The sequence below is a fragment of the Cnephaeus nilssonii genome, assembly GCF_951640355.1.
Source record: "Cnephaeus nilssonii genome assembly, chromosome: 4".
NCBI classification, from domain to species: Eukaryota; Metazoa; Chordata; class Mammalia; order Chiroptera; family Vespertilionidae; genus Cnephaeus; species Cnephaeus nilssonii.
Genome location: NC_137075.1, coordinates 98,430,384 through 98,995,859, shown reverse-complemented (window position 1 = coordinate 98,995,859; position 565,476 = coordinate 98,430,384). Strand labels below are relative to the sequence as shown.

Sequence of the window (565,476 nt, the reverse complement as noted above, 5' to 3'; positions counted from 1 at the left end):
GAAGCATAAGACAGAATGATTTTATTTTAATTTAAAATTGATTTTCTCAGTTCTACCATGTTTCTTTCATGATACCATGGGTGTCACTGTTTACTATATCTAATTTGAGCCATAACTTAATATATCAGTGCCCAGGAATTCTTAATGAATTAGATTATTAATGTTACATTAACAAGAAACCAATAACGAAATATTTTACAGAGTTCCTATTTCATATATTATTAATGAAGGCCTTTTGTGTTTTGGTGGGCACGATACTTGATGATGTAATTGCCGAATAGATTAGACGGAGAATGTTTTTGCCTTCTCAGCAAAAGGGCCCCAAATTAGGCTTTGTGACTAGAAATATTTGCAACTGGTAACAAAAATGGCCATGAGGCATTGTGGGATAGGAGTGGGTGGACTTATTTGAAGCTGAGGGTCTAGGAATAGCAATATTCTTGTTGCTTAAGAGTGAAACAAATGGTTCGATCAGCTGCCTTGGAAATGAAAAGTAGGAAAAATGGCTCCTGCAAAGCTTAGTCCTGTGCGAAATTGCTACATGCACTGGAACTTATGAACATTGATAGTAAAAACCAGTGATTACTGTACGCCTGCCATTGGCTGACTGTCTTAAGCACTTCACATGCACATGTAATTCTTATGGCAGCGCTAACGGGGAGGCAGTGTCTTTACCCTGAGGAGGGGAATGAGCACAGAGACGTGAAGGGGCGTTAGTGGGAAGGGCGGGCCTGGGACTTGAACCCGGCCAGTCTGACTCCTAAGTCCACCCTTACAACCCAACACTGAGAACCGAGGCCCTGGCCTTGCAGGTCTGAGCTCCAGGTCTGGGAGGCACGGCAGGCCTATCCAGAGGAGCTTCAGGGCTTCCCATAATGGACCTCATTTCAGAGGTCACCACCAGTATCACCGTGCCCCCCTCTCCCCCAGGCAGACTGTTAGGTTGGTATGGGTATAGCAGTCCAGACAGTTCTCCCAACTACACCGCAACTGTCTACCAGAGGTGATGACCACAGCCACACACTCATCTGAGAGGCCACGTTGTCCTGCATGAGGCCAGTATCCCCAGAGGATTGGTGACCTGTGAACACTTACACGCATGCACCCAACCTCTCCGCACATGCTCCTCCTCCCACCCACCCTCCATCCCAGCCGTCAGCCCAGCACTGCCCTCAGTCATTGGGAATCTCTCTGCATCCCCAACCCTTTCTTGGAGGAGACTGGCCAGGTGACCTGAACTGGGTTGGGTTTTGTGCAGAGAGCCCGGGCCACGTGTTCACCCCTGAGGAGGCCCAGTCATATACTCAGGTGGGTGAGGTACACCTTAGCCCCCTCCGCTTAGATCATGAGGAGGAAAAGGTTGTGTAACCCACAGATTCCAAGACCCCAACAATCACGTCGCCATCTTGGCTTCTCCTTCTGCCATCACCGGGCTTGGCCAGACACCTTGAAATTCTGAAAAGCAAAACGTTTTCTTCAATCCTTGGATTTTGAAATGAGAAATGATACGAAGTTGACTTAGCCAGTCCCCTTTCTGTGCAGATAGGACGTTCCTGGTGGCTGTGATTTAAACACTAATTCTATGCCAGTTTTAGTTTAAGGGGTTTTTGTTTGTTTGTTCCATTGCAGAAGCAGTCAGGGGAGTGACTAAAAGCTTGTTCATTTGCAGGGTTTTTCTTTTGGAAATGAACATGCTGGCACAATTTTAATTGGGTTTTAGTTGTTGTTGTTTTAATTCTCACAGTGATGGCTTGGCGATGTCTTCTGGGACTGCGGAGGGAAACTGGCATCTGGTGTGTGAGGATTCTGGGGATTTGCACCATATTTATGTGTAATAACTATACAGTAAATAAACAGAATGAATAATTAAGTGAATAATGAGTTTCTCAGAAAAGAGGACGACCTAGAAATTCTCACGTGACTGCCACCCTCCCTCCATGTGGCAATTACCCTCTGTCCTCACAGGGGTGTCCTGGCCCCCGGGGAAACCAGAAAGAACATTTTCCAAATCAAAATCAAGCATGACCTTAATCTACGTGATTTGCTACAAACAATATATTTTCTTCCAATTGCAAGGATTTGGGATTTATGACTTTTAAAATTATCCTTTTTTTACCCTAGAGAGAGATATTTGGCTCTTTAAAAATAAAATCCACAAGATTAAATTTCATTGAGCAGTGTTTCTCTGAGGGACTAAAAACTTGAAATTCCAGGAATTTGCTATTTCTACTGAAGGTACATAAATGCATGTTAATACCCATATTAGCCAATACAAGGTGCCCTTGTTTCTGGCTGCTACCCATGCCACAAGTAAATCTTCCCAGAGGTAAAACCACTGTGTAATTACTGTTTCTTTCATGCATGTGCTCATTCATTCACTCAGATATTTTATTCATTCATGCAGAAGTATTTAATGAGCACCTACTACATGCCAGGCACTTTGCCAGGCTCTGGTGATACAGGGGTAAGCAAAACCCGTCCTATGGAGCTTGCATTATTCTCAGGGAGATAGTAATTAAATAACGAAATGAAAGTTTGATTGCAACTATGACAGTTTCTATGAAGGAGAAGGTCTGCTCAGGCTGCCCCAGACTATACCACAGACTGGGTGACTTCCACAACAGAAATATAGTTTCTTATAATTCTGAAAGCTGGAAGTCCAAGCTCAAGGGATAAGCAGATTTAGTTTCATCTGAGGCCTCTCTTCTTGGCTTACAACGGCCACCTTCTCATAGCGGCCTCACATGCCCACCCCGTAGGTGTGCGTGTCTGTGTCCAAATTTCCTCTTCTTGTAAGGACACCAGCCAGACTGAATTAGGTCCCACCCTAATGACCTTATTTTAACTTAATCACATCTTTAAAGGCCCAGTCTCCAAATACAGTCACCTCCTGAGTACCAGGGGTTAGGGCTTCAACATGTGAATTTGGGGAGGGAGTGGGGAATGAACACACAATTCAGCCATAACAGACAAGTATCTGATATCTACATATATAAAAGCCTAAGTGACCAAACAACCGAACGACTGATCACTATGATGCGCACTGACCACCACGCAGGAGCTGTCCCACAGGGGGAGTGCTGCTCAGTCAGAAGCCCTGAGCCAGGCTCATGGCTGGTGAGCGCAGTGGCAGTGGCGGGAGCCTCTCCTGCTTCCGCAGCAATGCTAAGGATGTCCGACTGCCAGCTTAGGCCCGCTCCCCATCCCCCAAGTGCTCCCGGACTGCGAGAGGGTGAAGGCCGGGCTGAGGGACCCCCCCCCAACCCACAAGTGCACAAATTTTGTGCACCAGGCCTCTAGTAGAGAAATAAATGAGGATGGGGGAGATACCCAAGCAGGGACCTAGGATGGGCTTGCTGAAGATTAAATGGGGATCTAAAGGATGACGAAGAGCTAAGCAAACAAAGAGGAGGGAAGGCCATGTACCAAAGCCTCTGGTAGGAGGGGCATGGCAGGGAGCAGAGGCCAAAGTGAGGTAGACCCTGTGGCTGAGGGCTTGTGGGGCACAGCATGGAGCCTAGGGTGCTGGGTGCCGCTGACTTTATAGAGGAAGCCAGGCCAGGCAGGGCCTTGTAGTCCGGAAAAGGCATTTTGTCTTTTTCCTAAGGGCAATGGTAGAGGCTTATGAATGCCAAGACTGTGTCTATCTATCTAGTGCAGCAGACTGGTGGTTCTAGAGCCAGGCTCTCTGGGTTTCAATCTTGACCCCCCCCAGCTTCCGAGTGGTGTGAACTTGGGCGGGGTATTTCATTTTGCTGTACCTCAATTGCTTTGTATGTAAAGTGTGGATGATGATAGTACAGCCTTCATAGAATTGTTGGATGGTTAAATGAGTTAATTAGTATAAAATGTTTAAAACAGTGCTTGACACATAATAAGCACTCAATAAATGTTAGTTATTATTCATCACATCCTTAAATATTTGATGGACAGGTGATGAGATGGATGAAACAATGAATGGGTGGATGGAAGGTTGGTAAGGTGGCAGGAAATAAAACACTCTCTTCTAAAAGCCATATTGAGTGAGCTCAGTGGAAAAGTAAGGAAGCCCAAATGGGTATTGTGGAAAGGAGGACTGACCCCACATGGCAAGTCCTAGTTAAATTCTTTTTTTTAAAAATATATTTTATTGATTTTTTACAGAAAGGAAGGGAGAGGGATAGAGAGTTAGAAACATCGATGAGAGAGAATCTTCGACCAGCTGCCTCTTGCACACCCGCTACTGGGGATGTGCCCGCAACCAAGGTACATGCCCTTGACCGGAATCGAACCTGGGACCCTTGAGTCCGCAGGCCGATGCTCTATCCACTGAGCCAAACCGGTTTGGGCAAGTCCTAGTTAAATTCTAAGACACTGAGTCTCACTAAGGCAGCACCTTAAGGAATCTCTATCAAGCCTCCTGCAATGATAAACCAAGTTATTTGTTTCTTTTTAAAAAAATATATTTTCTTGACTTTTTACAGAGAGGAAGGGAGAGGGATAGAGAGTTAGAAACATCGATGAGAGAGAAACATCGACCAGCTGCCTCCTGCACACCGCCTACTGGGGATGTGCCCGCAACCAAGGTACATGCCGTTGGCCGAAATCGAACCTGGGACCCTTCAGTTCGCAGGCCGACGCTCTATCCCCACTGAGCCAAACCGGTCAGGGCAAGTTATTTGTTTCTTGACTTCAGGAATGAGAAAGCAAAACATCACCACAATCCAACCATTTCCTCCTGAATTAAACTATGGCATATTTCCCAACTAATCTGTGAGGTTTTTTTTAAAGGTGTAATTTTAAAAATTAAGTTTATTTAAACAATAAATTTGTTGATCCAAGAATTGTGATGAGGTATGGGGTGGTCATCACGTCAAATAAGATAATGTCTCTGTCCTCAAGCAGCTCAGAGACTTAGTACTTCACAAAGAGATCTTACCAGTAAAGAAATATTTATACTCCGGATATGTACACTCCGGATCAAAGCAAAACTACAGAAGCAAACGCCGCTTTCTAAACGGGGCAGCAGGCTAGGACGGGTCATCCTCTGACTGTGGCTCGCCCCAGCTCCGCCCTGCCTTCAGTGGTGAAGCCACCTCATACAGTAGCCGCTCAGCCCCGCTGGAAGGCGTTTCCATTGCTGTCACTCTATTTATGAAAGCAACTCATGTCTGGCATCTTCTTTTTTGCCCAAAGGATTCTCTTTCTGTAATTTATTACAAAATTCAAGGCCATTTCATTAGGGAGAAATGCGCCATATCATTATTATAACAACTCCCCCTATTTTTGTTCAATTTTGAAACTGACAATCTAAAGACTATTTTTAGCTCAGTCATGTGAGATTATTTGTTTCCTTATTATGAGTTTTTCCTTCGGACTAGTTAACATGAATTTTATGCTCACTTATTATGTCACATGCTCCAATTCAATTTATTTTAAAGCAGATTCTTTGGGGGAAACTGGAAAGCTAATTTGAATCGATTCTTTAGAGATTCCATTTTAAATGAAGTGCTATAAAATTGGCAGACAACGTGAAAAAAATGGAATTGAATTTTCTTCTTCAGCTACTCATTGGAATCAGAAATCTTGCTTTTTGACACTGCCAAGGGTTTTGATATAATGTTTTATGCAATTTTCATAACATTTATCTTAAACTCAACAACTTTTAGTTCAGCTGTTCAACTCAAAATGATTTCCTGATATTTCCTTAAAAAAACCCAAAACAAAACAAAAAACACACAAAGTTCTTGCTACAGGGAGAATTTTGTGCTTTGATACAAACTTCCTACCATCACAGTGGTGCCCAGCTGAAAAACATCTAATGCAAAGCAGGTGTTTTAATTCCGAAGTGATGATTGTGGACAAACATGCTGAGGGGGGTGTGGAATAAAACTGCATCCCCAACTTCCTCCCACTTTGCCCAATTTATGTTCCCCCTTTCACAGCTGATGGATTTACAGCTTGAGGAAAGCTGTGGGAATCGTAGGCAAGATGCCTGACGGCTTAATTTCCTGTCCTCTCAGCCCCAGAGAGATGCCCATTGTTTGTAGGGGCAGCGGGCTCCACGCTAATCAGAAACAGCCGTCACTGGGTGGGGAACGGGAACCCCAGGATTGGTCCATCTGATTCCACTCAATGATTTATATCTGATTATTAACCATCTAATGGAAAGTACATAGAAAACATGTGCCTGCAGTTTCACCTTGAGACACACTTGTTTTCTTTGATGTGCTTTTAAAGGGGAGTTTCATTTCACACTCATCTTTTGTCCTGAATTCCCTAAATGGCAACTATCATGCCTGCTGGCCCGGCTAGTAGACTAAAAGGCAGGCGCTCGGAGGGTCTTGGGCCGAATCCGCTCTGCTTCCACGAATGCAGCATCAAGGACTTGGAGTTGTCCCCCTAAACTCGGGTTGGTCTGGAAAGGAACAGATCACTGCTGGTTTTGTTCCGATTACAAAGAAGACCATGTGTGAAGAGAGCGCACCTGTGGGCCAGGGCGCGGGGAGAGAAGCAGGCCCAGGGCCAACTTCTCCATTAGACACACAATGCTTAGGGCTCCCGATGCTTGTAGGGGCCCACAAAAGCGTAGCGTTTCATTAAAATGAGTATACTAATGAGTATAAAATAACGAATCCAGCCTAAATCATATTTGTTTTTATATCCAAATAGCTTTAACATATCAATTAAAAAAAATTTTTTTTATGAAGGAAGGGGCCAGGCCCGTGAAGGCAGTGTCTTGGGCCCAGGAACGCAGCCCTGAGCAGAACCGCTGTGAGGAACGTGAGGTTAGACTTTGTGTGGCCAGGGGAGCTGGCGTAGGCCTTCAGGTGGGGAGCCTGAAGTTGCTGTAGGTCACAGGCCAACAATTGTGAAGCAAAGCTGGGTGTTTTCAAGTGGGGATGATTTTGCCCCAGGAAGACACCTGGAGAGCCTGGCTGGTCATACTGGGGTGAGGTTGCTACTGGCAGTTAGGGAATAGAGGCCAGAGACCTGCTAAATATCCCTCAATGCACAGGACAGTCCCCACACCACAAAGAATTCTCTGACTCAAAATGGCAACAGTGCCAAGGTTGAGAAACCTGGAGGTTAAGATAAAGAAAGTCTGGGTCCTGTGAGGTCATCGGGAGTCCATATCTGTCTCCCACAGAAATTGCTGGTGCCCTTGGCCATGGAGCTATGCTTGCACCTGGCGGAGGACTCGGAGAAGCGGAAGGAGGAGATAGGACGTTTGCTGAGAAGCTGCTGTGGGCTGCTGCCCCATGCAACACGGTGAGCCAGAGATGAGCAGCAATGCACCGGAGCAGCAGCAACACAGGGAGCAGCATCAATGCACAGGGGCTGCAGCCATGCAGGGAGCCACAGCCATGCACAGGGGCTGCAGCCATGCAGGGAGCAGCAGCCATGCACAGGGGCTGCAGCCATGCAGGGAGCAGCAGCCATGCACGGGGCTGCAGCAAAGCATGGCACCCTGCACCTACAGCCAGAGTGTAAAGGCAGCCGCTTCCCTGCCGCCTTCCACTCTAACTTGGAACCACATAGGGAATGGAGCTCTAGGTAATGCCGTTCCAGCTTAGCTAAGATGACAGAGTACATGACCTCCTCAGCTTTTCCTCACCTCTCTCCAACCTCGCTCGCATTTACACTGGACTTGGTATTTCACTTGTTTTAATCTGCCAGCACCAGGTGTGACTCAGACTGACAGTTATGCACCAACCTCTTTCTTTCCTTCAGACAGAGAGTCATGGTTAGGCACACAGCTGCCCGGACAGACTACACGTCCCAGCCTCCCCTGCAGTTAGATGTGGCCATGTCACTAGTGGCTGTGCACGTGGCCATCCACGTAACCATGAAGGCAAGCCGCTGTGCCAGCGCCAGAGCCTGGCCTTCAGACACCAGCTGTGCACTGTTTCACGTGTTCTTTCCTCTTCCAGTTGGAACCTGAACACGGAGATTATCAGCTTCAATCAAACATTACAAGAGCAGAGCAGCAGGATGGAAAGGTGCTGGAGACTGAGGTCGGTGCATCCTTTTCCTTAAGGAGCTCTGAGCCAGCATGTTAGTCGCTTAAGATGATAAAGGCCAATTCAAATTCACTTAAACAAAAAAGGGACTATATTTGCTCACACAATTGCTAAGTTTGAGCAAGAGTTTCAGGCAGAGCTGGATCTAGGGGTTCAAATGATGTCATTACGGCTCCCCATCTCTCAACATGGGCTTTCTGCAGAAGTCTAGGGAGGATGGCCATGAGAGAGTCCAGGCTTACCATTTCCTTATAGCTCCCGACTCAGGAGAAGACAGGAGCTTCTCTCTTCCAACATGTACTTTTAATTACGCAAACACTGAACGGTCCTGCTGGGATCGCAGGCTCACCCCTGAACTAATTGCCATGAACCCCAGAAGGAGAGAGAATGAACTTGTTTTTAATTATTTTTTTTTATTTCATAGAAGAAGGGAGAGGGAGAGAGAGAGAGAGAAACACCAATGATGAGAGAGAATCATTGATCGGCTGCCTCCTGCACACCCAACACTGGGGATCGAGCCCACAAACCCAGCATGTGCCCTGACCAGAAATATAACCGTGACTTCCTAGCTCATAGGTTGACATTCACCCACTGAGCCATGCTGGCTGGGCTGAATTTATAAATTTAGTAACTGCTACAGTCTACCCAGAAAGTTTGCCAACATTGTCGCCAACATTACCAGGAGCGAAGACAGCGCCAATGAGGGAAGCATCAGCTGGTGTTCAGAGGAAGGAAAACCATGCTCCGCTGGGGTAGTTAGAAAAGGCTTCACAGCAGGCGTGGGCTTTGAGCTGGGCATTGAAAGCCTTAGAATTTAGAAATGAAGAATGAAGAAAATTCTGTGCTTTGATTCCTGACCATTTTCAAAGGCTCAGGCAGGCTCAGTAGCCCCGTGGGGTGGACAGGACCCTGTTGTGCTGTGTTTTTCCCCTTTACCATTGGTGCAGGGTGAGCAGTGTTCCTCTTTGAGCACCGAGTCCTGCCAGAGACTGACAAAAGCGGGGACAGGCTGGCTGTCAGGACACAAAGCTCGAGCCCACACAGGCTGTCCCAGGTACACAACGCAGGAGGAAAACTGCGCTTCTCCCAAACCTGAAGAAAGGGTGGTGAGTGTAATTGGCACTTCCCTTAATCAGCCCAGAAAGGCTTGTTACTTAAATAAATGATTCAAATAGGAAGTGACTTGCCTTAGGAAGCAGGCATTTCTCCTTTTCGTTTTTTTATGTCCCCAGAATGCTTTTTTTCCCAGGTTTGGAGTGGAACAGGCTTGTAATTTTAATACACCTTTATTAATTCCATAACTGTCTAGTGTTAGGATTTTAGGAATACATTTTTTTAAATGAGGTTTCAAATAGCTTAGGGATTTTTCCAAGCAGCCAGGCAACAAGAGCCTGTGGCTCATTTCTTCAGTACAGGGGTCAGTTCTTTGGGGTGGAAACACCCATGTGGCCAACCAGGGTGCTATTGGTGGGTTCAGGAGGATGATAGCTGGCTTGACCTTAAAAGGTGGCAGTGGTGGTGATGACAATGTGATGAACAGCCACCTTCACAGCAACCCAAATTCCCCTGCAAGAAATTAACCCTTTTGTTTGCTGATGGTTGTTTACCAGTATATTATATTTCTTATTTATACTGTTTGTTTGTTTATAGGTATGATAGAAAAGCAGGGTTGTGGGTACGGTTCTTCAGGAAACAGACTTTGAGGCAGATATTTATTGGGGCATGCTTTTGGGAACAACACCTGTAAGGGAGTGAAGGAAAAATTGGGTACAGAAAGAAGTTGAAGTTCAAAGCAGGTGCAAAAGAGGCTCAGACCAACTCACGGGGAACTGTGAAGATGGATGGTCCTTCAGAGATGTCTCAAATTGCGGCAAGGGGCTTAGTTCTTTGAGTGTCTCGGCAACACATCATGGGGTCCACCAATGATGGACTGAAGGATTTTGGCTGGTTGTGGTGAGACTCTCAGGGTGGTTGAGTGACTACCCTCAGAGTCTGATACTTAATCTCTGAGGCCCAGAACCTGAATTATCTGTATACGTCCATACGTAATCAGCTTCTCCGTGACAAAGCCACACTCACTAAATTCAGACAAGACTAATGAATACATGCACATTGATTTGTCTACAATGAGGTGATCCTTTTGCAGTGATCAAAGTATTTGGGTTCTTTACCTCTAACACCCCTTTTCCCAGGTCCAAATTAAAACAGGAAGTGAGTGGGCTCTAAGAAACCTCTCTGTAAAAAAACAACAGAAGGCATTCGATGCATTAGTTGGAATGAGTAAGAAGCCAGAAATGTTTGTGACATGGTGAAGACAAAATGTTTTTTCTCTCAACAGCAAAAACAACAAACAAAAGAAAAACAAAGAGAAAGAAAGAGAGAGAGAGAGAGATATCTAGGAAAAACTCAAAAAAGTATAAGAAAATCACGGTCCAGATAGTGGCACACTAAAATCTATATATATATAAGCCTAAGAGATCATTACAACTGAATGACCGGAACAACCTGAACAACCAGACGAACAGCCAGTAGCTATGACGCACAGTGATCCAGACCTTGCTGCTGGGGCCCTGACAGCCCGAATCTGGACCCAGACATTTGCGATGACTATTAATAAATGACAAGGACAAACTCTACACAGAGTAGGAAGATTCCTTCCTGAAGCCATTTTCGGACATGGTCAGTTATAAGTTGCTTTCTCTCAAGTTTGAAGAGTGTGTGACATTGAAGTTGTGAATACTTCATCACAAGGGATATTACGCAAGCACTCTGAAAGTGTTTTTACTCTTAATGTGGTATACAGGGATATTAGAATAAGTTTAATCAATTTATCAGTCATTGTTTATATCAATGTTGTTTTCATATAATGTTTTTGTTGTTTTTATGTCATGTTTTTATATCATGTCTTTGTTGTTTTAATATCATGTTGTTATTGTTTATTTATTAATAAATTTATATATTATTTTCATATACATTTTACTAATTTTCTTTAATCTCTGACACTTCTATTATAGAGAAAGGGCAAATAGCAATATTAAAATATTTCTTCTAATTAATTCCCTTTCAATGTGCATGAATTCGTGTACTGGGCCACAAGTGAGCTTATAAAAGAAAATCAATTTGTAATAAAAGAATCATTTTGATCATGCTACTGGGAACACTCTCCTTTGACTCACCCAAGAGTTGTGACATTGAACTAAAAAGGAAGAAATGTGGTCCTAACACAGTCCTTGTCTCTCCAGGGACCAGCATCTACCTACCCAAAATAATTTAAATGCAGTTTTTGATTTTCAACTCAGGATGAACCTGTAGACCAAGCAGAGAGGACTTATGAGTAGCATGGTTACAGAACAGGATGTAAAGCTGTCGATCAGAATGATGGAACAGCATAGATCAAACTGACAGAAGTTGAAAGGGGAATATGGGGAGCTGATATCTTCATCTCACACCCTGTGGAGTTAAGAATTTTTGTGTCAAGTTCATGGGATGAGAAATAGACTTTTAAGTACATTAAACTTATAAAAGTAACCAGAAGAAGAATTAAACATAATACTATGACTACCAAACTTTGGAAGAAGAAGTGAACACAGACTAAGTAAACTTTTATTTTCAGTACTGTCAGAGAATATATATAATTGATAAATTACGAAAAAGAGGAGTCAGATATTGCTTATGGTTATGGGGTAACCACCAGAAGACACACAAAAAAGAAATAGTCAAGCAGTTGGCTTTGGGATGTCGCTGTGGGTCGAGGTGGTAGAATGCTACTTCTATAGTATTTTATTTTTTTATCCTATACTAGGTGTACCGGTTAATAATGCGGATTATTTTCAATACATGGAGTTACACATATGTTGATATATATGCGATTTGATATGTATGCTATTTTGTTGTATTGACAGCAAGCTTCAAAACTTCATATGTCAAATTTGCTGAAGGTGTTAACATCATAGATATTTTTACACTTAATATCGAATTTCGTGCCAAAAAAAAAGAGCATTTGCGGGAAGTTTTAATTCATTACTTTGTTTTGAAGAAAAGTGCTGCTGAAAGTTATGGTATACTTCGGGAAGCTTATGGTGAACATGCTCCACCTCAAGATATTTGTGAACGCTGGTTTAAACTCTTTCAAAGTGATGATTTCGATGTGAAAGACAAAGAACGTCCAGGTCAACCAAAAAAGTTTGAAGACCAACAATTGCAAGTATTGGATGAAGATGCGTGTCAAACTAAAAAAAACAACTTGCAGGAAGATTAAACGTTGCTCAGCAAACAATTTCCGATCCTTTACAAGCAATGGGAAAGATTTTAAAGGAAGGAAAATGGGTGCCACATCAACTGAATGAAAGACAAACGGAAAACCGAAAAGTCATCAGTAAAATGTTGCTTCAACGGCACGAAGGAGTCTTTTTTGCATCGATGAAAAGTGGATTTATTTTGAGAATCCCAAACGCACAAAATCATGGGTTGATCCAGGTCAACCATCAACATCAACTGCAAGGCCAAATCACTTCAGAAAGAAGACAATGCTCTGCGTTTGGTGGGATCAGGAAGGTGTGGTGTATTATGAGCTTCTAAAACCAGGTGAAACCATTAATACTAATCACTACTGACAACAAATAATCAATTTGAACCACGCTTTGATCATGAAATGACCAGAATGTGCCAGAAGACACTGCAAAGTAATTTCACTTCATGATAACGCACAATCACACGTTCAAAATCAGTTAAAGTCATGTTAAAAGACGTTGCCTGGGAAGTATTAACCCACCCGCTGTATTCACCAGACCTTGCTCCTTCAGATTATCTCTTGTTCCGAGCGATGGCACACGCACTTTCTGAGCAGCACTTCAAAACATACGAAGAAGTGGAAAATTGGGTCTCTGAATGGTTTGCCTCAAAACAAGAAAAGTTCTATTGGGACGGTATCCACAAATTACCTGAAAGATGGGGGAAATGTGTAGCTAGCGATGGACATTACTTTGAATAAAGCACTTTTGATGTTTCTCTTGAAATTATCCTGTTTTCTTTGATTACAAAATCCGCATTATTAACTGGTACACCTAGTACATGTATTCTTTTCAAATTTTGAAAAATATGTATAATTTTAAAATCACTAGGCATAGCTTAATCAGAGGATGTTTGGCAGATATAGACTCTTGTGTTCTGGGAAAGCCCAGTGAAATTCCTCTCAACAGCAATAGAGAACACAGCCTTGGTGTTCCCTCAATTTCAGGACCTGCCTACACCAAAAAGAGCTGGGTCCACACAGACACATTTAAATCCGATCGACTCCATTTACTTTACTTTCCACTCCTCTGTGTCCCAACAACATGGATCAACGTGAGTCTGACGTCTCCCAGGTGTTTCAATCCTTTGTTGCTCAAAATAGGGAATAACTGATTCTCAGCTGTGGTCACACGTTAGGCTCTCTGATCGGGCTTTAAAAATATATCCTTGCCGGGCCCCCTACCAGACGAATGAAATCTACGGCCCATGCTTTAATATTTTTAAAAATTCCCAGGTGTTTCTATCCTATGCTTAGAGTTGATAATCCCTGACCCAGTAGTCCCATGTGTTCTTATCAGATCATTGAAACAGGTTCACCTCAAGGCAGCTCTCACCTCCTTCATCATCACAGTCCTTGCAAGAGGGGTCAGATTTCTTCTCAGCACAGCATTTGAATCTCCTGACAGCTCTTTCCATCTTAAACTCTCTCCTTTACTTTCTCTCTCTTCTTCTCTGCTGAACCATCCCTCTCTACTTCATGGGGCACCCTTCCCTGGCCTTCTTGAGACTCTCATCTCCATATTGTTCACATTATCTCAGGAATTTTAACCACCGTTTTGACCACCATTATCATCTCCCTAAGGATGGCTCCCAAATTGTCATCTCTATCCCAGATCTCTTTCCTGAGCTCCAGGACTGGACATCCAATTGTCTGTTGGATGTTTCCACTTTAACATCTCATAAGTACTTCAAACAAAAGCTGCCCCAAATGGAACTCATCATCTACTGCCCAAAACCCTTTCTTCTATCTTTCCCACCATGTGGAATAGCACCAATTATCCAACCCCATTCAGCTACCCAAACCCAAACTCCAGGGACTCCCTAGACACTCCCCTTTTCCTCCTGTGACCAACATCCAATTCATTCTGCCTTAGTCAACCCTCTTCTGCTTTATCTCTATGACTTTAGGTCAGTCCATTATCATCTCTTCCTTGGATGTCTGCAACAATCTCCTACCCAGTCTCCCTGCCTTAATAACGTCCCCTTCTCCCTGCCTTACTGTTGTCCCCTTTCAATGCTCACTTTGGCCAGAGTGATCATTCCAAAGCACAAATATGACTGTGTCAATCTCCTGCTTAAAACGCTTCAATCGCTTCCTCGTGGCCTTCCAAGTCCAAACTTAGAAAGGTCCACCAGGCATGTAATAACTCATTCCTCCCTGCCTCTCTGGTTTCAGCACCTGTTCAGCGCTGCCAACAGATGCCCTGCGCATCTCACCATCCCCACCCGCCATCCCCCTAGTCTGCCAGCCTGCTTCCTCCCTGCCTTCCCCTGCAGTCTCCTGGGCCTGGAATGCCCTCCCTGACTTTCAGCTGTCTTCTACTCACACTTCAAAATTTTGCTCAAACCTCACCATCTCCCAAGTCACCTCCTCCTTCTCAGGGCCTATCCCAGGGCCCGGAAAACAGTAGGTGTGCTCAAGAAATGTTTACAGAATGAATATACAATCGCTATGAACTTCAGAAAGGGACTAGAATTACTGTATGAAGCAAGTGAAAGGATTATCTCTAATTCTCAAATACATTGGCTTTAAAGGAAGTTTTTCAATGGTTTTCAACATACTCTGAAGAACCCTGGGGATCTCACAGAGCCCCTTCAAAGGCCCCCAGTGGGGATCTCCATTTTAAACAAGAGGAGTACTCATTTCATCTATTTTATACGTTGGTCTTCTGAGAAAGGTCTCATTTGAATGAAGTGTTTTGTGGCTAAGAAATACTTGAAAACCAATGGTCTAAAGTATTCAATTATTAAGGTAAAAGGTAATATCTATTTGATTACTCTCCCCAAAAAAGTTCTCAGCAATTTCTATTTCTTCTTTAAGCAGAAGAGCACAGAGATGTTTTCTACTGGTTTTACTTAGTATGTCTTAGTGACATACTCTTTTTTTTTTTGGCTTTAAAAAGAAATTATTATTTTGAATTGGCAATATAGGACTATGGTTAAAAAAGGAATTCAGTGAAATATTAGCCTCCACAAACACCCATCCCCCATCCTTCAGGGACAATACTGTAGCTGGCTTCAGTGTGTCATTTCAGAGCTTTCCATGCAGGGGTCAGTGCTCTGGTGGGAAGGTGGACATCCCCTTGCTAGGGACAATGGAAGGACGGCCTTCTAGATGCCACTGATGGTTTAATCATTACAAACTCAGAGTGGTCCCGGAAAGACACCTGGCCCTGCTATCCAATGTCTGTCAGGAAGAAGGGCTTAACATCAACTCTTCAATAGCAAAATCATTTCTGGCAGACAAACTCTAGCATTTGCTTGGCTCATATCCAAATACCCATTGAGGTCAGCTTATTTACTTACCAAGGGGGACATTTTTCTCCTAATACTCCTATTTTGGAGGAGTTATCAAGAAATTACACTGCTTAAAATGAGATGGTCTGTAGGTACTTCCTGACTTTTAAAAAAGATGATTATGGTAAGTATTTGCTATATTCCATAGATAGTGTTGGGACAATTGATCCTCAAATGGGCAAGAAAAGAATATTCCTACCTATCCCCATCACAGAAATAAATTTAAAATGTACTGAAGACTTAAATGGGGGAGGGAGAAATACTCTAAATCTATCAGAAGAAAACAGAAGAGACACCTTTATGAATTTTGGAGAGAAAAGGGTTTTGAAAAAAAAAAAAATATATATATATATATATATATATATTTATTTCAGAGAGGAAGGGAGGAGAGAGATAGAAACACCAATGATGAGAGAAAATCATTGATCAGCTGCCTCCTACACACCCCCAACTGGGGATCAAGCCCACAACCCAAGTATGTGCCCTGACCAAGAATTGAATTGTGACCTCCTGGTTCATAGGTTGATGCCTAACCACTGAGCACACCGGCTGGGCAAGATAATGCTTTTTTTTTTTTAAAGATGACACAAAAAAAGAAAAATTATAAATAAAAATACATCTGATTATACCTAATTAAATGCTTTTGTCAAAATAACACCATGAACAAAATTAAAAGACTGGGAGAAAGTATTTCCAAATCAGCTAACAGACAGAGGATTATAATCTAGAATGCATATAATTACCACAAACCAGGTGGGAAAAGGCATATAACCCAAAGGAAATGGATTGAGAATTTATACAAGAGAAAATAAGAATGCACAATGCATGTATGAAAAGATACTCAATTTCATATATAATTAGGGAAGTGCAATTACAACAAGATTTTTTTGCCAATCATATTGGCTCAATTTTAAAAGTTTAAATGTTGGCTAGGACGTGGGAAAACTGGTATTCTCATTCACTATTGTTGAGAGTGTAAATTGATGCAGATGCTTTAGAGAGCAATTTGGCAGCCTCTTAAAACTTTGAAAATGTGCCTCCCCTGTAACAGCAATTCCATTTCTAGATATTACCTTAGAGATACTATCACACGTGTGGACAAGGAGCCACGTGCAAAGATGCATATTTGTGCATGTAAACATTTTCATGTAAACGTCCACCACTAGGGACTAGCTAAAAATACCGTGGTATTTGTACTCTGTGGAATATTTGCTGCCTATTCTTAGTTTGCTCAGGCTACCATGGATAGAGTGGCTTAAACAATAGATGTTTATCATCTTACAGTTCTGGAGACTAGAATTTGGAGACCAAGGTGTTGGCAGGGTTGGTTTCTTTTGCAACCTCTATCCTCAGCTTGTAGATGGCTATCTTCTCTCCAAGTCTTCATACCGTCTTCCCTCTGTGTGTGTCTGTATCTTTATCTCCTCTTCTATAAGGACACAAATCATTGGATCAGGGTTCAACCGAATGGCCTCATTTTAACCTAAGTATCTCTTTAAAAACCCTATCTTTAAATAGTCTCATTTTGAGGCATTGGGGATTGGGATGTCAACGTGTAATTTGGGGTGGAGGTAGGGGGGGGGGGGCACAATTCACTCCATAAAGCTAGCCCTAGAGCCGAACCCGGTTTGGCTCAGTGGATAGAGCATCATCCTGCAGACTGAAAGGTCCCAGGTTCGATTCCAGTCAAGGGCATGTACCTTGGTTGCGGGCACATCCCCAGTAGGGGGTGTGCAGGAGGCAGCTGATCGATGTTTCTCTCTCATCGATGTTTCTAACTCTCTATCCCTCTCCCTTCCTCTCTGTAAAAAATCAATAAAATATATTTAAAAAAACAAAAACAAAAATACTACCCCTAGAAGGAATGAGCGAGATCCACGTGCAACAACACAGCTTCGTCTGAGAAAACAATGTCGAGTTGCAAGGACAGGAGGCACAGGGTACATACCATCGGCTACTGCTCACTACTATGGGCATTAAACACACACACACACACACACACACACGAACCTACACAAAGGCCTCATGTGTCCACAGTAGTCCTCCCTTGCCAGGGTCCACCACGGGCTGAAAATAGTAAATGAAAAATTCCAGAAAGCACCACTTCGCAAGTTTTAAATTGTGGGCCATTCTGAGCGGCATGACGAAATCTCGCGAGTCCCGCTCCGCTCTCCCCGGGACGTAAATCAAGACGTAAAACCCGCGTCCGCACGCTGTGCACGCTCCCCTCCGCACCGGGGACGGACCCCGCCGTTCAGTCACTTAGTAGCCGGCCGGGCGGCTCAGGGCTTGTGTTTTTGTCACCCTTATTTTACCAAATAATGGCCCCAAAGGGCAAGAGGAGCGTAAAGTGCCAAAGAGAGGCCGTAAAGTGCCTCCTTTACGGGACAAGGTGAGTACCGTACAGTCAGATACTTGGAGAGAGAGCACAGTCACAGAACTTTTATTGCATCGTTTTAGCACAAGAATTGCTTTATTTTTTTGTTCGTTGTTGTTGATCTCTTCCTATGCCTAATTTATAAAATGAACTTTATCATAGGTATGCATGTATGTATGTATGTGTGTATAAAAAACACAGGACATACAGGGTTTAGTACTACCGAAGTCAGCCATCCACCGTGGGTCTTGGAACGCATCCCTTGAGGAGAAGCGGGGCTGCCTGTGTATAAACATGGCAACGTTGGGAAGGATGATTTCAAACCCACTGCACATGGCCTCTATGTTTGTTGGTTAAACATGACTTTACCTATAATGTTTGAATTCTTTAAAAATATATTGAAGCCGAAACCGGTTTGGCTCAGTGGATAGAGTGTCAGCCTGCAGACTCAAGGGTCCCAGGTTCAATTCCGGTCAAGGGCAGGTACCTTGGTTGCGGGCACATCCCCAGTGGGGGGGGAGGGGGGGTGCAGGAGGCAGCTGATCGATGTTTCTAGCTCTCAATCTCTCTCCCTTCCTCTCTGTAAAAAATCAATAAAATATATTTATATATATATATAGCAAATAGGGTAAAATGTGAATGGCTTCTAATTCCGAGTAAAACATGGGAGTTTCATTATTATATTCTTTGTATTTTTCTGTATATTTTAAAACTTGAAAGACGTTTTAAAAAGCAAAGCGGTGGCCAACTCATCCATTCTTCGAGATACTGTAAATTTCTTTTTGGGCGAAGTCAAACCGTGAGGGAGCTGCAAAGTAGGCCTTCACGTCACCTCTGCCTCCCCAGAAAAACATTGCTCCTCCTCCCTGCATTTGGGGGTCATGCAACGGAGGGGTGCTTTACTGATCAGCCCTTTTGAGTTTGTTCTAGGAAGGTGGTTGATGATCTCGGCTACTATCTCACACTATTTCTCCCTTATGAGGATAATTTGTCCTGGAGATGTTGTTATGAGCTGACTAAAATCCTTTTCAATTGCAGAGGGGCACAAGTAAATACATGAGTATAATAGCAAATGCCATAAACGTTTATCTGCTGGTGGATAACAGGCTCAGGCCTTGAGAGAGATGAAAGCAACCTGTACTGAACTCCTACCATAGGCCAGGCACTCTGCTAGAGGGTTTAACTAATTGCCATTTGAATTTGAATTTTCATAACCTTATGAAGCAGGTTATGAGGAATAATGAGACTAAGTAACTTGCCCAAAGTCACATAGTAAGTGACCAAACCAGGGTAATTATAATAGGATATTTTGAGGAAAAAAATATTTGGGAAGCCATGGTGTTTTAGGATTGCACTGGGAATGGAGGAGGGGAGGAGACAAGTTCTTGCTCATTTGTTGAGAATCTACTTACAGGGCAACAATTTTGTAAACCAAAGATTTTTATCCCAGTTTTTAAATGAAGAGACAAAAGTTTAGAGTGGTAAAAAAAAATAAAAAATACTTTTGTCCCCCTCGAGATGACACAATAAATGCATCTAGGAGGCAGGTCTGTTTTTAGGATGGGAGGAAAGGCTCACGGTAAGGATCTCCCATGGAAAATACGTATGAGACCCTACTTCCTTTGTCCCATTGTATTGGTTTGTAGGGCTGCCATATCCACGTACCACAGGCTGGGGGACTTACACAAGAGAAACTTATCTTCTCACAGTGCTAGGGGCTAGAAGCTGCGTGTCAAGGTGTGTCTGTCTGGGTTGTTTTTCTGAGGCCTCTCTCCTTGGCTTATAGATGGTTGTCTTCTCCCTGTGTCTTCCCATGGGCTTTTTTTTTTTTTTTTTTAAAGGACACCAGACATATTGGATCAGGACCCATAATAATGACCCCTTTTTAACTTACCTGCTTCTTTAAAGACCCTGTCTCCTAATACAGTCCCATTCTGAGGCGCTGGGGGTTGGGACTCCAACATCTGAATCTCACGGGGAGACAATTCAGCCCATGACACCCATCATTCATGGTTGGGCTCAGGCCAGGCTACTGAGGAATAGGATTATTTTAGGAAGTGGTCTGGAAAGCTGGTAATCACCCTAAAAAAAAAGAAGAAGTAGTAGAAGAAAGAAAAAGGAAAGGAAAAGAGAGCCCTAAGTCATAGATCTCTAGAGGGATGATTAGGGGAAAAAGGCTGCCCTTTTCATAATGAATAATTCCTTATGAACTAGTCTTCATTTCAATTAATTCACACCGCATCCTACTTTAGTCAAGCCACTGTTAACGTGTTCAAACACAGCTGAGAAAAAGAGAAACTGCTTCTTTAAGGCATGAATGAAATCATCGACCACTCAGATAAAAGCTGCTTGGTGTTTCCTACCCAAATTTAACACCAGACTTGAAAAGGACAATCCAGTGTCCGCTTGAATTGGTGATTCTCTTTGTCATTATTTACTAAAGTGATCTATTTGGGACCCGGGGGAGTGGTCTTCCCCAAACTGAATGGAATGAATGACTTCTTATTTCCTGGGAATATAAATCTTACAGGAAAACTCCTCTACTTTGCTGAACAATCAAGTGATTCAGTGACTATCTGTAGAAGGATGGGAGTCTTCCTTGCAAGTGCTGTGTGTCTGTTTCTAGATCATTCAGCAAGAAAGAAAATCTTGCCCCTAACACTTTATTATTATTATTATTTTAAATCTTCATTTTGGAAGTAGCACGTGGCTTGGGACACTGTTGTTCCTCATTTCTAGTGACTTTTTCTCTTGGCGGGTATTTAGTCTCACCGCTTTAATTATTACTTATATACAGATGACATTCAAATTTACACTTCATTTCCAGCCCTTTCAGATGATGTCACCCTTTGCCTCACCCCAAATTTGGCTCACGTCTTGTCTTGGATGAGCCACAATTTTCTCTGATTGAATATGGATGAGATGGAGGCTTTGCAGCCTAGTTGTAAATAAACTCTAAATGCACCGGAGTTAATTTACCTCATTGATATCCTGCCCCTCCAGTTAAAAGCAAGGGTGTTCAGTGGCTGACTCTGAATTACTCTCCTTTCATCACAGACGACTGGGCCAAGGGGTTAATCTCTAAAAAATCATCCAAAGATATGTGACGGTTCCCATCCCTCCCAGTTGCAGCCAGAATTTTGGTTATCTCACAGCTGAAATTCTGCCATGGTCTTTGCAAAGGCCTCCAAAAACCTCCTGTTCACGGTCTACTTGGAATATGGCTGCCCTTTGGCCTTGCTCTGTGTGCGCAATCCCGGGACAGCTTCCCTTCAGGCAGCTGTGCTAGTTTCTGGTGCACTGAATAAAATGTCGTTTGTCAAGATCTTGGCCAGATTCTCTGCTTTCACACAAACTAGCTTTAGAAATGACTTAAAATTATCGTCTCTCCTTTTCAAGACTTACTTGCTGTTTTGTTTCATCATGTGGTTGGTGATGAACCTTGCATAGCACCTCAATCCTCGTAGAACATACAATCTCAAACAAAAATGTGTATTTGAAAATACTAGGACTATTTCATTCTAATCATTAGCCTATGAGAACCTGGCACATAATGAGCAATAAGCACTCAATAAATACTCGTCAGGCCCAACCAGTGTTGCTCAGTGGTTGAGCATCAGCCTGTGAACCAGGAGGTCACTGTTCAATTCCGGGTCAGGGAACATTCCTGGTCAGGGAACAATTTGATCCCCGGTGTGGGGCATGCAGGAGGTAGCCAATCAATGATTCTCTTTCATCATTGATGTTTCTATCTCTCTCTCCCTCTCCCTTCCTCTCTGAAATCAAGAAAAATATATGTTAAAAAATATAAATAAATAAATACTTGTAGGAATAAAGACTGAGTAAATGAATTTGTAATCCTTTGACCCATTTGCGGGTTTTGCTGCTGTAGTTATTTATATATATTTTTTACCTCTTAGATTATTATGTAACCGTGTCCGTGTAATTATTATTTCAACTAGAACATATTAGAAATCTCCATTAACATAACTGAAGGGTATAAAATAGAATGTTTGGAGTTGTCAATTAGCTAATTTGTCTTGTGTTGCTTTTCTTCATTATTTCAGTGCAGCTAACGGTTCATTCAGCACATTTTAATTAAAAACAAACATATGTGGGACTGCTAAGAACTCTAGTGTGTAGTAGTGTAGTTAGACAGGGATGGCAAATATTTCTAGCAGTGACCATATGATACCTTCCATTCATCTCAGCAATAATCCTCCAAATCTAATTATTGGGAGGATGGCAGCTGCATTGGGTTAGGCTTTGCTTTATTTTTACCGAGATGTATTTTTTCAGCCTGTTGTATTGTGGCAAGTCAGCTGCTGTGGAGTCCTTTCCAAGGCTGAAATCTACAGGACTTTCCCTGGTTGCTTTCCCTTGAGACACTACCCATTTGTTCCTGCTGTGTGCCTTCTGGCCTGAAGATGTTCCAAAGAAAAGTATGGTCTTCTAACAATATCCCTTTCTCTGTTTATACAAATATGTTAGGTATATTATTGTGAACCAAAGGTATAACCATGGAGCAGGTGTCACCAGGGAAGCCTCGTAGAATGATGTGGCATCATCTGCATGAAACCGCCATGTCCCAGGGTCTGGTCTTCAGCTGTGCAGACTTAGAAGCACAGTTCCATCAGTGTCAAGAGAGTAGCAGAGTTCCTTACTAAGTGAGGACACAGAGGAGAATGTAGTCATTTGAAATGAGAATTACAACAATTTAAAAATATGCACTTATACGCCATGTCCCTCTAGGGAAATAATTGAGAACAGAGACCCTGGAGTCAGACCACCTGGGATCAGATATGCTTTGTGCTGTTCACTAGCTAAGTGGCCTTGAGCATGTTGCTTAATTTTACTAAATGTGATAGGCAGACTTTACAGTGGCCCCAAGAACCCTGCTTCCTAGTGTCACACCTTTGTGTCATCCCCCTCACCACAGTGTGGGTGGGACCTGTGTTGTGCTTCTAACCAGTGGAAGTTGGCAAAGGTAATGAGATGCATGTGATTATGTAAGAGCATAGCACCCATCTTGGTAGAGGCGCTCTCTCTCTCTCTCTGTCTCTCTCTCTCTCTCTCGCTCTCGCTCTCTCTCTCTTACTGGCCCTAAGATGCCATGATGTAAGGAATTCATCTACATTGAAGCCACCAAATTGTAATGAAGACATGGAGAGACCAAATAGAAATAGAGAGAGATGCCCACAGAGTGGTCTGTTTTCCAGCTATTTGAGTTTTTCCCGTGCAGGAAGTAGACATGTGTGTGATGAGGCCCTAAAGAGGATTCCAGTTCCATTAACATGCTGATTGCAACCATGGAGAGATCAATCCCAAGCGAGAACCACCCAATTGGCTGCGCTCAGTCAATTGCCAAAACTGTGTGAGAGAAGGAGAAATGATTGTTATTGTTTTAACCCTTTGCACTCGCTTGCTTTTTTCATCGAGCTGCTACCGATGCTAACCGTGTCGAGTCACACTCGACATCCAAGTGCAAAAGGTTAAGTCATTGCCTGGAGGTAGCTTGTTAGGTAGTGATGGAGAACTTGAAAATATACACATATCCAAACTCATGTTTCTATGCATATATAGCCACATGGACATAAATTCTGTTTTATATACAAAACTAGGGGCCCAGTGCACGAATTTGTGCACCTTGAAAGGAACTGTGGGCCACATGGCTACGGTGGGCACAGGGGTGCGTCTCAGCCCATCCTCTGAGCCCTCGCCTGGCCCCTCCAGCCATGGTCCCCAGTCCCCTGTCTGCCAGCAACCCCGCTCCCACTGCTGCTGCTCCCATGTGCTGATGGTGCTGGCCCCACTCACACCCACTGACAGTGCTGAGCAATTGGGACCAGCGCCAGCAGCAGGTGCGAGCAGGGCCAGCACTGTCAGCGGGTATGAGCAGCGGCTGCTGCCCCGATCACCCCTCAGGAGCAGGGGGAGGTGGAGAAGCCCTCAGGGGTGATCAGGGCCAGCTGCTCACACCCGCTGATGACGCTGAACGATTGGGGCTGGTGCCTGGCACCAGAAGTGGGTGTAAGCAGCGGCTCTGGCGCCGCCAGTGAGTGCAAGTGGGGTCGGTGCCAGCAGGTGGTGCGAGCACCCGGCGGGACCGCGGTGCATGGGAGCAAAGAATTTTACTGCTGATGACCGCCGTGTTCCGTGCGCTCCCCCTGGTGGTCAGCACACATGATAGTGACCGGTTGTTTGGTTGGTTGTTACACCATTTGGTCTATTTGCATATTAGGGTTTTATATATATATAGATATATAGTCACAAGGCTTCGTAATAGTGTGATTGCCACATTTACTATTACATCATAGACACTTGCCATCCCTAGGGTCAGCATGCCTGGTTTGATTATTTGTAAATTCCAGATCCATGATGTATGGTCATTTCGTAATTTTGCTGAGCCATGAATCTGAGTCACAGGCTTATGGGTGGGAGTGAGTTTCTCAGCTAGCAAGTGACCCTAGCTGACTACCAGCACAAACTGGGTACTGTTCTTTACTAATAGATTCTTATGCAGTAAATTTTATGATGTGCTTGTTTTGCTTCTTTCTAAAAATAAAACAAAAACATATACATACAAGCACCAAAATAAACACACACATACACACACACACAAAGCCAGCTTTAAAAATACCAGCTGACTGCTAATCTTAGTGATACGAATGAAGGAAAATTAAACAAGGCTGACAAAGCAAGATTCCCCACCCAATAACAGAAATTTCAAAGTACAGGATGTCAAATGTGATGGCAGCTTGGCTTTATAATGTGAAAAGAGTTGGCATGTGCAGTCCCAAAACCAGGGAGCATAATTGGTTAAGCCATTTTAGTGAGAACCCCAACCAGAACATAGTAGTTTATAAAGTCATTAGTAGCCTGAAGCATCATTCATATTTTTTTTCAGTTAAAATATTCTGCATTTTGGGAGGAAATTATATGCTAGTTATATTGAACAATTTGTGGGATACTCACCTCTTGAATTTCAACAGAATGTAGTCCTTAAACTTCATGTATGAGATGCTTTGCTGGGCATTTGCAGCACTGAACAAGGTTTAAGGTGCTTGCCCTTGACATGCAAATTGTTTATCCAGATGATGGGTGTGGAGGGAGGAGGGGAAATAAGAAACAAACAAAAGACAACTTAAATAGTATCAGTCTCACGTATGGTGGTGAATGTGGCCTACATTAGTTGGTATAGAATATAAGGACTGTTAGCTCAGAGGAGAAAAGGAGAGAACTTGAGATCTCTCATGGGATCAAGTCCAAGCTCCTTGGCCCTGCATTCAAGGCCTTCCATAGTCTCACGCCAGGTTTATCTCCAACCTTCTGTCTTAATATCTGCTATATAAAACAGCCCTTCCAGTCAATTTGGTTGAGTCATTAAGAAATACACCTGCCTCTCAATTTATGTCCTATTAATTGAAATACAATGAAAGAGAAATGAGCAATTTTAAAATGTGCTTTTAAGTATTATTATAACATTTTTAATGAAAGAGAAATGAGCAACACACACATACACATGAAATAATTTCAGAACAGCAAATTTAAACTGCCTGCCAATTTTTTGAACAAAAAATTCCTTCACAATAGTGATTGTAAAAACTTTATCATGCATGATCTACCATGCCCCCTTTTCCTTCTGGCTGAGCTGGAGTGCAGTCAAGCCCCAGGGGATCCTGGAAGCTACATGTGGAAGATGGCAAAGCCTCTGGCAGCTGGGTCCCTGAATGAGTGTGTGCAGGAAGGTCACCTAGCAACCAGGAGGGTCCCTGTCAAACGGTTACATATGTGAGAAGTAAGCATCTATTGTGGTTGGCCTTTGAAATTTAGGGTTTGTTTATTATAGCAGCTAGCGTCATAGGCAGTTTGCATCATTGTAATCAACACACTCAGCTACTATGAAGAAGTGGGGAAAAGCTATCACTACTAGCATCAAAATAGAGGTTACCAGCTGCACTGGTACAGGCTAACAGGACAGTTTCCATCAAGAATATGGATTCTGGCAACAGACTGCAGGATTGAAAGCCAGTTCTACTATTTTCTGGGTTATATGCCTTAGGCAAGTGTATTAGGTTGTATTCTCCGGTGAAGCAGAACCAATAGGATGTGATATCTACATCTATGTCTATGTCTATGTCTATGTCTATGTCTATGTCTATGTCTATGTCTATGTCTATCTATATATCTAGTCTATAAAGAGATTTATTGTAAGCAATTGGTTTATGTGATTTTGGAGGTTTATCAAATACAAAATCTGATGGGGGAGGCTGGCAGTCTGGAGACGCAGTAAAAGAGATGCGATTCAAGTCCAAAGGCAGACTGCTGGTGAACTGGGAAGAGCTAGTGCTGCAGATGACGTCCCAGGCAGTCTGCTGGCAGAAGGTCCTCTTGCTCAGGAAGGCTGCTCTTCTCATTCTCTTCAGGCCTTCAACTGATAGGATGGGGTCCACCCAACGTTATGGAGGGCAATCTGCTTTACGCAAAGTCCCCTGATTTAAATGTAAATCTCATCCAAAAACACCCTCATAGAAATATCCAGAATAGTATTTGACCAAATATCTGGGCGCCATGCCCCAGCCAAGTTGCCATATAAAAGTAACCATCATAGGAAGCTACTCAATCTCCCAGTGCCTCAGTTTTCTCATCTGTAAAGTGGAGATAATGAAAGAACCTATTCTATTGGGTGAATATGAAGACTAAATGAATCAATGTATATGGTTAGAAAAGTGTTGGCACATGGCGCTCAGTAGGTGTTTGCTCTTGACTATTACTATTGTTTATTATTATTGTTATTAATTACTCTTGTCACAGGCTTTGGCTATATGCTTCACTCTGATGAAAATGCCAAGAAAAAGTTTAAGAAGGGTCACCAAGAGTGATAGAGTATTTGGTTGGGAACACCCCTAATATGCTGAGAGAATTCACACATTAGAATTCTTATAGTGTTGAAAGTGGAGATTTGCATGCTAGCATTTGCAGATTATATTAGCCAATGTGCCATTAGTCAGTGGCTATTTTTTTTCTTGTTGTTATTCTATGAATAAATTTTAATATATTCCATTTTCCCCATAAACTGTTTATTTACTGCTCATATGAATGCAATATGGCAAAAAACATTTATATGACTAGAGTCTTTTTAAGTCTACCAGAGCATTTCTCCTGCTTTTCATTCCCTTCATTTCTGGTGAGAAAATTCATTTGTGCTCTATATGTTTTTTAATGTACAATTGCTTCTCAGGCATGCAACATCAGCATAAATCAAAAGGCTGATGTAGAGTAGAGTAGAGTGCTTAAGAATCTGGCTTGGGGTTGGCCAAGCCCCAGCTTCTTCACAAAGGGTTATTGTGAAGTTTGAATGGGGACTCTCAGCACTGTGGCCGGCACTCAGGAGGCACTGGGTGAGTGGGCACTGGGGCATTCCTTCATTAGTGTTTTCTATATTGTTGTTACAGTGTTCCTCCTTGAGCTGAAGAGACCTAGCATCCTGGGTCCCTGAATAACTGTGTGGAGGAAGTCACCTAGCAACCAGGATTACTCCTGTCAAATTATTACATAGGTAGGAAGTAAACTACTATTTTGGTTAACCTTTTCAATTTGGGGTTTCCTTTTTATAGCAGCTAGCTTGTTAGGCACTGTGCATCACCTTAACCAGTGTGGTCAGTTAATATTGCAAAAAGGTCACTTACCATTCGTGATATCCTCTCTCCCCCTTTGCAGGCTTCAGAGGCCATAGACTCCTGCAGAAAGTATCAGCTACATAGCTTATTTATGCTCTATCTGCTAGCCAGTGCCCATGTTTCTCCTTTTATGGGAATGCCCTGCTTCCCCAGTGAGATAACATCACAGGTATTGCTTTCAGGATGCAAAAAACAAACAAACAAACAAAACAAAAACGTAACTTTATTTAATTTTTTTCCTTGAGTTACTGGCAGAGCAGAAAAGGAGTTCCAGTTAATTTGGGGGTTTTCCAAATTTCGTTTGAAGTTACATCTAAGTTCTGGATTGTGAGGATGGGCATCTGGTCTTTAATGTCATCATCTGATGCAAGCATCCTCATTTCTCTTGGTATTTCATTGTCAATTAACTCTAGAGTTTTCACTTATTCTTGACTGTGAGACCTCCCTCCATGGGTCCAAGTCTCAGCATTTTCATGATGCTTATAGGTACATGAATATAGAGAGGCTTGTGTGAGAGTCCAAGGTGTATGGAAATCTGTCTAGGGGTCAGTGGGTAGAAGAAGGTACTAAGGACAAAATAAAATCAGTTAATACTTTGATATTTCAAAAATATAATTCCACCAGAAAAAGAAAGCCCCTTGAGTGCAGGAACTGTACCCTATCCTGGTACCCTGTAGAGTAAATCAAGTTTACCTCATTAAATATTGGCTTCTGCTACTAAATGATAAAGAACAGTCTATGGGCAACAGAAACAGAAGAGGAAAAGATTTCCCATCAGTTTTGAAATAGTAACTTCAAGGGTAAAAATATACTGCTAAGGGCTGACTTGTGTCTCCCCCAAATTCATATGTTGAAGCCCTATCCCCCAGTATTTCAGAATGTGACTGAATTTGGAGACAGGGCCTTTAAAGAGATAATTACTAGTAAGTTAGACCGAGGTCACTAGGGTGGGCCCCAAATCACTATAATGGGTGTTTTTAAAAGAAGAGGTGATTAGAATACAGACACATGAGGGAAAATCATATGAAGACACACGGAGTTCCTCTAATCCTCTGCAGTGGATGCCCAGCCCAAAGAAGGCATGCTACAATTTGTCAGCATAGGACTGAGATGCATCTTCAGTTCTGTGCTGAGGAAGTTTTTATACAAGTCACACTCCATAAATTTGTTTCTCAATATGCAAATTTGAACACATTACTTCTCTTCTAGTCATATTGGAATAACCAGTACTAAGTACCTGGTACTACTTGTTTTCTTCTTGCTGTAAACAGCGAGAGGACTATACAAACTATATGATACAATTATTTTTAGACATTAAACAGAAGGACTTTAATCCCCGAGAGAAGGGAGAAAAACAAGGTGAAAAACAAGCAGCTTGGGCTGCTTCCAAATGTTGGCTATTGTAAATAATGCTGCAGTGAACATAGGGGTGCATATATTTGTTTGAATTAGTGTTTCAGGTTTCTTTGGATATATTCTTGGAAGTGGAATCACTGGGCCATAGGGCAGTTCCATTTTTAATTTTTTGAGGAAACATTATACTGTTTTCTACAGTGGCTGCACCAGTCTCATTCCCACAAACATTGCACGAGGGTTTCCTTTTATCCACATCCTCTCCAACACTTGTTGTTTGTTGACTTATTGATGATAGCCATTCTGACGAGTGTGAGATGCTATCTCATTGTGGCTTTAATTTGCATTTCTCTGATGATTAGTGATGTTGAACTCAAAATGAATGAATGACTTATATGTAAGACTTGAAACCATAAAAATCCTAGAAGAAAAGATAGGCAGTAAAATCTTGGACATTTCTCGAAGTAATTTTTTTCTGATATGTCTCCTTGGGCAAGGGAAATAAAAGAAAAAATAAACAAATGGGACTACACAGCAGAGAAAACCATAACAAAATGAAAAGACAACCCACTGAATGGGAGAACATATTCACCAATAATACATCTGATAAGGGGTGAATTATAACAAACTTATACAACTCAACATCCAGAAAGCAAACAATCCAATTAAAAAAGGGCAGAGGACCTGAATAGACACTTCTCCAAAGAGGACATATAAGGATGACCAATAGACATAAATTTAATGTCTTGAAACAACACATATTTATTATGTTACAGTTCTACAGATCAGAAGCACAGATTTCACTATGCTGAGACCAACGTGTTGCCATTGTGCACTCCTTTATGGAAACTCTAGAAAATAATTTGTTTCTGTGCCCTTTCTTTTTACCATCTGGACTCATGGCCTCTTTCCTCCATCTTCATAGCCAACAAAATTGAGCTGAGTCCTTCTCATACTCAACTCTCTGGTTCTCTCTTCTGCCTCCTTCAACTTAAGAACCCTTGGGTACACCTAGATAATCCAAAATAATCTTCCTATTTTAAAGTCAGCTGATTAGCAACTTTAATTCCAGCTGTAATTCCCCTTTGTAACCTAACATATTCCTAGGTTCCAAAGATTTGGATGTGGATTTTAGGGGAGGCCATTATTCTGCTTATTAAAACCACTGAGGCATTTATTAAAGACCTCAAAATAGTTATGCCATAGTGGTAGAGATAAATTAGACCTAAAGTAATTGATTTTCTAGACCCAACCTAACAAGCTTAAATGTAATATTAAAAGAATTAAACAAGTAAATTAATGCTTGTCCAAATAAACTTCAATATGCTTTATAGAAAGACAAAAAATTCCATACATAAAACAATGTGATGTTTATAATCACAATCAAAAGTTACTAGATATTCTAAGCAGGGAGATATAATTCATAACAGGAGAAATATTAATCAATAGATACAGATCCAGAAATGATAGCAATAATGGAATTACCAAATAAGAACTTTAAAACAGCTCTTATAGATATGCTCAAGAAAGCATGATTATCATGAGATAAATACAATCTATAAAAAAGAAAGGAATGGAATTACAATAAGACCAAGTGAAATGAAAAGATTCGCAGGATATATTTAACAAGAGTTTGGACACCACAGAAGAAAAGATGAGTAAACTTGGAGAAATTAGAAAAGAAACTATTTAGACTGAAACACACAGAACAATAAAATATGAAAGAACTCCAGTGACCTGTGGGACAAGATCAAGTGATCTAATGTATATGAAATGGAAGACCCAGAAAAGGGAAGACAGAAAATCTATTTGAAGAAATAATGACCAAAATTTTCTCAAATTTAATGAAAACTATAAAGTATAGACCCAAGAGATTTAATAAATCCCAAGCAGAAAAAAAAAATACAAATAAAAACACATTACAGGACCTCAGAATAAAATTGCTGAAAACAAGTGATAGAAATGTCCTTACAAGTAGCCAGAGAAGGACAGACCATTACATTACAAACACAAGAATTTCAACAGACTTCTTGTCAGGAACAATGAAAGTCAGAAGACAATAAAAATGCACTGTCATAGTGTTGGAGGAAAAAAATGGTCTAAGTAAGTTCTATATCCAGAAAAATATAGCCTTCAAAAATGAAAACAAAATAAGACTTTTCATCCAGGAAACCTACTTTGCAAGGAATTTAAAGAAAGCTTTGCAGGCTGCGGGAAAATGAAACTCGGATCTACACAAAGCAAAAAACACTGAAAGTGATGGATGTGTGTATAAATATGAATTATATTTCCCTAATTTACAATGTTCTTTTTAAAAAGAATTGAACTTTAAAGGCAAAAATAATAACACTATTGTGGCGTTTATTATATATGTAGAAATAAAGTGTATGACAACAATTGCATAAAGCACCCAAGGGGAGAAATGGAAGTATACTATCGTAAGGTTCTTAGGTGATATATTAAGAAGTATATTCTGATTTGAAAGTAGACTGTGATGTTAATGATGCATATTATAAACTCTATAATCTACTCTACCAAAAAAAAATAGCGCAGGAGATATAGATAATAAGCCAGTAGAAGGAAAATAGAATCTAAAAATACTCAATCCAAAAGAAAGCATGAAAAGAGAAGAAAAGTAATAGAGAACCACATAGGAAACAAAATGTAAGTTGGTAGAATTAAATCCAAACATATCAGTAACTACATTAAATAAAATTTTAATTAAAAGCCAGAGACTTAATTAAAGTCAGACTGGATAAGAAAGCAAGATGCAATTAAATGTTGCCTACAAGAAGTCTAATTTAAATATAAAGATACAGATAGGTTAAAATAAAGGAATGGAAGAAGATATACTATACAAACATTCATTACAAGAAAGCTGAAGTGGCTATATTTAACATGAGACAAGGTGAATTTTAGGGTAAAGAATATAACCAGGAATAAAGAGGGACAATTCACAATGATAAAAGGATCAATTCATTAAGAAAATATAACAGTCCTAAATGTGTATGTACCTAGTCATAGAACTTCAAAATACACAAACACTGAAAGAACTGGGAAAAGATTTAAAAATTCACAGGGATGAGTGATTTCAAAATGAAACATGTTTTTTTCTTTCAACAAATGGTGCTGGTGAAACTGGATATTCACATGCAAAACAACCAAGTTAGACCCTTATCTTACACTATATACAAAAATTAATTCAAAATGGATCAAAGGCCTCAACATAAGTGCTAAAACTATAAAACTCTTGGAAGAAAACCGAGAGAAAAAAATTTTCATGACATGGGATTTGGTGATGATTTTATGGATATGACACCTAAAGCATAGGCAACAAGAAAAAATAAATTGGTCTACATCAGAATTTAAAAATTTTGTTCATGAAAGGACACTATCAACAGAGTGAAAAGACAACCCATGAAATGGGAGAAAATACTTGCTAATCATACATCTGATAAGGGATTAATATCCAGAATATATAAAGAACTCTTAGAACTCAGCAGTAAAAAAACCCAGCCAGATTAAAAATGAGCAAAGGACTTGAAAATAGGCAAAAAAGATATACAAATGATTCAATAAACACATGAAAAGATGTTCAACATCACTAGTCATTAGGGAAATGCAAATGAAAACCATAATAACATACCACTTTACGCTCATTAACATGGGTTATTTAACATTATTTACAAAAAACGAACAGAAAAGAACACATTTTGGTGAAGATGTAGAGAAATTGGAATCATTGTGCATCACTGGTGGGAAAGTAAAGTGGTATAGCTGCTGTGGAAAACAGTATAATGATTCCCCAAATAATTAAACACAGAATTATCAGCAATTCCACTTCTAGGTATACAGCTAAAAGAATTGAAAACAGTTAGTCAAACAGATATTTGCACACCCATGTTTATAGGAGCATTGGTCACAGTAGCCAAAACATGGAAGCAACCTAAGTGTCTACAAAAAGATAAATGGATAATTACAATGTGATACATACATACATACAATGGAATATTACTCAGCCTAAATAAAGAAGGAAATTCTGAAACATGTCCCAAAGTGGATGAACCTGGAAGATTCTGTGATAAGTGAAATAAGCCAGTGACAAAAGGATAAATACTGTATTATTCCTCTAATATGAGATTCCTGGAGTAGTCAAATTCATAGAGACAGAAAGTAGAATGGTGGTTGCCAGAGGCTGGGGAGGGGAGGAGGAGAATGAGGAGTTGTTATTTAATGGGTATAATAGGATTTCAGAGGAGAAAGATAAAAGTTCTGGGATGATGGTGGTGATAGTTACACAATAATGTGATGTACTCAATGCCACTGAATTTTTTTATGCTTTAAAATGATTACTATGGTAAATCTTACATTATGTATATGTTACCATAATAAAAAGAAAAAAAAAGGAGGAAGAGGAGGAGGAGGAAGAGAAAAATAAGGAGTTTGAGAGAAAAACTTCAATATGTTTTGACTGAGATGATTACATTTCTTTTTCTTCCTTTTTTTCACATCACACTGACATTCTTATATTGCAGTCTGGCCCAGTTCCCCTCTAAGTGAGCTGTGTGCTAGAAATCCGTGGCCAAGTGGGCCTGTGGGTGTGTGCGCTGGCATGTCAACTAGTTTTTTCTTAACTTCCCAGTTTAATTTAGGGGAAGGCACTTCACCAAAGTGCTTAAACAGGAAGGAAAAATTACCAACACTGTTATTTTCTCTTAACACAGCTTCAAGATTCTAGCTAAAGCTACCATTATCCTTTTCCCTCAGTTCCTCTAAAAATACCCATTTCCCTAGTGGGTTCCACAGGGGCAGGTGGAGCCCTTGACCTGCCGCTCATTATAGGCTATTGCAGTGATAAAAGGACCTTGTCCTCCAGGGCCTCTGGTTTATCCTTGGGCGCTCCTCTTGAATTCAGGTGTCAGGCCAGATCCCAGACTTAGATATAGACTTTTCAAATGATTGAATAAGTGATTAATATATCCAATAACTAATAGACCCCATGGATAGTTCATTAAACATGGTAACAATTCAAATCCAATGCCAAAGTGGTGCCTTCACATTGAGCATAAGGACTCCGGCATTGATGTAGTAATTTTTAAAATGGGAATGACAATTGGGGAACTTTCCACATGTTGATTTATTTAATTCTCACAATAATGCTATAAGGCAGGTTTTATGATTATCTCCATTTCACAGATGAGGAAACTTTCCCAGTCACACGCTCATCCATAAATGTTTTGTTTCTCTTGACAACTACTTTCACCATGAGATGTTCCACTGAGAAGCAGACTAGTTTGGGAATTGCTCTGTGTTGCTATATTACTCAAGTTTTTTTTGCTAGCAAGCCACAGGAAGCCAATTGAAAATTTGCTGAAGTAAGTCTGGGAATTTATTACTATTATAACCAAGATAACTAAGTGTATCCTAGCTATATCCAAGGAACCAAATGGTGGCTCTGTCTTTCTTATGGGCTTATCTTGAGTTGCCCAGTATCCTTAAACCAATCATTGTGGTCAAGTGGAAGGAAATCTTGGGTTGGCCCTGACTGAGCCAATTGCCCATCTTCATGTCTAGTGCAGGGGAGGGGTTTGCCTCCACCTAACCCGTGGGAATCAAGAGCAACAGAGGCAAATTGAGTTGCTGTTACCCCAAAAAGGAGGATTACATGCAGGCAAACAGAAATAACTGACATTCATTGCTGCTGTCCGTATAGCAGCCCCTGGTGGACACTGGATATTATCTGACATCAAGGTGGAGTACTGGGAATCTCTGTGTCCTTAGATTGGATGTCCAGTAGCCTGTTTGTTGTGTGTGTGTTTTTTCTACAAAGCTTGCTGACCAAAGTCCTTTTAAAGATTTTTAACAGCTTTGAATTCATGACTCATGCATCATTCAAGAAACTGAGTCACTGCCATATTTTTACTTTTATTTTGCTATTCATTTATTCAACAAATACTAATGGAACTCTAAGGATATGTGAGGACCTTGAAATACAGAAGTGAATCATTGTCATGGCCCTCGCTCACCTTCCAGAGCGGGTTAATGTCTGTGGCCATTTAATGTAGATTTGCTTAACTATGTAAATCACATGAAGCTCTTGCATAAAAGGTTGGATTTTCCTATAACACCATGGATAGAATTTCAAAAAGTAGCAAGTAGTCAATGTATGTTTGCTGGTTGATTATATGATGGTAAAGCTTCATCCTTCTGTATTGTTATTTTTTCTCTACTTATCTGCTCCTCGACCAATCATATCATGAGTGATGGAAGCCGTGTTTCCAAGAATAGTGATGTAAAGCTATTTCTTATATGTGGTGGAAATGGCATTCTTTGCAGTGGGAACCCCACATTACTAATCATTTGCATGGTGGTAATCCTGTGTGGGAATGGGAAATCTTGAAACTGCCTTTCTTCCCTTTCTGTGTTTTTGCTACCTTTGATCTGGAATTTTAATTGTATTGGGTTAGGTTATTTCTGATGAGGCGTTCAAAGACTTTCAAGTATCTCTGACTTTTTTGGACATTAGCTTTTTTGCGGTGTGTTTTTTCCTAATTATTCCAAATGTTGTATAAGGAGCGTGAAAACAGAAAAAAAGAATGTTATATTCTTGAATTTGATTTCATATTCACAGCTTCCACTTAGTACCTCTTTTGTTATTATGTTCATTTCAATGTAATTTCTCAAACTCTTTAGCTATATGTCCTATGGCACACTTGGGTTTCTTTCTAGCTCTATTGTTCTACAACTTGATCCCTTTTCCTGTCCCTCTAAGAAATTCAAATTTTTCCTGAATTTAAGGGTTTTAGCAATTTAGATTTCTAAGAAAGACAGTTTATTAGGAAACCTTGTGTTTACTCAAGCATACAGCAAATCCCACTTGGCCAGCAGGCTAAATGTGATTCCTTGAAATTCTGTTCTAAGCATGAACTCTGGGGAGCTAAAGTTAACATTTAGTCATCAATAGGATAATTTAGGTTCATTCTTCCTACTTACCTTCTTAAGAATGGATTGGGGTTCACGCTGGTATTCTCTGAAAAACAGAACGACCTTCCTGCCCCGTAGAGGTGTGTTATTATTGAAAGAGCCACCCATGTCCTGTGTTGGCTTCCTCTCTGTGTTTGGATTTAGGCATAGTATCTTTTCAGACGTGCTGACTTTTTATGGCTTCAGCAAGGTAATGGTGTATAAATGCCGTTGGCCGTTTACCATTTGGGATTCAGCTCCATGTCTGGATCTTGTTATGTAGGCATTTTCAGAGCATTACTGCTCAGCTGTGAAAGCACTCTGGCTTAAAGCGAAAACGTAGTAGAACCTTGCTAATCTAACAACTTAATAACACTTGCCACCCCTTCACAGCAAGGACTTAATAGTAAGACTCAAAGTGAGGCTTCATGGTTTCAGAATGCACCGGAACTCATTCCACTGGTGACTGTGTTATCATAAGTAATTTCTAACTTTGCCTTTATTAGAGCAAATGAAACAACATTACTTTACCGCCGTGCGATCCTTTTAATTCAGCCATCAAGGACAGTGACATTCTGGCTTATGCTTTGCATTCTATCCTTCAGAGCCAAGACTCACTGAAAAATGTGTTGTGGTCCTAGGGCATTGGGTTTCTTCCGGTGCCTGAAGACAATCTTTAGAGGAACGTTCTAAGCACAGTTGAGATACAGAAATAAGTGTTAGATTATTTCTTTTACTAAGGACTTGAGTCCCACATATAGAATTCTAATTATTTGACCAGAATAGGTTAGTCCATTTTCTCTCCCTGTAGTGTGAGAGTGAGGGAAGCTTTTGTATTCATCTTAAAGTTGTTTCTAGTTATCTCTAGATGATTCCATGGCATATACTAGTTAAATTTGTTATCTATTTGCCATCTCCCCCTTTCATAAAACATGTATTGTGTTTCCAAAAGAAGACAGACTGAAAAAGTCTGTGTTATTTTTGAAATGTAACTGATCTCTTGTAAAATTTTACTAACTGTAATCAGGTCATTAGAGTTGAAAGTTTGTATGTGTGTGATATTGTTATAGTATTCTTTTATATGAGGGAACTGTACAGATGCTGGAAGGCAGCTCTCAGTAGCCATTACTTAGTTACTACAGACCAAATCATCAAAACCTTTTCTTCAAGAAAAGGGTGTTCTTCCATATATGCAAATTGTACTAGGTGATTCTCTTGTCTTAAATTCAGCATCATGGAATGTGGTAGGAGAAACCGCAGCAGTAACCCAGTATTCCAAATAATTCTTAGCTGATATCTTAACCTACGAGGGAAGGAATCCTTGAAAGTCAGTGAGAGTAACCTCTGAGGTCTGCATCTTAACTGTTCCAAGAAACTTTTCTAGGTTTCATGATCAGTATGATCTTTCGCATTGAGTTCTTGGGAGTGTACAGAATATCTGTTGTAAATTTTATAATTATCTGTTAAAAGCTTATGTGAGATTTATCTCCCTGCTCTGCCCAAGACACTCCTATGAATTCCTATGGCATTCAGAAGGAAATTCAGTCCTGGCCATGCTTCCAAGGTTCCTCGTGAGCTGGCCTCTGCCTCAGCCTGTGGCATCCATGCCCTCCCTGCTGGGCCGTGGCCTCTTTGGTACTCCCACCTGGAGCCTGTGCCCTCAGGGTTTCCCCTAAGGTAAGTCCTCTTCCCCCAGATGACTCAGCCTTGGGCCATGACCCGTTCCCTCCTCCAGGTCTCTGCTCAGATGACTCCCCTGCTTAGACAGCCCTTCCTGCCCCCTGTTGTGGCTGAATTGTGCTCCACATCCCTGCCAATTCATATGTTGAAGCTCTCACCCTCAGTATCTCAGAATGTGGCTGTATTTGGAGATAAGGTCTTTAAAGAGGTGATTGTTAAAATGGGCTTGTTAGGGTGGCCCTAGTCCAATATTTACTGGTGTCCTTATAAGAATAGGAGATTAGCATAGAAAGAGACACCAGATATATGCATGTACAGAGAGACAACCACATGAACACATAGCGAGCATATGGCCACCTGCAAGCGAGGGACAGAGACCTCAGAAGAAATCATACCTGCTGACACCTTCAACTTAGACTTCTAGTCTCTGGAACTGAGAGAATATTAATTTTCTGTTGTTCAAGCTGCCTTGTCTGTGGTATTTTGTTATGGCAACCTGAACAGACCAATACACCCTCCAATCTAAGAGTTCTTCACCGACTCTACCCCATACGCTGCTTTACGTCTCTTCAAAACACATTAATATGAACTATTTACTTACACATTTATTGTCTATCTCCCCCCGTACAATGAAAACTCCTCGAAAGTGGGAACTTTATGTTCAGTGCCGTATTTCCGATGCCTTGAAGTAGTACCTGACACAGCATAAGTATTTAATAAATATTTGATTAGAAAAGTAATCAATATATTAAATAATGCACAGTAGCCCAGCTTCAGGTATAAATAACAATGAGGTTTCTGTCCCCAAGACCCAGTTCAACAGGTAGTATGGCAGCCTTGCCAGCTCCAGCTGGTGGTAGGTTTGGGCTTTTTAGAGGATACTCTACTCAGAGGAACTGCCTGCTGCTGAGATGGGCCAGCAGAAGGGTTCAAGACGAGAGAAAGAGCAGCAAGGAAGTGAGCCGCCAAAGCCCCCACAATGAGGAAAGGGGGTTATGGAGCCCACAGCCTTCAGCTTTAGTCTGCCTGGCTCGGGGGATTTGAATCAGCAGGGGCACTGGAATCAGCTCTGCCACTCGCTGCCTCCGTGGTCAGGTTTCCAGCTGGTGCTGCAGAGCTGAGAAAAGACAGGCTGTCTTCTACACTGCTGTGAGATTAATTTTCCAAAAGCACAGCTTCGAACCCATCCTTCTGCTGTTCAGAACTGGCTGTGGCTCCCAACTGCTTAGTGGAGTCTGTCCACTGCAGGCTTTGGAGACTGACTGAGTTAGGGAACCCTCCTACACCTCACTCTCTTCTTCTATGAAGTAAGGATGATAATAGTCACTGTCTGTGCTGGGATAGGGTACAGGTATTCAATCATTGTTCAATGAATAAGCCCTAACAAACACTGTATACCTGATAGTGGCAGAGATAACTGGCTTATCCATTAGAAGTTGAGCTGGAAATAGACCCTAGGACTTGTGTTAGTCCAGAGGTCCATGCCCAAGACCTTGACAGAAGCCACCTGTCCACAGGGTCTTAGGAGAGCCTATCACCCTCTCTAGAGTTCTCTTTCATGGCCTGTAAAATTAGGAGTTTAGACCGGCCCTGGGCAGCTGGGGGCGTTGAGGGGTCTGGGGGAATCGGGAGGCAGGTGCCCCAGTGGGGCTGAGGGGACTGGGCGCCGCCATCTTGTGGCTGTGGGCACCGCCATCTTTGATGGTGTGGCAGTCAATTAGCATATTCCCTCCTTATTGGCTGTGGGCATTGCCATCTTTGAGGGTGGGGCAGTCAATTAGCATATTTTCTCCTTATTGGCTGTGGGCGCCGCCATCTTTGTCACTGCATAAGGGTCAATTAACATATTTCCTCTTTTTTAGATAGGATAGGATATGTATATGAAAAAATTTAAGGTCTAATAATCTTAGAAGCCAGTGATTACCTCTGCTACTTTTTTGAAAAATATCATTCCAAATGTTTTCTATGAATTTATATGCCTTTTTTTTGTGTCACAGACCTGGGGACCTGTGAATGTGTCCTTCTTTGGAAAGGGTCCTTGCAGATGTAATGAAGGATCTTGAGGTCATCCTGGATAAGATATTAGCATATTTCCAGAAGGATGGGCCCTAAATCCAGTGACTGGTGTCCTTCGAACAGAAAGGAGAGGCATATTTGAGATTCAGACAGACACACAGAGAGGGAAAGGCCATGTGACAATCGAGCAGAGATTAGAGAGATGTAGCTACAAACCAAAAAAAAAAAAAAACCCTCCAAAGAATGTGGACAACCAGCGGAAGCTAGGAGAGAGGTGTGGAACGACTTCTCCCTCAGAGCCTCTGAAGGGAAACAATCCTGTGGACACCTTGATGTTGGACTTCTGGCCTCCAGAGCTGTGAAAGAATAGGATTGGGTTGTTGAAAGTCATCAAGTTTGAGTTAATTTCCTGTGGCAGCCCTAGGAAGCCAGTACAACCTCCGTATCTTAGGCTCTCTTTCATTTTGTTCTTGTTTCTTGGCTTGCCTGGTGAGCTATTGAAGGCCTTTTCAGCAAACCTGGGAAGTCAGTTCTGGTAAGTGGGGTCAGGACTACTTCAGTTTCCTGAACAAGAATGTCAGTGGAGTTTTTCCCAGAGTAAGAACTACATGGTGTACAAATTGGGTCCCCAGCTCTCAAACTTCCGACTGATAAAAGCAGTTGAAGACTTTATGGAACCCCAGGAGTGATTTATAGTTTTATAAAGTATTTAGACCAAAGCTCATCAGAATCTTCAAAATGAAAATAGAGCCATGACTTCATCAGCTCCCGGTACCAGTTTTAAAGTCACTGGATCCAAATAGGAACACACCTACTAGTAAATTACTGTCTCATCTTTTCTCTTTGGTAAGACTGTTGCTGCTGCTGCTAATAGCCGAGGAGATACCACAGGCAACAGTGTCCACTGCAGGGAGAGAATTCTGTTCTAAATAAAAATCAATTTTGCTCATAGCACTACATTTGAGAAGAGTTCTTTAGATCTTCTTAGCTATTTTTCTCTCCTGAACTAGCACCAGATGAAGCAAATCTTGCTGTATTTCCCCTTCTTTTTATTATTATGCCAGTAGGAAAAAATACATGTTACACTTTCTAGGAAAATTTGTGAGGGAGGGTGAGAGGCACATCCTCTGTGTGGGCGTATTCCCATATGATGAGGGGCGTGGGGGTCTGTACAAATTGAAAATAGATTGATTTGGAGGCAGTAGTGGAGGCATTTGAGAAACTTATTTTAAAATGTGTGCTTTAAATTATAGAAATGGATTCCATGCGGTTTAAATTTCCAAAGTTAATTTAATTTTGTTTTCAGGAAATTTTCTATTGTGCTAATAGCTTTGATTTTACTTAAAATGTCATTCATTTTGGAATGAAATTTACACACTGTACTAATTGCAATGTAGAGATCCAAAGCAGAGACATGAAGGTTACAAGGAAGTAATGAGAATATTTACTCAAGAGATTTTTTAAAATTGATTTCAGAGAGGGTGGGGAGAGAGATAGGAACATCAATGATGAAAGAGAATCATGATTGGCTGCCTCCTGCACACCCTACACTGGGAACTGAGCCTGCAACTCGGGCATGTGCCCTGACCAGGAATCGAACCGTGACCTCCTGGTTCATAGGTCGATGCTCAACCACTGAGCCACTCTGGCAGGGCAGATTTTTGTTGTTTAGTTTCTCCCGTGAACCAGGCCCCTGTGCTGGGTGCTTAAAGTCTGACCCCCCAGGAGCTCACAGGCCAGGAGGAGAGGGGACAATGCTAATGAAGTGGGACTTTGGTGAGGTGGCACCCAACCTCAGGGCTGCCCTGACTTCAGAGACTGCAATATTTTAGTGGGAATCTGGAGAGTAGGTCAAGGCCAGGGAGTGGGAAAGGAAGGGACAAGACAGAGGGAATGGCATATGCAAAGGCCTAGTGCTTTGGAGGTCATAGAAAATGTGAGAAATCAAGAATAGAGCAGAAGGACAGAAATATGGAGGCTGGGGAGTGGGGAAAACCTTTGAGAGTCTGATGACAAAAGCCTTGAGACTAAGAAGTGTGCTCTTTGTCTTGAGGGGACCGGGAGAGTCAGTAAAACATTCTCAGCAGAGTGGGATGTGACTAGATTTGTGTAGCACATCCGGGATGGCAGTAAAAGAATAGAAAGGTTAAGGAAAGAAAGCTCAGAGGCACCAGGCTTATTAGGGAGCAAAAGTGTACTCCCTCAAAAGGTAGAGTCTCCTTTTATTTGTTTTGTTTTGTTAATCCTTACCTGAGGATATTTTTCCATCAAGTTTTAGAATGAGTGGAAGGGACAGGGAGAGACAGAGAGAAACATCGATGTGAGAGAGACACATCAATTGGTTGCCTCCCACATGTGCCTCAACCAGGGCCGGGGATAGAGCCTGCAATTGAGGTCCGTGCCCTTGACCGGAAGTGAACCCGGGACCCTTCAGTCTGTAGGCCAAAGTTCTATCCATGGAGCCAAACTGGCTAGGGCTAGTCCACTTTTATTAAGTAAAGAATGACCACGTTGCTAATGGAACTTTCCCATACACATTTTGTCTGTGTTAAGAAAGTAAAACCACTTAATCATAAAATCTCTAAATAAATAACTATTATTTTGAATCTAGTCACTGAAATGAATAAAAACTGAGAAAAGACTTTAGATTTTTTTCTGACTCTGAAAACATGGTATGGCTAAGACTCTTGGCTTATACAGGAACCAGCTTTCATTTCATATACCTTCATAGGGCAGGCCTAATGAAGGGTGATGTTTGAACATTTCAAACCAAGTTCTCGCAGTGGAGGGTGTTAAGCAACTTGTTATTTTAAGCAATTTGGACAGATATTTGCATATACAGGCAAGCCTGTTCTTTGAACCAGCCCATTATATAACCTCACTTATCCCTGCAGGTAATAAACTGCTATCAATGGAAAATTAGTTATAACCCAGGGTTCTCTATGCATGCATATGTAGTCAGACCAATAAGAAATAAACACACTGTTAAGGACAATAGCTGCCTTCCACTTCACTTATCTCTTATGAATTATTTCTCCTCTCAATTCCATATCAAGAAAGATACATCATGTTTCCTAACACTCTCAGATAAGCGCCATAGGAGCTAATATTGATGGCAACTGTACAGAATGTGTTTGAGTGAGACATGTGCGTATGCTGGTATAATACCTATTGCTCCCTTTTCTTTTTCCCCATCCTACTCAAGGTATTTCATTCATTCGTTCACTCATTCACTCATTCAACCAGCTTTTTAAGGGTCCTACTATAGCCACGTTTTGAACATAAAAGGTGAGATTCCATGTCTGATAAGGTATATTCCTGACCCCCAACAGTTAACAACTCCAACTAAGGAGCTGGAATTGTTAATAATGCACCAGAAAAGGACATGTCTGTGTGGCATGATCCCGTCTCTTCTCTTAAGAAGCAGCCCACGCTCTCAGGCCAGGCTCTGCAGGGGGTGAATCCCAGCACTGCACTCATCAGTGTTGGACCATGGCAAGTTATCCATCCTCTATGAGCCTTGTTTTTCTCATCTGAAATGAAAATCCTAATAGACCCTTCTGATGTGATCATTGTGAAGATAAATAAATTAAAATTTGTAGAGTGCCTAGAACAGGGCCTGGCACATAGTAAGGACTCAAATCAATTTCTGTTATTATCATAAATGCCTGGAGTTCCTGCCTAGGAATAATTGACTGTGTGACTGCTATGTGCAGGGCCAATACAGCTGCTGCATGGGGACCCAATGGTGGGCATTGCATTCTGTCAGGTAGATATAACCTGTATATAGGTAAACCATATATGTATAAGGTAGATGTCCTCAAGCCTACAGGCCAGCTGTAGAATGCTAGTATTAGTTATCTATTGCTACAAACTTAGTGGCTCGAAACAACATGCATTCATTATCTCAGAGATCATTTAGGCCAGGGATCTGGGTTTAAGGGTCTCTCACAGGCTGTTATTAAGGTGTTGGCCAGGGCTGGGTTCTTGTGTAAAAGCTCCGCTGGGAAAGGATCCTCTTCCAAAGTCATGCTGGCAGAAATGAGTTCCTTGAGGGCTTTTGGAATCAGGGTCTCAGATCTTTGCTGGCTGTTGGCTGGAGGCCTACCATGTGAGCATTTCCAACACAGCAGCTTGCTTTATCAAAGCATGCAATCCAAAAACACAATAGCTAGTCTACCAGCAAGATGGAAGTCACAATCTTATATAACCTGGTCACAGCAGGTAATGATCTGCTCAGGGCAGTGAGGGATGCAAAATGCTCCACAGTACCCATCTCTCTGATGCTTTGAGTTTCCATGCACTGTGCCCAACACACCCCCGCCCCATGAGGGTCCCCATGTGGGTCAACTTATCTATGGCTCCCTAGTAGTTTATACAGAGTTAGATTCTGGAAGGAGGCAGAAGCTCAGCTTAATTTACCATCTTGTCAGCAACCAGAAGCTCCATGTCAGTTGTTCACATGTTAATCTTAGGTCCTTTAGCAGTTGTGGTACTCTGTCTAGATCCCTGTAAGTCTCCCTTATAGGTTCAGTGTACCCATCCCCCACTTTCCACAGCCTTTGCTCCAGAGAGCTCATCTCTATAACTTCCTTCAGGGAGTTACCCTTGGTACCCTAGAACCACTTCACTCAGATGCCCCAGAGCCAAAAGAGCCTGGGAACTTACAAACACCCACGGTGGCCTGTAGCTAATGGCCAACTGGTGCAGAGGTGTGAGAACCTAACTCCCTTACTTTCAGGCAGGATAAACTCTGCTGGGTAATTTATTCTCGAAAGTGCTCAGGAGTTAAGATTGAGTCTGGAACTTTACTTGTATCACAACCTTGCCTGGCTAATTTTTGTTCCCTCTTCTGGCTTTCCCACTCCCTTATCAATTTTTCCTGAGGCAACTTGCTTAATAAATTTCTTAAATACAAATCCTCTCCTCAGGGTCTGCATCTGAGGAACCTGCCTGAGACAGTTGGTGCCACCAGCAGTCCCAGGATGATGACTTTAAAGATGGGATTCTGGATGCAGCTCATTCACCAGCAAGACGAGAATGGGAATCCCATTCCTGGTGGTAGGTGGCATCGTGTATTTTTTGTATGTGTTAGAAATTCAGCATATCTTTATTTTATAATAGAGGACCAGTGCATGAATTCATGCATGGGTGGGGTTCCTTGGCCTGGCCTGCGATTGGGGCTGATCAGGGGGTAGGGGGATAGGGGGGTTCCCAGCCATCCTGGGAAGGAACCGCGGGAGGTTGGCTGGCTGCAGGAGGTTGGCTGTGGGAGTGCACTGACCACCAGGGAACAGCTCCTGCTTTGAGCATCTGCCCCCTGGTGGTCAGTGCACATCATAGTGACCGGTCGTTCAGTCGACTGGTCATAAAGGTCACTTAGGCTTTTATATATAGAGATAAAGAAAAATTGCATAGAATAATATCTCATTTTACTTAGATTTAAGAGCATATATACAAATAAACCTTTAATTAGTACTGTATGATAAAGTATCAAGGAGGCAGATGTTTTTATGTACCTGGCGTTCATTGTGGCATTCTGTATCTTTGTATCAATGCAGTTATTAGGACTTTTACTTTTGGTGAACTGTGAAGGGATACAAATGGTAGGAGATACAACAGCTTGTGCAATATCTCTAGCTTTTGAGAAATACAGAGGAAATAGCAATTATAAGGGCTCTGTAATTAGGTGAAACTGGACTTGAGCAGGCCTAGAATATATGAGTAAACTGCATCAAATGTGGGGGGGTGTACAGACCTGTATGTTATTCCCTAACCCTGTGGTCGGCAAACTGCTGCTCACGAGCCACATGCGGCTCTTTGGCCCCTTGAGTATGGCTCTTCCACAAAATACCACGGCCTGGGCGAGTCTATTTTGAAGAAGTGGCATTAGAGGAAGTTTAAGTTTAAAAAATTTGGCTCTCAAAAGAAATTTCAGTTGTTGTACTGTTGATATTTGGCTCTGTTGACTAATGAGTTTGCCGACCACTGCCCTAACCAGTGCATCTACATCAGCTCACACCTGTGGCCTCACAGGTATCCCCTATGACCAGCTGACAGAGGAAATATCCCCAAGTTTGGTTCACAAATGGATTGACTCAGTATGTTGGTGCCAACTAAGAATGAACAGCTGTATACTATAGCCCCTTCCAGAGGTGGCTCTGGAGAGACTAATAAGGTTACATTGTTGTAATAAGCAGAGCTTTGGGCATTGCACATGGTCATCCACTTTGTTTGGAGAGAGAGGTGGCCCAATATAAGGATATAGACTCTGGACAGTAGGAAATTACTCCACTGGATGGTCAAGGGACTGGAAGGAGCATAGTTGGAAGGGGGTTTGGGGAAGAGGACCTATGGGAATGAAGGTTTTTTTTTGCACATTAATGCCTACCTGAGAGCAATCACGGCAGAAGAGGCACTAAGCAACCAGATGGACAGGATGATGTCAGCCAGCCTTTGTCTTTAGCTGCCATAATCCTTGTCCAATAGGCGCAGGCCCTTGAGTGTAGGAGCTACAGTGACAGACATGGAGACTATGCATGAGTCCAAAAGCATAAGCTCCCTCTCACCAGAGCTGATAGCTGCTGGCACTGCTGAGCGTCTCTATCAACAACAGAGATGGACTCTGAGTCCCCAGTATAGTGCCATTCCTTGAGACCAGAGACTTGGTGGCAAGGCTCTTTCACCCTGGATATGGCAGCATTTTGTTTTGACTGCAATTGACACAAATTCAGTGTATGAATTTGCCTTGCCTGCCTGCAGTACCTTGGCACGGTCCACTATTTGAGGACACAGAATGCCTGATTTATGGACATGGAGTCCCACAAAACAGTTTCTGCCTATCTTTTGGAAAAGGAATTATGGTAATGGGCACATGACTGTGGGATCCACTGATCCCACAACATACCCCACCATTCAGAAGCTTCTATCATGATATATTATAACCATCTTTTGAAGGTATAGATAAGCACTAGCTTAGAAATGATACCCTGAGAGGTTGGGGCACCATCTTTCAGGATGCAGCATGTGCATTAAACCACTAGCCGTTGTATTGTGTTGTTTCTCCAGCAAGTTGAATACATAGGTCTGGGAAGAGGGATGGGAAGAGGGTTGGCCTGGCTTACCATCACTCTCAGTGACTTTCTTGGGAAATGTATCCTTCCCATCTTCACAACTCCAGGCATTGGGTCTAAAGGTTCTAGTTCCAAGAGTGAGAATGCTTCACACCAGGGGACATGTGAAGAGTCCCACCAAACTTCCAGCTACAGCTGTAGTTTTTACCATTTTGGACTCCATGTAGTCAAAGCAAGCAGTTACCACAATGGCAGGGATAACGACCCTGATCTTCATGGGTGGGATAAGGCTGCTGCTACATAATGGGCCAGGGAGAAATGTGTTTGGCACTCAACTAATCCACTGGAGTCTCTCTTACTGTTTTAACTAAAAATAGGCAATTGCAGCAACCAATACCTGATAGACATGGAGTAAAACACTCATTCCCTTCACAGATGAAGACTTGGATTACTCCACTAGGCAAGTGACCTAGACTTGCAAAAGGGCTAGCTGAGAATGAGGGGAATCTAGAATGGAGGGTAGAGAAGAGAGATAATAGGTATTAGTTATAGCCTTAGGACCAACTGCAGCAGCGGGGCTGTGGTTGGTCCCACTAGATCTGTGACCGATTAGAATCTGGTATAAGCTGTACAAGATGAGAATAACAAGAGAAGCATGTGGATCTGAGTGGTGCAAGGGGTGGACTATAGTTGATGCTTTTTGTGCTCTACCCAGATCCCTTCAGATCCCCTTTACTGGTTTATTGTATGCATTCCCTGGCTTCTGGGTGCTTCTCTCCTAATGGCTCACACCTCTAACCTCCTCCAGAGAGCTACCTTCCCTTAATCTACAGAAGCTTCTCCACTCAGACTCACCCCAGAACTAGAAGTGCTGGGTATTTATGGCTCCCACCCACTCCAGGAAGGCCTGTAGCCAATGACTGACTGGTGCTGGGGTATAAAAACATAGCTTCCTTGCCTCAAGGTGGGATCATCTCACTGTGCAATTTGTGTTCCAGAACTGCCTTTGGATCAAGCTTGACCTTAAATTGTTCCCTTGCTTGCCTTCTTCTCCTGCCCTATTTTGTTTCCTTTACATCTTTGCTAGTTTCTCCTGGAAGCACTTTCTTAATAAACTGCTTGCACACGAATCCTTGACAACACAAGACAGTTCCCTAGTAGAACACACACTCCTCGTGAACAGACACCATTTAGACATCGGTTGTTGTGTGTTTTTTTTGTTTTTTTGTTTTTGTGTTTGTTTTTATTTTAATCTCAGTATCTAGCCCAGCATGGGATAGATACCTAGGGAGTCAATATGGGTTTTGGCAAAATCTTTGGTTTAGATTCTCTTTCTTTGGTAAGAATCTGAGGATCCTAACTGGTGATTGCAGTAGGACGTTACAGACCAGGACATCTGTAAATTATCAGTGATCCAGCATTATAAACGGTATGTTCCAGGTTTGGGGGGAAACCCCTATTTCAGTTTTTCAATCCCCTTGTCAGACTATTTCCAGACAGTGCATCCCAGTTGGTGTGGCTGTTTGGACAGCAAATGGGATAATGTGCTAGCCAAGAGGCAGCTGAGGAAGGCACTTCATGAAGCATTGTAACCAGAGACCTTGAAGTTAAGCAAGACCGGACCTCAAATCCTTGCTCCACTCCAACCAGCTGTACTACCCTGGCCACATTTTATTCATGTCCAGATGAAGTTATACTAGTTCTTACTTTACAGAATTGAAAATGAGTTCATGTATGCAACGTACTTAGCGTTGCTCCTTGATATAGTAAAACTCGAGAAATGGTTCTTTCAGAGTGGGGAGTCTGGGGACGTTACTGTGCTCTTAGAGCCAGCGCGGGCAAAGGCAGTGCCAAAGGGTGTTCGTTCATTTTTCCTTCCAGAGCACAGAGCACAGAGCACAATCCTTATAAGCCAAAGGGAAGGAGGCCGTCATCTAGGCCTCAATGTAGAAAGAGCCTGAGACCGCGGGCCCCCACGTGGCTTCTCGACCGCCCTTCCGACCCTCCCCCTCTTCCCCCTTCACAGGGCTGAAGTAGGTGAAGGGTGGAAGCCCAGACAACGCGCCCCGGAGGCGGACGCCCTCGCCGGTTTCCTAGCAACACCCGCCCCGCCCCGTCCCGCCTGGCGTGACGCGACGGAGCCGGGAAGCGAGGGGGGGAGGGGCACCGTTGCCATGGCAGCGGGGCCGCCGCTCCTGACGCCGGCGGCGCCTGCGGGAGCACGGGCTCCCGGCCGCGCGTGGGCGGTGGGGTGGCGTCCCCGCCTTGCTCGGGCTCCAGCCGGGACCAAAGCACAAGCTCGCTTGGAGCCGCGGGGGACAGAGCTGTCTCCATGCGTGGCCGGGCCGCAAGGCCGGCTGGCCCCACTCACTTCCCCGCCTACCGGGCCATTCAAAGGCCTGGAGACTTTTCATCTTGTCTTGTGGGGAGGAGTTGGTCATTCAGGGCCTGGTCTAGGCTGAGTGAATTGTTTTGGTTTGGGCATTTCGTCGGACCTTTTCCCCTACCTATAAAAGACGTGCACACACACACACACACAACACAGCGCTTGGCCTAACCTCCTGACCTGTTCTCTCATGTGTTTCACCGAAGGATCTTTAATCTTGGAAAGAGAATATGCAGAAAAAGGAGCCGTTTCCAAAATCAGCCTTTCAAAACAACACTGAAAATAAGTATCATATTTCTCGAGGGCCATTTTCAATTGAAAACATCCAAGCCTGGAAGGGTTTTCTGGATTCCGGACTTAAATTTGCATTCTCCTAAATCCCTCTCTGCAATGAGCCACCTTTGGAGAATCCAGTTATAAGAGTATTAAATTTAAACATATAGTCCTCTAGCTAGTGTTATGATTACTCTGCTAAAGGGCCCACTGTCAAAGACAAAGCAACAAGGATCTCAGTCATTCTCTGGCTTGAGAGTATTTTTAACAGAGGCGGAGTCAGTCACGTGTTTGTGAGTTTAATCAAATTGACAAGGGCTCTGAGCTAGAAAAGCTTGCTATCTACTGCGAAGACAGCATTAGGTACGTGTAGATGCATTCTCTTTGGACTTATTTGAATCAGAGCTTTTCAAATAGAATCTTCTCTTGCATATATTTTTCTCAATCTGCTGCAACTGGAAAATTTAAATCAAAATCCTATTTCTTATATTCATTTTTATGGTAAATGTGTCTAAGCTGAGATTATGCATTTTCTTGATCAACAAGAAAATGCGCAGCAATCACTGTGAATTGAGCACCTTGCTGATTGAGCAACACTTGAACCTGGAGGCAAGAAAGACCATAATCTTAGAATAGGAACCCTCCATAGCATTATTTCACAAGCATATTCACAGCTAACCTTTTCCCACTCCAAAGGATCATTCACTTGGAACTTTTTTTATTCTTCACTTTGTCAGAGTATTTAATCTCTTAGAAAACCACTTTCACATACTTTTTAGTTTGAAAATGTGACTGTGGTTGGACAAGTAATCATTTAATTTATAATATGATAATAAATTATAATGAATATAAGTATATATTATTCTCTCACTCCTAGATCATTTTCCCCCCAGTATCAAAACAGAACCTTTAATTTGCAAGCTGGAGAATAGAGGATAAATTCTGAAAGTTAATTCAAGGACCTGAAAATAATCGTTTCATGTTTAGCACTATTGGGGGGGAAAAAAGAACTTAAAAAACTGATTTGTACCTAATGACATTTTTGTGCATAAGGCAAATCACTAAACTATTCTGCTTCAGCTTTGGCAGTTTAAATGTTACAGTAGCAGACATAATAACAATATATTGTGTATTAATTTTTATTTGGTAATTTTCATAGTGTCTGATTATTCATTTGTTATTCTAAAAGTGTGTGTTTTTTCACAGTCGTTACTAATCAGTATAAGCCCAGACCCACTTGATTGCAAGATATTGGTAAGGGCCCACATATGCCTGGCGCAGCAAATACAACTGACCTGATCAGCTATTTCCGTGGTCGGCAAACTGCAGCTCGAGAGCCACATGCGGCTTTTTGGCCCCTTGAGTGTGGCTCTTCCACAAAATACCATGGCCTGGGCGAGTCTATTTTGAAGAAGTGGCGTTAGAAGAAGTTTAAGTTTAAAAAATTTGGCTCTCAAAAGAAATTTCAATCGTTGTACTGTTGATATTTGGCTCTGTTGACTAATGAGTTTGCCGACCACTGAGCTATTTGATTGTTTGTTTTCTGTAGAGAGAGGTTTAGTTACACACATAAGTTAGCCCAACCTTCATTCTTTAGACTTCATTGACCACTTTGGAGAGTTCACTCGACACCAGAGGAACCCATAGGATTTGTTGCATGTCCTGCTTTATGAATAATATGTGAATGTCGAGAACCTCACTAGATTTTCTGCATAATTTGCTAACGTGGGAATGATCTCCATACAGCTGGTCCATTTAGTTCCCAGTTTTACAAGGTTTCTACCTTATCACTTACAGTTGTTATTTCCTCAGGAACCTTATATTTATAAGAACCAGGTCCCTACCTTGCATGCTCACCTTTTCCTCTCTCAAATAATCAGTGACCTTAAACTTTCAGCATCTTATCGTTATTATTGACTGCCAGCTGCTTAACTAATCCTGCATTAAACTCGATTTACTGCTTTATCTATACTATTTTAATCTTTTAGAAGCTTATTCTAATATGCACTCTTTAATGAAATATTTTATCATAAGAATAAACTAACTTTTCTTCATTTTTCCAGATTCCTTTAGTTTTGCTCATTTACTTATATACCTTTATCTTTCTTTAACTATTCATAAGTTTCCTAGTTTCATTTTGTATACAATGAAATAAACCAAAATGCTTATCTTGTTACTACAGAATGATTGTGTTACTTCAATATGTGGAATGCTCTTGTTGAACTCTTAATGACTTATTTAACTCTCCTGAGCTCAGTAAATTATAAATGCTTTTGTTGCTAGAAGACTCCCCCATCCTGAAATCTTAAAATATTATCCCTATCAAGCTGTAAGGCCACCTAATATTCTCATATCATGTCTTTGGATTTGAAGAGGCAATAGAGTATAGCAGTTAGGAGACCAGATTTGGGACTCAGACCAAGATTCGAGTTCTGATTCTAACACTTACTTGCTGTGTGACTTTAATCAAGGTTTTTTAAAAAAACTTATCAGGGCCTCAGGTTCCTCATCTACAAAATGGAGATAATAGCACTTAACTTATTAGGTTTGGGGAATTTTTAAATATGTTTTTATTGATTTCAGAGAGAGGGAGAGAGAAAGAAACATCAATGATGAGAGAGAATCATTGATTGGCTGACTCCTGACCACCCCCCCCCCCCCGCCCCTTCCCAAGCTGGGGATAGAGCCTGCAACTGGGTATGTGCCCTGACTGGGAATCGAACTGTGAGCTTCTAGTTCATGGGTTGACACTCAACCACTGAGTCAACACTCAATAAATGTCAGCAGTGGCTATCACTATTATTATCAACATTAAAACATTGTCTCCACTGTTACCAATTAACAGAGTCTGAATTAGTTTATTTGATTAGACTATCCACAAATAGGCAGGATTCTGACAGGGCATAAAATAGACATTTTAGTTAAGGAGGGGAGGAGGACAATGAGAAGGGAAAAGTCCAGAGCATGAGCCAATGCTTGAGGGGGAGTGCACAGAGATATCCTGAAAAGTTAAAGCACAGCATGGGGTCACCAGGCACCTAAGGTGAGAAAGTGGAATTCAAAATAGAGCCCAAAGTAGAATGATATTCATAAAATTAGCCATGACTTTTAAATATATGTAAGATTGTGAGACCTACCATATAGAAAAAAAAAAAACATGAAAAAATGGAGGATTCTGATGCATGACAAAGACATAAGACCTAGATGGGAAGAATGAATAGATAGATGATATAGAGATAGAGATAGAGATAGAGATAGAGATAGAGATAGAGATAGAGATAGAGATCAGGATTCCCTGGCAGAAATCAGATCTATTGTAGAGAGCATAAACAGAAAGAAATTTATTACAGGTGATAAATGGCCTCCAGATTTGTATTTAGGATTGAGGAAAGATTCTAGGTTGAGCTTTAGGACTGATTCTCCAAACTCCCACACAGAACGGGGCCATGGCAGGAACTGCTGCCTTTTGTGCAACAGGAAACTGCCTGCCAATTGTGAACCTGCCCCTCCAGCTGCTGGCTTGGGCGGCACCCTGCCACGACAGTGATAAGTTAATCATGCCCATAAAACCCATTATAAAATATTAGGGACAAAAAAGGGAATAAAAAGGAAAGTGGAATATATGTGTGTATGTATACACACACACATATCCTATATAATAAAAGGCTAATATGCAAATTGACTGAATGGCAGAATGACCGGTCGCTGTGACGCACACCGACCACCAGGGGGCAGACGCTCAATGCAGGAGCTGCCCCCTGGTGGTCAGTGCGCTCCCACAGGGGGAGCCCCGCTCAGCCAGAAGCCGGGCTCATGGCTGGCGAGTATAGCAGCGGTGGCAGGAGCCTCTCCCACCTCTGTGGCAGCGCTAAGGATATCCAACTGCTGGCTTAGGCCCACTCCCCCAAAGCCGTCAGTCAGACATCCCCTGAGGGCTCCCAGACTGCGAGAGGGCACAGGCCGGGCTGAGGGACCCACCCCGCCCCCTCAGTGCACAAATTTTGTGCACTGGGCCTCTAGAGTGTGTGTGTGTGTGTGTGTGTGTGTGTGTGTGTGTATGTATGTGTGTATGTGTGTGTGTGTGTGTGTGTATATATATATATATATATATATGTATGTATATATACTAGAGGCCCAGCACACGATTAAATAGTGCACGTGTAGGGTCCCCTAGGCCTAACCTGCCATCAGGGCCATGTCCACTGCCCCACAAAGCCTCACACGCTCTGCGGATGCTACTGGCAGCCCACGATGCTCCTCAGACACTGCCGGCGGCCTGTGATGCTCCAGAAGCCCTGCCCATCGCGGCTGCTGTGTGGGACCCATCAATGCACTTCCTGGTGAGTCTGGTAGTCGGTCATGACGCCGTGACGGAGTCATGACCACAAGACTTTTATGATATAGTTATGATACATAAAGAGAGCAAGAAAAAAGCATGAGTAGCTACTATACTTCTTGCTATCTGTCACAAGTCTATAGTCAGTATTTGTAGCTTCCTTCATCTGCTACCCATTCCATGTAGTCTTTGCTTCCAGCAGGTTGATCAGTGGACCAGACTTCTCTGCCTGTTGGCATGACGCAAATCTTTATTCCTGAAGTGTCTGAGTTCTAGAGTTGCTGGCTGAACTGTTTTCTAATTTTTGCCAGTGAATATGGCAGTCCTAGGAGGCACTCAAGAGAATCTGCTGGCCCTCACTGCATAGCCACAACCTTAATTTTCCCTGATAGTAAGGAACCCAATGATCATGAGGAACCCAGTGATCAAGTGTAAGTCTCAGCTTCCACTGTAGAACTATCTGTTCCCTGATGGACTCCACAAACCTCTAAATCAACAAAAACTTGACGTCACAGAGATGTAAAATCTTGCATGTCATCAGGCTTAGTAAGGAGAGGTGTCTTTCTCATTTCTACCCTTCAGTTTCTTCTAGTCTCCAAACTTGTAAGACAATTAATTTATGTTATTTCAGTCACCCAGATTGTGGCACTTTGTTATAGCAGCCTTAGCAGACTAATACAGAATATGTGACCACCCCTACCTGTAATTTATTGTGGGGCTCAGCATGTCTCATCAGGGTTGCTAAAAAAGTCAAGTCAGTGTCTTCTCTATAACTGATAATTCTGCAAGGAAGTTCCCAAAACCATTTGGGATGACATAATTATTTCTTTAATTAGTAGCAGTACTGAGATGATTTAGAATTTAGCTTATAAACATTTAAGATGATTCAACCTATAATGTTTATATTTCATGTCAAGAAGGAATCCATTCATATTTATATATATAAAAGGCTAATATGCTAAGTGTCCATCCAGGGGATGATGTCACGTAGCAATGCCCAGCTTCCTCTCTCTAAGGTCCACCAACCTCCTCGCAGTTTCTTCAGCCCAGGAACATGACTTGCTTTATAGCCAGGTGCAAACATTTCACACTTTAACCAAATGTCTGTGAAGCATTTTCCTGTGCCTCATTTCATTTGATCCTCACAGAAGTCCTGGAGTAGGTAGATAGGAGACTAGGTGGAATCCTATTTTCTTTTCATTATCTGAAAAACAGAGATTTAGAAAGCTTAGAAACTTGACTTGACTGAAAAGAAGAAAGAAATGGTGGACCTTGAAAATGACTTCAGGTTTTCTCACTGTGCAGAATATAGTCAAACACTGCTGCAGTTAAATATTTTACCCTTTGTTCTCCCTGCATGATCTACAATAATAATCTGCTTCGTGCTGAGGGGACCCCCTTTCCACTCCCCCCCAGCCTGAGTGCACGAATTTTGTGCATGGGGCCTCTAGTCTTTCTATATTTATACAAAGTACTGGAACATTTAAGAGAGCTTAAGACTCAACATAGTTATAAAATTATAATAGCTGTACGTTATAAATAACTTATAATCAATATATAAGTATTATATACATGACATAATCATATAATACCTCAATATAATTATATGTTTATAAATATATATTTATAAGATCCAACATATTAAATTTACAAGACTAATATGAACACTTGGGATTTTTTGTTTGTTAAAAGATAATATACTTGACATATTAAAAGTAAAGATCTGCCGAAACCGGTTTGGCTCAGTGGATAGAGCGTCGGCCTGTGGACTCAAGGGTCCCAGGTTCGATTCCGGTCAAGGGCATGTACCTTGGTTGCGGGCACATCCCCAGTAGGGGGTGTGCAGGAGGCAGCTGATCGATGTTTCTCTCTCATCGATGTTTCTAACTCTCTATCCCTCTCTCTTCCTCTCTGTAAAAAATCAATAATATATATATATATATAAAAAAGTAAAGATCTGTATATTGAATCCAAGACAAGGGTTGGCAACTCTCTGTAAAGGGCCAGATAGTAAGTATCTTAGGATTTATGGGCCCTATTGCACCTGCTGCAACTACTCAAATATGCCAATGTATCACATAGAAAATATGTAAATAAATAGGTATGGCTGTGTTCTAATAAAACTTGATTTACAAAAATAAGCATCCAGCCAGATTTGACCCACAGACTGTAGTCTGCCAATCTCTTACCAAAGAGATTGAAGATGTTCAAATGCAAGTTTTTAAATATATAATTTCAATAAATCAAATGTTAATTATTAGAACAAACATAATTGCTGAATAATATTTCCTGTGCACAAAAGCCACCTTTAAAAGCATCTAAACTCTCAGACTGTAATGAGCTAGATGGTATTGGGAAACAAGTGTTGTAGCAGAAAGAAGGTGAATTTTGGAGTTTGAGACCTGGTTTCCAGTTCCAGCTCTTCGACTCAAGTAACTACACTATTTGGAGAAAATCATTTAGCCTCTGATGTTTGTAAAGAAAATAATATAATCTCCACTGTACCTACACTCATAGGTTTGTGGTGATAGTCAAATAAGCATATTACATGCAAGTGTACATTGAAACAAAAAAATCTCTTTCAGAAATAGAGTATTATTATCATGAAGTATAAATGCATTTGCACAAATTATAGTCCCACAAAATATAATAGGTATTTAAAATAATTTCTTATATATCATTTTGAAATTTTTTCACCTTGGTGTTGTAACTAAGCTGTGATGTTTCTCTAATTAGAATTTGAATTAACTTAATAGTCAGAAATTTGTCTCTTTAACATAAAAAATATTAACATAGACACTGTATAACTTCTACAGATTCAACATGGATTGTTTCCTAATACCAACTTGTGCCCAGTATTTTTTTCATTTTTAAATGTATTTTTTATTGTTGATAGTATTATAGATATCTCCCATTCCTACCCCCCGCCTTTTCCTCCTCTCCTCCCAGCCCCTATTCACCCCCCAGATCTTAACTATGGGCCATAGGGTAAGTGCCAAGTATTTTAAATTTAATTTATATTTTTGTACCATAGTTTGCTACATTAATTTTAAAGCTAGAAAGAATCTTAAAAATCATTCCATGCAATCTTACAACTGTTTACAGATTACAATCCTGAGGATTTAATGGGCTAAGTGAGCTGCCCAAGAGCACATTAATAGGAGCACATTTATAACTTAACTAGAGGCCCAGTGCATGAAATTCATGCATGGGGGTGTGTGTCCCTCAGCCCAGCCTGCACCCTCTCCAATCTGGGACCCCTCGAGGGATGTCCAACTGCCTGTTTAGGCTCGATCTCGGTAGGATCGGGCCTAAACGGGCAATCGGACATCCCTCTCACAATCCAGGACTGCTGGCTCCCAACTGCTCACCTGCCTGCCTTCCTGATTGCCCCTAACCACTTCTGCCTGCCAGCCAGACCACCCCCTAACCACTCCCTTGCCAGCCTGATTGATCCCTAACTCGTTCCTCCTGCCAGCCTGTTTTGCCCCTAACTGCCCTACCCCTTCAGGCCTGGTCCCCCCCAAACTGCCCTCCCTTGCAGTCCTGGTCCCCCCCAACTGCTCTCCCCTGCAGGCCTGGGTCCCCCCCAACTGCCCTTTCCCTGCAGGCCTGGTTGCCCCCAACTTCCCTCCTCTGCCGGCCTGGTTCCTCCCAACTGCCCTCCTCCTGCCGGCCATCTAGTGACGGCCATCTTGTGTCCACATGGAGGCAGTCATCTTTGACCACATGGGGGCAGCCATCTTGTGTGTTTGGAGTGATGGTCAATTTGCATATTATTCTTTTACTAGTAGCCCATTTGCAGGAAGAATCCTGCAAGCGGCCGCTGCGGCCGCATGTGCTGCCGCTGCCGCTGTCGCAGCCATTGCGGCTGCCGCGCCTGCACCCTGCGCGCGCGCCACGGCCGCCCGCCCTGCTCCTCCCCGTTCCGCCCCGCCCCGCCCCGCCGGGGCTTTCCCTCTGGCAGCCACCTTGCTTTCCGCTTTTCCTCCCTCTTCCTTCTAAGTTGTCTTCAGTCTTCACTCCTCCCTCCCTCAGCATATGCAAATTAACCGCCATCTTTGTTGGGTAATTTGCATGCTCACCCTGATTGGCTGGTGGGCGTGGCTTTTGGCTGGTGGGCGTGGCTTGGGCCATAGCGAGGGTGCAGTCAATTTGCATATTACTATTTTATTAAGTAGGATTAGATAGGATGATGTTATGAATTAAAAGTACAAAACCAATAATGATGGACCCTTTGTATTCCTAGGGCCTGTTTACTGTGTATGATCTGAACCGTACACAAATAAGATACAACTAGAAAAAGCAGATAAGTGATATACACCTAAGAATGCATACTACAGCTCTTTCAAAATCTATTAAAGTGAAATATTTGGAATCACATCTGCAGGGAAAAAAATGATCACTCATTCCTTTGGGTTTTTTATTTTTCTCATTTGTGCTATAATTCCTCTGTAGGTTTCCTAGGGTATATTGATAGGAGAAAATAGTAAACAAATCAATTCTCACATTCTTTTTCAGTGCTTTTCCATGGAGGGTTTGCCTATTTAGTTTACCTCTTTATTTTACTTGGTCTAATCGGGTCCCTGTAAGAAATGCCACTGAGGAAGATTGTCTAAAGGCATTTGTTTTTATGCTGGCATTGAAAAGCATTAATAGAAGTTAAATATGGAAATCCCAGCATGCTGAGATAAGTTTACAACAGTAAAATATCATTTCCTTCTAAGTCTTTTCAAATCTAGAAGGTTGAGGATGGCTTGTTAAACTCAAATAATTATGTAGTTTTGATAGTATCAGAAAAAAGAGCTTATTTCCATTCTATCTTTTGCCTTTATCTTCTTACAAAGTTTATAACACAATCTATTCAACTGGGTTTTTCTCAATTTGGGGGACAGAGGTCTCACATAGATACACATGCACTTGTAGGGCCAGCATGGATGACCAGCGTAAGTTGGGAGACCTTTCCCCTCACCAAATTGCTATTCAGAATCTTCTGTATGCACAGAATACTTTTATGTATACATGGTCTGGCATAAAATTGGCATTATGCTTATATATTGTTGTGTAGCCTGCTTTTGTCACTTAATATGGATGTTTTCTCTGATGATTAAGTGTTCTTTTGCAGCGTGGTATTTAACGGCCACATAGTATTTCATCAGCAAGATGAACCATCATTAATTTACGCACTCTATTGTTGGACATTTGTGTTTCCAATTTTTCACTCTTATAAATAATGTTGTGATGAATATCCATGTACATAAATCTTTGTGCCCAGTTATGATCATTTTTATAAGATAAATCCCTAGGTATAAAATTGCTGGCCCAAGGAATATGAGTATTTGTAAAACTCAATATGTAATGATCACTATAATACCCTTTTTTGGACTCTCTATACTGGGCATTGTGCTATAAAAATAATCTCATTTAAATCTCATAATAAATGTATAATATAAGCACTATTAACATCCACATTTTTTCCAGCGGAAACTGAGGCTTGTGCCCAGAAAATGGTTAGTACATGACAGTGGTTGGCAGACCCAGCCCAAGTCTGTCTGACTTCAAGGCTTATTCTTAACCACTGCACTAAATTGCCACTTCCATATTGCCAAAATATCTCCCCCCCCAAAAAAAAATTATTACAATTTAGATTTCCACCAGTGATACATCAGTGTGCCTGTTTCCCTGGACTGTTGAGTATACTTTGATTATCAGTGAGGCTGAACAGATTTTTTTCATGTTTGTTGGCCGATTATGGATTGTCATGTCCTTTGCATAGAATACATGTCTGAAATCTTTGCTTTTGAGATAGACAGTCCAATGACCTGAATTCTAATCACAGTTCTGTCCCTGATTAGCTATGCAATGTCAGGGGAAAAAAGTCACTGCAGAGTTCTGAGTCTCCATTTCCTCTTGTGGAAAATTAGATGGTTAAATTAAATAATCTCATTGGCCATCTCTAAAGTTTTGTGATTGTATCCATCGGTCCACCCACCATCGGTCCTTGTCACTGGGCAGTGTGGAGGAATTCGGAGATCACCTATGCAGTATATCTTCATTTCTCTATTTAAGGAAGGGCCTTGACTCCACATCATCTCTCCCAGGCCCTGGGAGTCTGCTGAGTCGCTCTCTGCTTGAAGGTTTCTTGTTCTTTGGCTTCCCTTTCTTATGGTTTGCTCCTGCTCAGATTCCTTCTCAGGTTCCTCTCCCTTTCCCTAAAATGTTGGAATTCCCCGGGTTTGCCCTTGGCCCACTCCTCTTTTAATCAGATCACTCTCAGCCACAGTGATCCAGATGGGGCTCTCGGAACATGCCATGAGTCTCTCGCCTCTGAACCCTTGAACGTGCTGTTCCCTCTGCCTGGAAGGCTGTTTTCCCTTTCTTTACTAAACTGAGTCCCCGTGGGTCTTCTGGAAAGCAGTCTTGCTAAAACGTGTCACCTGGATTTGGAGTCTGTCAAATCCAGGTTCCAAATCTACCATGTACTAAACATGTGACCTTGGGTACATTATGTATCCTTCCTAACCTCCATTTCCTCATGTGTATAGTGAAAGTATCTACCTCTTAAGATTATTATGAGAAGGACATGAGATAATCCAGGCAAAGCCTGGTCCATGATGCAGGATTGTTTTGAGCTTTCATAAGCACCTCATGTGCACATCTATGAAAGCACTTAACATACTACATTCTGAATATTCGTCTTTATCTCCATGCATTAGTACTGCGTCTGGCACACCAGAGGCACTCTCTGGCCGATTGTTGGAGAAATAAATGAATCACATTGCAAATACCTTTAGGAGACTTTTTTATGTGGTGGTGGTTGCTGTGTGTTTTTTTATTATTGTTACTCTGGTTTTTTTTATTGATTTGTCTTACTAACACCCGATCAGGAATTACTTTCCAACAAAATTAATTCCCTGAAATGCTTAGATGGTTGGGGAACAAGGGTGCCCAACCCAGAGAGACAGAATAGCACCAAATAGGGAGGTAACAATATGGTGGAGACAGAAGTTTGCATCTCTGTGCTTTCACTGTGGATACTCTAAGAAGTTTCCCTAATGACCCTGTGTTTCTCCCTAATTCTGGCAGAACCTTTGGCTGTGTTAGTTCATCATCATGGGCAAGTTCAAGTCCATCCATACTTAGACATACCTAATGTTACCTGTTTATCAACACCACCTCATAGAGCAAATGAGCACTAAAATATCTCAAACCAAATATTGTCACTAAAAGTTAAAAAAAATAGCATACATGTTTGGAAAATGGACTGCCTGGGAAGGTGGCCAGAGGCTAGAGATAGCAGAGAAAGTGAGGGTAAGTGTATATGGGAAGAGAGAAGCCTAGAGGCTTATTGAAAATTGAGATGTCTTTGGGGGAAGAAAAATCAATATGGGCTATGAATCTTTTAGTATAGACTGATGGTGAAAAGCCTCACAACAGTTTTTTTTTTTTTAAGGATTTAAAAATAATTATCCATGCACATTAGCTGGTGTTTCTCTAAGGAAGAAGAATAAGAAAACCTCACAAGTACTGTATTTCAAAAAGATTTTAAAATAGCGAAATCGCCTCCCATGTGCAAATCAATGCCTGGTCCCTCCCTAAAGTGCTACACAGGTTTATCATCAGTTCTGAGAGCCTCAGATACAGGGTTCTCATTAAGATCAGCTCTGGCACTCACTTAACAGCAAATGCCTAGTCGGTTTTACAAAAACAACGTCTACCTTCCCTCTAAGTCCCTTCACACTTCCCACAAATCCAGCCTTCCTAATGCCTTTAGAGCGTTGAATATATTTTGTGGAGTTTTGCCCTAGAAAGGTAATGCTTTTTACTGATTTGTTGCCTTCCCATCTCCCTTGTGGTTTTCATTAGGTCTTCACGGTCAATGACCCTCCAAGACTGCACGATATTAATGCCCTGAATGGCAACTCGAGGCATTCACATAAGCAGAACAACAAAGAGAGTATGGTGGTAGAGGCAGGTCATCCACTGAGGACACAGTACTAACTTTCTGGCTTGAGAAATTAAAACTCATGGCGAGTCCAGGAATTACTCGTGATATAGAAAGATACAGCCCAGCCTTCCTTCCACATACTTACATTCTTTAGGAATGCACGTAGAGTTACATATTCTTTTGACATTTTATAAAAGCATTTTCAAAATACTTTTCTTTTGCTACTTTCTAATGTTTCCTCCTTCTTTCCCCCCATGTTGTATCATTAATTTTTAAAAAGGAAAAGAGAATTGGTGTGGGATTAAGGGTGTGAAAGGGACAAGAGGAAATGCCCCTCTTTGCCTCTGCCTAGAATTCCCTCTTCTTATTTATTTATTTTAATTAAAGTATAGTTGACACACAATATTGTTTTTAGTTTCAAGTGTACAACATAGTGATTTGACATTTTTATACCTCTTGATGTGATCACCAGGATAAATGTAGTAACCATCCAAAGTTGTTATATGTCATTGACTATATTCCCTATGCTGCACATTATACTTCCATGCTTTTTTTTAATTTTATAACTAGAAGTTTTTGCCTTTTATTCCCCTTTACCATTTTTACTCCCTCTTCTGTGGCAATCATCAGTTTGTTCTCTGTCTGTGAGTCTGTTTTGTTTGTTCACTTGTTTTGTTTGATTCCACATAAAAGTGAAATCGTACGGTATTTGTCTTTGTCTGTCTGACTTATTTCATTTAGAATAATGCCCTGTAGGTCCATTCATGTTGTCACAAATTACAAGATTTCATTCCTTTTTATGGCTGAGTAATATTTCAGTGTATGTATGTGACACATCTTCTTGATCCATTCATCTATTGATAGATACTTAGGTTACTTCTATGTCTTAACTGTCCTAATATATAAAAAGCCAGGGCCGTCACAACCGAAATAACCAGACGGACAACCAAACAGCAGGCTGCATGGGGGCGACAAGGCCGGCAGGGGGGTTAGTGAGGGACAACCAAACGACTGAACAGCAGGCTGCATGGGCGACCAGGCCAGCAGGGGGGTTAGTGAGGGACGACCAAACAACTGAACAGCAGGCTGCGTGGGCAACCAGGCCGGCCGGGGGGGTTGGTGAGGGACGACCAATGACTGAACAGCAGGCTGTGTGGGGTGACCAGGCTGGCGGGGAGGGGCAGTTAGGGGTAACCTGGCTGGCAGAGGGGGGCAGTTGGGGGCAACCAGGCCGGCAGGGGGGGAAGTTAGGGGTGATCAATTCGGCAGGCAGAGGTGGTTAGGGGGGCCAGTTAGGGGTGATCAGGCAGGCAAGAAGGTGAGCAGTTAGGAGCCAGCAGTCCCGGATTGTGAGAGGGATGTCTGACTGCCGGTTTAGATCCAATCCCCGGGATCAGTCCTAAACCGGCAGTTGGACATCCCCCAAGGGGTCCCAGACTGGAGAGGGTGTAGGCTGGGCTGAGGGAATCCTCCCCCCTGCCCCCGCATGAATTTTGTGCACCAGGCCTCTAGTTATAAATAATGCTGCACTAAATATAGGGGTGCATATATCTTTTTCAATTTGTGTTTTTGTTTTATTTGGATAAATGTGCAAAGTGGAATTTCTGGTTTATATGGTTGTTCCATTTTTATTTTTTTTTAGCAACTTCCATACTCTTGATGTCACTAGCATCTACTCATCTTGAAGATACAGGTGAGGCACCAGTTTCTCTGAGAATTCCTTCTAGACTCAACAATCTCTGCTAGACATGGTTCCTCTGAGATGCTGGAACCCCCTCCCTACCCCCATCATATCATCTCCCCTAGTAAACCACACAGTTCTGGATAGCAAGTACTGGATCTTGCCTATCTCTAGCCACAGTGCATAACCTGCCACATGCTACACCTCAACCAGTATTTGTTAAGTGAACAATTGAATGAATGAATGAATGAATGAATGAATGAATAGATAGATACTCAAGGAAGAAAAAGAAAAAAGGTGGCAGGTGGTAAGCAGTTTTCAGAAAGTAAGAAACAAGAGCGTGAACCCTCATTCAAAAAATTTAAACATGAAGAAGTTCTGAAATAAAACCTGGTTTTCAGCTTCCACTGAGAGATCTGTTATACAGATTCTTGACCAAAGTATAAGTCAGTTCTGAGTAGACCACAGTCCCAGTTAAAACTGTGAAATGCAGAAAAGCTGAGAGTCATATTCAAGCATACAGTTATAGCAATTTGATTTAGATACAGTAAAAGCTGCATTTCTAGAAATTTATTCCAGAAAAAGAGTTCTAGGAAAAATCTATTTCTGTTATTTTAAAATGTAAATATTCAAGAGTGCATCAGCCCCCACTGAAGCAAATACATCTAAGTGATCTATAGCAGTGGAAAAACTTCTGTGAACCCTGAGGGGAAAAAAACAACACATCTACTAAGAGGGGTTCCTGGTGGCTAATTGGGCTCAAATAAAAAAAGCAGAGCCTAGCAGCCATTTCTCACGCAAAGTGTGCTTCGTGGGGAGAGCCTGCACTGAACTGCCTGCCTTTGCACTGAACTGCCTGCCTTTGCACTGAACTGCCTGCCTTTGCACTGAACTGCCTGCCTGCACAGTGTTTCTGCCATCTGAGCCAGGCCTTATAAAGGTTCCTAGAATCCTATTTCAACCAATATGATTGAGGCTTTTGCTACCCACTCAGAGCTGTGCAGCTCTCACCAATCAGAGTGGCTCTGTTCTGACAGTGTCTTTTGGGACAATCAAACTTCCAGGATTTGGAGCCCTCATTTGCATGAGGATGGACAAATCAGGGACCAGGGTGGGGGCTTCTGTCTGTATAAGCCAGCTTCTCTCTGGCTCTGAGAGTGCATTTCCCCCTTCTACAAAGTCTCCCTGGCTGAGCTGAAACGCCAAAGATGTCTCACCACAGCAGAGCAGGTCAGCCCAGTACAAAACATGGTGCAGAGCAGAGCTGGCTGGCTGGAGAGGGCCAGGGCCCCCTGTTTTCACAGCCCTGCTGTTTTCACAGTTGAGCTGTTTTGCACTGAATAAAGTGTCCTTCTTCACCACACCCCAAATTGGGGATTCTTATTGGGGTTGAATTGGTGCTAACAGCTGTTGGTTGACACTTGGATGACAAAAGCAAAGGTTGACTTATTTGCTTGGTAGTGCTTTTGGCACCAAATGTTTTCCCTTCCAAAATGTTTACTTTCCCCTTTCCTAGTACTTGAAATACCCTTCATAAGAAAGCCAGTTTTTTTTTAGGCTTGTCATTACATTTCTAGGAACTATTCAATTCAACTGAAGTTCAATTGAATTAACTTAGTGCCTAGGAATAAGGCACTAAGGTAGCCATTGTAATACACAATGTACTCCTTGTACTGATTAGAAGGGAGCAGGTAAGTTTTGCTAAAATAAGATATATGAATCACATGATGCATTCATTCTTCACATTGCTACTGGAATTTTCCTCCTAGAATATAGAGCTGATTAGGTCACCCCCTCGCTACTCCCACAACTCAAATGCCTTTGATGACTTTGTCTCCTACAGAATATCAGATTCCCTAATGTAAAGGATGTTCATCTGGCTTATCCAAACAGAAATGCCCCGGTCCTACCCTAACTTGCCCCAATACCCCATTCTCCCCCAACTTAGAAGCTAATTATCTCAAGAATGTTTACCAGGACAAGGACATTGAGACCATTCTGGTTGATTAGATATCCCTTCTTTTAAAATCTGAAAGAGCCCTGGCTAGTGTGGCTCAGTTGCTTGGGTGTTGTCCCATGCACCAAAAAGCTGCCAGTTGGATTCCTGGGCAGGGCACATGCCCAGGTTTCAGGATGTAGGGGGCGTGCAGGAGGTAGCTGATCAATGTTTCTGCTCTCACATTGATGTTTCTCTCTCTCTCCCCCTCCCTTCCTTTCTCTCTAAGGAAGAAAAAAGATTTTTTTAATTTGAAAGAATTCATAAAATCGGAGCAACAAACAAAAGGAATTATTGCAAAATTTCTAAAGAAAAACTATGGTTGATATCAATACATAATTATTGAACAGCATGTTAACAAGCATTCTCTGAAACAAAGCATATTACTGACATGATCTACTGTGTTCTATGTGCAACTGTGGTGTTAACTGCCTGCCTCTCCTCAGTCAGCACCCTCTATTTACAAGGCCAATGTGTTAGCTCTCATCATTGTCTGAAGTTTACTTCTGGAAACCTCCCCGTGTCCACATGAGATTCGTCACCCGCTTTGTATTGGTGCTGAGATGCGCCAATTTGTTGAGAGCATTCAAACTCTCTTCTCTGCAGTTTATCAGACCTGTGTCTTTAAATTCAGTCTTTCTGCCTCCATTATAGGAGATTAATCAACTACCATTAACAGATCTTTCTAATCCGCTCCTATTTTGTATTGTTCTTGATTCCTGACAAATCCGACGAGGCAGTGAAACGGGATTCTGCCTTACCGGGTCCTGGGAGAACAGATTTGGTGGAGTCTTTGCAGTTTGACCATTTCATGCCCACTGCATGTGGGTGACGTTAACACGCCTTCAAAGCCCTTCAGTACTTGACTCTTCCTGCTGTTCTATTCCGTCTCTGTTAACCTCCTTCTTCATCCAACTGCCTCCAGGCACATTGGCATGATCATTTTTTCTGTTCCACATACATATCTAGAATGACAGCTATTGCTAAGGGCTCATTGTGTGCCACATGCTTGCAGGAAGGCCACACGCAGTAGATTTAGACCGAGGTTTAATTGGGGTTCTGTTACCTGATATCTTGGGCACGTCTTCCAGAGTTCTCAGGTTCACTTTTCAGAGCTTCTACTTTCTTATCTGAAAAATGGCAATAAAAACTACCTCCTGGTCTTGGAATATACAGGGTGTCCCCCCAAAATGTATACATGTTTTGAATGATTATAAAGTCAGTGTCTATTAACATGTAGTTCATTTTCAAAATTTAAAAGAATCTACAAAAATGAATAATTTTTTTTGTCAATGCCTCTTTTCAAACTAATGACCATTCTGGTCCAGGCACTGCTGATAATTTGAAGCAATGGAATTGCAAATATCAAGAATCATTTCGTTCAGTATTTGTGCACCCTCAATTCGTCCACTGTTACCAGTTTTGTACCGTGTACTTTATCTTTTATGTATCTCCATATTAAAAAGTCTAAGTGGCACTTTAGTGTAAATATTCTTTGTTCAAAGCTTAGTCTGGCTTCACCATTATTTCAAGTCAATTAAACCTGAAAAGGGAGTGAAAATTAAGTGAGTTATCAGTTGTTAAAGTGTGTAGACATTTTTTGGGACACCTATATGTGTATATATGTGTATGTTACATGTTTATAAAATTGTTCATCTCATTCCTTTATGTTTAGTGTCTTTGCTTTTACTGTTTCTTCCTCCTGGAATGCTATGTGCCTCCATCCTCCGCCTGTTAAAACCCTGCTGATATTTCAAAGCCCAGTAAAAATTCCTCCTTTTCTAAGAAGCCTTCCCAGATCTTACAAATCTATGTCCCATGGGTTCCCATAGCTCCCTATCCACATAGTTTATAACCGGGCTTTCCAGGTACGTAGACCTAGTATAATAACAGAGCAATCACAACCAGCTTTTCTCCTCCCTACCTGCACTTGCAGGAACTTCTCCACCCAACTCCCTTTGCCTCAGGAAAGGAATTTTATAATGTCCCAGATGACCTTGATCCTAACCTCTTTATACTTTCCCAATCCTGTACTTTTCCTTCAGAGTGCTTACTCACTGAAATAATCATTTATGCAAGAACGAGTTAATATATCTGTTTGCCTCCAGCAGACCATAAGCCATTTGGGCCAGGGGCCAGTGTCTAACTGGTTGGTCATTGTATCTCCAGGGTCTAGTCCAGTGCCCCACACATGGGTGATGCCCAGTAAATGGTGGGGTCGTAAATGAACACAGGCTCCGTGGTTGCCTCAGTTTGTTCACCCTCCTGGATCTCTCATTCCCCATCCTCCCACCCCCGTTCTGCTACCTTTGATGTTACTGTCACTGTGAGGACAATATTACTGACACCTGCCTCTGCCAAAGCCAAGCCTTTCAAAGGAACTTCTGTCTTCTGAAGCCGCAAGGATGACATTGATGACCACAAGGGCGGATTCATGCGGTCCTCCCATGCATCTTTTTTTGATCCAACTTCTGGCTGGACTGTCCAACTTCTTAAAACCATGGGTTGAGCCAAGTCCATACGGGTTCCAACGATAACCCCAGTGGGAGATGAAACATCCCCACCAAGGAAACAATGTGACCTTGGGCACTGGATTCTCCCCAGACATGTTATTGATGGAAAAATTTTGTCCCCTCAGGCTTCACTGTTAAGACTCAGAGGGCTGGCTGAAGACCATCTTGTGCCCAACCTGTCTCATTACTCTGACTTGGAAGGGCTGAATTTGCAGCCATCTAATGCATCCCTACTCTATCTCCCCAGATGATTATTTCTTCCCGAAAGGTCTCTCGATCCATTGGACATACAGATTTCTACAGGTGTATCCCATGGGACTTCCAGACACTCTGAGACAAACCCTCTCCGAGGGCATTTTCCAGTTCCCTGCCACACAACCATAGCCCTGGATCCTCTCAGTATTTTCCTGCAATCATACCCATCTTCCTTAGATTTTAGGTTCCTTTAAGAAACGTATTGTATCTTATTTGTCTTTGCATCTTTCTCTCTCTCTCCCTTTCCCCACGAGCTCCTCCCCCGGCACCTCGCCCAGGTCTTGCACATATTAGTTGCTTAGTAAATATTTGTTGTGTGGATTGGTGAATCAGCACCTGAGCCGTTATCAAGGTTAGAACAGGCTCAGCCGAGTTCGTATGAAATCTCAGAGGAAAAGGGGAGGGCAGAGAGCAAAGGGGCACCTGAGGAGATGCCTCTCCGGCCCGGCAGTCATGTCTATGTCGGAATGTTTCCCTCCTTCCTCTTGTGCCCCACGATGAAACGGGAGGAAGGAAGCTATAGATCTGTGCCTTACAGGGCTCCGGCAAAATCAATACTTTCTGTTTACAAATTATTTTCCTTCCATTTATGTATAGGTCTTCCAAAGAGAAAAGGAAGTAAAGAGAAGACAAATAACCTGAGACGTGTGGCCGGGGAGAGGTCGACATGAATTAACCAGACCCGTTGGCCAGGTTTCTGGACAAGCTGATGTCCGTCCAATTTCCGAACATCAGGTAACAAGGCTTTTACTCTACTAATGTACCCATCCATTTCTCTTTAAGTCGAATATTTTTTAAAAATACATTTGTCTAGCTCGGTGTTTTTCAGAGTTCTACGTTTGCGTGCACAGTTGTTCTGTTCTAGTAGATAGTTTACCACCATTATGCAATGAGTCTTTCACTTCTTCAGAAACACACAGTCTATTTTTACAGCCCCCCTCCGCCCCCCCTTCTGTGGTGAATGTTAAAGTCCCAGGAGGAGCGTGCAAAGAAAGTACCGATTTATGTACTAGCCACGCTCCCGCTCAGGGCTTCATGGTTTGCTTCCTTCTTCGTAGTTTTGCAGGTGACGTGTGTGATGGGAACTTATTTAACTTAATCTAAGTTTTCTCATTAGAACATCTTTGGCTCATTAACGGGGTCATTCTTTATAGCTGAAGGCTTGGATTTCTATACAATATATACAAAATAAATGTATCCTCTCCACCCCTCCTTTTCTTTTGAATGTTGAAATTAAACTCTTCCCACCCCCCACCCCCCTGGCTGAAGCATTGCCCTCGATTGAAATACTTTCAATGCCAGATTCAGAAGCAAGCCTTCTTCTGAAAAATGGACAAACAGTAAGTCTTTGGCATCAAGTGTTTTTAATTACTGTGCTGTGTTTCTTAAACCTTGAGAAATGGAAGACCTGAAATTTTAAAATGTCACTGTTTTTAATGAAATATGGCTCCTGATTGACTGAGGGTGCTTACATCTTGGTCTATGCCTTATGGTTCCCCTATGAAAGAAAAGTGCTGGATTCCAAGGTAGGTGTGATCTGACACATAGTCTCCAGCACAGTAAAGTTCTTTCTCTTGCTGGGTTGGAAATAGGACATATGTATTGGAAGCAGGACTAAACATTCGGCCCTCATTTTTCACAGAACCCCATAGTACCTTCTCAGTGTCATGAGCCAATCCACCAAAGGAAGAAGGCTAGAGGGAAATATACATTATCCTTGAGATTCAGGTTTACTGCTCCTGGTTTCAACTATTTGGATGTGTCGCCGTTTCCACCTATGCAACATGCTGGCAATCCGTTGTGCATTTTCCTGACCCTCTAACCCTCGGTGTGGAAGAGGAGGTTGTGTTACAGAATTTGTCTTAGGAGGTCTGCCCCGCTGGGCTCACTTTGCACTTGCACCTCCCTTTTAAGCCTCTGTACTCTTTTCCTTTCTCAGAATTTCATGATCTAGCTCAGTGGTGACTAATCTATATATATAAAAGGCTAAGCCCTAGCTGGTTTGGTTCAGTGGATAGAGTGTCAGCCTGTGGACTGAAGGGCCCCAGGTTTGATTCCGGTCAAGGGCACATGCCTGGGTTGCGGGCTTGATTCCCGGTGGGGGCTATGCAGGAGGCAGCCAATCAATGATTCTCTCTAATCATTGATGTTTCTATCTCTCTCTCTCTCTCTCTTCCTCTCTGAAATCAATGGAAATACCTTTTTTTTTAAAAAAAAAAAAAGGCTAAGTGTCCATCTGTCCGACTGGTAGCTATGATGCACACTGACCACCAAGGGGCAGACGCACACTGGCCATTTAAAAATAAACAGCACCACAGACCTGGCACCAACAAACCAACACTCAGCTTTCCCCAAGTCAGACACCACCCCGGAGCAACACCCCACCAAATCGTAGTCAACGCTGCCAAGACCCCATGGTGCAAAATGTGGCCCACAGCCTAGCCTAGCCCAGAAATGGTCACTCTGGGTGCCGGGTAGTGACGTCACATAGTAACGCCCAGCTTCCTTTCCCTAGCAACAAGCCTCCTTGGAGTTTCTTCAGCCCAGGAACCCAGTTTGCTTTATAGACAGGTGTAAACATTTTACAATATTACCAAATGTCTGTGAAGCATTTTCATGTGCCTTATCTCATTTGATCCTCACAGAAGTCCTGGAATAGATAGATAGGAGACTCAGTAGAATCCTATTTTCTTTTCATTAGCCAGAAAACAGAGATTTAGAAAGCTTAGAAACTTAACCTGATTGAAAAGAAGTAAGAAATGGTGAACCTTAAAAATGATTTCAGGTTTTCTCACTGCACAGAATATAGTCAAACACCGCTGCAGTTAAATATTTTACCCTTTGTTCTCCCTGCGTGATCTACAATAATAATCTGCTTTGTGTTGATATTTACTGCTGTGTATCTGACAATTACCTGAAAGAGAACTTGAGGTGCTTCACTGGGCTGGAAAAAGTTTAGCTAAATCAGAAAGCAGGTCTAATTAAGGAAGTTTATTCTGTACTAGAGGCCCGGTGCATGAAATTCGTGCACTGGGGGGGGTGGTCCTTCAGCCCGGCTTGTGCCCTCTTGCAGTTCGGGAGCCCTTGGGGGATGTCCGACTGATGCGGGGAGCAGGCCTAAGCCGTCAATCGGACATCCTTAGCGCTGCCGCGGAAGCAGGAGAGGCTCCCGCCACTGCCACTGTGCTCGCCAGCTGTAACCCTAGCTTCTGGCTGAGTGGCGCTCCTCCTGTGGGAGCACAGTGACCACCAGGGGGAAGCTCATGTGTTGAGCATCTTCCCCCTGGTGGTCAGTGTGCATCATAGTGACCGGTTGTTCCGCTGTTTGGTCAATTTGCATATTAGCCTTTTATTATATAAGATATATAAAAGGCTAAGTTGACTTGTGCATGCGCGATACATATAAAGCTCTCGCTGGTGTCAATCACACCCATGTGTTTTGATCTGTCATTGTTGATTGTGAATTTGCTTGACACTTCTATTATAGAGAAAGAGCGTATAGTGATATTAAAATATTTCTTCTAATTAATTTTGTTTCAATGTGCATGAATCTATGCACCGGGACACTAGTGAAAATATAATATGTTAAAGACCTTCAAGACTGATAGGTTTTGTGAAAGGAAATGTTTAAAGAGCCTTATGCTAGCCAGAAAAGTGACCAGGTCCCCGCGCATGCCATCTAAACCACCAGCTGCAGGGCTAGATGGCCAAGGCCATCCTGGGGCTGAGGGGCCTCGTTTAGGCAACGTGTTTGGAGAAGAAAGATGTAAGTTATTTGGAAAGAATTTGCGTTGACTATAGATAAAGGGGGTGGGCGAAGGTGAGGCGGGTGAGCTCTGGAATAGGTGCGTAGTTCATGAGGAAGAAGTATTTACCGCTTTGGGATTGGTTGTAGCCAATGGTCCCCAAAGTTCATGCATAAACAAGATATGGCGGTGTCTGTCAGCTATTTTCTCTAGATAAGAGCTGAAATAGCCACTTGGACATTGGTTCACAGTTTCCATATACAATCAGGAATGTGAGCCGTCTTGTTGGTTAGGGCCCTTGGCTCTGTTAACTGATTAACCTCGCTTGTCTCTCTCCTACTCTCTGGCCCACTGTAACCTAATTGAAGACATCTCAGAATTTATCTCTTGTCATATGTATGCCACATAGGTAATTTGACATTATCTAGTAGCCATCTTAAAAACAGTAATAAGAAACAGGTGAAATTAATTTTAATAATATATAACATTTAATAATATATCCAAAAGATTATCATTTCAACATGTAATCAACATATACATTTGAATGAATTTTACATTCTCTTTTTTACACAAGTTTTAGAAATCCAGTGTGTATTTTACCCTTACAGCGCATCTCGATTCAGACATTTCAGTGGTGGGACAGCTGCGGGTGGCTGGTGGTACCTTATTGGACAGCACAAATATAGAATATTTCCATCCCTGCAGAGGTTCTATTCGACAGGGCATATCTAGCCCATTCATGAGGATTTTTATCTAGAAATTTGTTCCCTGAAGAAGGCATCACTTGTCATCTTTACTTTCTAAGGAGCCTTAGGCAGTGTCTTTCTAGTCAGCAGAATAACAAGAAAGCCCATTTCTGACTATTTGGACCTGCTTTTCCTCAGGGCTCAAACTACACTATCATCCCCTAAAAGCAAAGAAAAGCAGTCAAATGCTCTCGCCTGCCTGATGCAGCCTCAATGTTACTCCCTCAGGAAACTTCTTACTGGTGTAAAGTGAATTTACAGGTCATTCCTTAAAACTTCCAAGTCTCATTTTAAAAAGGCCCACCTTTCATCCACCTTTAAAAGTGTTCAAAGAAGCGGTGTGCTTATAAGTGTTTTATACTTCACTCTGAGAATGAAGTCCTGACTTGTAGCATTTGCCAGCTTCTGTCGTGTAAATACTCCTACTATGGTCAATGCTTTCAAGCTACCAACGTGATGTCTCTGAGCACTGAGGTGGGCAGAGATGCCCACAATATGGTGGGAGATGTTGCCAACACATCACTAGAGAATAGGGAAGTATATGCGCCCTTCTCCATCTTTAGGAACCTATAGAACATCCTTCACATACAAAGCAAAAATGTCCCAAGGGCTCCGTGTATCGGGTAAAAGGGATTTTAAGCATAGTTGAATTTAGTAAGAAGCCTCACAAATTAGCTTAACAAAATATATAGCACAGTATGTATTTATCATGCTTATATTCCATGTCTATACTCTTAACAGTACTGATCTAATCAATTTACTCTGTTTAAATGTGGCTGTGAAAAATGAGATAAATCAGACAGAGAAAGACAAATACTGTATGATACCATTTATATGTGGAATCTAAAAAAACAGAGAATAAAGTGGTGCTACCAGGGGATGGGGTGAGTGAAGGATAACGTGGAATGAAGAGTAACTAAGCCATAGAGATCTACTGCACAGTACAATGAAGAGATGATAATAATACTATACTATAGTTATGTAATATGATAAATACCGCTACATCATATCACCGTAGATAACTGTACCTAACACTAACACATTGTCAAATTTGTTCAATTTTTAAAAAAGGTAGTTGAAAGTAAGATCAGCTTTCATTAGCACTTTTTTAAATATCTGGTCAGATGACAACTCTACTATCTGTTGTTCCATAAAAAGAAACATTAAATACATAAATAGCTTGAGAATGCATCTGAATTTCTCACTGATCCATTCTTCCTGAAAAAAAAGTATGAGCTTTGTGGGGCTGAAATAAATGATGTGAAGGCAAGATAGTTAGTCTTAAATGTGAGACTATAAATCAGAGTCTTGACTACCTCTGACAAGCCATGAGATCATGGGTAAACCTTTAAAACTACTTAAGGCCTCATTTTCCTCATCTATAAATTAGGGGTTGGACTAATTCAGTGTTTTCCAAAATTTGCTCATTCTTACATAACTCTTAATATTTTAGTCATTTTTAAAAATCCTCACCTGAGGATACCTTTTTATTGATTTTAGAGAGAGAGGAAGGGAGGGAGGGAGAAACATCTATCTAAGAGAGAAACATTGATCAGTTGCCTCCAGGGATTGAACCTACAACCTAATTATGTGCCCTGACTGGGAATCAAACCTGCAACCTTTTGGTGCATAGGATAGTGCTCCCACCACTGAGCCACCCAGCCAGGGCCATCTTTGTCATTTTTATATGCCACCTACACTATTCTTTTCTCAATATTTTTCTTTAATCAGCTCATCTCCTTTTACTTAAGTACTAAGCCTTTTCTTAAGTAAAACATTTATGAAATCATAGCTTCAATATGCTAGTTGTGGTTTTTTTTCAGATACACAGTGATATACAAACATAACTGTAAATTTAACCAATGTGTGTGTACTTCCTAAAATTGTTTACTGCATGTGGCTAGCATCCTGCAGATGAGGTGATATCTGTGGGTCCACAGAGTTATTGGTTTGAAAGCTGTCATACATAATGTCAGACAGTTTGGTGCTTACTGTGGAAATTTCAGGATTGATTCACATTGCAGGGACACTTGTCAATCAAGGAGATGAGTGAAACTAGTGGATCATCTAGCCATACTGTTGTCCAGGTCTCTCATTACAGATAAACATGGTTTGAGACTTCTATGCTTAAATGCATTTGCTACTATACCAATATAACTTTCTTGCTCCATCAAGCAGCAGAAAAATCCGATAAAAAATTTAAATGAATGCATTTTGCATATAATATTTTGTCTCTTATTATTAAGCTCCGTAAATAGGTTGAAATCTGCATATAAATCACTTATATTTGCCTAGTTGTCTCTATGGGGGTTGCAGTGATGGTGCAGTAAATATCATGTGAAATGTTAAGTGATTGCTGAGCATGAGAGAACTATGAAATTATTTTTATTAAAACAATAGGAATTAGAAAGCAGGACTTTCTTTCGAGTTGATGTAGCTTAAATAATTTCAACCAGATGAACCGTTGTCAACAATTTGCATTTAAAATATAATTAATTATGTTAGTCTGCCTGCTGTTATACTAGGAAATTAAGATACCATGCATGTTTGTAATAGGAAATTTCTCAATTGTCTTTTTGAATCCGCCACGAAGCTGCACATTTACTTCCACAGGAGGAAAGAAAAACATATTATGCTGCTAACGTAATACCAGTCTTTTTTAGGATTAAGACTCAGTGGATGGTTTGTGGGATTAGTGATTTCTATTCTCAAATGAAAACCAGATGGGCCAAACTGACAGCATAAACAGTTGAGGGAAAAAATTGGCAGAAAAAGTCACATTTGATTATTACATTTGTTTTTACACATTCTCTTATTTGAGATAGTCAGAATGTTGGTTTGTAAGATATTATAACTCCTGAATTATGATTTAACCCAATAAAAATTCAGACTCTATTTCATGTGTGAATTATTAGGTAACAATATGACAATCAAGTGGTTCTTTTATTAAAAACAGAAAATTCTTGGCCACAAAAAAATTTCAGGAAATGTTTATTCAATTGTTCATTTAAATGTGTAACAATGAGTTTATATATATGTTTATACTAAAAAATAACGTAAACAAATTTAATGTACACCCTCTATTGTAAATGTATTAGCAATACCTATGTAATTACTAACCATGCATTTTAGTAATAAAAGGTTTTAGCATAAATACAAGGAACTAATTTTAAACTAGAGAGTAGAAACAGTTGTTAATCATGCAATATTTTAGAGAACATGGTACTGAAAACATAATGCATAGCTTGCTATTTAATCTGGGCAATCTGTCTAGCATCTCAGATTCACTGGCTCATACATTCACCCACATTCCATGACAGCTTACCATGAGTTGAATCCCATCATTATCCCCACTTTTCAAAGGAGACTGAGACTCTGAGGGGCTAAGGTGATTGTCTAGGTTTGCCCAGCCAGCATGTGGCAGAGCTGGGTTTGTACATAGACACCCCACAGTGGAGTGGTGCTTTGAGTTCCTGCTGGGTGCCAACCCCTGGGCTGAGTGCTGGGGACTCGCGATGAGTAAGGCATGGATGCTGATCTTAGGAATGTTATGCAGCCCTTCACATAGAACCTCCGAAATTGAGAGTTGGAAGACACCATGGAAGTTGCCTGGCCAAACTCCCTTTTATCACAGATAGGAAAACAGTGGCCTTGCCCTAGCCGGTGGTCAGAGACCTGGAATCAAACCTACAACCCTTTGCTGCAAGAGATGATGCTCCAGCCAACTGAGCCACACTGGCAAGGGCCAGGATTATATTTCTTTTCCCTAAAAATCTTTCTTTCATATTCTCAGTAGAACATATGTTACTAAAAAAAAAAAAAATCTCAGTTTTTGTTTGCCTGAAAGTGTTTTTGTTTTACTTTCATTTTTGAGGAATACTTTTTCTGGGCATAGAATTCTAGATTGGCAGCTCTTTTCTTTAAGCACTTGGAAGACATAAGTCCACCATTTTCTAAATTCCATTGTTTGTTTTTGTTGAAAAGTCAGATGTAAATCTTATAGAGTATTGCTTCGTTGAAGCTAATATGCTATTTTTATTCTGGATGTTTTAAGATTAAATCTTTGTCTTTTTTTTTTTTTTTTTACTTACCTTTATTGACTTTTGAGATTGAGATTGAGAGAGAGAGAGAGAGAGAGAGAGAGAGAGAGAGAGAGAGAGAGAGAGCCGTAGCTGTTTTGGCTCAGTGGACAGAGCGTCAGCCTGTGGACCGAAGGATCCCAGGTTCAATTCCGATCAAGGGCATGTACCTCAGTTGCAGGCTCCTGGGCCCTGGTCAGGGCACGTGCAAGAGGAAACCAATGGATGTGTTTCTCTCACATTGATATTTCTCTCTGTCTTTCCCTCTCTCTTCCACTCTCTCTAAAAAATTCACTGGAAAAATATCCTCAGGTGAGGATTTAAAAGAGAGAGAGAGAGAGAGAGAGAGAGAGAGAGAGAGAGAGAGAGAGAGAAACATTGATTTGTTGCTTCACACTTACTCATGCATTCATAAGTTGATTCTTATATGTGCCCTGACTGAGTATCAAACCCACAAGCTTGGCACACTATATTTATATAGTATCTTCAGAGTTTTTGACATATGTGTGTTTTAATATTCTCTCTAGGTTTTCTATTTTTTCTCATAAGGAACATTAGTATAAAACACCTCATTAGTCACTGCTAGAAGTTTTGATTAATCTTTTAAAAAATTTTACCTACAATTGAATATCCACATGTGTCTAAATGACCACAAACTTGTTTACAGTTAGCCAGCTTCAGAGAAACATAGTTGATGGCCTGATAGGGAAAAAAGTAAAGACAATCAAGAACTGACTTGAAACAAACTTTAAGAATTTTATTTTTTTTAGTTAGCATAATGCTCTAGATGGCTATGAAGTGTAATACAATCATGAGTATGCAGTAGAAGCCATTGGAGTTTGTGTGGGGTAAAAAGAGGTTAGGATTTAGACAGGTTACCCACATGGAAATCGAGAACCCCTGAAATGACTCTAGGACCTGGGATGGAGCGGGAGCCTGAATTTTCTTTTATGAATATGGAGATCAATAAGAATTATATTGATTATGTCACGAACTTCTCCATTTATGAAGTGCCTCTACTATGCTAGTCTCTGTACCAGTAAATGACAGACATGAGAAGTGGTAAGAGGCCACATAATTGGATGGCATGAGGTTCAAAGAGGAAGAGAAGACCACGTGAAGGTAGAGAACTGATGACTTGAGAAGCTTAGAGAATGCCAAGCCCTTCTGGCCCTCACCCCACCTCCACCTCCACCTCCCTGCCCCACCACACATCTGTCTTGTGAGAATAAACAACTTCTGCTTGAGATTCCTATAAAGAACATCCATGTCCTCAAAAGAGAGCAGATTTCAGTGATAACTAGGAAGTGGAGGAAATATTTTGTGACGTGATGGATTATGTTAGAAAATTTGCTTAGCATTTAGCAGAGGTTCCAAAGGATGAAATGGAGGGCTTGGGAGAGAGACAAGTGCCCCCCAAAACACTCCTGTGCCATTTGAAGAGTGTGATGATGAAGTTACGGCTGAGATATTCCAGCAATCAATATTGAGGCCAGTGATGTTTATTCATGACAGTGTGAGAGTAAATTGAAAAATGGTTGCTGACAACACGGCATCCTTCAGATAACTTAGAGCCAAAGAGATCTACAGATGGCCCTAACCAAATTAGGAAATGAGTAACATCATAACAAGGCATAGGTTTTATAAATTATGTACATGGATAAGAATAACTTGGAGTATAATGATTTACTTGTTTGACTTAAATTGCTATAAAAATAATCCCTTAAAGAAAAAGATGCATATTAGCATTTGGCATTATATAGTGTGCCACTATGGTATTATATGACATATATAGGGGAGAGCAAAAATAGGCTAATCCTCTCTAATAAAATGGTAATATGCAAATTAACCATAACTCCGCTACATAAGCCACGCCCACCAGCCAATCAGGGCGAATATGCAAATTAACCCCAATCCAAGATGGCTACAGCCACAGAGAGAAAGGTTTCCCAGGTAACAGAGGAAGCCAAGCTTTCCATAGCCGTTGCAGGCCTAAGCCTCCACTCAAGCTACAAAGTTTCAATTATAGAAGGTAAACAAATTCAAACAAATGGCGGCAGAATGGAGCTTGAGAGAGCAGGCCAGGGTTGCCGGCGGCAACAGGGGAAGCAAAGCTTTCCGCACACCCTGGCTGGGATCACCTGCTTAAGGCTACAAAGTTTCAATTGTAGAAGGTGAATTAACTGCCACAGAAATGGCTGCCGCCCCAGGCTACAAAGTTTCAATTGTAGAAGGAAAATAAATTCCAGATACCGGGGCCTCCCCTTGGGTTGCCAGGGGGCGTGGCCAGCCTGCAAACCACCACAGGCCCCTCGCTCAGGCCGCCCCGCACCCCAAGGGAACCCCCACCCTTATCTGTGACCCCCTTCAGGGCAAACCAGCTGGCCCCCACCTATGCACCAGGCCTCTATCCTATCTCATAAAAGAGTAATATACAGATTGATCATCACTGCAACACACAATATAGCTGCCCCCATGTGGACACAAGATGGCCACCACAAGATGGCCAGCAGGAGAGGGCAGTTGGGAGGCACCCGGCCTGCAAGGGAGGGCAATTGAGAGGGACCAGGCCTGCAAGGGAGGGCAGTTGAGAGGGACCAGGCTTGCAATGGAGAGCAGTTGGAGGTGATCAACCCTGCAGGAGAGGGCAGTTAGGGGTGACCAGGCTGGCAGAGGAGGGAAGTTGGGGGCAAGCAGGCTGGCAGGGGAGCAGTGAAGCATCAACCAGGCTGGCAGCAGAGTGGTTAGGGGGTGATCAGGCTGGCAGGCAGAAGCGGTTAGGGGCAATCAGGAAGGCAGGCAGGCAGGCAAGCAGTTGGGAGCCAGCAGTCCTGGATTGTGAGAGGGATGTCCGACTGCCCGATCCCACCAGGATCGGGCCTAAACGGGCAGTCGGACATCCCTCCAGCAGTCCCAGATTGGAGAGGGTACAGGCTGGGCTGAGGGACAACCCCCTGCCGTGCACGAATTTCGTGCACCGGGCTTCTAGTAATAATAATAATAAACAGTAATTAATGCATAATAATGTAAGAATGAGCTCTGCGTTTTGTGTACTCACAACTGTAAACCTACTTTTATCCCACCCCTGTGTATTGAAGGCAAGTAACAGACCAAGCTAAAAGGAGGAGCAACAGTATTAAAATAATTCTGAATTCTATTGGACAACATGGATGACATTTCCATCTTTAGAGAGTAACAAATAGGAAAACCAAGAAAGGACAAGACAACAAAGAGACGATGAGGACATGGAGAGGAAAGGTTTTGAAAAGCTGTTGTTAAAAGAAAATATAGTCTTAGAGCAAGAGGCACGTCTGGAAAAAGCGATCACTTGTTAGGAAGTTGCTAGTGCATGGAATCCTACTCACGTGGGCATACTCAGGCTTGAGACCATCGTTCTGCCTTTGAGAAGCCAAGGGCCAAGATGGCAAATGTGGCTCATGAATGCAGAAAAGTATAAAGTGTAAGTCATTGTTACATTTCTTCCCTGTCTTTGTATACAGTCAAATGGGTCATTTTTATGGTAATAAGTTCATGGTTGAGAGTGGACACAGGGATGGCATGTAAAGCCTTTTGCAATAATATTTTACAACCAGCATATTCTTTGATTTTTTTTTAGACCAGGCTTTAATCTTTTCTTCCTAGGAATTCCGCGCCCCCCCCCCCCCCGCCCAATCCTCTCATGTAAGTTATCTTTAAATAATAAAACCCTTTTTCTGACTAGTATGCACGGCTTGTAATGACTTCAATGAAACATTTAGGTCATTTGGAGCACAGAACTATTTTGTGATTCACATCATTACAAACTATTTCCCATTAAGATGATGCACAAGCTGAACTGGAGTTAATGAACCTACATTCTTACAGGATAATTCAAACTTTAAGGGTGATATTAACTTAAACGAAATAAGAGAGGGAAGGAAAATCAGGTTCATTGTACACCAGAGATCATGATCTTTATCCTCTCAGTTCATAAAAGCTTATCTGTAGCTCAGTTACTCTCAGTCCATTATGCGAGTGGTTGTAGAGCACATATATGTTTATAATTAAGTACCCCTCTGTGGCCATAAAAGGGCTGCATGTGCTTCCGCAGAGAGTACATGTGGAACTTGATTCATAAGAGAGTGGGTATGTTTAACCTTTATGGAATGCTGCATGAAACTGTGGCATATCCCCGCGTACTGTGCAAAGCAAGGGTCTGAACACTATATAGCCCATGGCCAAATCCTCACAGCTGATTTTGTAAATAAAGTTTTATTGGAGCACAATCACACCTATTCATTTATATATTGTTTATGGCTACTTGAACCCTGTAACAGCAGAGCTGAGTAGTTGCAGCAGAAATTGGATGGTCCAAAAAGCCTCAAATATTTACTATCTGGCTCTTTAAAGAAAAGGTTTACCAATTCCAGACCTAAAGAGAAACCTTTATTCTATATCTGTTGACCATATACAGAATTGCAAAGTGAGTAAAATCTACATTAAATTAATCAAATGTTATTTCAGAGCACAATGTTTACTTTATATACAGCGACAAGGTCCGAGGATCCCCTGGACCTACTTAGGAACGTGTCTTCTTCAAAAGCCTAGACTTGGTATTTTAAACTCTTCTGCTGTCAAAAATTAAATTAATTAATTGAAACAATAGCTACTAGTTTTTTAAACCCCCCCGAAAGACAATGTCTCGTGTTCCCCTCCTGACTCTCTGTGGCAGCTGTTAACTATCAAATACTATTTCTAGAACTGTGCTGACATCAGTCGACGATCATACACAAAGCTGTTTGGCAGGACATACACTGTGTGAGTTGAGGTTGTTAAAATGAAACAGCTCTGTTAAAATTAACTCTATTCACATCACAGAGAAAAATATCTAAGTTTGCCAAATCAAATCTTTCCTATATCAGTGGGAAAGAGCCATTTCCCAACCTCTAAAAAAGGTAATTCAGGCACAGGAGGGGGAAAAAAAGAACCCTCGGAAATTAAAATGATAAAACAAAAATTTGCTTGACAGCAAAAGTACTTCCAAATGTATGAAATTGAATCCAAATCTGAGCCTGCAACAAATTTAACTGACAAGAAAGTCTGCATAATGGACTTGGTTTTATTATTAATGCTAATATGGGTACATTTTTGTTCTATTGTGCTGATGGCAAGAAGATAAATGGCCACCGAAGGCACTAAAATATCTCCACTCTGTTGAAACACTGATTGGAGTTAGAATGCAAACACTTATTCTTCACTTGTGAGGAAAAAAAATGTTTTTTAAAGGAAGTGCTACCGTAGAGGCCATTTCAGAATCAGGTATAGCTTTGAAATAGAATTTCTTAAAATAACTAAGTACAATATTTAAAAAGCTGTTTCTTTTAGAAATTCAAAATCATGTAGATATAATTTTATCAAAATGATAAATATATTCCTGACGTGATTTTTAATGAGAATTTCTTGGAAATGAATAATTCGCCTCACATAGCGGTTGAAGTTTACATTCAGGGCACCCAAGTCAAATGGTGTCAATGCTTTTCTCTGCCAGCTCACCTCTCCCTGAAAATCATTATTTAAAGTCTTCGCATCCCCTGAACCCAGGTCTCCTTGGAGGTCAAGCGGCGGCCAGACAGGGACTGTGAGAGACTGGGTCTGCGCCCAACGACATCGACATCTGGCCATTTTCAGGTTCGGGAGACAGGGACGGAGGATCCACAGTTGTTTGCAGGCGGGAGAGCCAAGGGTCTGGAAGCCAGGGAGTTCAAGCCAAAGCTAGAGTGTGTCAAGCCAGTAAATCAGTTAATCTGAGAAGGAGCAATTGGGTTTTGGAGATCAAGACGAGCAGAAGGTCAGAAACTCTGGGAGGTTAGTAACAGCGAGGAAATAGAATAGGAATGTCAGCCCTTAAGCTACCGTCTATTTGTGTTTGCTTTTACGAGTCTTGTGTATACTCCTCCACGGTTGTATGCAGAGCAGTGGTTACCGCTACGCTGGAGTGAAACTACGATGGATAAACCTGGATCCTGGCTACAGCCGGCCTGTAATGACAAGATAACTGTTGCAGACCTCGCGCTGTCGAGATTATTTAAATAGCAGTGACGCCTGTGCTATACGCCTGTGCTAATCGTTCCAAATTCTCCCACCAATTGCCTTCTCTACTTATTAATTTATTTAACCTTTTTCTACTTTCTAGATGAGTTCTGTCTGTGGTAGACAGAATTTTAAGATGGCTCCCAAGATTCCTTGCCCCTTGGTGTACATATCCTCTAAAATCCCCTCCCCTTGAGTATGGGCGGACCGGTGAGTAGAATGGGATATCACTCCTTCCATTAGGTTAGGCAGCAGAGTGTACTGAGTTAGTCAAAAGGGTAATTATCCTGGGTGAGCCTGACCTAATCAGGCAGCCCTTTGAAAGCAGGGGAAGCATCAGGGAGATCATATCCTGAAGACTTCCAGGAAAAAAACAACAGCAAACAGCCATGTTGTAAGAGGAAGGGGATACGTGGTAAGGACCTCAAGGTGGCTTCTAGGAGCTGTGAACGTGCCCTCGGCCATACAGATATAAATTCTGCTACCAGTCACGTGAGCTTGGACAAATACCCCAAGCTTCAGCAGAGACCCCAGCTCATACGTTGATGTCAGTCTGGGGAGACCCTGAGCAGAAGACCCAACGAAGTGTACGTGGGCTCCTGATCTACGGAAGCTATGAAATAACATTTGTGTTGTTTTAACCACTAAGTTTGTGGCAATTTCTTCTGTGGTAATAAGAAACAAATACACTGTTTAATAGAACTTGCCATCACAATGGAAACTTCCTATATTAAGTTGCCAATATGGTAGCCACTAACCACATGGGACAATTGAGCTCTAGCCACATGAGGCTCGTGCAACTGAGGTACTAAATTTTTATTTTATTTTATTTAATGTTAACAAATTTAGACTTGAATTGCTGTATATGACTAATGGCTACCCTACTGAACAGTGCATTTCTATCTAGATTAATAATAAGGAAAAGAACAATCCTTTGATTTTAGTGTTCTTGATTACAAATGGCTCTCCTCTGAGTTTCATTTTTGAAATTTAATCTTAAACAAATTCTTTATGAAGAACATATGAGAAGCCATGCATGATCTAGCTCCAGCTCATTCCCTTCTCCAAACCACAGGGCTTCTTGTATCAAGTTCTTTCTTCGCGGAGGGCTTCCCTCTATCCAGACACTCTTTTCTTCTTTCTTCATCTGTGTAACACTGACTTAATATTTAGGTCTCAGTCCAAGTGTCACTATCTTAGAGAATTCCCTGATGCCCTGCATCTGTCAGCTATTGCTGAGTAACAAACGATGCCAAAATTCAATGGCTCCAGAAATCATTTTTTACTGTAGTTCATGCACTGATGGGTCAGCTGAGTCATCTGATATAAACTGGTCTCACACTTGTGAGCTGGGGGCTCTGCTTTAAACTGCTTTGACTAGGTCAGTGGTCGCCAACCTTTTGGACTTCACGGACCACCAGTGGTCCGCAGACGACCAGTTGGCGACTGCTGGACTAGAGCACATCAGCAGGGTCAGGCACTCTTCCTCCTGGGGCCAGGAGGCTAGCCTGGGCACGTTCAACTCATGACACTGGCAGAAGTAAATAGGCAAGTATAAGTCACAGGGCCTGGAGGCGTGGGCTCAAGACTGATACAACATCACTTGCCTCGTTCTATCGGTCAGACTGTCACCAGGCCAAAGCCGGAGTTTAAGGGTGAGAAGTGTACTCTGCTCCTTTTGTGGGAGGAACTGCAACACTCCTGTGGCACAGGGCTCAGATACAGGAAGGGTGAAGAATTGGGGTCAGTGATGGGAGTCTTCCATATTTTTTTCATTTAAACTGGATCCTTCCTTCTTAATATCTCGTAGGAAAGATTTTTCTTTCAAGGCACTTGTACTTGGTAATTGTAATTGTATATTTATTTATGAGATTATTTGTTTACTGATAGTCTCCCCCATAATGCTGAGTGAGCTCAATGAGGTCAGAAATCACATTTATTTTATTCACTTCTGTGTCACCAGAAACTATGACACTCAATTATTTATTGAATAAATGAGTAAACAAAATGTCTAAAGAACATTTGAAAAGCTAAATATGTTCTGATAAGCAGGATCTGAGAATAGATAGTTAAAGTTTGAGCAAAATTTGGTAGCTATTATCAGAGCATGAGGAGACATCATTTAACAAGCTGATATATGAATGCCAAGGGAAGTAATTGAAAAATAGGACAGTGTGTATGTATGTCTGTATATATAAAAGCAAGAGGGGAGGAAGGAAGGAAGGAAGGAAGGAAGGAAGGAAGGAAGGAAGGAAGGAAGAAAAGGGAGGGAGGGAAGGAAGGAAGGAAGGAAGGAAGGAAGGAAGGAAGGAAGGAAGGAAAGGAGGGAGGGAGGGAGGGAAGGAAGGAAGGAAGGAAGAAAGAAAGGAAGGAAGGAAGGAAGGAAGGAAGGAAGGAAGGGAGGAAGGGAGAATTGACAGGTATTAGCAATCACAGACCAGGTATAGCTATCCTTGGAACTATAATACAAAAATCCTGCAATAGCCAATGAGTAATCAACCAGAATATGCTTCACATAGGAACCAATAATATAATGATAGAGGCTCTATACTATAGCATCTGGTTTGCATGTGAAGATACTCCTTTTTAGGTGTCTCTCCAGAGGCAACTTAGGACAAATAGTTCTAAGATCCATAAAATCTGCTTTTTACTTACAACCATATCAGATGTTCTAATAGAATCTATTTTTCCTCTTCCCCCCACCCCTGGTCTAGGCAGAATCACTAAAATTTATAAAATCCTTCCATCTCTTATCACCATACTCAATTATTTTTAATTGATTTTAGAGGAAGGGAGATAGAGAAAAACATTGATGTGACAAATAAACATCAACCAGCTGCCTCTTGTATGCACCCTGACTGGGGATCGAACCCGCCACCTTTCAGTATACAGGACAACACTCCAACCAACTGAGCCACACCAGCCAGGGCAATTATTTGGTTATTTGGGAATACTCAGCAATGTTCTCAGCAGTGTTACTTGAGAGTTATTCTGTTGTTTGTTTGTTTTTGAAAATTCGTAAAAGACATATGGAAAGGATCACTGAAATATAGCTGCCCTTGCTTGGATGCTGCATTGCTGGGATGAATGTGGAACCATCTCTGATTTTCACTGAACCATACAGAATTTCAAACACAACACAAATTTTGGGTTGAAGTTCATCTAGTCAGTCTTAGGTTCCAGTAAAGATTTCCTATGTTTCTTTATTTTACTTGCATGCATGGTGTATACACGTCCTTTTTCATCAGAATCACAAATAGCTGCAGGGTGTTAATGACATTGCTTTCTTTGCTGCAAGCAGCATCTTGAATTCTGAATCACGGCCAAAAATCTAATCGTAGTGATGCTAGCCAGTAGGCTGCAGGGTTTCTAACTGCCTTAAAGACAGCGTCTTTTGAAAGTTGTACATTTGCATATGGTGTAAGAAAGTGATCCGGTTTCATTTGTTCCCATGGAGCTGTCCAGTTTTTCCAACACCATTACTTGAAGAGAATGTCTTTACCCCACTATATATTCTTGCCTCCTTCATCATAAATTAATTGACCCTATAGGCATGAGTTTATTTTTGGGCTCTCTATTCTGTTCCATTGATCTGTACGTCTGTTTTTATGCCAGTGCCATGCTGTTTTGATTACTATCATCTTGCAGTATAGTTTGATATCAGGTAGCGTGATACCTCCAACTTTGTTCTTCTTTCTCAAGATTGGCTTGGCTATTCAGGGTCTTTTGTGATTCCATATAAATTTTAGGATTATTTGTTCTAGTTCTGTGAAAAATGCCATTGTTATTTTGGTAGGGATTGCTCTGGGTAGTATGGCCATTTAATAATGTTAGTAGGTGTATAAAAATGCAACTGATTTCTGAATATTTCTGCTACTTTACTAAATTCATTTATTAGTTCTAATAGTTCTATTTTGGTAGAATCTTCAGGGTTCTCTATATTATCATGTCAACTGTAAATAATGACAGTTTTACTTCTTCCTTCCTGATTCGGATTTGCTATTTATAACTGATGTGAAAGCTTGCAGAAATACTTATTGAGCATCTACTATCTTATGCTGGAAACACTAAGATGGATGACCCAACCCCATCTTCATAGGGTACATAATCTAGTGTGTGAGGCATATGTGTGTAAACAAATGACTCCAAAGAACATGTACAAAGTCGACGGGCACGTGCAAGATGAACTGATTCACTTCATCTGGAGAGCAATCTGAGAGGGAGGTGATGCTTAGGCTTAGGATGAGTGGGAATTTGACAAGCGGGTAAAAGGCAAACAAGGCAGGAGACAAAATCTGAGAGATGCCAGGGTCCAGACCATCTCTGGTCAGAGCACATACAAAATCTGAGAGATGTCAAGGGTCGTTACAAGAAGTCTGGGCTTTCCACTCTAGGCCAGAGGTTCTCCAAGTGTGGTCCCCAGACCAGCACCAGTGCCCTTATCTGGAAACTTGTTAGAAATGCACATCCTTGGCCCCCACCTCAGACTTCCTGAGACAGAAACTCTGGGATTGGAGCTCCATCATTCGTGTTTTAACGAGACCTTCAAGTGAGCCTGACGCATGCTCCAGTGTGAGAACCACCGCTCTTGGCGATGAGGGGCCATGAATATGTTAGTGGCTGGATCAGCTGTAGACTTTCCGAAAGGTATCCCTGGCCAGGACGTAGAGGGTATGTTAGAACTGGGATAGGAGGTGAGGGTGAGTGGAGACCATGAGACCAGTTAGGAAGCTGTGGAGAGCATCAGTGGCAGCCATGATACATAACTGGGGATCCAGAGAGAGGACCTTGCATTTGCTCGGATTAAGATGCAGAGACCTTAAAGACCAGGCCATTGAGAGGCTTCACACTCCATTAATGAAAAGTAGCGGGGGAGCCCTGCGGCCACGGAAGAATTACCCGCTTGTGAATCCAGGTGCCCACCTAGACTAAACCAACCATGGAGCACACACACACGGGTGCTACTGTTCCCAAGAATACACAGTTGTTTATGAGTAATAATATGCACCTTCCTTTAAAATACATTCCAAATTCTTAGTAACTTTTTGTCATTATGTATGTTTTACATCCATGTTTTACACTAAAATATGGCTACCATTCTGTAAGGGATCTGGGGATTTTAGAAATATTATAGGGAGTCCCCATACTCATAAGAGTTCCCAACCCTAGATATGGGTCCTGAGTGCCACTTGGTTATACCTATTGGTAATAGAGGCCTGTTACAGCATTTGACGTTCACACAGAGATGGATATTTTAATGTGTTGGTTCTCTGCTATCTCTTTCTCTTTGTGGGGTTGAGTTTGTAAGCTCGGCACTCAAAAGATTGCTTCGTTCCTCTTAGTGCTTTGTAGATGATTAGGGTACCTACCGCCACGTAAGTGACGATTCTTACATTCGAACTTCACAGTCTAAAAACCCACGTCCTCTAAGGTATGATTAGCGGAGAGATTAATTTGTTTTAGGTTCTAATTGTAACTTCTTTTGGCAAAGAAGAAATCTCTTTATTAAAACAGATAGCAAACATTAAAGAGCAATGAAGATAGCCCCACAGAGTCAATTACTAAAAAATATATAACTATATTTGCTACATTTCTTGCCCATTCTTAATTCCTCTCAGTCGTTGCTGATCTTAGTTTTATTCTGAAAGCTTTATACAACATTTCTTTTTTAGTCATGGGAGTCCTTATGCTTCCAATCGAAGCCTCTGGCTGGCCCTGGCTGGGTAGCTCCATTGTTCCAAGGTTGCGGGTTCGATCTCTAGCCAGGCCACATACAAGAAGCAACCAATGAATGCATAAATTAGTGGAAAAACAAGTCCTCCTCCCCCCCCCCCCCTTCCCTCTCTTCCTTAAAAATCAATGAATTAAAAAAATAATTTAAAAAAGAAAGCCTCTGGCTGTTCTGTAGCTTTCCCCAAAGCTCCTGGCTCTCAGAATTACTAGGGTGCGATCTGCTTGGATGCAGAACCATTGTAAACAAGGCCCGAGTTTTCTCTCCCTCCAAGTGATCCTGAGGAACGCCCCCGGAGGCCTTAGGTGCAGGCTGGGAGAGCGAAGGTGGTATGGCACAGGTGGGAGCCCAGGGAAGAGTTGATGCTGAAGTTTGACTCCAAAGGCAGTCTTCTGGCAGAATTCTCTCTCGTTGTGGGACAGTCTTTTCAATTAAGGCCTTCAACTGGTTTGACGAGTCCCACCCACATTATGAAGAGTAATCTGCTTTACTCAAAGTCTACTGTTTCAAATATTAATCTTGCCTGCAAAGTATCATCACAGAAATAGCTAAAATAATGTTTTACCAAACATCTGGTTATGATGGCCTAGCCAAGTTGACACATACTATTAACCATCATAATGTTCTTTCTTAATAGGGAAAAAAACCTGTCCTTCCTTCCACCCCCTCCTCCTCCTCTTCTTTCTTTCACTCCTTCTTTTTCTTTCTACAAATATTTCCTGAGAGCCCTCTAGATTCCCAATCCTAGAAGCCTACTGATGAAGTTGAGCTGTCTCCTTGGTAACCATCTCTAACCCGAATGGAATACAAAGTACTTTCAGAAGCAGACTATCTTCTTTAAAGGGATCATATATCCCTTTCCAATTTTAAACCCTAACTTACAAGAACACAATTTTGCTATCTCTTTTAAACAGAAAAATAACTGTCTTTAAAAAGAGATTAATGACCGACACCATTGTTTAGCTGGTGGGTGCACTAATTTAGATGCTTCTGATTTAAAATGTCATGATTTGGTCAGAGATCGGCTCAGAGATTACTCTTATATCATAGGCTTTGTCATGGAAATGAATGGTTTAAAAATATTTCTGAGGGAAACATTAAACCCACTTTAGAAAAAAACTATTTTCAAAGTGATTGGATATTTAATTAATGAAATATGTAAGTTACACTACACTTAAAAATAGATTTATTAAAGCAGGTCCAAAGATGTCTTATTTTTCAAAACAAACTGGAAAAAAACTTTGTAAATCTACTCTGAATTAGTATTTTGCTCATAAACTTATTTTCATGGGGTTGCTTTTCTAGAAATGGGACTGCTACTCAAACCAGTACTGGAGGAGACTGTTGAAGCTCCGACCCTATGAATTGTGTGCCCAGCATTGCCTGTTGCCATGTGGCCAACCCATGTGTGTTCTTTCCAAATCCCCTGGAAGGGACAAGCCCCCCTCTGTGGTTTCTCCCCACCCCGGGCTGTAGTGATGTTCATGAAACCCTCCATAGTATCAGAGGTTTCCCACCAAATCCAGTCACCTTCTGATCTTCCCATGTTTCCTCGACTATTTCCAGAAAGGTGCCTCAGGTAATTATAAAACTAGAGGCCCGGTGCATGAAATTCGTGCACAGTGTGTGTGTGGGGGTTGTCCCTCAGCCCAGCCTGCACCCTCTCTAATCTGGGACCCCTCGAGGGATGTCCGACTGTCCCCAGTAGGCTTCTAGGATTGGGAATCTAGAGGGCTCTCACAATACAGGACTGCTGGCTCCCAACTGCTCGCCTGCCTGCCTTCCTGATTGCCCCTAACTGCTTCTGCCTGCCAGCCTGATCACCCCCTAACCATTCCCCTGCCAGCCTGATTGATGCCTAACTGCACCCCTGTCAGCCTGTTTGCCCCTAACTGCCCTCCCCTGCAGGCCTGGTCACCCCTAACTAAACTCCCCTGCAGTCCTGGTCCCCCCCAACTGCTCTCCCCTGCAGGCCTGCATCCCCCCCAACTGCCTTTCCCCGCAGGCCCGGTCACCCCCAACTTCCCTCCTCTGCCAGCCTGGTCACCCCTAACTGCCCTCCCCTGCAGGTTTGATCACTCCCAACTGCCCTCCCTTGCAGGCCTGCTCCCTCCCAACTGCCTTCCCCTGCTGGCCATCTTGTGGCAGCCATCTGTGTCCACATGGGGGCAGCCATCTTTGACCACATGGGGACAGCCATCTTGTGTGTTGGAGTGATGGTCAATTTGCATATTACTCTTTTATTAGATAGGAAAACTGACATTTAAGATCCCTCATGACACTGTTCCTTTGAAATCAGGTCCAGTCTTATCACATGTACACGTTTGCCAGCCATTAATGGGTCAGAACTATTAACCAGAACCAAAAATAAGTGTGGAAGAGAGAGGTCATCACAAACCAAACCACACTTTACAAAACCCATTTAAGTAGCACAGCTAAAAGCTGATTGGGTGAGAGGAGAGTAGACCCGTGAACAACAGACACTGGGGCACCAACCCTGGTGCAGTCAAAAATCTGCAGATAACTTTTGACTCCCCCCAAACTTAACTAATAGCTAACTGCTGACCAGAGCCTTATTGATAACATAGTTGATTAACACATATTTTGGGTATATATTATATACTGTATTCTTACAATGAAGTAAACTAGAGAAAACAAAATGTTAGCAAGAAAATCATAAGGAAGAGAAAATACATTTAAATATTTATTGAAAAAAATCTGCACATAAGTGGACCCTGGAGTTCAAACCCACATAGTCCAAAGGACAACTGTATATGCTTTATAGTACAGTCATGCTCATTGGACAGGAGCACACAGCACAGCCTATCATGTCCTCTCTCACTGGCTGAGACACATGATCTCCTCGGAGCATGAAGAAAACAAATACTACAATAGGCTCTGATGGGTTGCATATAGAAATACATATCTTCCCTTTGAAATTGTGAATATGAAATCATTTCAGAGATAAGCAGATTTATAACAGATTCATGCTGCATGGGGCAGTACTAAATGTAGCATATGTGTATTTGAAAAATTATTTTAAGTTAAAATATATCATCTTTAATGCAGACTTTTCACGATTTTAGACCTACGGTTTTCCCTGTGCCAAATTTGGTCAATAATTACAAAATTAAGCAATGCTTATTTTTGAACAAGAACAATTTGACCACTTGTGCTGAATTTTCTCATCTATGGGGTTATGTTTGTCATGCTGTTATTGTAGACTTAGTAATTCCTAATGACTCATGGCATAGCCACCTGCTTTTATAAATAAAGTTTTATTGTAACACAGCACACTCATTCTCTTCGGTCTTGGCTATGGCTGTTTCTGTGATATAAAAACAGAATAGAACAGTTGTGCCAGAGAACATTTCACTCTCAAAACCTATAATACGTACTATCTATGTTTGTAGAGAAAAGTTTGTGACCCCCTGCTGTAGGCACTAACATTTTTGTCCTTTTAGAAAGATAGAGGGGATTTTATGGACTCCAAGGATGAAATAATATAGACCAGTGGTGTCCAACCCATGGTCCGCAGACCACTGCTGGTCTGTGAGGTCCGAAAGGTTGGCAACCGCTGGTATAGACTACTTCCTTCTCTTTCTGTGAATCTTCAGAAATAAACTATCCCATCATCTGTATTGAATGTTCCAAGGAAAGAATTGCCCAGGGCAATGCTGTTCTCTATCATTAGGCTCCCACTTAGGCAGTTTTAAATTTTCTAGTAGCCACACTAAAAAGGTAAAAAGAAACAGGTAAAATTAATTTTAGGAATATATTTTTATTTTACCCAATATATTCAAAGTTGTGTCATTTCAACATGTAATCAATAGACAAAACTAGTAATGGCCTATTTTTCATTTCATTTTGTCCTCAGCCTTTATAATCCAGTGTTTGTTTTATACTTTCAGCACACCTGTGTCCACCGCATTTCAGGTGCTATTAGCCGCGCAGCAGTAGTGGCTACTGTATTGGACAGTGCAGGCCTGTGAGCAAGGAAAAGCAGATGGCCGTTATGTTCTTTTTGTTTTCATTTGCTCATTCAGCTTTCCTTCAACTTTAAAAACTACTTAAGTCTTACAAAGGTAAAGACAGAGATCCTGTTCTGAAAGACTTTAATTCTCACTTAAATATGTATATGCTTATGTAGTTATTTTGCACTTTTCTGAGTATCAAAAGTTGCAATGATCGTGGCCCTTAGGAAAAGCCTGCTAGGTTTCTGGAGGGACTGTCACTTACCAGAGCGTAACAAGTGCATGACCAGGACTAATAAAGAAGAGGACAGGAGGAGATTTCAATCTCAAAACACCTTGTAGATGCTTTATTTTTTTCTCTTAAACCAGATAAAGCAGCAGCCACAAGCTGGTACTTCTCCTAGGATGGCCCAGGTACACGGATGCTCCAATCTAAACTCAGGAGCCCAACATTCCTGAATATTTAAATACTAGAGGCTCAGTGCATGAAATTCGTGCACTCGGGGAGGGGTCCCTCAGCTCGGCCTGTGCCCTCTCACAGGCCGGGAGCCCTCAGGGGATGTCTGACTGCCAGTGGAGGTGGAAGTGGCTCCTGCCACCACCACTGCACTCGCAAGCTGTGAGCCAGCTCAGGGCTTCTGGCTGAGCAGCGCTCCCACTGTGGGAGTGCACTGACCACCAGGGGGCAGCTCCTGTGTTGAGCGTCTGCCCCCTGGTGGTCAGTGTGCATCATAGCGATTGGTCGGTCCGCTGTTCGGTTAATTTGCATATTAGCCTTTTATTATATAGGATAGTTGTGGGCCACATAAAGACGTTTTCGTCAACAAGTAACCAGTGGTATACCATAGAGCCTAGCTGTGTAACAGGCTATACCATTTGGTTTGTGGAAATACACTCTATGATGTCCTCATAACCACGAAATCTCCTAAAGATGCATTTCTCAGAACATATCCCTGTCATTAAGCGGCAGATGACTGTATAACATTTCTTCTTCTCTTTCTTTCCTCCTCTGATTTCTTCTAAAGAGCTGTCCCCCTTCCATTTTATTTCAGTCAAATGTACCTTCAAGTATATGGAGTTATGTAGATAATTAGTGACTGTGCTTTGAGTCATGATGTGTCCTGTTGATCAGTTTTGTCAGTCTTTCCCCTTTCTTATAATCTGGTTGAAAAATGGTTCTCTTTGTTTACGTTTTTAAAAACTGTTCAGAAAAGAGAGACTCTGACTCTGTCAGGGGCTGGGTTAAGAAATGGAGAATGCTTTCATTGAAACATAGATTTTGTTTTCTGTGAGTGTTTGTGTGTGGTATTAAAGGTATATTTGTGTTAAATTCTTTTTTTCTTTTTAAATATATTTTATTGATTTTTTACAAAGAGGAAGAGAGAGGGATAGAGAGTTAGAAACATCGATGAGAGAGAAACATCGATCATCTGCCTCCTGCACACCCCCTACTGGGGATGTGCCCGCAACCAAGGTACATGCCCCTGACCGGAATCGAACCCGGGACCCTTGAGTCCGCAGGCCGACGCTCTATCCACTGAGCCAAACCGGTTTCGGCTGTGTTAAATTCTTTAGTCACCTTAAATTATGTCCATATTTTATATAATCCACCCACCAAGTGGCCAAGAAACCCCATCCTCTTCAAATAAAGACCCAAAATCCTTGCATTTCCCACAGGCAGTCATTGGATAGAGGTGGCTGGTCTTTCTAATAGACAGCGAGCCCAGGGCCAGAGAGAGAAGTTGAGCATGAACCAGGCCTCTCTTGGTTTACTGCAGGCAGAAAGCAGGAGTCGGATGGTGATTTTTCTGGCATGCATATTTCCATTACCTCTCTCTTGCCCATGAAGGATATCATTAATCAACGACTACATTCCTTCCTGCTGAGCACACATGTGAGCTCAGAAACTTTCTAAATGTAACACTCCAGGAAGGCACTGTCGAATGATAGGAGTTGGCATACAAGAGAAGACCTGCTTACCATCGCTGGTACACAAATTAGGGTTTAGCATCCGAGACAGTGATTAAAAGATAAGAAGCTGCTCTTATTCTACAATAAAATATCCCTTATGGCCACCTAAAGATAGCATTAAGAAGTTCTGAAGGGGGTGGGGGGTGGGCAGTAAAGAAGATGTTTTGTCCTGGGGCAGGTAAACAAAGGGCAGCATTAAAACCAGATAAAGGCCATTAAATCATTTACAAAATTTTTTTTGTCTGTTTTTCTTTTGCTAATCCTCACCCAAAGATATTTTTTCCATTGATTTTTGGAGACAGTAGAAGAGAGGGAGGGAGAGAGAAAGAGAGAGAAACAACCATGTGAGAGAGACACATTGATTAGTTGCCTCCGGCACATACCCCGACCAGGGCCAGGGATTGAACCTGCAACCCAGGTACATATCCTTGGCCTGGAATCGTACCTATGACCCTTCGGTGACACTCTAACACTGAGCCACTGACACTCTAACCACTGAGCCACACCAACCAGGGCACACATTTTTTTAAATTAAAAATTTATTGAACAATTAGCAAGAATATAAACATCTGAGCTTTTAGGAGTTTTCTTCCCATTTTCCTGTTCTAAATATTTTACCAGAAGTTTTCATTTTCAAATTTCTTACTATACATGAAACTACAGAATTTTTAAATAATGGAATCTATTCTGAATTAAGTCATCTCTTCCCCCATCCTCTCCATTCAAGAGCACTTGATGTCTCATGAATAAGTTTGACAAATCTATTTATACACCAATTTGTTCTCTGTATATGTAACCCTTCTAGGCATTGTGCTTATTGCTATTGCTTTTGTTTTGCTTGGTTCTTGTTTCTTAATTACAAAGGACATCTAAATTAATATTGGCTCTGCTACTATGAAGTTCATTTACTGTTTATTGACTTTTCAGTGTTATGAGCAAAACAACATTTATTTTCCTATCAACTGAGCTATTCATATAATGTGACTCACTTTAGGTCTTCTTTCCTAGGGTATATTGCTCCACCTTTTTAAAAATCTTTTATTGTTGGGTTTTTTTGTTCTCTTATTTTTAAACAAAGAATCCATTCTACAAAGAAGACAGAATACAGTATTAGCTGCCATTCTTATTCCTTTTAAAGGAAACAATGCCTTTTACAGCAGTAACTCATCTACCCAGAGGTCATTTTTCTAATAATGTCAGTCATAGAGAACACAGCTAGAAGAAAAAGGCCTCTGAGAAGTTGAAATGAATGCCACAGATCTCATTCATTTTATTTCCACCTTCTTACTCTGTCATTCAGCAACTGTCTTTTCCCATTTTACACACAGTCGTAACAAACCTGGTTACCCAGTTTCTTAGCCCATAGAAGATGAGAAACAACTAGTTAGAAGGAGATCGAGGGGCAACATGATAGCTGGTGACAAAGGAGAAGATAGAAAAGGAACCAGACTTAAGGATTCAAAACTTATAGCAACCAGGAGCCCTTATATGTTTGTCAGGTAGTCCTCCATTCTGTGGTCATCTCCATGACACTGGAAATCACGTTCCTAACTCCGTCCTTGAGTTGTTGAGTCTGTTTCATGATCAATACTTTCTGTTTAAGAAGAGGTGGGTGTGTGATTTACTTCAGGAGACTCCTGGATGGTGGAGGTAATGTGGTAAAAAGGAAAGAGGACAGACTGGAACAAAAAAAGATCTTTTGGCTTCCTGCCCTTTTCTACTTCCTGTGGAACCCGACATCTCTTAGTCTCATTTTCTTTGTCTATAAAATAGAGGAAATAATCAATGAAATACTATTGATAAAGTACCTGCCTGAATAAAGGTGGGTGCTGGAATCCCCCCATCTAAAGTCTCAAGACCAAAGGCAGAAGTAGAGAGAAAATAACAGAATCAAATGGGAAGGGTGTGATGAAGGAAAGGTAAGACCAAGTGGTGGGGGGAGGGGGCAGGGGTTAAGCTATGGGGAGATTTTTAAAGGCCACAGTACACAAGAGAAGGAAGAGAGGCTCCTCCAACCTACCTCGTGGATGGGGAGGGAACTGCTAAGGACACTAGCTAGTTTGGGAAATTTTTTAAAACAAGTTTAATTGAGGTCTGTACTTGGTGTGGAGACACTGGGTGCCTGCATCAGACTCTGTATTTAAGTTGGGAAAAGGGAGTTCAGGAAGCATTTCACCTCATTTCTCTTTTCTGAGTATTATTTAAAATATATATATATATATATATATATATATATATATATATATAATTTTTAAAATAGACTGTTTTTGAGAGCAGTTTGAAGTTCACATCAAAATGGAGAGGAAGGTGCAGAGATTTCCCATCTACCCTCTGCCTCCACACCTGCACAGCCTCCCCCATTAGCAACATCCCCCCCAGAGCTGTCCGCTTGTTGCAATGGACAGACCTACATCCACACATCATTATCACTCAGAGTCCATACTTTACGTTAGGCTTCGTTCTTGGTGCTGTACATTCTTTGGTTTGGACAAGTGTATAAGGACTGACAGGCGTCCATCATTCTGTATCCCACAGGGTAGTTTCACTGCCCTGAAAATCCTCTGTGCTCCGCCTATTCTTCCCTTCCCCCTCCCCCAACCCCTGGCAACCACTGCTCTTTTTACTGCCTTTTCCAGAATGTCATATACTTAGAATCACACAGTATGTAGCCTTTTCAGACTGGCTTCTTTCACTTAGTAATACATATTTAAGTTTCTTTTAGTGGCTTCATAGCTCATTCTTTTTGAGCACTGAATATCATCCTTTGTCTGAATGTACAACAGTTTATTTTTCCATTTACCTACTGAAGGACATCTTGGTTATTTCCAGTTTTTGGTAATTATGAATAAAGCTGCTACAAATATCCATGTGCAGTCTTTTTGTGTGGACATAAGTTTTTAACTTCGTTGGGTAAATACCAAGGAGCGCAATTGCTAGATCGTATGGTAAGAGCATGTTTAGTTTTGTAAGAAACTGCCAAGCTATCTTCCCAAGTGGTTGAACCATTTTGCATTCCCACCAACAGTGAATGAGAATTCCTGTGGTTACACAGCCTCACCAGCATTTGCTGTTGTCGGTGTTCTAGATTTTGGCCACTCCAATAGGTGTGTAGTGGTATCTCGTTGGTGTTTTAATGTGTATGATGTGATATGATGTGAGCCAGTTTGTGAAATTTTTAAGTGAAATGCAGTTCCTTTCTCCACCCTCAAACCACATAAATTTCTTCACTACGCTATAAGGATCTCTTTTCATTCACGTATTCACTTCGTGTTTAATAAATGTAATGTGCCTACTACATATCAGGGACTGTGCTATTTGCTTGGTATGCAATAGTAGAGTAACTATAGTTGTTTAAATAATAATAATAACAACAACAACAACAACAACAACAACATAAGGAGTGTTTCCTACTTTACCACTACCAAAATCCTGACAAATATGGAAACTCCCCACTGTAATACTTGGCATGTGTCAAATTTGAGTTGATGTTAAATTGGGTGGTGACAGAGGAAATAAGGGTTGATGTTGATTGTTTCCCAGATATAAATAATTAGTTGAACTAAGGAAGATATGAGAAGAAAGGACTTGGTCTTGAGTAGGCAATCAGCAAGCAAAATACTTCTCTTCCACTCATCTACTGTAGGGTTCTACTGGTGTGGCATTACCCCCTGTAAAGACCTCACAGATTGGTGTTCGATCTGCAGGAGAGAAATCTTTTTTACTGAAAGGGTACAACCCCTGGTTTTGACAAGTGGTCTCTTGTTTACCAACCTAACATTAGAGCCAGTCTTCTACCATACCTTAATAATCTCAATAATGCAAAAAAAATTCCATCGTTTACATTTTCATCAAAGCATTCACCTGAGATCATGTTTGAAAGATGGGTTTATATGTTGTAGTTACTAGAGAAGATGAATTTATTTTCAAATGGTGCTTTCTGCTTTAAAAACGCCATAGACTACCAAAGAAAAGGTACTTGAATTTGGGGCATGAAAAAAGGGGGTCAAAGTCATTGGGATGGTTTTCCAAGTGGCTGGTCATAGCTTTGTGCAAGCATGGAAAAAAATAGTTAGTCTCACCTTATATTAGAGCATCTATTTTCTTCTTTTTATTGATTTTTGCCTTGGCAAGTCTCAGAATTATGATTTCAGAGACCCCGGGGGTTCTCAGGCGATCACCTGCTGCATGTTACTGGTCAGGAATTGAAGCCCCAAGAGGTTACCTGATGCTCTGGCTGTCTCTTGTGTTGGGAGCGGAGAGTTTACTGGGCTCTGCGGAAGGCCCAGCTGTTGCTTCTTTCTCAGAAAAGACTTTCCGGCAGAACATCTGGAGCACGATATCTGGGCTACTAAGATAGCTATCTTAGTAACTATCTAGAGTTGTGTAAACAAGACAGAGGGACATTCCTCGAAGGGATGGTCGATCCGTCGTTGCCACCTCGTTTTAACTGCAGTACCTAGATTAGCTTTATTTTCCTGCTAAATTTGCTTGGGCTTAACATCCGTTTCAACCTTAGCCTCCTTCACTTCATTGGAGGTGGGCCACCACGAAATGCACAGAGTTGTTCCTTCGGATCTCACGGCTTCCTTCTAGACCACTTTCCTTGAGCAGCAGGACACGCACTCGCTGCTTATCTAATAAAACTGTAAATGCGTGTGCGCACATGTGTGCGCATGGAAAGCCCAGTGGTCTAAGGAATTTTACTGCCCCATTTAACAACTCAGCAAAGGGGATCTTACATTACTAGCTTTTCTTTCTTCTTCTTCTATATGATGAAGAAATGATTGGTCTTTTAATTTACAGCCTCTCTTACAAAGGAGGTTGCATCAGCCACAATAAATTCTGGATAAAAATGTTTCTGCTAAATTCATTTTTCACTGAGCCAACCAGGCTGCCAACACACTGCTTCTTTATTTGAATTCAAATTGGTAGTGAAATATTTTAAAGCGATATATTGGTGACTTCTTTTCTCTTTTTAACTTGTTTGATCATTTAAAATCCAATATTGCACAGAATGTAATTATCTTGTTCAATAAATATTTGCCGTGACTTTGGAGTTAAGTGGTGCTATTTTAGAAGCAGAAGGTAAACAAAAACGGGCTGAACCAAGTAGGGCAATTGAAGATTTTGATGAACCATATGACTATGAAGGCCAATCCTATCTAGTCTAGAGGCTTCAAATGGCATCCACATGTTAGCGATTTCCAAATCTCTGTCTGTAGCCTAGTCTCTCTCTGGAATGCTAGATGCACGCACCAGAGTATGTATTTGTGATCTCCACTTGGACGGTAGGCATTTAACATGGCCAAGCAGAATTTCCAGCTCACACTCCTAGCCTCCAACGTACCTTTGCTCTAGTTTTCCCAAATCAGTGGGATGGTTTTACTGTCCACCTACTCGCTTAAGCCAGAAATCTAGGGGTTGTCCTCAATTTCTCTCTTTCCCCACTAACATCAAGCTATAACTTCAAAAGTTATCCTCAGCCTTTCTACTTTCATTACCCTCATCCAAGCCCTCATAGTCCCTCTCCTGAGCCACTACAATTACAGCCCAACCTGTTCTTTACTTTCTCATCTTGCCTCTCTGCAAGCTACTTTCCACACAGAAGCTAAAGTGAGCTTTTAAAAGCACGCATCAGACCCTGCTCCTCTCCTGCAGAAACTCCTCAGTGGCGTCTTATCACACTAGGGATAACGCCGGGCTCCTCACTCTGACTTTAAAGCTCCAGATGATCTGGTTGCTGTCTTGTCCACGGCCTCACTTCCTCACATTCAGCTTCCCCCATTTCACTCCAGCAACTCTGACCTTCTTTCCTTCCCTTTAACATGCCTGTATTCAACAGGTTCTCCAGAGAGGATCAATAGTATATTTATATGTATATCCATAAAGAGATTTAGTATAAGGAATTGGCTCACATGCTTATGGAGGGGGGAAGTCCCACAGTCTGCCATCCATAAGCTGGAGACGAGGAGAGCCAATGTGGGGATTGCTGTCTCAATAGTCGAGGCCCTCAATGGATTGGGTGATGCCCACCCACACTGGGGAAGGCAATGTGCATTATTCAATCTACTGACTCAAATGCTAACACCCTCACAGACACACCACCCAAAAATAATATCTTAACCAAATATCCTGGCAACCAATATACCATGACCCAGTCAACTTGACAGAGAAATTTAACCATCACACATGCCATCCTAATTCCTTACCTGGGGTCCTTGTGCTAGTCCTCTCTACTTCCTCAAATACTTTCCCCATCATCACATGGCTGGTTCCTTCTTGAATGACCACCTTGGGAGTCACCTTCCCCCAAAGAATCGTTCCCTAGCCATCCAATGTAGAGTAGCCACCAAAGTTTCATCCACTAATTCTAACTTCTGGATTGAGGTTGAAACTGGAGGAAGGGGAGAACAGTTGAATGATTTCACAGGATCTTTTTAACCTGAGGGCTTTGAACTACACAGTTCCCCTGAAATGGTTGCCGTATTTTATGTCTTTGTGTATGTATATGGTTGCCTCAAATTCTCAAAAAAGTGTGATATCTGCAAACGTTGAAGAGACATTCAGAATGGACCTGGTGGCCCACTCATTAATGTCCCATCTCACTTTGCTCCACATCTTCCTTTTTATCTAGAAAATTAGCATTTACATTTTATAAGGCATCATAGGTCATTTCCCTCTTGATGCCCGTTCTTGCATCCAAGCAGAGAAAAAGGGCCTGTTTTCACTGTGGGCAACAACAACAACAAAGTTCAATCCTAATCATTCTGCACCAATTATGGGAAGACACGCACCACTACATTTCTGACAGGCTTTTACAATCCAGTTTTATTATTCTGCTCTTACTAAAATGCTAATCCCCTGGGAGGCAAAACTATCTCTGTATGAGTTCTTGAACACAAACAAACATCTTAAAGGAAATGTGAATGAAAAACCACGTTGACATAATTTCAAAGCTACAGCAGGAGAAGGAATGACTAGAAACCCTCCATTGGCATTGAGAAGGGGAGGGGTGGGGAAGTAAGCAGCTTATATAAAGTAGGGTGAGCTGAATTGGAAAGAGGGAAGGTAGGGGGGCACATGTTCCTAAATCCATGAGCCGTGTGACAATAGAGTAATCCACCAACAAGAGTTGAGACTGGGGCTTTCTGGTGACATACATTCTAGTGTGGTGGCCCAGCAATAATTTTTGGAGCAATGTTCAAGCATATCCACTCAAGGGAGTTAACGTCTCTTTTTTTGACATGAACGAAAGCAAATCCCACCATGTGATCTAGGCTATATGGTGTCCTGTCAATAAAAAATATAAACACATCCTGGGGTTTAAACTCATAACTACCAGAAATGATGAACTTTTCATTTTTTAATTTTTCCTGGCAACACCAGTAGACCTGCCCTTGGAATTCTGTCCTAGAAATTAAAATAATAGTCTCTATAGCTAATTATCAATGCTTTAATCGGTGCTTCTAAATGTCCTTGTCTCCACCAAGTTCCCATGAAAAGGAAACATTAACTGAGAGAATGAATGTAGGGCTCTTTTTGTGTTACTCACTGTGTTTCTAACCTCATTTCCCCCTTCCGAAGAGACACCCACGGTGATCAATTCCCGTTTTCAGATAGCATGAACCAGGGCATGCGACATAAGAACGGGTGCCGTTTTCATAGTAAAGACACGTTATATGTTTCAGGCAGTTGGCCTTTGGACCTAGGAAAGTATCCAGAGCTGCCTGGTTTACCCTCCCTATGTTCTACTTCAGCCCTAGGATGGGTCACTGTTCACCTCTCTGAATCTCATAATGAGGATCGGAGATAGGGCTGATCGATCGATCGATCTATCTGTCTGTCTGTCTGTCTGTCTGTCTATCTGTCTATCTGTCTATCTGTCTACCTGTCTATCTGTCTATCTATTTATTTGCATTACCCAGGGCAGCAGAACACTCATCATGCTCCATGGAGGAAACCAGACAGCCCCTCCTGCCCTCCTTCCATCCCCTCCCTCAAACTCAGACCACATGTGCCCAGCTTCCTTGAGGTCTCTTCCGTGGCTTACCCAGACAATAGAGACTCAGCAATATGAAGATACCCCATTGGGTGACAAAGGCTCCCTAGCCTCTGGGCTGAGGTTGAGGACCTTTTTTAGATTCCTCATTTGCTAGCACCATTGTAGGGTGGATCGCACTGTAATGTAACTTCCTTTTCCTTCCCCATCCATCTTCCCCAGTGGATTAGGAACTCCTCGAGGGGACAGATTTGTCTTCTTCGCTGGAGCTGAGTTGGCCCGTGGTTGGCTCTCAATCAGTGTTGGTTCAACAAATGAATAATCCTGTGTGATCTAAACAAACTGGCTTGAGGAATTACAGGACAGGATTTCAGGAGGAGAAAAGGCATAGGCACAATTTCAGCGACTGGAAAACCAAGGTCAGTAGCTACAAGTGGCAGAGGAGAAAGATTAATTTAGGCGAGTGAGTGGAGATACACGGAGAGAAAAGCCGTGAGAGATTATGGGGGTCCTGGATTGCTCGGAGGGGATGTAAACAGTCTGCTGTGTACTCTGTGGATGATGGGGAGTCACCAAAGCTTGGGGGCCAGAAAGTGCTGGAACTAAAGTGGTGTTTAGGGCAACTAAGCTTATGGCCACAACTAAGTAGGAGGCTAGTGGAGGCAGGGAGCGAGTGGAGGCAGGTGGTCGTGTACAGACCCTGGGAGTAGCAAGGGATTGGCTTAGCTGTGAGTAGAGGCAGGACTTGCTGAGATCTCCTAACTCTATCAGGCACCAGAATTGTCCAGGGTCCTGACCCTCCGAGAAGTCTGTTCTTTTTCTAGCTCCCATCTGCTTGGAGGCCCAGGTCTGATGGGCTTTTCTCCCTTGGCTCCCCAAGCAGCACATGTCGTCTAGTCTGAGAATAACAGGGAAGCAGTGTGGAGTTCACGGCGTGGGGGGGAGGGGCAGTGGCAGAGGTCAAGAGATGGACGGGGCCTGAACCAAGGCAAGGCTGCGGGGATGGAGAGGAGGGGCCTGGTTTGAGAACAGTTTCCAAGGCAGAATCTATAGACGCAGAGGGAAGGGCATGTTACAGATCATTTTGTGGTTTCTGGGCACTGAACGTAGGGACACAGAAAGAGGAAGTTTAGAGCAAGAGGATAAATAATTCCATTTCAGACATATTAAATCTGGAGCGACAGCAAAATTTCCAGGTGGAGGAGTCCAGAAGCCTACTGGAGACAGAGATTTGAAATTCAGGAGGGAGGCGGGTGCTGGTTCGTGGTTAGTGGTGATCATTCAAAGGCACAGACATGGATGTGATCACCCAGAGAGAGCATGTGGAAAGAAAAAGAGGCAATGAGCCCGGCCGGTGTGGCTCAGTGGTTGAGCATCGACCTACGAACCAGGAGGTCATGGTTCCATTCCCAGTCAGGGCATATGCCCGAGTTGCGGGCTCGATCCCCAATGTGGGGTATGCAGGAGGCAGCTGATCAGTGATTCTCTCTCATCATTGATGTTTCTACCTCTCTCTCCCTCTCCCTTTCTCTCTGAAGTCAATAAAATCAATAAAAATACTTTGTTTAAAAGAAAAAGAGGCAATGATAGAACTCCAGCCTTAGAAGAAGGGTGGGGGAGGAGGAGCCAGCGACAGCATCAGGGAAGGACTGGCCAGAGAGGTAGAAGGAAGCAGAGCTCAAGGCCGGCAAGAGTTTCAGAAAATGAAAGGAGCAGCCTTACTCGGCGCAGCCAGGGGGAGTAAGCCATGGGGGATTCATTAGTGTGTTAGTGAGAGTGGTTTCGGTGGGAGCCAGGTTGAGAGAGGCGTGGGAGAACGGAGGTGGAAACCCTGGCCCCATCTTTGCAGCACGTGGAGGATGCTCACCTTCCTCGCTGAGCATCAGTCTCTGGACCACTGAGCGCAAAGGAATTCAACCTGAGGCAGAGGGCGATGCCTTTCCTTGAGACCTCCTCCCTGATTCTCTCCCATCTACCCCGCTTTCATCTAAGACCCTGAGCATTGGTGTCTGGTCTTGTTCGTGGCTGCTAGCAGTAGTGTAAGTGGAAGCCTTAATGATATTTTTGCTTTCTTGTTTTGTAAGAAATTATTCCACTTCCGCTTTTTAACACGCTGGGAGAATAATATGGAAACTTGCCTGCCTGGTTTTCATCAATGAAAGGTCTTATCTTCTGAATCTCTTAAAGAACCAGTTCTTGGCTCCTTGAGACAAAATGATCTGTCTCACGTTGAAAATTTCCGATCGTCAAGTCCAATGTCATCAAGAAGAGTCAGTAGATGGATTATAAGTATTCACCACAAGGTGATTTCTGTAGAACAAAGAGGGAAGCCCGAATAAAGAACTGAATATCGAAACTGTTTCTTCTCTATTAAAGAAAAAACCAAACCAGCAAAAATTGTGTTTTCTCTACCACTATGGAAGTTTGTTTTACTTTTTGTTTTTGGCCAAAACTCTCATGTATTACATTCTTTAGTGTCATAAAAAGACTCTACCTGGCTTGTGGTATCAGAATCATGTAGAGGAGACCCCTCCTTTTCTATGGGGATGCATTCCAAGACCCTCAGTGGATACCTGAAACCACAGGCAGTACCGAGCCCTATAGATGCCATGTTTTCCCCTATGCAAACATACCTTTTCACTATGGCTTCTCTTGAATTGCCAGCATCACTCTTGTGCTTTGGGGCCATTATTAAGTAAAATGAGGGTTATTTGAACATACCGCTCCTGTCAATCTGATAACTGAGATGGCTACTAATTGTCTAATGGGTGGGTTTCGTGTACAGGGTGGATACGCTGGGCAAAGGGATGATTCACATCTGAGTGGGATAGAGCAGGATGGCTCAAGGTTTCACGACGCTACTCGGAACAGTATGCAATTTAAAACCTACGAATTATTTATTTCTGGAATTTTTCTATTTAATCCATTTGGACCACAGTTGACTACAAGTAACCGTGGGTACATGAGACTGTGTAAAGCAAGACCGTGGATAAGGGGGGAACTACTGTGCATAGCACATTCCCCATTCTACCCATGCAAACGTGTATCTGCGATTACATTTGCTTACATTTCTGATTGACCCACTGAGTACCAGCAGCCAAGGGTAACTCGTTAAATCCCCTAGGAGAGCTACTGGCTAATTCTGTGACCACAGGCAGCCCTACACCTAAGTGTGTGTGGTTATGACAAGAGGAGTCTGGAGAGAGTGGGGGATCCATGCAAACTCAGGGCTACTGCTCAGAAAGCAATGGCAGGTTGGTATCCAAGAGGGAGCCTCTGGGGCAGGACCCTGATGTCAGCCGATGGAGGCTGACTCTGGGTGATCTAAGTAGAAAGGGTACTTATGTACAGCATGGGGGTGGCCCACAAGGATTCTCTGGGGGGCTGGGGCACCAGCCAGGAGGTGATGCAGCCTGGATCAAGGCCCAAACCAATGCCACAGACCGGTCTGGTGATGACGCTGCAATGCCCCCTATACTGCTGCGCCCTGCCCTGTGGCTGCTGAACCTGGCGCTGTCCCCCTCCTTCCTGCCACCCGCTGCTGCAGGGGAGCCTTGGTCATGCTCCTCCCCCACCGCTGCCAGGAAGCCTGGGAAGATGGTCTCGGGCTCTCTCTTCCAGTCTTTAATGGGGAAGTGGCTTTGCCTCCTCAGGTTGGGGATTCCCCAGGCACAGGAAGGAGGTCACACCCTGGGCAACCAAAAAGAGTGACAAATGTTATTCTTGTGCTTGAGAACTAGGAATATATCTTCACCTTCTCGCTGGACCCAGAACCCAGCACAAGGCCCAGAACATAGCAGGTGCCAGCAGAACTTTGAGTTATGAGTGCTCTGGCTACAGATGTGCAGGAGTGAGTTACAGCTCACAGATAGCTAATAGCCTAGAGCCAGCAATTTGAAGACAGCCGTAGTCTTTGCTTTTTGTTTTGTTATTGTTAATCATCTGAGGATATTTTTCCCATTGGTTTTTAAAGGGAGGGAGGGAGGGAGGAGAGAAAGAGAGAAAGAGAAAGAGGGAGAGGGAGAGGGAGAGGGAGAGGGAGAGAGAGAGAGAGAGAGAGAGAGAGAGAGAGAGAGAGAGAGAGAGAGAGAGAGAGAGAGAGAATCGACATGAAAGAGACCCATCAATTGGCTGCCTCCCACATGCACCTCACTCTGCCCTGAGGATCAAACCTGCAACCTGGGTACTTGCCCTTGACCAGGAATTGAATTCACAGCCCATTGTTGTGCAGGCCAATGTTCTAGCCACTGACCAACACGGGCCAGGGCCGTGTTTACTTTTTAAAGTTGTGGCTGTTTTGCTGAACCTGTTGTAATGTGGCCATATTATACTCACGTTCTTTGATGGGATCTATGCCAAAGCCATTAACAATACTCACCCTCCACTCAGTGCAAATCTCCTTCTGCCCCCCTCCCCCACTCCCTCAACCCCCACTCCCAAGTACTCACAGTTTGCATGGTTTAAGAAATAAGGAAATACAAGTGTTTAAATCCTCTGGTCTCTATTTAAAGGTGGAGAGAGAAAAGATACTCTTGGCATTTCCAGATGAACATCTCAAAACCTGTACTCAGGGCGGCGAGCGGTATAATCCACGGTGTTATTTGACAAGATTGTTCTTGCTAGTCACTGCCCACCAAAACGGAAAGTGAGGAGCTGATGGACTGGCCAGCCATCCATTTCCTGTGAAACAGGGAAAGCACCGGGGGCTTAAATGGTCAGGTTATCAAATCTCTACATCCAAACAGCTACCTGAAAATGACTTCCACACGGGCAACATTTTTCCCCCTGACAGTAATGTTTGCTATTTTCACGTACAATATGGTGCCTTGCAGACACTGGAAACTCAATGACTTTTTTTTTCTTGGAGGTGATAACAACTAGAGATAACATAAATTGCCTCTTATTTTGGTAACAAAAACTTGCTACCTTTTTGGACCCCGAGGGGGTATTTTAGTATAGTATACTAAAAGTACAGGTGAACTGTTAGACCTACTGTGGAGGGGAGGCCTTACTGATTTGGATGCATTTTAATAAGGTTATTGCTATTGTTAGATGAGCACTTGTTGCCAAGATAGAATAGAATTCCTGCATACCACTCACCCACAGTTATTTGCCATAACGTTAATATGGCAAATAACTGATACATTTCTCAAAACCAAGGAATTGACATGGAGACAGCTGTCAACTAAACTACAGACCTCATTTGGATCCTCCCCTCCCCCTCCATTTCTTGTCAATGTCTTCAGTCCTAATTTGAGCTGGAGGGTCCAGCTTGCTATAGCAGAACAATAGAACAATATTAGTTCAGAAGGACTGGGATTAGCTTTAGAGATGGCTCAGAAAGACTATAAAATCGACCGTCTTATGTGCCAAACATAAATATGTTTTAAATTTTGGCCCCAAATATTTTGCATGTGTGATCTGACTTCATTCTCCTCCCAGAAACCAACGGGGTGAGGGCAGATACTGACAGATCCACTTCACAGCTAAGACGGCAGATTTCGGATTCTAAGCCGTGTTTGCAAGACAGATCGGCCGGGAAGCGGCAGAGCCTGGATGTGGACTGAAACCTCTCTGATCCCCAAGCCCACACCTGTGCCCGTCAGCACCGCAGTGCAGACTGAGGCCCTGTCACAGGTGTGGTACAGGTCCCCCCCCCCCCCCCCCCGCCCCCCAGCGCTGTTGCCCAGGACTCGCCTTCCAAAGGTTGTCTGGATCCACTGTGCCCCCAGGTGGGAGGTTGCCCTGTACTGATGACATGTGACTCAAAGTGAAAAGTGTGATGTGTGGGATCATTTCAACCCCTGACGCCCTGACCTTGCAGGCGGGCACCGGAAGCCCTCCCTGGCTCCTTCCTCGGCGGGTGAGTTCGTGCTGCCCGCCAGAGCAGCCGAGAGGAGCAGGGCCCGAATGTCGGTCCCCACGTGCCTTTTGCTTTTCTTTCCCGAGTGTTTCGAGGCTTAATTAACGTGTGTAAAGTGATCTGAAATGCAGAAATAAAAGGAGCTGGGGAACTGCAGAGTTCCAACGACGATTACCTGGGGCAAGGCAGCTGAGAAAGGGAGGCCCAGGGAGACAAAGGGGGTCTGGGGAGACACAGGGGCCTTCGGCTCAGCAGCCAGCTGGTTGGCCCTGAGCCAGAGCTTCTGGCAGCTTCTGCCCCACGCTTCCCTCTCAAGGCCTACATTGCAGCTCTGCTCAGGAGTCAGACCCCAGGATAAATAATTCCTAAAGCGCTGAACCGGAGCCGAGGAAAACGGGCCCGAGGACACACATGGCAGCCAGTCCTCTAACTGGCCATGTGGAGAAGGCCCTGGGATGTCACCCATCTCCCAGCATTGCCCGCGCAGCACGGTCCCCGAAGGACTGGATTGGGTCAATGACGGAGTCAATGTGATAAATATCAAAGATAGGAACGAAGCTAAGCGAGCTTCGTTCATTCCTTTTGACAGGCATGGAGTCATAGCCGTGATTGAGTACTGTCACCTGGGGGAGGCAATAAATCCCGTGTAAAGTGGTGGTAAAAATAATGAAGTCTGGGTCACGTGCTGTTTCACCGGCTCCTGAGTGTGCGTTCCCGAAAGGGCAGGCCTATTGGTTTCACGGAGAAGGTGAAAGCTTGCGACTCCATAGGTCAAAGGCGGGTGGCATTTTATTGCGATGGAAAGCCTACAAAGAAGCAAGTGGAAAAATCTTTCTTCCCATCTAACCTGATACTGCCTGTATCTAGAAAATTAGCGTTGCCGGGTTCTCTCCAACAGAGGGAGGATTTCTGTGCGTCTGTGTATACACGGTGGCTATGTATACAGCCTAATCTAAACTGTTTACGACAATGGAGGGGAAAAGGTTTATTTGGGTAATCCAACGTTTATATTAGGCTTTCATCCTGGTTTTATATCCTGCTTGGCCTAATAGGTGGGTTGTTATCCTTCTCCTGAGCCCACAAACGGAGGATGTGGCTGCTGGAAGCCCCCTGCAGCTTGGCAACCAGGCTGGAAAAAGGCCCCCTTCCCTGGCTTCAGTTAGAGAATTCCAGAGGACTCGGAGAGGCCTGGCCTGGGGCCCAGGGCCCACTCAGAGCCAATACTATGGTCAGCGAGAGAGGGTCTTACCATAAGAAGCCTGCTCCCATTCAACACCAGGGCCATCATGTGAAATAGAAAAATCCCCCAAAGGAGAGGCAGGCAGACAGACACCCCCACTCGTGTCTGCTGAATAGAGAGGCCAGAAGATGCTCTGGTCCCCAGCTTGCAGGGGACACGTCCTCCAGTCTGTTCTCTTCTGGACATTGCACTCTGATGATCCCTCTTGGAGTTGTGTCTGCGCATACCTTTGGTGCATGTAACGTCATGTGGCACCCAGAGGTCACTGGGGAGGAGAGGGGTATCTGAAACTGCCGATGATGACTTCCTTCAGGTCTGCATCTGTTCTTGCCTGAACTAAGCCTTCTGCCTCTAAATTATCCTCCACATAGGTCCTAGGAGGATCCTTGTAAAACACAGAGCCCTTTCAATCCTCAGATGGTGAATATTTTACTAGTGTCAACATGCCTGGGCCACGAGGTGCCCAGATATTTGGTCAAACCTTATGCTGGTATGTCTGGGATGATGTTCTGGATGAGATAAACACTTGAATCTGTAGACTGAATAGAGCAGATTGCCCTCCCTAGTGTGGGTGGGCCTCATCTAATCAGTTGAGGGCCTGAATAGGACGAAAAGGTTGAGTAAGGGAGAATCATCCTGCCTGACTGCCTTGAGCTGGGACATCAGTTCTTTCCTGCTTCCCGGGTCTTCTGTCTGCTGGTGTTTGGACTGGAACCACAGCATCGGCTCTGGGTCTTCATCTTGCTGACTGCCAATCTTAGAGCTTGGCAGCTTCCATAATCAATTGGTTCTGTTTCTCTGAAGAACCCCAACTGATACAAATACCTTCTTATCTACTAACTTCAGTCATTCATTTGTTTAAAAAAAAGGAGCACCTACTAAGGGGCCAGAAACTGTGTTTGGAAATGATCACTGAACAAAACAAGGATTCCTAGCCTGTGGAACTTCCATTCATGTGTGTGATGTGCGAAGTGGGGGAGGGGGAGAGGGAGAGAAACAATGAATAATTAGTAATGTATTAGAAGATGATAAGTGCAAGGGAAGAAGGAAAGAAATAGAGCAGGATTGGGAGGATCAAGAGAAGCTGAACAGGGGACGTTTGAGCAAAGGTTTAAGGGAGATAAAGCGGTTTGCCATGTGGAAAGCAAGATAAAGTTCAAACTGGTGGACCCTAGCCCGGCCTCATCTCCAGCGGGATCCACAGGCACTTGTCATTTGAAACCTCTGTTTTGGCCACACTGCTCTCCGTGCAGCACCCTGACCTGCCTCCCATTTTCACCCCTCCATGCCTTTCCCTGTCCTGGGATGTCACCTCCATGGGGACCTTCTTCTCCCCACTCTTGTTTACATCCTGCCCCTACTTGTCCTCAAAGATCAATTTCATAGCTTCTACCAAGACTGCCCGGCAGGCTGTTTCCTTGAGCCTCTTTTGGTGTCCAACAGACTTGGATTTGAGCTGTAATTCTGCCCCTAAATATCGATGTAATTTTGGGTAAGTTTGTTCACTTGTCAAATGGGAATAAAATAGTGCCTTGCTTATGAGGAACTAGAAATGAGAAAATGCAGGCAAAATGACTCAGTGACTCTTAGCTGCTATGATTATTGTTCTTCCTCTTCCCCTCCTTCACCCCATGCCCCTTCTCCCCTCTTCCTCTTCTGTCTATGCTCCCAGAGAGCCCAGGGCCAGCCCCTCCCTCACCCCAAGTCATTCTGACTGATGGTTGAAAGCAGGCTCAAGTCTTCCTTCTCAGGCATGGGCCCTAGGCCCTGGCTCCACACCATGGCCGGCTGCCTTGGTTTCCTCACTCACAACCCTCTCCCCTGTCCCATCATCCTTGTCCCAGATCACATTCTGGCTTCAGATCCAGGCTTTTTCCTGGTTTCCCAGAGCGGCCTGATCCCTTGCTGGGATGTTTCTTGATATCCTGACTGTTAAACTTCCTGCTTATCTCCCTGTGAAAAAGCTCGGGACCTGCTGGGTCAGGCCTGCCCCCGCTTGGGAAGGGAGGCAACAGGGTTTCTGCAGGCGGGAAACAAAACCACTTCAAATGTTTACCGTAGAAGGAATTTTTAAAAATAGACTTTATTTTTTATAACAGTTTTATATTTACAGAAAAACCGAGAAGATAGTACAAGGCTTCCCACATATCTCACACTGTTTCCCCTATTAATAACATCTTACTTATTACTGTGTGATATTTTGTTACACTCCATAAACCCATATATTGATACATTATTACTAGGTAAGTCCATCCTAATTCTGAGTTCTTTAGTTTTTAACCTGATATCCTTTTCCTGTGCTAGGATCCCACCCAGCACACCCCAACACATTTAATTGGCATGTCTTCTTAAAGTTCCTATTTGCTGTCACAGTTTCTCAGCATATCCTCGTTTTTGGTGACTTTGATAGTTTTGAGGAGTACTGCTGAGGTATTTTGTAAGACGCTCTTCCACTGGAATTTACTGATGTGCACAGAAGGGATTTAATGCAGGGGATTGCTCATATGGGTGATGGAGGATCTGAGATACAAACGGGAGAAGGTGAAGTTACCCAGAAAGCTTTTCAGCAGGAAGCCTTTAACATCCTAAGCTGGAGTATTAACAGGAAGTGGCAGTGTTACCTAAGCCAGGGGCTGGGGTCACCTGGCCGAAGCCTCAGCCACATGCAGCCAATGCTGGAAATGCCAGCAAAGTCAAGAGGGCAGGGGAGAATTTCTTTAGCTTTTACTTTCCTCTCACCTCCAGTCGGTCTGTAAGAGGCTGCTCCTAGCAATACAGAGCAGGGGGCCTGGCTGAGAATGGCTCTAAAGACTAACTGGCCCAGCACTGGGATAGTTGGCATTGAACACACAGCACCTGCGACATGGTTTTATTGCAGCACTTACCCCACTGCTCTGCAATTCAACTCTTTGCCTGCCCACAGGCTCCAAATGATGACTAGTGTTTTGAGGGCAGTATTTTTATTTTTTTTTTATAGCTGTAGCCCTTGCTCATAGTAGGTTTTCAATGTTTGAAATATACACAATCGAATGAATGAGTGGTTTATTTTGACTAGCTCTAGCTTTAAGTAATGCTCAATACCAGCATTTCTTTTCAGCTTCATCACCTCGTATTGGTGCTAAGGTTACTTTGAGCCTAGCATTTGCAACATTTGAAAGCCACATGGATGGTGTCACTGTAAAGTAAGTAGACCAGTTTTCTTTTTCTTTTTTTTTAAACTGAATTTTAGAGAGGAGGGGAAAGGGAGAGAGAGAGAGAGAGAGAGAGAGAGAGAGAGAGAGAGAGAGAGAGAGAAACAGAGAAAGAGAAACATCGATGTGAGAGCGCACATTGCTAGGCTGCTTCCTGCATGTCCCTTTCTCCCCCCGGACCGGGAATCAAACAGCCAACCTTCTGGTGCGCAGGACGAAGCCCAACCAACCATGCCACATCGGCCAGGGCTAGATCAGTTTTCAACAAAGGAATGAAGTCGTGCATCCATCCTCCAAGTGCTTCCTAAGGAAGGTCATCCATATCTCCCAGCGATGCTGCCATGCCTGGCTTCTTCCTTATGAGCTGCACAAAACAATGGAATGACTCATTTTTAAGAATAAAAATGTTTCTGTCTTTACAGCTAAATGTCACCCATCCCTCACCTGGCTGGCATTAAGGTTGGGACACATCGTCAGAGAAGTTACATTTCCTTTCGGCAGAGGGGAGGAGGAAGTGGATTGCCACAAGCAGAAATGGCTGGTGACTTTCCCATGGGTGCAGGAGAGCTGGGAAGTGACACCCCGGTAGTTACCAGGTCTAAGCAGGGACATCACGAATAGGCCACCTGGTCTCTGAAACGCTGGAGGTTCTGGGGTTTTCCAGGGCTTTCAGTGCTGGGATGGCACCTAGAAAACTAAGTTCCACTTGAGAAAACCTCACTCCTCTGTGTGTCAAGTGGAGGCCCTGATTAGTGTCTGACAAAGAGCAGAAAAGTGCCTGGGCGACAGGTGCATGCTCAGCCCTAGAGCCTGAAGTTTTCTGTCTGCCGGGGTGCCCTGTGACCAGCCCCAGGACAGAAACCTGACCAGCCGGGCCCTCCCTTGCCATCTTGATGAGCAGAGACTAAGATATTTTCAACTAGGTAAACTGCAGCCCTAATACAGGATGACTACAGGAACCTCCCTGCATTCTTTGTTTTGGAAACCTCGTTTTCCACAGTAGTTATGGAGAAATGATAGTTTGGAAGCCAGCGGTGCACTTGCAAAAGCAGGGATCTGTTGGAAATGTGATTTTTGGATAAGTCACTTTACCCTTCGATACCTCCACTTTCTCACTTACAAATTGGGAATTACATGTCTGTCATATCACAAGGAATGTGATAAAGATCACATGAGATGTATGTGCAAGTACTTTGAAGATCGACAAGTGTAACATAGTACGACTAGTCCTTTGCATGGACATAAGGCAGCAGAAAAGTTGCCTTTGATGTTTAATTAATACTAAAAATCTTCCATTACATTTATTTAGCTATAATTGGGAAGGAGGAAGGCAAGAGTCATTTCAAAGGGACTTTTTCTTCTCCAAAAATATAACTCAGAAAACACATATTTGGTTTTCATTTTGGTGTCAAACCACGTACCATTGCTATTAGCAGTTTTACAGAATCGTGACCTTCAAACTTAGGGATATCAAAGATAGACAAGAAAGCTTGCCCAGTCTTTCAAAACTGGCAAACAGGCTTTTGAAACGAAAGCGCTTTTGTTTCGAATTAAGGGCTAATAGAATTGTCCTCTTAAACGAGCACTTGCGAGTTTATAAGTTGCCTTTCTAGGTGGGCTGCAGAGAATGAACGTGCTGAGAGGTCATGGAAAGCCCTTTTGGGGGACAGTGTGGGTAATCTGTTATAGGGGGTTCACGTAACACCCTTTCCACAGTTAAAAGAAATGTAGAACTTGCACTTTCCCTAATTGTACACACACTGCTTTGCGTATACATCTAGGATCATAATTTACGTTCAGTTTACGGAATTTGTAAATTTTTGCAAATGTTTTAACTTGTAATTAAGTTTTCTCTACGAGGCACACCATATGCCACCATTAATTCTTTCTTGTTGATTTCTTAGGAGGCACACGAGTGCATGCTTTGATGCAATTTTTGAGGTCTTTTGAAAATCAGATCACTACATGTTTAGCCATATGGGCCTTTGTTATTTAAAATAGCATATGATATAAATAAGAGAAGGCAAAAATGCAAAAGGACCTGTTAGAAAAAAAAATAATTGGAAAAACGGTTGTCAACATCGTTAGCCTTTTTTCCTTTTTTTGCGTGATATTTTTGAAACCTGTCTTTGTTGACCCTGCACTGTCTCTTACTGTCTGTGAATATACTAGTATACGATCACACGTGCACCGGGCAAACATATGGAAACCCTAGGTTTACCTGGGGCTGCAGATATGCACAGCCGTCTTCCCTGAGTCCAGCTGCAGCCAACGCTTTTCTTTCCCATCTCACACCAGGGTTTGACAGTGAGCTCCGGCTCACCCGCACACACGGAGTCCGGTTTTGAAAGGGGCAGACAGGCGGGTGTTTCGGTTTTCGCGGGGATTCACGGCTCTCTGAGCAGCCTGCCTGCCGTACGTGCGGGCACAGACCCGGCCCCCGGCCGGCGCGCACTAGGACCCAGCGGGGCTCCGGGCCGGGTAGGAGCAGCCGCCGACCCCGGGCGGGCGCCGGGGCTGGAGCCGGGGTTCCGGCCGCGTTGGGCTGCAGCTCCGCCGGGAGATCGCACGACCCGGCGGCGGGCCACCCGCGAGTCCATCCGCCGCAGCCCCCTAATGTAGCCGCGAGAAGCCGCGGGGGGGCCGGCGATCGAAGGTAACGACAATGGGGCTCATTTCCTGCCGCCTGCTCTTCTGCTCGGGTTCAGCATTGTCACGAGCAGCCCTCGCTGCTCAGGCTGCTGCATTTGGGGGCACCCTTTGATTTTTTTAAGGTGTCCGCCCCATATTTCCACCTGGCTTGGTTGATGGATAGCACGCAGCCCATGGGGGAGCGATCCAGGGATGGCAAGTTGCATATTTTCATTAGTTTTGTCTCAAAAGTAAGTTCATTTAAAAAAAAAAAGTTTTTCAGGAATTTGTGGCTAGTCGTTTTTTAAAGAATTTTTTTTTTTAAAAAAAGCAAATGGATCATTTTTAAAATGCAAATAATTGGTGTAATTCTGTTAATTACTTCCTCGGGCTTTACTTTTGTGGGCTCCCCGGGCGCTACTTTTATTTTCAAGGAACCGCCGTGGTGAATGTGGAGTTGGGCTCGGGCAGTTTCCAGCATTGCTGTCGCAACTGTGTTGCCATCAATTATACACAGCGTCTCCAATCTGGGGGCAGTCCCAGCCTCTTCTCCGCGGCTGTAACTGGTTCTGCTGCGGTGACACCTCCGGATGGAGAGTTTCCTTGGAGGGCAGTCAGACTATTTCTCCTTTTGGAGAAATATTGTTTTGAGGAGAAAACCATGATGCCTGGCGGGGGAGGCTGGAGAGACTCTGTCTCAGGCTTTGTTTATACTCCTGGGATGACATTTGGGCAAGGGTACACACATTCTTCCTGGGCAGCTTTTAATGGTGAGGATTATTCATTGATTTCATGGGTTAGTTTCCCCGGGCTGGGAACGCGGAGCCCCTCTGTCACAGGATGTGCTTAAGGTGACGAGTTCCCCGGCAGTTGGGACACATGATTGCCGGTGTAAAATGTGCCTCCTCTGCAAGGACTGGGCTCCCCGGAGCTCCCGCGTGGAGCTGTGGTAGGCAGGGTGCGACTGGCTCCTGGAGGTAAGAGGGCATCGTTTCCCGAGCTGAGGAGGAGATCCTGTGCTGTGCCTTTTGTTCCCTGTTTTTCATTGATCGCCAGCTCTGCCTTCCAGAGGGGAGTGCAGCCCGGAGAGTGCAGAGCTGGGGAGCCTGCACCGATGACTAGGGCTCACTTGAACTCTCACACTGATTGGTCGCGGGAGACCGAGACTTGGGAAAACAGCCACCCCCAAACCTCCTTTTACAACCACGCTGGAAATTCAGATGAGCCTCCTTGTGCACAGATTTCTGCCAGGTTGATTGTTAAGTCAGCTGCCGTTTGCTCGAGGTACCTTAAGTTTAATTTTTTTTTTTTTGCCTTTATTTCTATGCAGATTAAAGTAGGCCATTTTGGTGGCAAATTTCTTTGCAGATGTCAGCGACTAGCACACATGTAGAGACGTATCACTTTACAGTCCCTTCTAGATCGTTTTTTTCTTCTCAGGAGTTGTAGAATGCTAAGTTATTCAACTTGGGATAATTTTTCCTACGCACTTTTTGATCTGAATAATTAAATAGCACCATCCGCGTATGGATGCTTAACTGTATCTTGACTTTGTTCCTGTGTCTGTGCACTGGCATGGAGCAGGCACTAAGTTTCAGTCTGCAACAGTGAAACATAAAGGCAATGAAGAGCAAACAGGCAAAATCGGCTTGCATGCTATTATAAGAAATTGTGACATCTGGTTTGAGGAGAATGCATTTCAAGTTCAAGAAAAAAAGGTCATTCTTTACCTTCTAAGAATATGGGTTAGTAAATACCGTGGAATGTTCTATCCATAAGAGGAAAAATATAAGGCCGGTGGGGATATCTCCATTTGAGCCTTAAACCACCTCAATTAAAGGAGCAGCGTCCCAGAAGTTGTTAAATGTATAAACACTTTTCTGATTGGCTTAAAAATTTAGACACAGGAAGTGGATGGTATCTAATAACCATGAGTGGAGACATGGTTGTCATGGAAACTGAGAAGAGTACTCCTCCCCCCCCCCCCATACATACACATACACTCCCATAACCACCACTTTAAAAAAAAATCCTGCATGTCATCACAGATGCCTGGAGAACATGTTGGCCTCTGTAAGCTTTCCCACAGCATCTGTTGAAACCTGAGACTGTGCCTGTCAAATCAAGGTCATTTTACAACAACAAGCAAAAATGCAGGCTCCTAGATTTCATAACTACTTTATTGAAAATATGTGAGGGGGGGGAAAAACCTTAAAGCAAGGATGAACACACGTGCTTAGTTGGCATTTTGCTGCTTCTGAGTTGTGCATGGAAAAGCCAAGAAGGTATTGGAGCGCTTAATTGTGGCATCAAATGGATTTGTCTGTCTCCTGCTAGAACCAAACTCTTTAGAGCTGTGAAGACTAGTAACATAACCCGTTACCTGTGGAGGAAGAGTCTTGGGGGACGGCGTAATGAAGACCCGCTGTTTGCAAGAGGGTTCGGAGTTGAACTCTCACAATTGAATTCCAAGAAAGGGGGCATTTTGGAACCGGGCTCCAAGGCTGCCTAGTGCAGGGGTAAATGGAGACCATGCCTGGGGCTTTGGGAAGTAGGAGGGAGGTGTTCTCAGTAGCTGAGCAGGAAGGGGAAACCGAAATTGAAATAAGAATGGGTTCAGAACTGAAACTATGATTATTTGGTGACCTTAGAAAAGTTTCCTGTTCTTTTGTGAATAGAGAAGAATGCTTTAGTTCTTAGGATAATTGAGAGGCGCTCCCAAATCAAGGCTGTAAATATTTTCAGTGTCTTGGTTGGTACTGGTTGCAGTGAGGGGAGTAAAGAAAAGTTTGGAGACCCCCTCTCCCCCCCCCCCCCCATTTCACTTTGCTAAGTGACAAATACCAAGGAGGCCCTCTCCTAAATGTTGACTTTGGGGATGAACACTGAACCTTCTAAATATAGAGCCAACGCGTTTCCTGTATTTCTCTAATCTTGCCAATGGTAGACTTCCCATGTTAAGTTCTGGATCTTCATTTGTTAATAGCTTCCAATCATGATGATTTAGAGCCTTGGATTGCTTTATCTTAATTGAAAATGGTCAGTTTTAAATCGCATTTCATTAACACTGATTTTTTTAAAAAAGCAGCAAATTTGCTTTGTTTTCATCAACTGATTGCATTGGGGGAGGGAGAAGGTAGAGAGAACCCTAACATCGCTGGAGTGATTTAGGTGTATTTCATGATCCCATGTTGTCCTATAGTTAATGGATTTGGTGAAAAAGGTTAAGTTTCATGGCACAACTGTTCTCTTTGAGCAAAGGATTTCCTGTAGGGAGCTTTCTTATCTGTGACTGTGTTCATTGGCAGGAAACTTGTCAGTTGCTTGTTTTTACAAACAGAAGGAAATGAATGGGATTTGTTGGTTTCTAGAATCTGCCTTCATTCTCCATGGTCTGTCAGACAGTTGGCTTAGAACACTTCATTTCTAAAGGGACTTGGAGGAGCACCATTAAGTCCCTTCAAACCTTTGGCATGTCTGTTTACTTATTTTTTTTTACTTTGGGACCAGAAAAACCGATCATTATGCTACCATGTACAACGTCTTTTACCAATACAAGTTAACAAGATACTCACGTTCCAACTCATTTTCAGTTGTCAGCCGCACGCATACGCACGGTAGCAGGCATTTTTTGATAGCGATGCCCAATTTCTAATAATTAGTCTAGAATACCAACCACATGCCAGTCTTGATTTTGGGTTAACCTGGAGAGGTAAAGGGAGAGAGGCAGCTTCATTCTCTTTGAGTGTAAGGGGGGAAAAATGTGTAAAGACTGCCTGTCAGGTATATGCCTTTTCTTTTCTTTTCTTTTCTTTTCTTTTCTTTTCTTTTCTTTTCTTTTCTTTTCTTTTCTTTTCTCTTCTCTTCTCTTCTCTTCTCTTCTCTTCTCTTCTCTTCTTTTCTTTTCTTTTCTTTTCTTCTTTTCTTTTCTTTTCTCTTCATTGATTTAATAGATTTATTTATTTATAATGTTTTTTCTTTATTGATTAAGGTATTACATATGTCTCCTTATTGCCCCATTGCCCCCCACCCCCACCCCCCACTCATGCCCTCACCCCCCTGTTGTCTGTGTCCATTGATTAGGCTTATATGAATGCTTACAAGTCCTTTGGTTGATCTCTGATGACAAAAACTTGATGTTGGGGGAGGGTTGGAAATTGGGGGTCAGGGTGGGGTTTTGTGTCCAAGTAAGGAAACAAATCTTTGAAAAGATTTATTGTGCTAGATTCAGTCTGGCTTATTTTTGGATATTGTAAATATACATATATTTGTTTTAATTCATATATGTTTCAAATTCTAGAAGAAGTAGGGTGAGCTTTAAAGGAAAAAAGGACGTAACCTCCATCTGAAGGGTCAGCCTGGGGAGGGGTTAGGAGCACCTGAGAGAGAGCCATTTGTAGTAGTTGCAATGGTGTTTACGCCCTTTTGAAGGCATCACTTTTTATTTATATTTAGCACCAAATGAAATCTGATGTGAGACTCTAATATATGAGTGGAATGAAAACAGTTACTTTGAGGGAACCAAGAGCCTGCTCTCACCCCCTCTGCCTGGGACATACCCTAGGACCCTAGCACTGCTCTGGACACAAGTTGAGAAGCTTTTAAAGTGCCCAAAATACCCTCTAAAGAAGGCCGGAGGGGATGGCTTGCAGAGTCCTGGAACATCTTAGCTGCAGAGAGAAGTTTTGTCTTGACAATTTAAGAGGGTGCTTGTGTTCAGAGTCAGCAGGAAAAAGGTCTTCAATACAATGTGTTAAAAGTAAGCCAGCAGGTAGATAGTGAAAGATTGGACCAGCCATAAGCATGAAAAAAGCCCTGGCTAGTCTATAAGGAGGGAAGAACAAAGAAAGAATGTCTTATGGGGTTATGTACAAACCAGGGCCCCCTTTCCTTACAAGTCGCAGAAACATAGCACGGAGGTGTTTGAAATCTGTTGGTTATGATTGTACTCAAATGCACGGATCTATTCTCTTACCACCTCAGGATATGTTATATCCCTGTTATCCTATCTGTCAGTGAAAATTATTTCATATTAAGTGTCATTCATGAAAGTTTGCCAAGCCATAATAATCTGCCTGGCAGACTCACTGGTGTTTTGAGTGTTGAGTAAAATGATAACACACAGTTGATATTTGCATATCGTCAAATACTAGAGGCCCAGTGCATGGACTCGTGCACTGGTGGGGTCCCTCGGCCTGACCTGTGGGGATCGGGCCGAAACCAGCTCTCTGACATCCCCTGAGGGGTCCCGGGTTGCGAGAGGGTGGTTCTCGGATGACGCACCCTGGAATTGGGCTCCCTCCTCTCTGGGTCCAGGGTGTGGGTGAAGCAGATTTGGGGCCGACAGTGCCCCACCAGCAATCTAACCCATGGCTGATTCCACAAGGAATTGTGCTCCATCCTCTACTGGTTGGAGCATCTGCCCCCTGGTGGTCATTGCGCACCATAGCTACCAGGCAAATGGTCGGATGGTCACTTAGGCTTTTATATATATAGATTATATATACAGATATTCAAATTATCTCCTCTATTATGAGATTGACTAAAATGGCAGTATTGGGATTGGGCTTGGTTCTCCTATTTTACATCCCAGAAACTACAAGTATTAAGATTTCTAGGGGTGGCAGACAGAGGAATCCCCTCTAGTTCCACTTTGGATTTTTAAAAAATATATTTTTATTGATTTCAGAGGGGAAAGGAGAGGGAGAGATAGAAACATCAGTGATGAGAGAGATTCATTAATCGACTGCCTCCTACATGCCCCACTCTAGGAATCCAGCCCACAACTCAGGCATGTGCCTAGACCGGGAATTGAACCGTGACCTCCTGGTTCATGGATGGGATGCTCAACCATTGAGCCATGCATCGTTACGGAGGTGAGGAGAAGTCCGCAGAGATGGCAGGCAAACTGGAGTGACATTGTGCTTCTCGTGCCAACCTCCCTGCGTTGTTTCCTGGAATCTGTACAGTTGGGGCGTTTGTAGAAGGAGAAAATACAGACCCCTCGCTCCATTCTCCTGTTATTCCCACTGCATTTGCCTTGTTTCTGTTACCTGCGTGGGGTTAGAGATGGCGATTAAAACAAGCAATGTCCACAGGTCTTCCCACAACTCGTGCTGGAACTTTTTCTTTTTGAAAGAAAATCTTGCCTCTGCAAAGATGAACTAGTACAAGCACAAAATAGTTGCTTGTGGTAGTGGATGAAAATGATTGTGATTAACTTTTATTTGTTGAATTGTGTTGAATAAGGTTTTCCTATTTAGGCTGTTGGAAGCTATCTTATTCCTCCTCCCACCTGAAATAGAAAACCAACAGAACTGTCCCAAGGTATATTCATGATAATAGACCCGTGGTTCTTCTTGAGTGAGCGTTTGAACTCTGATGTTCTTGGGGACTTTTGTTTTGGAACTCATGCATTCCAGTTACCGGGACATTGCTGAAGCTGCCGATTATTGCAGGATTCCAGATGTTTTACGGAGTTATTTTCTGGTACCTTCGCAGATGTTATTTTCTTAAGATTCCTATAGTAGCAAGTCCTACTTGGAGAAGGGATTTTAGTATATTATACAAGGTTAGATGTTAGATAACCTCAGATACTTCTCCGAACTCTGAAATTTTCTGATTAGGTGAACTTAAAGTTTTTTTTGCAGCCTTTAAAATGAAAACAATGACCCTTTAATGACTAGTGAATACATGCCCAAATTAGGACAGTCATAGTAGGACTAGATTTAGCATTTAGAATGGTCTCTTGAAACAGATATAAATCACTCTGGTAAGTTTGGCAATGTTGGGTGATCTAGAAAAGTCACATCACACTGGTAAGGGGCTTTCCTATGTCTGGTGCTGCTTCTACATTATTTTAATTTATTCTCATAACAACCTAGTATTAATAATATACCACCACTACTAAGTAATGATAATATACGTTAGTATACCATTTTACAGATGAAAAACGGAGGCAACTATGTTCTCAGAGCCCCACTCTTTGGTACCAAGTAGTTCTAATCCTGACTCCAAATTCCAGGCATTATCCACCCCACTGACTCTCATAGCCGTTTCTCTGTTTCTGTACCAGGGTCCATGACTCCCCCTTCCAAGCTAAAAATGAAGTCTCCTTCTGGGAAGAATGGCAGTGTTGGGCGGGGAAAATTTGTTGTGATTCTGGCAAGAAATAGGATTATGCTTCTTGTCATCGTGTGTTCTCGTCTGACCATTAGTGATGGGAGGGACTTTTTAGTTCCCTCCTTAGTGATTATCTCCCTTAAATCGTCTTCATCTTCTGCATTTCCCTTCCTCTGCCTCTGAGCACATTCACCTGTTTGGTCAATGAAAGGCCCTTACCACACAGGGATCTGATTTTCCTGAATTACCCAGATATTACTCAAAGTTTTTCTGTTGGTGGCATCCATAGAAACGGATTTCCTAGACCACATTCAGTTTTATACTTCGTATGACCTGCCCAACAAATTCAGGGATGTAAATACAATGACGTCTCTTTTATTTCTTTCTGGAAAAAAAAACAAATGGGCTTAGGTTGTCAGATTAGCAGGATACCCAGTATCCCCTTTTTGGGTCTCCCTTACCCCTAAATCAGGGGTGGGGAATGTCCAGCTCACGGGCCTTATATCATTTGGTCTAAGGCACAAGGGATGAGTTAATCAAATATTTGACCAAATAAAACAGGCTAATTTTTAAGCTGATAATTTTGTATGGCCTGTGAGTGATATTATAAATATCCAAATGTCCCTTGGCAGGAAAAAGGTTCCCCAAATGGATTTATACAGTCCCAGTGGAGCAGGCCAGGTTGACGTCCTCGTCTAAGCAGGGAGCTCTGCTTTTGTGCTCGAGTGGGGGACCCACTGTGCCTAGAATACGTGGTGTTCAGTTGGAACTGCAGTGGGAACAGGGCAGACATTTTTGGTGAAGCGAGTGCTAGCACTTTCTCAGCCTCTTAAAGACTTCAGGTGAGAATGATCAGAATCTGATGAAACTAATTCATATTTCATTCATACTGTCACAGATTTCACATGCATGCAATCATTTTAAAGAATTGATCTAGGGACGTGCCAAAGATCTGTCTTCACATTAGGGGAGACAAACCACCAGCTACTCATTCCGTGAACAGTTATTGAGCACCTACGGCGTACTAGGAGCTGTGCTCTGTGAACTCATTCCGTGAACAGTTATTGAGCACCTACGGCGTACTAGGAGCTGTGCTCTGTGAACTCATTCCGTGAACAGTTATTGAGCACCTACGGCGTACTAGGAGCTGTGCTCTGTGAACAGGACGTAAGGGTGAAGAGATCACTCCGGGACATCCTACTGTCTGCTCCGTAACTCTGATTGGCTTCTTAGACTGCAAATATCGCTCTTTTAAAAATATTTTTATTTTTATTCTTGACACTATTACGATGTCCCCATTTTCCCCCTAAATATCCCTCTTTTAAAGTTCACGTTCTGAGCTGATGTTGAGGGATGGGAGTCACTCCCTCCCTGAGCTCCTCCCCGAGGTGTGTGCCATTTGTTTTTGTTTACCAGCTGACCCTGTGCGGTCTCCAGGGCAGGTAGTTCACTTGGGAGACGATCCCAGGAAGACACCAGTAGGGGGCACCTGTGGGAGATGAGGAAGAAGGCATCCAATAGTGACTGTGTCTCTCGAGTTACCACTGTGCAGGGGCGCTCAGGGTACTGCAGCCGGCTGAGAGCTTGTGTCCAACAGGCCACATGCCACCTTCAGTCACAGGTTGATGGCTGCTCTCAGGGGGCCTGGATTCCCAGCACTCAAGGGTGGTGGGCAAGTTGGCAGAGTGGGCTTTGGCCGAGAAGGTTCTCATGGGCTTGTTGATGCCGTGGGTTGCAGTTGAAGGCCGGGTGGGTGTGCACGAAGATAGGAAGGCCTCATAGGCACGTCAGGGCCTCAGCATCTTCTACCATCACTCTCTACTCTTCAGCAACTCCCACAGTCTCAGAACTGTAGACGTGTTAGGAGAAGAATTGAAGGAAGATCCTGGGACAGTGGTTTTTCAGTCTGAAAAGTGGGAATAAGAGAAATTGACCTACGTTCAGAGTCAACATTCAGGCAGAAGTTTTCGATCAGGGCATTCATTTTGTTCTGTTTGTTTTCCTTTGTTTCAACCATTGTCCTTGTTTTCCAGGTTGGAAAACTTGGGCACCCACTTGTTCTGCATTCCACCATAACCTAAGACTCAGTAATGTGGAAATCCTGAAGGGATTGTTGCGAAGGCTAATCAGAAAGCCCCTGAAAAGCCCTTGGCACAGAGCCTGGCACGTAATTACAGCTTATATTGTTTTTAGCTATTTTTGTATGTTGTTGTTGTCATGTCTCTATTTGGGACTTATGGTGGCTCCCGGTTGCTCACCTTACCAAGCCTGTCCTCCTCTGCCTAACGTTCAAGACCTTCCTTAATCTGGCCCTACCCATTAGTGCTCAGGGAATGCCCCCAGAGCTGGTCAGGGTTTACTTGTCTCTGAGTCTCTGAACTGGCCTCACTCCTTCCAGCTCCTGCCTTTGTTCGTCTCATCCCCTGACCACAGCCTTCGTCTTCCTCCCTTCATGCATTGTGGAGTCACCTGTTTCAGCCACTCTGCAACTCCACTGTGCAGGGAACATGCAATTTGTTCATTTTGTCTCCAGCAGATCTTCCTCCCCAGTAAACACCCATTGGTTATCAGGGAACAGAATTATCACTTTTGATCCCATCCATTTTAAAACGTAGTTTGATCTGATAATCCAAGCAGTTGCTTAAGATAATTGTGTCTTCTTAGGAAAAGGATGCCTATTCCTTCCTTCATGGTGTCCGCTTCTTTGCCTGTGATGGCATGTGTGGGAAGGGGTGGCGAGCACACTTCTTCCTTTTATTCCTTAGGGAGGATGAGCAAACTCAGGCCTCTGTTCTCAGGAGCTAGGTCTCTGGCCCATCGGTACTGCCTGTTCTATACGGCAGGTTCTTGGATAACACCGTTTTGTTCAAAGTCGTTTTGTTGTAACATGATAACATTTTTAATGTTGATGAGATGCCCTAGGAACTTAACTCTTGTTTATATCAATTAGCCTATGGTAAACAGGGTTTTGTTATAACATTTTCCCCTTAAAGTCATAGAACCTATTGATGATATTGAAGACTTCCTGCACCAGCAGTTGAAGGCTGTGGCTCCTATATCGCATAGTCTAGTCTAGTGGTTTTCAAAGACCCACAGTAAGATACACATACGTTGTCATGAGATTCTAGTAAGCACATCTATAATAATAAAAGGGCAATATGCTAATTAGACCAGACATCTTCCAGACGTCATTCCGGATGTCCTTCCTGATGAAGCCGGCCTGAGGGAAGCCAGCCCAGATCCCGGGTGGCTGCTGGCGGCCAGAGGAGGGAAGCAGCCTGGGTCCTGGGTGCCGGAGGGAAGCCAGTGCTGGCAGCTGGGGGAAGGAAGGCCTACTCTTGCATGAATTTTCATGCATCGGGCCTCTAGTAGAACATATGTAGACATCGACAGGCCACACAAAGTTTTTACTAAGTAACATGTAAAAAGGGAAACATAACTTTCACACTATATTATTATTATTGCTACATTGGGAAGCACTTTGATCTCTTCCATTCTATTTTTTTTTAATCCTCACCCGAGGATATGTTTATTGATTTGAGAGAGAGAGAGAGAGAGAGGGAGAGATTAAGAGGGAGAGAAATATCAATGTGAGAGAGAAACATAAATTGGTTGCCTCCCATAAGTGCCCTGACAAGGGATTGAACCCACAACCTAGGTATGTGCCCTGACTGGAAATCGAACCTGCGACCTTTCTGTGTATGGCACAATGCTCCAACCAGCTGAGACCCCCACTCCACAATTAAGGCCCCACATGTTAGACATTCTCATTGTAAAATAGAAATGTTTATTCAGATTTACCCACATATTTACTACTTTCTTTCCTTATAATACCTTCCCACATCCCTACTCCTCAGATTACTTTCCTTCTTAGATTTCATTTACTGAGTATCAATTGAGGGAAAACAATTTCAGTTACTGTTTGGTGGAAATTTTTATTTTTTCTATTTTCTTAAAATATAGTTTTGCTAGGTATAAAAATATTTTTGCTAGGTATAAAATTCTAGTTATTTTCTCTCAGAACATTAAAGATGTCCCATTGTTTTCTGGCTTCTGCTGCTGAGAAACCAGTGTTAAGTCTAACTGTTACTTGACACTGAAGGTATTCTTTTTTCAAGAGAACTTCATGGATGCTTTTTGTCTTTGGCATATTGTAAATTGTCTAGATGTGAGTTTCTTTTTTATTTTTTAATCCTCACCCAAGTATATGTTTTTATTGATTTTTATAGGAGAGAGGCAGAAGAGAAATAGAGATAGAGAGCTAGAGAACCATTGATGTGAGAAACATCAACCTCCTGTACACCCCCAACTGGGGATAGAAACAGCAACCTAGGTATGTGCTCTGACTGGGAATCAAACCTGTGATCTCACCCTGGCCCCATTTTTCTCAATGGTTAGAGTGTGGGCCGATGGACCAAAGGGTTATGGGTTTGATTCCCGGTCATGGGCATGTACCTTAGTTGTAGGTTTGATATCCCGGCCTAGGTCAGGGTGTGTGTGTGGGAGGCAACCAGTCAATGTCTCTCTCACATCGATGCGACCTTTTTGTGTACAGGATAATGCTCCCACCAAGCCACCCAGCCAGGGCATGAATTTCTTTATTATTATTATTTTTACCTTGGGATGTGTGTGTGTGTGTGTGTGTGTGTGTGTGATTTTGTGGATTGCTTTTTTCATACTTTTGGAAGATTCTCAGAATTTGTTCCTGCTCTGTACGCTTCTCTTTTACTTTTGAAATAAAGATGAGGTATATGTTAGATTTTAGTTCTCTTTTTTATGTTTTAATCTCTTTTTCATGTTTTCTGTCTCTATATCTTTATGTGCTATAGTCTAGATTATTTTTTAGTCGTCTTCATTTCCTGTACCTACTCTGTTTGATCCTGTTTGCAATTTATTTATTGTTAATCCTCACCCGAAGATATTTTTTTTCCATTGACTTTTAGAGAGAGTAGAAGGGAGGAAGGGAGGGAAGGTGCAGATAGAGAGTCACAGACAGACAGAGAAAGAGAAACATCGATGTTCGAGATTGATTAGTTGCCTCCTGTTCGTACCCTGACTGGGGATTGAACCCACAACCTGGATGTGTGCCCTGACTAGAAATTGAAACTGCCACCTTTTGGTGTATAGAACAATGCTCCAACCAACTGAACCACACCAGCCAGGGCACAATGTTTCATTTTTAATTTATGTTGCTATTGGGCTTAGTAAATGAGAATGACATACGGAACTGAGTTAAATTGATGGAATCATGGTTTGATTTCTTTTCATTGAGTGGTTTTCTTTCTCTGCTACATTGTGTCGTGGATGGGAAAATCCCATAATAGATTACTAACGTCTTAGTAACTAATCTATTATCCACCTGCTCGGGTGCAAACACAGTACATGTGGAAAATTACTTTATATGCCGAGAAAGCCCGTGTTTTGGAAAAATGTTGTGCTGTTTATATACAAAACATTGTTTTGAATCAAGCCATCTAAAATATGCAGATGAATCACAGGGAGTTGTATCTTGGATAGGATCATCAAAATTCCAGAAATGGTCAGGCTACAAAGTACAAGATGTGGCGAGTCTATATTTAGGTATCGACCATGTTTTGTTTGTGCATCTCCTTGGGCTCAGCTCTGGCATTGGTCAGAGAATAGCTCTCCGGCCGAGGCTTTCACTCGAGACGAGCAATTTTCAACCTCTTTCATCTCAGGGCACACATAGACTAATTGCTAAAATTCTGCGGCACACCAAAACTTGTTTTTTGCTGATCTGACAAAAATAGGTATAATTTTGATTCATTCACAGGGGACAGCTACTGTTGCGTTGGCTGTTGTCATTTTTTTTTTTAATCCTCACCTGAGGATATTTTTCCATTGATTTTAATAGAGAGGGAAAGACAGAGAGAAACATTGATGTGAGAGAAACACATCTATTGGTTGCCTCCTGCATGAGCCCCAACCAGGGCCCGGGCTGGGGAGGAGCCTGCAACTGAGGTATGTGCCCTTGACCGGAATCAAACCCAGGACCCTTCGGTCAACAGACTGATGCTCTATCCACTGAGCCAGACTGGCTAGGGCTGTCATTTTTCAATTTGACAATCTAAGGGAAAAGAGGTCAGTGTCCCTGACTAAATAGTCAGGGATTGCATGTTTTGGAAATTCTTGTGCACGCTGGTTGAAAATTGCCGCTCCAGATGACGACTCAGGTGGCCAATCTAGCTCCCTAAGAGCCAAGACAGACAAGCTCTCCACTTGTTATGTTGTTTCCTTCACGGAACAGGGCGTAGGATTTCTGACATGTGAGAGCAGAGTACAGCATTTCTAATAAAGTAGATCAAGTTCAGGAGGGACAGTACACGGTGCTCTTTTTGGAAATTATGTTTACTTTCTTCTCAACATGAAGGCGTCTCTCTTATCTTTTTAGAAACATTTATCTCTTGTTTAGAAAACTTTCCAAAAGCTACTCTTTTGGAGGTACCAAGTCTCAGCCAAGGACTTGAATGAGATACAGAGTTCAGGAGCTAGCAGGTTGAGTGGAAGAGTTAACTCCCTCTATTGATACAGTGAGCTACTGAATGGTCTCTTCCCCCATTGAGCAAGGGCTCATTCTGCCCTAAATGCCAAATATTCAGTCATTACAAGGGGAAGAGACAAGACTTCCATGTTCTTGATGTGGCCAATGTGATTTTGAAGTTAATTTGTATTTTTTTTTAAAAAAAATATATTTTATTGATTTTTCACAGAGAGGAAGGGAGAGGGATAGAAAGCCAGAATCATCGATGAGAGAGAGACATCGACCAGCTGCCTCCTGCACATCCCCCACGGGGGATGTGCCCGCAACCAATGTACATGCCCTTGACCGGAATCGAACCTGGGACCTTCCAGTCCGCAGACCGACGCTCTATCCACTGAGCCAAACCGGTTTCGGCTAATTTGTATTTTTTAAGCGAAGTATTCCCTGCATTATTATTGGGGAGACCATATATCCTGATTTGTTTGTGGTAGTTTTGGTTTATGCCCACTGCTCCACTGTTGTTATTCACAGTGAGTGCCTCCTTTCATTTTTCAAGTGTCCTGGTGTGTGTGATAAATTGCCATCACTGCACTTACAATGGTAGTCAATGTGTCTATCAATAGTGGATCAGCTTTGTTCAGACCAACTGTTGCTGAGAAAAGCTGCATACAATGAAAATGAAAATAAAATGTCAGTTTGGAAGCATTGGAGAGGCAATGAGGAATTGCAGAACCAAGATTTGGGAGGAGGAAAGCCCTAACTGGAGAGCCTGGCTTCTGGATCTTATTCTTGAGATAACTGTCAGTTCTGAAAGTGGTGGCTAAGAAACTTAGCAGAAGTTTCAACAAACCCATGGTATTGGCAGCATGGTAATTGTATTCAGGCCCTGCCAAAGAGCAGAAGCCCTAATAAACAATCGAGACTTCCATTTGGAACCCTAAGTCAAGATCAACCAGAAATAGAAACATTCTCAGAGGGACTGAAGCCAAAAATAAAATATTTTCAGATTAGTGTCCCCAGCTGAAGCGCCTGCCAAAAGCCAAAGTAAAAAGCCTCTTGGGAGAAAAACACATCTTGTTATCACTAGAGTTTTTCACATACTATATCTGTCACCCAATGAAAATGATGAAAGATGAGAAAAATGTTGACAAATGAGATACACCTTATAAGGATTCAGATGGTGGATTTAATAATATATGGTCTCTAAAATAACTGTGGTAAATATATTCAAAGAATTAAAAGATAAGATTTAAAAATTTGCCATAGAACTGTAAATTATAAATAAGAACTAGGTTGGAAAAATACAGATGAACTTTTTAGGGTGATGGAAATTCTCTAAGACTGCACAATTGAATTAATATATTGAAACCATTGAGTGTACATTTATAGTAGGTGAATTTTATGAATTTTAATAAAGCTATGAGTTAAATGGAATTGATGCAGTTGAAGATAGAGTTAATGAACTAGAACATAGAACAGAAGAAAATACCCAAAATAAAGCATGGAGAGGCAAAATAATAGAAAATTAATACAGGATTTTGAAAGGCATATAAAATATGGTGGAATGCCTTAATAGACATGTCATTGGAGTTTCAGTAGGAGAGGAGAAAAATGGAACAGAAAAAATAATTGGGAAAAACGGCTGAGAATTTTTCAAAACTAAGAAATGACCAAAGCTATAGAATTAAGAAGTAGGACACCAAGCAGGTCAGTATAAAGAAACCACCCATAAACAGGATAGTAAGTTTTCTGAAAATAAAAACAAAGAGAAAAGCTGAAAAGCAGTCAGACCTGGAGGAGTGGGTACCTTTGGCCTTCAAAGGAGCAACAATAAGATTGACAACTTACTCTTCAACTCAAATAACAGATGTCCGAAAGAGATGGAAATATCTTCAAATTGCTAAAAGAAAACAACTGTTAACTATGAATTCTATCTCTGCCTAAAAGATTCCTCAAAAATGAAGAAAGGCTAAACATTTTTTATTATCATGAGCATATTTGTACTAAAGGAAGTATTTTAAGGGCATCATTTGGACAGAAGGAAAAGTATTCCAAATCAAAACTCAGAGATGTAGGAAGGCATGAAGATCAATAAAAGTAATAATTATATAGTTAAATAGAAATAAATATTGACTGAGTAAAATAATTATCTCCTATGGAGTTTAAAATACATAGGGAATAAAGTATATGTTCAAACTGGAACTTAAGTCTGGAGAGATTAATGAAGTTAAATTATTCTAAAGTCCTTAAATTGTATAGGAACTAATAAAAAACTAATTTGTATAGCTATTAATAAGTCATGGATGCATGTTTTAAACTCTGGAAAACAATATATATATATATATATATATATATATATATATATACACACACACACACACACACACACACACACACACACACACACACATACATTAGAGGCCCGGTGCACGGATTTGTGCACTGGTGGGGTCCCTTGGCATAGCCTGTGGGGATCAGGCTGAAACTGGCAGTCCAACGCTGCCTGCTGCTCCTGCCTGCCGCTGTTTCTCATCCCGGCCTCGCTGAGCCTGCCACCGCCACTGCCGCTCGGTAGGCTCACTGCCACTCCACTGTGGTCTCTGGGCTGCGGCAGCCAGCCGTGAGCCCTGCGTCTGGTGCCCATCAGTCAGCTGAGCGGCACTCCCGCTGTGGGAATGCACTGACCACCAGGGGGCAGCTCCTGTGTTGAGCGTCTGCCCCCTGGTGGTCAGTGTGCATCATAGCAACCGGTCGACCGGTCGTTCAGTTACTTAGGCTTTTATATATATAGATATATATAGTTCAAGATATATTCTCTGTTGATTTAGAGAGAGGAGGGAGGTAGAGATGGAAGGAGGGAGGGAGTCGGGGGGGGAGAGGGAGAGGGAGAGAGAGAGAGAGAGAGAGAGAGAGATATTAAGGAACTAATTTTCAGCCCAGCCGGTGTAGCTCAGTGGTTGAGCATCCATCTATGAACCAGAAGGTCACAGTCAGGGCATATGCTCAGGTTGCAGGCTGAATCCCCAGTAGGGGGCATGCAGGAGGCAGCCCATCATGGATTCTTCCTCATCATTGCTGTTTCTATCCCTTTTCCTCTCTCTGAAATCAATTAAAAAAAAAACATTTAAAAACAAACAAACAACTGGAAGTTTATACTTCTTAATCCTCTTCGCTTTTCTGCCCATCCTTCTGACAACCATCAGTTTGTTCTCTATATCTGTGTTTTGTTTGTTTGTGATTTACTTTTTAAAAAGAGCATTCTGGCTACTATGTGGAGAATGGAAACAGACCAGTTGAATGGTATGACGGTGTGTGGGAGAGAAGGGGCTTGGCTAGAGTGGTAAAGTGGAGTGGTGGGAATAGAAGGATTCAGGATGTATTTTGGAAGTAAAGCTGATATATTGAAAGTGGAGGGTGAGGGGGAAAGGAGCAACGGAGAGTTATTTTAGGATTTCAGAAGGCAGTGTCATTTCCTGAGATTGGAAAGACGTGGGGTGGGGAGGTGGCCATCAAGAGCTGTGTTTGGAGAGCCTGGCTGAAATGCCTGTTGGGATGTCAGGAGGCAGCTGGGTTATTTACATCTAGAGTTGGGGGTGGGTGAAGAGTCATTGGCATGAAGGTGGTGTCTACAGGTGTCAGTGGGTAAGATTATTCAGACAGAGGGGGCAGAGAAGAGAAGAGGGCCCAAGCGAGAGCCCTGAGTACTACAGTATAGAGACGGGACCAAGAAAAGATACGCTGGGAAAAACCATTGAGAAGGAGATTTCATTGACGTTAAAGGAGATGTGGGCATGTGGTGTCACAGAAGCCAGAAGAATCTCATTGACCAGCCAACGATGGCCCACAGTAGACACTCAGTGAGAGTTAGTTTTCCCGTAATGTAAACAGTATCATTCATTGATTGTAGATCTTTTAAGGAATGTCATTTTTTTTTTTGTCCCAGCATAAATTCAATTGCAATGGCATTTTTTATTTTTTTTTACCTGTTTCATAATGTCTTTCAAGGCTGAAATACGGGGCCCTGAGAGTCATGGGCTGGTCACCCCACCAGCCTGCAGATCCATCCGCCAAGTGAAGATTTCTCTTTTTCTGCCCTAAGTTCACATGATTTAATTTGTCTGAGTAACCTGCTGTCATAGGTTTTCGCAGAGTCCTGACATCTAACAGAGTAATTAATGCTTTAGGCTTTTAGGACCTGTTTCAGATTTTTTATTAATCACCATTGTGATTGCACATATGAATTATGAAGGAGTTATTTTTGGTAGTTGGATTTCCTCCTAAATTTGTTCGTTATGAACTGATTGCCCGGAGAAGAATGAAAATGGAGACTGTTCCATGGGTCCTCTGCAGATATTTCAAATTACCCAGAGTGAGGCTTAGCTCATAGTAAACAGAAGTGTGAGCTGTTCCTGGTTGGTAGCTTTCTCTTCCCCTCACTGTCAGTTAGAGATGCTCTATCACTGCCCCGAATATGTGGATTTTGTGAACTGTTTGAAGAGGTGCGAGCATCAGAAGGAATTTGTAGGAATTTGTAGGTTGTCTATGATTTCTGCCACCGGAGGAATCCCTCCGAGGACCTTCATGGTTGGTGTGCTGTTGTTTTGGGAGTTTTACAGGAGATGGAGGTATCCAAGTAACTGGGAAGAAATAATTCCTTCTAATTTTTTAAAATATATTTTTTATTGATTTCAGAGAGGGAGAGGGAGAAAGACAGAAACATCAATGATGAGAGAGAATCATTGATCAGCTGCCTCCTGCATGCCCCACACTGACGATTGAGCCCTCAACCCAGGCACGTGCCGAGACCGGGAATCAAACCTTGATCTCCTGGTTCATAGGTCGATGCTCAATCACTGAGCCACACAGGCCAGGCAATTCCTTCTAATTTTATTTAGGGAAATCATCATGGATTTTCAAAATTACATGATTTTATTTGAGATCAGTATAGGAAGAAGGAATGGGATGGCTGGTATCTAGTCCTTAAAATTCAATCTCAAGTGTAAAAACTAAAGCACAATGACTGTTTTCTGTGAAACTTCCTGTTAAAGGCATCCGCTCACACCAGACATTGGCACGTACTCTGCATAATTGTGACTGTTGTACCTGCAGGTGGGTCCTGCTTGCCACTTCCCTTGGCCTGGGGGAAAATGTAGATTTCCTCTGTATTTATAGGACCTTTCACTCCATGCCTTTTACTTTTTTTTTTTCATTTTAATTTATTGATTGAGGTATTACATACTTGTCCTCATACCCCCATTACCTTCCCAACCCCCTTTTACTTTGACAAGAGACTTGCTGCTTTACTGGGAGCAGGGCTCTTTGTGATGATGAGAGTGATTTTCTGTGATTCTACCCATACTTGGGGAAGATTTTGGAGACTACAAATAAAAGACAAAGTGGTTATATCAGTGTCTGGATGGAGGCAGCCACTCTGCTAGTATGCAGTGCCTTGCCTGTTGAGTGAAAATACCTGTTATTGCTCTCACTGCCATTTTTTTACTCTTCCTAAGTGGCCAGTTGGGGATGAGGGGTGGGGGAAGAAGCTGGGTTGGGCGGGAAGAAGTCCATTTGCAAAGTCAATAGCGGAAGTGTTCAGGCAGGGCAGCAGACATTGGATCTGCGTTCTGTATAGATAAAGGGAGGATTTGATACCCAGAAGATGGGCCGCCCCGCTAATGCCAGGGGAGCTTGCTGTGGCAGACTATGCACTTCTAATCTGATGGTATTTTCATCTTAATTTACTTGCAACCTGCTTTTTTTTGGTAGGTAACAGCATTTCTGACAAAGGTGATAAATTCGCTAAAGCTTAACATTCAGACTCTTTCCTCATTTGAGTGTTATATAACTATATATATATATATATATATATATATATATATATATATATGTAGGCTCAAAGGTCCCAGTCTTAACAAATTCCCTTCACAGGAGTACCGTTTGAGAGCCCATTCTCTCATTAATTTTATTTGACATTTATGTCAACATTACATTCCTAGCCTAAAAGGAGAAATCACATGTGTACGCAGGGGTGTATTTTAGAGTGGAGTATTTAGTTTGGCAGTGAAAGGCAGCCAGCTAAGTCTGCTAAAGCGGAATTTTCTAAATTAGTTGATAGAAAGTGGTCTTAAAGCACGAAATCCAAATTGTGCTACAAAGTGCTAAATGCTGGCACACATGGCCGTTTCGATATTTGTAACATTTTTTTTCCTCCAGGGCTCCCAGAGTTGACTTAAAATGGTGTCTGGAAAGTTAACTTGGGAGCCATCAGAGGCGAACAAAAGGGATCAAGGATGAGTCGCTGTGGTGTCAGGAGTGGCAGTCACTCATGTGAGACCTGGTGCAAAATCAGCCCTGATCCCTCTCCCGCTTGCACCCACTTCAGATCCGGGAGTTGATCGGTTACGCATGCAGCGTAGCTTCCGGTTGGTTCCCCGTCGAAGAGTTTCGAGAACGCTGCCTTGGTAGTGGGAGGGCAGCTGGGAGCCCCTTCCGAGCATTGTGAACTGCATTACTTCTCTGACAGGGTGATCACGTGGCGAAGGCATTGCTTAGCGCTTCCAAAAGGAGACAGAGCATGGTCTGGGGTCATTAGTCCTGAGCAGGGAACAACTGTGAGAGAACATTGCCGTCCTCTGAGCTCGGGGTCTGGGTTGAATTTTGAATCGGTGGATGCCACCAGAGAGAAAAGGAGCTACCCCTAAGCAGTATCCAAGGGCTTGAACGTGGCAGTTTTGGTTCCAGAATGCTGACTGTCACATACTTGGTGGTTTGTGTGTTCTCGAGCTGGGCTTTGTGCTTGGCTATAAGGATGTATTGCAGTCTGGGATTTTTTATTTTTTATTTTTTTTTTCAGAGAGCTCATGAGCATTAGAGAAGACCGGCCTTTGGCATTCCAGCATTCACCCTTCCCCACCATGGCCTCCCAGCTCTGCCAGGGCCTGACCCCAAACGAACATTCCAGTCCCCTCCATGCTGTCTTCATGGTGACTCTGAAGGGTCAAATGGTTGGTGACCAGCAGGCCTGCGAGCCTGTCTAGATGGCAAGGTCCCTCTAAGGTCCGCACTGGAGGGATTTTAGCTGGGACCCTCTGGAGTCTCGATCTCCTGGGTCCTCTTAGTGGGCTGGCCACTGCATGTCTCTGAGAGTTAGGAGTGTTACCGGGGAAGATGAGGCGGAGGACAGGACGCTTGTAGTTTACGAAGGAGAAACTTTGAGTCTGGGTTGGCCTCATCATCAGCATCAGCTTCGACAACTTTGCTCTCCGCACCTCAGTTTGGCTTTGAGGTTGTTGTGATTTCCTTACTTGCCTCCTCCGTGTAAGCTCTGGCTGGCTTTGTGAGGTGCATTTGGGCACAGAATAATCTCTGGTGGTTGTGGTGGTGGTGGTGGTGGTGTATGTGTGCGAGGGGGTGTTTTATATCAGAGTTCTGGTTTATCCTTTCAGCCCCCTTAAAGGCACTAGAGGTAGAACTAAGAAATTCATAGTTTTCTGGCTGTCAGGGCAATTCTGGACTTCAGAGGGAAGAGGTTTTGAGAGCGGGAGAGGCCCTGAAGGTCTGGGCCACCTTTGCACATATGGATAAGCCCAGCGAGGTTCTGAGAGCCAGGTTTCCCGACAGTTGCCCAGCCTTCTTTTCTCCTTTTAGCTCTGCCCCTGGGATGATGGGAGAGGCTTCCCATTGCAACCCCCGTGCGGTGGGTGGAAAGGGTAGGAATGCCTTTGCTGAGAGCTGATAAGAGTCATGTCCCAGCACCCTAGAATGGAAGGGATCTTCAGGACTGTGGAGTCACACCCGGGCCATAGGCCCAGGATGGCAGAGCTGGGACTGGCAGCCAGGTCCCTCTAGCCCTGAGGTCATTATCCCCTCAAGGCTTTCTGGGAGTAGAAGGTGATTACAGAGACTTATGGTTTTCTCTCTATCTCTATCTCTATCTCTATCTCTATCTCTATCTCTATCTCTATCTCTATCTCTATCTCCCTGCCAGCCACCAAACATATCCATTCCAGGCCTTTATAACCCCAAAGGAGACCCAAAACCTTACTAGGGGACTAGTCTGTCCTTGTTGAGTGGGACTAGTCTGTCCTTGTTGAGTCCATGCCTCCATTTTAAACTTAGTTACATGAACGACCATTCCCTTAGAAACATCCCATTTTTCTGGAATTTTTGCTGCTGCCTCCATCTGCCCATGGGGTCTTAGTCCATTCAGGCTGCTGTAATAATACCACAGACTGGGTGGCTTAGAAACAGCAGAAGATTATTTCTCACCACATGGAGGCGGAAGTCTGAGATCAAGGTGCCAGCATGGTGGGCTGAGGGCCCTCTTCCAGGCCACAGACCTCTCGTTGAATCCTCACCTGGCAGAAAGGGGTCTCCTTCATTAGGGCACTAATCCCGTTCATGAAGGCTCCACCCTTGTGACCTAATTACCTTGCAGAGGTCCCACCTCCTAACACCATCACATTGGGTGGTAGGATTCCAATGTGAGAATTTTGAAGGGGACACAAATACTTGGACAACAGTAAGGGTGACATTTTTCAGCCAGGAAGAGGTGAGGGTCTCCTCTGGAGGGGACTGAATGATTGGGCGAGGGCTGCAGGGAGAGTGGCTCAGATCAACAGCAATTGCAATCAGTAACCATGGAGATACTTCCCTCTGCCTCCTGTCCCCTTAAGAACAACTCTTTGCTACTTAAGACCTTGCTTTATACAGATGCCCCCTCCTCCTGTAGCCTTCACCCCAGCATGGAGAGCGTGTCGGACGGGCCCGTAGTTCTTGCCCCTCAGTACCTGTCCACGTGGCATCTGGCTCATTGCTTGGCCCAGGAATGGTGTGTGGATATACCCATGCCATGTGAGGGGGAGCTCCCGTGCCCCTTTCTTCTCCAGTGCAATTTAGAAACTGCCAGTGGACTGGCTGGAGGGCCCAGTCGCTTCTTTAACGAAATATTCGGAGAGCAACAAGTGCAGCTGGTTTTCCCTAAATGCAGCTTTATTGGCATTCGGCTTCTTGTAATATACTTTTAATATACTATGGATGCTGTCTCTGAGTAAATCAGCAGGTATGTTTTGAAATTAAATATTTGCTAAGGGCTAGATTCTCCTGGTGTTCAATTATTGATAACGAATTTCACAGACACTGTCTGAGACTTGATGATATATGATCTTCGAGTGACCTGCCATTTATTAGACTTTATCTGCCCATGAAATCCATTTCCAATTCAGACCATATCTACTGTAGGGATTGCTTGCCAGAAATCTATTCTCAGGTCTCTTCTTATTTCAGTGAAATATCTCTGTCTCAGCACCTTTCCCAAGGTGGCTGATCTAATCGGGGCCCAATCACTTATCGCTTCTCATTTCCTCTGGCAGGTCTGTCAAACTGGGAAGTGTGCAGTCTGGAGCCATAGGGACCCGCCCCCTTCGCCCTTTGCCTGTAGAGCCGATGGTTGGAAGATAGGAACTCCCCAAACCAGAGCCGGTCTGGGCTCTAGGGCCAGAAACACGGAAGTGGCCTCCTGCCTTTCCCTATGTCAGGCACCTTTCCTGGAAGAGCAGGGCTCAGTGACCCTGAGCCATTAGAGCTCATTTGCAGGGCATGGAAGGCCACTGGGCCCTTGAGCCCTTTTCGGCTCCCCCTTCCTCTTAGACTTCGAAGTAGACAGGTGTGTGCTTCTGGCTGCTGCCAGGGCCAGCTGGCAGGACCACTCTAACGTGTCATCGCAGAAATAAAATCTGTCACCTCTGTGTTCTCAACCTTCGTTCTTTCATGTTTAACCAGCGCTCCACATCTTTATAAACACATCCAGGTTTCTATTTTTGTTTCCTAATTAATTCAGAAAAGGAGAAGACACTGCTAATGATAGAAAAGAGAGGAGGGGCACAGGTGGGACTGAGGGTGGCTTTTGTTGTTCAGTTACATGAGGTAATTGAATGAATTCGGGTGCCCACACGTTGAGAAATTACCCGGGACCTGCCAATCCCTTGGTGATTCTTGGGCTGTCCTGGAACTGGTCAGAATTTATGTATGTGGCTACATTGATCAAATGTGAAGGCAAGCTTTTCTTCGTATACTAATGGACAGGGATACCTCATTTTCCCACCCACCAAGGAAAATAAGAATTTCCACATACGTTTTTTTCTTTTAAGTTATTTGAAATGTATTCTTTTTAGCACTACTTCTTAAATTAGATTCTCTGAGTACATTAAACCTAATTTAACCTTTGTCTTGATGATTCAAAATCATCTTTATAAATATCTGGAGCTGTGCACTTTCATGATTGCAGAATCTTAAACAGACTCAAGGGTGTAGAGTTTTAATTAAATGAGCATTTCCTCCATCCCATTGTTACCAAGAAGGCTAAAATAATAGGCATGAAATAATGGAAAGAGTTCTAAATTTGGAGTAAAAACTCTGGTTCTTATTTCAGTTTAATCGTTAATTAGCTGTTTGCCCTTCATCAAGTCTCTTAACCTCTCTGAGAATTTATTTCTTTGTCTATAAAACTGGGGAATTGGACTGTAATGTCCCCCAGGTTGTTTAGATGGCTAACATTTTATAATTTTACGAAGGGCCATGCTGCTCTGCAATGCTAGTTGTCCTGAAGGCTTTGGAGGCTAGGATTGTTTGTTTCTTTATGATATGGCCCCAGGGGGTTCAGATTTTCTAGATATTCTGTTGGCTTTGAAGTTTTTCTCTATTCCATGGGTTGCACACTATGATCTCTGGGGCAAATTCGACCCACCACCTGTTTTTGTGAATAAAGTTTTATTGAAACACAGGCCCACTCATTCGTTTGCATAATGTTGCTGGCTGCTTTTGAGCTAAGGTGGCCGAGTGGCGTAGTCAGTCCCTTAGAGAAGGTGCGAGTCAGAATGCCTAAGATATTCACTATCTAGTCTCTTTATTTTTTTCAGATTTAAACCCTCTGCACAGTGTGCTAGTTTTTTTTTTTTTAATTTTTTTCTTTATTGATTAAGGTATTACATATACCTTACCCCACCCTCACTCATGCCCTCACCCCCTGGTGTCTGTGTCCATTGGTTAGGCTTATATGCATGCATACAAGTCCTTTGGTTGATCTGGTCTCTTTAGCTTTACAGGAAAAGTTTACCAACTCTGCTTTATTTTCTTCACTCTCAATCTGTCACTTTTTCAGGAATCCGTTTTAATGTACCACATCTACCTGGCTGGAGGCTAAGAAACGAGACAACACAGCTCATTAGAATGAAGTTCAAAGGGAGGGTCAGTAGGTCCTGAGCAGAAGTTGGAGGGGACCGTCTTTGACCGCAATGCTGAGTGCAGGGGCTTTTTTTTTTTAGCTGCTTCGAGGTCCTTCTTTCTCATTTGGGTTTCTGAGTAGTTGTTCTATGTAGTTGAAGTCTTACCACAACTTGAAATTTCTAGAAACGGTTGCTTTTATTTTGCTGACTGTGGTTACGGATTTGCCATAAAATCCGCTTCCTGCCACTTTGTACCTGTGGTGTGGCTCTCGGGTTGGGCCCAAAGCACAGGAGCACACTGACCTTGAGATCGAAAGACCTGGGTTTAGATCCCCTCAGCTGCCCACGTCCCTGCGACCTGAGGCCGTCCCCTTACTGCCCCTAGCCTGTTTCTTCTGTAAAATGGGAAGGACACCGAAGTCCTCATAGGGTGTGCTGCAAGGGCTATCAGGTTTCAGCGGCACCCTTCAGCTGCCCTTCCCGGCACCTGGGTGCAGCAGATGTGAAACTGATATGCCAAATCAGAGAAAATAAAATGGCCACGAGCCGTGGTGGGCAAGATCCCGGTGCCTTCACATTTAACAGGTGACGCCACCATTTCCTCTCCTCTGTGTGGCCAGGTGAGTAAGTCTTGCGAGAACCCTGCATTGGCTCAGCTCGTGGTAAAGTCAGACTTGGATTCCTGTTAGGCCCTGTGCCTGTGTACAGCTCCCGGGTGGTAAGGGGAGGAGTTAGGGGGAGGGGCAAGTTGCAGACATTCATCACCCCCAATTCCTGTCTGTTACAGATGATGGTGCTGTTCCGTGGGCGTGGATCTGAGATGCGAGTTATGTCTAGATGCGGTGTAGGTGGCTGCCTCCCTCTCTGGTCTATAAGTTCCTTCAAGGCAGGAACTAGTTTTTAATTTTAATTCCAAATCTCCATTGACTAGAACCACGTCTGGCTTCAACGAATATACGTTGAATTGATTTGTCGGGACCAATGTTTTCTGGCGGAATACAGGTTTCTTTGAGGTTTCTATGTTAACTGTGTCTAGGTAGACCTCTGCAGTAGCCATCTATTTAAAATTTGTTCCCTGTACAGTGCTCAGTGGGAAAACACAGCCACCTCATGGGGTGGGGGGGGGAGTGACCCTTCCTTTAGGATATAGAAATAGAAGGCAGGCAACAGCTGCGGCTCCAGTGGAGCGGGGCTGAAATCTTAGTGGGAAATCTCGCCTGAGCCTGCTGCTCACCCACGGTCACCGCGGCTTTCCACCACCTCCTTCCCCTCTGTGACCCCGGGGCTGGCCCCCACTTCTCACCTCATCCCTTTTGCCCCCCTGCTGTCGGTGGGTCATGTGGGTCAGACGATGGGAACTGACAACAAGGCTAACATACAACTCCACTTGAAGCTTATCTGAGAAAGGGCCAACTGTACAGCATGGTGACGACAGGTCACAGTGCTGCATTGCATTGAAAGTTACTAAGGGAATATATCTTAAAAGTTGGCATCACGAGAAAAAAAACCTTTGTAGGTATGTATGTTGACGGATATTAACTAGACTTACTGTGGTGATCATGTAGCAATATGTACAAATATCACATTATTATGTTGTACACATGAAACTAATACAATGTTATATGTCAATTACACCTCAATTTAAACCAGAAAGGGCCAAATCATTCCTGATCCAAACCACATATAAAGACATATACGTTCATGGGACATGAATGACAAACACTAGATTCATTCATTTTAAAAAATATTGAATCTCTGATTTGTGTCAGGCATTATGTTAGTTGTTGCAGTAACAGCAGTAAAAAGGACAGAGGAGGTCCTTGCCGGCAAGGAATTGATATGGAATTAACAAGTAAACGAACAAGTGAAACCATTGAAACTTGTGATAAGAAGCAGTGAAGGACATAGTAAATGTTAGGGGCTAGCGCCGAGGAGGTGACATGTGCAGAATCTTAAAAATCTGGGAGCTCCTGCCTGGCTGATGTGGCTCAGTGGTTGAGCGTTGATTGACCCATAAACCAAGAGGTCACTGGTTTCATTCCCAGTCAGGGCACATGCCTGGGTTGGGGGCTCAATCCCCAGTTGGCGGTATGCAGGAGGCAGCCAATCAATGATGTTTCTCTCTCATTTATGTTTCTATCTCTCTATCCCTCTTATCTCCCTCTCTCTCTAAAAAAAAAGAAAACACACACACACACACACACACACACACACACACACATACACATTTAAAAACACTCTAGGAGCTCCTCATGCAGATGTTGGAAAGAGAGCTTGCAGGCTGAGGGAACAGCACGTGCAAAGACCCTGAGACTGATGGAGGGATCCCTGCTTGTTTGTGGGATTGGAGCAGCGTGAACGCATGGGAGCGTGTGGCCTGGGAGGAGGCCCAGGAGGCAGCAGGGGGCAGGTTGGTGGAGGAGGCTGAGTGTATTCTAGCTGCTGTGGGAAGTTTCAGGCATGAGAATGGCATGGTGAGGTTTCTATTTCGAGCATCCCTTCTGGTGTTGTCATAGAATGGTCTGAGGGGACCATGAGTGCAGTCCTGGCGACCAGGAGAGAGAAGTCCCTGGTGCCAATAAAGTCAGGAAGAGAACTTTCTGGTTTATTAGAATGGAAGTGGGGAGGGACAAGGAGGTCCTGGGATCTAAGAGGTGGCATTTATTAAAATAGGAGAAATTGGCGGGCGGGGGGCGGGGGGGCTGGGGCGGGGCTGGTGGAGGACAGGTTTTGGGGGAAAGTGGAAAGTCCCAGGCACCCTTTAGAGCTGGCTCTCCTTTCCTGTCTTTGCCACTCAAGAATTGTCACTCTGAAAAACAACAGGGTTTGTTCTTTTTTTTTTGGTTAATCCTCATCCGAGGATATTTTTCCATTGATTTTTAGGGAGAGTGGAAGAGATAGGGAAAGACAGAGAGAAACATCGATATGAGAGAAACACATTGATTGGTTGCCTCCTGCATGAGCCCTGACCATGGCCTGCACCAGGGAGGAGTCTGCAACCAAGATAATTGCCCTTGAGCGGAATCGAACCCAGGACCCTTTGGTCCACAGGCCCATGCTCTATCCACTGAGCCAAGCTGGGTAGGGCAACAGGGTTTGTTCTTATAAGTGCATCTTCCCAGGTATCACTTTGTTACCTAGGTTTGTATCATGTGGCACTCACAGGAACTAACATTAACCACTTGCTTACAGTAGATGCTCAATAAATCATTGCTGAGCATCGAGCATCCCCAACTTATTTGAAGAGCTCAACTCCAAAGCAGCAAAAAGGAACTGTGGTTAAGAGGCGAAGAGGCAAATGCAAGAGGGTTTATTCTGTGTGTGTGGTGTTGAGGATGAAATGGCTACATTTCTAAAAAGAAACTTTAGATTAGGGGTGGGGAATGTCTGGCCCGCGGGCCATATAAGGCCCGAGAAATCATTTGGGCTGGCCCTCCCAAGGCAACTGCAGGTGGGACTCGAATTTCAATAAATCTAGGGGCTTTTTTCATAGCAACATACATTTATATTAAGTGAATTATAGTAAGTGAATGATGTTATCAATATCCAAATGGCCCTTGGCAGGGAAACGGTTCGCTGCCCCTGCTCTAGATGATTGAGAGGAAGAAATGCAAGAGAAACTAGTTTTAGGGAACACACCTAGACGTCTGGCCCTTGTGTCACCTTTCTTGACCTCTGTACTTGTAACCTTGGGTCCAATATCGGCTGGAGTCAGGGTCACATAAACACACCTGTCTTCTTTTTCCCTTTCCATTTAGCCTCCTCTTTCTGCCCTGCTCTCTTCGCCTACCTTTCTCTATCTCTCTGTCTATCTATCTATCTATCTATCTATCTATCTATCTATCTATCTATCTATCTATCTATTATTTTTTATTGATTTCAGAGAGGAAGGGAGAGGGAGAAAGAGATAGAAACATCAATGATGAAAGAGAATCATCAATCAGCTGCCTCCTGCACACCCCATAGTGGGGATTGAGCTCGCAACCCAGGCATGTGCCCTGACCAAAATCGAACCGTAACCTCCTGGTTCATAGGTCGACGCTCAACCACTGAACCACACCAGCTGGGCTTCCCTGCTCTCTTATTCCCACCTTAGAGGGGGGAAAAGCAAGGTAATGGGGTGGAGCAGGAGAGCAAAGCCACATGGGATGTCATAGGGGCAGGGGACATTGTTTAAAATACGTAGCAGCTGCTGTCACACACAAATGTGAATGTGTCGTGAATAATTTCATCTGAAAACCAGCACAGTGAGCACCGTTTTCACTCCATGGTCTCGGTGTCCCGGAAGATGGAAGCCGGTCGGAGTGGTACCACTTATTAACTGAAAGTGTATCTCTGGGGTATGTTCCATGTCCTGAACTCGTCATTTCTGACAAAGCCAAATAATGAGGGCAATGTCTTATGATTTAAAAACCGAAGCATTTGTTGCATTTGAAAAAAAAAAATTCAAGTTATTTCTTCCCCGTAGGAAGGTAAAGAAATCTGTGGTAAAAATAATAATTAAATGCTGACAGTGCTAAGTTTCTACCCAGCATGAACTGGCAGCAGTTTCATACCGAAACATTAGGTCATTTGAAGGGAAAAATCTGATTAAATGCCTCTGTAGGCTTTTCTGATTAGCCCTTCCTAAAAGCATCCGTGACAGTAATGAAAGGGTGCAATCTGACAGCCGCAATTTACTCTTGAAAAAAAGGTAAAATAGAATCGAGTGGACGTGTGAGGTTTTTACAGGAATTTCTTGCTGGTCTTTACTAGTGGGGCTTGTTTTACTAATCATTAGTTTCTAGCCATCCCGAGGAGCCCACCAACCAGGAAGCATGTGAGATGGAAGGTACGCGGTCTCTCTGGGGTGAGGGTTGGGGGACAATTTCAGTGCCAGCCTTTCTTTTCTTTCTTTTTTCTTCTTCTTCTCCATGCAGGCGGTTTCGTGTTTCTGGGGTTAAACGACCTTGACACGGGCAGGTCTGGGAAGTGAAGGGTAGGTTGCAGGGATCCTCCTCGCATCCCACGTATTAATTTTCTGTGTCTGGCAGCTCCTGGCGTCTCTTTGTATTAACTCGCTATGGCATGAGGGCTGCAGGCCAGATTTGACGTGAAGATGGAGTGATTGTGTGGCATATGGTAAATGCAGCAACCGCCGCTAATTACTCTTGCTTTTCCCTTTCTCCTTGACTTCTGCGGGTGTTCGAGGGTTTCGTGAATTTGGAAGGGTTTTCCTTTTTTCAGCCTCATTTTACTCTCACCTTCAGTAGACAGGAGAGCAAGTGACTTTCTTGGCTATGAGGTGATAGAATCGGAGTGTTGAACCGAAGAGAGGACTAGGGCTCATCCAGCCCAAATACTTCACCCGGGAGGATTTGCAGAGCGGAGCCTGGAACCCAGGTCTCCCAAGCTTCAGACGAGCCTGTGGCTTTCCTTCGCTGTCCCACCTCCCAAAGCCGAGGTGGACTGAGTGTCCTAGGGCTGCTGGAGCAGAGCACTACCGACTGGGTGGCTTTAAAGCAACATAAACGTACCCTCTCATATGTTCTAGAGGTCAGAAATCCAAAACCCAGCCCTAGCTGGTTTGGCTCAGTGGATAGAGCGTTGGCCCTTGGACTGAAGAGTCCCAGGTTCGATTCTGGTCAAGGGCATGTATCTCGGTTGCGGGTTTGCTCCCTACCCCTGGTTGGGGTGCGTGCAGGAGTCTAGTCGATGTGTCTCTCTCACATCGATGTTTCTTTCTCCCTGTTTCCCCCCCTGCCTTCCACTCTCTCTAAAAGTCAATGGGGGGAAAATCATCAGGTGAGGATTAACAAAACAAAAAAAAGAAGAAGAAGAAAATCCAAACTCTAAGCGTTGGCAGGGCCACACAGACTGTGCTCAGCGGGAGAATCTGTCCTGTGCCTTCCTTTCTCCCAGCAGCTGCTGTTGCTGGCAGTCCTTGGCATTCCTTGCTGTGATGCCATAGCTCCAGTCTCCGCTCGAGCATCTCCTGGTATCTTCTCTGCCCGTGTCTCTACTAGTGTCTCTTCCAGTCGTATTGGATTGAGGGCCCACCTTACTCCAATATAACCTCATCTTACTCCAGTATAACCTCATCTCAACTAATCGCATCTGCAAGATCCTATTTCCAAATAAGGTCACCTTCTGAGGTTCCAGGTGTTAGGACGTGAACATATCTTCCCCCCCAGGAGTTTTACAGTTTTACTTTAATGTTTTTTGCTACATCTAGAGTGTCTCATTGTGTTTCAGTCTGCATTCAGTATTATTTTGGGTTAGTTTCAGGTGTGCCAATATATCTTTTTAGGGGGCAGAGTTCACCGTGTAGCAGGTGAGGTCGGGGCAGGTGTTCGAGTGGGTCTGGGAGACGTTTCCCTGCGATGAATCAGTATCACCTTCAGCGGCACCTTCAGAGCGCGCTCTGTCCCGTGCTTCTCCTGTCGAGGGCAGCAACCTGAGTCCTTGCCATTTATTATTCACGGTGATGCTGTGCAGCTTTCACTTTTCAGCAGGGAGTGAGAGCATGTGAGGCTACGGAGGATTAGCCATAAAACAAGGATACAGTTAGGAACAGTTCAGAGACTGGATTTGCGTTGTAGACTTTTTTCAGAGATTTCTCCCGGTTCTTTTTCAGTCCGCAGGAAAAGCCCTTCCATTCGGAGAGTTGGTTCTACTTATTTGTATTTTTGTTCCATGTTTCTTTATCATTTAGAATGTGCAATAATTTATTCTATAATATGTATTCTGAAATTTATTCAGCAATCACGTTATCCTTTCCCCTGGACTATTATTTTTTCACTCTCCCTCACTCCCAGCTCACCTTCTGGAAAGCTTGACCCTTTTCATGTCTTGGAGCCTCTCACACTCTGCACGTAATGCACATGGCCCATTTCCTGCCTTCCTCATCTCCTTGCGGCTCCCCATGGAGCCTCCCGGTAACCAAACGGATTTACTGTCTGATCTCCAAATACACCGTGTACCTGCCTTTGCTCTGTCTCCTCTCGTCCCCTTCCTGCCTCTCTGAATACAACCTGTCCTCAGGGGCTTGTGTCCATCATCCATCCTTCATGGATGCTGCCCAAACAGGAAGTGATCGTCCCCTGAGGGGAGGCCTTGTCGGTTCCTCCTTCGGCCCCCACAGGACTGCCCTTCCTTCCATGCCACCTCTTTATGGAAGCAAGTGGACTAGCAGTCACAGGACCCCCCTCTCCTTGTGTGACCTTCCCATACTGCTGCCTCACCGGGTGCTATGAGGACCAAGTGAGGTGGATCATTAAAATTATTTTAAACTCATCTATGAGAAGTACTATTCAGAGATTTCTTACCGAATGTGCCTCAATGTACTCACCTGTGAAATGGACCTATTTTAATAGTGCCTAGTGAGGATCTATATAATAAAAGCCTAAGTGACTGTTATGGCGGAATGACCAGAATGACCAGTCACTATGATGTGCACTGACCACCAGGGGGTTAGACACTCAACACAGAAGCTGCCCCCCTGGTGGCCAGTGTGCTCCCACAGGGGAAGAGCTGCTCAGCCAGCAGCCGGGCTCCTGGCTGGCGAGTGCAGCAGCGGTGGCGGGAGCCTCTCCCACCTCTGGCAGCGCTAAGGAGCAGCAAGCTGAGTGGTAAAGAGCAGCGAGCAGGCAGGCAGTAAGGAGCGAGGGGTCCTGGACTGCAAGAGGGCACAGGCCGGGCTGATGGACCACCCAGCAGCGCATGAATTTCGTGCACTGGGCCTCTAGTTAATTTATAAAGCACAGAGGATAGTACCTGGCGTATTGTGAGTCATTTCAGTAACAATGAGCTGTGTCATCATTACCCTCCGCCTCCTCATATCTGAGCAGATAGGTTGTATAGCCTTTTAGGAAAGAGGCTGTGGGATCTCCTCCATGCTTAGGGTGGAACCTTAAGCTCGGCTGCTCGGTAAACACTTGTTGGCTAAATTGAGAGTTCCATTCTTTTGCTGCGTGCAGTACTTAACATTCTCCATTTCCACCCCCGTCTTCTTAGACATTAAAATTCCCACTGATCACTCTTTGGCCTGGAAATTTTCAAATGAATAGAAATCAACTCTCTGACAGCAGTGTTGATTTTGGCTCTAAACCCAAATTAGTTTGATAGGTAAATGGCTGGGGTGGTGCCGGAGTCATCCTCCGAAAGTGGGCCCGATTCATTTTCTTTTGATGCCTCCTCATCAGGATGTAGCACGGGCGTGTTTTGAAATGGAGCATCCTCTATTAGTGTAATTGAGCGTAGTTTTGACAATGTCAAGGTGTGTGTGATGTCCTCGTAGTAACCCTTTGAAGGTGTGTGTGAGCAGAATTGTTTTACAAACGGGGGGAGAATTTCTGTTCCATGTGTGTGTATGGTAGCTAGTTAAGTCACAGCTAGGAAATGAGAAGAAGCAGGAAAACCTTGCAGATGACTACCCGGAAGTACAATTTTAATATGTTGCTTAAAAATACCTGTCACAATCTGCTTACCACATGCAAAAATTTGTAAATGACAAGCTTTTAGCTACTGATACCGATTTCACGTTCCCATGAAACCCCCACCCCCAACCCCTGCCTTGGGTCATCTTACCAAGACTCTTTCCTCACCAAGTCCAAGTGCACTCACCCCTATTTTTTGCATGGGTTGAAAGATAGAGCGCCCTTTGGGGGCTAGTGCGAGTGTATTTCTTTTCTGTCCATATTCCAGTAGGATGCCCTGAATGGCACTAATACTCAAAATCTGGACAATTGACTCTCTTCTTAGGACATACGATTTGGGTAATTTTACCAAGAATTGATGGTGTGACAGCAAAATGAGTGATGTTTATTTAGGGGTCGTTTTTCCTGTAAGAGGCTGAATGAGAAAATGTTCTAATCCTCCTTCATAGATACAGGTTGAGGGAGAGAAGTAGATGGTGCTACTGAGAGGGCCCCTGAGGAGGAAAAGGAGCAAAGGAGAGTCTTGTCGTTTTGATGTGATAGTGGATTAATATAACAATCACACCCAAACCCCTGTACACACGTGCACACACACACACACACGTTCCTCACACCAGAGCCTTGCTCATATTTACCACTGTTCACAATTACACGGACAACTCTCTCCTTCAGATATTTTTGGAGCACCCCCTCCTTTGCTGCCATGTTTCCCTGATGCCTGTGAAATGAGGCATTGCCTTTGAAGGTATTGCAAAGCCATGGAGGTTACTCCAGGCCACTGTGAAGCCTCACCCCTCATCATGGAAGCCACCTCTTGGCGATGCCCACCAACCATGACCTCTTCTCTTCCCCTCCGAGCCTTCATGGGTCCCCACCTTCCGCTCAAGCCCAGGGGGCCATTCTACACCCCACTCCTCTCCGTTGAGATTGTGCCTCGTGTGCCCCGGAGGTTATCCTCGGGGCTGACTTCCCACTGAAGGCACTTACCTGGAGTCCTTACCTGTCATGGCCTGCCAGCATCCTTCCCATTGGCTGAGGCGTGGTGCCGTGTCTTAAATCTCGAGCCCCTCTGCTGGAAGTTTCTGAACTGAGGGTATGTCTGGAGGCCGCAGAGCAGAGTCCAGGGGGAGACCCAGCTTCCAATGTCATCTTGTCCAGCGGTGGGCTGTGTGTCCTCTGAGAGCCGAAAGGGTGTACGTCACGCGCTTGTCTTGGTCGCTGGCACACAGGACACATAGTGGGATGGCTGGTTTTATTGTCCTTTTGAATCTCCTTAGAGATACCAACAAGTAAATCCCTTGAAAGCAGGTAACACTTGCTGGGTAATGTAATTTTTGGTTCATAACGATAGGTCGTTATGAAGTAATGAGACTTAGGCTTGTAAATGGGCTCTGGAGTGACTTCTAGAAGCAGTCACAAGATACACTACTGTCCATAAAGCCAGCGTATTCCAGGGCTAGATTTTCATTGTCCAAAGCTCTGTGTACCACAAGTGAATTGTACAGGTAACTCGGGGACTGGGTATTGTTTCTCTATCCATGCAACCAGTCAGGACAGGCTGCATGAGGAGGGGTGGTCCCCATTTTCTCTCCCCATCCCGTCACCAGTGATCCAGGGGCTACACGGCACCACAGCCTGGCCAGCCCCTCGCCTGTGCTCATTTGTTTGTTCCGGGAAGACTAGCCTGACCGACCTTCGCTGCCTCCCCAAAGGGTGTTTCTGAGCTAGTTTAACGGCCTCTGTCCTCAGCTGTTGCTGCTGGGTCGCAGAGCTAAAGAGAATAACTTTGCCAGGTCCCGACACCTTCCCCTCTGTCCAAAGGAGAATTCTGATGCATCGTGTTTTTTTTAAAAAAAAAAAAAAAAAGAAAAAAGAGTCCTGTGACTTTGTAATCACACTTTCCTTATTACTTCTGTAGCACAGTGCCTTCTGGAGAGGGTGAGCGAGAATCTTAAGTGATAAGGTTGGTGCTGAGAGAGGCCTGAGCCTGTTCTAATGTGAATAGGTTGTATGAGATCCATTGAGTCTCGGCAGGTAATGAAAATCAAGCTGCAGCCTACCTTGACCCGTGGTTGCCCCTGCTTCACAGCTGCCTTTCCAGGAACTGCTGGAACCATTGCACCTGCCTGCTTCCTCTCTCGCCCTGCCCTGGGCTCTAGACCTAGCCATCTGGGCTCCAGACCTAGCCATCTGGGCTCCAGACCTAGCCATCTGGGCTCCAGACCTAGCCATCTGGGCTCCAGACCTAGCCATCTTTCCTCACTGCACATCTGAGGCTGGCTCAGCCTTCCCTGAATGATGGGGCTTGCCTAAGACCTAGGATAAATCTTGACCTGAGGCAGTGGCTAGGGAGCTTGATCCTGGAATTCTTGCTTCATCCAACCTTGACCTTCAGTCTTGGTTCTTTTCATTGGTTCCCCAGACTGGTCCCCAGGTCCCTACCGTTTCTGAGCCCAAGCTTTCTGTCTTGTTTTGCTGGTTGAGAACCCAGGAACGAAGGGCCTGTGCTCAGCCTTGCCCTGTCCACGCAGTAGAGTCCGCCTCTCAACACCAGCCCAACACATGCCCCCACGGACTGCCTGCCCATCCGCTCTGAGGTTTGCGCTGCTACTTTCCTGGTCTCCCTGCCACGACATTCTGTGTTCTGACTTCATACAACCTTTTTCCTGCACCATCCACTTGTTTCTTTACTGCCCTGCCCTTTGTATTCAGAGGAGATACTTCATGTAGATTTTAACCACATGCTCCAGGCAAAGATAGATGGATGGATGGATGGATGGATGGATGCATGCATGCATAGGTAGGTAGGTAGGTAGGTAGGTGGATGGATGCATGCATAGGTAGGTAGGTAGGTAGGTAGGTAGGTAGGTAGGTAGGTGGATGGATGCGTAGGTAGGTAGGTAGGTAGGTAGATAGATAGATAGATGATAGACAGATAGATGATAGACAGACAGAGAGATATCATCTGGCGAAGCAGAAACACGTCTTCAATACAATGCACATTGTGGATTTTTGTGTCTCTAAGGTCATTTCATTTTAAAGCAGTTTTTAATTTCAAAGTAACTTTGTCTACACTTGTTTATTACCTTCTGTTCTGGCTTTAGTTGCTTTCTTGTTTTTTAAAAATCCAGCCTCTACCATATAGTGTAAGGTTAGCACTTACTGATTTTTCTTTTTTTATTATTTTTGAAAAAAATACAGTTTTATTGATTTCAGAGGGGAAGGGAGAAGAAGAGAGATAGAAACATCATTGATGAGAGAGAATCATTGATCGGCTGCCTCCTGCATGCCCCACACTGGGGATTGAGCCCAAGACCCAGGTATATGCCCTGACCAGGAATTGAATGATGATATAGTAAACACACACACACACACACACACACACACACACACACACCATTAGACTAGGAGGTAAACTACGTGAGTTCTAGTCCTGACCACAAACATTCAGTGAGCTATTGGTCAAATCGGCTTTCCTCTTGCTAAACTTTGGTTTTCAGCGTTATAAAAGAAGGATATTTTTATGTCTCCTGGCTAACTTATTGTAATTATTAAATTGAATAATATATGAATCAGCTTAAAAGACTGTAAAGCACTGTACAAAAGATCAGTTTGGATATTATTTGTTAGGAAGATTGCTTTTAATAAAGAAAAGGAATTGGTAGAATGTCACCTGGGATATGAAGTTGCCGTTGACAGAGAAGGAAATAAGTGGCTCTTAAATGTATGAAAAGATGCTTATTCTCAGTGCTAATAAGAGAAATATCAACTAAAACTTTAAGGGATCTTTTTTACCTGTCAGATTAGTGAAGTTCAAATAGTTGATAATACTCTGCATTAGCCAAGGTGAGGAGAAGCAGAGACTGATGGGAGTTTAAACTGATACAGTTTCTAGGAAAAGCACATTGGTAATAGTAATTGAGGTAGAAAATGCATATATCTCTGGGAAGGCCGTTACATTTCTTAAACTGTATCCTACGGATGTGTTTGCACTTGCACAAAATAAGGCGGCTCTGAATGTGCTGATACAGGATGCTCTCAGAAATGTGAAGTGAAAGTGCAAAGTGCGGGACAGTTCATGCAAACCATTGTGCTTGTGTGTTTTTCCCACAAAAGAAAGAAATGCTAGCATTTGCATAGATTATATCTGAAAGGATACCCCGATTTAGATAATTGTTTTAGTTTTTTCCTTTCTTTTGTTGTAGTATTTGTTTTTTTTTTCCTATTTGCTTTTTTTAAGTTTTCCCAGCTGAGGAGTGGAATTGGGTGGCTGGTGTCAGGGGTGACACTTCTCACTGCATGTCCTTTTGATCCTTTTGAATTTTGTACCATATGTGATATTGCCAATTAAAAAAAAAAAAGAAACAAAACAAAAGGAAACTAAAAAGTGAACAATAACGAAAACATGGAGAAAGCTCCCCCTCTCCTACTTTCCTCTTGCTAAAACAAAATAAAATGAAATAATGAGGAAAGTCACGTACGGGGAATTATTCAGTGTTTTTTTCTTTCTGCCCTTTATCATGCTTGACTTTCAGATGCCTTTTCCTTTGTTAGAGTAAAGTTAGAATATTTTCCTTTTCCTGCTTGGGAAAGGAAGTTGAGCCTTATCACTACAAAACGTGGTTTTATTTTCACCGTTCTAATGAGCCCAATCGCTGTGTCTGTGCTTTTCCCTTGGTCGGCCAGTCTTTACTTCTGAGGTCCCAGTAACCCCGGGATGGCTGTGAGCATCACACCTAACCAGAGGCCCTCTCCCTCTCCCCGTGGAGCGGTGGAGTTGACTGGAGAGGTTGGTCCCCTGGGGGCTGTGCCCTCCCCGCCCAGGGAATTCATCTCCACAGTAATTAGGTAGCTGTCTGGGGCTGTGGAGCCTGACTGGTATTGAACATTTTGTTAAGTGACTCAAGTTCTGCCTTCCTGCTTTATTAGAAATTACAAGTTGTAGCCCGGCCAGTGTGGCTCAGTGGTTGAGGGTCGACCTATAAACCAGGAGGTCACGTTTCGATTCCCGGTCTGGACACATGCCTGGGTTGTGGGCTTGATCCCCATTGTGGGGCGTGCAGGTGGCAGCCAATCAATGATTCTCTCTCATCACTGATGATGTTTCTATCTCTCTAAACTTCTCCTTTCCTCTCTGAAATCAATAAAAATATATTTAAAAAAGAAATCACAAGTTGTATATGTGGGGATCATGCTTCCCGAGATTTGCATTCTTTAATTTTACTCTATTTAAGCTTCCCTATTGTTAGCAGAGTGCTCCTTGAGTTAGGCTTGTCTTGTTAAGCCAACCCACAGGCACCACTTTATAGTTCTTCTGTACCGAATTGTCCTCTTTGTGTAATTATGGGGACCACGTGGCCTCTTGAGCTATGAAATCCGCATGGAGCCCTGCCCCTCATCAGACAGGTCTCCTGGAGATTTTCAAAAGAAGAGACCCTCCATGCAGGGGTGCCGCATGGGGCGTTGGAGACAGGCCCTCCCCGTTGGCCTTCCGTCACCTTCCATTGGGAGGATGCACCACAGCCCACGTGCAGACAGCCTCGGGCCACGGTACGGAGCTCTTTCCTTGTGGACAGAGACCCTGTGGCGGTGAAGGCCAACTTCTACCAAGGCCCTGCTTACTCTTCTGTTGTGAACGAAAGCCACTTGTTCGTTTGATGGGGTTCGGCTTGTTTGTAGGCCACTCATACCGATAAGTCAGAGGTAATGGGTGTGGTGGTGAACTGCAGGCTCAGCTTTGCTGGGAGGGACTTGAGTGTAGCCGATATTTTCCAGCTGTCCTTAAGCCTCGCTCGAGCAAACGAGTAGCTGTGTCCCTCACCAAACAGCAGCGCACGCAGTTCTGAGGGATTTTTCAGACAGCCTTGACAGTGATTGGCCCGCGGCCGGTCCTCACCTCGTGCCCTGGAGCGGCCACTCTAAGTTCTTGGAAGGAGGAAGATAAATCTCAAGGCAACAGATATCCTTCTGTTTCCCTTCAAGTGTTTGGCTCCCGGTCAGTAATTAACTTTACAGAGATCACCACATCATGAAGATGATGGCGTATTATTCCTTTTTCTGAGGTGACTCTTACTAGGTTTCCAGAATCTCTGGGTTCCCAGCTTTTTGGAGTCTCGCCTGAGAACTTTGGTCACACCATGAGATTACAACAAAAATAAGTAAACAAAACTGCTCTGGCAAGAGGGGGTTCTGATGTCCAAGACTGAATCCTGGGTGAGGCCCTAAAAACAGAGTGTACCCCCAGATAGGCAGATATCTGGCAGAAAGGAAAGAAAACGCTGGAAGTGGGGGTAACCAGGCCTTTGTTTTATAAGCGTGTCATGAGGACTCACTCTACAGGGCGGGACAAAGGTAGGTTGACAGTTGTTCGTATGGAAAATAATGTAATAATTCATAAAAAAAATAATACAAGAATAAACTGTGCTTTGAGTACTCACAACCGTCAACCTGCTTTCCCCCCACCTTGTCTACTCAGCACTGTGCCATCTGGGCACACAGTGGGCAGGGATGGGGTGGCTGATTAGGTAGACAGGACCCATCGTAAGGAATAAACACCAGTCTAGATGCCCTAGAGAACTGTGGGAGGAAGTAGTGGGCACAAGGTCCTCAATATTAACACCTTGGATTCTCACTTGAGAGGTCACATTGGAGGGAGCTGGGGTGCCCTCTTTTGCGGGGGTAAGATGAGATACAGTGGTGTTGGTAGGAAGGCCGGGTGTTGGAGGACCGGGGAAGGTGGAAGCATCAGGGCCTATTTCTGCTTTATGGCTTTGATTTGAATCCCACAGAACTGACCTGAGTAGTTGTAGAAGACTAAAACTAAAGGAGCTGAACCCCAGAACGTTAGACCTGAAGCTCTTGATCCCCGTAGCACAGGGGAGGGCCCAGGAAAAGGATGTTTCCCCACCTCACCTCCTCTCATTTGCTGTTTTAAAAATTGGCCCTTTTGCCTTGTGCTGCAGTGAAAATATTCCCACCATTCTTGGTAAGTAAATGGAGGCTTAAAGCTTAAACTTCTGCCCCGGGCAAGGAACCAAAGGATGTCATTGTGCATAGCTTCAAAGGCTGATAAGATGCTTAAGGTCGCTGCTCTTGAAAGAGTTTCTTTCTTTCAAGTCCAGCCAGAAATGTTCGTTCGTGGGCACGTCCCACCATTCTTCCAACGAGAAGCAGAATGTTTCTTTACTGCTCGTCTGTGGAGGCTCTCGTTGGCATGCCTCTGCCCCACAGAGTATATTCTCTCTCTGCCTGCCCCACAATGATTGCTTTGTGCTTTGGATGATGGGTGCCCAGTGAGCATGATATTAAAAAAAAAGCAGGACCTTCTCTGTCTGGAGGAGTCAAAGAAACAGGGGTCTCTGTTGCACCATTTCCATGTTTGCATGAAGCAGCCGCCCACGAACTGGGGGAATCTTGTTTTTGTTTTCTTTTTAATCCTCACCCAAGGATATGTTTTTATTACCTTTAGAGTGAGAGGAGGGTGGGGGGAAGAGAGAGAAAGAGAGAGAGAGAGAGAAAGAGAGAGAAAGAGAGAGAGAGAGAGAGAGAGAGATCAATGTGAGAGAAAAACATCCACGTGAGAGAGACATCTATCTGTTGCCTCCCATACCTTCCCAAATGGAAATCAAACCCGAAACCTCAGTATCTTTCCTGACCGGGAATCGAACCTGCAGCCTTTTTGGTGCACATGATGCTGCTCCAACCAACTGAGCCATCTGACCAGGGAGGGGGTCTTGTTTTTGGTTTTGATTTCTTGGGTTATGACTGGTGTAGTAGAAGCTGGTGAAAAAGAAGCAAGCTGCTTTCTCACCATCTCTGATCATCCACCATGTCAAGTCTCTTGGTGGCAGTTCCACAGGTTCAGTTCAGAGTCTACTGTTTGTCAAGGACACTGCTCTCTGTCTCTTTTTCCAATTTTATCCCGGGGCAATGCAGAATATATTGGTTTCTCTCTGTCACGAGCAGACAATTTGGCACAGCAGACACCCTTAACCTATGGAGGAAGGGACGGAAGATTTGCAGTAAATTGTCTAGGAAGCAGGGAGGTACTTGCTGGCTGCTGGAAATGTTTACTGTTGCCTGCACCTTCTTTCACATAGAATGTCTCCCAGCTATAACGAGTTTTTAAATCAGTCTGAGTGGGAAAACGAAGGCCTGCTTTCTGAGCTGTCGGGTCTAGGAGGACAAGCTTCGGGATGGAAGGAATGGAGTGCTTGGGATGATTCATTACCCCAGACGTGGGCACTGGAGCATGGTGCTTCACTGGCCAGAGAGGGTGCCGCCTCCTTTGCATCTCTCTTTCATTTTATTTTTTAAAAAATATTTTATTGACTTCCCAGAGGAAGAGAGAGATAGAGATAGAGAGAGAGAGAGAGAGAGAGAGAGAGAGAGAGAGAGAGAGAAACATCTAACATCTATGATGAGAATCACTGGTAGGCTGCCTCTTACACACACCATACTGGGGATCGAGCCCACAACCCGGGCATGTGCCCTGACTGGGAATCATTCATAGGTCGACACTCAGCCACTGCGCCTCGCCAGCCGGGCCTCCTTTGTGTCTTTAGAGCACAGAGCTTGGAGCTCCCAGGTGCTCAGTAAATGCCTGTGTGGGGCTCCATGGAAGTATAATTTAGGGTTCTGGTGCTTCCTTTACCCGAATTCCTGGCTCCGAGGATAGAGACAAAACTCCCTAGCCCTGCCCTCCCACGCCATCGTGCATTGCTGTCCATCATGGGCACCATATGCTGCCTTCCGTGGAGGGAGCATTCACCAGCCTGCCAGAAAAATGTAACATAAATGAGACTGGGAACCTCACAGGCCCAAGCCCTCTTTCTCGCATTCCAGACTGATGCCCTCAGGCAGACTGGAGATAGCTTAATACAAGCATATCTGTAACACTCGGGTTCCAACCAGATCAAAGGGCGGAGAGCCCTCCTGGGTTGCGGCCGCCAGGATGGAAATGGACCCTGGAAGACAGCCTGTGTGGCTTGGCTACCCCCTTGAGTCCAAGAAGAAATACCAATTCTGTTATGGATGTTTGAGCCATCAGATGGAGACTTTGAAGTCTCCTTGCCTATTATAAGTGGGATTCAGGGCCACCCTTGCCCCCCAGCCTTGACTAGTTGAAGCTTGGTGCTTTCTTCTAAAGTGGCGCCTCTGGTTGGGGCAGCTGGGAAACGTGGCGTGAGCCCCCACACGCCACATAGGGCTGGAGTGCGGGTAGCGGGCAGGAGCGGGGCCCGCTCAGCTCACAGGCTGGATCTCTGGGGATGTTCAGAAGTTGCTGTGATGGGGACGACTCGGAGGAACTAAAGCTATAGCTAAAGCGGAACCTACTTTCTTTCCTCACACCGACTGTAGAAATGCTGGTGTTTTGGTTGCTTGGATCAGCTTTTCCCCAAAAAAACTTTTAGATTCCATGGATTAATACAATTTCACAAGAAAATTTTCTGATTTATTTTTTTGCAAGTAATGGCTTTGAAAATCATCATTTCTTATCACGATAATTTCATGGGACTATGGACCGTTGAAGAAACCCCAAAAATCAGTAAGAATTTAATTTCAGAGTAAAAGCAGTCTTTTAAGTATAATACATTTAGCATTATTTTTTAAAAAGACCACCTTAATCCATTGCAATGATTTTTGTCATTGTGCCTCTGGCCAGTGAAAACTTTGTCACCGACCAGTGCTGATGTGTGGAAAGGTATTTGGAAATGATTGTGTTAGCCACATGCATTCTGTAGTATATTAGACACAGATACATACACATAAATTGGAAAGAAAAATCCTAATGATTATGGTAATAAGTTACATTTACTTCAGGCTTTTAATTACAGAGTACTTTCACATATATTATCCCATATGCTCAGTTAGCGTATGCCTTTGCAACATAAATTAGTCTTAATAGCTTAAGCTAAATAGAATTAAGAATAGAAGGCAAGTCTAGTGTTTAAACTGTTAGTGTCCTAGAGTCAAGTATGAATAATTTTTTCAGTCATCTACTGCTTTGATTTTTCCACGTCGCTCTTACCCTGCTATATTAGGAAGAGCAAATAAACATAATACTGCGATGATATGCACACATCTTTATAGCCATATGTACAGCCTACTCGTGCACATGCATATATTTATGGTGGCTTTTTCTGAATAAAAGTTAAAATATATATTCTGACAAACAAAAATATACATGTGGGGAATACTATAATTATGTGAAATACAGTATGAGGGAATCTGAGGAATATGTGGGGCAGGGATTGAGGGTGGGGGAGGGGAGAAAGAAAGGAGTGGGAGAGAGAGAGAGAGAGAGAGAAGAGAAGAGAAGAGAAGAGAAGAGAAGAGAAGAGAAGGGGAGGGGAGAAAAGGGGAGGGGAGGGGAAGAGAAGGAGGACCGAAGAAAACAGAGCTGCAAGTGAAAGAAAGAGTTTTTGCTCTAAGTGAATAGGGTGTTTCTAGTCCCAAGCTTACATTTAAAAAACAAATACGTGTTTTGACTTCAACTAGGGTCTCATGAGAGCATGAGTGTAGGTGTGTCTGATTCTGAACGTTGTCTATGCAGGGCAATACAGTGCTTTCCCGTTACCAGCTTCTCCTTCCCGCCCCTGCTCACTCTCCCAGGATCACAGGCTCCCCAAGGTGTCCTAAAAGAGGGAGTGAGCTTCGATATTCTCTCTGCAAGAGTTTCTCTGAAGCAAAATCTGTTGCCAGACCAGCAGCCTCATTGCTAAATTGGCAAGTCTTATTTTGAAGACCCTCAACCAAGCTAGAACTTCAGTTAGGCATTAATTAATGAGTAGATTCATTAAATTGGGCTTTGGTCATTCAACACACATTTACTGGGTGCCTCGTCTAGTCAGGTTTAGGTTGGGGCTGGGCAGTGGGGATACTAATGGAGCTAGCTCACAATAAAATAAGTTTCTAACCTTGGAGAGCTCACAGACCATTGTGGAGAGAGACAGACTAGGAAACAGAAAATTGGGTACAAGTGGTGATGAGTTCTGGAGAGGGAGCAAATGGGGTACTATTATCAATAAGCTTGAAATAAACAAACTTGCAAACTCATCGGGTAAAGAGAAATTTGACAATTGATAATGTGTGTGTACATATGAAAAGGACAAAAGTTATACAGTACGTGCTTTTATAACATAAAAAAATTATTGTAGCACTGGCTAGTGTTGCTAAATGGTTAGAGCACCGGCCCTCACACGGAAGGGTCATAGGTTCAATTCCCTGTCAAGGGCACCTACCTGGGTTGCAGGTTCAATCCCTGGCTCTGGTAGAAGCCAACAAATTGATGTGCCTTTTTCACATTGATGTTTCTCTCTCCCTCCTCTCCCTCCCTTCCACTCTTTGTAAAAATCAATGGAAAAAATATCATTGGGCCCTCCCGGCCTTGGTTCAGTGGTTGACCATCGACATAGGAACCTGGAGGTCACGGTTCAATTCCCAGTCAGAGCATATGCCCAGGTTGCAGGCTCGATCCCCAGGGCAGGATGTGCAGGAGGCAGCCAATCAATGATTCTCTCTTATCATTGATGTTTCTTTCTCTCGTTCTCTCTCTCTTACCCTTTCTCTCTGAAATAAATAAAAGTATATTTTAAAAAAATATCCTTGGGTGAGGATTAACAACAACAAAAAATATTTTAAGAAAGAAAACCATTAAGAAAAAAAAAAAATCATGAACTCCTAGATTTCTCATGGCCTTTATTTCCCGAGTGATTCCTCTGCAAAGCCACCACTCACTGGATTGCTTACAGGGAGCAAAGTGCACGCCAGTAGGAAGGGAGAGCCAGTTGGCTGACTGACCGCAGAGCAGACTCTTCCTGACACAGCTCTGGTGGTTTGACCAAGTAGCCCAGATTAGCCATAAACTAAACAATGTAATCGTTAAATTTGGGGGGGTTGTATTGACACGCCATTTTATCTTCTTCCAATGAAAACGACAATCATCTCACATTAACTGGACGTCTACTAGTACAGTGAATAAGGTCCCGAGCTTGCACTTGGGGAACATACACCTTGTAGGAGAGAGGATAGTTACACGCAGAGGGTGGATATAACGTAGAAAATGTGGGGCCCAGGGGCAAAGCTACAGGTGACAGAGGGAGAAATTAGCTGGGGGAGGGGGACTCAGCAGAGGATTCCTGGGGCGGTACTGAGACTAGATCTTAAAGTGTGGGCAAACTTTGGACTTGTGGAGAGTGGCAGTGCCATGCACTTGCCTAGCCGCCTCTACCAGCTCACGGGTATAGCCATTAAGCCTCTTTTTCGTATTAAAACTAACAACTCTTTGTTTCCTGAGGGCATATGTCTCGTTAGGGAGCAATACTAATATACCAATTTCCATCAAGTTGCATTTTATCATCATAATGGTTATGGAGGAGGCTGCTCTTAGCTCCTGCAGTGCGTTTTAATGTGTTGCAAGAAACATGGAAACTGACTAAAGGCATAATGGATCCATAATGGACGAGGAGCTGGCGAGGCCGCAAAAGGGCCGTGCCCCGCCGTGGCTGCTGCAGGAAAGCGCATTGCTTGAAGTCATATGCATTCCCCGCATCAGAAGGAGCCGACGGGCACATTTGATTTCACCCTAGTCTCCCAGGAGACGTGTGGGCAGCAGTGCTGGTCTGCGTGGCTGGGCGCAGCCGCCTTCAGCGTGTCCTGTGGCAGCCCGCGCCCGCTAACGATCGCAGGTTGGGGATTGCATGGGGAGGGAAGCACTCTGTCGGTGCCAGGGTGCGCAGCTTTCTGAAGAGGCTATTATCGGAGGAGCTGATACATTATGAATGCTGTGGAGGATATTTTCCTAAGGAAAAGTTGGCGATCAAGTGTGAGTGTATTTTGTGGCATTGAGAGCCCTGACAGGTGGGCCTGCTTGACACCAGAACCATGGGAACAGACGGGCATGGCCTCAAAGCCATCAACCTTAACCATTTGGGGAGCCCAGTCACCTCGGTCAGTGTATCTTAGAGGTGGTTTCATAAATGAAACCATTTTACCTTATGTCCTAATAGTAATTGTATTCTAAATAAGGCCTGGACAAAGACTTATATTTCTTTATCACACCTACAGCACAGGAATGGGACCTTGGAGCCCTTAGTGAGCCCTTGCTGGTTATTATTAATTTTTTACTAAGATCTGTTTCTACTACTCTAGTAGCATTTTTTTTTCTTGAGAGGGAGGAAGGAAGAGGGAGAGAGAGAAACATCTATGTGAGAGAGAAACATCGATTGGCTGCCTCCTGCATGCCCCCTACTGGGGATGGAGCCTGCAACCTGGACATATGCCCTGACCTGGAATCGAAGTGGCAACCTTTTGGTGCACTGGATGGCACCCAACCAACTGAGCTACACCAGCCAGGGCCCTTGCTGATTATTGGCTAAAGTGCTCAGATGTTTGCAAGAGAAGCTACAAACACCTTCACCAACTCCAGACATAACGATGGATTTGAATCTAGAACTCCTCATTACCTTGAGGCTCCATTTTATAACACTAATATTTTTCCCAAATATTTTTGGATGCTATTTTTTCCCCATTGCATTGGAATATTCTTGTTAAAACAAAATCACATGGATACTAGAAGGCACAGAGATTGGTCAACCAGTAGAATGAACTTTGGCAAGTTCTACTTTTCCTGACAAGTTAGTCTTTTGGTGTGTGCTGGGATATTTTCTCTCTCCCTGATTCCTGAATTTGGAAGCGACCAAGTTACAGTACATTTTGATTCGGGTTTAATCCATCAAAATCAAGTTAGTTATAAGTGATGGAAGAGCTTACTTTGTATAGTCCAGGCTGCCTGGAGACGTCAGCCACATGCCAAAAGCTTGCTGGTTGCCCGGCAACCTTGCGGGAGGAATAGATTTCCTGCCACTGGCTCCCTTCTTCGTTGAGGTGGAATCTATTACTACTACCATTCGAGCCCAGACAACCGGAGCCAGAATTTAGCTGAAAAGAATGGTCAGAGTTTTTTGTTTTCGTTTTTGTTTTTTACTAACCCAGCACCGTGTTTCTGGCTTCTCAATGCTACTGGTAATTTCATTGACTTATACATGAAGACTTAGAGCTTATTAATATTACTTGACACTGCAGAAGCTAAGGAGGTGAGTCTTGTGCTTGCTTGGCTCCTAAGGAAGCTCATTGTTTAATTTCTGTAGAAATGACCACCCAAGGAAGGGGTGGGGACCATGAGCATCCACACTGAATGTCTTCATCTGCCCCCAGACTTGTCTAACTCCTCACCAGGAGCACTTGTAGGCTCGTGCTTTCTGGAGGCAAATGTACGTCTGGCGGTCAAAGCTGTTATTTCTTCAAGTATAGATGGTCTAGCTCTGAATGAAAAGTGCCCGTGTATTCCTCCCTCTCATCCTTCAATCAAAAAAAAAAGTCTTTTCTCCTTTTGTAGCTAAATACTTCACCAACAGGATTGATGGTTCCCATCTACGAGGGGAGCATGCGTTACTGTCAGCTCCATTGTTTTGCTTATGCTTTTAATGTAATAGCTTTGGGTTGTTGCATGGGAAGATGATGGCTAAGCCCAGGTCAGGTGGCTGGAGTTATTTGCCTCTGCTGAAATGTAATTTTAATAATGGGCTGTATCAGCTCCACGTGTTTTCTTGCCCCTTTGTAAAACAAAGGAAGATCTCCTTGCATTAACCCGTTGGTGGCAGGAAAAATCCAAATGGCCAAGAACCACTTAATTGAATGGCACTTGCATCTCAAATTAGAAATCTAGCAGCGAGGCTGCAGGAATGCTCTGGGCAGGAGAGGAAGGGCGACTCCTTGTTCAGGCCGTGGACATCAGCCACCGCATCAGTCCCACTCTTTCCGACGGCAGTGAAGTGAGCCATCTTGGAAAAAACCACGGCGAACTCAATAAAACAATATCGGACGGCATTTCTTTGTTCCGATTATTCTAAACTCTATTACGATAACTCAGGTATTTGGGTTTATGTTTTCCCAAGTAATCGTAGGTTATTACTGACGCAAGGGACCTTCAAGAGCATGGTTCAGGCACCCAGTTGCTCAAAGAAGGAAACCAGAGAGGCATAAACGTTGACTCAGACATGCAGAGCTATGCGGAGAGTGGCAAAGCAGGGACCATAATCCTGGCCAGTTGATTCAATGACAGTACCACCCAAATGGTGTGTTTGAGATGCGATGAGGAAGGAAAAGCACGGCTCCGATTCCAGCCAGATACCCAGCAAATGTATAATGCACACCCACCCTGGGTGTGTGGGTGCTGGGCTAGGTGTGGGGAAAGGCAAGGTCTTTCCCTTCCGGAAATTGTGTTTGGAGGTGGGAGAACCCCATAGTTAGCAATAAAAAAAAGGTAAGAAAATGACAGGTTGTGATAAGCACTTAGCCATGATATAAGGTGAACGCAGGACTGTTGGTGACAATGAGATCACAAAGTGTTGTCTACTAAAGTATTGAACTCTTTGGGAATACCTGCTAACAGAAAATACATTGGATAAATGGAAGCCTCTGGAAGGACTCATTGTCACACACATTATGTTGTGTCACATGGAGAGGTCTGCCTGGTAAGTAGTGAGCTTCCCATGACATGGTGCACAGACCAAAAATCTGAATTAGTACGTACCTTAGAACTCTTCCAACCCATAGATACTGTGGCTCAGCCACTTCGTACGTTCATTTGTTCACCCATTCATTCAATTCATTCACATTGCAAATTCCTATTAGACATTTCCAGCTCACTATTGAAAATCTCTGCTCAGCAGACACGTTTCCAAGACTCAATTTGACACACGTATATTGAGGAATAGTCTATACAGACTTCCGTTCGCAGCAGTCTGTGGGCATTTTATCGTAATGAAATTTGGGTTTTGAAGTCATACAGCTCATTGTTTTACTTTCTCACTGGTTGCGTTCGTGCCACAGGCAACTCTACGTGCAAGATGCTTTTTTTTTTTTTTTTAAGCATGTACTATGAAACTCCAGTGTGAGGATTGCTCCAGTTTTAGGTCTGTATTAGGCAGGTCCCTTTGAGGGCAGTGGGAAACGCTAATTGACTTGGCCAAGTGAAGCGTCTGTTTTCCAAGTCTCGATCTTATCACGTTCCGCATGGTGGCTTGGTGCTGGCCTTGCCCCTACTCTGTGTGTGCGCTCAGGAATATCCTGGATCCTGAAAGCTGATGTAATTTGCCATGGATGGTTGTGGCATTTCCTTCCTCCACCATGCTGCAGGCACCCATGGGAAGGAATGGAGGGAGAAAACAACGAAAGGTATTTATCTTGCTGTTCTTTGCGTTTCCTTTGTTCTCCTGAAACATTGTGCTATCTGGACATCAGATTTCATAGAAAAGGAGAAACAGCTGAGGGCACTGTTTTTGTAATTTCGTATTAAATTCATTTCCTTGAAGATTTGGCCCCAGAGGAGTTTCCTTCCATGTTGGCGTGTTTCTTTTTCTGTTTCCCTGTGGCCTGTGGAGCCTTCTGCTCGTATTCAAGTTGAGTGGCTTTTCGTTTTAGCATAAGAAGACAGCACAGTGGGCTGACCACGCTCTCTGGGGCCTCTCTCCGGCACCCCTGGGTATCTCACGGGATGGTTTCCAACCATGAAGGTGCTCTGTGCTAGTCACTGCTGGATGGTTTGACTCAAATACTCCCACTCACCCTAGGGTGCAGGTGATGTCATGATCCCATTTGACTGATGTGGAAACTGAGGCTGAGGAAGTTTAATACAAGGTCACACAGTGTAAGTGATGAGCAGGACACAAGGTTGCATTTATATAATTTTAAAGTCCATCTACTGCTATGAGCACTTGCTATAATGCCCCCTTTATTTCTCTGTTATATGCACCTTCTTCTTCCTCTTTTTTTTTTTTTAACTGTGCCAGAGTCCTTATAATAAGAAGGGGAGATGACATATGTATAATTTTCACTAGAGCAGCATTTTCTATGTGTTTTTCACAATATTAGCCAGCAAGGAGTCTTGGGTTAAATTAATGTGGTCAAAACTGCACATTATATGCTCTTCCAGGAGATTCTGAATTCACCTTTGCATATTAAAAGGTCTGAGGTGTCCTTCCGCCAAAAGGAAAAAAGTATTTTTATTTTAAAATTAAAATTTTTTATTTTATTAAATTTTCCCCAATTTCCACTTGGCCACAGAACCTTCCACCCACCCCTCACTCCCCAGTGCCTTGACAAGCACAATCTGGAAAAGCCTTCAACTAAAAGACAAGCCCGGAGGTTGGTGCGTTCCACTGTATGACTGAATTTAAGAGAAAAGAAAACAAGGGTGTTCTCAGGACCCCTAAAGATGGAGCCTCCTGCTTCACCCATTTCCACGTTAAAAGTGTGCCTTTATTTTTCACCCGGATTCCTGCAAGACAGGAAACGCGAGCCTCTTGATGGTCACCTCCTGCCTTCAGACCCTATCTGTCTGCCCGAGTCATGGTGAGGCGTCTCGCCGTCTGTGTACTGCTCACCCACCCTGTATGCTAAGCTCCTTGAGGGGAGGAACTCAGCTGTGACATCTTCGGTCTCTTCGTGGCTCAGTCACCGCTGAGGGAGCACACAGAGCCCCTGCATTTGGAATAAAAGAGCCCGTGCAGGACAAGGGCCCGTGTCTCTGCGTCGACTCTTTGGGTGACAGTGAGAAATTGGAGAAGCTGCAGTAATTCATTTGTATCACTAGGGTTCCATTTGGAAAGTGATACCCCCTGTCGTCTAATTTAATTAGTAATTGTGTTTTCAGTTCCAATGAACGCCTCAGAAGAAAGGATTGCAAGAATCGGTGGTATTTGGTATTATTATTGTTACCTGGTTACATTTGCTATTGTGACAGTTCCAGATTAAGGCCCTTTTCAAGAAATAACTTGTCCATGTTATCTAGTTGGTTTTTCTCTGTTCATCCCCCACCTCCCACGTACGCTAAAGTCCAGGATTAGGTATGAGCCCCTCTTTTACGGGTATGTAAATCGATGCACATAATTTTGTTGTAAATTTTTAAAACCATGGCCTAAAGTTATATGGCAAGTCTGTTCTGAGTACAGAGGTTGAGCTCCAAGTCTTTTCCGAGATGTCACCACACATCGGCAAAGGCGGCAAGGCCCCAGGGAAGTCGGACGATATGGTCTCTGCTTTGGCTCTGCCATTTCCCTGGTAGATGGCTTTGGACAGTTCATTCATTCATTCACTCATTCATTCATTTATTCATTCATTCATTTATCATCAGACACTTTATGGACTACCAGGTATCCGGTGCCAGGCTAGAGGCTAGGATTACAAAGACGAATAAGACAGTGTCCTTGTTCTTAAGGAACTTCCTGTTTAACGTGGGAACTCAGCCACATAAGCCATTGTGCTCAGGAAAGTGCCATGGGTGCTTCACTAGAAATGTGTCCAGGTAGAGCCCAGAGGAGGGAGGGGCAATAATATCTGTGGCCTCACAGAAAGGCTTCGTGACAAAAATGATTTTGGTTTGCATTTGTGGGGAATATATATATTTTTTGGGGTGTGGGGTGGGGAATATATATCATATCGTACTAAAGAGCTTTAACCAGGGAATTGGCACAGCCATTTTTGTGTTTTAGAAAGATATGTATGGAGAACAAATTTACTTAAATCTCCATGAGCCTCACTTTTCTCATCTGTAAGATGGACACGAATAATACCTACTCTTCTTACCTCATGAGTTTGTTAGCGTTGCATTTCTCTCTTTAAAATGCAATAAGAATAGCTGACATGCACTCACTACTTTGTAAGCACGATAATTTCCACAACAACCCTGTGAAGGTCATTGTTGCTCTTATTTTTGAGATGGTGATGGATGGTCACAGGCCGAATACCTGACCTAGGAACACATGCTAGTACTAGGCACAGCCGGGATTTGAACACCCGTCTGCCAGGTTCTGGAGCTCCATTCCCCTCGTCACTGTGCAATGCTGTTAAGTCGCTGGCAAGTCTTTCCTCTGCCCCTCATTTCTCACCTGAAACATCTTGGCTGGTGGCTCTATTTTGTCTCCGTTGACCTTAGCAAAAGTATTGATGTATTGGAAAGACTCAAGATCAACACCAAGCAAATGTGCCTTTTCTTACAACTATTTAATCTTTGTCTTTGACAATGTGGTCTTTTATTATAAATAGAACCAAATTTATGGAGTAGAATATGTGACTTTAATTCTTTTGTACTAACTGGATAATACAAACAGCGTATGTTTCTATGGGCACACACATAAATCTTCCTTCCAGTGTTAACAGAAAATCAATTGGGACTCTGACTCCATCCTTTTGGGGAGTTCCTTTGAAGATCCATATTATGAATAGGTAAAAGCAAAATTGAAGAGGATGTAATGATAGATTAGAGCAAGGAAAAGACCTTAAATAGGGTAGGCCCATCAAGAGGAGTTATCAAAGAGCAGAATAGACAAAGGTAAGGTTTGGCAAACTCAGCGAGCTCTGCTTATTGAAAAGATGGTCTAGATGATATTCTAGAAGTTCACACACAGGTAGCTGCAAATCCAAGGACAAGCTAACAGCATTTCATTGGTATAAAGTTTATTTACTGTATTTCCTCTGTACTAGGTCACTGAGGGTGAAAGGCTGCATTACTGCTGACCATGAATGAGTGTCTTTAGGAATTGCTACTTGAAGATTCAGGAGGTTCAAGAAGAAGAATTCAAACAAAATGTTGCTCCATGTCTTGACCTGTGTTCAGTGTGCCCCAAAATAGCCCCGAAAAATGCCAGGATTACACATTTTGTGGCTTGGGAGGAACGTTTTGATCAGCCTTCAGCTCATAAAAAATAAATACTGCCGTATTCTTATACGGACTGTTTCTTGAAGATCTTTTAGAGTAGATTTTCCAGCTGAAATTTCACCTCAACTTAAAAAAAAAGAGAGAGAGAGAAAAGGCTGTGCCTTACTTTAAACATCAGGCATGTCTTGCCAGTGTGAAATAATGGAGTCATAAAAAGGAAATGCTCTATCGAGATAACACAGCTGTCCTTTATACTAACTGCGTACGTGTAATTCATCTGCTGTTTGTAGGTTATGCTTTAATGGGAAGGGCTATTGAGGGAATGAGAAAGAATCTCTTTATTAAATAGAAGAACATTCCGAATATATAGAGAGCCCCCGTCGAAGCAGCTGTTTTAGGACAGCAGACTCTGGAACGTGGGTAAAATATACACCCCGAGACCTTAAGACTCTGCGGCCTGGCCTGGAGGAAGAATGGAGTAACCGGAGGCAGTGCAGAGCCATGGATGGAACTGACCTCACGGCGAGGTCAGTGTGAGGGCGTCGGTGTCATTCCCTCGCTCCTGGGTTCTCAAACTTGGATGCGCACTGGAATCACCTGGGGAGTCTAACTGTGAGGCTGGTTCCACGCTCAGCGTTTCTGACTTCATTGGTGTGGGGTGTGGTGTGGGCATGGGGGTCTTTAAAAGCCCCAGAAGATCCCGATGGACAGCAAAGTTTGAGAGCCACTGGCCTGGAAGGTGACTGGCTGTGTTCCCTTCCTGTGTAGAGCACTTGCGGTAGGGACTTAGTTTGGAAGCCTCCTTCCTGACTCTGGAGTGGAATTCTTCACAGCCAGACGCAGAGAGCACTGGGTTGAGTCTTTGGTGTGATAGACGCCTCTCTTTAAGGGATAAAAATGTAAGATTCTAGTGTTCCTGTGAAAACGAGTCCTGAGATTTCTCTCTGATCCCTGTGATAGGAAAAAAGGGGAAAGAGAGCCACATCCACATGCAAGCAGAACTCCAAATGGGAGGATAAGCAAGGTGACAGGGACCAGGGTGACCGGGCAAGTGCGTCTTGACCCTAATTTGCTGCTGTTAAAAAGCAAAGGAGTAGAGCTACATTCCTGAATATGGGTCAGACGGTCAGAACCACGTATCCCAACATAAGGGAGCTTTTCTCTTTCCTTTGTGGGATTTCCAGGGACTCTCAGCATGGTGTGACATAAGTAAGGACGAACGTGGCTCTTCGGAGTACTTTGCTAATGATCAACGCTGACCTTCAGTCCCTCACTTAACTTTTGTGAGCCTAGGTGTTCTCAGTCTGTAAAACAGGAGTAATACGGTCCCTTCTGTCTTCCATTCCAAAATTAGACCCAGTTTGAAGAAGGACCTGCAATTCCTTACAAGGAATGCCCTCCCTTGACGATTCCTTATCTTGGGGTGATGAGAATAGGTCTCTTCACCTCAACACCTATCGGAAAGTCAGGGAGTCACAGGTGGTGTCCAGGTGAGTCCAGGAGACCGGAAGCAAGCTTGAGGAGGGCTTCAAACAGAACGTGCCCATGACCTCCTAGAGAGGGTAAAATACAGACTCTGGTCCAGCCGGTGTAGCTCAGTTGGTTGAGTGTTGACCCATGAACCGAGAAGTCACCGGTTGGATTCCCGGTCTGGGCACATGCTCAGGTCCCAGGCTTGATCCCCAGTAGGGGGTGTGTAGGAGGCAGCTGATCAATGACATTTATCTCATCATTGATGTTCCTCTCTCCCTCTCTCTCTCTTCCTCCCTCCCTCCCTTTCCCATCCTCTCTCTCTAAAAGATCAATAAAAACATTTAAAAAATTACAGACTCGATGATTCAGTGGCATTTCCAGGCGATGCTGACGACACCGATCCCTGATCACACACTGAGGGGCAGAGCAGCTCAGAGTCTGCTGGTGTGAATACTTTCTTAGGACATCCGGAAGGGAGTGCGCCGTGGCCCGAGAAGGCTGGTGTGTGTGCAGCTGCCCTCCGTGCATGAGATGAATGAAGCACAAACACAACAGTCATGTTTTGGCTTTGAGTTCCTGTGGCCCCAAGCCACTTGGTGTGATCAATGCCTATTTATGTTCTCTACTGCCCTTTTTATAGATACGCATTTTTATATGCTTTCCATTCTCCACATTTTCCATTTCCATTCTCTACTTCAGGGGAGCCTGAGTATAACAATTTAGTTTTCCTCTATTAATATTTTCCCATTTTTATTGAATTCTGGCATGTCAGCCTCCTGCCTTTCTCTGTGATTCCTTATATAGCTCTCCAGTCTTTGTTACTTACATGGATAGGTAGCTCTCTTTGATATGGTACCTGTGATAATGATTGTTGAAAAAAATCTCTAGGTGAGTGGCAAAATAAGCATCTGGTTGACCTCATCCTCAATGGGTTATCAGTGGAGACCCGAGGGTAAAAATCAACCTGCCCACATAATCATAAATAGGACCTAGTTGTATTGTTTGCCCAACGGATAGGTTTTTGTGTTGCCACCGTAAAATAGCTGCGTTGTGCTTCCCTGATCGTTCTGTAATGTTCTCACACATTATTTAAGGCTTGTAAAGTTTAAGAATAGAGGTAGTTGCATGTGTTCTAATTTAAACATAGAGTTTGGAAAGGGAAGAGGGTTTTGAAAAATATGGTTGTGACATGTTTATTATAAACATGTGGAAACAGAGCCCATGATTATGCTGGTGAGATTACATATATATATATATATATATATATATATATATATATATATATATATATATATACCTTGTCAACAAGAAAGCTTTTATGTTTGTATATTTAACGCGGTATTTTTTTTTTCTTTAAAAAAAAATTAGAACTGATGATGTCTCCGGGAAGACTTAAACATATTGTGGCTTAAAATAGTCCTTTATAACCAGGCTTTTTCTTGAAGTTTCCATGGCTTCCTCTTAGAACTGCAGACCTTCTGAAATTGAGCTGTTTTTTACGATCTGCAGTCAGTTATTCCTCATTCTCTGCGCCAGTGGTTCTCAAATATCAGCCTGCATCAGAATCACTGGGGAGGCTTATTAGCTCACAGCCTGCTGGACCCCTCCGCCAGGGTTTCTGATTCAGGAGGTCTGGGGCGGGGCCTGAGGACTTGCATTTCTCCCATTCCCGGGTGATGCTGATGCTGCTGGTTCAGGTACCACAGGTTCAGAACCACTGCATTTAAAAAAACATTTTTTATTCTTACTAATTTTTGGAGAGAGAGGAAGGAAAAGGGATGGAGACATAGAAACATCAATGAGGGAAACATCATCGATTGGCTGCCTCCTGCCCGCCTCCTACTGGGGATCAAGCCTGCAACCCGGGCAGGCACCCCAACTGGGAATCAAACTGTTGTCGTCTTGGTTCATGGGTCCACGCTTAATCACTGAGCCATGTGGGCCAGGCCAGAACCACTGCATTTTAAGCCCTTGTGAAGTGTAGTCCAGAGCCAGCAGTCTATACAGTGTGGGGCAGTAATAGGTTTACAGTTGTGAGTATGTGAAACACAGAGTTTATTCTTGTATTATTATTTATTAACTAGGGGCCCAGTGCACGAAATTCGTGCATGGTGGTGCGGGGGGGGGGGGTGGGGGGGGGATGTCCCTGAGACTGGCCTGCACCCTCTCCAATCTGGGACCCCTGTGGGATTGGGCCTAAACCGGCAGTCGGACATCCCTCTCGCAATCCAGGACCGCTGGCTCCTAAGTGCTCACCTGCCTGCCTGATCACCCCTCACCACTCTGCCTGCCGGCCTGATCGGCCCCAACTGCCCCCCTTTCTGGCCTGATCACCCCTAACTGCCCCCCTGCCATACTAATCACCCCCAACTGCCCCCCCGCCACCTGATCACCCCCAATTGCCCCTCCCCGCCAGCCTGATCGCCCCCAACTGCCCCCACCTGCTGGCCTGCTCACCCCCAACTGCCCCCCCCTCGCCAGCCTGATCGACCCCAACTCCCCCCCCCTGCTGACCTGATCACCCCCAACTGTCCTACCCTCCTGGCCTGATCACTTCTAAACGCCTTTGCCTGGGCCCCACCACCATGGCTTTGTCCGGAAGGTCTCCCGGTCTAATTAGCATATTATCCTTTTATTGGTATAGATCATTGTTGTATATCCTATATGAACAACTGTATACCTACTTTTGTCCCACCCTGTGTTGTACCTTGCTGATGCATCCCCTGGGAGCTTGTGAGACCGATAGAATCTTAGACTCCAGACCAGACCTCCTGAATCAAAATCTGCATTTTAACAAGAGTCCATGGGATTTATGTGCACATCCAAGCTTGAGGAGTCCTCCTTTCAGTGTCTTGCAACATCACATATGCTCTGATGATAGCACAGAGATTTCAGAAGCACAGAGGCAGGGGAAAGAGAAAGTCCTAAAGAAATTAGGATACTTACTTAATCTCTCTGACATGGTCTTACCTGGCAAGCTAAGGTCAATCGGGCCACAGCTGAACTTGCTTAGACGCGTTCAATTGCATACCATTCTAAAAAGTAATTTTAAATTATTTTGATAATTTTAGAGACGATGACATGCATTTGTTAAAAACTACTTCTGTAGCCCTCGCCAGTGTGGCTCATTTGTTTGGAGCCTTGTCCCGTGCACTGAACGGTCACAGGTTCAATTCCCAGTCAGGGCACATACCCAGGTGTGGGTTCGATCTCTCCCTCTCTCTCTCCAATCAATAAAAAACCATATCCTCAGGTGAGGATGAAAAAAAAAAAAAAAACAGACACACCCTACTAACGTAAAAAGTGTCATAAAAGTACAAATTGTCATAAAAAAGCAAGTTCTGTCATTCAGCATAATTATTTTTTAAGATTCATTCATGTATGTAAGATGTATACATACATACATACAGAATCTATTAACCTTTTTACTGCTCAGTAATATTCCATTGCATGGATATATCACAATTTGTTTTTCCACTTACCTTTTGATGGATATTTGAGTTGTTTCCAGTTTGTGGCTATCAGAAATAAAACTGCTGTGCACATTTGTTTTGGTGATCACATCTATGTGTGATCGTCTGTTTTTATTTCTCCATAATTATGAAATTACTCCCTTGGTAGTATTCTTTGATTGAAAATCTACTTTGATATTAATAGAGCCATTGCAGCTCTCTTTAGATTAATGTTAGTGTGGTATATGCTTTTCCATCCTTTTACTTTGTGACTTTATATTTAAAGTGGATTTCTTGTAAATAACGTGATTGGGTCTTATTTTTTCTCATCTGAAAATCTGTCTTTTAATTGGGATATTTAGACTATTTACATATAATGTGATTATTGACTTGTGTGTGTTTAAACTGACCACTCACTTTGTCATTTGTTTTTCAAATACCCAGTCATCTGTTCTTTATTATCTTTGCCTTCTTTCGGATTGAACAATCTTTTTTTATTCTTTTTAAAAAATCTCCTTTGTTTACTTATTAGATACATTTCTTTATTATTTTAGTCATTGCTTTAGTATGTGTAGCATACATCTTTAACTACCTTCAAGTGATATTATACTAATTAACATATGGTGTAAGAACCATCAAAGAATACACTGCTACTTGTTTTCTCCTAGCCGTTGTTCTATTGTTATATGTTTTATTTATATGTTTGTTATAAACCCTAGCATTCATTGTTATTATTTTTGCTTTAAACAGTCAGTTGTCCTTTAAAGAGATTAAATAATAAGAAGAATGTATTTTACTAGTATATTAACCTACCTAGTTATCATTTCTGGTACTTTTCATTTTTGTGTGTGTGTATATCCAGATTTCTATCTGCTGTCACTTTTTCTCTACCTGAATGACTTCTTCAACATTTTTTATAGTACAGGTCTGCTTGTGATGAATTCTTTTAGCTTTTGTATGTCTGCAACAGTATTTCTCTTTGTTTGTAGAAGTTATATTCACTGGGTATAAAATTCTAATTTGACAGGTGTTTTTTCCCCCTTGCAGCATTTTAACAGTGAAGCTCCACTGTCTTCTGACTTGCATTGTTTCTTATGAGAAGTCTACTGTCATCTTTATCTTTGGTCTTCTGTACCTAATATGCTTCCCACCCATTCTGGGTGCACTCATGATGTCTTCTGATTTTGGTTTTTAAATCATTTTCACCCCAAAAGTTTGACTATGATATGCTCAGGCATGATTTTCTTTTTATGTATTTTGCTTGGTGTTTACTGATCTTTTTAAAGATGAAAATTTATGTCCTTAATCAAATTTGGAAAATTTGGAGCATTATATTTTCAAATAATCTTTATGCCTCAGTCTTTCTCTTCTGTCCTCCCCTCTTCTTCTCAGACTTTAATTGAGATAGATAGATAGATAGATAGATAGATAGATAGATAGAAAAATAGATGGATGACCAGTTTCATAGGCCCCCACGGTTCTAATTTTTAAGTCTTTATTTCCCTCTGTTTTATAGACTGCATAAGTCTGTTTTGTCTTCATAAATTCTCTTATCTCTATTCTTCTCTTGAACCCATTTAAGAGATTTTTTAAATATCAGATTTTTTTCTTCATTTGGTTCTTAATTCATTTTGAACATAGTTTTAATAGGGTTGTAAAATTTAATAGGCTCTGTTCATTTTAACATCTGGGTCATCATGAGATCAATCCTTTTTATTGCTTTTGAACTTTCTGTAGAGTACAGCTTATATTTTCTTGTTTCTTCATATGTCTAAACATTTTGGATTATAACCTGGGTTTTGTAAAGAATCCTGTTGTTGTTTTTTTAAATATGTTTTTTAGTGACTTCAGAGAGAGAGATAGAAACATCAGTGATGAAAGAGAATAATTGATTGGCTGCCTCCTGCATGTCCCCTACTGGGGATCGATTCTATGACCTGGCATGTGCACTGACTGGGAATCAATTGTGACCTCCTGGTTGACACTCCACCACTGAGCCACACTGGCTGGGCAAATCCTGTTATCTTTACTCAAAAATGGTGATATATCAGTAGTTCTGGAAGTCAGCTGCCCTGGCATTTCTTTTTACAGCCCTTTCTCCATAGCTTTCTAGCTTCCCTGAAGGTAAGGGAGGCAGAAAGAATGAAAGCATGTTATCTCAGCTCCATTCTTAAGACTTTACTTTCAATATGTAGCACCTTAGAACTTCGGAGAAGTGAAAAAAACAAACAAACATGGTTTTCCTTCGGCTGTATTGGCATTCTCTGGCTTGTAAGCCTGAGCATCTGCAGGTCTCCACAGTTGGGCTCAGCCTACCTGTCTGACCTCAGTGTCCCCCCACCTCTCCTAATCCACCATTTCCTCTGCCTTGGCCCACCCTGCTTTTCAGCAGGCACACCATGCTCATTCACTTGTCTGTGGATGAGTGCTTATGGCGAACTCATTCTTTAAAGCCAAATTCCAATTCCTTTTTTTTTTTTTCTTACATGAAGTCTTCCCTGATTGCCAGTGACTGAAAGTCATCTCTCCCTCTGCTGGGCTCTTTTATTTGTTTTCAAATTATTTAACATGGTTTCATTACAAGTAATAGAGACCCCTTCAGGCAAACTTAGTTTTTCTTGGAGTGTGGGAGAATATATTATAAGGAGACTTGGGTATCTAACATGCTGTTTCAAGGTCTCTAAATCCTGATTTTATATTCCTGAGAAAGATGATCTGATTGGCCTGGCTTGGGTCAGGTATGTTCCCCTCCTCCAATCAGTCTAAGGCTGGAAAGCAAGGTCACATGATTATAAACATGGCAGCCTGATGTAAGGAGGTTCTAGTGATTTTGGGTTGGTCAAAGGAAAAGATATGACCACAAGGTGGCAGTAGCACACACAAGCTTTATTGGGCAATACTTTGGTAGGTTTGCATGGTAGAACTGAGGAGAAGCCAGTCAGGATAGGAGTGTGTCCAGAGACTATAGGGCAGTGATGGCGAACCTATGACACGCGTGTCAGCACTGACACGCGTAGCTATTTCTGATGACACGCGGCCGCTGAGACGGCCGCATGCCGAGGATGAAACATTTGCTGCTCCTGAGGATGAAACATTTGCGAAATAATGTTTTTTCCTCAAAGTGACACACTACCCGAGTTATGCTCAGTTTTTTGGCGAAGTTTGACACCCCAAGCTCAAAAGGTTGCCCATCACGGCTATAGGGGGAGAGTTGAGGGTAGGTACCAAGGAAGGGAGGAGGGTAAGGGAACTCTGGGGAAGAGGGTCATTGGAGAGGGGCTTATTCGTGTCTAGGTGATGTCATCCAGCATCATGTTGGGGAGTCTCTAGGTCAAAGAGCTCCTTGAAAGGCCAGTTGTGACTTAGGGTCTTAAAACCACAAGGCTCTATCTTTTCAATGGCTAGCAGATGCTGGGGGTAGTTTTGTGGGGTGTGTAAAGCAGACAGGCTCTAAATGGCTAAAAAACCTGCTTGTTTGGGCTATTTTAAAATAATTGGATGTGTAAAAATTTGAGTTTGGTACCAAGCAGGCCCTTGAGCTAACAGTTCTTAGACTGAAGTGAAGAAATAAACAATGTAGGGGCCAGTATACATGGGCCATCTTTGGCTCATTCATATAACACCCTGACTTATCCCTGTTGATGCTGGTAGCGGGGAGAGGATTTGAAAGGAAAAGTAGACAGTTTCTAAAGAAAGTAGGGACCTCTAGATGTTGGTGTACATGCCAGCTCCTTTAAGTTCGTTGGCGTATTTATCTCTGTATTAACTAAAGTCCCCTTTACCTTATTATACATCATAAATGTGAAATCATGTTTGTTGAATGAATGAATGGATGGATGAGAGAAAGAATGAATGAATGAATGAAATGAATGCTCTTCTCCTCTCTGAAAAGCCTGGCATATGTCTAAAATCTCCCTTCTGGTGCTTTCCTGGGCTGGTCATAGTATTTTCTCTCCTAGGCTCTTCTATATCACTCCTTTGACACATGGCATCTGATGTGGTTACGTTTTTATTCCTACCAAGAACGTAAACTTCTGGAAGGCTTGGGGGTACACCATCTATTTCTTTAATCTTTCATGTTGGAGTCATGCTCTGCCTGGGGTTGGGGAACACTGACCCACTTGGTTGGGGTGCTTGCCAGGTGGAGGACCTGGTCCTCCGGTGAGAAGGCTGAGCAGAGTCTGAAACTGCAGCCAGGTTTCAGGAAAGCCTTGGTGGTGGCCAAGAAGACAACCAATGTGACTGATCCTAGAGAAGCAGTACAAATAGCAAGTCAGTTGATAAAGTCACGCTGGAGAGAGTGTGGAGGAGGGCAGGCCCAGAACAGGTCAAGGGCAGCAACTCAGGACTGAGACTGAGAACATTGACAAGTGGTCAGTGTCTTTTCTACAAGGTGTCTGTGTTTCGAAGCTCCTGGATGCCTGACACTCACTTGGTGCCTAGCACAGAGCTTCATTGCACTGGGAGGCCACAAGGTATAGTATCTTCCTGCATCCTAGGCGGCACTTTAATCCCAGAAGTCAGAACTTAGGCCGCAGCAGAAGGATAAGTTCTTGCATGTAGGACACTGTGTGCTCATCCTTGAAATTTAGTTTGCTTATTTATCTCTGCACCTTAGAAGAGTGGAAGCATCCATTTCCACCTGGTCTGTGTAAGAATATGAAAGATTAAAACAACACAGATGCACAGAGAGGAGAGGAGACACTATAGCGGGATCCCATTTTTCTCAAGACGCTGCAGCATTATCTGCACACAAATGAAATGCCCTCTGTGTACCTCACTGACGGTAGTATTGACAGCTCTGCTTCTCCACGATGCACAACTCGCAGAGGGAAAATATCCTGGTTGTGGAGCAAAACTTTGGTTCTGTAACAATTTGGATGCTTTATTTGGACAACCTGGATGCTGGGGGCTCCTCTCACACCCTAAACGCAGCCATTTCAAGTGGGGTGGCTGTGGTGGAGATGAGGGGCACACCTGCTCCAGGGTCCAGGGGCCGGCACAGTGATGGCCCCTGAAAGGCTCCTTGGGTTCCTGCTGCAGCTCAGGACCCCTGGTGTTCATGAGTGGGCAGTCTAAACAGTGCACCTGGGACTCTCATCACACATTCCAGGATTTGTTTTTTTCTATTGCCGTTTGCATTCAACACGATCTTGTGTTAGTTTCAGATGTACAGCGCAGCCAATAGACAGTCACATAGGCTACAAAATGTTCCCTCCGATGATTCAGGTGCCCACCTGGGGCCGTAGACAGTTTATTATTGTTGACTGTGTTCCCTGTGCTTTACCTGTGCTTGTTTTGAAACTACCGATTGGCCCTTCTTAATCCCATCACCATTTTTTACCCCTTCCCCCAACACCACTCCCCTCTGGCCTCCATCAGTTTGCTCTCTGTGTCCATAAGTCTGTTCCTATTTCATTTTGTTCTCTGGCTTCCACATATGAGTGATATCTTGTGGTATTTGTCTTTCTCTGTCTGGTTTATTTTACTGAGCATAATACCCTCTAGATCCACAGTGTGCACATGAATACATACTGACTGGTGGGTTTCTTCCTAAATGGTCTTCACTGTACTTGAAGCATTTCTGAAAAACAAAACCGAATATCTTTCTGAATGACAGTGTGTGCCATAAGCGGACAATAGCAATTGTATTCTTAGTGTCTGTAAATCTCGGAAGAAATTTTTTTTCTGCCCTTGCCCAAAGTGGATTGTCAATCTAGCGCGGGCCCTTCGGGCGAACGTGGAACACGCTTGGTGTGAATGTTTCGCCATCTCTCTGCTGTGGAAATGACAAACAGATGATGATCAATGTAAACTCTTGGGCCTCTCTTCTTTTAAGGAGAGTGTGGCAGAGAGAGCCACGGGAAGCACCGAATAAAGTGAAGCTAGTAGAATGGCAAGATGCACAGATGGAGTGGGGACTATAAAATTCCTCGAAAGCGCACGCGGAATGTGTGATGAACTAAAATTAAATCTGGTTGTGCTAGGCAGTGTGAGCAGTGGAAAGAGGGCTGTCCTGACAGCGTAAGCTTGCTCTTAACTTACGTGACCTTGACCAACCTCTTTGGGCCTCGGTTCCTATGTTGATAAAGTCTGGTTTTAGTGGATGATGTCCATCTCTAAGCGCCTGGCTCTAAGATCGTGTGATAAGGAACATTCCTTGGCAATTTAATTGTACTTAACTGAGGCAACGTTGCTGTGATCTTGGCATGTGATTTACGCGGCTTGGCCCCAGGGAGGAGGTGAGGACAGCCCTGAGCTTATAAACACAGACGCTGAGGTCTCCAGCCTGATTGATGCTGAGGCCCAGGGCAAATTCATTTACAATAGCCTGCTCCCCGGGAGACCTGCCCAGCGGAGTCTTCCCAGCGGAGTCCGAGGGAGAGCAGAATGTTGCTCCATCGTTCCAGCCAGCGCCCATCCGCCCGGGAGCTCTCTTTCCCCGCTGTTAGGACAGTGTCTTTCCCTTCTCTACCCTCCTCTTCCTTCACTCGCTGCTTTCCCCTTTTTCTAGCATCTTCTCCTCTGTTCTGGCTTACCTGGTTATTATCGTGTCTCCCGTGATCAGCATCATGCGCTGGTTCTCAGTGGCCCTTCCACACCAGCAGCTTACATACTGGAAGAAACAGAGATAGGGCAACGTCCCCTTCCTTCTAGCTCCCCTGGAAACGCTACCAACTTTTCTCTAATGTAGGAGAGTGTGTGTGTGTGTGTGTAAGAGAGACAGAAAGAGAAAGAGACTGTTCCATTTGGTGAAACAGTGGTTAGGGTTTTGACATTAACAGAAAAACAAACTCGGAAATAGTTGTGCTGGGAACAGCATTGGACACCGTGGAAGCTGCACTTAGGAAGTGGGGTTTGGGGAAGCTGTGGCTGCTTAGTTTCTGTCTTACATTTCACTCTTATTACTCAAGATGTGAAAGTCTGCTGTGCCCTCTCTCTGCCACCCCCCCCTCCCCCCTCCTGCCGGACAGCCCTTGCATCAGTCCTGAAGGGGATCAGAACATGCCACCCCAAGGCGTGCCGCTCTGGCATATTGGTTATTTTGAGCTGAAGGCACTTGAGAAAGGGCAGATGTAGGAAGCGCTGTCTGCCTTCCCGTTCCCGACCTGAAGGCAGTGCCTACATTTCCTACGAGCAAGGTGCCTTCCCTCTACCAGGAAGAGAACATTCGTTCACGGAGACAGGGAGGTGAAGCCGAGAAGAGTCGAGTACAAAGAGACCTCACTAGAATAACCCTTGTCTTCCATCGGTTTCCCTCACATATTCCTAGTCACTTTCCAGCAAACCCTCTCTTCCTGGGTCTTGTTGCGTCCCCACAGTTGATCACTCTTTGTTAGACTGGCATATGAAACCCAGGTCTGACCACTTTTTTGGGGGGAGTTCACTTTCTCTGAAGCCCCCTGTGCCATGTGAAAATCTTACCGGTATCAAATAAGAGTTGTATGTGTTTTCTCCTGTTAAACTGTCTTCTGTCAGTTTGATTCACAGGCCCCAGGTACAGAACCTAAGAGGACAGAGGAAAAGTCTTTCCTTCCCTAGAGTTCCCAAGCAGCGGGTCCTGCTGCCCAGCCCCCTGACCCCCTGTATGGCTTCCTGCCGGCCCTGGAGGGATGCAGATACTGTTGTTTGTTCAGTATCGTAGGCGAATGGCCGAGAGTGGGTGTGCCATGCTGAGAAAGTGGCATGCTGTTCCTTCTGGAGAGTCTGCGCTGTTCATGACAAGCCTGCAAAACCTCATGCAGCCTGGGCCCGCTTAGGTCCTGTGCGTTAGGGGATGACCTCTGGGATTCAGGTCCAAAGGACTCTGAGAGAATGTGAGTTACAATGTGACATAGAAGCCAAGCAGGTCTTCTGAAAACCCTGCCCCGGGGATGATTTGAATGTGAGTTGAGGAACCCGCTGGACGCTCTCAATGGCCCCCACGCCCACCCTGGCCAGGTGTGCACATTAGGGGTGATGGAACAGGAACGGAAGTAGCCTTTGGGGAAAGGCATGGGGCGAACTTGGTAATTCATTTAAATCTGTGACTTCACAGTTGCCGTTGCCAATCTCCAGGAATACCCTGCCATTCTGAATGTGACGGTAACTGCGATCACAGGTTGTCTGGGAGTTGCGGTGCAGCTGCACTCCCCCCCGCCCCCCCCCGCCCCCCCCCCCCCACACACACTCTGGTCTCTGACATGGTTGGAGATGTGCCTTGGTGGGATGCTCAGCCAGTCAGAGGGCAGCGTGCATCCCGGACTTACTCAGGACACACAGCTCTACCTGCTTAGCAGCAGTGGCCATCGGTGCGTCTGCAGGACCAGCTCCCAGGACCCATTGACTTTCTCTGGCTCCGAGGATGCCCTGAGGCTTATTCAGGATCCCTGTCCTGGGTCGTTGAGCTGAAGCCATTTTTCCAGCCGGATCCCGGATTCTGTTTATAAAGAAAAGCCCAGTGCAGAGAGTGTTGGGACTTAGGAGGCATGGGTTCGAGTCCCGGCCCTACCACCAGTTGGCGGTGAGACCTGTGCAAGCTGCTTCGGTGAGCCTCAAGGTCTTCACGTGCAAAACGAGGAATTCCCCTCCCTGCCTTCTAGCTTTTCTCACAGGGCCCCCATTTGTGTGCAGGAGCGGGAGTCCCCGAGTGTGGGGGGGAGGTCTGCCTGCCAATTTTGTTCTGCTGCTTGTCTGTGTGGGTCCTGTGAGAGGGAAGGAGGAGGGATCACGCTCAGTGGTGAATGGGAGCTGGAAAACGGTGGGAATGCAAATCCTAAGCTCCTATTTGCATGACAAGATAAAAATAGCTACTACAATCTGTAACAACCGGTCCTTTTGAAATTGCGAAGTAGTTTTTTTCAGATTGAAAAATACCATTTGTATTAGACGTAAGCACACGATCAGCAAAGTCCTTGAGGATGATTGTTGGCACTTTAAAATTTTCATTAAAAATTAAAGTCTTTCTTCATTCCCCAAATATTTAAGGGCCTATTGTATGCCATACACTGGAGTCCTACGGCAGTGAGCAAAACAGACCAAAAAAAAAACAAAAAACCCTAATCTCTTGAGGCTGATCTGCTAGTGGGGAGATGGAAAAGGATCAAAATAAATAATATGTATAATTTGCAAATAGGAATAAATGCTGTGGAGAAGGATGAAGCATGGGCAGGGGCTGTAACTTTAAACCAGATGGCCAGGGTAGGTTCCCTCGCTGAAGGAGGTGAGAGGTCATGGCAGGTGGATGTCTGGAGGAGGAATTCTGCAGGTTGAGGTCCTAAAGGGGGTCTGGTCTGGTCCAGGAAGAGCAAGAGGCCAGGGTGGGTGCAGCAGACTGAGTGAGGGAGATCCATAGGAGATGAGCTCAGTCGGACAGTTGGTGGTGGTGGGCGTGGATGTCAGATGGTAAAAGCTGGTGGGAAGGTTTTGAGGGAGGTGGGCATTAGGGGAGCTGACCTATCTTGCATTTGACAACCTGAGTTTAACTTTTGACTCCTCCAGAGCTTAACTACTAAGAGCCTGCTGTTGACCGGAAGCCTTCTTGATAACACCAACAGTATTTTTCATGTTACATGTTTTATCTACTGTATTCTTACCATAAAGTAAGCTAGAGAAAAGAAAATGTTACGAAAATCACGAGGAAGAGGGAATACCTTTACTGCATTTACTGAAAGAAATCTGCATATACGTGGACCTGCGCAATCCAAACCCATGTTGTTCGAGGGTCACCTGTGCTTTAAAAGGGCCAGTTGATAGCAGTTTTTTTATTTTTTTGCCTTGTGTAAAGCCTCTTGTTTGGATCAGAGGAAAAGCCTAAAATCATAATATCCCAGCCTGTGTGGTGTTCCGGATCCTGCTACTCAATGTGTGGTCCACGGGCCAGCAGCGTGGGCAACCCCTGAGCGCTTTGAAATGCAGAACCTCAACCCCACCCCGGCCCCGGAAGTGAGACCCTGCATCTGACAGGGCCTGTGAGTGATCCGTGGGCACCTTCCCGTTGGAGAGGCACTGAGCTACAGGTGCCTGTGGCCCTGGGCATCAGGAGCCTGCGAGTCTGCTCAGTGCGTGTCTACTGGGGTGTCTCTTCGATGGGCTGAGAGATGTTCTTTCCTCTTCGCAGAGTGTCCCAAAGGCACACAGTCTCTACCGGGATGGGAGCAGCAGGGAGTGTGGTGGCTAACCTGTAGACCAAGTTCCCATCATCTTCTGCCAGGTCCCAGAGGGTCCCAGCAGTCCCAGATGCAGGAAGGCTGGCTGCCTTTGAGGGTTCCTGGGAATGTTGCTCCTCATGGCAAGCGCCCATAGTGCCCATAGTGCTCATTGTGTGGGCGGGTCCATCCTAGCATCAGGCTTCAGGTACTACCCACCGCCCCCCCCCCCCCCCCCCCACTACCACCCCGAGACAGAGCACATGGCCTAGAATCTTGGCAGTCTCATTTTGGTTCAACTGTTAGGAACGACTGAGGAACTTTGGGCAAATCACTTCCCATATCTGTGCATCAGGCTCCTTATTGATAAAATGAGGTTATAATCATTTCGACTTCACAGGCAGGTTATGGAAAGGCTTCATTCTATAAATGCTGCTGAGAGCTGTTCTTAAACGTGCGATTTCCAGGCTTGAGTCACCGCGCGCTAGCATGCCTTTTTTTAAAAATGAGTGTGAAATCCTTCCCCTACCTCTGTTCATTTAATGACTGCAGCGTTGACGGCAGATAGTGGCGAATGCCTATTAATGTTACTCACAGATTATTATGGGTTAAGAAACAAATTAGGCATTGACCTTTCTTGGCTGTTTCTGAATTAGTCACACTTCCCATCATTTGTGGGTGTCAGCAGGATGACCTAAAATAAAGTTCGGGTGGAAATCTCTCCAAATGTGTTTTGGATTCCTCCTTAGCATAAGTGAAGGCAATCTGATGGAGGGCTTGCCATCAACGAGAAAGGCCTTTTCCGCAAAGCACGTGCCCGGCCAGGGCGTTTGTATTGAACGTTGATTTCTGGATGTGGTGGGATTCTCAAATTTCTCAAGTGTTTCCTGTCCTGCTGAGGACTCTAGTCGAAAGCAGTCTTCATTTGTCTCTGCCGTTTTCCATCGGCGGGGCAACTCGATAGGGGCCATTGCCCTGTGTCTTACCTTACCACCTTGTCCAGATCTGCCCACTGCTAGCTGGGGGCGGGTGTGTTCAGATTTCTGCCCTGGAGCTGAGAGATGGCCTTCTGGGCTCACTGACCAACTACTTGATCAGCTGCTGTCCTTGCTGAGTAAGGCAGTGTTCCATTAGTGTGTGATTTTAGGCCACCTACCGATTAAAGCAAGCAAGCGAGCTACGCAACATTAACAGTCACCACCAAAACGCCTCTGGTCACGTCCGTGTCTCCGATCAAGTTCAGGCTGCCGAGATAAGATTCAACCATTGCAACTTAGCCAGGCGGAAACCGCATAGGGGCTAAGTCACGGATCACGCATGCTTTCTTGCCTTTTGCTGTTCCTTCTAGTCAGAGGATTGTCCTAGACCTTCAGGATACATAGAGGCCTGTGAGGAAGAAAGGGCTTCCTGCCCTGGCTGACTGGGTGGCTCAGTAGGTTGGAGTGTCTCCTGTGCACCAAAAGGTTGTGGGTTCGATTCCCAGTCAGGGAGTGTGCAGGAGGCAACCTATTGATGTTTCTCTCTCACATCAATGTTCCCCGCTCTCTCTCTTTCTCTCTCTCTCTCTCTCCCTTCCTGACTAAAAATCAATAAAAACTAGATTGTTAGGTGAGGGTTAAGAGAGAGAGAGAGAGAAGGAGAGAGAGAAAGTGCTTCACGACAAGTTCCCGGCTGGTCCAGAAGCTCCTGGCACGAGTGGGGACTGGCGCTAAGCGCCCCGGGCGCCGAGTATCTGGAAGAGCTCACTGGGATTGAGGAAGTATAACAACCGATCCTGTGGGCCATGGTGGCTTCTGGAGGGAGTTAGTCTAGTAATATTGTAACGTGTCATCTTACAGAAAGTTTATACCAAGAAGAAGGTCTCTCCAAAGCAATGTGAAGCCACTCCTCAGAGATTCCCCCAGACCTGGGACTTGGGTTAGGGTTAAGGTTTGGGGCAGTAGGTGGAGCCGGGGAGAGACATTGGTGCTGGGCCGGGTTGTTGTAGATACCCCAACGCTCTCCTCACACGGACACGTGGCTCTTCTCCACGCTCTTGCCCTCTCTAGTCCCCTGAGAAGAGCACCAGCCTTCATAAATGGGGCAGATGGAAGGGTCAGCCCACGGGATTCTTCCAGGACAGACCCAGAAGGAATGCTATCATTTTGTTCTCCCAGCATATCAACAAGTCGGTAGAAGAGCGCTCACTTCTGTCACAAGCCTTGCCATGCACTTCCCATTTCCAAGTGCATAGGAATCCGAACTCGCATTGTTTGGGCCACCTCATGGCATTGTCGCCGTGCTGCTCACACGCGGGTTGCATTCTCAACACTTGCTTTGGGGAGTGAGCTAGCAACACCACAGACTTCCGTGTTCTGTGGGTTGGTATCCGCTGAGCGCACCTGAGTGGATTAGTAATGCACTTGGCTTGCATGTTCACTTCTTGAGCGACCCAGTTAGAGGCCTGGCCCCGGGACAGGATGAGGCAGGCTAGCTGGGCACTGTCAGGGAGCCCTCCCAGCTGGGGCACGGGGGCTCCTGCCATCCTAGCCAGGGGTGCAAACAAGTGTGAGAGCGAGGGGAGAGTCCCTGCTGTTGGGTTGGCTCTGGGTCATTTTCTTTCTGGCTGTGTAGGTAAATAAAAAGAAGGGAGAAAATCCGATGGGCTGGATGCTAGAGCTTATTTCATAGTGTTGCATATCGGTCTTTTGGGAGCCGCCATTGTGAGTGGTCTCCTGGCTTTCATCCAACTGTTAATCAAACTTGAAAGATTTAGAAACTTCTTTATGTGTTAGTATGCCCCGTGGAGCAGGACTCACTCTTATGCCCTCTCAGTGGCCAAGCAGAGCTTCAGAGTGGTCCTGACCCAGTGACAATCACGTGCCCATCACTAGCTAGGCTGCGCCAGACCCCCAGCCCCGACTCCGTCTGTCCCACTATTGTCTCTCAGATGGTGAAGTGGCTCGATCCATAAAACGTGTGGTTGCTAGGAGGGACTGTTGTTGGTAAGGAGAACTGGGAACATTCTCATTTCTAGATTACCTTTCAAATATTCAAATCCATGCACCAGGAGCATATGGCTAGAACTTTTACTTTTTCACTCAGATGTCTTCCAATGTGCTTCATTGAATTCCAAATCCACATCAGGTTTGAATTTTGAAAATGCCAACTGTGTGCTCACTGAATGTGAGAAATGAAGAACACTTTCATAAATGGTCTAAAAAAATAGCGGTGATTAATTTTTCTGCATTCATATAAACCAGCTGTATGGACTCTTCCTCCCCCCCCCCCCCCAGCCCCCACACACACTTTGGTTCATGTGCATCTTGATAATAATGAGGGAACTATGTTACCAGTGTTCTTAGTTAATTTTCTTTCTTTTTTAAAAAATATTTTTATTGATTTCAAAGAGGAAGGGAGAAGGAGAGAGAGAAACATCAATGATGAGAGAGAATCATTGATTGGCTGCCTCCTGCATGCTCCCCACTGGGGATCAACCCCACAACCCAGGTACATGCCCTGAACAGAATTCGAACCTCAACCTCCTGCTCCATAGGTCAACGTTCAACCACTAAGACACGCCGGCTGGGCCTCAGTTAATTTTCTGTAAGATCGCTCTATCATAGCACATATCAGACAGCAAAGGAGAATGGACAACATGGTCTCTTCTGTCCGCTCTGCTGGCCAGGAACGTGGCTCAGCTGTGGGCGGATGGGACAGTCCTGGTCCTCACCTGTCTGTGTCTGCTCTGTCTGCTCAGCCTGCACACAGTGTGGCCCAGGGATTATCTGTTTTCTTACCCCTCCGGTTGAGTTTAATTTGTAGGTGCCATTTCTGCTTTCATCTCCTACCAGGTGAGAGTTCTCAAGCACCTTAGAACCAATAAAGAAGGGCTTTTATCTGCTAGGTTTTCCCCAGGCCCAGAGAAAATTAGTCCCAACGTGTGTTTTGCATGACCTCAATCAGAGACTCTATCAGTGAAAAGAACGTCTCCTGATGGTCAGAAAACTGCCCGACAGAGAGAGCCCAGGCCCGGGGCTCGAAGGGCTTCATAAGGTTGGGATGCCCACCTGTGGAGGCCTGCCCCCACTCACAAACATAGTCACATGCACCACGTTCCACTTGAAATACAATTTATACATTGTACATCTTCACATTCAAATTAGCATTCATTGTAAAATGTAACATTATTTTCTGTATTACTAAGAAAAATGATGCCTAATATAATTTGATGCACTCATTTCAGAGGGTTCAAATGTAGAAAAATGTGCATTTTAGCATTGGTGAAATGCACTTTGAGTTGAGTTGCATTTGGGTCATTGAGATAATGCTAAATTGTGTAGGTTTTATGACGATTTATTTCTAACACTAGAGGCCCGATGCATGAAGATTCATGCAAGAATGGGCCTTCCTTCCCCTGGCTGCTGGCACTGCCTTCACTCCGGCCCGGAGCCGCCTTTCCACCTTCCCACACTGCCCAGAGGCCCGGAGTGGCTGGGGTGATGCGGAACGTCTGTGTCGTCGCCATGGCAACGATGCAAGCATCCCGCCCCGCCCCTGGCCGCTCAGCACCTGTGCAAATTATCCCACCATCTTTGTTGGGTTCATTTGCATACACACTCCTGATTGGCTGGTGGGCATCGTGAAGGTACGGTCAATTTGCATCTTACTCTTTTATTAGTGTAGATAGGAAAAGCTAAAACACCCTTTGCCCATTACCCAACTTTGGCAGATCTCAACATTTTGCCATATTTTCTTCAAATACAGGAATGGGCAAAACTGGGCTTACAGTTGTTCATATGGAAAAAGACATGCAGGTTATGGTTATTACAATAACTATGTTGGCCCTGGTCAGTTTGGCTCAGTGGATAGAGCATCGGCTCGCGGACTGACGGGTCTCTGGTTCGATTCCAGTCAAGGGCACGTACCTCGGTTTTGGGGTGTGTGAGGCAGCCAATTGATGTGTCTCTCTCACATCGATGTTTCTCTCTTTCTGTCTCTCCCTTCCCTTCCATTCCACTCTCTCTAAACAAAATGTCCTCAGGTGAGGATTAAAAAAAAAAAGCTTTGTTAACGCAAAAAAAATAAAAAATAAAAAATGGCACAGTAAACCTACTTTTGCCCACTCTTGTATTTTCAAAAAAATAAGGCATGGAAGATATAATTGCAGGCCCCTGTGTATACCTTCCCCAGTCCCAGGACCTCATCTCTTCCTTGTGCCCCATGTAACCACCACCTTGAATTTGGTGTTTATCATTCCCATGCACGTGTGTAAACTTAGTAGCTATCAGTAGTAGAACCCTGGGGCTTTAGCTGGACACCTTCTACTCCAGGGGCTAAGTGACTACCTTCTGGCTGATGGAGGACCGTGGAAGGGATGGGTATGATGTGTGGATTTCACCTTTAAAACGAACGAGCGAGCCCTCATGTTCTCTTTCTTCCATGCTCCTGATGAGGGCGTGGACAAGGTGTTCACGTGATACTGAAAACCATGCAGATGTGGGACAGACGCTAGGAAGCAGCAGCGCAACTAGAGAGAGATGTCCTGGGTGTCCGCCTTCAGGGTACCAGCTGCCCAGCCACCTCCTACCTCTGCTCCACAACCGACCATCTACCGTCGTGGGCTGTTATGTGAGAAGTAAACGAATAGCCATCTTCTTATATAAGTCAGTGTTACAGGCCCCAAAATGTTCTAATGTACAGTCTGATTATATACATTACTAGTGACAACTTTTCTATTAACAACTTCCATTTTTATTAAGGGGTAGGGGGTTAGGGCAAAACACATTAATTCAATTCACTGTAGGCTTGGATTGAAAAGCAAAAATAAATTTTTTTACAACTTCCCCAATGGCTAGGTATTCATGTCCAATCCTGGAGTGAACGCTTTGAGGGTACATGAGTTGAGCTCATTGGTTATCATCCATATACCAGATGTACCGGTTAATAATGCGGATTTTGTAACTAAAGAAAACACGGTAATTTCAAGAGAAACATCAAAAGTGCTTTACTCAAAGTAATGTCCATCGCTAGCTACACATTTCCCCCATCTTTCAGGTAATTTGTGGATACTGTCCCAATAGAACTTTTCCTGTTTTGAGGCAAACCATTCAGAGACCCAATTTTCCACTTCTCCGTATGTTTTGAAGTGCTGTTCAGAAAGTGCATGTGCCATTGATCGGAACAAGTGGTAATCTGAAGGAGCAGGGTCTGGTGAATATGGTGGGTGGGTTAATACTTCCCAGGCAAGATCTGTTAACGTGTCTTTAACTGGTTTTGAAGTGTGTGATGGTGCGTCATCATGAAGCAAAATTACTTTGCCATGCCTTCTGGCACATTCTGGTCGTTTTATGATCAAAGCGTGGTTCAAATTGATTATTTGTTGTCGGTAGTGATCAGTATAATGGTTTCATCTGGTTTTAGAAGCTCATACTACACCACACCTTCCTGATCCCACCAAACACAGAGCATTGTCTTCTTTCCGAAGCTATTTGGCCTTGCAGTTGATGTTGATGGTTGACCTGGATCAACCCATGATTTTGTGCATTTGGGATTCTCAAAATAAGTTCACTTTTCATCGCCAGTCACAATTCAATGCAAAAAAGACTTTCGTGCCGTTGAAGCAACATTTTACTGATGACTTTTCAGTTTTCCATTCAGTTGATGTGGCACCCATTTTCCTTCCTTTAAAATCTTTCCCATTGCTTGTAAATGATTGGAAATTGTTTGCTGAGCAACGTTTAATCTTTCTGCAAGTTGTTTTTGAGTTTGACGTGCATCTTCATCCAATAATGCTTGTAATTGTTGGTCTTCAAACTTTTTTGGTTGACCGTTCTTTGTCTTTCACATCGAAATCATCACTTTGAAAGATTTTAAACCAGCATTCACAAGTATCTTGAGATGGAGCATGTTCACCATAAGCTTCCCAAAGTATTCACAGCACTTTTCTTCAAAACAAAGTAATGAATTAAAACTTCCCGCAAATGCTCTTTTTTTGGCATGAAATTCGACATTTTTAAGCGTAAAAATATCTATGATGTTAACACCTTCAGCAAATTTGACATATGAAGTTTTGAAGCTTGCTGTCAATGCAACAAAATAGCATAATATCAAATCACATATATATCAACATTGGTGTAACTCCGTCTATTGAAAAAAATCCGCATTATTAACCGGTACGATGTATACAGATAGAGGAAGTGCGTGCAGGCCAAGGACAGCCCCCTCCTGGAGACGTTTAAAGCAGACCTCACAGTGACCATTTCAGCCTGTAAAGCTCCCATTCCCAGGAGAACTTCCGTCTCCAACCTTGACTGAGCATCCCTGTGAGCATCGAGCGGGAGGCCTCCCTGGTTCCTTTCTCTTCTCCAACAGCTGGCCCCATCGCCCTCACTCCTGCCAGACAAGCAGCAGCATGGCAGCTCCAGGGTAAAGGCGGCCCTCGTGGCTGGCGGGCATCCTCGTGGCTCCACGCCAGGGGACCAGGCTGGCTGGAAGGCTTGCTTTCTGCAGAGTGCTCAAGTGGCTCAGGGCTCTACCCAGAGGGGCAGTGTCTGTGTCCGAGCCCAGGGTGGATGATTGGGACACGGGGTGTGCAGGGACCATCCTCAGCTCTTTCCTGTCCCCGTTGCAGCCCTGATCCTGCCTGCTTAGGAGCACACCCCGAGCTTGTCCCTAACCTCACAGGTCAGCTTGGCTTCTGGTCTTACCGGCAGGTCTGGTGTCCGCTTTCCCTCTAAAGGGCACTGGGAGCAGGGCTCCCAGGCACCTGGCCTGGCCTTTGGAATAGGGCTGGTGCTGTCCGTTCCAGTCATGCTGGACACATCTTGACCTTGGGCTTTCCCCCTTCACTTTAAGAATTGGGTTGTCAGGCAAGTCCTGCTCAGGCTTCTGTAGCCTGTGTATCGCTTTGATGCAGAAAATCAGGGGTGCCTTGTATGCTACCTGTGCCAACATACAAGCATCCAAAACACACGACGGGGGCTCCTGGAATGAACGGGAGGGTGAGCCCTGCTTTGGTGAGCTTGCTCAACGGTGCCCATACATTAAGTTCACGGTGGAAAGGAACAAAGCCAAGCCATACGGATTCCTTCCCTCCATTGAGGCCAGAAACACAGCTGTGCCGAGTCCTGTGCAGCAAGAAGACAGAGCGGTGCAGGCAGCCGTGCAGGGCAGACCATGCGTTCCTGTCTGACGGAGCATCAGCTGCCCTCGGACAGGCGCTGCATCCCGGAAAGGAAAAGCGGAAGTAAGCATGTCTTTAAAGCCAGTGCCCAGATCGATTTGCCGAGTAATCAGTTCACCGGAAACTCAGTTCCATTTCGAGTGTTTTTGCATTCATTGCCTGTATCTCAAAAAATTGTTGAATTAAAAAAAAATGAAACATAAACTAAAATTTAAAAACAAGCTGCGTGTGCCCTTAGAAGACTTGATTTATAAACCTTATGATGCCAAAGAGATAAAAGAAAAAAAGAGGAAAGGACATTGCCGTGTAAAAACACTCAAAAAAGATTTTAAATTATAGGCAAATTGCTCATTAGGTGCCTGGCTTTAGGCTAATTGACCTGGAGTCAATGGCATCTGAAAGTTGACAGTTTTGTGCTCAGGGATACTTTCTGAGGCCTATTTCATCTTATTTCAGACAAAATGCTAATCAACTCTCTTATTTGGTTTCCCAGCCCCTGGCATATTAGATGTGAATCAAAATAGGGAGGGAACAGCTAGAGCCAGGCCACTTTGTGTGGTGGGAAGGCCAGCTGGTACCCCGACAGCCAGGGAGGGGCAAGTGGAGGCCAGAGAAAATGAAAACGTAAATGCGAGGCTTAGGAAATCACGGGCGTGCGGGGCCTACTCCTGTGTGGGTGACCTCCTCCCCTCCCGCCTACGCTTGCATGGCTTCTGAGAACTCGGTATCATAATGTGCATGATGCCAGCCAAGTCATGAAAACTAGGACAGGCTAAACCACGTGCCGTGTACTTTGCCCAATCCATTGTTTTCTTACACAGTCCATTTTGGAAAGTTTTTATCAAAAGGGACCAACCACGTCACTGTCTTGAGTTGGAGCATTTGCGGGAAGGCACCCCGTTTCCCCCCTCCCTCTGGGAGGTCTCCCCAGAACACTGTCCCTCGGGAAGCCTCCTGCTGCCTCAGGAGCACCTGGAATAAAGTCAGTCTGGAAAAATTCACTTCTCAGAAGTGCTCGTTCCCCAAAATGCAGCATGACCAAAGCCATTTCATGCTTGCTGTTGAGGGTAACGAAATGAGTCTGATGTTCAACCAGACTAAGAGGTCGTGCATAACCTGGATCACGACGGAATCCACTTCCGATTACTCGCTTCCTCAGGGAAGTGTTAGAATTTCCTGGAGAGGCATGACTAGTAGGATGTATGTACATCCATGGATGTATGTACATATGTGCATGTATGCACACACGCATACATATGCACACATACCCACGTGCATATATACACGCATGCAGACAGACATAATACACACACGCATATAAATGCATATATACACATGAAATTAACTATCACAGGAGGATAACTACTTTATTGCTGCTTTTTGTTGTTCCCAACCCTGCTTTCACCTCCTTTCTCCCAGGGGACCTCCAGCCATCTTTCCCTGTGCAACTCTCTCTGAGGAGTGGCACTCAGGGCTGGGGTGTCTGGGAAGGAAGGAAGGGGGTTCAGGGCTTTGTGAGCAGGCTGAGATGATCTGCTTTGGGGCCGGTGCTGAACTCAGTCTATAGGCTGGTTCCTCTCCTCCCACCCTTGGGAGAAGAGAGTGGGTGGGCGAGATCAGAGAGGAGCATGAGCTTAACCACCAGCCGTAGTTAACATCTGCACTAATTTATCTGATACCCCATATCTGTCCTGTTTTTGTAAGTTATATTTTAAGTTATTTTAAGTCCTTTACAACCATCTGCTTGTGTGAGCAACCTAAAGACAGCGTGGCACACGGCCCGAGCACTAGATCAGGCCACAGGGACACGGTTCTGCCGCTTAATGTGTGACCTTGGGCCAGTCACTGATCCTCGGAACCTCGGCGCTCTCTGCCGTGAGATGAGACTGTGGATACTCGCCTCGCGAATTCACAGTGTAACCTGTGATAGTCAGATGGGATGGCCCACGTGAAAATGCCCGGTGATACGCGACGAAGGCAGATACAGAAATGTGAAGTACGTGCAAGGAGCAGTCTCCTCTGTGGCTGTGGTTCTGCTCCTGAAGTTTGTGAGTACTGGTCAGGGTGAGTTACAGAGTCACGTCCACCTGCCCTGCTCCTGCTCACAGACCAGGCTTGCTACTGGACCCTCACATCATTTGAGATTGCTTTTAAAAAGTTAGTGATCTCTTTTACCAGTACCGTTTGTTTATCTCTTTTCTGTTTTGCTTTCTCTTTAGGGATGAGTGCATTATTATCATCATAGTATATAGCCAAGCATGGTCCAATTTAGAAAATAATAGGAAAATTTGGCTTAGCTTTGGTGGAATAATTTTGCCATAATTCCCACAAATAAAGTAGTGGTTTCTTTTTTTAAAATGCCAGTTGAGAGTCGCAGATCTGCACTTTCAAAGCCTACAATTGATGGTTTAGTGCGAAAATTATATTCAAGTGAAGCACATCAGCATGCAGATCTAAAGTGTGGCCATTTTCATCTGGATTGAATATTATTAACTAGCCCAAGGGATAGGATGTAATTAAGATTTTGAACAGCTTACTTGTGTCTACTGTGCTGAATAACCCCATTATTTAAAGTGGCGTACCGGTTTGAATAATCAGGAGATAGCCCTGCGCACCGGTATCTGCACATTTTGGCTTTTAGGTGTACTGAGAGTATCTGACTTTCCTCCACCAGTCCAAATATTGTATCAGGTCAAAGATTTGAGCTTGCAGCAAGTGAGAGAATTTTCAGATTCCGGGAGAAATCACATTTCTTTCTGAATGATGTCAGATTTCCATCTTGTCACTCATTCTAATACCTTCTTCTTTAAGTTTAGAAACAAAGACCCAGTGGGGGCAGGCGAAGCCCTTGTGAGGGTGTATGCTTTTGGCTAATTAAAACTATTGGGTTTACAGCCTGCGCGTGCAGCTCTCGTGGGAAGGGAAAAGAACTCTTAGCTTGGATCCACTTCAGAAAGTTTGCAAAACCTCCTTCTGCCTTTCACAGAACCGATAAGGCACAATGCCGAGGGCATCTTTATTCTGGTGCGATTCTGCGATAACTGTGCTTAGATGAGACCAAGATGCGCACCTTTTTTTTTTTTTTTGTCCTGCCCGCACCGTTTTTAAAGAAGGAAAGTTCTCCATCTCTCCCAGGAGAAGTTGGTGAAAGGATCTATTGCCTGGCGGCCCCACCTGAAGCAGATTCCCAGCCGGCTAGGTTGGACACGGCTCATTTCAGCCATCCGGATTTTCAGGTGTACCCTGTGCATTTAGTACATCATTTGATAATGCTAAAAAAAATATTAAAGCAGTGTGAGACTAAAGGAGAAAGAAGATGAATGTTAGCCTTCCCCTGGGGTTCATGGGTGAAGGAATTAACACAGCGTGGCACTCTACCCTAGCTGTGTTTGTTTCCATGGCAACAGCGACGTACATGTTTCAGACTATCTACAGTGACACAGTTGCAGAAATAGTAGCTTGCAGGTTTCTGATATCGCATCAGTGGACAGGCAGCACACACTACATTAAGTAAGTGTAAAAGAATTTAAAATACAGCTCTGATTCAGCTCAGAGATGCACTGGGGGGCTTTGGCGTTCCCCCTCCTCACCATGACAGCAAAATCGGGACAGAGTTGAAAGTTGCAAGATTCCAGTCAAGCAATTGCCCTTGCTTGGGTAAATATCATCAGAGGGAACCAATGTGAGTTACAAAGGTAAGAAAACGGCCTTGGCAAATGGCATCTTTAAGAAGGATATTGCCAGTGAAGCTAATTTTTTTAGAGGGGGTGGGGGGCGTTAGTAATGGGTAAGGAATGAAAGCTCAGGTTGAAGACAGCCGAGACTTAAAGCAATTCTAATGTGCAACAGAATCTTTGCTCCTGAGTTTATGGCAACTAAGGTCTTTGAATGTATCATTGTAGAAATTGCTTTTCTATAAAAATGGTCAGGTGAGACGCTGAGAGGTTGATTGGGTGAGCAGCTAGAGGGGAATTGGGGCTCCATTGTCTTTTCCGAATGCTTATGTAAATATCTCTCTTTCCCGGGATGACCCTGGTTTGTCTTTGACATTTGCTGCTACTTTTTGGTACCATACGCTGGTCTCTGTGTTTATATTATGCTGCCACATTGTAACCTGATAAGACTTGAGTGTTGAGAGCAACCAAGTCAAGATGATAGACTTTGTAAATGGGTGACTTTGCAATCAAATCGTACAGTTAAGTAATTTAGGAGAAGTGCTCAAATGGGTATTTATTTACATGCCAGACCTCTGCTTTTGAATAGCAGCCTGGGTATTAGGTTAATAGATTTCAGCGTGCTCGGTATGATTGCGGGAGCTTTCAAGTATGTTGTAGTTCAATTTAGACTGAGTTTTTAATGTCAAAATATTTTTATATGCCCATTATTCAGTTTGAGCCTGCACTTACCTTACAGTTTTGTTAGTCATGTATCAGTGAAAAGAACGTAAAATGGCACGGTAATTTAAGCTAATCTGTTCGATTGAGGAGGATTCGTTTTTCTGACCATAGGTGGACTTTTACAAGAAGCGGCACCTGAGGCACGCAACTCTCTTGTGGTGTGTGAGACTGTGTTTTATGTGCACGGGGAGCTGCCTACAGCGTCTGCTACGTGTTGTCCCTCACGGTAACTGTTGGACTAGATTTTAAGAGAACACGGGGAGGGGTGTGTTGTCTGCAGCTTCCTGCATGCCCGGGTAATATGGAGGGATGGGACAGATTTTTGCATTATAAATCAGAGACCTGAACCCTAGGATATTTGACGCCCCAGTGGGTAAACACGATTTGCCTTTCTAAATAAGGTGACCCCAAGTGAAACTAATGTTGAAGCTTCCCATGTATGCCCATCTGTAGTCTGAGCCACCCAGAGATGGGAAGTGAAGTTTGTGTCTTCTAAGGGGGATTTTTTTTTAATGGTGGCTCATACCAAAGGGCAGCCCCTTTCTCGGAGTCTCACCTGCCTACTCCCACACTCATCCCTGTGGAGTTTGGAGGCTCCAGCCCATCTCTGGGGCCCAGGGGAGGGCAGGCTTGCAGACGGCTCCCCCGTGCCCTGGCCTGCCCGGCCCGGGCCCTGTGTGTTGTGGTGGCCAGCTTCTCTCTGGGACAGCTGCAGGAAACCACCTGTGCTTGGCCCCCCACGGAGAGGAGCCAAATGCCATCGGTATGAGGGTTTACGTCACATTCTGCCATTAGCACTTGGGAGGGGCCCTGGAAACCTTGGGCTCCGAAACCGGAAATCAGAAAAGTTTCCGTGAACTACTTAAAAATATGTTTAATTTATTGATGAGTTATGTACTACTACATGTAATACTTTAAACAATAAAAAAATTTATTGATGAGAGAGAGAGAAAAACATCAATTTGTTCCACTTATTTATGCATTCATTGGTTGATTCTTGTATGTGCCCTAACCAGGGATCGAACCCACAACCTTGGCACATGGGGATGACACTCTAACGAACTGAGCAACCCGGCCAGGGCCTCCATGAGCTACTTTGGATGACTAGTTCAACGTTTGTCTGTTTGGGAGTATTAGAGCAAGCGGGCCTTTCCAACAGTCGGGACGTTGGTATATTTTTTTTCACCACCCAGAAATATTTTCCAGTGTAAAAAAAACAAAACAAAACAAAAGTCCGCCAGTCTGTGCCGTGTTATTTAACTCTTTTGTAAGAATAGAAAAACCACATACACCTAAACGCCAAGCCCCAGGCCGAATCAGTCATTCAAATTTAAATCCTGGCAGTGCTTGTAGGAAATTCAATTGCTTCCATTTGAAGAGCCAGGAAATTGATTTGGAAAAAAAAAATAAATGTGAGGGATTCCCAAATAGTGGCAGCATGGAATGAATAAGAGAAAAATGAAGGTACAGACAGATCTTATTACCAGTCCTAAATGGTAACGGAATTGCCAGAATCAACTTCCTGAGGTGTAGCTCATTTGGAGTCTCCACTGCTCAGGAACCTCTGACAGTTCTCGGTGGGCACGGGGCACGAGCGAGCCTGCAGGCTGGCGTCCAGGGCTTTCCACACTGGCTCCAGCCCAGCCTTCCCTCCCACTAGCCCTCTTCCCCTTGAGCATCCTGTGGCTGCCCTAGGGTACCAGATACTGTGTCCTGGGCTGGCCAAGAAGCCCTAGGCCTTGGCTCTCGCTGGTGTATTTGTCCAATGCCCTCACCTCCATCTTGGCTTTGTAAGACCCAGCTTCAGTTCCACGTCCTCCATACAACCTTACAGCTCTCCCCTTCTCCCCCTCGTCAGGAGGATTTTTCCATCACAGTTTCTTTGTCTTCCATGATGCCACTTCTTTCACTGTATTCAGATCAGTTGTGTCTCTTCTTAACTGAGATGTGAGTGTATGAAAGAGAAAGGTGTCCATGACTTCGGCATCTTGTAGCTTTTGCCATCCCTAGAACAGTACTCCGAACTGTTGTATTGCATCGCGTTCTTAAAAATTTGTAAAGCTGTGCAACCTTCCCGTGCTCATGCTCTCTGCTGAGGGAGAGCCTATTGGGTACTGAGCTTCCCGTGGCTCTGTCTGTCTGGACCGATTCAGCCACTTTCAGAGGCTGCCAAACTGCTGGCTGTTTGGCATCATCTAAACACAGAAACCAAGGGGATGGTATTCATAGTATCACACGATTTTAGAGCCAGAAGGAACCTGATAGAGTAAACTCAAACTACAGAGGAGAGAATTGTGAACCCAAACCAAGTGACTGTTCCAAAGCCACTCGGGGGTTAGTGACCCAGGTGTGTGGAGGAGCCAATGATAGCTCTACATGGTCCTGCCCTGGCTGATGGCTCAGTTGGCTGGAGCATCATCCAATACAACAAAAGGATTCGGGTTTAATTCCTGGTCAGTGTGGGAGGCAGTTGACCGATGTTTCTCTCTTCTTTCTCTCCCTAGCTCTGTCTATAAAGAAAAAAAAATCAATAAAAACATCTTCTTGGGTGAGGATTAAAAAAAAATCTCCATGGCCCCGTGCACTGAGCCTTCCTGACTGAGGCCTTGGGTTCCACGTGAGATGTCACAGTCAGCTGGTGCTTTCTGCTCTGTGTTGCGATTGGCTGGCTTTCTGTATGTAAACACTGTCCCGTGACAACAATCCCATGAACACTCTTTGCTAAAAGCTAATATCATGGGGGTAGAATTAACAAAAGTGGACTGAGAGCTGACCTGGGGTGGAGGTGGGGGGTGGGGGGTGGGGGGTGGGGAGCAATACTAACAGGTCATTAGCCATCGCCTGGCTGAGGTTATGGCAGCTGCTGAATTCAGTCAAGTTCAGACCCTTAAAAAGAGTGGAAAAAAGAAAGCACATACTTTCCAGGGCCTGGGCACCGCACAGCGGGGCCAGCTGGGTGCAGCGCCATGGCAAAGGGATCTCTTCGGTCGCAGAAATATGAGCCTGAGCTTGCACACGGGGAGGGGAATGTGGCTGCAACTGGACCTGATTTGGCATTAATGTTTCTGGGCTCACTGTGCCCGCAGTTCTGTTAGACTCAGCTCCTATGGGGAAGCCCTTGAGTATCTAAGGAAAGAGCCAGCCCTCCGAGTTGCCAGGAGGAGCAAGCTGTGTGTGTGTGTGTGTGTGTGTGTGTGTGTGTGTGTGTGTGTGTGTGTGTGTGTAAAGGCATTGGAGGTCAGCAGGCTTTGGGAGGGGAACTCTTGGTATTCTGTATGATTGTGTACTTCCTCTTGTCCAGAGTTAGCCAGTTAAGGAAATAAAGCGCAATTCGGGTTTCCAAGTTGGAAGCCTGATTAATCTCTCTGCCAGTTACATATGGAAATAAATCAGTAAATGGCCCATCTGGGACGACACTACTGCAGAGATGATAAATCATCGCCATCGTGCACGTCTGTGTTGCTGAGGACTGAGCTGTGCTCCCCAGGCGCGGCTGGAAGATAACTGGATCCCCCATCGTGGTCAGAGGAATGAAATTAAAAACAAAAATCACAAGTAAAAAATTCGCCGTGAAAGGTTTCATGGGAGAGTGCTTTGGTTGATGCCAAGTTTGCTCCTTAGAAGTGGTATATCTGAAATATTTAAAAGGAGTCTCAAGGGCATAAGAAACGTTTTATTTCTATATTTTTCAAAGGCCAAACACAGTAACAAGTGTTAATTAGTACCCAAATATCCCAAGGAGTAGGATAATTCTATACTTCTGTGAAGTATTGCAACTTTATCATTTTCACAGCAACTTCATATGTATTTTCTTATTTAAATTTCAAAGAAGTTGGGGCAAGCCAGTGCCTCTGTTTCTTGATTGATGAAACACTGAGGTTTAGGGGGTTGAATGCCTTGCCCATAATGACTCAATGGCCAAATGGCAGAGCTGGGATGAGTGACCAGGTATCACCAGTACTGAATCCAGCTTCGTTTCCATCAGAGCCTTGTGTGACATCACACACATATTCAGTATTCCATCATTCATTTGGCAGCATCAGGAAAGAAAGCATTCTATTTATGTTAGTTTTCTAGAAGCAAATACCATACCTTCTTTAAAAAATTTTTTTATTGATTTCAGAAAGGAAGTGAGAGGGAAAGAGGGATAGAAACATCAATGATGAGATAGAATCATCGATTGGTTGCCTCCTGCACGCCCCATACTGGGGATGGAGCCCGCAACCCTGAATGGGATTTGAACTGTGACCTCCTGGTTCATAAGTCAACGCTCAACCACTGAGTCATGCCAGCTGGGCAAGCCATGCCTTCTGTATAATGAAAATTATTTTTTCTCTACTTGGAGAGCTTGAGTATCAGTTTAACATTTTTTAACATGATTTCAATATTTTTAAATTGAGGTATAATTGCCATATGACATACATTAGTTTCTGGTGTACGGCATAATGATCTGATACTTGTATATATTGCGAAATGATCATAATAAGTCTAGTTAACATTCATTACCTTACATAGTTACAACATATTTGTATGTGCTGAGAACTTCTAAGATCTACCCTCTTAGCAACTTTCAAATATGCGATAGAATATTACTAACTGTAGTCATCCGGCTGTACATTCCATTCCCTTGCCTTATTTATAACTGGAAGTCTGTACCTTTTGACTACCCTCCTCCATCCCTCCTCTCCAACCCTTTAACTTCTCCCTGTGACTAAGGCACACCACCATTCCCTTGCGTTGTTTTAGAAAGCTAAAACCATAGATGTCCTCGGGGGCTTTTTAGGTCTGGTAAGATTCTGCCCCTTTGCAGAATGGCCTGAGGCTACAGTGACATCCAGAGCCCTGCGCCTGCTTTAAAATGTTCTTTCGTGTGTTCCTCCTGGGCAAACCTTCCACAGTTGCTCCTTTAAGCTCCCTTCTAGAAAATGCAGTACAGAAAGGACAGAAAGCAGGCTGGGTTCAGAAATCCTTGAGTCCCCTGATTTATTAGATGCCAATTTCTAAACATAAACAACAGATGTCACCTGTTTGTACTTGGAAGTTTTTTTGTCTCACCTGGATCCCTTTCCACGTGTCTCCAGTACCAGCCAGACCTGGCTACTCCATGCACCCTGAATAGCCTTCATGCTTGCTCCTCTCTGGGCCTTTGCTTTAGCTATTGCTTGGTCCTCCTGGTCAAAATCCTGTTCAAAGCTCAAGGCCCATTAGTATTGTTACTGTCTTGATGCTTTCTTCTACCTGCCCCGCTCCTCACCTCCGCCAGAAACAAATGTCTCCTCCGAAACCTTCTGTTTGTTACAGGAAATAACGCATTCTGTCTGTATTTGAGTTGCCTACGTACATGTCTTATCTCCCACAGTGGACAGTACATTTCTCCAAGGTGGCCATTTCATCATCTTCTCTCTGTGACCCTTCCATTTTCCTTCCAATCCCCAGCTCACTGTACTTTGAAATGTAACATGCATCAGGGGAGGATAATTTTGGTTTCCAACGATAGATTAGATGTCTTTGGATGGGTGGATAAATGAAAGATCTCACGAGTATCAGAATCACTTGAAGGGCTTGTTAAAACAGATCGCCGGACCCCACCTCCAAATATTCAGATTTAGGTGGTCTTGGGTGGGGGCCGAGAATTTGCATTTCCAACAAACTCACAGGGGATGATCATGCTGCTATTCCAGGGACCATCTGGAATATGGGAACCACTGATTCAGTGGATTTATTTCCTAGGATTCTCACACTAACCTCATCAGGTAATACCATTGTTTTTAGTAGACAGTCTACTGATCTGTCTTCCTTGAGGCGGAGGCCAAAAAAAACAACAACAAACAAACAAAAAATACCTTCCATCAAATTATGATGCAATCCACCCCATGTACCAACTTTCCTATTTTGCAAGATTATGGGTTAACTGTGGCTCAAAAGCTTGCAGCCCATGTAGTGAGCTTTAGCTAGATGGGACCTTTTTCCCCCAGGAGTAGAGCCAGAGTCATTTTCTTTTTATGAGACGAGATCGGGCGCATTCAGGGTGGTCTGGCCGTAGACTCATTTTCTTTTTAGAGAGTCCTTGAGTTTGCGCCTGTGGACCTGGCCTAACCAGTGGATGAAGGCCAGTCCACGTGGTTCACCACTGGCCTGCAATGCTTGTTGGTGCTCTGATGTCTCTCCTTTATCTACATCACAAATGTCTCAATAGCAGTTGTAGTAACAGAAGATAATCTCACAGTGTCTATGGCATGCATTTTCACATCTCTGGGTCCTTTTGTGCCCCGTGAGGCAGTTTCAAGAACACTCCATCATGAAAGGCCGGGCGCTTCAATCAACTTTCCAAGCAACAAAGAGGTGCTGTTGCAATCGGCGCTGTCACTGAAGTGTGGCATCTTTTAAAGCCCTGCCAGAGATGGTATTCATTGTGGCTGAGAGGGTCCTCTCTCCTCCTCTGCTCTAATCCCATCTTCCTTCTGCTCCTCTCCACCAGCCACTAGAAGCATCATCTCCCAGAAGACCATGGCTCTGGTGACAATGGAGGCCTCTCTGTCCTTCCCGTGACTGGAGCAATGCTGACCTCGGTTTCCTGGACCCATTCTGACTCAGGTAACCACAGTCAGTCTTCACCAGCTTGCTTACACATAATAGCAACTGCACTGAATAAATGAAATACCAACGCTATCCCATATGTAAATGCAGATGCCAAATTGATCGTCTCTCCATCAATTGGTATCCGCCCCTCTTCCTCCCAATCTTCTTAATGATCAATTTCTGCAGCTGATCAGACTGCATAAATGTGGTCAATCCAATTTAGGCATTAAGATAATGAAAACATCGAATCACATCTTCATTTGAAGTTCGGGTGCGTGTCATAGGAACACAAAGCAAAGGGAACCTCGCTGGGAATTTTTCGTGTGGAAACTGGATTCTACTGTAGTTCCTCTAAATCATTTTCTTTCTCAGCTGACCACATATTACTCGAATTAATCTATCTTAGGTTATACCTTTTAATGGAGGTTGTAAGTATTATTGAGTATGGGTTATGTGTTCTCGGGTCAGATGGGGAGAAAATATGTGTTCCCAGGACAGACGTGGGGCTCACAGCTTAGCCACAGACCCAGGGCCCACCCACTCATGAGAGGGTGGCAGATGGTGGTGCCATGTGAGGATGGGGCTGGGGCTGGGGCTGGGCAGTGATGGTAGCTCTCTGGTTCAGGGAATTGAGAGACTTTTAGGACTGGAACGGAAATAACTAGGGAAGAATCCGTGGAAGAGGGAGGGCCTCGGCTGGGCTTTATCCCCGTGGATCATTAGGCCGGGAGGCGGGGCGAGGAGCAGCTTGGCGCCTGGGTGGGAAGATGGGAATGAGCCCGCAGTGAGCCCAGGTAACGGGGGCCTGGCTGCCTGGACCAGGACCCTGATCCCCACCTGCCCTGTTACGGTGGGGCCTTGGCTGGCAGCTTCCTTCAGGGACAGCGGTCATTGTCGCCCCAGCCCTGGCTTTGGCTGCCACTTTGCTGGCCTTTTTCTGCTTCTTTGGGTCTGTCCACATCCGGCCTCTGCCTGTCTACCTGATTATTGGCTCTTCTCTTACACACCTACACCCCTCCCCTTCAAGCTCTGCCTGGCAGGTGTGGCTTGAAAAGGCCTTGGGATGAACCAGGGACCGTGTGAGGTCAGTACCTGGTGATTCACAAGGTGCTATTCTGGGCTGAGGAGTGGAATTGACAGGTAGGGAGCATAAGCCAAGGACACGTATTTATAAGTTGATGCCGAGAACATATCTAGAGAGTTCCGAAAGCCGGAAGTCAGGGTGGGTCTCATGGCTGCGTGAGGGGCCATAGTCAGGGGTGGGGAGCACATGCCCTGATTAACCCTGAGATGGCCAAGTATATGCTGCCCACGCCTCGCTCTTTTCCAGGGTTACTCTTGGATAAAGCAGTGGCGGCTTTAGCTGGCCTGGTAGTGCTGAGAGTTGTCTTCTGAGGCACCTGCTCTTTCTGTCAGGCCACAGTCCACTGTCCCGCACACTCAGGTGCTCCTGCAGCTGAGTCCCGCTGACCCCGGAGCTTGGGCCCTCCTGGAGGCAGAGCCTGGATCTCCAGCCACCAGTGTGCCTGCCCATAGCCAGTATTTTGAGGTTCCAAGCTTCCTCCCTCTTGTGACACCTACATCTTAAAACACAGCTTCCTGGCTGCTGCAACATGTGGGGGGAAAAGTTGAGAACACGCACTCATTCTTAACCCTTTGCACTCGCTTGCTTTTTTTCTCAATTCCTTTATTCTACTCGGGATTTAATTTTTTAAATACCCCAGATTTTACAAAGCGCGGCAGTAGAATAAAAATCTGGAGTTTCTTTTCATACAAACTTATTTATTTGGATTTTTTTTATATTTCAAATTATTGATACATTCAAAGAGTATAAAAAGAGCTGCTACCGATGCTAACCGTGTCGAGTCACACTCGACATCCAAGTGCAAAAGGTTAACTGTCTTAGCCTGGAAATGACCCAAAGTAGCTCTACATCCACAGCCCATTGGCCAGAATTAGTCACATGACCCTGTCTTGCTGCCCCGAGGCTGGGAAGTAGGGCAGAGCAGAGTAATGCTTGGGGCCCCCATGGTCCCTGCAATACTGTGTCACTGTGAGAAAACCCATACTTTTCCTATGCTTGCCATGTGTTTGCTCATTATTAAGGGGTCATAAACCCAGCCCTATAATTTTTTCACATAGTTTATTTTATTAAAACAAATTTTTTTTATTGACTTCAGAGAGGAAGGGAGAGGGAGAGATAGAAACATCAATGATGAAAGAGAATCATTGTTCGCCTGCCTCCTGCATGCTCCCAACTGGGGTTCAAGCCCACAACCCAGGCATGTGCCCTGACCGGGAATCGAACCTTCTGGTGCCTAGGTCAATGCTCAACCATTGAGCCATACTGGCCAGGCTACAGAGTTTATTAAAGGTGCAAATAAGATGTATGAAGGCGCTTTGAAAGGTATCATGAGTGTAAAATATCTTAAGATATAATTGTTACTTAATTTCTTTATCACATCTTGAATGGCAATGGACTGGCATCTGGGTAGTCACACACTCCCAGGACTGTCCTAGCATTCGCCAGTTAACCCAACATAATTATCATACAGTCCTCCCTTTCACACCCAGAAACATCCGGGTGTCGACAGTAAGTTATGTGATCACCCCAGTTTGACCCCACTGGTCATCCTTTGAGATTATTACCTCCTGTTTACTAAGCTTTTTCTAAGTGTCGGACACTGTTCTAAGCTTTGCCTCTATTGCTTCATTCAATCCCCAAACTTGTGAGGTAGGTACAGGTAATCTCTTTATTTTCAGACTAGAGGCCCGGTGCACAAAATTCCTGCACGGGTAGGGTCCCTAGGCCTGGCTGTCAATCAGGGCTGATCAGGTTCCCTGCCTCCCCGCCTCCTCCTCCCCTCGCTCCCTCAGCACCCTGCTGCCACCGCCACTGGTCGCTCCCCATGTTTTACGCTGCCCCCTAGTGATCAGTGCATGTCATAGTGAGCGATCGGACTCCCGGTCTCTTGGTCGAACTTCCAAGGGGACACTTTGCATATTAGCCTTTTATTATATAGGATGAGGTAACAGAGGCAGAATGAGTTGAATTGTTCACGATCACACTGTTATCAAGGGACAGCACTCCCCTGATTCCAGGCCTGTCTGACGCTGTGCTCTTAGGCACAAGGTTGAGAGCCCTTGGCCCCGTGGGGCCCACACTTTCCTGACACAGGCTTGGGAATCTGTTCCCAGACCACAAACTGGTGGAAGGTTACAGCCCTGAGCGGAGAGTTCAGCCTGTTCTGACCCAGACAAGCAGTAAAGATACCAGATCACCCCGTGCATCTCCAGAATTGGAAAGGAGCAGGACCCGGACTGGCGAGCATGTCTCCTGACTTCCCGCCAGTCCCCTTCAGTCCCCACTCCCCTGCTGTTGACTGTGCAGCTGGCTTTAAAACTGGGCATGCGTTGTGCATAGGGAGAAAAGACTGCATTTTGAAATCTAGGGTGGAGTCGAACTCTAGCCAGTGAAGACTTGCCATGTGCTATGCAGTTGGTTCAAACAGGCACCTTCCCAACACAAACAGCTAGGAAAAACCAGGCTCTGTTTTCAGGAAGTTTATGTACAAATTTGTTTATTTAAAAAAAAAAAAAAAAGCCGCACCACAACCAAAGACCAGTTTTTGCTTGCAGAATAATATGAAACAAAAACCCATCGACTCACAAGCTGGTATTAATTTCCCTGGTTCCTGACCTTCCTAATCAGTGTTCAAAACCAAACCGATGGAATCAAAGGGAACAGTCTCTGAAAAATGAACCAAATGTGGCAGACTCATCGATTGCATTGCTTGCTTCAAGAACCCATCCCCTCCCCAGAAAATTATAGATGTGGTTTCTAAATGTACAAAGAAAACAAAAACAAAAAAAATTCCATTATGAAAGAAAAAGGAAATTTCTAATTCTATCTCATAAACAATATAGGAATAACTTTAAAATATTCTGCTTTAAGCATGCATTTAATTTGTGCTCTGGGAACCAAATAATGTTGCTAAGATAAAGCATTCTAATAATGATTTATGTAAATTTATTTGTACAAAGTAATGGTGTAGTTGCCTATAGCAAATTGCTTTGTCCTCTGAATGAATGCAATGGAGAAAATGAGAGACTCCAGGAAGGGAGGGGGCGGAAATCCATGTTCAATATGGAGTCTGATGCGTTCAGAGGCAGAGTCAGCTGGACAGGGTAGAGTGTATATAAGTAGTCAACAAAAGAAATTCCATATGTTTTCCTGTGATGCTCTCATTATTTAAGCCATTTTAAAAGCTGGGGGGGGGGGGGAGGAGGGAAGAGAGAGAGAGAGAGAGAATGAATGTGCGATTCTTAGAAGGCTAGAACCCTTTATCTTAGGGATTCTAAACTACTCAGACACCAAAGCTCTTTTTAATATATATATATTTCAGAGAGAAAGGGAGAGGGAGAGAGAGGTAGAAACATTGAGCCCACAACTGGGGCATGTGCTCTGACTGGGAATCCAACCCTGACCTCCTGCTCCATAGGTCGACACTCAACCACTGAGCAACACCGGCTGGGCTTTCAGACTAGCCAGTGACAGATCATCGTTCTCATGGGGCCCCAACAGACGGGACGCTGACAACATGGGGTACACAGAGGCCAAATGCCATTAAAAACTGGGCAGTTCATCTCAGTTCCCAGTTCCTTCACTGCCAAGGAAGTTATGCTTGAGTCATCCATGGGACCCAAATGTTAAACACAAAACGAAATAGTCTCCCAAAGACTGATTCATAGGCCCACAGGGGGTTTTCCGATTGGCTGCCCGGTGAGAACCTTTGCTAAGAGCTCTAGGTGTTGCTGGGAAGCGTTTGAGTTAAGTGGAAATCCCCATATACGTAACAGAGAGAGTTTCTGGACCCAACCAAGCTTTGCCTTGCCGGTGCCCAGTATTTGCCATAACCTGTGCTGTTTGGAAAAGGTGGGGTGGTAACACCTTTGTTGCGGAAGACATCCTTTTTTTCTCGAAATATTTTTGCTGTCTCACTTGGACACCGCAGCCACGTTCGTGAGGTAGGCTGAGAGTTGGTATTCTACATACAGGGAGACCGGGGGCCACAGAAGTGACAAAGGGAGCCATCGACAGAATCGGGGGGCAGCTCCCATGATGACGTTGGTCCCATTGTCCTCACAGACGGAGCAGGTGAAAGAAACGTGTGAGTTCTGGAGAGCTCGCTTTATGTGAAACAAGTTCAGAGCTTTGGCCCATCATGAGCCATTTTGGAATGGCAGCCACTGTCCTGAGAGAAATGGGTTTGTCTCATTGGACGGAATGACTTGGGTGTTTAGCTGCAGGGAGGCCAAGACCTGAGGGCCAAAGTTAGAGCCCCTGAGAGAGAGAGGGCAGAAAGCCTGAACAGGACTGTGAAACAAGGGAAGCAACACTGGCTTCAAGGAAAGGGGGGGGTGACTCAGGTTTTCAAAGCGCAACCATGCACAGGGCACACACCTTGGAAGCGGTGGCCTGTGCAGGACCAGTTTTAGTGAAGTGGCCCCGGGTCCCTGGGGGGAGGCAGTGGATGTTAGGGTGCTTTCAGTTCCAGTCCTTCTTCTTTCTAGCTGAGCGACTTTGGGTGTGATTTCTGAGCTGTGGATTCCTAGGCAATAAGGTAAGCGCTGTGCCTCCGTTTCCCCATCTGTAAAATGGGGATGATGATGTTTACCTTATAGAGACAGTGCGATAATGAAATAAAATAATTATTTAAAAAAATATATATTTTTATTGATTTCAGCGAGGAGGGAAAGGAAGAAATAGAAACATCAATGATGAGTGAGAATCACTGATTGGCTGCCTCCTGTACACCCCCTACTGGGGATGGAGCCTGCAACCTGGGCATGTGCCCCAACTGGGAATCGAACCATGACCTCCAGGTTCATAGGTCAATGCTCAATCACTGAGCCATGCCAGCCTGGCCGAAATAAAATAATTCATATACAATATTTGGCAGAGTGTTTGGCAGATAGTAAACCCTCTGTTTAGAGTAGCTCTTAAAATGACTATAATTGTCCTTACTTAAGAGTGTGGTCCTGCCCGATAATGGGAAGTGAAATTAAAACCCATTTTTATTTAATTGAGAATCCATCTGAAACATTTCTGAGTTGGTCTCTGTGTTCTGAAAGATAACACGGTGACTGTGAATTCCTTCGTTTGTCCAGAAGGCCCTTTGCAAGCTGTTTGTGAGGGATGAGGAGGCCGGATCCAGAGTGCTGGTCTGCAGGGATAAGGGAGATTTCTGCACCTGGCCAATGGGCATTGTGCAGGACACGCTAATAGATATGGCCATTGTCTCCCAAGAATTCAGAAATTAAACTCATCTAAATCCTTAGCTGTTGCTGCAAGTCCTGGTTCTGGTCCAGGGTCTGCAAATTGGTTTCCTTCAGAGCAGTTGTCTTGGCTGGCTGTGGAGTAGGTTATTCAGGATGAATGGTTGGAAAGTCTTTGGTCATTCGCTTCTGCAAAAGAAGGTATTCACATTCTTTGCACACGCATTCTTGGCCATTGTAGGTCAGGCCCCTAGGCTGAAAGTGCAAATACACCCTTTTGTTAGAATTCATTTCCACGAGAAGTATACACACACACACACACACACACACACACACACACACACATACACACACACACACTACTTTCTTATCAAGGGTTGAAGTGAATTCAGTGTATAAAATGTGTGCTTTGTTTTTTGGTGGGGTTTTTTTTTTTGAGACGGCTCTGTAGTTAAGTCACCTTAGAAAAGCTGTTTCACAGAAATTCTCTGAAGGACGATAAGGAAATGCAAAACATTCTCAGGTGAAATGAGGAAATAAGTAATAATTCTCAGATTCTGGATCCAGTCCGGTCTATTTCAAGGGGCCTCCTGCGTGGAGGGCAGAGGGAGTTCTGAGGTGGGCTGCTTGAGCTTACAGTGTAATGCTGAGGTTGGGGTGAGGGTGCGGGTCGGGGGAACAGACATATACGCACAAGCAAGTGGTCAAACATGACCTTTCCCCGAGTCCAAGGCGAAGAGGAAAATAAGCACGGGATAGTGAGTTCAGTATCCTTACTTGGCAAAACAAAAAGTTGGCAACCTATGCTTGTCCCCGAAACTATTTTTGAAATTTTATTGCCGTGCAAAATCATCTGGGCACTTGCAGGAGTGGGTTCTCTAACCCTTTCTCCTGGGTTAGTCTCACCTCCCTCTCTGTCTTCCTCACTGGCTCCCACTACTGTTTACTGGCGGTCCGCAGCCTGTGGCCTCTCCTCCTTATTAAAAAGGAGATTAGCAAGTGTTAAGACCTACCAGCAATTAGGACTTTTTTCCCTGCCCGGCCATTGTGGCTCAGTGGTTGAGGACCCATGGACCAATAGGTCATGGTTGGATTCCCTAGTTGTGGGCTCAATCCCCAGTAGGGAGCATGCAGGAGGCAGCCAATTGATGTTTCTATCTCTCTATCCCTCTCGCTCAAAAAAAAAAAAATCAACAAAAACATATAAAAAAATGTTTTAAAGACTTTTTTTTTCCTGATTGAAGGAGGAGGGAAATAGCATTTGAAAAGATGAGCAGGCATCTGTGCACAGCACTCTGGGTAAGAATCCACAGTCACACATGGATCTCCGGGCAGAAACCTGGCAGCCTCGGCCCCTGCAAGGCAGAGAGGGAGCGGCTCCTCCCCAGGGAAAACGCTGTCCTGTGCCCACGGTCTCCCTGGAGTGCATCTATTTATGTGTCCACCTTTATTTTACTCTCACTCTCGAGTGTGGTATGGGCACAGGAACTCTTAAATGGATATTTTGGCATTAACCAGGGACTGAGCCTTTTGGGCCCCAACTCATGACTGTGCTCAAAGCTCACAGCTCCTCGAGAGGTGGCAGCCAGGCAGCGCAGGTGAGCAGGGGCACCTCCCAGGGAGACGGGAGAGGAAGCGCTGTGTTGAAGTTGGTACCCCTTGAGAGAATGGCATCCAAACTGGCCTGATTAATATGTAAAAGGCGCCCTAACCGGTTTGGCTCAGTGGCTAGAGCGTTGGCCTGTGGACTCAAGGGTCCCAGGTTCGATTCCAGTCAAGGGCATGTACCTTGGTTGCAGGCACATACCCAGTAGGGAGTGTGCAGGAGGCAGGTGATCGATGTTTCTCTCTCATCGATGTTTCTAACTCTCTATCCCTCTCCCTTCCTCTCTGTAAAATTCAATAAAATTTATTTTAAAAAAATATGTAAAAGGCATGGTATCACTCCAGCCCAGTCCAGTGGCCTCTGAACAGCTGGGCTCGTACCTGACACTCAGACCCTCATAGAAGGTGTGTTTGTTTGGGCGGTGAGCACATCTGATGGCAAGTACGTCACAGCCCCTCTTCCCCATTCCTTTATTCTTGCTGGAAGCTGAGGAGGCCTCACCACCTTTGACGTGTTTTCCTGTCTACCAGAGGATATCATGACCTCACACATAGTACATATTTTTTCAGGTGAACAAAAGGAGGCAGGAAATAGGTTTACTTGAAGGTCCCGATTGCTTACAGTGGGAGTTAACAGACTGTCCCTGTGATTAGTTTGATCTGGTGAAGGATACCTAGAGAAGTGGGCAGTGCCGAGCTCTGACTGAGGACTGAGTGATTTCTGGAGAGTTCCAGCGGGGCCTCGCAGATAAACAAGGAAATGGCCTGCTCGTTTACAGAGCCCTGTGTGGCTAAGTGATAGGTAGGTAGGTATTTGATGAGTGCTTCTAAATAGTAACAGCCTGTTATTACTGTCGCATTTAACTTTATCCCTCACATGAATGCAAATGGAACATTATCTGTAGTTACAAGAATCTATAGTGTTATCCTAAACTAGAGGCCTGGTGCACAAAATTCGTGCACTGGGTGGGGGGGGAGGTGTTCCCTAAGCCTGGCCTGCGCCCTCTCGAAGTCCGGGACCACTTGACCTGGGCTCTGCCATTGATCCCTGCCCACAGGGAGGCCCTGCCCACCCTGCTGGGGCTCTGGGATCAATCGCAAAGTAGAGGGAGACCCTTTTCACATGGCCTGGGCTCCACCATTGATTGCTGCCCACAGGGAGGCCCTGCCCACCTTGCCGAGGCTCTGTGATGGAGGCCCTGCCCACCCAGCCTGGCTTCCGCCATTGATTGCCGCCCACAGGGAGTCCCTGCCTGCCCTGCCCACCCCGCCAGGACTCTGTGATCAATGCTGCGCAGAGGGAGGCCCTGCCGACCCAGCTGGGCCTCTGCAATGGGCCTTCCCACCCATGGTGGCTTGGCTTGGCCCTCGCAGCCGTGGATTTGTCCGGAAGATGTCTGGTCTATCCGGTCTAATTAACATATTACCCTCTTATTAGCATCCTATCTAATAAAAGAGAAACCTGCAAATTGACCGTACCTCCGCTACGCCCACCAGCCAATCAGGAGCGAGTATGCAAATTAACCCAACAGATATGGTGGCAGCCACAGAGCTGGAGAGAGCAGGAGGCTTGGGTTGCCCCTGGCGATGGAGGAAGCCAAGCTTTCCGCCCTGGCCGGCCCTGGCCTCCGCTCAAGGCTACAAAGTTTCAATTATAGAAGATAAATAAATCCTAGATACTTGCTTCCAGCCGGCCCTGGCCTCTGCTCAAGGAGGCACTGAAAAAAAAAAAAAAGAAAAAGAAAAAAAGGAGGGTCTGGGACCTTGGGTCGCCGGGGGGTGATCAGGCCAGGATGGGACAGCAGGGGCCATTGGGGGTAAGCAGACAAGCAGGGGGGCCAGTTGGGGGTGAGCAGGCCATCAGTGGGGGGCAGTTGGAGGTGATCAGGACAGCGGGGGGGCAGTTTGGAGTGAGCAGGCCAGCAGGGGGGCAGTTGGGGGTGAGCAGGCTAGTGGGGAGGGAAAGTGGGGGCGAGCAGGCCAGCAGGGGGGGCAGTTGGGGGTGAGCAGGCTGGCACGGGGGGCAGTTGGGGGTGATCTGGCTGGCTGGGGGGCAGTTGGGGGCGAGCAGGCCAGCAGGCAGAGTGATTAGGGGCAATCAGGCAGGCAGGCAGGCAGGCAGCCAGGCAGGTGAGCGACTGGAGCCAGCAGTCCCGGATTGTGAGAGGGATGTCCGACTGCCGGTTTAAGCCCGATCCCTATAAACCGGAAGTAGGACATCCTTCAAGGGGTCCCAGATTGGACAGGGTGCAGGCCAGGCTGAGGAACACTCCCCAACCCCCATGCACGAATTTCATGCACCAGGCCACTAGTAGATAATAATAGGCTAATATGCAAATCAACCAAATAGCGAAACCACCGGTCGCTATGACACGCACTGACCACCAGGGGGCAGACGCTCAAAGCAGGAGGTGTCCCCTGCTGGTCAGTGTGCTCCCACAAGGGGAGCACCACTCAGCCAGAAGCCGGGCTCACAGCTGGACAGTGCAGCGGCGGTGGCAGGAGCCTCTCCCACCTACGTGGCAGGTGGACATCCCCTGATGGCTCCCTGCCTGTGAGAGGGCACAGGTTGGGCTGATGGGCCCCCCCGCCACCCCTCCCCCCCACCCAGTGCACACACTTTGTGCAAGGGGCTCGGCCCTCACAGCCCTGGCTTCGTTTGGAAGGTTATCTGGAAGGACGTCTGGAAGGATGCCCGGAAGGTCATTCGGCTGTCTGCTCTAATTACGCTTTTATTATTATAGATGATATGTGTAGGTAGGTATATGTGTCTGTGTATATGCATGTATAGATAAATAAGTTATTTGATTCTAGGACAATTGATAGAGTTCATTATTTTCTTAAGATGAGGAAATATCTAAATTACCCCCAGTGTAACTAGTTCCATTTTTTTTATGACTTGGCTTCCACTTCTTCTATTTTTTAAGGTTTTTATTGTTGATACTATTATAGACATCCCCTATTTCCCCTCCTTTGCCCACCTCCACCCAGCCCTGCCACCTGCCACCCTCCACCCATGGCCTTCACCATACTGTTGTCTGTTCACGGGCTATGTGTATATGCTCCTTGGCTAATCTCATCATCTTCTTTCATCCAGTCCCCACACCCTTCTAAGATCTCTCAGTCTGTTCCATATATTCATGCCTCTGGTTCTATTTTGATTGTCAGTTTATTTTGTTCTTTAGATTTCACATATTAGTGAGATAATAATGATATTTGTCTTTCTCTGACTGGCTTATTTCACTTAGTATAATGCTCTCCAACTCCATCCATGCTGTATCAAAGGGTAAGAGTTCCTTCTTTTTTACAGCCACGTAGTATTCTGTTGAGTAAATGTACCACGTTTTTTTAAATCCACTCATCTACGGATGGGCATTTGGGCAGTTTTCAGATCTTGATTATTGTAAATAACACTGCTATGAACATAGGGGTGCATATATTCTTTCTGATTGGTGTTTTGGGATTCTTAGGATATATTCCCAGAAGTGGGATTGCTAGGACAAAAGGCAGTTCCATATTTAATTTTTTAAGGAAACTCCATGCTGTTTTTCATAATGGCTCCCACCAGTCTGCATTTCCACCAGTTGTATACTAGCGTTCCCTTTTCTCCACATCCTCGCCAGTGCTTGCTATTTGTTGATTTATTGACGGTAGCCATTCTGGCAGATGTGAGGTGATACCTCATTGCAGTTTTAATTTGCATCTCTCTGATGATTAGTGACATTGAACATCTTTTCATTTGTCTATTGGCCATCTGCATGTCCTTTTTGGAGAAGTGTCTATTCAGGTCCTTTGCCCATTTTCCACTTCTTTTTTTAGCTCTTCTACCCAGGATACATAAATAGCCTCTGGATGTATGTGTGCTGAACTCAACAAAAGTGTAAACAAGCTGCTATTTACTTTATTAAACAGCTTCAGCAGGGATGTTTGGTCTGATTGCCGGAAATTGTTAGCTTATCACTGAACTGTCCCGATAATTCTTATTATTCAATTTGCATTGCTTATGATAATAATTATTACCACATAAAAGAGCACGATGCTTTTATTTGTATAGTTCTCTCATTAATAATTTAATTGGCGATTACATTCCAGTGGTTCTGCGACACACATCTCCAAGTACTTAGAGATTGGCCCTGGGCACCTGGGGAAGCCGGACTTTAGGTATAAATTGTAAGGCTTGGGGCGAGGATCTGGGTGGCAGGCAGGTGCTGTGGCCTTGACATCCAGTTGGTTGGCTGTCCATTTCCCCTCATGTTTATTTCCAAACATGTTGTTGATTCATCAGCAGGAACTCTGATCTGATCACTTTAACAACCTAAGAAACTCAATCATGGCATAGTTATTTGGGCCACTAAAATGACTAGATTGAAACTAATTTGTAAGTTAAAAGATAATGATGGCTAAAACAACACATCTGACCCAGAAGGGTTGCATCGGTGGCTTCATGTAAACCCAGTCTGTGTCTGTGTATGTTTCTGTTCTTTAGCCCAGCCGGTTTGGCTCATCAACCCACGAACCAAGAAGTCGCTGGTTTGATTTCCCATTTGGGGCACATGCCCGGGTTTCGGGCTCGATCCCCAGTTGGGGCATGCAGGAGGCAGCCCATTGATGATGTTTCTCTCTCATTGGTGTTTCTGTCTCTCTGTTCCTCTCCCTTCCTCTCCCTCTAAAAATCAACAAGAAAAGATATTTAAAAGAAAAGAAAAAGGCAGATTTTATCGGTCACAGCTTAGCAACTTTCCTAGACTGCTTTGCAACTGTGGATGACATACATTCTGATATATCTTGCTACAGAAGAACTTCGTTGGAGGATTTTTTTAGTGTAGGAGCGTGCCATCTTGTCCTCATTCACATTGTATATGGTAAATAAAATGATGCATTGAAAGACGCCTCTGGAGGCATGACACATGGGGTTGAACCCGACTCAGGGCATCAGCCCATAGTGATGTTCAAGCCACTGCACTTTAAAACTCTGGATTCAACAGGGAAAATAAAGGCAACAAAGGACTCCCATTGGAGCAGACCAGCCTGACATCTGGAGGATGAGCCTGTGTCGATCAGGAGTGTCCGGAAGGACATCTTCCAGGTCAGAAACTGGAGTTCATTAAAATGAATGCCTCCTCCTCCACCAGTGGATGCATATTTGGAGCAGGTCTTAATGTCAGCCCTTACCTGGAAACGGGTTCACTGGGGCCCAGGACAGGAACTGGGGGTTGTGGAGGCTGTTCGAGAGCATCGTTTTAAAATTTGCCTTTGGAAAGGAGTTTGGTTTCTTGTAATTAAAAATTGTGTTTCGCCCTAGCTGTTTGGAGCATCATCCCGTACACCGAAAGGTGGCGGGTTTGATTCCTGTCAGGGCGCATGCTCAGGTTGCAGGTTCCTTCTCTGTTCGGGCTCATGCGGGAGGCAACCAATTGATGTTTCTCTTTCACATCACTTCCTCTCTCTCTCTCTCCCACCCTCCCTATCTCTCCCTTCCCTTCTTCCTTTTCCTCTCCCTCCCTCCTTATCTCTAAGATCAATTAAAAAATTTTTAAATTGTGTTTACATCTATAATAAGCAATGGAGTTCCTAGTACTGTGAACTCCATGGACACACTATTTTAATACATTTAAACACTGGATAGTAAGTTACCAGTTTAGGAGAAGAAGGTCACCTTTTGGTGGCTAAGTGGCCCATATGTGTCACTCTGGGTAGACCAGGCTTGGGCTAACAGACCGCTCGTAAAACTCATAAAACAATGGGGTATAAAACGATGAAGATTTATTTCTTGCTCACTCTACGAATCTATTGAGGCTGGCTGGGGATGCTCATCCTTATTCTCATTCTCAGATGGAGGCTGAGTCCCCATCACCATGGCTGAGAGAGAGGAGAAGAGGGCGGAGCACACACTGTCCAGTTGTGACATGTGTCACTTCCACTCACATTTTATTGGCCAAGCCTAGTCACGTGGCCACCCTTAACTTCCAGCAGCTGTATTCTTGAAGGAGAGAGAGCTGAAATGCTTATAAACAGCTCTTTGATGTCCATAGTACATACCTTCAATATTAGAGCCAGAACTCAAGAAACCTCACTCAGCTGGATCCAGTGAGGAGCACTTAGGAGAGAATTCTCTCTAACCTTCAGCAGAATGCACTGGTCACCTGAAGTGGGGTTGTCTTATTTCTTCAGTATTGTCTTGTCTAGAGGGGACTGTACCCCAACCCCCCACTCCCCACTCTCCAGCTTACACACAGTTATAAGCCACAAAAACAGTGTGCTTGTGATGCAGGTGCAACTCCAGCACATGGAGTCCCTAGCCATCCGTCTGGGCCACCTCAGCCCAACCCAGTGCCACCTCTAAGCTTGTCCGGCACAGACATTCGGGAATGGCCACAAGTCCTTGCTTCCCTTCCTGGGTGTTTTCTGTGCAATGTCCCAGTGTTGGAAGTCATCCTTTAGATTTCATTTTCTTTTTTTATAATATACTAGAGGCCTGGTGCACGGAATTCGTGTGCGGGTATGGTCCCTAGGCCTGGCCTGCGATCAGGACCATATTCCCCAGCTTCAAGCAGCTGGCCCCGCCACCCGCCACCCACCACCCCCCACCCTCCATTCCCGCCCGCTCGCCTGTCCCATTCCTGCCGCTGGTTGCCCTCTGTATGTGAGGCGACCAGCGGGGCGGGGCCCTTGGACTGGTACTGCCCGCGTCCCCCACCACCCACCCCTGGTTTCCTGTTCGCCATTGGGCGATCAGAGCCCGCCGGCCGGGGGAAGAGACCAAGAGGAGGTCAGTGTGCCTCATAGTGACTGGTTGAGCAGTCGTTCTGATTGTTCTGCCGTTAGGGTCAATTTGCATATTACCCTTTTATTATATAGGATTTTTTAATTGATTTCAGAGAGGGAGGGAGGGAGGGAGGGAGAGAGAGAGAGAGAGAGAGAGAGAGAGAGAGAGAGAGAGAGAGAGAAAGAGCAACATCTTGAAAGAGAATCATTGATTGGCTGCCTCCTGCATGCCCCACACTGGGGATCGAGCCCACAACTTGGGCATGTGTCCTGACTAGGAACGGAACCGTGACCTCCTGGTTCATAGGTCAACTCTCAACCACTGAGCCATGCCAGCCGGGCTAGATTTCATTTTCTTAAGTGAGCACCTGAAGGTTTCTTTCTAGAGAGACAAAGCCTGGTTGGTTGGGGCATTGGTCTGTGTGTCCGCTGGCTTCAGGGACGTTGCCCTCACTGGCCAGGTGGCTCAGGGACGCTCCGTTGTCTTCACCTCCATTTTCTCTGCTCTGCTCTTAGTCTCGGCCCGGCTGCGGGGTGCTTGCTCCCTGCTTGGATCAGAGCCCTTGGGTCTGGGCTTGGGTGGTTGGGGTAACGAGTTCCATTGGGGCCTTAATGATGTTCTTTAAGGCCCCCCCGAGGAATTCCTATCCACACTAGAGAGCCTCACGTAGCCAGCAAATTCGGCTACCTGGCATATAGCCAAGAGTTAGGAAGAAGCCAAAAATATCTCAGAGGACAAGACGGCTTTCTCCAAACCCAGGCACTAACCTTGAAGCAGATAGGTCCTTGTGGATGTGGTGCTCTCTAAGCAGCCACACTCCTGATTAACTTGGTTTTCTGATTCTCTTTGCTTTAAAAAAAAAATCCCCCCCTTTCTTTTATTTTATCTTTTCCATCCCCTCATATCATCTTCCACCTCCACCCACCTTCCTCGTCCCCACAAACACCACACTGTGGCCCGTGTCTGTGAGTTCTGTCTCCTTTTTGCTCAACCCCCCAGCTCCACCCCCACCAGAGCTGCTTGCCTGCTCTCTATGAGTCTGCCCCTATTCTGCTTGTTAGTTCTGATTCTTTTACTTTTATAGGTGACAAAATGGAGGCACAAAGAAGTTAAATGATTTGCCTGCAGTCTCAATGTGGTAAGTGGCAGAACAGGTTCTTATGAGGCCAGACTTAGTCGGATGTCTGTGACGGTGGCAGAGAGATAAGGAAAAAGATGGAACTGAATTTAACTCTCTTTTTGTTTTTAGAGAAAGTAGTAGAGAAATATGTAGCAATTGTAGGACGATTCCCTTCGAAATGGCCACTTTACTTTTTCATTCTAAGGCACGAGGAGTATTTGTTGGCTGAGAAAATCTAGTAAGCGGAGCTGTGCTCCCGGGTCCTGCCAGCGAATATGAAGTTCCTGGAGTTCTCGTCGCTGAACATCTCGTTTGGCTGGTTATAAATAGACGCTTATGAAAGAGGTCTTTGCACAATCGAGATGAAGCCTTGAAGCAGCCTGTGTCATGAGGAGCAGCTTGGCCCGGGCACGCTCGGGTGGGGGGTGGAGGCTGCAGGAGGGCCTCGGAGCAGGGGCAGGGCCGTCGGGGGGCGGCTGCTCACCCTGAGCCTTCCCGTCGGAGCAGCGGCCCCCAGCTCTGGACACTCCCTGAGAGCCTCCATCTGTGGGCGCTTTGCTTTCAAAGCGCCGGCACGCACACGGTGTCCTCTGCCCAACACAGTCCCGTGTGCTTGGCAAAGCCGACGTCGGTGTCATTTCCACCCTTCAGGTGAGGACAGGCAGGCTTAGCGGAGGGCAGCCCAGGCCACGGGGCCAGCGAGAAGCATGTTTCGAGCTGCCCCCTTAGACCAGGTGCCCGCATCCCCATGGCGCATGGGGAACACCTGCTCTGTTCCTGCCTGGGGAGGCCCCAGAGGGGAATCGAAGGAGATCCCTTCCCTGCTCCGACCAGCGTTCTCTCCCAGGGCAGAGACGCCCAGTGCCACAGGGAGGGAGGAATGCGAAGGGCCAGTCACAACACGAACCACTTCGCTCTCAGGCAGAAGAGAGGTTTGCGAGGACGTGGGCAGGAGGAACCCTGGGACCTCGGGCAGTGTGGAGGCCATGCTTCCTTTACCTGCTAGCTGCGAGCAGCAGCCTTCCTGGGCAAGGGACAGGGCCTAGGCGCCCCCATCGGGCAGAGGAAACCGGCCTCAGGATGGCTGGTCCCGAGGGGCACTCACCTCCCCCAGGGCCTCCCTGGCCCAGGTGTACCCTGAACCGGAAGCAGGAGGCAGATTGGCTGCTGGCCGTCAGACTCTCCTTCTTGTGCTGGGGGGTCAGGGCATCCTCGGGGTGGTTCTAGACCTGACATCTGGTCCCGGTTCATCTCTAGAAATAGCTCAGGGTCGACTTTTAGCCAGTTAGGGGCTACTACCAGTAGGTCTTTCTTTTTCTCATCTGTAACTTAAACATCCTCACTCATAATTTTAAAGAGGCTCAAATCAAAACAACAACAAGATACCATTTGTCACTCGTCTGCATGGCAAATCTGAAGGAATTTGAGAATATCCAGTTCTGGAAAGAGGTTGGGAAACAGACACCCCCTCTCAGTGTCCATGGCAGGGTGCACTGACGGAGCGTCTGGGAGGGCAGTGGCAGTATCTATCAAAAGTTATATGCCTGGCCGGCGTGGCTCAGTGGTTGAACATCGACCTATGAACCTGGAGGTCATGGTTCGATTCCTGGTCAGGGCACATGCTGCTCGGGTTGTGGGCTCGATCCCCAGGGTGGGGTGTGCAGGAGGCAGCCAATCAATGATTCTCATCATTCATGTTTCTCTCTCTCTCTCTTCCTTTCTGAAATCAATAAAAATATATTTTTAAAAAGTTACATGCATCGACCCAGCAAGTCCACCCTGAGAAATGCCTGCTGTGGGCCTACTCACCGAAGCAGCAGAAACTGGTGAATCCTACCTAATAAAAGGGTAATATGCAAATAACCATCACTCTGCTACACCCACGATTGGACCGGCGGGAGGCTGGGGGGCGGGACTCGGGGTGGCCTATCCGGCCATTGAAAGGTGCGGGGGGCGGGCCTATCCGGCCGTTGAGAGGTGCCGGAGGCTTTTGGCCTGGTGCCCGAGTGGACACCCAGCTCCCCTCCCATCAAAAGCCGGGAGCTGGGTGTCCACTTCGGCTCCAGGCCAAAAGCCTCCACCGGGGGCTTTTGCCCAGGTGCACGAACAGACACCCAGCTCCCCTGCCATCGAAAGCAGGGAGCTGGGGGTTTCTTCGGCCTGGTACACCAGCAGACTCCCTGTGATTGATCACCTGGGCAGGGAGTTGGGGGTCTGCTTTCAGCCTGGGCAGGAGCAGACCCCCTGCAATTGATTGTAGGGAGCCGGGGGTCCGCTCCTGCCCAAGAGGCTTTTGGTCTGGGCAGGCCGGGGCAGGGGCTGAGCAGGTGATCAGAGGGAGCTGGAGAGGCCTGCCCAGGCCTAAAGCTTCAGCCAGAGGGGCTTTTGGCCTGGAGCCAGAGCAGACACCCAGCTCCCGGCTTTCGATGGCAGGGGAGCTGGGTGTCCGCTCGTGCACCCGGCCATTGGTGTGAACTATAGAGGAAACACCTTTTCTGACTGCACATTGGCTAAGCTTCCTGTATGCCACTGGTAATATTCTTAGTAACTTGGGTAATAAGAATCCAAAAAGGTGATCTAGGGTTTTTCCACCACACTTCTGGAGAAAAAAATGAAGGTCCGCTGCTGGACGGCTAAGAAATGTCATATCCTGCCCTAGCCGGTTTGACTCAGTAGATAATGCCTCAGCCTGCAGACAGCAGGGTCTGGGTTTGATTCTGATCAAAGGCATGTACCTAGGTTGCAGGCTCCTCCCTGGCCGGGGCCCAGATCAGGGCTCATGCAGGAGGCAACCAATCAAAGTGTTTCTCTCTGTCTTTCCCTTTCTCTTCCACATTCTCTAAAAGTCAATGGAAACATACCCTCAGGTGAGGATAAAAAATAAATAAAGAAATCCATATCCTATAAAAGACACATCTTGAAAATGCCTAAAGAAAGTTGTCATTTTTTCTTGGTAAAGGGACTGGAGTCCGTGTTGATGAAAACACCTTGGTGGCTGCAGTGACTGACAGTGGCTGCAGCAGTGGGGTGATGGGGCTGGTGCCTTCCCCTGACCAGCCCGGTTGCCTCCCACAAAGGGTGGCCAGACTGCGGCTTAGGTACGCTCCCTGTGGGGCGTGGGCCTAAGCCGACAGTAGGACATCCCCTGAGGGCTCCCAGTATGTGAGAGGGGGCAGTTTGGGCTGAGGGACCCCCGACCCCCAGTGCACGAATTTCGTGCACTGGGCCCCTAGTGTTGTGTATAATGGTGCAGGAGCACAGAGCAAGCATTCTGGTTTCGGGACTTTGTAGCCTTCTGTCTTAGTCCATTTGGGCAGCTGTAGCAAAATGCCCCACACTGGGTGGCTTATTTGTCACAGCTCTGGAGGCTGGAAGTCCAAGGGCAAGGTGCCAGTGGGGCTCACTGAGGGAATCTCTTGCAGGTCATAGACCTCTCGTGTCCTCACATGGAGGAAGGGGCCGGGAGCTCTGTGGGATCCCTTTGATAAGGGCACTAATCCCATGCATGGGGACTCTGCCCCTAGGACCTAATTCCCTCCCACAACCCCACCTCCCCATACCATCACATTGCGGGTAGGATATCAACATATGAATTTGGGGGGGGGGGGTGCACAAGCATGCAGACCTTACACCTTGTTAAGTGAAAAAAAGCAAGTTGCAGGAAATTAGGGTCCTATGTATATAAAAGAATTATATATAATGTGTGTGTGTCTCTCTCTCCATATATATAATATATATAATATATATATATATATACACACACACACACACACACACACACACACACACACACATACACATGCATGTATGTGCTCAGATTTTCATAACTATTTTTGGCAGGATACACAAGAAAAAAGTAGGGAGGACAGAGGGTTCCAGGTAGGAGGGAAGGCAACTTTTTGCACATTACATTTCCTCTTTAAAAAAACAAAAAAAACAACAGGGGTGCATCTATCAGTGTTGTTATATTTTTTATTTTTTTATTTTTATTTTTTATTTTATTTTATTTTTTTAAATTTCTTTATTGATTAAGGTGTCACATATTTGTCCTCATCCCCCCATTCCCATCCCACGCCCCTCCCCATGGATGCCCCAACCCCCTGTTGAACTTAACCATTGGTTAGGCTCTTATGCATGCACACAAGACCTTTGGTTGATCTCTCCCCCCTCCCCCCACCCTCCCCTATCCTCCCTCTGAGGCCCGATAGTCCGATCAGTGCCTCCTTGTTTCTGGTTCTGTTCTTGTTCATCAGTCCATGTTGTTCATCATTTCCCCTAGATGAGCGAAATCATGTGTCACTAGAGATGTACTTATAAGAATTGAATGTGCGACGGGCAATAATAGTTATGCTGACAGGCAAAAAATCAGTCTGTAGTGAGTTTCTTTCTGGACCAACAGTTCTTTTGAGACCCAATATCAATGTCCACCAGTTCCTTATGAGTACATGTCGGCACTGACCCCTCAGCTCTGGATGGTGGACAAATGGTGATAATGCAGGTCCGACTCCCTCTGGTTTGGTCTCGGCCGAACCCAGGGGGGGCACGGCTTCACCCGGACCCGGGACCCAGGCTCACCCGGATCCAGGGGCCCGCGGCCTCGCCCGGACCCGGGGCCCAGGCTCACCCGGATCCAGGGGCCCGCGGCCTCGCCCGGACCCGGGGCCCAGGCTCACCCGGATCCAGGGGCCCGCGGCCTCGCCCGGACCCGGGGCCCAGGCTCACCCGGATCCAGGGGCCCGCGGCCTCGCCCGGACCCGGGGCCCAGGCTCACCCGGATCCAGGGGCCCGCGGCCTCGCCCGGACCCGGGGCCCAGGCTCACCCGGATCCAGGGGCCCGCGGCCTCGCCCGGACCCGGGACCCAGACTCACCCTGACCCAGTTCCCAGCCTCACCCGGACCCAGGGGCGCGCAGCTTCACCCGGATCCGGGACCCAGCGGGGTTTCGTCTTCTTGATCCCATTTCCTGTTGGTCAATTCCATCTCAGTAATTCCTTCGGCCATTTTCTCAGAGCTCCAGGGCAGCCGCCGCAGAACTCGTTGGGCGGCGGGCTCGGCGAAGCTCCGGTGTGCCCGGTGCGCGGCAGCGGGCTGGTCCGGGGTGGCTGCGTCGGCCCTTGGGTCTGCAGTGGTGGCCAGTCACCGAGCGTGCGCACCTGGCCGCTTCCGGGGCGTTGAGATTCTTGAAGGACTCGGAGGTCAGCAAGCGCGGAGTCTCCCACCCCATGACTCCCAGGGGCTCGTCTGTCCGTGCTCGGCAGCGAGTGGGGCCTTCCCCTCCGCCGGAGACCGCCGGGGGAACTGCGCCGAGCACGTTCCAGGCCGCCACTGTGTCGTCTGAGCCGTAGTTCTTAAAGTGTGATCTTTGGGTCGCCGGCATCAGCATCATCCCGAGTACCCCTCTCTTTTATTCTAGTTGTAGAGCGTCTGCTCAGTCAGCCCTCCGGTGGTTCTGGATGGTGTCTGCTCCGCTCTCCCGTCGTAGACTCAAAATTGTTGTGGTAGGCAGCAATCAGGCTTCCGCCCTATGCCTCCATCTTGGTCTTCCTTTGTATAGTTAAGTCTTGATTGTTGTTGGTGTCGCTGGGAGGAATTGTCCTCCAGGCCAATTGGCCGTGCAGATCCTCTGTGTCTATAAAGGAAGAGTTGCTATGTAGGAGACAGATTTATGGGCCGGGTCTTGGTGCAGCAAGGCTTTGGCGCTCATTGATTCTGCCTCTGGAATGTGTCCTTTATGCGAGTGGTTGAAATCTGGTGTCATCTCACACCGACCACTAGATGCCCTCGTTTCTGGGTCTCCAATGGTGTGTAGGTCAGCTACTACCTGAGACCACTCAGCAGGACTTACGGCAAAAACTGCAGTTTCCTCCTCCTGTCTGAGCGTCCCTAGAGCAGTCCGACTAGAACCGCAGTTTATCTGGTCAAGCTGCCATAGGGCAGGCCACCCACATGCAAAAGCCGTTGCTTGGAGCCCAGGTGTGCCTGCAAGACGTGCGAGGCGGACCTGCAAAACGAGCGGGGCGGGTCCCAGGGCGGGGCGGGTCTCAGGGCGGGGCGGGGCCTCAGGGCGCCACCAGGCCATGGCGAGGCGAACCGCATTGGCTGCAAGTCTGCTTTTTCTGTTTTCCACGTTTCCAAGCCCCCTCATTCCGCACTCCAGCGCAGCAAACACTGATTGCTGGGCGCACCTCCACAAGGAAGTCACTCCCACTCTCCGACAGGAAGGCCGAGAGTCCAGCCTCTTCCCGCAGGCGTCTGGGGAGCTAATCTCCCCTAGGGTTGGAACAAAAGCCACAAGTCCCTTCCCCCGACCCACGCGCCTCCGCACCTCAGCTTCTCCAGAGTTCGCTCTTTCCTCTTCTCTCTTAGCTGTAAATCCACCATTCAGCCAGCTCTCCTGTGGTTCTGGGTGGCAGACGCTCTGTGCGCGGCGAAGTTCCTTTGTTTAACTTTGAAATTGCTGTGCGCGAAGTTCCTTTGTTTGACTTCGCTGCCTTCTTAGTTCTCCTCTCTCAAAATGGCTAGAGGACTTGAGTGTAAGACAGGAAGTCTTAAGAATCCTCTAAGTCGGTGTTGGCGGTCTCCGGGGCCCCGAGGATCTCAGTGGGGAGCTGGGCCAGGTCGGTGACGCGGGTGGGCCCGTCTCGCAGAAAGATGGTCTCTTCCTTCACCGAGAGCCGCTGCGCCGAGTCCGCGGCCGCCGCCACAGCAGCTGCCGCGGCGCCCACGAGCTCATGGCCCCGGCTGCGGTGCTGGCTGAGAGGAGCCGCCGCCCGGTCTGGGGAGACGCGAGCAGGAGTCGCCGCGCTCACCAGTCCATCTTTTAGTTGTTTTTCCAAAACTGCCATGCGAGGCAGCAGATCAGCCGTTCACCTCTGCCGCCATCTTGGCTTCTCTGAGAACTCTGTTGTTATATTTTTTAATGTTTACATAGGACTAATATGTTTAGGTGGTGAGACTATTGACCATTTAGATTAAACAGTTTTTTTCTGTACTTTAAAATTATTTAGTGAGTGATTGCATTTTTTTGAATGAAAAGTTGGGACAGGCTCCTGCCGGGCTCCCCGGGCTGGTCCTATCCATGTGGTTCTGACCTGCCCTCCGGGAGCGACAGCAACGGGACTGGATTGGGGGCTCCTGTCCGAGGGGACGCAGGAGACCATGGTTGCCAGTGCAACACCAGCTGTCCGCGAGTCTCGTGAGGGGACCCCGTGAGGGGACCCCGCGAGACGGCCGGCGGGAGTGCCCCCGGCACACACTTGAACCCTGCGTTGAAAAATAAAATTTAAAAAAAAGAAAAAAGAAAGAAAAGTTAGGATATAACCCTCTTCAAGAGCCCCTTCCAGATGAGACATTTCCTGACTGTATTTGTTAAGCATGTGCCCAGCCCTGTCTCTCTCTGTAGCATGTAATGAAACCACGCTCTCTGCCCACGAGGCACTTAGGGCTGGAGCAGGTGATGGTGGATGGCAGTAAACACACCTGAGCAGGTAAAGTGCCCGGATCACACCCTTCTCTGCGAGAGGCTGGCTGGTCTTGTTGGGCCAGGACTCATTTCCTTCCCCAGCAGAGGGATGTGTCTGAGTCTGGGAAGGCAAGAGCCATGGAGAGAAGGGGCCAGTGTTGTGCAGTGTCTGTGCTTAGGGGCCCGGGCAGGTCCCACCCTAGGCTGGACCCTCCTGAACTCCTGATTATCAGCACCACCCGTGGCAGTGTACCAGCAGCGAGAACGAGCACGTGTTCGGTGCCAGGGGCTGTGGCCATCTCTTTCTGAGTGAGCGTTGTCGTTCCTGGTTTCCTCCACGTTCTCTAGATGAATGTTCAGATGTGCCCCTTGCTGCCGCCTTCGCTTTTCCCATCATGAAACATTGTGCTCCCTACTAGGCGGCTGTATGCTCAGGGGACCCGAGTGGTGACTGGAACAGTCATTGAACTGGGGAAGCCCCCAGAGAAGGGAAAAACTCAGACTGGTCCAGGTTCTTGCTCAGCTGCCCAAGCCCCTGAATTTTCTTGCTCATGTGAAAGGGTTTGCTTTAACTACAGAGGCCGTGTGCCTTGCAAAGCGTCATGATAGTTGGTTCCTACCTTCATTACAGCGCTTACCACGCTGTGTAGTAACTGCTGTATGGGTGTGTCCTTCCCTGGGCTGTGGCGTCCTGGTGGGCATGGTCTTTATTCATCTCGCTGATCCACATCTCGCTGTACCCGGAATTGGCTCTTAATTAGGACTCCAAGAACCTTCCAACACGGGCAGGGTTCGTGCTTGTGGGCAAAGCAGTTGTCTGCACAGTCAGAGGGGACTAGCAAGTGACACAAAGCACGTGTCCCCTACGCTGGCTGTCCGTTGGAAGAGAGATGAAAAAGAGGAGAAGTAAGTGGAGTTGTTTTTGTTTTAGTTTGGCAAAGTCATATTTGGTAGCAAAATAGCTGCCCCGATGTGGCTGGGGTGAGGGGCACTGAATGTACTTCCATCTCAGTTTGCTTTCAGCAGAGTACCTTGTGTGCCTCGGTGGCTGAGTTGTGATTCAGGAAGGGGCAGGCGTGAGAGGAAAAGAGATGAGAAGGAGGGAAAATCAGGGGAAGTGATGGACCAGAGGCACTGGGGAGCCACTGGAGGCTGGAGCACCGGGGCTCCTGGAGAGACGGGCCCGGGCGTTTGTGGCTGACTTCTCCCTGGGCCTATGCCAGTGATGGGCAACCTTTTGAGCTTGGTGTGTCAAACTTTGCCAAAAAACTGAGCATAACTTGGGTAGTGTGTCACTTTGAGGAAAAAACATTATTTCGCAAATGTTTCATCCTCAGGAGCAGCAAATGTTTCATCCTCGGCATGCGGCCGCGTGTCATCAGAAATGGCTACGCGTGTCAGTGCTGACACGCGTGTCATAGGTTCGCCATCACTGGCCTATGCTCAGCCGTGTTCACACTGGGGCTCATTTGGAGGCAGCTGGTAGAAACTCTGTGTGTGGGGGGATGGGGGAGAGGGGGGGACACATAGTTTATAAAAAGGAATAAAGCTAATGCAATGGGGACCACCCCAATATCCTACCCGAATAATCAGCCTTGTAAAAAGAACACTTTACGAAAACCTAAATCCTGGAATAAGCATTTCTTTCTGATATGATCCAGCATGACTTCCCATAAGCCTACGGCATGTGGACAGTTCCAGAGTGAAGATTTCAATGGAAAAAATTCCAAGAGTGTCCTTCGCCTTCTTCATCTGCCAGAGGGGACGGAAGTGGCCTCGCAGCCCTTGAGGTGATGAATCGCTCGGGTTGGAGGTGTTGGATCCCTCTTCACAATCCTGGGAACACTTGGATCTGTGGGTCCCGAGGAACCCCTTTGCATGTGGCCAGTGGTGTAGAGCCCAGCTGGTGTTGGCTTCTGAAAACTTCCTGCCAGATGTTGCTGAAGAGTTGAGCCAGAGGGGTGGAGCCACTTCGGAGACTGTTACGGAAGCTTTCTCAGCAAAGGTTTCTGGGAAGAGGGATCACTCGTAAGTTTGTGCTGGACACTCTGGCCCTGTGTTTATGACGCCAGGATTGCTTCTTAGGCGGCAAAGAGGATGGCACCTCTGGGCCAGGGTTCTGAGGAAGGCTGTGTGAATAGACACTTGAGCTGCCTCTAAGCTGCAGGTAGTGCAGGAACACCCAGGTCTGGGCGTGGGGCAGGCTGGGAAGCAGGAAGAAGACAGAGGCATCTCTGTGCCTCCCACCCATGGCACTTCCTCATGTGTTGGTGCCCCGTGTACACTCCGCTGATGGAATCTGAAGACTGGGATCTGTTTCATCTTCACTACGGGACAGTGGGCCGGGGGCCTCACCCCTGCAGGGTCCACCGGCAAACCATCAGGGGAGCCCCCACTTCTTCTGGCCCTGGAGCAAGGGTGCCTCGTGAGATGGTGTTTAAAAATGTTTTTATTGATTTCAGAGAGAGGAAGGGAGAGACAGATAGAAACATCAGTGATGACAGGGAATCATGGATTGGCTGCCTTATGCACACCCCCTACTGGGGATCGAGCCTGAAACCTGGGCACGTGCCCTGACCAGGAATCGAACCATGACCTCCTGGTTCACTGAGCCACGCTGGCCGGGACCGTGAGAGAGCTTTTGGCGGCATTAGCCATATTCCTTAACATCCCAGTCTAATGCATTCTACCTTGGATGCTTTTTCCAGTATTGGGGTCCCCGTGAGGGAGAAAAGGAGGCACTGTCTGCGTCATCAGGAGAGCTCACCAAAGTGGCCCACCCTGCAGTGGAGCGGGTTCCCCGGAAGGGCCAAGGGTCGCTGCTTCCCCAAGTTAAGTAGCCCTTGGCATTCCTCCAGCCGGCGAGAACTCAGAAGTATGGAGGCGCAGTCTCCCAGCTCCCTGCTGTGTCAGGAAGCCTTCATGAATGGAAATGTGGATGTTGACAGGGTTATCTCACTCCACAGAAGGCTGATGATCCAGAGCAGAGGCCCCTGGGCAGGGCCTGTCTCTCCTTCTCTGCGGCAGCCCCGGCGCTGCTCACGCCAGGTCACCGGCTTCCTGAAAGGACAGGTGTGGGCCCAAATGCCTCTGAGGTATTCTTCCATGCTGGTTCCCAATTTCTGAAACACCCTTCCCCCTTCCCCACTGACCTCACTTTAAAGACAGCCCATCTTTCTGTGTCTGTCCGGAGAGCTGCCGGCCGGACGCCTGTGCTGGTGGCACCGGCCCTCGGGCATCTGCTTTCTCCTGGCACCGACTCCAGACGTCACGTGTGTGCTCCCAAGTCCTTTCCTGGGAGCCCTGGTGAAAGGGCTGTGTTTTGTAAAGGATTTGGTTTTTATTGTTTTCTTTAATTAGTAAGGCTTTGAGGCCAACAATACCACTCTCAGCATCTGTTTCTGATACACTTTTGTCATAAATATATTTATTATTCACTCACAGGCTATTCCTTCAGTATTGTGGGCCAGGAGATGGCCTGGCCCCGGGCAACAGTGGGGCAATGCACTGTTCTCGTGGCCTGTGCGTCTGCGTCCGGTGGGAGAAGACAGGACAGCCAGCAGGCGAGGAGGACCCCTGCCCTGCAGGAAGTAGATAAGCTGTGTGGGGAAGGGCTTGGGGTGCTGGTGTCTGGGGAGATGTCTCCGAAAGAAGGAAATTCAGCCCAGACCTGAGGGACAGGAGGGAGCAGGAGAGAAAGGGTGGGGCGCGTTCCTCACCTGGGAGGGTGGCAGGTGTGCCCACGTGATGGGGCCCTGCAGGGGGAGCTAGGATGTCCTGGTCCCTCCTCGGTTGAGATTTGGTGCCTTTGGTGTGTGGCATATTTGTTGGCGACTCTTTATTTTGAAATAATCATACACTCAGAAATTGCAAAAACAAACAAACAAATAAAAAACAAAGAGTGTAGTAAGACCCCCACCCATTCTTCCTCCAGCTTCCCCCACAATGATATCTACCAGGACATTGACATTGGTGCAATACTGTTAACTAGACTCCAGACCTTATTAGAAGACTTCAATAGTTAGTTAGTTATTTATTTTATTTACTTATTTATTTATTTTTAATCCTCACCTGAGGATATTCTTCCATTGATTTTTAGGGAGAGTGAAAGAGAGAGGGAAAGACAGACAGAAATATCGATGTGAGAGAAACACATCGATTGGTTGCCTTCCACACTATCCCAGGCCGGGGAGGAGCCTACAACCAAGGTACTTGCTCCCTATGGGAATGAAACCCGGGCCGACGCTCTAGCCACTGAGCCAAACCGGCTAGGGCTTCAATAGTATTTATACGTATTCGTTGTATATAGAGGATTTGTGTCTGTGTGTGTGTGGTACATTTTTAACGTGTACATTTTCATCTCTTTTAAACATACTTGCTCAGTGTTTCAGGAATGTCTGATTATTTAATAACCATCAAATGAACACTTACTACGTATCAGTGTGTTGGGTACTTGAGATGCAGGCAGAGGGTGCCGGGGGCTTGGTGGTGGTCTGAGAAAGCTGCGCAGGGAGGTGTTGGGGTAGCCTGGTGAGAAGGTGCGGGTGTGCGGAAAGCTGGCCCATCCAGGAAATGCCAAGGAGAGAGGGGGATGGGGGCGGCCAGGACAGGCGAGCAGGTTTAGCGTGCGAGGGGCTGAGTGCCAGGCTGGGGGTTTGGGACTCGGTGCTTTTTTGCAGATTCCTCAATACCTAGCCAAGTTAGGGACTCAGAGCATGACTGCAATCGCCTGTAAACTTAATTTATGTTCTCGCTGACCCGTCCGTTTGAGCAGTAAAGGCAATGCCTACTGTGTGCACATCTGATCTGGGAGGGACGCCTGGATGCAGCCTGACAAGGTCACTCCAGGCTGAGGGTGGGTCCATCATCCACTCCACGTTCCCCAGCACAGTTCCCGTGTGTGCATATCATTGACGTGTGTTGTACACGAGGAAACTAGGTGTCGGATGCCAGGTAGATGTTTCCTTTGAGTTTTCTGAGGCGGGAGAGAGACACCTGTCAACTACTGGATCCACGCAGATTACACAAATCCTCTATGTACAACGACTGCATCCACCAAAAAAAGGAATGTTGCCGTTTAATCGAAGCACTTGGCATTTAGCTCTGACCTTTCGAATGTGTCATTTCGGGCGGCAGCCTGTTAGATGGCCTGCAGGGCTGTACTGGAACGCTGAGCGAAACGGTGTAACGAGGATGTCCCTGTCTTTTCGAGCAAAATGTAAGAAAAAGAAGCCCCCTCCCTCGCCCCATTACCCCATCGGGAAGTAGCTTGGTTGTCCAGGAAAGGAAAGTGAGTCGTGGATGCCGGATAAGTGTGTGTGGGCTCTCGGGAGAACTCCAGCCGGGACCAGGCTGCCCGGTGGGCTCCGTGTTCCTTGGCAGCTGGCGGAGTTTACAGCGTCTTCCCCTCCAGCTGTCAGGCTGACGGTCCCTGAGCCGGACGTCATCCCACGCACACGGGTGCCTCCCTTGCTCATCACACAGTTCCCTCGGCCACGGGTGGTCGAGTGCAGCCCTGAGTAGGAACCTGACACGATGCGGGCGTTTACCTTCCTGGCAAAGGGCTCGGGGTCCCACGATGCAGGTGATGGACCCGCCCGCCTTCCAAATCCACCGGCACTTGCGGGGACAGGCCCGGCAGTGAGAGCCGTGTGACGTGCGTGAGGATGGGCGTGCTGCTGCCCTCTGGCACGGGACCTTCCGCTCTGCCCTGCGGAGGAGCTTGAGTGGGAAGTGACTTCCATCAGCGAAAGCACTCCCTGGCCGCTGCTGCCCGGCAGGGCGGTGTGGCGTACAGCGCGCATAGCAGGTGCGAGAGGCATAAGGAAGGGCTGGACGGGGCGACTCGTGGTCCAGGTTCCTCACAGCCCAACCACTGCGAGTTCTAGGTCAAGCCATTTAACCTTGCTGGACACCCCCCCACCCCCCCACCCCTGTTTTCCATATCTGTAAATTGACGGCTACACACCAGAGAATCCTAAGATGCCTTCCAAAACAAATATGCTGTCATAGTCCACCAAAGGCTAATGGTTTGGGTGCAGATTTCAATTAGTTCTCGTTAAAAGGGTGCTTCTTCTTCTTTTTTTTTTTTAACCCAGCTCCTCAGTAATTATTAAGAAATAGTGCGACCTTTTAGGAGTTAGTCCCCTTTCTAAGGTTTTCCAAGCCTTTGCTGATCTAAAGTGGCAACGGCGTCATTGTCTGTATGAGTGACCATAGGTTTTTTTAAAAATTCCCTTATTGCTTTTGTAAAGGGCACATTGTGCACAACTCTATACAGAGAGTTTGTGATTCAGAGATCAAAATGTTGAGATTCCCTCCAAGTCAGCACCTATTCGCTTAGCCTCCTTATGAGAGGAGACGGATGGGCTAAGAGGTAGGGGGGGATCATTACTTTTTCTGGCCCGTTTGGAGAGCTTGCAGATGAAATTTGTTTCCTTTTGTCCTTTTCCACTCGGCAAATACCGACTTTGACTCTTGGCTGTGAGGGGGCTGGCATGAGCGTGGCTAATCTCCAGTTAAGAACTTTTATCTCCTCCAGGGCTACATCGGCCAAAACCTGTTGCTGTACTTGTTGACTGGGAGCCAGAGGGGGTCTGGACGGCTCTGTGCTCTGAGGCTCAGACAGAGCCCGTTAAGGGGCTCCCCCCTCGAGACTAAGTAGCAGGCAGATGGTGGGGGGCAACTGGAAAACTTTTTTGGTAATTATTTGCTTTCAGGCATGCCAAGGCTGCACTTGAACCTCAAATTATTCACGAGCATAATAGCCAAGCTCACAGTTATGTTGTATCACCCTGCTGAGTACAGAAAAAATAGGGTGATTTTCTGAGAAGTACATGGGAAAACACTTTGTAAAAGGGCATCAAAGAGGCCGTCGGTGTGCGCGGTTGACCGGCATACTGAGTTTTTGGGGAGAGCAATGCACTCATTCCAGGAGGAAAGGAAGTCCCTCAGCAGAGCCCAGGTGGCTGTCTCCAGAAATGCACCTTGTGTGTTTCTAATACAGGGACAAGTAGAGCTGAGTCTGCAAGGCCCAAAGAGCAAAGGGAAAAGATGCAGATGGTAAGCGACATAGGAAATGATGGACATTTTAAAAAATATGTTTTCATTGATTTTTTAGAGAGAGAGGATGGGGAAGGGATAGAAACACCAGTGAGAGTGGAACACCATCAATTGGCTGCCTCCTGCACATCCCTCACTGGGGATCGAGCCTGCAACCCAGGCACGTGTCTTGATTGACAATCCAACCAGTGACCTCTTGGTTCCTATGTTGATGCTCAACCACAGAGCTACACTGGCCGGGGAATGATGGGTATTTCTTAAAGGGAAGAAGCCTTGAGAGCCCGGGTTGCAGAAGCAGTAGGAGCCATAGTCATCTCTGACCTGATGTTTCACCACGCCACCCGCTTCCTCCAAATCTCCTAGGCACTCTGACATCAAGAGTGATGCTTGTGCAGACAAGACAGATGTCCTGAATGACCTTCCCATTTTCTTAGGAGCTCACCTGCATCCACTTCTTATTTCTGCAAATCTCTGTCGCCCGGGGTTCTTTGTATTCGCCATCTCCCACCTCTTCTAAAAGCTGTTTGGAGAAGTAGTGAAGGCCACCGAATGGGGCTTCAGAAAGTTTCGGTTCAGGTCTGGACTCTGCAACAACCATCTCCCCCTTTTGAATATTCCCTCCATGTCTCCATTTGTTTGTGCATGCAGTCTTTTATTCAACACACTCTTACTGAGCACTTACTATATTCTGGGCACTATAGGCCTTGAAGATCTGGCTGTGAGCATGACAAATGAGCTCCGGCCCTCATGACAGTCACATGGACTTGTTTATTTTTATACCTAAGAGATATCACTATATATTTGCTAGCTGGATAAATGGTTCATACCTTCTCTGGGTTACCTAATCATAGTGAAATGCCCAGACTCTTCAGTTGGGAAGTGTCCGAACTGGGGGGGGGGGAAAAAAGGTAGTCATAACAGAGATTTCTATAAGTACAGATTCAAGGCCCTGGTTTCAGAAATGCTAAGAACTTCACTCGCCTTGGTTTGCACTTAGTTGGGTCCAGCGGGTGTGATGGACTCAGAATCTTTCGACTTAGGAATCAGTCATTCAGTCAGTTATTCAACAGGTATCTATTGAAGACTTGGATGTGTCAATCACTATGCTTGTGTTCCTGTAGAGGCAGCCACCTGCTTCACCAGCAAATTCTTCCCCCCACACTTCAGAGAAGACTCAGGATGATTGTAGAATTAAAATAATGAAAGACACAGGAGAGATAGTCTCCCTGGAAGGGATTGCTTCTGGGAGTGTTTCTGCTGACGGGCTGATTGATTTCCATGATTTTCCGCAAAGCCAAGAAAAATACAATCGCCTGCCTCCTTTACCCCTTCCTCCTTGTAGGCACTGTTGTTGTTCCCCATTTTTCAGATGAGAAAACTGAAGTTTCAAGCGGTTAATAACTTGCCCAAGGTCATACAGTTAAGAGTGGCGGAGCCAGGATTTGAACCTGGGTACCTGGCTCCTGATTCTACACTTGCTGCACGGGAATTTTCCTACAGGAACAGGCTCAGGTATCAGGATGCCAGATCAGAATGAAACCTCAACAGTTTGGGCCTTGGCTGAACTAGAACTGCCCACAGACCTGCCCACGGACTTGCTGGTTCTCCTTGCTGATCTGCGCGGCCTCTGCCGCACACCTTTCTGGGCACTTCGTGAAGGTTCTGGAGACCGTGGGACACCTGGAAGTGTTCTGAGTAAGCGGCTTTGCAGGAGACAGGAGGCGCATGGTGTTTGCAGAAGAGCTGTTGCTGTGTTGGTTATTAACTAGTAGCTCCCAAAGGGCAAGTTGACCGAATTGTGTAACTTTTATGTGACACTCGTGATTGCAGGAGATGCCTGGGCTGCGGTGTGAGTTGGAGTTATTAATAAAGGTGATTCAATATTAGTTCCTATTTTTTTTTCCTTTCAATTTTATTTTGTACTGGTTTCAGGTGTACTAGTCCCCGTTTTCTGAGAACCTACTGTGGACTGGGCAGCTCATCCTCAATCTTCCACATGTTGGTCCCGTCTTCCCCGGAGCCCTGGAAAGGGGTTGTTGTGATTCTGCTTCTTGGATGAAGAACCAAAGACTCAGAGGTTAAGTGACCTGCCCAGGGCCACACAACTTACAGTTAACCCAGCTCTGACTGCCTATGTAGACTAGGCCCTTTATGCTACATGATTCATTCATAAAAATATTTACTGACACCTACTATGTGCCAGCCATTGTTCCCAGTGCCGGGGGTTCCGTGGGGGATACGGTAGATGGATCTCTGTTTCCGTGAGTTCACACAAGACAGCGGTGGCCTGTCAGGACCTGGGACCCCAACTCAAACTAGGCAAGGAGGAGAACAGGGCCCAGGATGTCATATGAAGGCCTTGAGTCTGCAGGGTCCAAAGCCCCTTTTGTGGTTAGGACTTGATCAGTAACGTTAGCGATGTGGGGCCTTTGATGAGGTTTAATTATTTATCAGTGTTTGTTAAAGGGCAAGTACGATGATTATCATGGAAGATCCAAAATGGGCATTTCGGCGTTAGGCAATTTGCAATTTTGCCACCCAGCACCCAGCCCTGCCCAGCACCCAGCCCCGCCCAGCCCTTTTGTCAGGTAAGGAAGCTGATGGCTGCTGGTCTTGCCAGTGGCCCGTAGTGGGCTGTGCGGATGGAACTGGTGTGGACCTGGCCCCCTTGTGGCAACGTTAGCACCTGTGCCCCACCCACAAAATGCTGGTGGCATCTGCCTTCTTTCTCTTCATTTTGTGACAACCCAAACCATCTCTAAGCATTCAGTTCTCCAGTTGAGAACCTCAAAGACGTGCTTGTGTTTTTCCTGCATTAAAACCCTTCTGCCCTCTTCCCTGGGCTCACTCTACACCAAAGCTGCTGACACGGGGGAGAGGGAGACTTGTCTCAAGGGGTCCTTTCCCCACGGTTTCCCGATTTCAGGCCCCGCCTCTGTCCTCCAGCACCTCAGCAAAGGCCGCCTGAGCACCCCTTCCGTGAGGGCGTGGTCAGGGAAGTCCAGGTCCTCAGATGCGAGAATATCAGATGAGCCCTGCAAGCCCTTAGTCTTGCTGATGAGAAAACTGGAACGTGGGAAGGGAACTTGCCAAGCGGACCCTCCTGAGTCACAGTCCTGCTGTCTGTCCATCACCCCGGCCACTTGGCCACTTCTCAAGTACAACATGTCTTTAGTGGGAAGGTGTTGGAAGAGCTGGAGTTTGGAGCCACTTATCCAGTGGAGTTGCTGGGATTAAATACATTAGCCCATGGCCAGTGTTCTCTCCATCATACAAGCACAGTCTTCATTCCCCCACCAGGACATGATATGGGGCAAGGGCAGTTTAACAGCCTGAAGCTGGAGGAATTCATTTTTTCCCTTTTATGATTGCAAGTTATTGTTGAGTGTGAAAAATAAGACATTAAAATCCTAACCAATTTAGAAGTGCTTATCATGGAAAGTTTAAAGTCCCTACTGACCCACCCGTCAAAGCCTTTCTGGGCATGTATTAACATACCTGATACTATTCTGCAGACAATAGACTTGACATGAGTTCTGAAGCATGCTCCTCTCTCTGACCTTTATCCTCCGGTGCCTCATTCTACCTTTTTCTCTTAAAAGCTGCCAATTTCCATTACATGGATGAACCAGGATTTAGCTAACTGATCCCTTTTGGATGAACATGGCGTTCTTTCCAGTTTTCCACGGTTATAAATGATGCTGACATAATCCTCATGCATGTATGTTTTTTTGCACAGTTGTGTATTTCTGGGCAGTGAGTGCCTAGAAGGAGAATTGCTGGGTCAAAGCCACGGTGTAGTTTAAATTTAATAGAAAGTGTTAAATATGCCTCTGAAAAGAACAGGACTTGTTAAGGCTCTCATCAACCCTAAGGATACCTATTGCTACACATCTTCACCCACAGTGGGTTTTCTTTTTTAACTGATCTTTTAAATTTTGGAGTATTTCTGAGTAGACAACGTGATCATTTGGTACAATTTAAGTTTATTTTTGAATGTTGATCTCTGGCGTCAGGGTACAAAGCGGTAAAGGCATGGCGGTTACGTTTTAGATAGGCAATTTCAAAAAGGTTTTCAGTCTGACTGGTGTTGCTCAGTGGTTAAGCATTAACTTATATACCAGGAGGTCATGGTTCGATTCCTGGTCAGGGCACATGCCTGGATTGCGGGCTCGATCCCCAGTCTGGGGGTGTGCAGGAGGCAGCTGATCCGTGATTCTCATCATTGATGTTCCTATCTCTCTCTCCCTCTCCCTTCCTCTCTGAAATCAATAAAAATGTATTTAAAAAATAAAAAAGGTTTCCATGCCAGAGTTTTAGAAACCTGAAACTGAAGTCTAGTCCCTTCCCAGCATTTTCCCCAGCGTTTCCTGTTGGCGCTGACTTGTTTCCTGGACCCCAGCCCACAGGCTGTTGGATATGGACGCATCGGTCTTCCCCGAGCTGCATGAGGGAAAGAGCCAAGTTCTGAGGCCCCACATTGTCATGGGGACCAGGGCTAAGGAAACTTCTGGAAGCTGGCTGATTTTTAAGCTAAGCTCCCCTTCAAAACGCCTTCCCCAGCAAGCTATAGAGCACACGCTTCCTACCCCAGATGGCCTGGCCAGCCTGGACACCTGGCTGGGGCAGTGAGCTGGCACCTCCTGTGTCCACATTAGTGCTGCCCCCGTGATGGTGCCGATGGTCTCAGCTGCGTTCCTTCCCGCCCTCCCCCAGGAACGCTGGGGAGATGGAGGTGAGCGTGGCCAGGGAGCCTTTCCCCGGCTCCGCTCAGGCAGCAGGTAAGCCAAGAGTGGACAGATGACCCTTCCTTGGATAATGGCTTGCTCCTCTTTTTAAAACCAGACTGGGAAGAGGTAGGATCATCTCGGGAGTACAGTGCCGTGGCCTCGTTTTCTGGGTGTCACAGCGTGTTCTTTCTGTCTTTTGTCCTCCCTGCCTCTTAGGACACACCTTGGCAATATACCTCTACACCTCCTGGGGTTCAGGGACCCCCGCTTTCTCTCCAGTCTGCCCCAGGGAGTGACCCTGGTATCAGTTCTTTACACACTCGGTGTAAATGAATGAAGGGCACTGGATCTTAGACACTAGGTAATAGGGGTGGGGAATGAGCTTCCTGTAGGGGCTTTTTAAGGTGTGTGTGGCTCCTCTTATCCTCTGAACCTACTCCAACGAGATGATCCTTTCCCGAGTGTGAGGTGGATTCAGCGAGGGAGATATTTAGACGAGGCGGGGACCGGGGAATAGTGTCCTCCTCTGCAATCTGAACAATTGCGGAAGCTACGCAGTCCCCAGCCACCCATGCTGGAGTGACGACTTACAGAAATACCCGTTGCGTCTTTTAAAAGCTCTTTTCATTTGAACTGTATAATAATATACACACACAAGGTGTCACATTTTTTTCAAACGGGTAGTGAGTGAATACACTCAACGATTTAAAAAAAAAGTGAATGGAAAGTGTTAAGACAGGCAGGCCGGGAGTGATGAAGATTTAACCTGCGGGACTGTCATGCTCAGGCTCCAGTGAGCCCTGCAGAATGAACAGAGACGTGGCAGCCAGCGTCCCACACATCCTGGCCGGTTCTGGGGCTGACATCTACATAGTGACAAGTTACTGACAAGTAATACGAAGAACGGAAAACATATCAATCTGAAGGCCAGCCAAGGAAAGCCTTGTTAAATGATAACAAGGGCCAGAGCCCCATGTCCGGCTGTTGGTGGAGGGGTAGTGGCCATTTTCAGGGCTCAGGCCCTGGTTTGAAGAATTACGTATCCTGGCAACCAGGCGTGGCATGGAGAGCATCCTGGGACTGGGTGATCTTCGCCTCCCCTGATTATAACTAGTCACCATTAGGTGCCTCCAGGGCTGGGTGGGAGGTAGAGAACTGGCTGGCTCACCTTTTACCTGTATGGACATCATCAACATCCTGGCATCAGGAGCAAAATGAGAGGAAGCTGATGTCTGTTCCTGCTTTGGGGTGTTCAGTCAACCCTGGCTCTTCTCTCTTGCTGCCCTGGCCTTGGCTGGTTTGCCTGAAATTTCTGCTTACAGAATCCTGGGCTCTTCACTCTGAACGAGGCCTTAGGATCCATGGGTCTGCCCCACCAACTACAAATGGGAAAGTGGAGACTCAGTCTTTAAACCAGTGGCGGGAGGATGTTGCCTGCACGCCAGGCGATGCCCCAGGGATGCCAGGGAGGAAAGGCTGCCCCTGGGGGACTTCCCTGGCACGCTCCCTGTTCCAGATTCATTTAACAGGCGAGCCTGCAGAGTTATTTCTGTCAAAGGCACCGGGACAGAGTTTTAAGAAGATAAAATAGAGAATATTCATTTTCTCAGCTGGAAGAAACTTTGGAAAAGAGCTGGTCTTGTCCCTCGTTATGGGAAAAAGACCCTGAAGTCCGATTGGTTCCAGGACTCATTCGAGGAGGCAGAGCTCCAAGGCCCACTTATGGAGGGTTGGGTCGGGCTCCAGGGAATTACGAAAGTTTGAGCAAAGGGTGCTAACCAAGACCTGGAGGAAAGAGGAGAAGAGAAGGGAATCCTTTCCGTGGCGCCCTGGGCTCTGACGCAGCTGGGAGAAGGTGTATGTGGCAGCTGTGGGCCACAGGAGGCCTTTACAGGCCTGCAGCTCAGCGGCTGGATACTGAAGCAATAAGTACCTATAAGGCTTTCAGCCTGGCCTGCTCCCCCGTGAAGCAGAGGTATTAGGATTTCAGTCAAACAATGCATCCTGTTGCACATGTTTCATTAAGTCCTGGTCTGGACGCACTTCTGGGCGTTTGGTCTGTCAGGGAGCTCCCATAGGTGGGCGCGGTTAAAGGCCGCTTTCTTGGCACGGGGTCCTTTTCCTGCCATCCCCTGGCTCAGTAATGCAAGAGTGGGGAGTGTCGGGAGCTGCAGGTTATCTGGATATCACCTCTGCCCCGCTCTGGGTCCAGAGCCATTGCCCTTAAAGGGTAGACAATGGGGTGGACAGCCCGGCTGGCGTGGCTCAGTGGTTGAACATTGACCTATGAACCAGGAGGTCACGGTTCGATTCTGGTCAGGAGCACATGCCTGGGTTGCAGGCTCGATCCCTATTAGGGGGTGTGTAGGAGGCAGCCAATCAATGATTCTCTCTCTTCATTGATGTTTCTGTCTCTCTCCCTCTCCCTCCCTCTCTGAAATCAATAAAAAAAAATATTTTGAAAAAAAGGGGTGGACAGGAGCCATTGGCTTTGCCCCATGCCACAAGCAGACCCTCCTGTGAAGGTAGCACTTCAGTGGCTTAGGAACAAGGGGATGTGGTCAGTGTGCCTCTGGTGGCAGGCGTGCCCTTGTGTTGGTCTTCTCTCCCCCCCCCCCCCCCCCCCCCCGCCCACCACTTTCACACCTGACTCCCTTGGTCTGTTTCTCTTTAACTCAAGAAATCCTACTCTATAGTCGAATGGGTTTCTTTAGAGGCAGGCTTTCTGGCTTCCCCATGAGCCCACCTCCCCGAGAGGCCTCCTGGTGGCAAATTCCCGTGTCGTTGCTGAAGGAAGCAGATATCCATGGGCATGGATGCCAGACCCCAAGGGTGAGTTGACTGAATTGTGTGCCTATGGGGTTGCGGACCTGGCAATGCCACTGCTGCAGAAGAGAATGCAAAATGTCCCCTATGTTGGTCTCCTGCCCCCACAAACGTGGTAGTTCCAAATGTCACCTTGGCATTTTCTTCTCAGATAAATTCATTCTTGTTCATATCACAAGAAAAGTGGAAACATGGACTTGGAACTTTGGTGTTTATTTCTCAGTCCTCTGATTAACTTGCTGTGTGGCATGCTGAACTATTAGAGTTATTTCGTGGGTAAATGTGAACACGGGCTTTGAGATTTTTATCTATGGAGGACTGGAGTCTTGTAATTGGAGTCAAAGAAAAGACTTTGGACTCCATATTGTGTGAGTGTGTATGTGTGTGTTTATAGGAAAAAGCTATAAGGGGAAAAGTAGCTAATGTTAGTTGGTTGTAAAGAGGTATATGGTGGGTTTTTTGTGTTTTTTTTTAAGGAGTTATCCTGATAACATTGCCATAGGAGATTATGATGTGGGGACGGATTTGGGTGGAAGAGCAGTGTTTGATTAAGTCAAGAAAGCAGAAGTCCTAACAAAGGAATACATTGAATTTAGAGAGATGCTTTGCCTCTCAGAACGCATGAAAGAATTTTATGCTGCAGTTTCTTGTAAATGTCTTGCGAAACACCCAAGAGAGATGTAGAAATCACCCCATTTTGAAGGTGGAGAAGTGAAGACACAGAAGGTGATGTGGATGCAGCGATTCTGGGACAGGGTCGGGATTTGAATCCAGGCTTTCTTATGTAGAAAACAGAGATAATTGTTCATCTTTTGCTCTGTCGAAAAAAGGTTTTGGAGGTAAGCTAGAGATTACCCTGAGCAGACAACTCAGCATTGTGGGAAGAGAGATGAGAAGGACTGGGAAGGTGAGTGGGGCTGAAGAATCAAGGTCATCATGTCCTATTAGGAGTATTTTTCTTGGTACACAGATGGGGGTGCAAGGAAGGAAGGCACAGGTGGATGTTGGAGCCTCTTCCTTGATGAGATGCTTCCGAGTGACCGCTGGCCCCAGGGAGTGTGGGCTTGGGGCTTTCTGGATCAGGACCTACACAGCTCTTTCCATTTTCACAGATGACCTCCTTGACCTTGAGGGAGAAAAATCCATTGATAGATATATTCATTTGGAATTTATTTTGCTGATTTGACATGAGGAAGAACTAAACTTTTTCTAAGAAACTAATATTAAAAATGCATTTTTGAGGTTCACAGGGTGTCTTTCACGCATGTGTGCACGCAAGAAGACATTTAGAATCCACTGCGGACATTTACTTTGAACTGTAGATATTTATAGACAAGTTCAAGCAAACCAGACTTGGTGCCAGGGACCCACACTCGGTGCGGGCCACTGTTTATATGGAAAGGTTGGCTCTTGTGTGCTGCGGCCGAGGAAACCTAGGGCTCCTGGGGGAGTGGGTATGTTTCCTAGGATGGCACATATTTATTTGGATGGTAGGGAATCGATGATTCTCGTAGCAATGTGAGGTTGACGCGAGTTAGTGTTCAATAGAGAGGCTGTCAGATGAGGCTGGTGAATGTGCAGAGACACTCTGTGCTGTGGGGTTGCTAGATACTGAGTGCCCTTCAAGTCCAGCCCTCAGTTCCTCATTACAACACCCACTGAGAGATTCTACAATTTCCCCTTAACTCACCTACTCACTCCACGGAGAAAACCTGTGCTTTTCACTCTCCTGCATCACTGGTGGAGGATGTAAACGAGAATTACTTTTCTGAAGAGCAATTTGGTAGCAGGAATTCAAGGCCTTACAGTGTGAGTACTCTGACCCAGTTATTACTCTTTTAAGAGTTCATCATAAGGACACAGAGAGCTACATTCAAGATGTATGAATAAGGCTGTTTGTCTAACATTGTTTTTGTATTAGCAGAATGCTGAGGTCAACTTAAATATCCAACAGAATGAGGATGGCAAAGTCATTGGCTATATCACATAATATCACACAGGCATTCACTCACTCCATAACTATTTACTGAGTGCCTACTGTGTGCCTGGCACATAGTAGGTGTGATATCAAGGCTGACATGGTCTCAATCCCCCTGAAAGTCAAAATTTGTTGTAGAAACAGATCTCCTACATTGGGAAGTACAAAGTGTGTTTACAGTGTGAGACCTCGTTTTCATTATAGGAATGGAGAAACCCTAGAAGACAGTGTGAAGTGTTAATGGAGGTGTAGAAGCTTTGGGCGAGGGGGATAGATACATGCCTTTCCCCCCTTTTTTACTTTTTTCAAGTTTCCCATAGGAGACCGTATGATTTTTAGAATTTTTAAAAATGTGACTTTGAAGAAAGAGAGAAAATGAAATGAACAGATCTGGGTTCTAGATCCAACTCTTCTTTAAACAGGTGGTGAGATCTTGAGTGAGTCAGAGAACCATCCTGAATCTCCTCAAAATGGCAGGACAAAGGCATCGGAGGCCTCCAGCTCTGGGGTCGAGATCTCCACTTCTTGTCTCCTCTGAAGACACCGGGGGGTGTGTGTGGGGGGGGGGGGGGGGGGAAGGGGGGTGCGGGCAGGGTGCTGCAGGGCTGGCAGGCTGCAAGCTGTCCTCAGAGACAGGACAGCAGCCAGGCTGCTGAAGCCCAACCCCTGGGCACTTTGGATCTCTGGGGCTCGGGTCCTCTAGGAATCTGGTGATGTACTCAGATGGGGAAAGGAGTTTCTATATTAGGCATATGAAAATTAAATTAAGGGAGTGCCTCTCACCTGGCCAAAAAAAAAAGAAGTTGGACTAACTCAGCCCAGTAGCCCAGTGTCCCTGTACCCCAGGAAAACAAATGACGGCAGCTCCATTGATTGAGCCTTACCTGGGCGCCAGGCACAGTGTTAAAGAGCACTTTGCAGACATTCTCCTAGTTCACACTCAGGACACCTCTGAAGTAGGTACTCTTCAACCTCATTTTACAGGTGGGGACCTTGAGCTCAAAGGCAGGTATCCTGAGCAGGCCCCCTGGGTAGAGGAGGCTGGGATTCAAACCCCAGTTCATCTGCTCTGAAGCAGCATTTTCACCTCTGCTCTGTTCTGCCTCCCACTTCAAAAGGCAAGCTCTACTGTAACCATAAAACAGATGTCTCAAGCCAGGGGTGTGGGTGAGGGTGTAGTAATGCATCAAGTGGCTGATCATTGAGAACCTGAGGAATGCAGAAGCTTAGAATGGGCAGAATCTTATCTCTGATGAAACCTGATACAGAGAAAGCTACTCTTAGCTACCTTTCCTGGGAGGTTATAAATGATGAAATTGGTGGTGGGGGTGGGAGCAGCCACCCTCATGCTCACTGTAATAACCTTATCCCCTGCTGGTGGTTTCAAATCAAAGGCCACTTTTACACCTTATATACCTATAGCTCCCCAGCTTACACCAAGACTTGACTTTTTTTCGTTGGAATACTTTCCTTGCTGGGTTTCAGGTTTTCTTACTTAGCAGGTATTAAAAGATTACGAAACATAGGAGACACCAGGGACACATGGACAGGAAAATTAAAGTTAAAATGAGGACAAGGAATTGTTTCTTTTCTCCACCCAAAGTCTGTCTCCATATGATAACTACTGTTTCCTGGTTTCAGTGTCAGTTCCTCTATAGTTCAGTTTCTTCTGATTTATCTTATCTACCATGGCCAGGTTAATCTTTCTACCTACCTTCCCTAGAATATCCAGTGGCTCCCCATTGTCTAGGATAAAATCTAAACTTGTGGGTTTGGAATTCAGATCCCTCCTTAACCTGGCTTCAACTTTACCTTTCCAGCCATCTTCCCTACAATGAACTGGTCTATACCAAGGCTTTTTGAATATGCCTTTGACTTTTCTCACTCTGAGCATTTGTCTTACTGTTCTGTAAAGAATAACTGGGAATGTTTTCCTTTTTCTGAGTCCTAACCATTCATTCAGGCAACTATTTGTGTTTCCTTTTTTATTTTAAACCAAACATTCTTGCATATCCCAGTTTGGGATTTCTTTTCTTCTCCTTTTTTAAAATCACAAATCGCCAATAAGCACTTTGTTTTTTCTTGTCAACATCCTGTTCTGCAGCTTCGTTGGCTCTTTTTGCTCGGATGCCAAAGCGCCGAGCATTGGCCAAGGCCACGCGAAGACTAGCGAATGCCTCAAAGTTCTCCTCCTCCTCTGCCATGACGCCGGCCCTCTCCTCCTTGTAGACATCCTGTATGGGCATGACTGGTCCTGTCAGCGGGGTGGCTGACCTGAGTTCAGCATAGCTCTCTCCCTTGTTGGGCGCCCGAGGGCTTCCTGGGGAAGAGCATCACTCCTCAGCCGCTGCCCGTTGGCCTTCAGGGACTTGGTGGACTTGCTCCTCCTCCTCGGAGCTGATAGAATAGGCAGTTAGACAGGTATGAGCAGAGCAGGGACGATAGGCCAGGTATGGAATGTCATCAGGGCAGAAAGTCCTGAGTGACTGGCAATGGGCAAAAACTAGAGAAAACAACTATTACAGGATAGGACCTCACCCCCAGGGCGACCTTTCCTCCCCCCTAGCATGTCCTTAGTCATGTAGGTTAGAACCCCTTGGAGGAGGAACAAGGGGCTGGAGAATAGCCTCAGAGGACTCAGACAAGCCCTTGCACCACCACTCCCCACTCCTGTAAGCATGAAGCCCTCAGGACAATGAGGTTCTGGTCAGCATAAAATAATCTTAGGAATAAAGCCTTGGGTCTGCTGACCACAGAGACAGACTTTTGGTCAAACCAGAGATAACATCTAGGCCTCAGTTGTGTCTCAGGTCCAGGCCCAGAAAAGCAGCAAAAGCAGAGGAAGTGATGCTATGGCTGACATCAGGACCAGATGCAATGACTAATGACCCCCTGCCCCAGTGCTGACCTGACCAATCTGTAGAGACCATGACCCTGAAAGAACACACCTGGGAAGCTGATGAATATTCTATTGAGATCCTCTCCCGAGACCTCCCCTGAAATTCCCACCTTTAGAAAACAGATTAAAAATCCTTAAGGCAAGGGACCCAGCATGCTCTCGCCCTAGATCACACTTGCACCTTTCTACCCTCCTTTCCTGAGGTGCATATTCCTTTCTTGCTCCTAAGTTCCAAGGGCCCTCCTTTTGCCTCAGTAACTTGTTTCCTGAGTCCACGCCGCCCAGCTGGCTCATGTCTCTGCCTCTGTGACTTGCTTTCTAAAAGGGCTATATAAACCTCTTTCACTAGAGTTCTTGGCTCTGAATTCTTTCTTAGCTGAACTCAAGGACTGAGGTCTAACATCACCACCAACAGATCCACTGAGGTCCCGAGGGCTTGGGCCACCGTTTGGACACGGCCACGCTTAACTCCTCCAAGATGGGCCCAGATGCAGGGTGTGCGGCAATGTGGCACTTTGGTTTGCCAGGCCTTGTGCCTGCAGATCCTTCGTGCCAGCTGGTTAGACCATGTGACAGTGTGCCACTGCCAGTCCTTGAGGAAGTGGGGCTTCAAGATCAGGCCATTCCAGCTGGATGCCATGGCAGCTGCCTACAGGCCTTCTCGTAGGAGAACGTCCACTGGAAAAGTGCAGTTTGGGATTTTCCTTACACATGCTGTCTTCGGTTGGAGTCCCAGGTCACGTGGGGCTGTGACAAGATCAGTGCATTGCTTATCATAGGGGCTCGGTAAGCACAGATGAAAACAGTATTTACTGTACAGCTGTCTTAGAAAGGAGTGCTTCCTGTCCCAGCCACAAAATACTGCTCTACCAGAGAGAGGACCTCTTACCCTCCGAAAACAAACAGCCAATTCTTCCTGTCTTGTGATCAAAATGCATATGGGGTATTAGCTAATGATTTGTCATGCATTCGCCAGCCATGACTAATCCTGTTTTATGAATGAAATGGAAGCAGAGAGGTGACAATACTGGCCCGACTTTGCAGAGCTGAGCCACTGGTAGAAACAGCCCTTGGACCCATTTCCTTCTGCTATTAAACGAGGAATCAGAGGCCATCAGGAACTTCCGTAAATATTCTGGTGCCTTTTCTCATCCTCTTCTTTTCTCTGAAGGGCCAGATAGTAGATATTTTAAACTTTTCGGGCTATGATGGTTTCTTTGCAACTGCTCATCTCTCCCCCTATAGTGGGAAAGCAGTCAGGAGCATTCCATAAACTAATGGGTGTGGCTATGTTCCAATAAAACTTTATTTATAAAAACAGTCAGGCAGCAGGCTGGACTTGGCCTGCAGGTTGTAGTTTGCTGATCCTCTATGTTAGAAGGTTTCTTTCTCTCTGTTCCTGATGTTGGGTTGGAAAGTCATGTTAGCCATAGGAATTTTCAATTTGAGCAGACCCTGCTGTTGGATATAGGCTAATGTGTCAATTACATCCATGTCTGGGAAGAGTGGCTGGCTGTTCAGGATGAATGTGGGAGGTTGTGGATGTTTAAGCAATTGTGTATGGAATCCGCAGTAGACAGCAGTCGTCCCATGGATGTGGGCATTGGTCTCCAAGGAGGCTGCGGAGCACTCAGGAAGTAACTAACCAGCCTGGTGTCTCCTCCACCGTTGAGAGGCAGAGTTGCATCGTCACCCCCGCACAGCTAGAATGTTCCGTCGTGGCCAAAGTCTGCCTACAATCGGCGGGCTGTCCCATTTCTCACATCTGAATGTGACCTCCAGAAAAGTCAGAATTGTGACAAATGCGTAACATCGAGCTCCCTGGTCGTGTCCTTGTCCGCAGCACTGGGCGTTTCCATGGGCGCAGAGGGCTGGGAGTGATGCGGTTCCTCTGCGTGGAGGTGCATCCTAGGGACGTGTTACAAGAGAGGCCAATACCTGTCCCCCGGGGAACAGGTAGGTTTGAAAACCAAAATGTCTCTAAAAACAAAGTATGCATGTGTTTGACCCCCAACCCCCACTCCTGCCAGGAATGTCCACATTCTTTCAGGGCCGTTTCCTAGAAAGGGGCTGGAATCTGAGTGTCTTGTCATTAAGGTCGGGCAAGTTTATTCCAGTTCCCCTTTCCCAGAGCCAGAGCTGTTTGCCCTTTCAACAGAGACAGCTCAGGGCCGGGATCTGGATCAAGACCAGGAAAACTTTTCAGGGTCTTCAAGGAGTTGTGGAAACTATCAGGAAATCCTAATTAACTCCAGGAAGGAATTTCAGTGTTTTTGTTTGTTTGTTTGTTTGTTTTATTATAGTTTAAACTACTATATAAGGAAAGAAAGAAGGAAAGCTTTAATTGTTCTGCTTAGGAGAAACCAGAAATCAGTTTTAGGCAAAATTAATGTAAATAATGAGTACATAATTCTTTCAGTTGGCTCTCAACCCTTGTTCTATTATAAATCTCTTTAGATTTTACATAATGATAGTAAACACCCTGTGGTACTCTACATGTGCCAATTTATTTAATCATCCTAGCAGCCCTATGAAGTAAGTAGATTACACCCCCATTTTATAGGTGAGGACAGCAAGGCACCAGCAGGTCACATGACATGCCCATGTCCTCACAGCTTGACTAGGGCTGCGCACAGCCTGTGGGGTTAACAGTGCTGACGTCCAGCCTCTCATCTTGTCCATGGATGGTGTGGCAGTCAAACGTGTGAGTGTATTCTTTCTAATGCATTTATTGTTTTTTATAGCAGACCGATGGTCCCTCATTCATCTACTTACTTGGCAAAGATTTCTAACACTTCACCATCTGCTGGGCAGGACTCTGCTGTTTAGTTTGCTCAGAAGATAGGGGTATCCCAGTGGGTCTTGATGGCCAACAGCAGTGTTGGGTGAGATGCAGAACTCCCCGTGGGACATCATGTTCAGCTCAGAGGAGCAGACCTATTTCCCTGGGGTCCACCTGTTTGTTAACTAATCTCACAGGACACCGGGAGCAAATCAGAAAGCACATGCATTAATTTACAGTGAGGAATATGACTGCCTGGAAGTGGTTTGGTGAGCTTGGGAATGGGGGAGGGAAGGTTGGATGGTTTGAATGTTGAGTGCCATTGGAAAAGTCAACTGGTCATAGCCCCCTGTGTAACACACGTCATTGTTGCTGAAACCCCAACCTCAAGGCCAAGGTCAATGCTGCCAGTGCACTTGGAAGAGGTTTCACCTTTGTGGAATTTGTAGGAGCCTCCAGCATCCTGGCCCCTGCCTACTTCCACCCCCTACCCCGGCTTCAAGGGGAAGCTTTAGTTCTTTACAAATGTTAACGCGGTCTACAACTCAGTGGGAACTGGGCGGCCTCTCTCTGGAACTTTGCATATCTATACTTCCATCTGGATGGGAGGCCTTTTCTGCTCTGGCTGAGGGACGCCTAGGGCAGAGCGGAGGCTGCGGGCTCATTCAGAGCGTGGCGCACTGGTGATCACCTGGGACTGTCTTTTCACGGTAAAGTCAAAGGCCTTTGGTCCCACGGCTTCCCTAGGCTCCTCTTGGCTGGGCTGCTCACTGCTCCAAGAAGGTAAGTCACATATCACCTTGCAATTCATCGTTTACAACGTAAAATGAGTGGCACCAGAATAGAGCAGGTCTAGTCCCGTGTGCTGGGAGGACGGATGGAAGAGGGTTCAGGAGGGCCCCCGAGGAGGGGCCCACTTCATCAGACACAAAATTGAGTCCACAGAGTTCCCACACATGGAGCCTTCTGCCGTCAAGTGGACGATCCAGTTGTTACAGTTGTTCTGAACTGAAGGGAGGGATGGCTGAGCCTGGGGTGGGACTGGATTGCGGAGGGAAGAGACCTGTGTTCTCACACTGAATTCAAGGCTTCCTGTTCTGCTGTCAGACTGGTGCCCAGTCCTCTCTTCCCGAGCTCCTCCCTAAAGCGGCCAGTGTCCAGTCCTCACCGAGGCTTGGACATGTGGACCTAAAAGGTGAGCCTCGGCAGAGTCCCACCTGCCCACTGACGGGTGGAACCCTTAGCTCTGCAGGAATTGAGACAGGCCCCCAGCCCCAGCCCCAGCCCCGTGGGTGGGTTTGAGATGCCCCTTCTCCCAGCCCTTCCCGGAAGCTGATGCTGCCGCCGGAGACCAGGAAGGCACACTCAGAGAGCGGGTGGCTCTTCCTTTACTGCGGTGGGCAGGCCCAGAAGCGGGGCTGGTGAGGCAGGATGGGACCCTGGCTGGGAGCCCTTTGGATCAAGCTGCTGAGCGCAGGGCCAGCTCTGCCACTTGTTAGCTGGGTGACCTCTGGCAGGCTGTCTCGGAACACGTGAGGCCCAGACCCCGCACCTGTACAATGGGTGCTGTTGGCAGACAGTCCGCGAAGAGCGATGAGTCTGGCACACAGATGGTGGATGCTAGCTTTGTGTGGCCTGAAGCCGATTTAGTGTGGGGGAGGGAGTCTTTAAGAAAAGAAATTGCAAATAGAAAATGAAGTATAGCAGGAAGCATTTATTTGAAATGATGAAAGAAAACAGTGTGTCATTAAAAAGCTGGCATCCCCAGCATCACAAAATCCCCCCAAAATAACCTAATATTATTATTAATCAGCCGTTCCATGTATGTCTGCATTACTTTTTCCTACATTTTTTGGGCTGTGTACTCTTTGCTCATTTCTTCATGTGATTGTGGAATGCCATTTTCTCTCGAGAGAATAGCAAGGTAATGCACTAATAGTACGATTGGTTGGGGTTTGTTTTTTATTTTTGATAGTTTAGGGAAAAAATTTTTAGCTTCATAACTGGTTATTGATAATGTCATGTACATTTTTAACATTGTCAACTTTGGGGAAGCCTTTGTCCAGTTTCTTTCATACAAGGGTTCTGGGCATTTTAAGGTGTTTTTGTGTGTGTTCAGTGTCTAATCTTAAATATTGAAGGTGCTCATTCAACACATTTCTGGGGTCCTTCCCAGGGCCGTGGAAAGGGCCTGTGTGAGGGAGGGGGCTGAGGTTTACGCTTCAGTATTTCATGGCACGTTTTCCTGCGAATACTCAATAAACATTAACTGGGTCGTATTTTATTGTATGTATCGACACTCGTCTTTTTAATTTTATACTTTTAGAATTGCTAAAGAATGTATTCTCATCGACACTAGATATCATCTTAAATTAGTTAAATTTGTGCAAGTCGGTCATTCAATATCCTTTGTTAACTACTTTGGTCTAACCTAGCTCACATGGCTCTTTGGAAGCAGGAGAACATAAAGCAGATAAAACACAGCTCCGCTAAACAAACAACATTCAGTGGCGTGCATTTGAAGGTCTCGTTGGCTTTATTAAACGATTCATGAATCGGGCAGCACCCCATCGAGCAAACAGAAGGGAGCTCCCAGAAGTTGTACAAAGTGGAAGGTTTTTATAGGCAGAAAGTTACTAGCAAAAGAAAAGGAAGGATTGTTTCAGGCAAGGGCGCCTTTGGGAGAAGGCTGGGGTCTTATCAGGCAGATTGCCTCACCGGTGGTGATAAGCAAAGTCCAGGTTGGTTTAGTCACATTCCTGGGAGGGGCTGGATTCCCAGTCAGTCTTGGTGGGCTGTCCTGGGGGCAACATGCCTCCTCCTGTGGCCTGTTTCTTTATCAGGCAGCGCAGTCAGTAACGTGGCCATTATGACCCTCTTCACCCCCTATCACCACCCAGTCTGGGGCTGAGGCACCTGGGGACATGAAGCTGGGACATTGTTCCTCCAGTTGCTGGCCAAGCTCTGAGACCTAAGTGTGAGTCATGTTCTAAGCAGATCCATTAGCCATGAATTCTATACAGTTAAATCCCATTCATCAGTAATACTCGCTTAAATTTTTTTTTTTATTGATTTGAGAGAGAGAGGAAGGGAGAGAGAGAGAGATAGAAACATCAATGTGAGAGAGAAACATGGATCAGTTGCCTCCCACACGCACCCCAAATGGATCAAGTCCGCAACCTGGGTATGTGCCCTGACAGGGAATTGAACCTGCCACCTTTTGGTGTACAGGATGGTGCTCCAACCAACGGAGCCATACCAGCCAGGGCAAGAATACTCTGCTACTATGGCCACCTTGACACATTAAGCCACACTTTTAAAATGCACAATGATAATATTTAATTTCATATTTTTCACCCAAATCTTTTTATTCTTATCAAGTCCAGCCACTAAATTTGTCGAAACATGGTTTTCTCTGTTGTGTGCTGTTAAAGACTACTCTGGCAGACACCCCTGGGTAGGCAGTCAAGAAGTTGGATCTGCCAGTAACTCTACGTGGGCATCTGTTGGGATGCTTTGGGTTGCAAATGACAGAAAAGCCAATCCAGTGTCTAAACAACAGAGGAAATGTGTCGGCGGGTGCACGAAGTCCTAGCTGGACCAGCACCAGCCCAGGGCCTCTGGAGCTGGCCACGGGGTCAGTTCCACCCGCACCATAAGGCTGAGAAATGCTGAGGGGGCGGGGGCGTTGGGAAGGGAGAGGAGAAGAGTAGACACCGGAGAGGAAACTACCAACACACATTCTGATACGGGGTCCTAAGTCACTTCCCTGGGCCTCAACTGCCTCCTTAAATTAGGGCTTTGTCCGACACCATCAGTAAAGTCCTTCCTACGGGTAACCTTTAAGATTTTCTTTTTCTTTTTTCTTTTTTTTAAAATATATTTTATTGATTTTTTATAGAGAGGAAGGGAGAGGGATAGCGAGTTAGAAACATCGATGGGAGAGAAACATCGACCAGCTGCCTCCTGCACACCCCCCACTGGGGATGTGCCCACAACCAAGGTACATGCCCTTGAGCGGAATTGAACCCGGGACCCTTCAGTCCGCAGGTCGACACTCTATCCACTGAGCCAAACCAGTTAGGGGTTTCTTTTCCTTTTTAGAGTATTTGGTTTTTGTAGTGAAGAAACAAACCTTTGCTGGCTAGTGTTGTCAAACTAAGAATGGAATTAGTGAATAGATAGCTCTGTGGAGATCAAATGATGTCAGGGCAGTCAGCCTGCGTGCCTTTCTGCCTGCCCGTGAGTTGCAGATTTTGATCTAGAAAAATGAGCAATGGAGGATGTGAGGGAGGAGCCACGGACAGGCGAATAAAACCCGCTCTGACAGCGCATGTCGCCAGAAGGTCTGAGCTGGGCTTATTTTTCTTATCGTAACCATTAGTGGTTCTGCTATGCTGCTGGTGTCGCCGAGACACCGAGAGAGGTTTGATTTGGTGTCTCGGGGAGCTAGTGTGGGCAGAAGCCAGAGAGGGACTCAGAAAGGCAGCGGAATCCGATCCCTGTGGACAGCTGAGGGTTTCTCGGGAATGAAACCACAGACCTCAGCTTTCTGCTTCGTCCACTTTTTACGGAGCATTTGGCTAGTGCTTGAGATGAGGAAATCTTTCAAGGAAGCATCTGGGGGTGGGTCACGAGGGAACGGACTCCTTGGCCTTGGTACCCACATGGGTTTGGTTGTGCCATGGGCGTGAAGTTGACATGGGTGCTGGAGGTGACGGTGAGCTGGGGGAGCCTGTCTCCTCTCCATGTCCAGCACACGGGCTGTGGAAGACTCTGGAGCAGCCGTGGGGCACTCGGCTGCCTTTGTAGGGGAGTTTTCTCCTCCTGTCCACTATATTTGGGGTAAAAGTTAATCGGATCAGTAGTGCAGTCGGTATATTTTCACTGTGGCAAATTTTTGAACATATTTATCAAGTTGGCCAAGGTTGATCTGGGCGCTGACCTATCCTACCTAATAATAGACAAATGTGCAAATTGACCATACCTCTGACACACCCACAAGCCACGCACACCATCCAATCAGAGCAAGTATGCAAATTAACCCAAACCAAGATGGCTACAGCCACAGAGAGCAAGGTTTCCTAGGTAACAGAGGAAGCCAAGCTTTCCGCCTGCCCTTGCCAGGCCTAAGCCTCCACTCAAGCTACAAAGTTTCAATTATAGAAAGTAAACAAATTCAAACAAATGGCGGCAGGATGGAGCTTGAGAGAGCAGGCCAGGGTTGCCGCCGGCAACAGGGGAAGCAAAGCTTTCCGCATACCCTGGCCGGGCCCACCCGCTTAAGGCAACAAAGTTTCAATTATAACCCCAACAGAAATGGCTGCCGGCCTCGGAGGGAGCCCCAGGCTTGGCTCCGCTCCAGGCTACAAAGTTTCAATTGTAGAAGGAAAATAAATTCCAGATACCAGGGCCTCCACTTGGGTTGCCAGGGGGCGTGGCCGGCCTGCAAACCACCACAGGCCCCTCGCTCAGGCCGCCCCACACCCCAAGGGAACCCCCACCTGATCCGGGACACCCTTCAGGGCAAACCAGCTGGCCCCCACCCCTGTACCAGGCCTCTATCCTATCTAATAAAAGAGTAATATGCAGATTGATCATCACTGCAACACACAATATAGCTGCCCCCATGTGGTAAAGATCCTGCCCCCATGTGGACACAAGATGGCCAGCAGGGGAGGGCAGTTGGGAGGCACCCGGCCTGCAAGGGAGGGCAGTTGAGAAGGACCAGGCCTGCAAGGGAGGGCAGTTGAGACGGACCAGGCCTGCAAGGGAGGGCAGTTGGAGGTGATCAACCCTGCAGGAGAGGGCAGTTAGGGGTGACCAGGCCGGCAGAGGAGGGAAGTTGGGGGCAAACAGGCTGGCAGCAGAATGGTTAGGAGGTGATCAGGCTGGCAGGCAGAAGTGGTTAGGGGCAATCAGGAAGGCAGGCAGGCAAGCAGTTGGGAGCCAGCAGTCCTGGATTGTGAGAGGGATCCCATATTGGAGAGGGTACAGGCTGGGCTGAGGGACAACCCCCCTCCGTGCATGAATTTCATGCACCGGGCCTCTAGTTTCTCTATAATAAAGTTTTTGGAAAATAGTTCTAGTGTGGTGGTCAATGGTGTTTCCGAACTGGCAGACAACCAGCTAACTCCGTGGGCAAAGTGTGAAAGAAATACTAGTAGTTTGAAATGGTTTTCTAGTCCGATGTTTGTGCTTTGGAGGCATTAACTTGAAATGAAGCCATAGATCTTTGTCCCTGTGGCTATAAGATTGAGAAAGGTTTCTTTGTTGGGTTGGGGGGCGGGGGTAGTGGGGTGAGGATTGGAGACAGAGTAGATGGTTCCGTGGGCACCATCATAGCTGCCTGTTCCTCCAGAGGGTCTGTCCAGATGGGAGGAGGTGGGGACAGGCTTGGAGTTCAGGCCTGGCCTCTGGAGTTGCCAACGGTCATGAGTTCCCCTCGCCCCCCAAATCTTTGTGTTTTACAGTTCAGACAGGAGTAGAGTGCTGAAGTGTGACATTGCCCTGGGTATTTGGGTATTTTATAGATATGTTTGTTCTTTCAGTGAATGGTGTCCATTTCTGTGTGAGCATCTGGAGCTGAGCCTGTGGGAGTAGAGAGGGTGTCTACATTTATTGGCCCATTTGAAACATGCTTAGTAAAACCAAACATAGTCCTGGCTGGGTAGCTCAGTTGGTTAGAGCATTGTCCTGATACACCATGGTTGCAGGTTTATCCCCAGTCAGGGCACATGCAAGAATAAACTAATGAATGCATAAATAAGTGGAACAACAAATTTCTCCCTCTCTCTCTCTTTCTCTCAAATCAAGTAAAAAACAACACACAAATAAAACAAAAAAACTGACAAAGATGCCCAAGAGGTAGATTGTAAGCAGCAAGTTCCATCTACGATTTTTGAAATGAGTCTTGGGGAGCATCCTATATAATAAAAGCGTAATATGCTAAGTGTCCGACCCATCGGTCAACTGTTCAGTCGACCACTCGACCAGTCGCTATGACGCGCACTGACCACCAGGGGGCAGATGCTCCGACTGGTATGTTAGCTTGTTGCTGGGGTCTGGCCAACCAGGACAGGGCCAAAGGGCTGGACACGCTCTAGAGCCCTCCCATGGTCTCTTCCCGGCCGGCCGGCCCCCATTGGCCCGATCGGGACTGGGCGAGAGGGCCCCGATCGCCCGGATCACCGGCCAAGCCGAGGGACCCCACCTGTGCACAAATTCATGCACCGTGCCTCTAGTAAATAGATAGGAGAGTGTAGTAACTAAGAGGGTGGGCTCTGCAGGCTGAGAAGATGTGGGGTCTTAACTTTTCATTTCACCTCGGCGAACACCAATTGTCGACCACTGGCAATGACTTCATCTCCTTAAGCCTTAGTGTCCTCATCTGTAAAAGAGGATGACAGCACCTGTGTCCTGGAGGACAGCATGAATAATGCAGGGAAAGCCCTTGGCGTGGTGCCCGGCACGGAGGAAGCCTTGGAGAGCTTTCCTTGTGAATGCTTTGTGATTCTTCGGATTGAAGTAAATGGGGTACTCCGTGATCACTGTTTGGGCTGAACCTCTTCAGGCCGAACTGACATTACCTTTCATCATCTCCTCAAGAAAATGAGGAGAAGGATGGGATTAGGACCATCTCAAGACAAGCCAGGTGCCCCACCCATGAAGGGAGAGGCGGACTCGTCTGTCAGGCGCATTACCAGGAAGGACCCCCAGGTGGCTTGGTCTCAAAGCAGTGTTTTGTCCACACCCTCCACAGAGAGGGGACAGGGATCTGGTTCGTGGGAGTGCCGAGCAGCGGAGACTTACATGGGATGTCATTTTAGACTTGTCCCTTTCTTTGGTTGGTGTTGGTTTTTACATGTTGATGGATTACACACACACACACATCTCTGCAAGGACTCTTGCACAGAGGATCGAAAGAATGGCTACTTACTAGATACAGAAATGTGTATTAAAAAAACCATGCTAGCCCTCGCTGTTTTGGCTCAGTGGATAGAGCGTCAACCTGCAGAATGAAGGATCCTGGGTTCGATTCCGGTCAAGGGCACATGCCCAGGTTGCAGGCTCAATCTCCAGTAGGGGGCGTACAGGAGGCAGCCACTCAATGATTCTCTCTCATCATTGATATTTCTATCTCTCTCTCCCCCTGCCTTCCTCTCTCTGAAATCAATAAAAATATATTTAAAAAAACAACAACAGCACAAAGAACCATGCTAAACAGGTGAAGACCGACCAGATTGCTGTTGGTAGGTGGCAAAGCACTTTGCTATAAATATTGCAGGACTCCTCTTTCTCCGCTCAAAGGAAAAAGTGCTTTGCATTTCAGACAACAGAAAGGGCTGGACAAGTCTTTCCCTCGTGTGCGAGACACAGAGCAACGTGGAAGGTTTTCCTTAAATGGAGCCAGCGCTTGGCCCGGTCTCATTTTGAAGTTAAAGCCCTCCATGCTTTATTTCTCATATGTTAGGCACGATTCCCAGGCTCAAGACCATTCACCCCCCCAACTCCCCCTCTCTAACCCCCCCCCCCCCATCTCGAGGTGTGTACTGGGCACAACTCAGCCTGAGACCTTTCTGCTTTCACTTTTGGTTACTCAGAACCTCCATCTGGCGGTTTTTTGAATATGAGTGTTTTCTGCGGCTTTTCTGTGGCTCCTTTTCAAAGTATTCAAAGCAGTTTAAAAATACATCATGTTCAGCGATCTGACCAAGAGCGAATGTAAGTACTTATTCGGGGACTATTTTTAAGAAGAAGAAAAAAAACCTATCAGATTTTGAAAGTCTGAATTCTCACTCTATCTTAGAAACAGATAAAACAAAGGTTTGAAAAACAGGGGACTTGTTCCCCACAGTCCCAGTGCTTTTAGGAGTGGCAGGCGTAGCAAATAGCGCCGTGTACAGAAACAGAAGAGCTACGCTTCTTTATTTAATATTAAACAGGAAACTGCAAGTGTCGGCAGCAAATGGTGGTGGGTTTTCAACAAACCTGCTGCTGGGCTCGTCTGCCGACAAGCCCAACGGAGACATTTCTCATTTTATTCTGTTACGCTCGTGCGTGTTCACGAAAATCTTAATGAAAACGTGAGCATGGGAAGCAGGTCCTGCATTGCAAGGTTTGGAAGCAACACGTTTTCCACTGGAGCCGAAAGGAAATTTGGAAGCAAATTGAAAACCTCTCCGAGAGAGGAAAATGCCTTGCACTTTTGTTTCGCCTTTGTCCGGCGCCGCCACTCAGCCGACACGTGTGTCTGAATATTCTTTCCGAAGACCTGGGCTTCGTGTTAAGGTCAGCCTTCAATTTCTAGAGAATATAATTTGCTGCTATTTTTAGAGCATCATGATTGCTCGTAATAACTAATGGGAAAGGAAAAAAAAAACAAAAACCCTCCACAGAGAAATAAATGTGTAACAGCTGTGTCTGCTTAAACTTGATTAAAGGCAGTAAAAAAAAAGTAAACAGAAGAGTGAATGTGACAATAGACCGGGGAGAGACAAGGATCCCTCTCATTGTGAAAAGTTTTACAGACATAACTCGTTCCTCTTTGGAGGAGGCTGCCGTTGTCTGTGTTTAAAGTTTACTTTACTGTTTGTCTTGAGTGGGATCAGTGTTGTAGTGAATAATTTATAGCCAGCATGAATGAGCTCATTAGTCACCTTTTCAGACTTTAAATGAGTTTTGTGGTTGTCATTACTCGAGCCTTCTGTTCAGCCGCCGAGCAAAATGACAGTTTGGCAGTTGGCTGCCTTGTTGTGGGCAGCCTGCTCCGCTCCAGGTCTGCGTGGCTTTTGTATTTCATTGAAGTTCCCCCCCTCCCCTCTTCTCTGTCCCCCTGTGGGTCTAGGGATGCTCACATTGCACATGCCTTTTGCACCCCAGTTTAAATGAGAAGTTTTTCGGGGATTAAAAAAAAAATCTTTCAATTACGTCTGGACTGAGTGAGCTTTTTCAGCAACTACTGTGTATGATGCCCTTTGTTTGATATTCAACTTATTCAAAAGCAGCGAGCTGCGGAGCGTGGCTGAGCGCCTGAGCCAGGCTCTCACGTGGCGGCAGGCATTTCAGACAAGGGGATGGCATTGGGGCTTGGTGGGAGAAGTCTGTGTCAGAGTGGAACATCCATGTAATGTGAGTGTGTGTGGATGAAGAAATGTACTCCAGCCAATCTGCCCGGCTAGATTTCCTGGCCAAAGAAAACCTACAAAGGGGTCGACAAGATGACTTTTCAGGACCCTAGGCGACTCAGGGGTCCAGATCATTGTGGCCATTCTTGCTTTCCCACCTCTAGGTCTTCCCAGTCCAAATCAATCAGAGGCAACAAAACGTTGCAGCTGCCTGCTCACCAGGCCCTTGGAGACTTGCCTGGGAGGCTGGTAGGTGGGAAGACGAGCCTGGGCATGACACTAGCAGGTGGCATATCTTTGGAACTGATGTCATGAGGTTCATCCTTCCCTTTTAACGGGGCCTGGGCAGCCTCCGAGAGCTCTCACGTCCGCCCTCCAGGACGCAGGCATGCCCACCTTGGCCCGCGGGCAGCCTCTGCTGGCACTCCTGGTGCATGGCTGCTTGCCGGGGGCGTCTCAGCCAACCGCCTGGACCCCCTGTTCGGAGGGCTCTTTGACGTTTGCTGTGAGCAACAGGCACTAGTGGCTGCCTGCTGTCCCCAACGTGGGCAGCACCCCCTTCCGGGATCCATATTGTTAGACAGCTGGCCTAGCACTGTGTGAGGCATGTAGAAAAGATGCTCAATATTCCTCTGTGGAAAACATGCCAACTTAAAAAGGACGCCTGGTTGTTTGGGGGCCAAAACGTTGAAGCCAGTCAGAGTCACATGTCTGGGTACAGAGAAACGAGGTGGTGGCTTGCACCCACAGAAAGACAGCAATCCACTCGGCTACTTCCTTTCCAGCCCCCACACTCTGAGATGGGGGTGGGGGGTGGGGGTGGGGGTGGCTCAAGGCACTCATGCCTGCACCTGAGCCACGGCATCACATTTAGGCACAAGAGATGCTGGTTTTGGGAGGAGTGCGGTTTCAAGACAAAGTGCTGGTGAACGTCACTACCCAACAGAGGAGAAAAGACCTTCCGGTTTGGCTGTTGTCAGAAGCTGAACAAGTGGCTAATGTCCCCGAAAGAACTTGGTACGGCAGGGAAATAGGTGGGTGATATTTTAATCTAGAGAGGTCATCAAATTGTGAGCTTTCACCTTCTTTTAAAGAGACAGACTTAGAAGAACTGATTGTTTTCTTTCCCATCCCTCTGACAAAGAATGAGCAGGGAAGTCATTCCTTGGCCTGGTTAAGACTCTGGCCGCTGAGACCCATGAGACCGTGGTACTTGGTGTACTCACTGAAGGGAAGACAACAATAAAAGCCCTTAAAAACTCCGGAGGAGGGAAAGGTTGATGCTGCTGCTTTTCTTCTTCATCCCTCTCCCAATCTGTACCGTTACTAGAGACCTGATTAGGAGAGGGATGAAAAGAAACATTTTATTTTCCCATTAAGTGATCCATATATTTTTTCTTTCAGTTGTGCACTGAGTTATAACTCAGAGTGTGTCTTTACACACTGGGCTTAAAGACTCACGGCTTTTGTTTTAATATTGCACTTCTTCAATGATCCATATTTTTTAAAATTGATTTTTAGAGAGAGGGAGGAGAGAGAGAGAGAAACATCAATGTGATAAGGAAACATGCATAGGCTGCCTCCTACAAGCCCCGTGCTAGGGATTGAGCTCACAGTCTGGGCATATGCCCTGACCAGGAATTGAACTGGCAACCTTTTGATGTACAGGACGATGCCCAATCGACTGAGCCACACCAGCCAGGGCAAAATCCATATTTTTTATTACTAATGTGTCATATGCCATGAGCAAAAGAGGAATATAAGACAGGGTCCTTGCCTCTCGAGGCATTTAGAGTCTGTTTGACACTCAGTATCTGGATGATTTATTTTTTATTAGAAAGATACACTATACCATATTGATTATGACATAAAGCTGAATTTTGTGTTTTGTTTTTGCAAGTAGTACCCTTTCATTCAGTTTAAAAGTCCTCCTTTCCTTACTCCTCCTTTATTTCCTGGTCAGTTTTTCTTCCCTGGAGCTCCACTGCTCCTGTCCCTCCTGTCCTTGAGCCCCAGGAAGTTCTCTGAGAGGCCAGATGCTCTGGATTGACCTGAACTTCCCTTGGTTACTGCCTGGAATGCGCTCCAAACCAGACAGTGTGCATTCAAATCCCAGCCCCATCACTTACTGTGTGCCCGTGGGCAGGTGGCTAAATCCCTCAGGTTCCTCACTTAAAACATGGACATAATACTTACATCACACGGTTAACACAAGGCTGAAACGAATGAAGCCTTAGACTACTGACAGGCACTGAACAAGTGCTCTTTAAGTGTCGTTAAATACTGTTGATCTCATTCGTCACAGATCCCGTGTGCAAATTTGCGAACTTGCTGAAATTTATTTCAACCCCCAAATCAATGCTCACGGTGCTTTCATGGTCACGTGGACATGTGTAGAGTGCCAAAAATTTGAGTTGCCCAATTCATACACATTCCCGGTTGAAATTGAGCAAAGCGATGACCTGGCTTCTTGTTCCAGCTCTCACACTGTACATAGGTGTCCTTTTTTCATTTAATTTATCTTGATTGTTAAAAGTATTACAAATATTCCCCTTCCCCCCCATGACCCCTTCCCTCCACCCTGCTCTCCCCCCACCCCCACACACACACTTAGGAACAGGTGTCCTTTCTGTGGCCTGTTCAGTCCATGCTTTGTGCTTTTTGTTGGTGGTGTTACTGTTTACAATGGTCCTGGTCGTAGCGCTAAAGTGTTGTTCAGAGTTCTAAGCATGCCCAGGTGGACTGCCTTGTGGGGAAAATACATGTGTTAGGTGAGCTTTGTTCGGGTGTGAGTTACAGTGCTGCTGGCTGCAAGTTCAGAGTTAAAGCCTCCAGGTTTTATGTTAAATAAGGTGTCTTTAAATGGAAACAGAGAAAATACAGTTGTGTATTGATCAGTTCACAGAAATGTTGTGACCACAGCTCGGTGAACCTAACCCTGTATTTCCTCTAGGAGCCATGGCTCAGTCCTTGCTAATTCATTGTTTCCAGAGGCCCTAGAACACAGCGGATAACGAGACTTGGCTGTAGATGAATGGAGTCCAAGAGCTCAGAGTGGGAGCCTCTTCCGGGGTAAGCTCCTGATAGCAGGGAGTATCCCCGGGAAGGCAGGAGGAGCAGAAATAGTTCTGGCCAGCCCTAGCTGGTTTGGCTCAATGGATAGAGCGTCAGCCTGTGGACCAAAGGGTCCCAGGTTCGATTCCGGTCAAGGGCACTTACCTTGGTTGCAGGCTCTTCCCTGGCCCCAGGCCCAGGGCCTGTGCAGGAGACAACCAATCGACTCTCTGTCTTTTCCTCTCTCTTCCACTCTCCCTAAAAATCAATGGAAAAATAGCCTCATGAGGATTAACAAAAAAAAAAAAAAAAGAAAAGAAAAGAAATCATTCTGGCCATGTGGAGTGCCTCAGCTGGGCACAGACTTTCCTGTCAGATTTGAAAAAAAAGGTAAGATGGAACCATACTTGGTCTCTTATAAGCATACGTTGTTACAGAAGAGCAATCTGCACGTAGAGAGTAAATGTCCCCCTCCCCTCCCCCCCAATTCTTAATTCAGGAGTATCTCCTCTCACCCTTGTACCTATAGACAAGTTTGTAGAGAACTTGACTCAGAACATATGAATTGGAAGCCTTCCTGCAACCAGACAGCAGACCCCACGCGCAGGGTATAGTATTGGTCACACTTAGCAATTCCCGTGTGCTCAGCGCACCAGTCTTTTCAGAAAGGGGTCATTTTGTCCCTTCAGATGGAAAAGATCACGGAATGCTTCAATTTGGTGAAAAGGCTTTGATAACATATTTATTTCCCCCCAGACTCTTACTTTGTGAAATGTTTGCAAATTGTGTCACACGCACCGTCTAGGAGAATGTGAAAGTGATTCAGAAAAGGGAAGGCTCCACTTAAAACGGCTGGAAAATGCGACAGAAGGGGACACAGGGACGCTAGGGCACGGTGGCCGTCTAATAATAGGCCTCCAGCCTCTTATTTCTGCAATTTCCAGTTTTCACCATTTTAAACAATGTCCCAGCAAACAGCCTCCTAAATACATTGTTGTGCCTTTCAGTGCATTCAGTCAGCACGTGTTGAGTGCCAGGCTCCGGGGTAAGCGCTGTGTGCATTGCTGAATAGAACAGGCGTGTGCCCTGCTTTTGTGGAGCTTGCTGCCCCATGGGGGTAGGCAGTCTGGTGGGGAAGTTAGCTGGAATAAATTCCTAGAAGTTGGAAGGGTAGGGTCAGTGGCTGTGCTCATTTACGCTTTGATTCATTTTGTCAGAGGACCCTGTGGAAGAGTTGTACCAAGTCCCAGCGCTCCCGACAACCCACACCAACGTTTGGTTCTTCTTTTTAAGTCTGTGCCAATCTGATAGATGAAATGAGCGATCATAATTGCAATTTGCATCTTTTTGTTTTTACTTAAATTGAGCATCTTTTCATGGGTGTCTTGCCATTTTTGTTTCTCCTTTTGTGGATTTGCCCTTCTATCGTTAGGGTGATCATTTTTTCCCCCTCGGTTGAGCTGTAAAGGTTATAAATTTAATATATTCACCCTTTTCATAGGTATGGCAACTGTTTCCTCACTTCTGGTTAACCTGGCTTAGGACTGCTGGTACTACAGACACATTTTAAATTGTTGTGCAGCCAAATATGTCAATAATTTTTCCTTTGATTTACTTACTTAACAAAAATAGTGCTAAGTGCCAGGACATTGTGGTATGTTTTTTACCAATATTATTTAAACTTCATCACAACCCTATGAAATGGGTATGGCTCTTATTCTCCCTCCCCTGTCCCTTTTTAAGATGAAGAAACTAGTTAGAGAGAAAGAAGTTAAGTACCTTGACTAATGTTACCCAGCTAGTACGTGGCAGAGAATATGAACCTCGTCCAGGTTCTGATGCTAGCCACTATGTTACGCCATCTCAGGCCATGGCATTAGGCTCCATGTGTATGTTTGTAGTTGCTTCATAAATGCCGAGTCTCCCCAATCCTTCAGGACAAGTGCCACGTCTTTTATTTCTCCGGGTTCCTTCCCAGTCCCCTCCACACAGCAACTGGGCAGGGAGTACCTAGATACTTTATAAATACTTGTTGATTGAATGAATTGACTTAATCTGGATTCTGGATCATCAGCTCGTCCCTGTGTTTACGCTCAAAGAGGAGCTGACAGGTTCTATATTTCCCTTTTGCCTCCGGCAGGCGACTTGATAAGCGCAGGTTTGGCTGGGCACCTGAGCTCATGCACTTCACTCCACTGGTTCAGCTGTACTTTCCCTTCCCACACACCCCTCCTTCCCTCTTCAAATAAACTTCCTGGCTCTATTCCCTGCTGGAGAAATCGAGTAAGCCTTTTCCCAGGCGCCGCCCTTCAGGACCTGTCACGCAAACACCAAGAATGCACGAGAGGAAAACCCCGAGAGAGGAGGACCAGAAACTCCAAGTGGTGCTTGGCCGAGCCTTGGCACTCCCCACGAGGCGGAGGGGCTTCCAGCTGTGGTGCTGGGTCTCTCCTGCACGAAGGGAAGAAAGTCAGGAGCTTTTTTAATCCTTACAAAGTGCATTCTCATGTTATCTCAGAGACTCTGAGTCAACCCACGATGAAGGACTTATCTTTGACCATCATTGCTCCCTTTCTTCTCATGTTCAGTCATTGGGCAGATCCTCTTGGTGCTTCCTTTGAATGTTCTTGTGCATTCATTCTTTCCAGTCTCCCTGGCTAGTCTCTAATTCGGTGGGTCTCAGAGTATGGTCCCTGGACCAGCAGAGGCAGCCATCACCTGGGAGCTTGTCAGGGATGTGAATTCTCAGGCCCCAGCCCAGACCTACTGAATCAGAAACTCTGGGGGTGGGGACCAGCGAGCTGTGTTTTAATTGCCCTACAGGTAATTCTGATGCACACTCAAGTTTGAGAATCCCTGCTCTCGAATGCACCCTCCTTTTTTGATTAAAACATTATAAATATAATGGGTGCTCATGGTAGAAAAGTTGGACACAAGACAAGGATGAACGAAGCAGGCAAACATTTTACCCCAGAACTCTACCACTTAGAGTTTTAGCATTATTTTCTAATTTTAAAAAAAATACGTTAAAAATAAATAATCTTTATTCCCTTTTGTATGGGTTCTGCAGTGCTTTCTGAGTGGTTCTGCCTGTTTTGGGTCTTCGTTTCCTCCTTTCCTCTCCAAAATTCGTCCTGGGCGCATGGTCCCTTCCACTTTCTTCCCCATCCCCCTCCTCCAAATTGACATAGACTTGACATAGGATACTATGTGTAAGTTTAAGGTGCATAGCCTATTGATTTAGTATATTTATATTGCAGTATGATTGCCATCATAGCTTAGCTATCTCCTTTATCATGACACATAATTTTTTCTAGTGTTTGGAACAATTAAGAGCTAGTCATTGAGCAAGTTTACTGTTTATCATAGTTTTGCTGTCTATAATCACTGTACTGTGTATTAGGTCTCCAGGACTTATTTATTTACCAATTGCAGGCCATTCTTTCTTTCAAGCATTTCTGATAATACAACTGCTTGGACTAAAAAATGTTCATTGGTTCCTCTTGTCCTCTGAATTAGTGCATATAAACTGCTTACCTTAGCAGCTCAAGGAGTTTTGCTACAGTATATTTCCACTCTTACCCACTAATACGCATGCTCCATCAGGAAACTATCTCTGGCACCTAACACAGTTCCATGTGCTTGGTAGGCACTCAGTAAATATTTGTTCAGTGAACAAATGCATCTTCTAATACAATCAAGTCATATTTGGTAAATCTGTGCCATTCATTTCTCCTCCCTGGAACAGCAGTTTGTGCTATGTGGTGCTTTCTCAGAATGCACATGCCTGGGACCCATCCTAGGAGATTCTGACCTTTTGGGGCGGGGCCCTGGATGTCCCTAGTAGAGAACCTCAGGTCTGTAATACCCCTCCCCCAATTCCACGGGTCAAACAACCACCTACCTGTATTAGATATCCTCTTTCCAAAGTTATCTCCCTCCCCTCCCTAGTCCTGCTGTACCAGATGGTTCCACCATGCCCGCTGCCTCAGCTGTTTGGAGGGGGTGGGCAGAAGGGAGGAGTCACCTAACTCAGGCTAAGCCAATCAGATGATTTCTCTGAGAATTTGAGCTTTGGTGGAAGCCTGAGGTAGCCTGAAGGTGGTGGGTGCTCAAGTCAGAAGGTCCTCAGGACTTGGTGAGCGAGCAGAGGAAGCCAGCCTGCAGGGAGGAGTGTGAGCAGCTGGTGAAAGAGAGCGATGGAGACAAAAATTACCTGATGATGACTTCTGAGTTCTGTACAGCCCAGCTGTGCTGCTTGCCCTGGGCTGACCCAAGTCTCCTCTTACGGACCCGTCTTGGCCAGGAGAACCACTTCCCAGGCCTGCCTCAGATTCCTCCTCATATTTGAAAGTCCCTCAGGCCTTCCCACCAGCAGCAAGTGCTCTCACTGCTCATCTAGCCAGTTGTTACTGCCTGGAGCAGGATCACCGGGCTTTACACGGAACCATTCCGTAAATAATCATATTGGCCACGTAATCAGCGATGGGGGAGGGGCTTTAATGTTCCAGGGCAGAGAAGCATGTTGGAGAAGGAGGCACAAAACATGAGAGGGAGAGGAATTCCTCTCCAGGCTGGAATCTGGGTGCTCACTCTTCATCCCATGCCCACATGGGGCTGCAAAGTGGTCCCATCCCGTCCTCAGTCAGGAAATAAGTGTTGCCCACAGTGAGGTCTGGGGCCACACTGATAATTCTGCTGCCAAATGGTGTTTTTAAACAGTTCCACCTGTTTCTTGAGGTTTCTAAGGATCTAAGGCACAAAGGTACTTTTTGAAAGTTCAAGAGGGGAATTAAGGAGGTGGTTCTTAAATGAATTTGGCCCCTGCACCCTTTTGTCAGGGAGCATGTCCCCGAGCCAGGATTCTATGGAATTATAAGGTAAAAAAGCCACACTACGCCTGCTTTTGGCTTTCAGTAAAGGGCTGGATCCCCCATTTCAGACAGACAGGCCGACAGGCAGGCAGACATGTGTACTCTGCCCTCCAAAGCAGGCCTGGCTGGTCCACACGTCAGGCCACATTTGTAATAGCAGAGAGAGAACTTAAGAAATATGCTTGAGAATGCTAGAAACAAACCAAAACCAAAAAACAAACACCACCCAGAAGAGGAAGGCGAGCTAATAAAAGGCAGCTTACCTCAACACTCCACCCACTGCTTATGGCTTCTCCTGGCCCAAGGCTTGCTCCTTTTTTAAGGTTTTGTTCACCTGGGATGGCTGGTTCAGTCACTGGAGGCTAACAGCTTGCACGGAAAGAATGACACGTGCAATAACCTTCAGATCACATCCTCTGGGTTTGAACTCTGAGAAAGAAGGAACGTGCTGGGGTGGAAATAACATGCCACCTCTACTTAATGTAAAGAGATTTCTAGCTATGATGTGAGTGTGGTTGGGGGCTGGGGGGCCTCATAGCTCACTATTCCAGTCCTGGCTGGTAAGGTGTGAGGACAAAGGTCTCTCCCCGGGGCTCCTTTGATGGGAGATTCAGCCCTCCACTGATATGCTGATGAGGGGTGGGACCTGCTCTAGGCTGAGCTCCTGTCCTGGCTTTGTTACCAGTTCTGACTTCAGAGATGATCTAGTTTGTTTCTCTGACCTCATACCTTTGCTTCTTTGGCTCAGGGTAGGTCACATCCAGGGCTCAGTAATGAAGGGGGTGGGGCTGGGTGAACTCCGGCTGCCCTTAGGCCTCCACCTCTGAATCATCTTGTGGTTGAGATTTGCCATGGTACTCGTAAGTAAGGAGGCCTGTGGTGAGAGTCCTAGCTGAAGACTTTGCCACCCACCATCTTAAGGGGAATGACTCTTAGATTGATTGGGGGTTCCTTCTTTTTTGAAATAAGAAAACAATAAAAACCTTCCGACGCCCGGTGGGTCTTGTCTCCCCCTTTGGCTAGGTTATAAAGTACTGCAAGCTGGAGAGGTTTCTGAGGGAGCTCACTCAGGCCTTATGGGTGGTGCTGCAGTTTTCAGATAGCTCCTGCGGGTTCAGGTCGGGGTGGCAGGAGTGACCTGGACTTCTCTTCTGTGTTGCAACCTGCTGATTTGGCTACGTGGGAGAGTTGTGCAAACATATTTTTATTTATGTCACCACCAGGGTGTCCTGTAGGACTCGCCTCTCCAAGGCTGCTACTAGGTGTGACTTTAGCAGCGGGTGGCCATGCTTTAGGGAGGAACCTAAAGACTTGCAGTGGTTGCTGAGCTATTTGCTGGGTGCCCCGTGACTTGTCCGGCTCTTGAGAGCTCAAAATATGAAGGAGAGGAAGCTTTGCGCTAGAGGTTTAGAAGTGGGTCGGGCGTGGAGCACAACCCACTGGAGAGGCTCTACTGGCGTGGCCTTTAGGATGGGGCTCTTGCGCTGTAATCCGTAATGGCCACCCTCCCTCCCTTGGCAGAAAGGCGTCTGCACTCGCCCCGGGGAGCCGGCCACCTGGGCCTGAGACTGCGGTGCTTTTGTGCCTTTTCTCCTGGGGCACGAGGTGGGCGGTGGGGGAGCCCTGGGGAAGGCCCTGGGAGTCCCGCCAGGACGCCTTAGTTGGGGAGAAGTGGAATCTCTTATCCCCCTTGCAAGCCTCGCCCGCATCGTAATTCTTTTTATTTTTACTTTCGAGCCATGTAAGGTATGCGGATGGGGTAGTAGCGTTCCGGAGACACGTAGCCAGCGGCGCAAAGCCGGCCCGCCCGCGTGGCCTGAGCCCGGGGTAGAGACAGGCCGTGCGCCTCTGGCCGCACCAGCCACGCCGCCCACGGTCGGGGCTACCCCGGGTCGTGGAACCCCGAGCCGGTCACCCACGCTCCGCGGTGCCGCGGGAGACGAATCCATGCGGCCCAGCCCGGCCTAGTTCCCGGCTGCGACCTGGGAGCGCCTAGCCGAGGGGCCGATCGTGGTGCGGGGGGACCGGGCAGGGCTGGTCCCGGCGGGTCCGCACCCTGCGCCCCAAGCCGCCCGCGGCCCGGCCCACGTTTTCCCTCTCTCCCGCTCCCTCCGCCCCCTTTGCTCCGTCCCTCCCCTTCGCTCCCCTCCCTCCCCGCGCTTCCCCTCCTCCTGCCTGGTCATGTGTCTCCTTTTTTTGTTTGCAGTGGAAACAATTTCTCGCCGCTCGACGCGCCCCGGCCCGACGCGCCGCGGCGGAGGCGAGCGGGAGGCGGGACGGGGCGGGGAGAGCGGCGGGGCCGGCGGGAGGACGCGCTGCGCGCCGGCTGGACGCCGCAGGTCCCATGCCGCGCCGCGACCCCCGCGCCCCTGCCGCCCGCACCCGCGGCCGCCCCCCGCCGCCCGCTGCCCCGGGCTCGCCGCGCCGCGCCCGCGCGTCCTTAGCCGGGCCACCAAGCGATGCCCGCTGGGCGCCCGCGAAAGTTTGTCGGCTCCCGCTAAAGGGCAGCGGCGCCCCCGCGCCCCCGCGCCCCGCTCCGGCCAGGTGAGTTAGCTCCGCGCTCGGGCCGGCGCCGAAGCGGGATTGGGTGACTCGGGGCGGAGGCGCTTGTTCAAGGCGGTCCTGGAGGCGCCCGCGCCGCTCTCGGCCGGCGAGGGACTCCGCAGTTCCTGGGGGAGAGCGCGGGGCGGGAGCCAGGGCGGGTGGGGAGACCGGAGCCCCCGAGCGGGGAAGTTGCCGGGTCCGAAGAGTTTCCTGCCCCGACGTGTGGGCTCTTTCCCGCTGCCTCGGTTTCCAAAAAGACGCCTAAAAGGAACAGAGTTGGTATTGTCCGCGGAGGACAGACAGGATCCCCGCCGTTCCGGGCGGGGGGAGAGGGTACTGATCCAGAGGACACCCCAAGATGAGAAACAGGCTCCTAACAAAGATACCCTCCCCCACAAACTGTGCAGGCTTGGCACTGGCAGTGAGCGTCTCCCGAGACTCCCCGAGGCCCGACCCCTCCTCACCCCGGCCCTCTTTGAAACCCTCCTTGGGTCCTGGAGAAGTTGGGGGACGGCGGGCTTTTATTGATGTGTTTTTAAGGTTCGCAGCGGTGCAGCCAATAAAAGGTTTATGACATCTGACCAGCAGTGAAGGTATGCGAGCTCCCAATTGCCCTGTATGCAGGGAGAAGAGCAGTTTCCCCGTTGCTTGGCAACGCCGCTGATTGACGCAGGACGCAGCCAATCGCCGCTCCCGCAGATCCCCTTGAAATGTTTTTGACAAGTACAGTAGATGCGAGTGGAGCGCGTGCGTGTGCGCGCGTGCGCGCCGGAGAAAGGGGAGGGGGGTTTGGTTATCCCCCTCCCAACTCGCGACTGCCCTGTTAGGCTTGGGGAGGATTTCTCAACTTTTTAAAGTTCACTTCGAACATCTGTTCAGAGCTGGGCCAGTAATGGCTTTGTCAGTTATTTGGAGACATTCTGAGAGCGGGCAAGAAACTACTTTCCTGCTTCATTTTCCTCCATTGAAAAGCAAAAAAGATAACGAAACACAAGTCATAAAAAAAACAGAGGGTGTGTGTGTGGGAGGGGGGGCGGGAATGCAACCAATAGCAAACTGAGAAGTTGTAAGGAGGTCACTAGTGAATAACTATTTGAGTATATGATGGAGCAACCTTTTTGGCAGCAGATTCAAGATGTTTGTCTAACTGCAGATTCATATGATCCTGGATTTCCCCCCCTCCCTCCTAAAATTGGGGGAAAAGATTTGGCGAATTATGTAGTTTGAGTGTAATAATGGAAAACTCAGCTGTGGTTTCTGGGAACTTTTTAAAAATGGAACTGGAGTGATCAGCAGCTCTTGATACTGTTGCTTTAGAACACGGGTTTATAGGGATGCCTTAACAGTTGGAGGGCATGGACAGGGGACAGACAAAAACAGGCAAATGATCCAAGGGAACTGAACCCTGTAACCCTGTTTTCTGAACCGTTTTTCTAAGAAAACCATATTGCTGGCAATGTTTGTTTAAAACAAAAGGAAACATGGAGAATAGCATGTTAGTTCCTTTGGGGAGCTACTGACAAACTAAAAAGAAAGAGAGCAGCATGTTGTCATAGCAACAATGCAATTAAATTACTGTCAGCCATGATATAATTTTCCTGTTTGGAAGCTCAGGAGACGAAAAACTTTCGTCTAGAGCTAAAGTTGACTTTCAGTGGTTGGGTAGTAGTTCTCTTTTGTCCTCGACTGTGTGGATATTCCTAGTTATCCAAAAATTCGTTGTTGTTTTTTTTATTGGGATCTGAGGAAACTTTGAGAGAGACAAACCTAGTTTTGATTGTTTTATAAAGGAGGTAAAAGCATTATCAGTCTGGTCTCTGTAAACCCCAAGCCTCAGGATACTAGCTTATTCTTTAAAATGTGTCATGTGCTATTCAGGTTAGTACATGACAGAAAGAAATACTAACTTGGATGAACCTGAGGTATGCAAACTGCCCTGTTCCATGCGACTTCGATGCCCGTAGAAGTTTCTTTGGAATTGGTCATCTCACAGAGAGTTCCCCCCAGGCCTTCAGTCAGCAGGTTCTGTGTGTCCACCTTTTGGAAGAGGGAGGGTGCAGCCGGGGTTGGTTCTGGGCCACCTGGGGTTGGCTGTGTAGTGCTTTCTAGAATCCCATTCTAGAACGTCCCCAGCTGAAGTGGCAGTTGTTTTCGGTGTAGTGTCAGTGGACGTTTCCAGCCGTAATCATATTCTTTGCTTTTGATGTAGTCTTTTTTTTTTTTTTTTCCTGGATAGATTGCTTGATCTTCTCACTTGTTGCGGGGGAAAACATAAAACAGACACGCGTCTTAAACCAAGCACATTGTTTGAGCGCTCCAGACGGAGAGTGGGGGACCTCTCTTCATTATCTTCACTGTTCTTTATATCTTACACAGAGTGCCAGGGGGTCGGACAGCTTTGTATCTGCCCGGGTCATTCTATTTGTGGACTCGCCACCTCCTCAGTTTCTTTTCTCATCAGATATTTTACTCCCTGTTCTAGGTCATTGACAAAAATGGGGGCGGCAGCAGAAGAGAATCCTGGAGCCACTTTTGTTGAATTTGCCTGCCTTCCTTGAAGCTGCCCTTTTGCTCTCCTGACTTTTTTTCTCCAATCCCCATTTCAGTTCATGGCTTTGTTTGCGTGGTGTCTGCACTCCTCGCTTTTTCATTCAGAATGTGGTGTCCCAATAAAATTAAATGCTTTTGTTGCTCTAGTTCGAATCCACAGAATTCAGATGTAATTAAAGTTAAATGTAATTAAGTGTTTGATCACGACTTGGAGGGGGGGGGAATCAAGTACTGTATTTTCCAGCGTATAAGACGACTGGGCGTATAGAAGATTTTCCTGCGTTAAAAAGTCGTCTTATACGCCGGAACATACGGTAAAACTTATCAAATTGATGCTTGTGGCCACAGTTTTAATTCGGGGGTCATTGTGATGGATGGTCTTTGTATGGAAACTCTGAAAACACTGGCCTTAAACTGAACATTTTCTTTTTTTGAGAATGACCCAAAGCAACAGAGAGGGGTTGTGCATTGAGCTTATTAGGTAGAGTTTAATCACGAGGCTTGAAATATTTTTACTTGTGTATATATGTTCGTGTGTAATAGATGAACTGAGGCAGCAAGAAATAACTGGTTTTCCCAGGGTCCCAGTGAGCGTGTTCGTAGATCCAGGGAGAAGGCGTATGGACTTTCCCATTCTTTTATGGTGCGCTTGCACATTAAAGGTGCTGTAGATATTTCCAGTATTGATGTGTTGAGGGGGTGACAGTCACTGAGCTGTATGCACGATAGACCGATTTTACTTCCTGTGCATCTCCGTGTGGTAGAATTGTGGGTTTGCATTCCTTGGGGTAGGAGCCATGAGGTGTGCTCCTGTGTGGGAGGGGGTCCATAGAGGGGGCAGCGGTGGGGGACAGGGACCAAGCACTAGGAGGACTTGGCTGTCTTTCCGGTTTGGGTTTCACTGACTCTTCTCTGTGGACTGTGTTTACCAGGAGCCTTCACGTAAATGGGTCCAGTCATGCCTCCCAGTAAGAAGCCGGAAAGCTCAGGAATTAGCGTCTCCCGTGGGCTGAGTCAGTGTTACCGGGGCAGCGGCCTCTCCAAGGCCCTTCAGGAAGACGATGACCTCGACTTTTCTCTGCCCGACATCCGATTAGAAGAGGGGGCCATGGAAGATGAGGAGCTGACCAACCTGAACTGGCTGCACGAGAGCAAGAATTTGCTGAAGAGCTTCGGGGAGTCGGTGCTCCGGAGCGTAAGCCCCGTCCAAGACCTGGACGATGACACGCCCCCGTCCCCCGCCCACTCTGACATGCCCTACGATGCCAGGCAGAACCCCAACTGCAAGCCCCCCTACTCCTTTAGCTGCCTCATATTTATGGCCATCGAGGACTCTCCAACCAAGCGCCTGCCAGTAAAGGATATCTACAACTGGATCTTGGAACATTTCCCGTATTTTGCAAATGCACCTACTGGGTGGAAAAACTCAGTGAGACATAATTTGTCGTTGAATAAGTGTTTTAAGAAGGTGGACAAAGAGAGGAGTCAGGTAAGTCTTCGTGTCTGGAACTCGAGTGTTTCCTTTTTCTTTCTAAAATTTTTAGTTTCTCTCCATTAACAAATTGTTAAGGATTGTAAAGTCCCCACACTGAAGTGGCATTTATAAATGGGTGCTTTGATTTCATTCATTTAGTTGTAAACTTCCTCTTCCTTACGCATGTTAATGAAATACTGTTTTTCGTGTTTGTGCTGGCTGGACGTTTTCCCACTGTGGCATCTGAACATAATCACAAAACGGTGGTGTGCACTCCGCCTGCCTTTCCCTCAATGTGGACGGGTCAGTTTGGGTTTACAGTACAAAGGGGCAGCCATTAACCATGAGGTGTAGGAATATATTTTTTGAGGACAATTGCCAGAAAGGGCTAGAGAAAAATGGCATCGATTTTCTTTCTGAATTTGAACTTGGAGAAGGGCAGTCTCTCTGGGACCCTGGAACACATGGACAGTAATGGACATTGGGAGGTGTCATACTTGAGCATATTATGCACCAAACAAAGACAGACATGAATTGCCCAGGTGACTTCTTGTTTTGTTTAGCTGATTCTCACCAGAGGATATTTTTAGAGAGAGTGGAGGGGGGGGGGGGGGGAGAGACAGAGAGGGAGGGAGAGGGAGAGAAACATCTATGTGTCTCTCACATCGATTGGCTGCCTCCCACACGCGGGGCCGGGGATCGAGCCTGCAATCAAGGTGTGCCCTTGACCAGAATTGAACCCGAGACCCTTCAGTCCAAGGGCTGATGCTCTATCCACTGAACCAAACCGGATAGGGCCCAGGTGACTTTTGAAATCTGGTGTTTACCTAAGTGTTTGGCAACTTTGGAACTCCCCGGAATAGGAAAAACTAGCGCAGGGTGAAGTTCCCACTGGAGACTGGCTTAAAAAAAGGTTGAAGTTTGATTTTAAAGCTTTTGAGCTTCGTGGTCCACGAGAAGGAAACAGCTTTACTGATCTGCTTTGCCTTTCTCATAATGATATAGCAGGTACGAGAGAAAGCAGGCCAGCTGTGAGAGCTGGAACAGAAAGCGGTGCTCTGCCTTGGCATTCTGGAAGGTAACGCTGCCACCGTTAAAATGAGTGGCCAGAAAGCGCTCTCTCCACAGTGACCATGAAACTGTGTTTTCCAGCTTTGTTTTTCATGAATAGTGCTGATGGTCTGCATTCCCCTGTTTGAAGTTCAGGTTCAGGCACAGGACCGCTATTGTGTGGGGTCAGCCGCTGCTGGGCAAGGCTGGGGCCTTCGCTTTCTTTCTCTCCAGAAACACGTTGCTGTTTCCATTAGAGTCTTGAGCCTGAGAAAATTCCACTTGTCATGGGCGTGGTGATTACGGAGGAGGAGGTGGTGGAGCCATTTTTCTCCTTGTTCAAGGCGGGGAGTGGGCGGCGTGCAGGTGTGAGGAGGGGCGGTGCCTGGGAAGGGGCAGATGCGGACACTGGGAGCTGTGCCTGTGGTCCCTGGGGCAGGCGATGCCTCAGTGCCGTGTTCTCGTGTGAGCATTCCTGTGTTCTGGGCCCGTCCTTCGCCAGGGCCTTATTTTTACACACCTGTAACTACCTGTAAAGTTGTCGGGTGCTGCCGTTGTCCCCAGGTGTCCATGGTGTCCACTTCTCTTCCTCCTCCCCTCCCCATCTCAGGGTGGGCATTTGGAGACCAACCTCTAAACTTGGCTCTGTTGAGTGGCTTTTTGTTTTTTTATTAATTTCAGAGAGGAAGGGAGAGGGAGGGAGAGAGAGAAACATCAATGATTGAGAGAGAACCATTGATTGGCTTCGCTGCCTCTGCACTCCCCCTGCTGGGGATTGAGCCTGCAACCTGGGCACATGCCCTTGACGGGAATCGAACCTGGGACCCTTCAGTCCGCAGGCCGACGCTCTATCCACTGAGCCAAACCGGCTAGGGCACTCTGTTGAGTGTTTTAAGACCATTCTTTGAACTTAGAGAAAATTCGCTGCTTTCCTGTAAAGAGCCACGTCTGGTATTAAAAGCTCCCGCGTAGGTGGGTCCCGGTGATGAGAAAGGGAAAGTCCTAGAAAGCAATTTCAGGGTAGAATGTGGAGAAGAAAGTGGTATTCAGTCCCCCAAAGCCACATGTCACTGTTTAGGTTGGGAACGGGGCTTTTAGTTTGGTGAGAAACGATTGTGCAAGTTGCCACGTGCCCGGGTCTCCCTGTTTACAGTCCTGCTGGTAATTCAGCGAACACACTGCAGTGTTCACGGAGCTGCTCCCGAGTGTGCAGCGCCTGCCTGGGTGCTTCTCCGGCCGCGGGGGTGGCAGGCGGGTGTAGGACGGTCTGTCCCGGAGAACCCTCTCCCCGATGCACCTCCAGGGGTGACAGTCGTTCTTCTGAATAAATGCAGCTATCGCCTGTTGAACGGGAATGGCTTGAAGGACCGAAGATTGTGAATCTTATGAAATGTTGAGTTCTGGCTTCCTAGCCACACTGCTGACCTGCACTGACATGTTTCTGATCAGATGCCATCAGTTTTGCCTTGAGAGTTTGTTCCCAGGGTTTGTGGTGCTCTGAGAACAAAACAAGGAGTATGGGTTTTCTTTCCCCTTTTCTCCTCTTTTCTGGGGTTGCCCTGGGGGCAGCTGGGGGCCACTCCGGGATGCCTAGCCTGCCAGGGACATCCTGTCCTCTGGTGAGCTGAGCAAAGCGGGAGGCATTCCCCTTGACACTTTGCCCAGTGAATCCTCCTTCGTCTCTCCAGGTAAACTTGTTTTTTCCCCAAGGGATTTTACTTGGCGGCAGCTCCCACACCGGGGTTCGGCTGCAGCACTGTGGCAGTGACTCAGTGCACCCGAATATTGGTGGGGGAAATAAGGTAGGCAAAGGGGAGCATGGAAGCCTTGCACGTTGTATTCACAGACTTAGGCATTGCGCTTTTTCAAAAATTTAAAAGGTTTTAAACTTGTCATAACTGCAAGAACACAGAATGCCGTGTGATCCTTGTCCCTGAGGGTTGGAACGTGTACCCTTCCGGACAAGTGTGTCGCTGGGACCTTGGCACTCAGGAACGGACCAGACTGCATCAGAATCACCCATGGCTCTTACAATCCATGGCCGTCTCTCAGCCCCTCCCTGGAGATTGCGATTCAGTGGGGGTGAGGTGGGTTGGGGAAACTCGGGGTCCCAGTAAGCTGTTTTCACGCGTGTTTCTGACTTGTAGCCAGATTTGAGAATCCCTCAACTAGAAGCTTTTGGGTTCTTTCCAGGGCTGAGATTCCATCAAGAACATATTCTCATGAACAAGCAAGTCAGGGAGAATAAATGGTTTTGCTTCTGTTTTACCTCTGTCTCTCCCTTTTTCTGATTTTATCTCTTGAAGGAACTTAAGAGAGTTTTATTTTTATTTTTTAACCATGGAATTGAGGACCTTTGCCTGAATCGATCAAGGTAGAGTTTCAGAGTTGGAGGTTAAGTCTCATACCTCCTTAAAAAAGACCTTAGTTAGGACTATAAGATTAGCAAGTACTACCCCCTCTGACTACTTATAAGTGAGAGGAAAGGGCAGTTATTTATTTTATCAACTGAATAATAAATGGTTCAGGTATGTGTGTTTTTCTCTGTGCTTTTTCTCAACTTCCCTCTTGCCACTTTAACAAACATACACACACATTGCTCTCTGAAAGGCTGTGCAAACTGCCCAGCCAGTGTGGCTCCATGGTTGAGCGTTGACCTATGAACCAGGACAGGCATGTCAAACTCACGATCTGCCAGCTGTGTTTGACATGCTTGAACCATGGTTCGATTCCCGGTCAGGGTACATCCCCAGGTTGCAGGCTCCATCCCCAATGTGCGACATGCAGGAGGCAGCCAATCAGTGATTCTCTCTCATCATTGATATTTCTCTATCTCCCTTTCTTCCTGCAATCAATAAAGATACATTTTCTTTTGAAAGAGAAAGACTGTGCGGTCTGGTGTTGATGAGCAAATTCCTAAAACTCAGGGTAATGTTGGATGGTGGGACATGCAAAAACGGGATGAGGTGTGTAAGAGTGGTCTCTGGGGCAAGTGATGATCCTGTTTCTTCCATGAGCTGGTTCTTCTGGGTCCAAGGTCCTCATTGATGTATCTATCCAGTCTCTCCCCACATTAACGGTTCAGAAAATGCTGCATTCTCTTGGGCCGGGCTTTGTGGTACCTGGGTGAGTATGAGATGCTTCTTCGTTGATGTACTGCCTGCATATCTGACCAGCAAGAAACTGTTCTCAGCACCCCCTCTGGTGAGCTGAAGAGGCTTTGGGATTTCCCTTTGAAATCACTTTAGCTGCAGGATAATTCTCTGCAGTAAATAACATAGGAAGTTGGCACACTGACCTCCTATTTGAAAGTCATGAGTTTTGCCTCTTTCACAAATAGTGACGGGTTCTTTGGATTATTCTATACTCTCTCGCGGAGCCCTTGGTCATCTTAATGTTCTTCTTAAACTTTGGCAAGGTGATGGCAGGTTTTAGATTTTACAGAAAATTCCACGGCCTTCCCAATGGACATTTTTTTTTTTTGTACTTGACACAGAAGATATGTATATTTGAAAGCCTAATGTAGTATTTGTTTTGATGATACTGTGCTTTTTAGGCAGGCAGGCAGGCCTTTTGTTTTTACAGATTTTGGTTTCAGGCACCCTTAAAGTGTTTTATTCTTATTCCCACCCTTGTCATTTTTAACTTACTTGCTGCCTCCCAATGAGTACATCTCACTGTCCCTGTAACGATTGACCCCTTGCCTACATTTGTTTCCACACCAACTCCAAGTTTCTCGACTGTAGGGGTTTACTTAGGTTGTTCCTGTGGAATGCCTCCATATTAGTAGGCCTTCAGGATCTCATTACTTCCAGTTTTGGGGACTTCGAGCACCCTCTGCGTATTATTCAGTAGAATAATTTGGTGATGTCCAAGGTTCAAATAAAAAGTGAGATCTGGTTCTTGCCTTTTAGGAGCTTACATTCCAGGGAAACAGGAGACATGATACAAAATAAAAAGCATAAACCACCACACGTACAGGAAGCAGATCAGTAAGTGATGGGTGTCATTTGAGGTTAGTCAGGGAAGCTTCCCTTCCCCAAAGAGGGCCATTTGCAGCTGAGATGAAAGACAGCAAGGAGCAGGTTTTGAATATTCCTTTTGGGGGAGCACATGAGTAAATTGTTAACAAAGATTTCTTCTGCTGTGGGAATGAGCTCAAGATCAGGAATGGACTAGTCAGGATGAAATTTGACTGTTGTAGAAAAATCTACATAATAGTGAGTTAAACATACAAGTGCATCGCTCTGGCACATAAAGGAGGTCTTGGTCGACAGAGACCCACCATGTTCCATCTGTCATTCTGCCCAGCTGTTCTTCATTCCCTGCTGGTTTCCATTCTCAGGCCTTCTCACGGTCCAAGATGGCATCAGCCAGTTTGTTCCCATTAAAGGAAGCAAGAAAGAGAACGCAGGAAAAGACACACACACATACACACAAAAAAGGTTTTATTTTATTTTTATTTCTTGCAGTTGTAAGGAGTTTTTCCAGAAACCCCACACTCTGCGCTTATCTCTTGGGCTAGAGTTTGGTCACATGACTCCTCTTAGCTTCAAGGAAGTCTGGGAAAGGTAGTCTTCTAACTGGGCCCATAGCAATCCCAGATACAATGTTGGTTCTGTTACTGAGCATGCATGGGCTTTTCTGCCACAGAGGTTTAGGTACTTCAGAGATGGATGTTGCTGGACCCAAGGGATGTGCTGGAACAGAATCAGAGAACAGGGAAGGTGAGAGAGATGTGGCCTGGGATGTTATGTAAATAATGAGTATGCGGAGTTGGTGGAGGAACTAAGATAGGAAGGGGAGAACTTTAAATTGCTCTAGTAACTTAACTAAAGCAGACCCATTTTTTTTAAAAACATTTCAGTTAAGGTTTTGCCTCAAGATATTTTGGTTAAATTGCATTTAAAAATCTTCAAAAGCAATAGCTTGATAGAGGTGATGATGTATTCTGTGCCAAGTATGATAAGAAGAAAAGCAAGGAAATATATGGTTGAAGATAGAGAGTGGTGTAAAGTTGTTCTTTTAATAAGAACCTGGTGGTTTGCTGTATGAGATTACACAGCTCCAGGAACAGAATGAAGTCTTGGGCGGGGGCGGGGGAGGAGAGTGCTTCGGGCACGCTTGTTTGAGTACCTTTGCTTGTGAACCAGCAGGAGACCAGTAAATAGGGCAGAGTGACTGTGCTGTCCTCAGGGGGCGGGGCTCTCCAGTTACCCTCCTTCTTTCCTTTTCTCCTGCTGGTGTGTAGGGCTCCCCTCTGGGCCTGGTGGGGTCGAGTTGAGTTCAGTGTTGCCTTCCATTCATTGGAGCTCTGTGAAGTGCCTCCCAGAAGGCTGTGTGACTGAAGGTCCTCCTCTAGGGACAGGGCCGACAGGTGATTTAACGCGTGTCATTAGGCAGAAAACAGTCGGCCAGCAGCACGCTTGTACGTACTTTGTATTTAGAAGGATGGGAGAGGCCAGGTCACGGGCGCGCTGACTGCAGTCATGGCTGTCGGGGAGGGGAGGAACACCCAGAGTCCCCCGGAACCAGAGCACAGGCAGTGTGGCAGGACTGGGGTGCGGAGCCACACCCAGTGCTCCTGGAATACTTCACGGAATGCTGAGTTCCTTCCAGAATCTTCCATAGATGCAGTTATGTAAACTAAGAACCTCTGTTCATAGCCATGATTCTGAGAGACCCTGCAGAAGCCTTAGTTTTGCAAAGTAAAAATTAGACTCTGCACATACAGAACGAAGTAGCTGCAATCGTTTTGGAAGCGTTTTCAGCAGTGGTTCATCCTGGCCACACACGTTTGCGGAATGCTGGGCTGGGGATGCAGTTTTGACCTGTGACAGTTCCCTGCCTGTTCCCCTATCCATGGGTGGGCGAGAGGAGGCACATGTACAACAGTAGATTCATATATGTATCAGATAGTGGTGATGCATGAATGAAGAAAGTAAAACAAGGTAATGTACTAGAGAGGGGTGGGGCTAGGGAGTGGGGGGAGGTTCCCCAGAGGAGGTGACTGGCTATGTCTTTAATGACGAAAGGGATGAAGCCATGCAAAGACCTTGGTCAGAGGAAACAGCAAGTGCAAAGGCCCTGAGGTGGCAATAGCTTGAAATGCCCAAGAACCTGTAGGAAGTGAATTACAGAGAGGAGAATGAGACGTTTAAAGGAACATAAGGGAAAAACATCTGTTTTGGGGCTTGTTTCAGTGGTAGGTTAGAGGTGATGGAAATGATACTGGTTTTGACCAGGATTGGGGTTTGCAGATGAAGGTATGTGGGTAAAAGTGGATTGGGAAGTGGGGTGGAGGTTAGAGAAAATGTTCCCTTTTGACCATGGTAAATTTGAGATGGTTTTTGAACATTTTAAGTGGCACTTTCAAGTTGGAAGTTTAATATGTGAGTTTCAAGCTCAATAGACAAGTCTGGGGTGCATTGTGCTCAGTGGGTAAAAACTAAAAAGTATTCTGGATTAAGCCTCCATCAGAAAAGAGGTGAAATCAAACTTCTATTTCAGTTCTTTTACATTTCCACTAGTGTTTGACTAGGGAATTCATTTTGGGGTATTTTAACATGGCAAATGAAAACAAAAGAGGTTTATGTTTAGAGGAAGAGATTCAGAATCATTGAAAAAATAACTTACCTGTAGTTATTGTAGTTCTGCCCGTAGTGTTTTGCAAACAGAAGAGAACAGACCTTTGCTTTTGGTAATGAGGGTGTAACTTCTAAAAGTGCTCAGGGCCAGCAGCATAGCATCTCCGATATGATGAGAGAAATGCACTCCAGGAAACATCCCGGTTAGCAAAGCCCCCTGCCTAACCCACGACTTCTGCGAGTTCCCTGCCATCTGGTCCCTGGCTGGAGAGAGGAATTTTTCTTGTATATGCGTCTCCATGGCAACAAGCTTGCAGTTGATATGGAAAGTAAGCAGTTGCCTTAGCAACGGAGTTGCTGATGTGGTGGCTTCCCTGCTTTCAGGGAATGGATGAGCTGACCAAACTAGTTTAGATGCATCACGTAGGGCGCCGTGATGTAGGGCTGCACACGCTGGCCCTGCCTGTGTAAGATCAGCCCTGCTTTCAAAGAGATCGCAGGCCCTCCCTTTCCCCCGAAGGCAGGGCTTACAGAGGTAATAAATCAGACAAAAGCAGCTGCTGTCAGTTGAAATAGATTACAAGAGGGATCTCCTGGTGGAATTTATTTAGTTTCAGGACATATTTGGTTGCGAGGAAAAGAAAGCCCCTCACGTGGGCATAAGGAAAAGAGTGCTTGTCCCAAGCACATGATAATCAGTCCCAGGGACCAGTGGTGAGGAGCAAAGCACGCCGCGGGTCCACGGTGATTGGGGTTGCTGCCTCCATCCATCCCTCTGCGGCCGCATGGATGCTCATCCCTGCCCTTCTCTGGGAACCTGGTCCAGACTCCTCTTTGCAGCCTGGCTTCCCCTGTGTGGCTCCTAATTTCTGCTACCTCACGCCCTTGGCCTGCTGTGATGGAGTGTTGGTGCCACCCCCTGCAATGCGATGACTCCAGTGCCCAGCGACGTTGACCTCACCATTTGTCGTAGTTACAGACACACCGACTTCTGGATTAGATGTTCAGCCCTGGTCACCCAGGGGCAGGGTCCCCGGGATCAAGACAGCTCGGAGGACTGTCCCTTCGTCTGGGATGGGGCTTGGGCTGGAAACATGCCTGCCCTGAAATGTTTCCTGGAAAGCCTTTGGTCTTTCAACCACATTTTTTCATGATGAAAATAAAAATGAGAAGGAACTTCGGAGCGTTTCTCTTTGTGTCCCCGCAGGACATCTCTCGCAGGTGGCAGAGATGAGGGTACCAGAGGACTCTGGACTGTCCTGAGCCCCTTTCCTCCTTCTTGATAGTCTCTGTGATGACTTCATCTTCCTTGCATTTCGTATCCATAAATTTGGGGCTGCTGGTTCCCAAACTAGCAAAGTTTTTCTTCGGTGGCTACTTCTTCCTGCAAGCTGCCCTCAAATTGCCTGTAATCATAGGGTTGAGTGATCACCAAAAATTATGACCTCTAGCCCCCTGTTGTAGACCGGCATAGATGCCAGCTATCCAGTACAAGCTGTCCTGGTTTTCAAGATCAAGGAATTGGGTAATGGTCCTGTTAACCACTATGTACCAGCCCGGGTCACTGCATTGAGATCTTTGACATGGGGAAAATGTAATTACTCTATGCTGGGAACTGGAGATAGACAGAGATTACAGAACTCTGGCTGGAGTAGTTGGGGCAAAGATAAAAGGAGACCAGGCAGGTCAGAGGACCGTTGTGAGATTCCTTACTTAAGGATCTGTCTTGATTAAGTCTACATTCATTATCTCTGGTTCTTTGACTTGTTTTAAAGGTTTTTCTCCCCATCCTCTTCACGCCTGTGCAGTGCCTGGAACTTACACATAACTCATTCATTCACGCAGCAGGTGTTGATCGCATGCTTATAATCAGACTTTGTGCTAGGCAGCAGGAAAACAAGGATGATTCCAGCCTAGTGGAAGAGAGAGGCTTAAGTACACATGCAGCATGACTTAGAATACCTATATGCAAGGTGCTGTGGGAGGGGAGAGGTGACTGACTCCTGGTTTTGTATGAGTTGATTGGCAGGGCATCTGTTGCACAGAGAGGGTTAATAGAGAAAGCTGGGGAGGTGCGCAGTGGGCTGAAGTTGATGTTAGGGAATCTGGGTTCTAGAGCTAACCTGGTCACCAACCAGCTCTGTGACCTTGGGCAAGTTCCTGGATCTCTCGGAGCCTTAGATTTCTTCACTCAGTTCAGTAAACTTTCTGTGTGGGCCCATTGTGTTTATTCACTGAGTTTGTTCAGTCGTTAATCTGTACGCTGAGTTAGCCTAGAGTTGGCCTAGATTCACGGTCCCCAAACTCCTGACCACGGAGATATTATCCTCCTCACTCCGTGCTTTTGTCAGACACATAGGATGACCACCAGGTCCAGGTCCAGGTCCAGATCAGCATCAGACAGCCGATGGGCCGAGAGCATTTCTTCCCGGAGCACAGGACTGGATGCGGCAGCTTACACAGCAGTGTTGTGCATAAATGTGTGATTCGCAAAAGGCTTTGGGCAGGACGGGGAAGGAAGACCCATCCTCTCAACGCTTAACTCTACAGAAGACCCTTTCCATCGGGGAACCACGGGACTGTGTTGGGAGTGACCTGTGCTGTGATTAAAACTATGAACCAGGCCGGTGTGGCTCCGTGGTTGAGCAGCAACCCAGGAACCAACAGGTCATGGGTTTGATTCCCAGTCAGGGCACATGCCCGGGTTGTGGGCTTGATCCTCAGTAGGAGGCAGGCAGGAGGCAGCTTATCAATTAACGTTTCTTTCTCATCAATGTTTCTATCTCTCTATCCCTCTCCCGTCCTCTCTCTTTAAAAACCAATGAAAACAACAAAAAAAGAAAAAAATATCAATGAAAACATATTTTTAAAAAACTCAAACTATGAAGTCGGATAGGTAGGGACTCACTAGCTGTGCCTCCATTGGATCTTGGGGCTCCCTGGGGCCCCCTGGGTCTCTCGTTCTCACCTGTGTCCTGTAGTCAGCAGTTGGGACCCAGCTCTTCTGAGCACTCTCCCAGTGCTCACGGACCCCGGGTTTAGAGACCAGCAGCGCTAAGTAAGTATCCTATCCCTGGGGGAAGGGGAGTCTAGGTGTGTGCTGGCCGTGCGGGCACCGTTGGCACACGCGTGTACCTGGCCGGATTGCTTAGGCAAGGCCTGTCCACCTTGGGCTATTGGTTTCTTTCTCTCCGTACATTTCTCTGGACCATGTTGTCCCTTTACCAGAAAGCATTTAATACATTTCCAGCCAAGTGGGGGCTATGAAGGGCGTGTGCAATTTTCCTCATATTTCCTCCCCAGGTTCCTCCCACAGGCAGGCCACACCTGGGCTTTCTCTTCACTTTTGCTCCTCTGTCCCCGCCATTCCAGACAAGCCTGCCGTCTGTGCAGACTTGATTTATTGCCAGATGGTTATTTTCTTAGCCGTGGTTGAGTTTTATGACATGTAACCCTAGTTGGTCTGTTTTTTTCTCTGTGCACACGGTTTGGTTGGCACACTCGGCACCGTCTGTTTACCCCGGTGCGGAGGTGTGCAGCTTAGGTGAGTGTTCACGCCTGTCACCTGGCCACGGCTGCTTGAGGTATCGGTTACCCTCGGCGAGTCAGAAGACAGCCAGGGAGGTTTTCAGATAAATCTGTTCAGAGATGGCAGTTTATTCACGCAGTGTCAGTGTTGGATTCCTCATGGCGCCCTGTGTTCGCCTGTCTAAGCATGCGCTGAGGTTGAATTGTGTCTCCCAAAAAGATGCGGAAGTCCCAACTCTCGGCACCTGTGGATGTGGCCTTATTCGGAAATAGGGTCTTTGTAGACATGATCAGGTTGTGATGAAGGTATACAGGACCGGGCGCTTAGATTCAGCGTAGTCAGTGTCCTTACAGGAGAGACACAAACACGCTTACGGGAAGGACGCTGTGGGCAGGTGGAGGCAGAGGTTTGAGGGACGGTGGACAAGCCAAGAAGCTCCAGGACTCCTGGCGGCACGGAGCTGGGAGAGGGCGTGGAACTCCTGCTCTTTCAGAACTTCCAGAGGGAACCGACCCTGCGGACATCTGGAATTTGGACTTCCAGCCAGAACTGTGAGAGAATCAGTGTCCATTGTTTGAAGCCATCGTTTTTTGGCACTTTTTTTACCGGAACCCTAGGACCCTGTTACAGCAACAGAACGGAGTAGCAATGAGTTTCTGCCTCCACGAAAGACTTCAGGATAAAGTCCGACCAAAAGGACTTGGGATGTGCAGGGGGACTGTGTCCTTCTGCCGAGCAGGGGCCTGAGCTCAGCCCGGACAGGCGCTGTGGCCGCACGGGGGTGGGGCTGGTTATGGACAAGGATCCTGCACCCTCGCCTCCCAAGGTTAGACCTTTACCACTCCTAACACCCCTGTTCCAGCCCATGAGAAACCTGAACAAGTTAGGGGGCAAATGGCTGGTTTTCCTCTTCAGTTTTCTAAAAAATATATATATTTTTATTGATTTCAGAAAGGAAGGGAGAGGGAGAGGGAGATAGAAACATCAATGATGAGAGAGAATCCTTGATCGGCTGCCTCTTGCACGCCCCCTACTGGCGATCGAATCCACAGCCCCGGGCATGTGCGCTGACCAGGAATCGAACTGTGACCTCCTGGTTCATAGGTTGATGCTCAACCACTGAGCCACACTGGCCGGGCTCCTCTTCAGTTGTTGATGGTGAATGAGACCATGGATCTTGATGACAAAATGGGGAGATTTTTAAGGGTTTTGGTTGTATATTTGCTACACCAGTTGCAGGCGGGGAGCACAGTGGCACAAACCCGTGGGGGTCATTATTCTGGGACCGTAGCTAACTTGTCATGCACTCGAACTTTCTTTTCTTTATTGGAAATGATGTGTAATAAGTCCCAGGATGCTCTTTTTCTTCCTTTCTCTCACCTCCCCTCTTCTCTAAATCAGTGGTTCTCAACCTTGCCGAGGGTCTTAGGCAACCCTGAGACCATCTGGTCTAAGGGTTGTCTAAGCATGCGCTGTGGTTGAATTGTGCCTCCCAAAAAGATGTGGAAGTCCCAACTCTTGGCACCTGTGGATGTGGCCTTATTCGGAAATAGGGTCTTTGTAGACATGATCAAGTTGTGATGAAGGTATACAGGACCGGGCGCTTAGATTCAGCGTAGTCAGTGTCCTTACAGGAGAGACACAAACACGCTTACGGGAAGGACGCTGTGGGAAGGTGGAGGCAGAGGTTTGAGGGATGGTGGACAAGCCCCACAGGTTGAGAACCGCTGCTGTAGAGCCTAAGACCATCGGAAAACACAGATATTTACATTACGATTCATAACAGTAGCAAAATTACAGTTATGAAGTAGCAACGAAAATAATTTTATGGCTGGGGGTCACCACAACATGAGGAACTGTATTCAAGGGTTGCGGCATTAGAAAGGTTGAGAACCACTGCTCTAAATGAAGGCATTTTATCAAAGGCTCTTCTCATTGCTTCTCTTAGGAGAAGGTGTATGGGTGATGGAGCAGGAGGAAGGCTTAGCTTCTTAGGTTTATTTGAAAATCCTCTTTTAAACTCAGGACATTCATCTCACCTTCTCAAAACCCACCGTATTTTCTGGAAGGCGCTCTTCCAGACAGAATTGCCTCTCTTGGCTCACGCTCCCTGCTTCGAGTGTGAGGTGTTTACGGGCCTGTCTCAGTCATCTCCCTCGTCCTTCACCATCCGGGGCTGCGTCGTCCCCCAGGCCTCTGTCTCAGCGGCCCACTCACTTGCCATTCGTACCCACAGCAGGGTCTTCGATGCATTGAACCTGCAGGTGGTTCTTACCGCCTAGAGCCCTGATCGGCAAACTGCGGCTCACGAGCCACATGCAGCTCTTTGGCCCCTTGAGTGTGGCTCTTCCACAACATACCACGGCCTGGGCGAGTCTATTTTGAAGAAGTGGCGTTAGAAGAAGTGTAAGTTTAAAAAATGTGGCTCTCCAAAGAAATTTCAATCGTACTGTTGATATTTGGCTCTGTGGACTAATGAGTTTGCCGACCACTGGCCTAGAGATCAGTTTGAATTGGCACAACTAGGTGCCCTACCTGCCCAACATTTCTACCCTGAGCTGATCTAAACCTTGGCCCTGGAGGGACTCTTGTTTGGAATAACGCGTGCTTAAGCTTTTGATGGAAACCTGAAATCCTGAGACTCAGTCTGCACAACTGCGAGTGCTCACGTCACATGTGCTCTTGGTACAGAAGCGGACGGGCTGGCTGGGTCCCTTTAGAATTATTAATGCCTCGGCTGTTCCGTTCCCAGGGACTCGGTGTTTGTACGACCTCGGTTTTTCTAAGCATCTGAGGGCACTTTTGTCGAGTGTCTTCCATTTGTCTGTTATGACAGCGTTTCATGTCTGAGCAGCGGCCGTGCCCTTTCGCTGGGCTGCTGTTCGCGGAGGAGGACTGCCGGCCGCCCCCGAAAGCCGAGGTCAGTCTGGGCTGGCCGTGGGCGGCCAGGCTGCTCCCTGGGTTCAAGGTGATTCTCGCCCCCAGAGTCCTCACCCTCCTTAATTGGCCCCAGGAGGCCAAACGTAAATAAGTAAATGCAGCTCCCTGCACGCCAGTCCTCTGGATTGCGGAGGGATGAATTGCTGTTACGCTTAGCAGCCAGAAAGAGAACTTTCCGGAGATACTGCCTAGGGACGCTGTCATCTCACCGGTTCTGAAGCTCTGAGCTTCTTTTCTTTCGTCAGGGACCCCCCTGTCCCAAAAACTGCTCAGGGCAGGGATTCTGGCGAGGAACTGGACTAAATGTAAGTCTGGGCTGTGCCTTGTAGCTGGCCATCTCTCCGTCTGCGAGGACTTTGGGGGAACCTGGGGGCGGTGCCGCTCAGGACACCTCTGGGAATGGCGGGGACTTCAGGGCGTTTCCGGAGATTTGGGTCATCCGCGTGGATTCAGTTACTTTGGAACTTCCTTGTGCCATTTTTATTTTCTGTAATACTGTGTATATTATTTTGCTAGGCTTTTCCCCCCTAGAATAAAGGCACATCCAATAATAAGAATTCTCTGGTATCCAATACAAAATGATAGTGTTGTCAGTTTGAAGAAAAAGCAAATTGTCTGCTGTGTGGGTTGGGATTTCCTCTTTAAAAAAAAAAAAAAAGCAGCTTAGAGAAAATCCCTGAACATAGTCTCCTGATTGAAAAATATATTAGTGGATTTCACGGCTTTATCATTTTCTTAAAGTGACAGGGTTTTGTTTTGTTTTTTTAATACTTTTAAAACATTGTGTGTATATATATTTGCTACTCAAACATATGGCTGGAAACATTCCCAGTGCAAAATTTGTTATGGTTTACAAAACTGAAAAAAGTCTTTATTTCATAACATTGTCTAGTTGGAAGAAACCTTATTATTTCTTAGGTCTCACCCTGTGCCAAGGGCCCAAGGGCAGGGGTCCCCTGTGTAGCCATGACCAGCCGGGTCATTTCTTTGAGACCCCCATGATGGGCTTGCTGACATCACGTGCTGACACCTGCAGACCACCCTCTGAATGCGAATTTCCCTTCCTGCGCATCAAGTGAACGCTCCCAGCCATCCCACCTAGCCTGCCGGCCAATGCATCAGTTTCAACAGCTTTATCTCTGTAGCACGTGTGTGTGTGTGTGTGTGTGTGTGTGTGTGTGTGTGTGTGTGTGTAATCATTTGGATTGTTTGTGTACTTTGCCCTTGTTTTATAAAAATCAAAAATTGAAGAGGTTAATAGAGTTAGGAAGAGCGTAATTCTCCTAAACACACCCATTGAGAAAGAACTGGGAATCTTTGGGCATATCTCGTGGGCCTTGATTGGGTAACTGGGGAGTCTGGGTCCTGGAGGGAAAGAGGAAAATTAAAGGGCGTGTGTGAAAGGCCGCGGAGGAGCTGTGGAATCAGAAAGGGTAGGTCTGTTTAGGGATTTCATAATCGTCCTGTCCTTGTTTTTTTAATTTTAATTTTTATTTTAAGCCCTCTGAGAAGGAACACGCCTTTATGCTTGTGAGGTGTGTGTTGTAACATACACGTTTTTTTACTTTTCTGCATTTTACTTGCAAACCCATTTTGAGGAAAGCACCACAGATGGGAAAAGGGTTGTTACGGGAACCCAGCAGATCTGTAAGTTTCCCCACTGCTGCTGTCCTGCCCACTGGAACTTCCCCGATAAAAGTTTCTCAGCATCCTTGAGGTCAGCCCCGAGTCACCCTGATCCCCCTCCCAGTGCCTCCGATGTCCAGCTTCCCTGGATGTTCTCGTTCTGGGTCACCTGACTTTGGACTCTGCTTTGTGGATGCGCCTGGCATCAGAGGGCAGTCTCGGGCCAGCACGCTGCGGCCCCGGAGCCAGCCTGAGAGCTCTGTTTTTGATGTCTGAAATCCATCCTGCTTCATCCTGTCTTCCCCCTCAAAGGCTTTGCCGTCGTCTGTTAGGCATCTCAGTGTTGGTTATCCTGCTTCTCACCTGACCCGCCACCTTCCCGTCTTTAATGATGCCTCTTCCAAGAGGGCTTCCTTCAGCCCTCCTGCTGGGCTCCACCAGGGCCCTCCCTCCCCAGCGCTGAGCCAGGTGCACCTAGACGTCCATTTGTTCCTTGTTTACCATCTGTGTCCTCCAAACGGAGGACAGTCCCTTGCACAGGAAGCTCCTAAAGTTCTGCTGAATGGGTGAGTGGCACCCCCATCCTCCGGTTCCCTTGGTGCTGAACCTGGCACTTGGCTTTGATTCCTTCTGTCCTTGGTCATCTGTCTACTGAGAACCCAGAAAGAGCAGAGCCCAGCACCTGGCCCTCTGGACCTCGCCCAGCCCTTTCCACACTTTGCCTGAGGCCCCACCCTCCATCGGTGAGTTGATGGTGCAGCTTTTCCTGTCTCCAGGTTCTGTCCCCTGTGGCTCAAGTATTGTCACCACCGGATCCTCTGCTCACGTGTCCTTGTCCTTCTTGGTTGCTGCCACCCATGGAAGTAAGTTCCCATCGCCCTGACTTTCTGGACCCTTCAGAGTCTTCGCCCATTTGACTCTCAATTTTACATTGTTCTGCCCACACGCCCACCTCCGGAGACAGGCAGGTCCTTGTCTGTTTTACAAAAACCCGCAGGCATGGTCCTCTGCTCGTGCTGTCTTCACCTCGGCCCCTCTTCCTTCTCCCTTCCGTCTGCCCCAACCCAGTTCTTTCCTAAGGGCTCGGTTTTGAAAGCCCATCTCCTTAGTGCAGTGGTTCTCAACCTTTCTAATGCCAAAACCCTGATCTTAGGTGACGCTGCTAGCAGTTCTCAACCTGTTTTAGGGGGCCCTGACTCAGGTTGAGAACTGCTGCTGTAGAGCCTAAGACCATCGGAAAACACAGATATTTACATTACGATTCATAACAGTAGCAAAATCACAGTTATGAAGTAGCAACGAAAGTAATTTTATGGTTGGGGGTCACCACAACATGAGGAACTGTATTAAAGGGCCGCGGCATTAGAAAGGTTGAGAACCACTGCCTTAGTGGAATCTGTTCTTCTCTCGCCCTTGGCATGGCTAGTCTGTCTGAGGAGTTGATAACAGTCTGCCATCTCGTGAAATGCAGAGCAGCACAGGTGATTTCGGGAGCATGGAGGTTGGAATCACAGAGACCTAGGTCTGAATGCTTCTCCCGCCGTTGGCTAGCTGTGCGTCCTTCAGCAAGATCATGGCTGTTACTAAGCTTCATGTTCTCAGCTGTGATGTGAGAAGAAGAATGTGTTCCTCTCATGGATGTTTAAAGACCAAATGATAGGATGAGGGTACAACTCCTGGGATATCGAGAACACTCAGTAAATACTGCTGCACTGGTGGTCATTGTCCCTCTGTTGGTGCTGTGGTCTGAGTCATGTCCCCCTAAAACTTGTATGTTGAAGTTCTAACCCCAGTGTGATTGTATTTGGAGATACAGTTTTTAGGAGGTAATTCAGGTTTAAGTGAGGTCATAAGCATGTGGTTCTAACCAGTAGGATTGGTTGCTTTATAAGAGGAAGAAGAGACGAAGATCTCTCTCTCCCTTCACACTGGCCCACTACGGACAGGCCCTGCGAGGATGCAGTGCGATGGTGGCCGTCTCTAAGCCAGGAAGAGAGGCCTCACCAGGAACCCACCTGACCCGGAAGCATTTTGATCTGGACCCGTGAGAAATAAATGTCTGCTATTGAAGCCACCCAGGCTATGGTATTTTGAGGAAACAGCTTGAGCTGACTAATACAGTTGGCTTTCCCTCTAATGAGATAACGATTTGTTGAGCTGACGTTAATTGAGCGCTTATTATGCATCAGGCAGTTTCTCATTTAACCTCACACGTCTAATCTCTCCGAGCTCATGACCACCTAGGCAGATTGGTTAAGTAGTTTGCTGAGGGTCCCATGGTCTACCAGCACCAGGATGAGACCGGCTACTGCACGTGTGGCCTTCGTGAGGCGGTGCCTCCTGGAGGTGTGCAGTGTGTGCCCTGTGACCCTTCGTGGTGACCCTGACGGGAGGCCGCGTCTCTGACTCCAGATGATGAGTTCCTTGATGTCGAGCAGTGCCTTATATTTTATCTCCAGGGGCACTTAGGAAATGCTACGTGCACAGGAAGCAATTAAACAATAAATTTCAGTTGGCTAATTTTTCCCCAACAGATCTACTTGTAGGGAAAAGAGTGAGATTTTCGCCTTAACCAGTTTGGCTCAGTGCATAGAGCATCGGCCTGCGGACTGAAGGGTCCCGGGTTCGATTCTGGTTAAGGGCATGTACCTTGGTTGGGGCTCGATCCCCAGTAGAGGGCCTGCAGGAGGCAGCTGATCGATGTTTCTCTCTCATTGATGTTTCTAACTCTATCCCTCTCCCTTCCTCTCTGTAAAATCAATAAAAAATATATGTATTTTTTTAAAAAGTGAGATTTTCCTCCTACCCCAGGTCCCCCGTGTGTGCCCTGAGCAGTTTGCTGTCAGTGCAGGCATTCGAGTGCTGAGGGGGAGAGCCCACTGTGAACTTGCTGAGCCAAAGAGAGGAAGGGAGGATCAAGTCTTCAGTGGCTGATAGTAAACCTTTGTTAAGTCGGAACCCTCTGTTCTTTCATTCTCTCCGTGAGAAGATGAGTGTGAGAATGGCTCTCATGGATGCGACTTTGCACATTGGTTCTGAAAGTGGTTCTCGTCTTGTTTTCTTCCTCCTTTGTTTTCTTCTCCCTCTTGTCTGAACTAAATTCAAGAGATCGGAAGGAAGGTCCACCAACTCTCTCTTTCTCTCCCTCTTTTTTTTTTTTTTGCCTTAGTCTTTATTATTCAGAAATAAACGTGCTTCATTCCTCAGGATCCAGATGGCTTTGCTAGTAATTTAATGAATCCCTCTCTTCTCAAAAGTTGATGAGTTTGGGCTTCTGAAAAGATGAGCCACATGAAGTCTAATAGGTTCAGAGTCTTGGGGTTATAGCTTGTAGACTTCCAGGACCCTGTGCACAGACAATGACATACAGTCCTTATCAGCACGTTTATAATCTATACCCCACTTCCCTTTAATAAGGATTACATAGACATATGACATGTTACAAGAAGGCTGTTAAAGTAAAATTCAAATATGGACAAACGCTTCAGAGCAGTAGTGGGGAACCTTTTTTCTGTCAAAGGCCATTTGGAATATTTATGACATCATTCACGGGCCATACAAAATGATCACCTTAAAAATTAGCCTGCTGTATTTGGTCAGACATTTAATTCACTCACCCCTAATGCCTTGGCAGGGCCAGACGTTCCCCACCCCTGCTGTAGAGAGAGAGAGAGAGAAAGCCAATATTTCAAATTTTTAGGCTGATGTATTTGCTGTGGTTGAGTGACCTGATAGCCAAGGTGAAAATGGAAACTGAGCAGATTACATAATTCTGCTTCTCTGGTAAAATGCCAATTCCAGAGGGAGTCCTAATTCTCAGGTGCTAGTTTCTCAAAAGAATAATGCGTTGCGGGCTCTTTCTCCCAGGGATAGAAAACCACGTAATTTACAACAGGTACCGGAACCCTCGCTGTAGTGTAAGAAAGTGATCAGGGTTTTTGCTCATGCTGTTAGTTATGACCCTACTCTTTGCTCCTGGATACCTCCTGTAAATCCTTTAGACTTTGAAAGGAGTCACCTCCTCCAAGAAGTCTTCCATGCTGCTCTCTGTCCAGGCTGGGCTGAGTCCCTCTCCTCAGTGGAACCGTAATACTGTGGGTATATCTTTATCTCTCCACCTTCATACTGCTTTTATATTGCCTCTTACAGCGAGACCAGGTGTTTCTAGCACTCATTCCTGGGATTGTGGTAGGTGTGTGGCTCTATGTAAGGACCATCCCCTGTGTTTGCTCCCTTTAACACTCGTACGTCCCCCCTCACCTCTGGAGAAGGCCGGCGTGTCGGAAGATGTCTTCTGTTATGTTGTGTGTGGTGGGAAGAACCAGGCCTTTCTCTGACTGTTCATAACGATTTAGACATTGATAAAAGTCGCATTTCCCAATTAATAGGTGAAAGCATATGAATTGCTTTATATTTTTGTGGGACATATGCTCAGTTCAGACTCCCTGAGGTCTTATTCAAATTACCGAAAACCTGGCCTCTGCAGTGTAATTCACAGATGGTACTGGCTGTAGCCAAAAAAGAAAAAGACGGGGGAAAACAAGCCCTCCTGTTCAAAACATAGAACTGCTCGAGTGCTCTGAGCAGTAGGGTGTCGAGGGAATGGTGTTGGGCTGGGCCTGCCCCCCACTTCTACCCAGCTGGACCCTCTAGGCGGGGGAGACGCTTCACAGTCCTTTTACCTGCAAGCTTTTGTCCCTGTTTCCCCTGCCTCGAATACTACCCTTTCTTTCTTTTAAAAAAAAATATTTTTATTGACTTTTAGAGGGAGAGAGAGAGCAAAACATGGATTGGCTGCCTCCAGCCAGATGTGTGACCGTGCATGGACCAGGTGAAGCTCTGGAGATAGTTGAGAGGATCAAGCAAAAGGCCTGGGGTCAGCTTTTCATTCATTTACGCAAATGTTGACTGGGCACTAGACTTGGCAGACGCTCTGCGGGGCCGGGGTTTGGGTGTGGAGTTAGTTAGGGAGGGCTGTTAGGATCATGCCCCCCCCCCGCCCCCCACGATGTTGTGGCCAGATTCCAGAACTGGCCCTCTGTCCTCAAAACCCAGGCGTGATTCCCGTAACGTGGGAAAAGAGATTCACTTCTTTGCCTTTCTTAATAGTTTTTATTTGCATTCCTTTGTTTCCAAAAAGGTAAAAGTTGCATAATATTAAATACATATTTTAAATATCCTCTTATTTTAATACTTCAGAACCATTTTAAACATGAGAATGTTTCTTTTTAAACATTTTTTCTTTTTTAAAATTGATTTTTAGAGAGAGGAAGTGGGGGGGGGGGGGGGAAATACTGATGCGAGAGAGAAACATCAATTGGTTGTCTCCCAAACGCACCCTGACCAGGGATTGACCCTGCAACCTGGGTATGTGCCCTGACGGGGAATCGAACCAGCCACCTTCTGGTATGTGGGATGACACTCCAACCAACTGAGCCACATCAGCCAGGGCGAGAATGTTCCTTTTATTTAAAAAAGACACGGCTTGACTCTGTGTGACACACCTCTGCTCAGCGATAAACGTTCGATAACAGACAGACGTGTGCAGTTTAAGAGTCTCTCCCAGGGTACACCCAGGCGGCAGGGATCTCCCCAGACAGAAGGTGTGTCCTGGGAATACGCAGGCACCACGATTCCAGGGTGTCTGGGTATTCCCCAGCCGATGCGGCAGACAGGAAGTCATCCTGAAGAGCTCTCGCAGCTCCCACCCTTCTACACACACACACACACACACACACACACACACACACATACACATGCACACGCAGTGTCCTGGGAGCACTTGATTTTCTGTATCAGTGAATGGATAATGTGCACAAGTAACAAGAGCTTTGTCCTTCGGAAACCTTCCCTGTTGTGTTAGTCAGCTGGGGCTGCCGGAACAAGGAGCACAGCCTGGGGGCTTACACCACAGGCAGGTTCTGTCTCCCAGCGCTGGGGGCTGGAGGTCTGAGATCGAGCTGTTGGCAGGGTTGGTTTCCTCTGAGGCCTCTGTCCTTGGCTTGTAGACGGCCGTCTTCCCTCCGTGTGTGCCTGTCCAGATTTCCTCTTCTTTCAAGGACACCCGCCATAGATTAGATCAGAGCCCACCGTGACAACCTCATTTAGCTTAATTACTTCTGTAAAGATCCTATCTCCAAGTACAGTCACATTCTGCGATGGGTTAGGACGTCGGTACGTGAATTTTTGGGGCGGGGAGCACACTTCAGCTCCGTACACCAACGCGGATGTGTGGAGTACTGATTCTCTCTGGGATAAGACTTTACCCATGTGATAAGGTCACCTCTGCTTCCTTTCCCCTCCTTTTCATATTCTTATTATTAAAACATTCAAACCTATACAAAAAGTGCAAGAATAGTATAGTAACCACCTATCTACCCTACTCCCTAGAGTCAGTAATTGTTAACATGTTATATGTGCTTCATCTTTATGTAGAGATATGAACCAATTAAAAGAAAGTTGTAGGCTTTCACCCTTTAAAATGTCAGCACGAGTCCCTTAGGAATAAAGACATTCTCCTGTGTAACCTCCACACCATTATCGCACCAAGAAAATTTGAAATAATTCCTACAGCATCAGATATGTAGTCTCTATTCAGATTTCTCCAGTTGTCCCTCCGAGTCTTTAATAACTATTTTGTGTTTTGTTAAAACTAGGACCTAATGAAGGTACAGGCATTGCAACTGGATTTTTTTTTTTTAATTTTTTTTTATTGATTTCAGAGAGGAAGGGAGAGGAAGAGAGAGAAACACCAATGATGACAGAGAATCATTGATGGGCTGCCTCCTGCACACCCCCCACTGGGGACCGAGCCCGCAACCCGGGCACGTGTCCTTGACTGGAATCTAACCCAGGACCCTTCAGTCTGCAGGCTGATGCTCTATCCACTGAGCCAAACCGGCTAGGGCTGCAACTGGATTTTTATCTCTTTAGTTTCTTCAGTCTGGAATGATCATACCAACCCCCATCCTTTTTTATTTTTTATTTTTAGACGATCAAGGCAGGTAGTTTAGGGGATGGATGCCTCCCATCCTGGATTTGGCTGAATATTTCCTAGTGACGTTGTTCAACTTGTCTCTGTGTCCCCTGGAAGTGAGCCCCAGATTCAAGATTGTTTCAGCAGTTGCCAGGTGATGCTGGGCACTTCTTAAAATCAGGTCTGACCAGGGTGTCTCACTGCCAGTGATGCTAAGTTCGGACACTGGCCTCAGGTGGCGATGCCACTTCCCTCCAATGGATGATTCGTTTTTTTTCCCCTTTTGCAATTAGCCCATAATCTATGGGGGATCTTTTGGCACTGCCTGCGTACTCATTGATGATTTCTTGCCTGAATTATTTCACTGGAGGGTTCCAAAATGGTGATTTTTTTTCTTCAATTTTATCGTTAGTTCTGGGTTACAGTTGCAACTATAATGGCTGTATTATAGAGAAAATGATGGGTGTGATTAATCATCATCTCTGATGGTGGCAACTAAGTCTCTGTGAGTATCACTGTGGACTCCTAAGATTTTATGTAGCCAGTGTTTTGTATTCAGTTGTAGCCATTGTTTGGATGTCCCTTTTCGGCTGTTTTGTTAATGTTCTTGGAACGTTCCCCTTTTAGCCTTTGACTACTTTCTTGCTTTTTGTGCACAGAACTCTCCTAGGCTCCTCTTAGACTTCCCGTTTGCTGACTGGGAGTCATCTGTTTCTCCTGAAATCCCCGATTCCTTTTAGTGGAAAAGGGTATGTAGAAACCAAGCCTGGGTGCGGGGAGTGTTCGTTGTGGCTGGGGTGCTAACGTTTTCAGGGCTTGCAGTGGACAGAACTAAGGACAAGGAGACTCGGGAGTTTATTGATCTCTCCACGTCACATTTAAGGTCCCTGGGCGTTTCTTTACATCTTCGATTTTGTACTCAGAGCTCTTTGCTTGGCTCCTGATTCTGTTAATAATGCTCTCAACACATGCCTCTTCGCTTTCACTCTGCAAGATACGTAAAATTGTTTCAAAATTATTGTTACTGTTAACAATTCTGATTAAAACATAGCATTCTTTTGTAGATCATTTTGTCCTTTGTATGTACATCCCTCTAGGTTGAGTCAGTATTGAGTTCAAAAGCGATGTGAAAGGATTCTTTTCTCTGTGAGGTTAGGCTGCCAATTGATCCTCTAGCTAGGTTATTTTGTTTGCCTTAAATTTTTAAAAAATTTTAAATGATAGGGCTTGCTCTTTTTTAAAAAAATCAACCTTATTGAGACATAGTTTAATACATTTATAATAAACTAAGAGGCCTGGTGCATGGAGATGTGCACTGGGGGGGGTCCCTCAGCCTGGCCTGCACCCTCTCGCAATCTGGGACCCCTCGGGGAATGTCAGGCTGCGGGGATCGGGCCAAAACCGGCAGTCGGACATCCCCCAAGGGATGTAGTAGTGCGAGAGTGGCAGGCGGCCAGGGAGGAGCCCCGGCTGGGCGCCGTGACGCTCCTGCTCATCCTGGCCCCGCTGCGTGTGCCGCTGCCGCTGCCGCTCAGTAGCGCTGCCGGGGAGGCAGGAGAGGCTCCCGCAGCCACAGCTGTGAGCCCGGAGTCTGGCACCCTTCGGTCATCTGAGCGACGCTCCCGCTGTGGGAGCGCACTGATCATCGGGGGGCAGCCCCTGCGCTGAGCATCTGCCCCCGGTGGTCAGTACGTGTCATAGTGAGGGTCAAATGGTCGACCGGTCGCTTAGGGTTTCATATATAGAGATGCACCATTGAAAGTGTTTTGATTAATGTGCCTGTTCCTATGTAACCGACAGCTACAGTGGAGAACAGAATGATTTCAGCACCACAAGTTGCCCTGTGATCCTTGGAGTGGGTCTCCTCTCTCTCCACCCAAACCCTCAGGCAACTACTGATATATTTTCTCTCTCAGTAGAGTCATTTTACCTTTCCTAAAATTTCATGTGACTGAAATCATAGAATAGTAGACTTTTATTTCTAGCTTCTTTTACTCGACTTAATGTTTTTGAGAATCATAAATATTGTGTGTATCAATAATGCATTCCCTTTTATTGCGGAGCGGTATTCCATTTTGTGGAGAAATCATAATTTGTTTATCCTGTCACCAGCTGATAGAGTGTGGGTTGTTTGCTGTTTTCAGGGATGAATAAAGCTGCTCTGAATAGTCTCACACAAGTCTTTGTGCAGATGTATGAGTTCCTTTCTCTCAGGTAGACTTCTAGGAGTGGGATTGCTGGGCCCCATGGTAAGTGTATGTTTCATCTCATAAGAAAATGCCAAGCTGCTTTCCAAGTCGGTCGTGGTAGCTCCCATCCCTCCCAAGGATTTGTGGGGGCGTGCTTCAGTAGCTCCCCGTCCTGACCAGCACTTAGTATTGCCGGTGGTTTCAGTGTTAGCCATTCCAGTGGGCTTGTGGTCACCCCTCATGATTTTAATTGTGTTGTTCTCCTTTGGATTGCACCATTTCTTAGTTCCCAAATCAACATTCTATGAAAAAGGATAGTGTGTGAGGTTTTAAACATATTTTTCTCGATCCCACTCTCAAAGGTGTGGTTTCAAGGACTGGCCAGTCTGTCGAGCTCCATGTTGTCAACTGGGTCATGAACCAAAATGGACATAGTCCATGCCTTCATGGAGCTTACATATTAGAGAGAGAGGAGACAGACGTGAATCCAACAGCCTCATAAATAAATGTAAAATCATGACTTTGCCGTGTGCCGTGGAAAGAGCGGGCTACCCGGGCTGTTGTGTCTGTATTTCATCATGGGTTCTCCAGAAAAATAAATCGTCTTATGTGCTCCCTTTCTTAATACTTATTGCAAAATTTCTAAATTGCTGTTACTCTGGGGCCTGTCGTGACAGGTTCAAGCCTGGGAAAGTAAGCAGCACCCCGCGGTTGGAACCCAGTCTGTGGATACACCGTGATGAGCCTTCCATGGCCATTTGGCTTCAGAGGAAGTCGGATATCGACTTGTTCCTCACACAGCCCCGGCTGAAACACACTTTCAGTGTCTTTAAAACTAGGCCGGCAGCACGTGGTTTACACTTAATGATGTTAACTGCCTTTTTAAAATTTTGTTTTTAACATTGGGGATACGCTAGATTTGAATCATTCCTCAGTGATTAAAGAATGTCAGGGCGGCCGAAACCGGTTTGGCTCAGTGGATAGAGCGTCGGCCTGCGGACTGAAAGGTCCCAGGTTCGATTCCGGTCAAGGGCATGTACATTGGTTGCGGGCACATCCCCAGTAGGGGGCGTGCAGGAGGCAGCTGGTCGATGTTTCTCTCTCATCGATGTTTCTGGCTCTCTATTTCTCTCCCTTCCTCTCTGTAAAAAAAAAAAAATCAATAAAATATATTAAAAAAAAAAAAAAAAAGAATGTCAGGGCATGTTACCAGTGTTTTGATTTTTAAAAATTACATCTTATAAATTTGATGGGAGATTTCTCACCGCCCCTTCCACCCATGAGCCAGCTCATAGCTTTTATTTAGATTTGAAACTGGTTGATGTTTGAATTTCCTGGAGATCAGCCTGACTTAGTACAAAACACCAATGGCCTGTCTTCATGATGAGGTTGACTGTTAACGTCTTAAATGCTTAGAAACTTTATTGGATCCAGTGTTGTTCTAGTAATTGCATTCATGCCATGTTGCTATTATCTGCTTTATAAAGTGTTTGAGATAAGAGGTTGTTTGAATCAGCTCTTCTAAAACTGGAAACTTCACTGACACTTGTCCTATTTGTGATTTTTTTATGCAGTTACTGTGAGTCTGAAACATAATAGTAATCATGGTTCATTTATAAAGGACTTCTACAGAGAACTTTTTTAGTAACTATACCTTTCTAATACTGCAATCGAGTATTCATGTTTGAAAGCTTCACCTTGTAAGAAGACAAATTCTCTTACAAAGTATACAGCCGAGTTCATTGTTTTGGAAGTATTGGTGATATATCCCCCCACCCCCCATTTCCCTGCTGGCTGTCCTCTGTGACTTGGAGAAATTGCAAGGGAATTACGATGTACATATTGTGGCGTGTGGATTCCAACAGTGAAATTCTAGGGTGATCAGTTTGGTGTTTATTTTGCCAGTCACTGTCGTGGCAGGACAGATGGCACACTCAAACCAGAGTAACCGAGGAACACTTCGTAAAGGGTTGGCTCCCAGCAGTGAGCAGGGACACCAGAAACCAGCGTCCCCGCCCTGAACATCTCACATGTACACGTGAGAGAGGGTGGGGCTCCTGGTGGGCAGGTGGGTCATGATGGGAGGTTTTTGGTTTTTAATATCTAAGGATCTTTCCTTAATCTAAAATATCTAACCCTAACCCCACACTCTTCAGTTAGGTTCTAATGGTCTTCATTTCAAGCACCTGATAATTACATCCCCGCCGCTGGGAGATGGCACAGAGTCTGGGAGTTTTCTCCCAACGAAGGGCCTTCCTTCCCTGCAGAATGGGAGTGCAGAAGGTGGGGCTGGCCCCTCTGGGAGCACAGAGTACACCGCCCCGCAGGCTCCTGCACGTGCGGGTGACCTGGGGTTTCCACGCAGATTCACCGCGGCTTAAATGGGCAGGGTGAGCTACCGTTCCTGAGTGCCCCGCAGGCTGGACCCTGTCCTTGGGGCTGCCACCTAACGTGCTGCTGAGATGCGTGCACTGTTTCATTGTTGTTTTGAGGAACAGCCGCACAGTTGAAACACCCCAAAGTCCAACACTTCTTTCTCTTGTCTCAAATGGTAGATAACAGTGTCTTATCTATGCACTTTAAATACTTACTATGTACTTGGGTGAAAAACTTGTCACGGCAGCAGCGTGGTTTGGTGGGAAGGTGGAGGCAGCTCAGAAGACTGAGGTTCGAATCCTGACTCTGCTGCTGGCTGATAATGATCTGGGGCAAGCCCCTGTCATTTTGGAGCTTGTTTTCTTGGCTATAAATGGACTTAATCTTCCCGGATTCCTTCACCGAGTTGTTCAGGGCCACCTGAGGTATTGGATCGCCCTTTGAAATGTGCTATACAAACGGAAAAGTGATGTTTGGTCTGCACTTGGTCAGGTGCCAGCAACGCAAATATACTAGGAGACTCATAATAATCATAGTAACTTTTGACTTTGTTTTTCATTGGACATGAATGGTTAAAGAAAGTGTGTGTGTATAAGAAAGCATTTGTATGCATGCGCCCCTGTAAGGATGTACGTTACTTAGTATAGGTGATCCAGGAATCATTGGTGATTTGACTTGGAGAGACGTGTGGTGCGGTTTTATGCAGTTGGCTGCCTACCTGATAATGGTGTTTGTCACAGACTCGTTTTGATGGTGAGGGTTAGAGGTTCCTGAGCCAAGACTGGTTGCATTTGATCTTAGGCAAGTTCCTTAACCTGTCTGAACGTTAACTGCCTTATCTGTAGGGTCAGAATACTACCTACCTGGTGGGTTTGTTGGGAGAATGAAACGAAACAATGCACGAAGGATGGCTAGGCTAGTGCCCGGCGCAGGCTCAGGTCTCAGTTAATGTTAATGGCTATTGCTGTTGCTTCTGTTACCGTCTCTACTATGTCTGTGTGCACCTTGAGTTCCAAGTGGGACTGACTTAGGCCAGGTGACTCAGCACTATAGCACTGAGTTGAAATGTCTTGTGTGTAGGATTTCCATGGATCATTAAGCTGGCTGTGTTTGGAAACCTGAATTAATCATGGGGGCAGGGTCTGCGAGTGTGGTTGGTACGTATCCCCGCGCATTCCTGGACAACGCACCCAAATTTCCTGTCTGCCCCTCCCCTGAGGGGAGATCGGAATACCGGCTACGGCAGTTCGGACCGAGATCTGGTTCGGGGCTCATGAAGTGCTGGTCAGGGTGCTTTTACACGTTGCCCGGGACGCGCAGTGTAAAGTGTTGTTCAGCTGGAGGTTTCCCCCTCCGCCGTGTAATCAGGTAACGCATAACCCTTGGCAGGCTCTCGCTCTGGCAGTCCTCTTGTTTGCTGTCGTGTCGCCGTGTGTAATTGTCAGTTATTAATCAACCTGAGGAGCTTCTGGTTGACTCCCTGGAGGAGCGCGCTTTGTGTCTGCGCCTCAGGTTGCAGTGCGCTCTCAGGTGAGCTGAGACGTGTCCGGTCACAGGTGTGTTGTCTCAGGTGCCCTGTGGCCCAGTAACCATCTTCTAGGTCACTGGGCTTCTGGCTCTGGTGAATCCCCATAGTGACCAGTGCTCCGTTGTGGCACTGGCCTTCCCAGGTGACACACATCACATTGTCACTCACACTCAGCAATCTGCTGGATGGGTGTGCAATTTCCGAGGTTGGCAGCTCCCCCCGTTTGCAGGACCACACAAACGATTTGTAATGATGAGATTGAAGACTAACGTAAATTGCCTTTTTAAAAAATTGTTAATTGATTTAAATTTTTTTTTTTAGAGAGAGAGAAAGGAAGGGAGGGAAACATTGATGTGAGAGTGAAATATCAATTGGCTGCCTCCTGCATGCCCCCTACCAGGGATCAAGCCCACAACCCAGGCATGGGCCCTGCCAGGAATTAAACTGGCAACCATCGGTGCATGGGACAGTGCTCAACCACTAACGCACACTGGCCAGGGCTAAATTGCCTTCTAAATACCCTGAAAGGAGTATTTAGGGGCCTCCAGGAGAGTCAGGGTGGGGCCAGGAGGGGGAGGGCTTAGTCGCCATCCATGGCGCCCAGGCTGTAGGCAGCTGCTGGAGTCACTCAGGCTCCCCCCCGGGGTTTCCTGTGCTCTCACGTGTCCTAGGGTTCAGGTCAGCTAGTCTTTTTGGGTAGACTGGTCACTTGAACTTTCCCTCGGCCCCCTTAGCGTTAGTCACAGGATCAGTTCATCCTCGGACTCCACCTCCCTTTCCTCTCACCCTTCTCTCTCTCTCTGTTTGCCTGAAGCGTGAAGAGGCCTGTGGTGAGTTCTGGATTTTTCCTTCACTCATCTCCCTCCCCCAACAAATTCGGCCCCGCCCTCTGCTCCCATGGGCTCGGTCCATAGCTTGGCCAGCATCTGCCAGAACTGAGGAGGAATCCATCACACTTACAATGCCCTGTGGTCGTGTGGCTTCCCCGGATCGGGATCGGGATCGGGGATGGTTTCAGGGTTGTCTTTGTAGCAGGAGCCACAGCCTCAGGGTCCAGGCCTTGCTCAAACCCCGTCTGTGGAAAGGTCTCCTTTGCTGCTGGAACACTTGTGCTGACTTTGGAGGTGCTTTACAGGCACTTTCTCCCTGTGAGGGGGCTCCCGCTGGTTACAGCCGGAGCCTGGGGGAGTCCCACACCAGGGCCTGCAGGGGGAGCGGGTGACGGTGGGTCCCATGGCCAGTGGTCCCTCCTTACAGAACAAGCAAGTCGACAACCCCACTGTGCATGTTGTACTGAGAGAGAGTCTTTGTGATTTTTTTTTTTTTTTTTTTTTTTTTTTTTTGTAAATGGCCATCACTCAGGCTCAGTATGCTCACACCTTGTAACTGTAACTTTTACCTGGCCAACAACTTTGAGTTATGGAAATAAGGTGATCACATTATATGTGCCACTTAGATAAGATCCTATTGGGACATTTAAAAATGGATGAGTAACTGCGGACAGCCAGCAGATAAAGTGGCAGTAGGTGGGCCAGTGGTAATCCAGCCAAGGCCGCCTCTGCCTTCAGCCCGCATGCGCTTATTACCCTCCATAAAACGATACTGCGCTAATTATCACTGAGGCCTCTGAGTCTAAAGGAAGTGGAGGGGCTGGGAGAGGGAGGTTCAGTCCAGAGCCAGAGCGGCCTGTCCCCTTTCCCCTCTTGGCTTCGTTTACTGTGTTTGTAAAAGTCCTTTCCTGGGTCTTGAACTTGTAAGATAACTGAGTTTTTATTTCTGGCAACGTAAGGAATGGTGAATTTTATCTCCTCTCATGTCTCGGAGCTTTAAGTCAGTTTGCTTTTTGAACTAAAAAAAAAAAAAGAAAAAGCATGTAAGAGGCGATTTAATATATGTCTTTAATTCTACCGTGTGTCCTTGAAATTTGCTTAACGCAATTTTAACTTTAAGGCTGTTATTAAAACATTTCAAAAAAGGATTATATCCACATTTCAGACAACTTTATCACATCATTGTACATTCCTCTTTCATGGATGATAAATAAAACCGTTTAAATTTGCATATCTTTGTTTCTGTAATAAAGTTATTGGCAGTTAAATGGTCACGGAGGATTTATTTTTCTATCCATATATCCTGGGGCGGGGAGGCGGGGGGGGGGGGTGTTGCCATGCCATAGCATGACTTCATCTGAGTAATGCAAGTCTCAGACCATGGCTGGTAGGAGAGGTGTATAAAAGCACCCCGTTTCTTACACTTCCTGTGTGCTCTGTGAGTGTCTGGGAAAATTGTGAACATCTGCAAACCTAAATTGGGAGAATCCAGGTTGGATAAGTGCCGTGATTTGAGAGACGCCAACTCTTTGGCCTTCAGACTTGGAGGATGAGGGCACGGGTGTGTCCCTGTGTGAGTTCCGTTGCTTTATTAGCACTTATGAGTGTAGAGCTTGACAAGATTCATAAGTAAATATGTTTTAGTTGTTTGATTATTTTACTACCGATCGTTGGGAGCGCACTAGCCCTTGACCGCCTTTGGCAGTTGGAGAACAGGAGTCCAGAGCAGCGGCCGCCAACTGCTGGTCCGTGGACCGCTGGTGGTCCGTGAGGCCCGAAAGGTTGGGGACCGCTGGTCTAGAGGGTACATAAAAGAACTCATTTCAACCCAAACAAACACATACTAGCTCCCGAGTTGACATGCTTCAGACTTGGGGCCTTACCCCCAATCCCGTGAAATCACATCTGTGAGTGCTGGAGGGTAGAGGCAAATAGCGGCAGGGGGAGGGGTGGGGGGGGGAGGATAGTAACTAATGAATTGGTTTCCCCTCGCTTCCCCTCCCCCCAACCTCACCAGGCCAGGTTCCTCCCAGAGATCAAGTTGGGGCTACTTTGGTTTTATTTAGATATTAATGTAAGGAAATGATTGACTCTTTGCACATTGATTAACCCCCCCCACGCGCCCCCCTCCACAGCTGTCCAGCTACCACACTCCTGTGCCTTCCCCACTGTCCCACCTGCGTTCCCTTGCCCCGTGTTCACAGACCGCAGTGGAGGGAGGGGTGTTCAGAGACGGCCGAGGTGCGCTCCTGAAAGCGCCACGGTGCTGTCACGTCTTCACGGAGCTCACGTGCCTGAATATTGTACCCGTGACATGCTCATCACGATTGCCATCTTTATCGCTGTTAGAACACAGCTCTAAAAGAATAGCAAGACGTGTCTGCTGTTCAGAGGACCCGTTGGGAGTGACCTGGAAACCCCAGCGGCTGGTTATCAGGGGCTCTGTACCCAGCGAGCTGTGGCTTGTCCTCCTCCTGCAGCCCCCCTCTTCCCCCCACAGCTGGTGGTAGACTGAGTCACACTGAGCCAGGGTCTGAGAGACATTCCTGCCTGGACCAGGGCTAGGATTTCTCTTCCATCCCTCTTGCTACTTTTGGGGAGGGGGGTCTATAAGAGCAGAGTGGGACATTTATTTAAAACACTGCAAATGGTTGTTAGGAACTTCCAACTGTCTGGAGTGACTTCTTTTTAAATCGTTCTTTTTGGAGTAACTGTCTATTTTGTTCTGGAAAATGAACATGGACGTATCTAGAAAAAAAATTCTTTGCAATCAGTTTATTTTTTTTTCTATTCTTTCCTGTACTTGGCTATTCTTCAGGTCATTTTTTTAATACTTTAAAAATTTAAAAATTCCCCCTGATACCTTTAGACTATACATTACAGGATGTTAGGACAAAAAGGGCTTTAGGAATCACTCACCTGCCAAGTATTTTGTAGTTACAGGATGCCATGGCCATTCATGAGATAATTTTTTATTGTTCTATGTTGGTTCCCGCCCCCCCCCCCAGTATCACCCAACTTCTCATGTGACTTCTTTTGACAGAGGAGAATGAAATTGATGACCTGCCTTTTAGATGCTGGGTATGGTGCTAGATGCATTCTGTACATGATCACACTTAAGCCCAACGTGACGTGGACAAGGTAGTGGGACCTCCAGCATACAGGTGAAGGGACTGCTGGGCAGCTGTGTAGACAAGGGCCGTTCAGGTTGGTCCCTTTGTTGCTTGGGAGCCACATGTGGGAATGCATCCTGGGATTCGGGGACACATTCTGGAATCCTCCTTGGGAGAGCCCTGGCGCTGCTTCTGGCCCCTGTCGTGGCCACCGTTGCCTCTCGCCATCTAGAGAGGCCCCGGGAACAGGAGCCTAAGGGAACGAGACTCCGTGGATGGGGTTTGGTAGGGAGGTAAGAGGAGGTGCAGTGGGAACATCTATGGGAGGCTGTGTATTCCCGCAGGGCATGTCCAGGTGGGCGCTGGCGGGTGCCCTGAACGGGGGGTGTGGGCATTGCGTGCGCCCACAGGAGGTGCGTGTGGGAGCGCATGCGTGCGTAGCCTTAACTCCTTGCTGTCTCGCAGAACTCGTCTCTTCCCTCCTCTGTTTTCCTGTGGCCTTTTGGCCAGCTCCTGCAGTCACTTGCAGTTGTTTATTGCTTGTCTTCCTCTGGAGGTTCTGCACCCTAAAAAACAGACCCATCCTTTGTGTCCTGATGGCCTGCCCAGCACCCCATACTCCTTTAGTTCCCTACAGGCGTTTCTACAGGTGTTGTTAAATGACTTGCTTCAGAGTGGGGCCCAAGGATGTGTGAATGTCTGGGGGCTGACTCTGAGTTTTGTGGGAATGGCAGAACCTGGGCCCCTGAGCGCTCAGCCCTGGACCACCCCTCCTCCATTCCCCCATTCCTCCTTCTCTTCCTCTCTTTCTCCTCTTTGCCAGCTTGGGCCTGAGGAGCCAGCTCGCAGCAGAGGAGGAGCCCGCCGCGGGGGTGGGGCAGTCTTGGGAGCAGAAACTAGGCAGGACCGGGTATGGGGGTACAGCAGGGCGCCTCTCGGGGACTAGCTAGGTATCCACAGGGGAACAAACCTCGGCTGTTTCCAGGAGACTTAGCCTGCCTTCCAGATCCTGGGAAAACCTGTGTCTTGGCTAGAAAGGCAACTGCAAAATCAGCAGCTCTGGGGCCTCCTGTCTACACGGCTACAGGTGTCTTGGTGCTGAGTGACTGGACGTTACTCCGGTTTCCACGTGAGCCCACGGATCCCCGAGGGAACAGAAGAGCGGCCTCAGAGCAGCCCTCCCCGCAGGACCCTTCCTTCTCTAAGGCTGCTCCTTCCGCCCGACCCAGCTCTGCCAGCCAACTCTGCCACCCCAGCGTTGTGCTCGAAATTTGTTCTTCTCCCGCCCTGCCCCAGGGCAGCGGGGAGGCCGAGCCTCTCCACTTAGGAAAGGGGTGGCAGGGACCACAGGGCCCTGGGCACCCAGGAGGCCTTGAGGCCAGAAGTGACTCCAAGCACGGCTTCCTCAAAGTCTCTCATCCCTCCTGGCTTCACTCAAGGGACCAGGTGTTGCTTCGTTTTATTTTCATCCTTCCATTTTCACCTCCATCTCAGTGTATCCGTTACAACAAGGAAAGTAGCGTCAGACAATGGAAAACAGAAGTTGTGTGTGGTTCGTGTGTCCCGCCCCCCCCCCCCCCCCCCCCCGATGAAATCTGCATCATTTCCCAGTGTGACAAGTACAGCTGCTGCAGGGCAGGGGCTGCCTGGCTGGAGCTCAGTGTCCAGGAAAGCTGGCTCTTCCATGTTTTTATCGTCACCATAAAGAGAGCAGTATTTGTTGAGCTCCTGACGTGTGTGTGCCGAGGACAGTATTATCTGATTTAATCCTCACAACAATCCTACAAAGTAGGTGTCATTAAATCCCTCCCCTTTCACCGATGAGGAAACTGAGGCTCAGAGCAGGTAAGTGACTGGTCCCAGGTCGCACGTGTGGAAGCTGTAGGACGGGCCGGGAAGGCTGGACTGTGGCTCTGTAAATGCAGTGTATGGAAGCACAGACTTGTCTATTCGTTTGTGTTTGTGGCTGCTTTTGTGCTCTAGGGTAGAGCTGAAGAATCGCGACAGAGACCATGTGGCCCACAGAATCTAAAGTATTTACTCTGACCCTTTAAGAAGAAGTTTACCAACTCCCACTGTAGAGCAACCAGCTGATGCTAAACCTCTAAAGCCAGACCGCCTCAGACCTCCCCCCAAACCTCCCTCCATACGTTCACGAGCTTTCCCTGTAAAGGTGGGGATCGCCAGGGGCACAGCAGAGGGGAGAGAGGTGGCGGATGTCCAGCAAGTTCTTGCAAGTTCCTGGATCAGTCATTCTTTCTTATTGTTGTTAATCCTCCCCTGAGGATATTTCTCCATTGATTTTTTATTTTATTTTTATTTTTTAAGAGAGAGTGGAAGGGAGAGGGAGAGACAGAGAGAAACATCAATGTCAGAGAGACGCATCGATTGGTTGCCTCCACCACATGCCCCGATGGGGAGGGGGGAATCTAACCTGCAACTGAGGTACGTGCCCTTGACCAGAATTGAACTTGAGACCCTTCAGTCTGTGGGCTGACACTCTACCCACTGAGCCAAACTGGCCAGGGCCGTCAGTCATTCTTAATACATGAGCGCCTCAAAGCTTACGTGTTCCAATGAGCCCTGAATTTCCCCCTTTCCCAATCTTTGATCTGTTGCGTTGCTCAAACCAAAGACTTCTTTTTTTCTTTTTCTTTACCTGCCACTTTTTCTTTAACTTCTAATCCATCACCAGCTCCCACTGGTTCTCCAGAGCCCACCCTGAAGCTTTCCTCTCTTCTCCATCTCCACTGCTCTGACCCGGCCACCGCGGCTGGACGGAGGCCTCGGCTCCTAACAGCTCCTGTCTTTCAACTCGCCACCCTCTTTATTTTCACAGAAGCCATTACGGTCTGTCATGGTCTTGCATAGTTTTTTCTTATTTACTCTCCTCTTCCCCCCTCTAGAATCCAGGCTTCAGGAGAGTGGATGCTGTTTGCCCTGTTTGCATTCACCAATGTGTCCCCGTGTTGCCTGGCATGCCCTGGGTACCTTATGGGTGAGGAGATGGAAGGATGAGGTGGTTGGTGTGGGAAACACCCTCAGGAATGACATATCAGAAACATCAAAAGGGATGGTCTCAAATTTGCCAAGAACATGTATCCAGCTCCCTGCTCCATTTTGATGTGGGTCCTGCCCCCTTTTTCCCCTTCCCCAAGCACAGCCCTGCCCTGCCTGGGGTGTCACGTTGAAAGAGCCCTTCATTATTGCTGGACGTGGGCCGTATCCCCCACAAGTGACAAGAAGAAAAAACATGGGAGCCATTGTCCTAGGCCAGGGTTTACCACACTTTCGGAACCCGGATTCCTAGAAGTGTTTGTTACCTCGTGATCCGTATGCACGTGTGTACATGTGTACACACTTACACATTTCACAGAATACCACTTGTTCCAGGCATTTTCTAGTCTAGTCTGTTCGGTTCTGTTCTGTTCCATTAAAACAACGCTGGCTGTTAACCCATTACATGGATTTCATGACCCATTCATGTGTCATAGTCCTCAGTTTGTGAACAGTGTTTAAGACCCAGTCAGAACGCACAACCTGGTGGAGACCCCGAACGAAGACGATGCCAGGCAAGCCGCCAGGTGCTGCCGTGCAGGTCCATGCGCTGCCGGAGACGGCCCCGGGGTCTGGTGCGCTCAGGAAAAATAAAAGTTACTCTAGAGGTTAGGTCGAGGATTTAATGTAGTTGTTGTTCTTATCTCTCTCTCTTTTAAACCATTTCTCACTAATCAGTTCTACAATATAGGCTCTTCGCGTGTTTGTGTGTGTGTGTTCCCTCTTATGTACTGAGGGTTTTATTGCTAACAGGGAGTTGTCTGCTATTCCCCAGGTGCTTTTTAATTAAAAAACAAAGGTTGGCTCCTTCATATCTTTTTACTCATTTCCCCCCCTTTACTCTTTACATTAGTTTTTTTCAAACTGTGTGTGATATATGTATATATGTATATATGTATATATATATATGTGTGTGTGTGTGTGTGTATGTGTGTATATATATTCAATGTGAAAGTGTATCTATGAATGAACATCTTTCTTCCCTTATAATTTTGAATTCCTTAACATTCAGCGAAACATGACCCACACAGTTATTATGGTAAAAAACACACACCACCCATATTATTTAGATAAGATGCAGGTACCTCTGAAAGCTCTTACTCTCAAACATACTGCACAACTATAATAAAATTACAGCCTTCTCCCCTCCATTAAATGTAATTTCTCCTGACCTAAGAAATGAGCATTCTCTCCTGCATGTTTCCCTCTGAAATGTTTCCAAGTCAACCCTCTTTACAATTTTGAACCCTAACACGAAACCAAGGAGAAGGCTTGTAAATAAGACCCAGTCAGTCATTCCCGCGTCTTCCAAGCTCTCTGCCCAGCGCCCTCCGCTTGTCAGGTCATTGGCGGGACTAACGAGATTGACAGTGACGCGGGGGGTGTGTCCTGAAGAGGTGCTGCTTTTGTTTATTTCGGGCTCTTTGGAACTTCTGAGATACTGAAATCAGTGTCTGGTCTGTAAACAGGTTTTCTGGCCCCTCTCACTATAAAATGCAGGACTGACCAAGGTAGGCACCATTATGATCCAAGCCCAGGCAGATGGCTGCAGCGAATGAATGAACTGTGACTATGCGCTGACCAAGTCTGCAATGAAACCTCAGCTTGATGATCACTGTGCAAAGATTGGGCCAAAGAAAACTTCCAGCAGCTAGGTTACTGTGAGCCAGAATTGGCTTCCTGAGCAAGGGAGAAGGTGCAGCAGAGGAGACATGGAGTGAGGGGTGCATAGAAGGCTGATGGAATAATTGGGGCGGGGGGGGCAGATCTGAAAGAGTAAGAAAGCTCCTCAAAGTGAATTTGTTAAACTGCACCCATGAGTAGACTGTTACCTTCTCCTGCCACCAGCTTGCTGGAGGCCCTGCCCACTGCCGCTGGCAGTATTTGGTGCTGCTTTCATGATGGACGGTTTTGGGGGACTCGGATGTGATGTAATGAAAGGCATTGCACAGCCACCTCTGCTCTCTTCCTTCTGTCAGAAAGGAGATGTTCATGGCGTCGTCACCATTTATTGGGACCTGCAGGTGCTGCCCCTGTTCTAGGTGTTTCACAAGCCATCGCTGGCCTCCACCAGTCTCTGGGGTCTTTATTTTGCCAACGAGGAAGCCAAGACTTTCTGTGGGATCATGGCTTGCCCAGGGCCACACAGGGAATGTCGAGCTCCAGAATTTCTGTTTTTATCTGCCCGCTTTTGCATTTAGGTCAGTTACCTTGTGAAACGTTATTCCCACCCCACCCCACCCCCATCCTGTGGTCTTTCCCTTTAGTTTGTGAATAGGGCAGTAGTATAGTAAACAAGCTACTTAGGCCAGGATTAGGAGAAACCGCATTCTTGGCCTATTGTTACTTCCCTGGGAGGGTCCATAGTCCTTCCTTGCTTGGTCATGTTTCTTCCCTGTAAGATTAACGGCCTAACCCCGAAAGCCACCTTGATGAAAACAAAAGCCACTAGGTTCCCAGGGCTCAGATCTTCTCTCTGCAGAAATGGTTGGGCTGCATGTGAGCCCGGGCCCTCCAGGTAGCTGGTTTGGGGCCTTGCGTTCAAGTGGATCAGAAAGGCAGGTCCTACTGGGTCTTGGATGCGGTCAGGGCAGGACCCCACTGCGCAGGAGTTGCTGGCTCTTGGGGCTTTTGTGCTTTGTTTGACATTATCCCGATTCGGTAGTTACGGTCTACTCTGCCCCCTCCCCTTCCCCCCCACCCCTTAGCTTTTCGCTTTCTTCTAAAAAGTGAGTTGAGTGCATCTTTTCCAAAGAAAAGAACAGAGGGTCCACGGTAGATCATTTGGTGGCCTAACTGCTTTACCCATAAAGTCGCCTCAGTTCCCTGTACTCAAGCATGTCAGACCCGCGACTGGCGGGCCGCATGCCGTGAGTTTGACATGCATGCTCTGGGCTTGGAAATGGACACAGGAAAGAAAAGGCCACAAGGGATGTTGCGTTTTCCCAAGTTGAAATCTTTAAACAGTGGGGTAATTAAACTGGGGACTTGGGTCTGAGGGACCTGTGTTTGGGTCAGGGCTGTGCCAGGGAGCGTGTGACTGGGGTGAGGGGGGCTCCCGCCTCTGACCTTGGCCTTGAGCAGTTCTCTGTCCTCAGCGCCAGCAAGAGTTAATTGCAGTTCCCCTGCTTGCTGATGGTGCTGCTAGAAAAGAATTCTAATGCATTCTGTGAATAAGTTTGTAAGTAAATGATTTGGTGAACTGACTGAAATACACGTATTTTTAAGCTTCTTTAAAGATTTTCAGACTCACTTATTTTCCTAAGAGATTTTCTTGGGCTCCCCTACCCACTCCCCAGTAATAGTTAAGCAGTTTTCTTGTTTGCTCTCTAAATCTTCCTGGAGTACAATAGTTCTGAAAATAAGAGAGTCCGTTGGCTGGAAACATGGGGTGGGCATGGGTTTATGTAATTTGACTTCTTTTCTCTCCAAATCAGTAAATATTTACAAATGACCTTATCAAACAGCCCGGGTACATTCGGTCACTTGAAAGCAGTCGAAGCAGCGACTGCCCATCGGCCAGCTGCCAGTCCCATGGGCCTCGGGGGAGAGACTTTTTTTTAAAAAATAAAACGCCGTCCACAGACCAAAAGCCTCCCACAGAAAGTGGGCCTCAGCAAGTCTTTCTCAGTCCATGGAAACAGTTTTATAAAATTTGCATTTTAACGTGGGACTTCTAAAGACAACCCCGTTAGGCCTGGAGCAGAGCGCCGGGAACAGAGGAACGGGAAGAATAGTGCAGGCTGGCTTAGGTCTACCGCAGCCCCAGTTCTTCTGTTTCTCGGGGGAGAATTACAGAATTCCACTTCAAGCTTAAATGTCATACTTCTGTGAGTTAGTGGGAAAAAGAAGCAGATTACTTTCCTGGGTTTGCAAAGTAGTACCAGTGTAACGGGGTTTAAAAACAACAGTTCTTGTTTTTCTAAGGCGGAGATGGCGTGGAGAGGGTGCCTTAGCCCACGTTTTCTTTCACTGTTTCAAATCTGACATTTAAAACTCACTTTTAGAAGGGAATACATGTTCTTCAAAGTTGACACTGAAAAATAGTAAAGGAATCGAAGTGTTTTTGGCCGTTAGGATATGAACATGACAATGTTCTTGCCTCAGCCTCACCTGGTAACAACATGTTCATTCTGTCTGTCGGGCTTCACACGAGTTAAACTGAAGCGCAGGTTCTGGTTTCTGTTGTCCGAGCATAGTTTTACGGTATTTGCGGCTGGCAAACAGTTGACAAATAAGTGAGAGGCTTTCAAAAAAAAATAAGTGACTAATAGTAGCTATCTATCTACTTCATGCAAAATAGTATTCTCTGTACTAATCACTGTTGTATTTTCATTTTCTTTGCAGAGTATTGGGAAAGGGTCATTGTGGTGCATAGACCCGGAGTATAGACAAAATCTAATTCAGGCTTTGAAAAAGACACCTTATCACCCACACCCTCACGTGTTCAATACACCTCCTGCCTCTCCTCAGGCATATCAAAGGTAAGCAATTCACATTGACTTTTTTTTTTTGTCTACAGAAGTTGCCTTATATTGGCAGAGACCGGCGCTGAGACTAATTTAATAGACTGCACGCTTTTTAAAATAGGTAAATGAGAAAGAAAGGAAGTCTTGTTAGAGGGACCTCCACTGTTGTGTTTCTTGCAAACCTTACCGCTTTTGCTGCTTTGGCGGAACGGGTTTTCCGAAGGCTTCAGGGCGGGTTAGAGGCTGCCTTCCAGGGTAGAAACGTGTGCCAGGAGAAGCTGACAGCTCTGACTTCTCAGCGTGCCACAGTTTGTTGGAGTAAAAGTACAGAATGAGCCGCGTAAGGGGTCTGTCTCCCGTCCTCCGACCCGGAGTGCCGACAGTGTCCACTGCAGGACTCACCCCGCTGTTGTCGTTCCGGTCGCCATGTGGACGGGCTCCCGAGTGACCATTTTGTTGTGGTTACTTGGTGTTTGCCTTTTCAAAGCCAAGCGCAGAGAACCATGGAGACTTCTGTTCCCCTTCACATGCCCACTTGTGTTGTGGCAAGGAGGTCCCCGGTGCCATCTTTGCAAAGATATAAGTGGAGGGGAGGATGTGCAGCTTGCTACTTTTCAAACGTGTTATTCGTGTTAGATTTTTTTTTTAAGCCACATAGAACAGAACCAACTTTTAAAATGGATTTTTATCTTACATAGTGCTTGGCTTTGAAATAGAGCCCTCAATCCTACAAAAAGAATAATGTACTTATTTTTATTCTCACTCGAGGATATTTTCCCATTGATACTTAGAGAGAGTGGAAGAGAGAGAGAAAGACAGAGAGAAGCATCGATGTGAGAGAAACACACCGATTGGCTGCCTTCCGCATGAGCCCTGACCAGGGCCCGGGCCGAGGAGGAGCCTTGACCGGAATCGAACCCGGGACCCTTCAGTCCACAGGCTGACACTCTATCCACTGAGCCAAACCAGCTAGGGTAAAAGAATAATTTTTAATGTCCAGTAATGTTTCTGTTGTGACCACCCAGTGAAGAGCAATTGTCCTTGGACTGCAGGTTTATGTCAATGAGAAATGGTGTGACTTCATAGATTTCAGCAGTTTTGTGGTCCACGGCTCTGCAGATCCTTTCTCTAGCCTTGTGCTCTGCAGAAAGGAGCAGAGTGATGCTCGGAAACGGCGTTAATGAAGTTCCTGCGCATCTCAGTGGAGAGCATTCCATCACAGGGGTAGACAATCAGTCTTCAGCAAGAGACGGGGAGGAACAGCTGGGCTCTCTGAGAAGACTGCTGTATGTCTGCCTTTGCTAGGCGATTAGCGTGATGGTAGCCATAGCAACCAGAGCGTCTCCATAGTAACGCGTAGCCGAGACAGGTGCAGTTGCATCACAAGGCTGTTTGTTGCCTGGCAAAAGGACAGGCCATTAGTACTTAGATATACGCTGTTGCCTTAGAAACAAATAACCTAACATAGCAACTACAGTAGGTTTGAAAGATTTGGGAGGGGAAGAAATGGTTGTAGCAGCTTTTGTCTATGTTCATAAAAATCAGTGGAAGCATACTTGATTGGAAATGACAACTTGAGGTCACAGAGCTGTCGGAGATGGAATGGGATTTTCCAGAGCAACCCAGCCAACGTTGTAGAGACATCCAGAAGGACAGAGCCATATGCCTGGTTCTCTTCTGGTGGCTGTAGCCACTCCTGAAATCTGGAAGGGAACTAGGATCAGAGTGGAGAATTGCCCACAGACAGGGTTGGTGGGGGAGGAGATGACACCAGTGATGGGACTATTTCCCAGATTCTCTTGTTCCTTTGTCATTCTACTGACCCCCTACCCTCCAGCCCCCGCAGAATACTCCTTCCTTTATTCCCCACCTTGGACCTCGGAAGTATTTCATATCCTGCTGCTGCTGGGGGAAGTTAAGAACATTAAGTCTTATTCACTGGGTCATATCGTTGGTTCATTTAGACCAGTGTTTTGTTGCCAAGCATGACCCAAGGGAAGCGTGGTAATTATTTAATAATTTGAAGGATTATAGCAGAGCTCTGGGGGTTGCAGGAGGGATGTACACTCAGGCGAGGCTTCCCGAGCTGGCCGGAGCGTAATGACTTCATTAGATTTTTAACGTAAAAATGCAGACGAACCAGAGCTTGGGTAATGAAAATGATTTCCAAACAATTACTCCAGATCCTGTGCTGCCACCGCCAGTGCCTTGTCCCCCGGTTGACTGAGGAAAGAAAAAATTCCCATATTGACCCACCGGGTGCTTGGATTTTACCTCCATGAAGGTCCCTGGATGTGGTGTGAGGTGACAGATCAGATTCTAGCCGGCCTCTTCCATGTCTTAACTCTGTAAGAGCAAGTCACTTTCTCTTTCCTGGGGATAGGGAGCCTTTTGTCGGAGAGCTAAGGGTACTAAATACTAGATGACTGTCCGATATTTGTATGGCTTCTAGTGATGTGGTATTCAGCTCCATTCTAAGCCTCGGGCCACTTGTTGGCGTGACTGAGGGAAGATGGAAATGGGGCAGAGTGAGTCATTAAACAGGGATCAGAAATGCCAACCTGACATGACACGGCTGGGTCTCCTGTGTCCGCTCCGTGCAGGCTTGCTGTGCGGGGCACCTGGGAAACGCTCCGCTTTCACGGAGCTGGTACTTAGCATGTTGAAGATGGTGATTACGCTAGATGGGTGGTTATTGCTTGTACTCGTAGGTGTGCTTGGCAGGGAGCGCTCTGAGCCGCGCTGCAGGTGGCCGAACATTCTGCAGGGAAAAGGAGGGATCTGAAAACGCTGCCCCCACACTCTGTTCATGCCCAACATGCGTGCCCTGATTGCCAGTGTACTCTTAGGTGTTGGTTAGGATGTTCCTGCTGCTTTTGATACCACGTTTATGAATTGTTTTTCGTGGGAATGCAGAGTTCAATGACATTAGCTCCTTATTAGTTTACAAAGGCTGCCATGGCAAAGCAACAGCTGAGTAACAACAGGAATTCATTTTCTTTCCCTCCTGGAGGCTAGAAGGTCAAGATCAAGGTGTCAGCGGGGTTGACTCCTTCTGAGGGCTGTCACCTGGCTCTCACCGCACATCTGCTGTTTTGCTGGCATTTTTTGACATTCGTTGGCCCGAAGAAGCATCGCCTGGATTTCACATGGTGCTCTGCTGGTGTGCTGTCGGTGCCCAAATCCCCACCTTTTATAAGGACACTGTTCGCCCACCCTACCCCAGTATGACCTCATTTTAGTAATTACATCTGCAATGACTCTGTTTCAAATCAGGTCACATTCTCAGGTGCTGGTGGCCAGAACTTGAACATGAATTGGGGGAGATGGGGCACAATTCAAACCACAACAGCCCTTTTTTTAAACAAGGCATTTTTTGCTGATAAAAAACATGGAGGAGAAGAAAGGAATGAAATGTTCAAAAACAAAAGGATGGGGCATGTCGGAGGGATACCGGAGCCAACCTGAAATTGCTCCCAATGGCCAGAACTGGGACAAGACAACAAATAACATAGCAATGGGTCGTTACCCAAAATCCTCCTGTATAATAAAGGGCTAATATGCAACGTGTCCACTCGGGAGTTCGACCGGGAGACCGGGAGTTTGATCGCTCGCTATGATGTGCGCTGTTGTAGATAAATGACTGAATGAATGGCGGTAGAGACAAATTTCCCCTACAGAAAAACTTCAGATGAGCTAGTAGGCACTCCTCCATTCCAGGAGTTAGAGCTTAACCTTTACAGTATTAGATCAACGCCCTGTAAATAGCAGATATCCCATACCAATCTTCATGACAACAGATTGCTTTAAAAAGTTACCTACCGTATTTTCCGGCGTATAAGACGACTGGGCATATAAGATTTTCCTGGGTTAAAAAGTCGTCTTATACGCTGGAAAATACAGTAGTCCAATATATCTAATCCATTATATCTAATCCCATCAATATAGTCCAATATACCGTATTTTCCGGCGTATAAAACAACTTTTTAACCCAGGAAAATCTTATATGCCCAGTCGTCTTACACGCAGGAAAGTACGTATGTGCATCGTATGTGATACCTTCTCTGGTAGAGGCACCGATCCAAAATCAGTTTATTGAAAAAGCACTTTAATTATCTCTCGGCACAGGTGGTAACAGGTTTTACAGATTAATCAAACAGCAGGGTTTGTAGTTTCCTGGATGGTCAGTTTTCAGAGAAGGAAAATTTAATGAAATCCATCTGATTTGGGAGACGGCTCAGCATCTCAGAAGCCTCTGGTCTGTGTGATGGGTAGGCCACGATTGGGCTCTAGATGAACATAAGCCCTGATTGAGGACCCCCCTCCCCCCCCGAACCTTCCATTTGTTGTTTCAATATCTTCCCCCTAATAACGACAGACGATTTTATAGTTTGTGTAAAGTATAGTGGCCTGACATGTACGAAGTTAGAGAAATCCAGAAGACTGTTATTTGGTCATCTAAATCTAAAAATTTACTTCTTGGATGACTTCAAAGTTTGCCGAATCAAAACATTTCAAGAAAGTTTCGGTTGCTCTCACTTTTATTTATTTATTTTTTGGTAAAGAAATTTTGCACATTTAAACTTATCATTTAGCTCTTTATGCCTCTCTTTGTTTCTTCTGAGCAATTTAATGGGCCACAAAAATAAAGAAAGAAAGAAAGAAAGAAAGAAGTAAGTAAGTAAATACCACCTCTCCAAAGATTCGGCCTTTCAGATATTGAGGGCCTTCATGGAAAGGGCTGATTTTAGTGCTGACCCAGCAAAAGATTCTATTTTATCCTGCTTGCTTTCCTGTTCATGTGCTGTGGGTTTATTCTTTAACACATTAAGCGCCCAGTCAGTCACCGGTGACTGACACTATACTTTCCTTCCAGAAGACAAAACAGTGTTAAAACTCTTTCAATGCCTGTGTAGCAGAGTAATACCACTAAAAAGGTAGAAATTGTAGAGTGGTCAGTATTCAGTTGAATTCATGACATCATCAGATTCCTCAGCGGGTAACTAAGCTTTGGCCCAAGGAGTGAACTGATAATGGCGATGGGGGGTGGGGGACGGGCATTGGAGGAGGTAGGGAAGGTGGGGTGTGTGGGGAGCTCATCCTTTTAGACAATTAGACGATTAGAAAGTCCTCAGAATGTTAAGCTTGTTAATCCCCTCACTAAAATGCTGAATTTGCACACAGCAAGGAATCCGTTGCTTGGGTAACATCCAGTAATTTTTTATTTTACCTTTTAAGACCTCTGTCATTTCAGTTATTCAAAGTGGCGTGCATTTAATAGTTGCCAGAAAAACTGCAAAGCCACAAGAAAGTCGGTGTTCAGTTGTGTTGAAGGAGTTTGTTAGATTGTTGTGTCATTGCAAGTTTTCATTCAGTCAAGCATAAAGGACTATGAGGATTTAGGCTAGTTGCTTCATTATTACACTTCTTATATTTACTTGTAAACAACATTTGATTGAAACTATAAATAGTTTTTTAAATGAGTCTCATGTTCAATACACTTACTTGTGTAAGTTTAATTAAAAAGAGTGAGGCAGCCCTGGCAGGATGCTTGGTGGTTGGAGTGTCATCCTGAACACCAAAAGTTGCAGGTTCGATTCCCAGTCAGAGCACATACCTAGTTTGCGGGGTTCTATCCTCTGTCAGGGAAGGTATGGAAGGCAACCGATCAATATTTTTCTCTCTCTCTCCCTTCCTCTTTCTCAAAAATCAATAAAACATATCCTCAGGTGAGTATTTAAAATAAATAAATTAATTAATTAATTAAAAATGGTGAGGTATTAGGTATTTTGAATGAGTATGCTTAAGCTGCTAGAATAATTTTGCTTCAAATAATTTTTTAAAGAATGTTAACTTTAAAAAAATCATATGAAGCTGCATTACACTCAATATGGAAAGGGAAGAGCTAAATGTGGTAAAATGGATGTGGGATTGAATGCCAAGATTTTCTATTAAGTACTTGCAAATATAAACTTAATTTTGTTAAAAAATTGGAGGAGACATATAATAGAAAAGGCTTAAAATTGTTAGAGGGGTGTCACTCGTATAACAAACCATGCTCATTTACAGTGTGAGCTTTAAAAACCCATTAGTTGGCTATAATTTTATTTGCATTTTAAATTTTACTAGAGGCCCGATGCATGAAAATTCGTGCAAGAGTAGGCCTTCCTTCCCCTGGGCTGCTGGCACCGGCTTCCCTCCAGCACCGGGACCTGGGCTACTGGCACCGGCTTTCCTCCAGCATCTGGGACCCAGGCTGGCTTCCCTCTGGCCCCGGCTTTGTCAGGAAGGACGTCTGGAATGATGTCTGGTCTAATTAGCATATTACCCCTTTTTTATTATAGATTATCTGTTCACTTCCATTATATTTTCTGAGTTGGTCTCAGAATAGTTTTGATCTTAGCATTTTTGCCTTCAGTGTGCTGTCCATTGTACATTCCATTCTCATTTAATCCTATTTTATTTAAGTGGAAAACTGTCCCTGCTATCTTTGAGCACTCATGTACTGCGCATATCATAGGAATACTGTGCCCAGTCATCCAAGTTTATTCTGTTTTCATACTCACTTTGGAAGTTGAATGTTTAAATAGCTGGGCTGATTTTATCTATTTTGCTCAGGTGCTGAGTAAAACACATGGCTGAGAGAGCCACGTGGAGTGACCGTCTCATCCTCTGAACTGTAGGGGCTCCCGGTTTGTACTCTAATAGCAGAAGTATTAGATTCTCTTCAGATTTACTACCTGTGAGTTTCTGTTGCTGGCTACTGAGATGATGGTAACAAAGAGGGTCGGTGTCCCTGGTTTTCCTGGTTAGAAAGTTGAAGTGTCGATGGATCAGTAGGAGTCTGGGGTCTTTGCCAATTTGTCTCCTGTTTAGTTGGTTCTCCAAATAGCCAGCAAAGGACCCGGCAGATTCCTGGTCAGAGCCTCTTAGATATTGTTAGAGGCAGGAAGTGTCTGCTAGGTGGGGCTGACCTGCATTCTTCCCAGAGGTGGGGGGTAGGAGGTGGGAGGGGGATTGATCTCCACGTTAGAAATGTGAAAGAACTGTCAAAAATGCACCAAATCAACGATGTGCAGCGTGAACACAGCAGGGCAGTGTGTTGTTTTGCAGTGGTGTAAAAGAGGCAAATTTTTCATCTCAACAGAACATAAAAACCCATCACTGCTGTGTCTGAGCTTCTTGTTACACTAAATGGGTCTGGATTTATAGCTTGGGGGGAGGGGGTGTAAGAAATCGAGGTGTAATATAATTAGATTGGACAGTGGAATCCATCCTTCATAGAAGATTTGAGGGAGAAAGAATGGGGGAAGGATTAGTTTACTCAGCAGTGAATACGATTGGCCAAAAGGCAGCCTTAGGTAATATTAATAAATGATGTGTATTTGAACAAGTTGATAGGGTGACCAGTAATTCCCACTTCAGTGAGGATCAGACCTCACCAGGAAGCTTCCGTCCAGATGGGAGGAGCACTTTGAGATAATGAAGGAAGCGGTCAGCGGGCTAGGGGGTTGGTGTGTTACTACCGAGGAGCTGGGAATGTGTAACTTGGAGAGCAACAGAAGGTCAGCATGCCAGCCATCAGCTAGGAGGGGCTTAGGTCTAATGGGTAGACATTATTGAAGGAAAGATTGGGTCTTTTTTATTTTTTACGTTTTTTAAAGTTGATTTAAGGGAGAGGGATAGAGAGAAACATTGATGAGAGAGAAACATCAATCAGCTGACCCTACTTGGGATGGGTCCCAAAACCAGGTATGTGCCCTGACCAGGAATCGAACCCCTGACCTCTTGGTTCATGGGTCAACGCTCAACCACTGAGCCACACCGGCCGGGTGAAATATTGGGTCTTTAAGAAAGATCTCTCTAGGAAAATGGCATCAAGAACTGTGCCAGGCACCTAACAGGAGCTGGGTACCCATGGGGATGCTGGTCAAAGCTGGACAACCAGCTGCCAGGATCCTTCAAAGAGATTTCATTTTTGCAGGGAGAATTTCAGGTTAATCCCTTCCCAGCTCTTGAGTGTTTTAAGTCTGTTGAGTTGCAGGGGCAGTAGAATGATGGGATATCGCTCCCTACACGGTGTTTGTCATTCTCTTAGTACACACTGTGTAGGCTGGAGACAAACATTAAGGAAAATATGCGTGGTTTTGTTACTCAGAAATGAAAGGTCAGGTTCTTTTCTTGAAATTGCTAAGTCCAGATTTCAAGCCCGAGATGGGACTGATTTAGTTACTCTCCGCTCTGGTGTCATCCAGCTTTTTGATTCATGCCCTGCAATTACCTCCCTTGTTTTAGTGACACTTCTTTGCATTTCCTCCAAGTGAGTAAAATTATCGCTGCAGTGGTTTGCCAAGCAGAAGATCATTTCCAAAAGCTGTCCATCAAACCATCTAGACCTTCCCCCTATTGTTTACCCACTGAATTAGCGAGAGCAACACCCCCTCCTTTGTGTAAATCTCCGTGGGAGAGCCAAACTGGTGTCCTTGCTCTGTGGAATCACATGTTTCTGGCCAGAGTCTTTGATCACATTCTTAACCTTTTGTTGTTTTTTGCATGAGGTCCGTGTGGCATTATTTGTTTAAACCATCTTTGAGATCCTGCCATATATGTGAAACTTGCAGAAAGCATGTGAGAATCTTCAAATTCCACATTAATTGCGAACTTCTGATTCTTGAGTCATCTGGAGAAAGCACCCATAAGCCATCGAGACACATTTTTTTAATCTTTATTTTTTTAGTTTGAGTTGCTTAATCACAATAGAGTCCAAGTTGAGACATGTTCACTGTGTGTTTATCTACTTTTAAATGGAAAGTTTCGGTCAAAGTCTGTTTACTAGCTTGCTTAATCCACCCATATCTCTAACAGACTTAGTACCCCTCACCCAACACACACACACACACACTCACTCCCCATCTGGTTTGACAAAAATAAAAGTGAATGGGAAAAAAACACATTCAGAGGAAAAGACTGAAAGAACTTTCGCAGCTTTCTCTATCCCCTTCCTTTTCCCTCTCCCACTCTTCCTCCTCCTCCTCCTTCTCCACAACCTCCTCCTCTTCTCTCCCCCTTCCCTCTGCAACTGGGGCTTCTGAATGAAATAATTTATTTTTAAACAAGAAGAAGAGCAGAGTTTCTTAGGATTCTTCTGAGTTAAAAATGAGCACACCCCTTTTTTGCTTATAGAGAAATTGAGGTGCATAGAGTTATCCCCCTTACCCCTTCAAACTTTTCCTGCACGGGCGCCCCCTGCAGGTGGGTGTTCTGGCCCTGTGGTGAGTTCCTCAGGCCCCCCGGGCCCCTGTCCAGCCTTAGTCCACCTGCACTCGCTGTGGAGTGGACCCAGCTGGGCAGAAGGATACGCACAGCAGCTGTGAAGTCCTCAGGAGGAAGGGGCAAGTCTGGGGAAACAGTGAGGATGCGGAAAAATAAACAAGATCTGAAGCTCCAAGCTCTCAGAGTGTGGCCCTGGCTTCCCCAGCTCTCCCCAGCCTCCCTGACTGTCAGGTCCTGCCCTTCTGTGGGCCTAACGTCGCCCAGGGGCTCTATCCTGTACCGTCTCCGAGGGACTTGGTTGACCTTTGTATATATGGGTTTGCATTATAAGCTATCTTTTTATACTTTATATTACGTAGTTTCGATGAGATTTAAGATCGGTGAAAGCCAGGACTGAGGTCTCGGCCCCTGTGCTTTACACCAGAGGCCGCCAACGGGTGGTCCGCGGATCACTGGTGGTCCGTGAGGTCCGAAAGGTTGGCGACCACTGCTTTAAACAGAACCTGCATACAGGTGATATTTACCCATGATTCCTCTTAGAAAGCACAGCACAGGTTAAGAAAATAGTGCAAAAACACGTTTCTGTCTACTTGCTCAGGAATGCCAGAGTAATTGGCTACCCCCCTCCCTTCACTGTCCCAAGACAAGGGCCGGTGGAGGGGAGGGAGACGCTCTGCGCTCTGAAGGGGCCCGAGTGATTTCTCCGTGTCGGTACTTCTGGCCTTGCGGCTCCTTCCCCATCCGCCTGCCGAGGCCCTGCGGTACCTCTGGGCATCACACGTTTGGACGGGGTCATCCCTGAAGCCCCAGAGACCCATCACGCTACTCTGGGTGGAAAAGTTATAAATTCCAGGCTGTTGATTCCAAGGCGCCAGATATGGTCAGAGGACTAAACCTTCTGCAGCTGCCATAGGAAATGCGAATGTGCTTAAGGTGGTGCCGGCCGGGCACGCTCCGCTTTGTCTCGCTCGCCGGCTCTTCCTTTGAAAAGAAGCCTCCCCTGCTCCTTCCTGAAGAGAAGCCTCCTCTATGCACTCCCGGCGCCGCGGAGCCCTTGAACGGTAAGGCCCGCTCTCCCTGCCCTGATGCTAATGGGAAAAGTTTTCACCGCGGGCCGGCCACACAGCCGATTGTGCTCCTTCTCCGGCAGACACGTAATCCGTGTTTAAATCTCTTGGCAGTCACTCATTAGCCCCCCCCCCCCTTTCCTTTGAGGAGAACAAAGCCCATCTCCTCCCTGCTCTACATCTTGCTGCTTTCTCACTCTCCCTGTTCCAAATCCCACCGTCGCCCTTTCATCCCTGAAGAAGGAAGTCACCCAATGTTACCCTTCCCTACCTGCTAAGAGGAGATCTCGATTCTTTGTACGTTAAAATCTGTGTGCAGAGCTCACAAGCAGGCGGTGCCCAGGCCCCGGGCTCTGCACAACGTATTCTGGCGGTAATGCCGAGGCCCGGCCAGCTGAGGACCCCTCGCTCAGCGGCTCCTCCCCCCCAGCTCTGTAAGGGGCTGTGCTTGAGAAAGGAAGGATGGGACATAGGGTGACTCCCGTGGAATTTTATTCTGATTAAAGCCCTTTGAAGTTCTCTCTTTCTGACACCACCTCCTCCTACCCTCGCCTCTCAGATGTGGCATATTCTGTCATCAGGATGGTTGAAGTCACAGTTACAGGAAAACCAACCTGTATTTCTGTGAAACAACTCTTTGATGCAGAGTCAAGCAAAAATCCATTTTTAACCAATATTCTAGACTTCTAAGAAATAAACTACGAGTGTAAGCTCTTTAGCACTGTAGGGTTGTAAAGAACTGTGAATTTAGTTTCCCCTGCTTTGGACCCATAACCATGCTGGTTATGGGGTGGGAGGCAGAAAGCCAAGCATTTATTGAACACCTACTTTGTGCGAGGCTTGGTTTAACAGACATTGTATAGGCAGTGGTTTAATTCTTATAAGAGTCTGATTTTAGCACTATTTTACATCTGAAAGAACTGAGGCTAAGAGAGGCCGTCACGTGCCTGCGATGGCAGATCACGTGGCTCGAAAATGGCTAAGCTGGGACCTGAGCCAGATGGTCTCACTATTCTGACTCCAGAAACTGAGCTCTTCCCACCGTAATTTGGCACCTTGTGGTCACTGTCTTCTATGGAAATATTTATTCTCGGGTAGCCAATAGCTGAAGAGGTGAGCGTGGAGAAGGAAGAATGGCTTATCACTTTTTAAAAGGCAGGTTTTGTAGCGTAATGAGGATGGCACTAATGGAGGTGAGACCATTTAGGAGGGCTCCACAATAGATCAAGTCAGTGGAGATGAAGGTCTGAAACTGGGGATGGAGCGGAGGGAACCAAGACAATTGGAGGGAGATCTGGGGACTTGGTGGGGGAGGGGTGCAGAGGAAGCTGAGGGGGTCTGACTTGTGAGGATAGGGGAAGGCCCTGTGAGGGAAATGACTAAGGAGCATGCCGTGTGTGTGTGTGTGTGTGTGTGTGTGTGTGTGTGTGTGTGTACGCACAAAGAAGGCTCACTTCTGTTTTAGACAAAATAGAAAAGTAAATATGGAGTGGGGAGAATCATATATTTTCTCAAACTTGTGATTTGAGTTTTATGATTTTGGAGATTATTTATACTGACTGTTTAATAAGAAAAACAAATTCAAAGTTTATAGTATTAAAGAGCTTGCCTTGTCCATGAATTTCACTCTTAAAGTTAATGAGGATTTTGGTGGTAAGTCACAAAATGGATTAAAGACACAAATGTTTGTTAAGGAATAAGCCATGAAGAGTCCAGAAAATGCCTAATTCTGGTTGACCTGAGTGTATAAAAATTCAGCTCTTAATCGCTATCGAAATGGTGCTCCGGAATTGCATATTTGCTCTGGTGACACTTAGGTCGGAGGAAATGGTTGCACCACTGGCCACTTTGGCTTGTATGTGCCCGTTGGATGGACCACTTGGGTAGCAAAATGCAACTCGTGATGATGTTTGCTGTCATCTCTAAAGGTGTAGGAATGATTACTAACTTTGAGAGGATCAACTGAAATTGGTATGCTAGACCATTGAACTATTTTGCAATTAGTCTTGGAAAATTTGCTTTTAACAGTCTCTAGATCAGCATTAAGGAGACAACGGGTGGGGTATCGGAATCACTTTGAGGAGCTTTTAACAACTATAAAGGATGTTGACGGGGGAAGAGGCTGTGTCTATTGGGGATACTTCCCATTCAAGTTGCTGTGAACCTAACTTCTTAAAAATAGAATCTTTTGTTTTCTTTTAAATTTTCATTCGTTTTAAGTTTTTTATATATAGTCATATATATGTATTTATTATAGATATAGTCAGATATAGTGTTTAAATCACTGCCTCAGCTGAGCCACAGCCATGGCAATAGGGGTGTGTGTGTGTGGGTATTTGCTCCTCTCTGTAGCGTTGAGAATTACTGTCCTATAGCACAGAATGTTGGAGCCGAAAAGAGCCTACAATCACCCTGTGTAGTGTTCCCCAGATGGGTGCTATAGTGAGCGGTTTCCAGAGATGTTAAGACTGTGAGTACGTGTGAAGTTTTCCATGGTCAGTAAGTTTTGTGATATGCAGCTCATTAACTTTTTTGTAGTGAGCTAATGCAGATGTTTCCCACACTTTATGAAAGACACCTTTGAGGGGGGTGCGGGGGAGACACTTAATGTATTCAAAGGAAGACCAATTTGGGAGAAAGTAATCCTATACAATAAAAGTCTAAAATGCAAAGTGTCCAGTCATCCATTAGGCTGTTGAACCAATCAAAGCGTAATATGCTAATGATATGCTAAGGACGCTCAGCTGCTCGCTGTGACGTGCACTGACCACCAGGGGGCAGACGGTTGACCGGTCGACCAGTTGCTATGATGTGCACTGACCACCAGAGGGCAGATGCTCCGACCAGTAGGTTAGCTTCGGGTCTAGCTGATTGGGACTGAGCTAGACAGGCTGGACACGCCCTGGAGCCCTCCCACTGTCCCTCCCCTGGCTGACCAACCTCCCACGTCCCTCCCTGGCCCCAATCGTGCACCGGTGGGGTCCCTTGGCCTGGCCTGCACCCTCTTGCAATCCGGGACCCCTCAGGGGATGTCGGAGAGCCAGTTTCAGCCCAATTCCCACAGGCCAGGCCTAGGGACCCCACTGGTGCACGCACTGGACCTCTAGTGGATTAATAAATTCTGACACAGGTTGCAATGTGGATAAGCCTTAAAGACATTATGCCAGCTGACATAGCCAGATTCAAAAGGGACAGGTATTCTATGAGTCCACTTAACATGAGGTTCCTTGAATAGGCAAACCCATAGTGAAGGAAAGTAGACTAAAGGTTACCAGGGGCTGAGAAGAGATGAGAACTGAGAGTTCATGTTTATTTAATGGGTACAGAGTTTCTGTTTGGAGTGATGAAAAAGTTCTGGAAATAGATAGTGGTGATGGGTTGCCTAACATATGAATGCACTCAATGCCACTGAACTGTGCACTTTAAAAAATGGCCAAGCCCTACCCAGTTTAGCTCAGTGGATAGAGCATCGGCCCGTGGACTGAAGGGTCCCAGGTTCGATTCTGGTCAAGGGCACATACTTCGGTTGCAGGCTCAATTTCCAGCCCTGGTCTAGGCAACCAATCGATGTGTCTCTCTCACATTGATGTTTCTCACTCTCCCCCACTCCTTCCCACCCTCTCTAAAAACCGATGGAAAAAATAGCCTCAGGTGAAGATTAACAACAACAGCAAAAGGCCAAAATGGCAAATTTAGGTTATGTGTATTTTATCACATAATTTTTAAAAAATCCAGCCACAGAAGAATAGAAATAATTTTTAATAAAAGCAACAGTGTTCCTTTTATATTTATAACACATTGTTTTCTTCATATTTATTTATGTGTGTGTGTGTGTGTATTTACAACACAGTGTTTCTTTTAGACTTTGTTTTATGTTCTAACATCATTCACTTCTTTGGACCTACCCCTGTGGGGGCTGAGCCCAGGCATTGAGGATTCGGAGGATAACCCTGCTGTTAGGGATGCTTGGAGCAGAGCATGGCCGTGGTGTGGCCTTAATCCCAGACTCCCTGGCAGGCGCTCACTGCCGGCATTGCCACAGGTGATGCGTTTTACTGCCGCGAATCACACTCAGCGTATGACCTTTTCTGTGCTAATAGCTCCGATTTTCCAACATTTGCAGCATTTGGATAAACTAACAACTTGCTTTTTTGAAAGGCCAAGCAGAAACATATTTCATGGTTTTTCTCTTGGTTTCGCCCTTTCATCAGTTGGTCCTTAGCCCTGACCTGAAGACAAATAGCCTTTTCTCGCTCGACTCTCCCTCTTTCTTCAGCAGGCAGCCGGCTGGATGTAAATAGCAATTTAAATGAAATGCTACCACCCACAAGGCGGTTAGAGTGGTTCCCTCTGTCTCCATTCTCTGCCCTGGCTTCACATGTTTGGGTCTGAGAGTCAGGAATCTGGTGACCAGAAATGAGGGTAGGGGTGGCTGGGTGGCGGAAAATGGGGGCGTGTTTGGAGCTGACGGAGGTTTTTGAAACTCCCAGCGCAAGGCAGTTCCTGCCCATAAAAGCTGCAGCCGCTGGGAGTGGCCCATGGGCCCCGTTTGAGGACGGGGGCGGGGGAGGGGTGGTTCTCGCTGGCAGGCGGGCACCCTTTTGCTTCCCATCCCTCCACAAGTACCGACACCCAGCAGGTCTGTGCCTGCAGCTACCCTGTTGGCATCTCTGTGGGCTCCAAGTTGGCAATAAAGGAAACCAGGAGAAAATGCCACTAGCTCAACCAGGAAAGACATTTAACTTGGTTTATACTGGGAGCTAAGGGAGTGCTTCAGAAATAGTTCATTTTTAGTTACATTGAAATTTGCCATGAATGAGGGGGAGGTAGAATCTTCCTGAATTTGGGCAACGTCTCATAACATGGACCTCAACGTTTGTAGTGTAACCTTGCAAATTTGTCAGGCACTGTTGACGGACATTTGAGACCAGATAATTCTTCGATGGCGGGGTGGGGGAGGGGGGGTGCGGAGGGCCTGTCCTGTGCATTGTAAGATGCTTAACAACATCCCTGGCCTCTTCCCACCACATGCCAACAGCACCCCCAAACCAGTGATGACCAAAAATGCCTCCAGATACTGTCAGATGTTTCATGAAGGGGCAAAATCGCCCCTGGCTGAGAACGATGGGTGAGTTCCAAATACCTTCTGCTGTATTCTGAATTGTAGGCATTGAGGACTTTGTCAATTATTAGTCTGGAAATAATGGGAAAAGGCTTGGGTTTTACTTTTAGTTGGTTTGTTTGAGTTGAGTCCTGCTTTATTAGCACAAACTCAAATCTTTAAGGTGTGTGTCAAGTGTCGTCGGCTGGGAAAGATGAATGCCTAAGCGCTGGTGTCCGATGACTTCGTTACAAATGTAATCGGCTGGTTCTGTGGTGGGTGTTTGGGTAGGATTTGGGCGCAGTGTGTGTGCTGGAGGTCTGCGTTATGGTGAAGGTCTGGGGCCTCTTCATTTCTGCTTCTCCCAGATGCCACGTTGGGGTTCTGTGTGGTTCTTGAGAGAACAGGAGCCAGCAAGCTGAGCGGTTGGAGCCTGCATCAGCAGCACCTGCGCACACCTGTCCTCTTTCCCTGTCGATGCCGGTCACATGGCTGAGTGATGTGAGCAAGTTATTTAATTCCTCTCCTTGTGTCTTTCTCTCCCACATCTAAATGTGGGATGAGCCTGGCCGGTGTTGCTCAGTGGTTGAGCATCACCCTATGAACTAGGAGGCCAGGGTTCAATTCCCCGGAGGGCACTTGTCCGGGTTGTGGGCTCCATTCCCTCTCCCTTCCTCTCTCTGAAATCAATACAAATAGATTTTAAAAATAAAATAAGTGGAAGATGAGATCTGTTCTTCATCTTTATTATCCACCAGTAGATAAGTGGATAAAACAACTGTGGTATATTTACACAATGGAATACTACTCGGCCATAAAAAAGAAGAAAAATTTTACCCTTTGCGACAGCATGGATGGACCTGGAGAGTATTATCCTAAGTGAAATAAGCCAGTCAGAGAAAGACAAGTGATTTCATATGATTTCTCTCGTGTGGAATCTAATGAACAAACTGAACCACCAAGCAAAACGGAGACAGACTCATAGATAGCAGGCTGACAGCTCAGTGTGGGGGAGGAGGGGGGGGCAGGGCCATGGAGCGACTGTCCAACAAAGGGAAAAAAAGAAAGAATTCATGGACACGGCAGGGGGTGGGGGGAGTGTGATGGCCACGATGTGGCCAGTTTATCTGGTGAGCTTACCTCATGGAATGGTGCCAGTGGTTTGAGACCATGGAATTCTTGTGGTTTGATTGCCTGTTCTAGAGCTCCCAATGGGTTCCCAAGTTCCAGGTTCTAAAGAGCAAAATACTTGTTTTCTTCCCCTGGCCTGGGTTAGCCAGAATGTTTCTTTCCTCCTTCCTCCACTGTTGCTAGAACTCCCATGTGCCAGGCCTCGTATAGGCAGGCCACTTGGGACATTTAGATGACCAAGCCGGGCTTCCTGTCACACTCTAGTTGGAAAGATGGCTTTATACATTATACTCTCAGAATCGTTTTCTGTCACCCTCACGAAGTGCTGCGGTTTAACCTTCCTGCCTATTTAGAAGCTCTCTTTAAATGCGGAAGAACTGGAAGATGGCGATGGCCTGTTTGGAAGGCATATTATATTAGCATGCTGTCTGGGGAGCACTGTCCTGGGAGCCTGCAAGCCTGGGCTTTTAGGTTGACGTTGGCCCTGATGAGCTGTGTGCCTAAGTCACTGCATCATCCTGGGTCTCATTCCTAGGTTTGTAAAAAGATGTGTGTGGGCTAGGTCATCTCTGAATCCCTCTGACTCCTGCAGTCTTATTATAATAACTAGTGGCCCAGTGCACGAAATTTGTGCGGGGGCGGTCCCTCAGCCCGGCCTGCACCCTCTCCAATCCGGGACTGCTGGCTCCTAACCGCTCACCTGCCTGCCTGCCCAATCACCCCTAACCACTCTGCCAGCTGGCCTTCTTGCCCCCAACTCCACCTACCCCCTCTCCACCGGCCTGATTGCCCCCAACTGCCCTCCCCTGCTGGCCTCATGGCCCCCAACTGCCTTCCCCAGCTGGTCTCCTGGTCTAATTAGCATATTACCCTTTTATTAGTCTAGACTAGAAGATTATATTGTAATTATCAAAGACTGTTATAATATGGGCAGAGCTAGAAACCCCAGGACTAGCCAGTCTTTGTATGGAGGAGTTATTATACATCTTTTTAAAAATATAATTTTATTGATTTCAGAGAAGACGGGAGAGATAGAAATATTAGTGATGAGAATCATAGATTGACTGCCTCCTGCACGCCCCCTACTGGAGACACATACCAGGCATGTGTCCTGACAGGAATCGAACCATGACCTCCTGGCGCATAGGCCGACCCTCAACCAGTGAGCCACAGCGGATGGGCTTATTGTATGTTTTTAAATGGGTTCCCTGCTCACTGGTGCCTGGTGGGGAGGCTTGGCTGACTTTGGTAAGGTCAGAGGACCTCGAGTTCCCGTTTTAGGGGAAAACCAGGAGTTTGAAAGATTGAACCAGATGTCTTGCCCAGAAGCTCCGTAAGAAAGTCACCACCTCTAAACAGGCCCATCAGCCTCAGGGGGCTTCTTTCCTCAGGTCTTGTACCAGTGTCTTTCCATCCATTTACAGAATTCTATAAACTCATTATCGGGTCGGGGTTACCCCTTCCTTCCACCTGAAGCTGAAGGTAAGTTTGCCATCCAGTGTAAACCTTGCGACACCTGTCCCTTCTGGATCCTGTGCCCCCCGCCGCAGCGTTCCGGGGCTGGTAACCCTCGGATACGACTGTGGCCACACCCATGGCGAGGGGTGCCCAGTCCGGGATGCCATCTATGGTCATACGGATGCCATATAGTAACGGGCGAGAAATATTCAGAGCATTCCTCTCTCTTTCTCCAAGAAACGTAGCCTGTTTGTTAACATTTCAGCTGTAGTCCTTCAGGTAAATCTCACCTTCTCCAGGAAAACATCATGTGATCTCTCCCTGTGCCTTAGAATGAACTTCCTGAATCACCTGGATGAAACTTGGCAGCTGTTGCCTGACAGTGGGGTCCTGTGTGAGTACGTGCTTTTTGTGGTCACCTGAGAGCCGTGATTGCATGTAATCACCTGGAAGGACCCCGTGGCCCAGGTCGGGCTGTGCTTGCGTGTTAGGTACCCAGTAAATTCTGGTGGAATGAATGGCTGGGTCGCAGTGTCAGACGCTGGGAAGCACTCAATAAATAGTTGTAGAATCGGAGCGAATTGTAAGTGTTTAATATTTCACAATTCTCTGCTCTTCCTACTCAGTGCCATTGACTGCGCGTTAGAAAATGAGATGGAATTGTGTGCATGCACTAAGGAACGTAAGGGCTTGCTGGTTGCTCGAGTGCCGTGGAGCTTTTAGCTGTGTGATAGCTCTGAGCCTGTTTTTTTTTTAAAGCAGTGTTTACTATTTCTGCCCATTATGTACACCAACATAAAAATTTAATTAGACCCTTTCTTTTTAATTAATTATCACAGCCCTGCTTGTTTGCTCTCTTGACAGAGCCTACATTATGAGAACAAGAGAGATCAATTTTTTATCACAGAATTCATTACTTTTGACTAAAGCCCAGTGCGTCGGTGAGTGTGCGCACGGCTCCTGGTGACGTCCGGGCGGACGGAGGACGGTGGGTTGTGAAACGGGCGAGTATTCGCGTGGAGAGAGGATCCTGCTGAGGCAGGAGGAGGTTTGGTTTGCTCCTTGTGCTCCTCAGAGCAGCATAGGCAGAAAGATGCCGTTCTGTACACCTCTGGAGATTAGAAATGTACACCTGCCTTACTCATTCCTCGTCGTCTCATTTTTTATCAGGATCTAGAGAGTTGAACCTAGGTGTAGACTGTGCTTGGGGTTCTGGCTTAGGAAAGTGCTTTCTTTGACAGCACCCATGAAAGGCAGTGTGCGATCCGGGAGGGCAGGACTGTAGTTTTGTCTTTCTTTACGTCCAGGGCCCACTCAGCGCCTGGCACACGGTAGGTGTCCCATGAGTGTCTGTTGACTGAGAATCCATGAGGTAAATAGCCTGTTTTGCATTTTACAGTGTTTCCTGGATTAAAGGCTCTCTGTGACCGTGTCTCTAAGTCTCCACAAATCATGTCTGGGTGCGATACCGATGTGGCAGGGCCGGGGGCTGGGCCTGGTTCCCAAGAAGCACAGCACAGGTAATGCCAGTGCCATTCCCGCAGCCCCCAAGGACAGAGCGTGAGCGTGTGGTCACACACCTGGCGCAGAGCCACCTGCCACGGCTCTGGGACACGGGGCGAGGCGCACAGCCTCTCTGTTGTCTGTTCACTGACCTTACAGACCTGGGCAGGTCACACGCTATCCAGAGGGGGTGGGTGAGTTAAACGTAGTGGCAGGTGTTGTCCTGTGTGCTGAGGTAGGCAGTAAATGTGTCCCCTTACAGTCCCTTTACCTCTAGTGGTGTCACTTTTAAGGATACGGGGGTTCTTCACTCTCATGCATACGGAATGGTTTGCCTCTTACTCTTGGGTGAGCTGGGGAATATGGGAGAAAGGGCCCAGTAGCTTCAGTTCCTTGGTGCTTTAAGCTTTTAGGAATCTTTGATGTGGTGCTGAGTTGGTGGCTGAAGCATGAGTTCAGGAAGGACTCCTTCTGTGTGCTGGTGTGTGTGTGTGTGTGCACGTGTGTGTGTGCACGTGTGTGTTGAGGTTGGGTGTGTGTGTGTGTTGGTGTGTGTGTGTTGGTGTATGTGTGCACATGTGTGTGTTGGTGTGTGTGTTGGGGTTGGGGTGTGTGTGTTGGGGTGTGTGCACGTGTGTTGGGGTTGGTGTGTGTGTGTGTGTGTTGGGGTTGGGGTGTGTGTGGGGGGAGGGGGGTTGGGGCGTGTGTGTGTGTGTGTGTGTGTGTTGTGGTTGGGGTGTGTGTGTGTGTTGGGGTTGGTGTGTGTGTGTGTGTGTGTGTGTGTGTGTGTTGGGGTTGGGGTGTGTGTGGGGGGGAGGGGTTTGGGGCGTGTGTGTGTGTGTGTGGTAGTTGGGGTGTGTGTTGGGGTGTGTGTGTGTGTGTGTGTTGGGGTTGGTGTGTGTGTGTGTGTGTGGTGTGTGTGTGTGTGTGTGTGTTGGGGTTAGGGTGTGTGTGTGTTGGAGTTGGGGTGTGTGTGTGTGTGTGTGTTGTGGTTGGGGTGTGTGTGTGTGTGTTGGGGTTGGGGTGTGTGTGTGGTGTGTGCTGGGGTGGATGAGGGAACTGGAGCTCCAGGAACAGTGCTGTCCAGTGGGCCTTGCTGTGACGGTGGGACATGCTCCCTGCCTGTGCTGTCCAGCGCAGGGCCACGCACCGCCTGTGGCTGTGGAGCACTTGCGATGTGGCCAGGGTGACTGAGGAGCCCAAGTTGAATTCATTTACTTTTCCTTTGAGTGTAAGCGACTAGCGCTGTGGCAGCCTGGCTGGTCCCGGGCGGTAGTGGCCTACATTCCCCGGGAGCTGTGAGATGTGCGGATCCCGGACATCACCCCACCCTGCTGGCTCAGGACCTGCCTTTTAACAAGATCCCCAGGTGGTCGGTGTGCACACGGGGGTTGAGAAACGCTGGTCAGTTCTCTCCGTGGACCTCGTGCAGAGGGGGTGCTGGCGGCGTGGACCCGGGAGCGCAGGCCTCTGGCGTCCAGCTGCTCGCACTCCCTGCTGTGGTTTCCAGGGACCGCGTGTGTGGGTCTCTGTGCATCCCTGTGGACAAGACAGCAAAGAACAAGTTAGGTAAAAAAAAAAAAAGGAAAATAAATAAAAACAAACAAAAGGAATAAAAAAGAACAAGTTATGTAGCTTTGGGCTCAGGATTAAATGCTATTTTACTTATTCCTCCTCATAAGTTTCTTCATGTCCATATTCTCCCCAAAAGGTTGCTCTCCTTTTATCGTCCCATTCCTTCCACTGTAGCTTTGTTTTTCCTTTCCTACAACTTTGCCTGAAACTGGTAAAGATGTGGGTGTGCATGCACACACATACACACACGCACGCACGCACGCACACACACACCCACAGAGACACACTTTTTAGAGGTTTCTAACCACATCGGTAGTTCAGGTTGTGGTTATCTTAATGCTCTCACTCTGGCTAGTGATAAATATTTCAACAGGGTAGATAGCATTTGCTCTGCAAGTGAAATTAGAGAAATCTCTCCCACCACTCGGAAAGTATTTATAATTTCTCTCTGTGATGGTGCTTCTCTAACCAATTGAAACAACAGACCTTCACCGGTCTCTTTGACCTCGTCGGCCCCATCCCTTGGCTCACGCCGAGTGGTTCTTGTTGATGTTAGTTAGCCAGAGCTGGGGATGTGACTCTGTTTATTTTCACGGAGACTTTTCATTTTGTCCTCTTTTAAGTCGTGCCTGGCTCACAGACATCCTGTGATGATGTCTCTGTACCGGATGTTGCTCTAGTGGGTTGCAGGCCTTTTGGGTCTACATCCGGGGATCTGCCTAGGGCACCGTGAGGAAACGGGGGCAGCATGCTAACAGGGACACTACCCTGAGGTTCTGGACCCTCTGGTGCGTCCCTCAAACAAACCCAAGGTCACAGTGCCAGTGCCTGGCGGAGCCGAGGTCTGACCCCTGGCAGTTCAGCTCCAGGGTGTGCACAAGTCTGCGTGTTTCGGCACCAGCACCTGCCTCTGCTCTCCGCCCGGAGCGGGCTCGATAGTCACTGTGCTCGCTCCTTCCCGCTGTCGCTGCCATTGCTTCAGGCCCTCTCGTCCTTCAGGTCTTTTCACAGATGTCGCCTTCCCCAGCTGCTCCATCGAGAATAGTGCACACACACACGCACGCACACACACTGGTGTCATTTTCTGTTCCCATTGCCCTTCTTTATCGTTCTCTTTAGCCCTTATTATCACCTGCATCTTACATATCTACCTGTCTGTCTGTCCCTTGAGAGCAGGGACTGTATTGTTCACTGCTATATCTGCCAAGTACAGAACACTTGTCGATAAAAGCACTAGATACATGTTTGACTGAACCAATGAATGAATGAATGAATGAATGAATGAATGAATGAGTCTAACCTGGATAGCTGTTGTCACCTCTCACTTGGTCTCTTTCTTGCTTGGGGTGCTCCCCACGGAGGCCTGAGGGATCCCTCTGTACCTCCTTCCTGCCCCTGACATTCCTTCCAGAGGCTTCCTGTTTTTATGGCTCCTGACTGCCTCTTAGTCCCCTTCTCCTCAGCCTTCCCGAATCTCCTCCGCTTTTTGACTCTGCCGCACCACACCTCTTCTCTGTCCTTCCAAGCTCCGTGGCCCCTCATGTGGCTCGAGTCTCGTCTGCCCGCCTTTCACACTTCACAGCCATCTCTTCCTCAGTGGACTATGAGTTTAGTGAGGACAGGAACTGTCTCTGTCTTGCTCCCTTCACCCCCCTTCCCCCTTCAGGCTCAGCAGAGTAGGCACTTAAGAGCTGTGTGTTGGAAGGTGAAGGAGGCCACGTAATTCCGTGGGTAGATCCACACTGAATTTGTTGGAAGCAAGTCTCACTTCTCCAGAATTAAGTGTTTCTTTGGTACCGTGAGGTCTTACTGTTCAAACTGTAAGGTTTAAAGACACAGTGCTTCCTGCTAATTATTAGCCGTTGCCCTGTAAGAACAGAGCCACTGTGGGGCCCTGAACCCTGGCAGGCTGCCCCCCGTCCAGCCGCGAGCAGTGCCTTGGAGCGGGGAGCGACCACAGAGGCAGCCGTGGCCCTGGCACCCGGTAGCCCTCAGATTACCCAAAGAGGATTGCAGTCTTGGGGCCAAAAGAGTAGGGAGTGGATAAAAGGCTTTGAAATGAGATTATAGGACCTACAAGCTCCTTGCTTTTTATCCAGCAAATAATGTGCCAGTTTTCTTCCAGGCGTCAAGACAATCCAGTTTCGGGCTGGGAGTGGTGGATCAGTGTCCTGAGGCTCTTCAGACACTTAAAAAAGTTAAGTTGAGCCCAGCCGGTGTGGCTCAGTTGGTTGAGCGTCCTGGTTCCATTCCCTGTTGGGGCTCAGTTGCCAGTGGGGGGTGTGCAGGAGGCAGCTGATCAACGATTCTCTCTCATCATTGATGTTTCTCTCTCCCTCTCCCTTCTCTGAAATCAGTAAAAATACATTTAAAAAGATAAAAATTGTAAAAATACATTAAAAAAGTAAAAGTAAGTTGATCTGTAGTTGTACTTATTGGGATTCTTGTTTTAAAAAAAATGGAAGAGGAAAGACAGGAATGGAAAGCAAACAAGAAGAGCTCATGAAAGTTCTCTAAACAAATAAAATTGAACCCGCGATCTGTTGAGAGCGTGCAGACACGGCCTCCCTTAGAAGAGCGTCTGTTTCGTCAGGGCACCTTCCAGCCCAAGTCTAAAAAGTGAGTGGGTGTTGTGACCAGAATGCAGTTCCTTTATTTTGACCTCGGAGCAGAGGGGCCGCTTTTCCCATGGACCCCGGATCCCCCCATGTGAAACCGTTCACCCGCACCCTGCAGGCCTGGTCGGGGCTGAGTAGACTCCAGCAGCGTCCTCTCTTCCACTGGTGGCAGGGTTTATAGCCATCATAAGTCTAATGCTTTCAAGTCCTGTTCACCTCTGATGCTTCCTGGAGGCGTGTTTTGTTTGGCTCCTGGCCCAGGTGCCTCTTAGAACCCTAAATCCTCGTTAGCATCCTCTTGTCCTCTTCCTGGCACGGGCGGCCTCCCTGTCTTATCTGGGGTTTTTATGGATGGGAAGTGGCTTTTTGCCAATAGGAGAGGGAGCTTGCCTCTGAGTACCATAAGGGAGGCCCACAGGGGATCTTTCTTGCTGATGATGATACCCGAGTCCTACCCTGGCGTGGTGGTAGGGGATTAGCTAACTCACTGAGGTGTGAGGTATGCGAAAGAATGCCAGGTCGTCTGAGACGCACCCCTGAGGCCTAGGGGAGCAGTGGGTGGGTGATTCTAAAGAAAACATTGAAGGGGTTCTTTGGAACCCGGGTGACATGAACTTTGGGAAACCTGGGTACCCCGGTTACAGAATGTACTGCCAAACTTTGTGTTTGAACTGCTGTTGTAAATGATGTATTCTGAATCTCTGGGACCACTTTCTGCCCTGTTTCCGTTAGGACAGTGGTCGGCAAACTGCGGCTCGAGAGCCACATGCGGCTGTTTGGACCCTTGAGTGTGGCTCTTCCACAAAATACCACGTGCGGGCGCGCACATACAGTGTGATTGAAACTTCATGGCCCATGCGCAGAAGTCGGTTTTCGGCTCTCAAAAGAAATTTCGATCGTTGTACTGTTGATAGTTGGCTCTGTTGACTAATGAGTTTGCCGACCACTGCGTTAGGACATTCTGAGCGAATACGTGATGTGTAGGAGGCCATAGTGTCTTGCCCTTGCGTGTTCCGTCTGTAGCTGTGTTGACGTGAAATGTGCGTCCACTCTGGAGAGGCCACAGGGCGGGGTGGTTTTGCATAAATCCCGGGTGGGAGCTGCTGACTTGCCCCCTTACCAGGGAAATCACCTCTGTCCCCGTTCCCCCGACGCCTGCCAGTGTGTTTTATTGGAAGATGAGGGCTAGTTGGGTTTCAGTTAATTAAGGTTTTAATTGTGTTTGAATCTACAGCAGACCTAATGTTTATTTGCCTAAATGATGAAATGCAAGTGCCAGCCTCTGGAGCTCACTGCCTTCCGGGCAGCAGGCAGAGTAGAAGCAGGCTCAGCACGCACCTGCCTCGCCTGGTAGTTTGCATTTACTTTTTTTTTGGGGGGGGGGGGGTATATTCATAGCTGAGAAAAGGGCCGATTTAGACGTTGTCATCTTAACATTACTTACTCAAGGTGCTGCTGTCTAACATTTGAGCCCTTGTGTGTTAGATATAAAACGTCACCTTGGCCAGTGTGGTTCAGTGGTTAGAGTGTTGGCCCGCACACCCAAGGGTCTTGGGTTCGTTTTCCAGGGCACGTACCTGGGTTGCAGGTTCGAGCCCAGGCCCCGGTCAGGGAGCGTGCAGGAGACAACCAATTGATGTGTCTCTCTCTCAATGATTTCTCTCCTTCCCCTCCTCCTCCTCCTCCTTCCCTCCCTTTCAAATATACTCAGGTGAGGATTTAAAAAATCAACAAAACGTCGCCTGTCCTTGTCCTTCTGTGCAGAGAAGAGTCAGCAGAGCAGGCGTGAGACTGTCCTCCTTAGAGCAGCGGTCGCCAGCCTTTCGGACCTCATGGACCACCGGTTGGCGACCGCTGCCTTAGAGAGTCCTGTTTGCAAGCGTGGCCCTCGGCTAGTCGTATCTGGAGACTTGGGTTTCCCGAGGGTTCCCACCGCTCTCAGAGCAGATGATAAGAGTGGCTCGCTGGGCCTGAACCGCTTGTAGAAACGAGGCAATCGGGGAGAAATCTGGAATTTGGGAATGCGCTAGGCAGAGGGTGCCAGGTGGCAGTCTTGTCGCCAACACTTGGAGTAGCATCACCACAACGCACTGCTGGGGGAATGAGGCACGCCCTGTGGCCCCCCGGGGAGGACTCCTGGGAGCCGGGCCTGCTTTCCTCGCTTGCCGAGGGCACTGTGTCCTCGCTGAAATCGACTATAGCCGTGAGCACGTCTGTGCTCTGTGCTCTGGCCTGTGAGTTGGAGAGAACCACCCCATCAGGGGCTTGTCCCAGGGACCTCAGCACACCTCCCAGCCTGCTGTGCCTCTGGGACTTTTCTCTCGGCAGGTCTTTCAACCCCGTATCCATAGTCAGAAACCTCAGAATCATCTTTGATTCTTCCCTCGATTCCGCCACCAGATCTGTTTTTGCCACGGAAGTGCCTTGACCCCAGCCTTCCTGTGGCTCTTGCCACGGTCCTGGTCCTGGGGCTCACCACCTGGTCTGGACTTCACGCAGCAGCTTCCCCGTCCTGCTTTTCGGCCTCATTCTCCACACCAGCCTGTCTTTATGTCACTTTACTGCAAAACTAGGCTGAGCTGCTGTTACCCAGGAAATGAAACACAAATGCCTCAGGTCGGCCTTCCGGGCCCTGGGTCCCTTCACCTGGCTGTGGCTGCCAGAGTGCTCAGCTCCACACTCGCCTGCTCTGCACGGGTGGGTATAGCCTCTGTGGACAGCAGTGTCCTTATCTGTTTATGAGGATAAAAACAATCCCGTCTCATAGGATTGGGTCAAGGGGTAAACGAGTTCATGTTTAAAATCCTTAGGACAGTGCCTGACACAAAAAAAGGTGTTTGTTCAATAACTGTTAGCTGTGCTTATTTTGTATTTTATTCTCCCCTCTGGGCTGTGAGCGGCCCACTGACATTGTGCCTGGCTGTGGCTCTTTAATAATCAATTGATGGATGGATGGATGAATGAGAAAGGGTGGCAGGAGGGAAAGTTGGTTAAGACATGGTTTGTGTCCTAACGGTTTGATTCAGCAGTTAGAGCATCGGCCCATGGACTGAAGGGTCCCAGGTTTGATTCTGGTCTAGGGCACGTACCTCGGTTGCAATAGATCCGTGGCCCCTGTCGGGGTAGGTGTGGGAGGCAACCAATCCGTTTTTCTCTCTCTGTCTCTCCCCCTCCCTTGCACTCTCTCTAAATGGAAAAAATATATATATCCTCAGGTGAGGATTAACAACAACAACAACAACAACAAAGACATGGTCTGTGCTCTCAAGAAGCTGATTAGTTAGCTGGGGGATATAAGGTGCACTCATAGATTAAGCTAATGGTACTAGAGGAATAGGGGTCAATTTGTGGCGCTCCTTATAAAGGATTCAGAGAAGGAAGGGTCTGTGTGGGGTGGGAAAGAAGGCAAACCAAATTGTTTAAGCCAAGTTACCAAACTCATGCTTTGGCACCATTTCGGGTCCCAGAGAGAGAGAGAGAGAGAGAGAGAGAGAGAGAGAGAGAGAGGAATGCCGGGATTTGGTGTGCTTCGAAGAAACACTCAAAAGCACAGCCTTCCTGCGGGACCCTTAAACGCTACCCCTGCTGAAGCTTGTCTTTCTCTGGGGTGACATTGTGAGCTACTTAACGGGGTGTGCTCACTTCCAAGAGCGCAGTCGCTGCATCATGCTCCCCGAGCACTTCTCTCCAGGGTGTCTGGTTTCCTCCGGGCTCTGAGGTGGAGGAGACAGGGAAGTGTGCCCCGGGCCCCTGGCCCCGAGAGCCTGTGTGAGGACGTGGCTGGCTGTCACGGGTCTGCATCCCTGAGCCGGGGGGAGAGTGGGGTGTGCATCAGTTGCTGTGCCCTGTCCCACAGCTGTGCCCTGTGGAGCAATGTCCCGAGAGCTTGCTCAGGAACGGCTGGAGGCCAGACCGCAGAAAGTGGTATCGAAATGGCTGTTCCTGCCCCTGGCCAGTTAGGCTCGGTGGTTGGGATGTTGACCCGAGGACTGAAAGGTCATGGGTTCGATTTCTGGTCCCCGGCCCCTGTCTGGGCACGAGCGGGAGGCAACCAATCCATGTGTCTCACATCGATGTTTCTTTCTCAGTCACTCTCTCCCCCTCCTCCCTCCCTTCCACTCTCTCTAAAAAATCAATGAGGGAAATATCCTTGGGTGAAGATTAAAAAAAAATTTGCTGTTCCTGCTTTACGTTTTGTGCAGGAGGCACCCACTAATGTCACCATAGGAAGCTACGTCTTGAAGCTACGCCGCAGTCTTGGACCCACGGTTTGTTGAGCAGGTTCTGTTGGGTAGCGCTTCGTATCCTTTAGCTTCTGCTGCGTAACAGATGCCCCAAACTCAGCGGCTTAAAAGAAGAATCATTTCTTTGCTCAGCGTTCTGTGTGTTGGCCCACCTTTGTTGCTTGTGGTGGTGTCTGGGTTCACTGTGTCTTGGGCCTCAGCGGGGAGTGCTGTCTATGGGGGTCTCACATCCTCTAGGAAACTAATCCAAGCTTATTCACATGGTGGCAGAAGGGTTTCCAGCAGCAAGAGAAAACAAGCCTCGTGATGCAAGCCCTTTTCCAGTTTCTGCTTGTGTCCTGTTTCCTAATGTCCCGTTGGCTCCAGCAAGCGAGGCGGCCAAGCCAGAGTCACTGTTGGCCGGGCCCCGCTGAGGGTGTGGATACAGGGGTGCATGGTCGCTGGAGGCTGTAACTACAGTCGTCTTCGTCAAGGAGTTGATCTCGCCAGAAAGGAAAGCAGCAGTGTTGCTGGCTCTCTCTGCCTTTCTCCTTCACACAGCCGCCCGGGACGGGTACAGTCAGTGGATTAGACCCTCTGCTCCCCGGTCCACATGGGCCTCCTTCGCTCTGCTTCTCTCTGTGACCAGCAACTCTACAAAGGCTTACGCCATCTGGCTCACAGATTGATGGGCACTCCCCGTCCCAGAGGACCCACCAGGAGCGTGTGGCTGGATCAGCACAAATCTGGTGTTAATGCTACAAAAGGAACTCCAAGCTGATAGCAGATACAGCCCATGCCGATAGTGCTGACAACATGACATCTGAAAGCCCCCGCGGTGTTTGCAGCCTGCCCTGACCTGGGCTATGCCCTCCCTCCATTCTTGAGCATCTCCGGGGAAATGCCAGCCGCTGTCTGTGCGCCTGGCCGTGCGTGGCCGGCACCGAGGACAGCAGAGCTTATGGGGGAGGGTCTGGGGCCGGGGGAAGGAGAGACTTGGCTGGGACACGGGGCGCACGGATCCTTTAGCGGGGTTTGCTGCTAGGTGACTGCTCTCGGGTGCATGGAGGGGTGTGCTGGAGGGACTAGATGGCATCTGCTTTCATCTCAGTTCTAATCTGATTTTTTTTTAAATAAATTTTTATTGATTTCAGCGAGGAAGGGAGAGATAGAAACATCAATGATGAGAGAATCATTGATCGGTTGCCACCTGCATGCCCCACGCTGGGGATAGAGCTCACACCCTGGGCATATGCCCTGACCAGGAATCAAATCATGACGTCCTGGTTCATAGGTCGACGCTCAACCACTGAGCCACTCTGGCCGTGCCTGATCATCTGATTTTAAGATGTGTATATTTTTAGGGTTATGCTGATGTGTTAGTGGATGTATTAAGCAAATATAATCGAAATACTGCTCTGTGATGCACCCAGAGGCAAGAATCGAGGGAAGGATTTTGAGATCAGTGTTTTCCGGTAGAGCTGGAACGAGGTGGGGGTAGGGATACGAAGGATGGATGGGCTTCAGGTTCTAGAATGAGACTGGGTCCTGGAAGGAAAGACACAATCACCTCTCTCCTTGTTTGGCTGAGTCAGCTGAGGCCTGCGTAGGGCTGGTCAGGTATGAGAACTTCTACCAAGGGCAGGAGTAGGCTTCTAAGGCACGGTTACTGGGTGGATGACTTCTGCTGCAAACAGGGAAGAATTCATTGGAGCAAGAGTGAATTTTCTGTCCCTTTAGTCTGAGATTGTGATGGTATTTAAGGTGGAACAAATTCAACTGTATTAACATTGCCCTCACTGGTGGGAACTGTGAAGGTTCTAAGTTGGCTAATTTCATTATCTTAGAATGTGAGAGATGTCTTGAGTGACTCTGTGTGTGTGTGTGTGTACATGTGACACATAGCTTAGTTAGGAGACACAAGTGGAGCCCCATACCAACCTGTGTCCTCACATCTGTCTTCCCAGTTGTGGTCTCAGCTGGAAGCCAGGAACTGAGCTCACCCGGCCAGCATTGTGTCTCCAAGGCTTTGCGTGTTGCCAGGCACCTATTAAGCACTTAAGCAACATTTTTTGAATAAACGAATCAAGAAAAGCTGGAAGGGGATTTTTTAAAAAGCATCTTTACGTGGTAATTTTTACAGAATTAACCCTGGATGTTTTAATCAGTCCCAGAACAATGCCTGTTGATGTCTTTTCAGTGCTTTTGGTAGCAGTGAGATAAGAAATGAAAGGAAGCTGACAAAACAAGTGACCAGAGTTAAATTCAGACACTGTTAAAAACAAACACACGAGCTGCTGAAAACCCCAAAACCGTATTTAGAATACCAGCCTAATGTTGGAGGAAGCACACTTTTTTTTTGCAGTGTATTTCTGTGTTTCTAGGATTAAAATAGCTTTATTGTATTTCCTGATTATTGAGTAAATACATACTTCTATAGAATAGGCAAAGAACAAGTCAATATAAAGAATTCCATAAAAATACCCTTATTTCCAGGCTGTTAACAGTCATGAAAAAATTTTTATATTGTGGTAAAATACATCTAATGTAGAATTTATTGTCTTAGCAGTTTTTAAGGTGTAGAGTTCAGTGGCAATAAGTCATTCACATTGTTGTACAATCAGTCCTCAGAACTTTTTCATCTTGCAAAACTAACACGGTAGACTCATTAAACAGCACCTGTTTCATCCTCCCTCGGAGCCTGACAACCTACCTCTACTTTCTGTTTGTATGAAATGGACTCCTCTAGGTGCCTCATATAAATAGAATCATACTGTGTATGTGTATGTGTGTGTGTGTGTGTGTGTGTGTGTGTGTGTGTGTATGAGTGATAATACCTTCGAGTTTTACCCATGCTGTAACATGAATCAGAGTTTTCTTCTATATGGTACTCCATTATATATACCTATTATTTATCTACCAGAGGCCTGGTTCACAACATTTGTGCACCGGGGGGCGAGGGGGGTCTCCCTCAGCCCAGCCTGTGCCCTTTAGCAGTCTGGGAGCCCTCAGGGGATGTCTGACTGATGGCCCACAGGTAGCGGGCCTAAGCCGCAGTTGGACATCCTTAGCGCTGCCATGGAGGCGGGAGAGGCTCCCGCCACCACCACAGTGCTCGCTGGCCGTTAGCCCGGCTTGTGGCTGAGCAGCGCTCCCCCTGTGGGAGCGCACTGACCACCAGGGGGCAGCTCCTGCATTGAGCGTCTGCCCCCAGTGGTCAGTGTGTGTCATAGCAAACAGTCATTCCATTTGGTCAATTTGCATATTACCCTTTTATTATATAGGACTATTCTTCCGTGAACCACCTACGTTGCTTCCACTTCTTGGCTATTGTGAATAATGCTGCTGTAGATGTGGGTGTTGAACGTCTTTGAACACGTCCCTTTACTCACACAATCATCATTATTTATAAATGGCATCATACTCTGTCCTGCTTTGTCATGTGCATTTTCACTTAACACTCTGCCAGGTACACCTTCTCTTGTCAATTAATATTAACATCAGCACTCTTTCTTATTATGTTCCTAATGTATGTGCCCTTGAATGGATTTATCGGTTTGTGGTTGGACATTTAGTTTGTTTTTCATTTCTGATTGTTGTAACTGTGCCACAGTAAACATGCTGAGGCTCATACCTTTGGCCCCTTGCCTGGTAATAAAAACCATACTATTTGGGTCTTAGGTTGGATTCTGCAGAAGCTGAGCCTGAGCTAGGGATTTGGGTGTGCGTGATTTACTGAGGGGGTGTTCTCAGGAGAAGAGGTGTGAGAGAGGCAGGATGGGGGAGAGGCTGAGCAGAGAAGTCCTGAAGTCTAGCCTTGGCCTCATTGGAGCACATCACACTGGCAGGGTGGTCCCCCTTGGGTCAAGGGGCCTGTCAGCCTCCCAGGGGCCTCAGTCAGGGGCAGTTCTGGAGAATGTGCTGGGTGTGAGCTAGCAGTGCAGCCTCTGGTACTGAGGCTGTGGGTGGGACACCACCACCAGTGATAGTAACATCTGTGGTGCCTTCTATCTGCCGGCAGCGGAGCTTAGTGCCTTAATGCAGTTAACAGTCTGGTGCTCGTACGTCTCCACTTAACAGGCGAAGAACTGACGTTGAGAGAAGGTAAGTAGCTTTCCTGGTGTTTCCCGGCTAGTGTGCGGTGGATGAAGCTGGAAGACAGACTCAGGCCGGTCCCATGCTGGATCCCAGACTCCTTATTGGGAGACTTAGAACCTAATGATGAACTCCTAGAAGCGAAACAGCTGGGCCAAAGGGATAGACATTTTAGATATACATATAGATCCAAGTTTCTCTTCCCGCCCCTGGTGTGTGCTGTTTAATCTCCACGGATTTGGGCATTTTCCACCCTCTGGAGAGTGAGTCCTATAGAGGTGCTGAGGAATCATTTGGTTTAGTACTGAAATGGCAGCTGAAACCTCGCCTCACTCATTAAATAGATGAGAAGCCCACTAACCTCTGCCGAAGGCCACTGGCGGCCTCAACGTCCACAAGGCCCACATTCACGGCGTTACTTAACACAAGGGGGTGGGGGGGACGCGGATTTCCTTGTCCTCAAGTCACCAGACTCGGGACAAGCCCTATTCTCTAAAAACAGTTCGTCCTTCGAGCTTCACTTTGTGAAAATTAAACATCATTGAGGCCCATGCCACCGATGTGAGTGCAGTGCGCATTCACTGCTGTTCCTGGCCACCCAGCGTCCATTCCCTCTTCTTCCGGTAACAGCTTCCCGTGTATTCCTTTGGGTGCCGCTCTCCACAAGTACAAGGCTGGCATAAGTCAAAAAGCACACACCGTTCTGTTACAGTTACTAGTCTTTAGGCCAGTGGAAGTCAGGCTCACATTTGGGGGTAAGAGATCCTCTCTTTTACCACTAGACTTGACCTTCAATGACTCACATGCTGGAATGGGCTGCCTTTGTGCCTCCCCTAAGAACGGAGCCAACCGAGAAAAGAGATGCCCGATAGATGGGGAGGTAGAAACTAATGACTTTGTTTGAGTCATGGAACAAGGTTTGCCTGAGTTAGACCTACTCTTGGGTGTTCTAGTTAGGTAAAGCGAAACAGATTTTGTTTGTATCTTAGCCACTCTGAGTCTGATTTTCTCGCAATTGCAGATGTAGTTTCCCTGATAGACTGGTAATTCATTTAAAGACTAATAAGCTCAAAGTTGCCTCTCCCACTACCTTTAAGTATTACAGACAGGGCTGAGAAAAGAAGTGGTGGCTTCACTCAAGACCAGTAGCTACCAGCACTCGAACATCATATTCACCACTATTAGCTGCTAATTAAAGAGTTTTGCCTATTCTTATTTGGGGCTAGACATTACAAGAAAACTACAGACCAGTATTACTTACCAACATAGATGCAAAAATCCTCAACAAAAGATGAGCACACCGAATCTAACAAATGTATAAAAAATAATAATACACCGTGACCAAGTGGAAATTATCCCAGGTATGCTAGGCTGGTTCAACATTTGAAAATCAATGTGATACATCTCATCAACAGGCTTAAGGAAAAAAATGTATGTGTACACACACACACACACACACACGCATCTAGACTATCATAGGAAATACAAAGTTTCTGTAGCAATCAGGGAAACCCCATCCGCATGCGTGGGACCCCAGTGTGGCAGGCTTTAAGGGTACTGGTGCCTGGAACAGGGAGACCCCCCCAGGCTCTGATGAGCTCTCTTAGGGGTTTCAGGTTCTTGCTCCTCAGTTCTCTTCTGCCGGCGCCTCCGAATCCCTCTCTGCAAGCCAGGCCCCGCTGCCCTCCCTCCAGCTGCCCTTGAAGTCCGCTTAGGCCCCAGTGACCACCTGCTCCCATGACCACCTCCTCACCGTTTGTTCATATAATCCCAGGTTTGAGGACTCCGTAGGGCTCCGCTCCTCACTTGAGCAAGGCTAAGTAGTCCCTGGGCCGGTGACTTGTGGTCCACCCTTGTTCACTGTTCTGCTCCGGCCCCTTCGGCGGTGGCCACTGGTGTGGGCTCGCGTGGTGTGAAGCATGACCACTGCGCCTCAGCAAGCCGTGGGGGGCACTTTGCTGGGGAGCCTGTGGGCCAGCAGAGCAGCCGGTCACCAGGTATCGAGGTCACCAGGTGTCATGGATCACCAGGTGCTGCTTTTCCCACATCAGCCTGAAATGCTCGGGTCATTTCCAGAGAAGACTGTGAGCTGCGGGGGAGAACGATGTAGGACAACAGGAGGTATTTCCCGAAGATTTCAGGTCCTTTTTGGAGAGGTAATTCTAGCCAGCAGGATCCGGGCGATAAATACATGTGTTAACATTTTTAATGTCAGTTACTCTTACTGCTCTTCTTCCAACATTGCCACAGTCTTAAATACCGAAGAAACTCGAAGATCTATTCTCTGTCTCGTGTCAGGTGCCGAATGTCTAAAAGCTGCTTACTTGTAGCTGCCACACTTGAGGTCTGAGGAATGGAGATGGCGTTAGGGCTTATTGTAAGTGGTCCTGGGAGGCTTGAAAAATGGCACTTGTCAGTGGAGTCGGGAAGGGTGGTGAGGACCACGGTTATGCCAAAAAGGTGGGCTGTAAGACAATGCAAAACGTGTCTCCAAGGCATAAGCAGACGAGCAGGCTGCCAGGGAGCTTCAAGGAAGTACCCAGGCTCGGTAAATGGAGAACCAACCCTGGGGAGAGGGGAGCAAAGGCAGAGACGCTGGGCTGGTGCAGCCTTCAGCGAGAGCACGTCCCGATGTTCCTCTGGATCAGCTCTTTCCTAAGAAAGCCCGCGGACGGGCAGCATGTCTGCGGGCTCATTTACCAGTACGCACACAATGTAATGGACTCCATGTTGCTATCAGACCTAAAAACAATACCCATGTTTGCTTTTAATAATAAAGGGACTTCCGCTTAGAAAATGGTGCGGATTTACCGAGTTGTGGGATAGGTTTCTCAGATTGTCCTGCTAATGACAGGATCGAGGAGAAACAATCTAAGAGAAACATTTCCAGGATGGAGAGAGAAAGAGAGGAGAGAGGAGAAAGGAGAGAGGGCGCGCGCGCAGGGGGAGGAAGGATTGCTTAGCTGAAATCCGGAAGATTCCAAGTACTGATTATTAAATTGAATACCAATTAAATTAGCATCCCACGGGGACTGTTTTCTGGAATTTTTGCTAGTGCATTGGCCGAACAGCCCAGACTCAAGGCCGTTTGGTGGGAAATGTCTCCTTTGCTTTTGTTTTGGCCATGTTTAAAGTTAATCCCAAATCGATTGCTTTTTCAAGAACAAAAACATCTCTGGTCGTTATTCCACTCCAGAGATCTGTAGACTTTTGTTGTAAAGGGCCAACATCTGTATATATAAAAGGCTAAGTGACCAACCGTCCAGCTGGCCAGTACTTCCTGAACCCATTTTCAGACATGGTCAGTTATATGTTGCTTTCTCTCGAGTTCTAAGAGTGTGTGGTATTAAAATTAAAGTTGTAAATATTTCATCACAAGGGAAATTAGTCAAGCACTCTGAAAGTGTTTTTACTCTTAATGTGGTATACAGGGAGATATTAGAATAAGTTTAATCAATTTATCAGTCATTGTTTTCATCAATGTTTTTACATCTTGTTTTTGTATCATGTTTTTGTTGTTTCTATATCATGTTTTTGTTATATCATGTCTTTGATGTTATATCTTGTTATTGTTTATTAATCAATTTATATATTATTTTCATATACATTTTACTAATTTTCTTTCATCTCTGATACTTCTATTATAGAGAAATGGGGAATAGCAATATTAAAATATTTCTTCTAATTAATTTCCTTTCAGTGTGCACGAATCCATGCACCAGGCCACTAGTACTAAATATTTAGCATGAAGTAGACATATCCATAAACGAAGGAGCATTTTTTGGATCCTAATAAGATTGTATTTGTGTGCCCTGGGATTGGATTTTCTATAATTTTCACATGTCATGAAATATTCTCTTTCTTCTGACCTTTTTTTTTTATTTCAACCACTTAAAAATGTAGAAGTTCTTCTCTCTGACTGGGTCGGTATAGTTTGGCCAGGTTCTTACTCTACCTGTGTAGTTAGTGTCTTTTGGGAGAGCATATTCCTACCTTTGCATACGAAAGGGGGCCAAACTGGGGTGTGTGTGTGTGTGTGTGTGTGTGTGTGTGTGTGTGTGTGTGTCTGTTGTCCCCTGCTCCTTCAGCCTCCCCTCTGGGCCTCAGACTTTTAGAACTTCGAGTGCTCAGGACTGTCACCAGCACCTGGTAGCAGGGAGGTCAGCCTCATGGGTGCTGGAAAAATTATGAACTCATTCTCCACCCAGTGGATTCTGAGTGACTCTTCAAATAGAGGCAACGGGGAATGCAGACAGGGTAGAAGCTTGAGAGTCTAGCATTTGAGCTTTTATGTAAGAGTTGTGAAAATGGTCGCAATGGTCTCAGGATTTCTTTGCAAATACCTATCTTTTAAAAGGCTTTGGCGTCTCTGGTGCTCCTTTTCATCCTTATTCCAGAGAAGGAGGCAAAAGACATGCTTCTACAAAACGTAAGCGCGTGGTTTTGTTTAGTACACTATTTAGGGAAATGACAAAAGTTGCCCAAACATCCAGTTTTCCTCAAATGATCTGCATAATGTGTGACAATGAAACAACAACAGATACGCTATGTATTCAGCTAAATCGGTTGAATAGGAATCACTCTTATTAGGATGCCCTCCCCAAATCCTTAATAAATATAAGCTTTGAATATTTGGCCCGTTTTGTAATTGGTCTAGATTTAGCGGTGGCTCTTCCTGATTTGGGAGGAAGCATGCTTGACTGTTGCCAGGCAACGGCTAATCGCGGCATTAGCTGCCAGCAAGCCCTTGGCAGTAACTGTAAATTCTTTTGTCTTGTTAACAAAAAAATGAGTGTTAAAGATGTCGCAGTGTATAAAGTCTGTTCTGTTGTTCCAATAGATATAACTTAGGCGGTCCATTCCTGCACTAATATGACCTTGCCGTGCCGCTGAGACTTACCGGGGCTTTAGGGAGCCCGTGCGTTCCTGTGCGTGGGTCACATGCCGTCTGCTCGAGGCCGCGCAGCCCAAGGAACGGGACGGTGATGTCCCAGAGGCACCGTTTTTCTCCGGGTCTGCAAAGGAGAAACCGAGGGTTTGAGTTGCGGGTGGTGAAGTGTATGCAGACCCCTCTCAGAACCGTCCCCGAGCGAGGATGCTGCTTCCGGGAGCTGGGGCCACTGGTGCGCCATCCAGACCTCAGTGTCCGTGTCTCCGAGGCCGAGTGCTCCCAGGCCATGTGGCGAGTCCCCATGCAGTCACAGCCACCTCCTGTCTCTACCCACCTCCTGCTCAGCCAGGCTCTGTGCAAGTTTTCTAGGACAGAACCTCATAAAACTCATTCTCACCTCGTCAGCAAATGTGGTGTGAGTCATCCTTTGGACACACAGAGTTAAGAAAGAAGAAAAAAACACTTTATTTGGTTGGCTTTTTTTTTTTTTAATGAAACTGCACTGGAGCCCAGACCGCTGTCCGCACTCTCCCTCCGGGTTGCGTGTTTCTGAAGGGCGCTGTTGCTCGTGAAGGGGTCGCACACTCCATCGGGCACTTGGGCATACATTTTGTCACTTAAGCCTCGGCCCTTGTGCCCAAGACAGACACGGCGGGTCCCTTGGGCCAGAAGGGGCTGGGATGAAAGCCGCCGTTTTCCTGTGTCTTCCAAGCCCCATGCTCTGCAGTTTGCGTGGATTAGGTCTGGTTTTCAGAAGACACCCCCGAGGGGTCCATTTGCCCGGGGAACCGATAGAAGGCACCAAGGGAATGGCCAAGATGCTGAATACATTTCATTCTGCGTTTCCTTGATTTCTAAAAACAGCTCTTAGGTGGTTTTGAACAAGTTAAAAACCTAAACCCCCTTTTCTGTATTACCATTTTCTTTGCCTCCTGTCTCCCCGCTCCCCCCCCCCCCCCCCCCCGCTTTCTCTCTCGCTCTCATCTTCCGCACGGTTGTGCTGTCACTTTCCCCTTCAAGCTGGGCCCTTGGGGTTTTCCCGGCCAGGCTCACTGTTCTTCCCGGGGCTCCAGCTCAGCAGCAAGCATTGTCACCAGAGGCAGCGAACCCGTGTCTGTGCCTTTCAGTGCCTTTCTTTCAAACGACGCGCCGAGCTCCTTGGGCATCGTGTAAACACGCTGGAGTGTGTTAACAGCTGCCTCTCTCTCCAAGTTTGAACGGGCTCTGCACTGAGAGGGGAACCGCTTTCAGGTTCTGCTTCAAGTTTGCATGTGACAGCATCAAAGCTATTTTTAGTGGAGTGATCACCGGCGAGAAGCCGAAAACGGCCGCTTTCAACTATAAACAGTGGGAAGAAAGGATCATTTATGCCCGGCTGCCGCTCTCCGAGTGCATTTACGTGGGAGACAAAGGGGCGTGTAAATCTCTTCTTCAAAGTTACGCGGGCATCTCGTGCCTGCTCAGAGCCCGGCACCTCTCAGGGAAGAGTCATGCCAATTTAGCGCTTGGCTGCCCGGGCTCGGGTTCAGCTCGATCACTGATAATAGCGAGTGATAGGACTGCCCTTTGGGTGTCCATTGTGAAAAGAAGGGAGTGTTTGGATGCTCAGAAGCGTCCAGGAAACTTCCCTTTCCTGTGGATCACAGAACTCCAGAGACAACAGGAAATGAGAGGTGGGTTATATAAACTTCCTGGTGCAGTGGGAGGGGCCTGAGTCACTGCTGGTGCAGGACCCCCGTGACGTCACCTTTCAGAATGAGGTGTTCTTAGCTGCAAAGTGAGGATCCTGGTACGGCTCTTTATAAGGTCTTTTTTCTGTGGGTATTTATTGGCCGCCTGCTCCGTGCCAGCCGCTGAGAACTTCAATGGGACTAAGCTGTGGTCCTCTGAGAGCTCACAGCCTAGCCACATAATCACTGTGTCCCGTGTCAGCACAGTACAGAGTGATGCCTATAAAGGCCACAGCCTAGGAAAGGCTGGGTCTGCTCTGGGCACTGAGGGAGGTGGGACGAAAGAGCAGACTTGTAAAAATGCTTGAGTTTGCAAAGATGAGAGAGGGAGGGAGGGAGGGTTCCCACTGGGGCAGCCCAGCGAGTGAAGACAGAGGGAAGAGGCTGTGTCTAGGGGCCCATGAACAACCTGGGGTGGCCAGACAAGACCAGGGGTGGCCGGGGGTGAAGCTGGAGCCAGGTGAGCTGTTGCTTAGAGCAAAGGAACTTGGAAATGGCACAGGCCCCAGGGATCCAGGGAGTCGTTTTGAACAAAGATCACAGAGCAGCTCGGGAAAGGCGGTGCCTAGTCCGATACGAAATGGTTGAGGTTTAATACAAGCTTTGTAAGCAAAGCCCTAAACCTCGGTCTCCCCAGGAATGGCCAAGGCCTGGACAGCAATCTCAGCCCTGGATGGCAGCGTTGCCTTTCGGGAGGGGCAGGGTGGAAGAAAGGGGCAGACAGAGGCAGCGTGCTGGGAAGACCTTCTCGAGCCCCATTGAGTGCTGGGCTCTGCAGGCGAGTGGGAGGGGGACTGTGTCCTTCAGGAGCTCTTAGCTGGCCAGCCCTGCCCCAGAGGGTGTGAGCCCCCAGTGAGTGAAATAAAACAACCAGGCACCAGGAGGCACCTCTGTATGTGGGAGTCAGGTGCCCCCAGAGGTTTTAGGAAGCTAAGGTGTTCCTGGATAGGCTTAAAGCTTCAGTTGTGTGGTAAATCTTCTATGCCCTAGAAATGCAAAGAGGGACGTGCAGGACAGAACGAAGCCGGACAAAAAGCCTCGCACACAGCTAGCTACCCTGACTGTTTATACCCGGGAAGAGTGTTCTAAAAGGTCTGGTCAAGTACCAAATAATTTTTGCACACCGCCTGTCAGAAACTACTGCCCAGAAGTAACGTTGCTTGATTGCTATGATGTTTTTCTTTGAATTGAATCCTGTCCAGGAAGTTTAGCAACATTATTTGCTTCGTTTTCCTTTCAGGAGAGGAGTGACTGTTTCTGTAAGTTTTCTAGAAGAATCCAGTGGCTATAAGGTTTAGGTGTGGAAGAGTCAGTTCATGGCCCTGGCCCATTTTACAGTTAACCATTTTACTGCGCATTTGGAGTTCCCAGCCATTGCCTCCTTGCTCTCAGGGTACATACGGGGAAGTTTGAGGCTAGGAGCAAGTCACAGGCAGGCAGTGGCCTTTGGTACAGGTGATGGGGGGACATGGTGGGGAGAGGAAGGGGTGGAGGGAGCATCTTTGGGGGCAGGGCCAGCTCTTTATGCTCAGTCAGAAGTACCAGGACAAAGACATAATGTAGGTGCTGGTGCCAGTCACAATATTTGTTGCCTTGGCAGACATAAGGGATTACTTTTTGGAAATGGAAAATTTGCTTTTGTGTCACTTCAAAACCAACCATAAATAGATCCGGTAAACCATAGGAAACATGTCTCATAAAAAAAGGAACGTTTGGCCTTGGCTGGGAGGCTCACGTGGTTGGAGCATCCTCCCCTACACCAAGAAAGAAAACGGTTGCAGGTTTGGTTCCCAGTCTGAGCACATACCTAGGTTTTGGGTTTGATCTTCGTTGGGGTATGTACGGGAGGCAACCAATCAGTTTCTCTCTTACATTGTTGTCTGTCTCTCGCTTTCTCTCTCCCCCTCATTCTCCCTTCCTTTCTCTCTAAAATCAATAAAACATATACCGAGTGAGGATTAAAAAAACAAACAAAAATAAACAAACAACTTCTGTGCTGTTACACACAACTTGAGCCTGGATTTGCTGCCCTTGAGGTCAAGTGTAGGCAGACGTGTCCAGCTCTAAAGTGTCAGCTTTTCAGAATCGGCATTTATTTCCCTCGTCCTTGTGCGGGGGTGTGGGACGGGGCTGACTCTCAGAATGAGGAAGTGAATCACACAGGTAATTCACAGTTTTCCCACAAATAGGTCCTTTTCCTGTCTGACTGGTTTTTAGCTTACAGGAAGTACCAGGAAACCGACTTGTCAAAACTTGGGTAGATGTTTGCATCTCCTCATCTCTGCCGGCCTGAAGGATAAATAGGTCCTACGTAGTAACCTTTGTCTGCATTGCTGAGGTTTTTCTCTGGAAGTCCTATTAGTTCAGCGAAATCGAGAGGGGTTGACGGTTTTTGCATTGTCTGTATCAGGTGGTGTGTGGTTGGTTGTCGCAGCCGCAAAACGATGTTCCATCTTGGGATACGAGGTGTGCGTGGGGCGGCCCTCCCTGCCTCTTGGTGATGGGGGATGGCCCAAGGATTTATGAAACCTGCCATTGAGAGCAAGGCGAAATGATATTTTCACTCGAGAGGTGTTTCCTCCTAAAGCTGTCGGTTTTTAAATATATATATATATATATATATATATATATATATATATATATATATATATGGATTTCAGAGAGGAAGGGGAGGGGGGAGGGAGAGAGAGAGAGAGAGAGAGAGAGAGAATATCAGCTGCCTCCTGCACACCCCCTACTGGGGATCATGCCCTTAACCCCGGGTATGTGCCCTGACGGGGAATCCAACCTTGACCTCCTGGATGATGCTCAACCAACTGAGCCACACGGGCCGGGCTATCTCTAAGTTCCTGATTTCAGTTCTTTTTGGGTGTACACCCAGAACAGAAACCACTGGATCATACGGTAATCCTATGTGTAATTTTTTGAGAAACCACCCTACTGTTTTCCGTAGCGATGGCACTGTTTTAAGGGAATGTCTCAGTTGCTTAACTCCTCATATATGTGTCTTTCCTCTGTGAGCTTTACAAACACAATCATTCCTTCTGCTCCAATTGTCTTTTGAACCAGACCAAAGGCTGGCCCTGTGGCCTTGAGGAGGCTGAGGGGCCACAGTTGCACAGTCAGCCCAGATTCAGGCTTTCTCCCGCGCTCTCCCAGCCATAATTCCGTTTTATGGTATTTTGGGAAAGTTCACCCACTCCCCTTGGCCTCTGGGCAGGTGTCCGCTGGGAAGCCCCAGGCTGCTCCTGAGATTCCCCTAGAACCAGCTTGGCCCTGGACGCGATGCGTGGCTCCTGGAACAGCTGCTCTGCTTTCCTCCATTCCACCATTTTAATTGTGATTAGTAGGTTCATTTGCATCTAAAAGGAGCCGTTTTCTTATCAGCACCATTGAGTTGGGAACCAGTGTGCTCCATTTATATAGAGTGGCCCATTTTAATCGGGCCCATTAGGCAGTAAAAGTAAATGTGGGTGTTTTACAAATGCAAATATATCATGCAAATAATGTACTTTATGCTGAATGATGCCTTGGTTTTCATATGTAAAATTAGAAACTGTAGCACAAAGATAATGATAAACACCTTTGCATCTGTTCTTAAGACGTAGTGTGAGCTGGATGCATCTAAAATGGTAGCAGAGGCTTCCAGCAGGATTTTTTCAGCACACCCAAACATGCATTCCATATTATCAAAAATATACATGCACTTATCTAGTTATTTATATATTCCTAAGTAATCAAGAAATCACAGAAGAGAGTAATCCAAATTACCTAAGCTCTTACTTACCATCAATGATGAGATTTATAATTTTGTTTCCTTTTTTAAAGATTTTCCAGTTTTTATCCCAGCTGATGATAGTGAAGAACTGTTACTCTATAGCCCAGTTCTATTCTAAGAGACGTATGTCTATAAGATGTATTTTTTAATCCTTAGTGTTTGAAAAAATTCTGTTTTATGATACGCAGATAGCTATTTTATAAAGTCATTTAGTAGATTAATGTCAACCCTCTTCTGTGTGCTGCGAACTCTCAGCCAAGTTTGAGGGGGGTGGGGGGCGGTGCGGTGACTGCCATGTGGTAGGTCAGGATGCAGCGAGATACCTCCCAGGGTCTGAAGACAAGGTCAGCCAGAGACACAAAATTCGGGCTAGGTTCTCCATGAGCCCACGAACTCTCCTAGGAAAGGAATATCGAGTAGAAAAGAAGAGAGGCTAACGCTCCAGGAATGCCTCTAATTGTGGGGTCAAGGCTGGACAAAGAGCTAGCAGAATGCTTAGAACAGGGATTGGGAGTGGGCGTGGGAGAACCAGGCTAGAAGGCTATTTTGAGGCTAAAATTTGAAAGGATTTTAAAGAGATAATGTCAGAAGTTACAGAGACTATGTAATCAGAAAATAAAAGCATGTGAGCCCATGTGGGAGGGCATGGAGCGGGGGTGGGGGATGGGGGACCGAAGGGCTGTTGCAGGCGGCAGGAACGGCCCCAGGTGTCTAACCCGTGGGTCAGGCCAAACCTGGGGTCAGCAACCTCGGTACGTGGGTTCCGGCCAGGAAAGAATTCAGAGCCCAGACCCAAACTGTAAGAGAACGTTTATTGGGTAAGTCGCAGAGGAGGAGAAGGAATTCCTAGATGAAATGGGCGTAGGCTACAAGTTATGGAGGTAAAGGAAGGGCCTTGGAGCTTGGGAGTGAGGAGGCTAATGGTTCTCTGCCTGGGGGGCGGGGGGTGGGGCAGGCACAGGCGTGGTCCCGGAGGGAGAGCCCACTGGATCCTCCATCCTAAGGCTTCTCAGGGCGGAGATTTTAGGGGCGGTCCCAGGGGAAGAGCTTCATAGAATATTCAGTAGCCTTCAGGTGTGTCCTTTCGGGTGGTGGTCTCCACGGACTGTTTGGCGGCACCAGGGCCAGGGTCAATGTTCCCTGCAGCTGGTCCTGACGTCAGCCTTGGCTGGCTTTGTGGCTCATGTGGGCCTGGAGCTGAAATACAACTGAGGCCTAGATGCTATCTCTAGGGAGGAAAGGTCAGGGGTCCAAACCTCAGGACCAGCGACATGCTAGGGGGCGGGGTCTCAGCCTACAACTGATTGTCCGTTGCTGGGCACCTGGGGCTTTCCATCCTGGTGACCTTCGGTACCTGGCCCAGCGTCCCTGCTCTGCTCCTGTCTGCCTAACTGCCTCCAAAAGCGCCATCCACACACTCCGGGTTTATTCTTTATAAGTTTTACACAATGTCCCTGAGAATCCTGAACTCTCAGCTTCTGAACTCTTTAGTGATGCTTCTCAAATCATGAGTGATATTTTGTGAAACTGGAGACCATCTCACACATGTCTCTGTCAGACTGCGCTGATTCCTAAATTCCAAACTTCTAGGACTTGCGTCCTGCCCCCCAGGAGGCTGGGTCAGTGTGTGGTGGCATAGGCCATAGTTGTTTTTCTCTTACTTCCTGGTGATTAATCCACAGTTAGAATTAAAGCAATGGAATTCCAAATACTTTCTAAGGAATTCCCCCTTCATTACAACTGTTTTGGGGGAAACACCGTCTCGATATCTAAAGGAATTGCCTTCTCACAGTTTCCAGTGTAAGTGACAGGAATGTGCTCAGTTGCCTGCAGCAGAGCGAGCAAGCTCTGGCCTCTGTACCAGCCAGATCAGGGCGGGCTGGTCTCGCTGTGTCCCCTTTCCCGTGTCAGTGTGCGCTCTGGACCATTCCAGCAGCGGGGCCGACTGCAGGGGCCGTTCAGAACTACGGCGCGGAGGTCGGTCCTTCAGTGCCCCGAACTCAGACTTTGATTCGCTTTTTCCGGAATCTGTCTTGTATTAATTCTTTCCCTCATTTTATATTTTAAAAAGTGTTTAGCCTAGCTGATGTGGCTCAGTGGTTGAGCGGCAACTTATGAACCAGGATGTCAAGGTTTGATTCCCGGTCTGGGCACTCTATCCTCAGTACGGGGTGTATTCATTGATAGTTTTTTTTCTCTTTCTCTTTCTCTCTCCCCCTCTCCCTTCCTCTCTCTGAAATCAATTTAAAAAAAAACAAACATATTTTTTTAAAAAAACGTGTTTTTTTTTGTGGTAAAATACGTGCACCATAAAAAATACAGCATCTTAACCATTTTACAGTTAACCAGCTTAACCATTGTATGGATCAGTAGTATTAAGCACATGCACATAGCTGTGCAGCCAGTTCCTTGCAAAACTGAAGCTCTGAACCCATTAAACAATGACTTCGCCCTCCCTCCGGCCTCTGGAAACCACCATTTTACTTTCTATCTCTGAACCTGACTCCTCCAGGGACCTCATGGAAGTAGAATCATATATGTAGGATTTGGCCTTTTGTGCCTGGCTTATTTTACTTAGCGCAGTGTCCTTGAGGTTCATCCATGTTGTATCCTGTTCTTTCTTTTAGATATACCTATTCACATTTGCCAGCTTAGAAAAAAAGTACTCTTCTTAATTTGCTTTTTTTTTTCAAAAAATATTTTTTTATTGATTTCAGAGAGGAAGGAAGAGGGAGAAAGAGATAGAAACATCAATGATGAAAGAATTGTTGGCCGGCTGCCTCCTGCATGTCCCCTACTGGGGATTGAGCCCGCAACCCACGCATGTGCCCTTGACCGGAATCGAACCCAGGACCCTTTAGTCTGCAGGCCGGTGCTCTATCCACTGAACCACACTGGCTAGGGCCTTAATTTGGTTTTCATTAGACTTCGAGAAACTCCAGGCTGGTGAATGTACAGGTGTGGGTTGTGCCAGAGCCTCCCAGGGTCTTGGTTACAGTCCAGCCGATTCTCTCAGTGGAGAGAAAGCTCACGGGTGTAGAGAAAACACGTGACAGATCACATCATTATGCCAAGAGCCACCTTAGGGGTCCACGACCTGATGAGTCGCGGTGTCCCGTTGGGAGTTCAAAGCCATGCAGCCGGGAGTGTGCGGCCCAGGGAGTGATGGTGGACTGGGAGTCTCTGGCATTCGCTGGGTGTGCTGTTCAGGACGATACCACTCGTCTCTTGGGATTTGCAGGCTCAGCTCTGGTCTTAATGATCCGCTGGATCAATGTTCTCAAATGCCAGTTCACAAATGCCTTTCTGGCAGCCGCGGCCCTCTGGTCCTAGTGGTTGGCTTCCTTTGTCACAAAGCAGGTTTGGCTTACAGTTGCTGAAGGTCATGGAATTTTGTTAGCACCTCATTGAAATGAGACATTTGTGGCCCCGCGTTGTATTGTTTCTGCTAATACGAGCCCAGTGCCGCATTTCACATATGGTTAGCCTGTTTGCTTTTTCTAGTGTGGGATTTTGCCTCGGAGAGATTTTTTTTTAATGTTTTTATTGATTTCAGAGAGGAAGAGAAGAGAGAGAGAGAGAGAGATATCAATGATTCAATGATGGTAGAGAATCATTGATCCACTGCCTCCTGCATGCCCCCTACTGGGGATTGAGCCCACAACCCGGGCATGTGCCCTGACTGGGAATCATACCCTGACCTCCTGGTTCATGGGTCAATGCTCAACCACTCGGCCACACTGGCTGGGCAACCTTGGAGAGAGTCTCAGTGAAATTCCATCCACAGCTTTCTTCCGTGCAGAGGGGTAGGTAGGAGTTCAGTGCGGGGAGACTGGAAGAGGAAAGCCGGGAGGTGAGGGATGAAGTCGGCCCGTTGATGTGTTTGTGTCGGGACAGTGGGCTGGCCCCGCAGGCCCTGGTCTGGTCTTGGGCTGCTCACTAGATGACTTGGGCGATTCTCTTCCCCTCTCAGGCCCTCTATCTTATTGTCTATAGAAGGAGGAAGGTGAGTCCTGCCTGCCTACCCTCCCACAGGATTGGAGGGTACGCTGGAATAGTGTTGGTGGCTTACTCTGTAAACAGTAATTTGCTGTCCCAGCTTCAAGCAACATGAGCACCATCGTATGGTAATGAACACCCACTTTGGTAGATTGAAGAGGTCCTAGAGAAGTCGTGGCAGGGACCATACACAAGTCACCAGCACCTAGTACTGAGTGGAGAGTCCCCCACCTCCTCTCTTGGTTTGCCACATGAATGGGTGGTTTCCAGGGTGACTCAGGTTCTCCCACAAAGATCTTGACCAGCAGCGCCTTCTCTGAATTACTGGGGTTGACACACACTTTTAAGTAATTTCATATCATGTTGTTAAGCTCACTTTGAGCTTTAAAGTCCAGTGAACCAGAAACAGCTCCACATCAGGGGGACAAAATCAGCTTGCAGCCTCTCCAACCTGCAGCCACAAGGACTGTAACCATTGACCTTTCTATGGGCATTTCCTGTCCCTTCGAATCCTAGGAGGTTGGAGCTAGGTAAGTAAGTATGTCAGTAAAACTCCTGGAGGCCAGAAAAGGTGCCTTTAAATTCCCCTCCTTCACTTCCTGCATCCTTCTTAACACCCAGCACAGTTCTCAGTAAGCAGTTAATACATCCTTGAATCTGCTAATAGTTAGAAGATGTTGTTTTGAGGGACCATCCAAAAATAAAGAATGTAGAATATGGGGCCAGTGAGCTCCAAAGCTTTGTAATGAGAGTGACGTGAACCAGTTTACCTTGAGCTAGAAAGACCACAGTGAATTCATCAGTCACATGGGGGCCAGGCCAGAGCAGGTGGATGGCCAGTCAAATCTCTCTCCATTACTCGGCTATAGATTACACTGACCACCCAGCAGGGCAGCGGGAATAGCGATCGGAGACTTAGCTACGTTAAAAGGATGTTGTAGAAACCTTTAAGTAGATTTCTATGGTATAGAGAATTTTCCTTATCTAAACCACTGGATTTACCCGCCCTCGCTTCCCCATTTACCCCATCGCTGGCATCTACTCGGTTTCTCAGCCAAATCCAGGTCAGGATAAAGAGGAGATTTGGATGGCAATAAGCTAGATATTCAGGCTCCTGCAGTAATTCTCAATTATTGAATTCTCTTAAGCACCAACTCCTCTATAATGAAGTCCTCAGTTTTTAAATATCTTTAGAAATCAGGTGATTGAGTATTGGCAACAGCCAGCTTGCTGCTTCCTGCTTTCTTATGGTGAAATCCCAGGAGCCGGCTGGGGTTGTTAAAAGATAATCTTAAGCCTTTTAGTGCATATTATTCTTCATTCAACTTTGAGCTGCAAAGCCTCCGAACGGAATAGGCCAGGAATGAGACAGAAGAGAAATCAGCTTGCTGCCATCATCCCACAGCCCTGCGACCCCAGCCAGATCTGCTGTTGCCCCGGGCAACTCCTGGCCACCCAGAGGCCACCATAGGCAGAGCTGGGGGGGATCAGGGTGGCAGGAAAAGCCATTGCGGATATGGGTTATTCCTGCTCAGTCTGAACACAGTGGATCCAAAACACAGTAAAACAAAAGGTTCGTGTACATTGCAGGTCACAGTGTGTTTTCCAGCACACTTGACATCGTCTGCTGTTGAATAGTATTTTTGTGCTGTCGCTCTTTTCTTCCTTCTACTTCCCTATTGTGGAACGTGTCCGTGGACCCGCGATGCTGTTTGTACCTCTGGTAATGATGTGTCCCCGGCATTTCTCCCTTTGTTAACAGTGTTACGTTACTAGGGACCCTGGACGTCAGGGAAGCAGTCATCAATCGTATAGCCCTTCAGACTTCTTATTCTCCCTGAGCGTGTCCATCTGCCCAATTGCACATGTGCTATTCGGACGAACTTTTTATTTTGTCAATGTTGAAGGTGATTGATGATGCGTAAACCAGTATCATTTGCCATGGACTATTTTGGTGAAAGTAGCTTATGCTGCCTCTTGGGCTGGATGTAGTAATATATATATTTTTTTCTTTCTTTTTTTTTTTTTTACTAAGTGCTTTCTAACATTCAATGCTTGATTTAGAATAACCTGCTTTCCACTCCAAGGATATTTCACTCAGGCAGGCTCGGTTATAAAGTTTTTCACTGGGTATTTTAAAACAGTGAAAATGCTTGTCTATAAATGCAGTAAAGTGTCTTTGTGATATATTGATCTTCCTTATTTTCTTGCCTCTCTTGTTACCAGACTGTGGGTGGTGACATTTGAAAAATGTATTATAGGGGATGGAGTGCAACATTTTAAGCCAAGAAATTGAAAACAGGATGCGAAACAAGAAGGTAGGGGAGGGAGAGAGTCGATCAAGGTCATGTCTGTATATTAAGATTTGATGGTGGGAAAGCCAAGAGAGGCAGGTTTGCATTTATAAATAGGCAGGTGGCACCAGGAAGTGTTGGGAAAACCCACCTGATCTCAGGCAGGGATAGAAGTTCTTTGCCACATAAAATCATAAAACCAAGAACAACCAAAGGACTTACATGCATGCATATAAGCCTAATCAATGGACACAGACAACAGGGGGGTAAGGGCATGAATGGGGAGGGGTTGAGGGGAAATGGGGGAATAAGGACACATATGTAATACCACAATCAATAAATTAAAAAAAAAAAAGAAAAAAGAAAGAAAAAAGAAAACCAAGCAAAAGTTATAAGCTATGGTGTTGAACTGTGTGAATTTGCCATTTTGTTTATCTGCAAATAATTCCAATGCCCAGAAGGGAGCAGGGTCCAGATGGTAACCCCAATTCCACATGGACGGTTTCTGCACTGAAAGATGAAGCCCGTTCATCATAAAACAAAAGTAATGGTTTTTAAAGTTGCATTTTCAGAGGTTATAAATTTATTTATATAAAAGCCTAAGTGACCATTAAGACCAAATGACTGGAACGACCAGTCGCTATGATGTGCACTGACCATCAGAGGGCAGACACTCAATGCAGGAGCTGCCCCCTAGTGGTCAGTGCACTCCCCTGGCCTCTCCCCCTGGCCTACCAACCTCCTACAGCTCCTTCCTCCCCCCCACCCCACCCAGGCAACCTTCCGCAGTCCCTCCCCCCTGCCAACAGGCCCCCCCCAAAGGCCCTGATCAGGAGGGCAGCCGGCCAACCTCCTGGGGTCCCTCCCCCTGGGCAGCCGGCCCCCCCATAGGCCTCAATCGCCAGCCAAGCCAAGGGACCCCACCTGTGCACGAACTCGTGCATCAGGCCTCTAGTAATACATAACAGGGACTGCGTTTTGAGGCCATTTTGAGTGACATGCTCAGAGCACGGGTTGCTCGGAGTATAGTAAGTGAGTGTAAATGAGCCCATCCTTACGCTGCTTTCTCTTCTGTTTCAGCACATCAGGTCCACCCATTTGGCCGGGCAGTACCTTCTTCAAGAGAAATGGAGCCCTTCTACAAGGTAGGCCTCTACAAGCAGCCGTTCCCCTCCCCCTTCCCCACCATCTCTTCTGGTGCCAGCCAGCAGGGCTCTGTCCTGTTGAGGAGTGGGCACTGGAGAAGTGTGACTGCTGTGGGTCGGGTCTGGCATCGCTTCCTGCTCACATCTTCTGGTTGCTGTGAATTGCTAGTCTGAAACCAGGACTGTTCCTTTGGGTCTGTTGCTACTGGCCCTGTTCTAGACGTGTTTGGCTTGCTCTGGTGAACTTGGACTCACGCGGCCGTTAGGATGTGACAATAGCATCAACCAGGCAGTCAAAACAAACCCCGTTGCGTATTTTCAATGCTCCGGATGTTTTGGGTGCCTGTTGGCAGTTTGTTCACCATGGAGGGCCACGTATTCCTGGCTGACCCCTAACATCCACATGTGCCTGGATGGGTGACGGTGGTTCGTTCTGAGGCTCAGAGTTCAGACACCTCTCCCTTGTCCCCACAAGCCTCATTTGCGGGGGGACATCCTTCCTGCTGTCCAGCCCATGTTAGCCGCTGTGCCCAAGTTCCTGTGCAGTGTGCTCGAGGAATTCAAACTGTCTTTCATCTCTACTTTTGCAATTCAATTTCTTTGGAAATAGCCAAAGTTAAAGAAGAATAAATGGTTTAAAATAGCAGTAAGATGCATGCTAAATACTTTTAGAAAGTACTTTTGGGTGATTGCTGTTTTGGATATCTGCTCGATAGATCAGCTGGAATTGGCTGGCTCCTCAGGCCCCAATGACTGGCCAGATGTCAGAGTGGTACAGCGGGCCAAAATCAGGTGGATTTGTTTGGACCAAGGGGTTTAGAACTGTACTGGGCTTAAGGTGAGGCATTCCAGTGCATTTTGGTTGGCTTAGACATGTTTGGTTGGTTTAAGCCTCTTTTCCTTAAACGTACACACTGAGGGCTGGCCATGTGGGTGAATATAAATGTGGCTAAGAAAAGGGACGTTCATCTTCAGGTTTCTGGAGTAGCTCAAACAGTTTTGAATGATGTCACATGTTTGTCATTGTGTTACAGTTCATGCAGTTGCATATTGTCGTTCTAATAGTCTGTGAAATTGGGAACCTAAGAATGTCTTTGCATTTTTGCTTGGTACAGGGTGAAATTTAGGCAGGCAGGTTTGAGTAATGCTAATTTTAATGACCACCATAGACATCCTAATTATTTAAGAAAAAAAGGGAACTCCCTCCGCTTTCAGAAATTAATACACAATTTTTAAAAGATCTACTCTATTCCCCCTTTAGATGGTATATATGGAAATCAACCTTGATGAGCCTTTGGCTTTCTTCCAGGGAATTTCAAAGGGCTGTGTATCCCCACTTTCCCTCTAGATCCATAGCAATGAATATCACTGGTGTTTGAGTTATTTTCAGAAAAGGGATTTTATTTACTTAGAGCATTTTCTTATAGGCTTTTTATTCATTGAGTTTCACATTAGGTAAGATTTGCTCTAAGCACCTTACTTTTGGGTTGTTTCAGGCAAAAGCCCGAGGGGAAACATTGGTAAGTTTTCTGACGTTGAGTGGTTTGGCTGTGAGAGTCTGTCTTGTGGGTGGGAGACCTTTTTATCGCCCTGATAGGGTTAACAATCCTAATTACTCGAGGCATTGAGAATGAAATTATGACATATGTCAGATGCTCATTGAGGCCACATCCAATTTGGTGCAGCCCATTTATTTCTTTGTACATGTGAAAATCAGAAGGATCTTGGAGAGACTTTGGGAGTGTGGGCCGCGATTTGTCAACTTTGTTTTTCTGTGCTATTTCTTCATTTGCTAGATCTGTCTATGGAGTTCTCCAGACACTTACTGTGACAAGGTTTTTTGAACTATCCTAATTAATATTTCTATGTTTCTTTGGTGGGTGGTACTGGCTCATCAAGAACTCGCTGAAGCTCACAAGCAAACGTTTTGCAAAAAGGTAACGGTGTCTGAAAAAGGGGGCTGCCCTGACCCACCAGCGGAAGGGTCAGGTTAGACTCAGGTAGACGAAAACGCCCTGACTTACGCTTGCTTTCTCATCTTTGTACTTTACATTTTCAAAATATGCGCACATACCTTCTTTTTCCCTGGAACAAGCAGGAGGACATTTTTCTAGACGTCAGACTCTAGGCAATAACTCTGTTAACAGGTTCCAGCCACAGGGAGTGGGTTGCAGGTGAGCAGGGCTCCCTAAAGAGCCCAGTTTTGGGAAGTGGGGTAGAAGATGAAGCTTCTATCGGGTGACACAGGCCCAGGGACCAGCCAGCAGAAGCCCAGCCTGGCTGTGGGCCCCATTGGAGCAGAGCTGGCTGAACCAGCCGCACGCACGGGGAGGCCCTGCTGGGCGGAGTGGCCCTGGGCTGAGGCTACAAGAATGCATAGCAGCTAAGGAAGCAGACAAGTCACATTGTGTAGAGGACCCACTTGCTTTTGTCAGGGGGATGGAGCAGAGGGGCTCTCACTTCTTGGGAGAGTTGACACTTGAGTGAAGTCTTAAAAAATGGGTGGATGGGGCCTTGGAAAAAGGCATTGCAAAGAAGGGGCCACAGCAAGAGTCCGTGGGCACGAGAGGATCCCGAGAGCTTAGCCATGGGGATGTCATGGGGCAGGTGCGGATAACGAGGGACTTTGGGATGATGACGTCACACGCACGGAGATACGTTTAAAGAGAATAATGGGATACGGAGAAGAGGGAATAATGGAATGAGTGGGGCAAAGTGACATAACGGTGGCAGTGTTGTCTGGCCGTTGTGTGGTGTGTACGCCGTTGAGGAGAAACGTAGTACGGTTATTTTTTTCCCCAGCATAAAAACCAATTGCAAGAATTAACTGAAGTGCTAGAGGTCCTACTCGAGGGCGGCCTGTGTGTTTTGGTTCTTGCAGAATCGCTGGCAGGAGGGCCTGCTGAGTCACCTCGCAGTTTTGAGGATAATGGGGTAAGATTTGGTTTGGATTACACCAGGCATGGGTAGTTAACATAATTGGTCATTTCATCAATTCACAGCACTTATTTTAAATGCCATTTAGGCTGCTAGAGACAATTGTAAATGTGAGCAGTTCCCCTCGACTGGAGAGCACTTCAGTTCTTGTACAATGGAGACGAGCGGAGCGCCGGAGGGGACACCCATTGTTTCAGGCGCACCCAGGACGGGCTCACCGGAGAGGAGTGTGGCTCACCCGAGCCCCGCAGGGTGGCCAGCTGACCAGGGTCCCCTCTGCGTGTCTCTTTGTGTCTCGATTTGGGTTTCTGTGTGTATGAAATACATGTTTATTAATTTTATTAATTAATGCTGTTTCTTATCTTCCTCATTAAAAAGTAATGTGTTTTATATTTTTTCCAAACTCCCTAGCTCTCCCCCGCCCCCATAATTCATTCACCCATCAAACTTAAAATTAGGTGACATTGAACATCACCCTCAGGTGAATTATTCTAATGATCAGTGACTCCTCATTAAAGACATTTCTCACCCCTGGTCTGACCCTTCATCTGGTCCCTGGAGGTTTCGTCCCAGAGCTGCAGATGACATCGCTCTCCGTGTTCGATCCGTGCTTCTGCTGGAAGTGGCTACACACTACCCGGTCCGATCGTCCACTTCCTTCCTGCCGGCCGTCACAGGCCCTGTCGGCCTCAGCCCCCTACGGAGTTTTGTTCCAAGACAAGCTGCTGCCCTTGCAGCTCTGCCAGCCGACCGCTCGGACCCACCTGTCTCATTTCCAGCTCTTCCCCTGAGCAGGTGTTCCCCGCTCGCCCACACTGCCCCACCCACACTACCCCACCCACAAGCGCTTCCTTACTGCCCATCTCTGGGTGTCAGGCCCTGGGTGAGGCTGCAGATCCAGGGAAGCCCAGGGCCTGAGCCACTTACAGCCCGTGCTGGGCTCAGACCGCACGCCTCAGCCCTTCACAGAAAGGGGCTGGCGCAGCCACGGTGCTGTCACTAACGCCCTGCCGGCCTTCCTGGCTCTCCTTCCGCTTCCTTTTCCCTGTCACCCCAGGATTGGCCCCCTCCTTGTTACTAAATCCATTTCTATAGGATCCGGTAGTGGAATTAAATTCCATCACACACAGCACAGATTTTATTTCCATTCGTTTCGGACAACCCACTGGATGAGCTCATGAGACAGAAAGGGGACCTTCGAGGCGTGTCTGGCGCCCAGAGCCGGGCGGCGCTGCTGCGGCCCCCCAGCAGGAAGGAGACACGTTCTCCCGCTGTGAGATGGACGTTGTCCTGAGAGCACGCCGAGTGCTTGCTGCTGGGGGACCGTGCACAGGGTGATGACTGAGAGGACTTGCTCTGGGGAATGCCGGTTTCCCAAGTTCTAGGTAGTTTCGTGTACTTACTGTCTTGGGAGATCGGTTGTGTGCCGCCCCTCGGCACAGCCCTTACTCTCTGCCATCGCTATGCCAGGCGTCTTTACCGCTGCCACGTATGCCGTGCCTCACTCCGGCTGTATTCCGTGCCGTGAACGTCTCCAGAGCAAGTACTTGTAAAGCAGGAACACCTGGGAGTGGAGAGAGTGCACTGGTCACAAGTCCAGGAAGGGACCGCGGTTCTGGTTCCGACACCGCCACGTGGCAAACGTTGTGGCCTTGGGCGAGCCACGTGACATCCCGAGTCTTCGCTGTCTGACCTGGGCATTGAGGAGTGGACCTCAGGGATGGCAGGCTGGCAGAGGTTTTCTGCGGAGTACCCGCTCTGTCCCATTCCAGCAACTTCCCTAAAAGTAGGTCGAAATGGATTTTGAGGCTTAGCGCTGGCGCAGAGGAGAAAGAGTGCTCCCTCCAGCGGCTGCGTCTGCAGTGCAGCCAAGGAGGGGGAGGAGGGGTGGCAGGCTGGCCGGAGGTCCCCATCCTCCAACAGGGCACTTCTCAGGTCTCCTGGGTCTTCGGGAGGCAGCGGATTATCAGCGTGGGCAACCTGGAAGCGAACCCTGCCTTGGCTTCTTGGGCAACCGGCTTAGCCTCTCCGTGGGGATAATAATAATAATAACAACACTTGTCCGTCTTAAGGGTTTTGTGAGGATTTGGTACAATCGTATTAGTAAACCATTCAGAACATGCCAAATTCCCAACCAGAGTTAGTTATTGTAACATTTGCCAAAACTGTGAACCTTGGGAGAATAAGACAGGGCCAAAGTCCTCTGGCCGTGGTTTCCCTGTGTCCGGCAAAACCTTCCCTTCCGGTCCAGTTGGCGGGCCAGGAGTCTGGATTTGCCCCGAATCCTGTGGGATTTAAACATAGATCTGAAAAACCGTTTGTGCATCTCTTTATCTCAGGTTTCTTATAAATAGGACTGTTTCTTTGAGAGGTCAAAGCGTATGTGTGGATAGCGGGCAGAAGAGCAGAGATTTTTCCAGCCTCATCGACCTGGGTTTGAATGCCTCCGTCTCTGGGCGCCAGCGTCTGACCTGGGCCTCAGGTTTGATCGTCTGTAAAATGGGGCTTTGAGACGCGTCTCCCAGAATCCTTGTGGAGGTTAAAGGAGAATGTGAGTGCAGAAACATCCATGCAGCCCGCCGCCTGGCACCTCCAAAGTGCTTGGTAAGAGGGAAGGTTTCAGCAGCTTTGACGCTGTTTCCTGCCTAAGGTTTCTGGTCATGAATTCTGGCCGGTAGGTTCAAAGTGGAAACTCCAAAACCTCTCAGAGGAAGGGTTCTACCAAACTCCTCTTTACAGGGGTGCCATTCTCTCTGCCTGCTCCACCCGCGTGTCTTTTGCAGGTGAACCAGGGTGGCGCTGCGGACCTCGGGGCCTGCCAAGGTCTCGGGTCTCTGGTCGCAGGCACGTTTCTCCATGAGGACCCGTGGATCCCAGCTTCTGTCGGGCTAACCGCGCGCCCCCCCCCCCCCCCCCATTCTTCTTCCTTCACATTTGGTCGCAGCCCCAGGCTCTTTGGCTTCTTTTGTATAATCTGCTCCACAAGCTGACTCTTGTGCATTTTGAAAATGAGGGCATCTACCTAATGCATAAGTCTCCGGATTCTTGCCCTCGGGCACACCAGTTTCAAAAACACACACACACAACAGCAAAAAAAAACCTAATAATAGAAAAGGGAAAAGAACCCTCTCTACATCTTCCCGTCCTAATTGCCTTCTGTCCTCCTCGGCCTAGAAGCCCTTTGGATTTTAGGAGGGGCCCTTTCTCTTGGCATCGCTGGGCCTATTGTTCTGCACTGAGTCACTGGTACATTTATTTATGTAACTACAATGATGACGTCAGCTGGCTTGGTGTCTGCCATCAGGTGCCTCTAAAGGGGTGCTGCTCAGCGCTTGTAATCACCCAAGCTCTTGGCGGTCACCGAGAGCATGTTTAAAAAATATAAGGAAATGCAATTTCAGAAGAAGCTGCTGGTCAGTTCTGACCTTTGCCGTCCCTTGGGAATGCAGGTCTGCCCAATCTGCAGGTACCCGGCTGCCTGTGTCTGCAGCCTGGCGTGGGCCAGCCAGTAGCCCATGTTTTTCTTCATTTTTGCTGGTGTCTCCCTCTCCCTCTCCCTCTCCCTCCCTCCCTCCTAACTCCTACCTCTACACTCTACCCCTACCCCTACCTCCTCTTCCTCTACCAGCCGTTTCCATGAAAAGCCAGCGTTGCACCTGAGACAACGGCAGTCCTGTGAACAGAGGTGGGAGGTCAGAGTTGCCGGTTCCACTGGGGACATGGCTCTGAGAGCTTCCTCTGGGCCAGTGTCCTGAGCAAGGGAGAATCCCCGAAAGGAGTCAATCACCTGAGTCTTGCCACAATGCCAGCTTTATTAGGGGAGACTTCCCAATAAGCCATCGAGTCCCACGCAGGTGCACACAGAGAGGGTAGCTTATGCAATAGGAGCAAGCAGAGCAAGTGTCTGGTGTGAAGTCCTGGTCACTGGCCGTGTCTGTAGGTGGAGACACGGGCTTCAGTCTCAAGCCAGGCGCCTGCAGTGGCGGCAGGTGGCAGGTGGAGAGGAAGTCGGCAGGGCTCCGAGCATGACCCGAGATCCAGCCCAGCTCGAGCGTTGGGTGGTCAGAGCTCCGAGTTCTTACAGCCCCAGGGGTGGAGGTCCCACTCAGATTCATGTCCAGGTGGAGTCCTTATCCCAGTGTCCACACTTGTGGTTTTGGGTGTCCCAGGCCCCTTCTAAGGGCGCTCCTGTTAAACCCCAGCACCTCAGGCTTGACACAGCACTTGACATAACTGTCGTGGCTGACAGGACTCCATACTGGATTGTCTAAGAAGTCCTCCCTGCCCTAAAGCCGGGCACCTGCCGGGCAGGTATGGGTGACCTGACCCCTGCTATTCGGGGTGATGTTCAGTAGGAGCTGGACACTGAGGCCTGAGTTCAGGAGAGGGAAATCGGGAAGGGAGAGGGAGCTTTGGAAGGTGTGAATCCAGAAATGACCATTGAAATGATGTGCATGAATGAGGCTCTCGGGGGATATAGAGGGAAAAGATCCACATTGAAGACCCAGATTTATGATAGAAAGAGCTTAGTCAGAACAGCAAAGAAACTGGTTAGTCAGAAATGCGATCACTGAATGGAGGGCACAGACTTGCAGGCAGGAAGGGCAGGAGCCCGTGCTGTGCAGAGAAGCCAGGAGGGTGGGACCCCTGAAAAGCCGTCACCGGACTCTGATGATTAAAGTGGCACCAGGGCCTTCAGTGTGCAACCGCCAATCTGTCTGTCTCTGTGGACCCGCCTACTCTGGACATTTCATGTAAGAGGAATCAGACAGAATGTGACCCAGTGTGTCTGGCTGCATATATTCTTTACGTTGTTCTTTTATGAGCCTTATGCATTAGGTATCATTTCTCCCATTTTGTAGATGGGAAAAATAAGGCCTGAAGCAGTTTTCCTGCTTAAGGTTGAAAACCTGGACTGATTATTGGTTCAAAAGGGCATAAATAGTTCTAAACAATTTTCCACTTTAGATGTTTAGATGTTCTACAGTGTTTTGAGGAGAATCCTGTGATATTGCTTAAAAGCACTTTGTAATGAAATGACAAGACAAAAAGATGGGAATGGATGTTACGTTGTCTTCTTTCATTCAAGTATTTAAGGTGCTTCATTTCCCTTTTTGTCTCCATTCAGACTTTTGTAAACAGCTAACTGTAAGGTGCATTAGAGACTAGATAAAGAAAAGGGGAAATCCTGAAATTCATCATTCAGAGATTAATAGCAAGAGAGGAACCACCCCTTAACAGAACGGGTATTTTATTTGAGTCTATCTGAATTTTATACTATTAGATAGACATAGATATAGATATTTTATACCAATTATCATTCATCAACAGGAATATTTCCTTATAGTTTAATTCTTGAGCATGTAAAATGTGTCATTGTCTATGAAGTTGTTTAAGTTAGATTATAATGTAAAGATTATGCAACCTTGGATCATGTACTGTAAAGCCTGCTTTTATCAAAGTGCTCCATCTTCAGATACAACTGGAAAACCATTCCCCTTGGAGTCCTGGTTAGCCGTGCTTACATGGAAGTCTAGAAGTACTTTTATACAATCGCCAAGAGGTTATGATGAAGAAGAATTTTTTAGAATATACTCTGATCGAGCTGTTCACCTTACAGTTTCAGAAGTGAACTTGAAAGGCTCCACCTGTAAATGGCAAGAGGTCAAGTTTGTGTTCTTGTTTGGTTGCCTTGATGACTGAAAGGTGTGGCTGAGAACTGGGTAGTATGTGCCACGGTGTGTGATAGGTTAGGAGTGTATGCATGCGTGTGTGTGTGTGTGTGTGTGTGTGTGTGTGTGTGTGGCCTGTGCACTGAGGTATTTATCACTGCTTGTTGTGAGTCTGCAAGAATAAATCTCTCCCTTCCACCCCCTGCTTCTCTTTCTCTGGTGTCTCCATACCCAGCTGTCCTGTTGGCCTTTTCGAATGATGGCATAAAGATAAAAAGACCCCAGTTTTTCAAATCAGACATACCTGGATCCATTCCCTGCCTTGCTACCTAATTGCTGTCGACTTGGGAAAAGTTATGCAAAATATTGTGAACTACTTTAAAATTGAAAAATACCAGTCTTGCAAGAATCGTGTAATCGTTGTGAGGATTAGATGATAATCTGTTTGGCGTCCCTGACACTTAGTAGGTGTCCCACGTGCAGGTGTCATCGTGTGACCGGGAGAGAGGAGTATAGACCTTGGAGCTGGCCAGTCTTGGGTGCAGAGGCCAACCTCTGCCTGCAGCAAATCTGATGTGTTTGAGCCACTCCTTCCCAGCCGATCAGATAGGCGGACTTCATGGGATTCTGTGAGAAGGGAGACAGCGTATGTACCAGGGCTGGCACAGTGCCTGGTGATTGTTGAGTGTTCGATAAACAGAATTCATTACATTTATGATAACATTTCTTCACTTTCCTAAAGTTTTTAATACCTTCCATCCCTACGCAGCAATGAGGTAAAAATCCTTCCCCAGTTGAACTGAAGTTACGCCTTCAGGAGTGGTTAAGACTGTTTTCAGTCTCCGAAGCTCCGTCTGCATTAAGGCAAATGCCCACGAGACACGCGGCGGAGGAGAAGGAGGAGAAGGCGAGTCCTCGCCAGCTGTTCTTGCTGACACTTTGACGAAGATCTGGCAGAAACATTACATGGGAAAAGAGGCTTCCCTGGGGGCCGGGTGGAATGGCTTTTGATCCATTTCCCCGTTTCTTCCTCCTCTTAGTGTCTCTGAGCCAGAATACAAACTATTTGCAAAGATTCTAGACCGAGATGGGAGGGAGGGGAAGGAAGGACAGACCTGCTTGCAGTGAGAAAGGACTTCAGAGAATCATGAAAAGGATCGTGCTGAACTTGCCCCAGCTCATGGTCACCATAGCACCCTGGGTTGTTCCCTCTTTGGGCTGTGATTTTATATGTGTGTGCGTGTGTGTGTGTGCGCGCGCACGTGTGCATTTTCAGGATGGGATCATTCTGTTTATTTGACACGTGGCGGTGCGGGGTTAGAACCCAGGTCTGAGCCTGAGGAAACCTGCCAGCAGAGCTCCTGGGACCACCTCGGGTCCTGCACTTGGAGCAGGACTGGGAGGGCATCCTGACAAGAAGCCGGTGCCGTGTAGAAAGGCCTCCGGGAGACTTCCTTCTTTAAGCTTTGTCATTGGTAGGAATTGAAATAGGAAGTTTTCACGTTTAAACGTTTGCAGCTGCAGTAGGTCCAAGTTGGGGTGCTTACAGGGATGAGATGGGTGCCAATAGCTATATCCGGGCATCTTCCTCCACCTCTCACCCTCAGCTTGCAACATATATTCCAGTGGGAGGTGCCAGCTTCGCACAGGAGCTCCTTGGCCTCGGTGATTGGTTGCGGGACCCCCATCCAGGCAGAGTGCCACCTGGTGCTTCTTATCACGGGTCTGGAGGCTCTAACCCAGGGGTGGGGAACCTTTTCCTGCCAACGGCCATTCGGATATTTGTAACATTATTCGCGGGCCATACAAAAGTATCACCTTAAAAATTAGCCTGCTATATTTGGTCAGACGTTTAATTAACTTACCCCTAATGCCTTGGCAGGGCCAGACCAAATGATTTTGCAGGCCCCCTTACAGGGCCCCCCGGCCAGACATTCCCCACCCTGAGCTAGAGAATGTGCTGGCACCCACGGGCCTGCGGTGTATAATCAGCCAGTGTCCAAGAAGCGGCACCAAGGCAAAGAGGCAGCCACGAGGAGCCACCACCACCCTCCCGTGGTTGGACTGGATGAGCTCATAAACCCCCTTTTACTGAACTCAGCTTGATTTGTGTTTGTATTGGGGGGCGGGGAGGGGTGTGTATCCAAGTATCCTGACTAATAAGGACTCTCTAAATGAATAGCATCAGTTAAACTAAATACATATCACTGATGATTTCTGCATGTCAGCGAATTCCAACCTCGCTATTGTCTAAGAGGCCCACTTTGTGGTCTGGCTGCCACTTGCAAGAATGTAAGATGAGCTGGCAGAGCTTTTCAGAGACGGTGGCTTGACTTAGGCAAACAAAGTGGGATCACGGTAATGACAGTCCCCGTTCGCCTGTCCCCCAGCTCAGCGGCGCCTCTGGTGGAAATATTCTCGGAGAGGCTCACATTGAATTTACAAAGTGGCTGTTCACCTCTTGTGCTACAGATACCAGCCTTGAATCGGGCGTTTCCCGTGTTCCCAGAAAGCATTCCGAGCATCACTAGCATGACCACCCGGGTCATGTGACCACCCGGAGCCATGGCTGTGACCGGAGGGATAGGAGGGGTAGTCGGGGGCCCCTGGGGGTGGGACCATCACTTGGAAGCATGGGGGGGGGAGGGGTTGGGAGATGGAATGTTCTCCAGGTGCAAGTCAAGGTCATTTTCAAAGAAGGGAAAAGGAAACGTGTATTACCACAGCCCAGTCATTTGAAAAACACAAACAATGGTGCAAACACGTTAGGTTCCATGTGCAAGTATATGTAGCTAGTAAGTGGAAGGTCTAGGGCCAGAATGCAGATCTTCCCATTTGAGACTCTTCAGCTTCCTTTTCATGATAATGACCATCATCCATGGGTGTGCAAGACCTCGGAGGTTTCGGGGCACATGGCGGTGTCAGTCAATGTAATTTCCCAGAGGCCCGGAAGTTGAGTTAATGATGACGGGGCAGGGATTGCTGAAATGATTGCCTTAACTAGACTTGCCTCATTGGTGATAAAGAAGAGAGGGAAAATGGGATACAACCTCCCTTTTTGAGCAACCCACCTTGGGGTCTCTGTGAACTTCCCTTAGCAGCCAAAGTCCATCCCCAGAGCCTCAACTTTGGAATGCATCTAGGCTAGCTGGGACTACATAACACAGTGCCACAGACCGTTATTTCTCCGGAGGCTGGAAGTCCAAGTTCAAGGAGTTGGCAATTTTCGTTTCTCCTGGGCCTCTCTTCTTGGCTCACAGGTGGCCGCCTTCTCACCACGTCCACACGTGGCTTTTTCTGTGTGAGCGTGTGAGTGCGCTTCCTCTGGTCTCTCCTTAGAGGACACCAGTCCTATTGGGTGAGAGCCCCACCCTTATGCCCTCATTCAGCCTGAACTCCCTCTTTAAATGCTCTGTATCCAACTCCAGTCAAAGTGGGGGTTAGCGTTTCATCATGTGCATTTTGGAAGGGACACAGTTCTGTCCACAGCAGTGAATTCCATGCGTATATTTCACAAACAGCCCTTGCTTTCCTGCAGCGTGCTAGGTACCCTTCAGGTGCTGGGATGGAGGCCAGAAGACCTCCAGCCTCAAGGAGTCAGCGGTCCACCTGGGGGACAGAATCACCAAAGAGCCTTGATGGTTCGCGCCATTGCAGAAGGGCTTAGATTTGGGGTGAGGGAGGAAGTTGTTGCTTGTTGCTGGCCCTGTGGCTTCTAAACCTGCTCTCCCCCCCCCCCCCCCCCCCCCGCCTCCCCTGAACTGTTCAGCATGGTCAGCTGTATGATCCTCAGTCACAGCGTTGTTCCAGGCACTGATACAAAAGAGGAGCCATTATGTTTGCAGCAATGGCAAAAGCATTCATTTAGCCAAGCTCACAAAATAATGAAGCCCACTCCAGAGGCATGGGCCACGAACAAGCGCACACGCAGGGCTGTTGGTTGTGTGATGTGTGTGTATTCGAAAGCAAAGGAGGAATGTGGTGAGGCAGGGTGGAGAGGGGACAAGTCGCCATGTCCCTTTTGGGTAGCTTACCTTATTCCTCCCAGTTAAGAAGACGAGAAGATGAAAGAAAAGTGTTCCAGCCAGAACTGTGGGAAGATTCTGATAAAGGTTGACTCTGAGAAGACGAGGATGGCTAGATAATGGGGACTTGGGGTAGGTGGCACAATTCAAATATTACGTTGAACGTGGCCAGCATGGCTCAGTGGTTGAGCGTCGACCTATGAACCAGGAGGTCATGGTTTGATTCTTGGACAGGGCATATGCCCAGGTTGTGGGCTCGATCCTCAGTGTGGGGCGTGCAGGAGGCAGCCGATCAATGATTCTCTCTCATCACTGATGTTTCTCTCTTTCTCTCCCTTCATCTCTGAAATCAATAAAAATATTTTTTTAAAAGTCTTACGTTGAAGTTGGCATATAAGAAAGGGTGAAGAATGAAGAGCTGACGGTCATGAACACGGGTAACTGCTACAGGCGGAGGGCCTTGTCTCACATGGGCACAGTGCGTGGTGCTCAGGGTGACGTGAACGGTAGTGGTCATAGCTGGGCTGAACCTGGAAGGAGGTGTGATCAGCTGAGCTGACCAGGGGCGCCGAGAGGGGCAGACCGGGACGTCACTTTGGGTGGAGGTGAGGGTGGCGGGGGCAACAGGGCAGGTGGGGGAGCTGTTAGAGCCTCAGGTACCATTAGTCCAGGATGCCTTTGCATCGCTCCATTACCCTGTCTATTTAGGGGGAAAAGAGTCACATCTTAAATCAGTGTAATTTAAAGAGAAATGAAAATCCAGCTCAGAACCCAAGATGCAGCCTCTTCAATCTCACTTGCTAGTTCCCAACTTAATTTTTAAAATTAAGACACCTCTAACGAGACTCAAAATTGTTCACAATCCAAAATGTAGTGAAGGGAAATAAGATGCTAAATGAGAAAATGGGTTCTATTTCAAAAATGATCAGAGTGTGTGTGTTTGTGTGTGTGTGTGTGTGTGTGTTTTGGGGAGGTCAGGAGGTGGGGTAGTTCTTTTCTGTATAAGGCCGTTTAACTATAAATGGAGTTTGTTAGACATGTGAGTCAATGAACTTGGAGGAAAATGGCATTGCTGAAAATAGCTTTTGTGCTATAGAAATGAGTTTGGCATTAGAGGAACCTGGCTTTGAATCCTGACTCTAACATTCATATTCTCTCCCCCTCTCCCCCCGCGCCCCCCCCCACACACACACACACACATTCATTTGCACATTTATGCCTCATGGCTTGGTCAAATGCTAGACCCTGCCTTCTGTGTCATCATCTGTAAGACCAGGATGCCACCTGCCTCTCAAGAAGTAAATGAAATCACATGCAGGCCAGCGCTCTGTGGCTCTGACGGGGTGGTCACCGTGGCTCTGTGTTGCCCCCAGCCAGAGTGCAGAGGGGACAGTGTGCAAAGAGAAATCAAGGTTGTGGTTACCTTTGGGGTGTCAGATAGTGACTAGAGGAGGGACGGGGGGGCTCCTGAGGAGCTGGCTGAATTGTGAAAACTGGCTGACTGTACATGGATGTGGGCTTTCCTGGGTGTATGTCACTTCAGTCAAAAGTTTCAGAAATGATTGGGCAACAGAAATTTCATTACACCTACATGATTTCATATTTCCATTATGCACATGTACTGAACCTCAGAGTTCTTACATGATTGAAAAAGAGATTGTCATTGATTTTATTAAATCAGTGCTGGGGGACACACCAAAAAGCAGGAGTTTCTCTCACAATTCGAGCGTGCTTTGTGCAGGCCCGCTGAGCACGCTTGTTACTGGTATTGTTAGTACGGCACTTGGATTCCGTGTGGAACATGCCGCTGGCAAAGGTGGCTGAAACGTCAGTCTCTCCTGAGAGTGGGTTTGTTGTTGTCGTCGTTTTTAACATTCACACCCAGGGAGTTAGGTTCACAGATGTACTAGTAGGTTCAGATGAATTTATGTGACTGTAAGTGCAATTAGGGGGGAAAAAATTAAACCTCTTTAATAAAACTCTGAGAAGGTCTCATTTTTTGCCAAAATATATAGGAAACTTGTACAGACTTTAAAATTTTTACCTAAATAAAAATGTTTTTTTTAATTCCATTATCATATCTTGATGAATAGATGTGTTGGTAAAGTAATTGATTTGGAAATCATTATTTAAACCTTGAAATGTCGTAGCAAGCATTTTGTTAGTGTAAACAGTGTGTTTGAAAATTTTTTGTGATTTCAAAAAAAAACAGGCCAGGATGGGGTCTGGGGAAAAAGGCAAAAGCGGGAGGGCGAGAGGTAGACTTCCAGGTATAAAATAAATAGGCCTGTGGATATAAAGTACATCATGGTGACTGTAGTTCACAATACCGTGTAGCATATTTGAAAGTTGCGAAGAAAATGGATCTTAAAATTCTCATCACACATAAAAATCCTGTGTAATAAAAGGCTAATATGCAAATTGTCCCTTTGACCGGGACTTCAACCAGGGGGCAGGGCTGGCCAGCCAACTGCCTGTGGCCCCTCCCCTGGCCCACCCAACTTCATCAGCCCCCTCCACCCCGATCGGGGGCGGGGCCAGCTGGCCAACCACCCGCTGCCCTGATCGGGCCAGGCCGGACTCCACCTGTGCATGAATTTGTGCACCGGGCCTCTAGTTGTAACTATATAAGGTTAGACTTACTGTGGTGGTCATCTCCAAATATATACAAATGTCAAATCATTATGTTAAACACCTGGAATTAGTATAATGTTACATGTTAGTGATATCTCATAGAAACAAAAATGAAAAGTTAAATAAAAACACAGCCGTTCACTGAGATTTGTAACTTCCATTGGAATATGGAATAACCAAGATGGTTTGTAACTGACCTGGAAGGTTGGCTTTAAAAAGAGTACCCGTCCTCTGCCGCATTTGTCGAAATGGTTAAGGTGTTCAGGAAAGCCTTAGTCTCTCTGTATCAGTCCTTTATAAATGCTAAGTGGCTAATGCTACCTCTGAAGTTTTCATATCTCCTAAGAATGTGTTGTAATTTTTTAAAAAAAACCACTTGTCATCATTATTATCTTCATACACAGACGTAGGTTTTGTCTTGAGTGTTCTGGAGCCAGCGGCTGTGATACTCCCGTGTTTCAAGGGCAGCGGGAATCTCGGGTACGTCTGCATCTGTTTTCCCAACGGAGTTGAGACCGTGTTACGATGTGTTTTCCTCTTTTAGTTAAGGTTAGGTGCCACGTGTTCCGGTTTAGACTAGTTTGGTTGTTGAGCACACATGTGAGCCTGCACAGGGAATGTTTCTGAAGGGCCTTCGTCACCCCCGTGGTCATGTACCCCAGGCACTGCGGGGTCAGCAGTGTGGTCTGTATTTATCCTCTTCAGCAGGGGTTCAGTGTTTCATCTCGGGGAGTACAGGATAGTGACACACACATCTGTGGCTTTGGGGGGTCACATTGCGGTACAAATTCAAGTTGTGGGAGGTTTTTCCTGCTTGTGTTTCTTACCTGCCTAGCATATTTTCCCTCTTCTAATTTGTCCTCATTCCCTCCTGTCTAATAAAATAAAGTACTTGCGCCCTTGCTTGTTTGGCTCAGTGGATAGGGCGTCGGCCTGCTGACCGGAGGATCCCTGGTTCGATTCCAGTCAAGGGCACAGCTCCTCCCTGGTCCGGGCCCTGGTCAGGGCGCTTGCAGGAGGCAACCAATCGATGTGTTTCTCTCACATTGATGTTGCTCTTTGTCTTTCCCTCTCTCTTCCACTCTTTCTAAAAATCAATGGAAAAATATCCCCAGGTGAGGATTAATAATAATAATCAATAAAATAAAGTACTTGCTTCATGCTCTTCCTTAGAGCGGGGTGATTTAGATGGTGTTTCCTCTGTGTTTGGGATCATTATTTTGGGGATAGCAGCAGAGGGCCCCACGTCTCATTGGCCTCCCTGGCCTCAGGTTTGTATGTGGTGAGTTTGCGCAGGGACCAGCCAGCATCAGAATTTCAGAGCTGGCCTCCCTGGCCTCAGGTTTGTAAGTGGTGAGTTTGTGCAGGGACCAGCCAGCATCAGAATTTCAGAGCTGGGAGGGCTCGTAGACACCTACCTGCCACCCCCTCAAGGGACAGACAAGTACCCGGGGTCCGAAGGTCAGGCTTGCTCTGGACACAGTGCAATTGGTGACAACACCAGCATCTCGCTAGGCCAGCCCAACTATCCTTTCCTGCCATCCTTTCAGATGGGCGTAAACTCCCCTTTTCTTCTCAGCATGCCCAGAGAGAGATGGAGAAGAAGAAAAGATGGCAGCAAAAATGCAAAGTGGCAGCGTGTTGAAGGCACTCGCGGCGACTTCAGTATTAGGGAATAGGGAAGCTGTTCCCCTCCTGTGCCCAGCATATGCGCCTGAGAGTTACCACCTTCTTAATAAACATGATCCACTTCCTGAAAGTGCTGTGTGAAAGGAATAGCTAAGAGCAGTGACAGGAACCGCCGGCCTTCATGCCTGTCGCCCATACACATGCAAACCCGATGCACCCAGGCTGTGCCGCCAGGAGACCTTTGGCGGTCCCACCCTCCTGGTGCCAATGGGCTGAGTTAGGGCTAAGAAGGAGAGGGAGCCCGGAGCCCCCTCTGTATTTTAATGGTACTTGGCAATCGCCATAAACACAGGGGTCTTCCCTGCAACTCAGAGCTCTGCCCAGGCTGGGCTGCCACAGGGGCTGGACCCCCCCCACCCAACCCCCCCAGGTTCCTGGCAGCGCCGGGAGTGGTCCTGGCTCCGCACCCAGGAGAACCGACCCTCTCGCAGCTACAGGAAAGCTTTTCAGTGTCAGATAACAATCTTTTTTATCACGTTGGGGAACGGGTAGCTTTAGGGTTGTTAGTTCAGGTAAAAGCACGGAGGTGGTTCATGTGGGGACATAGTGTGCAAGCCATTTGGAATACCCAGGATTTTTTAAAAATGAATGTTTTTAAACAACTGGGATAGCGTCCAGGTATTCTAAAGGATCCGTTCATGCTGTCTGATACCCGAGGCCACAGACTTCCAGCATCTATTGTTACATGTGCATAGTTCCGTTCACCAACCAGGTATGTTTCCCTGGGAACCAGAATTTTGGAGCTTTTGTGTGTGGATCTGCTGGCTGAGATTGAGAGACAGTAGGTTCAGAATTGAATCTTCGGATTCCTGATTTTGAATGGGTATAGCGTTTTTACTTTTCTTAAATGTTTTCATAATCACAAAACATTTCACACGCCGTCCAGATACGCTCCCAGATGTTCTGTGACAACTGGAGCCAGTAAGAAGGTTTCTAGCTGGGGGAGTTGACCCCAAAACTGAAGAGCTTCCTCGGAGCCCTCGTCTGTACTTGGGTGCTCATTGCCATCTGCTTTAGAGCTGTTGTGCTGGGAAGGGCTGCATGTCAACAGCTACATTTAATTACTTCGTCTAACATCCCACCTTGTTCTAAAAAGAATTTGCAGTAGCTTTGCAGTGTTGTAACTAGACGTTTTTTTTAAGGACGTGCAGAAATCAAGATAAAGTGGGGGAAGTAGGTAGGAAACCCAAGTTAGACTTAGGGGTGACATTAACATTAAAAATTAATACAATAAGTGACTTGTATTGGTTTAAAAAAAGGGTAGAGTGGTCAGTCATGAATTTGCCTTTGAGCTTCCTAGTAGCCAAGGCAAAGAGCAACATGATCACTTGTATGGTTTGAAGATTAAAACTGACTTGTTACCGAAGAGAAACATAGAGGTTTCTGGTTCTCATTTGTCCTTTAGAGCAGCGGTCGCCAACCTTTTGGACCTCACAGACCACCAGTGGTCCACGAACCGCCGGTTGGCGACCGCTGCTTTAGAGAGCCAGAGAGACACAGTCCTTAATTATATAGTGTTGGGGGCAAGTCCCTCAGCCTAGGAACTTGACCCCTCGGGGTTCAGGAAATTGGAGGGAAACGGGTAACAGCAGGTAGGTGGGACTTGCTTTATTAGGAACAAAGCAACCTGCAACTAGCAGGTCAGTGACACCTTGTATAAGCGCCCAAACAAGAGGCCTCGTGCCAATTAGTGACCTGTAGCAAGATGCATCCTTAAGATTTTGCCTGGTTTCATGGGCAGTTTTCTGTATCATGTCTTTAAGCAGGAAGGGCAATGGTGGCAAGACATTTAGAAGCCAGTTCTTCAGCAATAGCCTAGGGATGATGCCTTCTTTAGTCTGAGTAGCTGTATCTCGGCTGGGGCCATGGAGTCTGTAGTTTAAAAAGCCCCCAGGTGACTCTGATGTACAGACAAGGCTTGATAATCGCTGTTTTTCGGTAGTGAGCAATATGGAACTAAAACCAGGTGAGTGGCCAGAGCTAGAAACACCGAATTGGTGACTTCATGGTTCAAGGGGGGTCACCAAGCTTGCAAGAGGCGAAGCCCACTAAGTGAGCCTAGTAAGGGGGGGAGGGTATGAGTGAGCCTGAAAGGACACCCATAGAGAACTGGGTGCATTCCCAGCGCAGGCCTCTTCATGTCTTCTGAACCCCTTTCTGAAGTGTACAGTTTAGGAGAGGAAGTGATACCGGTTGGAAAGGTATGATAGAGATGCTAGAAGGTAAAGCACACTAAATAATACGTCTTTACATCAGGTCCCTTTAAAGGAGAAAAGGCAAGGTTTAGTGAATGTTTACCTGTAAACGGGACTGTAGTGACGCTGGCCATATCACAGGGGATGCCACTTACTCACCTTGCCCATTGTGTGCCAGCCGTTCGGCATGGCACCTACCTACACGCCCTCACAAGAGCCTCAGCATAGCCAGTTGAATGACCAGTTGAACAAGGGCACCGGTCCAGTTGGATGGTAAAGGCATCACTGGCAAGCAGCTAGAGGGGAAATGGAGGACCTGCAGTTCACTTCAGATTTGTCCGTATGGGAGAATCCATACCCTGGGCTTTCCGTTTGTGGTTGCTCAGGGTTCCTTCTTATCTCTTCCCTGACCTTTTCTTTCCTTTCTTCCTCCTCCTCCTCCTCCTTCACCAAAACCTTCCACCAAGATGAACTAAGGTAAAATATGAAATCAGAACTCTTCTGGTTGAATTAAGGGGTGTGGGGACCAAGAGTCCTCTGGCTCAGCCCGCCCCTCCAGCCCCCACCACTGACCCCATTGTCACCCCCACAGAAGGGTCATGGAAATCCCACTGCACCAAGTGTCACTGCCTCCCTAGGCAGTGCCCACAGCGCGTTGGTAATGTGGCTCTGAGCCCCGTTCCTCGTGGCTCCAGTCCGTGTGTGTGTGTGTGTGTGTGTGTGTGTGTGTGTGTGTGTCTTTGTCTTTGTGTCTGTATGTGTGTGTTCCAGTTTTCAATCAAGAGATGGATGGTTGTGTAAGAAATACACTCACGGGTCCAAAATTTTTTTAAAAAATGGACATGGAGACACAAAGTACAGTGAAAGCAAGGCCTTCAATGTCGGTCTTGCAAGATCAGGTGTCTGGTGAGTAGGCACGCCCAAAGCGGTTAACCAGCATTTTATTCCCTAGTGCGCAGGTCCCTCCCCCAGTTCCTCATTGGCTGAGTACTTTGGGGTGTACAGTCTTCCCGGACGTCGCCTAAGTTTCATTATTAGGGTATTCTTTCTTTCCCCTTCCCAGTTTAAGTTCCTTTGTCAGTTGGCCCCTCCCCAACATCTTGTTTGCCCGCGGATTCTCCAGGTGTATGAACTTTGTCACGTTTGCAGGCCGCAATGCGCGCAGACTACCAGTAATTTTCCATTCAGGGTTAAATGCCCTTGCCTTGAAAATGGACCACCACTGACTTTATTTCTAACAAATTGGCCCCCCCCCCCTTTTTTTTTTTTTTTTTTTTTTTTTTTTACTTTTACTGGTCTTATTTTCACTCTTGTGTCTTCTGCTTTTCAAATTGCTCTAGAACCTGTTGACTTTCCTCATCATAGGGGAGTGAGTCTTAATTTGGTTTCTAATAATAGCAAATTATTTTGCTGATAGGTCCTGGGCATCTGCTACTTAAAACCTGCCTCCGTTAGTCGCTGTGCTAATCTCCTTACACAGGGGATAATACAACACCCTACCGCTATCAGGACTCCTGCTATAATCACGAGAGATGAAAGAATCGAGGCCATTACGTCTTTCCATTTGCCAAACCACCCTCCCAACCATCCAGTGAAGGGGTCATCAATGCCGGAATTTTCGGCCAGTTCATGAGCCAAAGTCGTCAGACCTTGGAGTGCCTTTGTGATTGTGCCATCGGGAGCTGTGTTATTGGGGATAAAGGTACAACACTTTTTTCCCACCATCACACAGACCCCCCCTTTCTCTGCCAGTATCATGTCGAGCGCTATCCTGTTTTCCCAAGTCATCTGGCTAGTGGCATCCAACTGACTAGCTACGCCCTGAAGAGCATCCCGGGTATAATTGATAAACCTCTGCTGATTATAATAGATGTAGTTAATCCAGGCCACATTTTTATTGATAGTGACCCAATGGAATAAAGACTCAAATCCAGCGGCTATCGGGTTTCGGGCCTTAAATTCATCAGGGACTCCCCTGGGGACCCCTATTGCGTCAATGTATACATTGGAGTCAAAAGATCCTCCTATTGCTCTCCGTGCCCGGTGGTTGCTTTCATCCTGCTTGGGTCCCTTGTGGAATGCCAGGGTGAATGGAACGACCAGCTGAACGAGGGCACAGGTCCCGGTCCAGTTGGATGGCAATAAGTTATGAAGGTTCCTTTTCCCACAATACCACCAGACGTCCGCCCGGGGTATGCGGAGAGCTGAGTAATTGCCAGCGTTTGGCCCACTGGTGACGTTTAAGACACTGGTGCAAGTCGTCAGTTCTCCCAGGGGTCTAGCGAATCCTGCCCCCTGCCTAGAGAGGCAAGAGGAATAGTTCACGTTCCCAACAGAGAAAGAGGGGATTGCCTTGGAGTCTGATGTTTGCAAAGCGGGAAAGAGCAAAGACAGACTCTTACAGGTCTCGTTTCCCCATGCATCCTTGTGTTGGTACAGGGCCAGCATGCAGTACATTCCACGGGGATCAGTATCCCATCCGAGGGGGAATGGAACCACCTGCGCTTGTGGCCGTCCAGCGGCGCATGCGAAGCAGTCGCTCTTGTTAAGGGCATGTACCGTAAACTTGACCCATTCCACCCAGGCATTCGTATCACCATACCCCGTTTCTATTTCTAGAGTCTGCCTTAAGTCTTTTACCTCAACTACTTCCACCCTTTTGGGGTCATTACTAGGTGTTACTTTTGGTTCAGAAATTAAATTCTTTTCTCCTTTAGGAGGGTTTTTAATTTCTATCCTAAATCTACCCGTTGGATCTCTCCCAGTAAGATCTACCCCGAACCCATAAGTTCTATTAACCTCACTATCTGGAGCCTTTATAGTCAGAAGGATAGGGTTACATCCTAGGTTTTGACAGTTTGGGTCTGGGGCCCCTTTAAACATATGTAATTTTGACTTCAGAGGTTGTCTCTCCGAATTGGGGGCAGTCCAGCCTCCATATTGAGTAGTCCACCAGACATTGCTCCAGTCTGGGCATGGGGGCTCCGTGTATCGAGGACTGGAAGAGGTTTGCTGTTCAGGGCACAAATATTTTTCAGACCTGCTTAAGGCTCTCTGGTTCCTTAAATTTCCACAAGATATAATTTGGCAGGCGTCAAACTTAATAGTTTGGGGTACCGAAGTCTTAGTTACATTGATCACTAGTTTGACTGGGTACCTAGCGTTTGCACTTTGCATAACAACACATCCAAGCCAAAGTAATCTGGAGAGAGTGAGCCAGGCCATGATTGGGAGCAGGATTAATGTGTCTTTCTTTTCCGGACCACCTTTAAAGGGTTTTTTGTCTCTCTTGCCAGTCCCTTGACTTGAGTGTAATGAGTCCACCCCTTTTCAGCTGTTCGTATGGCCGTTTCGATAGTCAGGAGCACCGGATAGGAACCCTCCCAACTCCACTGGAACTTGTCTTCTTTCCAGGTCTTGACCAGGGCCAGGTCACCAGGCTGGAAATGATGAGCCGGGAGGCAGGGTCTGGGCGAGGAGTCCTTTCAACCTGAGGGATGACAGGGTGGAGGATGTGGCCAGTATGTAGTTTCTCAGAAATTGATCTTTGGTTTCCATGGTAGGGAGACCTGTAGCCCTGCCCAGGTATGGGAGCCCATATGCCCTCTCATAAGGGGACAGTCCCACATCTTTCCTTGTAGCTGTCCTAACCCCGAGGAATGCTGTGTGTAGGAAGACATCTTGTCCAAGATAGTTTGGTTTCTAAGAGTATTTTGGTAATTTGCCTCTTAAGGGCCTGTTTCATTCTTTCCACCCCTCCCGAAGATGGGGGATGTAATAGTCCCAATTAATGTCTAATCCTCCCATTATTCCCCTCAGCACCCTGGGTCTGATGTGCTCCAAGATTATATTAATGACACTCCCTGTGGTGGCGGCCACAGGAGAACCCACCCAGAGAAGAGACCCACTGTTACCAGTAGGTATCTTCGTCATCCCACCCTAGGCATCTCTGTCAAGTCCACCTGAATGCTCTGAAGTGGTCTTAACCCGGGTGGTCTTCCCCTCTCATCTGTCTCCTACCGCCTTTTTGTTTCTTCTTTGGCAAGTCACACATCCCCCACACACCTGTTTAGCAATGCGATAGATAACCACACACCCATAATTCCTAAGGATGGCATCACACATGGCTTGGGGACCCCAGTGACTTCCCCTACGCAGTATGGACGTCAGCTCCCTCATCATGGGTTTGCTTAGCATTTCTCTCCCATCAGGGAGCACCCATCTCCCATCTCCTGTTTTAACTGCTCCTACTTTATCTAATGCCTTTTCTTCCTCTTGAGTAAACTGGGGCCTTACTGTTACCTTTGGAATACTTGGGATCAAGCTAAAGAGTCTGATTCCTTCCTCCAGAGAGGCTCATTTGGCAGCCTTATCTGCGAGTCTGTTACCTACAGCCTCATTAGCGCCTCCCTTTTGGCATCCACTGCCACCTCTGTCGGGAGTAAAAGACTTTCTAAGACCGGCCTGATTCGTTCTTCCTGGATAAATTCCTTTCCTTTGCTGTTTATGAGACTCTGTTCTGTCCAAATTTTTCCCAGAAGTATGCACTACTCCATAAGCATATTTAGAGTCAGTGTATATAGTGCCTTATTGGCCTTTGAACAGTGTTAAAGCTTGGTTAAGAGCATATAATTCACATTTGGGCTGATCAACTACTTAGGTAGCCGACCTCCCTCACACAAGGAATGTTTGGTTCCATCAGTGATAGCGTAGCCATTATGTCTCCTTCTAGTACCAGGATGACCCATCAGCCAACAGGTTGGCCCCATCATGCAGTGGGACCTCACACAGGTCTGGCCTGTCCTCAGTTTGATATTCTATGATGTCCAGGCAGTTGTGTTCGGATACTGGTTTTCCTCTCCCTTCCATAGAAAACTGGCGGGGTTCAGGCAGGTATCGGTGGTCAAAACCAAATCATGCCTTTCTAATAATATGGCCTCATACTTCAGAATTCGGGAATCTGTCAGCCATCTCCCGGCTCTTTGATTTAGTGTGGTCCTGACCTGATGTGGAGTGCTTGCTTTTTTTTTTTTTTTTATCCTCATCCACGGATATTTTTCCATTGATTTTTAGGGAGAGTGGGAGAGAGAGGGAAAGACAGAGAGAAACATCGATTGGTTGCCTCCTGCACGTGCCCCAACCAGGGCCCGGCCAGGGAAGAGCCTGCAACCGAGGTATGTGCCCTTGACCGGAATCGAACCCAGGACCCTTCGGTCTGCAGTCTGATGCTCTATCCGCTGAGCCAAACGGGCTAGGGCTGGAGTGCTTACTATTAAGGCTCCTCCAAAAGTTAATTTCTTGTTCTCCTCTACCAGTAAGGCAGTAGCCACCACAGCCTGCACACATTGGGGCCATCCTCTGGAAACGGGGTCAGGGAGTTTGGAAACAAAGGCCACAGGTTGTCTTTTTCCTCCCCAGGTCCGGGTGAGCATCCCTTCCTACAAAGGCTTTCTGAGCTTCTCTTAGTAATTCTCCTATTGGTTTTTCATTCCAACCCTCAGTCTTTTGCAATGTCCGGCCAGCTCTTGGTCACAAAAGTGACCTTCTAAAGCAGGCGTCCTCAAACTACGGCCCGCGGGCCACTTGCGGGTGTTTTTGCCGTTTTGTTTTTTTACTTCAAAATCAGATATGTGCAGTGTGCATAGGAATTTGTTCATAGTTTTTTTTTTAAACTACAGTCTGGCCCTCCAACTGTCTGAGGGACAGTGAACTGGCCCCCTGTTTAAAAAGTTTGAGGACTCCTGTTCTAAAGGCCCTGCCGGGTCCAGGCCAGAGTATTTCCTCATCTGATCTCTGATTTCTCATCTCTGAGTCTTTAAGAAGGCCGAAGGGGTTTCCTCCTTCCTTTATTGGACCTCAAATGCTTTAGACACATTTTGAGACCTAGGAGCAGACTCTCTTACCCCCTTAATTGTAAGTTCCCTGAGGTCCTGCATTTGCGCTTGACCCCTGGGGTCATTGTTATCCCAGTTGGGGTTGACATTTGGGAACTTCTGTCCCGCTGGCAAGACCCCCTGCTCAGGAGGATGTTGTCTCTCCCAAATGGTCGTGGCTGCCCTTCTGATCATTCCTCTCTCTTCTCCTGTAAATAAGATTTTCATAATGGGCAGCATCTCAGCCCAGATATAGAAATTGGGTCCTAAGAACTGGTCCATCTGTTCTGCTAAATCCAGGGGATCTTCTAAAAGGGGTTTCATCTCTTCCTTAAAATTCCTAACCTCTGTACTTGTGAAGGGAGCATTCACAAATCCAGTTTCCCCTGGCCCCTGGGGACCTCTGGGAGAGGAAACATAGGTTGCTTAGAAGGGATTGGAAGTTTTCGATGTCTTTCCTACATTGCTCTAATTCTTTTCTTAGATTCGGGTAAGGAGCAGTTGGCTGAGCTCCCCACAATCTTTAATCCCTGTCTCTTCTGGCTCCTTGGTCGCCCTCTGCTCCTCCCGATCCCCAGTCTGTGGAATATAAGGAGGGGGTAAGCATGATAAGGGGTCCCAGGTTTTTTCCTTGAAGCCCTTGTAACCAGCAAAGGGCGTAATCGTTCTCCTCCTGTGTGGAGGAGAACGATTCATTCACATAAATAACTCGAGTTTGGCACACCCAGTCTTCATCTGAGCCAAACTTGGACCAAAAGACAGAAGGTCTACGAATTGGGTTTTAGGCCATGTAAAACAGCAGTATTTGATCATCTTTTGTTTCTTCTTGCCTTTGATTTGGGGGCTGTCTCCCCAGAACCTCAGCTTTCTCCCCAGTGGATTATCTGGGGGGATGTCTAAGGGAGCCTCCTTGGCTTTACTTCCCTTGGTTTCCCTAGGCCTCGAATTCTTGTTCCCCGTTTTTGGCAGGTCCCCGTGGCTGTCCTGTGCACTCAGCCGCCTGCACGGCAGGTTTCTTGCACACTCCAAGACTCACTTCATCCGTCTCTGGCCATTTCCCCCGAGAGAGAGCAAGACTGTGGATCGGGACTCCGCACTCGCCTCGTGTCTAGGACACATCTCAGTCACACACACTCGACCTCTGAAAAGACCTGAACACCAAGGCAGTACTTATCATCCCATTTTCCTACCTTGGCTAGTGCAAGAGGTTGCTTGGTTGCTGCGGTGCCTGCTTTTTCTCCTGTGTTGCCCTCTCCGTCTTCCGAATAAGCCTCAGGCTTGTCTATGGCTTCCGTGGAGAAACGGGGCACCCAGGCAGAGCAGGCCACCCAAAATTGGGTGGGACGTGTCTCCCCCTCAACTGGGGCTCCGCTCCGCACAGGCACAGAGATCCCGGACAAGCCCCCAAAATTGCGAGAAACACACTCACCAGTCCAAAATTGTTTAAAGAATGGACATGGAGAGACAACGTACAGTAAAAGCCAGGCCTTTCATGTCAGTCTTGCAAGGTGAGGTGTCTGGTGGGCAGGCACACCCAAAGCAGTTACAACCAGCATTTTATCCCCCTGATGCACCTGTCCCTCCCACAGTTCCTCATTGGCTGAGTACTATGGGATGTACAGTCTTCCCAGACGTCACCTAAGTTTCATTCTTTCCTTAGGGTATTCTTTCTTTCCCCTTCCCAATTTAAGTTCCTTTGTCAGTTGGCTCCTCCCCAACATCCTATTTGCCCAGGGACTGGATGAACTTGGTGACATCTGCAGGCTGCTATGCAAGCAAACTACCAGTGATTTTGCCTTGAAAATGGACCACCACTGACTTTATTTCTAACAGTTGGATGGTTGTTTCCTATTTCATTGTTTAGGATACCTCATTTACTTTCACAAATTAGAAAAACAAATAGGAAGTTTCTGTTATGCTATTAGGATACGATGCCCAAGTTTGGGCAAAAATACCCACTCTGTTGTCTTTCCATCTGTGTATTCTGAAGAAATCCTGCCCTCAAAAGCGCCCACATGCACCCTGATTGTTCATTGTGCCTCATGATGCTGAGGTTAAAGATCAGCCGAAGGTCTGGGACCACTGGCACCTCAACACCAGAGCCTCAGCCAGAAATCAGCCAAAGTGTTCCAAACGTTTTATGATGAAAATTCAACCTGGTGGGGAAGCCAGAGGGATTTTGAGGGATTTTCTCATCTAGCCTCCTCCCCCAGGATCGGATTATGCACAAATTGGTACTCACAGGTGGTAATTAGTCCTGTTCTTAAAAGATTTCTCCAGAGGATAATTTTACCACTTTGTTCAATAGTAGGTTTCAGCCTGACTTTCTGGGAGGAACTTCTTCCCCCGCTTTCATTTGAACCTCTCTTCTTACGGTTTCCATATAATTTCCTTTACTTCCATGCTGTGTGAAGGAAAAACAAACAACACCTTGAAAATGCCACCCTCACCATCCAACACACACACACCCACGGGGCACATGGAACGATGGTGGGACTCGGCCTCTGAAGTGGAATAGAGCTGTGTCCATGGGCCCATGCCGGTCAGCAGAGGCATGGGCAGTGGTGATGATCGGAGGCCACCTTCTCCTGCCTGCCCTGGAGACCCTTGCCACATTCCTGCAGGCTGGATGTTTCCTTTTCCAACTCAACCATGGAGTTTTTCTCTGATCCAAGATAACTAACTGATCTATACAGAGATCCAATCTGTGGTCTTGAAGTCATTATCTCCATGTGCTTTTTGACTGAGCTCACCTGGCGCTCACACAGAAAATCGTCTGTTTACAGAAGAGCAGGTCTTAAATGAATGACACGAGGAGTCTAAATTACGCTGCTCTTCATAGGTTCTGATTCTTTGAAAAGAAGAGCTCACAGAGGTCCCACCTGCTCAGGCGCCTGTTGGCAGGATATCAAACCTGGTCTCATCACCAGGTTTTCCCTGAATAATGAATGAGCCAGTGTCACGGAAGTCAGAAATAGAAATCAATAAAGCTAAATTCCACCCGCAAGAAGCAGTGGGATGATTGAGAGTGTGGAGGCCGGTGGATTCCAAACACAATAACACACATCCTTAAACTCTCACGCATTAGGGAAAGAAGAGAAGAAAATCTGTGACTTGGGAGGCGCCGTAAGCGATGGGAAGTTGAGGATCTGCCTCACTCGCTGGGAATGAGGAGGGATGGGCAGACCGTCCATGTTCAGCCTCTTCCAGGCCGAAGAGCAGCCGCTTGATGCACAAATCGCCTTTGGCCAGGTCCCAGACATCTTCATAAACCCTGTGTCTGCAGCTGTGTGGCAGAAAGAGATGCACACACAGCCTGTTTGTCCTGGCTTCATGGAACCTGGCAGGACCAGGAGGTCCGAGAGGCAACCCTGCCCCTGTGGCCCTCAGCACTAAGCTTCCCAGCAACCATCTGCTCAGGTCTGACGTCCTGTGCCCCCCACCCCCAGCCCCCTGGCGTTGATCACTGGAGACAACATATAACTGATTGATAGATTGATTTATTTTTTATTTATTTTTTAGTTTGAGGGAGATTGAAGCACTTTGTGTGGAGATTTTTTTAACGCCAAACTACTCATCTCCCTTTGTTAACAACAACAGGCATCCTTAGGAAGGCAGAGCAGTGTGGGGTGGGAGACGGGAAGGGCAGGGCTGTGCCACACACTGATTCTTAGTCTTTTCATTAGGGGCCTCTACACGTGTCCCTTGGGTGAGTGTTCAGACCCACCTCCACCCTGCCCTCCAGACTCGGTGTGAATCTCCATCACCCAGGGGGAGGGGTCTCGTCCCTGAGGGGCAGGGGGACAGTACAGAGGAAAAGCATGAGGACCGATTGGGAATGGTTCTGGAAGGGTGGTAGGAGGGGTCACTGTGCAGAGGTTCCTGGTGGATTCTCACGAGCGCTTTTTCCTTGAGGACCTTGATGAGTACCAGGTTTCCCTGAAGGTCACAGTGTGCTGACGTCTGAGCCTGACGTCAGGCCTTGTTGATGGTTTGGTTGGAATCCTGTTTAGAATGTGCGCGGGGACTTCTGGTTTGGTCTTTGTCCCGCTCTGTCACAGCCAGACGGACAAGGTTATGCTCAACTCTTGTCTCTCATCATCGGGACGGACGTGTTGGGTGGATCATTTCTTGAGGTCCCGTTGAGCCTTTGGCATGCTGTGCTTGCAGGAATAGACTTTCTCCATGTTGCTCATACCTGTTCTTGCAATTCCCCGAGCCTAGGACCGTGCCTGACATGGAGTGAACCGGTCGATGCATGGTGAATGAGGACGAAAGGGAGGGAGGGAGGGAATACAGACCAATAGGAACGTGTCTTAGTAAGCAGCCTGTGCCTGAGTTAAGTAGGGAGAGCTTGGATTTCATGTGTGTGACTCGAGTCTACAGAGCTGGAGATCGGGGCCGCACGGGCTCATGGCTGGTGGAACTAGAAGTGTTGGCATGACTGTGAATTCCTCCGGAAGGACATGGCACAGTGTGCTGTGCGCCACCATCAGAAGGAGTCGGCAGTGCCCAGCTCCACACTCCCTGTGGGCCAGGAGAGGTCACGGAGCAGCCCCTGGCCTTGGGGAACTTCGCCTCTAAGATACTTGGCGCTGCTGCAGAGTGCTGTGTTCAGGAAATCCAAGTGGAGGAATAAGAAAAGCTCTGAATCGATACCGGGGTGTCATTAGAGCACTTAGCTCTCCTGTGCATCATCACTAAGTGCCTCTAATGCATCGTTGGGGCGGGGTGGGGGGGTGGGGGGGGAAGGAGTCAACAGAAGGCCAGGGGTTTGGGCGGCAGCCAGGAGGGTGTGGTCCGAGGAGGAGGCCTTGAGGGCTCTGGGTCTCAGGAGATGAGAAGGTCAAGCAGCTCTTCTGGGGCCCCTGGGAAGGCCCCGTGGGAGCACAGTTTGTAGATGACCCCACCCCACCTAGTGGAGGCCCACGCTGATGACGGGGAGGTGGAGGACGGCAGGGCTGGAACACGGGCCCACGTGGGTTTCATTTGTCAGGCAGGGTGATTTTTGAAAATGTGAATCCATTGCCAATGCTTAAAATCAGGACATTTGGCATCAATACCTTGATTTCTGGCTTCTCTAGACGACTGGGAGATGGGCCTGCCTCGCCACGCAGGGGCAGCAGCTGGCTGGACCCGAGCGGCCTCTCTCCGCACTGTGCAGGTGCACGGTTCTGACCACCCCCCCGCCCCCCACTTCATCAGGCACTTGACTTGGAGCCTCTGGTTAGAGCCTGCTTCCTGCTTCTGTTGGGAGGTTTGGGCAGTTAAAGCAGCCCTGCAGAAGGTGCATAGGATGGTGGGTGGGCACGGGGATGGGGATGCTGGCGGCTGGAGCACAGAAATGCTCGCTGCGTGCAGCCCCCATTCTGAATGCTCTGCTTGCTTCGATTCATTCATCCCCACGGCACCCTGTGCAGGCAGGTGTTCTGTGACCCCTGTGTTGAGTAAACACTGGGAAACAGGGGCACAGGTTTCTTCATTAGAAGTAACTGCTCTGCCTAAGGGCGTGCCACTTGTAAGTGGAGAAGCGAGGATTTTTGGCCGGGCCTCTGGCTCCAGGGTCTGTGCACTTGACCAGTGATGAACAAGAGCCGTCGCTGAGCGCTGGTGTGGACTAGAGCTGGCTCTTGGCGCTGTGTGTGCCGTTGGGGCACCTGCTCTGTGCGGATGAGGACATGGATGGGGACCTGGAAAGGATGGGATGTCCTCAGGGACACAGCTGGAATCCTGAATGAGGGCGAAGAACCAGGAAATCCTGGGGGATTTCAGAAAGCACAATAATGGCAAGTGGCAGGGGTACAGAGAGACTGGAAGGAGGGAGGAGGCAAAACAGTTATGAAAAGGACCCAGGCAAACATGCCCGTCATTCCCTGCTTTGGAAACAGCATCGGATTGTGGCTCTCTTCTGCGTACTTGGCTTACGTTTCTTGCTGCTCCAGCCCGAAGGAATTTGCTCCCACCAGCCAAACTTTTGCCTTAAGTAATGGCTCTGGGGATGAAGTAAGGTCTGATCTTGTCTGTGCTCTGCAGCCCAGGCTCTTTCATGGGAAAAAGCCTTTGATCTCCCTCGTGGACAGCATTTCAGGGCAAACTGGAGGGACCACGCCTAATGGAGCCATGAAAACGTGAATGGAATCCCCACTTCAAAGCTGTGCAGAGATGCCGCCCGGAGCAGTTTTCCCTGGGGAACTCCTGGAATTCCTGCTTCCAGAGCCTTCAGGTCCCAGCGCGAATTCCAGGCTCCTGCCGAGGCCCTTTTCTCCACCCTCCTGTGACCAAGAAGAGGGGATGCCTCCAAATGCATGCTCCCTCTGCTTTGGGTCCCCCTCAGGCCAGACCGTCTCCCATTATGCCTTGATGAGCACTGACAACCTGGGGCAGCAGGGTGCCATTTATAGCTGAGCTGTGGTGGCCATGGCCGCAGGCTGACCGATTCAGCGTGGCACACGCTTCTCCATGGCACCGTTCACACGGAGACCAGACACCGGACACTCAGTGCCCTTGACAACCCCCTTCCAAGCTCTGTCTGACCTTGTGGCCTGTCTCTCGGGTGGTTCCCACAGTCCTGCACCGACCTGCATTTTGGGACAGCACCTTCTCTGCTGTGTCTCCCATAACCTTAATGGGAAAAACCTCTGCAGGTTTTATGTTCCATTTTATACTTTATCAGAGTGTCTGTTAATATGATCATGTGGTCACTTACTTTTAACTATCACCAAATTGTCATATGACATCGAGGCTCAGAAACCATGTATCTTGTCCATTTCTACTTCCCAAATACCTTCACACCCTTCTGTAGAAGCTCATGTAATGAAAGTGTGATCCCAAGCTCTATAGCCTGGCTTTGGTTTGTACTTAAGCTCTCTTTTCTCATCTGTTAAATGGGTATAAGAATCACTACTTTGTAGGGTTGTTATAAGGATTAAAGGTGATTATTTAACTGACTAAGACAGTTTCAACCAAACCATACAGCCTGAACTTTTAGCTAGTCTACTACACAACTACGTTATGCCTTTGAATTGTTTAACTTTGCATTTTTACATACATTACTTTTGTCCCCGTGTTTGTAAATGCTTCAAAGTCAAGGGCCAGGTACTAAGACTGGTTTGCATTTCTCATAGCACATCGCTGGTATTCTGTATGTTATGTCATTTGTGTAAAGAAGTGATTTCATGGACGTAAAGCAGCATGCTCTATCAGAGTACAAAGAAAATAACTTAAAAATAAAGAAGTATTTCCTACAGAGCATAGCCACTGAGTGGGATCCTGACAGACAAGGAAAACAGGGTATCTTAGGTACTTGGTTAGCTCTGAGCACTTGGAATATCTGGAGGCCCCATCCTGTGTAGCCAATGAGCTGGAGTCATTAAACTTCGCTGTGTGTAAGTCAGGTTGGAGTTGAGTTCTTGACTGGCTGACCATGGTATTTCTATAGACATTTAATGGGCGTTTATTTCAGATTTGCACGGTGCTCCTGGAGCGCGTTTGTTTTTCGGGTCTCGTGATTTCATAGGCCTCCAGAAGCTCGGAGACCCTAAAGCACTGGAATGAGGGCCTGGTGGGTCTTAGGCTGGGGGTGGGGTGGGGGGGTGGTGGGCGGTAGCATGGGGAATAAACTCAGTAGACCAGGATGTGTTCCGGGACCCGGCTCCCTCGGGCGGTCGGGCTGTAGGAGGTGCCTGGTGCCTAGGAGAAATGTAGGTAGAAGGACTGAGGGCTGATAAGGAGGAAATGGTGAGTTCTAAGGCACCAGCATGGTTCATGATTAGGGTTGTTTTGTTGGGGGGAAACTGTAAATCTAGCACTTTCAGATCCTTTTTCTTTTTCTTCAGATAGTTCTCAGTAAGGATCTGTCCCCCCCCGCCCAGCCCACTGGATGGAATATAAATGAGTTTGGGGGCAGCAGAGGCATTTTTTCTTGATGGTGCCGTCCCCGGGGTTTCACAGAGAAACTTGATTTCTCAGGGTCCAGTTCCTCCTCTGTAAAATGTGAGAGTTGGTTGAGGAGACAAGAGTCTGCTTTCCATTAAAACTGACAGGTATTGTTATGGATTCCCTCAAAACTGTCCCATTGCTAACTGGCACCCAGTGAACTGGAGGTAGAGGCTTAGATGTCTTACTTTACAAAACAAAGCCATCACCCTCAGTCCTGCTCAGCTGCCTGGCTCCAGGGGCCGGCCCACTCTGTTCGCACAGGGCCGATAGTCAATTCCGTGGGCTTCACAGGTCACACCGCTCAGCTTCCCACCTCCCCTGTGACTGTGTGCGATGCAGTGTTCCTTATGGACACTGAAATTTGAATCTCACGTAATATTCATGAGTCACAAAACATTACTTTTTAAAAAATAATTAGAAAACATACAAAAAATTGTTGGCTGACAAGCCTTCCATGCCAAAACAGGCAAATCTGGCCCAAGGGCTGTAGTTTGCTGACTTTTGAATTAGTCTGTTCCTCCTCTGTGGCCATAAGAGTTTATCCACGTTCCCATTGGGGTCCGGACCGCCACTGTCTTTCGTGGCGCTGTACCATCATTGGATTGTGTCTATTTCTCCCCAGCATCTTATGAGCGGGGACTGCGACCTTCCTCCACAGCCGCAGTCCCTGGCGCATAGTAGGTGCTTGCTGAATGCTTTCCGAATGAATGGTGTAGTCATTCTACCACTTGCCGGACGACTGTGTGTGCGTGAAACATTGGGAAACTGTAGTTTCGTTTCTAGAATGGAACATCTGTGTGGCTAGATCCATACTGAGATATACGGAGCGCTTTCCCAGTGCTGCCTGCATAGTGGAGCTGCCCTCCCAGCATTTCTAAGGCTGCCATGCTTGTAAATCACCTCTCCTTAACTGTCACCTCCGTTCAAAGAGTTACTCAACTGCCGAGCTCTGCGTCTGCGACTGAGTAAGTGGCGATGCTGTCAGATGGCAGGGGAAAGGGCTTGGGAGAGGAGGATGGAGAAGAGACAGGGGAGACAGCCGCCTGGACTGCCACAGACGTTCCGTGAACATACCACGTGGTCCACAGGAATGTCTAGAATCCTTCCTCTCCTATTGGCAGGCTTTTAAGAGTACAGGCTATCTGTGGAGCCAGTCTCTCAAGAGGCTTATTTGAATGAGCCCCTGAAATATTTATTTTATCCCTTGTTTGGCATTTTAAGGTAAGAGCTTTATCGTTTCAGCTAAGGAATGATGGTCAGTATTCAAGTATTGGGGTGTGTGTGTGTGTGTGTGTGTGTGTGTGTGTGTGCTGGCTGTCCCCGCTCCCGTGAGAGAGATGCGCGGCACTCAGGGAAGAGAGCTGTGTGCAGGCTGTATATCTGGGCAATACGATGCCAGGATGCACAAAGAAGAAATTACGGCCATTTACCTGTGTGTTATTTTCTCAATTTGAAGCACTTGAATTCCAGAGCTCTTAAATCAAGAGGTTGAATTTCTGGCATTTGAAAGTAGACCACTTGAATAAGCTGCTTAAACCATTAGAACGGCTTTTTAAAAAATCCACCCGCTTCTTGGATCATTTGCTCTTGAGATTTACTTAATTGAAGTTGTTGCCTTTTCATTTTCCTTCAAATGGAAATGATTTCTATAGTTAAGGAAGTTTTCATTTTATTCCTGCGGGTTTGAGTGTAGATTTCTTACTTCAGTCTCTTCCCAACAGGTGACATCGGGCAGTTATGCACAAACCTGGCATAGTGCGCCATGCCTACACACGAATTTAGGATCTCAACTCAGCATCCCCCCCCACCCCCACCCCCCAGTCCTATCTGTAGATACAACGTTGCCACATTCTCAGGCCCATATCAGCTCAAAACTGTCTTTGCCTAAACCAGGCATCAGGCAAGAGAGAAGATGGGGTTGGGAAAATATTATAATGAAGTTACAAAGTTGTCCTGCCAGACATTCGTTATAGAGCATTTGCTTCTGTTGATGGAAAGCAAAATAGTACTAAAATGCGAAAGTATGGAGGGTGGAACTAAAATCAAAATCATCTATTTGCGTAAAATGACTGTATCCATCAGTCCCTACATTGGGCCCTGAGGAAACAGCGGTGAATAAGTTGCAGACAGCAATGAATAAGTAATGAGATCTCTGCCCTTCTCGGCCCCGTGCATTTATATCTCAGTGGGAAGACAGAGCAAACAGGCAGAGGAACAAATATGTGATGTGATCGGAGTGGGGTCAGTGCCAGAGAAGGATAAAACCAGGTGAGGGCAGAGTGGTGGCCGGAGCGTCCTGTTTTGGGTAGTGTGGCCAGAAGAGGCCTTTCTGAAGAAATGCTGTCAGAACCAGGACGATGAGAAGGCATCAGTCACGTCACCATCAGGGAAGAGATTTCTAGGCAGAGGGCAAGGGCAGAGACCCTTCAGCAGGAGCAAACCCGGTTTGGTGAGAGGACAGCAATCAGTGTGGCTGGAGAGGAACCAGCAAGACCCAGGAAGGAGCTGGGATTGGCAAGCAGAGGCCAGACCGTTATAAACCCTCACGTCAAGACTGGGTTTTGGGATGAAGGCCGTTTGACCAGGGTACTGGCGGCAGCGGTGGTCACATGTGGTTGTTGACCATAAACTCTTAAGAGAGTAGAGGTTTTGCATATACCTTTCTCTCTCTCTCTCTCTCTCTCTCTCTCTCTCTCTCTCTCTCTCTCTCTCTCTCTCTCTCTTTCTCTCTGCCCCCCCTCCCTCCTTCTCTCCCTCCCTCCCTCCTTGGCACAATTCAGGCCTATATTGAATTATCTGTCTCATTGAGCCTAGAAGTTAAGATCTAATTTGACATCTTCTAGTAATTCCTTTCTAGCCTTTCTTAGCTCTCCTGGCTTCCAGAAAGCTCCTATATCAACCCAGGGTTTTTTTGTTTGTTTGTTTTATTCATCAAAGTTTGCTTAGTTCCCAGGCATGAGTATGTAATAACTTTGATTAGTGTTCAAGTAGGGATGGGGTAAAGAAGTAAAAAAAGGATGCCTTTAAGATTTTATTACAGTAATCATACTTAACTTTCAACAATAAAGATAAAAAAATCATACTTAAGTTCTGTGTCGCACTTTGCAATTTACAGAAATTAATTTATTTGTATCACTGAGTTTTGCACAGGAGATTACCTCTTAAAAGATGGTGGATGGATGGATGGCGGATGGACGGGCACACCAATGAGTTGATGTATATTTTGATAAGTGGAAGGAAGGAAAGAAATGTAGTCTGTTCCCCTATTGTACCCCCTGAAACTGGGATTATTCATTTAATTTAACTTTTCTTAGTAATCCAGATTTGAGCTTTTCCAACCATGCCTTCCCTTTTCTTCAGTTCTACAGCTCTGTTCCCAGAGGGCATGAGAAAGGAGATGAGGGACTAACACAAGATTCTCTGCCCGCCCTCTAACTGCCCTTCAGCAGGGCTTTCGGGACGCTGAGCGTGTGAATATATGAAACCTTATTGAGGGTGAAGGACCTCAACCCTAGAGTGTGTTCCTCATCAGCCCCTGATCTGCTGCAGGGCAGACACCGGGCCTGGGGAAGAACATGCCCTGGGAAAGCATATCTTTTAACTTGAAGATTGGGTCAGTTAAAATGTGGACAGTGATTCTCAGCCTTAGCCTGTTACTGTGAGGATATGTATTGAGAAAGACCATTGACATTTTGGGATTGATGGAAATGGTGACTTGGCGGGTGGGGAGGATTATCAGTTTATAAATCACATATCCTCTTAAAGCACACAAATCGTTGTTTAGTATAGTCAGAGTTGTGCAACCATCACCACAATCAATTTCAGAATTTTCTCATCACCGGCTGGCATTAGAGCTCTGATTCTGAAACTTGAGAGAAAGTACCTTGTGAGCAAGTGGGATAGGGCAGTGGTCGGCAAACTGCGGCTCATGAGCTGCAGTTTGCCACTCTGTTGACTAATGAGTTTGCCGACCACTGACCAGGCTGTTGTTGTTCCTTGTGATTAAGCCCCTATCCCAGTGGTCCGGCAAACTCATTAGTCAACAGAGCCACAGTTTGCCGACCACTGGGATAGGGGATAGGGTAGGTGATGGGGGGTAGGGCAGGTGATGGGGGATAAGACAGGTGATGGGGGGGTAGGGCAGGTGATGGGGGGATAGGGCGGTGGGGCCTGGTCCCCTTGATGCTTACAGTGTGTCCCGTGGGGGTTGCCATCTCTGCTGGTGTCCTCAAGAGTTTGTTTGTTTGTTTGTTTGTTTGTTTGTTTGTTTGATCAGGCCACTTAGAGACACAAAAAATGCAAATATTGAAGCATTCTGTTATCTCCCTTTTACCTGGAGGTTTCTTCTTTCTCAAATGAGGGCCCTGGTGAATGGAACAACCTTCACCTTCATTTCACAGTGGAGTCTATAACCCTAAGGCCAAGGGGCTCCACAGTAAACACACACACACACACACACACACACACACACACACACACACACACACGACAGTGAGAAGCCAAGCGCCTGTCTCTGTCTTGTTTTCCTCCCCGTGCCGTTTTGAAGGGCTGTAAGGCCAGGAAGTTTTGAGATGAGAAACCTACTGTGAATGTTGTTTCTCACTTTGAAAACATGTCTTGCCGGAGGGTATTTTGTGCCCACAAGCACTGTTTTGATATTTCAGGTTTCAGGATGAGGCTTTCCAGCCCGTGGTCGATAGACGAGTGCAGGTCGTTGAGATGGGAAGAACCCTGACCAGTGCCCACCTTTCTATCTGTTGCATGTGCTTCCGGAAGTAGGATGCGTGCTCATTATTCTCAGGTTTTCTTGCCTTTATTAGCGCTTTAGTCGTCCTTTGCTCCACAAAAACTTAAAGCCCGAAACTATCCATTTCTGCTACTGCCTTCCAGCGAGCTGTACGACGGGAGCTTCCGTTTGCTCGTCTGTAAGTCAGTGAGCAGCACCTGCCCTCACCCCATCGCACGTCCACCCACCTGACAATACAGGTCTCTGCTCGTTTCTGTCTCCTCATTGCGCCCCAGAGTAGCAGCTCCTAAAGGAGGGGGCTCTCCTCTCCCTGCATCGCCGCGTGCCCAGCGTTTGGAGCCGTGCTTGGCATGTGGTAGGGGCTTGGTTCATATGGGCTGAAGGAAATGAACATGCAAGGTGCTAAGTGAAGTCGGGAAGTGGGGCTTTGGGTGACTCGGAAGGGCCCCTCTCGCTTTAACATTTGATCATCCACCCCGGAAGCTGTCTCTGGAAGCTATTCTGGCGCATTTTTGTGTGCGTGTGCAGGATAACTGGGTTTTCACATCCCCCGATCTTACCTTTTGGTGTGTTTCCTTTCTCTGTAATCTTTAGAAGAAAATTAAGTCTGGGCACATTCATTCTTGTATCTATAAGAAGACCAGGTAAGAGGGTTTTGTGTTGTGTTTTTTGTTTTTGTTGTTTTCTTTGAAGTGAAATTCTTATTCACATTTCACCCTAAAGGGCAAACATACACACACACGCACATCAACTTACATATTAACACATGTCCAGAGCCCATGGGGGAAGTCAGATAGTGGACCTAAAAGAAGTCTGATAGCTTTGCCTTTTCATACCCTTCTCGATAGTTCGTAGGTGGACACATGTGGCCATAGGCAGATTCCTGTGTCTCTTTGCTTGCAGAAGATATAAGAAAAGGACTTGTAGATGACGTTTGTAGGTGAAGTTTAGACAAGGGAAAATACTTGAAGGCTCCTGGATTATTTGGGAAGCTTGCGTTGGATTGCATTTATATTATAAGGTCAAGTTTAAGGTTAGGAAAGGCCATTAGCAACAGACTGTATTTGTGCCTAAGAAAATAGTTTGTCTTTTTCAGAAACTTGATTCTATATTGGCTTGGTTTCTCAGGGTGATTTTGCCTCAATTCTGTCTAAAAAGGATTTCTAGTCACCTAGTGTTACGATGAACTGCATGTCTCTACTAGTTGACTGTGAGTTGGGTTTTGCGGGTTGGTTTGTGGTAACTCTTTCCTCGGAGTGTCTCTGTTGGCATCCGTGCAGAATGTCTTGCATAGTCAGGGCTGAATATAGCTTTTTATTGTTTTATTCTCCTGCGAGATGGAGCTTGGGGAAGCCCTGACGTGAACTGATGCGTCCCGGAGAGAACGCTCACGTGGTTCCACTGGCGGACACCATGCCGACGGGGCTACGTTCAGAGTCTTGCCTCGGAGTTGCCAGGTGCTCCTTCCTGGTGCTCCCGCACCTCCATGGTCATGGGAAAACGGCAAAAATGGGATTGTTGAGCTAATTTTTTCAGACACGATTACTGTGGCGGACACTGGTCATTTGCCACTCCCACTGTATGCCATGATGTCAGATTTCCTCACATTTACCTGCAGAAGAAGGGAAACAAACCCTTTCGGCAAAGAAGAGGGCGTTTTACTGTGTGTCCATGAAGTCATCCTGTGGCCAGCGTTGTCCATCCTCACAGCCATCAAGATGCGTCCTCACAAAATAACGCAGCCGGGCTGGTGCTCAGAGGTTCTGAAAGAGAGCGCACATGGGTTGGGTTGTCAGAACGATATCTAGGTTAAAACATGTAGCTGTACTCCCAGCCCTCCTGAAAAGAGGCTATTTATAATACAGCACGGGTATTTGTGCTGCTTGCCTTGTGTGCAGCCTGAATGAAGAATCGGCTCCCGAAAAAGAGCATTGAAAATAAACCCATGTGGCAGGAATCTGACTTGGCGGCCAGAAGAGTTGTAAATGCTGCTCATTTCCTAAGGCTGCTCAGCTGCTTCCTCTTGGTTGTGAGATGTGTCGGCCTGGCACCTGGGCTTTATTTTTACTTGTATTTTTTTTTTAATGTTCTGGATTTGAAAATGCATCCATACTGCCTAACAGCCACTTGGCAGGCTCTCAGGGGATGTGAGCCCGGGCTCCTAGGAGGGGATTGTCTTCTTCCCTTTCTCGGCTGACCTTGCCCCGACCTGTGGCCCCATCGGGTTCTGCCTCCCAGCTCAGGCCATTCTAGCCTTCTCAGGCCTTTTCCCCATCAGGAGGCAAAGCTGGTTGAAGAAACTCATATGTAAAGGAAGTATAAATTATACCTCAATAATGCTGATTGCAAACCCCCCCCCACACACACACACACCAAAAAAAAAAAAAACAACAACACACGCCCTGATTAATGAACTCTGCCACCATGTGTGAATACTCTAAGTGGTTTTTAAAAATAGCTCTTTGCTAGACTGTTTTGGTTTGGGGGGTGTACTCTTGGATTGTTTTTATAATTTTTTATGCATAGCATTGATAGGAAAATGCAGAAACTCCTACAATAATGCATGCAGTGTTTAGATCGGGTACCCTCCCTCCTCCCCTCGCGCTGATTTCCTGGCTTTCTCCTTGGCTTCTCCCTGGTGCTGAAGCATCGAGCCTCCCGCATTCCCCAGTGTAATTGTTGATGAAGTGTTGCATATCCCGTGATGATTATGAGAAGATTACTGTATTCAGCTTTTAATCTTGTGAGTGTCAAATATTTTGCTTTGATGGTATCTTTATTATTATTATTCATAGCTCTTTCTGTTTGAGTAATGCAATCAGGCAAAATAAAGGTAATGCCACAAATTCCGTGTTTTTAGAGTAATTCTTTGTCTCAGAATGGAAAGTGCCATCTACGGGCCATTCTCAGATGCTGATTGGGATTGGTGACGATGGGATCAGGAATATTTTAGACTTCTTTGGTTGCAAGCATCAGAAAGCAGCTAGCTTAAGCATGGAACAGACTAACAAATCTCAGAGGGAAGGGGGGAGGGGAGAGATTCACCAAAGAACTTCTATGCACATAGGCATCACCCATGGACACAGACGATAGTTCTGGAGGTCTAGGGGAGGGTGGGTGCAGGGTAGAGGAGGTCACTGTGGGGGAAGGTGACATCCGTAATGCTTTCAACAATAAAGATACATTTTAAAAAGAAGAAGAAGAAATAGAGACAGGGAGAGACCTATTAGAGGCACAACTGAGGGTCTCGCAGGACCCAAGGCCAGGCGTGTAGCCGGGAGTCATCGGACTGGGAAACGGAAGGTTGCCGGGATGCGGGCAGCACGCATGCCTTCTCTGCTCCTTTCTCTGGGTCCTCTGTGTCTTCTCGAACGCCGCACATGGTCTGCGGTCAGCTGTAGCTTTCAGGCTAAGTGTCCTCTGTGGACGAGAGTGGCCCAGGTGGACTGGCCATCTGTCAGCCCCAAGTGCCCCATTCCCAGGAGCAGCTGGAATCCTGACTGGTGGAACGGAACTCATGTGTTCACTCTGGTCCAGCCGGCTGGTCCGGGAGCCCCGTGTCAGGAAGTGCAAACATGGTGACCGAGCAAGAGGCAGCTCCTAGGGAAGGAAGCGTCTTGCGGAAGGCCGGCCCCGCATGCCCGTTAGCGCTCTGCCTGTATTCTCCTGTGGGAAGGACAGCGTCCCCAGCCCCAGCCAGCCTTCGGCGATGGCCCCACTCTTCTCTAGGAGCCTAAACGCCGATTCCAGGACACCCATTCTGAGGGCAAGAGCATGGGATCTCGAGAGATGATGATGGTCAACTGCCTACTGCTTAGCTGGGTGAAGGGAGCAGCGCTCTGAATAGCTCCAGTGACTGTGTCCACAGGTCCAGCAGACTTTCTGGTTCTTTCCTTAGGTACCGAAGTCTCCGCAGTATAGGTGAGGAAACTGAGGGTGGAAGGTAAATATATTTATTACCTGATGTCATGCAGACAGAAAGCCAGCCCTCCTGTTCTGGTTACTCCAAAGTGCAGACCCCTAGCTGTCCGCTCCCGCCGCAGTGGGCGGTTAGCCTCACATTTTCACGGGCCCACAGTGGCCACCCCCAGGGTGTGTATGGAGAGCAGCAGGTGGTTGATAAGGACGTGGATGGGTAGATGCTTGGCCCAAAGTAAGAAAACTTCCTAGGGACGGTCACATACTGAGTAGTGTTTGTGCACATGATGAGGACTTGACCTTGACATGAACTCTCGACACAGACCTAATGTCCACCCACACGTTTTGGCGGGGCATCGAGGAGTAACGTGGTTGTTTCACTCTGCGTGGAGTGTCACACGGATAGAGTTCTGGCTGGCCCAGCCACTGTCCTTCCCTGCTGGTCACTCAAAGGACCCCACTGTCAGTGGTACGGGGGTGGCACTCATTGGGAAATGGAGGCTTATCAGAGTCAGAGCTAATGAAGGAAGTCACGGAGCCAGGAAGGTCGCTGCAGTTTCTCCGGGAGGGATTATTGGAGGCAGGTATGAGTGAGGCCAGAGAAGCAAGCTGTCGGTGCGGATGCGCTGCTGTGGGAGCACGGGGGCTGGGAGCCGGGGTCCTGGGAGCCAGGCCAGCCCTGCACGGACCATCCGCGGGCCCCAGGCAGGTCACTGCCACTGCACACTCAGGTTCCTTTCTCCTTTTCTTTTTATTATGTCGTGGAAAACATCAAAAAGTACATAAACATATAATGAAAAGAAAGTCATCCTCCTGTCAAAGGAGACCCTCGCGTCCTCCCCACGGAAGTACCCAGCATGGCCAGTTTCTGATGTGCCGTTTGAGAGCTGATGCCTTTGCATGCCTGAGTGTGTGTGCATATTTGTGCAAATGGACACATTCCATGTACATTATTCTTTTCAGAGAGGAAGGGACGGGCGGGGGGGGGGGGGGGGGTTCGGAGAGAGGAGAGAGAAACGTCAGTGATGAGAGAGAATCATAGATCGGCTGTCGCCTCCATGCACCACAGTGAGGATCGAGCCCACAACCGGGCATGTGCCATGACCAGGAATCGAACCATGACCTCCTGGTTCATAGGTCGACACTCTGTTATTGAGCCATGCCAGTCGGTTCCATGTACATTATTCTGATCATGATGGTATTCTGTGTTGGTGCATATAGACCTGCCCTCCTCACTGTGTGGACGCAGCCCGGGTAGTTGGCATTCTACAGAGTTGCGAAGTGACATTTGTTATTCCTTAATTGAGTGAGCGCCAAGGCCATTTGTATTGCTTTTTCTGTGTATTTCCTGCTGAAGCCCATTGCTCATTTTCCCCTCCCTACTGAATTGTTCTTTTTCTTACTTCGCCTCCTTTTCCAAAGAGATAGTGATCCAAGTGCCTAATCAGTTTTGCAGTTAGAAATACTTTTGTTTAGGGAGAGTGATCTGATTGGTGGTATTTGCTTAGAAATCGGGGTACCTAGGCAACACCCCGCCCCAGCTCGGTTTTCCCGGTTCTCTCCTCATCCCCGGCTGATGGCAGGTCATGCTGAGTTCCTCAGCAAGCCTGGACTTGGCCTTTGAATTCTTAGCGCAGGGGGACGTCCAGATCACACAGAGCAGGGCCTGACCAGTTTTCCCTGGTTGAACAACAGAGAAAGAACGTGGCATTATAGGGCAAGGTTGTCTGGGGGTCAACTAGTTCTCTAGACTTTGACCTGGGTTCAAATTCTCTAAGCTCTAGAATTATGAGCCCCGTGACCTTCTTTGGACTTCAGTTTCCTCATCTCTAAAATGAGAACAAGAAGAATAACAATAATAAGACTGTCATTGCAAAGTTGTTTTGAGTGATAGAAGGAACATATTGAAGTACCTGGCACATGATAAGTTTTCAGTAACTGATGGCTTCTAGCATTAGTATCATCATCATCATCATCACTGTTACTGTCACCATAAGCCAAATGAGTGACAGGAGGGGCCTGGGCTAAGGCTAAACAATGGGTCCCTGAGGCAGCCGTGTCGTGTTGGACTTCGACTTCATGAACCTGCTCCTGACAGTGCAGTTTGGTCCTCGCCTCTGCAGTAAAACTTCATTTGCACCGACGTCTCTTTCATTTGTCTTGTGACTCTCTCACTCACCTACGGGCCTTGTGCTTCTGTTACTAGACATAGTACATAAATAAATGCCCGTCCGGTTTTCTGGCCCTGAAGAGGGAGAGTGACTTGCAAGTATTCTACTTGCATTTTAAATGGGAAAGATGTTAAAACTCTTCTCATCCCCACTCTCCCCCCCCCCCCCCCCAAGAAGTTGAGGGACAGAAAAAAAAAAAGGTACATCTTTCTCTCTGCTTAAACCCAGTTTATGAAATTAACAAGGGAAGATGGGTGGGCTGGAATAAGTCTCCCAGAGAAGAGATGGGCGCCTCCTAATTGTTCCCACAAAGCTGCAGGTTATTGACGACCAGGAGCGCCGCTTGCCCGGTGATACCAGTTTAGCTCTCTGGTCCCAGGGGTTGATGGGGAAACCCTGACTGCGCCCGGCTGGAAACGCTCTCGGGGAGGAGGGAAGCGGAGTGAGTTACATCTGACTGTTGATCACCATCTCATTCATAGATTTTCTGCCCTTTTCCCCCCGTTGATCATTTGCCGTCTCTTTTTTAGTATATAATTGTTCATTTTAAATGTTCGTGTTTGCTAGAGCTGGTGTATGTTAATTACTGGCAGTCTGTAATTACGTTGTCTGTTTGTCATTGCTGGGGCCGCCAGGGTGGTAAGGTAGAAGTCTTCCAGGAGCCAGAATTTTAATTTATAAATCTCCCCCGAACCGTTTAGAAATGGATACATTTCACTCGCACCCTTGATGTAGTTCAGTAAATGCCATGTTATTGATATTCATTATCAGGTTTTAAGCTCGGAATACTCTCACCTAAAAATTTGGATTTATTCATTTATCCCGCAACCACTTACTGAGCATCTGCCATGTACCAGGTGCTGGGGATAGCTCCGAGTAGAACAGACAAAAGTAAAATTATTCTGCTTTCTGCGTGTAACTGATGGAACTGCCCAGGTGACCCCGATGCCATTGTCCCGCTGGTGGCACTGAGCGTGTGTCCTCTCGGCTGGTGAACACGTGTCCATTTCCAGCCCTGTAATAATGAGGAATCGGGTAAGAAATTAGAAGCCACTGACCTCATTAAAGTTATTATTTCACATTAAAGTCCCCCTATATGATATTGGCAGCTGAGGCATACTTGGGAAACACAGTAATTTAAAGATTATCAGATTAGTTCCAGACATCCCCAGGATCTGTGTGCAAATTAAATTAGAGGCACATCAGCTTGTTTCAGAGAAGTAACAGGCCTGGGGGTTGGGAGGCGTGCTCCTGCCCTGTGGACCAGGTAAACAACTGGTGAGACCGCCTGAGGCCACAGTCCTCAGAGGAGGGTTCCAGCACCCTCGCTTGAAATCGATCCCTGGGAACGATTCCCAGGGCTGGGCTGTTCTGGTGCTAGGAGCGTAAGATGTGCCGAGGGCGAAAGGTTCCGCCAAAATGGAGTCAGAGAGGTTTTATGGGTGGAGACTGCTGAAGAGCAGCTCCTGAAGGAGAAAGGATTTCAGGGAAGTTAGGCAGCCGGAAATGCTCTATCTAACAAGCCATATGATTGAGTCCCTCATATTCATTTAGCAGTTTTTCTTAGTGTCTGTATGATGTGCTGGCGGTCCTGCCCATTGTGGGGCTTACATTTCAGTGGGGGAGCAAGACAGACAGGACAGACCGATGGACAGATGGGATGTGATACAATGTAATGTACAGTTAGTTATAATAAATAATTACAGAGCAGGGTAATATAAAGCAGTTGAGTTTGATGCAAGTTCAAGGCTTACTGCATCTTTCTGGACTTGAGTTACTGAGCAAGCACCACCTGGCCTCATCTGAACCCTGTGGTTGTCATTTTTGCCCAAGAAACTTAGGCTTTCAACAAGAGACCCGTTCTCCCGAACAACCAGACCCCGCCTTGTAATGGAACCCAGTGTAACACCCTCGGTCATGTCTGTCCATGGCTACAGGTAGTGCGATCATTTCCCCACCATTTGTCAATCTCGAGCCTCTTCATTTTCTTGCCAAGGAGACGGAGTTCTACATTGAGATTGAAGACCCTCGGACAAAAGACTTCCTCACCTGCGGGGGCTCCAGTGTCTCCATCGGAGGGAGTAGGTGACCTCTGTCTCATTTCTGTGGCTGCTGTAACAAAGAACCACACACTTGGTGGCTTCAACCCTACACATGTCTTATCTTACAGTGCTGAAGGTCAGAAGTCCACAGGGGTCGTGTGGGGCTAGAACCAAGGGCTTTCCTGGGTGCTCCTTTGGAGCCTCCAGGGAGAGTCTGTGTTTGTCACCTTTCCCAGCTCCTAGGGGTCACCCACGTTCCTCCACCTGCCCTGCCTCTTCCGCTTCTAAGGCCCTTGGTGATCCCCTGGGGCCCACACAGGAGATCCAGAAGCTGCCCCTCCCCAGGACCTTGATCTGCACCCTGCACCCTCCGTCCCTTATGTGATACACGGAACATGCTCGAGGTTCTGAGATGAGGATGTGACCACCTTGCGGGGGGGCGGGGGAGGCATTATTCTGCCTGTGGTGCTCTCTAAGCCCCCTTCCAGCTCAGCATGCTGCAGTTCCGAGTGTTGCCCCTTCCGGAAACGTCCAAGGTCATGGCGGCTGACGGGCCCAAGAGCGGCCGGTGCCGGTGGCGTCGTCACAAGCCCCTTGCATGAGCACACACGCTCTCTTTCTTTAAATGGTTAGCTTATCTTTCGGGCTTGCTTACGATTTCCAAGAAATCTATCATGGGAGCAGAGGTCACGGGGATTGGTGAGAGAATCAATAGGCCACAGGTTCCAACAGCCCCTGGTTTCAAAGGTCTCTCTCCATGGTGAAGTTTTCAAAACAACAGGTATTTCTTTCCTCATGTTCCTCCTCATATCTTCCTGCTGGTTTATTTTAGCAAATGTGTGCAAGCACCTCCTGTGGGGCCAGTGATAGAGGAAGAAGTAACCCATGCTCGCAAGGTGTGGTAGGCAGAGAGAGTAGAGAGACCAGAGTTTGGGTGTTACCAAGGAGCGGACCAAGTGCCGCCAAAGGTCAGAGGCAGGTGGCTGGCACTTCTGATGTTTGAGCTGGAGCTTCAAGAGCGAGTAGGATTGCCCTGGCCGGTGTAGCTCAGTTGGTAGAGCATCATCCCATACACCAAGTGGTCGCTGGTTGGATTCCTGGTCAGGGCGCATGCCCAAGTTGTAGGCTCAATTCCTAGGGTAGGGCGTGCTGGAGGCAGCCGATCAGTGTCTCTGTCGTCATTGATGTTTCTCCCTCTGTCTCTCTCCCTCTCCCTTCCTCTCAAATCAATAAAAAGGTATTTAAAGTCTGTGGTTTTGATTTCGGAAAGTTTTCTGTGTGGGACACAGACTTTTAATTTATGTCTTTCAACCCCTGTATTTACTGAGGTTGGGGGCAGGGGTATGGAGCAGAGGGATTTTAACAGAGAAAAAGCAAAAAGGGGAACACGTTGACCTTCAGGAAAGAGATTTGAAAGAGGACGCTTATGTGGCTTCAAAAAAAAAAAGTCCCATGACTATTTAGTTTTATTATGTGTCATTACAAAATAAAATAAAATAAAATAAAATACAAAATCCACCCTCCTGCCCCAGCCTCCAGGGGCAGGGAAAGCCCGGCTCACAGCTGCACTCGTTGACCCCTCCCACCAGGTACTGCAGGGTGCGGGCCTGATATGATATGACCCCAGACACCACCAAGTAGCCCTTCTGGCCTTGTTCCGACGTTCCTGTCCTGCAGGGCGACATACAACCACTAACGTGGTTTCGATAGATTTCAGCGTCCCAGGCTTGCTGTAACTCCAGAGCATGGAGTGCGGTGGATGCCCTGTGGCAGCAGCATGCACACACACGCCATCTCGGTGGCTGTAAACCGGTATCTCCCGAAGGTGCAAAGGAATGGCATAGACGGGATGCCTGGCTTGCCCGAGCAGCCTTTGTTTTGGGTGCCCTCGAATGAAATTTCTGTCCGTCCGACATAAAGGGATTCTTTTGCTTGGCAGCACACAGTCAAAGGAAGGGGCGGCGGGGGTGTTATTTTTTGTTGTTACCGATATGGTTTCTTGGGTTCCTCCAACAAAGAGATGCTGGGTGGCTTTCAAAAGGCTCTCCGTGCAAATGCTTCCCGTCACTAGCGATCAGTGTCCCGCCCTGTGACACGACGGGAGAAGTGGTTTCAGCGGCCCTTACACAACTAGCCTTGCCGTGCCTCTCAGAAATCGACGCCCTTGTTTTCTTCCCTCCCGTGTGCTGGTCATTGCTGCTGCGCCGTCACTTGAACAAACTATCGCCCTACAAGGGGGTTGCCTCATCCGGGGGCGTGGAAAACCAAGGTCAGAAGAGCAGAGACGTTTGTCGGCGGGTGAGTAAGGGGGATTAGTTAAACCAATATTGAAAAACGGTTTGCACAACTCGGGGCGGCTCATTTCTGAGATGTGAGCGTTGGGCCCTCCCTGGAACAGACACAAAGTTGCATGAGGACCTTTGTCAGTAATCCTTCCCGCTTACATAATTAAAGGTCCTGGTTTTTCCTGCCCGGGTTTGCATCACTTGACACGGGGAAGAAGCTAGCAGCGGTCCGTAGTCCCCGGTAATCGCCGCGGCAGGAATTTTATCGGTAAAGCGCACGGTCTCTTGGTTGTCGGTGATGCCGTAGCAGGGTGCACTATGCCTAGGGGAAGAGTTTGTGTTTGAGGAATGGGAAATGAGCTGCAGACGCGTACATGATCCTACAGATGAGCAGCTTGAAAGAACTGGCCTCCATACTCTGGTCTATAGGAACCTCCCGGTGTCTGCTCGTGTCTCTAGCTGCTAAGAAACTTGAAGTGGCAACCATTGTGGCCACCATGAGCTGGCTCCTATGACTTGGTCCAGTTGGGAAACATTACCACCTAAGGGCAGGTGGGATACTTGAGACTCAGACCTACACCTTCCTGCACTGGTGAGCTTACCTTCCCCTGAAGCGGCTTGTAGCTCCTGCTTGCATCCTGGCCCCTCCCAGCTCTTTCAGGTATAAACTCAGAAGCTATAGCTCACTGTTTCCTCAGCCAGTCAGTCGGAGCAGACCTAGAAATGCATTCTTCATTTGTCCCTCTACCCCTCCATCTACCCAGTCTGGAGGGATGTAGAATAGGCAAGGAGGGTCCAGAAAAAAAGCATCACGCAGGGCAGCCATGCTATTACTTGGCTTTCTGTCTCCAGGTGCAAGGGTTCTGTCTGTCTCTTCCAGGGCCCTGGTACCCCACCTGTGTGTGTGTGACCTGAAGGCCACGGGTGCTCAGGTGTCCACGTCCTGCTCTGACAGAACTCTGGTCAGCAGGATGGCAGGGGCACCCTCTTCCCTCTGCCCCTTTCCAGCTTGGCCAACTGCCCTCTTCTTCATCCCCAGCCGCCCTCCCTCCAGGCCTGGGCTGTTCCTGACTCCCAGAATTCCCTGTAGCCGGTGAGGCCAGGAAGTCATGCAAACATCTTTCTGCAAAACAGTTCTGTTTTGCTGCAAATAAGACCAGTTCTGATATGAAATGGGGCTGTGGGTAATTTCAGTTTTCTTCTCTAGACTCTTCTTGTTTTTATCAGATTTTTTATAATGAACACACACTACTTTTTTTTAACTAGAAAGAAAAAAATTATTTTAAAATGCCAGTTTGGGAGACAGGAAATAAAAACAACTCATCTTTTTTGTTTAGTGGAGAAAGCACAGCAACAAAAACACCCAAGGTAAATGGATGCAGACATGTGAGGTGGGCTCGCTCCTCCTCATCAGGTAATAAATGGCCTTTCCCAGGTGAGGTGGGGTGGGACATTGGCATCATTATCATCGGCCTCAAGTCCTGGCATTTTTGCAGAGCTGCCGGGTAGTGCTGCTCTGAGATACAGACCCCCTGGGGACTTACGGCAGGGTGGTTGGGAGGCTCAAATGAGAAAATTGATGTGAAAGCACTTTATAAATGGAAGCTATTATTTTCAACCAAAAATGGAGAACTTGCATCTACATTGGGAAACAAGACAGAACATTGTGAGGATGTTTATGCAACTTAAGACAGAGAAAGATGTGGCCTCCGCCATCTAAGAACTCAGGTTTATCTGTTCATTTAATACATATTTATCGGGGTTGACCAGGTACCTGGGATTCATCAGTGAAGAAAGCAGGCATAAATCCTTATCCTTGTGGAGGGAGCCTTGTGAAGGAGGCAGATGAGAAACAATAAATGTAATAAATAAAAAAGAAGTAGTCATCAAAATAATAGCAGTAGCTAACACTTGAAGAGGGCATACTTGTGCCAGGCGTGGTTCTAAAGCCCTTTACATATATTTAGTAAACACCCTGTAAAGTAGATCCTCAACATACGATAGGGTGACTTCCCAATAAATGCATCATAAGTTAGAAATATCATACGTTAGAAATGCATTTGATGCACCTAGCCTACTGAACATAACAATTTTCAAGTTTAGACTGCCTTGAGAGTGCTGAGAACATTTGCGTTAGCCTACCGTTGGGCAAAACCATCTTACCACTGCCAGCATCACAAGAGAATACCGGACCTCATATCACTAGTGTGGGAAAAGATCAAATTTAAAATCTGAAATCTGGTTTCTGGTTTCTGGTTTCTACTGAGTGCTTATCACTTTCTCTTCATTATAAACTCAAAAAAATCGTAAGTTGAACCAACATCAGTCGGAGACCATCGGTATTATTTACCTCATTGGGGGGAAGGACACCCACACGGAGGTGATGTGACCTCTGCAGGGTCACAGAGTCGAGATGCTGGAGCTGGAATTTAACCTCAGCAGCCCAGCCTTCATCGCAGAGGGTGTCAGCAGGCGATGAGCAGGTGGAAAAGAAGCAGAGCAGAAGGCATCATCCATCCATTCAGCAGATTCTCCGAGTGCTGTGTGTCTGCATGGTGTTGGGTGCCTGGGATACAGAAAGCAGGGAGCATTATTGTGGAGGGGTCCATGGTCCCCTGGAGGAGACGGAGGGGTACACAGACATGTTAGCAGACCATGTGATAGCATGGTAGGAGGCGCCTTGGTTTCCTAGGCCAGCAGAGATTCCATGTTGGAAATCATTGGTTTCCATGACACTTTGGTTTGGACTAGTGACTTCTCGGCTTGGCTGCCTCACCTTTTCCCATTGATCGGTGGCGGTCTTCCCTCTCTCTCTGCAGAGCTTCTGGGGGCAGGAGACTGATCAAGTCAACAGCTACTCTGATTAGACTCTGGGCCACAAAGCCAAGGGCCGATCTCCCATCTGCATCCGTAGGGCCGGTTGAGTTCCCTTTGACCCCCTTCCGATCTGTACCTGTGCTGGTAGCTGCTGTTTGCTCCTTTGGTTCCACCTGCCTCCTCTCATCTCATTGGCCTCAGTGAGTGTCACACAAGGGGACAACCTTTGGCATCCTTCTGCTTGCACCCAGCCCTGCACATGGTCCCCCTTCCCGAGACTGGCAGAGGGTCCTCGGGGGAGAGCGCGTGCCTACTGAAGAAAGCCCTGGGAGTTGATTTCCTGCCGCTGAGCCGTCAGTGGTCGCGTCTGGTTCCTGCCCAGACAGCAGCATGTTTGCTCCCAGGGCCCGTCTTCCTTCTGCAGCGCGGGTGGCGTTACAGTGTGCGCCTGGGCAGGGGTGGGTCCACTTGCTCCTTTCTCTCCCACTTCTGTGATCCCACAGCCACCAGGGTCTTCTGCCTCTGAGCTACCATAATCCTGTGCTCAGAGCTGAGAGTCATGGAGCTTAATAAGTACTCGTGTGTTGTGAGTTTTTTATTTGTTTCGGGATTTTGTTTATTTCTCTACTGCTTTTGTCTGACAAAGTCCTGGACTGAGTCCGAATTGTCTTTGCTGTGGCTCAGGATTCCTGAGGCTAGTATTGTCAGAGGGGACAGTCCCCCTTATGTGTCTATCTCTCTCTCTCTCTCTTTAAAAAAAAAAAAATATATATATATATATATATATATATATTATTGTTGATAGTATTAGAGATGGTATTAGAGATGGTCCCCCATCCCCCCCCTCCACCCAGTCCCTACTGCCTTCCTCCCCCAGGCCTTTACCACCACGCTTTTGTCTGTGTCTGTCCATGAGATATGCATATCTATACTAATAAAAGGGTAATATGCTAATTAGACTGGGAGACCTTCCAGACATTCTTCTGGACAAAGCCACGGTGGCGGGGCTGAGGCAGAGGCAGGGGCGATCAGGCCGGCAGGGGAAAGTAGTTGGGGGCGATCCAGCCAGCAGGGAAGGGCAGTTGAGGTCAATCAGGCCGGCAGGGAAGGTCAGTTGGGGGCAATCAGGCCCGCAGGTAGAGTGGTTAGGGGCGATCAGGCAGGCAAGTGATCAGTTAGGAGCCAGCGGTCCTGGATTGCGAGAGGTATGTCTGACTTCCAGTTTAAACTGGCAGTCGGACATCCCCTGAGTGGTCCTAGATTGGAAAGGGTGCAGCCCCACCCTCCCCACCTCCGTGGTGCATGAATTTCGTGCACCTGGCCTCTAGTAAGTATATAAGTTCTGTGCTTTATCTCTTCTCCCGTGCCCCCCCCCCCCCCCCACACACACACACACACATGTCAGCCCCTTATCTCTTCATCCCCAGGGCAACCATTCTTACCTCTTTTCCCATAGATATTTGTGCAGGTGACTGTCAGGTTTAACATCCATCACAGCTCAGGACTCCGTTCCCCTCTTCGGGGCAGTTGAAAGAAATCCCTTCGTTGGGCCTGTGGTTGTGTTTCGATGGCTTATTATAAAGCCGGGCACGGTGCAGGGCTCTTTCCATAACGATTACTTCATCCAGTTCTCAAAATAACCCATTTTATGGTTGAGAAAACTCAGGTTCAGAAATAAAGTAACTTCCTCCCAGGCACACAGCTAGCAAGTAGTTCAACAAAGAACTAAATTGAGGTTTTAAAATTTTCAGTTTGTTTTCTTTCCAATAGGTCATCCCAAAGGACGTTTGTATTACAAAGTAAGTTCCTTTCAGGTGTTACTATGTTAGTTCGGAACAAGTTCTCTTTTGTGGGGAAATGAACTGAGCCGGTCTTCTTAAGCATGTTCTTTTAAAAACACTTAAACCCCCTGGCCGGCGTGGCTCAGTGATTAGTGTCGACCTATGAACCAGGAGGTCATGGTTCGATTCCCAGTCAGGGCACATGCCCGGGTTGCAGCGGATCAGTGATTCTCTGTCATCATTGATGTTTCTATCTTTTCTGCTCCCTTCCTCTTTGAAATCAATAAAAAATATATATATTTTTAAAACATTGTAGGTTCCTAAAGCTATGTGTGTGGGTATTTGGGAGGGGGGTGGAGGGTTCATCCCTATAATTTAATCTCAAAAAGGCAAGTTTGAGGACTTTCTCCTAATAAAATAAGAAATTGTCTTTTCTTCAAGTCTATGTTTTTCTGTTTCTCTAAGCAAGTTGAAGAGGATATAATATTAAAATAACGACTCATACAGATGAAGAATGAAACAAATTATTTAAATTCACATTTCAAACTACAGAAATGAGCTAGCAGGCGATCCTTATGTACTGTGACCTTGTTAGTTTCCCAGACATTACCAAGCTTTGCATTAGATTTTATTGACTAGACGAAAAGAAGGGTTCCTCACCTGGTGTCCAAGAACACCCTGGGGGTTCACTGATGAGTTGTAGAGGCCCAGGCACACCCCTGAAATTATATTCAAAACATGTGCCTTGCTAAGCTTTTCTAATTAGAGATTCCTTCTTTTTCCTCAGACCCTCAAAGGACATCATCATCACTGTATTAATTTCCTCTGTTGCATAACAAATTACCACAAACAGCGGCGTAAAACAGCACCTACTTACTATCTCACAGTTGCCTTGGGTCAGGCATTCACTGCTCAGCTGGGTCCCCTGCCCAGGGTCTCACCTGGCGGAAGACAAATGTTGTGGGGCTGCGGGCCTTTCTGGAGCTCGGGTCCTCATTCAGGCTCATATGGTTGTTGCCAGAATTCAGATCCTTGTGGTTAAAGGATGGAGGTCCCATTTTATTGCGGCTGTCAAGGGGGAGTTCCATGCTCAGCTGCTAACGACCCCCATAGTCCCTGTCACGTGGCGCCCTCCCAGGCCCTCGCAATCATGGCAGCTAGGGCATCTCTTGTTCTGGTCTGCTATGCCAGTCTTATATGATGTGACTTCAAGGCCAGCTAGGGCATCTCTTGTTCTGGTTTGCTATGCCAGTCTTATATGATGTGACGTCGCCCCGCGAGTGACTGACCATCGGCTTTGCCTTATTTCATTACTAGAAGCGAGTAGCAGATTCCCTCTGTACTCAGAGGAAGGGAGATTACCCAAGGTCATGACCCATCGGGGTGTCCTTGCTGTTTGTCTGCCACACTCACCTCCTGAGAGCTCAGGAGAGCCACCGTTCTGGGACCTTTGAGCAACTAACTACGTGACTGACACAAACATTTTGTTAGTTCATTGACTGGTTATATTACCTCCATAGGCAGAAACCTGATGTGACTGAATGGGAAGAATCCCTCAATCTTATTTATCTAGACCAGAGATGGGGAACCCTTTTTCTGCCAAGGGCCATTTGGATATTTATAATATCATTTGTGGGCCATACAAAATTATCAACTGAGAAATTAGCCTGCTACATTGGTTCAAACATTTAATTAACTCACCCACAATGCCTTGGCAGGGCCAGACCAAATGATTATACGGCCCGTGGGCTGGACGTTCCCCACCCCTGATCTAGACGGAGTGCGTGCCGTGAAGGGAGCACAGCTGGTGACGTATTAAATAAGAGAAAAGAGCTTATTCTGGACAGCGAGGAAGAGCCACGGCAAACACCGTTTTACGGTTTATGTCAATATTGCAGCCACATTAGCTCTATTTTTTTGAGACAGAAAATCATGGTTTGGACCAATGGGAGGCAGCCAGACCCCAGAACAGCTTAAAACGCCTTGTTCTTGGGTGCGGAAGGGTGGCGGCATGTTGACTGAGATCCTTCTTGTTTTACTTGGCGTCTAAGTCAGGGTTAATAAAAAAGCGTTGGACATTGAATGTGAGCTGGTCTGTGGTAGAATTTAATGGGTTGTTCCCAAAGTTGCTTTTTCTTCTGGCTCTGTTGACTTCAGTATATTAGTTTTCTAGGGCTGCCTTAAAAGAACCACAAACTAGGCGGCTTAAACAGCAGGCATTGATGCTCCCCCAGTTCCGGAGGCGGGAAGTTGAGGTCCAGGTGTCTGCAGGGCCATGCTCCCTGGGAAGGCTCCAGGGAGGCTGTGTCCCAGGCCTGGCTCCCAGCCTCTGGTCGCTGTCGGCTTTGTGGCAGCATCACTCCTGTCTTCCTAGGGCATTTCCCCTGTGCGCATGCCTCTGTCTGTCCTTTGTTTGTGAGGACATCCACATTTTGGATTAGGGGCCCACCTTATTCTAGTATGACCTCATCTTAGCTGATTTTATCTGTCATGACGTTATTTCCAATCCCTGGTAGGATTGCAACGTATGAATTTGGGTTTGGGGAGTGGACACAATTCAACCCATGACACTTAATGAGAAATAACTTAAAATTTTCCTGGTAGTCCTGCTTTTCTAGCAAGTAAATAAACGTCACTGGATAGATTGACAATCAGATTTAACAAGACTGCCTCCTCCTCCCCATTCGGGAATTTGCTACCTTCTCATTAGAATGGCATCTTGCTTTGGACTTAATTTTGGAAGTAAAGCTGCTCTCATTATGCAACTAAAATTGCTTAGTCATAAACCTATTTCTGGTCATAGGAGAGGTCAATTATCTGGCAACTTCACCTACCAGTTGGGGAATGGGACAAATTTTGAGCAAAGATGTTGCAACCTTCATAAAATAAACCCATGTCTAGGAGAGCCCTAAGAACTTATACTCCTATCCTATTAACCTTTACTTTACACACAATTCTAGCAAACTTTTAAAACCTGAGTTTCCAATTCACAGGGCAGTAGAGGCATGAATATGTGTATCGGACAAACTCAAGGCCGCAAGGCGTTCGAAGAGAATCTTACAAACCTTAAAAAGAAAATTGCAGACTCAATCCAGTTCTAATACGACTTCCATTTTGATGCCTTTGTTGCTCTCTTTCCCTGCATTCTAGCATCACTTTATACCTTCATTCGTCAGTTGTCACCTGTTTTCTAATATAATATTTATTTCTAAGCATATTTTAACCTCCCCTGCCAGATAATTAGAAGCGCCAGGACATACTCCGCTGTGCCTAGCACAATACCTGACACGTGGTAGGTGCATTTGTTAAATGTTATTGAAGACGGAATAACTAAAAAGATAATTCCGTATAGTCCAGGGTGGAGTTTCAAAATATTTTGAGCAGAAAAGATTATCCTGATACTAACTTTTAAAATTAATTTTTATTAAAGTTAAAACATCTTAAAACAGTGCCTGCCTTTAGGCTTTTAAGAGCTATTCCGAGAGTTCATTATTTTATTTATAAGCCCAAACGATTTTTAACAATTACTTTTAAGGGGGCCTTTTATTAATGGTTGGTCTGATTTGCAAACTTATTTAATTAAACTCCCTTAAACATTTTAAACTGCATTTGTAAAGGAAATCGAACATATTAAATTTATAAGTGCTCAATTGCCTGACTCAACAAACAAGCCTCCCCAAGCACTTAAGCAATTCTTATAAATCTAATTAAGCTTATAAGTATATTACACCCTACGGTCTCTTAAGTTTTCGTCTACTGTATATGATTTTAGTGACATTTTGGCTTCAAGTCCGTCTAAATTAGTTACTTAGTTCCACATTTTCAGTTGGTGTTTAAAAAGCTGGTCATTATTCTTAGAGGCTGATTTTCTCAATTGCAACAAATATTTACCAGCAAATATTAGACCTGCATTGATTTCTTATTTTAGAAAATTACTGGTACAGATTTGATTTTGCTAAACATTCATGTGCTTTATTCTAAATCTTCTTCGGGTTAAAAGTTGCCTCGGGCACGTCGTCCAAAAAGGGAACGAAGAACACCCTCCCCTTGGCCTTCTAGTCGTCAGGAGTCTTCGGCAACTCCTGTTCACCTGCATCCAGCAGTGCCCGCCCCCATCCTACCCAGGACTGTCGAACGGGACAGCTGCCACCCCCCCACCGGATGCTCTTTGAAGGCACTGGCAGGTGTTTCTGGCAGCTTTGAAGTTGTCCAAACAATTTGAGGCCTCTGGAAGCTACCAGAAGTACAGCTCAGTGGCCAGGCTTTCTGAACTTCCCTTACCCTAAAGAAGTTCACAAGAGGGACAGACTCACACACACACACACACACACACACACACACACACACACACACACACTGCTGGGGAGCATCAGCTACCAGTGCCCGGATGTCTCCCAAGAGATCCTCCTGTCTACTCATGTATCCCCTACCCTCTGGCTGTCCCTAGAATGGCTTTTGAATATTCTAGATTTAATATATGTAGATGTCTTTCCAAAGACCTTGAAACTCTGTGGATTGTGCATGATCTTCATCTAATGCTAAATGCTGAAAAGGGCCCATGGTGCCTCCCCTTTGACTGGCCAGGACCCCCCACCCCCACCCCCACCCCCACCCCCCAGCCAGCTACTCTGCAAGTGACATCAGCTCCGGAGAGGATCATGCATTACCGTAATGCCCAGTAATGGGTTTCCATGGTGACGGCTAAGTCCTCGGGAAGAGATTGTGTAACAGGGACATATAGGATATGATTTTTAAGTTTCCTTAAAATATTAAAAAGGAAAACAAAAGATATTTCAAGAGGCAGTGCTTCGTGTACTGGAAACTTCTGTTGCAGGAATGCTTTATTTCCCAAGTATGTGGCTGAGTTCTCACTGCACGAGACAAACATTGGTAGAAGTCTTGATCCAACGAGGAAGTCGGTTAAAAGCAAGTTCTCTGTAACACTGTTGAAGAAAAAAACAGAATAATACAGTTTGGTTATCATTTATTTGTTACGAAATGTTAAGGCATTTGCAAGGCTTCCTGGCTTTTGCTACATATTATGGATCTGACTGTAACCAGAGGTTGTATATATAATATGTTGTGGTGAATAATGCATGGGGAGTGATAACAGACTTTAAAAGAGAGAGAAGGAAGGTGGCTTTTAAGTACTGTATGGCATTTCCTCCCTGCCATGGTGATACATGATATAGTGCTTCGTGGTGTGCAGAATGTTACTGGTTGTCATAGCAATGGAACACCATCCCCAAGAAGGAGGAAAGGCTAGCATACAACGCTTCGCTTCGCTAGAATGGAACCACAGTTATAACAAAGTGATCATTGTTAGCTCCGTCTTTGTTGTCAAATAGTAAAATCCACGCTACATTTTTTCTTCTCTTAGTGATCCTTCTGAGTGGCCCTGACACCATCCTAGGACAAGTATCACACACACAGTCTTCTGCCGCCGTGTGAGAACTTTGTACCTAATGCTTCTGCTACACGTCAGTGTAAAAATAGGTCATGATTTCAATGCCTCCATGAACTCACTTTCAGCCACTGGCCTAGCTCCCCAAGCTTCAGAGTTTGCACACCTTCCCCGTAGATCTCTGCAGGTCATGTCTGTGTTCCTCCTGGCCGTCCGCCTCGCCTCCCCTCCGGCCTTCCTCATTGCGGCATCAGGTTAGCCCTGAGGGAACAACTCTTCCAGTGGAACCATCTAAACTGAAGCTCATCTCTGCTGAGGGCTCTCAGGGCAGTCTTCTTCGGGGGGAGTCTCCCATGTGTCGGTCCAGTCTTAAAAACCTGCCCAGCCAGCATGGCTCAGTGGTTGAGCATTGACCTATGAACCAGGAGGTCATGGTTCGGTTCCTGGTCAGGGCACTTGCCCGGGTTGCGGGCTCGATCCCCAGTGGAGGGGCGTGCAAGAGGCAGCCCATCAATGATTCTCTCTCATCATTGATGTTTCTATCTCTGTCTCCCTTTCCCTTCCTCTCTGAAATCAATAAAAATATTTTTTAAAAAAAACAACAACACAAGCCCACACCTGTGCTTGCATACAGTGGATGGAAATTCCTCTGGTGTTCAGTTGTCGTGGTGGGTTCACTCCAGAGGGCTGCTAGGGGGCCCAGGTCAGAAGTACCATTTGGGTCCAGATCAGTGTCTCTGCCACAGTCATGGCAGCAGCCCTCCTCCTGGTCCTCCAGCCCATGAATACACATTCTGGACCCTGCATGGTGGGGGCAGGTGGTGTGAAAAGCGTCAGCGTGTCCATCGAGCATCTGAAAACACAGCTCGCACTGCAGGTCCTCACGACACTTCGATTGCACCATTTTGGTCTGTCAGGTACTTTCCCACGTGCTTTATACACGTGAGCTTGTGTGATCCTCCCCAGCCCATTTTACAGATAAGGAAACTGATGCACACAGGGGTGAGTGTCTGGATTGAGATCACACTGGTAAGGGCTGGAGCCGTCTCCAGAGCTGTGTTCCCAACTGCGCTGCCGCGGAACCAAGGGAGGTCCCAGGTGCATCCGAGAACTTGGCTCCTGGGAAAACCCCTGGGTCCGTGGTGCAAAGGGAAGAAGAGAAATGTGGTGGAAGGAAAGGCGGAAGGGACTTTGAAACTAAACAACAAAGTGTTACTTGCAAAAAGCAGAGTAAAACAGACTATGAGAAACAAAAAAAATCCTGCTCACACGTTGTCCACATGGAATTGTACCTCCTTACAATAAAAAGAATAGTAAACCTCAAGCGATTATTAGTTCTGAGAGTGGCAAGGGCCCTGCCATTTTTCTGTCTTACAGTTTCTAGCATATCTAGCACCATGTGATTCCAGCACTGCATCCCAGCAGTGTAAGGGGTGCCCCGAGTACATTATCCCATTGATCAAAAGGAGTAGCAGATTTACACAAGTTATCATGGTAACTAATAGCAACTAACCTTAGCTGCCCATTTCTACGTTCGAGGCCTTGTTCTAAGGGCGTTGCATGCATACCTTGTTTGATCCCCACAGCAACCCTGGAAGGCAGGGAGGTGCTATTATTGCATTTTCCAGTTGAGGAAACCGAGGCACAGAGAGGTTAATAAAGTCACCTTGCCCCAGGCTGCACTCCCAGTGCTTGGCCCGGGTAGCAGCCATCCATTCACCAGGTGTTTGCTGAGAACCCACCGTGTGTGGGACACTGCCTCGGGCTCCTGGGACTTGGTGCTGAGCAGGCACACAAGGCCTCTCTCCATGAGGCTGACATTCACACGGAGGTGCAGGTGCACGCAGGTTATAAGCTCTGAGCATCTCTGTCAAGTATTAAAGGAAGAAGAAGGACGTTTACAAAGATCCAGGATCCGGAGTGATGATGTGTTAGGTAGACGCAGAAAGTACAGATACAGGAGCTCAGATTGAGGAAGACCTGGGGAGCGTAAGGAGGGGCTCAGCTGTGGGCTGGACTGGGAATAGGTTTGTGTGTCGAGATGCAGCCTTCGTACACGGCCCCTGCCAGCACAATGCATCGGTCAGTTCCGTCCTCTCGTTTTGTGGAAAGCTGAGCCCAGAAAGTTTCTTTGAGACATTTGCTGGAGGGGAGCCCCACGTGTATTTATTTGCTTTAGCTTTCCTAATAAAAGTCAGAATTGGGAACGTCCTAAATATATCTCTATGGCCAGGGAAATGTTGGAATAAACTGTGCATCAGTGAAAAGGTAGAGAGGCCAGGACTAACTGTTGAATAGAGGAGAAAAAAGAAACAAGTTGCAGAGCATAAGTCTTGTCTTCATCATGGGAGACCGCAGCACCATCTGATTTTGAAAGATACGGGTTCTTGTCTGCTTGTCTGCAGAGAAACGGCTCTGGACAGATACACATCAAACTTGTAGGGAAGGTTACCTTCAGAGACGGGGCAGGGCGATCGGATCTGGTGACCTTTCTGTAATGGCCTAAATTTCAAAATGAGCTACTGTATCCTTGTACTAGTCAGATGGTTAAAAATCAAGTTAAAGAAGAAAGATCCATTGACTTGTCCAATTGTGCACCTTGAGTTAGTTGAAAAGGCCAGTCTAGGCCACTCGAGTCACCTGGCTCCCGATCCCCACTCAAGCTCCCCAATATTCCAGCACGGAGGGGTGGAGTAGAGGGGACTCGAGAGCTTCGTAACCAGCCATGCATTTATGGCCAAGGAGTCCCAGGAACCATACACATGTCAATGAGTTAAATAGGGTTTCGCTAAATGAGTGTGTGTTTTTCAAAAAAGACTCCCGCGTCTAATGGCATTAGTATTCCAAGCAGCTGAATCCCAGGCTGGAGAAAGGTACAAATGATGATTGCTCGTTAGCAAATAGAATACAGATGTTAGCTTCATTTTGCCTGAGTGCATTGGCACCGTGGGGAGCCGCCAGCAGAGTGAGCCAGGCCCAGCAGCTAGGCTGCGGGCTCTGCACAGGGGTGGGCTCTGCCAAGGGACGGGGACACAGCCCCCCCCCCCCCAAAAAAAAAAAAGCTAACAGGGCTGGACTTTGTCCATTTCCTCTGCTAGTTTGTTGGAACTGATTGGTGGGAGTGGGACATTCGTGTTTCTAAAGCAACTAACTAAATTTTTTTTCTTTAAATGTAGTTTTATTTTACAATTTTTTAACAAGCGCCCTATGAACTAGAGTGCCTGGTTCTCTTTGGAAAGGAACCTGAGGCTCAGAAAGGTGAAGTGACTTGCCCAAAGTCACACAGCAACTGGATGATGAATTTGAGCCCAGACTTTCTGGTGCCCTTCTCAAGAGGAATGCGGGTAAGGGAGGCAGACAACACCCCAAAGCATTTTGAGAGTTCACTCCGTCATCCTTATCCTGAGTCACCTGCTCCTGGCATGTGCCCTGACCTGGAATCGAACCGTGACCTCCTGACTCCTGGATCAATGCTTAACCACCAAGACACATTGGCTGGGCAATTGTGAATGACAGTGCCACGCAATGAGGGCCATGTGCGGGCGTTGGATTTTCATTAGGGATGGGTACAGTTTTTTTAGGAGGAAGGGGTGGGGAAGGAGTTCCAGGGTGTCGGTGATGTGGAGGAAAATGCCCCCAGGAGAGTCCGGGCTGGCCGAGATGAGTGAGAGGCTGGCTGGAGGGGCAGGATGGCTCCAGAAGTTGGAATGCCAGATGGGGAGGTTGGACCATGGCTTGTGGGGTGGAGAAGTGGCAGAGGCTCAGAGGGAAAGGGGTTCTTGAGGCTGTTCCCACAGACAGTGGTTTAGCAGGGAGACCTGTTTGAAGGGACGGTAGGTCAATAACATTTTGTGGCAGCATTGATGAAAAATGCCATAGGAACTTGACCCTTGCTCAAGCCATTTGGCCTGAGGTAAAATTATACCATATGGGTTTGTTATACATCGTTTGACTTAAAGTCACAGAACCTGTTGACGATGTTCATTAAGCAAGGGCTGCCTGTGGTTTCAGGGGCTCTGGCTCCAGGGGTGAGCTCTGAGGTTAGGAGGGTAGCTGGTGGCCTGCGTGGATTCTAACGCATTTGTGGTGTGATTGTTCGAAACTCCTTGTCTGCCAAGACATTTTCCCCCTTGACCTCTCCCTGTACAATATTCTGCCTTAGGTAAAATGGGGTGGGGGGAGAGGGGAGGCTTAAAGATGTTTTTTGGTTGTTGTTGTTTTTTAATCATCAGTGACGTCAGAAAGTTCATATCTGATGAGGGCAAATATCTTTTACTCGAGTATGTCTCCTCCCTACCCTACCACCCCCCACCCGTACAAACTCTACTGTCTGTTTACCCTGAGTCCTGTAATTGCCCAAGAACCTACTCTGCAATCAACAGACTATGTCTCCCTGGCCAGTGTGGCTCAGTTGGTTGGGCATCATCCCATGCACCAGAAGGTTGCTGGTTCAGTTCCCGGTCAGGGCACATGCCGGGGTTGCAGACTCCATCCATGTTTCTCTCCCACACCAAATTTTCTCTCCCTTCCTCTCTCTCTCTCTAAAAATCAGTAAAGAAAATATATATATTTTTTAAAAAAACTGACTTTGCAGCCCCGGTGCCTGTGTGATTTGAACTAGACTTGCTGCCTGTGGCCCGGCCCAGCCAGGCCTTCGCGCTGCTCACTCACCTCCTTGCTCCTTGGCAAAAATGTCCCGTGTCTCACTTCTGACTTTTGACAGGAAGAGGTAGGATGCCTCTCAGCAAGGTCAGACGTTCTGTCAAGGGTCCTCGGGTCCTTTAGTAAGAAGATCCTGGTCTGCGTCTAAGGTGAAATGAAGAGTTTTAGGTACAGGAAGCCCTGTTCTTACTCCATCAGCATCTGCCCAGCTGTTAAAATTCTGAGACAGCAAAGTCGTCAGATTTTTCAGCCGTCTCGCCGCCACCGCCAGACACATGTATCGAATGTCGCTAGAGGTGTCCTGGTCCAGCAAATTCTCTTGATGGCCGCAGGACAGAAGTTGCACAGAGAAGCCACTTTGCTCCTGCACGTGGGCCCGTGGGGATAAGCAGCTGGGGGCATGTCCTGTGGAGACACAAAACCAAGCTTCCAGACACAGCTGGCTGTAACGTCTCCGTCTAGCCTGGAAGGTTCTGCTGTCGCTTTCAGTAAGTGCTTGAGCAAGAACTTTTTCCACCTTATTAAATGGATAGAATTCAGTGTGGTCAGATGCATGCTGCCTCGGGGGTATAATATTAATTTAGGAACGGCATTTTAAATAATGGGAGCCTTTTATATAATGATGTGGAAATTGTTCTGCTTTTGAAAATCAGAACCAAACACGAAACAGTATGTGTCTCTGAAAAGGAGTCAGATAGCGTGCTGCGGTATTGCTTTGGCTCTCTGCCAAAAAATAAAATAAAAATTATTTATCCTTCTGACTCTGAAGAAATGAAGCAAAAAGGTATTTGAGGCAGGAAGAGGGGAGTGTGATTATTTTATCCCCCAGACAAGAAGCCAGAATTGCAAAGCAGCACTTTTTTTCTTTTTTTTTTTTTTTTTTACTCTAATCCAGACAAGAAAAACTGGGCGCCTTCCCTAAGCAGGATCTGTGCCCTGTACCCAGTGAGAGCCTGAATAACTAGTTTGGATTTCGAAAGACAGACGCCCCTGCCCATTGCTGACTGCAGTTTAATTACACAATTAACCCACCAATCCTGTTTTTATCTGGTTTACGATAACTTGCAAAATATTCCGTGAGAGACGCTGCCTCTGCCTCGCTCACATCCTCCCTCGTTTCTTGGTAAGCCATCTGGAGGTAAATTCGTTTAATAACGCTTGCTTTGTTAAAGGGCTTGTCTTGCCTCACCTCCCCCGGTAAACAGTTTTACAGTCAGAGGCAGCGCCTGGCCCTCTGATCCCATCAGAAAATGGAATTGTGTACTCCCGATGTGCTGGTAGTAGCCTGCGGTTTTTTCCTTTAAAGTACTCTGCTCAGATAGAGGGTGTCCACATTACCAGGTCCCCGCCGGGCTGAGAGAAAAAAAAAAAAAAATCTGATGAAATGCGGAAAATATGGTTCGATCCCCTCAAAGTTGAAGCGCCTGGGGGGCGGGGGGAGGATGGATTCCGTGAAAGGGGTCGTGGCAGGTGGGTCAGCGCGAAGTGCCCGCCCTGGAGAGGGGTCCTTGGCTTCGCTCCCTCTTTTCACAGCCATAATTGAGTGAAGAATATCACCAGCGTGACTTACAGAAGCTGCTGTTGCCTCCCTGCTTGTGCCCCAAAGCAAACAAAATGGGCAGGTTCCCAATTTGGAGCCGAGGGCATGACGCCCAGGCCTTTGTTTGCTGTTGAGTTGTCCAGGGCAGCAAAGCAAATAGATGTGAAGAGATTAACCAAACAAGAAGGCCCGGCCCAGGCGGCCCTTGCTGTCCTGCCTGGAAGTGCAGCCACCAGCCAGCCAGCCGCAGGGTGGACAAGGCGGGGCCCTGGGCTTGGGCAGGGACTTTCACGGACAAACCAAACCGCGTCCTGTTGCAACCCTGGATGGGCGCCTAGGATCGGGCTGGCTTCATAGGGGATAGAATGGATTTTTAGCAACCGAGTCCAATACCCTTATTTTACAGATAAAGAAACTCCTACGTTTAATAGATACGGAGACAGAGGACATTGGTGCTAAGTAACCTGCCTGAGACTAGTTGGTGGCTAAAAAGAAGACAGAGCATCGAGGTTGAGAGTGTACCCTGACTTACTTGTTCATCTCCGGGAATTTTCTGAATTCGTAGCCAATGTCTTGCTCCTTTTGTGCTTGCACGTGGCGCCGAGAGACTTTGCGTGTTTCAGTCTTCAAGGATCCCGGAGAAAGCTTATTGAGCCAAGACCCGTGAGTTAACAGAGTGCCCTGAGAGTACCGTCCTCTTTGATGCCGTCAAAGTGAGTGTAACAGAGGAAGCGAGAGCCTAACAAATTATGAGTTACGCCCTTGAGCGACTGCACCACAATTTTGGTATCGCATGCTTTTTTCCAGAAACACAGTGGTCAGATTTCCTCTGGAGGGTTCTTAGCTATTATTCCTCCTCAGTTGTCTCCACTTAGGTGAGCTGGGAGGGTCATATCCTCAAACCAGTGGCCTGCCCTAGGCAAAAGGTTTATTTTACTTTTCTATATACCTCCCTCTCTCTCAAAAAAAAGGGGGGGAGGTGACTTATGATGATAAAAGCCCAAAAAGCAACAATATTCACAGTCCTCCACCATGCGGGAATTTTTAAACAGTAGCCATGTGAGAAGGAAAGGGGGAGAGGGACACTCTGAGGCTCTGTACTTCCAAGATTGCAGGCTAAGAAAAATGGCAGCGATTGATTCAAAACCCAGTGCTGAGTTTCCTAGCAGCAAAAGCAAAGAGAGAAATGCGCTGACACTCACCGCTCTCATTTCTAGGACAGGCACACATACCTGACTCTCCAGAAAGGGCCTTAGAGGAGACGGGTACGAAAGAATGCCTTTAGCAGAATTTAATGACAGATGCAAAGGTTCCATGCTTACCCTTTTCTTACAAGGTGGAAAGCAGGGATTTGGTGCTGGCGGGGGCTCCCTCAAGGCCGTGCCCTGTGGCAGGAGGGGAGAGATGGAGTAACAGGTGTGTAGTCATATTCCATTGATCTGCTCTGACACTTTCCTGTTCCTCTGAAGAAACTCAGTATGTGGAGGATGCTGAGTGAATTAGTTCGGTGGCCAGGAGGCACTTAGATGCCCAGGAAAAAAGTAAGGCGATCTCCCCTCCCTCTGCCAGACTCATAAAACTGTAGAAGTTTGGTCCACCTGAGTATCTTCTTGAAAATGTATTAGTTAAAAATGTCTGAGCTTCTCGGTTTATCAGTTTAAAAACAGAGAGCTAGAGAACACAACTGCCCCTTAACTGCTTCAAACGGGTCCTGATGTAACCAACTGATCTGTTCCCCCATTGCCTCTCTGGTTCTCTTCAGCGACGTCTGGTTCTATGGCCTGTGATACATAGCAGGGCATGGCAAGTGTTCTGAGGTGGTTGAAGTGGAAAGAGAGGCCAGCCAGGGAAGTAAGTGCTTACAAAGGTGTTGGACGGCCCAAAGGAGAGGAATCCAGTTTGGTGCTTCAGGAATGATTTCCAAAATTCTGTAGAACCAACTACCAGAGAGACCACCATTATTGGAACTGTGAGGTCCAGAACATGCTTCATATCTGTGACCTGGAGGCTGTTGCTCTCCTGCAACTGCCACTCTCACCGTAGGAGGGCGCTGGAGAGTGGACACGGGACTGCCGCCGGCTGGAAAACCCACCGTCTCTGAGTCCCCATGTGCTCACTCACACAGCCACAGGGGGCCTCACCTCACCTGCGCCTTTATCAACCTGCACGCATCTTATTGGCAGAATGAATTCACACACAGAACCCTAGCTGCAAGAGAGGCTGGAAAATGAAGAATTTTGAGCGTCCCAACTTTTCAACTAGGAGGCTAATGGAGTAGAGGCTGAGCATCTACAGCAAGCATGTCAAACTCAAAGGCTAACATGGGCCAATAAACGAGGCATGCGGTCCACTTGGCATGCTTGATCTACAGCAAGCATGTCAAACTCAAAGGCCAACACGAGCCAAATAAACAAGGTTTACGTTTATGTGGGCTACAAAAAAAAAAATACACCAAAAGCTTCAATTTTCATAGAAATGTGGGTTTGTTTCGAAAAGTATAGTATAAAACAGTGATGGGCAACCTTTTGAGCTTGGTGTGTCAAACTTCGCCAAAAAACTGAGCATAACTCGGGTAGTGTGTCACTTTGAGGAAAAAACTAACTCCAAGACTCTAGTCGCAAATGTTTCATCCTCAGGAGCAGCAAATGTTTCATCCTCTGCATGCGGCCGCGTGTCATCAGAAATGGCTACGCGTGTCAGTGCTGACACGCATGTCATAGGTTCACCATCACTGGTATAAAAAAAGAACAAGAGCGATGATAACATTAACGTTCTCTTCCTGATACTTGGCATCTCTTCTCTGCTATCTTTCCTACTTCAGGGGAAATCTTGTTTGCAGTGATTACTTTCAAAACTGACCCAAGGTTAATGTCAGTAATTCCGGCTCTGACAGGAGACTTATTTCCTTTCATAATTGTAAATAACTGCTCACACCGTTACATTGGCTGGGCTGCAAAAATATTCGTTGGGGGCCGCATGTGGACTGCGGGCCGCATGCCTCATTTATTTGGCCCATGTTAGCCTTTGAGTTTGACATGCTTGATCTACAGTGTCCACCACACACCATCTTTGTGAATTATTGAATTCTGATAACACAGCATCCCCCAAGAATGTATCTTAGTCTGCTCTGGCTGCGTGACACAATACCACAGACTGGTTGGCTTCAACAGGAATACATTTTCTCAGTCCGGAGGCTGGAAAGTTAAAGATCAAGGTTCAGTCGTGTTTGGTTTCTAGGAGAGCTTGCTTCCTGGCTACCCTTTCCCTGTGTCCTTCCATGACCTGTACGCTCACAGTGGAAGAGAGAGGGAGGGAGGGAAGGAGATTTTTCTCTCTTCCAGTTCTTATGAAGCCACTAATTCCCTCATGAGGACCCCACCCACATGTCACAGTCTAATTCTCATTCCTTCCCTAAGGCCCTATCTCCAATACTTTCACATGGGCGGTTAGGGCTTCAACATATGAATCATGGAGGCATACAGACATTCAGTTCTTAACAGAAATCAGCTTTCTTGGCATTGCAAAGATTTCCAGCTCATTTCCGACCAAAGAAGCATAGAGCTTTGTTTCAGCAACAGGGAGGGCATTTGGTCCTGTTCTGATGATGCAGTGTCGGGTGAGACTCAGTCTCTGATAAGTGAGGGTAAAGCCAGTGATTCTCACCCTTCTTTGTATAATCCACCCCTGAGAGGGCTGGTAATAAAAGCGATGGGCTTTCTCCAGAAATGTGCACAAGATCCCAGTGTTTGTGGGCAGGCGCTCTCTGCAGGCTCCGTGTAAGTCACCCTACGGACTGGCCACCCACACCCACCCCTCTTTCAGGGTGGTTTCTTCCTCTGTCTTCGGTGTGAGCAGCTCTTTCCTTCCTCACTACCTGCTTTTGTTGGGTGGTCATCAGGAAAGGAAGGTGCAGTTGATCAGGTCCCCAGGCACTAATGAGATGCAATGGCTGGAGGTGAGCACCGTCCGTCCGCGTTGAGAGAGAATTGGTTTGTGCAGCTGCATCCATGGGGGCTCAGATTCGGATCTTTCCTATTACCTTTAGTTAATAAACACGACCAAGATGACTGGGCCACTTTGGAAAATGAAGATTGTGATAAAAAATGAATTTACTTGGGAAGCTTAATCTCCAAAATAGCTTCAAGTTTGGGCGCTCATCTCTGCAGTTCTGAAAACAGCAGAGAGAGAGACGTGGAGTGACCTCAGCTGGCCGGGTGGGGCGTGCCTAGTCCTGGTTAAATGTAATCAAAGAAAGAATTGGATAAATGAACAATTTTGTGTGAAATGGGATCAATAAATATAGTCCACTTTGGATTCATTAGCTCTCTGTTTGTGTTTTTGTGAGTGTGTGTGTGTGTGTGTGTGTGTGTGTGTGTGTGTGTGTGTGTGTTTTCTTCAAAAGGCTTAGATGGAGAAGATAGGCAGCTAGAGAATGTGAAGAAATGTAAAAATTGTGTTCTGTCATCCAAACTGTGGAGCTTCTTTTGAGAATAAAATGAAGCAAATTGAGTGAGCAGATTTGCAGTTCAAGAGATGCCAGGATTTTACAATGGGGAAGGTATGTTTTACTTTTAAACCTGTTCAGTCTGATGAACCCCCCACAGGAAGGGGCTGACCTAATAGCTCCCCACCCCCACCCCGATTTTAACCCTTTCAGTCACCAGAGGTGTCCAGGCTGCCCTGCTGCCATGGCCAACAAATAGCTAAATGACAGGTGCAGTCCAGAAGCAAAAGTTAAATGAGTTGGGAAAGGATGGTATTTAATTTGTGGCTGGTTTGTGTAAATGAATGCAGCACTCGGGGATCAGTATGGTAGACCCTGGTTTACTAAGCAGTAAAGCGGAGCTCTAGGGAACCACGCCTTTTACTTCCACAGGATGCCTGACGGCAGTACCCCAGCGCGGTGCTGTGTCAGGCTTCAGTTCCGGAACTGGGACCTACAGGCGTGCACTTTGCAAAACGCTTGTGACACATGGAATCAGAGTTCTGGGCCAAGCAAGTACATGATAAATAATGTAATCTTGAGGAATTCACCACTGAAACGTGCCCCGTGTTCCTGACAGTGGCCCAGTGACTGTACGAAGGCATTTGCATTCATGTATCAAATGCCTTCGTGTACCACGCCGGGACTTCCCTTTGAGATGCAAATGGCCTGGTCTCAATTAAATACCTTTGCTGTGATGTATTTGGACTTGCTCCTCTGACTTCTTTTACTGGACCCAGCGGAAGTAGTAGTGAAGTCCTATTTCTTAGCAGTGACATGCCTATGAAAGCAGGAAGGCAATTATTCTTTTATGTAGACTCTAGTTTTGGACACCCCTGAATAGTAGTTAAGTTTTCCTTTTCTGAATAGAAGAGCTTTTACAAATCTAGAGAACCATTCACTCCCAGGCTGTTCTCTTCAAGAAGCGTATCCTGGTTAAGAAAGAAAAGGTGGTGTATTTCTCAGGGCCGTTTTATTCGAGCCTCCGGCGGAATGTAAGTGTTGGGACTTGACATTGTCTTATCTGTTTGAAACTACTGATGTCAAACTTTGGAATTTTCAGTCCCTTTTCTCAGCCAGGAAGAGATGAGCTGGTGCCGCAAACATCTCTCTTTCCGGCGTCTCGGCATTGGCGGAGGGTCTGAAACACTGTGGGAAAGGAGTTGGCCATTTGTCAGGGCTGTTTAATGGCTGCTGGTGAAAGGTGCGGAGGCAGATGCTCCGAAGGGAAGGAACAGGAGAGACGGATGAGCTGCTGGGCTTGGTGTCGGAATCGGAACTAGAATTGACGTGGCCACCAAGCAAGGCGATAACCGCAGCTGATCATAAACTGCCTCTGTGAGTGCCTCGGCCCATCCTTTTCTGCCGTCGCCTCTGTGTCCCCTCTGCCTGGGCCTGCCTCGGGCATTTCCTCTGTTATGTGATTTCAGAGGGTCTCGGCTCGAACATTCTATTATTCTGTGCTTAGAACTGAAAGCAGTCTGGCTATATGAAAATCCAGGTGGGCTTTATTTCCTGGCAGAATCATTCATTCCGTATAATGATTTAGACTATATAAGATGGAAATATTGCCCGGCCGGTGCGGCTCAGTAGTTGACCCTTGTCCCATGCACTGAGAGGTCACTGGTTCCATTCCCAGTGAGGGCACATGCCCGGTTTACAGGATCAATTCCCCCGTAGGGGCATGCAGAAGGCAGCTGAATGATGTTTCTCTCTCTGTCTCTGTCTCTGTCTCTCTCTCTCTCTCTCTCTCTCTCTCTCAAAATCAATAAAAACATTTTTTTAAAAGAAATATTGCGGGGAGAGGTCAATGGGGGGGGGGGAGGAGACATGTTAATACTTTAAACAATAAAGAATTGCATTTAAAAAAATAAATATTGCTAGGTAAGGCCATTTGTGAATGGGGTGTAATAAAATAACAATAAATCAGAATTTTTAAAATGATGTGGAGGCTCGGTAGCAACTTTAGAAAACACTAAAGTGGAACAGTGATCGGGAATTTTTCTTTTCAGCATTGTTACTGCATGGATACGTGGGCAGTAGATTCACACAACCACTGGCATATTAATGTGAGGGGCCGCTTCGGCCCTTTACCATGGTCAAAAAGACTGGTAAGCTGTGTCTGTTTAAAGAAGTAAAATGTTTCTCGGTGAAGAATGATAATTACTCCACCCCGAATAGATCGAAGTTCTTTGGGGAACGAGCACGGACTCCTGACCTCAGAAACTGGGGGGACTCGGGCTGCCCACCACGGTGACGTTGACAGGGAAGGCCTGGCCCCCCCTTTCATGTCCTTCCCAGCGTGTAGGCAACATGGCCACAAGAGGTCAGTTTGGCTAGCGTGGTCACGTTTTAAAAAGAGAACCGTAATTATGGCCTCTAATTATGTACAGTTATGCCTGCTGAGTTAAAGATAATGGCGCCTCCTGCCTGGAAGTGTAAGTTAATTGCCTACAAGGGTCAGGAGGGTGGTGACCCCTCTCGCCTCCCTGCACACACTCCCCCAACCCAAACCAGACAGGCCCCATAAGACAAACTAAACTGGGCCTGCTGTGCTTTGTCATGTTGCGTAAGCCTCAGGTTTAACCCTTGTTTAACCCTTACTCCAATGGAAAGCCAAACGTAACTCGTGTTCAAGAGGGAAATGCAACTTCAGCGAGCCCAGGTTTAGCGAGTGTCCCCAGATGGCCTTCTCTGGACCAGTATCATTTGGAGTTCTAGGACATGGGCCCTGTTTTTATGGATAAAGAGCATATTCTGCATCTGGTACAGTTAGTCTGGTATATTTTGCCACCATTTTTTCTAATTAGTAAAACGTTTTATTATAGAACATTTCAGTACACTGCAAAGAATCATATATATATATATATATATATATATATATATATATATATATATAAAGCTAATAAGCAAAGTGTCCCCTCGGGAGCTCAATCGCTCGCTATGACATGCGCTGACTGCCAGGGGGCAGCATGGAACATGGCAGGCGACCAGCATCGGCAGCGGTGGTGGTGTGCTGAGGGAGCAAGGGAAGGAGGAGGCGGGGAGGCGGCGGGGGGTGGGGGGGGGGAACCACACTGTCACCGAGGGAAGGAGGAGGCGGGGAACCTGATCAGCCGTGATCTCCAGCCAGGCCTAGGGACCTTACCTGTGCACAAATTTTGTGCACCAGGCCTCTAGTAGAATAATAAACTGCTATTACCTTTCATCCAACCTTCATCCAACGCTGGCTAGTCTGTTTCATCTGTAGCCCTCTCACTTCTCACCACATTCCACCCTCCAGTAATGAGGGTTTTGGAACAAATCCCCAGATTTCATAGAATTTCTTCTGTATCTCATAAATATAGAAACTTTTTTTTAAGTGCAGCCAATAACACGCCTTAAAAACATAATTCCTTAGTAATTTGTCAGTTTTACTTTTTCCCAATTGCTTATTGTGTTTATTTTTTAATGATTTGTTTTTTTGAACCAGGAAGCAAGCTTTATACATTGAAATTGACATATCCCTTAATCTATAGGTTTCCTTCCATAATTATCTAGCCACCTCTGTCTTTTATTCTTGCTGCTGCTGCTGTTGAGGTTGAGTTGTTTGCTCTGCAATTTTTCCCACAGTCTGAATTCTGGTTCATCTTGTGTGATCATTTAACATGTTCCTTTGTCCCCTGGATTTTCTGTAAACTGGTGGTTAGATCAACAGCAGGGTTTTTCACCTTGGGCACTTAATGTTTTGGGCCAGGAAATGCTTTGCTGTGTGTGCATTGCAGCATGTTTAGTAGTATCCCTGGGCTCTACACATCAGATGGCTGTAGTGTATGCACTTATGCACACGTATGCACACACATGCACACACACCACCCAGTCACCACCATCAAAAATGTCTCCAGATGTTGCCAGGTGTCCCCAGGGACCACAGTTGCTCCCTGGTTGAGAACCACTACTGTGGAGGCTTGACAGGATTCAAACTGGTTTGGGGGGTACGGTTACTAAGTGCAGTGTTGTACCACCACCATCAGGTATCTAGTTGTTCCTTTTTCTGATACTAGACCTATTGGTGATCACTGTTCAGATAAATTCATTCATTAGGGGCTCACATAGTATCTCGAGTGAAGAGAAACATCTCATCAATCACTTGGCTACATCATATAGATCAGGCAGAGCGAACACTTGCCTTTTTCTTTTGTCAGTTTTCAAAGAGTGAGTTCCCTAGCACTTCCCAGAGTTGACCAGTAAGTTTCAATATTTTTAAAAACATCAAACTATTTGGTTCAAGCACATGTGATGTGTTTCAACTCAATGTAATCCTGGGAGCTCCACTTGTCCCATGTTTGGCCAGCAGGACTGAGTCCTTTTGACATGAAGCTGGGCGGCTCCTCATCTTCTGGTTTGAAAGGTGCTCTGGGCTCAGTGTGTATATTTCCTCCTCAGACCAGGTGTCACTCACTTCTCCAAGAAACCCTCTTTTCTTTTCGTGGGAAATGGTAGAAACTACAGTTAGTTACCACCAGTAATTTTAACCCCTTGGTTCTTCTCTTTGTTATGGATCTCAGACTCTCAGCCAAATAAGTCAGCACGTTGATATTCGTATTGTAGAGGAGTTTATAAACTGCTCACAGGTATGTCCTATGTGTGACGTCCTAAGCCCCTCTGGCAACGGATAAGACCAGTGTTTCTTTGCCTTCGAAGTCAGTGTTACAGGCTAGACCACAGTATAGGGAAGGGTCGAGCCTGACCTGACCTAATCCCAAGGAAGCCCTTGTGGGTGAGTCATGTGATAGGTTCTAGAAGTAGCAGAGCCTAGAAATGTATCAGAGTTACCTAGGAATGGATGGGACATCCTTAAAAGTCCATCTCTGAAGTCTTCTGGGGACCATAAGACCCTCGATGAAAGCAACCTCTTGATCAGATCTTGGAAACCAAGTAGGGCCATGGTCTTTGTTATTTGCCCACCCTCAGTGGCAGTTCAGCAAACCAAAAGAGGTTTTTTCCTGGTTCCTCTTCATGCGCTCAGGTACCTGAGGTTGTGACTCCCTCCGTCAGGTGTGCCCACCTGTGGCTCTTAGTGCTTCTTCTTCTTCTTCTAAGCACATCCTTCCCAACCCAGGAATTCAGTGGCAAAGGATTCCTTCTTTTTCCCAGAATGCAAACCAGGCGGGCTTGTTAGACATGAACTACTGTTGCAGCAGATGAATGCTCACTGCTTCCACGGGGCCTGTGGAGAGGAGGACTGAGTGTCCCTACGGACAAGGGGTCATCTCTTTGGGGAGACGCTGTGTATGCACCAGTAGCGATCAGAAGATGACTCAAGGCAGATTGAAGATAATGGTAGGGAGGGATCTGGGTGTCTGGGCAGTGAGAGACCATCGTGGCTGGAAGTTTTCCCCGGGGAGGCTTCCTGGCAGGATTGCATTGGGCAGCTCCATGTTCCACTCGCCTCCGTGAGCCCTCCCCTGGGGTTAACAGCACTAGGTGACAAATTCTAAAGGTTATTTGGAGGTGACAGGTAGGGGTGCCCAGAGGACCAATCCTCAGAAGGGGGGATCCGCCACGATCAGGGTTCATTCATATTTTCGCCATCAATTCCATCGGTCTACATTGCAGAGTACAACAGAATGCAGGAAAAGTAACTTCCCGGGAATGCTGTGTTGAGTATGTGGGTTCAATTTTAGGTGAGGCCGGCTCTGTGAAGAAACATTGAAAAGGAAAAATAAAAAGCAAGAACCTTTTTCTTACCTCAGAGAAACAGTGAGAAATAAATACCAAGTTGCAGAACGGGGGGAGGTGGCGTGTGCACAATGCGGGAGGGGTGTGGCGTGTGAGGCCTCTCAGCATCTTCTCTCCATCGTAATTCAAGCCAGAGCCCAGATCTGTAGAGTCCGTGTTTAGTTCTTTTCTCTCTCTCTTGCACCCCACCCTCGCGTTCTCTGGAGCCATGATCATTTGGGGGAGCAGCCGGCTGGTAGCAGTAAGGTCAGGTCAGCCTATGTATGGTCAGAGCTTACGGAAACAGGCATTGGGGTTTCTTCAGATTACACACTGGGAAACGCTGGATCCGCTTTAAAAAAAAGATTTATTTTGATTCCCCCCTCACTCCCCTCCCTGTACCCTAAAGTACAGTGGCCACACTGACATCTGGCATGGCCAGAGTCTGAAGGCCTCCAGGCAGGGCTCACGTTTGGTGAAAAATATGCTGAAACCCTTCCTGGGAGAATCTTGAAAGGGTGAGAGGAAACCACAGATGCCAGCATGGTGGCGGTGGTGGGTTTTCCTTCTCTGTGTTCCAGTGACCTTTGTCTGGTTTTGCTTGTGTAATAACTCGCTGTAATTTTTTTCCTACTGAACGCTGAAATCTGCCTTTCATGGTAAGAGAACGCACCCTTGCTGTCAGAGTAACCAGAGCCCCCGGGTTGCCGGGCTGGCCTGCAAAGCCGGCTCCCGATGGCTCTGTCCTCACGGAGGTCCAGCAGGGACAGACCTGCCTCCCACACCATCGCCTTGTGTCAGCTTTACCTTTAGAGTCTACCCGGGGCTGTTGATCATCTTATCTGGTTCTTGTCATCCCTCGTGGTTTTTTCCCAAAACCAGATATGCCAGGCACAGACTGGAAACTTCTGTCGGGCCCAGCACGTACAGTTCTGGCATGAACTCCTAGCCTCTGCACGAGCAGGTCACCTTCTTTGAAAGCAGGCTTCCCCGAACAGGCTCCCGCCCGCGGCACGTGGGCTGCTTTACCCCACAGTGCACTTCCTGTTTCACGTGCTGGGCGTTTGACGCCCTGTGCCACATGGCTGGAGAGGAAAGAGCTCGGTTTTGTGTTTTTTATTTTTAAATCAAGCACATGTCAAAAAGAGGGAACCTTCAAAGTAGACTCCTTACAACCAAAAGATTTGTTGTCGGGATGCTGCCATTCCCACCAGCTGCCTGGAAATGTCTTCAGAACCAGTTCGTCCATCAGGGGATCAGCGCGTTGCTTTATGGTCAGACTGAGCTTTAAACCCAAACCAGTCCTTCCCACCACCCTGTCCGTGGGCTTTCCTGCCCTCAGGGACCCGCCTTCTCCCGGGGATCTCCTTCAGAATCGGGGTGGGGTGGGCACCTTCTCATTTCCCTCCCTGTGGCACAGTGTTAGGCTTAACTCTTATAGGGTGGAAATCTTAATCCTATTATTTCCACAATATCTTTATTTATAGTCTTCATCTTGAATCTCTGTTTCCACACATTTCCATATTTGTGTCTAAAGTGAATTACTCATGAACAGTTTAACGCTATTTTTTATGCTCAACGATGGGTGGAGGGTGCCGACGTCTCTGTATGAAGTTGAGTGCGCACTCTCCAATGAGTGTGCGCTGTGCCAGCCGCCTCCTTGTATCGCGAACCCTGCGGCCCCAGCGTGGTGCGGGGCGTCCCGGCAGCAGGGTGCAGACCGACACGAGGGGAAGGGCCTGGGTCTGATCAAGGAACACAAGTGCTCGTGGGTGCATTATTTCTATTTTTTAATGGAATATTTCATGGTATATGTTGTTTCGGGGAACTGCGCAAAGGTTAAAAAAATGTATCAAGCGACAGATTTGCGTTTATCTTTTTTTTTTTTTTCCCTAATGTATTTCTGTGGGGGAAGGATTAGCCCAGAAAACATGAAAAGCTACACATTAAAACTAAAGGCCCAGACAGACCTCGGTGGCCAGTAATCCTGTTGCAAGAGTCGCTGCCCTGATTTCCTATGAAGAATTGGTCCCAGGCGCCCAAGAGCAGCGTGGGGCCTTCCAGGTGGGGCCTGTGGCCGGAAGCGGGAAGCGGATAGATCCCCAGGTCTCTGGTGGGAAATGTGTTCCACCTGCTTTGGGTCCTCTTTGTATCTCAGCTCAGGTGTCTCCCTGGGGAAAAGGTGGGCTTTCCAAGGGCCTGCGTGGTGACAGACGCATGATCGTGTCACCGGATGGTGTGGTCTCTGTGTGTGCCCTCGGGTGTGCCTGTGTGAGAGCAGGCGGGGGGCCCTGGTTGTTCTGGGTTTCCTTCAGGCCTTTGCTTTCTTGGAGCTAAAGCCATCAGGCGTCCCTTCGCTGGCGCACTACCAGCCAGCTTCCCTGAGTGGACGGGGACCTCCGACCAGCCAGAGGAAAGCCGGAGATCACGTGGGCCTTCGGTGGTCCTGCCTTGCCCTTCACCTCCCTGTCCTGCCCCCACAGCCCAGCCCTGGCGCTGTCAGTGTGTCTGCCTGCCCCGTGGTATAAACTGAATATCGGGATCCCACAATAGCCCTTCCCGATCACACTCACCCTCCGTGCATTGCCCGCGGGGGTGTGCTTTGTCGTCCCAGCTTACACACACACACACACACAGACACACACACACACACACACACACACACACACACACACACAGAGCTGTGGGCTGGTGCTGGTCCTCCTGCCCTCCGTCCTCCCCTAGAGGAGGGGGGTGCTCCCACACACCGGGGCCCGCAGGCTGGCCGCCTCAGTTGCCGCAGACACAGGCACAGTGGAGGGAGAGCCGATCTGGGCCTTGGTAGACAGACCGGCATCGCCCCAGGGAATACACTCCACTTTCATTCAGAAGTCGGTGGTGGCAAAGTAAGGGGATTCTGTGACATGTGCCTGACCTCCAATCCCAGTGGAGCAGGCACCAGGGGTCAAGGTCTCGTTCCTCTGACGTCCCTTCCCCTCCACACCTTGTCTGGTGGTAATCCCTACCTACTGGATTCTCGGGGCCCAGCCTCTCGGGTGCCCCTCTCTGGAGATGCTGTATCGGGTCCCCTGGTGGTCTGTCCACAGATGAATTACTTTAATTTGTCCTCACTCCACCCACATCCTCTGACTTGAGATAGGTTCTTAAAATACCCTCTGACATGTCTTGAAGTAACCAAAGGAAACTGCCGGGCGCCCCTCCAGTTGGAGAGCATGATGCTGCCCAGCTGCGGCATCTCACCGCTGCGGCATTCACCCGGGGAGATCGAGGTTCGGGCTCCAGAGTTGCAGTGGTCGCCCCTTCCAGGTGTTTGAGGAGCAGCTCTCTAGTAAGGAAGTTGACTTCAGTGCAGGAAAACCCCTTTTCAGGGAAGAGGTCATTTCAACGGAATCACCTTCCTGGGACAGGACCATAGAGAGGCTGGCGCGGGACAGTGTGGGATTCAGTGTGGCGGACGCTAGTTGAATTAGGCAGAGCTCATTGAAGATGCAGAAAGCACAGAGTGGGCTTAGTTCTAATGCGTCTGTCTGATGACACTTGGCTGTCAGATCTGGGGAAGTCGGTGGTTCTGTGGTCCCTTTGGAAATTCTCGTGAGTCCATATGTAATGCCTCCGTTCCCGAGTTTGGTTCTTCGTCACCTGAGTGCAGGGAGGGAAGACCCTTGGGAGCCGGCAGGCGGCCGACTGGTGCCTGGGAGCGCTGGTGTCACGGCTCTGAGCGATGTTGACGCTCCCTCCCTGACACACCTGCCAGTGTCACTCCAGGATGGAATCTTCGCTTCTGGAAAAGAGGCTTTGCACGTCTCCCCAGCTGAAGACAGAGCTAATTGAAGATGCCAAGCAAATGGAAATATTCAGTTGTCAGCACCCACGAGGACTGCATTGCCTGGTGGGGCCGGGCCACCCTGAGGGGGGGTCTGCAGGGGCGGCCAGCTGCCCTGGCCGCTTTGCTAGAGGAGGGAGTGGCTTCCCGGGTGGGGACTAGGCCGCTCCTCAGACCAGCACACCTCCCTCGTTTAGGGTTCGCCAGGCACTGTTTGACAGTCTCTGAAGACGAATGGGCGGGAGCCAAATAAGTCCTAAAATGCATGTATAGATCACATACGCCCCCCCCCCGCCCCCCGCCCCCCCCCCCCCCCCCCCCCGTTGATTTAGATGATTTTTGGTTGCAACAAACAACTCTTGGCTTCGACTTGCTTAATAGTTCATTGTAACTCGCCTCGTTTTTCCAGCACAGCAGGAGTTTGGAGCTTTTCTTCAAAGTCAATTTTTGGGAGGAGAAGGGCATCTCCTCTCTAACCCCAACTCCCGTCATGAAGACGATTTTTGCAGTCACAACTTGGAGTCAATCTTTGGGTGAGCTTTTATTCCCTAAAATCCCATCCATCTCGAAGATTGTCCACTGGGCTCAGCGGTATCACTCTGTCCCCCGTCCGGCTGTGAGAACCCCTCAGATGTGTGCAGTTCATAGCGATGGTGCATGCCTTCTGGGCCACAAGGGAAGTGGGGGGTGACCTGGGAAGATCTGACGGCGCGCGCCTGCCCGGCTGCCCTCCACATCACAGACAGCCGGTGTCGGGATCTTGATTGATTGCAGCAGCAGCCGAAGTTTAAGACTCCTACTTCAGTGGTTTCAACGCCGCAAACGTAACGTGTCCTCTCTTTTAACCTGCACCCAGGGATTTTGCAGAACGGAAAAGAAAAATGTCCACAACCAAGTGTATCTTATACCTATTTGTTTAATTTCTATGTATTCTTGTTGGGATCATTTGGTTTGAAGAACCGCTTTTCCTGACCACAGCACATGTATATGGAAGCTCAGTAAAGAGTTTCTCGACCTCAGCTCTGTTCAGATTGCGGAAAATTCTTTGTTGCTGGGGGGGCCTAGCCTGGAGAGTCTAGAAAGTGGGGCAGCACCTATGGGCTCTACCCATTAGATGCCAGGGCCACCCTCTCCCTCCACCCACTCATGAAGTCCAAAGTGTCTCCAGGTCAGAGATGTGAGGGATGGTGCTCACATTTTTCCAGCCGTGAGGATTGAGCCGGGGGCTTTAGTCGTCCTTCCTAGTCCGCGTTTGTTACCGCGGACGGTCTCAGCGGTCACTGCCCTCTGTGCCAGACGCTGGAGGAAGGGGCGTGAACACAGACGGTAGCCATCCAGGAAACCCACGAAAGAGCCGTGCCCGCTGGGTGGAGTGCTCTGACTTGGACCCCACGGATGCCCAGAATGACAGGGCAGTCTTTCCAGGGATACAAGGATCTTCTTCCAGCCTTACTAAGAGGGTTAGCTGCCTCCCAAGGGGGTGGAGTAGATGCCCCACGCGGTAGGTACTCCAGAACCACCTAGTTCTGGCAGCCATGAGCCAGAAAGGGAGAGGGAGTCGGGACATTCCGGGCAGAGCCAGGAACTGTGTGGAATGAGATGGAAAACCAGCCTTGGCGTTCACCCACTGCCATTTTATCTTGCTTCATTTGCGGGGAGGGATGTTGACCCACAACCATTTTAAAAACAATGAGCTCAGACCCCAAATGAAAATCATGTGTTACATGGGAGCAGACCCAGGGCCTGAACCCAAGAATCCTCAAGCCTGGCCTAGTGTTTCCCCATCAAACCCACAGAGCAAAGGTGTCCGCCTGTGCTCAGAAGACACCCTCTCCACATTTTGGAGGAATGAAGAGCAGTGGTATTTTAAGTCCACAAAGCTCAGCCATTGGCTTTAGGAACTTCCTTGCCCATTTCTCTCACTGGAGCATAACATAATTGTGTCTGTACCTTCAAGAAAAAGGGACTTGGAAACATCTGTACGACACGTGACCGTCTGCCGGTCTCGCACTGCAGGGAAGAGGCGATGCGGTAAGACAACTGCGTTCAAGATGAATTTTCATTAAAGATGAAAATTGAAATGGGCCACTGGGAACGGGCCCAGGGGAGAAGGAACACTTGTTACTGAGGCAGGAGGAAGGAGCGGTGGTTTGAATGGGGGATTTGGGACTGGCTGCGTTTTGAGGATGGCCGCGACTTTGTGAAGCGTCCGCGAGGGGGTGAGTGCCGGGTGGTGTACTGAACCACCCAGTGGGGACGGCGGAGGCTCCTGCAGTAGGACGCTGATTTAGGGCCTGTTGGGAGACACCTTCTCCACTCCACAAATACAGAGATTGGTGCTGCTTTATTCCCCTGCACCCCTCTGCCTCACCCCCGTCCCCCAGAGATGCAACATGAAGGATACTCCTGCCAAGTGGATCTTTATTCCTTAAAAGAGTTCCTGGCCAAAATCTTTCTCTTTACTTCTGCTGATAAGCTGGATTGACCCACCTGGGGGGAAAGACTGTTTAAACCCAGGGGAAATACTATACAGCCGCCCCCCTCCCCCACATCTAGTCCCGGACCTCTTATCCTTCAGCAGCTGTGGAGCCTCCAAAGCAGAAGCATTCTCTACCCCAAGCAGCTCCCCGATCTCCAAAAAGCTCTGAAACCAGTGTCCTCAGTCAGAAGCGTCCTGCCAAAGGGACGTCCCCCGTCGGAACATCCCTGCTGTCTAAGGTGCAAACCACCTCTCGTCTGTCCTGGCCCCAGAGGACTGAGCGGCGTTTAGGGACACCCAGAGTGCGCGCGTGGAAAATAGCGTGTGACCCAAGGCAGCCAGTGGGAGTGACCTCAGAAAGAGGGCGAGGACGGAGAGAGTGGGGCCACGCTGGGTCCTCGGAGGACGGAGGAGGGTAGGGGCTCGGGATCTGAGAGGAGAAGCAGGTTACGGGTTACAAGCGCTGTTTCCGCCTTCCTGTAGTCTGCCGTCTTAAAGAAAGAGAATGGACCTGGCTGGTTTGGCTCAGTGAATAGAACATCGGCCTGCAGACTGAAGGATCCCGGGTTCGATTCTGGTCAAGGGCACATGCCCAGGTTGTGGGCTCCATCCCCAGTAGGGGGCATGCAGAAGGCAGCCAATCAGTGATTCTCTTCCCCTCTCCTTTCCTCTCTGAAATCAATAAAAATATATCTAAAACAGAAAGAGAATGGTCGTTATGTTTCCATGCACAAAAAGTCACCACGGGAGAACTTCAGATCACGTACGCTAATAAGAAAAGGTGCAAGATGTGTCGTTCATGAAAAATAGGAGGAAAAAGTTATTTTCAGAAAAGTATTTTCCCTATGAACCCACTTTTAAGGAATGGACACGTGCATGCATGTAAATATGGGAGTTGGTATTTCAATGCCTGTATTTATATAGACAGTTTCTGGACATCCATAAAGAGAATGAGTCTGGGAGTGGGTCTGTGAGGAAGGCATTTGTTTTTTGAATTAATTCCACCTAGTGTATGTTTTTTACAGTGAGCACATACTACTTTCAGGACTTTTTTTAAAGGGGAAAAACACTTAAGGCATTGTAATAATAGGTAAGGCTAAGCCTTGTAGCCGCTCTTTGGAGAGGAGAGACGGGAGGTTGTTGGCCCGGAAGCACACACAGGGTGTGAGGGTGTGACCAGCACAAAGGTGTGTCGGGTGGTCTGAGACTTGTTTCCGTAGAAACGGGCCTGACTGACTTCTCTTGGGTTGCCTGATGTCCCCCACCGTCCTGCAGCCAGGAAGGATCCTCTGGTGTTGGTCTGCACAATTCTGGCAGTTCTGAGCTTAGCCCATTTTCCCTGGGTAAAGGCAGGGAGCTGGTTGGTTGCTTGCTTTTTCATTTGCCTATAAATCTGGGTGTTGAACCAAGATAACATTATATTTGACACACTAACAAAGAGAATAAGAGATACCGCAACTTTGGGAGTAAGCCAAGTTTTCTTAGTTGGGACACATAAGAAATGGACAAATTGGGCTTCCTAGTAATTTAAAACTTCTGCTTATTAAAAGGCACTAATAAGAAACTGAATACACAAGACGTGGACTGAGGAAAACCACCTCACAAAGGACTTCTCTCTGGAAGGTTCAAGGAGACCTTCTAATAGTAAGAAGTTGAACAGTTCAGTTTAAAGAATGGGCACAAACTTGAACAGGCTTTTCTCAGAAGAAGATACTAGTGCACAAAGTGACTTTTTAAAAAATCAGGTGCCTAGCCTGTATAATAAAGGCCTAATATGCAAATCGAACAGTGGCAGCGGGGGCCAGCGAGCAGGCGGCACCAGGCCAGCCAAAGTGGGTTCCAGCAGGGGCCCGCCAGTCGCCCTGCAGATCGGCTCTGATCGCCAGCCAGGCCTAGGGACCCTACCGGTGCATTAATTTCATGCACCGGGCCTCTAGTACTTGTGTATAAGGACTTCTGGTTCCAAGAATTAACCAATCGGATGCAACTTTATTATGCGATGTGCCCATAAGATGCTACTCTATTATGTGACATGTATATATGTCACATATATATATTTATGGTTCAAGACAGGGCATTCACACCAGACAGCTTTTTTTTTTATTTGACAATCTAAGGGAAAAGAGGTCAGTGCCCCTGACTAAATAGTTAGGTATTGCATGTTTTAAAAATTCTGCGGCACTCTGGTTGAAAATCACTGCCCTAAAAAGTTAAACATTGACTTACCAGCAATTACGCAAGGGAAATGAAAACATGTGTTCATAAACGATTGGTACAAAAGTTCATAGCAGCTTTTTTTTTTTTTTAAATCCCAAACTGGAAGCAATACAAATGTCCACCTGCAGGTGGACAGATAAACAAATTGGAGCATAGCCACACAGTGGAATACCACTCAATAATAGCAGTCATAAGGAATTCATCCACATCGTGGATGAATAACAACGCCAATGTAGTAGTTGCCCAGGGCAAGGGTAGGGAAGACTGCACAGGGGCTCAGGGAACTTTGGGGTGATGGGAATCTGTCTCTTTGTTGTGCGCTGTGTCTTCCTTATGGCTGTGCTAGCACTGGAGTGAAATTGGTCAGAACTCAGTAAGCTGTACACCAAGGCTGGCTTCGCGGTGTCCCCCGGGAGGGCTGCCGCTGCGGTGCCAGTGTACGCACACTTGTGTCAACACATAAGCCTGTTTTCTCAGACCACGTGCACTTCTCATGTTTGCCAATCCGCCTGCCAACATGTTGGGGGCTGGGCATCCTGTGCCTTGCCCACCATTCCATTCTGTGCATAGCATTTCGTATTAAAGCTTATGTCCCCCCAGGAACTGACCCGTTCAGGATGGAGTGGGGCTGTGGGAATTGGTTATGAATGAGCTCCTGAGAAGACTGGGCGATGGGCCTGCAGACCAGCAGGAGTGCTGAGGTAGCATCAGGGGTTTTATCTGTGGAGGCCAAGGGTGTGGCAAATCTGGATGGAAGGAAGGACTGGGGGACTTGTCCTAAAGCGTCGTTTTTGCTTAGTTTGGGTGTTCATTTGTCTTGGGTGGGGTCGTGGGTGGGTGTCACGTGGGTCTAAAATACTCCCCAAGTTGTCCTTTAGGTTCTGCGAAATTCATGGGAGTGTCAATCGTATTCTTTTTGTTTAAGACCTCTTTCTCTTCCTTCTTTCTCATTTATTCCATTATGCCTTTTACACCTTCCTCCTGAGGTCCACTGTGACGTTGAAGAATATGAAGTACTTTCTTTAATTTTCTGGCAAAATAAATCCTGACTCCTTACCTGTGTTTTTCTCTTGTTCTGCCCCCTTCGAAACTCCTGGTGGTTCAGGAAAACTCCCGGTAAGAGTCACCTGGGGAGTCGGGGACACAGGGCCAGGCCCGCCGTGGCTTGCTGCGGCACTTGGCATTCTCAAAGATGGCAAAGAGCCTCCCTTGCTGAAAACAAACAGGTGTGTTTTCTCAGCCCTGCTATAGGAAAGGGCCCTTTCCACAAAGAGGGAGTAGAAAGGGGAAGCGTCAGCCCCCCTTGCTCCCCGAGGTTTGTGGGGTGCCAGCAATACCCCGAAACTACAAATTCTGCATCTTGGCAACCGGCCCTGTGGGAAATCAAGAGGGCGGGGCAGCGGGATCCCTGGGAGCCGTGAGTGGAACTGTTAAGTTTTTCAGTTCATCCTTCAACTGTTATATATTTTCATATCAGTGGGACCCATGACTGTTTTAGGAATTTCACCCCAGGAATTGCTAAACAAGTTAATTTACCTGATTCTCATGCAATGTAGCTATTAAGATAAACTTTTACTCCATTATGGAGTGTAAGTAACGGGCCTCCTGCAGGCAAAATAGAAAAGGGCTTGCAGAGTAAAAGCTCCTTTAGTTTTTTTCCTTTTGAGACATTGTCTTCTGGAACCAGCATCATCTATATTATTAATCACTTTTGAGGCTTTCTACTGCTTCCCATGGCTCCCTTGGAATTAAACTGCACCTATAAAATATGAAAAATGTACTTTTTAAACAGTAAAAAAGTCATTTTCTAGCATAATACCCCAAATAAAGTGCCATGGAGCCATTAGTAGTAAATTGAATTTTTTGGTGTGTCATTTGTACAAAAACTGACAGGTGCGATCCCCGCTCTCCCCCCACCGTTCGTCATTGGGTTTCGCGGACACAGAGGTAGCGATCTGCAAGGACAGGCATTCTGATGTCATCTTCGGTTGCACACTTCATTTACTTGGGCAGGTCACAGGCGGCGGCGGCTTCTGTCACGCGGCACCACCGCACTATTAGCGAATCTCGCCCCAGGGCAGCTGGGACGCTGGGCTGGGGCAGATGTTCTTTTCAGCCTATTCAGTGACCATTCTTGGGGGTTGTTTACTGTTGCCATGGTGACTTTCATTTCCATAGCAGCCGCGCCGCTGTTTCTCAGAGGAAAATGAATTTAGTTATAAAAGGATAATATTTTTCTCTGTCTCTGTATAACCTGCCATCTGTCGACCGGTGGATCAGTAAGGATTCAGAAACCTATTAAGAATTACAGCAATGAAGTGATGAGGATTTTTTTTTTTTTGGTCCCATATTAAAAACAATCATAGATGGTGGGAGCAAACATTGTGCCCTCAACATCATAACTTTGATTTTTTTTATATATATGTTTTAAGCGTGTGTGTTTTTAATGCCTTCACCACTGCTGTTCTCTCTCTCTCTCTCTCTCTCTCTCTCTCTCTCTCTCTCTCTCTCTCTCATAAAATGCAACTTACATTCTGCTGACAAATGGAAATGACCAGCCGTCTTGTGTATACCGCACTAGAGGCAGGTGTACGTAATGCGTTCCCTTCCTGGTGCTGTGAGCTTCCCCAGTTCATTCAAGATTCCTGTGGCTGAGCTTCCTGTTGTCGCCCCACTCTCCTGCGCCTGTACCCAGGGAACAAGCTGTCGGGGTGCGTGGATCAGCCCCGTTATCAGGAACATACAGTGCAAATCATGAAAGTAGCAAAAGGAGAAGAGAGACCATGCTCTGTTTTAAAAACATATGGACCTGCCCCTTACATCTCTTTCTAGAATACCTTTCTCCCTCTCAAATCCAAGTGGGAAGCAAGTCACCTTGGGGATCTAGCTCATCGAGTTTCTGGGCTTTTTTTTTTTTTTTTCTCTGTTGCATTCATAAACTGACGTGCAGGGGGAAAACCACGCACACACACCGGCCCCGTTGTAAATAATGTTATTTATTGGTTGACTTTTCCAGATCCTGACATTGATGCTGCCAGTGCCATGATGCTTTTGAATACTCCCCCTGAGATACAAGCAGGTTGTGAGTAGCTATTTCTATAGCCTTCAGCACCATAGTTTGTGAACTTAACCTTCTCATTTACATACCAGGCCATAGGGAGAACTAATGCTCCAGTAGAACCTCCCCGTAGAATCACTTTAAGACGACCTTCGTGCGTGATGACACGCATATGCATATGAACACGCGGCCGTGCATATGTGTGAATGGAGGCTTAGGCGTGTCTCCGCAATGGCAAAGTTCTCATCGCATTTCAGAGCTTCGGGCTTGGGGGAAGGGAAGCAGGGCCTGTAATGAGTCCCAGCGGAGAGGCCTGCTCTGCGCCTGCAGGGATTGCTCCTGCGAGCTGGTGGTTTCTGCTGGAGACGCTGCGTGGGGCCAGCTTAGCAGTCCTGCCGCTGAGCAGTGCCCATTTTTAGAAACCCCTTCTCCCTTTGGGATCTCATTAATAGCAGGCTGCCATCGTATAGATGGAGAGAGGAGAGGGTCGTCTGGCTGAGGTGGGTGTCATGCAGGAGCTTGGATGAGCCTTGAAATGGGCCCCCCATGGCGCCCCAGGGTCATCCGCACCAGCCTTCCCGGCTGCCAAGGGCAGGAGGGCAGGGCTGATTAGCCAAGCAGAGCTCCTGTCCTCGCCTTCTGTTGGGCTTGAGACAACTCTTCTTCTTTGAGCTTCTTTTCTATCCACCCCCTTATGTGTCTCCCCCCCGCCCCCCCCCCCCCCCCCCCCCCCCACGTCTGGAGCTAGACTGCCATGGTTTTAGAAAGATCTCACCAAGGGATGAAAAATGGCCTTGCTCGGAGGTGTCTGTACCCTCTTCCTTCTGGCTTGAGATGAGTTCCTCTGCCCACGTTCCACCCCCAGCCAGAAACCTGCTGAGCGGACAGCCAGCTCGTCCGCCAGGGTCTGCTCAGCTCGTGGGCAGGACATTGCTGCGCTGCAGCCTCCTGCTGAGGAGACGCGCAGGCGTGGAGATGACGGCGTGAAGCGCAGACCCGGCCAGGACACCAGGAGCGGGCGCCCACCTGGCGCGTTCTTATGGCCGGGCCCTCACCTCTGTTGGGGCTCTGGCTCTCGAGGGATTGCATGGCCTCCTGAGCAAGGGGACTCCCCCACTTTTGGAGTCAGTAATGCTTCCCACAGAAAAGCCTCCAGCCTCAGACTCGCAGCAGGCGGCCTCTGTTACTAGTGGGCCGACCTGGCGATCCCGGCCGTCCTTCCCAGCCGTCCTTCCCAGCCCTGCACTGTTTACAGCCTGCCACCAGCTGAGGAAGTTGGACTCCATCCTTTCTTACTTGTTCCTGTTTTTTAAAAAACGATCCAAAATATATGGCCCAGCTTTCTCAGGAAGGACTTGTCCTCCATCAGGCTGCCCTTCCCTGCCGCTAAAGGCAGAATTCTCAGTCTCTCTTTGCTAAACTCGGATTGTTAGCCGGGCTGCCCCCTCCTCCGAGCAGCAGACACACTGCCCAGGGCATGTGTAGCTAGCACAGTCCTGTAACTGGCAGTTGACCTGTAGTGTGGTTTTTGAACGACGGGTGAAGTTACAGGAGAGTATTAACACAAAACACCTCCATTCTCAGATGACGTTGCAGAAAGAGTACAGACCACAGTGCAATCGAGTTACAGCCTGAAATGGTTTCTAAGATCAAGTCACATAACTCGTCATGAGGGGACACACACTGACTTCATCGGAGCTGTGAAATTCCAGCACCTTCCTTAGCATCCCGCCACTGGTCATTGGTTGAAAACGAATACGTTTGATGAACTGGAGGAATGAGGTTAAGAGGGAAAAGGCGCGGGATTGGCCATTGGCCGGTCCTCCGAAGCTTCCCTCAGGTCCCATCGCCGGGTTCCTGACCACAGGAAGAGCAGGAAAAAGGTTTCTTTTTTTATTAGTTGGCACGTGAATGGCTCTTAATGTTTTCATGACTAAGTGAACTTGTCCCCGCTCTTTCACTATAGCACTCAAGCTGTAAATAGTTATTTTTTTTCCCAAGGTATCCATAGCCTCGTTTACCTTGAAATGCTGAATTTGAGTTTTCAAAGCTCGGCGTCCATGTGTTGGCTCTCAGCTCATTTTCAGAAGGCTTTCCTGCCTCACTCTTTCCACGGTGAGACGCGCAGCACACCTTCATGAAGGCCTCACGCCACGCAGGGGCTCCGGGTCCCGGAAGGAGGAGCCATGATGCCCACAGGAGCCGGGGAAGGAGCAGCAGAGGAATAATCGAAAGTCTGGGCAGCGGGTGGGGCCACCAGCTGGGTGCTCACCTTCCCCTCTGGCCCAAGCCCCGTGACGTCCCCTGGAGGTCAGGGCAGAGCAGTGTGAGTGGGCTGTGAAGCCCCAGAGATGGGAGCCTTGAGTGTCTGCCCCGTGCACTGGGGAGCCAGGCTGGCTGCTCCTCCAACGCCTATACCCACAGTCACAGGTGTCCGTGTCTCCACATCTGCTCAGGTAGCTCTTCTCTGCCTCCCTCTTCCTTTGCCTCCCTTTATGTTCATGCTACGTTGCATAATGTTTCTTACCTGGGATGTGATACCGACGGTACCCTGCCTCCCAGAGGGAGAAGCGTTAGAGACACATCACGATGATGCCTCCGTCCCCCGCCCAGCCAGCTGCGCCCAAGGCCTCAAAAAGCGAGAAGGGATTCCCTGGCAGAACGGGCCAGAGGCAGCGGCCACCGGCCAGCCTGCAGGAGTGCGGGCAGCCCGCCTCGTGGTGTGTGTGTGCGTGTCGCCGTGTGGATGTGTGCGTGCATCATCCAGCCTCGGGTCCTGCCGCTGCCCACGTTGGGGAGTGCGGGCTCCTGCCTGCGCACCGCCTGCCTGCAGTCTCCCCGGGCTGGTCTGGGCCCGGCTCTGTTTATGGAGCCTCCTCATGTGCCACTATTTATAGCCTCTTGTTTTCACCTCCCAGCTGTCCGATGCTCCTGTGCGAACGCGGCCACCAACCTGGTCTGTCTGCCGCTGTCACTCCCAGCCGTACGAGGCTGGCCTGGGCGGCCAGAAAGGCTTTGCCTTTCTCATTGCCCTCCATAGCCACTGCACTCGGGTCACCAGACAGCAGCCACTTAGAGCGTTTCCTCTCATCCTGCCCTTGCTCGGCATCTGCAAAGCCAGCTCGGGTTGGCAGACAGGCCACGGTCCAGCGCCTGAGCTGAGTAGGTCATAGAAAGGAAATGACTCAAGAAGCTGGTGAGAGCCCCAGTCAGCAAGCCCCTTGATCTCTGGGGAGTCCCTCGCTGTCCCGGGGAGCTCTGCGCGCCAGGCATTGCTTGCGCTAGACCCCCGGTCTCTCATTGCAGCCGGGTGCTTCACTTCCAAGGTGACAGCCATGTCTCTCATTAAAACCTCAGGCTCCAACATGGCGCCGTGGGCCATTCCCACCAGCAACACCAGTGGTGACACTGTCTTTTTCATACGTTGCCAGTTTGCAGCCTGGGTAACATTCTGCAAGGATGCCACGCTATCTCCCATGCTGGATAGGACACTCGAGAAGGACTCGCCTTCCACAAAAATCAGGCAGAACATTGCTGCAGCACGATCTCTTCCACTCTGGGTTATGCTTCTAGGCAAACCCATCCAACCCTGCCCCACCCCCCTTCAAAACGGCCCTGTGGACCAATTCCAGCTTCTAGAGTCTGCTAAGCCCCGGCGTGGCCATCCCCTTGACAAGCCCTGTGAGTCATCTGGAACCCCACTTGGGGAACTGTTTGAAGCCAGGAATCAGATCACCATTACTCATCTTCAAAGACTTATCTAATCCCTGGTGGGAATGTTCCCAGAGAGGAAGTCCAGAGAATAATCACTACAGCAAAGCGGGTGCATTCCGCTCCCTGCCTGGAACCGGAACGTACCAGACCGACCGGCATCAGGGAAGAGAGACAACCAGGAAGTCAGCTCCCCTTGCAGGCTCCTCCCAGCATCCTTCCTTCCAAGTGAGCAGGTGGAGACTTCAGGAAAAAGGAGGGCTGTTGATCACCTGGCTGCTCGGCTTGTGGCCTCGGGCAGCGTGCGCCAGGGCTGCCCTCCAAAGGCAGCAGCAGGAGCGCAGGTTAATTTTAGAAGCTGTGAAAACCAAGGAAGCTAAGCATCAGGGGGACGAGGAAGTGGGGGGGGGGGGGGGCAGCTTGGAGGGAATTTGTCTTGTGCCACAGACTTTTTTTTTATCAAGATGATCACATTCCGATGCTGCTGCTTGATGTCCTCTCGTTTGGGTGTGAGTGTTGCTTTCTTGCTGGTTAAAAACATGAAAGTTCGGAGCCAGTCTGTTAACGTAAGAGAAAGGGGTGGATCGGCCCAGGTGCTGACGTCCTTGGCACCTGGTTCCAGCAGGCTGAGAGTCTCAGGTGTGTGTGTCTTCTCACCTGTAAACGCCGAACAATGTAGCGAAAGGGATGGTGCTGGAGCCTGTCTTTTCCAGCGAGAACCACAGGCCCGAGCTAGCCATTCCCGTTGATTTTAAATGTCCAGTTTCTATTTCATCGTCTCTAGCTGCAGCCTGGCATCACCCAGGTCACTGGGCGGGTGCACTGGCTGTAAAGGGCTTTACGTGTTTTGATGGACTTTGAGGGAAACACAGAGTAAAAGGAGCAGAAAGCTAGACATGCTCCTCAAGAAAGGGCTGAGGATTGGGCCTCGTGCTCCTTTAGGATCCCAGAATCAAAAACGGACCTCAGGACGCCTTTCTCTCACCTTGGCCTTAACCTGCCTGTGATCCGTCTTCAGAAGCCGTGTTCCTGACACCTGGGATGGGGACAGGAAGGAGAAGAGATGGGGAACAGTTCCGCGTCACAGCTGGTCGCTGGCAGTCAGAGAGCAATCCGCCATCCCGCTGCCAGGAGCCTGCCAGGGATGAGGACTGGGCGATGCTGGGGTTGGCAGAGGCCTCGATCCATTGCAGCTCATTTGCGAACGAGCTCAGGATTCAGAGAGCCTGGCTTCCGTGCCAGGAGTCTTGGGAGGTTCAGGAAGTAGCTGAGGGGAAGCCTTTTGATGCTGCGGGGTAGCTGTGTCCCCAGATTCTCTTTGAAGTGAATGAGGTTCATTAAACAGGAGGGTGTTTTAATGGGTGAATGCAGAGGTGGGGGTGACTACAAACAGCATGAGAGGCTGAACGGATGTCCCCTGTCCTGACCCGGTCAGGCCCTGTGCCTTACCGATCATTGATAAGAGAATGCAAGAGAGGGGAGATGGGATGGCGGGACGATGCGCTTATAGGATGGGCCAGCCTCTGAGCCAAGCCATTTATGTAACTTGTCTTACTTAATCCTCAAAACAGTCCCGTGAGGCACGTTTGTGCACGTTTACAGGTGGGGAAACTGAGGCTCAGAAAGGGTGAGGCACTTGCCCAAGGCCACAGACTCATGGTGGGGCAAGACTTTGGGTGGAGGCCCTGCTGCCCCGAGTGTCCGCCTGCCGATGCGGGATCCTTCATCCAGGAAGGCAGTAATGAGACGAGGAGCAGAGGGCCCGCTTCCTCAGTCCCCGCCCTGTTGGGCGTGCCCCTGGTGCCTCAGGGTCTGGGCACTCGGGCAGAGGATTCTGGGCACGGGCACCGTCCTCGGGGCTGCTTTTCTCTCCTTCGACTGGCATGTGATTGGGTGGTTACACCCGAGTCCCCGAGAGCACGTGCTCTGTGACTCCCATCTGCTCTCCCTTCGTTCCAGGCTCCCCAGTCCTTGTCCCTAGGTGACAGGATATGGACAGGGAACAGAAGCCACATAAGAGAGTTGTTGCTCTTTCATTTTAGGGATTTTTTGTTGTGGGTGTGTGTGTTTTTTATCCCCACCCGAAGATACGTTTTTATTGATTTGAGAGAGAGAGAGAGAGACATTGATGTGAGAGAGAAACATCGATTGATTGCCTCCCATACATGCCCCAGCCAAGGAGGGGACCCACAACCCAGGTATGTGCCCTGACCAGGAATTGAACCCACAACCTTTTGGTGTTGGGGACAACGCTCCAACCAACTAAGCCATCGACCAGGGCTCATCCAGGGCTCGTTTCATTTTTAACGGGTTTTCAGCTCACGGTCGCTTCAGGATCGCTCTGTGGGTGTTGATTGTGTCGGTGATGACAATGATACTGATAACGTGCGATTTTCTAAATAACGGTGTCTGTATTAACTCAGTTAAATCTCCAAATACTCTGTGCGATAAATTCCAAATTTTGGCCCCATCTTAAGTAGCTTTTTCAGGGACACAGGCAGTAAATGACAGAGATGGGGTGCATACCCAGGTCGTCCGACACCAGAATCTGTCTCTTGACCACGGTGTATAAGACCACACTCCTCCTCAGGACGCTGTGATGGTTTTCACAGGATCTGGGGGATAAAATCCAAATGCATCTCATTCCTGCCAGAACTGGCTGCTTTAGCAAAATTACTTTTTCATTCCTGCGCACAGTGTGCTTTTTATTACTCCCAGGCCTTGTATGTGTTGTTCCTCTGCCTACAGGAAGTCTTCCCAGATACCCCTTACTCTGGGTTAGGTGTCTCCTTCTTTCATGTCTTAGTATATTTTCATTGCCTCTAATTCTCTTTCCGTCCCACTTAAACTGCGATGCCGCTGTGTCCCCTTCACCTAATACATACACAGGTACTTGTAAAAGATGGAACGTATTAATTGCTATGATCTGTATATGGAACTGGAATAATTTTTACTGTCAAGAATGCTAACTGTGCAGGCTTTAAAAATATTTATCGGGTGGTCTGTTCTATCAGGCTCCTGCTCTTGATGAGGTCCCTAGGGACGGAGGTATTAGGCAGTATTATCAGAATTAGACTGCGTCTGTGGTTATCCTTACCGTACAGCAAAATACTACGAAACCCTTTCCCTCTGTCTGCAAATCCCAGAGTTCTGCTGGTTTTGCATGTCTTTCCTTGAGAACTCTTAGTATTTCCCCCTATATTTTCTTCTCGAAATCATAGGATGTAATTCTTACATTTAGGTTTATGGTCCGTTTCTAATTAACTTTCATGTATGGTAAGAGGTTAAGATCAAGGTTTATTTTTTCCCCAAAAGGCTCTTCAGTTGTTCTAATTCTCCTTTCCCCCATGGTGTTGTCTTGATGCTTTTGTCAAAAACTAGTTGACCAGCCTGGCTCAGAGGTTCAGTGTCAACCTGTGAACTAGGAGGTCATGGTTCAGTTCCTGGTCAGGGCATATGCCCAGGTTGTGGGCTCGATCCCCAGGAGGGGGTGTGCAGGCGGCAGCCAATTGATGATTATCTCTCATCATTGATGTTTCCATCTATCTCTTCCTCTCCCTTCCTCTCTGAAATCAATAAAATCATATTTAAGAAACAAAAAACACCAGTTCACCACATGTATGTGGGTCTAGTTGTGGAATCTAGTTTGTTGCATTGTTCTCAATGTCTATACATAGGCCAATACCACACTGCCTTGTAGCTTTATAGGAAGTCGTGAAATCAGATCATATAAATCAAGTAATATAAATTTTAGCCACTCTTTCTTATAGAGAACTCATCAACTAAGCAATTTATGGTAATTAGCTATAGTATCACATTATAACCAGTTTCATGCTTTGAAAATACTTGGTGAGTCTCCTGCTTTAGATGGTCTGTTCTGAAATCTGGCTGACAGAAAGGGACAGGTAGGAGTTCTTGGTCTGGTTAAGCCTAATGTCACAATTAAATATGGTAAGAAACAGCACTGGTTTTAATGTTATCTCCCGTCCCACCTTTTGTAAAACCTAGTAGCCGGAGCCTTATGCACCTGGCAGGTGTGGCTCGGTTGGTTGGGCATCATCCCATGCACCAAAAGGTCGCCAATTTGATTCCCGCTCGGGGCACACGCCCAGGTTGCAGGCTCAATCCCCGATGGGGGGCATGCAGGAGGCAGCAGATCGATGTTTTACTCTCACATCAATGTTTTTTTCTCTATTCCTCTCCCTCTAAAAATTAAAAAAAGAAAAAGAGCCTTATGCACACCTGTAAGACAAATGGCAGAAATACCAGCAAGAGCTCCAGAATGCCCAGGGAATCAGTCTATAATGTTACCCCGTATTCAAGAGTGGAAATTCATCCTACATGGTTAAAGGTTTTGAACATTCATGTAAACCTCTTCTTAGAGACCTAAAATTTAAAATAAGTGAAAAGTATGTACGTGTTTTGTAAAAAGTGTTTGTTCTACACAAATAATATCGGCTTTAGCAACCTAATATCCAGAGTGGTTTCCATTTTGGAATGTATAATTTTTCAGGGATTTTTGGATGGCGTTGTGGTCTTTGAGAAAGCAGTCACTCACCTTGCCTCGGCATGAGACTGCACCAGGGGCTCCAGGGACTCTTCGGATGCTGACAGCGGAAGGGCTCCTAGCGAGCACTGTTCAGAGAGGGAAAGGGAGACTGGGACGTGTACAAGGTCCCACGGGAAGAGCTAACATTAAGTCCCAGGCGCGCCAGTGTCCCCACCTTGTGAAGCACACCTGGCACCATAGATACATGGAAGGGTGCTGGTAGGTGCCGTGAGAATATTAGCTTGAGCCAGATGAAGCTGCTGGTGGGTGGTCAAAAAAAAAAAAGTCAGGTGTCAGGGATTTCCTGTGGTTACCCTGTTAGGTAAGCCCTCAGACAAAATCAGGCGGGAAGCCACTGTGAATGTGTATGGAAAATGGACAGGATCCGATGGCTGCTGGCGAGAAGGTTGGCTTAGGGTTGGCTGGGTTGGTTGGAGAAGGTGGACTGTTGAGAAGACCCAGGAGGTTTGCCTGGGGGAAGCCTCGGGAAGGACCAGGCGGGGCCCTCGGAGTGGGCTCCGGGCGACTGCGGCAGAAGCCAGAGCCTGGCCCTCAGCCCTGCGTCCAGTGACAGCGCCGGGCAGCGGGCATGAACTGTGTCGTGAGTGCCTAGGTGCCAAGGACCAGAATCTGCTTTGCTGTTATTTCTGTCTATTCCCTTGTTGGACTGAGGACAGGAAGGTGTTCTCGGCCTCTGAGCAGGATGGGGGAGAGGCTCTTGTTGGGCACCTGCGTTCCGTGTCCTGAGACCTTGTTAGGGCCTGGCTGGAGGTGAAAGCTTATATTTAGCAGATGCAAGGGAATAATGTCTGAAGCCCCCTCTCCAAAACGCCTCTCCTAACCAGGCGTCAGTAATTTGGCCGTAAGCTGCTGGTCTCACCTGGCTGACCGCGTCTTTTCTTGAGGCGTGCTGTCTTTCTGTCGCGCACTCTCTTGGCGTCTTTGTGTGTCTCTGTCTCTGTGTTTTTTTTCTTGGCCTCTGCTTGCTCTCTATGCTCTTAACTAACTGCATTCTCTCTCTCTCTCTCTCTCTCTCTCTCTCTCTCTCTCTCTCTCTCTCTCTCTCTCTTTCTCTCTCCATCCAAAACTTCTGACTCGGAATGAAATCTTCCCAGTTGAACTCACCTGTGGTGTCTTCTTGTCGCCCTTGCAGTTCCGCCAGGAGTGATACAGAACGGAGCGCGGGTTCTGAGCCGAGGGCTGTTCCCCGGAGTCCGGCCATTGCCAATCACTCCCATCGGAATGACGGCCGCCGTGAGGTAAGGGGGCGCTGGCTGGGCAGAGCCTGCCTGGGGCGTGGGAAAGGGATCGTGGGTCCTGCGGGGGCCACTTGGTGGGATGGAGAGAAACAGCCCCTAAGTGAAGACAATAAACCTGGTTTGGGTGTTTAAAAAAGTAACTTAAAGTAACTCCCAGCGACCCCAATCCAAATGCCAGCTCCTCCTTCACAGCCGGTCAGATTATCCTGGTCTCCGTGCAGATGAGATGAAGACAGATCAAATGAAGTGGGTTTTTTATTCTAAGAAAGCAGGGTAAGGTGGGTAGAGGGAAATGGTGAGCAATTGGTTCGAGATCCTGGCTGGCGGGCCTGGCTGTGGGTGTCTGCTCCGATTGGCCCTGCTGCCTCCCTGCCCCCTCCCGTCCACCCAGCCCCCACCAGCCATCTGCAGAACCTTCCAGGTCTCCCACCGCATCACCCAACACCCACCCCCATCCTCCCGTCTCCTGGAGCCCGATTTGTTCCCCAGATACGTCCAGGATTTGCCCATCTTATTCAAGCCGTGTCCTCCGTGTAGATTTCCCTCAGCCTCCACACACAGGGCAGCACGTCCTTCGGGACCCGTCACGAACGTGACCCTTCACAAACCTTCTCTGAACACGGCACCCGCTACAGGAATGAATTGCCACTGCAGATGAAGGGGCGTTAGGGTGATAGAGGAACAGCAAACGCACAGGGAGGGCATGTTCCTTCTTCCTCCACCCCGTCCCAGGGTCTCTGTGGCACCCCCTCTTGAACGAGCCTCCTATGGACCAGGTGGTACAGCAGCAATGTGGCTGGCACAGCCCAGCCCTAGCCCCTCTGCAGGAAACGCTGTGGAAGGGTGGCTTTGGGCTGAGGGACAGTAGCTTCCTAACAGCACAGCTTGCTCAAAGCCGGCCCACGACCAAAGCACCGTTGTCTAAGAGTGCCCTTCCTGAGCTCATAGGAGTTGGGAGCAGAATCGTTTCGGTATCCAACCACAATTTGCAGAAACTGGACGAGTTACCATTGCCATGGAGATAAGCAGTTAAAGAAAACCATCATGCGTTTCCAGTGCACCGTCCAAATTCCGCACCTCCCACCCCAGTTTTAAGAGAAACCGGGCAGAGATGTGTTGCAAGCTCTGTAAGGTCAAGGACCCTTGCTAATTACACCTTTGCCCTCTTTATGTCCCCAATGCCTGGCAAGTAGGCACTGAGATGCTTTGGGGGAAAAAACACACACATAAATATACATAGATATTTGCAGAATCAGTGTCTGGGTAAAACTCATTAAGAAGTGTTTGGGGGAGTCCTGGCCCAGGTGGCTCAGTTGGTTGCAGCATCGTCCTCTCCTGGTGCCACCAGGAGATTGCTGGTTCAATTCCAGTCAGGGCAGAAGCCCGTGTTGTGGGCTTGATCCCCAGTAGGAGGGTGCAGGAGGCAGCCGTGAATTCTCACCTCGATGTTTCTCTCTCCCTCTCCCTTCTTTCTCTACAAAAACTCAGTAAACTATTCTTAAAAAAAAAAAAAGTGTGCGAGGGAGAAAATCTTGTTTTGTTCTTTCACATTGGTTATAATTTAAATTTCTTTTTGGTTTGGCCATGTCTCCATAGAACCAGACTCGGCTGAGGTTAAAAGGAAAACAGCTAAGAGGGAGTAAAACGACAGCAGACGTCCTCGGCCACACCACGTGGCGGTGACCAAGGGTGCCCGGGGGGCGCAGATGTTTGCACGGGTCGTGGGCCACTGTCCCTGTCAGTCCAGCTGCGGCTGGAGGGAGGCCAGGGAGTCATTAGCACCCACTAAAGACCGATTTTCTCCCTCTGCTTCGTGTGACAGGTCTTCTGTGTGAGTCTAAGAGACTTATCCTTAAGTGAAAATATTTGTCTTTCAGGGATTTTTTTTCCTCCACTGAGTGGCAAAGGCCATGTTTGTTTGTCTTAACGCTGAAACCATTATTGACTTAGATGAAGTGTTACTTTTATTAGCTGATCATTACACAGCTTGTATTTGCTGGGTTCCCTTGCATATAATTATGATGTGAAATCTCCTTGTAAGAGTATCTGTCAATAGTGTAATTGACTTTACAGTGTTGACTTTTTACTCAATAACCTCAGAGATTGGCCCATCCGTAAACCTTGGAGTCCTGCTTATTTTTAAATATGCCTGGGCGTAGAGTCCTCAAGACACATGATCCTCAAAATAACCGCTCACACGTCTTAAAGTTTTATGCCTGTGTCTTCTGGTGCTTTCCCGGTGGGGTTTCTTACAGAGAATACATTGAATGCAAGAAACAGCTACCGCCCTAGAGGAACTGTTTCTGGCCCTCTTGAGAGCTGGGAACCCCAGATTTCTTCCATTAATAGCATTATGGGCTGCCTCCCAGGTAGGGGCCCTGGATCTGGGCCACCTTGCTTTCAACTATTAGGGTTCTTTTTGGCCCCAAGTAACCACTCAGGAGACAGAGAGGATTTGAATGCCCAGGGCCTGCCAGAGGAATCGGAGACACCTGACGGGAGTGGGGTTCTTCATAGGACAACACAGCCCAGAAATTGCACACGTGAGCTTGGGAAACCAGTTTCCTGGGTTCATATCCTGTGACCCGGGGCAAGTGGACCTGGAAGAATCAGCACCTGCCTCAGGGTTAACACTGATGTGCCTGGCACGGAGTATGCGTTATGCAGATGCTTGATAAATAAGGTGGAAAAACAGCCCGATTCAGAAATGGGCAAAGAACTTGAATAGACATTTCTCCAGAGAAGATACAAAAAGGGCCAGTAAGCTTGCACATGAGAAGGTGCTCAACATCTCTGTTCACCAGGGAAATGCAAATCAAAACTCCAGGGAGATACCATTTCACACCCATTAGAGTGGTTCCTATCAAAAAACAACCAGAAAATAAGAAGTGTTGACAGGGATGTAGAAATGGGAATCCTTATGCACTATGGCTGGGAATGTAAAACGGTGCGGCCACTGTGGAAAATGGTGTGGACGTTCCTTAAAATAGAATGGCCACATGATCCAGCAATTCCACTTCTGGGTACATACCCAAAAGAATTGAAAGCAGGGTCTGAAGGAGATGTTTGTACATCCATGTTCATAGCAGCATTATTCACAATGGCTAAAGTGTACATGCGACCCACACGTCCAGCAACAGATGGATGAATAAGCAAAATGTGGTATATCCACACATGGAATATTATTCAAACTTCTAGGAAGTTCTAACATAGGCTACAACATGGATATACATTGAGGATCTTAAATTGAGTGAAGCCAATCACAACAAGGCAAATAGTGAGTAGTCAAAATTATAGAAAGTAGAATGGTGGTTGCCAGGCACTGGGAGGAGAGAGAAATAGGGAGTTATTGTTTTAATGGGTATAGAGTTAGAAATTTACAAGATGAAGAGTTCTGGAGATGGATGGTGGTGATGGTAGCATAGTATTATGAATGTATTAAAGTTTGGGGGGGGGGTGAAATTAATGTGGAGAGGTTCATGGATGTATCTAGCCTGCCCTCCATAGGCCTTCCCAGGTCACTTTTCTGAGTACCCCAAACTTCAGGAGAAGGCTCAGATTAAGCATGTGCTACCTTCAGAACTGCACGTTTGAGGCGAAACCATTGTTTTTGAGGAATGATGGCAGCAGGCAGGACTACAAGTCTAAACCATAGCATGTTATAAAATTAGAAGGAAGTTCCATGTAAGCACCATCTAAGGTGCTTCATTTTATTTGAGTCGCTTAGGACCTCAGTTGAAACTTCAATTTCCATGGACCATGAAGCAAGTCAGGAATTGATGGTCCTGTTATAATACAAAAGACTAACATTTAAGGTCCTGTCCAAACAGTCGTCAGGAAAACCCATCTGTCAGCCTACGATCTGTCTTGTTCCTTCCCCTTGAGGAGATGTTTGTAACAGGTTTGGAAAGCCTGCAGCCTTCGGTACTAAGATGGGATGTGGGCTGACTACGCAGCTTACGGAAAAATTTGCCACTGGTCCTTTTTTGTGTTGTGTTGTGTTGTGTTGTGTTGGTGTTGTGTTTTTACAGATCAAGATCTGTCAGCTTTTGTCTTCTGAAATCATGGTCTTTGAAGCCAAGTCTGAATCTCAGTATTAGATTTTGCTGAGTTTGTGCTGGGAGGGAGAGGAGGAAATACTAAAGGGAAAGAGATTAAAGGCAACGGGAAAAGAAATACCAGGAGGACAGAGCGCGCGCTTGAGTTCTCACTGAACCCCCTGCCTCTGCTTCTTGTCTCTGCTTTCAGCTCCTCTGGGCCAGAAATCTAAATATGTGAAATTTGATCATTCTAGGGTTGCTTTTCGTATTTTAAATCAATGGCATTGGTTAAAGCGTCCTGCTGGCTTTTTCTGTTGTGTCTGAAAACGCTCAGAGCCCCTGGTGATTCTGGGTGGTTCCACGTGCAAAACAATGGGTGGAGGAGAGTTTTAGAATGATTTTTCTTTGTGTTCTGTGATCTAATGCAGAGAGGGAGTCACAATTATCTGAGTGGTTTAGGGGGACAATATGCAGCTCATGGGAGAAAATGGTGCCCTGAACCCCAACCTAGAGATGACCACTGAGGCAGAACTGGGATTGTGGAACTTGTATTTCCTCTGGAAGTGCTAACCAGCATCATAGCCCCTGGACCTGCCTAAATTACACTATTCATGTAATTATAAAACACTCATGAACTCAGCACCCAACTGAAAAACGAAAGCATTACTGATACCTTTGTCTTCCCTGAAAGGTAACCACAATTCCAAATTTTGTACAGTGTGGGGCAAACATAGGTAGTATGTGAAACAGAAGAATTTATTCTCCTATTATTATTAATTATTGTAATATTTTCCATAAGAACATGGAGCATGAAGTAAACCTGCATTTGTCCCACTCTGTATACTGTGTCCATGTGTTTCAAAGCATTTATGATATTCATAGACTATCGTTTAGTTTTGAGTTTTATATAACTGGAACAATATACTTCCTAACTTGCTTTTTTCTTTTTCTTTTTTTTTTTTTTTTTTTACTCATTATTGAGTTTGTTCTGCTGTATATAGTTGTAATTGAATCATTTTCGTAGCTGTATAATATTCCCTTCTTCAACTATACCCCACTTAGATATTTGAATCATTCACAGTCCTTTGCGATTACAAACAATGGCGCTCTGGAAATTCTTTCACCTGTCTTCCGTTTCATTTTGGATGCACATCCAGGTGCAGAACTGTTGGTTGGTAGGGTATGTACATGCTCAACTTCACAAGATAACATCAAATGGTTTCATAAATGTCAGGATTCAATTGTACTCCTACTGGCACAGTGCGATGGCTCCCATCCTCTGCATCTTCACAGACATTCGGAACCGTCACTTTTTAATCTCAGCCAGTTCAGTGAATATGTAATGGCATCTCCTTGTGTTTTACAGTTCCCTTTTCCCTTGTTACTAGAGATGTTGCCGTTCTCCATATATTTAATTGGCTTTTTGAATGTGCTCTTGATGGCTTGCCTGTTTGTCATTTTGCTCATTTTTCTATTGGGTTATTTCTCTTTTTCTTATCTTTCTAGTTCTTTGTATACTCTGAATATTAATCCTTAATTGACTGTATATGTTGCAAATAACTTTTCTAAGTTTGTCGATGGTCATTTCACCAAAATAGTATCTTTTGATGAACAGAAATTCATTTTCTTGCTTATTAATCTTTATTTTTTTAATGAAATCTGGTGTCTTAAAAATATCCCTTCTCTGAGATCATGTAGTCTTCTATAGTTCTTTTCAAAAAGATTTTAAAAGTTTTTCCTTTCACATTTAAGTATAATTTACCTGGAGATAGTTAATTGTTTATTTTTTTCCTAGCATCCTTGGAAAATAAACTGCCCTGGTAATTCTAATAATTTCTCTGCTGTAAAAAATGGTGGAATTTTTCTTTCTAATCCTTACTTTTATTTTTCCTGTCCTATTGCACAGTTCAGGATTTCTGAGTAAAGTAATGATTTTAGGTATCTTTATATTGTTTCTTATTTTAAAAGGAGCTATGTTATTCATTCACAATTCATACAATGTTTGTTATAGGTCTTTTAGGAAATATACTTTATCATAACAATTCTATTTCTAGTTAGCTATGATACTTTATTATGAATGGTTGTTGAATTTCATTTTTTAAAAGTTTACCTCACTTAAGATAACTATAAAGTTGTTGATGTTTTTCATTGTTTTACTATGGCAAATTACATTATAAATTTCTCAGTTTTGAATAAGCCTGCATTTTTTAATATGCCTGCTTATGGTACATTATATTTTTTACATATTGCTAGTCGGTAATATTTTATGTATGAATTTTGCTTTTTTTTTGTTTAATGCCTCATGTTTCTCCAGTGCTGTCTTTTTCTAGTTTTAGTGTCAAAATAACATTATTTTCATAAAATGAGTTGAGGAGTATTCACTCTTGGATTCTTTGAAAGAGTAATATAAGAGTTATCTTTCCATGTTTGATGGAACTTGCTTGCAAAATGGCCTGGGATGATGTTTTCTTTGTGGGATGATTGTTAACTATTGATTTAATTCTTAATGATTATAGTATGGCTTTTTTTTTTTTTTTAATTCCTTTTGGTCACTACAGAATTTCCATTTCACCTAAGTTTTCAAATATATTTCCATAAAGGTATGCTAATGCTGTCATCTCTTAAAATATCTTCTTTAGTTATATCCCTTTTGTATTTATTTTATCATCTCTCTTTTTACTTAATCTTGCCATAGCTTTGATTTTCTCAAAGAATCAACTTTTGTGTTTTATTAATTACCTGTATTTTGTATCTGTTCTTTGCTTCACTCATTTCTGCTATTTTCTTTATAATTTCCTTTCTCTCTTTACATTTTTTTTCCTTCGTCTGTATTGTATACTTTTATTTTAAACCTTTTTCTGTAAACGTTTGAAGTTATAATTTACTTCAAACTACTACTGCTTAGTGGTATCCTATAAGTTTTGATACCTTTCATGTTATTATTAACAGCTCAAAATATTTTCATTTCTTTGACCCATAGGTATTTTTGGAAGTGTGGGTTTTGTTCCTATTTATTGGGGTGACACTTGTTAACAAAATTACACAGGTTTCAGGTGCACAATTCCACAACACATCATCTGTACACTGTATTGTGCATGTCCCACCCCAAGTCAAGTCTCTTTCCATCAGAAGTGTGTTTTTAAGTTCTCAAACCTAGGAAGAGGTGGTCATTTTTGGTTTTTAGTTACCTCTTCAACATTGATCACTAACTACAGTGCACCGTGGTCAGAGAATTGATCTGTAAGATACTGCTGCTTTGAAATTTTTGGTCAATTTTTATAAGTTCTGGGTGCTTCAAAATTAATATGCCTTCTCCATTATTAGCGCATGCCCTATGTACATTTATTAGAGCAAATCTTCTACATACTAGTACTAATTGTGTGTGAGAGTGGGGGGGGCTAATCAATTGGAAAGAGAGAATGTATTAAAATCTGCTGTGGATTTGACTATTTCTCCTTCTAACTCTTTCAATTTGGGATGCTTACATTTTCAAGCTACCTTATTGGAGGTATTCATGTTTAGAACTGTTTTATCTTCCTGGTAAATCGAACCTTTATGAATGTTTAATGACTCTGTTTATATGTAGTACAGATTTTTTTTTTTACTTTGAAATCCTGTGTTATGTTAATATAGCTATAAGAACATGGCACAATACAGTGTTTTCCATTATTTTACATTGACCTTTCTTTGTATGGGTTAGGTTTGTCTCTTATAAACAGCATATGGCTTTTTTGGGGGGGGAGTTTTTTGGATTTGTGTTAATGATCTTTACCTTTTAACAAAGATTTTTAGCCAATTTTTAATGACATATTTGGATTTTTCTCTCCCATTTATTCTGCATTTCTGTTTGTTCCACTTTTTCCAGATTCTTTTTTCTTTCTAGCATTACTTGAAATTGATTAAGATTCTCTCACTCCTCATTCCCTTTCTCTTTTTCTTTCCCTTTCTAATGGTTTGGAAGTTGTACATTTTGTTTCTCTTCTTTTCATTGTTGATCCTGGAACTTTCAATATGAATATTTTTAAATGTTTAAAGTTAATCAATATCTTTAACCTCCTGATCAATACAGGGCCCTTGGAATGTTTTCACTTCTGTTCTCTACCTCCCAGATGAAATGCTACATTTGTCCAATACTTCGGTTCTGTTTCAGTTCCTTTTTGTTTTATTGTGGTGTTCAGTCAATACTTAATTACATTTTCTTTGCTTATCTTCTCTTGTTGCATCTCAAACCTCCTTTTTTGGATCATTTTCCTTTTTCCTGAAATATATTTTTTAAAACTTCCCCTAGTGAGTATCTGCATTCAGTTAAAATATATTTATGTTGCCCTTATTCTTAGAAGATAGTGTTACCAGATACACATTCTAGATTGATGGTTATTTTTTCTGTCTGGCACTTTGGAAGTAATGTTCTACTTTTACCTGTTTCACTGCTTCATCTTACTGTACACCTCATTAGGTGTATGTTTTGTTTCTGTGACTTTTTTAATGCTGTACAGTTTGTGATGTGTCTAGACATGGATTTCTTTTTATTCTCCCCGGGGTTTGTTAGCTTTCTGAATCTGAGGATTGGTACCCTCATCCAAACTAGAAAATGCTCAACCATTTTTTATTCGGATATTGGATCTTCTCCATTTTTTCCTTTTCACTCTGGAACTCCAGGTTAGAGGGCTAGCTTATATATAGTCCATGTTGCCCAATCTCTCTTTCATATTTTTCATCCCTTTGTCTCTCTGTGCTGCATTTTATATATATTATCTTCAGATCCGTCTTCTGATTCATTAATTTTTCTCTTCTGGCTCCCACGGAGTTCTTTCATTTCAGGGATTCTATTTTTCAGCTTTAGAAATTCTACCTGATGCCTCCCAAAATCTGTCTGCCTGGCTTTAATCATCTACTCTTCCTTCCCAATGTGTTTCAATTCCTTCTCTTTTATTTCATTATGCATCTTTACATTCTGTACCTAGTTACTTCAATATTTGTAGACTCACAGTTCAGAATCTGTAATTTTGTGTATGTTTTCCTGTTGTCTCTTGCTTACAGTGGCTTCTTTCTTTTATGTTTAATGGGTTTTGGATTATGAACCTATGTTTCTTAAAATCTTATCCGTGGGAATTCTCTGTGGCCTGCGTTTCAAGTTAGGTTCTTCCAGAAAGGGTTTATGTGTGTGTTTTTCAACAGTAGGCACCGTTGGGCACTTTAAACTAAATTTAGCTTGTGGTCTCTGGTCCACACAGTAGAATTCTGGCTTCATACCCACAAGACTTCAGGCTTGTGGTTAAAAATTCTCAGGGGAGGCTCTTCTTGTCTCTGGTCCCATCTGGAGCTGGGGCTGGGGCTGACTTTATCTGCATCGGCTGCCTGTGCAGGCGGTTACTTCTCCCCGGGAACCCATCGAGGGTGCCATCATTCTCGTGACCTGGCTGGTTACAAGCATTTTTACATTTATATGTTCCCGGTGGCCTGTTTGCTGACATGTTTGGTGATTTTCGGTTATGAGCTGCTTTTCCAATATCTGCTTGAACTTAATCTGTGGAAATCCTGGTGACCTAAATTTGGGTTCCTTTCTCCAACAGAGGATTTGCTTTTTAAAACTTCGGCTGGGCCTGGCCGCCATGGCTCAGTGGTTGAGCATCGACCTATGAACCAGGAGGTCACAATCCTATTCCTCGTCAGAGCATATGCCCAGGTTGTGAGCTTGATCCCCAGTAGGGGGTGTGCAGGAGGCAGGTGATTGATGTTTCTCACATCAATGTTTCTCTCTTTCCTTCTCCCTTCCACTCTCTCTAAAATCAATAAAAACATTTTAAAAACCTGTTTTTTAAACCTGTGCAAAGAGAAGGAAAAAGCATGATAAACACCATTTGCCTTTCCCCTAGATTCCCTGAGAATTAGATTTTTGCAGCACTTGCCTTATTTCCTACTCTTCTGCACAATTCCCTCCCTCTCCACATATGTTCAGGGAGGTATCATAGTCTGCTGAACTGAGGTAGTAAAGTGAGTCATAAGCCCATGTTATGAAAAGGTAAGGATTCAGGATTGAATTGACTTTTCTAAAAGCCTAGAAAAAAGCCCCGTTCACTCACCCAAGTGTAGTGGAGTTCACCCTGAAACTGTTTCTTGCTAGTTTGGCGGACTCATTACTGAATTAATTTTTAGATTCAACAGTAGTTACCAGAAACAACAAAGTTCGAGAGAGCCGTTCCAGGAGATTGCGTTTTCATTTGCCGTCATGACTATTAATAGCTACCTGTGCAATTAGTTCCATTAACAGAGCTTCCTATTCGGTAGCACCTCACAGGCATCCTCTCCTGGCCACTTTTATGTTCCCCAAGGCAGCCAAGAAGCAGGAAGTCTGCCGAACGTAGATATCGCGGACGCCGTTCCCCACAGCTCAGGGCCGTGTTGACAGGCAAGCCCCTGAAGCATTTCTTCCCTCGGGCCTCTTTGCTCCTACTTTGTGCTGCATTCCCATGCGGCTCCTGAGCCAGAACAGACAGAAATGGCACCACTCGGGGTAAGCACGGCGCAGCAGCGAGCAATCTGACAAGAGGGGAGGCCAAGTCAGAACTCTCCCGTGCCCGCTGAGAGCTGCCCTCGGTGATGGGACTTTTCATTTGTCACACTGCCCTGGGAGGCAGAGGGGCGTGCTGAAGGCCACAAATAAACTTGCTGGGTGTCTGTCTGTCTGTCTTACAAGCCAGGTTCTTTCTACAAGTACTTGGAGGGGAAGGGTCGCATGGATCTGGGGTCCTAGAGAACAGGACAACCTGGGGCCCTTCTGGAACCTGCTAGGACGACATTGTGCAAATGCACACATTGTGATTGGCGGGGTTGGTCATGGAGGTCTTGAGGCATCTAGCAGAGGTTGAGTGCTAATACTGGCCCTCGTGTATTTTGCTGGTGCGCATTACTGTGCTGGTGCATGCCACCACCTGGCGCATGTTCCCACCAGCTTACATTTAGGAGGGCACCGAAGGGAGGGAGACCCTTGACCTCACTCCCTGCTACACCATTTGCCAGAGGGACTCGCCTCCTTTTCAGCTGCTGTCGGGGCTGCAACCAGAGTCTTGCTGAGCCCATAGGCCCCCAGGGTTGGCAGGAGAGAAAGGGGCGGGGCTCACAGCTACAGCTCATCCGTGGGCCTGACCCCATCGCCTTTCCAGGGCCATATCCTTAGGGAGTATCCGATTAGGCGTGTTGGTGGAGGTCCGCAGTCATCTCCCCAGACTTCCTGCTCTCTGCTGTGTGTCCACTCTGCAGCAGACACAGCGCTAGCCCCTGGGGAGGTACAAGTGACTGGGCCCTGCCTTACGGAGCTGACGCTGATACAGGAAGCACAGACCTGGAACAGGTCACCACGTGGTGACATGGGGACCCCTCTCTGTGGAGGACCTAGACTTGGGGTTCTGCAGGAAGGAAAAGTGTGCTCATGTGGCCCAGATCGCCTAGAAACGTATCATCAGGTGGATGAGCTTACAAGACACAGGGCCGGGTGGTGCCGTACAGCCTCCCCTCCCTGCCCCAAGCCTTCAGCCCTCGCCTCCGGCTTCAGAAGCCATCCCTGCCACACACCTTTTGCTTGCGGCCTCCTCTGCCCCCTCCACTCGAAGTAGCCCTTCCCTCCCTCGAGGATTCACCTCTCTGATCACCCAGCCTCCTGAACACCTGCTGTGCCGGACACCATTGTATCACAGTGGCCATCTAAACGGGATCGGTGCCCACCCCACGGAGCGTGCGGCCTCACCGGGACTTGGGGCCACAGCCCTCGCGCTGACAGCGGGCGCTGGTCCAGACTCCTGGCGGCGTTCACTCGCGTCCTGGGCCCATGACCCTGTGCGGTGGGTGCAGTCTCTGTTCCCACTTGGCTCGGGAGGAAGCACAGAGGAGGTCTGTTGGTTGCTAGACATAACGAGGCGATAAAATGATCAGAGGCGTGGCGGGTGCTGTCGGGCTCTGATGGGGATGTATGACGGGGAACTGAGTCATGGGGACATCAGAAAGGAGCGGAGCGGGTGTGATGGGGTAGCTAAGAGCTCGATCGTGGCTCTGCTGCTATGAGCTGTGGGGCTCTTAAGTAAATCCCTAAACTTCTCCAGATCCTCCTTGTGGCACCTGTACAGTTAGGATGCTCACATCCGCTCTGGGGTTCAACGCCGTCTTCTATGCAGACTCTCAGGCACCTGGCGGGGGCGTCCTCTTCTGGGGTCTAACCGTGACCTGCTGGCCTGTCGGCGTCTGTGTGGCGGTGTCTGTACCTGAGCCCACCTAGGACCCTCCCCGGGCCATGCGTTCATGTGGGGCGCTCGGTGAATATCTGCAGGATGAATGGGGGACGGAGGGAAGCCTGAGTGGATACCCGTCCCCACACGGCAGGCACCCCTTTTCCCTGCACGCGGGGTTCAGTCTTCCTAACATAGCAGTGTTAGCGGGGCGCGGGTTTTTCCGTGGAAGCACCCGGCCACCGTCCGGGTGTCCGTCCCTCCGTGCTGGCCCAGCACAGCTCCATCCTTCCGGTTTCAAATGGAGACCCTGTTTGCACCGCTGTGGCCTCTGAAGCGTGTTGTGGTGGCGTCTCAGCCGCACACATGGAGTGAACATGCGAACATGCCAGCGACGGGAGGACGGGATTTCGGACGCCGACCTGAAGGCGGCGCTGGCACAGGGCGAGCCTGCGCCTCCGAGGGCTTGAAGTGTGAGCGCAGCGGGGAGGTGGGGGCTGCGGGGGCCTCATCTCCCGGTCTCACCGTGTCCTCTCTGTCTCCCCCCCCCCCCACCCCCCGCAGGAACGGCCTGGGCAGCGGCAGGACGCGGACGGAGAGCGAGCCGTCGTGCGGCTCCCCGGTGGTCAGCGGGGACCCCAAGGAGGATCACAACTACAGCAGTGCCAAGTCCGCCGCCGCCAGGAGCGCCTCGCCCGCCAGCGACTCGGTCTCCTCCTCGTCCGCCGAGGACCACGACGAGTTTGCCGCCAAGGGGAGCCAGGAGGGCAGCGAGGGCAGCGTGCCGAGCCGCGAGAGCCACAGCGAGGCGGAGGAGGACGAGCGCAAGCACGGCCCGCGGGAGGCCCCCGACGGCGGCGGCGGCGGCGGCGCGGCCCCGCACAAGAAGCGCCAGCACCTCGCCAAGGCCCGGAGGGTGCCCAGCGACACGCTGCCCCTCAAAAAGAGACGCACGGAGAAGCCCCCCGAGAGCGACGACGAGGAGATGAAGGAGGCGGCGGGGTCGCTCCTGCACTTGGCAGGGATTCGGTCCTGTTTGAACAACATCACCAATCGGACGGCAAAGGGGCAGAAAGAGCAGAAGGAAACCACAAAAAATTAAAAAAAAAACAAAAAACAAGTCACTGATTTGTTTTGAACTGAACGGCCATTTGGTTTCAGCATGTCAGGAGATTTCTAATGATTTGTGGCAATATCAGCAATTTCTTTTTTTTTTCTTTCTTTTCTTTTTGTTTTGGGTTTGGTTTTCTTTCTTGCCTTTTTTGCTTTCTTTTCTTCTCTAATTTGCCCCCCCCCCCCCCGCCTTTTGTTTTGGACCCTTGAGAATTTTACGTTTAAAGGAGATTGAAGCCATAGACTCATTGACATTCAGCTGTTTTACAAACGCTTCTCATTATCTGAAGACAAAACCGAAAAAGCCAAAATTATATCATTGCTTCCTCCCGCTGGCCCGAGGCCGTGGCTGCATCCGCAGGGGTGGCAGGAGGATGCCGCGCAAAGCCCGTGTTTGGCACCTACCAGGCAAAGTCATCATCGGGCAGGCCCAACCGTTAGGTTTACAAGGTCAGGATGTCCCCCCCCAGTGGGGTTCACTGAGCGAATGTGCGTGAGGCAACTGGGGAGAAGGAAGAGCCCCTCGCCCCCCAGGAGCAGGCCCAGGCTTGCGGCACCCGGCAGCGTGTTGTGCCAGGAAACCCTGGGGCTGCCACCCAGCGTGCGGGGTGGGGGGCGGGGTCACCGGGCCTCAGTGCTGCTTAATCCTGAAGCCGCCTGGTGTCCCGCGGTGGACCCCGGACCATTCACCGACACTGGTGTCAATGACGAAGGAAAGGAAATGGGGTCAGTTTTTAGTGATGTTCCTAATCAATGAATTCTGTTCTATCTTAAATTAAGAGAATGTTCCACAAGCCATAAGCCTGAAGGGTTGGCCCTGCACACACACACACACACACACACACACACACACACACACACACACGAGAGTGAGAGAAAAGCCACAAACAGGCTGTTTTTCTTAACTGCCCAAGTGAAAATCAAGTCCAGGAAATTACAATAGCTGTCAAGGAAGGAAATAATGGTACAAATCTTTTTCTGTCTGTCAAAACTATTTGATCCAAGTGAAAACAAAACAAACAAAAAGCTACGGAACCTGCCATTAGTATTGTGGTCTTATTTTTAAAAGATGAAAGGCACATGGATGGACACACACACACAAAAAAAAGAAAATGTGGCAAAAAGGCAAAAGGAAACTCCTATACTGCCCTCAAAATGGAGTTTGCAAATAATGTCAGGATCCACCTTTGCAAAAATCAGTGATTTCCACAGTCAGCCCGTTGTAGCCAGCAGAAATTTCTGATCCACGATGCATGGATTCCTTCTAAAAGAAAAAGGAAAAAAAAAAATCATAAAAACACAAACTTTTTTTTATTCAAAAATAAAGTTCTTGTAAGGTAAATAATGTATTTAGCATGAAGCATGAATTATTTTCATATAAATATAGAAACTAGAGAAAAGGCTATGCCTCTAATGTTTGAGCCCTTAGGCTTAGAGGTTCTTTGGGTTTTATTTTGTTTTTTCCTTTAGTTTTGTTTTGTTTGTTTTTTTTCCCCAATTATTTTGTTTTGGTTTTTTTTTTTGAAGCAGGTGTTTAAGGTTTAACCTTCTTCAGGGACAAATTCTGACTGTTGGGGAACTAACTCTGCAATACAAAACTATCTTCGTGTTCCGGTAGGGCCGGCCTTGTGTGCGCTTCAGCCCCAACCCCCTCCGATTCTCTGTGGACAGTGTGTCCTTTCTCTCTTGTCTGGACAGGTTTATCACGACGCAATAATTTGAGGGCAAACTTCGTAGTGAGTGTGTATGATAGAATCGAGAGAATTAGGGGACGCTGACTGGGGGAAACCATCGCCGCAATTTGGTCCAAGGGAAAAGGCAGTGGATAATTATGCAAATTCGCCAGGAGAAGGGAAACACGCTAATGGGCCTTATTCGATGAGGGTGTGAGTTTTAGGGGTCATGCCAAGGGGGAAGCGACACAGGTGTCAGGAGGGCCAGCCCCACCGTGTTCCTGCGACTCCGTGTCACGGCGGGAAGGAGGGGCCGGCCCTCTCGACCACCTCCGCACACGCACCAGCCTGGAATTCAGCCCCTCGAGATTGTGAGAGCGACGTTTAGACCACAGGACGATGCCCCTGCAGCCCAGACACTCCTGTTCTCTTTGCCTAAACACGACTGGGGGAGCCCCAAAGAGAAACCTCTAGAAGAAGGTGATCTTCCACCCGAATGGAGGGAAATTGTAAAACACCTACAGAAACACCCGCCACTGCGGCTCAGGATATGATGGAGAGGGATGGAAGTGGGTCGTGTTGGTTTTTAAAAACGGGCCAGTGTGGAGCCCGGGGCCAGCGCCAGGCAGGCAGGACCTCCGTCCTCAGGGCAGGTGGCTGCTGATGAGAGACCCTGAGAAAGTCGCCTGTACACCAGGTCGACTTTGCGATCTGAACCTGAACTCTTCCAGCATATCCGGTCTGGGGGCAGAAGGGAGTAAGGATGTAGTATCTCACCCAACATTCGACACCCCAAAAGCCATGCACAGCTCTGAAACCCGAGGGACACGGATTTGTGTTGTCACCTGATCAAGCCCGGGAAACACCCCGACCCCCACCCCCGGGTAAAATGTAGACTTCCCTCCAGAAAGGCAGATACAGGTTCAGGACTGTTTCTGGCGAGGGAGGAGGAGGGGGGGGGGGTTCTTCCAATTCAAACCCCCCGCGGTGGGCTGTCTCCCCTCATTTCATTTTTCTAAAGGAGCAAAGACCTCTTTTAGAAAATAATAAAATGCAATGTGTGTGATTTACTTTTCTGATCTCTTTTGAGAATTAGATAACTATCTTACAAAAGTGCGTTCTTAACTCCAGAACCACTCTTTTTGCATAAATACCTCATGGGGCAGCTTTCTAAGTGTTATTTTCCTGAGCTCCCCCGGCCCCTCCGCAGGGGCTGCCGGGGGACTGGCAGGGAAAACTTTAGTGAGGGTACTTTTTTCTATTTTCCTTCTGTTTTGGGGGGCATACACATTATGCATAACCAAAACAATGGCTCAATTGTGTTTAAACTTTGTATTTCGATTGTTTAGGGGGGGAAAAAAATCAATGTGTATGTGGCCGTTTGTAGTGAGTTCATTGCCGAAGGAGGCTGTCCACGCCGCCCTCACCACGCGGGGGGGGGGGGGGGGGGCAGGAGCACCCCTCCCCGCCCCTCGTCCAGGAGCAGCAGAGAATTTAAGCACAAGCCTATTTGTGAAAGAGTGTTTTGCTTGCGTGTCCTTCACTTTAGTCTTGGAATTCCTTCCCAAACGTCAGGTGTTCTGTAGCTTCCACACCAGCCTGTGTATTCATCAGTCCGACCGGTCGCCCGGGCTCCATTCGAGGGCTGCGGCGGTTTGGCTTTCGTGTCTCCCGCGGGAGAAGTGGCGTTTCACGTGTCGTTCATTCCAGTATCTCACCTACTCACGGGGGGCGGGGGGGGCGGGGGCGGGGAACTATAGCAATATTTCCAGATGCTTGGGAAAGCAGTGAACACGTCTGCACCGTGACATCTGCCGTTACTTGCTGTTGGCCCTTGGACACATTTAAGAGAAAGAGGCTGTAGCTCTTTTTCCTTAAATGACATACACATAGACAGTTATTTTTATGCTACTCCAGTGGTCTTCTATCTTAACCTACTAGTACTCTGTGGAAAGGGTTTGTCTGCGTCATAGATTTTCCCCCAGCCTTATACTCTACCGTAAGCTCCTACGTCCCCTCCCCCCTCGAGTCGGTATACTCTTGAGAGTTCTGTGGTCAAGTTGTCTTACCTGAGGATGGCCCAAACCCACGTGGAGAGGGTGGTTGGAGACAGCCGTGGCCGAGACGGCTGCGGCTCTTTTCCATCAGGCAGGGCTGAGTGTTTGCGAAGGCAGGTGTCCGAGGCCTTTCCCAAGAACTGGTTTTCCTTGGAGAAGCGCTCGGCCTGGGCCCGGCCGTTACTGCCAGGGGGCATCCTGCAGGAAGCCACTTCTCTGAGCGCTGTTCCTGCCTGAGGGGCGGCGTGCGGCTGTGGGCTCTGCAGAGTGAATGCCGCCTGGATGGCTCCTGTGCCCGGCTCCCCCCCTGGCACACCCCAGGACTGCTCAGCACCAAGGGCTGCGCCCAGGCCCGGGGCCTCTGGCGGAAGGGCTCTTGGAGAAGGAGTCAGAGTTGCGTACAAGTGACCTACACGGGAGGGTCTTCCCTATGGGCCTGGATGGGTTCAATGTGACTTCTCTTTCCCTTTAAACTTGATTCAGGTTGGGAGTCCTTTCTGGTGGATCACAGCTGCCCAGATGTTGCAATTTAGTTTCATGATTCTGTAGAGAAGTGTTTTTTCTTTCATCTTCAGGATTTTTTTTTTTATTTTGCCACCAAAAGAACACATATGAACTCTGTGTCGTCGTTCCCCCCTTCCCCCGCCCCCCCCCGATTGTGACTTACCAGTGTTGACAGTTAAATCCTTAGTGTCATAGGTCCCGGCCCTCTAATACTATATCAAACACTGTTATGCACATAATGCAGCACTGTGATCTAATTTAAATAATACTTTTTTATTATTTATACTACTATATATAATATACATCCACACTTTTGCTATATAACCTAAGTGGATAACCCTCTCTTAGTTACCTGCCAAACTCGGGACTTTGGTTTCTATTGCAGTTAATGCAGTTACACAGTTGTAATGGTGTCCTCCTTTTTCCCTTTGTAACGGAATGTGTAAATCAAAGTGTATACATTGTGTGGTGTTCCTGTTTCCGGAGTTTCACGAGGATTTACACACGGCATTCAGTGTTCTGTATAGACCCGCCCACCTTTGTGACATTCACCTGTCAGCCCCTCTCCCTTCGAGAGAGCACCCGCCCGCCCACCCGCCCTGGGGGTTCACTTGTTGTTTCCTCTCTCTCCTGGTCATCCTTGAATTAAGCACAGACTCATCAGCTCGGTTGCTTTATCATGAAAAAAAAAAAAAATGCGTGTGACCTTGCCATTCTTCCACCGTTCTACAAACAAGTGCTAGCTTCGCCGACCAAAAAAAAAAAATTAAGGAGGGGAAATCCGATTTTTAAAAAACCATCCATCTTTTCACCGATGTGTGTATGGTGCTGTATCCTGCTGTCTGTCGCACTTTTGAAATCAGACCTAGGCGAGAGGTCACTTCTGACTGACTGATGTGCTCACAAGTCCCCGTCCTGTTCGTTTCGTTAGCGTTGAAATCAAGAGTATTGGTTGGGGGTGTACACAACAGTGTTTTCCACTGTGTTTCCTTTGCAAAAGCGGAGAACAGCCTTCCCTGCTTTTGCAAATAACTAATGTTCCATATTGGATTCTCGACGACTTCGATATGGCGAACCTATCAAACCTAGACATTGTATTTCATCCTTTCATGACTGGCCTGAGTTCCCCGACACGCGCCCCCCCCCCCTTTTTTTATTTTAAGATGAAACTTGGCACCGTTTCAGTTCTGTAAACATTCAGCTTCTCCTGCAAATGTACGTGGAGGCCATCCAAGCTCCTAGCCGGTTCAGTAACCAGTTCCATGCCGTGTCGTTCACACTCACTACTTACACTGCCATGGTGACAATGTGGAGGAAACAGTATCCGTGTGTGTGTGGGAAGCATTCTACACTTGTACCATTTTTTTAAAAAAAAAATATATATATATATATACTCTTGATTCTGTAACATTTCTGAGGTGTTTTTGTTTTGCAGAAAAATAACAGTGATAAAGCAATCAGAAGACCCAGAGGTTTACTCTCAAGGCTTAGGGTCGACCTTCTGACCTTTGCTGGCCAATAGACCTACATGGCCAAATTAATGTATTAGAGTCATACTTGTTCTGAAGCCAATTTTATTTTCTGTATTTTCTGTATGAAACTGCCAATGTCATGACTAGAAAGGGAGAGCCGCAGAGCAGAAGGAAGGTGGCATTCAGTTGCGTTCGCGTTCCGCAGCAGTGAGGAGGCAGGCACGATCGGCCGAACTTGAGGGACCTGATGGTGTTGCTTTGGAGGTATCCATCCTTGCGTTTCGCATTCTTCATATGTAATCATATTGCCAAAGACAAACTATTTCATCATTTATTGTAAATAACACTTTCCCCCAGACCTACCATAAAGTTTCTGTGATGTATTGTCTTCCAGTTGCAATAAAAATTACTGAGTTGCATCAATTGACGAGAAACGGCCTCGTGGTGTTGTGTGCGCTGTATCTCCACGTGCAAGTGCTGCCGAGTAGCAAGTGCATGTCAGCTTCTTACCTGCACTGGGCAGGATAGGGCGCTGTGTTTTCTGAGTCCGGTGTTCCGGTCTCAGCTGCACTAGTGGTGCCCATCGTCATGCATGCTTTCCTTTTGGTGGGAAATCACACACCTGTCTGCAAATACACACGTGGGCAGCCCGAAACGGCTCCCCTGTGGGTCCCGGGAATCCCAGCGCTCGTCTGCAGAGTTACTGGGCAGCAGGCCTTCCATCGAGGGGCTGGGACCTTGTGGGTAAGACAGATCCACCTCTGTGGGGGTTTTTTTCCCCTTCATTCGTCCCCTGAGATTGAGAGACAGACAGACATCCGCTGCTCCTGGACATGCCCTGACCAAAATCAAACCCACAATCTCCTACTGCACAGTATGACCCTCCAACGAACCAAGCCACCGGGCCAGATCGACCTTCCATTTGGAAGCTGCCAAATAATAAACTAGACTTCAGGCCTAGAGCCTGCCGGCCTATCCCAGGGCTGAGGGTTTCTTGTGATGACTTTTCTAAGCCTTAGATTCTCACCTTCCAGGACCTCCCCAGCACCACTGAAATGCCCTCCCCGCCCAACATGCACACACCAAGAGCCAGCAAGGAGCTGAAGGGGAAGGGGAGTGGCTGGGACAAGTGCTAGGTCACAGCGCACTGTCCCCAGCTAGAGCAGTACGGAGATGTCTCAGAGCTTCGCTGGTTCCTGGTGTGGTCGTTCTGTGTGCCCGTGTGCTCGGTAGATCTGCAGGAACTCCAGGGGAGCCAGGCTCAGCCATGACCCATCTGCTCGGCCCCATTCACTGGTGTCCAGGATGCCCAGGCGGAGCTCCTGTGGTCGGGATGTTACCGTGAGGTCAGTGGCCACCTGGGGACCGCGTGTCTGCCAGCAATCCTGCCAATTCCATTTCCACTTCCACTGTTGGAATCACCTTCAAAACGGTGGTGTGTCCTCCTAGATCAGGGGTGGGGAACCTTTTTCTGCCAAGAGCCATTTGGATATTTATAACATCATTCGAAGGCCATACAAAATTACCAGCTTAAAATTGAGCCTGCTATATTTGGTCAAACATTTGATGAACTCACCCCTAATGCTTTGGCAGGCCAGACCCCATGATTCCGTGGGCCTTCTATGGCCTGCGGGCTGAACATTCCCCACCCCTGTAAAATCTCAAAGTGGCTAGACAGGAGACACCAGTTAGAGGATCATCAGATACATCTAAGGGAACTTAGTCAAAATGAAACACCTCCAAAATTCTGATCTGACCTCTTGGGTACGTTGACCATCCCACCGAAAGGAGCAAAAATCTGGCCCTGGCTTGTTACCCGAAGTGAAAGCCCTAAGGGAGGGAAATGCAGCTTACGTCGGGAAGGAGACAAGTGAAAGAGAGAGACTTGACATAACACTGCATGACAAAGAGAAAACACTGCCACCAAGGTCAAGTCCGTTGTGTTAGCTGCTGCAGATGCTTTCCATGAATGATTCCGATGCTACCCTCATGAGGCCATTCACTTGTTTAATTCAAGAAGCATTCATTCAGCAGCAGCCCCCTCCCAGGGACTGCTGGGTGATGGTGACACGTGGACCAGTGTTTAAGGGCCTGAAAGCTAGTGGGAGAGGAGCCTGGAGTTGCCCTGGGAGGCATGTGTTTAGGTGTCCAACTGGCAGCCCAGAACGGGTGGGGCCAGGCTTTCCGGAGCAGAGCTTCCTAAGGGCTGGGCAATGGCGATAAGTTCCGGGTATTGCCAGGTGACTGATTGGAAAGGACAGCACTCGGTGTGTCTCTAGCTGTTTCTGTGCATGTTCAATCACTGTGTATTCACGTACCTCCCCTACCAGGTCCTCTGCCCTCATCCAAAGGCACCCCAGCCGCTGCCTCCTCCCTCACTTCACACTCCAATTCTTTCCCTGAAAAGAAGAAAACAAAGCAATGACCAGTGTCTTCATTTTATTAAAAACAGTGGGGTATAAATGCAAAGAAAGAGAAAAAAAAAACAAAGGTACTAATAAGCTCACGCTCATCAGCTGCCATGGTTTTCGTTCCAGCACGTGGGATCCTGGGGGATGCATTAGGTGGGGAACTGTGTGTCTGAAGTCCTGTGTTTCCTTCCAGCCAAACTCAAGCTCTGGACTCTGCCTTGAAGATGTAATTATTTGCTGGAGAGATGCCTCGTTTGCATATTTAAATAATCTTCGTGCTCTCTAAGGTTTAGGTCATCTAGATGTAGGCGATCCCTATATTTTTAATTTTTTTCCTGGATGATTCTAAATGGGTTGCTTTCTGAAAGGAGCAGACAACACTGTCTTCAAAAGTTGCATGAATTCTCAGGGTGGTGAGCCCTGCCCCCACCAGGTACCTCAGGTGCGTGTGGATGCTGTGCTGGTGGGATGGATGGAGGTGAAGGTGCCACTAATTTCTTCTCTTGACTGCTCTGCCTGATGCAAGAACTTTTCTTCTAGAAAGTTCTGAACAAATGATCGCAGTTTCAGAGGAAGTCTAACATGACTAGAAGGCTTTTGTCTATGAGCTGAAAGCTCAGGTCTCACCCTGCTTCTCAGATGCCCTGGGAATTAGTGGCCCTACATATATACAAACGTACGTGTTCTGACCACTTTCTTCCCATTGGGATACAAAACCAGGGGTACAGACAAGTTGTTGTGGTTTTTTAACTCAAATCTAAGTGAACAAATCCATTTATTTAATATTCATCTCTTCCCTTTGTTTTGTGTGCCTGAATGAGCCTTCTCAGAACAGTGCCTTTAAATAATGCTACTAGCAGGAGTATCTTGATTTGAGGTCATTCCTGGACATTTGGGGATAAAGTACCCAAATGACTCGGGAACTGTGTTATGTCACTCCATAACAAAGTGCTTAAGGAGCATATGGCTAAACCCGCTGCAACGTACAGCCGTGTATTGAGAGGGATCGAGGAATGCTATTTCTTTTTATTTGTTACTCATTTCAAAACTGGTTTCTAAACATCTGTCATGTAGAAGAAGTACAGTGTGATGGGGGAATCTGAAAATAAGACAGTGGCTGATTCCTAATCCCTGTGGGATACAGTTTATTAAATTGGGTCGTTCTATTCACATCCTAAAACTGGAAGGGACAGTAGGGACCATTGACTCCCAAAGTTGAAGTGATCTCCCCAGCATGACCCAGGTCTGGACGTAAAAAGAGGGAATTTTCCTTCCTTTGTATGGAATTATAGTCATCACAGCTGTAGACTTCTGTAGTTGGCAATTCCTCCTTCACACACACTTAGCCTTCTGTCCTATGGATTTTCTATAGCGACAGTGAAAGTGACAATCTTCGAAAATGACACGTAACATTCCATTGAGTGGTGGCCTGTCCTCTTCAGCAGTTACCTTTCCATTGTTTACATTGTTCCCAGTTTCTCTCTGTTGTAAGTAATACCACACTGAACATCAATCATGTGGACATTTGCATATTTTCAACTCCTCTTCTGGTTCAATAGCCTATTTGACTATTGGAATGGAAGTATCATCAATGTAACAGCTCTTTACACTCAGGCTTTCCAAAAGGTATCCGTGCCAACAGCGATGCATGGGATCGCCCATTTCATGGCACCCTTGCCAGTGTGGGAATTTATTTTTCTCTTTAATTTTTGCTAGCAGGCAAACACCAGTGCTCTGTTGCTGTTTGAATTTTTATTTAATGACTGGCAAAGGTACATTTTCCCCATGCATTTACTGGCCATTTACTTTTCCCTTTCCTGAATCAGCTGGAACTGGCTCCCCAAGAGTTCAAAAGAGAAGGAATGAGATTTGTCGTCTCCTCTCTACCAGGTTCCGGATGAGCGCTAACCAAGTCAAATTTATAGAAAATATTCCTTTATTAACTTTTGGTCGAGAATATGTTTGTATATTTTCAGAAAACATCTCCGAGACCATGTGGATTCCAGCAACAAAGAGGAATCGACAGGACTACTCCAGCCATGAAGACAGAAGAGAAGCAGTCCAGAGATGGAAGACGCTGACGTGGCCTTCCCATACTAGCAGTTAGCAGCTGTGCATCACTGCAGGTTGCCCAGGACCAAACCAGAGAGAGTTGGACCTGCATTACCACAATTTGTCCACCATCCAGAATTGTAATGTCAGTGCTGACATGTACACATAAGGAACTGTTGGACATTGAAATTGGGTCTCAAAAGAACTGTTGGCCCAGAAAGAAACTCACTACAGACTGATTCATTTGCCTGTCACCATAACCATTATTGCTTGTCTCATTTTCGGTTCTTATAAATGTATTTCTAATAGCACATGATCTCACTCATCTAGGGGAAATAATGAACAAAATAGACGGATGAACAAGAACAGACCCAGAAACAAGGAGGCATGGATCAGACTGTCGGGCCTCAGAGGGAGGGGAGGGGAGGGTGGGGGTAAAGGGGAGAGATCAACCAAAGGACTTGTGTGCAAGCATATGAGCCTAACCAGCGGTTAAGGACAACAGGGGGTGGGGGCATGTGTGGGGAGGGGTGTGGGATGGGAATGGGGGCATGAGGACAAATATGTGATATCTTAATCAATAAAGAAATTTAAAAAAATAAATAAAATAAAATAAAAAATAAAAAATAAATGGTGCCAGGATGAGCCAACACATCGCCTGGCCTCAGGCGGTCCTTTCATCTTCAGACCCTCTAATTGTCCTTATATGGAGACAAAATCCCAGTTCCTCAAGCTTTTACCTGCAGATCCACAGAAAGCCACAAAAGTGCAAAAACTAAAGCCTCTTGCATGTGGCAACCATTGATATGTTTGAAACCAAGAATAATGTCCTCCCTAAGTCTTTTCTAGAACACAGATGCCCAAGCTCTGTCTACGGACATGTTCCTCTTCTGGGCATGTTCCAGTGTGTGCTCAGCGCTGAGAGCTGGAAATAGGTACCGTCTGACAGTGGGCAACTCTCACTTCCTCCTTTCTAGATCCTCTGTATCTACGCATGTAACCAAAGACTAAATTCATTTTTATAGAAGTCTCGTCACACCACTGATTCACATTGAACTTGCCATTAACCACCATGACTAAGCTGCAGCTGTTGATGTACTTCCAGATATTCATTTTGGATCAAAGTGCAGGACATTATACACTGAGTGGTCAGATTATTATGATCTCTGCATAATAATCTGGCCACTCAGTGTATATCCTATATAATAAAAGGCTAATATGCAAATTGTCCCCTCAACCAGGAGTTCGACCAGCAGGCAGGCCGGCCAACTACCCATGTCCCCTCCCCCTGGCCAGGCTGGCCAGACCCCGCCCATGCACGAATTCATGCACCGGGTCTCGAATATATATATATATATATATATATATATATATATATATATATACACACACACACACACACACACACACACACATACACACACACTGAGTGGCCAGATTATTATGCATTCAGAGGTCATAATAATCTGGCCACTCAGTGTATTTATTGCTATTAAAGTCACCTCCTTAGATGTGGCCCCACTGTTCAAGGCCAGCTGAGATTAGCAGATGGGGAGAGGGTAGGAGGGTCCTGATTTTGTCATCCGAAACACTTTCTTTCCCTCCAGGTATCATGGGATCACAAATTTGAAAATGTCTTTTGTACATTGATTAAGACAAAGCTGGAGCCAGGCAGCATGGTTCTGGAGACCCTCTTGTAGGCCCCGCATCCTTTGAGGGGAATCACTCAACTCATTACACGTGCACCTGGCTTTATGAAGATGGAGCCTGCATTTCTCCATCCAATCAAAACGTGTCAAAAACATCCTTGATCTCCGGGTATAAGTCCATAGCCTTCCTTTATAAAAAAGAAAATAGAGACATACTTGATGCTAATATGAATTATGCAAATTTGAAATAAGGCAATGGAAGAGAATAAAGTTTCACTCAATGTACAAAACTTAAAAATAATGTAAATCCTACTTTATTCCTATGGGGAAATTCATCTTCACTTATGCATATTTTAAATGATAGGAGGTTTTAAGAAACATATCCCTCACATAAAAAAGCAACCACAATTTATTCAACTATTCCATTCATTCATTCACTTACTATATCTTTTGTTTCTTTTTTATTGAATTATTGGGGCGACTTTGGTTAATAAAATTGTATAGGTTTCAGGTATATTCACTCACTATATCTTCATGTGCCCACGCTGGCTTCCTTGCCAGGAGCTTACAAACCATTCTTGTAATAATCCAGGCAGGAACTTCGTCCAGGGTGGCATTGAGGCTGGATCTAGTTTGTTCTGTTTGCAACCAGGAAGATTCAGCATAATGCTTAGTGGTATTTCTTCGCTCTGTGTGCATGCCTAACTCCAGATCCAGCATGGAGTTAGTCTCTAAGTATAGTCAAGTGCATTTAAAATAATGGGATTCCTGAAAACAAAACAAAAAAACCAACACCTCAGAAGTTGAGTTTGGTTACATACTTTGAAATATTTGACACCTTACCCAACAGGGCATATACTATATTTTCCAGAATTTCGATAGTGTGAAAGGCTATCGCAAAACATGAAAGGATCAAGGAGAAATGAAAGAAGAAATGGATTTCACAAGTTTACAAATAGATTCTCTCCTTCATACTCCTGGTCAACCTGCACTTGTTTTTGAGCATCAGTCACAAGCCAAACCTGGTAAGTGCTGGGGACACAGATGAGAAATCTGGATCACCTCTGACATCCAGCTGTGGTGATTAACGGGTAATTGGTGTAAATGGCAGCAGTGGGTAGTCCTTCCTAGGACATAAAAACACTGGTGGCAAAGATCTGCCTCTCCCGCCTCTCCTCTTCTCACCTCTGTCTGCTGGTGAGAAGACAGATAAGAACCTGCTTGCCGCCTGCGGACACGGCCCTCCCTCCCAGGGGTGAATGATTTCTTACTGAACGAATCCTTGTTTCTTTCTCTTCTGCACAATGTTTGAGGTTCTCAACTTATAAACAAGCCTTTATTCCCCCCCCCCCCCCACCCCGCCCCGTCGTCCCCTCCCCGCTTTCTCCCCACCCAGGCTAAACCCAAATCACTTCTTTCTGGATTTCCTATTTTGTTCACATCACTACATTCCTCCCAGGCTCTCAGGGGTCAGCCCACGGGTCGATGCCAGCCTCAGTTTTGGTAAATGATGTTTGGGGGACATAGCCATACTCATTCCTTTACAATGTTGTCTAGGCCTACTTTTGAACCATAGCAGCAAAGTTGAGTATTTGCGACAGAGACCCTATGACTCACAAAGTCTAAAATATCTACTATCCGGCCTTTCACAGAAAAAGTTTGCTGACCCCTGTGTTACCCTAAAGCCGAGGTGGGGAACGTCTGGCCCTCGAAATCATTTGGTCTGGCCCTGCCAAGGCATTAGGGGTGAGTTAATGAAATATTTGATCAAATATAGCAGGCTAATTTTTAAGTTGATAATTTTGTATGGTCCTCGAGTGATGTTATAAATATCCAAATGGCCCTTTGCGGAAAACAAGAAGTCCCCACCCCTGCCCTAAAGTCATCCATAGTTTTTTCCTCCCTTCCTCCCTCCCTCCCTCCCTCCCTCCCTCCCTCCCTCCCTCCCTCCCTTCCTTCCTTCCTTCCTTCCTTCCTTCCTTCCTTCCTCTCTTTCTTTCTTTCTTTCTTTCTTTCTTTCTTTCTTTCTTTCTTTCTTTCTTTCTTTCTTTCTTTCTTTCTTCCTCCCTTCCTTCCTTTCTTCCTTTTCTTAACCCTCACCCAAGGATATTTCCCACTGAATACTAAAGAGAGTGGAAGGGAGGGGGAGAGACAAAAAAATACCCATGTGTGAGAGGCACATCAATTGGTTGCCTTCCCCATGAGCCCCCACCATGGCCAGGGTTGGAGTCTGCAACTGGGTACGTGACCTTGACCGGAATTGAATCTGGGACTCTTAACCTTGACTGGAATCGAACCTGGGACCCTTTAGTCCCCGGGTCCAGGTTCTATCCATTGAGCCAAACCTTCTAGGGCCACAATTTCTTTGATCCCTCATCCCCTCTTAGGTGTCTGAGTTTCCATCCCTGCTGGAGTAGCAACCTCTGCTCAGACCCGTGGTCGGCAAACTGCGGCTCGCGAGCCACATGCGGCTCTTTGGCCCCTTGAGTGTGGCTCTTCCACAAAATACCACGGCCTGGGTGAGTCTATTTTGAAGAAGTGGCGTTAGAAGAAGTTTAAGTTTAAAAAATTTGGCTCTCAAAAGAAATTTCAATTGTTGTACTTTGATATTTGGCTCTGTGGACTAATGAGTTTGCCGACCACTGGCTCAGACCATTATCCCCTGCCTCTCAGGTTCAGGCAGTTAGAGAACTTGTCCAATTGCTTCCCCTTTCTCCACTTGAGTCACAGTCAAGTTCAACCAAGGAGAGGAGACCCTCAGGGAACTGGCTACACAGGGGGGAGAGGAGCTGAGAAGCCAAGCACAGGGACAGGAGGCCGCCCAGGGAGGAGCAAGGGCAGAAAGCCCCACCAGCCCTGGGGCTCAGGCGCCAAGGGGGAGGCAGGGTTGTTAGAAAGTGCAGCGGCACAGGCCTCCCCAGCAGGGACTGGAGCCTCGGGACAGACGCCGCCTGGGGCAGCCAAGGTGGCAGAAACGCCCTTTCCTCCTCCCACCTTCCAATCCGCCTCGCCTCGCTTCCCACTGGACAAACCCAGCAGAAGCCGGCTGCATGAGAGCAGGACACGGGGCCATCCCCACTGCAATGCCCAGCCGGGCCGAGAGCAGCAGGCCTTGGCCCAGCACCCTGGTCCTGCTCTTCTCTTGTCTGTCCCCGCCCTCCGCTACAGGTGACCATTTCAATCATCCACCGGACACTTCCCCCTGCCTAGAACCCTCCCACGCTCCGCTCTGTGAGCTCTGGCTAAGGTCCCGGATCCTCACCATGATACATGAGCCCTTCACCTGTCCCCCAGCACCCCAGCCCCTGCCTGATCCCCCCCTCCCATGCCCGCCCTGAGCTCCAGCTGCGTGGTGAGCGGCAGTGTCTGGGATGTCCCCTGCGGCCCCTGTCCCTCTGCACAGACCATCCGCACCACCTTTCTGGAATGTCCTCTCATCCCGCAAAGCTCAGTCCCGGTGTCTCCCCTCTGTGTTCAGCTTCCGTACTGTCTGCCACCAAGGTAACGTGTTAAAATTCCTGTATTCCATCACTTTCCATGTTTCCTTGTAGCTATTGATTTCCCCGGCTGTCCGCGTCATGTTCTCCTAAAGGGCAGGCCTTTGTTCTGTACGCTTCCCTCTCCCTGGGGCCATGGTCACTTGGGTAGCGTTTCTTGGATGGATGGATGGATGGATGGATGGATGGATGGACGGACGGACGGACTGCTGGAGGCACACAGTTGTTGCCTGGGTCCCAGCCCGGATGCCTGCGGGCGGGCCTGTACACTCCCGTCGCCATGGCAGAAGCAGGATGAAGGCGGAGCTGCAGATGCACCCAGGAGCCCTTGGGAACAGTGCCACCTCCCCCTAGGACGGCCCAGGCTAGGCCTCACTCAGCCCTGTGTGGGTGGCAGTGTGAGTAGGGGGTGTTCAGCTCGGCTTGTCCAGGCCACATCCATGGCCAGGCTCTCTGTGGCCAGCCGGGCGAGGGACCACCCTCCCCCCACAGCGCCCCAGACACCAAAATGTCACAGCTCCAAGGTCTCCTAGAGCATCTGGCCACACAGAACCTGTGGGGAGGAGAGCCCCCCAACCCCACCCAGGACCCCAGGGCCTCTCCCACCTGCAGCCTAGCCTCCTCACCTGTGGCCTGGGGAGTGGGCACAGAGAGGAGGAGGTGGGCACAGCCCGCCCCACCCCGCCCCTTGGCCAGGCCTTGGCTTCCTGCTTCCTTGGCACTGACGGGCCCCACTAGAGCCCATTTCCACGTGAAAAATCACATCACGGCGTCTCTGCACCGTCGCGCTCGTCGCGCTCGGCAAGGCTAAGTCAGATCCTCACATCGTCACTGGGGACAATCGATGCTCTTGTCCGGCTTCTAATGACAATCAATTCTCTCTCTGGCTCTTTGCTAAGTAAGTGTCATTGAGAACAATTGCATTTTGTGAACCTGGTGGCCAGCCTTGCATTTGCTGCTTCCTCCAGCTGATGAGAGTCAGAGCATCTTGTTCCTGCTGTTCCCAGTCAGTCACACAGTGTGCTCAGCTGTACAATTAATGTTCTTTCCGGTCTGTTTTTTCAGGCAATCTGGCAGCTCCATTCATCAGAAAAGGAAGTCCACCCACGGGTACGGGTTCTAAGGGGCGGGCTAGGGAAGGCCTGGGTGAGGTCTGACCCTGAGTAAATGAGGCAGAGGGGCTGGTGTCACACAGACTAGATTTCCAGTCCCAGCTCTGCTGCTTACCAGCTGTGTGACCTTGGGCGAATCACTCACCCTCTCTGAGGCTCTGTTTCAGCATTTATCAACTGGGATAATAATAGTACTGACCATGTAGGATTGGTAAGAGGAATAAATGAGATGATGCATGAGAAAGGGGGTTAATATAACATGTGTCACATCTAAGAAGCTCAATAAATTATCGTTATTGCTATTGTTATTCTTTTATCCTTCAGAGTCCCAGAACTGCATAGTCCAAACTGACTACCTGTGTTGACACTGACCAATCCAGGAGCCACTCGACATATGTGGCCGCTGTAGAGCGGTTGAAATGTAAAATCCAAATGAAGATGTGCTCTAAGTAACCTGCATTTCAAGGATTTAATTTGAAAAGGAAAGTGTAAAGTATCTCATTAATACCTTTTTAAAAAATACTTTAAAATATTGATTACATCTATAATAATAAAAGCGTAATATGCTAATTAGACCAGACAGCCAAACGACCTTCCGACGTCCTTCTGGATGACCTTCCGGATGAAGCCGGGGCTGCGAGGGCTGAGGCAAGCTGCTGCAGCTGCGAGGGCCAAGCCCCTTGCATGAATTTTGTGCATTGGGCCTCTAGTGTTATAATAATACTAGAGGCCCGGTGCACGAAATTCGTGCATGGGAGGGTATGTCCCTCAGCCCAGCCTGCACCCTCTCCATTCTGGGACATCCCTCTCACAATTCAGGACTGCTGGCTCCCAACTGCTCGCCTGCCTGCCTTTCTGATTGCCCCTAACCACTTCTGCCTGCCAGCCTGATTACCCCATAACCACTCCCCTGCCAGCCTGATTGGTACCTAACTGCTCCCCTGCCAGCCTGATTGCCCCTAACTGCCCTCCCCTGCAGGCCTGGTCACCCCTAACTGCCCTCCCCTGCAGGCCTGGTCCCCCCCAATTGCCCTCCCCTGCAGGCCTGGTCCCCCCTGCAACTGCTCTCCCCTACAGGCCTGGTCCCTCCCAACTGCACTCCCCTGCTGGCCATCTTGTGGCAGCCATCTTGTGTCCACATGGGGGCAGCCATATTGTGTGTTGAAGTGACAGTCAATTTGCATATTACTCTTTTATTAGATAGGATTTAGCCACATTGGGTTAAACAAAATATATTATTAAAATTAATAGCACCCGCTTCTTTTTACTTTTTTTAAGTGCCTGCTCCTAGAAAATTCTCAATGACATATGTGGCTCAATTTCTCTTTCTCTTGCACAGCACTGTTTAATATGAGTCACTTCCATAGAAGTCCTATCAACTAGACAAAAGTCAACAGTAACAACAGAAAGAAAACAACAAACAAACCCTCAGGAATTCCAATTTTTAATGTGTATCTCTTTAAAAAAACCCACAAACAAGCAAAATACATGTATCATTAATGCTTCTCATATTGCCTTTCCTCTCCTAATTTTCTCTCCCCCATGTGCTATTCTCAAGTCCTTAATTTGTCACTTCCACACCCCCAGCCAAGTACAGACAAACAACCTCCTCATCCACCCACAGGACCTTTTCTCTGTCCACCTCTTCACCAGCTCCACTATCGCCCTCTCTGTATTCTTCCCCCCCCTCCCTCCTCGCAGGCCTTGTCTTCTCCTGTCTGTTCTCTGAATTAGCATCTCTGAGGAACTTGTCTCTGGATTTGGCAGCTGCTCCCAAAGAGACTTCAGTGAGGCAGAGCAGACAGACTCCCATTAACCCAGGTCACAAAGACTGATGGATAAACCAGATTGTTAACGGGTTCATTCATAAGCCAGACGGTCATTTTCAGGGACTGTATGCTCCCTCTGCAGTCGGGGAATCCTGGCCCTGGGTCCATATTGTAGGACATGTGGGGTGTGTATTGAACAACACGAGGGGACAGCATATACATACAGTCTATTATGAGGTGACATGTGCAACTTGCAGGTTGCCAGGAGTAGGGTCCCTGAGACAGTGGATGAGTCAGTTTGGTGAGCTCGATATTAGGACCAAGAAGGTCTCGAGGGGGAGTTCATCAAAGCCATGGAAAAGCGGAGTGGAACTACACGGAGGCCAGAGTGCCCGGGTCCCCAGGTTTGCTGACTCTGCTCTCAGCCAGAGCTGGATAAACGCAACAAATTCTTGTTCTCCTTATTCAGGCTCTAGGGGGCATCTTGCTGTTCTGATGATAAGGATTCCCTCTGTCCTGGACACAAGACATTTGATGGGTTTCATCTCAGTGATATGTCAGTTTTTTCTCCTCAGAGTACAGCCAGATTTCAGGGTTCACCCATGTCCTTGGTCACAGTCATGGGTTGAATGGTGTTCCCCCAAAATCCGTCCACTGAAGTCCTAACCCCCAGTGCTTCAGAATGTGACCTGATTTGGATCTGCTGCAAGTCCAGCGCGCCCCACCTCCGCCCCCGCCCCCATCCAGACTAGGCAATCCTGGGCTATTGAAATGGGTAGAAAATTAGAGTTTCTTTCTTAGAATGTCTTTGAGGATTAAATGAGATAGTTCTGTGGAGAGTTTGCACAGTAGCTGGCACAGAGCAGCCCTTCCATGAATGTTAGCTGTTATTACTCTTCTGTTTCTTCCGAATACCCCTCAGTCCTGTGCCCTGTGAGTCTCCGAACACCTAGGTCAGTGGTTGGCAAACTGCAGCTTGCGAGCCACATGTGGCTCTTTGGCCCCTTGAGTGTGGCTCTTCCACAAAATACCACGGCCTGGGCGAGTCTATTTTGAAGAAGTGGTGTTAAAGAAGTTTAAGTTTAAAAAATTTGGCTCTCAAAAGAAATTTCAATCGTTGTACTGTTGATATTTGGCTCTGTTGACTAATGAGTTTGCCGACCACTGACGTAGGGCATGCAGGAATGGTGGCATAAAGCTTCAGAATGGACTCCGGATTTGAAGGGAAAGAAAAGGGCTTGGTTTCAGCTTTGCCACCAACTGAGGACACTGAACCTTAGTTTTCTTATCTGTGAAATGGGAATGTAAATACCAGTCCTGCATGGCTGTCGTAAAGAAGAAATTAATCTGTAGACAGTGCCTGGCAATGAACCTGTATGCAGTGGGTGCTCAGCAAATATTTGTTGAAGCAATTCAAGAGGGAACAGCGTTTGGAACAATCTGCTGGGGCTGTGGCACCTCTCCCTGCCCTGGACACGACCCCAGCATGACTCATCACTGTTAAACCTCAAACTTGAGTCTGGCCCATTGGCACAGCCCCCTGCAGGGGTCACCCCAGGGCCACCTAGGTCTGAGCAAACAGGAAGAGTCAACAGGCGGAAAGGCGACTGGCCTTATGCCACTCTGAATGAGGCTCAGCTCCTTATTCCATGCCCAGCAAGGAATCAGTACTATTCCATGAGCCCAAATGTTTCCCTGGGCAAGGCCAGCAAGAACCCTGGGGCACTGTTGTTCTTTGTGAGAGGCTGGGCAAAACTATCGGGTGGACCAGAATGAGGGATTGTATTGCACATGAAGGTGTATTCTCCAGGGATTTCTCCCACCCTAAAGAAGAGAGGAAGATTTTCCACTGAGAGAGAGAGAGAGCAGACACAGACTGGCTGCCTCAGAAATAAACTTCAACCTTACCATCAGCTGGGCAGGCCTCAGACTCCCCAGGAGAAGCTGTATTCTTGGAAGGGGCTGCAAAATTTAAACTAGACCAATCATGTTGGTAGGCTGCTTTAATTTTACTACGGGTTTGTTATTTACAAGCTTATTTTATCCTGTAAAACAGCCCATGAAACTGCCTGGGACATAGTATCCCCTATTTGATAGGTGCAAGAAACCGAGGTCAAGAAAGGCAAATAATTGACTTCAGTCATTTGCTAGAGGCTGAAACAGAAGAGTTCTACACTGAGTGGGGGGTTATTATGATCTCTGAACGCATAATAATCTGGCCACTCAGTATACACACACACACACACACACACACACACACACACACACACACACACACATTAGAGGCCCGTTGCATGAAGAGATTCATGCAATAGACCTTCCTTCCTTTGGCTTCCAGCACCGGTTTTCCTCCGGCACCGGGGACCCAGGCGTTCGCTCTGGCTGGAGTCTGCCATCTTTGTCTTCACTGCTTCGCTGCAGACTCCAGCCAGAGTCTGCCATCTTCATCTTTGCTGCAGACTCTGGAATCTGCAGTCTTGTCTTCGCTGCAGCACTCCACTCCTGTAGATCCCTTTGCCCCCTGCCCTCCCTCTCATAGCAGGCATCCTGCCCCGCGTGCCACTCCGCGCCTGGAGCAGCTGGGCGGTCGCCATCTTTGGCCTTCTAATTTGCATACTCACTCTGATTGGCTGTGGGCATAGCGGAGGTATGGTCAATTTACATGTTTGTCTATTATCAGGTAAGAAGATATATATATATATCAGGCCCAGTGCATGAATTCGTGCATGGGTGGGGTCTGGCCAGCCTGGCCAGGGGGAGGGTACATGGGCAGTTGGCCGGCCTGCCTGCTGGTTGAACTCCTGGTCGAGGGGACAATTTGCATATTAGCCTTTTATTATATAAGATATATACTGAGTGGCCAGATTATTATGCGTTCAGAGATCATCATAATCTGGCCACTCAGTGTATATTGTGGGCCCCAGTCCTGTGACTTCTCCACTCTAGAAAATGGACAATTTAAGCGGCAGAAGGAGAGCTTCTAATTTTTAGAGGCATTTTAAAAGCAAGGAGGAAAGTCCTTTATATTCCCTCACACAGGTACCATTTCCAGTGTTCTTCATTCCTTTTGTATAAATACACCTTTCCATCTAGTATCACTTTTCTTCTGCCCAAAGGTTTTTCTTTGACATTTCTTATAGTTCAGGCCTTCTGAAGATGAATTCTTTCAGATTTATTATGTCAGCTATGGTTTATTAAAATATCTTTCAGCTGGGTATAGACTTCTAGGTTGATGGATTTTTCTCACTATTTTAAAGACCCCTCTCCACCGTCTCCTGACTTACATGATTTTTAATGAGAAATGTGCTGTCATCCTTTTGCTCATCTGTGCATAATGTGTATGTTTTTCTCTGGCTGTATTTAAGGTTTTCTCTTTATCACTGGTTTTATATAAATCAATTTTCATTTGTTTTGATGTAGTTTTTTCATGTTTCTTGTGCTTGGGATTCATAGAGCTTTTTGGAGCAGTGAGTTGATAGTTTTCTTCAAATTTGGAAATATTTCTTCAAATATTTTTTTTCTGTTCTTCCCCACCCTCCTTCAGGGACTCCAATTACACCTAAATTAGGCTGCTTGATGTTGTTCCACAACTCTGCTCACTTATTTCCTGAGTCATAGTTCTCTGTTTCATTTTGGATGGTTTTGACTATTATGTCTTCAAGTTGATTAATATTTTACTCCACAAGTTTAATCTGCTGTTAATCTCATCCAGTGTATTTTTTATTGCAGACATTGTATTTTTCATCTCTAGTAGTTCACTTTGGCTCTGCTTGTATATCTTCTGTGTCTCTTCTTAGCATGTTCATGCTTTCCTCTACCATCTTGAAAATATGGAATACAGTTTAAATGACTGTTTTATCGTCCTTGTTTACTGAGTATATCATTTGTGTCATGCCTTGATCTGTTTCTATTGACTGGTTTTTCGCCTTCTTTTGGTTTGTATTTTCCTGCATCTTCGTATATCTAGTAGTTTTTCTTATTGGATGCTATGTTGTTGGGTGCTGAATATTTTTGAATCCATTTAAATATACTTGAATTGGGTTCTGGGATGTAGTTAAACTGTTTTAACCTGTTTAAAAATTATTTTTATTGATTTCAGAGAGGAAGGGAGGAGAGAGAGAGATAGAAACATCAATGATGAGAGCGATTCATTGATTGGCTGCCTCCTGCACGCCCCCCTACTGGGGATCGAGCCTGCAACCTGGGCATGTGCCCTGACTGGGAATTGAATCATGACCTCCTGGTTCACAGGTTGATGCTCAACCCCTGAGCCACACCATCTGGGCCTGTTTTAATCCTTTTGAGACTTGCTTTTAAGCTTTGTTGGCTTGTACCAGAGCGGACTTTAGTCTAGGCCCTAGGGCTAATTTTTACCCACTACTGGAACAATACCCTTCTGAAGACTCTGTCTATGCCCTTTGTGTTATGGCTTTTATTTATTTATTTATATTTTTTCATTCTAGCTGGTGGGAACATGCCCCAAGCCCTGGGTGAGCCCCACGGATTGCTCAGCCCACTCGTTCTTTTTCCAGCCTTAGGTAGTTCGCTGGCATGCATGCACTGATCAATAGTCAATCAGGAAGAATCCCCTGTAGATCATTAGCACTATCCCTCTTTGTAGCTCTCTCCTCTCCACGCAGCTCTCTTAGCTTGCTTATTTTGCACTGAGAATTCTAGCTGCCTTCTTGATTCTCAACTCTGTCTTCTCAACTCAGACCATGAGACTCAGACCATGAGACTCTGGGTTTCCCTCCCTGTGCTGTGGCCTGGAAATTCTTTCCCCTTATTTGCTTCTCTCTTCTCAGGGACCACCTTCTGCACTGACGATTGTTTAACATTTGGAAAAGCGTTGTTTCGTATGTTTTATCTAGTTTTATAGTTGTTTAAGGCAGGAGGGTAAATTCAACCCCTGTTAGTCTATCATAACTGAAAGCATATGTCAATTAAAATGTGTTTATTGTGGTAACATATACATAATAGTTCCCATTTTTGTCATTTTTTAAGTGTACAATTCAGTGGCATTAAGTAAATTCCCTCTAACTTAGTTTTAAGTGGAAAAAAAAATGCTTTATTTTTCTCCTAATAATTATTAAATCCTAAGTGCTAGGTGTTGAAGTAAATATTATGGTCACACCATTATAAAGACAAGAAATGTGAAGTTCAGAATGTAAGCTGCCCAGGGTCTCGGGGTAATTGGTGCGATGGTCAGGATTAAGTCTCACAGAGCCAGGCGATGAGCTTCACTGAGACAGGATCCCAAATCGCATGGCTTTCACCGGTCTGTAAGGACTTCCGTTGGAAGGCTATTTCTTGGCCTGGAGCCAGACATTTAGAAATCAGCTCCAATCCATGAGTGCAGGAGCCTATTCACCCACATACCAGAGGATCACGGGGCTTGGAGCCAGACCCATGTCTGAGTGACAGAGTCTCTGTCACCTCTGAGCCAGGACAGACCCAGAGAGGGGCTCCATCCTTGAGGTGCTGGGCACGGCAAGGGTGTACTAGGACTCTGGTGTTGGTGGGACCCCAAGACCACAATGCATAGTCAGCCACTTGGAGTTCAATGTCAGCTTCATTTACATCAGTGGCTTATCTTAAATTGCAATTACAAATCTCCTGAAATCCCCGGTTAACTTCTTACCAGCTCCAAATGGGCGTGTTAGCAGCCATTGATCCAGCACATCAGGGATTCTTGTCTGCAAGGAGGTCATTCCTTTATGTACGTGAATGAAAACAAGGCTCTTGTCTCAGGAATACTCTGGTGGCCTCTTTGCAAAGGCTGTGGGCCATTTACTCCCGGCCTTTCTCAAGAAAACCCTAGAAGCGCATGCCTTTGTACGTTTCAATTTGTGTCAAATGCACTTTAAGAATCACAAGCCAGTTTTTATTAGTTATTTCTCACTAGCAACGTATGATGCTTGGAGCATTTTATAGACGAGTTATTTTTACCGATGGGAGTGTCAAGGCCACGGGACATTCACTCTCTCATAGCCTCTTCCACCCCAGCCTCCACTTTGGAGGCCACACACCTCCCCCCAGAAGTTTTCCCATGAGTCTCTGCTCGCTCCTGAGGTGGCTGCCCCTCACACTGTGAGGAGCCCCCTCAGCCCTTGAGGGCCATTTTGTTTCCTTGTCTTTGTTTCCCTCCTGTCTGGGACATGGAACCAAACACGCTCAGAAATAAAAACGTGCAGCCTTTATCGCCATTGCTTCATCTTCCAACAGTCCGTTTCGTGCCATCCAAACCATGGTTAGTATTTTTCTACAATAGATTTCAGGGAAGTAAGTAAGCCAAATTTCACCTCTTCTTACCCTGTACAAATTGGGCATAAAATCCAACCTCAATAGATCCAGTGGAGTAAGGGCTATTCATTTGGTAAAATAATAATTTTTTTCAAACAGGTCTAGGAGTGGACAGTTCTGGGAACTCAACTTCTCTGAGGAAACAAGGATCCATTTCCCTCAGCACATTGGTTGCAGCTGGGGGTGCAGGATGAGCTGCTGACACCTGTGGAGCTGATGGGGCTTGTGAGGGGTGGGAGCCTTCACTCTGAGGGCATCTCTCCTCCGATGGTTAGGGTGAAGGGACAGCAAATATGGCCGCCACACCTGCAGTTAGGGAAGGGAAGCAACCTGGAGGAGTGGCGTTCCCAGCACACTGGACCCCAAGACCAAGGCCAGCCTCACGGGTAAGTGGCCTGCGCAGTCACACAGGGTCCCCATTCAGAAGGGCGCCAGCCAACCTTGGCTTAATGCTCCACTGCCGCCACCCTAAAATTCTTAATCGTTTTTGAACAGGGGACCCATGAAATTACATCATCAGTCCTGCCTGGAGCAGATCATTGCTGAACCCCTCTTTCTCTGTAGGACAAAATTCTTTTCAGTAATAAGCATGACAGGAAATGAATGGCCAGGAGAGAAATGCAGACATTGAATTAAATTTTTTAAAATATAATTTTATTGATTTCAGAGAGAAAGGGAGAGAGAGAAACATCAATGATGAGAGAGAATCATGGATATGCTGCCTCCTGCACGCCCCACACTGGGGATCGAGCCCGCAACCAGGCATGTGCCCTGACCGGGAATTGAACCATGACCTCCTGGTTCATACGTCGATGCTCAACTGCTGAGCCACGCCAGCCGGGCAAGCCATCATGAATTTAATCATGAAATGCCATCTGAGGAGCTGCCCCACCTGTGTTCCAAACTGGGGTCACCTGCATGACGGAGAGTTCTCTAACTCCCATGCAGAATACAATTTCTATGAAAGGGTGAGTTTAAAAAATGCACCAATGTTAATAAGGTCACATATAGCTTATGAAACTCAACATGAACTGCAATTGTTTAGAAATGAGACCAGAAAAGGACAGTCTTTCAGGAGTGTTTATCACCCGTAGTGTTTAGTACTGTTGACACATGGTGCTGACCAAAAGCAGCCCAACCTGAGTACATTTGGTGATGTTTAAGTTCTCTGCAGAGTACCTCCTGACTGTCACACCTGAGCAGGTGTACCGTCTGCCGGGAGCGGCCCTTCTTATTTTGCCATCAACAGGGACAAACTTTAAAAAAATAATTGTAATAATAGTATTACCAAGGGTTCAGGGCTGCCAATGGAAACACAATTTTGAGGCAGGAAAATATGGCAAAATGTCCTTTGACCTAGAAATTGTGCTTCAAGGATTTTAGTCTAAATAGATCATGGTTGTATTTAAAGATTTAGCAGTAAAAAATATTCATCACAGTCCTGGGTATAATCATGACACTGGAAATAAATTGGTTGAATAAATCACAGCACATCTATGCATTTGAATATGTGGCAGCCTCTTTAAAATGGTTGCCTAAAAAGATTTAATGTTACGGGAAATTTTCCATAGCACATTCTTAAGTGAAACAATCAGTTTATAAAACACAATGTATTTTATTTAATTCCCTCTTTTTTCATGTAGCAATATGCATATCATTAGTACGTGCATCCCACTTCCCAGCTAGAGCACAAAATAAGTTTACATTTTCTTTTATAGCCAAATGATCATGCTTCCTGACTCCCCACCCCAAAGATCACAGGAGCCCCATTCCTGTCCAAGGTCATTCCGGGAAGGGCTGGGGAATGCTTGCTGGTTTCACAAATTCCACCTGCAGCTCGGAGGCCTGCAGGTCCCTCCGGCAGCTGTTTTGGGGAGTGGCTCTCTTTCCCAGGCTTCTGGCTCCTAACAGGGCCCCATTCCTTAGCTCCCTCAACTGCCCACGTCCAAGTTCAGGTGTTTAGCATATCTTTGCTAAAGGCTCGGGGAAATAACCCAGAGTCAAAAGCATCTAATGCCTCGGCAGCTAGTACTGTACATCCCTTTGGGACTCACAGGCCCAAAGCCACCCTCAGGGAGCCCGGGAGGCTTAGAGCCTGGGAGGGCCCCACAGGGCAGGCACCAACCCAGCCCTCCTCCATCCCTAATGAGCTAAGGCGGCCCCTCCCTGGGGCCAGAGCTGGCTCTCCTGCCGCCCCGGATCTCCAGGGGGGGACACCCCACCCACAGACACACATCCCGCGTGCTTACAGGCACACGGGGTTTTTCTAACCTCTGTGATTTAGAAAAAGCAAAAACAACGGTCAGCGCCGTTCCCAGTCAGTTATGTAACTGGAAACGACACAACCCGGATTTTCATGTAGATCATCGTTTCTCCAGCTCATTAAGGGCAGAGTCGGGCTGCAGAAGCACCTCGTTTCCCTTAGTAACCAGGACACACCGCACAGCCGCCGTCATATTTATGGTGACTCTGCCATCTTCAATATCCTAGGGAAGCCGTTCACATGTGTGTACCTAAAGAGCCCAGACTGGGACTTTTCCCAAAGAACTTTAGAAATTTGCTCCAAAGGAGAAATAAGGTCTCCACCACCAGAAACAGAACCATTGTCAGCACATTTCAAATGTTCTTACTCACGTTACAGACGTCCATGCGGAAGGGAGGAACCCCAGCAGTCACCCAGCTACCAGGTGTGTGTGCATGTGTGTACACGTGTGTGCATGTGTGCGGTGTGAATGCGCACGTGTGTGTTCTGTGTATCTGTTAAAGACCAGTAGCACATGTACAAAATCACAAATGGTGGCTACTAGGAAGTCAAAGCGGCGAGATTGTGGACAATATTAATTTCTCTTTGTTTTGGGCGTTTCTTTTTGTTTGAATTTTAAGATGAGCCAAAAGCCCACGCGCAAAGCTACGCTTTTTAGGTTTTTGTTGGTTTTAAGCCCTTAATGCTTTATTTTCTCTTCCCTTGATAGTTTTTCCTGAAAAACAAAGCCCCACATGTCTGATGCATGGCCATTTTCAGCTACTCAGGTTTTATTAGGTATTTGGCACGTTTTAGAGACCACCGTCTGTGCGCTGGCCGGATGCACAAGGGTAGACGGGCCTGTGTGACCACAGAGAGGAGCCCAGGGGAAGAGCAGGCCCAATATGAAGGTGTTCATTCAAATCAGTGTGATTCGGAATCGGAAGAGTTTGTTTTAAAAACATTCATTTCAGCAAAGAGGGAGTTGAAATTAGTGATATTTACTTAAAACGACACAATGAGCCTTAAAACCACAGGGGCACTTTGATTATCTTGTCAGTAGCTCACTTTTTGGACTCAAATCTGATTTTTTTTTTTAAATATTAATTTTAAAGCAATTGTTTTTCTCTGTGCTTGAGCAGTCTTCCATCTGTCAGGTGGCAAATGGGCTGGTGCTTTTCAAAACACCTTTTTATTTCAAATTACCAAAGTTATACATATTCATTGATGGAAATATGATCCTATATAATGAAACCCTAATATGCAAATTGACCAAATGGCGGAATGACCAGCTGAACGACTGGTCGCTATGACGTGCAATGACCACCAAGGGGCAGACGCTCAACGCAGGAGTTGCCCCCTGGTGGTCAATGTGCTCCCACAGGGGGAGCGCTGCTCAGCCAGAAGCCAGACTCACGGCTGGTGAGCGCAGAGGCGGTGGTGGGAGCCTCTCCTGCCTCTGGTACAGGTGGGCAGTAAGGAGTGAGGGGTCCTGGACTGCGAGAGCCCCAGACTGCAAGAGGGATGTCTGACTGACGGCTAAGGCCCGACCCCCCAAGGCCTAAGCCGGCAGTCAGACATCCCCTGAGGGGTCCCAGACTGCGAGAGGGCACAGGCCAAGCTGAGGGACCCCCCCAAGTGCACAAATTTTGTGCACCGGGCCTCTAGTAAATAATAAATATAAAGACCTCAAAGAAAAACAATCACCCATAATCTTACAGTGCTGCCCATGAAAAAGCGGCTCATTTTGTGGCATTTTCTTCCCACCTCATACACATATATCTTACCTAATAAAAGAGAAACATGCAAATTAACCATCACTCCGCTATGCCCACAGCCAATCAGAGTGAGTATGCAAATTAACCCAATAAAGATGGAGGTTAATTTGAATATGCAGGCACGGAGCTGCCAGGAGGGGCATGAGGCCTGCTATGAGGGGAAGGGGGGTCGGCGGAGGGAACTACAGGAGCCGTGCTCAGGACAGAAGTGAGGACTTGCTGGATCCCACAGACTTGCTGGCTCCGGGCGGGCTGGGAGCAGGGACTTGCTGGCTCCCAGGCAACTGGGAGTGAAGCCAGGGGAAGGAAGGCCTATTCTTGCATGAATATCGTGCAACTGGCCTCTAGTACAAACATAATATACACACACAAACATATATACAAACACACATACCTCCCCCCACACACACACAAATACAGGCATACCTACATGTAAGCACACCTATATTCAATAACAGGATTGTCCTGAGCACACTACTTTGCAATCTGCTTGTTGTTCCTTAGCAATATGTTATAAACATATCTTTAGATATTCTTAGTTAACTTTTTTTTTTTAAATCCTCACCTGAGGGTATTTTTTTTTTCATTGATTCAAGAGAGAGAGAGAGAGAGAGAGAGAGAGGAATGGAGAGGGAGAGAGAGAAACATTGATGTGAGAGAGAAACATCGATAGGTTGCCTTCTGTACTCGTGCCAACCAGGAATTGAACCTGCAACCTTGGTACGTGCCCTGACTGGGAATTGAACCCATGACCCTTCGTATTTGAATTATTTCTAATTCTTTGCTATCATCTCTGCTTTAGTGTACATTTTTGTGGTATGTTTCTTGACTATTTCCTATAAATAAAGCAAAGGAAATGTGTATTTTAAAGAATTTTTAAAATTCTTATTAAAAAACACCCCTCTGGGCAAGTTGCCCTAATGCACACTTCTTCAAACCAAATGAGACCATTGGATCCCCTCTGACACAACCAAAACCACCATCAATACTGGGTATGCCAGTATTTTTAAATAGATTTGGTTAGCGGGTTAAAGCACACATGGATACATTAAGACATGATTCTGTTTCAACAGTCTAGAACACAACATTAGAATACCATCCATGTACAAAGCAGGAGCGTGCATCTGCCTCACTCCCTAATGCTTAAAACTGGGTCTCCATCCTACATCTCACTGGACCACTATACGAGCAGCAGGGATGGTGGGCAAACCGCAAATGTGTTTACATAACAATGATACAGACATGTTTGTGTACACACACACGTATATAAACATACCCAAATTATGTTAAAATATTATAATATATATACTAGAGGCCTGGTGCATGAAATTTGTGCACAAGGGCGGCGGGTCCCTCCAATCCGGGACTCCTCAGGGGATGTCCAACTGCCTCTTGCAATCTGGGACTGCTGGCTCCTAACCGCTCGCCTGCCTGCCTGATTGCCCCTAACCCCTCTGCCTGTCTGTCTGATTGCCCCTAACTGCTCCCCTACTGGCCTGATCACCCCTAACTGCCTCTGCTTTGCCCCGCACCCAGGACCCAGGATTCCCTCCTCTGGCCGGCCGCAGGCACCCAGGACCTGGGCCAGCTTCACCCGAGCCAGCCGCAGCCACAGGGTATTGTGGGCAGGCGGCTTCACCCGGGCCACAGCTGCAGGCACCCAGGACTGCAGGGCAAGTGGCTTGTCCCTCTCCTGGGCCGCAGCCGCAGCTGCAGGCGCTGCAGCCCGGGACCACAGGATGGGCGGCTTGTCCCTCTCCTGGGCCGCAGCCTGGCTGGTCCCCATTCCTCTCTCCCCAGTGTTGAGTGTCTGAGCCATTAGGGTGTGATAGCGTGAGGGTGTGACAACCATTTGCATATTAGCTCTTTATTATATAGGAAATATATATATACATATATATATATATATATATATATATATATATATATATATATGTATATATATATATACTCAAAAACATACACCCCCCCAATGATGAAAATGGTAAATGAAAATGTTAGCAGCAGTTTCTTTAAGAGGTGGATTACAGATGGTTTTTATTTCTTCCTTTTACTTACTGCTTTCAAATTTTCTACAATGACCATCCATTACTTTTGAAAACACATAGACCCAAACAATAAATGTGATTTTTTTCTAAGCAAACAAAATTCTTCCTGGGGCTCTAGGCAATAGCTTAGCCCCTGCTATTGTTTATCTCTTCCTCCCACCCCACCTGGCCTTCAGGTTTGGAAACCAGTGTGGGGAGTTGGGGACTCAGTTATCAGAAGATCCTAGTACTAGGACCTGCAACTAACCATCTGAAGCAAATCTCTGGGCCCCAATTTCTTCATCTTTCGAAGAAATCAGGAAAAGCATTAGGTTTCAACTTGAGTATCAACTCTGTTGGAGTGGGACTTGAGAAAATTTTGGAAGCTTCATTCAAAACTGAATCTGGAAAGTTGGAAAGACTTCTGTGATAGACTAGTAATGTCTGCCATGGGAAGAAATGCAGATGTCTGTCATGGAAATGAGAACAGAAATCCCATCTAGGGCAACACAGTTGACATGCGTGGACCTGGTGTTTCTAATACTCCTCCCCAATCTTAAATTCGACTTTCTTTGCTTCCTCACTCATCTTGCCTTTCCATATTACTTTCAAGTTCCTCACTTTTTAAAGAAAATCAGAAATTTAATTTGGTTCAGTAAATCTTTGTTCTAGGAAATATAAAGGTGAGTAGGATTTGGTCCCTGCTCTGGGGGAACCCCCAGTTTTGGGGGATGATGGAGAAGGGAATCCAGGACTCCATTTCACCTAAGTTTTTCTTGGATTTTAAAGGAGACGCAGTGATGGTTTAGTGATGGCTAAGGAGTTCCCCCTAAGGCAAGGGTCATTAGGGAGACCTACAGGGGAAAGAGGAGGGAAAGGTAAACTCTGCAGACAGGGATATAAAACAGGAATATGAAAAATGGGAGGCCTGTAGATTATACACCCTGATCCCAGGATGGCAGAGGCCAGAAGTGTGTTCTGGTCATGCTCTCCAGGGCCAAGACAGTAGAACTTTGGGATATCATGTCCTCCTCTGAAAAACGAGAAAGGGTCTGAAGTAGATGACCCTGAAGCTCCATCCAGTTCAGATATTTTGGGAAATAATAAGCTTGAAAAGTAGGCCACTGACTGGCTGCTAGGAGGGAGGAGAAAGAATACATCTATTGAGGGAATAATGTTCAGGAGGGTTTGGAGAAGGAACAGAGGAGGTTGGGGAACACTTAAGGAGACAAGGGGCTCCCAAGGACAGAAGTGAGCCTGGGTGCTTGGGAATCTATGTCCCCAGTTTTCCCTCTGACCTAGAGGCTGCCACTCAAAGAGTGAAGCAGAAAATGACAGTGGGACCAGCTTTCTCTTCCCAGCATCTAGGGAACTTGCTGTCACCATGGCGATGGCCAGGTGATGGCTAGGTGTTGTAATGTGTGGCTTCATGCTGTGACTACCTCTTTCTTTGCTCTCATCCCAGCTATAGGTACTGCCTATGGGGTTGTGAAAAGGGGCCCAAGTATGGAATTTCTTTGCTTTTTTTGACTCACCCCAGGAGCAAATCTCTTCCTCTCCTGCCATGGCTTCTAGCCTCCAAGCAACTCACTCAGACTCCTTAGCAGTTCTGAGGTGCTCAGGTCCTACTTCTCAAGGGAGGCAGAGAACGAGAATCTAAACTCAAAACCCACTAAATAATCCTATATAATAAAGAGGTAATATGCAAATTGACCATCATGCCCTCACATAAGATGGCTGCCCCCATGTGGTCACAAGATGGCCGTCACAAGATGGCCGGCAGGGGAGGGCAGTTGTGGGCAATTAGGCCAGCAGGGGAGGGCAGTTGGGGGGGACCAGGCCTGCAGGGGAGGTTGTTGGGGGCGACCAGGCCTGCAGAGGAGGGCAGTTATGGGGGACAAGGACTGCAGGGGAGGGCAGTTGGAGGTGACCAGGCCTTCAGGGGAGGGCAGTTGAGGGTGACCAGGTCAGCAGGGGAGGGCATTTGGGGGCGACCGAGCCGGCAGGGGAGCAGTTAGGCATTAATCAGGTTGGCAGGGGAGTGGTTAGGGGGTGATCAGGCAGGCAGGCAGAAGCAGTTAGGGGCAATCAGGCAGGCAGGCAGGTGAGTGGTTGGGAGCCAGCACTCCCAGATTGTGAGAGGGATGTCTCATTGACCGAGGGGTCCCAGATTGGAGAGGGTGCAGGCTGGGCTGAGGGACAACCCCCCCTTCCCAGTTCATGAATTTCGCACCGGGCCTCTAGTAACCGAATAAAGTTTTGTGTGTTCCTTGGCTCTGAATTTGACAGTAGTAGCAAGAGATACTTTATGGAAGAGACTTTGGTAAAGTCAATTTCTAAAGGTTAGGGCTGTGAGCCTCTTTGACTTGCCCCTTAATAACTCATTCTGGCTCTAGCATTCTTGGGAACTCCTCTAGGCCCTTCTGGAACTTATTTATTCTTTCAGCCTTTATTGGATTCCAAATGATGGAGGCAAGGCCTGAGACTTGTGGTTGAGTCCTGGCCCCATCCATCAGCTGTGAACTGCCATCTCGAAGTAAATTGTTCTGCAGGAAATTGTCTTTCCTTGGCTCTGCCTCTAAACAGCTATGACCCTGAGCAAAGCCCCTCAGTCTCTCTGAGTCCAGGTTTCCCATTCTAGAAAACAAAAGCAGGGGCATCTGACAACCCCTAGCTCATGGGGTGGCTGTATTTTGTACCCTATTCATTGCATCCCCAGAGCCCAATACGATCCCTGTCACATCACAAAAATTCAGTGAGTAGCTCTCAAATGGAATAGATCAAAGAAAATAAATTAGCAGTGATATGTCCCTACCAGTTGGAATTCTTGGTGGCAAATGACAGAAACCAACTCAAACTAGCTTAAGCAAACACAAAGGGTTTCCTTCTCACATAACGAGGAGATGTGCTGGCAGAGTTGGTTTCAGCCATGACTAGATCCCAAGGGCTCTAGGAAGCCATGAGAGCACAAACCATTGGAGAAAAAAGAAAGAAAGAAAAAAAAGTACTTGTTTGGAGCCCACACTTCTGCAGGGGTGGAAAGAGGCGACGTTTCAGTATCAAAAACACCTGGATTTCTCATCCCACCCTGCCCCTTCCAAAGTACTTGACCTTGGGTGAGTCACTTTTTTTTCTAAGTGCTGGCTTCTGACTCTCTAAAATGGGGATAACAATATTTGCTTTGCATGGAGTGATTCAAAGTTCAAAAGAGGTGAGAATGTGAAACGTGTCTACTAGCCTTAAGATGTAATTTAAATGCAAGATGGGTGGCATGTATATTGTTGATTTAAGTAAGCGTGAAAGCCTAATTTCCTTTGCAGGAATTCATTTTAGGAAGTATGTTCAGGACACCTCTGTATGTAAGTCTATTTCTGTGCTGATTTTGACCTAGTATTTATGGAGTACTTTACATGGATTATCTTGTTTAATCCTCACCTAACTCTGTGTGGTAGGCACTGCTGTTATTAGTTCCATTTGAAAGATGAGGAAACTGAGGCTTTATGCCTGTAAGGAAGTCTGCCAAGGAACACAACACTAGGTCATGGAGGCGAGAGACTAAGACTCAGGTCTTACTGAGGATCCAGCATGTGTCACACCTGGGACTGTTACACCTCTTCTTGAGGGTCTCCTTGCCTGACATGGCATGTTAGTGTTGGGTGGGACTCAGAGAATGGAGGGTCCCAATGTCCCATCTTACTGAGGCTCAGTGGAGCCAGAACGTAGCCCCAGCTTTCTCACTTCCATTCTGCATCTGCCAGAGCTTCTAAGAAGAAACCACAGCATGCAAACCAAAGGAGTGCATTGAGGAAGAGCTTACAGAATTTGGCTGGAGAAATTGGAGAACCAGGCTAGTGTCGTGCCTGCAGGAGCAACGCCCAGCAGGACACCCCCTCCACCACTGCCCTGCATCAGACATTGCAGTTGGTAGCACCAAAACTACCAGCACTAGCCGTAACCGGCTTGGCTCAGTGGATAGAGTGTCGGCCTGTGACGGAAGGGTCCCAGGTTCGATTCCGGACAAGGGCATGCCACCGTGGTTGCAGGCACATCCCCAGTAGGGGGTGTGCAGGAGGCAGCTGATCGATGTTTCTCTCTCATCGATGTTTCTAACTCTCTATCCTTCTCCCTTCCTCTCTATAAAAAGTCAATAAAACATATTAAAAAAAAAAAAAACTACCAGCACTGAACACCACCCCAAGCCTCTGGCCAATGTCACCCCCTTGCCCCTCTCTTCCCTATAATGCCATCTTGCTGCATATTCTACTCTTCTTGCTTTCTTATTTTGCTAACCTGGGAGTCAAAGTCTAGTAAGGTACATGTGATGGGTGGAACCTATATCATGTGCCCGTGAACCTAGCTGCAAGGGAGGCTGGAAAGCAAGTGTCTGGCCATTTTAGCTTTTAGGGTGAAATGCATCAGTACCATCCACCAATACTCATAAAGATGGTGAGTATCCCAGACTTCAAAAGGAGATTTGGATATTTGATGGCCAAAACCAGTGTTCTTGAAACTCTGAATGAGAGCAAATGGGGTCTCAGGAAATGCTGGTCTGGTCCCCAAGCCCTCACCCTAGGAGCCGAAAAGCAAATGCCTTCGGTTCCTTTCCCTGCTTCCCGGGAGTTGGGACATGTGCCCTCCCCAGAGTTTGCTGAAGCCTGTAGTTGTCAGCTCCTCTCCAGGCGAATTACAGCCTCTGCATGGCAGCCTCTCTGCTGGGTCTGATTCATGGGCATATGGTGCTGAGTCACATTGTTGTAACATAAATAAAAATATTTTACATAGAAACTTAAGGGATGGCAGCACTGGAGCCCCAAACCCTATCAGCAGCCTCAAGCTGTGAAGGGAAAGACGTTTGGTGTCCAGACCGCCTGGTGGGAAGCTGGCCGAGGGAGGGCGGCTTGTTTAGGTCTTTCTCCTCTAGCTCTCCTCTTCCCCCTCCCGGACCCCAAGGCATCTGGGCGTGGCTTCCAAAGGAAAAGGCAGAGGCTCCCTGGGTCGGAGGCGCGTATTTGCTAGGAATCTTGGAGGAGAGAGGGCCTAGCATGGAGAAAGCCACGCTGTTCAAGGATCGAGGGTTCCTCTCGCGCATCAGCCCGTCTTTTGACTCTGCCGTGGCCCATGCCCGGGACGCACAAACTGTGACAGCTTAGCGAGTTTCCTGCGCCTTTAAAGGACTGAGCTTTTGGCCCATCTGATTTACACATTTTAAATAGATCCCTTTGTGTGGTACTTATGACACGTCAGAGGCCCCCCTCACCTGACATCTCATTTGCTGCTGTCACAAAGTTATTGTCCTTGTCGTAAGTGGGTAAAGTGACAGAGCGGGAAAACAATGCCCCGTCACATGGCTGTTTCTTTGGGGTTTTTTGGCAGCACAAAGATGAGAACCCAGGTTGCCTGACTCCCACACCAGAGTTACTCTAGGTGAAAGATTTTGAGTAGTGTTGGGATCCCCCTCATTTTATAATCGAGAAAATTATGGCCCAGGTTGATTAAATGACTTGGCAAACGATGGCACAGGTAGTGGCTGAATGGGGACCAGAACTGGCACAGAGTATGGCTTGGAGAACCAAACAAACCCCGGTTCAGATTCCGCCTTTGCCTCATTCCCAACCAGCCCCACCCCTGGGACATGGGCACTCACATTGCTTTGTATGGCCGTGTTTCATAGCATTGCTTTAACAGTTAAACTAGAGCCGTGGCTAGCACACAGTAGGCATACAACACACATCCCTTCCTCTCTTCCCCTCCCATCTGGGCTCCACGTCCAGAGCTCCCGCTGCTGACTCGGCATCGTTGTCCCCGATATTAGAGACGCTGCCGGTCTCCTGCCTTGTGGGGGGCAGGCGGCCCAGCCTCCTCATTAGCCACAACACCTTTGCTTAAGTGCCAGCCTGTCACCCTAAACATGTCACTTCGTTGGGACCTAATAGAATCCCCAGTCCCAATCCAGGAAACCACCCTCGGAACAGCCAGGTGAGTTCCTGTCTGGTTCGCCGGGGTTTTATCAGCAGTGATTGTCATCTTTATTTTCTCCAACTTCTCATTTTCAGGGATTATCTATGCACATCCTGCAAATGCGTGTCCCCTGCCTTCCCAGGGCGGCGACGCAAATGACTGTCCCTCCCGCTCCCTCCGGCCCTGCTTTTTGGCTCTGTGATATCTCATTATATTCTAAAGAGCCGTCCACGAGGCAGGGCACCACGGATGCAATTAAACCTGCTTCTGTAGCAACACTGCTCTTAAGCAAAATATATTGATCGCCGAAGCTTTGGACCCACTTTAATCAAGTAATCTAAACAGGGCTTAAGCTTCAAAAGCGGAGCCATGTGCCCGGCTTCAAAGCGCTTACTTACACTGAATTAATTTCTCCGGGATGTACTAATGCTCCCCGCAACCCTGTGGATTATAATGTTAGAGGTTGCCATCGGGGCTCTGATAATATCCCCAAAGCCCGGCCTCTATTGATTGTCGTGTGAAAAGACACAAAGCGGAGTGGGGTGCAGGGGAGGAGGGAACAAAGGGATTGGGTTTGATTGAGTGAGACTGAAACCTCACTGTCTACTGCTGGCTCCGCCCCGGTCCCCCGGGGCCAGTTTGGGGGCTGAGGTTGGGGAGGGGCAGAGGCATTACAGTAACAGGTGCTCCAACTGTGATTCTGAGTGGAAGCCAAAGGGGTGTGTGTGTGTGTTACAGGGAAACTGGACATCTGTTCTGGGGGCCAAGCTGCCATCACCCTCCTGCCAGGTGATACCCCTTCCCACCAATTTAGTCAGCGGACTGCTTCTCCTTGACCCCAATCCTGGCTTTTGAGTGAGGCTCCACCCAGCCCCCAGATCTGGATCTGGAGGCCTGAGACCTTGTCTTTCATTTATTGAGAACTTGCTATTACTCGAGTAGTGTTGGGATCCCCCTCATTTTATAATCGAGAAAATTATGGCAAACGATGGCACAGGTAATGTCTGAATGGGGACCAGAACTGGCACAGAGGGTTTGTTTGGTTCTCCCCATTCAGCCATTACCTGTGCCGCCAGGCATTACTGTAGGTCCGGCGGATCCAGCAGAGAACAGGATAGAGAAAAATCCTTGGTCTCCTGGAACTCACCTTCCCCTGGGGTGCGACGGGAAGACGAGCACACGGTCTTTGTACCTTACTTATTTGATGATGGAGAAAATAAGACAGGAGCCAGGGATAGGGGGTGTGTAGGTGTGTGTGTGGGGAGGCTGGTGTCAGTGTGAGTTCAGTTTTACAATCGGTGGTCCTCATTGGCAAGGTGACATATGAGCGGACCTGAAGGCGGTGTGGGAGGGAGACACCCTAGACTTCTGGGGAAGAGTGCTCCAGGCAGAGGGAAGAGCATGTGCAAAGGCCCCGAGGTGGAGCATGTCTGACGTGTTTGAGGGGCAACCAGGAGGCCAATGTGGCCGGGACAGAGCAGGCAGGAGGAAAAGTATGACATGAAGTCAGAGGTGAGACAAGGGCCAGATGGAGGCCAAAGCCAACCGTGTATTTACTTTTCTTGGCCACAGGGGTCGGTTCAGGGATGGACCAGTGACATAAACCGTGAAGGACAGGGGCTGAGTCGTCAGCCGCTCTCTCATCACCACTCGCAGCCTGAGGATGAAGCCGACATGGAGGACAGTGAAGCCCAGAGATGGGTGACATTGTTTGAGTTTCTGGAAACTCCACAAGACTTGGCTTTTTGAAATGTGTGGGAGCCAGTAAATCTTCTTTTTTGCCTGAACCATTTTGAATTGTCTTTCTAAATAAATCTCATAGCCTAAGAATCCCACCTCTTGAAACTAACATCAGAGGCAGAGCATCCATTTCTCTCTGCATCACGCTGAGGGCATGGTCTGGCTCTCCTCTCTCCTCAGCAGTAGGAAGGTCCTCTGTGCCTCCTTCCATGGGAGTAAGAGAGGACACCCTCTACCCACAAGGCCTTGCCCTTCTCCCTTCCTTTTCCCCTTTCTGCCTCAAGAAAGCACTGGGCTAGCAGAGATGGGGGTGGCAGAACCCCAAGCTCCTTTCCAATTCCATTTTGCTCCCTCTCACATTATCTCCCCCCGCCCCATTGTTTGATGCTGTTGGCCCTTTCCTACCTACCTGAAGTCGAAGAGAGGTGATTAGCATTAATTAAAGACCTAGTATGTGCCAGAATTTACAGATGTTGAGTTTTTACATGTTATCGTATTTCTGATTTTTTTGTTTGTTTACATCTCTAGGAGCTCTGATATTCGCCTCACGTGATCATGATGGGGTTCAGGTCAGCATCCAGTTCTGATGGTTGGTGCCCGTGCCACGTAGGCTATAAAGGTTTTTAGATTTGACTCCTGGATGTGATGGTCTCCTTGTATCTCAGGTGTTAGCAGAGGCCCCCTGCCCTTTGAGACTGAAATTAAGTTGATTCAAACACTGTTCTGTGTGTGGCCACAGCAATCATGGTTTCTCCAATCTCTCTAGGGTTTTTGTGGGGAGTGGAGGTGGTGGCTTAGTTTCCCATCCTCCTCTGAATTACTAACCACATGGCCCAGGTGCGGACCAACCATATTATTAACAACACGTATTATTAATACAAGGTGTGTGTGCGAAAAAGACTTCACTGAAGGTTTAGAGTGTTGGAGGGGGGCGATGTAACCCAGCATTATGCATCCCCCTGCATTACATATTTGGCCATTCCAACAATAAGACTCTTTCCCTTATGCCCTTTCTCATCCCAGCCATGTAGCTAAGTCCTCCCTCTTCCTCCAAACCCGCCCCCCACTCCTCATTTTTCCAGGTTCATCCCCCTTTCTACCTTCCCCCCTCATTCTTTCTCTTCCTTTTCCAACTCAATCCCCAGTCACTTTTGCAAAGAAGAGAAATTCATCCTCTGCCCTTACTAAGCTCTGGCCTCATCCAAAGATTCGTCAGCAGGTCTGTGCATCTGTGGGTCAGTCACTCTGGGTCCCTCTTTTGAGCAGCACAGAGGAACCAGCGTGGCTTTGCACGTTGTCTCCTTCTCGCAGCCACCGTGATCCCTGCTGGGAAGGTATGGATTAGCGACCCATTTCCCAATGTTGGTGATGAACGAGTCTATCACCTGCAAAGGGCAGGAGAAGCCATCGCAGCCAGCCGCAGGAACTAATTCTCTTTATTACACCCATTGTAATGATGAAAAAGTGGATCTCTGTGAAGTCAGGTGGGTAAGTGACTTGCTCATTCTCGCACAGCCTAGTACCCAGGAGAAAGGGGATCTGAATCCAGGTGTGACAATGGCAGGCTCATGCCATTTCCACCACAGCATCAGGAATTCAATGAAAAGTGCGTGTTAGATCCCCCCAGATCCATCCACACACATTCATGGAGTGTTTCCTATGGGAAAGCACCAGGCTGGGAAGGTTGTGGTGGGTGAGAAATAAGTGGTCCCCTCACAATAGGGATTCTTCATCTCACAGGGAGATAGGCCAGATGGCACAGGTGAAAGGTAAAATTCAGGAAGTTCAAGGAAAACAGGATAAAATACTCAAAAAAGCCTCTTTACCTGTCTATTAAAGGAGCAGGATAGCGGTGATTGTGAGGTTAATCATGAACCCCATGCAAGATACTTACTTGCTCTGTACCCCACTTTCTTCTTCAGCTGTAAAATAAGATAATATTAGTACCTCCCTTACAGACTTAGAAGGTTAAGTGGATAAATCCATGAAACATATTTAGAACAGTGCCTGGTACATAGCAAGCAATAAATGTTAGCTATTGTTATTAAATAACCTATGGCGATGTGTTTGGAAATGGCCAATTATATTACTTGATAAATATCACTATCCCTTGCTGACAGGGGAGGAAATTGAAGCAAGGACGTGACCTTCTCCATGTCACGGAGCCATTTTTGGCAGAGGCAAGAATAGAATGCGGGTCTTTGGATGCTGGTCTGGTAGTGGTCCCAGTATGTCCCACCTGAGAGTTGAGAGTGCAGGACAGACTGCCAGGCAGGATTGTGGAAAAGGAGGCACTCATTTGGGATGGAGTCAATTTTGTTCAGAAATGGATGTTAAGGAAGGGTGGTGTGATTAAAACAACTAGTTGCCCACCAGAATCCGTTCTCTTCCTCTGCCACTGTGATCCCTGTAGCCCGACACAACTGCCCAGTTAGGAACTACATTTCCCATCTTGCCCTGCGGTTAGGGGTGGCGCCCTGTAGAAAAGTTCTCCCCAGTGTCATGTGAGTAGAAGAAAAGTGATCGCCTTCCTGGCGGGCGCCTTAAGACAAAGGGTGTGGCCTCTTCGATGTCTCTTTCCTCTCTTTCTTTTTTTTTTTAAAAAATTATTTTATTGTTTGAAGTATTACAAATAGTAGTACATATGTCTCCTTTTCCCCCCATTGACCTTCCCCCAGCCTCCCCTACCCCCTGGCACATGCCCTCATCCCACTCTTTCCTCTTTCTTTGCTGGCTACAGAACTGACCAGACAGAGCCAAGGGCTAGACAGTGGTCCGCAAACTCAGTAGTCAACAGAGCCAAATATCAACAGTACAACAATTGAAATTTCTTTTGAGAGCCAAATTTTTTAAACTTAAACTTCTTCTAACGCCACTTCTTCAAAATAGACTTGCCCAGGCCATGGTATTTTGTGGAAGAGCCACACTCAAGGGGCCAAAGAGCCGCATGTGGCTCGCGAGCCGCGGTTTGCTGACCACGGGGTTAGGAGGCCACTGCCTTCTTAAACTGAATAACTGGATTTCTACTCCGCATCCCTCCAATCCATCATCAACCCAGCTTTTGTTCTACAACCTCTTCAATGAGATGAGTCCACTGCTCATACACTGGGACGTCGTGGAAACGCCAAGCTGCAGTGAAAGTTTCTGCAAGTTTACTCTCAGGACTCAGTTCCTAATTCTGTTCCCAGTTGCATCATGGACCTGCCTGCAGTCCACACTGAAAGTAGCACAGCCCTGGGAGGCAGAGACGAGAGGGAGACTACCGGGTTCCTGATGGCATGGAGCAGAGAGGCCATTAAAAAAATCCATACTCTTCAGCCACTGCATTTTAAGATTGCTTTCTTAGGGAGGTGTGCCTCCCCCTAAAAGGACAGGTCATGCCACGTGCTAAAAGGAAGAGTGGGCTTCCAAACCAGGTAAGGTGGCCCCTGCTCAGCGGTAAGCTCCGGTCCAGACAGATGTTGTCTCGAGCCACCACATCGACAGCCCGTGCTGTCGATGTGGGGGCTCCACTTGCTGGGACAGCACCATGCTCCTCAGGACACTCCTGAGCACCCACTGTGTCCCCAAACTGAAGGATGGTCCAAGGGTCACCCGTCTCCCACCAGCAGCCCCTGTGCCAGATGCCGTAAGTCCTCGGTACACCGCGGAGTAATTGGGGCCCAAGTGCATCGTGTTCTGAGGCTCAAATGAAACCACTGCTGTTGAAGTGCTTCAAAAACAGGATGATAAGCCACTTTTAGTTCATAAAGCAGCTGGAGATGAGAGAAGATCCGGGTGAGGCTTTGGGAGCCACCAGAGGTCAGAGAGACCCCCACGGGGCAGTGAGCAGGGCCTGGGCTGGGAGGTGAGACCCAGATGCTCTGGATGTCTAGACTCTTGAGTTCCGGCTGCCCATCCTCTCCGGGAGGGAGGATTGCCCTGATGACATTGCAGGATGGTGGGGAAGTCTGAGAGAAGGTCCATAAAACCCTGAGTGCACCTGTGAGCCAGCCAGGGCCTGGCAGGAGACAGATGGCTAGCCCAGCTGGGCGATTGGAGAGAGTGTCATAAAGAGGCAATTTACAGGCGTGTGGCAGGGATGGGGAGACCAACAAGGGGTAGTGAGTACCTGGTTAGCCAAGCTGTAGCCTGAAAGGGGAGGAGGGAGCAGGAGCAGAGGCCAGAAGCCATGCTACACCCGGTGACATGATGGAGAGCGCCATCCACCAGGAAAGGTGGCCCACTGAGCCCCATGCCACCAGCCCCAACTTGGCGGAGTCTCTAGGGGGAGCGAGCTGGGGAATAGACATCCTGACCTTCTTCTCTTCCCACTCTCCTAACTCCTGCCTCTGTCTCCCACTGGCCACACTGCCCTGGAAAGCACAGGCAAAGGGGGTCCTCAATGCCAGCCCCTCACTGCCCCAGGCTCAGAGGAACAAGGAGAAGCTGGGTCCAAAGACTATGTCTCCCTTTCCCCCCTCTCCCTCCCCTTTGACACTGCAGATGGAAACTGCCTGACTACAGGAGCACATTTGAAAAAAATAGAATTGATCGTTTCTGGATGTAACTGCAAATGAGAAGGCCGCGTGCTTCTTCTGAGGCGCCACTTAACTGAAGAGTGGACCTCCCGACGCCAGCGGGCAGGTCTGCTCTCACCTGGAGCAGAGAAGATGAGCAAGCGGTTCTTTCCCGCTGGCCTCCTGCCAGACCCTCTTGCACCCCCTTATTCCTCCTTCTCCGCTGTCCTTGCCTAAGAAGCCACCATCTGGCCGCAGCCCGCCTACGGGAGGGATTGGTGAGTTGAGGGCCTGGGGTACGTCCCCCGCTGCCTTCGGAGATGATTAGTGGCTGCTTGTCGGCAGATGCAGCTCCCTGGCATTTTCAAATCCCGATGTCGCCCCCACCCGCACGAGGAGGCTGGGACTGTTGAAGGCGTTTCACACAGAGAGCGGTGATTGCCACAGCAGTCATTGCCTTCAACGGCCATTAAACACTTCGGGATGCGTTTTAAAAAAGACAAAGAAGAGGAAAGAGAGTGTGTGTTTGGGGGCTGGGGGGTGGACAGGAGTTCTTCCTTTTTGCTGGCCAATGGCAGTGTTCCCAGAGTGAACTTTAATGGCATGGGGCTTTACTATCAGCATGTTTGTGGTTGTTAGCTCATTGTCGGGGTCCACCTGTCATCCTCAGCTCAGCCTGGAGATGTGGGGGATGCATGGAGATGTGGGGGATGCGTGGAGATGTGGGGGATGCATGGAGATGTGGGGGATGCATGGAGATGTGGGGGATGCGTGGAGATGTGGGGGATGCATGGAGATGTGGGGGATGCATGGAGACGTGGGAGATGAAGCCCAGGCGGAGCCCGGCTCTCCTTGGGATGGGGCATGCCTGGGCTGCTCAATGGTAAGCTCAGGTCCAGACAGATGTTGTCTGGAGTCTTAATGAGTACATGCACCTTCTCTCTTCAGCGCCTTCACTCCGCACAGCAGCTGGTTCCTGGTCAGGGCCTGTGCTCCGACCTGGAGTCCATTTACTGAAAGGGATGGTTGTGCTTTCATTCATGGACTCAACAAATAATTATGGAGGGTCTACCAGTGCCAGGGGTGGCCCCAGATGCTGGGGTTGCAGTTGTCACAGCCCCAGTGATGACGAGCTAGGACAGAAGTGAGTCAGGGGCTGGGCAGGTACCGGGAGCCCCGGGGGCCAGGCACTGACCCTTTAGGCGCTGGGTCGTAGGGAGGCCAGGGAGGCCAGGGAAGCCTGGGAAACACGAGACAGTGGAAGGAGCGGGGGGGGCGGGGGGGCGAGGGGGGACATTGGGCCTCAGGGCAGTGTCTGTTAACTGCTTTGGAAGTATTTCATGGTCTTGCCCATTGCCCTAGTCCTGCTTGCTGTCTGTGCCTGCTGAAAACACGCAGTGGTTCCCATATGGAGTTTGCTTGCTTGCATGCAGTCAGCTTGTCTTTTCCATGCTTGTTGTAAGGATGTTGTTTTAAAATCTTGCCAAGGAGTGTGGGCAATTCCATCTTCTGTGCTGGGCCTATGTCGGCTCTCCAAAATGATGACCCAGAAGTGTCAGGCCACCGAGGCCCAGGGGTTGCTCAGGTGAATGCTTTGGTCTCTGTTCCAGGCATGACGGAATGACCGTGAAGTGTGTCCTCACTGTTTCTGCTGGAGGTGCCCGAGACAGCTGTCCCCAGGCCCGTCTGCCGCCCCACAGAGGTGAGTGCGGAGGAGTTCACCCACATACCTAGGTACACAGGACAACTGCTTCAAAAGAAAGACATGTTCTGTGTTCTCTTGTCGCCTCTCTTAGGACCCAGATGATGGGCCATGGTGACATTGAGCCACCACTTATTTTATTGATTTCAGAGAGGAAGGGAGGGGAGGAGAGAGAGATGGAAACATCAATGATGAGAGAGAATCATTGATCGGCTGCCTCTTACATTCCCCACACTGGGGATCAAGCCCTCAACCCAGGCATGTGCCCTGACCAGGAATCGAACCTTGACATCCTGGTTCATAGGTCAATGCTCAACCACTGAGCTACGCCAGCTGGGTCAACCACCACTTCTGATGTCATTTGCCACATAGAGGAGCTGGCTTTCTCTACTGGACATAGAGCCACAGGGTTCCTCAGTTTGGAGCAATGGCCACAGATTGGGAGTCCACTTTGGCTCATGGAAAGTAAGAGCTCTACCGTGGTCACCGGTGACATTGCTTGTCCATAAAAGGGGACCCGCAGGCACTTTGCAGAGCCACCATCCACTCATCCACCCTGGCTTGCTGGCCACCCTTTGCTCTGAAGATTGCTAATGCTACCGAGTCAGCAGAAATGCCAAGAAAAGACAGCAGGGCACAGACAATGCAGTTTACCATCTACAAAGAGAGACGCAGTGGCCTGATTATTCTTCAGAATCACCCAAAGGGAGAATAGGTGCCATCTATGCTTGTCTGGGTTACTCTGAGGTCAAGTCTGCCAAAAGTTGCCTTAAAATCTGTGTTTGCTGGCATGCTAGTAAAAAGCAAGTTACAGAACAGCAAGTAAAGTGTGTTTCCATTGGCATAAAAGGAAGGTTTATACAAATGCATGTCAATCACACAGGAAGATGTGCACATACTCAACTGTACAGGAATTGTTGGAAGAATACACACTTTACCAATTTTCCTTCAGACTTCAGAGGCAGAAAACGCTTTCTTATCTTGAGACAATGCGTATTACAAAACTCACCAGCTTTCCCTTTTTGCTTCGGCTGCTGGGAAGCTCTGATTTAAGTTTGTATTCTCATTTTAATAATGGTAGGCTTCACCTGGGATCAGTGGTTCTCAGCCTCTCGGCTACAGGTTAGAATCACTTGGGTAGCTTTCATAAATCCTGATCAGAATCTCGGGGGGTGGGACCCAGACAGCCTGTTTGTAAAGGTCCCTGAGTGAATTTAATGTGCAGCTGGGGTTAAGATCACTGCTCCAGTCTGTGTGTCTGAATTCTGACTTTCCCTTGTTAAAAAAAAAAAAAAAAAAAAAGTTGCTCTCCTTTATTTACACTTTCCTCCGATCTGATTTTTATTTCCATGTAATTTTTCAATTTAATTTTGTATATTTTTGTAAATAGCCTCCAGTCCTCTGTGGAACAAGATAAAATATAGACAAAAATGATTAACTTGTGTTGAAGCCATGTGACAAGCAGCCCTCCGCTGTGCGATTTCCGTTGGGAGAACACCCTCTCCAGGAGGGGCCCCCGGAGGGATGAAGGGTCCTAAATCCCATCAGGCTCCTGAGTGTGGGCTGAGTCTGCCCTACACAAGAGTCCTGTCTCCACGACACCCTTTGGACTACCAGCTGCCCCGATAGACACCCTATTTGTAAGTGGCAGCAAGCTGGGCGTGGAGAATTAGAATTCTGTAAGAAATAGATACCAGAGCATGCCAGTATACTTCTTCCTGGTTATCTGAGGAACACTTGACTTGCTAAATAAAGCTTGTGTGTAGGCCCAATGGGCAGAGAAAAGATGCATCCTGCCCAGCCAGTGTGGCTCAATGGTTGAGTTTCAACCTATAAACCGGAATGTCACGGTTGGATTTCCCCGTCAGGGCACATGCCCAGATTGCAGGCTTGATCCCCAGTGGGGAGCATGCAGGAGGCAGCTGATCAATGATTCTTTCTCATCATTGATGTTTCTATCTCTCTCCCTCTTCCTTCCTCTCTGAAATCAATACAAATATATATATTTTAAGACAGATCCAGGTCCCTCCCTCGGGGAATTTCCCCATCACAATTTGCTAAAATGGAGTCGATTGGGATCATTATTTTCTGTTGGAATTATAGTCACTGTTTCTGGGGTGGGAGGCAGGTGGGGCTAGTCTGGGCTAGGGAAGGAGGGGGTCCATTCTCTCCTCCTACCCTGACTGTCCCTGTTTAAATTTTCACCCTATAAACCTGCCCCTGGTGACCTTTAACCAACCCATTGCCCGTGTAGAGGGTGCCAGGCGGGTTGGCTATTGCCTTGAACTCCGGTGGCAAATTCAAATGCCTGCTGAGCGGGAGGATGGGCAGCAGAGAAGCAGACGCGTGAGCTGTCTCAGGGAGTGGTGGGGACTGTGATGAAACACATAGGGCAGCATCGGAGGGACATGCAACCTCGTACTAAAATGGGGGTGAGGGAGAGGGGGCAGTTTGAGGGCAACAAGTAGGGCTCACACTGGCGAGAGCAGAAGCTTCCAGAACCTGTGGGCCTGATGTGAGCCGGCTTATTGCCCAGGAGACTATGCTAGAGAACTTAAAAATAGCATCTTCTATAATTGCTTGAGTCTCTGGGTATTTAGTAACCATGTCTGGCAGTCTGTACCCAAGGCAGGCTGGCTGTGGGAAAGCCATTGTTAAAATAAAATCATTAGCTTAATAGGCTTGATGAAAAGGGTGGCGAGATGGGAATTTCCTCTTGCAATATGTTCTCCACTCAAAACAATCCCTGAAACCAGTGGGCTAAGTTAATTATTGACTAGAATGCCCCAATATCTCTCAAGCTGTCTTTTTTTCTTTTCTTATAGATCTAACAAACATTTCCTCTGAAAACAGCTTAAAGTCCCAGAATTTGCAGCATCAATAGGAGTAGAGGTCACCTAACTTTCCTGATTTATTTATCATTTGTTTTGTTTACTGGGACTATGTGTGCATGCATGCGCACACACACACACACACACACACACACACACACACACACACACACAAATATGTTTTGCCATTTTCAAAGGAAAAGAAATGTCAGCTAATGACCCTGAACACATGGAGGCGGGAAAGACAGTTAGCAAGGCCAAGTGCTCAATGATGTCTACATACTAAAGAAGACAAAGCCAAGAATAAGAATGCAACCCAAGCCTGGCCAGTGTGGCTCAGTGGTTGAGTGCCGAACTATGAACCAGGAGGTCATGGTTCGATTCCCAGTCAGGGCACATGCCTGGGTTATGGGCTCGATCCCCATTGTGAGGTGTGCAGGAGGCAGACAATCAATGATTCTCTCTCATCATTGATGTTTCTGTCTCTCCCTCTGCCTTTCTCTCTGAAATATATATATATATATATATATATATATATATATATATATATATATATATATGGCAACCCAAGAGAACTGTGCCCAAGCCAAAAGGACCAGAATCAGGTGAAATCTGTGCATATGTGGATTGAAAAGTGAGTCCATCTGAATCTACCTGGAGAGGATGAAAGATGGCCGGGAATTCCCTGTCTCCCTCCCGCCCTCCCATCGAGAGGTGGAGTTTATTTCCCCTCTGGCTGGCCATGGGGCTGCTTTAGTCAAGTGAATCTCTGTTCCACGCCTGAGTCCTCAGCTGGCCCAGAAGCTTCCCCTTTGTGCTTTTTGGGAGCCCTGAACTGTCAGGTAAGAAGTCTGACTGCCTTGCTGGAGAGGCCAGATGGGAAGGAAAGGCTCTGAGACCCCATGGAGAGGGAGAGGTGCCCAGGGTTCCACCGCTAAGCATCCCGATGACTCCAGACCAGGATTGTAAACACATGCACACACCACACCCGACCAGCAGAAGGGCCACCTGGTCAACCCACAGAACTGAGAGAGATAACAATGATTGTTATTGTTCCAAGCTGCTAATGTTGGGGGTGGTTCATTACGTAGAAAGAGATCATCAAATCACTGCCCAAGCCGACGCATTGGGTACCTGTGATAAGGGACGGTTTCCAGCCATGGTCCAGCCACCGCTGCTCTGATGTCGGCTGTGCCGTCCTTGGTTTTCTAGGCTTTACCCCTTCCCAGTTCATGGAATTAGCCGCAGTGAGACAGGTGTCAGGCCCAGGAGGAGAGGCCTCTTTTTCAAAATTGCCGTCTCTTCAGATTAACGGGTGGCACATCTGTTCATCTGAAGGGAGGCCCGCAGGCCATCGGCATGGGCGGCCATGAAATGCAGTGGCGGGCAGGTAGGCAAAACACGTGAGTCCTGATTTAAAAAAAAAAAAGGCAAGAGGGGGTCTTTGCCAGGCAGGGGAGACGAAGGAGCCAGATTCTAATCAAACAGGCCCGGAGCGTTTGGGAACACAGATGGTTGTTTGACTGTCTCAAAACAGAATTATGTGGCCAGAATCCCAGCTCCTCTTTGGAAGGAAAGGAGAATGGTTTGGACTAACATTTGGGGCAGGGACTTGTATGCCAAGCATTGGGCCAGGCACTTTGCCATACGCTGTCTCCTCCATGCTTCGGGGACTGGGTCACCCCGGCTGGCTCTAGGTTTCTTAAAAGCCTTTCTATCTATTTATAGTAATCAGCTTGAGCTTTGAGTCTCATGTTATATTTATTTTAAGCTAGTCCCTTTTTAATTCGGGATCAAAAGAATATCGCAAAAGTAATACAAGGGAAACAGTAGAAAAATTCACTTGTAGTATTTGTTACTTTGATCGAAGTGGAAATGTAGCAACATAAATGTTTGAGCAGTACCTTTTCCATCTTCAAATATAAATGCACCGAGAGACCTTTCAAATGTCCTCTCCCCTTGATTTTCCGATTCACATTTCACCCTGACATCTGGGCAGTTTTAACGTAAGATCACAGTAAACCATTTCCTCCTTATTTAATAAGCTGGATTTAAGGCATCAATTATATTTGAATACACCAAAAGCTTGCGGGGGCAAGGGGGAGGAGAGAGAGAGAGAGAGAGAGAGAGAGAGAGAGAGAGAGAGAGAGAGAGAGGCTTTTAAGTACTTGGTTAATGTTGATCTACAGAAGTAATCAGCTCCTGTCACTCACGAGATACATAAAGGTGATTCGAAGGAAGACTTCATGGTAGGAATGACCTGTTGTTTTCTGTGTCTACTGACAAAGACCTACGCTACTGAGAGATGAAAGGACTTCTCATCACTGAGAACTGTTCAGCTCCAGAACCAGCTCGAGGGGTGATGACAGGTTTTCTAGAATGGTTTGAGAAAGGCGATGTTTGAAGCAGGAAGTCACTTACAGCTTTGTTATTCCTGCTGCACTTATTAATGAGTCACAATTCATTTATTTTTAAAGGAAGCTATAAATAGAACCAGAGCACGCTTCCAGCATTGTTTTGATTGAAAGATTAATTTGCAATTTTTTTGGGGGGGGGAATTACTATGGCAATTAATAAAATATTTTATATTCAATAGAGGTCATATATCAGAATGCCCCTCAGCTCAGGATCTCTCTAACTTTAAATAATCTATCTTTAGAAGCCAATATGGTTGGTATGAAATATATATATTGACTGAATGCCCCTGATTGTCCATGGGGGGTCTGATGAGGGTGAGAAAGTGTCCCCCACCCAGGACAGGCACCCCTTTCTGAGGCTCATGCTGTCAGGGACCGTAGCCAAGTGCGGGATGAGGCCCAGTGGTTCCTGAGGACACTGTAAGTAGAGCCTCACCTGGGATCAGGGCAGGTGGGGTGCTCCCTGGCATGATGGCGACCTCAGGCAGAGAAGGAGCCAGAGTCCAGGACCGTTAGGGATGCTTCCTGCCCTGGAATACCTGGCCAAGTGACAGAATGAGGTAACTTCCCTGTCACCTGGCACTGAGTCCTCATTGCAGTCATCTCAAATTTCAATCCTTAAAGATAATAATCGTCATAATAAAATTTTTGGACAAAATGAAGAAAAAGTCCAGAGATGGATGTGTTAGACTGCCCTATATTTTTCATAGTTCTTTGAAAAGAACATGTCCCAGGTAGCGGCTGATCTTGTAGTCTAGGTCCTGGAAAAAGATATGAGACGTAGACTTGGATTTGACCTGAAGCCTGAAGTCAAGCCATGACAGCCAACTCACAAACCGTTGAGCGAGCAATAAATACTTGCTGTTCGAAGTCTAAGATTTTGGGGGTTGTTTGTTACACAGCGTTAACTCAGCCATTGTTGACTATTGGCAGAGTTCTCTGATGATTTTTAAAATTTATTTCATTTTTCTATGTATTTTTAATTTCTCGACAATTAACAAATGTTATTTAATTTATTCAGTCGATAGTTATATATGGAGCACCTATGGTATGCCTGCCCCGGCGCCAGACATTGAGAATAAAGTGGTGGGGAAAAAAAACAGTTGATATACGTGCCCTCATGGAACTTGGGTTCTCACGGGGAGCCAGGCACTTGTCTAATCACCACACACACAATTGTGAAACGGCAACCATGACAGGTGCCCCAAACGGGAAGTGTGTGGGGGGCTGGAGGCAGGTAGAGGACAGAAATGTGACTTAGGCAGAAGTAGCAGCCAGGGCTTCACTGAGGATGTGACAGCTGAGCTGAGGTGTAAAGAATGAGCAGGAATTAACCAGATGAAGTGGTGTGATTTTAAAAAATAGCTTTTAGGGAAATAGCTCAGTTTTTATTTTTTCAGGTTCTGCCTGACTGCCATAATATTAACAGGTAATATTTCGCCTGAGGACCAAATTACCATTGAGCTCCCTAGCAATAGCCTGTGTAGGTAGCACGGGCAGGCACCCAGCTGTCCATCAAAATCCACAGCCCCCCTCCCATAGTGTAGGGTTGTTATTGGGAAGTGGCTGCTCCCCCAGAGACTCACTCCCTAGACCCCCCTTTGTGTTTAGGTGCCATTGTCCTTGCCAGTGGAATTGAGCCCCACTGATGAGCCTCATTTCTGGGCCCCGACAGTTAGGGGGCAAGTGTGCCTTCTCCACATCGGCCCTTTGCCCTTCCCCCAGAAGAGGAGGCTGACAACAATGTGCATGATCGCTAAAAAGAACGCTGCCCACCAACCAGAAACACCTGCCTCAGAACACTGTCACGTGAGCAAGAAATAAACTATTATGGCAAGCTGCTGAAATCGGGGGGCCGGAGCTGGGGGTGGCTATTTGTTACAGCAGCTGTGTTACACTGATTAATAGAACATATATTTTAAAAACGGAGTCTGTGTTTTCCTGATTCACACAGCCAACCTTTTAACTGGGTGGAATATTTGTTTTGTGAGACATGAACTTTAGGCTCAATTTTCTTCCCCCCCCCCCCCCCATCTGGTAGGACCTTTGCTGTGTGGGTCCTGCGTGTCACAACTGATTGGCGAGTTTGGTGGAGCTGCCGGCTTTCATATACGCTTAATTGGATTTGCTTCTCCCCTTTCATGAATTCTTACGGGCAGTGCTGACATTTTCAGCATGAAGAATGTTTCACACGAATCAGAGGGGCTCTGCCGGAACCTGAAACACACTGCCTGGGAAGAAATGCCGCCTTTACTCGCCTGAATCTAGAAGGCCACGTTTCCGGGGGCGGATGCCAGACCCAGCAGCCTGATTTGGGAGGCGCTGGGGAGCCGTTCGTTGCAAGTTCTCCAGCAGGGAATGATATGACTGAAGCGGTGTTTGGGGGCAGAAGAATCTGAGAGTAGCGCACAGAAGAAATGAGGGGGAAAGTAGCTCAGAGGCACAGGGGCCAACTGTTGCAACCATCCAGTGGTGACTTAAAGGGGCCTGGTCTGGGACGGAGCCCGTGGGTATGGAGAGAGACAGGTGACTAGGTGAGGCTGCAGAAATGAAAGAGCAATTGTCCCCAGCTCATCAGCTGCTCTTGCCAAACGCCAAAGGTCCCCTATACCAGTTGACTTCTATGGCCCCACCAGCACCGTCTTCCCTATAAAAATAACACATACAGGATTATTAAAGGGATGGTATTGTTTTCTTTAAAGGAATGTTCGTAAGAAAAAAAAGGGGGGAGTAATTGCTTCACTAATTAGAAATGAGGCAAATGAACTATTTTCCAAAATCATTTCTAGTAGCTGACTACTCTCTAGAGATGAGAGGATTGCACATCTTAGCTGGAGGGACATATTCCTTAAACACGTTTTTATCCTGGAAAAATAAAATAAGCCAATGGCTCGGAGAGACTAGCATGAGAGGAAAGAGAACGTCTGAACAATTTTTTTGGTTTGCTGTTTGTTTTTTGAAGCACTGAGAGTTCTTCTATGTGTGCTTTGCTGGAGTAAAAGTCCGACTCCCAGGGTTGAGTCCTGGCTCTGCCCTCCTCCCTGACCTCCGCTCCCACCACTCTCCCCTGCCCACTGGGCGGCAGGAACAGGTCCGCTCTCTGTTCCCCAAACACATAACTCATCCGCACCTTGGGGTCCTCACCCAGCTCTCCACTATGTCTGCAATGCTCTTCCCACTGGCTTCTTATTGCTGTTACAATTCACCTTAAACAGCACCCCGGAGAGTCTTTCCAGCTTAGCCAAGCGAATGCAGTCACCTCCCCCTGCCACTACTCCTCTCAGGTCTCCTTATTCTAATTCTCTCCAAGCCTTTATTTCTGCTTGCTATCCTCTCACTTATCTCCTTGTTTGTTTGATGACAGTCTCTACGGCTAGAACGTAAGCCCCTCACCAGCCTGTTTCCACACAGTATCTAGAACAGCCCACACCTTTACGAGGAGCTCAGTAAACATTTGTTCTTCACTGAATCACCAAGCCAGGGACCAGCGATGAAAACACCTCATAAATTACCCCCTCAGATAAACTCTGTCCTCAGATGAGCGTATTCAATAAAAGGTTCCCCCCAACTCCCTCCTGTGGTTAAGAAATATATTTTCCCAATTATGACTGAAGTTTTCCAATCTGTATTTCATATCAGACAACTAGGCTCTAGGAAAAATGTAAGGTTTCTAATCAACGGGGTGTGGAGGCGGGGAGATCCAAACATGTTTAAAATTCTCTCTGGAGGAAGTATAACCCTAAATGCAAGTCATGAATTTTATGCAAGGTCTTCTCCGCTAATTAGCCTCTTCCCTCTGCTTAAAGTTACAGCATCTTCTTGGTAGTGCCTACCACAGGGCTATGCGCACATTCAAAAGTCAGAAAATAGTGAGTCAAGGCTGAGGAGTCGGTGTTTGCCATCGGAGGGTTTGGGTTCCCATCTCTGGGAAGTCTTTTCTGAATCTCCCAGGTAGAATTGAACTTTTTCTGCTCTCATAACACTATTCATTTGACTCTATAATCACCCTAGTGTCCAACACCAGGGAGATACTTAATAGGCACTCAATTAAATGGATGCATAAATGAATAAAATTAAAATTATATAAGAAAAAACAAAACACAAAGACCTGGGGCAGGCTTTAGAAATCACCTGGGCAGTGTTTCCCAACGTTCAGTCATTTGCATCTCCCATCACAATTTTTGTCATTTCTTCAAATCAATTTTTCTACAACCTAAATACATTTTCTAATACCTAAATACTAAGAAAATTTTGCAACATAATTATAGATGCAAAGCTGGCGTAGCTTGCCACAAGTAGAAAGCAACCCCCAACAACTAGTGAAAGCTCACATATGTCCTTAAAATCTAGCTCGGTATTATTGGCTGGATTGTGATCCCCTCCCCACATTCTTATGTTGAAGTCTTAACCTCCAGACCTTAAGCTGTGACTATATGTTAAGACAGGACCTTAGAGGTAATTAAGTTAAATTCAGGTTCTTAGGGTGAACCCTAAACCAATATGACTAGTGTCCTTATCAGAAGAAGGATTAGGAGGCAGAAAAGAGAGAGAGAGAGAGAGAGAGAGAGAGAGAGAGAGAGAGAGAGAGAGAGAGAAGACATATGCACACACAGAGAGATGGCCAATTCAACCCATAAAAAGAATACAAGTCAAGGAGAGAGGGCTCAGAAGACACCAAGCCAACCAACACCGTGATCTTGAACTTCTAGACTCCAGAACTATGAGAAAATAAATTTTGTTCAAACCCTCTCGTCTGTGGTATTTTGTTATGGCAGCGCTAGCAGACTAATACACTGGGAATTATTGCCTGCTAAAGGTACTGAACCCAAAGTCTGCTCTCATTTAGTTGAACACTGAGATTATTAGAGTAAGAGAAGTGTTAAAAACCTACTATCATCGACAGTCATTCTCCTTGACAAAATCAGAAGTATTAAGTAGAATAGAAAAGGAAATGTCTTTTTCACTATGTGATTTCTATCAGTCAGGCTGAAATATGCTGTATTAAAAGTAACCTCTGTTCTAAAACACATTTCTCACTCGTGCTGTGTCCCACACAGGTTGACCGGGGCTCTCCTCCACCCAGTCACTCAGGGCTCTAGGCTAATGAAGGCACCCCTGCCTTGGCGCGGCATCACCTGGAGCCCTCTGTCATCACGTGTGGGAAGGAGAATTTGGAGACTTGTGAACGGGCTTCCCACATCTCAGACAGGAAGTGACGCACATCATTTCTGCTCACATGTCATTGGCCAGGACTAGTCGCATGGCCCCATCTAATAACAAGAGGATCGGGAAATGTAAGCAAACAAATAGGTTCTTTAGGGTGTGTTTCTGTCCCTTCCACAAGATCTGATGCTATTTAATATCATATTTCTGTCCTTAAAAAATCATCTCGAGTATATCTCAAGGATACATCCCATATTTTGGAGAGGAAAAAAAAAAAGATCTGGGCCAACCTCTGAATTGCATAACTGAAGGCCACAATGTGAGCATTTATTTGCTATTACGCACCCTCTGAAAGGTGGATTTGCAGCCAGATCTCTCGTCTCTTGAGACCTATACTTAAGCTCTTTCCACTCAACCCTGTGAGCAGAAAATGGTTGTAACTAGAACAATTGGGATGTCTATTTTTGGTGCAAGAACCTCTCATTGTTCAAGTAAGATCTTAAGGGGAAACATTCTGAAGGCCGATACTTATATGAAGAGCACGAGGCCAACGTGTCCCAGTTAGCATTTCATCCGGAACACGCAGAGGCCTTTCCCCACTCATGTTCGAGGAGAATACATCCGCAGAATCCATGAGGACGTGTGATTGCTCAGTGTTGTCTGGTTGTCCAATCATGTACAGTGTGTTTATTTTAAATTTAGAAGACACACACACAAGAGATTTTCAGGAACAAAATGAGAAGAAATTGGCAGCGCACTGAATGGAAAAAATTAATGACTTGAATTATACAGCCTGCGAATCGAGGCCAACAAGATGGGGAGAAGGGGGAGAAAAGAGGGTGCAGATATTCACACTGTCCTCTGCGGACAGTCCTGAGCGGTGCTTGCAAAGTGGTCACCTTCCACGCAGCCGTCACATCCTCTGTCTTCATGGTGAGGCTGGGCTTTGGGGGTCACGGTTTCAGGAGAACAAAAGCAATGCCCCCCAAACAGCAAGTTCCTTTTGGAGAGTAGATTCAACTCCAAGTTTTAGTGTCGTCACTTAGGGGCTGGATCTGAAGGGTCGAGTGAGCCATTGTAAAGAGCTGGGACATTGCTTAAGGACAAAAAGGCTCCATCTAAATAGACAAGTGGCGTCAACTGCTTCACCTGTGAGAACCGCCCCCCCACCTCCCGCCCTCCCTTCCCGACTGCCATGAGGGGTGGATGAAAAGAGGCTCATCTGGAGGCAGATGGACAGGCAGGACTGTGTTTGACCAGGGAGGCGGTGGTGGACCTGAGCCCCACCTCCCAATCCTGCCCGCTGACAGGGACCCCACAAAGCAGCCTACAAGGCAATTAATTTGCTGGAAACCAAGACCAAAGGGTCACCCCAGGACACATTTGCTTAGGGGATCCCACATGTATCTATCTCCTAAGCTGTTCAGTCTGCAGCCCTCCAAAATAAACTCCCATCTGACCTTTCCATGTTTCTGGAGCCCTCCCTCTCCATTCGGAAGTCTGACCCCCGATGGCCGCTTGCTCCCCAGCCGCCTGGCTTGGCCTCTTTGAGGCGGGGAGTCTGGGAAAGGGAGTCGGTCCTGCCTCGTGGGGATGGAGGCAGCTGCTGGGCCACGTTGCCTCCGCCTTGCTTATTCTGCGTTTTTGGGTGAGACGTTTTTGTTTAATGTAAGCAGAGCAAATGCATCCATAGCAAAATCAGAGAAAATAACTTGTTGATGTGTAAACCAGGATGTCACAAATAACCCTGTTTGTTTAATTATAGCATCCAGAGCGCTGCGAGCCGGGAAGGGGGTGGTGGTGCCGCGGATGGGGGTGCAGGTTCAGGATGCCGTTGCCTCGCCCTGGGGCCTGCGGATGAGACCGTGAGAAAGTGCGAGTGCCTGGAGCCACGTGGGCAAACTGGGGCACATATGGTGCATGAGTCAAGCTCAACTGAGTGGGTAGATGGCTTGCGGTGCTAATGGGAGCTTGCTGTAGAGTCGCTAGACAGAAAAATTAAATCATAGGTGAACGGATTAAATAGGTACGTGGAAATAGTAAGGCTGTGAATGTGGGAAATTTCAGCTTTATGAGTCATTGCTTTATAAGAAGTTTGTTCTTCTCCATGGAATGCATCCATGTGGTCTAGGGCAGAGGACAATGGGCATGGAAACAGGGGTGTCCCCACCCCACCTACCACTGCCTCCTCTTCCATATCAGAAAGAACATGAAAACCAGGACTGTAGAAAAGCTACAAGCCATGCAGGGTAGCAGTAAGATCATGGCTTTGGATCTAGGTAGGCCTGGGTTCAAGTTTGGGTCGAAGTCTCCCTTCTTTCCTGTGTGACTGGAAGTTTGCTCACCCCTTGGTGCCTCAGCTGGTCGTGGGGTGTTTGAACACCATCCTAAAAACCCCATTTTAATTTGTCACCCTTTTAAAGGCCCAGTCCCCAAATAACATCACATTCTGAGAGACTGGGGGTTAGGACTTTTATGAAGTTGGTAGGGGGGGGGGGGTAGGGAGAAGTTCAGCTCATAAGACTGCTACTGTAGGATTCTTCTGGGGAAAACAATTCTCTTTTGAGGAAGGCCTCTTTTTATCCTGTCCTATTTATGCCGTAGCAGACAAACCAGACAGTCTCATATGGATGTTAGCTAACTTGTTTAATTGAATCCTGTGATGACATATGTAGTTGTCCTTTCCCCCTAGTTCTTTCTATTACAAACAGTCTGAGTGATCAATTTTTTGTGGCTAAATACATGATCATAATTATTTCCTCCAATGCAAGTTTTCATAATTCAAAATTGATAGAACGTGGTAGATGGATTAAGGAAAAATATTTGCATCATAGGGATCTCTGTTGGGTACAATTCAAACACCTTGTGAGAAGTAGTGCCAACGTGAAGAGGAAACATCAGGGAAGACTCTGGAATGAACAAGGGAGTTATGGGAGTGCTTGATGTTGGTGCTGGTGACATGGCTATGGCTGGCTGGTGAAAATGCATGGAGCTATGCACTTAAGATACAGGCATTCTTCTGCATTACTAGTATTTTTCAATAAAGATTAAAAGAGAGAGAACCTGATGAGCTGGCCGCAGAGGAACACTGAGTACTGTCGCTCTGTTGGCATTGCATTTTTTAAAGACAGTTATGAATCATCTGCTGTGTGGCAATTCATTTCAATGGTCTGGTGATTCTGAACTCTGGCTGCACATTAAAATCGTCTGGGGATGTGTTTTCAAAATACTGCTGTCCGGCCCGGCTCCAGATCCGCTAAATCAGAACCTCTGGGGGTGGGGCTCCTCGGCGATTCCAGTGTGCAGCCAGGTTTGAGCATAAGTGGTCTTGAAAGGGGGTTATTTTGATCACTTGTGTTCTGTTCAGATTTTCTCAGTGGTTTCAGATTTTTTTTTTCTGTCAATTCAGATCAACTGCTTCATTTTACAATAATATAAACGCATATGCTGTAGAGTTAAAAACATACTTTCTTACCAAAATTCCTACAGGGAAAAACAACTTTTTACTGTGAATGTGAATTTAGTACCCACCCACCTCCTTTTTCTTTGAAACCATTGAAACAACTTCTTTGATAAAGCAATATTTGTAGACTCAGGAATGTGATTGTGTTGGATGGAAAGGATTTCCTTAGGATGCATTCTTGGAACTAAAGTTGTTGGTTCCAACGGGTGTTGAATCTCACAGCTTCTGGTATTGCTAAGCTGCCCGCTAAGATACCCACTATAGGAGGAGTAAGCTTGCTGCTCCCTAGCCTCGCTGCCTTCCCAACCCCACTTTTTTTTTTTTTACGAAAAATGTGTTCATTAGAAAAATCCTAATTGTATATAAAATATTCAGGAGAAAGTTAAGCCTGAAGTTCTACCATCATAACCAGTCTTAGCATGTTATTGTCCCACTATCTCAGGTCTAACATGCAGGTAGTACGATGGACTGAGTATCTCCTCCTCCCTGTCCACCACCCTCCCCTGACCCACTGTGGTGGCTTGAGCCTGGAGCCAAGCTTATCATGATTATTTGTAAAGAACTAAGAATATAATCACTTTAGAAGAAATATATACCAGTACATACATACATGTACAATAAATATGCATGCACAATATTTTTCTTTTTCTTGGAGATATAATTGACATAGAACACTGAGTTAGTTTTGGTTGTACGTTATACATCACTACCACAGTAAATTTAGTCAACATCCATCACCTCACATAGTTACAAATATTTTTTCTTTTTTTAAAAAAATATTTTTTTATGGATTTCAGAGAAGAAGGGAGAGGAGAGATAGAAACATCAATGATGAGAGAGAGTCATTGATCGCTGCCTTCTGCATGCCTCACACTGGCGATCGAGCCCACAACCCTGGCATGTGCCCTTGACTGGAATCGAACCCAGGACCCTTCAGTCTGCAGGCCGACACTTTATCCACTGAGCCCAACTGGCTAGGGCACAAATATTTTTCTTGCGGTCACAGCTTTTACGATCTGCTCTCTTAGCAACATTCAAGTAGGTGATAGAGTATCATTAACTTTTGTCGCCAGGCTATACATGGTATCCCAGAACAATGCTGTTCTCTTACAGATTCAACTGGATGGCCTTTGAAAATAAAAATTTATTCTAGATGCTTCGGGAGAAAGCAGCCCCAGCTTTTTTTCTCTTTCCTCCCTCCTCTCCAGCTCCAACTGACCTTCACCAGGACCCAGTGGAAAAGAGACAACTGACCTCCCACCAGCTCCCGACGCTGGGGAATTTCAAGGCGCAAGGAGGAACCAGAGCGCGGGGACCTCGATGGATGTTCCCTGCAGGTAACTCACACTGAATATGAACATCTCAGACACCCACAGTCAACGTCATTGTCTACCCCATCCCGGTTTCCAGTCTAGGTCTTGGTCAGTGGTGTCTCTCAGGCTCCTAAAGGGAAGCTCGTGGTTGCACTTGACCCTTCTTTGTCCCTACGCAGAGTCTGGCCACCGCGCCCCGACCGATTCCACCTCAGATGTCTCTCTCCTGTCTGGCTGCTCCTCCCCAGGCTGCCAGCCTTCTTCCGGGCCAGGCTTCACCTGTCCCCCATCACCGCCAACCCTCTCTCAGAGTTACCTCCCAACTCTGATCTACCTGAGGCTGCGTCCTCCCTGCTCACAAGCCTCCCTTGGCTTCCTGTGGTGCCAGGATCAAGCCCAAGCCCCGAGCGCCACGGTCAAGGCCCTTTACAATTAAGAGTCATTTAGTTCTTCCTCGCTTCCCTCTCGCCGCCTGCTGCTCCATTCAGCCCCGCCAACGTGCCAACTGCTCTTCTCAAACACGCCGGGTCCTTCCACCTTCCATCTCTGCAGGGCCGACCCTGTGTCTCCCTTTCTCACCTGGAGAAGCCAAGATCCGTCCGTCCTGATGCTCCGTGTGTTAGGCGGCAGCAAAGCGGGCTATCCAGCGGGCTTAGCTCAGTGGGGTACAAGAGGAAACGGCTTTCCATTCTCCCCGCGCTGCCTCCGACATGCTCTGTGGTTTCTCCCTTCCTTGGCCCTTAATTACATCTCATGCTGACCCAGAGCTTCTCCATCACTTGCGGTGAGAACAGACCTGTCCTCAGACAGTTCCGAAGGGTGGAGTCTGTCACGGGCCTCACCGGGCTTAAAGTCAAGGTGTCGGCCGGGCCGCTTCCCTTTCTGGAGGCTCAGGGGAGAATCCATCTCCCGGCCTTTTCCAGCTGCTGGAGGCCACACACGTTCCCTGACGGTGGTCACCAGCCCTTTGCATCTCCGAGTGTCTGGCCATTCTTCCATAGTCGCATCTCCCTCTCTGGCCACATGCTCCGATGTTAGGGACTTGTGTGATTAGACTGGGCCCCTCTGGATGACCCAGAATAATGTCTTTTACCTGAATCACGCCTGCCAGGTCAGGTCACCTATGCACAGGTTCTGGGGGTTAGGACACGGATATCCTTGGGGGAGCATTATTCTACCACACCCCTCCTTCAAATCTCTAGTCGTGTCTTATCTAGGCTGGAGGAGGGTGATGGGGGCTGTGGTCAGAGGCTGGGCTCGGCCACATTTCAGTAATTCTTGCAGGTGCTGGCCACTCTGTTAGGATATGGGATGTTATTGCCTGTTGTCCTCAGCTTTAAGGCTCTAACTGGGTTCCAAGCATTGGGAAGAGTCACGTTCCACACGCCAGCTGTGCGATCGGCCCCTCCTGCTCCAGGCTGTGAGATCCCTGAGGGCAGGCCTGTTTCTCCTTTATCATCAAATCTTGGTGCCAGGCACAGTACCTAAGCCAGAGAGCCAGCAAGCCTTCTGGAAAAGTTTGTTGTGTATTCAACAGAATTGGGGCGGGGGCAGGGGGAGGGAGTTATTTGCTTTATGGCTTAGAGGAGTTAAAGATGTATGACAGTTGTCAAAACTCTGCTGGGCCGAATGGTGTAATGTGATTATTTAAAAGAGTAGGTGGAGCCCTAAGCAGTGGTTAGAGGGTTAGAGCGTCGGACCAAAGGGTCGCTGGTTTGATTCATGTGTCTAACATTGATGTTTCTCTCTCTCTCTCTCTCTCTCTCTCTCTCTCTCTCTCTCTCTCTCTCTCTCACACACACACACACACACACACACACACACACACACACTTTCTCTCTTTAAAAATCAATGGAAAGCATATGTTTGGATGAGGATTAGCAAACAAAAAAAGAGTAGGTGACTTTAGACACTTGCCAAGATGGAAAGGGGTGTGTGACCCCGTGGGTGGGTGATCCTCTCAGTTACTTTAATCAGCAGGCCAGTGTGGGAGAGAACCCGATGTGAGCTAGCCTCCCTTGGCAGAAAAGCCGGGGTCACGGTCCTGATCAGTCTGCTGGGCTGCTGGTACTGCCTCAGAGCTACGGCTCTAAATCCTATTTCTCCTCTTAACCGCACACTTCACTGCAGGTGGGTAATTTTCAGTGCTGCCTTCAGGGCACCGGGAAGGTGGGGACACTCTGCATACTGTTAACTCACAATGGAGTGGGCATCGGTGCATTAAAGCCAACAGGCTGTCACCCTCCTGTGGACAGGGGTGGACACACTCAGTGACAGAGCCATGGAAACCACTCTGAATGCCGCCTCTTATTTGTGCTGGGTCCCCAGGCAACCTGAAATCCTCCTGGGACTTTTAAACCATGCCCTGGCGGGTGAGAGGGGGAGGAGGCATGGGCTGTGCATGGGGATGGAGTCTGGCTTCCTTATTTTAAATACTGTGAATGCTGGAAATTTACTCACACCTCCATTCAAAACACAGGGAAAATCCCCAAATAACTCATGTGTGTGTGTGTGTGTGTGTGTGTGTGTGTGTGTGTGTGTGTTCACTTATGCCATTATTTCTCTCTATTTGGTGTAGTAGACTGAATGGTAGACTCTAATAGCTAATCATAATGGCTATCAGGTAACAATCCCTGGAACCTGTACATGTTGCCTTGTATGGTTAAAAATAAGAAGGAGCTTTGCAGAAGTGATGATTAAGTTAAGGGTCTTGAGGTTGGGAGGTTATCACCCCACATTTCCAGGGTGAACCTTAAATGCAGTAACATGTATTCTTGTAAGAAGGAGGAGGCCAAGGCAGAGTTGACAACCACAGAAGGGAAGGACATGTAACCATGAAGGCAGAGATTGGGGCAATGCGGCCACAAGCCAAGGAATGCCGGGAGCCCCCGGAAGCTGGAAGAGGCAAGGAATGGATGCTCCCCTAGGACCCCAAGAGGGATCACATCCGATACCTTGATTTCAGCCCAGTGATTCTGCCCCGCAGAACTGTAAGAGAATACATTTCTGTGTTTGGAGCCACCAAATTCGAGGTAATTTGTTACAGTCTTAGGAAACGAATAGCCGAGAACTAAAAATATACATTATTCACGCATTCAACAAATATCTACTGTGGGGCAGGCACATATGGACCAGGGAGGCCGGAAGGAGAGAGTTTCTGATTCCATCCCACCCCCTCAATCATGCAAAATGCTCCAAATGGGTGCCTTTTTTAAAAAAAGAGACGTTTTATCATTTTTATTAGGCTCTGAAAGGGGGTTCGTGCTCCCCCCAACGTAAAAAAACCTTTGATGTTAAGGTTGATGGCCAATGTTCCTTCCTTGGCTGAGTGACTCCCCTGATATTCCCAACCTGAGAACCAGAAACAAACAAACAAACAAACCAAAGGTGCATTCTTTGCCTCCCTTGGAAGAAGAGAGAAAAACGTTAGGAATTTAAATATAGAATCTTACTGTTCCCATTAACATTTAGGGATTATTTATTTGTGCAAATATTTACAGAGCACCTGCTATGTGCCAGCTGCTCTTCTAAGCCCCTGGGGATACGGTGGGGTACAAATCAGACCAAATCAGCCCTGGTCTCATGGAGCTGGCATTCTGGTTGAGGGGAGCAGACAGAAAAATCCACTCCGCATATAATGCCTCAGGTGACAGTGAGTGGAAGCTGAGGGATAGAGGCTGGTGTTGGGCGTCGGGGCAGGCTGCATTTAGAGATAGCCAGGGGAGGTACTCTGTGAAGGTGACATGGGAGCAGAAGGAGGTGAGGGGATAAGCCATAAACATCTACAGGGTGCAGCTGGTGTAGCTCAGTGGTTGAGCTTTGAGCCAGGAACCAAGAGGCCTCAGGTTCAATTCCGGGTCAGGGCACATGCCTGGGTTACGAGCTTGATCCCCTGTTGGGGGTGTGCAAGAGGCAGCTGATCGATGGTGTTTCTCTCTCATCGATGTATCTATCTCTCTTCCTTCCTCTATCTCTGAAAAATCAATAAAGTATATATTTTTTAAAAATCTACAGGGAAGGGAGTTTCGGGAGAGGGAAAGGCCAGTGCAAAGGCCTGGAGAGACATGAGTTCGGCAGGCTTGGCAAACAGCCAATAGGCAGACTGAGTAAACTACACTGGAAAGTTTAGCTGGTAACTGGTCTAGCAGTAAACAGAGGGGAAACATTCAAAGGAAGGATTTTTTCTGAGTGATATTCGACCTCAGGGACACTCAGTAAAGGGTGACTTCTCCCAACGGAGGACAGGAGAGCTCTGTGGGTTGTTGAGAATTCTTTCCGAAGAAGGAAGAAACGCACAAACATTGATAGGCTGTGCTGACTAAACCAAGGAACAATCCGGAAGGCAAGATGGGACTTGGTTTTTAGGCAAATGTGAAGGAATAATGAACTGACCCAATGAAAGAAGTGGGGTGGAGCAAAAAAGAAAGAAAAAGAGAGAAAGAACTCATGGACACAACAGTGTGGTGATTGCGGGGATAGGAAGGTGGTGGGATGGAAGAGGGTATAGGGAGGATAAATGGTTACGAAGAAAATAAAAAATAAAACAGAAGTGGGATAGGGTTGGTTGAATGTTTTGTTGGATTTTTATTGTGTTTGCTTTCAGTATTTTGTAACTGAGCCTCAGGACTGTGTTCCCAACTTCCCTATTTGATTGTTAGTAATGACTCATATCTAGGGGTTTAAGACAGACACAGGCACTGGAAGTTTAACTGGGAAAGTGCGGAGTGTGACCAGGAACGACTCCATCCAAGCCAGCGATCGATCCCAGGCAGGCTGGTCCTCAGGATCTGGGGTAGAGTGCCATTAAACACCCATCCCTGGAGGGCTGGCCGCGTAGAAATGAGATTTCCAGGCCCGGTCCCTGAAATGCTGTTAGGAAGCTTGTGCCCAGCAATTTGAAGGCAATAAGACTCTGATTCAATTCCACAAATGGAGACAACTGAGAGGCAGGGAGGGTGGTAATAGAGAGGTTGGCTCGGAGCAGGACAGACCTGGGCTGGAATCCCCGTCCCTCTGTCACTCCATGACCTTACTGTCTGTGTTGGGGTGAGCAGTGTTCTCCCAAAATCCATGTCCGCTTGAACCTCAGAATATGCTGGGTGCGTCAGTGGGGTGGAGGCTGCCATGGGGGATGTGAGGATATTTGTCACTACCCACCTGTGGGTCCTGAACTGAATGATGAGAAGGAGCCAGCTTTTGACACTTTTAATGGGAATCCATTAAATATGCAAGTTAATGGATGGACAGTTGACATCTTTATAATATTAGTTTTTTTCTAGCCAAGAATAGGACAAGTTTTTTTTTTTAATTTTTTTAATTTTTTATTAATTCAGACTTCTTTCATGTTAAGGGACAGTTCCGTTTTCCGGGTTTTGTTTGTTTATTGTGTTTTAATTTTTGTTTTTAGTGATGAACTAATTCATTGAAGATAAATAAGATAAGCATGTACCACCCATGGGTACCCCCTTGCAGGCCCCTCTTACATATCAAAGACCCTGCCTCCTGTTTCTGGGAGGGTTTGGGAGGGCCGCTCCCTGAAAACTGTATTGATGATACCTTTGTCTTCATTTGTAAGTTTACACATGTCTACGTACACCTGAGTAATAGATTGACTACTTTGGCTTATTTTTGAACTTCCTGTAAATGGAATCACGCCGTATGCTTTCTTTAGACATTTGCTTCCTTCAATCAACATCAAGTTGAGGAGATGCATCCATGCTGTGGAGGCGGCTGCAGCTCATTCTCCCGGTGACTGGTATTATCCTGAGTGACAATTCTGCAGTTCACACATCTATTCTCCCTCTGGCGGCAATTTGGGTTGCATATGACTCTTGGTGCACAAGCGTAAGAGTTCTCCCAGGACATTTATCTAGACGTAAAATGACTGGCTGGTAAGGTATGTGCATCTTCCACTATAAAGATATTGCCAAACCGTTTTCCCAAAGTCATTGAAACAATTGATATTTTCACTAGAGGCACATGAAGTGCCCTGGGGTTCACATCTTTGCCAACACTTGGTATTGTCAGTTATTTTTCTATTCACTTGGGTCAGTGTGGGCATTACATGGTAGCTCCTTGTTTTAGCATTTTCCCATTTACTGAGGTTGACCTTTTCACATGTGTTGTTTTTTTGGGCGGGGGGGGGGTGGATTATATTGTCTTCTGTGAAATGTCTTTTATTTTCTTAACCATGAAAAAATTGAATTGTTTGCCTTTTATATATTGGTTTGTAGGAGATTTTAGATACTCTGGATATTAATACTTTGTTAAATAGATGAGGCAGATATCTTCTCCCAGTTTGTGGAATATCTTTTAGTTTCTTTATAGTATATTTGATTGGAAAAGTTTATCATTCTAATCTAGTTAAATTTATCATTCTTTTCCTTTATGTTTACTTTTGTCTTGTTTAAGAAATCCTTCTCTACACTGAGGTCATGCAGATATGCAGATATCTGTGCATAATATGGATTTTTACAATTTTTATACCATGGGCCCTTTGCATGGTTTCAAATAAAACTTAGAGGATTACAAAAACCCCACAAGTATACTGAAATACAGGTATCAAAATAGTTAAAATTATGATCTATAATAATAAAAGCAGAATATGCTAATTAGACCAGACAGCCCAACGACCTCCCAGACGAAGCAGGGCTGCAAGGGCCGAGCCCTTGCATGAATTTCGTGCATTGAGCCTCTAGTTTATAATAAATGTGCTTCTTTCTAATGCATTAAGTAAGAAGAGTTAGCAGAAAATCTAATAGCTGCTATAAATTTCCAAGTACTGATGAGCCTAAATAATATTTTGGGATACCTGCAACAATTATAATATTAAAATAGTATTCTTATTAGTGACAACGTCAAAAGTACTACAAGACTACTATGATCTGTTGTTTATGTTCAAAATTGAATCTCTAAATTTTAGTTAGAGGTTAGGGAAAATAAATATCAATTTTTTTCCCATCCATGTTCATGAATCGACTGGATTCTACCCACCAACCCATTGAGGGTCTGTTGGACCTGGGTAAGAACACCTGTATAGTATTTTCTAAAAATGTTAGTTTTATCTTTCATGTTTTTTATCAATTAGAATTTTTAAAATATTGTACATAATTTCTCCTTTTTCATTGATTACTCTATTAATTTAGTGATTATATAATTAACTGATTGATTATTCTTCCCCTTTGTTCTACAATGTCAATGCTGGCTTAAATCAAGTTTCCTTGTAATGGATCCATCTTTTCTAGGTCCTTGATTCTGTTCTACTGATCTAGTTATTGATCTATGTAAATGCTACATTGTCGTAATTGCTATCACCAGGAACTAAGTTTGAAATTAGTAAGGCAAGTTTCCCCATGTGTGTGTTGGCTTCTCTCAGTCCTTCACTTTTCTAAGTAAATTTTAGAAACAACTTGACAAATTCCATTATTGGGATGTTGATTGGCGCTTCACTGAGTCTACAGAACATTTATTCGGACCTTTGAATAACATTTAATATTTTTTCCCATAAAAGACTTGGGCATCTTTTGTTAAATTGCTCTCTTTGTGTCCTGGTGTTACAGTTTTTGAAAATTTTGTTTTTTAATTATATTTTCTCTGTTGCTGATGCATAGAAAATCAATTGCTCTTGAATATTGCTCTTTTAAGCCCACCTTATTAAACCTGCTTATTAAATTTAATAATTTATAGAATTTTGAGTTTTCTATGAAAATAATCATATCACCTTCAATTAATGTCTGTTTTGTTTCTTTGATTCCAAACCTCATATCTTTTATTTCTTTTTCTTATTAAATTTGCTAGTATCTTCAGTACAGTATTGAATAAAAGCAATGATTTTTCTTAACTTAACCTTTAAGAGCGATGTTTACTATGGGCTTTTGGTAGATGTTCTTTGGGTTAGAGAAATTTCTTTTTTAAAAAAATAATTCTTCAATTTTATTTTAAAAGCATAAGTAGATGTTGTTTGGTTTTATTTTTTGTTAATCCTCACTGGAGGATATTTGATTTTTAGAGAGAGTGGAAGGGAGGGGAGAGACAGACAGAGAGAAACATTGATGCGAGAGAGACACATGGATTGGTTGCCTCCCACATGAGCCCCGACTGGGGTCAAGGATTGAGCCTGCAACCAAGGTACATGCCCTTGACTGGGATCTAACCCGGGACCCTTCAGTCTGTGGGCCAACACTCTATCCACTGGGTCAAACCAGCTAGGGCTGGTTTTATTTTTTTTTAAGGCAACAGATACCAGAATGCATGTGTTCTCAATGGAAAAGGCCCACTAAGGAGAAACAAATTTAGGATGCAAACTTAGAGGAGATATCCTGAACAGGGAAGTTCTTGAAAGGCTGAGGGTGGATTTTTATATATACATATATATTTTTTATGTATATGAAGTTCTTAATATAATGTCTGGTCTATTAGCTTCTTATTGCAGCTGCAACAAACACCACCAAATTGGTGGCTTAAAACACATTTGCCCTAGCCAGTGTGGCTCAGTTGGTTGGGGTTGTTGTCCCATGCACTGGAAGGTCTGTGGCACTCAAGGCCACGGGTTTGATTTCTGGATCAGGACACATAACTGGGTTGTGGGTTCTACCCCTGGTTGGGGCGCATTGGGGAGGCAACTGATAGATGTTTCTCTCTTGCATCAATGTTTCCCTTTCTCTCCCTTCTTCCCTCTCTAAAAGCAATCCTATCTAATAAAGATGGAATATGCAAATTGACCGTCACTTCATGACAAAGATGGCGGTGCTCATAGCCACAAGATGGTGGCACCCAGTCCCTCAGCACCACCGGAGTCCCCCAATCCTTTAAGCCCTCGCTGCAGGGGCGAGGGGCAAGCAGCACCCCAGTCCCCTGCAGCGAGCACCCAGCAGGGCCTGCTTGGCCGTCGCCGTGGTGTGGAGCAGGCAGGCCCAGCAGAGAGCAGAGAACCACGGGGAGCGGGCCTAAGCCTTCAGTAGGACATCTCTTGAGGGCACCCGGATTCAAGAGGGTGCAGGTCGGGCTGAGGGACACACCCCCCCCCCCCCCCGTGCATGAATTTCATACACCGGACCTCTAGTAATAAATAAGTAAATAAATAAATAATAAAACAATGCACATTTATAGCTCAGAATCTGAAATCGCTTTCACTTGCCTAAAGTCATGGTGTCAGCAGGGCTGCGTTCCTTCTGGAGGCTCCATGGAGAATCTGCTTCTTACCTCTCCAGCTTTCAGAGGCTGCCAGCCATCCTTGGCTTGTGGCCCCTTCCTCCATCTTCAAAGCCAGTGGCATCGCACCCTCAAATCTCTCTCTGCTTTCATTGTCTTTCTTCTATAGAAGGATCCTCCTTGTCAATGACTGGGCCACCCTGACAATCCAGGGTAATCTCCCCATCTCAAAATACTTAACGGAATGACAAAGACCCTTTTGCCATAGAAGGTAATATTGGCAGGTTCCAGGGACTGGGATAGGCACATTCTTTATTTAGCTTACCAATCTTGGCATGTATTTAATGTTTAAAAATGGTTGAATATTGGTAAATCTATGTAATTCAACCTAAAGATTCTCAATAAATAGGAGTTACCGTTAAGACTAAAAATGAAAGGGGGGGGGATTATTTTACCCTAAATAGCGGCTCCAGGCCTGTCCCTGTTGTCTCAGGAATAGGTGGGCAGCTTATAGCAGAGCCCGAATCTTTAGTCCTTCCTGGGCCACTGCCCCAGAAGCACAGGTAGGTCTCCTTCCCTAAGGCCACTGTCTCCTCGTGATTTTGGAGGAGGCCTGCTTCCCGCAGAGTAGGGGATCCCTCTGTCCAGCTACAAGGTCCTCTACCCACAGCATAAGCGTTCTTTTGAAGACAAAGCAGCTCCAAACGACTTCCATGTTGTAAGCGTGTGTGAGGCAGGAACAGAGTCTGTGGCACCCGAGGCCACGGGAAAGAAGTCAGCGGCACCGATCCCATTTTTGTTTACATTAAAAAATATATTTTTTAATTTATTTCAGAGAGGAAGGATAGAAACATCGCATCAGTGTTTCAGAGAGAGGGATAGAAACATCAATGATGAGAGAGAATCATTGATCGGCTGCCTCCTGCACGCCCCACACTAGGGATCGAGCCCATAACCCCGGCATGTGCCCTGACTGGGAATCAAACCCTGACCTCCTGGTTCATAGGTCGATGCTCAACCACTGAGCCATGCCGGCCAGGCTGTTTGCATTTTTGACATCTTATTTGCCATCGATCTTTTTGGCATTCATTTAGATGTTGAAAAATATTGCATTAAAATGTTACTTATCTAAATGACTGATATTATTGGGCACCCCCTTTGCTTTTTTACCCTAGATTCCACTCTCCTCACCTTAGTTCCCACTCTGGTCTGTGGGTCTATATTTGTAGCTTATTTTTTCTAATGTAGCTCTGGACACTCCCAGCAAAAGTCCAAGCCTTCTCTGTTGAAAAAACACACGAAGGTTAGGATTTACTGCGCTAACAGGGGAGGAAGGCCACCTCTGAACCTCTAACCCGCCCGTCATCCGAGGGACTCTCTTGGCCGTCAATTGCCTCCTCCACGTGAGAGAGAATAAACTAATCCCATCCCTATTCAGTTCAATCAAGCTCATGGCGCTGTCTCTACCTCCAGCAATAAGAGACAGGGACAGTTCATTTCCATCGCTAAGCAACGGCGAACACAGCGCGCAGCATCTGCACCCTGCCCGACGGGCTGATAGGGATCAGTGTCTAAAGTTCTTGTTTGCATTTTGAAGTCAACAGTAATTGCGGTTGTCTATTAGGGTTCATTAAGTTGGTTTATGGCTGGACCCACTCCAGTCTCCACTCGGCGGTTTGAAAGCGTTGTCCTCCCATGGAAAGAACTATTTGGCAATAAAAACCCTGGGCTAATTTCCTCAACTCATTTCCCCTCGACGGGCGGGGAAGCTAGGGTCACCATCCACAGGGCTCTCGCCTTGGAGAACAAGGGCTCTGTGGAAGGTTCTGGAAGAGCCGGGTGGACAGCAGGGCGAGGGGGAGGCTCTGCATCTCCGAGCTGGCCTCCTTCCATTCCTTGCTGAAAGTAGGCCAGTGGAGCAGAATTCTATTATGTGAGCCCAGCCGGGGAGGGGAGTGCTCACTGCCCCTTTCCCCATGCCAGCCCAGCCAGCGCCCAAGTTGGAAAAGAGCCTTCTGAGCCTCTATGCACGGCCTGGGGCCAGAGGGAGGCACTAGCCAGGGACGGGATCGGCTCCCGCCTCCCTGGCCAGGGAATGGGGCAAACACTGGCCTCAGTGTAATGGTAGGAAGTTCAGCCAGCTTGAAAGAGCCGCCCCCTTGGATGCCATTTCCCAGGTGTTGACTCACCGGGCAGGCGGCTGAGAGGCTGCCAGGCCCGGCTGGGGGGCTTCAGCCCCGGTTCCTGGGAGCTAGGTCTGCTCTGAAAATACAAACCAGGGAACAGCTTAAAGCAATTACTGAGGATGTTGTTCTCCTTTCTAGACCCGCTTCCAAAGCAGCCTTCCACTCTCAGCACTTTCCAGACCTAGTCATCATCGTCTTCTCTCTCCTTGGCTGGTGAGATTTTAATTTTTTTATTTTTTATTTTTTAGGGCCAAGCTAGATAACAAGCCTGCTTGCACCCCCTAGTGTACAAGGAGCCCCGCACCATTCATCGCTGTGTCTGGGTGAGGCCAGGCAGGCGACTGGGATTGCAGATATTTATTACGGTGATTGGGGCAGGAAGGTCTGATTCCAAGGGTTGGGAAGAGGGAACCACGCTTACACTCCTGATTCAGTTCACAGCCCAGGAAACTGTTCTCGAGTGTTTTCTCCCAGGCTTGCTTCTGACTCACTGGCTATGACGCAAGAGGCTGTTTGTGGCCCCATCACTGAGGGGAAGTGAGGATCAAGTATTCAAAATACTTTAATGTCATAGAGAACTATAGAATAGCCCTGTCTTATGGTTGACAGGTGCAGAAGCCGAATCGTTGTGAACCGAAAAACTCTGAAAGTCCAACGTCATTGTTCTTGCTCTTGTTAAAATGTGTGCTCGCTTCTGTTGGGTACAGAGACACACACGGGCAATGAGTGCCAAAAAATTGACAAGCTGTGGAAAGGTGAGAAGCTCAGAACAGCAAGTTCCTTGTATCCTCGAACTCCATGGAGATCTTTCTCTGAAAAAAAGGCCGGAGAGAGGTTAGATAAATATGAAAAGGAAACCGTTGTCAGGATGAACCAATGCAAGGTGGGTACCAGAGTATGAGGTGGGGCATCAAGAACCATGGGCATCTTTCAAAGAAGAATTGACGACCACCCACCTAGGATCACTAGGAGGCTTACCTACTGAAAAGCTTGGGACCTCCACCAAATGGTTACTTAAAGAATCTCTCCAGGTTGGTTATTTTGATTGAAAATTCAAGAACAAGGATGGCAAATAGGTTTAATATTACATACCAACTTTCATCAACTGAAATACTATATTGAGAGTATTCTTGAAGGTTCAGTTTGAGGAGAAGCATCATGATTGATTAGTGATGTCTGCCATGAGCACAGGACAATGAGAGGTGGTATATGTGCCAACTAGGCCAGAAGAAAAAAAAAAGGAGGCACAAAATCCTAAATTTACACTCTCCTGAGTGTAAATACACTTGATCCACAAGAGGCAATTAGAGACCAGTTTGTTGCCTGCACACCGCAATCTCAGAAGAAACAGAAGAGGAAGGGGTGGGCAGAAAGCAAGGCAGCCAGCCAGCCCTCTAACCCTGGAGACCCTCATGCAGCCGTGGATCCCCTAGTCCCCTGCAGGCCCCTTTCCTTGCACGGTGTTCATCATTCATAGGCAGGAAGTTCTGCAAGCAAAGGGAACGTGTCTGCCTCCTTAGAGCCATGCCCAGTGCCTGGCCCCTGCATACTAATGAGTCGATGTTTGCTGATGAGGAATACATACAAGAATGACGTGTCATGGATGTAGATGTGGAATGAATATCAATCAGAACTTCCTGATCATTAGAACTGTGATGGAATGGGCTGCCTTGAAAAGGACCAGTCAGGCCAGCATTTCCTCAGTATAAATTCTGGTTAGAGTGGGTGGTGGGAGACAGTGGCACATAGGTGTCGGGTCCATGGGCTCTGGGGTCAGACAAAGCTAGTGTGAGTCCTGGTTCTGCTACTTACGGTTGTGAGACTTTAAGACAATCTGCCCCAATGTCTGCATCTGTTCAATGGGGTACCAATGTCTGCCCAATGTCTGCCTCTGTTCAATGGGGGTACCAATGTCTGCCCAATGTCTGCATCTGTTAAATGGGGGTACCAATGTCTGCCCAATGTCTGCATCTGTTCAATGGGGTACCAATGTCTGCCCAATGTCTGCATCTGTTAAATGGGGGTACCAATGTCTGCATCTGTTAAATGGGGGTACCAATGTCTGCCCCAATGTCTGCATCTGTTAAATGGGGTACCAATGTCTGCCCCAATGTCTGCATCTGTTAAATGGGGTACCAATATCTGCCCAATGTCTGCATCTGTTAAATGGGGTACCAATGTCTGCCCAATGTCTGCATCTGTTAAATGGGGTACCAATGTCTGCCCAATGTCTGCATCTGTTAAATGGGGGTACCAATGTCTGCCCAATGTCTGCCTCTGTTCAATGGGGTACCAATGTCTGCCCAATGTCTGCATCTGTTAAATGGGGCACCAATGTCTGCCCAATGTCTGCCTCTGTTCAATGGGGGTACCAATGTCTGCCCCAATGTCTGCCTCTGTTCAATGGGGTACCAATGTCTGCCCCAAAGTCTGCATCTGTTAAATGGGGTACCAATGTCTGCCCCAATGTCTGCATCTGTTAAATGGGGGTACCAATGTCTGCCCAATGTCTGCATCTGTTAAATGGGGTACCAATGTCTGCCCCAATGTCTGCATCTGTTCAATGGGGTACCAATGTCTGCATCTGTTAAATGGGGGTACCAATGTCTGCCCCAATGTCTGCATCTGTTAAATGGGGGTACCAATGTCTGCCCAATGTCTGCATCTGTTAAATGGGGGTACCAATGTCTGCATCTGTTAAATGGGGCACCAATGTCTGCCCAATGTCTGCATCTGTTCAATGGGGTACCAATGTCTGCCCCAATGTCTGCATCTGTTAAATGGGGGTACCAATGTCTGCCCAATGTCTGCCTCTGTTCAATGGGGTACCAATGTCTGCATCTGTTAAATGGGGGTACCAATGTCTGCCCCAATGTCTGCATCTGTTAAATGGGGGTACCAATGTCTGCCCAATGTCTGCATCTGTTAAATGGGGGTACCAATGTCTGCATCTGTTAAATGGGGCACCAATGTCTGCCCAATGTCTGCATCTGTTCAATGGGGTACCAATGTCTGCCCCAATGTCTGCATCTGTTAAATGGGGGTACCAATGTCTGCCCAATGTCTGCATCTGTTAAATGGGGTACCAATGTCTGCCCCAATGTCTGCATCTGTTAAATGGGGGTACCAATTCTTGAAGAAGAGCCTGAGACTAGGATGTAAAGGCAGGTGGTGTATGTGTGAGGCGGTCCAGGAGGCAAGAGGGAAGCAGCCGTGAGAGGGGGGCAGAGGAGGAAAATCCCATCCAGGGGGCCAATTGAGCCCCACCAGGAAGGGGGTGCTCTCTCCTCGTGAGGAGTCTTGGAGGAATTCTGTGGAAAGTATTTCTCTGAAGGGTGAAAGGCCTGACATCTCTAGATCTCACATCTCATCCTTTGAGGCGAACTCCCCTGCTCTTCCAGGCTGCACCTGTTCGTGGGATGAGGCCCCTCCCTCCTCCTTCCGCAGATCAGAGGCCACTGGGGGTGGGGAGCTGTCCATCCACCACAGCTGCAGTCAGAGGAGGCGGAGGGGGTGTGGCACAGGGCACTGTCCTGTGCCCGCCTCCAATATTCCCATGGTTATGGAACGGGAGCCCTCTGAGGGAGGGACTATTCAAGACCACGGTCATTTGATGAATGTATTTTGAGTGAACATATATTATAAGGATTAAATAAAATAATATCCTAAAAGGTTTAACACAGTGCCTAAAAATAAAGTGCCGTGGACAGCTGCTATTATTATTATTAATTTCCTTTTACTAATAGACAGTGACACTTTCTAAGAGAAACAGGACTCATCTGGGGGTAACCTTGTCACTTTGGGGCTTGTGTATTTGCTTGGAGGACTCGCAGTTTGGGAGGAGATTAAAATAGGTCTGGCCTTGACCTCCAGAGAGAAGATTCTGGATGAGTTGGGCCAGCCTCGCAGACACCGGGGCACACTGGACTTTCTCTTCTGGCTTTTAGTGACGCCACAGCCTCTAACACTCCCTGACACCTGGCTTCATAATTTTCTGAGTTAAACTACCCGTTTTAAAGCAGGAACCACAGGATTATGTCAGGGACAATTACCTGGAGGCCCCTGAGATCCTAAAAACGGTGCTTTAACTAGATGACGTACGGGGGGTAAAAATGCAAAATGTTGCGCTTACACCCCCGTGCCATTGAGCTCAAACCTTCCCCCGACGTGCAAAAAGAACAAGGGACTGAAATGTTCTTCATCCTTTGAACAGCATCTGGCCCAGCTTCAGCCACGTCCACCCCCACACGCCTCCTGAATGGTGGCGGGGCGCCACGGCAGAGAGAAACGGAGAGACACGTGACCAGCAGGCGGGACCTCTCATGCTCTTGCGAGAGGAGGCCCATTGTGTGGCGCTGCTTTGGAAATCTTCAGTCTTGATCTGGACATGTTCACTCAAGGGAATCTTTCCTACGCCCTGCACAGACTCGGCGGCAGAAAGCAGAGCAAAGGATGCCACCTGGGCAGCCAGGGATACGATGGAGAGAGAAAACAAAAAAGGTGGCTGAGAAGGAATTCAAAGGGACCACCCACAGACACAGCTTTAGGGTTCTCAGGTGACAGATCCCTTCCCCTGGGGACAGGGACGGTGGCTTGGGCGTGAGCCCGTCCCAGCAGCGTCACGGTGTCTACCACTGCCCAGCTGGTGTTTCCACGCTGCCCTGAATGGCCACCTGAAGACCAGCCAGTCTCATTGGCGGGCACTCGAGGTTCTCCTGGCCTGGAGAGATGGGTGCCAGAATCCACCTGCCTTGTTGTTTTCTGTGGCATAAGGTGTACCGCCCCCTATCGATCGCCCCAAGCAAACGCACCTTGCTCACCTTGACAACTGTGCAGCCGAAGAAAGCGTTTTAAAAAATGCATCGGCCTGCGCTGCCCTGTCCAGACTGACGCATCCAGGAAGCAGAAGGGGGCTCCCAGGACGGCGATGTCAGGTCTGGCATTCGAATAATTAGTGGGCGAGTAATTGCTGTAATAATTAATTTCCGTCGCTTAATCCAGTGATCAGGCATGTCACTTTACACATGGGAAATGTTGGTCCCTGTAGGGGCGTGCATGTGCGTGTGTGTGTGTGTGTGTGTGCGTGTGCAGTTGCTATTTAGTTAGGATTTGGAGATCAGTCTGTGGAATACATAAGATGCTTTTAGTTTGGTTTGTAGCCATAGGTTTGGGAGAAAAACAGCAAGGTGGATAAAGAGAGACAAAAATGACATGCTCCCAACCTCGAATGTCAAAGTGGGGTTGGATCACATGTCACCATTCACAGCTTGGGGACAGGCAACCCGGAAGCGGGTCCTCCGGGCTGGCCAAGGCCCAGCTGCCCGGCAGAAATCCACCGAAGCCACACATGTAACCTTCAATGTTCTAACAGCCACATTTTTAAAAAGTAAGAGACAGTGAAGTTATTTTCTTAAATATTTTTATTGAATTCAGAGAGGAAAGGAGAGGCAGAGAGAGATAGAAACACCAATGATGAGAGAGAATCATCGATTGGCTGCCTCCTGCACGCCCTTACTGGGGATCAAGCCCACAATCCGGGCATGAGCCCTCAACCAGAATCAAACCTGGGACCCTCTAGTCCGCAGGCCGACGCTCTATCCCGAGCCAAACCAGCTAGGGCAATGAAGTTATTTTTATTTTTTTAAATATATTTTATTGATTTTTCACAGAGAGGAAGAGAGAGGGATAGAGAGTTAGAAACATCGATGAGAGAGAGACATCGATCAGCTGCCTCCTGCACAACCCCCCCTGGGGATGTGCCCGCAACCAAGGTACATGCCCTTGACCGGAATCGAACCCGGGACCTTTCAGTCCGCAGGCCGACGCTCTATCCACTGAGCCAAACCGGTTTTGGCTGAAGTTATTTTTAACAATAAATGATACTTAATGCCCTAGATCTGCAATGCTATTATTTCAAAATATAAGCAATAGAAAAAATGTTAGTAGGATATCTTATATTTTCTCTTCATACAGTCTTCGAAATCGGACGTATTCTTTTACACTTACAGCATATCTCAATTCCGCTTCACAGTCTCACCAGCCACAGTTCAAATGCCCAGTAGCTGCTCGTGACCAGAGTCCTCTGTGTTGACCAGCAAAGAGGTAGGGGTGCTGGACAGACTCACCTCTGCGAAGCCATCCCCAGACAGAAGCGATGGCATTGTCATTAAAAAAAAAATAGACCACGTTGGTTTGTGTGTCGAAGGATGCGCTGCTTCCGTTGAAGCCGTTCGTGGGCCCCCTGATAGACTGCGGTAGGGGTCGCATCTTTCTCACCCTCAAGCCTCCCCTTCACACTCATTTCTGTATCCATTTCATCTGGGCAGAGTACATCGTGAGGAGCCAGAAATGTTGAGTGAATGCCTAGCCCCGTGTGATGGGGGAAAGTGTACAAAAAATGAATTGAAATGGACTCTGAACTCAAGGAATTTGCCATCGGGAAGGAGAGACGGTATCAGGACACAATGATGGGCGAACGCCACCAAACAGTATAAAGTTTTATGTCAGGTTAAATGGGATTAAATGGCAGAGTGCAAGGTGGATGGGAGGAGAGAGGTCAACGCTGGCTGGATTTACCGGGGATGATTTTAGGGACTGGCGGGGTTCCGGCAGGCCCAGAGGAAAGGCACTGGGGGAGGGAAAGGCAGGGTGCAGCCCAGTGAGCACACCCTCCCTTCCCCCACCCCCGCCCCCGCCCCCATGAAGCCCAGATTCAAGCCTGCAGCTGCCTGGCCACCAAAAAGTGGAGCTGCTGTGATTCGGGGGCCACCAGCTTTGCCTCGTTCTCTAAAGCCTTCGTTTCCCCTTTGCCCCTTTTGGACTTTCCTCTCCTCCTCCCTTACTAGTTCTTCGTGCCCTGTGGGGTGCACCGGCCCCTGTGGTCGGGTGGGGCCATGTGTCCAGCCTGGCTGGGGAGCTGTGAGTGGCGGCAGTGGGTCACCCCAGGCCACGCTCCAGACTGTCTCTGAAGAACTGGCTCCGTGGGTACCTCGCATCCTTGGAGCCTTTCTGCCGACTTACAGCGAGCACGTCACGGGAGACAGAGATGCATCACGTGGTTTTAGACCCCATTCCGTAGATGCTGTTGCCATGATTGGCCTGCCTCTCCCGAGTGACACAGCCCCTCCAGGGAGAGGGGACAGAGTCTTCTTGGGGTGGGTGGGTTTGAAAGAGGGGGCAGGAGAACCCCCGGGATGCCCTGCCCCCTGTGCTGAGGGGACCCCCCTCCATGGTCACCTACGATATAGGAGCCTCCTCAGTCAGGACAGACCCACCTCCAGGTCCACGCCATGGTCCACGGCCTCCATGAAGACAGGCACGGTCAGCGCTCTGATGGCAGTGGAAGCGGGTGGGGGTGGGGGGACACCATGGTAGGTCCCGGAGGAGGAGAAAGGGGAAGAGGACGGGGTCTGGCCCACGGGCGTGGAGGAAAACTACAGGCTCAGAGTGAATGAGGGTCTTGGCGGAGCGGGACCTGCTGCCCTGAGCACCCCTTCCTCCCAGCCCTGCCCCCCAGCCGTCCTTGCAGGCTGTCCTCAGTCAGATTTCACTCCCTGGGTGAGCAGTGGGTCAGTCACCCAGCAAACAGCGCTTGAGGGCTCCTCTGGGCGAATCTTAAGGATAAAAACCCGCGCTGGCTGCAGACCTGCCCTTATGAGTTCCGTCCAGTGGGGGAGAGAGACAAGTAAGGCTCAACGTGGTGAGGTTTTAAGAGCTAAGATGGGCAGTCCAGGGTTGATTACCACAGAGGAGGAGCCTCGCCCTCAGCCTGAGAAGTCAGGGAGGGCTTCCCAGGGGAGGTGAGGCAGCAGCCACCGGGCAGCGTTAAGGGAGAAGCTGTCCGGGCTCAGGCAGGGAGGAGCAAAGGAGCGGAGCAGGCCCATTCCGGGAAGGCTAAGTGGCTGGGCAGGGGCTGCACGGGGTGCTGTGGGCAAGCAGAGAGATATCAGACTGACATGGAGAGGGCAGGACCCAGTCACCAAGGGCCCGGTAACCATGGCGATGGGGATGAGTGCGGGCTAGCAAAGAGATGCTGCAGAGATTTAAGCCAAGGAAGACCTTGATCGGATTTGTATGTGGTTGGGAGGACAAAGAAGTGATTTTGTGAGCGGGCCAGACAGGAAGAGGCCTTTTTAGAGGGTTTTATTTGTGTGGTGTTGTGTTTATTTGTGTTAAGCAAAACTGCCCCCTAGCACCGGTGATATGAAGACAGGCCCTGGGACAGGGGACAGAAGGAGGGAGTAGGGCAGTGGGATGACAGAAATTATTTTAACGAATCAAGGCACTTGGTTTTAATTCTGGATGAGGGACCATGGAGCAATGGGAGGAGTGGAATGGTGAAGAGAGAGACACCACAGGATATGAGGAAGCCGAGCTCAGAGAAGGCAGTTAGGAGGAGAGAGAAGGAGGCTAGAAGGTGAGAGAAGGAGGCTAGGAGGAGAGAGAAGGAGGCTAGAAGGTGAGGGAAGTGGGCTAGGAGGAGAGAGAAGGAGGCTAGAAGGTGAGAGAAGGAGGCTAGGAGGAGAGAGAAGGGGGCTAGGAGGAGAGAGAAGGGGGCTAGGAGGCGAGAGAAGGGGGCTAGGAGGAGAGAGAAGGGGGCTAGGAGGAGAGAGAAGGGGGCTAGGAGGAGAGAGAAGGGGGCTAGGAGGAGAGAGAAGGGGGCTAGGAGGAGATAGAAGAGGGCTAGAAGGTGAGGGAAGGGGGCTAGGAGGAGAGAGAAGGAGGCTAGAAGGTGAGAGAAGGAGGCTAGGAGGAGAGAGAAGGGGGCTAGGAGGAGAGAGAAGGGGGCTAGAAGGTGAGGGAAGGGGGCTAGGAGGAGAGAGAAGGGGGCTAGGAGGAGAGAGAAGGGGGCTAGGAGGAGAGAGAAGGGGGCTAGGAGGAGAGAGAAGGGGGCTAGGAGGAGAGAGAAGGGGGCTAGAAGGTGAGGGAAGCAGGCTAGGAGGAGAGAGAAGGGGGCTAGGAGGTGAGAGAAGGGGGCTAGGAGGAGAGAGAAGGGGGCTAGGAGGAGAGAGAAGGGGGCTAGGAGGAGAGAGAAGGAGGCTAGGAGGTGAGAGAAGGGGGCTAGGAGGAGAGAGAAGGGGGCTAGGAGGAGAGAGAAGGAGGCTAGGAGGAGAGAGAAGGGGGCTAGGAGGAGAGAGAAGGAGGCTAGGAGGTGAGAGAAGGGGGCTAGAAGGTGAGAGAAGGGGGCTAGGAGGAGAGAGAAGGGGGCTAGGAGGAGAGAGAAGGAGGCTAGGAGGAGAGAGAAGGGGGCTAGGAGGAGAGAGAAGGGGGCTAGGAGGAGAGAGAAGGGGGCTAGGAGGAGAGAGAAGGGGGCTAGGAGGAGAGAGAAGGGGGCTAGGAGGAGAGAGAAGGAGGCTAGGAGGAGAGAGAAGGGGGCTAGGAGGAGAGAGAAGGAGGCTAGAAGGTGAGAGAAGGGGGCTAGGAGGAGAGAGAAGGGGTCTAGGAGGAGAGAGAAGGGGGCTAGGAGGAGAGAGAAGGGGGCTAGGAGGAGAGAGAAGGAGGCTAGGAGGTGAGAGAAGGGGGCTAGAAGGTGAGAGAAGGGGGCTAGGAGGAGAGAGAAGGGGGCTAGGAGGAGAGAGAAGGAGGCTAGGAGGAGAGAGAAGGGGGCTAAGAGGAGAGAGAAGGAGGCTAGAAGGTGAGAGAAGGGGGCTAGGAGGAGAGAGAAGGGGGCTAGGAGGAGAGAGAAGGGGGCTAGGAGGAGAGAGAAGGGGGCTAGGAGGAGAGAGAAGGGGGCTAGGAGGAGATAGAAGAGGGCTAGAAGGTGAGGGAAGGGGGCTAGGAGGAGAGAGAAGGGGGCTAGAAGGTGAGGGAAGAGGGCTAAGAGGAGAGAGAAGGGGGCTAGGAGGAGAGAGAAGGAGGCTAGGAGGTGAGAGAAGGGGGCTAGAAGGTGAGAGAAGGGGGCTAGGAGGAGAGAGAAGGGGGCTAGGAGGAGAGAGAAGGAGGCTAGGAGGAGAGAGAAGGGGGCTAGGAGGAGAGAGAAGGAGGCTAGAAGGTGAGAGAAGGGGGCTAGGAGGAGAGAGAAGGGGGCTAGAAGGTGAGAGAAGGGGGCTAGGAGGAGAGAGAAGGGGGCTAGGAGGAGAGAGAAGGAGGCTAGGAGGAGAGAGAAGGGGGCTAGGAGGAGAGAGAAGGGGGCTAGGAGGAGAGAGAAGGGGGCTAGGAGGAGAGAGAAGGGGGCTAGGAGGAGAGAGAAGGGGGCTAGGAGGAGATAGAAGAGGGCTAGAAGGTGAGGGAAGGGGGCTAGGAGGAGAGAGAAGGGGGCTAGAAGGTGAGGGAAGAGGGCTAGGAGGAGAGAGAAGGGGGCTAGGAGGAGAGAGAAGGAGGCTAGGAGGTGAGAGAAGGGGGCTAGAAGGTGAGAGAAGGGGGCTAGGAGGAGAGAGAAGGGGGCTAGGAGGAGAGAGAAGGAGGCTAGGAGGAGAGAGAAGGGGGCTAGGAGGAGAGAGAAGGAGGCTAGAAGGTGAGAGAAGGGGGCTAGGAGGAGAGAGAAGGGGGCTAGGAGGAGAGAGAAGGGGGCTAGGAGGAGAGAGAAGGAGGCTAGAAGGTGAGAGAAGGAGGCTAGGAGGTGAGAGAAGGGGGCTAGGAGGAGAGAGAAGGGGGCTAGAAGGTGAGGGAAGGGGGCTAGGAGGAGAGAGAAGGGGGCTAGGAGGAGAGAGAAGGGGGCTAGGAGGAGAGAGAAGGGTGCTAGAAGGTGAGGGAAGCAGGCTAGGAGGAGAGAGAAGGAGGCTAGAAGGTGAGAGAAGGGGGCTAGGAGGAGAGAGAAGGGGGCTAGGAGGAGAGAGAAGGGGGCTAGGAGGTGAGAGGAGATGGACTGGGAGGTGCACATCCCATTGGCTCAGACCTCCTCACAGATGCACGCTGGTGGGAGAAGAGGAGGAACCAGAAATGAGGTCCCTGGTTCAACAGCATCACCTACCTTCAATTCTGTTACCATGAAAAAAGCAAGGGTGGATTTTGGCCACTGGGCCACGGGTCCCTTCCTGAAGGCTCTTGTTAAAGGGCTCAAAAGGACAGAGAGTTGGACCCTCACAAGAACAGGCTGAGTCTAGTTCATGTGCCTATCCTATATCATAAGGAGCTAATATGCTAATTAGACCAGATGTCAGAATGACCTTCTGGAATGATCTTCCGGAACAACATTCCTGAATGACCAGTGGGCAGGGCTGCAGGGCTGCGAGGCAGCTGGGCTGCAAGGACCGAGCCCCTTGCATGAATTTCGTGCATCGGGCCTCTAGTCTATCAATAAGCATGTGTGTGAGTGGTGGAATTTGGTCTCAGGCTTGCTTTCCTTATAACTTGCTTGATGGTGAGGCCGTGGAGGAGACCTGGCTCCGGCGAGGGTGGGGTAGACAGCGACAATCCCACGGGACTCGGGCCCCATCTCAGACCTGCCCTGTAACAACCTCACCAGGTGACTCACGGAGAAGCACCGTCCTCCTGCACCTTTGCTCGGCCTTGACGTTGGCCGGGTGCACAGACAGCTCTCCATTGATTTTATAGCTGGCAGAGCCCACCCCGCACGACGACCGTGTTTTTCATTGGCCCACTAGTGCGGAGGGGCATCCTTTCAGCAGATCGTACCCAGCATGCAAAGAAAGAAAGGCAGAGGAGAAAAGACATGGTATAGAATAAAAACGAAAGAAGAGTGGGTCACACTAAGGATGAGTGTTGTTTTCCGTTACAGAGGTGTGTGTGGGTGTCGTTCCCAGTCAGAAAACAAAACAGGTGTGAGCCCCGAGTTTGCAGGAGGCAGGGTCTGTGGCAGGAAGTTCGCAGGCCAGGCAGCAGCCCATCCTGGGTCTGAACACCTCCTCTGAGTGGTGTGGCTTTGGCCAATACTGAGCCTCATTTTCTCTCATGTAAAACGGGTTAACTTCAACCTATCGGGTTATTGCAACTGTCACCAGGACAGAGAAGGGGGTAAATCCCTGTGGGTCCTTTCCTGCCGCTTACCAGTATCCCTTTGCCTTTTAGGACAGGAAAGTGGCTTGCCTGAGGCTTAGCAGTTGAGACAAAAGCCAGAATTCCTCCTTCCTGGGCCTCAGTTTCCCCGCTGTGAAGGAAGGCACAGTTTGCCTAGAAGGCCTGTAAGGGGCTCAGCCCTGGGGTCCGTGTCCAGAGGGCACGTGCACGAGGGGCTGGAGGGTGGGGGAGGTGAGGAGATGGGGAAGTGGCCCTCAGTTTGCCTTGGACCCTGCAGACTCTCAGGTCTTGGATCAGGCAAGGTCAGGGGAAAGCGCCCTTCGCCAGGACAGGCTCCCGCACCCCGGGCGCCCCTCATCCCGCACCTCTGCCAGCGGGCGGTGCGGCAGCGCCACCGTGTGGCCGCGCGACATCAAAGCGCCGCCACTCGAGGGCTCCTGGGTCCATCGCAGCCGAGCCCCGCCAGAGCCCGGCTGGGAGGGAGGGCGAGGGGAAGGGCACCTCGATGAGCACCCCCACCCCAGCTCTCTTGCACATCCCCCCTCGCGGAGCTGTTTGCACCCCCAGGTACAGAGTGGACGAAGCAGGGGCGGTGCCCCCTCCCTGCGCTTGTAGGGCGGGCGGGCGCTGGTGCCGAGGGCACCTCGGGCAGGCATGGTCCCCCCCCCCCCCCCTGAGTCCGACGGAGGGCACCTGGAGAAGGACGGGGTCCTGGCATCACGGGCCAGCGCCCAGCTCCCTATCTCAGGGTTGGAGGGCCCTGGTCGGGTTACGGGTTCACGGGTTCACGGGTTCCAGTCTCGCTGGGCCCCGCCCACATTTGCTCTCCTCCATCCCTGGCGAGCATAGCGCCCCCTCCCGGGTCCACGTTCTGCCTTTACTCTCGGATCCCGCAGGGGAAGGAGGGTGCCCGTGGGCGTGGTTAGAGGGGAAGGGCAGACCCGCAGCCGCAGCCTCCCAGGTCCCAGGTGGCACCTAGTCCCAGCCTGTGATTCCGGGCATCATCCAGGGGGCTCTGCCCCAGCCTAGCACCCCGACCAGGGAGTTTCCCGCGCTCTGCCTGTGAGCTCAGGAATGAAGCCAGAGGAGGAGGCTTCCACGGTCAGGAGCACCTCTCATCACCATGGGAACGCTCCCTCTCCCCAACCCCACTGTAGGCTCTTATTTATTGGGGCTCACCCTGGGTCAGTCATTGTGCTAAATTCCCCGAAGAAAGGAAGGAGAAGGAGGCCAAGGAAAGACTAAATGATTTGCCCAAGGTCACCCCATTAATAAACCACAGCGGGGAAGATTCAGGTGGGTCTGCCAGTCTCCCAAGCCCACCACCCTGAGAAGGGGACCCCTTTTGCTCTTCCACCCCCAGTCTTGGGGGTGTAGTGTAGGTGGGGGAGGCGAGGAGCCCTTTATGGAGCCAGGCCAGGGAAACCTGGGATTTGGGAAGAGAACTCACATTGTTAGGAGGATGGGTCTCCCCTCGGCTCCCTCAGCCCCAGGTCCCCGGAGGAGCCCCCTGGCACTCCCTCCTCTGTGAAATGGGCACGCAGAGGGCGCCCGCCACCTGTCCTGCCACCCCTCCTTCCTCCCCACAGTTTTCCATCTTGACTGTTTCAACTCTCACAGGCGAAGGCAAAGAGACAGAGGCTGGGGGGGGGGGGTGTCCATCGAGAGCCGAGGTCAGTCATCTGGCCTGATGGGGGGTTCTGGGGGCCACTCTTGGGGACAGTGATCGTGGTTAAATCCGGACTTGGTGCACGTGGCTTCCAAGTGTCTGAATCCACTTTCCCTCAGGAATGCTAATCACAGCGATTGACAGCGCCTGTCAGGCCTAAGCCGAATCTGAATGAACAATTAGTGTTCATTCAGTTGTAAGTGGTATCAGCAGCTTCGAAGTCCATACAAGGAAGTGGAGGTACAGAGACATGAAATATTCTGCCTGGAGTCACCAAGAGAGCAGGTCGCAGAGTCAGGGTTCAAACCCAACCTTCTGGGCTCCGGCTCCGCTGGCTGCGGCTGCAGCAGCCCCAGAGCCTCTCCAGGGCTTTCTGTGGCTGGAGAGCAAAGCCGTCCTCCGAGGAAACTGTCGGTGCACCTGTTCTCTCCAGGCCCTCGGTGTGTACAACCAGGAGATTTTGTTCACATCACTCAAGAGAAAAAGAGCCTTAAAAACGAGTTCTCCCTTGTGCCGTTGGCTGAGAATTCTCTATGGGAGGACAATCGTTCTCTGTGCCTGCAGCGATATATTTTTATCCTACACAGGGGCCACAGCAAAATCCCTCTTATACCTCCCAAACACTTCATCTTTAATTATTTTTAATTTTCTATTTTGTATTGATTTCAGAGAGGAAGGGAAAGGGGGAGAGAGAGAGAGAGAGAAACATCAATGATGACAGAGAATCATTGATCGGCTGCCTCCTGCATGTCCCCACTTGGGGATCGATTCTGCAACCCAGGCATGTGCCCTTGACCAGAATCGAACCCAGGACCCTTCATCTGTAGGCCGACGCTCTAGCCACTGAGCCAAACCAGCTAGGGCCACTTCATTCTTTTTATTCTGCATGAGTTATATTGGGGTCTTGAGAAAAAAAATTCCCACCCTTTTATAGCTCTTAAACCAACAGCAAATAAACTAAATGTCTGTGTACTTATGCACACTATACCATGGACAGTTAGGTTGGGTGGCAGAGTATAATTTCCAAAAGTGGCCACCCCAATACATCCCATCCCATATGCTCTTAAGCTATAACTGTGACACTCCTCTTGAACCGGGGCAGGCCTGAGCTGACTTCTCTATGTCCCCTCTCCTTGAAGTGGGGTGGACTTTTCGTGGCAGAAGTGATGTGATGGTAGACATCTTCCAGGGTGGATCATCACATTGCTGTGCTCTCTTGGGAGACCTGCTCCTGGAAGTTGGCCGCCATGCTGCGAGAGGCCACATTAGTGCTCCTGCTGACAGCTCCAGCTGAGATCCCCGATGTGTGAGCGAGCGAGCGAGTGAGTCTCCAGATGAGTCTAGCCCCCAGCTTTCCAGCCACCCCAGCTGATGCCACATGTATGGACCCTGCCAAGCTCTGCCCAAATCGAAGATTCATGAACAGAATAAGAGACCATTGCTGTTTTAAGCCACCAAATTTGGGAGGTTTGTTACACAGCAGTAGATAACAGGACCACACCTCTTCCCTTCTGTGACCTGTTCTGCAGTGAAATCCTTTAGGCCAGTGGTCGGCAAACCGCGGCTCGCGAGCCACATGCGGTTCTTTGGGCCCTTGAGTGTACCTCAATCAGATTGAGGACGTTTTTAGCAAAGGCCAGCTTAGGAGTACCCCAATTAAGTTAATAACAATGTACCTACCTATATAGTTTAAGTTAAAAAAATTTGGCTCTCAAAAGAAATTTCAATCGTTGTACTGTTGATATTTGGCTCTGTTGACTAATGAGTTTGCCGACCACTGCTTTAGGCCAAGCATGTCAAACCCAAAGGCTAACACGGGCCAGATAAACAAGGCTTAAGTTTATGTGGGCCGCAAAAAAACAAAACCTTCAATTTTCGTAGAAACATAGGTTTACTCGATAGAGACATGCTGAATACAAAGGGCTGAAATAAATGAGTCATCATTAACATAAAATAATAGAACATTTTAATAAAAATTAGTATTTCTTCTTGAACATTAACTTACCAGACACTGAATAACTGCACAAATTAATAAGCGTAACGCAAATAAACCTTTTTTTCTTGTTCTCCAAAAGCGAAATATTTCCTGTTGCACACACCAAACAAGTCAGTATAAGATTAATGACATGGCCATCGGCTGCTAAAATATTCGCTGCTAGTATTAGTGGAGAGAAATAGTGCACCTGCTTGTAAGGCACGTAAGGGAAATGAATACAACACAATTATAGTAATCAGTGATTAGCAAACGTTGTAGTCCGTTATTAATAATTATGTATAACAGGATATTGTAAAAATTAAGTTATGAAATTTTTATTGAAACATTTCTTACATACCGTTACGTTGGCTGGGCTGCAAAAATATTCGTTGTGGGCCGCATGCAGCCGGTGGGCCTCGAGTTTGACATGCTTGCTTTAGGCCCATCACTTTATACCTATACCAGAAGGTTTCCCTAGGGAGACATCTAGAAGCAGCATGGCTGGGCCAAAGTATAAACCTCAAAGCAAATACTATGGAGCAGTGAAATGAACTAACTGTATCTACGTCTCACAGCTTGGGGCCATCTTGAAAACAATGTCAAGTGAAACACGCACGTTGGGAAATGATACAGTATGGTTTCACTTATGTAAAGTCTAAGGACACTTAGAACAAGGCTATATTTTGTTCATGGAACTATACAGGTACTAAAAGTGAAAACATATGAGAGTGATACATATACACTGAGTGGCCAGATTATTATGATCTCTGAACTCATAATAATCTGGCCACTCAATATATATATATATATTAGAGGCCTGGTGCATGAATTTGTGCATGGGTGGGGTCCGGCCAGCCTGGTCAGGGGGAGGGGACATGGATGGTTGGCTGGCCTGCCTGCTGGTAGAACTCCTGGTCGAGGGGACAATTTGCATATTAGCCTTTTATTATATAGGATATACACTGAGTGGCCAGATTATTATGCGTTCAGAGATCATAATAATCTGGGCACTCAGTGTAAATGAGCATTAGTACTATATTTTATTTCTTAAAAAAAAACAACTGAAGGTCTGAAGCAAGTACTACAATGTTGACATCTGTTAAGTCTGGATATGGGGTATTGTCATTGTAAAATTTCCTTTATATTTCTTACAGTTGTTATGTATTGATGTTATGGTATTTATAATTACTTATGTGACTCATTAATTGAAATGTGTAAAAAAAAAATCTCAGTTCAAGATAAAATTATGGTGATTTTGTCCCTTGTGATTTTCTGTTTTATATGTTTGATCACAAAACTGACCAAAGCAAGACCTCTGGCCTTGATCGGCTTATTATTCAATTGAGATACCACACCCTCCCCACCACACCCCCTCTATCCTGACCACGGTCCAGGGCTCTCACTTTAAGAAATAGCCAGCGCCCCTTTAGCTTCCCTGCCTTTACCGGAGCTCGGCCCCGTGCCTGGAACAATAATCCCAGAGATGTAGTTTCAGGAATCATTCTAACACCTCGTGTCCAGTTCAGCCCTCACCAGCTCTCTGTGAGGGCAGTAACAGAGCCATTTCCTGGGGGCCTTATATGCTAAGCATAGTGTCAAATGCTTTGCATGGGTCTTCTTTTTAAAGCAGCTTTGGTTATTGTTATCCCTTGTTGCAGACAATCAAATTTCCTTTAAGCCTTCCTTACTATTGCTGTTATTTCAAGGCCAGACCTGCTCAGAGTTCACACCGTGGCCATTAGAGTCCCGCCTCCTGTGAGGATGCTGTTCTTTTTATTCTCAGATTACAAAGAAGCAGGTTCTGAGAGTGTTTCTCTCCCTGCCGGCCTGATGAATTATTCAGCCTTCTGGATGCTCTCCTCGGCCTGGCCCCTCCCCAGAGCCGTCCACCCCAGACCACCCTGGAAGGCTGTTTACACCCAGCCTTCTCCTCACTGCTGGTCGGTGAGCTCCTCAAAAGCAGAGGCTGGCCTCCGCACATCTGTGTTCTCAGCACTGAGAGCAGCACCTGATGCGTTATGGGCACCCCGTCTTTCCGGAAATGAATATTGATTAGCACCTGCCTTGCCCTGTCCCTGAGCTACACACATGCCCATTAACTCTGCTGAGCATCTCATCTCACCTGTGTGCCCTAGTTATTTCTCTAAAACAAACCAACAAACAAACAGAAATCCCTGCCCATCTTTACTGAAGAAGCCCAGCCCAAAGGACTGCCCAACTGGGGAACTTAAATTCACAGATAGATCCTTGATAACTCCCCAAGAAGAAGAATAGAGCAAGAGTGAAGGTGTATGGGATGGTTAGCATGTCCCCGGGTCTGTGCTAGGTCACAGACAGAGATCTAACTTTTGGAAATACAATGAACGGTGGCTTTTCTCTGTTCTGTCAGCAGTGTGTTGTTTTCTACGTCAGTGACGGCCCACATCGGAATTTGCAGGGGAACGTTTGAGGGAGAGGAGGGGATGTCTTCACTCAAAACCGTGTCTTGTTATCTTCTCCAGCGAGAAGACGCCCAGCCGTGCGGCTGCTCTGAGCCGGGGGTGGCATTTGTCATCTCGGGTGGCATTTGTCATCTCGGGTGGCATTTGTCATCTCCCGGGGGCATGTGTGGCAGTGCCATTTAGTGATGCCATCATGCCATGCTTGTCAATATCTCTTTTCAAACGGCATTGGGGAGTGACAGGTAATCCTGCGTGGAATCGTCTGCGTTGTGACATTAGATCACAACGAAGTCTCTTTTATTGCCCTCGCTTTTCTCAGGAAGTTTTGGAAAGAATGCTGGCCTGGCTCTGTGTCTTCTCTTTTGACCCCACATTCCCTTCATCCATGTAAGCCCTCCTGTGGTGATGTGCACGGGGAGCTGGAGGGCCACAGGACAGCTGAGACCAGCGGCTCAGTGACCCCGGGGCTCCGCCGCTCCTCTGATCTGAGTGTGGGGTCACCCTCCTCTCTGTGGCTCAGCACCCTCACACGCCTGGGAACGTGATGGGGGACAGGCCGATGTTCACACCGGACAGTGTTGCTAAACGGCAGAGGCTAACTAGTAAACTGTGTTGAGCAAGTCTGTGCTCCGTGGCTAACATGTTACCTGGTTCTGTGAAAGGCTCAAGGAAAATGCAAGGCTTGGTCTCCGCCTTCAAAGAGGGTACTTACTGCCCGACTGCACGAGCGAAATAGAGACCTACGCAAAACTTACAGAACAGTTGAGTTCAGAGTATGTCTTAAGCCCATGTTCAAAAGCCCAGGAGTAAAAACTAAGGTTTGGTCAAAATGAAAGAAAAAAGCAATTTCTCACTTTAACCCCATGTTCCCTTTTATAGCACAGAGGAAGACTCTGATTTGATTGTCATGAAACGCAACTCTTTTTTTAAATATATTTGTATTGATTTCAGAGAGGAAGGGAGAGGGGAAGAGAGAGAGAAACATCAAGGATGAGAGAGAATCACTGATCGGCTGCCTCCTGCATGCCCCACACTGGGGATTGAGCCTGCAACCTGGGCATGTGCCCTGACTGGGAATCCAACCGTATAACCTGGTTCATAGGTCAATGCTCAACCAGGAGCCACACCGGCCGGGCTGTGCAATTCATTCTTGAGCTAGGTTCGTGAAACTTTGCTTTCAAAAAAATTTTAGCGAAAATGTCATAGATGAATTCATCTAGCCAAGTAAAATCACTCCCCGAGGGTGCCCATTATGTTTCCTTTGAGGCTCTGTATTATCCTAAGGTTCAGATCTGGCTGCGGGGGCTCCCTGAGGAAAGGGAAGGAAGTAAATTGCTGAGCAAATAAATAAACTCTATCTCAAAACAAAGCCCTTTGGGGCAGATGAGTTGTGGAAGGTGCCTATGGTTTGCTCAATTAAAGTCCACCTTGGCCATTTTTCTTTTTCTTTATTTTCCATCTTGGCCATTTTATTTTATTTTTTTAACCTATTTTTATTGATTTCAGAGGGGAAGGGAGAGAGAGAGAGATAGAAACATCAATGACAAGATAATCATTGATTGGCTGCCTCCTGCACGACCCCTTCCCTCCTCTCCCCTTCCCCCCCACTGGGGATCAAGCCGGCAACCCAGGCATGTGCCCTCGACCAGAATAGAACCTGAGACCCTTCAGTCCACAGGCTCTATCCACTGAGCCAAACAGCTAGGGCTATCTTGGCCATTTTAGATGTCAAGAATATCCCTCCCCCATTCCCTCCTCCACCTACTCAGTCTCTTGGGCCTGGCTTACCAATTCCTGCTCCGGGCCACTCAGGTGCGAGTTCCTAGGGGAGTTGGCTGCCTCCGCCACCTGTTAGGATAACCCCAGCTCCTCCGCATCCCCTCACAGGGAAGTGGATCAGGCCCGGATGACAGCGTAATTATCGCACCATCAGAAACCTCCTCTGTGCCTTTAATCCACCTTGACAATCCGGTGGTTTGTCACTTCCAGGCCTTTAATTGGCTGCGTGATTGACAGAGTGTGGGGGGCTTTTATTTTAAGAATTGAGGAGAGCCTGTGCCTTCAAAAGTAGCTCAGTTATCTGAAGCCAGAGACCTAGTTTGCACCCAACATGGGCTAGAATTTGATATCTGCAGTCACTCTGATTCCAGGTGACTGGCAAGAATGACAGGGAGCGAAAACCAAGCAACTTCCTGTGTTTATTTCCCTTTCACCAAAGGTGTCCTCAGCCCTGGGGTGACCTGACACCCCCTTGCAATAGCCTGACGGAAAAGACTGCTATGGACTGTGCCCCCTCAACATTCATGCTTTGGTTGCCAGCGACAGAAATCTAATCGTTATTTCGTTGTTGGTGTAATTCAGAAGTCCAAGAGTTGAGCTGCTTGAAGTCATGGCTGGATTTGGACAGGACTTGGTCATTCTATTTCCAGCTTTCAGTTCTGCCTTCCTTCCAGGAGGTTCTTGTCTTCATGGGGTGGGGAGGAGGGCCCTGCCAGTGCCGGCCTTACCAGACCCTCATGGTCCACTCTCCAGAGAAGAGCACACCTTTCTCTCAGGATCGTATTAGCATAGCATTCAGGGAAGGCTCTGATTGGTCCTGCCTGGGTCCTGCCCCTGGTCTTGCATCAATCACTGGAAGAGGAGAATGGAGTTCTATGATTGGCCAAGAACTGGTCATGTGACCAGGAGGAGGCAGGCCTGTGATTGGAAGTCCCATCAGAACCATATGAAATAGGGGACTGGCTTTCCCATTGACAGAGGAGTCTGGGCCAGAGCAAGCAAACAGATGTTAGAATTGAAACTATTTAACATGGAGTTGTCCTGATCGGTCCCCTGCCTCCACTCTTTCCTCTGTCTGACAGCCTCGCCTGTTAGGACAACCGGTGTGGAAAGCTCGTTCAGCCTCTGCATTTTCAGGGTTTGGTGCTGGCAAAGGGGGCCAGACGAGAGTCTTGCCTCACGGGAGGATGGCAGTGGCTGGGGCTCCTGGGACAGGAGCCGATGAACACAAGGAGGAAGCAGTGGCCCCACGGGCCGGCCCCTCAGAGACCTGCCACCGCTGCCAGGCCTGTCTCCCCCATGCCCTGTGGTCCTTGGCAATTTGGCTGCACTGGCCCAGCCTCAGCGAGAAGGTCTAATCCAAGGCTCTGATAGCCGGTGGTTTTCTCCTATCGGCCTTTTGTAAGCTCCCAAGAGAACCTTTCCTCGTTGGGTTTTCTCCTCTATCTCTGCCTGGGGATTTAATGGGCTCTCTAAACTGGAGGAGGGAGGAAAAAAACCTTTGGAAGCTTGTTTTCAAGGGAAACCGGCCCTTATTTATCGCTGCCTGCTGCAGTTATAAAAACTTTAAAGAACATCGAGTCCTTGGTCATTGAAAGCTTCTTATCTGTGTTTTACAGTTTCTGGTAGAAAGCCTGTGAGAAGCTGTCTGGTCCATTTCCCCACTTCAGACTGAAGTCCCTGCCAGATCATCAAGAGGTCACTGAAATTTCAGCTTACATACCTTACGGGATGGGGAGCTCATTCTTGGGTCTGCTGATTCTGTTGCTGAACATCTCCAGTAGTTACCATGTTCTTCTTTATTATGCTCGTTTTGCCTAAGTCTGACAAACAGATTTGTCTCGCCTTCTTCTACAGCCATTTAAATATTGGAAGACTGCCTTTTTGTCCCCTTTCCTCTCTCTCGGCTCATATTTATTGAACACTTCCTTTGTCTAGTGCTGTGCTAACCGCTTGGTATGCACATGCTGCTCACTGTCCACCCGTGAAACAGCCTGTGACACAGGCAGCATTAGTGTGCCCATTTTGTAAGTGAGGAAACTGAGGCACAGGGAGTCACCAGGCTGGCTTGTCAGATTGGTCTGATGCCAGAGCTCATACTTACAATCTCAGGTGTTCCCTAACTTTTTAAAAACAAAACAAATGACATCAATTCAATATGCTGAGTAATCTGTTATCATTCATGATGGTTTTTTAAATCTCCAGAAGGCCTGAGGAAGAGGACAAGCTTTATTTACAAGCAGTGGGGCGGCGAGGGGATAAGGAGGCAAAACCCAGCTGGAGCCCTCCTGGCACCTGGGACTCTACTACCTGGGCAAAGCTGAATTGTTAGGGCCTAGGAAGAAGTCGTCATACAATGATCAGAGAGGCTCAGGAGGCCTGGATTTTAATCTGAGCCATGCTAAAGCACCACACCTTGGTTTCACCATCTGCGAAAGGAAGATACCTTTCCGGTCCTTTCACATTCCAGAAAAGTTATAAGAAACGGATCAGCTAATGCAAGATGGGTTTTGAAGCCCTTGGGGAAAAGCGTGGTAATAGAAAAATCCAACTTTACTTTTAGATAATGAGTCCACACCGGCCAGTTTCTGATGGCAGCATCAATTTCTCCGAAGACCTGCAAAGAGCCAGCCAGAAACCTGTGGCGTGATGAGTCCGTTTTTAGGATGCAGACTCTAAGCTGCTCATCTCCCACGAGGCAGTGATGGTGATGGGCTGAAGGGAAGGATCATTGTGTCTAATGAAAACACCTCCTTCTCCCCATATTTGTGTAAATAAATGTGTCCTGCGCTTAATGGCTTCTTTGAGGATTCTCTGAGAGTCAATTTGAGGACAGTTTGTGACTTAATCTATGTGGCTGGAACACTTAATGTCTAGGCTCATTACTCTCTTTGTTCTCTCTCCTCCCACTGGGAAAATTTAGCTTGCC

General features: G+C 46.9%; 1 protein-coding gene across 6 annotated transcripts; it reads left to right on the top strand.

The window, feature by feature from the left end:
* The first annotated feature begins 115,259 nt into the window (after positions 1-115,259).
* FOXN3 (forkhead box N3) lies at positions 115,260-477,928 on the top strand. Of its 6 annotated transcripts, none has more exons than XM_079769192.1 (8): positions 115,260-115,385; positions 202,435-202,550; positions 272,126-272,682; positions 312,816-312,952; positions 362,754-362,818; positions 448,867-448,932; positions 458,322-458,427; positions 471,251-477,928. In XM_079769192.1, exons 3-8 carry the CDS (start codon positions 272,140-272,142, stop codon positions 471,786-471,788), a joined length of 1,455 nt encoding a protein of 484 aa, XP_079625318.1. In that variant the 5' UTR covers positions 115,260-115,385; positions 202,435-202,550; positions 272,126-272,139; the 3' UTR covers positions 471,789-477,928. The 6 variants fall into 6 exon arrangements, with proteins under 6 accessions (XP_079625318.1, XP_079625319.1, XP_079625320.1 ...); XM_079769193.1 differs by lacking the exon at positions 115,260-115,385 and adding an exon at positions 121,218-121,236; XM_079769194.1 differs by lacking the exons at positions 115,260-115,385; positions 202,435-202,550 and adding an exon at positions 248,678-248,827.
* The last annotated feature ends 87,548 nt before the right edge of the window (positions 477,929-565,476 follow it).

Bases quoted from the DNA above. Each gene is read 5' to 3' on its own strand.
- FOXN3 (XM_079769192.1), top strand. From the start codon at position 272,140: ATGGGTCCAGTCATGCCTCCCAGTAAGAAGCCGGAAAGCTCAGGAATT. The intron at 272,683-312,815 runs GTAAGTCTTCGT...TTTTCTTTGCAG, and splicing joins TGGACAAAGAGAGGAGTCAG to AGTATTGGGAAAGGGTCATT. The intron at 362,819-448,866 runs GTAGGCCTCTAC...TGACTTTTCCAG, and splicing joins AAATGGAGCCCTTCTACAAG to ATCCTGACATTGATGCTGCC.